Here is a 464,250-nt window from a genome sequence, read left to right on the forward strand (position 1 = left end):
CGATTTCTAATATTTTAAGACGAGCCAAAAATTCATCGATTATACATTTTAATAGTACATTGATTACAGAATCTTTTGGTACCATGCAGACACCAGCGTACAAATTTTTTAATACGATAAACATAAAATAAGGATGCGTCGCATAGGGTCAGCGGCATAAATGTATCGATATCTAATATTTAAAGACGAGCCAAAAATTCATCGATTATACATTTCAATAGTACATTTATTACAGAATCATTTGGTACCAAACAGACACCAGCGTACAAACATTTTCATTTGCTATAAATAAATTAAGGATGCGTCGCATAGGGTCAGCGGCATAAATGTATCGATATCTAATATTTAAAGACGAGCCAAACATTCATCGATTATACATTTTAATAGTACATTTATTACAGAATCATTTGGTACCAAACAGACACGAGCGTACAAATTTTTTAACTTGATAAACATAAAATAAGCATGCGTCGCACAGGGTCCGCGTCAAAAAAGTATCAATTTCTAATATTTTAAGACGAGCCAAAAATTCATCGATTATACATTCTAATAGTACAATGATTACAGAATGTTTTGGTACCAAGCAGACACCAGCGTACAAACATTTTCATTTGCTATACATAAATTAAGGATGCGTCGCATAGGGTCAGCGGCATAAATGTATCAATTTCTAATATTTTAAGCCGAGCCAAAAATTCATCGATTATACATTCTAATAGTACATTTATTACAGAATCATTTGGTACCAAATAGACACCAGCGTACAAATTTTTTAACTTGATAAACATAAAATAAGGATGCGTCGCACAGGGTCCGCGTCAAAAAAGTATCAATTTCTAATATTTTAAGACGAGCCAAAAATTCATCGATTATACATTTTAATAGTACATTGATTATAGAATCTTTTGGTACCAAGCAGACAACAGCGTACAAACTTTTTCATTTGCTATACATAAATTAAGGATGCGTCGCATAGGGTCAGCGGCATAAATGTATCGATATCTAATATTTAAAGACGAGCCAAAAATTCATCGATTATACATTTCAATAGTACATTTATTACAGAATCATTTGGTACCAAACAGACACCAGCGTACAAATTTTTTAACTTGATAAACATAAAATAAGGGTGCGTCGCACAGGGTCCGCGTCAAAAAAGTATTAATTTCTAATATTTTAAGACGAGCCAAAAATTCATCGATTATACATTTTAATAGTACATTGATTATAGAATCTTTTGGTACCAAGCAGACAACAGCGTACAAACTTTTTCATTTGCTATACATAAATTAAGGATGCGTCGCATAGGGTCAGCGGCATAAATGTATCAATTTCTAATATTTTAAGACGAGCCAAAAATTCATCGATTATACATTCTAATAGTACATTTATTACAGAATCATTTGGTACCAAACAGACACCAGCGTACAAATTTTTTAACTTGATAAACATAAAATAAGGATGCGTCGCACAGGGTCCGCGTCAAAAAAGTATCGATTTCTAATATTTTAAGACGAGCCAAAAATTCATCGATTATACATTCTAATAGTACAATGATTACAGATTCTTTTGGTACCAAGCAGACACCAGCGTACAAACATTTTCATTTGCTATACATAAATTAAGGAGGCGTCGCATAGGGTCAGCGGCATAAATGTATCAATTTCTAATATTTTAAGCCGAGCCAAAAATTCATCGATTATACATTCTAATAGTACATTTATTACAGAATCATTTGGTACCAAATAGACACCAGCGTACAAATTTTTTAACTTGATAAACATAAAATAAGGATGCGTCGCACAGGGTCCGCGTCAAAAAAGTATCAATTTCTAATATTTTAAGACGAGCCAAAAATTCATCGATTATACATTTTAATAGTACATTGATTATAGAATCTTTTGGTACCAAGCAGACAACAGCGTACAAACTTTTTCATTTGCTATACATAAATTAAGGATGCGTCGCATAGGGTCAGCGGCATAAATGTATCGATATCTAATATTTAAAGACGAGCCAAAAATTCATCGATTATACATTTCAATAGTACATTTATTACAGAATCATTTGGTACCAAACAGACACCAGCGTACAAATTTTTTAACTTGATAAACATAAAATAAGGGTGCGTCGCACAGGGTCCGCGTCAAAAAAGTATTAATTTCTAATATTTTAAGACGAGCCAAAAATTCATCGATTATACATTTTAATAGTACATTGATTATAGAATCTTTTGGTACCAAGCAGACAACAGCGTACAAACTTTTTCATTTGCTATACATAAATTAAGGATGCGTCGCATAGGGTCAGCGGCATAAATGTATCAATTTCTAATATTTTAAGACGAGCCAAAAATTCATCGATTATACATTCTAATAGTACATTTATTACAGAATCATTTGGTACCAAACAGACACCAGCGTACAAATTTTTTAACTTGATAAACATAAAATAAGGATGCGTCGCACAGGGTCCGCGTCAAAAAAGTATCGATTTCTAATATTTTAAGACGAGCCAAAAATTCATCGATTATACATTCTAATAGTACAATGATTACAGATTCTTTTGGTACCAAGCAGACACCAGCGTACAAACATTTTCATTTGCTATACATAAATTAAGGAGGCGTCGCATAGGGTCAGCGGCATAAATGTATCAATTTCTAATATTTTAAGCCGAGCCAAAAATTCATCGATTATACATTCTAATAGTACATTTATTACAGAATCATTTGGTACCAAATAGACACCAGCGTACAAATTTTTTAACTTGATAAACATAAAATAAGGATGCGTCGCACAGGGTCCGCGTCAAAAAAGTATCAATTTCTAATATTTTAAGACGAGCCAAAAATTCATCGATTATACATTTTAATAGTACATTGATTATAGAATCTTTTGGTACCAAGCAGACACCAGCGTACAAACATTTTCATTTGCTATACATAAATTAAGGAGGCGTCGCATAGGGTCAGCGGCATAAATGTATCAATTTCTAATATTTTAAGCCGAGCCAAAAATTCATCGATTATACATTCTAATAGTACATTTATTACAGAATCATTTGGTACCAAATAGACACCAGCGTACAAATTTTTTAACTTGATAAACATAAAATAAGGATGCGTCGCACAGGGTCCGCGTCAAAAAAGTATCAATTTCTAATATTTTAAGACGAGCCAAAAATTCATCGATTATACATTTTAATAGTACATTGATTATAGAATCTTTTGGTACCAAGCAGACAACAGCGTACAAACTTTTTCATTTGCTATACATAAATTAAGGATGCGTCGCATAGGGTCAGCGGCATAAATGTATCGATATCTAATATTTAAAGACGAGCCAAAAATTCATCGATTATACATTTCAATAGTACATTTATTACAGAATCATTTGGTACCAAACAGACACCAGCGTACAAATTTTTTAACTTGATAAACATAAAATAAGGGTGCGTCGCACAGGGTCCGCGTCAAAAAAGTATTAATTTCTAATATTTTAAGACGAGCCAAAAATTCATCGATTATACATTTTAATAGTACATTGATTATAGAATCTTTTGGTACCAAGCAGACAACAGCGTACAAACTTTTTCATTTGCTATACATAAATTAAGGATGCGTCGCATAGGGTCAGCGGCATAAATGTATCAATTTCTAATATTTTAAGACGAGCCAAAAATTCATCGATTATACATTCTAATAGTACATTTATTACAGAATCATTTGGTACCAAACAGACACCAGCGTACAAATTTTTTAACTTGATAAACATAAAATAAGGATGCGTCGCACAGGGTCCGCGTCAAAAAAGTATCGATTTCTAATATTTTAAGACGAGCCAAAAATTCATCGATTATACATTCTAATAGTACAATGATTACAGATTCTTTTGGTACCAAGCAGACACCAGCGTACAAACATTTTCATTTGCTATACATAAATTAAGGAGGCGTCGCATAGGGTCAGCGGCATAAATGTATCAATTTCTAATATTTTAAGCCGAGCCAAAAATTCATCGATTATACATTCTAATAGTACATTTATTACAGAATCATTTGGTACCAAATAGACACCAGCGTACAAATTTTTTAACTTGATAAACATAAAATAAGGATGCGTCGCACAGGGTCCGCGTCAAAAAAGTATCAATTTCTAATATTTTAAGACGAGCCAAAAATTCATCGATTATACATTTTAATAGTACATTGATTATAGAATCTTTTGGTACCAAGCAGACAACAGCGTACAAACTTTTTCATTTGCTATACATAAATTAAGGATGCGTCGCATAGGGTCAGCGGCATAAATGTATCGATATCTAATATTTAAAGACGAGCCAAAAATTCATCGATTATACATTTCAATAGTACATTTATTACAGAATCATTTGGTACCAAACAGACACCAGCGTACAAATTTTTTAACTTGATAAACATAAAATAAGGGTGCGTCGCACAGGGTCCGCGTCAAAAAAGTATTAATTTCTAATATTTTAAGACGAGCCAAAAATTCATCGATTATACATTTTAATAGTACATTGATTATAGAATCTTTTGGTACCAAGCAGACAACAGCGTACAAACTTTTTCATTTGCTATACATAAATTAAGGATGCGTCGCATAGGGTCAGCGGCATAAATGTATCAATTTCTAATATTTTAAGACGAGCCAAAAATTCATCGATTATACATTCTAATAGTACATTTATTACAGAATCATTTGGTACCAAACAGACACCAGCGTACAAATTTTTTAACTTGATAAACATAAAATAAGGATGCGTCGCACAGGGTCCGCGTCAAAAAAGTATCGATTTCTAATATTTTAAGACGAGCCAAAAATTCATCGATTATACATTCTAATAGTACAATGATTACAGATTCTTTTGGTACCAAGCAGACACCAGCGTACAAACATTTTCATTTGCTATACATAAATTAAGGAGGCGTCGCATAGGGTCAGCGGCATAAATGTATCAATTTCTAATATTTTAAGCCGAGCCAAAAATTCATCGATTATACATTCTAATAGTACATTTATTACAGAATCATTTGGTACCAAATAGACACCAGCGTACAAATTTTTTAACTTGATAAACATAAAATAAGGATGCGTCGCACAGGGTCCGCGTCAAAAAAGTATCAATTTCTAATATTTTAAGACGAGCCAAAAATTCATCGATTATACATTTTAATAGTACATTGATTATAGAATCTTTTGGTACCAAGCAGACAACAGCGTACAAACTTTTTCATTTGCTATACATAAATTAAGGATGCGTCGCATAGGGTCAGCGGCATAAATGTATCGATATCTAATATTTAAAGACGAGCCAAAAATTCATCGATTATACATTTCAATAGTACATTTATTACAGAATCATTTGGTACCAAACAGACACCAGCGTACAAATTTTTTAACTTGATAAACATAAAATAAGGGTGCGTCGCACAGGGTCCGCGTCAAAAAAGTATTAATTTCTAATATTTTAAGACGAGCCAAAAATTCATCGATTATACATTTTAATAGTACATTGATTATAGAATCTTTTGGTACCAAGCAGACAACAGCGTACAAACTTTTTCATTTGCTATACATAAATTAAGGATGCGTCGCATAGGGTCAGCGGCATAAATGTATCAATTTCTAATATTTTAAGACGAGCCAAAAATTCATCGATTATACATTCTAATAGTACATTTATTACAGAATCATTTGGTACCAAACAGACACCAGCGTACAAATTTTTTAACTTGATAAACATAAAATAAGGATGCGTCGCACAGGGTCCGCGTCAAAAAAGTATCGATTTCTAATATTTTAAGACGAGCCAAAAATTCATCGATTATACATTCTAATAGTACAATGATTACAGATTCTTTTGGTACCAAGCAGACACCAGCGTACAAACATTTTCATTTGCTATACATAAATTAAGGAGGCGTCGCATAGGGTCAGCGGCATAAATGTATCAATTTCTAATATTTTAAGCCGAGCCAAAAATTCATCGATTATACATTCTAATAGTACATTTATTACAGAATCATTTGGTACCAAATAGACACCAGCGTACAAATTTTTTAATACGATAAACATAAAATAAGGATGCGTCGCATAGGGTCAGCGGCATAAATGTATCGATATCTAATATTTAAAGACGAGCCAAACATTCATCGATTATACATTTTAATAGTACATTTATTACAGAATCATTTGGTACCAAACAGACACGAGCGTACAAATTTTTTAACTTGATAAACATAAAATAAGCATGCGTCGCACAGGGTCCGCGTCAAAAAAGTATCAATTTCTAATATTTTAAGACGAGCCAAAAATTCATCGATTATACATTCTAATAGTACAATGATTACAGAATGTTTTGGTACCAAGCAGACACCAGCGTACAAACATTTTCATTTGCTATACATAAATTAAGGATGCGTCGCATAGGGTCAGCGGCATAAATGTATCAATTTCTAATATTTTAAGCCGAGCCAAAAATTCATCGATTATACATTCTAATAGTACATTTATTACAGAATCATTTGGTACCAAATAGACACCAGCGTACAAATTTTTTAACTTGATAAACATAAAATAAGGATGCGTCGCACAGGGTCCGCGTCAAAAAAGTATCAATTTCTAATATTTTAAGACGAGCCAAAAATTCATCGATTATACATTTTAATAGTACATTGATTATAGAATCTTTTGGTACCAAGCAGACAACAGCGTACAAACTTTTTCATTTGCTATACATAAATTAAGGATGCGTCGCATAGGGTCAGCGGCATAAATGTATCGATATCTAATATTTAAAGACGAGCCAAAAATTCATCGATTATACATTTCAATAGTACATTTATTACAGAATCATTTGGTACCAAACAGACACCAGCGTACAAACATTTTCATTTGCTATAAATAAATTAAGGATGCGTCGCATAGGGTCAGCGGCATAAATATATCGATATCTAATATTTAAAGACGAGCCAAACATTCATCGATTATACATTTTAATAGTACATTTATTACAGAATCATTTGGTACCAAACAGACACGAGCGTACAAATTTTTTAACTTGATAAACATAAAATAAGCATGCGTCGCACAGGGTCCGCGTCAAAAAAGTATCAATTTCTAATATTTTAAGACGAGCCAAAAATTCATCGATTATACATTCTAATAGTACAATGATTACAGAATGTTTTGGTACCAAGCAGACACCAGCGTACAAACATTTTCATTTGCTATACATAAATTAAGGATGCGTCGCATAGGGTCAGCGGCATAAATGTATCAATTTCTAATATTTTAAGCCGAGCCAAAAATTCATCGATTATACATTCTAATAGTACATTTATTACAGAATCATTTGGTACCAAATAGACACCAGCGTACAAATTTTTTAACTTGATAAACATAAAATAAGGATGCGTCGCACAGGGTCCGCGTCAAAAAAGTATCAATTTCTAATATTTTAAGACGAGCCAAAAATTCATCGATTATACATTTTAATAGTACATTGATTATAGAATCTTTTGGTACCAAGCAGACAACAGCGTACAAACTTTTTCATTTGCTATACATAAATTAAGGATGCGTCGCATAGGGTCAGCGGCATAAATGTATCGATATCTAATATTTAAAGACGAGCCAAAAATTCATCGATTATACATTTCAATAGTACATTTATTACAGAATCATTTGGTACCAAACAGACACCAGCGTACAAATTTTTTAACTTGATAAACATAAAATAAGGGTGCGTCGCACAGGGTCCGCGTCAAAAAAGTATTAATTTCTAATATTTTAAGACGAGCCAAAAATTCATCGATTATACATTTTAATAGTACATTGATTATAGAATCTTTTGGTACCAAGCAGACAACAGCGTACAAACTTTTTCATTTGCTATACATAAATTAAGGATGCGTCGCATAGGGTCAGCGGCATAAATGTATCAATTTCTAATATTTTAAGACGAGCCAAAAATTCATCGATTATACATTCTAATAGTACATTTATTACAGAATCATTTGGTACCAAACAGACACCAGCGTACAAATTTTTTAATACGATAAACATAAAATAAGGATGCGTCGCACAGGGTCCGCGTCAAAAAAGTATCGATTTCTAATATTTTAAGACGAGCCAAAAATTCATCGATTATACATTTTAATAGTACATTGATTACAGAATCTTTTGGTACCATGCAGACACCAGCGTACAAATTTTTTAATACGATAAACATAAAATAAGGATGCGTCGCATAGGGTCAGCGGCATAAATGTATCGATATCTAATATTTAAAGACGAGCCAAAAATTCATCGATTATACATTTCAATAGTACATTTATTACAGAATCATTTGGTACCAAACAGACACCAGCGTACAAACATTTTCATTTGCTATAAATAAATTAAGGATGCGTCGCATAGGGTCAGCGGCATAAATGTATCGATATCTAATATTTAAAGACGAGCCAAACATTCATCGATTATACATTTTAATAGTACATTTATTACAGAATCATTTGGTACCAAACAGACACGAGCGTACAAATTTTTTAACTTGATAAACATAAAATAAGCATGCGTCGCACAGGGTCCGCGTCAAAAAAGTATCAATTTCTAATATTTTAAGACGAGCCAAAAATTCATCGATTATACATTCTAATAGTACAATGATTACAGAATGTTTTGGTACCAAGCAGACACCAGCGTACAAACATTTTCATTTGCTATACATAAATTAAGGATGCGTCGCATAGGGTCAGCGGCATAAATGTATCAATTTCTAATATTTTAAGCCGAGCCAAAAATTCATCGATTATACATTCTAATAGTACATTTATTACAGAATCATTTGGTACCAAATAGACACCAGCGTACAAATTTTTTAACTTGATAAACATAAAATAAGGATGCGTCGCACAGGGTCCGCGTCAAAAAAGTATCAATTTCTAATATTTTAAGACGAGCCAAAAATTCATCGATTATACATTTTAATAGTACATTGATTATAGAATCTTTTGGTACCAAGCAGACAACAGCGTACAAACTTTTTCATTTGCTATACATAAATTAAGGATGCGTCGCATAGGGTCAGCGGCATAAATGTATCGATATCTAATATTTAAAGACGAGCCAAAAATTCATCGATTATACATTTCAATAGTACATTTATTACAGAATCATTTGGTACCAAACAGACACCAGCGTACAAATTTTTTAACTTGATAAACATAAAATAAGGGTGCGTCGCACAGGGTCCGCGTCAAAAAAGTATTAATTTCTAATATTTTAAGACGAGCCAAAAATTCATCGATTATACATTTTAATAGTACATTGATTATAGAATCTTTTGGTACCAAGCAGACAACAGCGTACAAACTTTTTCATTTGCTATACATAAATTAAGGATGCGTCGCATAGGGTCAGCGGCATAAATGTATCAATTTCTAATATTTTAAGACGAGCCAAAAATTCATCGATTATACATTCTAATAGTACATTTATTACAGAATCATTTGGTACCAAACAGACACCAGCGTACAAATTTTTTAACTTGATAAACATAAAATAAGGATGCGTCGCACAGGGTCCGCGTCAAAAAAGTATCGATTTCTAATATTTTAAGACGAGCCAAAAATTCATCGATTATACATTCTAATAGTACAATGATTACAGATTCTTTTGGTACCAAGCAGACACCAGCGTACAAACATTTTCATTTGCTATACATAAATTAAGGAGGCGTCGCATAGGGTCAGCGGCATAAATGTATCAATTTCTAATATTTTAAGCCGAGCCAAAAATTCATCGATTATACATTCTAATAGTACATTTATTACAGAATCATTTGGTACCAAATAGACACCAGCGTACAAATTTTTTAACTTGATAAACATAAAATAAGGATGCGTCGCACAGGGTCCGCGTCAAAAAAGTATCAATTTCTAATATTTTAAGACGAGCCAAAAATTCATCGATTATACATTTTAATAGTACATTGATTATAGAATCTTTTGGTACCAAGCAGACAACAGCGTACAAACTTTTTCATTTGCTATACATAAATTAAGGATGCGTCGCATAGGGTCAGCGGCATAAATGTATCGATATCTAATATTTAAAGACGAGCCAAAAATTCATCGATTATACATTTCAATAGTACATTTATTACAGAATCATTTGGTACCAAACAGACACCAGCGTACAAATTTTTTAACTTGATAAACATAAAATAAGGGTGCGTCGCACAGGGTCCGCGTCAAAAAAGTATTAATTTCTAATATTTTAAGACGAGCCAAAAATTCATCGATTATACATTTTAATAGTACATTGATTATAGAATCTTTTGGTACCAAGCAGACAACAGCGTACAAACTTTATCATTTGCTATACATAAATTAAGGATGCGTCGCATAGGGTCAGCGGCATAAATGTATCAATTTCTAATATTTTAAGACGAGCCAAAAATTCATCGATTATACATTCTAATAGTACATTTATTACAGAATCATTTGGTACCAAACAGACACCAGCGTACAAATTTTTTAACTTGATAAACATAAAATAAGGATGCGTCGCACAGGGTCCGCGTCAAAAAAGTATCGATTTCTAATATTTTAAGACGAGCCAAAAATTCATCGATTATACATTCTAATAGTACAATGATTACAGATTCTTTTGGTACCAAGCAGACACCAGCGTACAAACATTTTCATTTGCTATACATAAATTAAGGAGGCGTCGCATAGGGTCAGCGGCATAAATGTATCAATTTCTAATATTTTAAGCCGAGCCAAAAATTCATCGATTATACATTCTAATAGTACATTTATTACAGAATCATTTGGTACCAAATAGACACCAGCGTACAAATTTTTTAACTTGATAAACATAAAATAAGGATGCGTCGCACAGGGTCCGCGTCAAAAAAGTATCAATTTCTAATATTTTAAGACGAGCCAAAAATTCATCGATTATACATTTTAATAGTACATTGATTATAGAATCTTTTGGTACCAAGCAGACACCAGCGTACAAACATTTTCATTTGCTATACATAAATTAAGGAGGCGTCGCATAGGGTCAGCGGCATAAATGTATCAATTTCTAATATTTTAAGCCGAGCCAAAAATTCATCGATTATACATTCTAATAGTACATTTATTACAGAATCATTTGGTACCAAATAGACACCAGCGTACAAATTTTTTAACTTGATAAACATAAAATAAGGATGCGTCGCACAGGGTCCGCGTCAAAAAAGTATCAATTTCTAATATTTTAAGACGAGCCAAAAATTCATCGATTATACATTTTAATAGTACATTGATTATAGAATCTTTTGGTACCAAGCAGACAACAGCGTACAAACTTTTTCATTTGCTATACATAAATTAAGGATGCGTCGCATAGGGTCAGCGGCATAAATGTATCGATATCTAATATTTAAAGACGAGCCAAAAATTCATCGATTATACATTTCAATAGTACATTTATTACAGAATCATTTGGTACCAAACAGACACCAGCGTACAAATTTTTTAACTTGATAAACATAAAATAAGGGTGCGTCGCACAGGGTCCGCGTCAAAAAAGTATTAATTTCTAATATTTTAAGACGAGCCAAAAATTCATCGATTATACATTTTAATAGTACATTGATTATAGAATCTTTTGGTACCAAGCAGACAACAGCGTACAAACTTTTTCATTTGCTATACATAAATTAAGGATGCGTCGCATAGGGTCAGCGGCATAAATGTATCAATTTCTAATATTTTAAGACGAGCCAAAAATTCATCGATTATACATTCTAATAGTACATTTATTACAGAATCATTTGGTACCAAACAGACACCAGCGTACAAATTTTTTAATACGATAAACATAAAATAAGGATGCGTCGCACAGGGTCCGCGTCAAAAAAGTATCGATTTCTAATATTTTAAGACGAGCCAAAAATTCATCGATTATACATTTTAATAGTACATTGATTACAGAATCTTTTGGTACCATGCAGACACCAGCGTACAAATTTTTTAATACGATAAACATAAAATAAGGATGCGTCGCATAGGGTCAGCGGCATAAATGTATCGATATCTAATATTTAAAGACGAGCCAAAAATTCATCGATTATACATTTCAATAGTACATTTATTACAGAATCATTTGGTACCAAACAGACACCAGCGTACAAACATTTTCATTTGCTATAAATAAATTAAGGATGCGTCGCATAGGGTCAGCGGCATAAATGTATCGATATCTAATATTTAAAGACGAGCCAAACATTCATCGATTATACATTTTAATAGTACATTTATTACAGAATCATTTGGTACCAAACAGACACGAGCGTACAAATTTTTTAACTTGATAAACATAAAATAAGCATGCGTCGCACAGGGTCCGCGTCAAAAAAGTATCAATTTCTAATATTTTAAGACGAGCCAAAAATTCATCGATTATACATTCTAATAGTACAATGATTACAGAATGTTTTGGTACCAAGCAGACACCAGCGTACAAACATTTTCATTTGCTATACATAAATTAAGGATGCGTCGCATAGGGTCAGCGGCATAAATGTATCAATTTCTAATATTTTAAGCCGAGCCAAAAATTCATCGATTATACATTCTAATAGTACATTTATTACAGAATCATTTGGTACCAAATAGACACCAGCGTACAAATTTTTTAACTTGATAAACATAAAATAAGGATGCGTCGCACAGGGTCCGCGTCAAAAAAGTATCAATTTCTAATATTTTAAGACGAGCCAAAAATTCATCGATTATACATTTTAATAGTACATTGATTATAGAATCTTTTGGTACCAAGCAGACAACAGCGTACAAACTTTTTCATTTGCTATACATAAATTAAGGATGCGTCGCATAGGGTCAGCGGCATAAATGTATCGATATCTAATATTTAAAGACGAGCCAAAAATTCATCGATTATACATTTCAATAGTACATTTATTACAGAATCATTTGGTACCAAACAGACACCAGCGTACAAATTTTTTAACTTGATAAACATAAAATAAGGGTGCGTCGCACAGGGTCCGCGTCAAAAAAGTATTAATTTCTAATATTTTAAGACGAGCCAAAAATTCATCGATTATACATTTTAATAGTACATTGATTATAGAATCTTTTGGTACCAAGCAGACAACAGCGTACAAACTTTTTCATTTGCTATACATAAATTAAGGATGCGTCGCATAGGGTCAGCGGCATAAATGTATCAATTTCTAATATTTTAAGACGAGCCAAAAATTCATCGATTATACATTCTAATAGTACATTTATTACAGAATCATTTGGTACCAAACAGACACCAGCGTACAAATTTTTTAACTTGATAAACATAAAATAAGGATGCGTCGCACAGGGTCCGCGTCAAAAAAGTATCGATTTCTAATATTTTAAGACGAGCCAAAAATTCATCGATTATACATTCTAATAGTACAATGATTACAGATTCTTTTGGTACCAAGCAGACACCAGCGTACAAACATTTTCATTTGCTATACATAAATTAAGGAGGCGTCGCATAGGGTCAGCGGCATAAATGTATCAATTTCTAATATTTTAAGCCGAGCCAAAAATTCATCGATTATACATTCTAATAGTACATTTATTACAGAATCATTTGGTACCAAATAGACACCAGCGTACAAATTTTTTAACTTGATAAACATAAAATAAGGATGCGTCGCACAGGGTCCGCGTCAAAAAAGTATCAATTTCTAATATTTTAAGACGAGCCAAAAATTCATCGATTATACATTTTAATAGTACATTGATTATAGAATCTTTTGGTACCAAGCAGACAACAGCGTACAAACTTTTTCATTTGCTATACATAAATTAAGGATGCGTCGCATAGGGTCAGCGGCATAAATGTATCGATATCTAATATTTAAAGACGAGCCAAAAATTCATCGATTATACATTTCAATAGTACATTTATTACAGAATCATTTGGTACCAAACAGACACCAGCGTACAAATTTTTTAACTTGATAAACATAAAATAAGGGTGCGTCGCACAGGGTCCGCGTCAAAAAAGTATTAATTTCTAATATTTTAAGACGAGCCAAAAATTCATCGATTATACATTTTAATAGTACATTGATTATAGAATCTTTTGGTACCAAGCAGACAACAGCGTACAAACTTTTTCATTTGCTATACATAAATTAAGGATGCGTCGCATAGGGTCAGCGGCATAAATGTATCAATTTCTAATATTTTAAGACGAGCCAAAAATTCATCGATTATACATTCTAATAGTACATTTATTACAGAATCATTTGGTACCAAACAGACACCAGCGTACAAATTTTTTAACTTGATAAACATAAAATAAGGATGCGTCGCACAGGGTCCGCGTCAAAAAAGTATCGATTTCTAATATTTTAAGACGAGCCAAAAATTCATCGATTATACATTCTAATAGTACAATGATTACAGATTCTTTTGGTACCAAGCAGACACCAGCGTACAAACATTTTCATTTGCTATACATAAATTAAGGAGGCGTCGCATAGGGTCAGCGGCATAAATGTATCAATTTCTAATATTTTAAGCCGAGCCAAAAATTCATCGATTATACATTCTAATAGTACATTTATTACAGAATCATTTGGTACCAAATAGACACCAGCGTACAAATTTTTTAACTTGATAAACATAAAATAAGGATGCGTCGCACAGGGTCCGCGTCAAAAAAGTATCAATTTCTAATATTTTAAGACGAGCCAAAAATTCATCGATTATACATTTTAATAGTACATTGATTATAGAATCTTTTGGTACCAAGCAGACACCAGCGTACAAACATTTTCATTTGCTATACATAAATTAAGGAGGCGTCGCATAGGGTCAGCGGCATAAATGTATCAATTTCTAATATTTTAAGCCGAGCCAAAAATTCATCGATTATACATTCTAATAGTACATTTATTACAGAATCATTTGGTACCAAATAGACACCAGCGTACAAATTTTTTAACTTGATAAACATAAAATAAGGATGCGTCGCACAGGGTCCGCGTCAAAAAAGTATCAATTTCTAATATTTTAAGACGAGCCAAAAATTCATCGATTATACATTTTAATAGTACATTGATTATAGAATCTTTTGGTACCAAGCAGACAACAGCGTACAAACTTTTTCATTTGCTATACATAAATTAAGGATGCGTCGCATAGGGTCAGCGGCATAAATGTATCGATATCTAATATTTAAAGACGAGCCAAAAATTCATCGATTATACATTTCAATAGTACATTTATTACAGAATCATTTGGTACCAAACAGACACCAGCGTACAAATTTTTTAACTTGATAAACATAAAATAAGGGTGCGTCGCACAGGGTCCGCGTCAAAAAAGTATTAATTTCTAATATTTTAAGACGAGCCAAAAATTCATCGATTATACATTTTAATAGTACATTGATTATAGAATCTTTTGGTACCAAGCAGACAACAGCGTACAAACTTTTTCATTTGCTATACATAAATTAAGGATGCGTCGCATAGGGTCAGCGGCATAAATGTATCAATTTCTAATATTTTAAGACGAGCCAAAAATTCATCGATTATACATTCTAATAGTACATTTATTACAGAATCATTTGGTACCAAACAGACACCAGCGTACAAATTTTTTAACTTGATAAACATAAAATAAGGATGCGTCGCACAGGGTCCGCGTCAAAAAAGTATCGATTTCTAATATTTTAAGACGAGCCAAAAATTCATCGATTATACATTCTAATAGTACAATGATTACAGATTCTTTTGGTACCAAGCAGACACCAGCGTACAAACATTTTCATTTGCTATACATAAATTAAGGAGGCGTCGCATAGGGTCTGCGGCATAAATGTATCGATATCTAATATTTAAAAACGAGCCAAAAATTCATCGATTATACATTTTAATAGTACATTGATTACAGAATCTTTTGGTACCAAACAGACACCAGCGTACAAATTTTTTAACTTGATATACATAAAACAAGGTTGCGTCGCATAGGGTCAGCGGTAAAAAAGTATCGATTTCTAATATTGTAAGACGAGCCAAAAATTCATCGATTATACATTTTAATAGTACATTGATTACAGAATCATTTGGTACCATGCAGACACCAGCGTACAAATTTTTTAATACGATAAACATAAATTAAGGATGCGTCGCACAGGGTCCGCGTCAAAAAAGTATCAATTTCTAATATTTTAAGACGAGCCAAAAATTCATCGATTATACATTTTAATAGTACATTGATTACAGAATCTTTTGGTACCATGCAGACACCAGCGTACAAATTTTTTAATACGATAAACATAAAATAAGTATGCGTCGCACAGGGTCCGCGTCAAAAAAGTATCGATTTCTAATATTTTAAGACGAGCCAAAAATTCATCGATTATACATTTTAATAGTACATTGATTACAGAATCTTTTGGTACCATGCAGACACCAGCGTACAAATTTTTTAATACGATAAACATAAAATAAGGATGCGTCGCATAGGGTCAGCGGCATAAATGTATCGATATCTAATATTTAAAGACGAGCCAAAAATTCATCGATTATACATTTCAATAGTACATTTATTACAGAATCATTTGGTACCAAACAGACACCAGCGTACAAACATTTTCATTTGCTATAAATAAATTAAGGATGCGTCGCATAGGGTCAGCGGCATAAATGTATCGATATCTAATATTTAAAGACGAGCCAAACATTCATCGATTATACATTTTAATAGTACATTTATTACAGAATCATTTGGTACCAAACAGACACGAGCGTACAAATTTTTTAACTTGATAAACATAAAATAAGCATGCGTCGCACAGGGTCCGCGTCAAAAAAGTATCAATTTCTAATATTTTAAGACGAGCCAAAAATTCATCGATTATACATTCTAATAGTACAATGATTACAGATTCTTTTGGTACCAAGCAGACACCAGCGTACAAACATTTTCATTTGCTATACATAAATTAAGGAGGCGTCGCATAGGGTCAGCGGCATAAATGTATCAATTTCTAATATTTTAAGCCGAGCCAAAAATTCATCGATTATACATTCTAATAGTACATTTATTACAGAATCATTTGGTACCAAATAGACACCAGCGTACAAATTTTTTAACTTGATAAACATAAAATAAGGATGCGTCGCACAGGGTCCGCGTCAAAAAAGTATCAATTTCTAATATTTTAAGACGAGCCAAAAATTCATCGATTATACATTTTAATAGTACATTGATTATAGAATCTTTTGGTACCAAGCAGACAACAGCGTACAAACTTTTTCATTTGCTATACATAAATTAAGGATGCGTCGCATAGGGTCAGCGGCATAAATGTATCGATATCTAATATTTAAAGACGAGCCAAAAATTCATCGATTATACATTTCAATAGTACATTTATTACAGAATCATTTGGTACCAAACAGACACCAGCGTACAAATTTTTTAACTTGATAAACATAAAATAAGGGTGCGTCGCACAGGGTCCGCGTCAAAAAAGTATTAATTTCTAATATTTTAAGACGAGCCAAAAATTCATCGATTATACATTCTAATAGTACAATGATTACAGAATGTTTTGGTACCAAGCAGACACCAGCGTACAAACATTTTCATTTGCTATACATAAATTAAGGATGCGTCGCATAGGGTCAGCGGCATAAATGTATCAATTTCTAATATTTTAAGCCGAGCCAAAAATTCATCGATTATACATTCTAATAGTACATTTATTACAGAATCATTTGGTACCAAATAGACACCAGCGTACAAATTTTTTAACTTGATAAACATAAAATAAGGATGCGTCGCACAGGGTCCGCGTCAAAAAAGTATCAATTTCTAATATTTTAAGACGAGCCAAAAATTCATCGATTATACATTTTAATAGTACATTGATTATAGAATCTTTTGGTACCAAGCAGACAACAGCGTACAAACTTTTTCATTTGCTATACATAAATTAAGGATGCGTCGCATAGGGTCAGCGGCATAAATGTATCGATATCTAATATTTAAAGACGAGCCAAAAATTCATCGATTATACATTTCAATAGTACATTTATTACAGAATCATTTGGTACCAAACAGACACCAGCGTACAAATTTTTTAACTTGATAAACATAAAATAAGGGTGCGTCGCACAGGGTCCGCGTCAAAAAAGTATTAATTTCTAATATTTTAAGACGAGCCAAAAATTCATCGATTATACATTCTAATAGTACAATGATTACAGAATGTTTTGGTACCAAGCAGACACCAGCGTACAAACATTTTCATTTGCTATACATAAATTAAGGATGCGTCGCATAGGGTCAGCGGCATAAATGTATCAATTTCTAATATTTTAAGCCGAGCCAAAAATTCATCGATTATACATTCTAATAGTACATTTATTACAGAATCATTTGGTACCAAATAGACACCAGCGTACAAATTTTTTAACTTGATAAACATAAAATAAGGATGCGTCGCACAGGGTCCGCGTCAAAAAAGTATCAATTTCTAATATTTTAAGACGAGCCAAAAATTCATCGATTATACATTTTAATAGTACATTGATTATAGAATCTTTTGGTACCAAGCAGACAACAGCGTACAAACTTTTTCATTTGCTATACATAAATTAAGGATGCGTCGCATAGGGTCAGCGGCATAAATGTATCGATATCTAATATTTAAAGACGAGCCAAAAATTCATCGATTGTACATTTCAATAGTACATTTATTACAGAATCATTTGGTACCAAACAGACACCAGCGTACAAATTTTTTAACTTGATAAACATAAAATAAGGGTGCGTCGCACAGGGTCCGCGTCAAAAAAGTATTAATTTCTAATATTTTAAGACGAGCCAAAAATTCATCGATTATACATTTTAGTAGTACATTGATTATAGAATCTTTTGGTACCAAGCAGACAACAGCGTACAAACTTTTTCATTTGCTATACATAAATTAAGGATGCGTCGCATAGGGTCAGCGGCATAAATGTATCAATTTCTAATATTTTAAGACGAGCCAAAAATTCATCGATTATACATTCTAATAGTACATTTATTACAGAATCATTTGGTACCAAACAGACACAAGCGTACAAATTTTTTAACTTGATAAACATAAAATAAGGATGCGTCGCACAGGGTCCGCGTCAAAAAAGTATCGATTTCTAATATTTTAAGACGAGCCAAAAATTCATCGATTATACATTCTAATAGTACAATGATTACAGATTCTTTTGGTACCAAGCAGACACCAGCGTACAAACATTTTCATTTGCTATACATAAATTAAGGAGGCGTCGCATAGGGTCAGCGGCATAAATGTATCAATTTCTAATATTTTAAGCCGAGCCAAAAATTCATCGATTATACATTCTAATAGTACATTTATTACAGAATCATTTGGTACCAAATAGACACCAGCGTACAAATTTTTTAACTTGATAAACATAAAATAAGGATGCGTCGCACAGGGTCCGCGTCAAAAAAGTATTAATTTCTAATATTTTAAGACGAGCCAAAAATTCATCGATTATACATTTTAATAGTACATTGATTATAGAATCTTTTGGTACCAAGCAGACAACAGCGTACAAACTTTTTCATTTGCTATACATAAATTAAGGATGCGTCGCATAGGGTCAGCGGCATAAATGTATCGATATCTAATATTTAAAGACGAGCCAAAAATTCATCGATTATACATTTCAATAGTACATTTATTACAGAATCATTTGGTACCAAACAGACACCAGCGTACAAATTTTTTAACTTGATAAACATAAAATAAGGGTGCGTCGCACAGGGTCCGCGTCAAAAAAGTATTAATTTCTAATATTTTAAGACGAGCCAAAAATTCATCGATTATACATTTTAATAGTACATTGATTATAGAATCTTTTGGTACCAAGCAGACAACAGCGTACAAACTTTTTCATTTGCTATACATAAATTAAGGATGCGTCGCATAGGGTCAGCGGCATAAATGTATCAATTTCTAATATTTTAAGACGAGCCAAAAATTCATCGATTATACATTCTAATAGTACATTTATTACAGAATCATTTGGTACCAAACAGACACCAGCGTACAAATTTTTTAACTTGATAAACATAAAATAAGGATGCGTCGCACAGGGTCCGCGTCAAAAAAGTATCGATTTCTAATATTTTAAGACGAGCCAAAAATTCATCGATTATACATTCTAATAGTACAATGATTACAGATTCTTTTGGTACCAAGCAGACACTAGCGTACAAACATTTTCATTTGCTATACATAAATTAAGGAGGCGTCGCATAGGGTCAGCGGCATAAATGTATCAATTTCTAATATTTTAAGCCGAGCCAAAAATTCATCGATTATACATTCTAATAGTACATTTATTACAGAATCATTTGGTACCAAATAGACACCAGCGTACAAATTTTTTAACTTGATAAAAATAAAATAAGGATGCGTCGCACAGGGTCCGCGTCAAAAAAGTATCGATTTCTAATATTTTAAGACGAGCCAAAAATTCATCGATTATACATTCTAATAGTACAATGATTACAGATTCTTTTGGTACCAAGCAGACACCAGCGTACAAACATTTTCATTTGCTATACATAAATTAAGGAGGCGTCGCATAGGGTCAGCGGCATAAATGTATCGATATCTAATATTTAAAGACGAGCCAAAAATTCATCGATTATACATTTTAATAGTACATTGATTACAGAATCATTTGGTACCAAACAGACACCAGCGTACAAATTTTTTAACTTGATAAACATAAAATAAGGATGCGTCGCACAGGGTCCGCGTCAAAAAAGTATCGATTTCTAATATTTTAAGACGAGCCAAAAATTCATCGATTATACATTCTAATAGTACAATGAATACAGAATCTTTTGGTACCAAGCAGACACCAGCGTACAAACATTTACATTTGCTATACATAAATTAAGGAGGCGTCGCATAGGGTCAGCGGCATAAATGTATCGATATCTAATATTTAAAGACGAGCCAAAAATTCATCGATTATACATTTTAATAGTACATTGATTACAGAATCATTTGGTACCAAACAGACACCAGCGTACAAATTTTTTAACTTGATAAACATAAAATAAGGATGTGTCGCACAGGGTCCGCGTCAAAAAAGTATCGATTTCTAATATTTTAAGACGAGCCAAAAATTCATCGATTATACATTCTAATAGTACAATGAATACAGAATCTTTTGGTACCAAGCAGACACCAGCGTACAAACATTTTCATTTGCTATACATAAATTAAGGAGGCGTCGCATAGGGTCAGCGGCATAAATGTATCGATATCTAATATTTAAAAACGAGCCAAAAATTCATCGATTATACATTTTAATAGTACATTGATTACAGAATCTTTTGGTACCAAACAGACACCAGCGTACAAATTTTTTAACTTGATATACATAAAACAAGGTTGCGTCGCATAGGGTCAGCGGTAAAAAAGTATCGATTTCTAATATTGTAAGACGAGCCAAAAATTCATCGATTATACATTTTAATAGTACATTGATTACAGAATCATTTGGTACCATGCAGACACCAGCGTACAAATTTTTTAATACGATAAACATAAATTAAGGATGCGTCGCACAGGGTCCGCGTCAAAAAAGTATCAATTTCTAATATTTTAAGACGAGCCAAAAATTCATCGATTATACATTTTAATAGTACATTTATTACAGAATCATTTTGTACCAAACAGACACCAGCGTACAAACATTTTCATTTGCTATAAATAAATTAAGGATGCGTCGCATAGGGTCAGCGGCATAAATGTATCGATATCTAATATTTAAAGACGAGCCAAACATTCATCGATTATACATTTTAATAGTACATTTATTACAGAATCATTTGGTACCAAACAGACACGAGCGTACAAATTTTTTAACTTGATAAACATAAAATAAGCATGCGTCGCACAGGGTCCGCGTCAAAAAAGTATCAATTTCTAATATTTTAAGAAGAGCCAAAAATTCATCGATTATACATTCTAATAGTACAATGATTACAGAATGTTTTGGTACCAAGCAGACACCAGCGTACAAACATTTTCATTTGCTATACATAAATTAAGGATGCGTCGCATAGGGTCAGCGGCATAAATGTATCAATTTCTAATATTTTAAGCCGAGCCAAAAATTCATCGATTATACATTCTAATAGTACATTTATTACAGAAACATTTGGTACCAAATAGACACCAGCGTACAAATTTTTTAACTTGATAAACATAAAATAAGGATGCGTCGCACAGGGTCCGCGTCAAAAAAGTATCAATTTCTAATATTTTAAGACGAGCCAAAAATTCATCGATTATACATTTTAATAGTACATTGATTATAGAATCTTTTGGTACCAAGCAGACAACAGCGTACAAACTTTTTCATTTGCTATACATAAATTAAGGATGCGTCGCATAGGGTCAGCGGCATAAATGTATCGATATCTAATATTTAAAGACGAGCCAAAAATTCATCGATTATACATTTCAATAGTACATTTATTACAGAATCATTTGGTACCAAACAGACACCAGCGTACAAATTTTTTAACTTGATAAACATAAAATAAGGGTGCGTCGCACAGGGTCCGCGTCAAAAAAGTATTAATTTCTAATATTTTAAGACGAGCCAAAAATTCATCGATTATACATTTTAATAGTACATTGATTATAGAATCTTTTGGTACCAAGCAGACAACAGCGTACAAACTTTTTCATTTGCTATACATAAATTAAGGATGCGTCGCATAGGGTCAGCGGCATAAATGTATCAATTTCTAATATTTTAAGACGAGCCAAAAATTCATCGATTATACATTCTAATAGTACATTTATTACAGAATCATTTGGTACCAAATAGACACCAGCGTACAAATTTTTTAACTTGATAAACATAAAATAAGGATGCGTCGCACAGGGTCCGCGTCAAAAAAGTATCAATTTCTAATATTTTAAGACGAGCCAAAAATTCATCGATTATACATTTTAATAGTACATTGATTATAGAATCTTTTGGTACCAAGCAGACACCAGCGTACAAACTTTTTCATTTGCTATACATAAATTAAGGATGCGTCGCATAGGGTCAGCGGCATAAATGTATCAATTTCTAATATTTTAAGACGAGCCAAAAATTCATCGATTATACATTCTAATAGTACATTTATTACAGAATCATTTGGTACCAAACAGACACCAGCGTACAAATTTTTTAACTTGATAAACATAAAATAAGGATGCGTCGCACAGGGTCCGCGTCAAAAAAGTATCGATTTCTAATATTTTAAGACGAGCCAAAAATTCATCGATTATACATTCTAATAGTACAATGATTACAGATTCTTTTGGTACCAAGCAGACACCAGCGTACAAACATTTTCATTTGCTATACATAAATTAAGGAGGCGTCGCATAGGGTCAGCGGCATAAATGTATCAATTTCTAATATTTTAAGCCGAGCCAAAAATTCATCGATTATACATTCTAATAGTACATTTATTACAGAATCATTTGGTACCAAATAGACACCAGCGTACAAATTTTTTAACTTGATAAACATAAAATAAGGATGCGTCGCACAGGGTCCGCGTCAAAAAAGTATCAATTTCTAATATTTTAAGACGAGCCAAAAATTCAACGATTATACATTTTAATAGTACATTGATTATAGAATCTTTTGGTACCAAGCAGACAACAGCGTACAAACTTTTTCATTTGCTATACATAAATTAAGGATGCGTCGCATAGGGTCAGCGGCATAAATGTATCGATATCTAATATTTAAAGACGAGCCAAAAATTCATCGATTATACATTTCAATAGTACATTTATTACAGAATCATTTGGTACCAAACAGACACCAGCGTACAAATTTTTTAACTTGATAAACATAAAATAAGGGTGCGTCGCACAGGGTCCGCGTCAAAAAAGTATTAATTTCTAATATTTTAAGACGAGCCAAAAATTCATCGATTATACATTCTAATAGTACAATGATTACAGAATGTTTTGGTACCAAGCAGACACCAGCGTACAAACATTTTCATTTGCTATACATAAATTAAGGATGCGTCGCATAGGGTCAGCGGCATAAATGTATCAATTTCTAATATTTTAAGCCGAGCCAAAAATTCATCGATTATACATTCTAATAGTACATTTATTACAGAATCATTTGGTACCAAATAGACACCAGCGTACAAATTTTTTAACTTGATAAACATAAAATAAGGATGCGTCGCACAGGGTCCGCGTCAAAAAAGTATCAATTTCTAATATTTTAAGACGAGCCAAAAATTCATCGATTATACATTTTAATAGTACATTGATTATAGAATCTTTTGGTACCAAGCAGACAACAGCGTACAAACTTTTTCATTTGCTATACATAAATTAAGGATGCGTCGCATAGGGTCAGCGGCATAAATGTATCGATATCTAATATTTAAAGACGAGCCAAAAATTCATCGATTATACATTTCAATAGTACATTTATTACAGAATCATTTGGTACCAAACAGACACCAGCGTACAAATTTTTTAACTTGATAAACATAAAATAAGGGTGCGTCGCACAGGGTCCGCGTCAAAAAAGTATTAATTTCTAATATTTTAAGACGAGCCAAAAATTCATCGATTATACATTTTAATAGTACATTGATTATAGAATCTTTTGGTACCAAGCAGACAACAGCGTACAAACTTTTTCATTTGCTATACATAAATTAAGGATGCGTCGCATAGGGTCAGCGGCATAAATGTATCAATTTCTAATATTTTAAGACGAGCCAAAAATTCATCGATTATACATTCTAATAGTACATTTATTACAGAATCATTTGGTACCAAACAGACACCAGCGTACAAATTTTTTAACTTGATAAACATAAAATAAGGATGCGTCGCACAGGGTCCGCGTCAAAAAAGTATCGATTTCTAATATTTTAAGACGAGCCAAAAATTCATCGATTATACATTCTAATAGTACAATGATTACAGAATGTTTTGGTACCAAGCAGACACCAGCGTACAAACATTTTCATTTGCTATACATAAATTAAGGATGCGTCGCATAGGGTCAGCGGCATAAATGTATCAATTTCTAATATTTTAAGCCGAGCCAAAAATTCATCGATTATACATTCTAATAGTACATTTATTACAGAATCATTTGGTACCAAATAGACACCAGCGTACAAATTTTTTAACTTGATAAACATAAAATAAGGATGCGTCGCACAGGGTCCGCGTCAAAAAAGTATCAATTTCTAATATTTTAAGACGAGCCAAAAATTCATCGATTATACATTTTAATAGTACATTGATTATAGAATCTTTTGGTACCAAGCAGACAACAGCGTACAAACTTTTTCATTTGCTATACATAAATTAAGGATGCGTCGCATAGGGTCAGCGGCATAAATGTATCGATATCTAATATTTAAAGACGAGCCAAAAATTCATCGATTATACATTTCAATAGTACATTTATTACAGAATCATTTGGTACCAAACAGACACCAGCGTACAAATTTTTTAACTTGATAAACATAAAATAAGGGTGCGTCGCACAGGGTCCGCGTCAAAAAAGTATTAATTTCTAATATTTTAAGACGAGCCAAAAATTCATCGATTATACATTTTAATAGTACATTGATTATAGAATCTTTTGGTACCAAGCAGACAACAGCGTACAAACTTTTTCATTTGCTATACATAAATTAAGGATGCGTCGCATAGGGTCAGCGGCATAAATGTATCAATTTCTAATATTTTAAGACGAGCCAAAAATTCATCGATTATACATTCTAATAGTACATTTATTACAGAATCATTTGGTACCAAACAGACACCAGCGTACAAATTTTTTAACTTGATAAACATAAAATAAGGATGCTTCGCACAGGGTCCGCGTCAAAAAAGTATCGATTTCTAATATTTTAAGACGAGCCAAAAATTCATCGATTATACATTCTAATAGTACAATGATTACAGATTCTTTTGGTACCAAGCAGACACCAGCGTACAAACATTTTCATTTGCTATACATAAATTAAGGAGGCGTCGCATAGGGTCAGCGGCATAAATGTATCAATTTCTAATATTTTAAGCCGAGCCAAAAATTCATCGATTATACATTCTAATAGTACATTTATTACAGAATCATTTGGTACCAAATAGACACCAGCGTACAAATTTTTTAACTTGATAAACATAAAATAAGGATGCGTCGCACAGGGTCCGCGTCAAAAAAGTATCGATTTCTAATATTTTAAGACGAGCCAAAAATTCATCGATTATACATTCTAATAGTACAATGATTACAGATTCTTTTGGTACCAAGCAGACACCAGCGTACAAACATTTTCATTTGCTATACATAAATTAAGGAGGCGTCGCATAGGGTCAGCGGCATAAATGTATCGATATCTAATATTTAAAGACGAGCCAAAAATTCATCGATTATACATTTTAATAGTACATTGATTACAGAATCATTTGGTACCAAACAGACACCAGCGTACAAATTTTTTAACTTGATAAACATAAAATAAGGATGCGTCGCACAGGGTCCGCGTCAAAAAAGTATCGATTTCTAATATTTTAAGACGAGTCAAAAATTCATCGATTATACATTTTAATAGTACATTTATTACAGAATCATTTGGTACCAAACAGACACCAGCGTACAAATTTTTTAACTTGATAAACATAAAATAAGTATGCGTCGCACAGGGTCCGCGTCAAAAAAGTATCAATTTCTAATATTTTAAGACGAGCCAAAAATTCATCGATTATACATTTTAATAGTACATTTATTACAGAATCATTTGGTACCAAACAGACACCAGCGTACAAATTTTTTAACTTGATATAGATAAAATAAGGTTGCGTCGCATAGGGTCATCGGTAAAAAAGGATCAATTTCTAATATTTTAAGACGAGCCAAAAATTCATCGATTATACATTTTAATAGTACATTGATTACAGAATCTTTTGGTACCAAGCAGACACCAGCGTACAAACATTTTCATATGCTATACATAAATTAAGGATGCGTCGAATAGGGTCAGCGGCATAAATGTATCGATATCTAATATTTAAAGACGAGCCAAAAATTCATCGATTATACATTTTAATAGTACTTTCATTACAGAATCATTTGGTACCAAACAGACACCAGCGTACAAATTTTTTAACTTGATATACATAAAATAAGGTTGCGTCGCATAGAGTCAGCGGTAAAAAAGTATCAATTTCTAATATTTTAAGACGAGCCAAAAATTCATCGATTATACATTTTAATAGTACATTGATTACAGAATCTTTTGGTACCAAGCAGACACCAGCGTAGAAACATTTTCATTTGCTATACATAAATTAAGGATTCGTCGCATAGGGTCAGCGGCATAAATGTATCAATTTCTAATATTTTAAGCCGAGCCAAAAATTCATCGATTATACATTCTAATAGTACATTTATTACAGAATCATTTGGTACCAAATAGACACCAGCGTACAAATTTTTTAACTTGATATACATAAAACAAGTTTGCGTCGCATAGGGTCAGCGGTAAAAAATATCGATTTCTAATATTTTAAGACGAGCCAAAAATTCATCGATTATACATTTTAATAGTACATTGATTACAGAATCTTTTGGTACCATGCAGACACCAGCGTACAAATTTTTTAATACGATAAACATAAAATAAGGATGCGTCGCACAGGGTCCGCGTCAAAAAAGTATCGATTTCTAATATTTTAAGACGAGCCAAAAATTCATCGATTATACATTTTAATAGTACATTGATTACAGAATCTTTTGGTACCATGCAGACACCAGCGTACAAATTTTTTAATACGATAAACATAAAATAAGGATGCGTCGCACAGGGTCCGCGTCAAAAAAGTATCGATTTCTAATATTTTAAGACGAGCCAAAAATTCATCGATTATACATTTTAATAGTACATTGATTACAGAATCTTTCGGTACCATGCAGACACCAGCGTACAAACTTTTTCATTTGCTATACATAAATTAAGGATGCGTCGCATAGGGTCAGCGGCATAAATGTATCAATTTCTAATATTTTAAGACGAGCCAAAAATTCATCGATTATACATTTTAATAGTACATTGATTACAGAATCTTTTGGTACCAAGCAGACACCAGCGTACAAACATTTTCATTTGCTATACATAAATTAAGGATGCGTCGCATAGGGTCAGCGGCATAAATGTATCGATATCTAATATTTAAAGACGAGCCAAAAATTCATCGATTATATATTTCAATAGTACATTTATTACAGAATCATTTGGTACCAAACAGACACCAGCGTACAAATTTTTCAACTTGATAAACATAAAATAAGGGTGCGTCGCACAGGGTTCGCGTCAAAAAAGTATCAATTTCTAATATTTTAAGACGAGCCAAAAATTCATCGATTATACATTTTAATAGTACATTGATTATAGAATCTTTTGGTACCAAGCAGACAACAGTGTACAAACTTTTTCATTTGCTATACATAAATTAAGGATGCGTCGCATAGGGTCAGCGGCATAAATGTATCAATTTCTAATATTTTAAGACGAGCCAAAAATTCATCGATTATACATTCTAATAGTACATTTATTACAGAATCATTTGGTACCAAACAGACACCAGCGTACAAATTTTTTAACTTGATAAACATAAAATAAGGATGCGTCGCACAGGGTCCGCGTCAAAAAAGTGTCGATTTCTAATATTTTAAGACGAGCCAAAAATTCATCGATTATACATTCTAATAGTACAATGATTACAGAATCTTTTGGTACCAAGCAGACACCAGCGTACAAACATTTTCATTTGCTATACATAAATTAAGGAGGCGTCGCATAGGGTCAGCGGCATAAATGTATCGATATCTAATATTTAAAGACGAGCCAAAAATTCATCGATTATACATTTTAATAGTACATTGATTACAGAATCTTTTGATACCAAACAGACACCAGCGTACAAATTTTTTAACTTGATAAACATAAAATAAGGATGCGTCGCACAGGGTCCGCGTCAAAAAAGTATCGATTTCTAATATTTTAAGACGAGCCAAAAATTCATCGATTATACATTCTAATAGTACATTTATTACAGAATCTTTTGGTACCATGCAGACACCAGCGTACAAATTTTTTAATACGATAAACATAAAATAAGAATCCGTCGCACAGTGTCCGCGTCAAAAAAGTATCAATTTCTAATATTTTGAGACGAGCCAAAAATTCATCGATTATACATTTTAATAGTACATTTATTACAGAATCATTTGGTACCAAGCAGACACCAGCGTACAAATTTTTTAACTTGATAAACATAAAATAAGGATGCGTCGCACAGGGTCCGCGTCAAAAAAGTATCAATTTCTAATATTTTAAGACGAGCCAAAAATTCATCGATTATACATTTTAATAGTACATTGATTACAGAATCTCTTGGTACCAAGCAGACACCAGCGTACAAACCTTTTCATTTGCTATACATAAATTAAGGATGCGTCGCATAGGGTCAGCGGCATAAATGTATCGATATCTAATATTTAAAGACGAGCCAAAAATTCATCGATTATACATTTTAATAGTACATTGATTACAGAATCATTTGTACCAAACAGACACCAGCGTACAAATGTTTTAACTTGATGTACATAGAATATGATTGCGTCGCATAGGGTCAACTGTAAAAAAGTATCGATTTCTAATATTTTAAGGCGAGCCAAAAATTCATCGTATATATATTTCAATAGTGTATTGTTTGCAGATTATCTTTGTACCATAAGCATACCAGCGTACTACCTTTTTGGTCTAATATACGTTATATAAATTTGCGCCGTATGGGATTTGCGGCTTAAAAATTTTAATTTTCGATATTTCAAAACGTGCAAAAAATTAATCTTATATACATTTTAACAGTACATTGTCTGCACATTATTACGAATTATGCGTGACTGCATGCATATATCGCGGTAATATATGTCGAAACTCATTTCTACTGCGCATTCAGAATTCGAATTATATCAAGATTATCGAAAAGTGTCGGACGAAATATATTTGTGACTCTAATTAAGAAAATAATTTTTGTTTTAAAAATTATATCTACGAAACCTTAATTGTAAATTTGTATTCATGTCTCACTTCTATTCTTAACTTAATAAATATACTACTTCTTAATTAAATAAATATATTAGAAAATATTAATATAGTAAGGTAATTAAATTTTAAAATAGTAATATGTTATAAAAATTAAAATAGCAATATATTGTAAATAATATGTTGTAATATCTTATCCTCGATTAATATTTTTGTTACAGAAATCAGCTGATTAAAACGTTAATTTGCTAATTTATTTTTAAAATAAGAATATGTTATAACATTTAAAATAATATGTTTTAAATAATGTAATATATAATTCCTTAAACTCAATTAATATTTATAACAGCTATCAGCTGATTTCTGTCAAAAAATATTAATCGAGTTTAAGGAATTATATATTATTTTAATTTTTATAACATATTTTTATTTTAAAATTTAATTGGCAATCTAATGCTTTAATCATCTGATTTCTGTAAAAAAATATTAATGAAGTTTAAACAAACTTTATATAAATACATCATACTTTTTTTAATAAAATCAAGGAATGGCATAACGCGCGCTTGTGTTATTCTAGTCTTTTTCTAAAAAAGACATATTAAGTCTATTCTCGCAAGTATTGTTGCCTCTTTTCCGCAAAAATATTAATCAAAATTTAAAGTATTATAACGTATTATTTAAAACATGTCATTATTTTATTTAATTTTATTTTGGACTAACTGTCAAACTGCTAACTGCTAACCCTCACGATGACAGTCTCTTCATGCTACAAATATAACACATAAGGCGAATGTCAAAAATATTAATCAAGTTTAAAGTATTATAACATATTATTTAAAACATATTATTATTTTATTTTATTTTATTTTGGACTAACTGTCAAACTCCTAACTGCTAACCCTCGTGATTACAGCCTTTCGATGCTACGAATATAACACAACGCGAATCGACAGAGAGCCAATCAGCATCGCGGAAAAGCGACAACAATGTCAATAACATGCCTTTTTTAAAAAGGGGATATAACTTTTATTAGTTAATTAACAAGCCTAACAAACGCGTATGCGCGCACCATTCTTTAACCTTATATATTAGAAAAATGATTTTTAAAAAAAATATGCAGTTTATTTAAATTCGATTAATATTTTTTGACAGATATCAGCTGATAACTGTCAAAAAATACTAACCGAATTTAAAGTACTAACATATTATTTAAAACATATTATTATTTAAAAAATTATAATTAGCAAATTAACGCTTTAATCAGCTGATTTCTGTCAAAAAATATTAATAAAGCGTTAATTGACTAATTAAATTTTAAAATCATAATATATCAATTAAAATATAGTTATAATATATTGTAAATAAAATGTTATCAAATTTTATATTCGATTAATATTTTTTGACAGAGATCAGCTGATAATTAAAAAAATATTAATCGAGTTAATGGTATTATAACATATATATTATAAAGCAAACACATACGAGCGTACAAATTTCTTATATAATAAATTTGCAGAATATTTTGGTACCAAGCACACACCCGCGTACAAATTCTTTTATTTATTATACATAATATAAGTAATATAATATATATATATATATATATATATATATATAATATATATATATATAAACAATTTTTGTATGATATGTTATATATGTATAATATAATACATGATATAATATATAATTGATTATGTATTATATAATGTTTATGTTTACATACATTACTATAAGTAATACTCAGAAGAAAAAGCTATCTTTTGAGCAACATGTTAATTTTAAGAGATACTAGAACAACACACAAGTGCGCGCAATGCGCGCACTATTCATCGATTTTATATAAAATAGAATGATATTTTTATATAAAGTTTGTTTCAACTTGATTAATATTTTTTCATAGAAATCAGCTGATTAAAGCGTTAATTTGTTAATTAAATTTTTAAATAATAATATGTAATAAAAATTATAATATAATATGTTTTAAATAAAATGTTATAGTACTTTAAACTCGATTAATATATTTTGACAGAAATCAGCTGATAATTGTGCGCCGTATGGGGTCCGCGGTTTAAAAATATTAATTTTCGATATTTTAAAGTAAGCCAAAAATGAATCTTTTATTCTATATTTTAACAGTACATTGTCTGCATATTTTGATGGTACCATCATCATACCAGCCTACAAACTTTTTGATCTAATATACGTAAAATGAATCCGCGCCGTTAGGGGTCCACGATTTTAAAATTTTAATTTCCAATTGTTTAGAGCGATCCAAAAATTAATCGTATATATATTTCAATAGTGTATATTGTTTGCATTATTTTGGTACCATAAGCATATTAGCGTACTACTATTTTAATCTAATAAACGTAAAATGAATCCGCGCCGTATACGATTCGCGGCTTTAAAATTTCAATTTTCAGTATTTCAAAACGCGCCAAAAATTATTTGTATACATATTTCAACAGTACATTGCCTGCACATTATGATGGTACCATCAGCATACCAGCGTACAAACTTTTTGATCTAATATACGTAAAATGAATCCACGCCGTATGGGATCCGCGGTTTAAAAATTTCAATTTTCAATTGTTTAAAGCGAGCCAAAAATTAATCTTTTATATATTTCAACAGTACGTTATCTGCACAATATGATGGTACCATCAGCATACCAGCCTACATACTTTTTGATCTAATACACGTAAAATGAATTCGCGCCGTATGTGACCCGCGGTTTAAAAATTTTAATTTCCAATATTGTAAAACGAGCCAAAAATTATTCTTTTATATATTTCAGCAGTACATTATCTGCACAATATGATGGTACCATCAGCATACCAGTGTACAAACTTATTGATCCATTATACGTAAAATGAATCCGCGCCGTATGTGGCCCGCAGTTTAAAAATTTTATTTTCCAATATTTTAAAACGAGCCAAAAATTATTCTTTTATATATTTCAACAGTACATTATCTGCACAATATGATGGTACCATCAGCATACCAGCCTACAAACTTTTTGATCTAATATACGTAAAATGAATCCGCGCCGTATGTGGTTTGCGGTTTAAAAATTTTAATTTCCAATATTTTAAAACGAGCCAAAAATTATTCTTTTATTTATTTCAACAGTACATTATCTGCACAATATGATGGTACCATCAGCATACCAGTGTACAAACTTATTGATCCATTATACGTAAAATGAATCCGCGCCGTATGTGGCCCGCAGTTTAAAAATTTTATTTTCCAATATTTTAAAACGAGCCAAAAATTATTCTTTTATATATTTCAACAGTACATTATCTGCACAATATGATGGTACCATCAGCATACCAGCCTACAAACTTTTTGATCTAATATACGTAAAATGAATCCGCGCCGTATGTGGTTTGCGGTTTAAAAATTTTAATTTCTAATATTTTAAAACGAGCCAAAAATTATTCTTTTATTTATTTCAACAGTACATTATCTGCACAATATGATGGTACCATCAGCATACCAGCCTACAAACTTTTTGATCTAATATACGTAAAATGAATCCGCGCCTTATGGGGTTTGCGGTTCAAAAAAAGTATTTTATATGTGACCTTGACGGTGCTATTCAAAGTCAAACTGATATGATCATTAAATAGGTTATTTTAAGCCCTACAACTTTGGTATGAAACATTTTTCTCTAAACTGCTTAATTTCCTCAAAAAATTGCTGTTACTGTCGCTCTGATACACCCTGTATATATGGTATATATTATATTATTATTACTTACCGTATCTTTCGAAGTATGCACTGTGAACTAATAATTCTGTATTGCGCTGTCAACCTTCGCGATGTCAAATGTCAAATAACCCTTCCGGCTTTCCAAGCTTATCTGTAAAAATAAATTAAAATTATATAAAGTTATATGTATGTAAATAAATTTTAATATATACATATATATCGGGTGTCCCATTTTAAAGGACCCACTCAAATATCTCAGAAACACTGCTTTAAATCAAAAAATGTTTCCTACAAAAGTTGTAGGGTTTCGAGGAGGACATAACAGTAATATTCATATGACCTTGGGCGGCGTCTCCAAGGTCAAGTGAAGGTGAGAATAAATTTTTTAAATGGAAACCCATATTTTTTATTATAACATCTTTTTCTACTAATTAATTTGAACAACTTTTATCTGAAGCATTTTTTTATTTTCTTTAAATTTCATTCTCACCTTCACTTAAGGTTAACCTTCACTAACCTTGGAGACGCCACCCAAGGTCAAATGAATATTACTATGTTATGTCCCCTTCGAAACCCTACAACTTTTGTAGGAAACATTTTTCGATTTAACGCAGTGTTTCTGACAATGAGATATTTGAGTGGGTCCTTTAAAATGGGACACCTGGTATAATATATATATATATATATATATATATATATATATAATTAAATATAATTAAGTCGCAAATAAAAATAAATTGAAAGTAAATAAGTTAAAAATGAATCGGTTATGTCATTAATATGACAGAATTTAAATAGCGTTATATGGTGTATATATATATTAATAAATATGGTATATACAGTATATTAATATATATATGGTATATATATTATATTATTATTATTTTTACTTACCGTATCTTTCTGGACTAATATAATTCTGTATTGCACTGTCAATATAACCTTCGCGATATCAAATGTAAAATAGCATTCAAATAACACGAAGCATACGACACAATAAAAACCAATGAGAGCGACGGAAAAGAGGCAACAATACACTTCGAGATTTAGCATACTTTCCCCTAAGAGCTAGATATAAAAAGTAAGCGCAACAAAAGAAATATTTGTCTTAAAATCTTTTTTATTTTTATTTATTTGATTTGAACGTTTTGATCATTTCTTTATATCATCTTCAGCAGATCGGTTATTAAGCTTATATTTAAGTTTATATTTATATAGTGCAAGTCATTCTTGTAAATTACGGTATATAATGATATGCAATTATATGTATATATAATTGCATATCATTTACATATATAATTGCGTATCATTTACATATATAAAATTCCTTTGAGATAAGTTTTTTTTTCTTGTTTTCTATATTATGTAATTATATTACGTAATATAATTAAGTGATAATTGTGATTTGTGATAATTACCTAGGTAGCACAAATGATCATTATGAGTTCAAAAAGAATTCACTTTTCCTAATTCTTTAAGAATTCACGTAATCTGTTCGAAATGAGTTCAAAAAAGATTCAATAAATTGCGAATTCTTATGGAGCATAAAATGAATTTTATATGTATTTAAAAAAGAACTCAGAATTGGTGACATACAAATGAATTTCTTTCGAATTCTTAAGAGTTCTTTTGGCACAGAAATGGGTTAGAAAAAGACTTCATTTCAGAATTCGGGTGTTCAAAAAGAATTCTTCTCGAATTCGCTGTGCTATCTGGGTATACACTAAACCATCTAACTATATTTACTGTCATTCTTTCTAAGACAAAATATATTTAACATATGTAATAACATTTTATATAAAAATAATTTTATGCATTCATTAATTTATTATCATTTTTTAGAGCAGCATTTCTTGTAGTCTTTAAAGTTGTTCAATATTCGCGATAAATGATAAAGTGAAACACATCACCGTTTATTAATCTAAATAAAATAATTAGACGTTCAGCCTGTCGCCTTTCGTTGCCTCGACAAATATTTTTTGTTTACTGTTCGCCCGTCGCCGAGCCGATGGTGAGACGTGCGGGGCGCGAGCGTATGAATTCGCGCATAAAACTTATAAATATGGAAGGGAAATAGGAGTGCAAAACTGTGTCCAAGATGACTTTGCCTCGAAATGCGCATAAGCAGTCGACGTGAAACACAATCTCTTCTGCGCGGATCTCGACACCTCAAGGAGAACAATCACAACAGTCGACAAGAGCGGAGCTAACGTATTATACTTAGCATAGAACAGTACGAATTACGGAACACTCCGTGAAGTTGTAATCAGTGCAATTTAATAAATTTATTAGTACCCGGATTTATTAAAGATCAGTTGGAAGTGCTCCTTGAACCAAACCTTCCTAAAATTTATCTCTCGCGTGTCAACCACAACTTAAACTTTGCACCGGCAATTCTAACGAGACAATAATTCTGTTTATAAAAAAGGGAGAAATTATTTCGTTAATTAAAAACAAAGGTAAATGTATATTTTTTTTTTAATAGAGAAAACAATATAAGAGACAAAGTATAGACATTTCTATACAATGCAACAGATTTTTATATAAATAATATTTCACGAAAAATCCAATTAATTTAACTTTAATTTTAAATTTAAATTTAACTAAAATTTTATTTAAATTATATTTACAGTTCCAACAATTTTTAATTTTTATTTATAAGATTAACGCACATATCATTTTTTTATTTAATTTATTTTACATATCGGTAAAACTGTATTACATTTAAATAGATAAATAATAATTTTTTTGGCAGATCACACAAAGTTTCACGCAAAGAAAATTGAAAAATATACATCGAGTACACAACGCATATCGTAATTCAATCAACATGGACTACTTGATCTATTCAACGGCAGTTATAATATCCTTCAGTCTCTTCTACATATATGCCAAATACAAGCTATCTTACTGGAGTAGACGTGGTGTCAAAACCCCTCCGACGAATTTATTTTTTGGCAATTTTAAAGACTGCATTACTTTAAAGAAGCCGCCAAATGAGATGATGCGTGAGATTTACAACAGTGCCAATCCAGATGATCCTTACATCGGCTTTTATATCTTTCACAAACCCATGCTACTTCTGCGGGACCACAATTTGATCAAACAAGTAATGATTACAGACTTCGAAGTCTTTCCGAATCGACGATTTGGTTCAAGGAACCAGAGGGATTTGATTGGCCTAGATAGTATTCTGTCTAGCAAGCAGCCTAGATGGAAATATCTGAGAAGCAAGATGACTTCGCCCTTGACTGGACAGAAGCTGAAGAATATGTTACCGCTGATAGAGGAGTGTGGAGAACCTATGTTGAGATTCATCGAGAACTTACAAACGGACAAATTTGGCCAGAATAAGTGCGAAATGAAAGAGTTCACCAGTCGTTACATCAGCGATGTTATGGCTTCTATCGCGTTTGGCATCCATACGAATTCATTTGACGACAAGAAGAATGCTTTCTGGAAAAATGGTGAAATATTGCTGTATTTTCATCTCACACAAAAACTAATGAAAGGCTACTTGCAAGAATCTAATAATTTTCATACATTATTATTTTTGTCACTTGCATGAGAGAATCAATTGCTCTTCATTCAGTAATAAACAAAAGTATTAGTAAATATCAAAGCAACACAAAAGATACTTAAAATTTGTCAAAAAGACAGCTTTTAAATATTTCAATTTTTTTCAAAAAGAAACTGCATGATTAACTCACATATACGGAAATTTTACGTAACTGATATATAAAACTTTATTATAATTAATTTCGTAAAAGTAATTTCATAAAAGTTAATTATATGCTAGATTGCAAAATATACATCTAATATAATCTATGCAAAACATTCGAAAAATGACAACAAAATTATATTATTTCACTTTGAAAGATACAATTTTGCGCATGTATGTATATATATTTGTATAGACTAATAAATTGCAATATATATTATTTACATTTGCAGGTTTAAAGGTCTTCAGAGGCATTAAAAGCACCTTATCTGTTATGATCCTTTTCTTCATTCCCGAATGGGGCCCCTTACTCGGGCCATTTATTAAAGGACCTGTGAGTTATTTTCGCGAAACTTTTTGGGATTCTATGAATACCAGAGAAAAACTGGGGTATAAAAGAGGAGATTTCATAGATTCTTTGTTAACGCTTAAGAATGGAACACAAGATCCTATTTACAGTAAGGATCGCTCGTTCGACTCGTAAAATAATTTAAACAATAACATGTATTCTTTTTTTTATATATGTATATATAATATAACAATATATATATATATATATATTATATATATGCGTTGTATATATTATATACATATATATTGTACTCGTATATGCGTATATAATGTTTTAACGGTGTAAAGTTTTATATATATTTTTCCATGTATTTTATAAATCTATAAATTCTAAAGAAAGAATGAAAGATATATTTATTAATATCAATATTTTTGTTTGATATAAATCCATAGAATTTGAAGGCGATAATTTAGTGGCGCAGTCATCTAGTTTTTACATAGCTGGATTCGAAGCAACCTCGACCGCGATCGCATTCGCTCTATATGATTTGTCGCGTCATCTGGAGCATCAAGCTATTTTATATGACGAAATACAAACACATTTGTCAGGAAAAAAATTGACCGTGGAATTAATCAATAAATTGCCCTTCTTGGATTGCGTCGTATGTGAATCGTTGAGATTACATCCTCCTTTACCTGTCGTTGACAGAACAGCTACAAGAGATTACGAGGTGATCAACACAATCTTATATATAAATAATTGAATAGAATAAATCACACATTATCATTTCTTTATCAATTATATATATCTTTATTTCCTCATCAGTTCCCAGGCACTGGATTAATAATCGAGAAGGATGTTTCGGTATACGTTTCTATAAATGCGACAAATCAAGATCCTAAATACTTTCTTAATCCGCATGATTTTATACCATCCAGAATAGAGACAGAACAGAACAAAAAATTTTACGAATCTTTGGCATTTGGTATCGGACCACGAGCATGCGTAGGTCGGTAATACAAAATTGAAAAACCCCAAAAATATGTTTTATAATTAATAATAAACAGACGTAATTTATATATTTTTTTCTTTTCTTCTTCTTTATACGCCGTGAACAAACATATAAAAATTATATGACATAAAATTATATTTGTCTTAAATTTTCAGGACAGAGATTGGCTATTTTACTTACAAAAGTAGCATTAATTATGATCCTTTCGAACTATACAGTTTACTACGACATGAATGAAAACTGCATCTCAAGTGATAATAACGCAATGGGCGTATTCACATACGCAGCTGAGGGTCTGTATATGCAATTTAAGAAACGTGCGACAAATGTGCGTAATTAGCAAATGAATAAATATGTTTAGAAATGGATATAAGCCACATAAACTAATGATGAGTGTACTACTAACTTTTATTAATTTAATATTATATGCGATTTGTGTATGTATAACAATTTTATAAATTTTAATCATAAACGTATATTTGTGAATAAACTATACATTGCAAAATATATTCGAGTTACAAGTTAAAAAAGATAATTTGTAATTGTTATTAGAACAAAACTATAAGCATGCACTATATATTAAGTATAAGTAATATTTAAGTAATGCCTCGAAACATAGCCAGGGTCGAAAGATATCAACGCGAGAGTTATCAGTCACGAAAATAATTTCCAAAATAATAAATTATCAGTCGCGATAAAGCCATCAAATATATCTTGAGTTATACATTGAAGCTATCATTGATACAGCGTAGTATCGTACGGTTTAACATAGCGTGACAAGTCGAGTGCGTGTTTGTTAGGTCAGCATTAGATCGACCAAGATTGTCTTTCGCTATTAAAATTAATTGGCGTGTGTCAGAATATTTATGATAGAGGGGACGAACAACCAGCGACAATAAATCACGTGGTCGATTCACAGAGAATTTATTCACAAAGAATAAGAGATTTTCTTTTCATTCTAAAACCGCAAGGCTAAGTGAGAGAAAGCATGTAAAATACTATTTATATTTGTCGGATTGAAGAGTAAAAGGTAAGATAGTTACATATATAATTTATTCAGTACATTAATCATTTATATAAAGTATGTTTGCGTTAGAATAGACAATCATTTTTCATCACACTTTCCATAGACAATTCCTTGCGTTGTATTACATCTGCGTGTACACAATCTTGAAGATTCATTTGGTACACACAAATTATATGAAGCATTGATTTTACATAAGATCGATATATACTTGCATAAATATGTTGCAGAAATTTATAAGGATGTTTTCTGTATAAATGTTATTAAAACATATTATATTTTGCTATGACTACTTGATGCCTCAAAACACATTTCTATAATTTCTTTTTAATAAAAAATATTCACATTAAAACTTTGCATCGCAATATCTCTATCTACAGTGCAGATACAAGGCAAAAATAAAAATACTTTTATTTATTATATAGAGATTCAAATTATTGATTGAATCTGTTAGGAATTCGATTAGTTCAAGTTCAAGTGTTATTATATCAATGAAAGAAAGAGAGAGAGAAATCCTAGACTAAAAGATACTCGCTGACTTATATCGCGTATTAAAATAGTTTGCTATGCGTATGATTTCAAGCAAAGAGAGTTTGTGTCTCTTAATAAATTATTATATTTTCTCCATTTTCTATTTCAGATTCACTAATCATATTTCTTGCTAAATTATTGAAGTCTGTTTTCTATTTTAATCTGATTATAAAATATAAAATAGAAAATAAATCATATTCTTTCTCGACAGATTAAATTCAGAATTGCAAAAATAAGTCAGAAATACAGAGATCGAATATCATAACGTGATATTTAATCAACATGATCAACTACTTGATCTACTGCACGACAGTGCTGATAATATTCTTCAGCCTCTTCTACGTATACGTCAAATACAAGCTATCTTATTGGAAAAGACGAGGTGTTAAAACTCCTCCGACGCACCTGCTCTTTGGTAATTTCAAGGACTGTCTCACCTTGAAAAAACCACCGGCTGAAGTGTTGCGGGAGATCTACAACAGTGCCGATCCAGACGATCCCTACATCGGTTTTTACATCTTTCACAAGCCCATGCTGCTCCTGCGGGATCACAATCTCATCAAACAGATGATGATTACTGACTTTGAGATCTTTCCAAATCGACGCTTTGGTTCAAGGAACCAGAGGGATTTGATTGGCCTAGATAGTATTCTGTCTAGCAAGCAGCCTAGATGGAGATATTTAAGAGGCAAATTGACTCCGTTCTTGACGGGGCAGAAGCTAAAGAATATGTTACCGCTGATAGAAGAATGTGAAAAGCCTATGTTGAGATTCATTGAGAACTTATCGAAGAACGAGTCTGGTCAGAATAATTGCGAGATGAAGGATTTCAGTAGTCGTTATGTCAGCGATGTTATCGCCTCTATCGTGTTTGGTATCAGCACGAATTCATTTGACGAAATAGAGAACGCCTTTTGGAAAAATGGTGAGATTTTACGCCATTTGTTAATCATTAACATAAGATTAACATAATTTGATTACTTCATCGAAATTAATTATTAATATGACAGAGAACTCTTCTTTGTAATCTATGCAAAACATGTAAAAAATTGTGATATCTAATATGTTATATTGTTTATATATATAAATTATACATTTTCTCTTGTATTGTATATATATATATATATATAAGCTATAGATTATATAAATTACATATATATTACATTATACTTATTATACAGGTATTAATCTCTTCAAAGGCATTAAGCGTGCCATAATACTTATTATCATCTTCTTCATTCCTGAATGGTGTCCTCTAATTCGACCATTTATTAAGGAATCCGCGAAATATTTTCGCGAAATTTTCTGGGATTCTATGAACACCAGAGAAAAAATGAGATATAAGAAAAGAGATTTGATGGATGCTATGTTGAAGCTTAAAAATGGAGAACAGAATCCTATTTACAGTAAGAATCATTATTCATCTCGTAAAATACTTTGAACATTAACAATTAATAGAACTTATAATATAATACAATATGATATATATTAACACTATATAATACTATTAATATTATAAAATTCAATACAATTTTCCGTATATGTATAAATTAAAAGAAAAACAAAGAGAGAGGGAGAGAGAGAGAGAGAGAGAGAGAGAAAAAATGGAAGATATATTTATTAAAAATTAATATTATTACTTGGTGATCCATCATAGAGTTTGAGGGCGACAATTTAGTGGCACAGGTGACCAGTTTTCACATTGCTGGATTCGAAGCAACCTCGAACGCGATCGCATTCGTTCTGTATCATTTAGCTCGTCATCCGGAGCATCAAGCCACTTTGTACAACGAGATACAAACACACCTGAAGAAAAAAGAATTAACAGTGGACCTGATTAATGAAATATCGTTTTTGGATTGCATTATATTCGAATCGCTGAGATTACATCCTCCTCTACCCATCGTTGACAGAATAGCTGTAAAAGATTACGAGGTGATTATAAATAAGAAAAAAAAAAAAGACGCAATCTTATAAATAACAAGTCATTACGCGCTATATATATGTTCCTTAATTACTACATGTATTCTCATTTCTATATAGTTACCAGGCACTGGGTTAATTATTGAAAAGGATTGTTCGGTGTACGTATCTGTAAATGCAACGACTCAAGATCCTAAATACTTTCTCAATCCGCACGACTTTATTCCGTCGAGAACAGAGGTAGAAAATAAAAAGTTTCACGAATCTTTGGTCTTCGGCATCGGACCCCGATCGTGCATAGGTCAGTTACAAAAATATTGTCAAATAAGAAATATTAAAACGATATAATATTGTAATTTTTTTTCATATTTTATATATATATGTATATCAAATGGATGCATAAGTTTGTACGATAATGTTTTAAATTTTCAGGACAGAGATTGGCCCTGTTAATGATAAAAGTGGCATTAATCACAATTCTTCCGAATTACGTTCTCTATGAAACGGATAAAAATAAGATTATCTTAAATGATAATAATGCCATTCATGTATTCACGTACACAGCTGACGGTCTCTATGTGCAATTTAAAAAACGTTACAATGTGCGTGAATAAAAGTACGAATGCGCATTTAAACAAACATTTTGCTATTATTTGATATTAATAAGTACCATTGAATATGTAATTCTTGTAATATACATATATCCATAGTTACATGTGGAAATTGCTTAAAAATTTTGAAATGCCATAAAAGTTTGATTGCAAAAAATTAATTAAATAATGAAACTATAAAATTCATTGCGCATTTAATAAAATTGACTTTCGCATAAATTATATAACATATTACCATTGAGAATGAGTGATTATTTTTTCAAGCACTGCGACGTATCGATCTTTAATGTGATAATTATAGTTTGACTCTTATTATACAAAATATTATATAGGTGTATATATATATATATATATATATATATATATATATATATATATATATATTACAAAGAATTATATTATTAAAGAAAAGATACAAAAAACAATATAAAAAAGAAGATTGTATATTTAGAAATATAAATGTACAAAATATGAATATATCTCTTTAAATATCTTAAATTTGATATTACTAATTTATTGTCTTTTTATACGTATGAATAAAAAGTGTACGATTTCTTGTATATATTCAGGTAACTTTATACGTTAATATAAAACATTCGTCATATATATATATGCTAATTTTAATAATAAGGCACTTATTACTCGTTCACTATTTATTCTTTTCTAAAATATATTTAAAAATATTGGATTTATATCGTAATTTCGGATAATTTTGCATAATTTTATGCATTACGATAAAATAACAATATTAAATTAAATTGTATCATATTGCAAGTAATGCACATTAATACTCTGCGACAAAGGAAATCTCTTTAAATATATTCTTGTGCATGTGTCTTGATATGTGTATTACATATTCTGTACAATTAAATATACCATTATTTCGCGAAATTAACAGTTTTATACTGTAAGTATTTAATAGGAAAGATTAGGTTTTAAAAAGATTTGCGATCACTGAATGTGCATATCATGGCAAAATTTACAATTATACATTACCATTACAACATAACTTAAAGTTTTGTTTCATGTTTCACTCGTGTTCTTAATAATTGACTCGGTCGAAAGACACTATGGGAATTATTTGAATAACAATTGTTGGACGTAACATTAGACACGTCGCACTCCAGACTAGGATCAGCAACGTCATTATTCTCATTATTTTCATACAGATGACACCTTTGCAAAGCTTTGCTGTGATTATGACCGTGATTAGTCTTCGTTTGGATTTGCGCCTCCGAATCTGTCTCGTCTTCATTATCAGCACTATCTACATCGCCTGGAAGCATCATAATTAATATTAATAAAAGTGTAATTTACAATAAATCAATTTAAATTGTAAATGCTTACAATTTCTATATGATATAACATAGAATAATATAAGCAAAAAGTATATTCACCGTCAGAACTATTAGTAGACGGTAAATAAAAGCGCGAAGGTGGTAATTTATTATTTCCCGGGCGACGCTCTCGTTCTCTCGCGACGCTGTTAGGATGATTATATTTAAATTCGCGAGGAAGTGTATAACTTCTAGGTAACGAGACTTGGCTACCCTCCATATCGCTAACTTCCGCCTCTCCTTCACCCTCGCCCTTGGGACTTTCTTCGGCACCGTTTTGATTTGTATGTAATCTGACGAAACGAATAAATTACTCGATATATTCGAATGTATACGTCCAATGCATTCGATGGATCTTTCATTACCTATGACTAAGATGTCCAGATGGAGACCAATGAGAATAGTGATGCGGAAGACATCGCGGCGCTAGTAATATCTCCGGTGTGTCTGCTCGTTCTCGTTGAGGCACTGCTCTCCATGAATTCGAGGAATGCGGATTAGGATAATACGAAGAAGAAGGTGGCGGGGGTAAAAGATAGTGAATCTTAACAGGTGGCCAAGATGACAATGTACCATTTTGTTCGAAAAATGATGGTGAAGACGTGAATAATGGAGAACTCGGGGAGGTATGCAGTTTCGTGTTCGGTGGCGGTTGCTGATTAGACGCGGAAGGAGAGGATGAGAAAGAGGATGTAGAAGCAGATGGAGGTGGAAACAATTTACCTTCCTTGATCTCTTCCTGTATAGCTCGCAATTCGCGTAGCTGCTGTTGCTTTTTCTCCTTCAGTTTTTCCCGTATTAACGTGACATTTAACGAACCACCGAGTGACATAGTCTCATCTTTACGTTCATTGGAATTCTCGTTCTATAAGAGATCAATTGTATTGTAACAGTCACATTGTAATATAATAAATACGACTATCGAATAGACAAGTATATCTGTCTGTACCTGCATGACGTTAGAAGATATAGGCTTTTTCCAGAACGGAATTAATTGCCGCGACCCATTAGCTACGTTGAGCCACTGTTTCGAATCTGCCACCGTCGTAATGGAATTCATTACCGTGCCTGTTTGCGATTGCGGTGGCGGCGGTACAAAGGTGGTGGGTTTCTTCTTCTTGCGATTCGGGTTCACTGCCGTTGGGTTCGCGAAACGGCAGTTAAAGACGCCCGGTATGCCGCCATTACTTAATTTTACTTTTCTCATGCTGATATTGATGTTGACTTTCTTGTCCTCATTATAATCTATATGCTTCCCTTCTACATTATCCTGAAAGTTTAAAAATTAAATAACAATCTTTCCAAGAAGAGAAATCTATCTTGCATTATATACCTGATTGGACAGTGTAGTGAGATTCGAACCAGTCATCCTTCCACCAGACTCATACCTCAACCTTCTAACGTGAAAAAATCTATAACAGAAAAAAAAACGAGAATACAAAAGCAATATTAATAATAATATTATAATAAATTAATTAAATACTATATAGTATTTATATACCTATAATAAAGACCCATGAAAAATATGCCACCCGAAAATAAAGCTAGAAGAACAAGTACTAAAGTAACTGGTTGTAGATGATGCTGGCGAGTTAAAAGATCAGCGCGATTAACACCGACCATCCATACGCCGATGAGTAAACTATTTTCCAAGAACATTACAGTATAAAATATCACCTATAGAAAAATATAAATTAAATTAATATTAACTGTCTTGTAAAATTGTTTTGTGCATTTTTCTAGATGCGATTCATCTGTCTGCACGTTTAACTAACCATTTTTTGACGATGATTCGTCTCGTGTAGATTAACATATGCGAATATATATACAAAGGCGAGGAGAGAAGCGAGGAAAGTCTTTCTAAAAAGAGGAAGACGCTCGCCACCATGGAAGAGTCCGTCCGGCGTGAGCAGTAACCACGTCAACATTGTTAACCAGTGCAGGGCCATTACGACTAACAACCATTGTCCACCGTACAGCGAGGCGTACGTGACTAGTACTCCGACACGAGCGCTCACTGTACCCAGACGCCAGAATAATTGCGCCAGTACCCCCAACCATGTTAGCACTAAACGTTCCAGATTACGTAGACGCGCGGCACCCTTGCTAAAACTCGCCACTGCCCAACACACGCTCCACAAGGAGAGTCCCGCCGACACTAATGTTAGTTTCGCCAATTTACTGTCGTCCTTGCTCTCACTTTCCTTTGGTTTCCCAACTTCTGTTTCATCATCGTTGCTAGCGCCGAAAAAGACGTACAGCTGCAGAAGTAGCATCGGAGCGGCCTCACAGAATGCGTGTATCAGCCTTAGTACACACAGCTCCCGCACCTAGAACGATAGAGAACTCGTATAAGAGATCGGCAAGTTTTATCTCTCGAATCTGAGCTTTTTAAAAATACACACGTACCTCGTGCTTCACATAAGTTAAATTGACCGGTATAAATAACTTGAAATATCTCCATAGTACACCGATTTGAGTAGAATGGAGTAATAGAACACAGCCTATAGTCCAGTTGCCAATCTTATTTACTGAATTTGCATGATAATCACTTGATGCATTGTTATTTGTTAATTTACCCCTAGCTCCCCAGAGATACCATCGCAAACTAACAATCTGTAAAAATAATATAAAGATAATAAACAATGAAATAATAAGATATAAAGATAATGTAGAATAATTTTTTTATTTGTTCACATATACTAACTTGGGAAATCAAGAGAGAAGTAGCTATAAATGTGATACTTAGTGGAAACAACACAGGTGGTGCTATTGCTTGATGGGCAAGGGCATATACCATTGCAAAATCGAAGACAACATCGCAGAAATAAGATGCTAATGAAATAATATTAAACAGTACATCACACAGGGGCAAAAATTCATGCTGATGTTGTGGTTGATGACACTGGGCCATAATGGGCTTTTATTACCCATTTGGAATATTTAGCAATAATTTATTTTATTTTCATCAATCCATGATCTCTCCTCTCTGTAAAAATAAGTATTTATATAAGTATTATTAAATTGTACAAGAGCATTATATTTCTCTATGAGATTATTACTAAAGACATCAATATTCATAGAATAATAGACATAAGATAAAAAAAAAACAATAAAATCCTTTTTAAATCTTTATATAAAATTAATTTTTTTTTCAAAAAATTGATTTTAGTCATAAAAGAAAATTGAATTAAGAATAATATAATTACATTTTTATATTATTTTTTTATTTTCTTTCTATTTCTTACTTAAAATTGTATGAATAGATTATATATATATATATATATATATATATATATATATATATATATGTATATCTTTTAATTACTGTATATTAAAAAATTAATATATAAACATATATGATTTTATGTAATTTAATATATAAAAATAAAAATTGCTTAATTTCTTATTATCGAAACATGATAGAAAATGATCAATAGACTTTTTAAAGAGAATTATAAGGAAAAGCGGCAATGTTCTCTTCAGCATTACACGCGGATTTATTTATCCGTTATGTATAAAATGCCAGCCGAGGGTCTGAAACTAACGCCGCTCTCACGACGTCGTCCTGCGCCGCATTGAAAATGCACAGCACTCGCAAAATGCACTTATTCACTCACATCAGGAAGCGTTCGGAGGGATTTTTTAAAGGCCAGCGCTTTACGGGAACGACGAACGCGCAACAATGTCGGCGCGTGGAATCGCGCGCTCGCTCAGCGCATTCCGCGCGTGTCATTGACGAGAGAGCGACGATCACAAAAATCACTCTCCTCCCGATCCGGACGCCGCTCGCGGGGAAGCTGGATCAGCGGCTTTGGTATGCGCGGAATCCGCCCGTGCGCGTCCGCCACGGAGCAACACGTTTAGAGAACGCGCGTTTCCACCCGGAGCGTCGATCCTCTCCCGCCGATCGGTCGATCGACTGTCGTACGACTGTCCTTTAAAACGCCTCGCCGCCGTCGTCGTCGTCGTCGTCGTGCGGTTTCCTCGCGACCCTCGTTCGCGCGTCGCATCTTCCGCGACAAATCCCGACGCTCTACGTCGCGTCGTCTACGACGTCGTCCCACGCATACCGAGCCGCCGATCTACCTGTTGATACGGTGCAATTCAATGCGGCTATTTTACGCGCACACCGTACGCTCCTTCGTCCCTTCCTCTTCGCTCGTGGATCCGTTTGCTCGCTCGCTCCTTCGTATACACCTTTTGTAGACTCACCTGGCGCCGCCGGTGAGGAACGCGAGAGCGAATCTCACCTTAGGCGGCCCAAACGCGCTCCTCCGTCAGAGATTTTTTCCGATTATCCTTCCTCCCGTCTCGATATAAGAGCGCTAACGCGAGTTTGGGAATCCTACAACCATCGCGCGAGATTCTAGAGTGTATAAGCATTCACATATAGCATTTTTAATGAAAATAAAATATTTATCAATAAATGAAAATTTATTGATAATATATATATATATATATACTTATAAAAATATATATAGAATAAATGTATATATTATATATATAGCTAGATAAATGTAATACATATATATATATTAATCCTTTATATAATGCAAATTTTGTGCCTGGCCGTTATTTCTACATATATAATTTATAGCTGTTATATGATAACATGTATATAATACATATAAAATGTTTTTTTTTTTTCGATAATTCTGTTATAAAATTATTTAAAAAATTTATAATTGCAATTTAATGTATACAAAAAATTATTTCAGAAATTTTTGCATATACTTAACATTTTATCATTTGTGCGACTCGTGTGTTAATATGTATAATCATTAATATGATAAACATCATAAACAATGATAAACATTAGGCAATTAAAGAATAATTTCATTCTTATAATTTCTCGTAAGTTCCTTATGTGGCAGAACAATGGAGTTCAATAAAATTTTTTCTGCAGCCAAGCTTACACTGGTACCTAACAAAGATATATACATATAATTTAAAATTCGAAAGCTATTATAATATTAAGAAATAGTTTTAAAATGCTTTATTTTTCCTTACCAAGTATCGTGATAGAAGGATTAAGCTTGCCATTTACATTAAATAATGGCAAGTTCTCCATTTTTGCAAATGGCTTATTAGGATTAGGATCGCAAGGAGTCCCTTCAACACGTGCCCATTCACCTACGCTGGTACCTGTTCCTATAATGCTGTGTAGAATCAGAGAATGGGCCTGTATATATGCATTAGCCAACACGATTGACTCCCTAATTCTTACACCAGGTCCAATAGTTGTATTTGGACCTATACTCACATTAGGACCTAGCTGCAAATATAAATTTTACATTAATATGCGTGATTAAAATTTATATAAATCATATTTTTAAGAATAATTTCTCTTCGTACAATGGAAGTTGGATGTACAGTAGCAGATGGATGAATATACACATCTCCTATAATATTACAAGAATCATTACTCGTAGAAGCAAGACGGTTTGGATGTTTCTGCTTATAAAGGGCCAAATAATGTCGATTGGCATATATTGCAGAACCGGCAGTTTTTACTTGCGACCACCATCTGAGTACAGGTAAAGCAAACAATCGCCCAGATCCTGCTAAACGCGACAGTATATCTTGCTCGAATGAAATGTGCGCTGGGTCTCTACCATTACAGCATAATTGCCTATAACAAAATATGAAAAAAAGATACAATTATTCTTTCTTATTGCATTTAAAGTCTGTAAGAAACTTACATAATATGCTCTTGTTGCTGGTTAGCATGAAAGACATCTGCTATTGTTTGAAAGATTTCAAGAGACGCAAGGTATACTCCGCAGTTAATAAGAGTCGACACAAATGTCGAAGGCTTCTCAACGTAATGTGCCACTTCTCCCTCTTTGCCCAAGACCATACATCCATAATTTAAAGATTGCTGTCGAGTGGCTTCTGTTGCCATGATTGTGAGCAATGCCTGTTTACTCTTGTGAAAGTCTACCATTTCTAGTAGAGGGAAATCAGCACAGACATCTCCGTTCATGATGAAAAAGTACATTGGGCTACCTGAACGAATCTGATCGCGAAAATGATACATGCCCCCTGCTGTTCCAAGAGGAGTGAATTCTTGCAAGTATCTAATAATTATGCCATAGGTACTTGACATCTCCTGTATAAACTGAGCTAAATCATTCTTAGAATACGCGCCAATTATCAGTATTTCGTTGAGATCGGGTACTTTGGTACATGCTTCGATGTGATGTTGTATCATGGGTAAACCGGCCACTGGAAACAGTGGCTTTGGAATATCCAGAGATATAGGTCTAAATCTTGTTCCTATGGAAATAGAAGCACAATTAACAAATAATAATACCCGAGCAAAATATAAATTCAGAGAGAAAAAAAATATAAAGTTTTAATCAAATATATATAATTATGCAATTTAAAAAAATACATATATGTATACTGATTTTGAAAATTCTATGATTTTAATTACTTAACAATTTTTAAATAAGTAAACTTTTAAAGTAAATACAAACCTTTCAAAGGTCCTCCAATTAAAATAACAGCCTTCAACATGATTGCACAAATTAAACGATTCTCCTCTCTTAGAGAATAATTAAAAATATTATGATTTTCGTAAAACGACACCAATCATTGAACAAATCCTCCGAAACAGCGAAAAGTTTAACACTAATCACACCACGTAGACATATTTGTATATTCGGGACGTGGACAGAGACGTGTCATCATTGATAATCAGTAACATTTTACTTATCGATGAATCGACTTGACAGCAAACGACGTGTATCGTAGAAAGGTTTGTCTTCGAGTGTCAGGTTAAGCGGCTTATTTGTCAACATCGATAACACTTTGTCCACACTAGAAGCCTGTTGGATATTCGAAAAATAGCATAATTTAATATAGGAATAAAAATTATAAACTTTTAATTGCATTTTTAATTCTCTTGGTTCGTACTTAATATTTTTTCCAAACTTGTCAATATCTTAACCTTTATATAATTTAGTCCAATATAACTTTTCTCTCATCTCACCTGCGCGTTTTGATAAGAAAACAATAAACGGCAATCAGCTGATACGTTGCTATTTTATATGTGGAATGTTTTTATTAACTCCACATTTTCTATATTTTTCTTCATTTCTATACTCTGTACTCTTTCTTCTTTCCACTAACCTTGAATATGTCATTTGAAATAAGAAAAAATTCAATATTCTGTAGAAGATGATTTTCCTGATTAGAAATATATAAAAAACAAATTTTATTATTGGATATTAGATATATATATATATATATATATATATATATATATATATATATATGTTACATACATATATAAATATACAACACCCGGCACCAAAATGTTTTGTTGCAATTAATTCTTATCATATTCAGGATGCGCGCATCATATCTAGATATTCATCGTGATCATGACTGTTGACTGTTTTATGATGAGCTATATACATATATTTATATATATAAATGCTTTAACTTTCGAGAATTCTTGATCTAAATCTTTAAATTAGAGACACGAATAACAAACTCGAATTTTATGACTCAAAAATTTTAAGAGATAATATATTTCCTCATTTTCACTACAAAGTGACAAGCTCACCCATATAAAAATCTTCTTCAAGGATCAAGGATCATAAAATCTTTGTCAAGGACGACAATGAATATAATCATCAATCATCTATACAGATAGAGAGAAACTAAAATAAAAGAGAAAGAAGAAAAAAAAGAAATTGTGTGTGTGTGTGTGTGTGTCATCTCACACACAAATTCAAAAAGTATTCAAAGTTAAAAACTTATTGTGAATGAAATAAATCAAACAAAGGGCTAGGTAATTTCTTCGAAAAGAAAATACAAAAGATATACAAAATAAGACAATAGAATAATCTCAGGTATGTACATATGTCTCTCAATATGCTTTTGAAAAATTTCTACTTTTATTGTTTTTTTGAACAATATTGTAACACTGCGAAGATTTTATTTAAAGGACAGTGAAAGCATATATCTAATTCTTATATATTATAAGATAAGAAGTACAGTCGTAATATCTTTTTCTATCGACCAAAGTTAATCTTTTCAAAATATTAAAATTTAGCATATAATATGTAATAAAAGATTTGTATATGCAATGTCATTTATTATATTTTATATAAATAGTCTAAATTTTTATCATGTTATCAACTATTGTAGCTATAACTTATTAATTATAATTTTGCATATATACATATAAATTTTTAATACGCCATATTGTTGACACCACATTCGCGTCATCCAATAGCAACGCAGTGTTGCAGGTTCAACAACCAATCGCTCGCCGCCAGTGTCTCGTCGTGCGATCATTCACATTCACTTGAAGGCAAATTCATCAAAGTAATTTGTCTTTGTCTCAAGAAAGGGTTAAGTGAAAGGATAGTAGGAAGGGGAATCGAGAGAGAGAGAGAGAGAGAGAGAGAGAGAGAGAGAGAGAGAGAGAGAGAGAGAGAGAGAAAGATAGAGAGACAGAGATCGCGGGATCTTTGTTGCGAGTTGAATCGACTTCCGCTGCTTCCGCACGTTTGCGCGGGAAAAGTTATCATTTTCTCAGTCGACTGTCAGACAACGAAGGGCACTGATCGAGGAGGTACATAGGGGATAAAAAGCAGGGGAAAAAGGACAAGAAGAGGCGCCCGCGCGCGATCGAATTGATACGGCAGTGCGCGCATTTGAGCGAGAGCCAGCGCAGCGTGCCGATGGCAGCGTAAAACTCTCGCATCGTCGTCGACGACGAGCGAGAGACATAGTACTTTTTTTTTGGTGCGCGACGACCTGTACGCCGACGTAGCTCGCGAGTTCGGAAAGTGTGCGAAGGAACCCTCTGTGCTCTCGGCTCCCCTCGTGTCCGGTAAATTTGTACTCGGGCGAAGCCGTGCGCGAGAGAGAAAGAGGAAGAAAAGAGATAGCGTGTGTGCTTGAGGAGAGGGGGGAAGAGACGCGCGAGTGGAAGAGAGATAGAGAGACACACACAGACGACACGCGTACACATACACACGACAGTGTGGCGCGTCGCGGAGCGCAATCTCGCTCGGCTCCGAGAGCTCCGCAGAGACGAATCGGCCGAAGTTCGGAGCGGACGAGACGGACGGGACGAGACGCGCCTCGCCGCCACCGTTTGTCCCGGTCGGTCGTCGGTCGTCGCACGTTGTCGAGTCGATTCGCCGTACGGAGAAGAGAGGGAGTCTCTCGCCGCGTCCTCGTTCGCTCCCGCCTTGAATAGAGTATCGGGCATATATTCGGGGATATACATCATCTACATCGGGGTTGTCTCTATATCTCTCGCCGCGCGCTGTTGCTGATATTCCTGACGAGACAAGAGACTGCGAGTCGACCACCTGCCGGGAAGCATGGAGATATCCAAGGGCCTGACGGAAGAGATCGTCCGGGTGCAACTCAAATTGCAGGACGCGATATTCGAGCATCAGGTAAGAAAAGAATAATACGCGCGAGAGTTGCGATGTTGCGTGCGTATATGTATGTGCATGTATGTGTCGATAGCGATCGAGAGACGACAGACCGCGTTAAGAGGGTTAAGAGGGGCAGAGAAGGTGCACGGTGCGAGAGAGAAGCCTCTACGACGAGGCTCTTGGAATCCTTGGATTCCAAGAGGAGAGGGAACGTTTTCTTTTCATTTTTCTCTTTTCTTTCCACGCTTTTCTTTCTTTCGCGATCGACCGAAACGTCGTCTCGGGCCGGCCGTCCTCCCCCTCCGTAAATTTTTCCGGCTGATGCGATAGATCGATCGTTCGAGACAACTCGAACGATAGATCCGTCAGCGTCTTCTGCGGATAATTTAAGCGCGCGCGCACGAGAGAGAGAGATACATCACACGCGAACGATTTCGGGATTATTTATATGACGCGAAGGGCAACGAGTCGCTCTTTCTCTCTATTTCTCTCTCTGTGCCGAAAGTTTCATTTATGGCTAACCATATTTGCTCCTTTTCTACCCGAGGCGTCACCGGGCGCCCTCTTTCTCTCTCTCTCTCTCTCTCTCTCTCTCTCCCCGTTCTGTTTCTTTCTCTCTCGCTTTACGCGCGTACCTTTTACGCGCGTACGTTTTCTCGCTCGTCAAAAGCGGTTTCTCGAGTCGAAAAATTCGTCGGGCGTCAAATTAATGACGTTTCGCGGGAGCAACAATCGCCGGCCCGTCCCCGAAAACTTGTTGATTGTTCCATTTGTCTTTACAAAAGCGACGTCGAAAGTTGCTCGTCTCCTCTCCAGTGTCGTACGCCTCCATCTTTGTAAATACATATTATATATATATATATATATCGATACTACAGAAATCCCTCTTTTTATACTGTCGCAGTCTGCGGTTTAGAGGTCTAAGAAAATTGTCCCTCGTAAAGAGATTTTATATTTACGTATGTGTGTTATAAATGCAACGTCGAGCTTTCAATACGAATCTGCGAAAATTGATTCCTACGACAATCAAATGCTTATTAAATGCGACGGCGCCTCAAAGTTTGCGCATTCAATTAAACGGTCACCTCAAACTCGCGAGCGACGTCCTCGACGGACAATCGATACTTCCTGAATTATGCGACATACTTTTCATCGTTTTCCACAAGGCCGAAAAGAATTTTCTCGCCGATATGCATATGATACGAATATACGTGTGCATGGTACATTGAAATTAGCAATAATTGGCAATCAATACAGACAATAGATCGATACTAATAAGACGAATATCGATAGACGAGACACATCAGACATCGTTTTTTTTCTTAACTTTCCGTCCTACGATTTTCTCGATTTTCATGGCTCTCGCGAACGGATAAAATTAATCTATAAAATAAAACGAGTCGAAACAATAGTTGTGCCGTCGTTTCGTAATAGTTGAACGCGATTTATGTAACCAAAGTTCGCTTATTTTGTTGGAGGGGGACAGGTGCAGTCGATACTTGCGCCGAGAAGCTTCCCAGAGTCGTCGAGTCACGCTTGATTGACTTTTACTGCGAAAATGTTGACGAGGTCATTCTCTTTTTACTTTTACGCGTAGTGCCGAGTATGTATATAATACACCCGCTCGCAGCTTTGATTATTAATTCTTCATTCAAGAGTTGGCAGCGAAATAAGTCCCTGTCGAGTTGCTTACCAAATTGTTTATCGATAATTACGCGCGCGATAAAAAGATCCTAGTCTCGGCTCTTTCTTATGCACGGGGGAACGAAATAATTGAAATTTTATAGACGGGCATTTCTCGCTTTTCTATATGAAATTACTTTCGCAACTCCGTTCCTTTGTCGTGAAATTATAATCGTAATTTACTGCGATTTAATGTCAGATTGATTAACTGCGAATACGTAATATATTTATTAAATATTTCGCTCGTAACGTGACCGATCTCTGAGACGGGAATGAAAATTAAATGTAAATTGCGAACGTAAGTCGACGAGATGTTAAGTGCGAAATTCGAATTTGCATCTTTATTAATTAATGGAGATATTAATGGGGTTGTGTGTGGAGGGAGAGAGCGTAATGGTGTAATATGGCGCATCATGCTCCAGTTAGTCATGTACGCTGGAGGTTTCCGCAGATATATACCCTGGATTATTTATCTCGTTCGACCCTCCTGCATATGATGTATATATATAAGATTCTGGAAAATGTATCACCTACTTTTTTTTTACCTCGATACTAATTATGATTTTTTCGTTAATTTTCAGGTGGAGATGAACAAATTGGAGACTGACCCGAATGTAAGTTTGTACATACAGTGTTTTTTTAAAATAATTTTTCCGTGTTTTATAAGTTTACGTTTCGATCAAATTTATTACGAATTTATTACGCACGCAAGATTCAGACAATAGGCAATAACGAGATTTCGGAGGAGAGTATGTGTATTTGGAATTCCATAAGTTACATCGCGTAACAAACTTCGGCCAAACGTTTCATCTCGTTTCACCTTCGTTTTCGCAACTAGCGAGGGACACGTATACATCAAAGGAAACTTTTCTATTTAGGTTCACACGCGTTTAAAATGAGATACAGATCACATATGTATAATATACCATATTTTTCTGTAAAATAACATATTGCACAAGATGTCAATTTCTCTTATAATTTTTAAATAACCTTTATATAAAAATACGAACCAAATTTTTATATAAAATAATCCTTAACATATCGCATAAGATGTTAGTTTCTGTAATTTCTTGTAATTTTTAAATAACGTTTATAAATCAAAGTATATTTAGCTTTTGTTTCGCGCTGTCAATATTATGAGATGTAACAATATTATGAAATGTAACAATAATATTCCGCAATATAATTACTCCACAAAGATCTCAATGCACACAAGTTGACCTAATTCTAACGGTTATGCAGTTTTTCTTCAAGTTTATTCTCGTGTTGCGCTTTGTTACAGAACCCAGACATTCTCGGTCAGATGAAAAGGATTCAGGTGTACATTTATTCTTTGGGAAAGTGCCAGGTAACCGGACAATTGATTTTCTTTCATATCGCATGCACTTAAAATATGTGTGTCCATGTATCAATTTTTTTCAAATTCTTATTAAGAGACCTTTTAAGCGAACAATCTCTTGACGACTCAATTGTGTAACTTTGAACATACATACATATATGATGACGGTTTGAAAATTTATTTATAACAATAAAAATTTTAAATATTAGTCGAAGTTTGAAGACTGATAATGAGCGAATAATCTTTATTATATTAGCTATAAAATATCAAAGAAAAATTATAATTCATTGAATTTTCATTAAATTTTCATTAAGTTATCAGATTAACTTATTATTGATCCGAAGTATCTACTACGTAGCGAAAACTTTGACGTGCCTTGCTTAACTCTGGCAAAGTATATGTATGTCTTATTGCTGCAAATATGATATCATTCGCGTGGCAAAATGTAATGACACAAAATATCGTAGATCGATCATGCATCATATAGTGCTACCATGCTAAGTTACGAAGTTCTCTAATAAAAAAGAAAATATGAAATAAATTTGGACAATAATTATAAAATTTTTAATTCAGATTTTACGCCTTTACGTTTATCGTTTACGGTCTTCTTTTAATACTTGCTCGTCCCTTTTCAACGTGTTCAGTTTGACACGCAGTTTTTTCCTTCGACGGTGATGATAACGAGCAAGATAAATAGTTAAAACGCAACGAGTACAGATAGATAATACGTATAGGCTACGAGAATGAGAAGGCGCGATGCGGATGAGGAGAGAGGAGGCGACAATTCACAGAAAGAAGAAGCGAGAGCAACTTAGAGCGAAAGAAAAGCCGGGAGGCAGAGACGGCGGCTTTAAAATCAATAAAATGCCCCGCGAAAACGTTTTCGGCTCTTTACAAAATCTCAGCGTCTTCCTCATCCGTTTACATCTCTTCTCAACTTTCTGCTCTTGCTAGTTTTTCTCATTCATTCATTGCCTAAGCCACATTTTTTTCCAACGATTATCTATTCCTTATACTTACTTTAAAAGTAGCAGAAACTTTCTAACTTTCGAGCATGGAGTATAAGCGCGTATTTTGTTTCCTAACTTCAACCGCATAACTATGTTAGTGTTCTATATTATCGCATTATCATGTATACATATTTCATGTTATACAATATTTGTATTTATGTAAAGTCATAAAAGTTAATCGAATATTTGTACATGTGAGTGTTATGTTTTTCAGAAATTAATAGATACGTTTAGTTTCTGCTACTTCTAAAGAAGCTATTATTAAAGGTTTTTTCTTTTTTTTTTTATAATTATCGATAACTATGTGTTATATATATCTTGTTATTATACAGAATCAAGTCTTGCAGCGGCTGCGCACAGAGATAGAAGCGTTCGAGGCAGACAACGCAAATGTATTAAAAGTTTCCATAGCGGCTCTCTTGGGCCTGAATAACAATCATATTACGAATAACAACGAGACGAAGCATGAAACGGCCGCCAATGGTTTTGAGCCTTCAAAGGAGGACTATGAAGAAGTTGTCAGAAATGGCGATGTTCATCATTCACCGACGCAAGATAACGATTGCGCAAAGTAAGCTTATTGAAAAATTAATTAAAAGTAAGAAGAAAACGTGTTTACTGTTAAAAGGTGTTTAATAAAGATATTGAATTTTTTTCATTTGGACATTCTTTACAGATTACCTAGTCCTAACTCAGTGGAAGCTATCTCTGGTGAAGACGACGTCGTTGCGGTGTCGATGGACGAAAATTCTGATGAAAAGCAAGAGGAAGAGAAGCAAAAAGAATACAAAATTGAATCAACGGAAAAAGAGAACTTCCTCAGTTGCCTCGGGCTTATTACTCAGGAAAGATGTACAGAACTTCAAAACAGAAGAGTGGAAAGGAAGCGTCGTAGCACGGCAAATCCGCATTATGTATATACTACATTTAGCCAACAACCGTCTGTAAGTATATCAATACTTTTGTTATTATTCGAGTACTTTCTTTCTCTCTTTCTTTCTCTTGTTTTGATATACAGAGTAGCATATGTGCAAAGATAATAATTGCAAAATTATACAAAAGCATTCTACACTATAAAAAATTATAAATTATTAAAATAGCTATGGAAATATGAATTTCTCATATACTATTTGATATCGTATTAGAAATATTTGATTATTGATAGTTTGACACATTTATTTTTTAGAAACGGAGGAGATTGTGTCCATACTTGTCGTCGGAAAATGCGCCTCACACTCGGCAGACGACTGCTCGTATGAACGGTCCGTCGCCACCACCTAACAAAACTCAGCCAGCCAAATCTACCTCGCCGCCGACACAAACGGTAACGTCGAAGTCGCTGATTCCTGTTCAAAAGTCCACCACCAGACCAAATATTCTCAGAAACGCGGACAGTAAAGTCTTTGTGAGCAAAAACAAGATAGAAGACAACCAAATGCGATCGTCCGTACCTAGTGCCAAATCTGTTCAGCCGATAGGCAATAAGGCTGTTCATATTCCCGGATTACCATCTAGCTTGACCATCGAAAGAATCGGGAATGAACCTGTCGTGTGTATCTGTTGTAGAAATCCAGGTGAGTAAAAATATTATACCATTTATAGTTTATATACAATATAATACCATCCTATATCTGGATATATTGTTATCTTTTTTAACAACTTTATCACAAATATAACGATTAAATATAAATATGTAACGATTTTGTCATTTTTTGTAGATTCATTAACAGTATGCAAAAATTGCTCAAGTAACTATCACGTCTCGTGTCATACTCGATCACTGGTTCCATCCAGGACCTGCCCAAGATGTGTATTAGCAATGGATGAGGAAGAAGGCATTGGAAAAGACGAAGACGCGGAGATTAAGAGACAAGCAGAAGCAGAAAACAAACTTCCGCGCTATAAAAAAAATGAAAAATTCGGTAAAAAAATTTCGAATTCACGAAAGAGGAAATCCTCTTCCAAGAAAAGCGCTAAGCGTGTGATTGACAAAAAAGTTCTTATTTCTACAATATCATTTATATGAAACAATCGCGGTAGGTTTATCTCAGTTGCGGCAGTAGCTCGGTCGGGAATCATTAATGTTTTTTAATCGTGAAGAAAATCGGCAATTTTTTGCTGCCTTCTCAATTGATGCTTGTAAAAGTAATGACGAGGTGCAAAGCAATATGAAAAACTTGTTCGAGATAAAATCACGAAGGACCGGCGCAAGCACATTATTTTAAATAAACACAGGAATTTGTATAACATGAGTCCATAACTTCTAGATTTAACATACAACGAGGTATCGCAGCGTTGTCGCAGACTTAATTGAGCGTAAGCACGCACGCACTGAATAAACGAGAGAGGCAGCCTGCCGGAAGAAGTGCTCGCGTCTGAGATCGGCTTCTCATATACGGCCGAAGATTTTGCAATTAAGAAGAACTTTTTGGTCGATCGTCCACGATAGAGCACAAAAAAATACAACGTGTATTTTGAACGCAAAATATCTTGCAGAGGAGAAAGAGAGAGAAAGATATGAGCTGCGCGAGCGAAACTCGGATCTGAGATTGCAGGTTTACGAGTTGGAAAAACGTTCACAACTACTCGGCCAGTCATTCCAGGTTCGTCCTGTGGCCTGCATAGAGACAAATTACAAAGCTCACTTTCATTTGGAATGCTCTTGAGTTTTAAGAATTTAAAATTGCAAACGATTTTCGTCCTTTTGTTTTTTCATCCAAAAGAACCTGCAAGATCTCTGCGTTTTTATTATTATCTTTTTTTAAATCTTTTTATTTATGCAATGCTTTATAGAGACGAATCGATTCTATTATCCAAGATGTATATTTGTGGTTGCAATTTTTTATAAAAATATACATATCACAAATTTTTCTTATATTTCAAATAGTGCATTGTTAGAATGCATTAATTCTATCAAGAATCGACCAGTCTCATATTTTTATTCATTAATTATTTTTGTATATGTAAGAATTTGCTTCGTTTCCTTAGTCGTTGATCTCCTTTATTACATTAATGATCTATAAGTGTGATTTATTTATATTTGTGAGAACATGAAGTGCATGAGATATTATGTAAATAATTTAAGACAGCAATTTTTATATAATATTGCTGTATTATTTTATTTATTATTATAATGTTTTTGTCTAAATGTCTAAAAACAAATTCTTTATTAGATATCAGATATATTTGGAACATTACTGAAAAAATGTTTCCATACTAGATGAAGAAAAGAAATATCACTATTGTCAATTCCACTGCCGATGAGTGATATCATTTATCATGTGCAAAGATATAACAGTATTATCAATTACAACATTTGTGTAATATCCTGTCTAGTGAAAATATGATCATAATTTATTATATTTATATATCATATATATATATAAAGAGATAACTGATTTATATACCAAAGAGATAATTTTGTTGAAAATAAGAAGAAAAAACTGGTTGTGAGTTATTCCTTTAATTAGCTGATATTGTACTATAATTGTACATTATAACAAAACAGTATTTTACTTTAGAAGTATACATTAGATTATTTCTTATAGAATTTAAATGTTTTATTTCATCATGTAAATTAACAATTTTCACAAATTATTGTAAATCGACGACTAAGAAAAATGCATGACATTCAAGATTTATGTTAAGTTGTTGAGCGAAAGTTTTTAGCGAGCCATATAGCGATTGTTTATATAAATAAACGTATGACGAAAGTCATAAGAATAGTTATAAGCTTCTCTTACAAGGAAACATATTAAACTGCCTCCTTCACTTTTATATATTTTTTAAATATGCTGTTCTATATAGAACAGCTCAAAATAGAAGACAAAAATTTTTTCAATTTTCAATCACATTTAGAACACGAAAAAATTCCTCAAAGCTAAATTGGCGCAGGTTGACTCTGAATAAATATCGTCAAAAGCGTGTATAAAATAAGTTTTAGTTTAAGTTTTCTATTTAATATACATTTCATAACTATGTATATGGATTTTCCCAAAAATGTTTTTTAAAAATATTTTTATACTTTGTTTTATTCTTGATTTTCAAAATTTTTATAAGAATATAAAAAAATATTTAATGCCACATAATCGTAATACAATAATGCGTAATATCAGAATGCAATTAATGCATAATATAATTGTTGATTTTACAAAATTGCATGTATTCTTTATGTTCAACTATATACTTATGCGACATGTTACGAACCATTCTTATCGCAATTTGACATACAAATATATATTCAAAAGCAGAGGCAGACACTTGCATGTTTCCTTGTTAGTAGCGATAGGCTGGATTTTCACTTGACGCTATGACGCTGGATTTCAACGTCAAAAGACGTCACATGATCAAAATTGACGAATTGTCGAACGAATGGACGAAATATCTTTATTTTTAGTCACGTGACGTCTTTTGGCGCTGAAATCCAGCGTCATAGCGTCAAGTGAAAATTCAGCCATAGAGAGTTAAAAACTTATGCTACATGTTTGAATTAGAAACATTTCTCTGTAAAAATATTTAACATAGACTTTTTTCTTTTCAATAGCTGCAACAGCGCATGCGTCAGGAGCTATTGGGAAAGCAAGAGAAAACTCAGAAGTCTATAAAACGGCTGGTGGACTTCATAAAATTGATGCAACTAAGAAAAAGCGCATCCTCTCCACCACCTTCGGCGTCAACCACCTGCCCGCCTCAACCTTCCTCATCCCAATCACCTCAAGCAATACCTCTACTTCCAACGTCGAGCAATCAGAAGACAGTAAATCCATCGATATCGAACAACGACAAAGCATCACACCTCGTAACTACCCTTGCATCGCCGATCAACATCCACGATCGAGCTTCACCTACATCAAAGCAGACGAGCAAATGTCGCACCCCTACCAGCTGTCCGGCACCACCAGTAGTCAACCAGAAAAACATCAATCATATCTCATCGTCAAGAAAGTCGCCGAATCAGCTGGAAGGTCCGATCAGCCTTCTGGCGGTGAAGCCGAAGACCAAAACCGCTCCGCAATTTTCAACTATCAATTGCCGCTCGGTAGCAGCTCTACCCTTCAGGCCGGCTTCCACTCCCTCCATTCCTTGCTCTACGATCATAACATCCGCAAGAAACAAAACAATCGCCCAGCTTCCCTCCACTGTGTCACCGTACCCAAATTATCAAATTCTCTTAACTCCGTCTCGAACGACTATCAATTGGACCGAGCGACCCTCAACGGCAGAAAGCCCTGGGCCAAACTTTCAGGCGGCAAACTCTGTATCAATCAGTCAAACAGATCAGAAACCTTATTGCCTTTCTACGGCGACACGGAGAACAGCGGCAACGAATCAAAGTCAATCGGACCAGCAGAGGAAGCAGCAGCAAAGAATCTCGACGGTCGTAGCAAGCACGGGTCAAGAGCCGGCGTTTTCATCCACTCATTGTTCCCAGGCTATAATAAGTCCTATACCATCACCGGTCGTGCACGCGAGTTACGAGGCCTCGGCTCAAACGATCGAGACTATCCGCTCCTGCGACAGCAGCTCTGCCGTGCGGAACATGAGCTGGAATCGCGCGAACAGCCAGACAGCAAGCCAGCAGCAGTCCAGCTCCAGCGGCGCGCCCTCACGAGGTTCTTTGAACACGTGAAATTGGAAGAAGCGCATATATCAGCGCCACTTGGAACAAAGCTAGCACACAAGGACGGGGTTGGCGATGTCGAAATTGTCCGGAAAGACGCACCCGTCCAACGATACGATGACGATGATGCCGTTGCTGAAACTCCACTGTTGACATCGTGCGACGACTTGGAGGAGGATCGCTTGGACGTCGACTTTCCTTGGGTAGAGCGCGATACGATCTCGGAAAATTCTCACGACGACAATGCCGCGGACAAGTCGCCCGTTCGTTCTACTTCGGACGTAACTTTGACAAAGCGCTCTGACGATTTCTCCGACCAAGATGAGTTTGCCTGCGTTAACGCGCAACCGTCATGCGCGATGACTTTCCATGCGGCCGAGCACGATTATCCGGCGGCGAGCATTTTCTCAATTAACACCTATCACGCGAGGCAACAGCAAGACAACGAGCCGACGGCGGCGGCGCTGCGTATCGCACAAAGCAATCTTTCGGATCTTCATAACGAAGTCTCAGTTCCTGACGATAAGGCTGACACCGAGAGACAAGACTTACCCAGTGGTAGGCGATCGAGGAGCAGAAGCAGTAGCAGTAGCAGCAGTGGCCATAGCGACACTCCGGAACAAGCGATGAACGCGAATGATTTCTCGGACGAATTCGAAATTCTGGCCATTGGTATCGTCTCTCCGCAGGAAAAGGGGGAGGAGGAGTTGAGGCACGAGTCGGCGACGGCGAGCGAAACCGATCGCAGTGACGCCGCCACTGGCTAGATATAATTAGGCTAATTACGTTGACATTAACGTTGTTGATCGTGTGCTCATCGTGCACACGAGGTGTCTCGACGACACGTTTGTAACTTCTCTGAATCATAGCAATTGTGTCAGTATACGATTCACGTTGTACCCTAGAGATATTTTACAACGTACAGTTCAGCGACATCCTGGAAAGTTTTTTATGCGAAACGTCAGCATGATCGCGTACCGCATCTCCCACTGTATCGTGGCCTATCAGGCGTAGGGTAAAAAAAACGTTATTGCTACAATTAATTAAGTTACCTCTTAATAGATCTTTTTAGAACTCGCTCGGGATGGTCTTACGTGATTGAAATAATAGATCACTCGAGACGAGGGACTTTTTTCATAAAACTATTTTTGTCTTTATTTTCCATATTTATATACAATTATTGAAATTCTCTCTCGAAAAAAATAGCACGACCATTTCTTTCAGAGTAATTCGATTTCTTCCGGATTGCGATATTGAAATCAATTGCGTTATTCTGATGATTGTATTGTTATTTGAAAACATTATGATCTCTCGATATTTAATGATGAATGACTTGCGACAAGAGGAAATTCATTTCATGTACAACCGGTAGACATATATTCTCTTTATATTTTTGTGATCCTGCGACTAGAGAAACGAGCACATATCCGAGATGTCGCGCAATTACACGTCTAGAGAGAAGACGCGGGAGGAAGCCTAACTATTACGTAAATCAAGTCACATTACCATACTGCCTTAATAGTGATGTAAAAGTGGTACTTTTCAAAAACCGGTAATCGAAGAGTTGTACGCATCACAATTAAAAAAAAAGAAATGCGTATCACGACACAATCGATGATCGGTGATCGGAAAATGAGCGATCACAGTGAAACAATATACGATTAATCAAATCCTCGTTACCATAACCGAAAGCATAGATTTTAAGGGCAATTGTCTGTAAGTTTCATAAAGTGACGCGATAGAACGATTTATCTATTTCTTACGAAAGTCGTATCCTTACCGCGAAGAGAAAAAGAGAAAGAAAGAGAGAGAGAGAGAAAGAAAGAATGTATGTGTGTATGCGAATCCGTAAGCAATTATTATGTTTTGTCGAAGCAAACAAATTCGACGATATTCGAATGTTATGTTAATTTTAATTTGTTTATAGTTGTTTTCCACCCAGGTAGAGATTAAAGCTGTGATTTTTTTTTGCAGCGTTTTACCTGCAAGGGGGACCGAAGGGTAATCGTTTGAAAGATGCAATTAATTGCAATTAATTGGTTACGAAACGTATCGACGACATTATCATTATTATTATTATTGGCTAAAGTTAAGTTATACAAGTCGATTCATCTATTTATTTCGCGTTAATATTAATTTTCGCCAGGCATCATCGCTAGCTTGCCCAATTACAATTATAACTAATGTATAAAATTAAGGAAAAAGTTGTTATGCAATGTAGGCAACGAGATATTGAGATCGAAATTCGTATTTTTTATGGAATAAAAAAAAATCATTCAAAACCAGCCGTACTCATATAAGTATATTCCACTTTTTTGAAAGAACAAAAGAAAAAAAGAAAAAAAACCCTGTTCGCGCGATATTTAATTTTCAAAAATTTCCGGAAATCAACGAGTAAAACGTTCGGGGTAACATTTCGTCCAATCGCCGGATAGATTCCCATTGAAAAATGGTCGAACTGCGGCGACGCGCGCGGGAGAGACGCGGGTGGAGTTACCGACTTGGACAAACAATCGGCTAATGACATGTAAATATGGCGAAGCTAATCAAGCGGCTGTGCCAACAGGGCATGAGAAGAGACGCTATGTCCCCGTGTTCGTTCCTGCGCGCGCGCGCGCGCGCGCATGCGTTGGAGAGAGAAGGAGAAAGTATTCGATACTCTCTCGATGTATTTGCGCGCCCGACCTGCGCACATGCATCGCGCTGTAGCAACGCGCGCGTACATATTTAATGGTTGCACGTTAATTGCGCTCTGTTTGCCCATTCCCCATTCTACGCTCCATCTACACGTCCACCTACATTCTCTTCACCCTTTCCGTACCGCAATTCTCCTTTGTTAGCGTGCGCCGCGCGCGCGGTTCGATTTTAATCAATTCACCTCGAGCACCTAGTTGGTTTACGCTCGAAATCCCACGGAAACCTACTTTCGCGTATTCGACATATATATATATATATATAATAATAATTTTCATCGAGTCTTTTGACAAGTGCGAATTGTATAATTTTGCGGATTAGCAGTTATTTTTGACGTTGCGATGCGAACGGGAGCGAATTTGTGAAAATAAGTTTTTTTGCTCGTCTATCAAATTTTTTTGTCTGTGGTGCAATCTTTCGCGGTCGAATGAAGCCAACAGCACTCTGTTTTCATTTTGTCAGAACTGCCTAAAATCTCAGGTAACAATCCATTTTCTTTTATTATTTGAAGCATTTTATAAAGATTTTGAAATAATGTAATTAATCAATTATATGAACATTTACTATGTACGGCGGATTCATTTCGATATAGAGAAACGCAAAGGTTAACGCGTTATTGTTTAAAGTTTTTTAATTATCTTTGTGTTGTAAAAGAAGTTGAATAAGAAAAGTGCATTTTTGTGTCAATAAAGAGAAAGAGAAAGAGGTCTTGTTCTTAAATATACTTTTTTACGTTTCTTTCTCTTTCTCTTTCTAAAGCATGAGCGCGGACTTGCTTTATGAAATGAGCTCTTAATTAGAAAATTCTTTCTGGTATATTTTCTATTTCTCCTTTCCTTTTGTACTAGAAAAAAAAGAGAAACGAATTCATAAAGCTGCTCTTGCATATGTATATTCTTCCTGTACAATTATTACAATATCGCGCATGCTTAAATACTGCGACACTTTCCAGGACGATTTTGGAACTCATCGAAAACAAAAAGGTGTCAACTTCAGACGAGTTCGAGTCTCGCAGCTCGATGGATCAAGGAGTGAAGCTGGGATTCCTTCGGTAAGTTTATTTTCTGATATCGTAAATAAAACACTGTTTAATTGCCGATATCCTGTAGTAAAGAACTTTAATTATAACTATTAGATCGTCACGTCTTTAATATATAAAAAAAGAAGTCATTATTTTTGTATAAATGTATCGAAATAGCATCGTGATTCGAATTTGGTAGCGGATTATAATGGAGTCTCGGGACTCCGCGCCGAAAATGTCAAATAATTCAATTACCGAGAACAATAGCCCGCAAAATTGATCGTCCTTGCGGTGCGCAAGGCGAGGGGCGACCCTTTCCGCGAATGTCGGCATCGAATCTTTTTCGAAGATTGTGTGTGCTCGTTACACGCCTCGCTGGGATCTCGACGTTAATTGTCCGTTAAGCGGGTCGAAGCGCGCATCGTTGTCCTGCAGGAGCCCGCATGTGGAGGTTGATGAGTATTCCCGGATCGAGAGACAAACGAACGCCGTATCAGGGTAGGGATGGGGGGGGAGGAAGGGACTCCAAAGAAATTTTAATCAAGCCGCCCTCCGCGCGCGGTGGGTGGACGGGTGGGTGCGTTCGTCTCGTGTGGACATGTATGTGTGCATATATGTGTATGTGTGTACGTGCGTGCGAGTACGCGACGCGCGCGCGCCTCCAGTTCCGTGGTAAATTACACATACGGGTTCCATTACCGGACCTCGTTACTTTGGAATCGAAAGCCTCGGCGTCTCTCCCGGCTACCGCGATGCTTCCCCGGCTACGAGCAATCGATATCCTTCCAATAGCGGGGACTATCGTTTAGTGACGCTCGCTTTTCGGCTAAGAGCGCGAGCGAAAGAGTTTCGGCGAAGGTAATTTTTTTGTAAATTCTGGACGCGAAAACTGCGTTAAAATTCTCGCTTATCGATCATATATGTATCTTCTTTCCTGATAAATTTAGATATAAAATTATTTATCGCGTTTTTAATAGCACGGTGCGAAATAACGTTCGCTCGCGGAAAAGTTAAAGTTCCTCGAGAAAAGAAAAGCATACGAGGCGTAACGGGAGAAAACGAAGGGGTAGACAGCTCCCTACATCCTTTACAATCCTTTAACGATGACACATTACTTCCGAGCCTTCCCAATGGTCGCAATTCCGGCTACGTTACTGTCACTTAGCGAGCCGAGTCGCGAATCTGTCTCGAAGGATACCGGCACGTAATCTCCTCTCGAGATTTACTCTGAAAGACAAAGTCTCGTATAGAGGCATAGAGAGCCTTGATATTTATTTGCATTTTTTTTTATATTTGGATAATTTTTCTTAGAAGCAGCGAGACCTTATTATTATTATGAAAATGATGAAAAAAGGACATAATGTTCAATATATAATTTATTTATTTATTATAGAATATGTTTAGAATATTTTTTTCTATTATGATACAATAAAGTGAATTACGTGTATAAAATAATTATCTTTTCGAAAGAAATATTTATGTCTCGTATAGCATTTTATTTCTTTCGTAGGACATACATATAGGTTTCATTTTGAAATTAATTAGAACCCTTTAGGAGGAACTTTTTACACATATGTATATAAACTATATATTATGTATATATTTTTTTTTATAAATTCAAAAAGTTAGATTTTCTTCTTTTATATTAAAAAAAAATGTTATGTCCTAATATCTTAATAATTTAATCTTATTACATTAAAATGTATACTCTTGTTAAATTAAAATGTATGTTAAGTAAAATTCATTTAAAATTAAATTAAAATAGATTAAAGAGCTAGATTACGAGAATTAATTCGCGGAGGGTTTTCTCAATGGCTTACAATACGGAAAAGGAACTTTTAAGATTCAACATTTCGAGAGAGAGAGAAAGAGAGATCCAAGAAACTTTCTCTAAGTTTTTGAATTCTCAACACAATTCCAAAGTTTGTGCATATAGTTTTTTTTTTTTTTTTTAACATTTTGTATAAGGCGAGTATTTTACGAAAATAGCGTTCGCGTACTTTGCGCGCGGCCATTGCAAATTGCGAGCGATAGCCAAGGTGAGAGCATACCTGCCTGCGACGTTTCGAAGCCATTCGCCAAGTTTTTCTGAGGATAGGACCTAGATGCAGCTGTGGGGGACGGTAGGGGAGGATAAGAGCGACGAGAAGATAAGGGGGTGTGGGTGAAGATACAGTCCTTAGTGGTGTTGCCGTCGTCGTCTTCGTCGTTGTCGCCCCGTCTCTCTTTCTCCATCGTTTTCTTCTCAGTGCAGGCAAGTGCGACCGATGAGACGTCCGGAGGACCGGCGAACGGTTAGTTAAGGAACACGAGAAAGCACTTCTGGATCACTCTCGGCTCTCGCGTCCCTCCTCCGCGAGCACCGTCTCGAATACGGAGATACGATCGACTCTCCCCATAGATATCATCTCGTGCATATAATACGTCAATTTCACACTCTCGTCGACGCGCCGTCTTGACACATGTGGCAAAATATCTCTCTATTCCTCTTATTATTCCTTAACCCCGAGCGGAATGTTCTCGGAACGTTTTCGCTCTGGCCGAAAGTTATCCTCTTCTTAGATATACAACAGAATGACATCCCGTTCGATAAATAATTTTACTTCCTTTATCTTCGATGAAAATATTTTTCAAAAAGCTTTTGAAACATATCTCATCCGTTAAGACTTTGGACAATGAGTCAATATTACTTAAAATTATCTTAGATATCGCGTCATTTAAAATTCTACGAAGCAATTTTCGAAATTCTATGATTTCTCATAACTCTATATCTATATACGCGGTGGCTTTTATGAGTACCATTGAATTACACACGGAGAGATAAATCGCGAAGAGAGTGATTCCCCGAAGAAGGATTTTCTGAGAGATTCGACGTTAGAAGAGATCCTCCTCCGCTTCATCTTTTCTCGTTTTGCCACGGTGGATTTTTTAACGACGCGCGCCTTTTTCGCACGAAACCGAACTCAGAAGCGATGCATCATAATCAGGCGGTCAACTTACTTAGTCCGGAGTGCTGCGCGCTTAAGTTAATTAGCTAATTACTAATTTTAATCGGATGACGTATGCGCATCTCGGGGGATACAAGCAAACCCTCTTAGCTGGGGATAGCTCACCTCCCCCTAACTCCTCGTATACTCTAGCACAAATGCACACACATACACACGATCTCTCTCTCTCTCTCCCCCTTCTCCTTTCGACTTCAGGCTATCCCCTGTCGTATACGTCCGACAGGGCAATCCCACGGTCTAAGTAATTTAACTAAAACTTCTCGGACATTTTTCCCCCATTTTCGACCATTGGGACTTTCTCTCTTTCTTTCTCTCTTTCTCTCTCTCCCTCTTTCTTTTTTTCTCTCTTTTTCTATCCTTCATTTTCGTCTCAGTGCGAGCGTTCGTTTGCAAACGCGTAATTTCTCAGGTTTTGTTGACCGAACGTACGAGAGCGTTTTATTCAGTAACGAGCACCCTCGCGCGTATAAAAGGCAACGGATGTAAAAATAAGAACGGTTGCGTTTCGCGGAAAATCGTAGTAATTATGTCACGCTTAAACGACGGAAAGAACGGAACTCCCGAAATAAGACGTCTTAAAATAAGACGAAAATTGGAGCATGCCGTATTTTTTGTTTTGACGATGACTTATTAATTATTATACGTTAAGCATTGAAGTTTTTTTCATGAATAATGTTTCAATTTAAATTATTACTGAGCAAATTACTGTCATAAATTAAAATTACAGTCTAAATTAAAAAGTATGAGTTCTGCCACTCGATTTGACATGATTGCGAGGCGATCTTTAATACGCATCAGTGCGGATCCGATCTCTACAAAATTCGCTATCAATACAGTTCTAACATATTGCGTATATAGAATCTTACTGCTTCTCCTAAATTTATAGCGACACAGCGAGCAGGGTGATAGCGCGTTCCGAAACAAAAAAAAAAAGAATTCGGTCACCCGGAGAACGCGCGCGAAGAGATAGTAAAATCTAGACTCGTTCCGTTAACGAGACACGGGTATGATTACAAGGGGATATAACGACCGCCCTTGGAAAAACATCGGGGTCCAGACCGCTGGCCGGCTGGAACGTCGCGCGGTCTTTTATCACCGGCCGCGCCGATAATGCGGCGTTGTTAACGCGCCTGAATCCAATATCTACGCCGACAAATTGGCAACGAGCGGGGGCAGGAGGAGGGAAGGGGAGGAAAACAGAAAAGCCGTCCGCAAACAGTTATTATTAATAATATGCAATATGCGCCGGAGGCCTCCCCTCCGTATTTGCGACGCGTAAGCTTCGCGATATCCGGTCGCCACTTACGGCGTGCGCGGAAGAGGAGAACGCCGGAGTCGCGTTCGCTAATGAGGTAGGAATTAATTAATCGGGGCCTGTGCGAACGCAAGGGGGAGAGGTAGGAGGGAAGAGAGAAAGGGGAGAGATTGCGAAGAGGATGGTCCAGGATAGCCGCGGAAGAGGAGATGGCACTGATATACGAGAGAGTAGCGCGTTTTAGGGGGATTCGGGGGACGCGCTCTTTCTTGCGGATTTCCTCGATGAATCCAGACAACTCTACCTTCCACGTTCTCGTACGGTTCATCGTCAGCTTCATCGTCGAATTCACTGTGCGATCGTCGATCAAAATCTGAAACATAAATAGATGAAACATAAATAGATGAATCGAGATAGTATTTCGAATTACTTTTTGCGAATAAAATCAAGGTACGAAGGACGAACGAATAATTTTTCATATAATAAAATTATAATTTTTTTTAATTCAGAGACACCGTTTTTTTCTCTCGACACTTCGATTACGAGAGAAACGATTTTGAGATTTAGGTTTGATTGATAGCATCTTTTCTGTGATAATAAGCTTTGATATTCGCGTCGTTCTCCATTTTCTATCAGAGGTCTTAGCAAGGATGCGACCATGACGAGGCTGTGAGAAGAGAATGTCATAATTAGAGGTCTATAATTATGTGGAGTCAGCTGGAGTCGCGCAAGCCGATCATTCGGCGTCATGCTGTCCACGTATTACCTATAATAGCAATCTAGTCATGTGTGTCCGCATTAAAGTGAATCAGAAAGATGCATGTATGACAATTGCACACAGAATGCATTTGATCCAATACATATGCGTAAGATTTCGCGACAAATTTTGCGAATAATCTTTCTTTTTAATGAGAACTAGATAATAGAATGTACATCGCGCGTGCTCACACTCATGTCTGTCTTTTAATTAAATATCTCGACAATTAGTAACACGTAGATAACTAACGTGCATCATTTTGACACGTTACATCGCGTAGGAAGCTTCTATCCGTTCCGTTCCGTAATGAGGCAGATTATTCGCGCCAGCTCGACTGACAAGAAAACTAACGAGAGTGTGCATAGGAAATGGTTTGTCGTTTGCATGCCGATAGCATAGCGGTGTCCTCAAATCGAAAGATAAGTGCATCTGTCAACGACGGCTCTATCCCTCCCTTTCCTCTTTCTTCCCTTCTCTATCTCTAGTATCGATACGTTTTTCAACTTCGTGAATATAAGCGTCGGAATCTATAATTTACTGATTAATGCACATGGAAAAAAAATATATTATAATTCTAAAAATTTGCACAAAGAGTATTACGATAAATATTCATCTATACACGCAGAATGTCTTAAAATAACTTTAAACTGCGACATAAGATCTGTTGGCACACGTAAAATTTTTATAAACTTTAACTGGTATTATTGCAAAAGTTGTTACGATATATGCGTACACTAGAACAACACAAGCGCGCGTGTAACGCGCATTCTTCGATTTTATGTTAAAAAGAATATTAAAAAAAAAAAAAAATAATATAAGTTTCTTTAAACTCGATTAATATTTTTTCACAGAAATTACTGATTAAAGCGTTAATTTGCTAATTAAAATTTTAAATAATAATATATTAAAAAATTAAAATGGTAATATGTTGTAAATAATATATTTATATTATAATATCTTATTCTCGATTAATATTTTTTGACAGAAATCAGCTGATAACTGTCAAAAATATTAATCGAGTTTAAAGTATTATAACATATTATTTAAAACATATTATTATTTTAATTTTTATAATATATTATTATTTTAAAAATTAATTAGCAAATTAACGCTTTAATCAGCTGATTTCTGTCAAAAAATATTAATACAACGAAAATTTGCTAATTAAATATTCTAGCTTACATATTTATATTTATATTGTGTATGTTATAATACGAAATAATAAAATTATTCTAATAAAATATGTATGTATTTTATTTGTTACAGGTAGCATTGTGATACACAATGCGATTCACGCGTCGTCTCGGGAGTGCCGTGTAAAGTGTCGCGCGTCGGGAGTGCCGTGTAAAGTTTCACGTGTCGGGAGTGCCGTGTAAAGTGTCGGACAATCGTAATTATTCATGTTTTTGCGAGTGTCGTGAGTGCTACGAAGGAGCAATGACAGTCGACCAAGAGAGAAGGAGGAGGCCCGGGGAGGCATCGGGCGACAGCGGGACAACTATGAGGTATGCAAAATGAAATTTTTTCTAAACTGCATTGTTTATGAGATATTCAACACAGAGATATGTATATACATAACTTGAATATTTTGTTTTCAGATCAATGTGCTGTATACTACAACTTCGCGTTATTGTACATATCGGTGAGTGAGAAATTATTTTATAACATTTATATAGCGGTAATGGGGGTGTATATAATATGTTGAAAATATTAAAATATAGTAACATGTTTTAAATAATATGTTATAACATCTTATCCGTGATTAATTTTTTTTGGCAAAATCAGCTGATAATTGTCAAAAATATTAATCGAATTTAAAATATCATAACATTCCTTTCTAAAAAGGGGAAGGTTAAGTCGATTCTCGCAAGTATTGTTGCATCTTTTCCGCGATGCTGATTGACTCTGTTTCGATTCGCATTGTGCGTTATATTCGTAGCATCGAGAGGCTGTCATCGCGAGGGTTAATAGTTTAACAGTTTGTTAAAAATAAAATAAAATAAAATAATATGTTTTAAATAATATGTTATAATACTTTAAACTCGATTAATATTTTTGACAGCTATCAGCTGATTTCTGTCAAAAAATATTAATCGCGGATAAGGTATATTATAACATATTATTTGCAACATATTCCTATTTTAATATTTTAAACATATCATTATTTTAAAATTTAATTAACAAATTAACGCTTTAATCAGCTGATTTCTGTCAAAAAATATTAATAAAGCGTTAATTTGCTAATTAAATTTTAAAATAATATGTTAAAAATATTAAAATAGTAATATGTTGTAAATAATATGTCATAATATTTTATTCGTGATTAATATTTTTTGACAAAAATCAGATGATAACTGTCAAAAATATTAATCAAGTTTAAAGTATTAAACATATTATTTGAAATATATTATTTTATTTTATTTTATTTTGAACAAACTGTCAAACTGCTAACCCTCGTGATAACAGCCTCTCGATGCTACGAATATAACGCACAACGCGAATCGAGACAGCGAATCAGCATCGCGGAAAAGAGGCAATAATACTTGTGAGAATCGACTTAACATACCTTTTTTAGAAAAGGGTAGAAAATTAGTAGTATAGTTTAAATTTAAAATAAATGAGATACTTCCTTGCATATAGAGCTTTTATATTCACCTAGAATAACACAAGCGCGCGCCATTCCTCGGTTTTATATAAAAAAAGAATATTTTTATATAAAGTTTGTTTAAATTGATTAATATTTTCTGACAGAAATCAGCTCATTAAAGCGTTAATTTGCTAATTAAATTTTAAAATAAAAATATGTTATAAAAATTAAAATAATAATGTTATAAATAATATGTTATAATATTTTAAACTCGAATAATATTTTTTGACAAATCAGCTGATTTCTTGTCAAAAAATATTAATCGAGTTTAAAGCACTATAACATTTTATTTAAAACATATTAATGTTTTATAATTTTTATTACATACTATTTGAAATTTAATTAACAAATTAACGTTTTAATCAGCTGATTTCTGTCAAAAAATATTAATAAGGAGTTAATTTGTTATAAAAGATTAGGAGGAAGATGTGATAATGATTCTAGAATTCTATTATACGTATATACATATGAGCAAAAGAGCAACGCGCGTAAACGAGATGTTATTCGTCACGATCGAATGGAAGATTTTTCCAAGAGAACATTTACGAATTTGGCCTAATCTAAAGATGTCGAAGCTCTCTTATGTTCGGTACACAAAAGTAAAACTGTGACCGGTCAGGACAGAGAGAGAGAGAGAGAGAGAGAGAGAGGGTTTTCTCGCGCGAATGGCGCTTTCTTCGGGTTGGCAATCCTTCACAGTTAACGCCCCTAATCGTATTCATTAAAGTGCTCTCAATGCTTTTACACGGCTCTCAAGCTCCGCCACCACTTTCTCGCTCCCGCTTCTCGCAAACGCTTCTTTCTCGTTTCCCGCATCTCCGTTCCTCGTCCCTTTCGCCTTACCGCCGCCGCTTTCAACGTCAAGATTTCGAACGGATTCCCTCTCACTTACCTCATCCCTTCTCTCTTCCTCTCTTCCTCTCTCCCTCTCTCTTTCTTTCTGTGTGCAAGTTAAATAAAATCTATCCGTCTCTCCTTCTCTATTTTTCTCTTTCGCCCGCGCGCATTTCGCTGGACCCTCTTGGTCCCTTCTCTCTTACCGCCCGGACCTGGTCGTTCGTCAGGAGAGCTTTTAAGTTGGCAACAATGCACGGATTTATAAACCACTGGCACCAGGCATTGTTATCGGCGAGTGATTGGAAGGCGTCGTTTCGACACTAGCCGAATACCAACCATCGGTTTGCCCATTGTTGACCCCTTTATCTTGGAAATTCGTGGGTGCTACGATCTCTACTTCCTGCGTACCCGTCCGTCCGTCCGTCCGGTCCAGGGACTCGCTAAATCACTCGGGTTTTATTGATGGACCGCGGGCAGAAAAGCGCGAGCTGGTATCACGGCTCCTGATAAACGGTCCATTGTGGACCGTCTTTTCTTCACGGTTCCTTAGTGTGTCGCGTGCACGGCAGTTTCGACCATTTCCCATTCGAGATTGCCGAATCGGATTTACTCGTTCGTAGCGATCGAATAACGTCTTGATGCATGTCGAGTACGGATATGGCATAGATGCACCACCAGCGAATGCCGATTGCAAGTCTTATTACTTAAGACGCAGAGCCGTCATTACGTTTGTAATGATGCCCTATTTCGAGAAATAGGAACACGTTTAATTAGAACAAGATCTTTAGAATTCAAGAGAGTTGTAACTGTCGATTTAATAATGATTAACAGAAACAGGTAAACGATTTCCGCAAAAATATGAAACGACATCGTTTAATCTTTCAATTTTATAATATAATTTTATATAAAAATGTTTCTTTGAAATTATTTCTCTAAATTAATCTCTATACCGATCGGTATAAAATAATAGTATCATAAATTGAGAACAAAGAAATCTTAATCTATTATATTTATTTATTTGAAATTTTATTTGCTTCTACTGCGAGAACGTCTCAATTTTTGTTGAAAGTACGTAGGAAACAATTCTAAAGATACAAGATATAGTTTCGAATAACAGTATTTTCAAGGGGAAAGAATTGCTACTTTTCAGACAAAAGCTGCAGAGAATAGCTTATATTTTTTCTCGATAGTATAGTTTTTGCCCGAACGATACTAATACTATTTTTTCTATTTTTTTCTATTTTTTTTTCGCCTGAAAACTGACTCAAACGGTGATGTCGGTCAGAACTGCCTTCTCTCTACTGCGATTTATTCCCCTCTACTGAACGTTTTCACGATCGCGACCGGACGCGTCGAAGAAAGAAGCGTGACCGCTGTCCGGAATATGTAGATGGGATTTCGAGTCCGCATTTAACCGCCTTAGACTCGACGTCAACGTGTGTCGTATCGTGTCGTGCTACGCGACATTCTCACCCCACTGTCTATAGGTCTGTTTCACGTTTTCTATACCGCGGTGTAGCTTTAATGCGGAGCACGTGGATGCGCGCCGATCTCATCGAATTATACGCGTCGGTGACAGTCGTCGTTACAATGGGGTACCGGAGTGAATCGCGCGTTTCTACCCCCTCTGCCCTCCCTCCTTCTCCTCAGCTCGCAAGCTGACTTTCCCATGATGTGCTCAGTAATCAGATCATCTCTATCCTACACACCCTACCAATACCAATACCATACAACGCGCTGTATGCCGCACCATATATACCATTTACCCTATCATCCTACCCTACCACATTATGCTGTCCGCCACACACCTCTGTCAGCTTCGCTTCCATCGCAATCGCATAGGCTGCGTCGCACACGCACACGCAATCCGCATCGTAATCCCTGCGAATTTTCTAACTAACTGCTTTTTTAGGCGCCGTTCAGCCGAATAATCGATCTAATGATGAGTCTTTGTGTTAGCGAAGGGTGAATATAATGGCGAATATATATTGTATTATCGTGCGCATTGTATTATACGTGCCCGTGGTAGTTTCATACGCACAGTGATCTCTTTTTCAAACTATTCCCGTAATCGAAATTCGAATGCTTGGTGATGCAATTTCAATTGCGATAATGAATTTAAACTTTTTAACATGATTTTTAACTTTACAATATTTATATTATAGTTATTATTATTTAATTATGCACTGTGTTAAATTGAATTCTTAAAAGTCAATGTTGTAGCTTGAGATTTTAATCTATGCAATTTTCTACATATATTTTTCCAAAATTATTGCAATATATAAACGATATATCTCTCTCGGAATTTAGTTTCTATCTCGCACAAATACCGGAATTGCGAAGCGACGAATGCAACAACTGCTCGCTCCAGTTTGCGGCGCACCGCTTGAATTCTTATACGTGCTAAAATAATATTTATAATCGCGAAGGCACAGCGCGTCGCGTAGAAAGAATTATCGATTTTCGAGAGCAACCGGCACGTGCCCCAAATACCGGGACACGTGCCGGACCCGTTCGATTTTAGGGAACCGCGAGAGATGCGCGATCGGCTTTCGCACGCGTCTCTCCGCGATACGTTTGCATCGCGTGTACATTACGCGTATAAATGCGTTTACGTATCGACCCCGCACGCGCGCGAGAGATTTCGAGGTTGCCCTTCTCTCAGCCCGCCCGCGTTAGAGAGAAGCAATCTCCCATCGATCTAATCCGTAATTACGCCGCTGAAAGAGCGACCCGGGAGTCACGGACACCTCGATAACGGAGAAACCGAGTACCCCAGTCATTTTTCAGACGGGTAGGCTTTCTCCCTGCGATCAGCTTCCCTCCCTCTTGCCCCTCTTTCTCTCAGCGAAAGATGGCATCTTTTATATTAATGCTATTAATAGAGAATTACACACTGCTCTCCTTCTGTTAATACTATTAATAAAATATTAATTTATGGGGCTCTATACTATAAACTTTAAATTACCGATTATAAATTATTGACATATGTTCGATTCAGATGCTATAAATAAATAATGTTATCAAGCGTATGATTAATTTAACGTTTTTTTATCCTGGTTTTAGACTCGCTCCATTTTTTGTGTCACAGAACTGTTAAATATTTGTATGATTCAGATCGAATGTGTGTGTCACATCTCAATTTCAATCCATTAATTAGAATAAATTAAATATTCGCATAAGCTTTTATTCATGCTGACATGTCCTAAACTTACACTAACTCAAATATATTAATTATTACCCTAATAATATCATTAAACAATATCGGCTCCGCTTATGTCGTCGCTATTTAGCTAAAGATTTTTCGCAGACTGACTGCAATTCATCGCAGTTTCATCCATAATATTCCGCCCCATAACGGCCATAACGGTTTCGTGTCTAAATACGCTCACACGCTTCTTTGCCACGCTAATCTGTCCCTAATCGTCTACCGACTTTGTCACGGCCGTATACCGTTTTCCCCGGCGATTCAATGCGAACCACCGTGAAGGATCCGCACCCCACAACGGCCCTCTCGCAACACGACGGTAAACAACCGGCCGGGTTTTTCTTTGCACAATATGTTGCAGGACCATTACTTAGTCGTGGCAACCTCCGTTCTCGCGGGGAGAGTGGCTCTTACCTAAATAACCACTCAGTCACTCGCAGACTTAGCCAGAGAGGATGGTAGAAAAGGAGAGAAACAGAGGGTGAGCGAGTGAGTAAGAGAGAGAAAGAGAGAGGGTGAGAGAGCAGTCGGGGAATAGGAATGGGAGAGGATAAAGGATGTGAGGCGAGGGGCAAGCGAGCAGCCCGAACGGGCGGAGGTGGCCCCGATACTATTACGTGATGTAAGAGTAACCGAGCATCCAGAAACCACCCCGTCAGATTAACGAGGCCATTCTCCGATTGATTTCTCGAGGAGCGCGCTTCGACCGTTAACTTCTATATCGCACTCGCGAAGGTGGAACGACTGACTTGGCTTTTTGCGCGATCCGATATACTGGATGATATTGAACGCGAATCGGTGAACTTTTAGCAGTTAGACGAATTATTTGATGAATTTTGAATCGATTTTTTTTCTCCTAAAAGAATAGTATTATTGTTAGTATTATTTTATATTACGATTTTATTTTACGATAAATTCTCCTCGAGCAATTAAATGAAAGCACAAAATACATAATGCAACATGTACATAATATAATAGCAAAATAATATTGCATGAAAAGTAGAGAAATTATAAAAATAATAATGATTTTAAATTCTATATCAAAAGAATATTATATTGTGTATGTTGTACTCGGAAAAAAAGAAAGAAAGAAATTTCATAAATGTTGAAAAATTTTTCCACCCATTTAATAACGTTTACAAGAAAAGACCATTGAAAAGTATTAAATAAATGCGAGTGAAAAAAAAGACTTTTTCTAACAAATTAACATTCGGAATTCAAACAGATGCCAAAATTTCGTTCTTTAACGATTTCGAAATAATTTTTATGCTAATAAAAATCTATTTTTCGTCGTCAAGAAGATGTTAAAATTAAAGAGTTATAATATTTTTGTATTTAACAAAAAAATATCGACAGCCATAGTACGGAATCGTAATAAGAGGGTAAATCACAGCGATGGTATCTCGACTCCGCCGATTTCGCGAGAACAACGTAACGCAACACACGAAATACATCGAGTGACGTTAATCGCGCCACAGAGAAGCGGAACTCGAGACATACAGAGGGGGCCGGGAACGTGCGAAAGGAGGCGAGACGAGATGAGACGAGACGAGACGAGACGAGACGAGACGAGACGAGACACGTAATGGCGTGTCGGAGTTAACCCGTTGATAACCATCGGCTATAATTAACTCGGGCGAACCGGTGAACGAGCTTCGAACCCGCTAACTGCACCGAGCCACAACTATGAGTTTACGATACACACGCAATGCATTTGTATGTGTGTGTGGGTGTGTGTACATGTATGTATATGTTTACGCGCGTGTGATGTATCGGGACTTCTTGCCCTTTCGGCGATCGCGGAAGGTCCTTGAGGAAGTCGCATCGCGCGCCTTGCAACCCTCGGCGAAGACGAACCGACACTGTAATCGGAATTACGTTCAAGTGCACTATATGCGCCGAGTATGCGAGCATATACGATAATGTTTGTTTTACGCCCGGATGATTTCGCTAACCGATGATAATAATATGTTACTCGCGTGTGGATGAAACCATCTATTAAAACCGGAGAGCGAGCGATGTTGTTACGTTCAGAGAGAATTCTATTCTCAGGATATAAAAGATCTTGGAGCGTTGAAATTACTTAAGCAAAAATGATCAAAGTTAAGCAATTATTCATGAATTGTGAAGTACATTTTAGTTAGTCGTTTGTATATGCAATTGATTCTCTGTGCATTAAATACAAGAAATATATTCTTGTAGAGCAAGAAAAATGGATATTGTTTATATTAGAGATATATTTTTATTTTATATTATACAATCGCGAGAGAGATTATGTATATGTATATACGAACAGATAAACAAAATTTAAATATAGTTAAACGAATAATGCGCGCAATAGTTAAGTGCATGAGAAACATTTGTCCTATTTAATATACTTTATAATGCGAATAACGTGAAATGGAAACATGGGAAATAACAAATTAAATAGGAAAATTTATTCGTGGATGTTGCCTGATTTTTCTAAGGATTGCTCACAGCAGGAAACCAGAGGCAAATAATTAACAAGTCACATTTGGCAGCTGGATGGTGATCAGTTCGAAATCGAATCCGCAATTTTCGTTAAGTAGCGGTCGCTTTTCCTCTTTTTTTTCTGCTCGCGGGAGTCCGATTAGAGGGAGTTGCTCACCGTTGAGAGGAAGGAAGGCTACGCCGCGCAATCATCGGCCAGTCTTTTAATTTCCTATATCAGTGGGGGAGAGAGCATGTGTACACATGAATTTGGCGAACTGGTGTGCGAACAAGCGTACGTGAGCGATGTGAGGATCAGTGGCGAACATATAACAAACAGTGCCTAAGGCCTCGCATTACATGAAGGGTGAACTTCATCCCTCTCTGAGACTCTTTTGTTGTATAGTTTTTTATGAGATCTTTTATTCTAAATTGTCCAAAGAAAAATAGAAAATGTCCTTTATTAGAAACTGATTCGTCTATTCTGAGACATCCTGTGCAGATGTACGGATTGCACCCCACAGATTATATTCGTGCCAAGGGTGTCAAATTGTCTTGATCCGCCACTGATGTGAGGTGAGGACGAAAGATCGACGAAGGAGGAAAGGAAGCAGGATGGCGGTGAACGAGATAGAAAGGGTCAGATGAGGTAGCAGTGAAGGAGAGCGAGAGAATGATAGGAAGGGAAAGTGAAGGGTAAGGAGAGGAAGAGAGAGAGAGAGAGAGAGAAAGAGGGGAGAGGAAGAGGGATGAAGAGAGAGAAGGTACGATGGCTCGTGCACGAGGGTCGGCACGGAGTGGTAATTGGCTGTCAGTGCTTCCCAGTCCTACCAACCGCCCAACAACCCCGAGAGATTGGTATCGCTTATAATTAACTTCTCCGTGCCACGAAACCACCGTTTCCATCGACGTCCACGAAGAAAGAGAGGGAGGTAGCTGGAAAACACAGAAGTATAGAAGGTTGTGGATCCGCGGTGGGGCGCGAGGAAGTTGCTTCGTATATAGGAGGGTGGATGAGTGTTTCTGGACGGTCCGGAAGTCCGAAAGATGACTGGATGCGGGTAGCCGGATATCCGCAGAATCTCGGCTTTCTCGACGTATTCGTGACACGTAGGGGGTGTTTGGGAAAAGTGTAAGTCAGAAATTCATTGACGCTGAGTCACTGAATGAATATTTGAATATAAATTTGGGTTATTGATATGTTTGATGTTCTCCATTCTATCTGGTAATACAACGTGAATATATATTAAATCTTACGATATAATTTATTTTAGAATTGATTAATAATCTTTATATTTACTTCTATCTACTAATTAAAATGTACTTTTTTATATGTATAAATATTGCTATAAAAATCTTGATAAACATACACATCTTATATTTCTCCCAAATATACATATAAGTATAGAATTATGTATAAAGATTATAATATCCACACGTAATAATAACCATAATATTTTTTACAATTTAAAACAAATTTAAAAACGTTCATTTATTAATATATCAGTTTTAAGATGCAATTTTATTATAAAAATTTTAGGAAATAAAAACGCGCGACATTTAAAAAATGCTTTATATTATAACTTGTCTTTAACGAGCTAATTCCATAAATTGGAAAGTCAAGTTTTATCTTTGTCTCAAAGATATTGTTCTTTCCTTGCCCAAAAGTGCCAGCATTACGAACCTCGCGAACCATGACCACAGCGTCATCGTGATGCTGAGCGACATCAATGTCAGACCGAAGCTAAACGCGTGCAGGTTGCGTCGAATCAGCGGGCTAACGAACTCGCAGCATCCGCAGATTGGTTACCGTCGTGGAATACGACGTGAGTCTGGGGCATCAACCACTGCGTCGAGTGTGTACCACCCGCCACACATATCTCTCTGCCTCTCCCTTTCCCTCTTCTCTCATTCTCTCTCTCTCTCTCTCTCTCTCTCTCTCCCTACTGGCATATAGGACCTACGGAATATCAGTGCAACCCTCCGGTAACTAGTTTCTGAGCAGGTCACCCCAATTAACGTTTCCACGTACAGCACGACCGCCTCTATCGTCCACCCCTCTACCCTCTCTTCAACCTCTCTCTCTCTCTCTCCCTCTCGTCAGCGTCTCCCTTCTGGTTCCGAACCCTCTACGTTCCACCGCTTTCCGCTGTGTGCCGCGCCGCGGTAAGTCTCCCAGAAACTTATAATTGCGAAAGGAGTCGGCAATTATAATTGCCTCAGACCGACGGAGACGGCTGTAATTATCCAAAAAGTCGGTGCGCGAGAGGAGGCCTGTGCGCGCCGGCTAGAGCTCCGCACGTAGTTTTCTCTAAATCGCGAGGATTAAGGGAAATAACGGACGCGAGGGAGACGAGCGCGTTTGCGCTCGACGGAAAATCGCGCGCAGCCCTCTCCGGCCGTAAACGCGGCGTATATAACGGATAGACGAGGCGCGCCCGGACTCGAAATTAAAGTTTGTTAATTATTCGCATTCTTAAGATTTTAACATCGGAACATCCAAATTGGAACACAAATTCTGAAGCTATTAATGCCGAGAATTACGTGGCATTGTTTCGCTCGTACTTTCATCGATCTGATCATTAGCGCGATCCACTTTCGCAAAAGAAACACGATAACAAAAAAAATGGATAAAAGATATAGTGTGCATATTTTCGAACACGTGTCGTTAAATTGTTATTCAATCATTATCTATATTATTCAGAAAGCGGGTTTGTGTGTCGACAAAAAAAAACGCCGACAGACTGAATCCTCATCCGCTCGGCGGAAAATACTCGCAATAAAATTCGTCGCGCCAAATCGAGTTTCTCCCTCTTCTCGGGTTCGGCGGCGTTTTTGATTAAGTTCGCTCGGGCGGAGGCATTTAACGGAAAGGCATCCTGTTCCGGCCGCAATCGGTAAACTGATTAAAATATAATCCCCGGTCCCGGCAGACAAACAATCGACACGATCGCGCGTATCGACTGGCCGTCGACCATGCAAGCTTGATTCTCGCGCAGGCAAGCAAGACAATTTAGCCGGCGAGATATTCGATTTCACCGTTGACCTCTCGATATTCATCGAGTTGACCCGTGAGGGAGAGGGAGGAGGAGGGCAGCTCGGAACAAATTAAAACAAAACCCAACTAATTTAACGCCATTCAATCAACGCGCCTTAGGTCCGCGTCGCTATTTAGCCGCGCATTTTGCGCTAATTGCGGCGCGTCTGAATACCGCATTTCATTCATCTGATATGAATATTGCATTCAACGTTATCATGATCCGGGAATCAAATAGCCGTATTTAATGCTGTTTGCGGGTCGTGGATGCGTCTCTATAACGTAATTTCTATATTCCGTTCGAGATTTGCCTGTGTTACAATTAGTCGTGCTTGCTGCATTAATAGCTTCGTCGTGTTAAAAAAAATATATTTTTCTATTTCTCGCGAGGAAGAAGAGGAACAATATATGAAAAAATATAATACCAAGTATAAATCAACGTTATATATTTCGAGTTTCACCTCGTCGGCCCTTATTATCCAACTCCATCGACTAATTGTATCGGCATTTTTAATCGCACCCTTCAAAAAGTTGCTCGATCTCGTTAAAACTTTTATCGTAAGGGCAGATTCGCCGGGACGCGAATCTTATGAATTTAGCACGCACTCGTGACGTCGCTTTCGAAAAATCATCGAACGTCTAGGAAGAGAGCGAGAGAGAGAGAATGCCGCCCGCCGCCGCTCGTTGGCCGATTGCGGATGCCTCCTCCTTCACGGCCCCCGATGTAATTTTCTGAATGACTGCGTAATTAAAACTCTAATTTCCTGCGCTTAATTGACCGGAGTCTTGGTTCCCCCTGTGCTCGGTGCCTCCCGTCCCCCGTGGCTCTCCCCGTCCGGCTCGCCCACCAGTCACGCCGCTCTCGCTCGCCCCTCGTAAAGTAAAGACGCAAAGAAGGCGAAGGTAGAAGTCTTCGTGTCATTTTTCAGATATTTTTTTTTTTTTTTTTTTTGCGAAAATTTAGCGGGTGTTTTTCGAATGTGTCGAAATGACAAGTCAGCCGCGCTTTTGCTGATTCGCCAATTATTTCTATGACGAGATACGTATAAATACTACTTTAATAGAAAACATGGTTATCGAAAAGATCGAAATAATTGCTTGAAATCTCCCTGATAGGTCACGTCAGACGCAAAAACATTGATGTTAGCGTTTGCAAAGACAGAGATGAAAATCAAGAAGGAAAGTCGGGAAAACCGCAGCACAATTACAATTAGGAAAATAGATTTTAAATCCGGAATATAGCACTCTCTCTGAAGACAGACGCCCCTCCGGTAGGGGTGGAGAGGGTCGATGCGAACAGCCGCGAGGGGGAGGTTGCGCGTGACAGAGGAGACAGGGAAGGGGGGAACAGAGGTGGAACTCCAATGGAAATTAATTCATTACTCTAATGCATTGAGAGCGAGAGAGAATGGGCCAGGCGCTGAAGCGTTTCGCTAAAGATGGATGTCTCGTTTTCATTTCGAAAATTAACACTCTTCGCCGTTACTTTCCACGAGCCAGCGAGGATTTCCTTGTTTCGCGTTCTCTCAAACGCGAATCTGCGCGAACCCCTAAGGACACGGCTTCGTATAAAGTAATTCTCTACGTTCAATGAAAAAAATTGCAATAAAAAGATTAAGATAAGAAGAAAGAATAGTAGAAAAATATTAAATAGAAAATAGTAATTTTTTTTATTAATTCCGCGAAATTATAATTATCGAAGATAACATTTATTTTATAAATGATTTAGACGAATAGAGATAATTATTTTTAAAGAAGTAATTCTCATATTCTCTGCGAGATATTTTTGTACACAGTTTTTGACGCTTTTTGTGCCAAGCCTTCGACTAACTAACGGGGTCCGCACTTCCTTTTCGCACTTTATAAATTCCGGTTTCCCGTAGCTGTCGCGGCTCCTTGGCCGCTGGCGATGCTCGCGCGAGGTGTGTAGCGCGCTCGTTAACGTATTCATAGGTTTATGGGACAATTAACCCTTTGAGGGACAGTTTAATTACAGAAGTGATTAAACATCTTAACGTACAAACTCGGTGGGCTCCGGACGACGTATATGCATTCGCAACGCGATGTGGCAGGCAGCCGGGTCGACTGGCATAGCATAACAGGGGCGAGAGTCGGGGAAGGGGCGAGGGAGGCACAAGCCTGGCTGTTACCAATTAACATACTAATGACACGAACCGCTTTTCGAGGGCCGGTAAGTGTAACCGGCCGGTCCGAAGAGCCTCGTGTAGGTGTGAGCGTGCATATATATCTTCGTGTGTGCGTAATATATTTTAGAAATCGTCGCGATCGATCTAAGAGACGCCGTACCTTTGATATCAAAACTATGCAATAATCTCTATTTTTATATTTAAGACGTACATACATTTGGAAATAATTTGGTTATTCGATTGTACAACACTGCTTTCTGTTTGATTCTTATTTAATTGATATTTTTATTTAATTTATTTATATCATTATTTTTATATAATTGATATCAAGTTGCAAAGGGAAAAAAATATTATATCAAACACTGAGAATCATTTAGCATCAAATTATGCCATGTTTAATTTGATATCAAATTTTTCGAGTCAAAGATGTAATAACAGCTTTATTTATCTCTTTTTTCAGTGACAAAATTCATCGGTTCAAATCGTGAACTAAACAAGAGGAAAACCATCGGATGTTTAGGCATAAGAATAAATGGAGTGAGAAGATATAAATAGTGAGAACTTATAAATTTGAATCTTGTAAGTAACGCCTCATCGTTTCGACGTATAGCGAGCGATAACACGCAAAAGTATGCACGTATGTTGTATTTTTTTTGTTTGATCATGCTAAGCGACACCGCAGACAAGTCGATCCGCAGTAAGTCGGGTATCTGCGACGAGATATGAATAATGTTCATAATAGAGTGGTCTTTCTCCATTAAAGTTGAATTTTAATTAAAAAGTAGCTCGGACATGCATACATTATAATATGAAACTCGGATTACAAATCTATTATATTTAAGTTTGTTCGCGACACTTTTGGGGACGCTCGAAAGAAACTGTCACAACGAAATATCGTCTCTCGCGAAGACGGCACGTGTGTCTAATATAATCCTTCGTCAGATAATAACATGTGTCTCAAGACACACACATACGAGAGATATGTAAACGAAATTATAAAAGAAAAAAAAAACAAGCTACAGCGGTGGCTGAACGAAAAGTCGAACGAAGAGTCGTCTCGAGCTCGGATTCGCGTATACTTATGGCACGACATTCAATTATGAGAGTAAACATTGCGCGCGAGATTTCCTCGGAGATATTTCCGCGGATGATTCGCGATAAAAATCCATAGATTTTTCCCTCGCGAAACTTTATTAAACGTTTATCGGCGAGCAATTACGCGTCGACCGCGAAACGCCGCGACGAGAAGCGCGCGAGCGATTCCCGATAGTGCGAATCTTGCTCGACACGATTGAATTTCACGATATTGTGTATCTTTACGGTGGAGAGAGAGAGGGTGCAGGTTCGCGTGGGGGGAGGGGGAGGAGAGGGATGCGCGACGGGGATGGGGCGTATAGCGTATATAGATAGGGGTAGGTTGTGAGTGCGCTAGATTTAATTAGCTGATTATAATGTTTATTTAATTAATATAATTGGCAAAGCCCCGCAAGCGTGTGTATAGACTTACACGGGCGCCCCGCGGCCATTCCGCCGGCGTTGCATTTAATGACGTCCATTAACGAACATTTACATTAGCAGTAATTATTATCGCGAGGGCGACGTCAGTGCGCGCGAATCGACCGAGGAATTTTCGGGCATTCATTACCGGGTGTGGAGACCGATAAAAGCGACGATTATACACCACACACACACACATACACACATACACACATTATTTCTCTCCCTCTCTCTCTCTCGCCCGCGCGTGATTATTAACGATATTTTGTTAAACTTTCCACGCGCTACGCCATATAAAACCCGATCGACGCCGAAATCACTGTTTAACCGATATTCGTTACTTGATATTAATTGAGCGTTTACATCGACGCGATGTTTGTTGTTCGATACCGCTTCCGGCAGCAATATGCAGTGTAAATATATGCGGCGTGATAGCGGAGCAAGTATTTCCATGTCGTAATTTTTGGCACCGTAAACGATCGTAAACTCTTTGCGATACATAACATCAACATATAAGGTGTTTGCGTCGTGTTTATACTCAACTTTTTATCAATCTTTCGACGCGATAATGATACACATTTAAAAAAAAATGCACATTTTTAATTAACATATTTATAAGATCATTATCCATTATCCATTATCTTTAATTAATATATTACAAGAAGAGCATTTTTTGTAATATGAAACTTCATTATACGCAAGATTCGGATTGCCATCAATCATTTTATTGTACCTATTAATATAAAAAAAATTCAACGATTGACGAATTACGCGAACGGACCCACGACGGGATCAGTTTCCGCTACGCGTAGATGGGCCCGCTGACGTGATCTCCGCTATGACGTAGGGACGCGCGCGCGACACAAATCCGTATATTCTGTATACGTATATCCTGCGCATAGAGTGATACATACGCGCGGAGAAGAGAGAGTGAGAGAGAGAGGAAAAAGGAAGTACGACAGAGACAGACGTACCGCGCGCGCGCGTCTCATCGGGCGCTCCCGGCGAGTTTCGGCGGAGCGTCGCCTCCTCATTTCGCGTCTGACTGCCGTCGCGGACGGACGGACGAACGAGTCGTCGCAGCCGGCAGCGCGGTTGCGCGCAGAACGGTCGCGCGGCGGGGTGGAGAGGGGTGGTACGCCTTGCCTCAGTGTACGACTTGACGCAGCGGCGGATGACACGGGGGACGACGAATTCCGGACGAGTTGAGAGAAAAAATAGTCGAGGAACGCCGACATCAAGAGTCCCGCGAAGTGTTTCGCGCGCGCGGACGACCCGACCGAATCTTCGCGTGCAACGGATCGATCGTGACACATCGGGTCCGCGGAGCAAGTGAGTCCGGATATCGGAATCTTGTTCTTGTGTGAAACGTTGCTCCCGCGAATCTCGCGTATATTCGCACGGCAACAACGACGACGAGGACGACGACGAGGTCGACGAGCTTGTGCTTCATGAGTGCTTCGGACGCGTTACTCCGAGTGGACGGCTACCTGTCGCGAGGATTTCACTGCGCGGATCATCGGCCGGCGACCCTTTCACCTTCACATTGGTGAGTAGTAAATTGGAATTGTATGTCTTAAAATATGTGAAAAGTGTGCGTGTTTCGCATTTATGAGCTCGATTTATCATAAATAATCCGACGAGTAGCGAGCGAAGGAAATGATGCGATGTAATTCGCGGAAAGGATAACGATAGTAAGTGGTGTAATGGCAGCGATAAACGATGATGAATGGATGTGATGGATCTCAGTTATGATCATTTACGCGTCAATTCAATCACTAGCACGAATAATAGATTGGAATAAACCGTAGTATTTTTTCTCTCAGAGATGAAGAATAGAAAATTTGCGGAATAATATTGAAGAGGCATTTTTGTTTTTTTTTTCCATTTGAATTGCCTCGATTTGAAAACGATTGCGCGCGACAAGCGTTTTGCCGCGCAAGAATCACGTTTCCGTTTTTCGCGCGGTTTTTGCCAAACACACATATTTTTAATCGTTTTTAAATTATATTTATATTATACTAAAATGTATAATTATACCGTAAAAAATGCGAGTCTGTGAACTCATTAGTGCGATGTCATGTCGTAAAAGTCGTCAAATTATTATCGGTATGATTGGACGTTGACGGAATGCGTTTCGTTGATTCGTGATCTCGAAAATCGAGAAACTCCGCATAATTTGCATTAATTTACGTTCGCAGCAAGATGCGTTGGCATCAAATTACATTTTCGACATTCAATCGATAATCGTGCCGCGTTTCCTATTGCCCGTCATGAAAATTATATCGAAATGCTTCTACGTTCTGATAAAAGTCTACTGCACGCTCGTGAAATTTTGGCGACAAATTGAAATTCAAATCGTGTCGCCAGTGGTTCTCAGCTTACTGCCACGTGTATTTACGTACTTGTTAAACAAGTTTGTCATGCAGAACGTGTATTTAAGGCAAGATTTATCATTTCTAAACTCTCTTAAATCCTAAATAAATAAATGTGATCTGATGTTCTAGATGTCGGCAAATAGAGCCAAGCGCGAAAATTAATTTCTAATTTTTCGGAACAGTATCTCTTGGTTTGAGATCACTGAGTTCCATTTGATTAATTATCAATCAACCTCGTACTTACAATGGAAAAATAGGCGAGAAAAATATAGGTCCGAAAAGTCGCTGAAGCGGGAATTGAACCCGCGTCTTTCGCTTTCCGCGGGTTCAATTCCCGCTTCAGCGACTTTTCGGACCTATATTTTTCTCGCCTATTTTTCCATTGTAAGTACGAGGTTGATTGATAATTAATCAAATGGAACTCAGTGATCTCAAACCAAGAGATACTGTTCCGAAAAATTAGAAATTAATTTTCGCGCTTGGCTCTATTTGCCGACATCTAGAACATCAGATCACATTTATTTATTTATTATTTATTAATATTGAGAGCCGATTAAATGAAAAATATATTTTCTCTTAAATCCCTTTTTATAAAAAAATGGAGATTATTTGCAAAATTATGAAAAACTATTTAAAAAAAAAGCTTGGAGACTTTAAACTGAAGACTTAATCTGACGGTTAAACGTGTGGATTTATAATATATAGACTGGAGAGCACTTGGACCAGTATAAGCTCTTCGATTATTACTATCATTACATGCGAGTAATACAAATAGAAATAAACGCGCGCGACGCGATAAGATCAATCAAGAGAAGCGCGAGCGACTCTCGATAGCTCTCAATAAGATCGAAAACGGGCGCACAGCCGACCGGATGAGGAATCAGTGGCGAAACAAGGCACTTGCGAAGAGAGGGTAACATCGGGGGGAGACGGGGGTTACGGGGGGATGTACAGGATGGAAGAATCAACGCGCGCGTGTGCGTGCGCGAGTGTACGTATATCCGCGCGTGAATCGACGCAGGCGCGTTCGCCGAAATGGAATAGTATGACCGAACTCGAACGAGAAAAGGGAAATAGCGATAGGAAGGGTGAAGGGAATGAGATGTAGAGGTGCGGTGGTAGTGGAGATGGTGAAGGAGGAAACGAAGGGGGCAGGAGGAAACGAGGGATGCGCGGAGTAAAACGAGGGGCAAGGAAGAGGGAAAGGGGGGCGGAAAAGGCAAATGCGGCGTAGAGAACGGGCGTGAAGGGGTCGGACGGAGGGGGGGGTCCAAGGCGTTGCTTGCTTAATTACTAAAAGCTAATCAATTCCGGAGGAAGTAAAGTTTAAATTGCAAACTAAAGTATAGCTACCCTTCCCCGGACGTAACCCTGCAAAGCGATATTACCGCTCGCTGCATTCTGCAATTAGCCCGTGGTAAATCATTGAAGGAAAATTATGGTCCGCGTATTCGCTTCTGAGAGCGGCAGTTTGTGCAATTGGAAAAAATTAGCGGCGTTGGTTTTTATTGTCGTTCGGTTCGATATCTCTTTTTTTCGCTAAAGAATTCCTTTAAATAATACGTTTATTTCTACTGATTTTTTTTTATCGCGATACGAAAATTGCAGGAGCGATTTCGAGAATGTATTTATATTACGTCGAGTTTTATGACATCTTTTTTTTTTTAAATGGCCACTTTTTATGCCAAACGATATGTCGGTATCCTTTGCACGAAAGCCAACGAAGTAAGGGTTGTCGAGATGGCAGCGAGAAACGTGTCGCGGTTCTGAGTGCGGCGAGGGTGCGAGGGGATGCAGGGAGAGAAAGGGGGGCGGGGAGTAGGTGAAGGTTGGAAGATGGAGAAAAGGGTAGGATGAAGTATACAGCATTGGAAACAAGCAATAAAATCAATGTCGTTTCCGGCGATTCAATTCGCAAGACACATCGCACAATTTCACATACAATTTTACGGCAGAACGACCACGACTCCTATTTACTTCACGGCCGCCATCCCCCTTTTCCCCCGTCGGCCGTTCGCTAGTTCACTCGTTTTATCGTCCCTCGATTTTGCCTTTACCCCCTTCTCCCCTGTGTGTGTATTTTTTTTTGCAAAATAATTCGAGTTTGTTTATGTTGACTTGATCGGTAAATAAGAGAAAGACTCTTTTCACGAAAGGAGAGTATTTTATGAGAAAATACATAAAAGAGATGATAGAACCATTTCATTATTTTCGTAATGATTGATCGCATACGAACGGTAATTGAGAACAGAATGTAGACATAGCATGAGTATCAGAATATTTATCGTCGCTATTAGTTTATTTCTTTTTGTAATCACCTATTGCTAAACTCAAGGAGAGGAAGCTCATTCGTGATTCTCGAGTTTGGATTATCCCTTGCTCCTTGGCCGGGATCGGATTCTTAATCGGTGAGCACTGGCCGGAAAATAGCCACTTTGCCCTGGCACGAACGGGCGCGAATCTACAAGCGCTTCTATCGCCTGTATACCATTGGTTACGAAACAACGGAGAGGATGAATGGAAAAAGATCTCGATTCGAAAATTCTTCTTTTTTTTTCTAGAACGAAAAATTAATCACACTCTCAAAGGGAAATTGTGAAAAGAGACCGATTCTGCGGTGCGATAATTCTTGTCCCGTACGATTTTTCAGTGATGGAGATTTATTCAGAAATTCATTTATCGGGCGCGATTAAAACACCCTCCCCTCCGTTCTCTAATTCGTTGGCTTTTTCGTTGTCGTTGTGATTTTTCGAACCTTCTCGCAAAGTGTTAATTTTTGCAAATTAATATCACGCGGCGCGCAACGCAATATGATTGCATGTCGTTCAATCGGTCGGTTGCTTTCGCTCTTCCACATATTAACTCGCGTGCGCGTGTGTCGAGAGAGAGAGAGAGAGAGAGAGAGAGAGAGAGAGAGAGAGAGAGAGAGAGAGGCGACCGTATGCCCCGGACCAATCGATAATATCGGCGGGTAATAAAATTTGAAAGAATGTAATTCCGAGAAAAGTAGAAAACGCAATAACGCTTAATCGTATTTGCAATCTGCATCCTATATCTGGCGGAGTCGCGTCGAGAGCGGACGACCGCCGCGACCGATTCGATCTGCGCGATGCGGGTATCATAATCGCAGCGCCGCGTAATATCATTTTTATCTGGCTTCGATATCGATTACGTACCTATATACGAGCCCGCATCTCTTCGGACGGCGATCGTCGAGTATACGTGTACCCGTAATAATGTAACTGAATACGTGCGCATTACGTGGCATCTCGCGCGCCATTTGTCTCTCTCTCTCTTTCTCTCTTTTTTTCTCCCTTAATGCAAAATATTTTTATACACATTTCTAATTATCGTACATCTCTCTGCGATATAATTACATTTCCGCGACTACGTTCTCTCTCTCGAATTCCACCGAATCTTCGATAACGCGCGACAGTTTCCTTTTCACGGTTACACAGCGCTAATTAATCGCGCATAAATAACGTTAAGCGAACTATTATTACATCCGCGATATTAGCGTATTACGGTATTACGTATCGCGATATTACAATATCGCAATATGAATATTAATCGCCGACGTATTGTTCGTTCGTGTAATTAAAGTGGACGTTTCATCGAGTTGGAATATTGTATCAATCAATACGGAGCTCGCCTAATTATCTGCTCCCGTTTAGACGATTTTTCGTTGCTTTAGATCGGATTATCATGCATCGGCTCATCAATCGCATAATGATGCAACGCCATTGCGAATGCTTTCGATTGATGTTTCAATATAATAGAAATGACCGATAACACAATTGTCCTGCAATTTAGTATTATTATCAGGGAGAGACGGAGAGAAAGAGAAAGAGAGAGGCGAAATAACTCGTCCCGAGAATAAATGGCAGAGCGGCGCCGGCGATGGGACGAGTTTCCGAAGTAAATTTTCGGGATTTCATTTGAAAAACATAACGTGCCCCGTGCGGTATTTACGGGTTCCATTAGGAAGCTGTCAGTCGGTGATCCTGCGGCGCATCTTCGTGCCGCACGTATCCGGTGGTTCGGGGTGGTGGAGAGGCGCGACATACGATGCAGCAGCGGTGCTGCACAGAGTCCGTACACCGAGCTCGCTATATACGTTCCGATGGAGGACAAGCTTATGGGATGGAACGTTCATCCGCGGTGATCCTCGGAGTACCGTTTCTTTCGGCTGACTTCCCAGTTTTCTCCCGCATATAGGCGTCGATCGAAGCGCGAGATAGGATCGCGGCCGCAACTTGTGTCCCCCCTCGCTCCTTTTTCTCATCTTTTTTATATTATTATTTTTTTACAATCTATGACGCGAATTTCGCACAAAAAAAAGAGAACGCCCGAAAAATCTATTTCTGACGCTTGGATTACAATTCGAATCGCGAGATTCAAGCGACGATGCGCGTTCTCCATGAATGAAACAGCATCGGTATTGCCGATGGTCCGCGATTTTCCTGGAATTCGAGAGATTTCGGCCAGCTACCAATTTGTGCTACCAAATCCAATTACGGTTACGATCGGGCAAAAATAACACTACATGATGACACGTGTGTTTTTGAGCGTTTTTCGCCCACCTGAAATAACTCTACCGTTGCCCGGGTTGTTACGAAATTTGATATCCCGCGGAGAGCTTCGCCGCAGTTTCGACGTCACGAGATCGAAGGCATCACTAATAAAAATGTTTCCAGAAATGGCCCCAATTCGGACAGCTCAATTGTCTATTAGGGTTTTGTCTTTTTTTTTCTTTTCTATGTGTATTTTTTTTTTCATTTAGCGGCGTGTTACATACGCGAAGTTACTGCGCTACCCGCGATTGAACTTAAATTAGTCGCAAAACAATTTACCGCGCCAATGGATATCTCTTTTTCGTTTGACATGATTGTAAATAGTGTCCATAGCTCTGCTTTGTAGATATCGATTACTCGGTATCGTCGGCTAACTGCACAATCTTTATTGGAAGTAACTGATCGTTGATGCGAGAGAACACACCGTAAGAAGATTTAAATTCAGACTTTGCTTATTAAGAATTTTTTTCGTTTTAAAGATTTTTATAATCTAAAAATAAAGAATTAAAACATTTTTTTTCTTGGATATCGAATTAGAATTGTAGCTTTAATTTACATTGAATGTTTGTGTGTGTGTGTGTGTGTGTGTGTGTGTGTGTGTGTGTGTGTGTGTGTGTGTGTGTGTGCAATAAGACTGTATTTCTAACTCAATCAAATAGATGTTAGAGAATGCGATTTTTTTTTGCTTTTTTACCGCTTAAGTCAGATCATTCTGTTCTCAATTGCCTTATGCTGTTTTAATTTATCGTATATAAAAATATGTTTATCCGCGAGATGAAAAGTATCGTAATCGGTTGTCTTCTGAAATATTCACGAAGACGCGATCGATTAGCTATCGAGTATTGCGTAATTATCGAGGCGCGCGTATTCCGGATAACTAAGTAATTAGGAGGAATTCGCGCGACGAGTTGTTACGAGCTCGTAACGAACGATTTTCATCGAGATTGGCGCTCGCGATCGACGTTAATGACTTTATTAATTTACGTAACAATTAATGCGATAATTTGTCGATGTTACGTAGATCGTGTTGCACTCTTGCAAACGATGAGTGTGTAAGTTTCGTGCGCGAATATAATATAATACGCAAATCGTCATCGGTTACCCACCGTCGTTGAAAAAAAAATTCGCTTTTTGTCGCATCAGAGTTCAGGTCGATCGTCGACGTTGTCGGATGCGATGGCCCGATATGGAATATTAATTTTCGCTAACTCACCAACCTCTCACCTCTCCCTCTCTCTCGTCGATCCGTTTTCCTCTCTGCCCTCCCTCTCGTCCTGTCCCCCTCCTTCCGCTCCTTCGTAACAATTCCGTGTCCCGTCCCGTCCCGTAGTACAATGTTTTCCAATTAACTTTATTCGAAATCGAGCGAACCGCCGCGCCGTTTTCCCACCCCCCCTCGCATCCAGTCGCACCCCCTTATTCGCTACACTCGGTCGTAATAGCCGGATTCCATGTACGGAAAAATTTACGAAATACTAAAATATCGAAAATCCAAAACGTGGTATTTCGTAAAAATGCTTAATTTTTGCGTCCTACGGAAACTAAAAGCGAGAAAGGCCTATTCTTGTATTCTATTGCTTTTCATAATGAGATTTAAATAAAAAAGATCCTCGAAAAATATTATATTGTGACATATCTATTTATATTTTGTAAAGCGAGTATCTCTATATAATTCAATGACAATAACTGTCGTCAGTGAGCATTCAACAATCGACCTTAAATTCATCAGTTGATTAGCACGTCTCACCCGACAGAGATGCGTCATAGTTACCTCGGGCGGAAGTCCTGTATTATTTCGCTCGCGCGAGGTGATATAAAGTTAATGATATTTGGTGCCGTCACGTTCCGAAAGTTAATTCGTTCTCGGTATTAATACGGCGAGTGCATCCCCGATAATGAGATTGCGTTGTGCGAGGGGACGGATATAAGAGGTAGGTTATAAAGCTGGATCGTAATAACGTATTGTCTGGCCAGCCAGCGCGCGTGTCTATCGAAAACGAAACGACTCGTCGCGTATTGTCGTAATCCAATACATCCAAAGAAGCAAATCCAATCTTGTGTTTAATAATATTTTTTAAGCCTAAATTACATTTAGAAATCCTATTTAAATAAACTTGATGTGGGTGTGTGAAGTTGGCACCCCTATGTTATGCTATCATAGTTCCGTTAAGAGTTCAGAGTTATTTAGAACCGCATAGAAAGAGTTCTTGATAATTTTTAGAAATAGTTCCGGTCATTACGATAACAAAAATCAGTTTCAAAAAATAGGGGTGCCAACTTCACATTTTTTTACACATCGAGTTCCAATAGTTTTGAGCAGAGTTTTAAGGTTCTTTTAAATAGTTATGATTATTTTTTGAAAGAGGTCTGCAATTTTTAGATAAAAAAACGTACCTTCAATATCGAAGATATTTCTAAAATATCAAGTTCTCGTGAAAAACGTTAGAGTTCGTGATTTTCTAAATGTTTCGTAAAAGTGTATTAATTTTAAAAAATCGATCTCTTCGAAACTATAATAGACAGAGCCATGCGGTTTTCACGTTTTTTCTTGTCTTATCGAGTACGATTCAGAACTCTAACGTCTTTCCCCAGAACTTGATATTTTAAAAATATCTTCGATATTGAAAGTATGTTTTTTTATCTCTATAAAAATGGCAAAACTCTTTCAAAAAATAATCAGGAACTAAGTAACTATTAAACAATTTAAATTTACTCACCTCACGGTTGCTCCTTTGTTGCCCGATGCCTCCCCGGGCCTCCTTCTCGTAGAAGTTTCGAAACACTTGCATTCGCGTTATTTTTTTTCGTTCGCGACGCGCGGCGACGCCCGGGTTTTAGCTATCACAATCTTCGACGCGTTTCGGTAAAACGCGAGACTCGCGCGCGAATAAAACCGAAGCTCCATTTTCGCGTCGCCGCTTTTTCCAAGACCCACTTTTCGCAGGGGCTTATCGAACGAAGATGATCAAGAGAGCGACTTCGCCGCGACGCACTCAAGTCGCCGAAGGACGCAAACGAGACGAATATTGAGCGAGATTCACGGCCGACGAGATCAATCTCGCGCGTGCGACGCGATCGGATTTATACGATAATTAACCACCAAAGACGCTAATTAATACATTCGTCCTTTCGCGGACCGGCAAGAAGCGCGCGACTGTTTATCACGAAGAATTGAAGAAGAGCACTGGAGGTGGAGCTAGATTGGTGGCACTGCCAGGTTCGGAACGCGCAACGATACGTCGCGCCGAGTCGTAGTGGTGGGGCATTGTAGGGGTCGTGACGTGGGAGCTCGGCGAATCACGTCGCGACTACATAACCCCACCAGGTCGTAGTGGTGCGGGTATGTAGTCGCGACGTGATTCGCTGAACCTCGCACGTACGTTGCGTCGCGAGCCCTACAATGCCCCACCACTACGACTTGTCGCGACATGTCGTTGGTCGTTGCGCGTTCCGAACCTGGCAGTGCCAGTCTAGCTCCACCTCCAGTGCTCTTCTTCGATTCTTCGTGATCAACGGTTGCGTGCTTCTTGCCGGTCCGCGAAAGGATGAGTGTATTAATTAGCGTCTTTGGTGGTTAATTATCGTATAAATCCGATCGCGTCGCACGTACCAATATCGTAATCGCGATCGTATGCGTGAGATTGATCTCGTCGATCGTGAATCGCGCTCAATGTTCGTCTCGCTGCATCCTTCGGCGACTTGAATGCGTCGCGGCGAAGTCGCTCTCTTGATCATCATCGTTCGATAAGCCCCTGCGAAAAGTGGGTCTTGGAAAAAGCGGCGACGCGAAAATGGAGCTTCGGTTTTATTCGCGCGCGAATAAGCTCTCGCGAGTCTCGCGTTTTACTGAAACGCGTCGAAGATTGTGATTGCTAAAATCCGGGCGTCGCCGCGCGTCGCGAACGAAAAAAAATAACGCGAATGCGAGTGTTTCGAAACTTCTACGAGAAGGAGGCCCGGGGAGGCATCGGGCAACAAAGGAGCAACTGTGAGGTGAGTAAATTTAAATTGTTTAATAGTTACACAGTTCCTGATTATTTTTTGAAAGATTTTTGCAATTTTTATAAAGATAAAAAAACAATACTTTCAATATCGAAGATATTTTTAAAATATCAAGTTCTGGGGAAAGACGTTAGAGTTCTGAATCGTACTCGATGATAGACAAGAAAAAACGTGAAAACCGCATGGCTCTATCTATTATAGTTTCGAAGAGATCGATTTTTTCAAATTAATACACTTTTACGAAACATTTAGAAAATCACGAACTCTAACGTTTTTTACGAGAACTTGATATTTTAGAAATATCTTGGATTGAAGGTACATTTTTTTATCTAAAAATTACAGAACTCTTTCAAAAAATAATCATAACTATTTAAAAGAACCTTAAAACTCTGCTCAAAACTATTGGAACTCGATGTGTAAAAAAATGTGAAGTTGGCACCCCTATTTTTTGAAACTGATTTTCGTTATCGTATAATGACCGGAGCTATTTCTAAAAATTATTAAGAACTCTTCTCAGAACTCTTAATAGAACTATGATAGCATAACCTAGAGGTGCCAACTTCACATACCCACTTGATGTATATATGTCTATTTAAATCATATTGAGTAGCAAAACGCGCGTTTTGAATTTTTGAGAAAAAAGATTTTATCATATAATATAAAATATTAAATAATTTTAAAATATATAAATTATATTAATATATATAAATTGTTTCAAACTTTAAATATTTTAAAAATTATAACGTTTATTAAAAGATTAAAGAAATAAGTGAATACTATACGATTTTTCTATTTATTTTCTATTAAATTTAAATAATTTTATATATAATAAATTCACATGTTATAAAGATGCGATTTTTTAGATACAAAAATAGCAAACTTGTTTATTCGATAATTTTAGTATGAATCTGAAATTTTATAAAATAAAAATTGTAAGATATTACCAAAATATTTACATTATAATTACATCGAAGGAATTAAATAAGATGTTCTCGGACTCGATGGGCTCTCAAAACATGAACGGCTCATTTGGAGCGTTGTCAACACTCCGCGCGCGACTAAAGTGTTAATAAATCATAGCCGCAAGTCGTAATCGCAATTTCTTTCGGAGCCTTTATGACGCGATGGTGGACTAAAAACCGCGCCTTTCAAGTCTAATGCACGGACCTCATAAATCGAGGCGGCTTCTTGTCGGTGGGCCAGGCGATGCGACGGTCCAGCCGTTTTTAGTTCCGCTCCGCTGCTATTATTGCGCCACGCTTATAGGTCAGAAATCCGCTCTTGTACGGAAAGATATTTATACGCTATTCCATTTGGGGCAATCATGGATGAAACAAGTTTGAGAGGATCCTCGCATTGCGACACATAAATTATGCGCGTTTGCGTTGTACATTCTTCCTCCGCTCCTTGGATATACCTTTATGCAAAAATCTTTATTCCTTCTTTTCCTTTTTTTTCTTCTTATCTACTGAGAGATTTTAACCCGCATATTCGAGAAAATTTCATTTCTCATAATTCCGAGTTTTTATGATCCAATTGAATCTTACGTGAAATCATTTTTTAACAAATGGATATTAATTATTCCTGCATTTTATTCGCACAGTCATCTTTTTATTTCATTTAGAAATTAATAATTTGTCATATAGAGAGAGAGAATCAAGTGTAATTTTTTAAAATTAACACGCGGATATTAATATTCTTGCATCTTATTGGCAATCATCTTTTTGTTTCATTTAGAAATTAAAAACTTGTCGTGTATAGAATCAAGTGTAATTTTTCTATCCGAAGCGCACTCTCTTTGTTCGTTATATACAAGAATAACATTGGCTGATTGAAAGCGGCATTGCCCGATTCAAAATATGGCCGTGGTGTATCGGTCAATTATGCGCGACCCGACGAAAAAAGGTATTGACGTTGCCGGTATGTGCCGTGGCCAATGTGTTAATTAGACAGGTTTTCTTACGATCTGGATCGCAATTACCGGTTTCGCTCCTCTTCTTTCTTCTCACGACACCGCGAAACGATCCATCGAGGCGTTCGTCGGCCTCGTCCACAAGAGCCATTCCGTTCCTTCCGTGAAAAAGAGACGTGACCGGCCGTTCGGAAAGATTCAGATAATTACTTTCGCTTCTCGGGCGCACGCTTCGACGAGTCGGAGCCCGAAACAACCGTATCTTGCGGTCATGAATTTAATTAAATATTTTTGTGGCCGAATGTGTCCGTTCGGTCGCGATTATCTCGCTGTTCTTTCGCGCGCGGAGACGAGGCAATTTACTTTTTTAATCTCCGTAATGAATTAAACGCTTTCTCTCCCCTCGGTCTGGCTGCTCCCCCGGTGGCAGCCTCACTCCAATTCCGTCGCTTCTTTCTCCCCCCGCCCCTGTACGGTACTCCATTCCGTTCGACCCCTCACCCTCTACCCCCCTGTCACGCTGCTGTATTAGCTTTTCCGATGGTTCTTCGTTGCCCATTGAGCTTTGTCGGTCGCGATAGATATGCACGCGTGCAGCTGTAGAGCGATATTGGTTGCTCGGAAAGCGCGATCGCGATAATACATCCGCAAGTGACCGAAAGAAGGAAAAAAGAAGCGTGATTTTAGCGAAAAGGAGGAAGAAGAAGAAAGAAACGATTAAACTTTTACGCTTAAAGGGTAGCAGATGCAATTTAGAATTGTCAATTTTGAGATCTTTCGCAATCTTTGACGCGACTCTTGACAATGACATGTACAGAATCTGTATCCCATTTTATGTACGCGAATTCGTTGATCGATTTTCAAATCAATTTTTTCCTTAATAAGAATATCAAAGAAGTTATAGTTTTTAAATTACGAGCGATTGAAAATGAAGAAAGTTCTTTGATATTCTTATTAAGGAAAAAATTGATTTGAAAATCGATCAACGAATTCGCGTACAGTTATATTATAGTTTTTAAATTACGAGCGATTGAAAATGAAGAAAGTTTTTTTGAAAAACAAGTTTCAAAGTGGTGTGAAAAGGTAGTAAAGACTTATTTCTCATTTAATTTCGAGTAAACTACTTAAACAAAATTTTAATTTAAGAATTAGTTATAAAGTTATTTAATGTTGAAAATTGAAAAATTATGCTAAATGACTTTTCTCGACAGTTTTGCTAAGCAAAAAATTGATTCCACATTTTGGTCAAAGAATCTATAGATGAAGAATAGTCTGTTAGATGTGAATACCTCGTATATTGCTTAAAAAAGTTGTCTCGTTAAGAAGATATCTTTCATATCTTTATAATTATTTTTTATTATATAATATAACATACGTATAAATCTCTGTTTTTTCTGCTATTTTCTTCATGCAAGGTTGACTAAATTTTAACAATGAATCGGTCTCTATTTTCTCGATTGTAAAATTGACTCCGTGTCATGGCGTTGCCGCTGCTTCCTCGATTAATCTCACCCCCAACGCGAAATCGGTGCTTTTCGATGCACTCGACGATGGAGATAGAGTTAGAGAAAGAGAGAGAAAGAGAGCGAAAGAGAGCGCTATATCGGTGAGTATGTATACATCGCGATGTCAGCCTTCCGCTTCCCTCCCTGTACTCGGGATAACAATCGGAGTAACCAGCGGGAAACCACGAGGGAAGACAGTAAAAGTGGTCGTGTGTCGAGAGCGCGTGCGTTTCCACCCTCGCCGCGGAATCTAATTTTGTCGAATGTCATCCCGGAGACTCGGCTCGGCGCGGCGGTGCAGTCGATCTGCATTCGAGCGCTCGAATCGCTCGATAGCGATTTTCAGCTAGCGTCGAGGGAAAGAAGGAGGACGCGGGCAAGGGGGAAAGTATCGGGGACGCGAAACGGGAAGAGGGGGGAAGGGCAGGGGGATGCGCTGTCCGTTTTCCCGAGGAGAGCACCCCGTCGAAGTATCGAGCCCACGGATCGTGGTGCCGGCTATAATATATTTTTTATCTGATCGAGGGGATCGTCTTTATGGAGGGTGTTCTGTGCAGGCTCTCTCCGGGCAGCGACGGGTGTTGTGTACCGGGTAGCGCGTAGGTACGTATTATCGCGATACGCGTTTCGCGTAACGGGAAAGTTGAAAAATATATATATTTATATATATATATATATATATATATATATATATATATGTATATATATATATATATACGGATGGCTGACTCTAATATCGAGCGCAAAAATGTCGATGTCAAAGGGTACTCGTTATCCGAGTTGAAGTATCAATATCTCGGCAGTCTCGTTACATCGTGCTTGCGCTCTCTAACTTGTGTTAAAGCATGTGGACGTACTTTAACTCCGATCTGTAATCCCGCATCCACTCGGGACGCGCGTCTACTCTGTGGACTTTCGTGAGTTGCGCGTGTTTGCGTACGCAGCCGCGTATTAGGGACGGTATATGTACTGATGGCTGCTGTTTCCCGAGCGCTAATGCGGGCGAGCGACCCTTTGAGCTACGAAAATTCGAGGCGAACTTAAAAGCATGCGAGAGTGCCCGGACGCGAATCGTGTCGTACGCAGAGATGTGAATCGGGTTTATTATCAAGAAGAGGAAGAAGAGAGAAAATAAAAATAACAATGCGTGATAAATCAAATATAATAATTTTATCTTTTCTATAACAAAGACTTTAAAATATACTGCGAGCACGCTTTTAAAACGTGTATCTCGTGATAAATTGAAAGGTTCAGCTTTCGAGATTCGCGCGGATCTTGGACTATTAGATTTCTCGCATAAATCCGACTTTTGAGAGCGGACACTATATGGCAGCAATGACGTCGACGAGAGGAATCTACCGGGTGATACGCGAGCGTATAGGAAGGTGCCCGGAGGATGAAACAGAATGGAGGGAGAGGAGGGTGATACACGAAGGACAGACGGAGATGGCGAATAGCCGCGGGTGGGGATCGCGGCGGCTTCGCTAAGGGGGTAGGTAGTTGGGGCGGGAGAGAGGGATGTTCGGTATAGGGGATTGAAAAGCAATTTCCCCGCGACGGGGATGCGCGGGATGTGGGCCGAGCTTTATATTAATGATCCAGATATATTATCGGACGTGACCGAAATTGCTGTCAAAAAACTCGGATATTGAAGCGAGTCGAGATCGCGAGACGACCGCCTCTCTTCCTCTACGCTTGTACGTATACACGCGCGCACGGAACTTACACACGGGCGACCCTGCTTGTGGAAAATAGCATCGATCAAATAGCGCGGGAAAAGTCGAGACTTCACGGCCGTTTAGGCGTTTTTGCTCCTACTTGTAGCAAAACTGTCACGACGGCGATGGATCATTCCCGAGCATTCTATTGAGAACACTCAATCCTACGTGATTATGTCTATGTGTTCCTATAAGACTGGTATCGAAATTTTCTAACAAGAAATATATTTATTTATCTACATATTATTTATCGATAGCGCGTAATAACAGCTGAGGGAAAATTAGCTCCGACATTATTTTATATTTATCCATTTTTTAACGTGTAAATTACTTTAATTAATTTCTCGAGAGTGTCCTATTTTTATTCGAAGGAGAGAGAGATTTCGTTCTATGCGCGAGATATTCTCATAACGTTTATCGAATCCGAGCGTGCGTGTCGTGCGTGCGTAATAGGATGGTTCATTTTAAGGGATATCGGTTATGCGGGTACGTTAAGTAGGAAAACCTGTCTTGCCACATGCGTATCCGGACCATGTCTCATGCGAGTCTGTGTGATAAGCAGCTGCAATGTTCGCGGCGCTTGCGAGCGCCTCAAAAAGATAACGCTTACACATATGCATATATCCCCTATACACTTCGTACAACATCCATATCCCTTTGCCGACGAAGATAGCCCGACGATTAGCGATTAAGTTCATTACGCTCGTTAATGAACTTTTTAACGTAATGAGAACGATGTGGGGACGGTAATTGACCGTCGTCAAAGAGAGATAACATTTGCGCATACACGCGCTTCTAGAGTATATTATGCCTTTACTCGCGAGCATATCTCTCGTAAATGTTAATACAAATTAATTAACAAATGTTATCTTAATTAATATTTATTGTTACATAATCAACGATTTTCATCTGTACTGTTTATATTGTATACCTTTAAAAAATTTACTGGCATATATATAATTCCCCGTTCAACTTCATTACGCTTCCATCAATTTTTCAACCGCACTCGAAAGAACGTTACACAATATCAAGAAATCAGATGAAAATCGTTGTGTAATAATGAACCTTTCGACATAATAAATGCATTATATTAACATTTCAATCTTTTGGTAAAGTGCAATAATTATTGAATCAGAATATAAATATGTAAGAAAAATCGGCAGAGATTTTCCTCGTATAATTAAGTAAAATGTATCATTATACGAGGAAACACATCTATCTTTTATGAGAAGGATTCAGGTAGAATTGGAGAAGCGTTCATGAACGTTCGATTATTCTATAATGTGGCATCGATTATCTCACCAGGCATATTATGGGGATTCGATTTGCCGGTCGGTCAGTCGGTCGTTACACAAACGGGTATAATCGCGCCTGAGTTAGTAGTGGCTGATGCAGCCTCGATTCTCAAAGATCGCTTTTCGCCGGTCCCTATTTACATAGTCGGGATACACGGACTTGGTAATACAGTTCCCGTTGACCGACGTCGCGTCGTCGGTTGGCCGAGGGGTAACGAGCTCGCCTGTCTACCCGGTCGTTGAATCGGACGCTCCATCCATGGACGTTCATCACCACGCGAGGAGGGATATAACGAGAAGGGGCGCCGCCGTGAATTAACACACGGCCCACAGTAAGGTGCTTGGATAGGCATAGCTCGAGAATTTCCATATCTCGGGGTGATTGTAATGCACATTTATTAGCTGGTAACGAGAACGGGCCGGAATTAACATCCACCGGGGCCAGGTCGTCCCGACGAGTATTTATATTTATGGTCGCTGTCCCTAATGCGATTAGCACAACTACGTGTGTTCTTCCCTTCGTCAGCTTGTCGTGTTCGTGTATTCGCGCGCGTTGAAAAGCTTCCACCTATTCTGACCAATCAAGTCTGCCAAGCTGGACACGCGTTATTATATATCGGTGCACGCGCTTTTAAGAAATATCGTAAGTCTAAAGGATAAATCGACGTTAATTAATATTGTTCACGTTTTCATAAATTGTCAATCGCGACGCTTTTATTACTTCGTTAAGACGTAGCCGATGACAGAGAAGTTAAAAAAAAATTGCTTTCTTTCTCTTTGATTTAATTCTTTCGCATTTAGGCAATTCATCCGTAAAGCAAACGCGAACAATTTGTCATTTCCTAATCATGTATCCTCAGACATCATTAATTTCCCTTTCGTATCTTTCTTCCGTGAATGTTTAAATCGTAATCCCTAATGGATCCAAATAAACTTGTTTCGCGACAGACGCGCCTAATCCGATTGATTGTTTCCATCAAGCAAAATGCATTCCGATGGAAGAGCCTCCCCGCCCGTGATAGCTATAGCTGAAATGTACGTCGAGTCGACGTATCACGGGCGACAGTAAACTTCCACTATCGTTGAGTGCACAAAAACCGATCCTGCCGGGCGAAGTATAGTAAGGGAGACTCTTCGACCGGCACTTTGCGCGACGTTCTGCAGCGGCAGCGTCGTCGTCCTCTCTCGCGTGGAAATCGAACGTGGCGTGGCGTCGCGGCGAGGCTGAATCGAGTGGCGGCGGAGTGTGAGATACCGGGGATGGATGTGTCGGCAAGAGCGGATGGGAAAAGACGAAGGGACGGGGGATGAGAGTGGGTGAAAGTGGTTTGTCGAGCAGTGCGAGCCACCAGACACAGCGCAAGCGGGGCAAAAGAGAGAGAGAAAAAAGATAAAAGCTACTGTAGAAGATAAAATAATAATAGCGCGATAATGTAAGATGGGACGGCTGAAAAGAACATGTTCCGGCTCTTACCGGATTGACAGCCCGCATTAAAGCTCCGTACTGTGACTATGGTTATTAGAGAAATACAAGTTCCCATATTCGGGAGAAAAACGTTGGAAGGTTTTTAGCTAGAAGGAAAGAAATCAATTAAAACCACTCCGATTTCTACTTGATTGAAAATTTTACATCATATTTATTTTATGTATATTCGTAATATACTTTTTCAATAATTTAGTTTTAAATTATGAAAATATCTATTTTTGAAATAAATTAAAGATTTCCCATTAGCATATATCATTTGCGAAAAAAAAGTTTTTGCAACACGAGGCAATAAACATTTTAAAATAAAAAAAAAGAATAGTTTCATATAAGTGACCCAAAGAAATAACGTAACGTTATCGAAGATGGCAAATTGGTACCTGGTTAAGTATGTAATCGCTGTAGAAGGGAACGGAACTACCTGCATCGCATTAGCCAGGCTGGGATTCAAGTGCGTTGCTACTCGAACCTCAAAGGTTCGCAGATTGGAACGGGGAACACGAAGCTCCATAGAGCAGCAACTGCGAGGACTGGAAGAGATTCTACGTGCAGTCTATAGTCGCGAGGGGGCACGAGAGCCCTCGGAGATCAGTAGGTTGGCCGAGGGCTGCGGATAGGGCTGTGTCTGTACTTAGTTAGCGGACAATGCGGCCTCTAATGAACAGCCGGGGGCGCCCGACGACGCGCGCGGTTGGCGCCCCGACGGAGCAACCAGTGGTGCGCGTCGACCATCAGACCGGTTGTGTGCGAGAGATCGCAATACACGTTATTATACCACGGCGCGTTAACGTCGCTAATGCGAGACACTGGAGAATCGTAATGCGAATCGTTAACGTCTGTTCCGCGCGGAGCATAATGTAATCGTCCTCGCTCATTTTTGCGCAATATTCACCTCGTTACACATGTGTGTCGCCGTTTAACGTGTCACATTAACACAGGTCATCGTTCAGTCTATCTCTAGTATAGATATATACATTTAATCATAATCTCTGATCTCCGCCGCGAGTTATCGATTAATCAAAGGGTTCGCGTCGAATCGTATAAGATTCTTAGCCCACACGCATTACAGGTTCCATTAACGTTTTAATAATAATTAAAAAAAAATTCAAGTTTAATTTAATATCTTTCATCAAAGCACGTAATGTATATCCGATGGAAATTTAGATACTGAATCTCATTAAAGACTTACAGTCTCGTTTTCAATCTCGCGGCTTAGCATGTGCCGTTACCAAGTCTTTTAATAGTTATCCATAATGGAGAAGAAAATTGACGGGCCGGGGAAAAATATTACCGTTGCCGTGGAGCTCAGCGTTGGCGCAATATCGACTCCGATAGAGAATTAGAAAGAGAGAGAGAGAGAGAGAGCTGAGGGGGAAAAAAACCGCGACGCGGAATGGGCGGGATTGAGTATCACTGGCTGCCGCGACGGTCGTAATTAGATTCAATTGTCTCGCGTTAAATCAGTGACTGCGCCGCGCCGCGCCGCGTCGTCGGTTCCCCATTCCTCGCGTCTGTCCGCCGCCGTTCTCTACTCCTACGATACGGCTCATTGAAATAACTCGGCCGCGATGTTACGTACGTAACGTAACGTACGGAAAATCGAGCTTTGGCGGACCGAACACTTGAAAGAAGGTTCCGCCGTCCGCGCGTGTCGAAAAGATACCGATTCTTCGTCGCGTTTCTTTGTTGCGACTCAATTTTGCCCGTTTATGAATCGCATTTACATTTTTTCCCATAAATAATGCAATGATGTCCTCTCTCTTTCGACGAAGACAATCTCCGATTAAAATAGTAAATGTTAATAGAAAATAAAAACGATAAAATATAATGCAAAACGGTAATGTAAAAAGCACCGGGAGAAGGGTGGGAATTCTCGAAGATTGTCGAATATAAAGTAAAAACGGATTACAATTTTAGATTAGCGAACGCGTAGATCGGCACCATACCGAAAAACGACCGATCGTCGATTCATGCGGGTCATTTAAGAATCCTGGCCTCGTTCTACTCCTCGAGAAAAATTCTTTTGTACGGCAATTTAACGGAAATCAGCGTTAACGATCCGAATTGAAGTCATCAGGAGGGAAATGCCAGCTGCGGGGGAAAGGGGGACGAGGGTGAAGAGAGGAGGGTCGAGAATCGATTCGACGACAACGTGCGGCGTCGAATATGCCATTCCATTCGGATCTCTCGAGTGGAATTAATAAGAGCGAATTAATAACGAAACATACCCCCTGCGCGGGTTCCTCTTTCCCTCCCCGCCCTGTACCCCTTTAGCCATCCGTGTTTCCATCGGCTTAATCTCTTTACGTGCGGCCACTCGGCACTCGTCTACAAAAGCGGAAGACTTTTGCAGCGAGAACTCGCCGAGTTTAATGAAAATAGTTCTTACGTTTTTACCTCTCGGCGATCTCTCTCTCGGTCGGCCATGGAGGACGAAGGAGAAGCGGGATCCGAGGGGCGAGGGGAGGACTTACGCGTGGCCTCTTAACGAAGATTCTAATTAAGCGAGTCTTTTATTAGCCACCGCTCTCCCTCTCTCTTTCTCTTTCTCCTCGCGATTCCCGATTTTCTATCTACAAACTCTTACGATACTTTACGGAAGTATCGCGCGCGCGGCACCTACTATAGTATTCTATAAGCCGCAGATGAAAAGAGTGTCGAGGAAAAAAAAAAAAGAAAAATTTCGTGAAATTGTATATTTTTCATTATAAATGCGTCGTGCGCTTTTTCTCGATTGCGCGAGCGTGTCTTGTGTTCACATCAATTTCGATCTTTGCAATTTTAGGAATATTATCGCGATATTCTGGATAAATAAATGATGATACTCTCTACCTATCGTGTATTTTATGAAGATACTCTGAATCGCAGGTTCTATTGAAAATTGCATATTGCAAGTTGGTTTCTTTTCTACAGATACTTTTTTCGCTATATACATGCAATGTACTATTAAATAATAACTTACCTTAAAGTTTCGCACGTCGCAATCTGCCTGTTTATACCGCCGTCTTGTCCGCATCAGTCTTTTCTGAAAACACAAAATTAGTGCGTTATTTCTGCCTCGTCCGTGCTTTTTTGCGAAGGGAGGCGGAGAGGGTAGCTGAAGGAAAGAGGGACACTACTAACGGCCACGACGGAATTTCCATAATTCCAGCTTACAGAAAACGACAGGTTTTAGCGTTGATGTTCAGTTTGTACCGGGTGTATTATTTTAAGTAGCGCTGTCTGTATAATTCAAGACTTGCGGTGCACGGACAAGATGAAAGACGAAAAGGACGACACGGCACGAGTATTGGAGAAAGAGAGATAGGGAGTAGAAACTAGGAGAGAGAGATGGGAGTAGAAAAGCGACAGAGAAAGAGAGAGAGGAGGAAGGAGGGAGGGAAGAATGGAGAGGTTGAGGGTGTGAGAGAAGGTCGACGCGGTAATGGCATCGTCGTGTCGCCAGTCTCAAGCTCCAGTGATCCTCAATCGCGCGAATTCGTTCACCGGATGCGCGTCATACGCGTAGGCACTTTACCATGTGGAAGTAAAATCCCGGAGCGCGAGGAGGTAGGATTGCTCCACCGTTCGTTTGTGCTAAACATTGCTCTCATTGCTGATGACGCTGAGGCAGGATTCTAAATTAATAGACGGACGCGATAAAAGCGAAGCCTGCATCGAAATAAACATACTTGAACGCGGGAACAACACGTGGTGCGCTTTCGCAGGATGTCTCAAGATCGACCAGTTCTTGCGCAGTCGTCTTGCCGGATACCGAGACGCCAGCCTTTTCCGTCTAATTGTCCGCGTTCCACTTTGTATCCCGATCCCGATCCCTCTCTCTCTCTCTCTCTTTTACCGCCTCATTAAATCGAGCGATTAAAATCGGGAGCCGTGGCAACGCCGCGTACAGTTTGCAAGAACCCTGTCATTTCCATCGTATATGGTACTTCATAAGGATGAAACGAAAAATAGTTGAAAAATAATGTAAGGAAGGTCTTGTATTGATCACTCCCATATAGAGTCGAATCGAAAAAACTCCGATCTTAATTTTATTTTCGAAAGTAATTAATTTCGTCAGATTATTTATCAGAAATTTAGATACTATTTTTACGTACGGTGTAGATACCGTGAATTCGAATCCGATAAAATTCGACAGGTTTCCAGGATTGGAACGGCATTAACGGCGAACGCGAATGAGAGAAATCGAGTACGTGAATCGTTCCGTGGAACCGCTTAGTCGCTCTTCCCCGATACCCGCGCCTGGCGATGGTTAATTCAACGGAATTTACCGACGTTTGTGCGCGGGTTGAATAGCGTATAAATTTTACTGAGCGAGACGCATTACTTTCTATTGTGCCGTGTTGCGGTTGTCCTCGCGATACGAAAATCTCGCTCGACCTTTCACGATGGCCGTCTCGTTTTGACCGCGTTGCATATTGGCGAGTGGATGAACAATGAACTGCAAACTGTGAATAGTAGTTATAAGCGGAAGAGATAAGGTTATTTTTATATATGTCAATTCTTTTCAATCTTTGATAAATTCTTTTTGAAAAATATATTTTATTTTTAAAGATCTCTAATGAGAAATAAAAATGTTTAAACTTCGCTCTTTTATTTTACTTTTTTTGTTAAAAAAATATATCGAATAATGATATTCTTCAATTTAAATTATAATGAGAATATTCCAGAGGAAATTTGGCGGAAATTGTAATGTTAATAGAAATTATAATTTTCTTTATATACTTTTAGGGGATACAGATTCTCCTCAATATATTGCCGAAATTTGTCAACTAATTGGAAACATTCTTTATATAATAATATGTAATTTATGTGAGTAATTCCACGCGCGCGCGCTTATATTGTTTAATAAGCTCGAGCTCATCCATTTTACCGCTCACATCTCCCGCCTCATCGCTTATCGTTTATCAATGTGCACATAATCTTCATCTCCGCAAGGCCGTGCAGGAGCGAGAACGGAATTCCAAAAATCCGTGACGCTCGCGACGGTAGCCGGGTGAGTGTATTTAGCGATAACTGCCGCGATATTTAAGGAACGATCGGATCGCCGCTGATGACGCCCCCGTTAATACGAGGGACGAGAATGATAAAGAGAGGGCGAGGGGAAGGGTGACGAGAGGGAAAGGGGACGAGGGCCGATAGACGTAGGCGCCGTCCAAGTTGCGCCGTTGATTGCACCACAAAGGGTGCAATTATGCGGCCCTTCAGCAATCACCGCGCATTCTGCCCGCCATTTGACCCCTCCGGTTCCCCTCCCCGCTGTCTCAATCCCCTTCATCCATCCTCCCCTCCTCCCTCCCTTCTGGATTTCCAGTTCTGGAAACCAACCAACCAACCCGATTTTGTCCCGTGCGAGATATATCGCCCGGGCGAACGGGGAGTTCGGCTATCGTCTTTTTATTTAAATGCACCCCGATGAATGTGTCGACGTGCACCGACCGACCTGAATGCAATCCGCGGCACCGATGCGATTTAATTCGCTGCCGGCGCGGCGCCGCGAAGAAATCTGTTAATGAGCGATTGTGAGCGCTTCCCGAGATCAGGGATGAAAGGCGTGCCGAGCTGAAAATTGGGCCGTGGCATAGTGGTGTGGCCCTGGAATTATCGCGCTTTCTTCCGTACGCGGATTCCACGTGTAATTTGCAGCCGATTTTCCTCGACAAAAATTTCATTGCAATTCGCGCGATATCTCACTCTTTTGTCGAAATTTATAATTAAAAAAATAGTAAATGTGGAATTTATAATTAAAATTTATAATTAAAATAATAAAATGGAATAACGTTAAAAGTTACAAATTTTTTAAAAAACAATTTAATAAACACTCATAAGGGAGAGTTACAGATTTTTAGAATTCTCAATTATAATTTAGAATTTTTTATATCAAATGCATGCAACAAAAATTCTCAAAATATTCTGTATCTATATATAATGTAAAATGTGTTGGTTCTTATATACACAGGGACAAAAATACCTTAACACATGAATAACGCATCGAAGCATATGTGAGAAATGCATATATGCTCCGAAATGTGCGTAAATTAATGTAGTAAGACATTTTTGTGTGCATTATTCGTGTATGTACTATTATGACGATGTAATTTTAACTTGTATCGGTGTCGTAAACGGCAAGAAGAAAGCGAAAACAGACAGACCGTGAGAGAGAAAACAAGGGAGTAAGACGAGAGGAGGATAGCGCGCGGGAGATACGTTCCAGATGTTTTCTCTGGTTTCTCAAGCAAGTTCAGAGTCAAGTTGCCAGACCGCGGTCTCATACGCATGACCACCGTAGGCAGGAAGTGCCGCATTAAGGTCGTTAATCCACGCCGTTATTCTGGCCTATAACCGATTATCGTGTCAATTTAAATTTAAAAATAATTTATTAAATTTATTAAATTAAATTCTATTTTAATGTAAAATGCCATTATTTGTGTTCACAGTATTATGTAGCAAATATTAGATTAACAGTCACCTTAACGAATAACATAATAATCAATAACTTGAATACTATTACATTATATTATAATTATATGCTATCACCGTTGATCGATTTGATATTAATTTTTAAATGTTTCATGGACGAGAATTCTTACAAAACTGATCCGTTTATATTTTACTTTAGACGGTCGAAACGAGGGAAATGTCGCCGAAAGGCGAGACGTTCGCAATAACGCGCGAGAGAGCGAATCGAAGCTCCCAGCAGGCGAGACGGAACGGAAAATAGCGGATGTAGCCGCGCGGCTTAAAGTAAATTTTGAAAACGGCTTCGACGGTCCTCGACGGAAATCTTTCCCTGCGGCCCGCTTCCGTAATCCGAGAACATTAATTTGTCGACGACGGTAAACTTACGAGCGCCAGCCGTAACGTTTCCCCCGGGGGACTTTTTGTATTTTCTCAGGTTGTCCTGCGGGAGCTCCGCGCACAGGAGGGCGGAAGACTTGCGTCCTGACAAAATTTTACGGTCCCGCACGACCGTGTCGCGTTGTGTACGCTGCGCAAAAAATCCGTCTGTAAATATAATATCATCTCGATAAGTCTCGAATGTGTTATCGTCGCGTCTTCCAGCACGAATTAAGAGAGGTCGCGCCCTTTAAATATTAATCGTCGTCAACGCGCGCTGAAAAGGAAGATTAATATGTTGCGATTATAAAAAATGTCATCTCGTCCACTTGAGAATAACAGCTGTATGTATATGTCTAAATTTGTGCGCGCATTATACTGGCAGCAGGTTAATGTCGCATCGGTTAATGATGTTGCCATAATTATGGTAATGCTATTGCGTTTATTATCGTCTGATCGTCTAAGCGTCATTATGCCCTCTCGCAGCTACCGTGTCTTCGCAGCGTATAATCCGACGACGTAAAACACTAAACGCAAACGTTTGCGGAGAGGTTGATTACCATAAGCGCGACGAAAACGAAGATCTTACGTTCTGTGCACAGGAGGAGTGTTATGGCGATTACTTTGGGACACACGTGTCATAACATAACTTGTATATGTATATCTACAAAGTCTCAGCGGGTTAAAAGTGAAACTAAATCGATTCCGCGCTCTCCTTCATTCTTGGGATCGAAGATTACTTCTCGTCGAAGAAATTTATATTTCGAGTGCGAAGCACAAATAGTTAACTATTTTTAAATTCATATAACATTATTTTATAATTTTTAAATCAAATATGAAGTTAAAAAACAATTCTTTCGTAAATTCCACACTTGAAAAAATTAATATAGGAACAGATTGATTAATATATATAATTGAATATGTATAACTTCGGATATATAAAATTATAAAAACTATAATTTAATGTCCAAATTATATGGGATTGTCCCGTGAGAATCCAACTTTCATTAACTGGGCTGTAATCGAGGGTTAAGTTTGTCCAGATTGTGTCGGCCGAAAGCGTGAAATCTCGCTTTCTCCGAGAGCTGCATCCGTCGCGGCGCTTAACGTCGAACGGTCGCGTATCAGTACTGTCGGTGGCAGAGATCCGAAGGTGGGTAGCGAGTTGGTGAACGAGACCGCGGTGCTAGAGGGGAGGGGGAGGGGGATGGACGGGCGGTTATTGCCTGTTGGGTGATTTATCTAGTAATACTAGCCGACAGGCCGCGAGAGTCCGGGGCATGGGGCAACGGAGCGAACCCGTGGGCTCCTAACCCCCTACCCGCGAGGGAGGAAGGGGGAGGAAGAGGGCCAACCACCGGCACTGGTGGAAATTAAAAACTCACTTTATTACACGTCTCATTCTGTGCCCACCCTGCCTGCCCGTCCACCCTCTTCGGCCGCTTCTCTACCACCCTCGACCCTTCTCTCCACTCTTCACCTTCCTCCCCCTCTTCCCTTCTCGTTCTTTTCTTCCACCTCGTGCCACCTCACGCGTCCTCTTTTCTCTCTTCTCTTTACCCTTCGCCCTCCACTCATCATATTCCGCCGCTCCGGCGGCGCCTCGTTCGCGCGGACCGACTTAATATGAGGCCGGCCATACCTGATGGAACGAATATTATTAAAGTTCGCCTGCACGCGAAACCGGTGAAATATCGTCGGTCCCCTCCTGCCCCCCTCACCCTCCACCCTCTTTCGACCCCCTTTGCAACCGTCGGTTACCGCGCCGACCTTTCGCTCCCTCGCGACGGAGGGCCTGCGGCATCATCCTCCCTTCACCCTTCTCCTCGCCGGCGGTCTTTATTGTCTGGCTTGTAGCTGCATCTGGTGACATTTGAGTGTTATGAGGATGTTATTTGATATGTTACCTGATAATGTTATCATACTTGAAATTTTGCAATAATACTCGGGATTTTGATCCGATATAGCTTGTAATTTAATCGGTTACGTTTCTGAGAAAAAATTAATAATAAACTTTAATACGTATTTTTTTTAAATCTCGATATGCAATATGTGTAGATTAAAACAATTAGAACGTTGCAACGTTAAAGTATAGAAATCTTCAACCCCCCTGTGTTTAATTAAATTAATTTCCTGTACGAGAAAGTGAGTATATACACGTGTGCACGCAACAGACGGACGTTTATGGGGCTCACGATGACATAGCCGTCGGTATCCAGCTCGTTTTATTAATGTCAATAAAGCAATTATTGCCGGCAGGCGATGTTGGGGTATGGGCCGGTATCTCGTTCATACTGGAGGCGTGGCGAGTTACCTGCCTCGACTGCCGATGGCTTCGAACGTGCGTATAATCCCGCGTCGAAGCAGACGAATCGTATTAGCTTTGCGTTTCGACACCTATAATCCTGCCGCGATTGAGCCAGAAATTCGTAATCGCGCCGTGCAAATTCAGATTCGTCAAAGTAATCGGTTTTGCGATTGCGTTGAATTCACCTTCCGCCGATTTCGTTTAATGACGTTCGACGTTTGCCCTCTCTTCGCGAATCACGGAGAAAGCGATCGATTAGGAATTATCGAAGAACAGTTGGATTTAGATTATAATTGACGGAACCTTATTCTTCTGTTATGGGACGGAACCGTCCGCAAATACGCCTGTGTGGAACAAAGTAACCCGAATTTACGGCACTTGAACGCTCGCGCGGCACTCGGCGCAGTCGCTGAACGAGATCTGAAGAGGTTGGGGGAGAATAATATAGGAAAAGAGAGCTTTCTCTCTCTAGTCTCGCGGGCTAAGCAATATCCAGCCGCCCACATGCTTGCCCGCCCGTCTGTCTGCCTGGCTTTTCGGTCGCTCTCTTTCTCTTTAAATGTGTATATGTGTGTACAGACGCGCGTTCAACAATTTATTCATTATTGTCTCGCAAATACTTTCGATGCTCCATTATTCCGCGTTTCGCGATTCGCACTCGTGATCCCGACGAGGCAAGGTGCACTCGAATCTCGAGCCTCCCTTTTTCGATTTCTGGGAAAATTTTACGTCGATCAAAAAAATATTGGCATCGTTATATTTCGCAGCGATTAATCAGCTTCGAAGATCTTTGCGATCCGGAATCGCGCATCGCAATGATACCGCGATTAAGAATCCACGATGCGACGCAGATACTTGGCGAGTATGTAATCGCGTGAGTGCTCGTATATACTCTCGCAAGTAATGCATTAGCCGGTAAGTGATTGCCGGAAGGACAGACTAGCTGCTGCTTGCGCGGAGCATTTGTGAACGCGGAGCTTACATTTGAACAGTCATACTTATTCTTTGGGGAACTCACTTGTTTTTCGTTTATTCTTCACTTATTCTTTGCTCGTGTGTTCCTCCGTAGAATGAAATAAATAAAACAGAACTATACAAGATGTTTTATCGATAATAAAAGTAATTTTTTATAATGCTTATGTAAAAGAATTTCATCATATATTTTCGAGATAATTTTTCCTTCATGTATACTGAAAAACAGTATCATGAATAAATTTAATATCTTCCAGAGGATACATTCAAATATTAATGCGTTACCCGAAATGGATCGTAGTCAGAGCGCGGCAGAAACGTAGCAAATTTCGACGGATTTTACTTTATTTGAAAAGTAATGCCGGCTCAGGAAATACCTCGCGGGAGACGCGGCGGCAAGCTCTATCCGAAAAAGTCTCGGGATGGCCCGTGGTGATGCCTCGCGCGCATAGCAACTCCAAAAGACGTATGTCGGTTTGGGGCAGCGAAGGCTCTCGCGGTGGCCCGGTGCGGAGGGAGTAAAAATTTCACGGAGTGAATAAATCAGGGGACGCGCCGCGGCGGAGCGGCGCTCTTAGTTTAAGTACATCTGGCATGGCATCTCTCCTCTCTTCTACGTTTGACTACTCTCTCTCTCTTTCTTTCCCTCTCTGTTTGTCTTCTCGCTTTCCCGCATACTCTATCGCGAATAATGCGCCAGGGAAAGAGATCTTGTCCGTCGTGTTTCGCGACCGGCTCATTCCGTTACGAATAATAAGGTAGTTTGTAACGCTTTTTGGACAAAGTAAATTTTTACGAATAAACAACTCGTACATATATAAAATTCAAAAGAAACTGACGATTTTAATTGAAATTAATTGAAATTAAATTAAATATTAACGCAAATTATAAACATAAACGGTATATTATTATTTATAAATAAGAGAGGGAGACTTTTTGCGAAAACATCGCTTATGCATGTGGAGAGTTTAAAAGGAAAAAAAATGATCCCGTGCAAAATTTGAGTGCGGTCGATGCTCGTACACATTCGTCGACTTTTCAGGAACGCGAAGCCATCTTTTATATCGAAGAACCGGATTGATCTTTTAAATTGCATCGTGTTTACGGTCTGGCGTGATATATATATAAGGAGAGAGAGAGGGAGAGTGTGGGAGAGCAAACTACTAGTGAGTTTGCGTATCTACGAGCAATGTGTGTAGATCGCGACGTGTTAGTGAGGGAGTTGGAAAGGCGGGGTGGGTGGGGAAGGTCATTCGGGAGGATGGCGGCTCATCTTGTAATGGACTCAGAAGACAGGCGAGTCGGCTAATGGAGCCCTGCTCTTCCAGAAAAGCTCTTAGTATCTGCGCCGCGCGAGCGTCGATGCTGTCGGGCTGCGTCATTCCAAATCCGCAGCATCCCCCGGCGGTTATTTGCGCGCGCGCAGGTGCGAGAGACAGATGAGAGCGTCGGATTTTTAGAATATTTCGGGTCCCCGAGGTATGGGCGAGTGTTTCCACAGCCTTTCGTAAAAGATAAGATAATTCACGCACATAAAATGTGCAAGATTATATATAGACTGAAAATATTATATCAGAGAATGTTACAAGATATGTAATTTAAAATTACTACCGCTCCATAAAATATTTTTTTTTTCATCGACTCTCTCTTATCTTGAGTCCAAATTCCGATAATATTTTTAAAAAAAAATATCTAAATTCGGCTCCTATTATAATTATATAGATTTTTGCTAATATTGCGCGTATGTCTCCTTCTTCAAGTTTAACGCGGAATTTATCGTTCTGCCAGCTCGACGCGTTAAATGCTTTTTCGCGAGATAAGGGCATCGCGAGTGCGGCGGTCAGTTAGCGAGAGAAAAAGAGAGAGAGAGAGAGAAAGAGAGAATGCCGCTTAGTTTAATACACGTAACGCTACTTTCCGCCCGCTTTTTCTATCAAATGCTCCGCGCCGAGCTCCAACGGGGTTCGAAGTAGTATAAGTCGTGGACAAAGTAGACGGCGTACAGAAAACCTCCATTAAAGTCCGTAGAAGTGATTAGTACGCTCCCCATCCCCCTCTTCCGCCCTCTTCTCCATCCCGTTCCACTCTTGCCCTTCATTCTACACACACATACCACTTTTCCTCCCTCCTGTCCATATCTTCCTTTCGCTCTCTCACTTTTCTGCCTCTGTCTGACTCCTTGCAATTTCAGAGCTCTCTCGCATTTCGCTTTCTCCTTCGAACGGAGAACGGCAGACTTTGGAAATGCGCGTCTCGCGATACTCGTGGGAGAACTATTATCGAAGATCGTATAACGATTTTGGATCTGCGACAGTGTATTGTATACAGAGTATCGCGCACTTTCTCTCTTTCTGGATTCTGCCGAGTTGACTCTGGAGTTGATATCTGTTTGATGAAAATCAGAATACAGGTTGTATTTTTTTTTCTTCCATAGCTTTTCTCAATCTTCTCAATATTAAATATCTCAAAGTGCGTTTTTAATTTACAGCATTCAATAACTCGGTAATTAAGTCGCCAATGAAATTTCTGTTAAAGTAAAGTGCATCTGAGATTAATTGGCAAATGAAGTTTTATTACCTATTTACACTCTCAAAACTTATTCGCCGTAATACTCTCTCTATCTCTCTCACTCTCTTTAATTTACAATATTAACTCCCTAACTAAACCTCGGATTTGAAAAAGATTCGCCGAGAAAACTTGAAACTTATCTTATTACTCTTTAGACTATTCAGTGTAAGACACCGAATTTTTTACAGGAGTGCCGTTGAAAATATAGAAGCTACTTCTATTTTTTCTGATAATGTCGCTGAGATTAACGCGGGGAGAGTAATGTTAGCGCGTGAAGTCGGATAAGATCGCGATTTTTTTTCTGATAACACTACTTCCCGAGACGCGTAACCTAGACTTCCCGTGGTTGTGATAGGCCCAATGTCATAAATTAGCCGGTAATTAAAAGAGACCATCGACAATGGCGGCGACGATAAGCATGGCTTAATCCATTTCATCGGTCCCGGTATATGGGAGTGGAAAAAAGGTCGTAGCCTTTCTAATTTAATCTGGCGAATGATTCCGTGATTCTCGAAGCCGGCGGCAACCCTTTCATTACTTACGTCCCTACCCGGCGCCGCTCACCCTCGCGGCTCCTTGCTCACCTCCCTCAACCTCTTCTCCCTTCCCCTCTATTCTTTGTCGTCCCTCTCACCCCCTCGTGCTCCACCGTGAATCGGCGCAGAACACTAAATCAGCGACCGGTGTAATTTTTGTAATGGGAGGTGTGGCTTCGTAGGGGTGGCGGACGCGTGTCCGCTTAGTGGGGATCGTGGACACGCGGTAGGGATGTGCCACCCCTGCGTCGGCTCGCGTGTAGATGGATCGGTGGGGGATGAAATTCGTAGGGGCAATTCTAGGGATATCCCGTTGAGCGAGACGCGCCACACCGGAGGTTAATCCTCCACACCTATTTCACGAGAGTGATCGTCCTTTAGTAGGATCTTACGGGAGGGGAGAAACTTGCTGTCAATCTATTCATCGATTCATAATTATGATAATATTGTAATCTATCATTTCTCACATATATGTTACGTACTTTGTGCTTACATTACACATTCAGTTTCTCACAGAAAAGATTTATTTCAGACTGTAATAAATATTGTTATTAATAATATCAAAATTAATAACTAAATGAGTGTTGTCAAAATATGTATTTTGTTATTGATTATTATATGCTAATATTTTACTAATTTTATTTTCAATTGAGAGAATTGTTTAATCGGTATCAAACCATTAAAGTTGTTTCTAGTAGGTAGGCAATTTCTTTAGAGATTTATAGATCGTTTTCAGTATTTATTTATAAAAATTAAAAAATTGTCAAAACATTAACCATAATAATTTACTATAAATAGATTAAATTTTTTTACTAATCTTGGCAAGTAATTTTTTGATAGTTTTATTTGCATTTATTTGTACAAGACGAAATAAATATCGGGAATTCATATAAATCTATAATGTCATTTACTTTCCTATATCACATGATATATTCGCTAAACAGATTTATGATTGCACAAAAATTAATATATACGAAACTGACTATATTAATGTTAGGTAATAATATCGTTGATGTGATAAATATCGATTTTGAAAAAGATCCATCTACATATAATGGAGAACCACAAATAATCTAATCAATTTTTTCATTTTTCACATTTAATCACTCTACATTGTATGTCGCGATTAAGTCGGCACGGTAAAGTATCGATCCCTTACACATTCATTATGATAAATCGCTGATAATTGAATCTCTCTCGTTCGGCCGTGATTACGATCGCACGTCGTCCCTTATCGGGTTCCGGACAAAGTCGATTCTTACCCGCCGCGGGACGTCGACAGGCGCGAAATTAAAAAGAAACAAACACCGACGCGCGGACCATAATCGATATCCCCCTCGCGTACGCCGTCGTCTTCGCTTCGTGGCCGTCGTAGCGGCACGCTCTCTTCCATCCCTTTCCGTCGATCATCCCCGCACCCTCTTCGTCGTCGTCGTCGTCGCTGGAAATCGAGAGCTCATAACTCGCTTTCTAAACGCGCCGCCTAATCGACTGGAGTGCGACCGCTATCCCGAATCGGGGTACATCCGGCGTGATCCGCCTCGCGCGGGGGTTAAATTGTGCGATAGAGCGCAGATAGTTGAAGGATCGAGGGGGTGAACGGAAGAAGAGAGAGTGAGAGAGAGGGAAAACGCGAGGGGTAATGTAAGGGGTAGTCGTTGGTGGTGGCATTTGCGATAAAGTGGGGAAAGCGCGTAGGGGTAGTATAGCGAACCGGCGGCGGGGAATGCCGAGGGGAAAGGGGCAGGTTAGCTCGGTGTGGATAGTGGGGATTTATCACTCTCGGTGGCGTGCCGTGGCCGCACGCGGCACTCGGCAGTTTACAGCCGACCGCCGAACCGGCGGTCTCGTGGTATTTCCGGAAAGCTATCGCGCACGCTTCGTCCCGCTTATATTCGCGAGGGTTGTTGCGCGCCTGAAAGGGTTGGGACACGTTCCGCGAAGGTTCGGTCGAAGAGGGAGATCTTCGGTAGATCGATCGAGATACGGGAACAAACTGGTCCCCATCGATGAAGGAGGAGGACAGCGCGCGAATCGGAGTTGGTGATCGTTTCGTGCGTCTTGTGCAGTGCCACGTGACGCGGAGAGCTTAAAAGCACAGGAGGAGAACCGCCACTTGCACACGAAGCCCTTGCGCCCGTTTCTCAGCGATTGTTGCCAGGTAAATGCGATTGGAGATCGCGATTAGATTAGTGCGCGCTAGACGGACGGGTGAGAAATAGAATGAGACTTTGATGAGAAACTTTAGATCGCGTCGAGATTTGATTAGTCCGTGCAAAGGATCGGAATATAATTATCCAGTTCAATGATAGATTGCACTTATCGATATCAATCTCGAAAATCTCGTATACATATAAGACACCTGTGCAAAAATACTTTTATGAAAACATAAGATGTAGAATGAGAGAGAGGGAGAGAAAGCACTAGAGAAAATAAAGCACATCGATAAGCTCGCAGCGTATATAGATGGTGTATAAATGAACGTGCATTTGCTAAAGAAGTCGCGTGAGAGTTTCGCGTTAATTATAAACTGTCTTGCTTTTTAACTTGGCAGATAAGCACGCGCTGGCACACTTGTGTATAGTCATTCACCCCCTTCTTGCGCTTGCATCTCGCGCGAGCGTCCCATGTCTCATCGACCGACGTCTGTTCCAATTACCGGTGGCGTTTTAAGGCGATTCCGTTGTAGGGCTGCCGTTACCGACGCGGATTAACTGCACCCTTAGAAATGATTCGCATAGCTCCTTTACTTCGTAATTCCTTTGTCCCGAAACGTTCGTAATCGGGTGCGCGATTATCGACTAACGCGACTGCGAGGGAATTCGATTAACCGATGCCAATCCCTGCGACGTTTAATTAACCTTCGCAATAAAAAAAAAGAAGAATACAATCTGAACGAAATTGTATTATTTATGTCTTGTATCTTTTTATATTTTCCAGCATTATTGGAAAAATTCTATTTATTCTCGTGAATAGGCGACATGTGCGTCTTTTTCATCCTCAAAAATGGCACACGTTTTTTTTATAGCAAAAGTAGAAGTTTGCACGGGCACGGAAATTTCTTTATTCTTGCTCCTGAAAACTGAAATTGTTACATCCAAATTTGATGAGGAAATTCCATCCATTTATGACAATGGAGGCACGTCTCTTTATTGAACCGTCTTATAGTGAAGTTTCAGACGGATGCCATGAGATAACATAATGCACTATGTATGAATCGTTTTCGAGATATCGTCATCCAATATGCAAGAGCGAACCGGTTGTAGCGCGTGACAAAGCTTTCACGAAGATTAGCGCTAGGTGCAATCTCGCAAGCGATTCATCGGAATGGCACGTTATTATATAGCCCCTCGGAATTTATTTCAAAGCCTATTATGAGATAAGCGAATTACAAATATACTCTTACTATATATATTGTATATAAGAAAGCAAACAGTCGATTTAGGACACAATGAAGATTCTATCCCCCGAGCTAAAAAAAAAGAAAGTAAACACTTTATTTTTTTTAAATCCCTAAAACAAAATTACTTTTTATACTTATTACGTTATCTCTCTCTCTCTCTCTCTCTCTCTCTCTCTCTCTCTCTCTCTCTCTCTCTCTCTCTCTCTCTCTCTCTCTCTCTCTCTCTCTCTCTCTCTCTCTTTAACGCAAATTTAAATATTCATTCCACGAGATGAATATTTCGTGTTCTCCTAAATAAAAAAAAAAATAAGTTAACGCGTTGCGCTCTCTATTTACTCGACGAAAATTTAATTAGAAGTTTAATTAACGAATTATCGAACGTTAAACATCCGAAGCAGTCGATTAAGAAATTTAAGAAAAAAAAACATTTTAAACGGATATAAATATTCCCTGATAAATCTTTCAAGTTAAATAAGAACCGGAAATAATCTTTACTCTTCCTTCTCTTCTTATTCATCATTGGAGATAAGATACAGATGTATCCTTCTTGTTTAGTCACATCATGCGTTTTATTTCCACATATGTCGTCGGGCGTCGGTTGAAGTCGAAATAATGAAGCTGACTGTCCGTCCGAACGAACATCCCACCCTGTTCCGCGAAGAGAGACCCGGCTCTCTCTTCTTCATCATCCGACTTCCTTCTCCTCTTTTCTCATACTCCTCCTTCTCTTCCTACGCCGTCTCGACGTCCCGCCGAGAGAGCGTCTCAACTGTCGGCCACCCGCGTGTACTCGTCCGTTTGAATGCCGATAATTGGCACTAGTTTCAGCCGGCGGCGGGCTCGTTAGCCGGCCGGCTAAAGAGAATCACTTAATTATTTCGTTTGAAGTTCGCTCCCGATAGAAGAGAGATAGATAGATGCGGCTCGCGGGCGCGCACGCGTGGATCACCCGTGGCGCGGATAAATCGAGAGAGGAGAGAGCTGGAGCGAACGAGCGAGAGACCTTCGACCGCTCGGCGTTTGTTTCGCACCGACAAATTGCCGTGGCTAATTAGCTTCGCGGGCTAAAAGAGGAAGCAGCGCCGCGGATATCCTAGCCGTTATTTCCTCCCCGCTGTTTCGCCGGTTTATTACCGCGGCTGCTGAGTCGAAACCGAGCTGCTACTTTTGCCATTGTTGCGAAAAATTTCCCTCCTTCCTTTGTGTGTACGTGTGTTTGCTACGTATTTCAGCTACAGTATAAATAAAGCTAGTCATTTTCGGTTCTTGACACGAGTGTGTTTCTTCGAAAAAATTAAGCTAAAATTACTAACATAGTTTTTTAATAATTTAACATGATAACATATACGTACAAGATGAAACATTTCATAATTTGGAAAGATGATATAATACACGTATAATGTATAGAGAAAAACAATAATAAGAAATTAATATAATCTCTATAATAAAAAATAATATATATAAAAAAAAAATACATATAAGTGAACTTGTGTCAACTAATCCGAAGTTTCGCATAATATACATAACTAGCTCGTAAACTTTGAAAGGAGATAAGGGTAGGTACTCATCGCTTGTAGAAAATAGAAGTAGAAGTAGTCTCTTTTACCAAAACAGACCTTTCTCGCAAGCGGCGCTTTCCTGCCTGGACATTACAGCGTGCTAGCGAGCCGCTGCTATAATTTAATAACACCGGGGCGCGTGTAATGCCTTTCGACACGAGTCAGCGATAATTCCGCGGCGAATGTCCAATAAAAAGCCACTTTGCCCGATCGAAATATCAAATGTAATCCTCTTAAGTCGGCCGCACCGTCGAACATGTATCTCGCGAGCTGACCATCGCGCCCTGTCCTTCTCCCGCCTTTGCACCCCCAATCTCCGCCACCCCCGGTCTATCAACCCCTCTCGGACTCTATCTCTGTCCGCCTCGCTGAGCTACTAACTTTTACTTCCCCTCTTCTTCTCTTTCTCTCTCTTTTTCTATCTCGTCTTTGGTCTGCCCTCTTCTCTCTATCGTGCCTTCCTTAAGTCGGAGGCGTTGCTTTTACGGCGATTGAAGTTTCTCGTGGGTCCTTGGGCAAACCGCCAGGTGGCAGTGCCGCGTCCTTCTGGGCGTCGGCCCTGGGTGCCCTTTTCCTTTTGAGATTTTTCCCAGAACGAAGATATCGCTATGTACTTGAAACGCGCCGCCCGAAAATATAACGCCCGGTACCAAGTACGTCGAAACGGAGGAGAGTGGATGAGAATGCTCTGAAGAGCACTAAACTGATTCTGATTTTCCAAGAATAATCTTTGAAGGGCCACATATACACATTGTTTAATTTGAAAACAAATTTTAACTTTGCAGCAAACCTGAGGAAAACGACGTAAAACTGCTATGTGAATATACGGAGTCTATGTCGAGTTATGTCGCGATATATCTCCGGTTCGCAAATTCGAGGGTACGAAAACAACGCGGACACAGCACTGGCGCAAATTCCGCAACATTCTTTTATCGATCGTTAAAAGTTTCATTGGCGTTCACGGTTGCTTCTTGAACGCGACGCTATTGAGAGCACCTCGTGTACAATTAGCTCCTCTCATTAAAGAACCATTCACAGCGGCGATGTTCGAATACCGGGCGATGTTGAATAATTAGCATTTGCTACCGACCGAAATCGATTTGTTAATTAATAAAGCGCTAACGTTCGCCGTACTAATAATACCGGCCAACAATTGAATAGAGAGCGCGTTCATTAGCTCGCCGCGCGCAGCCGGCTAACGCCGGATCGACTTTGTATCGATTCGTATAATCGAATTTGTCGCAAGTCCTTCGAGGGATCTCTCTCACGCCGGCGCTTATCGTCGCGTAAACGATGTTATTTACAACGTTTGGAATGCCGTTCGAATGAAGAAAAAGGATTTTACATTATCGTCGGACATTTCGTCGCAATCCTTTTCCTCTCTTACTTTCTGTACTTCTTTCTCTCTCCGTCTCTCGCTTTCTTCTCTTCTATTACCACCCCTTCCGCCAAGATTTCGTGCCGCGAATTTTCCTCTCTGCCGTAGGGAGGAAACCCGCGCGGAGGAAAGTTCCTTTTCCAACTCGCTTGGTGATCCAGCTCGGTTACCGGCTATTGGCCAGGATATCTTTCGATTATCAAGACTATCCATACCTACCGCCTTAGCCGGGCCGGCTCCATTGTCTTCTCGGCTCTTTCAATTAATGTTTTGATTGATTTCGGACCCTCGCTTGGAGAACGCGACCCTTCCTCACGATCGGCGTGCCGTCTCTCTCTCTTTCTCTCATTCTCACTTTCTCTGAGCAATACTCAAGTTGGTCGTCCATAATCGGCATTCCGTAGAAGACGGAGTGCGGGAACGTGAGAATTTAATACGAAAAAAGGTTATTGAACTTTCGTTGATTATCTCTCGCTTTTATACGCTATAATGATACAATATTAGTGATAATTCGATTAAGTCGAAGGTCGATAATTTTCTGATCAAAAACTTATTTGTGGAGAGTGAAAATTTTACATATTTTTTAAAAAATTTATATTTAAATTTCTTCAACATAATATACAAGATGCATTTACTCAAGAAAACGCAAGGTTCCAGAGTGGATATTTATAAGTTAAATGAGAGAGAAATATAGAGAACGTCACTGCTAATTGTACGTATATATAAAATATACGACAGTAAATATTTACAAAATTGGTGACCATACTAAAGTTTGTTGTGTGATACTTTTAGATAAGGCGAAGATTGAACAGAGCGCATTAGAGAGTTAACGATTCTAAAAAGCTAATTGCGGTCTCGGGCTCGGATTACCAGAGATTTTCCTCTTGCGGAATACTACGTGCCGCAGATAAATCCCGTCTCCCCCTGGAACACGCCTGGAACACGGGGGACAGAAGGGGAGGGGGGATGTTTCAGTACGTACGAGGAACGTGCGCGACGTCGCCGACGACGTCGGCGTCGTCCTTACTCGGGATAGCGGGCGAGTTGGCTGCTGGTAGACGACGAAGACGACGACGACCCCCCTTTCCCACTTCTCGAATCGGCGGTGTTATACCGGTAGCTGTTTTATTGCGAGATTTGCGGCGTGGCCTCCCCGTGTAACAAGACTTACTGAGATCTTAATAGAATCTGAGACCACCCCTTCTCCCTCTCTCTCAGCGAATCTTATACCACGACGGGATTGTGACTCGATCCTCGTTCATGGTTCCGCGTCTTTCCAACCCTCCCCCGCATCGCCAGCTCTCCTCCCTTCGACGGACTTTCGAGGGGGGCAGGGTAGGGAGTGAAAGGAACTTGGGCGGGCGAGAAAGGGACGGATGAGAAGTTGACTCCAGCACTGCATCCCTTCGATGAAAAAAAAAAAAAAAAAGAAAAAAAAACTGACACTTATATTCTAAGCGTATATAAGAGGGATAGGAAGACGCAAGGGCGAGGACGGGGAAATGAAGCGCGGCGTGGGAGAGCGGTCTGAAGGGTGATTTATGAATATTGCTTACGGAGAGAAGAGTGTATCGCTACCGCGCTACTGCGTCGATTTCGCTCTCTACTTCGCGAACACTTCGAAACGACTTCTGCGCGGCGATTCCTTTGGTATATACGTTCGCGTTGTTTCCAGAGAGAAGAATAATCGCGCGGAACGATCGGAAGTTTCGCCGAGGTTATCTTGATCGATTCCTGTATTGATGATAGTACGTACAAATACATAATGTGAACATTTCATTGCCTAAATCCTAAAAATCTTTATGAATCTTTCCTTAATAACGAAAGCCTTTGATCAAAGCATCTGTAGAGTGGTTTCGTGTTTAATAAAACTGGATATATTGTGATTAAAGAGAGAAAGAGAATTTAAAGGGTTTTTGCGTGAAAAATTTCTTAATATAAAAAAAATACGATATGATATGCAAATCTTATATTAGAACGAATAATATATGTCACGTTAGACACAAAAACCTTTCGTGATCGAGTCCGTTCGTCCACCGCCGTATTTCGCTCTTTTGTCATTTCGGTTTCTCGCAGTCGGATCGATATAACTCCCTCCTACGAGCTGCCGCGCTCCGAGGTTCGCCCTTATCCCATAACGAACGCAATTGGCATCGTCAAGACGATCTCACGTGCGTCTTAATTATACCGTGAGCGGCGCCGGCTCGGTCAGGAGCATCGGGTTGCAGTGAATATTTTATGGCGGCGATGCCGAAGAGAGAGAAAGAGAAGGAGGACGCGAGACGTCGCGGCGCCGTGATAGTCGCGCTGTGTATAACGACGCGAGAGTAAGTCTGTCTCTTCGCCCTTTCTCTTTCCGCCTCCCCTCTCCTTCTTTTCCTGCCACCCACCTTCCCTCAGGAAGCTTGTTAGGCGACGCCGTGCTCCGCTATCTTCTAATTGGCGATATAATGATCCTGAAGGATGGAATACCGTGGGTTCCCTCAAGGACCCTGAGAAGGAGAGCGCACCCTCTCGCCGCGCCTCGTCTCTTTGTTAGGGTCGAAATTAAAATTTGGTTCTGCTCTGCCCTCTCGTACATTTCCTTTTCCCGTCTTTCCCTTCGACTTGTGTGCCTCTTTGGCTTTATTTCGGCGTCTTCTCCTCCGACATATTCATATTTCCACGATTCGCGGATCTCCGAAAAATGAAGGATAATTAAAAATAATTCATTTCGCATTCGCGCTTGTAAGAAGGAAGGGGGGACCGAAGAAGAGGCTCAGCTGCAATTTAGAGATTTAATACTGACCTCGATATATATATATATATATATATATATATATTTCCAAAATTATATAAATATATATATATAATATATAATATAATTGTATCAAGAAATCGCGTTGCATTCAGCTATGGAGGTTTAAGGGCCAGTCGCGCGGAGCGAACTATTAATTAATCGACCATTACATAGTTCGAAATGCGCAGTGCGCGGAACAAGTACTCGTTCTAATTACGCGCGCCCTCATTAACCATAGTAATATAGTAAATTTACAACTTGTAATTATCTCTCATCCGAGACGACGACTACGTAGCTCGCAGCCAGCGCCGCGACGCAGTTTCCCCGTGTTCGCCCAATCAGCGAAGAGCAGTATATCCGTATCGTTATCGCTGCTCGTCCATTCAGAATTTACGAACGGACCCTTGTATAGCGGTGTTGATAGTTACCAGGCCGGTCTCAATTAGTGGAACTTACGTCGCTAGGGTCCAATTAGACGTAGGCCAGCGCAGCTACACCCTGTTTGCGCAAGTTTGCCGTGCACCATCCTTACCACCGTCGTCCTCATCGTCGTCGTCGGCGTCGTCGTCGTCCTCCTCATCGTCGTCGTCGGCGGGTAGGGTTGCCCGCTGCAACCGCCCCGGTTGAAGGTGTCTTTTTCTCTACGCTAATGACTAATTAGCAGTCTCTCCACTTCATAGTATAATGACACGGGATCCAGTCCGTCAGGCTGCGGGCCTCATTATCAAGCCCCGAAATTGCAATCGTGCCTCTTTTTCAGCCCCTTTTCCCTCATCCTTTCTCCTCCGTCTTTTAGAAAAGATTTTCCAATTCGAGAGTATTAATAAACGGATTTCTCTCTGTATGCGTCCATCCGGTCGTGCTGTTGCGCTACGACGAGGCACCATATTTTATTGAGCATCTTCAATACGAAAGTATCCCCGACGCAAGAAACGCTCCCGATTGAATCGGCGAGTGCAGTTTGAGTCAGCTGGGGATGCGTCTCGCTGACCTCTAACCGTAATAATATATCGAGTCCACTATTCCCGTTCCTTCTTCGAGACGGTTTCATCATCTCTCCTTCCCTCGCTTCATATCGTCGCTTCTTCTCGTCCATCTATCCGTCTACGTATTTGTCCATCCCGCTCTCTCGATCTCTTCTTTCCTCCCACGCGGAGAGACTTTCTTTTACATTTATTTATTTCCTAAACGTCCGTCCCCACCGGCTACTTTATATTTGACATTTTTATTAAACCACCTAGCTCTGTCCGCTCCGACGGGATCCTCGGGATGGAAGGACGGCGGGAAACGCGAAGGGGGGAAGGAGCGGCTTGGCGCGGGGGTGGATTTCTCTTATATTGCTGTTAGGGCAATTTCGTAATCTCGCAAGGGTGCTCCTTATATTGACCGAATAAAAAGTCGTATCCGTTGCTGATTCGACGATCGAATATCGCCGTAGTTCGTCCCGTATTTGGGGGGCTGACCGTTCGCCGCGTCGCTCCATACTCCGGAAAAACCATAACGCTCGAAATCAGTTTGCTATTTTACGATTATGTTATCTCGCAGACGAGAACAGCGTAGCGCGACCGACGCGACGTAAGAGTGATTCTATCGGGACGAATTTCTCCGAGACTTTCTCGTAAAATCGGTGGTCACTAATTACCAATAATACTTTCAAATATAAAATAACTAATGTTAATAATACTGCATGCAATAATATATAAACATTTTAAAAAATTGTCTTGTTAACGGTATTAATACTATTTTTATTAATTATTAATTATTACGTTATTAATTATTATTATTAGTATCTCACGACTGAACACGTAAAATTTCCTACTCGGTACATGAGAAGAATTAGAGATATCGTCACAATAATCTAATTTCCATAAGACCGGCAGTAGTAAAAGATGTCGTATAGCGCGGCGAGCAAATTTCGCCCTTTGTAATTTTGTTTTATAAGCGATCGTAGACTGGAAGTCGACCGCGCTGACGACATCGGCTGGACCGCAAGAATAATTCAATATCTCAAATGTCCTTGTATGTAGAGAGGAGCTGATCATGCAGAGTGACAAACAAGTCGTAGTATCCTCATAGAATATTAGCATTCGCAGAAACATTTTGGTCTTCCTTTCTTACATAAGATTTTTACACGAATTTTTAAATACGTTTTATTTTTTGTAGCGATTTCGATCCAAGAAAACTTTCTCAGTCGCCTACGTCATCGTCATTTTCGAAAGCGAAAATGAAAGAATTAATTTTTATTAATTAGATATAATAAGTTTTACTAGATCTTTTATGTACTCTCTTTTATGTAAATTGCTTTCAAATGAATCAGATGAACTTATGATTGCGATAGATGAGTAATTTTTATCAGAGTGCAATGTGCGAATTTTCGCAGCATCGTAACAGGCTCGAAATTTTTCACCGACGCGAATGATTAATTTTTCTCGACTTTTTTTTGTTTTATATTTTGGTATCCATGCATTGAAGTTTTAATTTGCTCGCGAGTATTGGCAATTTCGATATCCACTATTTGCCAATGAAAAGGGTAAAGTAACATTTATTTTTTTTTTCATCGTATCTCTGCACAACCATCGCGATCAAATATGATATGTACATAACTATGGCGTTTGCAAAAACGCGCGTAACTAAAGCGCGAATTTCTCCCAATCATTCAAATTCATTCATCGTATATGAACTGTTCCATCGGTCAAATTCATCCCGAATGATCCGTTATTGAACCGGACAATTAGCATTACCGCGCTTTCTCCCGGTGGACGAGAGCTTGAAAATCGTCATCGTTAGCCGTCTTTCCGGGGGCGCGTCGCACCACTGTGGGCGTGTATATTTTTTTTTTTTTTTCATTCTGTCGCGATATGAATCGAACTCTATAAGGGAGAGAGAATCATTAAAAAAAACTAGAACCAGGCAAAAACGGAGCGTACGAGTCGTTTGACGAATCACGAGGCGGCTCTTGGATATATACCGACGTGGGTGGGTGGCGCGCCGCGGAAGGGAACAAGGGGGTAGGGGGGAATGATGTTTTTTTCCTCGGCGGCGCCTCTTTAATTTGCCCTCCAATTAACGGACGGGGTCCTATTTGAAAAATACCTGCCACGAGGGCTGGCAATTATACTTCTTCCTTTTTTTTGCGTCACGAGCGCGTTATTAGCGCTATCCGCCCAGCTTCACTTCCTCCCTCCCGCTTGCATCTCTCTCCCTTTCTCTTTCTCCTTCATCTCTCGTTTGCTCTTTCCTTCCGTCCACCGTCTCTCGCATCCCCTCGCCCATCTCCTACATTTCTCCCATCCATTTTGTCTTAGTGCATGTATGCGAGCTCGGCGATTGTATGCGTTTTACGTGTATTGCGGAGCACGCGGGTGAAGTGATGCGGCGATGGGAAAGGGGAAGGAGAAGAACGGAGCAAGATAACGAGATGGAGGAGGAGAGGCGAGATAGAGAGAAAAGGGGATTGGTGGCGGGTAGTAGTACTAGCGAGAGAGAAAATTGGAACCGGGAGTGAAAGCCAGGGTGGCGGAGGAGAGGACTCTCTCTCTCTCTCTCTCTCTCTCTCTCTCTCTCTCTCTCTCTCTCTCTCTCTCTCTCTCTCTCTCTCTCTCTCTCTCTCTCGGTGTGTGCGGTACGGTGGCTGCGAGGAGTCAAGGAGGGAAGGAGTGGCGTTTATAACTCGTGCCCGGGTCTCCCGGCTTTGAGAAGGCCAATTAGCAGCATAAAGCTGCAGCTCGGCCCCGAGGCCGAGGATGTTTGTATGTAATAATGGATTGTTACTCAAAGTATCCGGCTAATTAATTAAGCCCCCGCCGCGCGTCCGCCCGCTCATCGTGTTCCGAACGACGCGGCAGCGGTGGCGGCCCACTTCTCTCACTGTCCCTTTCCTCCCCCTTCACCCCTTCCTCCCTATGCCATTACCCCTGTCCGCTGTGTTTACCTGGGAAGTGTTACGCGAATCGCCTCGTAAGAACGTAACTGTATTCTCGCGATCACGTTTTCGCTCTCATGACTCTCGCGAAAATCCAACGATTTAAATCGGATGCATTTTCAACGTCTTCTTTGATGGGCTGCTGCACTATATTCCATAATCCGCAATTTCTTTTTGATAAAAATATGAGTCCGAAATATCTTGATTTTTTTGCGTGTGGAATTTCCGAAAATTTAAAATTTATTAAAATTTATTAATGCTATTAATTTTATGAATTTGTATTTGAAATATATATTTATATATATTTATATATACACGTGTGATAAAAATAAGATAAAAGAAATTTTATGTAAAGAAAAACACAAACATTGCTAAATTTCAAATATAGGCGCAATATATAAAATAATATAAAGAAATAAACAATTCAACACTTAGAGAAAATTAAGTATTTTGTTTTTAGTTAGAAATTGAAATGCAGCGAAGAATTAAAAATAATTGACGCTACAGAAAAATATATTTTCGATGCGAATTCAACATTTAAATATTGAACTACGCTGCTTCGAATGTAGACGAAAAAAAATTTTTTTTAATGACATTTTACGTAATCTTCCTCTCGCGAAAGATTCCGGCGGTTCTCGTGACGCAGCCTGCGTCGGTGTTTATTGGAGTCTGGGAGCGCGCGAGGACGAGCACAAGGGACGGTTCCAATTAGCTGCGCTAATTATTGCGTGCTGTCAGCCACTTACGACGCCGGAGACGCTTATAACTGCGGGATACGACGGCGTACACGGCACGCCAGCCGTCCGCGAAGTTGCCCCTTATAAACACGCGCAGATGTATACGATACGGTCTGAATGTACGAGAGAGGGTAGTCCTCATTAACTCGGGAAATCAAATTTCGAGCTACGAAATGACGCCGCGTGTCATAATCTTCTCGTCGCACAAACGCAACACTTTTAGACTGTTAAAGATTTTATTTTCCTCCGTATCGATCACACGGCACAATTTAACGATTGTATTTTTAATTCTGTCGTATATAACAAGATTAAAGTATGTGATTGTAACGATTCTATTTACTTTGAATGTTTCAGACGGCGCCGTAGCCAAAATCACGATGACTATGGACGTGAGCAAATCCGAGACGAATAAAAATGGTTCGACGCAGCAGGAGTGCGCCGGCTGCGGGAAAACAATTACGGAGAGGTAAATGTCGGCACTTTATGTAATCTGCATTCTTAAAGAAAGCATTCTTGTCCATTTTTCTTACTCTCCATTAATAACTCTGCTACGATATAAATATTTTGTTTCGAGTACGAATGGAGGAGAGGTAGGTCGATGTAAATATCGATCTTCCTCCTACGCGATAGCTTTTCTTTCTCCTCGTTAAAGTGATTAGCCGTTTTATTGGAAAATATATATTAGATATCGAGATAAAAGAGGAATTTCCGAGGCTTAACGGCCGGTAAGAACGAAAGCTGCAGCCTGTTATTGTCGGTTCTTCAGGTACCTCCTCAAGGCTCTGGAGCTTTACTGGCACGAGGACTGCCTCAAGTGCGGATGCTGCGACTGTAGGTTAGGAGAAGTCGGCTCTACCCTCTACACCAAAGCTAATCTTATCCTCTGTAAGAGGGACTACCTCAGGCTCTTCGGGAACACGGGATGCTGCGCGGCATGTAACAAGCAAATACCGGCGTTCGAGATGGTTATGAGGGCCAGGACGAACGTCTATCATCTCGACTGTTTCGCCTGTCAACAGTGCACTCATCGGTGAGTCCGCACAAATTGTCTCTATTATTATTAGATCCTTTTTTTCAGCCAGACATCTATTTTCATGCTTCTTCCTCTATTTAAAAAACACGTGCCCTTATTACTGCCTTATTCTAAGTATAGAAAGCAAATAAAATAAACGAAGGTGCAGCGAAAACGAATAGATTTGTTATTTTGCGATCGTACGAATTATATAGAAAATCCAGGAATTATATCAAAGATACAGACAGACATTTCGAAACAGAAGCAAAAAATTGGGGTTCATTAAGTATTAAAAATTACTACGTAAAATGGGATAGCTGGTGGAAGATTCGAATCGGTAAATTTACTATCGCGCGCGTCCCTACCCTCTTTTTTTCTCTACGTCTTTCTTTTTGTGCTTTATTTTCTGCCGTTCACGGCTTTCACGGCGATGCATCTTTCCCGCGTGGACACAAGGAGAGGGTAAGAAACGGCCATGGACTGCTAGTCCGTGAGACAGAGCCCATTGGAGAGGGAAAGGGGAGAGGTTGCTTTACAGGTCAGCTGGGAAATCACCCTGCGCTTTCCGCGCCATGACCTCTTCTTCTTTCGCTCGCGCTGCCATTCTCCGCTCCGACTTCATCGTGAAATCCCGCGGCGTACAAGTTCCCGCGTATCCCACGACCTCGGTTCTCAATCCGCCGAAAGGCGCGATATGCCATCTGCTTATTGATTCAATCCTCGTCCATCTTTATGTATTATTGGCGATCTCTTCGATTCTAAAGCGAGATTTGACATTTTCATCTCTGCGGCTGCCAAACGACCAACTGATGGAAATTAAATCTAAATCTGAGTATCGCTGATATTCTCGCGTTCGATCAAGATTATCCTCGCGGACGGGACATCGATATATTGACTCTTTTCAGGTTATCGCGGATTGTTTTATGTAAGATCCGAAAAAAGCGAAAAAGCGATGTAGTAAGTAAGATCAACCGCCTGCCAAAGCTGCGCGTTATCATCCATTATTCTTTTCTTCGATCGTTTTAATTATCCTGGGGCCGCGATACGATATTGTGTAAACAATATGTGACAACGACGGAGTGGCGGCGACTCCTGTCGCGATTCAATAGCGGTAAACGTACAAACGAGAGGACAAAACCGCTGAAGCGGTACAATGCTGGCTTACGAAGCGAAGTGACTCGTTTCGAAGGGGGGTAACAACGTTCGGGAGATAGAGAGGGTCGGTGGTAACCGCTCTATCGGCGGAAAATAGCGAGAGGGGACGGGGGAATGGATATGATAGAGGAACCGGAAGTGAAGGATGCAGTTTCAAGCCAATAGCAATGGCTCGTCCAGGCGTGCGGCAAACGTTGCGCGGCGTCTCAAACAATGTGAACAAAAGAGCATCAATTTTACGTTTTTATCGTCCGGCATTGTCTATCTTCGACAATGCGACTCGCGGCTAAAAACGACGGGGGGTTGGCTGGTCCGGAGGATGGGGGGTGTCGCGCGCGTCAGGATCAAAACCGAATCCGAACAGAGGGTGTGAGTGTCGTCGGTCCTTTTTTTTTTTTAAATGGACGTTTGAAGACGTTGGAAATACGAATCAAGTGAAGAAGCACAAATTGAGACGGTCGCACTCGGTTCGGTCATTATATTTGTTGCAACAATTGCGTTGCGTGCCGCTCGGGGATGATGCACGAGCGCAATTAAAGCACGCGCGCGCGCGCTCGCGATAAAATATGCCTGATGCGGAATATTCGGTGCGCGAATATCTCCCTCCCTTGCGATCGTGCCGCCTAAAAAGCAGGTAGGTAAATTTGAAGAGGGCAATTACTCGCAGCGCTGCGCGTCCTGTAACGAGGCGACTTAGAGTTTGCAATTAAACAGCAACAATTACACGGGGTAACTTTAGACTGTAATAACACAGAATAAAGGGTTGTGCCAGTGGCGGCGACTAGGCTCCCACCCTCCCTGGTTAGAGGATGATTTACCGATGCAATTAGCTCTTTCTCTTTCTCTCTCGCTCGCTCGTTCTCCCTTTTTCTCATTCTCTCGCCCTCTCAAATGCACACGAATACACACACCCATGTATGCGCCCTAGCGCAAGCGCGTATATATCCCCACAATTTCTTTGCTTCCGTCGAATCCGGTCAAACATAATGACTACTCGATTAAACTTTCGCCCCTGCGACTTGGATTTGATACACCCGCAGGATCGAAGCTCTCGGCGAAATTACGAACGACGTGGAATTTCCCATTCGCAAATGATTGCTTCGAAATATTATAATACAAATTACGTTTATTAGTATTATTTTAATTGCATAATATTAAATGCGTGTCTTTTTTTTAGTATATCTGCTATAGTATATCTCGTGGACATGATATTCGTTTCGAAAATATATCACGATCGCCCGCCTGTGTATCTTTGAACAAGCAGCACTCTCCACTCTTGGCCCGCAATTTTCGCGGATTTACGCCGCGGGGAGAAGAGAGAGGGTTGAGGGGGGTGGAGGTGCGTCGAATAAAGATTTTATCTGAGAAACTGGCGTACCGTGACGCGCAACGATGGTGGGGGTCGCTGAAACTTTGATGCGCCGAAGCTCGCGCAGAGAGACGGTATTACTCTTTGAAGGATACGGCCGCGTCGGCGAAGCGGCCCGTAAAGTGCCTCTCTAACGGGGTCACGCATTGCCACCACGACGGTATCATTTATTGAATCGCAGTGGCTCCTTTCCGCCTTTGCACCTCGTCTACGTTGCTGGACGTTGTCCTCGCTTTCGCTTCCGCTTCCTCCAGAGTGTCGGCACCGTCTCTCCCGTCTCTCAATTTCTCCCTGTCGCACATTGTCCTGCACAGCCGGCTACCCTCGTTAAAGATTCAACCGAGTTTTCTGAGATTGCGCCACCCAGATTGAAATTTTCCATGCAGACCCGAGAGTCATTCTGTCGCGCGACTTTCGTCCGCTCTTTTCGTTCTCTTTCTCTCCCGCGAACTATCTTCCACGCAAATGGTTCACAAATCTCACAGTCAGTTGATGGTTCTCACAATCAGCTAAATGCGGAATCGATTCAAGACCATCGCAATTGTAGACTATGGTCAGCGGTGAGATTATGAGAGAAATATTTTTTTTAATACACGAAAAAAAAAATATTAGCTACCATGGCTAAATTTTAGGTATCCCTATATTATATATTCCCTTAAATTTTTAATTACGGGAAATTCTACTAGATTATATAGCTTGAAAAAAATATTCGTTACGTAGCTAAAATTTAGGCACGGTAATTAAATTTCAGGTTTAATATAGGGATACCTAAAATTTAGCTATGGTAATTAATATTTTTTTTTCGCGTGTACCTTACGCAAAGCGGAAAATTTTAGAATATTTTGCTGGAATTTTGATTTTACGAAATTTTACAGATTTGTAAGATAGGTTTTCCGTCTTTTTTTTCGCTGACAAGTACACGGCTATCTGCCGATCGGTGATACTTCCCTTGCATTTGAACGACGAAGAAATTGCAGCGCGTCGCGGACTCCCGGGTGCCGTGAAACGTGTCAGAAGGGCCGTAAACAACGTGATGTATCCCGGCGACGCGTGCTGGTATGCGTACGACACGGCGGGGCGGGAGAGAAAGGGAGGAAGGGCGGCTCTGGCAGGCACGTAATAAAAAGAAAATTGAATGGAAACACTTACGGAATTGCGCCAATTACGTAGGTGTGGGCGTGCTGGATGCGCTCGCGCTGTATAATAAAGCGTTCGCACGGCGGAGGCGAATTTGTTCTCATTGCGATGAGCGCCAGAACGAGAGAGATAAATCAAATTTTAAGCGTTTATGAGTTGGCTCGCGCGCGCGCGAGTGTTACGCGATGAGCTTTAATACGATGGGAATTAAAACTTGGGTAAAAAGGGCCTTTGCCCGGCGAGATTTTAATATTTCGATCGTGGACGGTGGATAAAAAAATAGTTCTCGGTACTCGACGAAAAAAATAGAGACCTCGCAGTTTGCTATTTTCGCGACATTGATCATTTTTATATATTTTTTTATATTTTATTACCTATGTATATTAATTATATAATTTTTACTTCATTATTGCAAGTAAATTTCTGCGATTCTGCGACGATCTATATAATTTACAATACCCTTTCCGCTTTATTATTATAACTAAATATAAATGTCTATAATTATTATTAATTAATCTCGTAAAGAATAACGAGGCACTTGTGAGAGACATGGTAATTAATGTCATGCCGGCTTTACTTGTTTTAATATAATCTCGATACGTAATCAAGGCTGTCCGTTCAATTAGCTTTAGATACGTTCGCGATCCGAATAAAATATCCGGCCGCGCGCATCATGACGTTGCTTGACGTCGCGCACTGATTTCAAGCCCCGGCCGCGGCGTATAAAAACTCGCCCGGAGGGGAAAATTACGGAGACACACAGCGTGCACCCCGATATCATTCCACGGCAGACATTTGCGCCGTTTTCGCGGGAAAGGATCGGGCTTTGCGCGGCATTATTCGCGCGCGCATAATGGAAGGCCCGGGGAATGACTGCGCTCTCGTGCAACGCGATAATTCTATTTACACCGCGCAATTACGACGGGTATATCTGCCTCTAGCCAGACGGCCGAAAAAGATATTCCAAAGCGTTACAAGGATTATTTTTGTTTAAGCCGTCGAACATTGGAGTATTCCGCCCGCCGGATATTAATTTTTTTTTCACGCCTCCCCCCATCTCTTCCCATCACCCTCTTCCTCGCTCCGCTCCGCTCCGCGAATCGCCCCGAGGATTAATGGGAAATGACTAATGGTGAAATATAAATACGCTTTTCGTCGATTATATCGCGCACGATGTGGTATAAAAGGCCGTATAAGAATATCAATTAACGATAACGCGACGAGCATTATTTTAATTAATTCGTTTAATTTGCCTTCCGCTGTAAAATCGTCTTCGTCGTTTTTTTTATTTCGTTCAGACATATCGCGATTTGATATGTGAAACGCGTCTGATTATTCTTTGTTGGGAACAAGAATCTCAGCTAATTAAAAACCTTTGCACGGCTATTTAATGAAACAAGTAACTTTTCATTATACATATATACTTTTTTTTATCAAATAGTGTGATGTACTTATCGTACAAATAATCTATACAAAGCAATTTGAGTTAGGTAAATCTAGACTAAAAATTCAATATGTAAAACTGCCTATAATATATAGATATATATAAAGAGAGAAAGAGAGAGAAAGAAGAGGGGTGCGAGCGAGAAGGGGGAGGAAAGCAAGAGGATAGGTATCCGATTGGAGTGTGGCGTCATTTAGCAGACGACGCGTATAATGGGGGAAACGAGCGAAACCTCGGTATAAGCCGCGCGCTTGCTGCCAGCAACGGCCACGCGCAGCAACGCGATAATTCTATTTGCCGTGCGATTATGAGAGTATCTACCCCAAGCCAGACCCGACGCGGCGCCGCCGCAGCCGCCGTGCTCTCGTATTTCGCTCTCGTATTTCCTAGCCGGGATCAAAGCGGATACGTGGCCATTCTCGCGGACAGAGACTCCGATAATAATTATTTGTTCGATGCGTTACGATATGCTCGTTATCCAGCGGAACAACCCCTACCCCTCCCTCTTGCCGTCCCCATTCACCCTTCGCCGAATTTCCGCTTTCTTTTCTTTCACTCGACATTAGGATCGATCAGAAACAGTGAGATCGAGCAGGATAAATTATGCTTTATTTTGTTAATCGCAATTCTCCTTTGAATTTTTCGGGGGACGAAGGGAACCAGCTAAGCTTCACGATTTGACAAATTGATGAACGATGAATAATTGACATATGCAATTCTTCTATTAATTAATAAATTTCTTGTATAATTATTTTCAATTGTTTTTTGCATAATCATCGACACACGTAGGAGATCGAAGCTTAATAATTCGAGAAATGTGAACCGGATCGCAACACAGCGTGTTTCTCCTTTTTGCTTGCAGGTTTTGCGTGGGCGATCGGTTTTACTTGTGCGAGAACAAGATTCTCTGCGAGTACGATTACGAGGAGAGGCTAGCGTTCGCTAATATGGCGATACAGTCACCCGCCTCATTAGCATACATCAAAAGGCAACTCCCTCCTACACCGACGCCCCCGGGTCAGAACATGCATCCGGGACACAATCCGCTCCAGGCTCATCAAGGTCTGGGACAGTCGGTGGCTCAGCACAATCATGTGCCCAACGTAAGTTAATAAACTGCGCAAACGAGTCCGATCGATATAAAGCGAGCTCAGAAAACAAGTCTATCGTATAAACATAAGAAAAAAAGAAAAAAAATCGATAAATTAATTATCATAGTAGTATCTAAATATTTCATTTTCCATCCAATTGTTAATTGCAATAATCTCAATAATTATAACAGAATTTTAATCACGATATAATTGCGAAACTGCTTTAATTTCTTTAATTCACTTTCTCGATGTTGTCAAGTTGAGACTCGCGAAGAGATGAGTGTCGCGACGCGAAAGCGACGTCTCACACCTTGCGGACCTTTTATGTCTTCAGGGTCAAATGTCAGGGGGCACGCCGACGGTGAACGGGACGGCTATAGGAGTCGGCGGGCCGAGGGCGCCGGGTGACATGAACAACAACGGTCTGTCCGGGCCCGCCCTCGGACCCGTAAAGCCACCCCCGATGTCTATGCAGGCGCCGACCAGCTGAAACGAGGCTTCGCCGCCTCTGAAGAAGCTCAGGTGTCTCAGCGGTTATTAAAGACGAGACGCGAGAATTGTTTCTCCTCGCTCGTGGAATATAATCGAGGCTTCCGGACAGCGAAAGCTGCGGAGGAAAGCATACGTTTGCGTCGCTGAGAATGTTGGGGAGAATGAAAGGGTTTGGAGGGGTCGAAAGAAACGAGATGTAGTCAGGGGGATGAAGAGGTGGGGAAAATCGCGAAGAGAATCGCGCGAAAGATCGGGACGAACTCGAAGTGGAAATCGGAGGACATTTCGTGGACAAAGTGACAAAGGGATCGGAGATTGGAATCACTGTGATCGTGAAAAATGAACAAATTTAACGGAAGATATATTAATACAGTAGGATATGCGCGCGCGTGCGCGAGATACGAGCTGGAGCTCGATATACTGTATTTACTGAGAAAAACACATACATCCGCATACAATACACATACTATACACTGAAAACACGTGTACATGGACAACGCAAGCGTTCAAATGATGTCGTAAAATTCTCTAGATGTCTTTCAGGCGTCTCTTGGACTTTTGTGTCGTCTGTTGATGCACATACGCGTCTTGTAAAAATACGATACGATACGATACATCCGACACACACGTAAAAATAAATTAGATTGATTCGTGTAAGATATATTTCTAGCGAGAGAAGAGATATGGGAGCGAATGTGTGATTCTGCGCAAAAATTTACGTGTGCGTGAACGGCGGAGTCCTGTAAATATATCTATATCGCATCCGATTCTGTGAGAGTGTGTATGAGAGAGCGAGAGAGAGAGAGAGAGAGAGAGAGAGAGAGAGAGAGAGAGAGAGAGAAAGAGGGAACGAAACAATTACCAGTATACGCAAGTCCATCGAGATGACTCTTATCCCGCTCGTGATATCGCCGTCGTTCATCCATAAGGACGTAGAGCGCCGATTCAAAGAAGAGAACTTTTAGCGAAGAGGACGCGAGGGGTTCTGTAACATACGTGCCATAATCCTGCGATCTCTTGTTTTACAGCCAACCGAAAGTGCGCAGTCACGAAAGGGAAAGAAGAAGTAAGTTCACAATCATTTTATCATTTCGAAAAATTGGAAAAAAAAAGATCGGGTAACGCAAACATTTAATATATATATATATATATATATATATATATCGCATCGAAATTTCTATTAAATTTCCATCGTAGCACGATTAATCCGATTAAATTATTTTTTTCGTGCCTTTTTCTAGTCTCGTGAAATTTCTATTACATGTTACGCGAGATTAATTCGTGATACCGTTGATACCAAAGATTAATTAAAAAACGCTAGATTAAGAACCCCTCGGAGCGCCGCGGAAAGATTCAGATTCTAGACAGCCTGACGCGCGTCACGGCGAATTTTATTTTTTTGTAGGCTTCGTCCGGCGAGTTTCCGCGAAAGTGAAGAGCAACGGTGGAGCAAGCAGAAAACAATTATTTCTAAATATTTTATTAATCTTACAATTAAAATTTTTTTCATAAATTCCAGGACTTTAAAGGTTCATTAGCGAAATAAACTCATAGTAATTGATAACTTTGAGGCTGTTAAGTGTTCCGCCACTGGGCCGAGAGTCGCGAATTCCCGTCGGATCAGAGAACGAGAGGGGCTTAGTTTCACCTAGCTTTAACGCTTTAATGCCAAAAATACAGACGGCGCTTATCTATACCGAAACGATGCCGAACGACATACACTCGTAATCATATGGAAACAGGAAGGAGATCGACGGAAATGCTCTCTTGCCACATTGGTTGCCGTGACATTATTAACCGCGAAACTCGTAACGCTATTAACTGTGAGCAATTTCCCGCGATGCCGGAAATACCGATCCGTCTCGTTCTCGCTATATCCGAGCTTTCTCTCGTTTCCGGCCGGAAGTTGCATCAATATCGCGTTGGCAAAAATAACTATAACACTACCACTTTTCACGTCTGGCGATATAATATTTTTTTTATCTTATAGATATTATTATGGCTCAATCATTGATATGTTGTGAATCATCATTTCATTCTAGAGGCAAGATTAATAATGATTGTTACCTAATTAAAATGATTCTGAATTCTCAAAGTCTATCGGTAATCTTTGTCCGTTGATGCGACGTATGCGAAAGTTGAGAGAAAGTGCGCGTGACAGAAAATTAGTTTACATCGAACACTTGTCAAACTTTTCGAGCAGAACAACGGATCGAGTAGTACAAAGATCCCGCGACGTGGCGAAGGGAGAGAGAGAAATAGAGAGAAGTTAAACGATAGAAGCGAGCGGTGCGAGCAAAATTGGACATTATCTCCCATGTAGGACAGAGAGAACAGGGAATCGACTCTTTCCCATTTTTTATTCATCTGTATATAATATCACTCTTACCTAGGATTCTATTAATATATTAACGACCGTCCCACCCTCTTTACGAAAGGGGAGGGACTCCCATTACTACCGAGAAAATATAACATTCTTATAAATACAACCTGGTGTATTCCAACAGTGTTTTTCATTTCCAGCCAGAAGGATCAAAGTCGCGCGACTTTAATAAGTATGAATATCCTGCGGCGGATATCCTGCGCGACGCCTCTTCTTCACCTTCGACATCACTCTCTCCGTGTTTCAATTCCTCTCTCCCATCCGAACAAGCCCAGTCCATCTTTCTACTACTGCCAAGAAGCCTTGAAAGCGAGGTAAGGTGCGCGAAAGTTCGCCGATCCGATCGAGGGTGCCATTCAACGCGTACTACGGGGATGAAAAGAACAGGAGGGAGAGGAGAAAGAGGGAGGGATGACGGTTCGCGTGGCGTCGAGCTAATACGAGGAGGGTGGAAAACGCGATTTCCCTAATGCCCGCCAGCCTGCGGAGCCGAATGTTATTATGCGCGGTGAAGACTTTATAATGGGACGTGGAACTCCTTAAAACTCGCGGATACGCGCCTCCGAAATCGCCGCGGCGCGCTCGCGAGAGCCATAACTGGAAACTTATGCCGCCGCGATTGCGTTACGTAGGTCGTTTCGCTCGATGGGTTGTTTCATTTTTAAGAGTTACCGCGCCGAGCGGCCCGGATAAATTGATCGCCATTCTCGATGAAAAAAAAAAAAAAAAAAAAAGAGAAAAAACTCGCTCGATCTGATTAAATGCATTGCCGATTAACTGCTCGCTCAAAGCTTATTTGATAAATTTTCGCCGGTGGTGCGATTAAAGAGAGAAACACAGTTTAATTACATCGGGCACGTAACACTATTGATTCTTTTCAGTTGAAAATCACACACATCTGAGTTAATAAACTTTACGCCGTAATAAATTACGGCGATGTAGTTCGAAGATAGTGTGTTGAGCCCCCGGTTTAATCAATTCTTATATAAAAACGGCCCCAGAAGTCGTTTTAATCCGTACACCTCCACGCTATTTTAATCCGTATTTCACCGGCGAAGATATTATCAAAAATAATATCCCCCGCCTTTAATGCGTTCGGACCGGAAGGGGTTAACAATTTCAGCTCGCTTCCGGTGCGTGCTCGGGCGAATTAATTCGACGTCGCGCGAGTAGCCGCGACTCGTCATCTCGACCCTCCACAACCCACCACCGTTCGCGTCCAGAGTCGCATTAATCACGTCAAGCAGGGACGGAGTGGTAGCGCGAGCTGGGTGGAAAGGGGGGAAGGGGGCGGACCAAGGAACGAAAGGGAGAACGGAACCCCTTAAAATAATCTGGCCCGAAATGAAATCAGCCAAGGCAATTTCCAACCTCCCTCGTATCCGACGGCGATGTTAACAGCGGTGGCTGGTTTTATCCACCCGACCGACGGGCCCATCCTCACCCCTGCCGTTCCTTTCCTGTCCCCCCCGGTCCCCCATCCGATTCCGTCGCAGTGCAACCGACAAATGACAACGCGGGCGGTAACCCCCTCGCGGCGGCTCACGGAATTAAAGATCATGAGATAAGGGTGTCATCCTTCGCTATGCATTATGTGTTCGGCAAAAAGCTCGCCCCCGGGCCATCCTGCCGTTCCCCGCCGCCTTTGTCCCTCTACTCCCCTCTTCTTTCTCTCTCATCTCATTCCTCTTTTCCTCGTTGCCTGTTTCCTTCTAGCACACACATGTTTCGGAGGTAACGAGGGGGAGAAAGAGAGGATGGGAGGCTCCAATTAATCTACTTCGTCCATTTTTTGCCTGTTCAAGGCATCTCGGCTGACGTTCCTCTCGTATCGACATTCTCATACTAGGAACGCTCGTCGTTTCAAGCACGATGCAGATATAATGAAGAGGGACATTTCGAGTATATCTCGCGCGCGAGTTTATAGACATTTTTCTCAGAAGTATTGAAACGGAAAGTAGAAGAGAGTGCGCCGGTTATGAATCGTGCACAACCTTCTCGATCGAATAGCGGACAAGATTCTGGCCATAACTGGTAGTCATATTTTAAATTTTATCGCTTGAAAACATTAAGGAGTTATAATATCGGAGTGACTTAACTTTTTCGAGGCAAATTTATCGAATCGAAAATACAATTCGAAAATACATTATCGAGATGACGCGATCACTAAAAAACATCTGAAAAATCTAAATCTGAAAAAACAAGAAAGTGCAAAATAGAAAAAATATGTTTATAACAATTTGCTAATATAATATCATAAAAGTTTATTAGAATCGTATTGTTAAAAGTGTTTAGATTACAACCAGCGAGAAAAAAAAGGGAGAGCTGCGAAGATTACACCTCAAGACTTCAAAGTAAGTAAATTGAGATTAAGGTTTTTTTTACAAATAAAACGTTTTTCGTGAAATAAAATATCTCGATCCTCTTTTAGATGTCGATTTTTTTTTTTCAATAAAGATGTGAGATCGTTAATGATTTCAATTGAGATAAACTTCCACGGGACAGAGAGAAAGCGAGGAAATCGCTTGATATTATCGGTGAAAATCGAACTTCATATTTAGGAATCGCGGTCCCGAGAAACATCCTGAAACAATCACACGGTCTAGTCGTTAGTGCGCGATATTGTATACATATATACACACAGAACCTTACGGCCCTTGGTTCGAGCGACGCTCGGGGTAAGGCCGCGCGTTATGTATAGGGTGTACCGAAGGAAATAACCGTCATCTGTATTCGCGATAACATCGTAATTGAATGCGGTTGACGGGGATTTGCAGTGTACGGACGGCCACGACCACCAGCAACCCCGCAAACGGTTTTCCCTTCCACCGCACTCTTGCAGTTCTTCCTCCGTCGCGCCCTCGCAATCACCACCAAGATGTTTCTTCTCTGTTCTCTCTCTGTTTTCGCCTTACTTTTCCTCTCCCTTCGTTTCTCTCTGACATTTTTTTCCCGCCTCCCGCCTCGTTCCTCATCCTCGGAGATGGATTTAACGGGCGTTATAGATACGCGAAGAAGTATTGCATCCTGCATGACCAAAGAATTTCGAAGAAAAATTGCACACGCGCATATATATATTTGATAAAAGAAAGAAAAAGAGACTTGGTTTATCTTCAAACTGATAATTTCATTTTTGATATAAATTATTTCTCCATATTTCTCATTTCACGGCCAATCTTCCATCGCGATCTCCTCTTCTGTTTTCCCGTTGTTTGCTCTTTCTACCCTACTTTCTTTGGCCGCCCTTCTCGTTCGCGCCCCGCCATTTTCCTCCCGTCCCTCCGCCTTTTCCTTCGCTCACTTTTTATCTCCCGAGAGTGGAGCATTAATCATATCAAGGCACGGGAAATCTACTTTCTCGATATTTAGGGTGTGTCGTGGTATTGTCACGTGTGTGCACACGCGTGGCACGCAGGGAGAAACAGAGAGAGAGGGAAGGGTAGTAGTGAATAACGATACAAAGATAGAGAGGAAAAGCCAAGTTTATGAGGGGAATTTCGGAAAAGAGATTCTGCGGGGCTTATTTGATCGCCATTCTCGTTTCGAAGTATCTATGTATGATCTTTTTTTAACGAGTCGATAGAGCACGAATGTGTTTTACGAGATATATTTGGGTCAATAGATCTGTGCGGTATTCTAATTGCGTCGCCAACTGTTACATGCATTTATATAAATAGACAAATGCTCCTAAATTCATACTTTGATTCTTTACTCTTTAAAAAAATAAATGATAGGTATATATTATTTTATCACATCCTGTTGGAAAGATGCAAAGTTCAATATTTTTTCATTTATTTCTATTTTTACTAAAAATTCTCTCGACAATTTGTTTAGAATCGATTCTTTCTTTACGAATATAATAAAAGTATGTTTCGAGTAATCAATAAAATAATTGAAAATTAAAAACTCGTCTAGCATATTAAATTTCTTAGAAGAGGAAATAGATAACAGATTCATATTTTTCATTTTATTCGAAATGTAGGATGACAAAATTTAAAATTTAATTAGAGAGGTATACGTGTATGACATAAAAATTAGAAATATAATAAATTTTAGATAAGAAAAGAATCACTTGTCTAATTTGATTATTATAGAAAAGATAATTAAAAACAGCGCGATGAATTTGCATCCTATATAAGTATATGTATATGTGTGTATATATATATATATATATATATATATATATAACATTATATATAAAACAATATTCTATAATACAAATATATTAAATACAATAGTCTCGACTCCGACATTGACTGACTATTGGTCCAAGGTCCAAGTACTCCAATCGCGAGATAGGAAGAAGGACGAACCGCGCGCACATCGTCGCTAATCAACGGAGAAGAGCTCGTTTTGCGATCCGGTATAGCGATCCTTGCATGCGGAATGCGCTGATGGGAAATACTTGTTATGTCGTAGCTACTGTCACGGCCGCTGATTGGCGCATGACCATTTGGATTTCGCGCTTTATTAATGGCCGTCTGTCGTCGTTCTTCTCTCTCGCGCTCCCTTATATTACGAAGGCACCAGATCTCCGATCTGGATCCTCTCTCATCCCTATCGGCTGTTCTTCGTCGCGGCGTCCAGGCGCCTGCGCTGCCAAATTATTTACGGAAATCTCTCGTTTTTCGCGCCCTGATTTCGTCCACCCTATGACGCGAGCAAGATTTTATTTCGGAAGCACATCGCGAGGATCGATCGCCGCGCGATTCAGATAACTTTGCAATTTAATGCTTGTTTTCAACTTTTCCGAAGGGTGGAGAAAATAACGTAAGAGAGAAAGAGTGTCTGAAGTCACCCTCATCTAAAATCATCGTTTATGCTAAACGTGTTATTTCGCAAATATTGATTTGCAGTTTTACAGATATATCGGTTCATTGAGATTCGGAATAATATGAGCACACATAATATTCGGTAATTATTCTAAATTGTATTGCGCAGAATTATGGGTATAAGGTGAAAATTGATAATACATCAAAGGGTTAATAAACATGTTTATTATATATGTTTATGTCGATCATGGTCGTGTGCCGTTATAGTCAATCCATCGGTCCGCTCGCGGTATACATATTTCGGGGTATATATGCAGACTTAGAACACAACGGGATATACGATGTAGAATAATGTGGAAATAATTGCCGCGCGCGCGAGAGAGGCTGATTGAACGATGTACATATTAAATCGTTGCATACTATTTCCTGATAATCAATGCAACAACGATGCGTTTCTATGTCCGATATATAATGGCATCGTTATACCGCGGTTACATAAATCAGTGATGAAGTTCGAACTACAAGCTCGTTGCTTGTAATATTCCGTTTGCCGGATTTCCGCGCGCTTGTAGAAAATTATAATTATGCGAGCTTCGGTAAGCCTATAAATGCATATTGTAATTGGCCAACATTTTCGTCATACTATATTAGTCATGTTATATGGGTTGCCTCGGTGGCTTGCCTATCGTAAAATATTTCGGAAATAGATATTTCGCGCGATAAATCTGGGTGAGCAATTTTATATATATAAATTAACCTTCATAGAATATTTATTAAATTCCTCGACGCGTATATAAATAAATATATTGTAATAAACATAAAATAATTATAAAATAGATTTAAAATTAAATCTCCACTGTGTTTCATCAGATTATATTCAATTCATTTTCATTTTTTAAAATGCGACCCTGTTATTTTAAAATTTGCAAAAAAAGTGCAAAAATGTATGTTAAATTAAAAGCACGTTAATATATGCAAATATTTCTATGAATTTGTTTATGATGTACGTGTGCAGAGAAAAAATAAGCAGAATGATAAAATTAATCTAGAATAAAGATTTTATTGTTAGTTTACATCTATGAATATAATTATCCTAGAATGTCGGCCGGAAAATCATGCGTAAGCAGGACGTTAAGAACGTTAAACTTCCGTATTCCAAAGCTCCAAAGTCTCATTTATCGTATTACCGAGCACCATTCGCAGAGTAGGAGCTTTACCGAAACGAGAATAACTATTCGGTGGAGGATCTCACGCGCGAGGATATGGACCGGCGAGACAAACTAAGAATATTACCTTCGGGAATACGAGCTAACGATCTACCGATGCGTATTAATAGTCTCAACGGTGCTAACTGCTTCGCCACTTAAGCGCCGAAGTCTTGCAGTCGAATATTTATGCTGCCTCGTAATGGCGTCTCCCGACGAAAGTTCTCGAGTTCCCTAACATTATGCATTCGATATCGTAACGTATTAATACGCATTTTTAGGCCTTAACCACTTGGAAGTTTTCTCACTCCCGAATGCGATTCTCTGTGACATACAAAAGTGTTTCCATGAAAGTAAAATTGAGATCATTCGAGTTTTCTTATCTTATTTTTTATATCAAAAGCTCCTCAACGCACTTAGCGGACTAGTTAATTAGATTTAGTTAATTAGATTAGACTAGTAAATTAGATTTTTCTATATAGCCGGATAATTACATTACGGCACAAAAATCAAACTTTCGCGGATTTTACTGTCTATAAGCGAACGGTAATTCGCGTCTTTCATTCTCTCCCTAAACTCCGCTTATCCGTCGTTGTTCTTCCCGCCCCACGAAGACGCGAGAGGGAAACGGGAAGACCGTTCATGGATTTTACGAGGGACTAGAGTCGAGTATCGGTGGGCAATTATCCGCGAAACAAACAGGTCCGCGAGGGAAAGTCTAACGACTGCCGGGGTCTTCCTGGCGATTACCTCAAAGCAAACCGCCTAACAAGACATTGTTCCGAATAGCTTAGCCATTCCCTACCCGACGTCTCCGACGCGGTCGCTCTTTTCCACCCTCTCACCCACTTCTCCTTCCGCGGTACCGAGCTCCCACGTGGAGGAGCCACCACATTCACCGGGGACAACCGAACCCAGCAGCAGTTAACAACCCCGGTCTGACGACGGTCGTTAGCAACCGACGTTGTTCCTTCCAACCAACGAATCACCACTCGCGCCACGTACCAAACTTAAATCTATGCGTCTCGTCGACGGGCGATAACCAAGTCTTAACATACAAATTTGAAAATATAATAAAATATTCTCCTTCTTCGAATGTAATTCTTTATTAACTCGATTGAGATTTTTGTATTAAAAAAGAAAAAATCTTGATTATATAAATTCTACACACAATTTTGAAATAGAGAATGTGTATTATACTTCTGTTTTTACATCCGCGATGTCGTCTATGTTATAGCTTCTAATTTCTCAGAGTTATTATCTCTTTGCAAGAAAATATGGGTCTCTATTGGAGAATAAGAATGATACTGGATGCTCTGGCGAGACATTAATACTGTTTACGAAAGCTCTTGTATTAGGCTCTCAATAGAATGGATACGCCGGAAAAGGGAGATTTCCCACAAGAGGACTCCGCTTCTTGCCTACTCCTTTAAGAAGTTCCCGCCGCTATGTACTCAAGTACATATATATATATATATATATATATATATATATATATATATGCGCGCGTTAGCGCCATTATCGCCGTCCGCGATAAGGTCCCTCGGGTGATAATATATTCCAGCAGGCATCTCAAGAAAAAAATACAGATTAAGGCTCCTAAGCACGGATTTAACGCTTATTTATACTCCACTAAGTACCGGCATTACCGCGTATTACGATCCAAATGGTCGCTCGAACTTTTTCACTGTCACCTGCTTCGAGATTTTCCCCGCATTTTCCATTCCCTCCAACCTCCACCTTCCTACAATCTTTTTCGTTTCTTTTTCCTCTTCATCTCTTCATTACCGCTTTATCGCAAATGTATATCCGTGCACTTCCTCAATTGCATTTTATTTTTTTTACGAAAAATACGCGACTTGTGACTTTGTGAGTTAATACTGCAATATTATTCCCGCTATTAACGCGGAATTGTTTGTATCGGCTGTAAAAATGTGCGGAAGCGTTTCGGATTTAAAGTAGACTCGGTCAAATCTGTCGCGAGAGTAAGTTCAGTTTCGAAGATATAATTTTTGGAGACGCCGTTTCTTCGACTTTCGAACAGCTGATTCGCGCGGACGCACGTTTCTTGCAGAGTTCGTGCCATTAACGATCCTGGAATACCTCGTTTCCTCTGCTCTGTGCGAGGCGTGCGTATCCCTCTGGTGTACCTAAGGGCTCTTAACGGACGATGGGCGATAAGAGCAAACGGCTTACGAGCCCGTCAGATTCGAAGCATCGCGATTCGGACCGCGTCTATTCACTCGAGTTCTTGCCACTCGTAGATTTTCCGCTCGCATTCGCGCCTCCGGCTGCTTGGAAACATTTGATTTTGATTGCCGCGAAGCGACTCGGCAGTTACGTCAGTTCTTTACGTCGGCCTTCAAATCCTAGTCCTAGCGAAACTGCGTGCACGGTACCAGTACGTGGCTCGAGTCTTACAGCACGTGACTAGTACTTTGTTACTGTGTCGTTAATTTTAACGTCCGTTACGTGCCGGTGCTTTCGCCAAGTTGTTTGCGTCTCGTTGTAAAAGAGTTAGTCGCGAGAAATGATCGAATTCGCGATAAAGTAACTATACTAGGAATTTTTAGCTTCGAAAAAATTACGCCATTTTAATAAATTCACTAGATGTTATCGAAATTTTGTCTTCCTGTTTGAAACATCCCAGGTTTTTCGTATAAAACATTTTTTGAAATTATAAAATAAAATGTTATATTTCAATAATTGATTAGAGTGACACGCACATTGCTGGCCTCCGGTTCACTTTATCAGTTTTGACGACGAGATGTGCGAAACACCAAGGATATTTATCGTGACCAAGGGGACGGGACCTAAAATCGAATTGCCCGCACGTAATTATTCGGTCTCCTTAGCGTAATCGCGGCAAGATTATCGCCTATCTTGTGGCTCGATTCGTCGTCGTTAAAGGGAACGCTTTCATGTCACCCCGGGGAGCACGTTGGGTACATTATGGTTGGTAGCTCCCCGGAATTAGTAAGAGGCGAGACGTTGGGTGATTTGACTCGATCTATCATTCGCTCTTTCTTTTCTTTTTAGATTTAGGGACGCGGTGCGTGACATAATTTTCGCGAATGCAAATTGTAAGCCTCTTCGGAATGTAAATGCGAACGTATAACGCGAGGGTCGTTCGACGACAGAAATCGCATCGATTAAGCCTCCCGATGATAGCGAACCGATCAAAGCGTTAGCCCGGCTGGTGCCGTGTCAGGTCCGCGGAGTGAAGTAAAACGGACTCGAAGGGTTATGGTCGGCCATCCGCGGGGGCTTATGGGCCGATCGCCGCCGATGGAATCAGCGTTCTGCCTCCATCCTGCGCTTGCACATAATCAGTTTTAGATTAATTAAATTTTACGGTCACTATCGTCGATAAACATTAAATTTAACGGGCCGGTCCTGCCAGGTTGTTACGGCTCGTTATACGATCCCGTACGCGCCATGGGTGTTCACACGAAATAGCAATCACGCCTAGGGATGCTTTGGTTGAGTTTTTTTAGTTTGTGTCGCAGTAACATGATGAAAAATCGATTTCGAGATTCTTATGCATTCAAAAATTATCGACAATCGAATTTATTTTTTAAAACATTGGAAATATTTATCGATATAAATATTAAACAAAAACACAAAGCTTGAATTTTTTTTAGATGGACTTGTTTCGACTCTTTTTTGAACTTGATACCTTATATAAAGGCGTAAAAGGATCAAACTTGAAAAAATCTTGCGTTTATTTTATTTATTGCAATTTCAACGAATGTACGAATTTTCGGCGACACCGAGACACCTAATGTAGACGTTACTGAGTCGAATCATCCCGGTTGGTGGTTGGCGATGCGCGAGTTTCGGGCGAATTGTTATCCCGCAACCGTGAAACGCGAATCGTCGGTCGGAGAACGGCGAGTGCGGTGCGGTGCGGTGCGGTGCGCTGCGGCGGCGGGCAGGCCGGGAGCTAAATCTGGTGAAGGCGGTAATTAAATTAATTAGCTATCTCGAGGATGCAAGGATGTACCGTGCCGACCGAGAAAACGGCCGCGCTCTGCCTCTCGCTCGCTCGTTTTCTCTTTAACGGTCTTAATTATCAGGGACTCTTCACCCTACCTACGCGCTCTTTCCGTTTCTTCCGTGATCCGCCCCTTTCTCTCTTTCTTTTTCTCTCACTCCTTCTTATTCTCCTGTCTCTATTCCGCTTCCGGCTATTTATTAGGTTTTTACTTATGGAGCCGGTCGCAATGCAGTCGTCCAATCTGGACCAGCGTGCGATCGAATTTCTCTATTATCGTCGGCCTCTTCGGTTGGACGAAACTTTTGCCACGGACGACCGGCGGCAGGCGGGACGGTTTCCGTGAAAGAAGCAAAGCACTCCGGGTAATTAGAAGCGGAATTATATTCCGCCGCGTCCTGTTTCAGTTTATAAACAAGGACTCTTAAATGAAGTTCCCCGGGAGCTGGCCGCTTTAATGCCTCGGCCAATGCGTCCCTGTTTCGATCTTGAAACTCTGGGTTTGCTCGCTCGCTCGCGTGAGTTTCGCCGAGCCTTTAACCCTTTCTTATGGCCAGCAGCATACTTAATAGAGACTCATTTTTCTTTAAAAGGATACTCGGAAAGTAGGTTTGTAAGCAAACACAAATTTTTTGGAAGGGAGAAATTTATACTTGTATAAATTTTGTTAGCCGAATCGGTAATTGCATTTTATACTGTAGCTATATATACGCCTGTTTTTCGTTGATCTAATTAGTGCCAAATCGTTAACAGCGCCGCTTAATCATTTAATCGGGCTAATGGTTCTTCCGTAGTGTCAGAAGAGCGCGTACTCCTGCTTCTCCCTCTATTAATTCCGGCATTGAGCTAACTCAGCTTTACCTCATCCGTCTATTTCGAATCATGCGGTTACGATTGTAGAGCAGGTCAGCTTTGACTTACATACGTTCACATTTAGCGATCCTATATAAAAGATTTCACGCGCTACAATTCTCGAAACATTCCTTCCAATTTCTATCTAAGATATTAAAAGCTAATTCATTTGTCATTAATAAGAAATATAATTATTCAGCTTTTCTAAATCTCTTTAGTAAATATATCGCTATTTTTTATTTATTATATTTATCTTTGAAAAAACAAATGGCTTTGAATATGTTCTCTAATTTCTTTCAAATTTATTTCTTATTATCGTTTCAGGAACTGTTGAAAAAACCGCATATTCATGATCGATCTGTCGCTCTTATCAGATACATATACATATATGTATGTACGTATCTATCTACCTACACGACACTGTCCCAGAGGTACCCCATCCCGCTATCTTCGCCGCACGACTGCGAAATTAGCGCCAGGTCTCCTGCGTTTGGAAGCTTTCCTCCGAAAGCTTCAACTTCCTAAGCTCGATCCAAGTTTGGTCCCTCCGTCGGCGCGCGCCCCGACGTCTCCTGCTTTCCCTCCTCTCTGGTTCAGCTCTGTTTGGCTCGGTTCTCGCGCAAGGAGCGGAGGGATAGGAACACGCGTTTTAGTTTTTAATGATTATTGCGCCCAGGTAGGCAGGCATTACCCGCGATCTCCCTCGCGCGCATTTGCATATCTTTCCACCCGTTAGGAATTGCCTGCCGGCTGCTTTCGTCCGCCCCGAGCGGGCCGCCGTCTCTACCGACGCTTTCGCCTTCAACTTTTAAGCCCATTCCCTCTTCTCCCCTTTCTCTCCTTTACCCACGGGGTGTTCCGCAAAATTGCGCATTCTCCCTTGAATGCTTGAATTCCTTGACGAATTTTTGAATAAAATTTATCTTGAAAATTCGATTAAACACTATTCTTCGTGATAAGTCTAACTCTTTGATTTTAACAATATACATTTTAATGTGTATATAATGCATTATATCTTATAAAATTTTGATATAATTTGATAAATTTGAAATAAAATCACCTCTTTAACATTGTATAGTAAAGATTGAGACATTTGTACAGTAAAGACAACATTGAAGCTATCGACTATTAATTTATGACACTCATTATCTCCAAATGATTAATATAAAATTAATAGACCATGATAATATTTCCACTTTTTTCTGTCAATGTAATTTCAAAAAACTCTTTCGCATATCGTAGCTAAACAACTGAACTACAATGTCTTGATTATAAAAAAAAAATGTGACTTACAATTACGAAATTAAAAAATTTGTAATTTGATATTTTTATTGCCTGTACATTTCTCCAGTTTTTATTAATTAAAATTAAAATTTTTAATCGAATCACCAAGACCGCTCTCTTCTCTCTTCTGCGGCACAATATTTGAGGAACACCCTGTATAATCTTTATCCCTATCTCTTGTCTCTTACCTGCATCCCCCGCGTCGACCGTTACCGAAACGTCGACGTCTCGCTCGTGCTTTACGAGCAGCAACCGCGCGCGCCAGTGATTTCTCTCGCCAGTCTTCGACCACCCCCTCCGTAGCTGCCTTCTCATCCCCTTTTCCTCTCTTTAATGGGACTTGGTTTTCGAGTGCATTAATTAACGTTTTGTGTCAGGCACCCCTTAATTAGGCTGCTTTAAAAAAAAGCAGTGAGTCAGTGCACTCTCGATAACGAGAGAAACAACCCCTCCTTGTCGGAGTTGATGCCGCGCGATTCGATGTTTATTACCCAGGAGAAACTTAATGGTAAATGCTAATTTTGCATTAATAATTTATGCGACTGTAGAATGAAGAGTCTCCCTTTTTATCTCCATCCCTTCGCGAGAAATGTCATTGACATGACGCATAAATGACACAATCATTCGATGCCTGTCGCTGCGGTTGATGGTTCTAAATGTTCCAGATCGATATCAATAATAATTTCCTATTCTAAACCTATCTCTCTCTCTCTCTCTCTCTCTCGAAAGACGCAATTCAAAGCGGAACAAGAGAGATGCGACTGTAAAAATGTATACGAGATTTCCCTGCCACCGCAGTCGAATCTATCGTATTATTTCCCGCAAACACTTTCCTCTCTCACGCGCCATTAGATTGCTGTACCTCCGCGGCGCGATCTTCATAGTTCACAGCGAGAGAGTATCGCGCGTTCCTTATCGCGAACGCGGTAGGTTCATAACCTTCTCGTATCGAGCCCGCGGAGTCGGTGGTTTACACGTTATTTAGCAGACATTCCCCTAGCGTGTGTAAATCGAGCGTCGGCGAAACTATTGACCCTGTCGTCGTGCACGGGCGCGACTTTGGTTCTTCCATTTCCGCCGTTTCCCCTCCGTTATTTCCCACCTCGATCACATTCGTCGATGCGAACGACGACGACGACGACGACGACGCGATGGGGCGAGAGGGGGTGAGAGGGGGACGCGCTTCTTAAAATTGGCAAACACACACGGTTAGCCACAGTCGACGACCGTCGAGGGCTGGGATGTAGAGATGCAGGGCGACAATAGTTCGCCATTGGCGACGGATGCTCCCTGTGCGTGGAGATGGTATCTGTATTTCATTAACATTATTCTCTCCGCGCTGCTGCTCCATTCTAGGCGCCCGATTCTGCGCTACAATATCTATGAAGACGAGAGGCAAGTTAAGGTGACCGAAAACTCAAATAATGCGACGACACGTTATAGTTAATAAAGTGGAAAAAATCTAGTTAGGACTATATTTATTATAGTAGATTTAGACAAGTGGAATAATAAAACACATCTTGTTTAATATATTTATTTATAGCTTTCGGTTAAATTTGAGAAATATTTTCCAATATCACTTGCTCGAAGCTGTTTCGCACAAAAAATTTATTTAAATTCACTATTTATTATTGAGTTTAATAAAACTAAATTCGCGCCAAAAGTGTTCCTTGATATCATTATCATTCGATCAGTCTAATCAAACAGAGACTAAAAGAGAACAAGATGTTTTTTTCAAAAGGTGCGAGCGGAGAAGTACCGATGTAAAAAAAATGAGAAGAGTCGCATATGAATGGTAGAAATCCGCGTATAAAATGGCGCATAGAGAGCGGAATAGGTGGCATCGCAGGAGCGTTACAAAACGGTTGGGGAATTCAATAGCGACAAACTCTCGGGCGGATATTATTCGGCAGTAAAATTTTATTTCGCCGAGGCATTTATCGGTAGCGCTGGCGAAAGCCGGCGAAACGTACGTTACCGCGTCGTTATTTGATAACGACAAATTATTGTTACGAGAAAAAATGGACGCCGCCACGCACTCGTTAACCCTCCACCACCATAGACGCGTCCCAAACCAATTCGAGTGCGTTGATCATGTACTATACCCGAGGGGAAGTCGCCTATATTTCACAAATTAGTGGATATAAAAATAATAACATACGTAAACAATTAACAGAGCAAATAAATGCGAAAAATATTCTGTTCTAATTAACAGCGACAGGAAGTTATTTAATACTAAATACATTATAATTCTATTATTTTTTTCTATATAAAAGTTTTTATAAAATATATTAATTTTTATAGATATATGTATTTAATAATATATGTATATTAATAATTATTTAATATATGTATTTGTATTCTATAATAGTAATAGTATAATAGAAAGTTTTTTTAAAAATTGTCAGAGAGAAAAAGAGAGAGTATATGTGTTTATAGTTACAAAAATTCGATAGTGAACAAACCAATATAAAACACAAGAAATAGCGAGAGAAAGGAATTTTTTTTTACATCAACAAACAAGAAAAAAGAGCCGGTTGCATGAAAGAATGAAGGGGTATCACAGGCTTTGGGCCTGATCCACGGCGGACTATCGAGCCACATGTCCGAACGCTAATCTCTCGATATATTAGCGGATTTATATTTTCAGTATTTTCGCTAGAGTTCTGCCTACTTCCTCGAGATATTTAGAAACGTGCGACAAACATTTCATTTCTCCCACCCTTGTCATAATTTCATCTCTATCGAATTCTTTTTTTATTCGATTTTTAACTACAGCTATTTTTAAAAAAGGATCCTTAATAATAATCATTTGATTATTTTTCACGTTTCAGAGAGAGATAGAAAGAGCGCCGTATATCTTAGCGATATATTAACACTTTGTTATACTAATTACGTTCTATAATTTTTCCCATGCAATTACCTACATTTGAATTCGGATCAGTAACAATATGCGTGTATCATTGCACTCGGCGTCGAGATTTAATAAGCAGCGCCCGTTCGCTTCGTTATGCTTTATTAACCATTTACGTTATCAGCCGGCCGACATTATATCACATTTTATCAGCTGCAAATATCGGTATAATCGTTACGTTCCAGCTAAATTATCGCTAGCGACTCGTTCGATCAGCCATTCAAACGGCGAATTCCCGAATTTGCGTGACAGATACCCCGGACATATGACGCGACTTTCCATCTTTTGCGCGCACGCGTTAAGTTGTCTAACGTTACGATCACGTAACGTATATAAAGCGTATAAAATGTGTGCCGTGAAAGAGGGGACGACAGGCGGAGGACGAGAGGGTCCGTGTGCGGTGGTTAACGCGTTCCAACAAGAGAGGGTGACAAGGGGTGGGAGGGTGTAGGTCTCGTGTAGATACGCGGATATATCCTGGCTGCCGATGGTGCTCGCTGCACCTGATCCTGGTCGGCGAAATTGATGATATAATCCTCCATAACTCAGGATTACCGAGGAGGCCGGAGGCGTACAGTCTCGCGCGGAGAAAGCAGGGGGAGGGAAAAGGGGGGAGGGAGGAAGGGGGAGAAGGAGCGCGGTTCGCGACTTGCACATCACTGTGTTATACTACTAGTCAGCCGGACGGGCGAAACGCCCGAGGTTGACTTGCACTACTGCGCGGAAGAATTAATTTCGGAGGACCGTTAATTAGAGCTCAAAGCACGCGGAGATGTATTTGTTGAGAATACTCCGTTAGTATGTGTGTATATTAGCGAGATATACGAGATTAAATCGTAACATTTAAACAATATTTTTCCCTGGCTTTTTAACGACTCTTTTTTTTTGTATTTTTCTGAGGCGTATATAGACTTTTGTTATTAATGGATATTTCACCGACCTTTCCGAAATTCTCGTTAACGAATACGAAATTGACGATCCGCCAATTTTTAATGGTTCGTTAAAAGTAGAAGTGATTTAACAATCGTTAGCGCTAACGGACGTCGCTGAATAAAAAAAATTGCATTTACAGGTTTTATTCAACCCCGGTTGATTCCATCGATCTCCTCTCGAGACAGTTAATGTCCGTTAAACCTTTGATTAGCGTAGTTATTCAATAGACAGGTTTAATATCGGGTAAAAAAAATCCAAACGAAACTTCCGGCGAAATTTCGCGAGCTGTTCATTCTTTCTTGATGCAAACTGAAAAAGAATCGCTTACTATCGCGGAATCATCTATAAAATTACTTTAACGCTATTAACACACAATGATCGTATTCGCGCGCAGGATTACATTCTTAAGTGTACAACAAATGATACATGAAGGAATGGAAGAGGGGTCAAATTCATTTCCCGAATGTGAACGTTCATGTCGGCAGCGAAAGCGATAGTTCGAGTAACATTCGACCGATCGAGGCATCGTAACTATCGTCCCTGCATGTGTACATACAACCAGGCTATGCCCTGGCTCTCTCGGCTATTCGATTTGTCTCACCGTTAACCAACAATCCCCGGGAGATGGAGATACATCGGTCCCCTGTACTTGTGCCGTTGACATTTTACGGTACGGCCGCGAGTTAAGGGCTCATTAGTTTCGCGCGTCTCGAAACACTCGAATTTCGCTCGCGATCGCGAAATTTGGGCGAATTAATTAGACGGGGTGAATTGTCGCTTTAACATAATTGCCACTCATGATTTTTTCGGGATGCGAATCTTCCCGTTAAAACGTTTATTCTAATCTTTAGAAATGTCACAACGCGTTTCGGGTTGAAGAGGGTACCATTAGAGGTGGTAATCGTTTAAGAGCCGTCGTAAAAAAAAAAAAAAACGTTCATTTTCGACGCGACAGCGAGCATGAAGCACAGGCAGAAAAAATCCGTTGCTCAAACAAGCGAAATGTCGAAATTTACAGCCTTACATTTCGGATAAAGGGTGGCAGCTTTAAGCAGATTTGCAGGTGGGCGAACAAGAGAGAGAAAGAGAGAAAGAAAGAAACGCCGTCTGGTTTGGCTGGTGCTGGAGAGATGTCGCGTAACGTGAACGTTAAAAAATTCATAAATACTACTCCTAGCTGCCATTGCGAATTGTCCGTGGCGGAAGAAAAAAGGCACGAACGAGCGCTCCGTCTTGCAGTCTGGTACATCGCATAAATCGCATTTTACGAGATATATCCTGAATAGTGTACCGCTGCCTGGAAAAACGCGTTTGAAGATCGTCGTGCGTTTTTATGGAACTTTGAGAATTATTCAACGAATTTTGCTGGAGAACACTATAACGCGCGAGATTCTGCGTCGCGGACCTATCATTCTATATATGTATAATGTAATAATATCATTCTATGTAAATAATCACAAATAGTATTGAGGTTAAACAACATTCGATATTTACATCAAAATTATATCGCATGTCAAATAATTAGTATTAGTTAATTATTATATTAATCTGATAATTTATCAAAACACAATATTCCCAGCTTTACAATATATATAGTACATATAACATATGCAATTGTGTATATAGTGTTTATATACAGCGAACAATCTCTGCGCGATCGTTTTCTCTGGCTCATGTTAATTTTGCTCGCTCGTAAAAGGTGCTTCGGTTTTACGAAAATCGCGCGCGCGCGCGCGCGTAAGATTTTCTTTCTCCGCGTTTCTCTCCCGTTTAAACATACACGACGAGCTGCCTCGCGTACTCGAATGAGAGAGTATGCAGAAATTAGAATGGTAAGAACGCTCGTCGCGATTCGCGATCCTCGCCGCGAAGGGTACTCACGGCGTTCCCCCTCGGGGGATGAACGCAGCAGGCGCAAAATGCAAAATTCCCCTCGGTTCTTGCCTGCCGCGCTTGATCTCGGCGGAAAGCGGTGACAAAGTTGTCCCGATAATGTTTCTCGAGCTTCCTCTCCCGGCCTCTCCCGTCCCCCCTTTCACGGAGCGAAGTTCCGGCTCTCTGGTGCCACGCCTGGCACTCTTGCTCGGTATGTTAATTAACGGCATAAGCTTCCCTAGCCACGGAGCTTGCGAGGAGGCCCTTTATATAACTAATTAGCACGGGCGGTATTCAGATTATTTACTTCATTTGGCTCGGCTTAACTCCATCCAACGACAGCGCACCCGCAGCACACCCTCTATCGTCGTATCCCACCCCCTTCATACCCAGCCGACCCTCTCCCCGCCATCCCGTTCTAGCGCTCTAGCAGTTTACAATATCCTAAACGATCACCGAACACCGTAGCCGCCGGCAACGCGCTCAAATTTTAATTGTCCTCGTTTGCTAGCGTCGTCAAATTTCCAAATGACGCGACGAGTCACCCGATCGCACCGCTCGTACGATATATATTACATCTCTCACGCGCGTCCTTTGCTGTATCAATATCGCGGATTTTGCGCAATTAAGGCGCGTATATAAAGAGGGAAAATATATTCTGGAAACTGTCGTCTCTCTCTCGAATTAGAAAGTAGAGGATGGTGTAAAGGGCAGGATTAACCGCGTGGTAAACCCTCGCCGTCATCGATTACTTGCGAATAATATAATTGTCTAGTGGCGGTTCTGGATACGCGAAGGGTGGTTTGGTAAAAAAATTAATTACTCTAATAAAAGTTAATCTTTTTAGCTTGGCAACACACACATACCTTTTGCCGGACTGCGCGAGAATGAAATAAACTTTATAAAGAGTGTTTACACTAGAAATCGTATCAGTTCATCTGTTTGTAATAATTATTCTTGTACCATTTTCTGTCTTTATAATTATTGCTCTCCCTAGGGGATACGTGCGTTTCTCGAAGCATTCTTGCTTATACCAATGAGATGTCGAAGATACTCTCTCGTGCAACTTATTGGGAGCGACGTTGTTCGTGGAGCGAAGCGTCCCGGCCATCGTTTTCGCGACGACGCGATGTCGCGCAAGATTTTTAATTAATCGATCGAGACGCGAGCGTTGTGCCGTCGTCGTTTGCGGCGCGGCTGGTTCATTAGAGGCTCTTAATTAACTTGCGGTGCTCACGCGACTTCGCACAATGGATCGCGCTCGTGATGTACGTGTGTATCTGCCTATATACGTATATATATACATATATACGTGTGCGTGTGCGCGCATGACTTTGCACACCGATACGCGTCTCTCTCTCTCAGGCTTTCTCTCTTGCACCATTCAATTACATGTTAATAATATACACAGCGCGGAGTTACATTGGCTCGCTTCCATGCCGGAAACCCGCCGAATCGAATCCACTTTCACGTAAAATCGAGCTCGAGGTAATCTCGAAGCCGGCGCTCGCTCATGCTCGTGCGAGCGCCGGTCGTGCATGCGCAGATCGATCGGTAATTACATATTCGCACGGTGAATGCTTCTTTATCGAGCGACAATGGAATTGATTCGCGACGGCCGCGTGCAATTAATTAGCGGTGACCGGCGCGCACCGAGTGATTAGCACATACGCGGCTGACATTGCGCGCCCGCGACTATAATTGCGCGCTTGTATGATACGCGCAACCGTAAAGAGTGGAAGTATTCCGATATGCATGCGCGCGAGCTTTTGCGGCCGCTTATTATTTCGCTTTCATGCGGAATACGCGATGCAACGATGTAAACGATGCGATTCTTGCGAGAGGATGTAGGGAGAAAAAATAAATAAATAGGTATATGCAAATATTTTTAACGCGCGATTAAAAGGATTAATCTCTTCAAGAAGCAGCGATCGCGGAAATTCTCACTTACAACTATTAAAATAATGTTACCTCAAAATTAAATAAAAGTTTATCACTCACCGGCATCGATGTGCAGAAGCGGAGTTGTTGACATCGAAGCTACGTTGTCTGTAACATACAAATAAAATCCAAATTATAACAATGCTGAAAATAATTAATATTCCAAGAAATTATTATTATTGTACGCGCTGAATTTTATGTCCGATATATAACAAACAGATATATAAATATATGTGGAATAATTTTATAAATTCTTAAAAATAAATTTTTTAAATAAAATAAATGTTATGAGAATTTCTCTGATTAATATTTATCACAATAAAAAATAATAATATCTATCACAATAAAATATAAAATATGTTTAATTAATTTTACTAAAAGTATGGTAAAATTAATCAAATATATTTTTAAAATTCTTTCCATACCATATTGTCCCATATTACCATGATTTTCAGGGTAAATTTTAAGAGAAAATTCTTTCTGTGTAAAAATAAATCCTTTCTTAAAAAAGATATGTAAAATCGATACTCGCATATATCGAAGTTTATTGTTGTCGCTTTTCCGCGATGCTCATTGGCTGTCAAGATTCGAGTTGTGCGTTATATTCGTAGATCGAGAGGCTGTCATCGCAAGAGTTAGCAGTTTGACAGTTTGTTCAAAATAAAATTAAATAAAATAATGATATTAGTTTTAAATAAAATATTATAATACTAAACTCGATTAATATTTTTGACAGATATCAGCTGATTTCTGTCAAAAAATAATCGCGGATAAATTATTATAACATATTATTTTATTTAATTTTATTTTAAACAAACTGTTAAACTACTAATCCTCGCGATGACAGCCTCTCGATGCTACGAATATAACGCACAATGCAAATCGAAACAGTTAATCAGCATCGGAAAAGATGCAACAATACTTGCAAGAATCGACTTAACGTGCCTTTTTTAGAAAGGGATGTTATAATATTTTTAATTCGATTAATATTTTTGACAATTATCAGAGCTGATTTTTGTCAAAAAATATGAATCGCAGATAAGATATTATAACATATTATTTAAAATATATGTTACTATTTTAATATTTTCAACATATATACCCCCATTACCGCTATCATTGCAGTTTAAAAAAAAATGTTTTATTTTGCATACCTCATAGTTGTCCCGATGCCGCCCGATGCCTCCCCGGGCCTCCTCCTCCTCTCTTGGTCGATCGTCATTGATCCTTCGAAGCATTCACGACACTCGCGAAAATACGAATAATTACGATTGCCCGACACTTTACACGGCACTCCCGACACGCGAAACTTTACACGGCACTCCCGACACGACGCGTGAATCGCCCTGTGTATCGCAATGCTACCTATAACAAATAAAATACATACATATATTAGAATAATCTTATTATTTCGCATTACAACATACACAATATAAATATGTAAGCTAGAATTAACGATAGATATATCCACGGATCGTAACACATTCGCACGCGCAAAAACAGATTAAGTTGGGTTATGTTGGCAAGAAATTTTGCATCCAATTTTTCGTGAAATATGCGTTTCGAATAATTACGACTACATATTAACGTTGAAATTACGATATGCGATTGATAAATATTACAATATAAAGGTTAGAAATCGTTTCTAACGATTATGCTTACTAATTAATCACAGCGGGACGCAGCTCCAACTGCCTGATACTCGCGGCGTTTCGGTAATGGCCGAGACTACAAACATCGGCAACTTCACTCTAATAACGCGCGCGCGATACTATATACATATATATGACTTAATATTAATAATTAATTAAAACTCGAAAAAGATTCGTTCGAAAGATATAGCTTTAGAAAGAAAAAATATTAATCGAAAATAAGGTATTGTAACATATTACTTACAACATATTACTATTTTATAACTTTTACCATATTATTATTTTAAAATTTAATTAGCAAATTATAACATACACAATATAAATATAAATATGTAAGCTATATTTAATTAGCAAATTTTCGCTTTATTAATATTTTTTGACAGACATTAGCTGATTAAAGCATTAATTTGCTAATTAATTTTTAAAATAATATGTTATAAAAATTAAAATAATATAATATATTGTAAATAATATGTTATAATACTTTAAACTCGATTAATATTTTTGAGTTATCAGCTGATTTCTGTCAAAAAATATTAATCGAAAATAAGGTATTATAACATATTACTATTTTAATTTTTTATAACATTTATATTTAAAAATTTAATTAGTAAATTAACGCTTTAATCAAATGATTTCTGTAAAAAAATTTTAATCGAGTTTAAATAAACTTTATATTATTTTTTTTTAAATATCATTTTCATAATACAAAACCGAAGAATGGCGCGCGCGTAACGCGCGCTTGGGTTGTTCTAGTAAAATAGAAATAGTATACAATTTATATAAAAGTTTTTCTGATGAACCGAATTAATGAAATATACAAATAATGATATTTATCCTAGGGTTGTTCCGCCGATGCCCGATGCCTCTCCTAAGCCTCCTCCTTCTCTCAAGTCATTACAATTATAATTATTAATTGTTATTAATAAAAAATTAATATTAATTATTTTATTTTACGACCGTCGCGTGATGTAACGAAGGTAAATAACGTCATTAAATAGCGTAGGTCAAGTTCGAAGCTTTTGAGCTCCAGCGACGACAAGCTCCGACAAAATCGGAGTCGGATGCACGTGCGTAATGACAGTAACGTTAATGAGGCGCGAACTTTCGCAGTTAGACGCCAAAATTTCTGTCGTCACAGACGATCATACGACGGCAAGTGACGAGCGGCAGCGAGAGAGATGCCGCTCCTATATATGTATATATACGAAACGGCGATGAAAACGACCCCGAAACTAGCAGAAACTGGCAACATATGTTCAGACAGAGCCGCTATGTGAATGCGCCGGCCATATATATTCAAGGACGACATCCACGGTGTTCCGGCGAGCTGGTTAACCGCACTCGTTAACCAGTTCGTTCCATAACGCGTTAACTCCATAATCTAAAATCCCGCACGCATCGAATTCGCCGCTTCGAGAGTCGCGTGCACATCGCGTTTTGCCAATTTTATCGCGAACTTTCACAATAGGAAATATAACGATAGATGAAATAAAATGGACCGGACGAGAGTTGGAAAAAGGATATAATTTAGTGCGAATTGTCCAGGTAAAAAAATAAATTTTAATATATAAAATAAACGAATTTTCTCAATTTTTGTCGAAATTACGACTATTACCTAATTATTGTCGCTAGATACAGATTTTGAAAGGGGGAGAAAAAGAGATCTCTGTTATAATCTTAGATTAAAGATATTTAATAGAAAAAGGGAAAAAAGGAGAGAGAGAGACTCGGAGAGAGATCGATATTGTCGAATTGGTTTACTGTCGACTGAGCCGCTCGAAAGACTGGCTCAACAGCTCATAAAAGGGCGTGCGCGGAAAATATATGTCGACATTGAAAAGTTTGTCGAACAAACCCGGCGACATGTTGCCAGGATAGCGCTATAACTTAACATCGCCGTCGATATGGGAAAGGACTTACCGGCGGCAAAACGGCGGCGACACGAGCGGGCGTCCCTTCTCCTTATCCTTATCCTATGACACCCGCTTCCGCTTCCTTTCACCCTCATCGTCCCTTTATATGGCGCGCCTACGAAACTTTGGGTAGCGCGGCACCTTCGGTTATATATATGTGCGAGCACAGAAACGGCGAAAATATGGCCACGCGATTTACGACTCCGTTTAAAACGCACGGGGTCCTCGAAAGAGTGCGGTGCCGATCTTCGCAAACGCGATGTGTCAACAATATATACTTTTTCTTTTCGTATGCCCTTACTCGACGTATATTGCATTTCACATATACTACATTTTTTATAGCGCACTTATTATACTCGGTTTCTGCAATTTTAAACTTTATCAAATCCCAGCCGCGTGTTTCTAAATTTCACTGATTGAGAATCAGTCTGCATTATATTTCAAATTGTCGTTTCTTAAATTTTAATACTAGAATCTCTCATCCATTTTATTCATCCATTATAAAAATTTTAAAATATTATCAATCATATGTCAAATGATAGAATAATGTAACTGAGAGAAGGAATCGTATTGTACTATTTCCATTGCTAACTCGCTGTACTTTTAAATATGAAAATGAGAGAGATATTATCACGCATATTTTTTTAATATCTTTAAAATATTAAATAGTTCCAAAGATTAGATGAGACGAGGAGGGGGAAATTTCCTAAATTTATTCTATGTTCTAACGAAGATCCGTGAAACTTTTATTAGCGCAATTTTCGAAAAGTAAAGAAGCGCGAAAAATGACTATTTAGCGAAGCGTTATCGTTCACGAGAAAAATGCCAGCAACCATGAAAATGTACGTCGCAGAAAGCAAATGACGCGCCCGGCTACAACTCCCTCATATCGCACGAATCCGTAACACGCTCTAGACAATTAAAAAATGTTCCGCTTTCGAGGCGCTTTTCCAACCGGTTTAATCTTTCGCGTCCTCTCGCGCGAGCTATGCGAACAGTTCTGCGCCGCATAGTTCTGCCCGCCCGAGGATGAGCGCTGAAAACGAGTATTCCCGGTGTACGTGCAGCCCTGGCGGTGGCTGTGTAGGCTGGGGTCGGTGCAATTAGGGGTATTAATTAGCGGGTACTTCATACCGCTCCCCCCTCTCTCTCTTCCCCCTCTCCCTTTCCGTTTCACCCCCCTGGTCTCTCACCCTTCCCGGTTCTCATCCCCGAATCCAGCCAGTCCCTCCCTCGTCCTCTTTTGCTCTCCGTCCTTCTCGTTCCCTCCGACGACGTGTCTCTTTCTTTCGTGCATGCTCTAAAGTGCACCGCCAATAGCGGCGGGCCAATACGGACAAGAGGCATACATAGCTAATTACACGGTTTTATGTCATCGGACGCGCGGGGGTTGGTATAGAAACACCCCGAGAAACTTGTGACGTCAGCGGGCGCGCGGATGCGGAAGGCAGCGCGAAGGGAGAGAGAGAGAGAGAGAGAGAGAGAGACGCGAGAACGTCGTCGTGCACGGGAACGAAGGTTCAGTCATTATCCTTTTTACCGTTTTTATTCCGCACGAGTACAAAAGCGCGGGGGTAATTAGCTGCAGAAATATCCGCGCGGCAGCGAGTCTCACATTCGCGTCAACGCGACGGGGATGCTTTGAGATGCGTCGCAATAATGTGTTATGTTAACAGCTCTTTTATCTCTCGATTATTATTGGATTCATAAATTGACTCAAAAAGAATAATGAGATATAGTCTCATAATTTGCGATTTTTATTTTAATAGGAGATTTTTGGAGCAATTTGCTGATTTTTCTTCAAGGGAAACATATCGAGAGATTATCGTTTATGTTGAACTTTTTTTAACATTATGTATCTTTGTAGCTGAAACTCAAAGAAAAATTTTATCAAAACAAAGTCAATCTTATAGATTAATGAAGAAAGTGTTATAATCATTCTGAAGTTTAATTTGCAAAGAATTCTTCTCCGTCTTGAAAATCTATTGATATGTCGGAATATTTTTTCGCTTCAATTTCAAAATTATCAGAGAGACTGTTATACATGTATCATCGCGAATAATTAGAAGAATAGTTGGACGATGAGCTTGAAGATGGTCTATTCAGCTTTATTTACGCGGCAATATCCGTTAGAAACCGCAAAGCCGCTATCACGGCGTTTAACGTCCGTGGTTAGGGGTTAGATATTCATGTATTTAAATTTATTTATTGGCAGGATTTTTGCTCTCTCGAGGGTGACGGTGGGCGGAAAGCTGGACCGGGCTTTCACCCCTTCTGAGCTTCGTCCCTCCCTGTCACCCTCTCGCCATTCGGTCGGCTGTTAAACCTTCGATGCTCTACAACCCCTTCTGGGTAATTTTCCCGCTTAAAGAGATCTCGGCCAATTACACGGGCTGTCCGACGGGCGTTGAATTTTAATCGAAAAAGAAGAAAGCAGAGATCCTCCTTGCCGGCTCTTTGCTCCCCTTCTCTCGTCTAACGGATGATGAAGAAATCGCGACGCGTGCACAACTTTGTAGTGGCAATGCGCCACTTCGATCGCTCCGACCGTTCAACGTCGCGGCACGTTCTTGAAAAACGCGAAAGAAATGCTTCCGTTTTGCGACTAAATAGTTAGAGATTCGATGCGTCATTCTGAAGTCGATGTGGGTCACGGAAAACTGTCGAGAATTTATTCGAAATTATTAGTTGAACAAGTCTTATTTCGTACTCTACAACATTAGCTTGACATCGAAAATTACAAATGTTAAATTAAAATTTATGTACATTATCGTTTCTCACTGTGAGTCTTTTTTCTCGGCATGATATAGTTAATACGAATGATATATTATAATTTCTTCCCAAAGTTATAAACAGCAAAAGTATTATTACAAACAAGAAATATAAGATTGATGATATGAGCTGTATATAAATAATTATAATTAATGTATTAAATTTTAAAAATTTATTTATCAGTTTAGAGATATGCAAATGTACTGTGCATGTCGTACTCGAGCGAGGGGTGAGTTTTAAGAAACGCTTGAAAACGAGTTCACCCCATCGTGGCACGGGTGCTGCCACGTCACGGAGACGCAAGAAACTAGGTAGCCTCCCTCTTAGCACCCTCCCGCAACCCCTCTAATCAATTTCCTAAAGTATCCACACACGATCACGATATCGTTTCCAAGATTGGATACATCTTATATATTTGATATTTCGAATGTAAATCACACTAATAATTATTTGCGTTACCGATTGCATTATAGAAATGACGTTTCAAGTCGTATCATGCGTTACACCCTTTCGCGTTTCAGAATTGAAAGGTGAAATAAAATGTGCAGTGTACCTCTCTTTCTCTTCCTACCGTTTGCATCTATAGATATATGTTAAAAATACACATGTGACTTTGGCACTAACATATTAATAAAGTTTCTTCCGAGATATGCGCACGTGTGCTCGCATGATTCCAGTGATTGCGCCTTTTGTCGACGGCTTTGTGCCGAAGAAAGCTAATAAGTATCGAGAAACACGAGTCGAAGTAACTTTTAAGAACTCCGTCGAGAGATGGGAAGGGAGGGTGGCTCCCGGGTTTACTGGTGGACCGGCAAGGGTGACGAGACGTAGGAGGGTCGCCGTACTTTATGAACAGGCTTCACATAAATTGTCGCGGCTCTTTAAGAAATTGGAAAAAGGCGCGAGCGCCTTGCGTGGAACAGCTTGCGCTAAGAGAGAAGGCTGAGAACTTTCTCAACTACCGTAGGACACTAACTAGAAGGGGATTGCGAGACGAATGAGCGAGCGGGTGTACGTAGCGCGTGCGTGCATGCGTACATTGCGTGCGTAGCAGTGAGTGGAGAGGAAAAAAAATGAATAGGTACTCTCTGGGAAATAATTGAAAAGCTTACTTCTCTTCCAAGTCATCTTCATATTTTTCATATTTTTCAGAAAATGAGATCGTATCAGGAAAATCTTTGTAACGTATAATCTCTATTTTTTAAATATAAATTTAAGATTATCTCTCTATGCTCTTTGACACTTTATTTTAGGACATATTATATTATGCTTGTATATTCTGTTTTAAAAAATACAAATATTTGAAAAGCAGTACTGAAACTGTGATAAAAATAAATAATATTAAATATATTATAATATAAAGATATTAGTTTCGAAGCAAATGCAAATTTCGGGCATTTCCATATTTATTAGCCATCCGTACATGACACGCTTATATAGCGATCTTACTAAGGAGATTGAATACAAACTTTTGTATTAATATCCCTCATACATACACAATAGATATACAAGCTACGAAGGGCTTCTCGTTGGAGTGACGACGAGATCATGCAAGAACGAGGAATGGATCGGAGAAAGAAGAATGTGTACCTGTGGGACACATTTCCCAGGCAGGTAATCTTCGTTTCAAAGGCGAGATATTACATTTGAATAAATGTCGCTGCCGATAACCGACGCCGATCGCGAAATATCTAGACGAGGGGGAAAAGGGGGAGAGGAGTGTTGGAGTCTGTCGCGCAACGAGGTATCCCGTGGGAAATATTTGCTAATATCGATCATATCGTCATTAATGGCTTGTCGCGCGGTGGTTCCCGCGTTTCCAAACTCTCGCGACAACCTCCCCTTTCACCCCCTGTTTTTCCCTTCCCTCGGCCGACTCTCTCGCCCTAATACCTATCTGTCGTCTTTGTTCAACGCGGCAGCATCGCGCGAATTCACGATAGTTCGCATTAATCGAGTTATCCCGTAGACGGCTGCTCTCCTCCGTCTTTATTCGCGACAATGCGCCCCCGCAGACGCGGATTTCAACCTCGCGTACAACAAAGTCGATTTTGTCTAATTTAATACGAATGTTCTCTGCCGCGCCATTGATAGTTTCCATTGAAGAGAGCTCCGAAACTTGTTAGAAATGAAAGTTTGATTATGTTTCAAGAACACAGCGAAATATAAATCTTATTATTGCGTAGAATTAATATATCGTGTTTTCTCTGATATAGGCGAGAGATAAATTTTATTTATCGGCTACATATTTTCGTCGTGTAAGGAATAAGTGCTTGTGTAATAATTTTATAGCAATTGCAAATAATTATATATTAAATATTATGCAGACATTATGCGTGATTCCATCTTATTGGTCGCTAATTAACACGAAAATCTTTCGTTTTCTTTGATAAAAATAAAAATATTGCAAAACTGTAAAATCAGATGTGACAAAAACGCACGAGAATTGATGGAAAGCAGAGGCTTCGGATCGATAGTTAGTAAGATGCAACGACACATGTCGTCTGTAATAATAATGTATATCGTTCAGAGTACGAGGGAGACAAGCGAAGCGAACAGAAGAGAAGGGGGAGGGGGAGGGAGGAGTAAATCGGAATTTATCCCAAGCGGGCGCGCGCGGCCGCGACCGTATCTCGTCGGACTCACCCCCTGTGGCCACTCGACGCGTCCGCCGGTGTTTACCGCAATTATTAAATGTAAACTCATATTTCGTAATTGCCAAATATTGGCGGTCCGATCGTTCGGCCGCGCGGCCCGATGCGCCTCGCGCGAGGCTGGTTGCAACGAGAGAGAGAGAGAGTAGGGGGTGGAAAAGGGGGACGAGAGAGGGGCACTGGTTGCTCGCACCGTTTCATCCCTTCTCGAATAACAATCCTTCCTCCCTCGTCGCGACCCTCGAAATGAATTAAGCCTCGGCGAATCGATAAATGAACGTTCCACGGGGGGGAGGGTACGCGCGATACGTACCGAAAAATCTACATCAGACGTAAACGGATTGTTTGATCCATCCGATATATGACGCCTCTAATAAATCGGCGCGTTATTGTACATATACGGCGCGGAATACAGTGTAGAATATCAGAATATCGTAAAATGATATATTATAGCAATTTTGCGTGAATAGATGTGATATCTGATTTGTAATCATTTCGTTCGAAAGAGTTTAATACAACACATATTCCACGAAATAGCATATAATAAAGACAAATCGCTCTACACATTTCGTGCTATTGCTTTTGTAATATTCGTGCTTAACTTACGAACTATATGACTGAAGTGAGTTTTGCGTGAAAATATGAAAAATACGAAAAATATAACTTACGGCAAAATATCCGGTCGGTTTAAAAAAATATGCGAGGTTTTCCGCGACTTTTCGATAGCCGGCGAGATGAGTAAGGGAGGCGGGGGATTTGCCGCGCGGTCCGGCGATACCGTGGAGGGTTGTCAACGGAGAGTCTGGCGTCAGCTTGTGTAACTATCGGTAATTAATCAGAATCATCCCCGCATATCGTGTCCGTCGGTGGACGAAGGCGCGCTCCGCTGTAGTAGTGTCCGCCACGAGGGGTAGTTAACCGGTGACGTCACGCCCGTGGCGACATCTGGCCCGGCACTAACCGCGCCGTGCTGTCCGTCCGGCAGACACTGGACACCGAACACTGTCCCGGCACTAACTCCCGGATCCGGATCAAAATTACCCCTGCGGACCCGGCCGCGGTGAGGCCGCACGCCGCGCCGCGCCGGCTGGCTTCAATTAATTTCGCATTCGGCACGTTCTGCGATTTTACGTTCGTCGTTTCGGCTTTCCTAGACGCGCGGACCAGTCGCGACAACGGGATGATAGCCGCTTCCGTAGCCAAAAGTTCCGCAATTAATTCGATCTAAGTAATTGAGAGAATATCGGGGGACTTAAAAACTTAAAAAAAACTTGAACAATCGATGAAACTATATAAATCATATATAAAATAAATAAATGTAGCCGCGCAAAATATTAATTCGAATCGCGTAAGACTGCGATCGAGCTTTCGCTCTTTGAACGGCTACGACTGTACGACAAATTCAGGAACGTCCCTCCATTCTCGTGGCTATCAATTGTGGCTAATCCTTGCCCAAAAGCCACGGAGAAACTCTTGTCCAGTATGCGCACGATCTCGATCGCGAGTTCGCGGTATAAAATCACACGTGACATTCACCCGCGAAGAGGTCAAATGTGTCATCAGCATTTGTAACTCTACGTTTACAGAGATTCGCGTTTGCTCGATGATCGTCGCGGATCGATATCCCAACGACTGGTTTTTCGGTAGGACAATTAAAATTCGGGCAACCCGGTAGTTCGGTCATGTATATTAGATACCCAATTCCAGCGCGGTAATCCAGCTATAAATATCTTTGAATTATATTTTCTACCGAGTTTGGGGGCATCGCGCCACGGACGATTTGTCCTAAAAGGGGTGGAGAACGGACGGACGGAGGACGAGAGTGAACGGCGCGGTGTCTGTTTACCCGTCAATCGTGCGATTAAATTGGATCGCCGGTATTATCTTTTAATCCCGACGCGCCAGGTAGAATGGTGTGGCTCTAGAAAAATTGGTATAAAATTTCGGATCGAGCTGTCGGTCGTTGAGTTGTACTCGCAATCGGAGATTGAAACAATTGGAAAACGCAGCGATACTGTCTTTCGTTTCTACTATAAATTCAAATTTCTCCTTTATATATTCACATCATTGCTTATTAATTTATCTTTGTAATCATCGATTATTTTGCTTCGATTTGAAAATAAGAGACTTGGGGCAAATTTATCTTCAGACGAAAACATGAAGAAATCTTATTCTTTAATTAATTTCAAGTCGATTTTATTTTTATCTGAATATTAATTATATATGCTTTGATACTTTTATCAGGGTAAGATCGTCTTCCAATTGACTAAAAAAGATATGTTTAAAAAAACATAATTTCTAGAATATTCTGTATTTCATAGATGGCTTTTATGTAAAATACATATCGAGATCTATAAACTTCTCTCTGTAATATATAATTAAAATTTTCAAAATCTATTTCTATAAAAGGAAGATATATAAATTGAAATGTTGAGAATTATAAAAGGCAGATAAATGACAAAAATCTTATTTGTCGAAAGATAAAAAATTTATATTTACAGTAAAATATCATTTGTGATATAGATGCAATTAAAATTTTTCTAAAATATAATTTATTTAATTTCTATCATCAAAACATTTTAATTAACACTTGAATTATTCTTTCGGAACGAACATGTTGTTTTGCATTTATCGTTTGCTTACGTCGCGCGAAATAGGGCTGTATATCTCTTGACAGATCTGATTTATTTATCGTTTCTCGTCGCAGCTCTCGGTAGTTTATCTTTCGTTATTGCGTAATAGAAGTTATTCCTCTCCCCTTCTCCCTTCCTCTCTTTCTCTCTCGCTCGCGAAAGCGGGCGACAACGGCTAATCCAATCCTATTTACATCGCGGAACTGTCGCGGCGGCATTGACGTGCGCGGAAATAAATCCCGACACGACTAACACGAACGATCACGCGCGCTCCGCGCCGCGTCGAGGGTACGTGTAAATCCCGGGCTTTCTCTCGGAACAAATCGAATGTCGGTCGATGTAAATGAATTCCGCTCTAATTGCAATTATGCGACACGAATGCGCATAAACGTTCGCGTTATGCGATAAATGACACGTCACTCAGAGGCCGCGGCGCGACGCGGTCTCTCTCTCTCTCTCTCTCCCTCTCCCCTCTCTCTCTTTCTCTCTCTCGCACGTCATTGCGAATTTATGAAATGGCGATCGTTATATCCGTATCAGGCCCTCTCGAAACCGTTCGCGTTATAATTGCAATTAATCAATAATTGACGTCATATAATTGGGCGGCCGCCGAGACGACGGACCGTTAAACATTCACGTTCAGACGTCTAGTTGAAGATATACCGAAATGATCTTCTAGCTTCTCAATATTGCATAAGACGCTCGATCTTTGACAGATGTGATATTCTAAGATTAGATGCGAAAGACTATTATAATTACATATTCTTCATTGAGCTCACATTTTGCCATTGTGTTTGAGAGCATCGAATACGATCAACAATAGTTGCATTCGCGTTAGATTTGACAATTAAAAAAAAATAATTACGATGAAAAATATTCATCATCTCTTTGAGGAATCAGCAATGCGATTGAAATTCGAAGTTATATACTTCGTTACAAGATACTAACTTCATTATAAAAGAAAACTCTTTCAACTCATTAAAAAAATATGACGTATATTTCATGGCTGTAAAATCATGAGATACCGTCTCATTTTGCATATATTATCATTATAATATTATTATTGTATTGAAATGTGTGTCATTGTAAAGAATTAAAATTATTGAGCCAATAATAATGGAGAGATTTCTCTCTCATACGAGTCGTCAAATAATTAAAACTCGTAATAAGAACATCTTTGAATCTCGATGGAACGTCGACCTCGAAAATCCGAGCCATAATCGATAATACATCACGTCGGGAAGTTTGAACGCAAATACCACCCCGTCGAGAGTGAATGGGTAAAACGGCGAATACGCCAATCGTGGTAGGCATATCGTGTAAATATGCGACGGAGATCACTCTTGTCCATCGAACAGAGCCAATCTCTGACTGACTCGCCGGCTATTTAGCCGATCCGATTTATTTACCAGCTGTGATTATACTTTCGCTTTATCGCGGATACGCGACCTCGTCAAGGATCCACAAATCGTTTGCATTTGTAATCGTCTGACCGAATATTGCGCAAGTAATGTGTTTAAATCACGATTTAACTTTCATACTTCGAGTCTTCGCACCTTATCTCCCCTCGGCGCCCCATTCTTTCAACTCTATCTCTCCTTCTGTTTTTTTTTTTTCGTGATATGCGTTTCGAATGCTTTCCACCTGTTGCTAAAAAGGAAAACTATTCTGTACTGTTATTGCGGTCAATATTAATATTTTTTCTTATATTAATATCGTTATTTCTTAACATTATATAGGAAAACATTTTATGGTGATAACTTTGTCTCGGATAGCGCAAATAAATAAACGCGAAAGGTTTGGCATGATCTTTTTATAAAATATTAATTTCAAGACCGTTTTTTCAAAGTATTTTATACATATACCGAGATGTCTGACTTATCGCTACGTTACTACTTGAGACTATCTTCCGCGTCTGTCGTCTCGGATAGCACGAATAAATAAACGCGAAAGGTTTGGCATAATCTTTTTATAAAACTTTATTAATTTCAAGATCGCTTTATCGAAGTGTCTCATACATATACCGAGATGTCTGATTTATCGTTGACGTTATTACTTGAGACTTCATCTCCTGCGTCTGTCGTCTCGGAGAGCGCGAATAAATAAACGCGAAAGGTTTGGCATAATTTTTTTTATAAAATTTTATTAATTTCAAGATCGTTTTTTCGAAGTATTTTATACATATACCGAGATGTCTGACTTATCGTTGACGTTACTACTTGAGACTTAATCTCCCGCGTCTGTCGTCTCGGATAGCACGAATAAATAAACGCGAAAGGTTTGGCATGATCTTATGAAATTTAATTCACTCCAAGATCGCTTTATTGAAGTATCTCATATGTATACCGAGATGTCTGACTTATCGTTGACGTTACTACTTGAGACTTAATCTCCCGCGTCTGTCGTCTCGGATAGCACGAATAAATAAACGCGAAAGGTTTGACATGATCTTTTTATAAAACTTTATTAATTTCAAGATCGCTTTATCGAAGTGTCTCATACGTATACCGAGATGTCTGATTTATCGTTGACGTTATTACTTGAGACTTAATCTCCCGCGTCTGTCGTCTCGGATAGCACGAATAAATAAACGCGAAAGGTTTGGCATGATCTTTTTATAAAACTTTATTAATTTCAAGATCGCTTTATCGAAGTGTCTCATACGTATACCGAGATGTCTGATTTATCGTTGACGTTATTACTTGAGACTTAATCTCCTGCGTCTGTCGTCTCGAATAGCACGAATAAATAAACGCGAAAGGTTTGGCATGATCTTTTTATAAAATTTAATTCACTCTAAGATCGCTTTATTGAAGTATCTCATACGTATACCGAGATGTCTGACTTATCGCTGACGTTACTACTTGAGACTTAATCTCCTGCGTCTGTCGTCTCGGATCTTTATAAAAATATCATGCCAAACCTTCCGCGTTTATTTATTCGCGTTATCCGAGACGACAAATACGGGAGTAAGTCTCAAGTAGTAACGTCAGCGTTAAATCAGACATCTCGGTATATGTATAAAATACTTTGAAAAAACGATCTTGAAATTAATAAAATTTTATAAAAACATCATGCCAAACCTTTCGCGTTTATTTATTCGCGCTATCCGAGACGACAGACGCAGGAGAGATGTCTGACTTATCGCTGACGTTACTACTTGAGACTTAATCTCCTGCGTCTGTCGTCTCGGATAGCACGAATAAATAAACGCGAAAGGTTTGGCATGATCTTATAAAATTTAATTCACTCCAAGATCGCTTTATTGAAGTATCTCATATGTATACCGAGATGTCTGACTTATCGCTGACGTTGCTACTTGAGACTTAATCTCCGGCGTCTGTCGTCTCGGATAGCGCGAATAAATAAACGCGAAAGGTTTGACATGATCTTTTTATAAAATTTTATTCATTTCAAGATCGCTTTATCGAAGTGTTTCATGCGTATACCGAGATGTCTGACTTATCGCTGACGTTATTACTTGAGACCTAATGTTCTGCTTCTGTCGTCTCGGATAGCGCTAATAAATAAACGCGAAAGGTTTGGCATGATATTTTTATAAAATTTTATTAATTTCAAGATCGTTTTTTCAAAGTATTTTATACATATACCGAGATGTCTGATTTAACGCTGACGTTACTACTTGAGACTTACTCCCGTGTTTGTCATCTCGGATAGCGCGAATAAATAAACGCGGAAGGTTTGGATAAAAATTTCGAATATGTATACTTTTTAGTTTGTTTCATAAACTACACTAAAAAAAATGGTTTTTTTCTCAAGATATAATAGCTATCAACATTTCTTAAAATTTACAATTAGAGATATCATTTACGAAAAATGTATTGATATTGCTTTTCTGCCTAATATAATGCATGTTTCTGAAAAATGCTATTATATAAATAGTTTTGTCATTATAAAATTATATAATAATTTCAATTAATATCACTTACAAGATCTTTTTATAAAATTTGATTCACTCCAAGATCGCTTTTTCAAAGTATCTCATACGTATACCGAGGTGTCGGACATAACGCTGACGTTACCACTTGAGACTTAATCTCCCGCGTTTGCCGCGCGATTTTCCACGCGATGATGAACACTTGAGTGCCGCCATACCATTGCCACGAAAGAGCACGCCCGTTCGCGCGGAAGAAGCCAATTCGCAAGTTGGAAACTCGGACGGGAGAGCAGTTCTCGCGCTCGTTACGAGATTAAGGAAAAAGAGCTTTCGAGCTTTCAGTGGGGCGGGATGGCAACCGGGGGCACCCGGTGACCACCCACGGAGACGTGCCCTCTCGGGGATGTCCTATCGCCGATCCGAGCTTATTCCACCCCTCAAGCTCGGGCCACACCCGCAATCATGCGCAGTTTCCACCCATCGGCCAATGGAAAGCGCCGAGTGCTTGCAAGCTCGCCGTTCCGGCTCCGGCGTTCGCGGCTGTGCCACTCCGACCAAACACCACGTGGCACGCGTTCGAGTTGCACGTGCATTCGCGGAGCTGCGAGAGCCCGGTGCGCGCGCGAGAGCGGGCGCTTGCAAGAGAGCTTACGGGAGAGAGAAAAAAGAAGATATTTTCTCTCGTGTCGCTGGAGAACGCGTTTCTCTACGAGGGGGATCTCCGTTACGTTTCCGCGCGAATCTCCCGAATAGCTTCTTTCTGTAACTCATACCTTTCAACCCCCTCTATATATCGTCATCCCCCTTGCTCTTTCACATCCCTTCTCTTCACCCCGATATTTATCTCTCTCTCTCTCTATCTCTCTGTCTCTTTCTCATTCTCCATTCCCCTCCGACCTCAACGCGTTTTATATAAACGATCGACTGAGTCGTTGTCGTATTATATTACTGTGACGTGAAGATTTAGCCGTGCTTCGGAAAACCTGCTGAGATCGAGTCCTCATTGAGAATCAAGAACTATCGACAAAGACGTTTCAACGTGAGTTACGGACAAAGGTTAGTAAATTATTTACTTTATATATTATTTGGAAAATTAGGTAAATAATTTTATTTATATGTATTAAAATATATTTTTTTTATATAGTCATTTGCATAAAAGTATATTCGTGTGTCTCCTTCAATTTTATTATGTCTAATCAAAGATGTGGTCATTGGTCAAAATTATAGTATCAATGGTAATAATGGTTGAAATTCACACATTAATATCTTTTTAAAATAAAATATTTGTAAGAGTAAACGTATAAATAATAGACAAAACAAAAATGCATTTAAATCAAATATTTTATTATAGAAATATGTAAAAAAATATATATAAAAATATAAAAGAAATTTCATGTGCATGCGATAAAAAGGATGAAAAATACGATACAAAAAAATATTTTATTAATTATTCCACGAATAAAATATTAAGATATATTAAAATATTATGTATATTGTACTCCATTCCTGTTGATATTTATATGAAATTATTATAATATTATAATAATTAAGTGAGAGAAAATCTTAATTCATATTTATAACTTTTTATATTATCTTATGATTAATGTACAACGATTGATATTTTATTGTTAAAAATACAGAAAATTTATACGCGAAATAAAATTTAAAAAACTGTTAATTTGCATATAGTACTATGTGAAAATAAATTAGTCAAATATAAGATAATGCTATATTCTTAATAACTTTTGAAGATATGATATGTAAAAAATTTTAGAATATAATACGCTACATATAAGAAACTTTGATGTATAATAGCACTTGGCGTCGGCTGAAGAGAGCCGATATTCAACAGTTGGTCCTTCTTTTATCTTTGAAACTTAACCCTCGATGCTACCGCCCTTCAAATAGACACCCTATGTTCGTATACCCTAAGAGAAGCACTTCTTGAGGGTGTAACACGAAAGTATTTAAAAAAATTGATGGAATTTCTGCGTAAAACACGGTGAAAACATATTCAGGTTAATAAAACGATAGAGAAATAATACGTATATAATATTTAAATCTATACTTTAAACTTTAAATAATTTAAATTTTTTCTAGAAAAATAAAGTTATGATTTACAACTATATACATATTTAATAATTTATATATATGTATTATATACTATAATATTTTTTTATACATTTAATTATATTATAATTATAAAAAGATAAAACCTATTTACAAAAAAAATTATTTAGACGAGCGATTTTATTTTGTAGTTTATTTGTGTACATTTGTTGAAAATCAATATTTTTTATATTTAATTATAATTATAAATTATTATAGTTATAAAAACATAAAGATTAATGTGTATAAAACTAATTTTTATTTTTGCATTACTTTTTTCAACTTAATATCATGCTATGCGAAAGATATAAAGAATAATTAGAATATAGGAAAGTATTCTAAAAATAGCAAAAATTGCATATTTTAAAAAATTGATTCTTACTATAGTATATACATATGTATTGTAGGTCTAATGTGCTCCAACTTTTACATGGATTTTCTGGACAATTTAGACATAATTTTTGTAATAAATACTGAAGCATTTTTAAAACATTATTTATTGCAAATTTATAATTTTTACTTAACTGTCTTTGCAACTAAAACTTTTAAATCATACACATGTGTGTGTATTAAAATAAAATTTATTTATAATCAAACAAAAATATATATAATATATACATATATATAAAGAAGGTAAATTTTATATTCTATTACAAAATTACGTATATATCATAATGCTTTAATTAATTAGAAAATTTTGAAATTTATTACTTTACTTCAAAGAACATACGAGCACGACATTCAGCGTGGCAAACGAGGCAATTTATTCCCAAAACATACCAATCCACCCACCATTCGCCCCATTTGCGGACATTCTTTCTTCGTTCGGCCGGCAGTGGAGGAATTCGCGAACTCGGTGCAATAGGTGCGGCCATAGGTGTAACATATTTATGTTGTGAACCGGCCGAGTGTGAACAATAAATAGCAGTGGGACGTGCGGGGGGGGGAGAACGAGAGAAAGAGAGAAAGACGAAACGCGTGTGGAGGAAAGAGGGTGAGGGGAACAGTCCGTTGAGGCGCGCGAGGCTAGAGCGATTACGTTTCCCAAACCCCTCGGTCTCTACGTGCGACCGAGTCACCGGCACCACCATCCACCGCCATTTCGCTCCCTTCAACCCCTCCGAGCGAGCTCCTCCCGCCCGCGTCGCCTCTCCATCTCGTTCCACCGGACCCTTTACGGCGGCCGAACAACCCTATTCGTTTGTTCCCAACCCGTATGTACGCGTATACGGAGGTATGCAATTTCGGTGTCGGGTATGCGCGTTACCGGATGAACGAACGGTCCGTGTATCGCGTATCCGTCGCGTTTTTAGAACTTTTACGAAAAAAGATCGTTGCATCTTTCCTGAAAATCGCGGCATCGCTTGAGAGAAACTTATTGTTCGACTTAAATGAAGTAAATATAAACGATGATTATTTTGTTACATAGTATATTAGATGTTTAGCGAAAATCCAATGAAAGTCTCATCATCATAGATATCCTATCATCCATTAAAAAAAAGTATACGTGATAAAAGTTAAATATGATAAATCTATTAGATGTTCGATGTGCAGTGAGTTGATTTTCTTGTGTTACTGTTAAGATTTTCAAGAAGTAAAAATGTAATAACGTCCGGAAAACTGAGATACGCGACATACGAGATGAACGCGCGCCGATACGGTATTCGTATTAACGCCCCCATTACTCTTGCGCTATACTATTACGGTTACCGAGCGACATAATGTTCTCCAGTAACGAAGCACACGAGTGCATAATCGGACCCGCCGACACGCGGACATATCGGAACGCAGACTCATCGGGATCCGAATCCGACATTGCATGCTCGCATAGTTATGCTGAAAATCTTGACTGGAGGACCCTTTCGCATACCGGATCGCCCGGAGCCAATCCGATCGAGGATGCATCTGGGTGGCACGCCGATCGGGAGACGCGCTAGTCGGCCAGTCGGGTAACCAAATGATGCATATCTCTCCTCGGTACGTCGCGTCCCGGATGTCTCGCACCCAGGAGCAGCGAAGGGTGGGTGAGCGTCAGTATCGTCTCTCTATCTTAGGAATGGACCGGGGATGAGAAGGAAAGGGGAGGGGAGGAGGAGAGGGAGACCCAACTCGAAAGCCGGGTGGACTCTCGGGCAGGTCGGTGTATCTCATGGTTGCCGATGAGGTCGAGAGCTTGCGGCCGGATGCCAGTCTGACCATGTCTACCGGCGCGTTACTTGCGAGCTCGTCAGCCTCTCGGTCCTAGATGCATCCTCGCCAGAATCCGAGCAATGCGGCTCAAGAGTCCGCGCCGGCGCTGCAGCTGCACTCTAGGATGCGGCTCTCGGCCGCCCCGGCTGCCGAGTATACCGGGCTATACGATCCTCGACGGGGATTGGTCGGCCGAGCATGATCGAGACGGGGGGGCATCGGGGATGGTCTTCAGCGGCTGTTGGTATGCGTGGTAATAGGGGAAATTTTCGTCGTGTTATATCGAAGGAAAATTGCGAAGCACCGTAGGGATGATAGAAATGATGGCGTAAGAGCCTCGTTGTTTTCTGATCTTTTTATATTCTTTTTTTTCTGTTCTCTTATTAGTAATATTGGATATAGAATACAATATCGCAAATTATGTATTTTATTTCATTCCGAATATGGAGTTGTGTACTTTAAATGAAAATGGAAATATAAAAGGAGATAAATATAGATTTATGTGTGGATTTATAAATGTTGTAATTTGGTGGTTTAATTCTGGTCAGCGATGTTTAAAAATTCGAAGCTATACATTAAATTCGCTGTTACGGTGGTGAAATATACATTATCTGTGTATTACATTAATAATTAGGTCGACTCCTGTTTAAGCTTTTAATCGAGTACTGGCAAAATGCGGCGCATCGCTCTCGATCGCTCTTCTCTCGCTCGATGTATGTGTGTATGTGTGAGACAGAGGCGCGTCGAATGCGGCTTTTGCAAATGAATTTTTCGGGGGCACACGCCACCGTTCCGCGTTGATACGTTTGCATCGCGGTGATTTCGCAGGGCACCGAGCTATATAACGCGCGAGGGTAACGAAATTCCCCCGATGCGTGCATCTCACGCATTCCGCAGCGAGATTGCGCAAAAATCGGGCGAAACAAACGCAACTAATTTAACTGCTTTCGAACAATTAATCCGAAGCATTTAATTTAATTGCGCCGCAGCCCGTCGAGTCCGGCCAGCGACCAGTCGAAACAACGACCGGGCGCAAAAGCCGGGACGGAATTTTCGGCTCGACGCGATGGCTCGAATTCTTTGGCGCGTGTAAAACAAAATAAAAACATTTGGCGCAACGGCCGAAAGTTCGGAGAAAGCACGCTTATTGCAAAATCGCGCAGGGGATTTGGAATTTCATGCGCATTCGTTCCGTATAAAAATAATCTCATTCTAATAAACAAACTCCCTCTCTGTTCTCCCTTAATGCATTATCACATTTAAATAAATTTTACTTAAATTTTTTTGTTTACTTGAATAACATAGCAATATTATTCATTTTTTCTACAAAAATTTAATTTTTTCTTATCTTCAAGCATTATACATTTTAATAATTAATCATCAAATTAAGATTCTGTTAAAATTTATCTGAAATTAATTATAAAAGTATAAAAAGTTGCCTATATATTTCGTTTTTTGTTAATTATATAGACGTAAATGAGCGTTTACAAAAGCTCAAACGCGCGTATAAAGATTAAAAAAACAAGAACGAGTGATAGAGTAAATAGACGATGGAGAAAAAGACAGGGACGAAGAGACGATATGGAGAAAGCGGAGGAAGGGTGGGCGAGCACCACTAGCGGGTGGGTATAATTAATAGCAAACCCGTATAAATCAGAGACAGGTTGGATGCACGTTGGTATACGCGGCGTTACCGATGCAGGATTATGCCCAGAGGGGCGGTTACCCCACGACTCGCTAATTTTTCACACAGCCGCCATAATGGTCCGGGCTAATTACTGATTTTTATCTCCGCGAGTTGCTTCCACGCGAGTATATGTGAATGTATGCGTCGGTATGATCGAGAGGTGTAAGGAGAAAAAAGAGTACATAGAACGATAAAACGCGCGGAAAGAAAAGAACGATTCAACAACTTTGACAATGAGAATAGCTTGACCAGTCGATTTCGTGTTACACGTTTGTCCATCTAATTACATGCGTGAATAATTTTTTAGGGGAAATTTTTGAAGAGAAAGAGAGACAGAGAGAATGACGTTACATAATAAGATCGGTGTTCGTCGCCGCGATGCTTTCGTTTACACAAGTCGTCGGCGACGAAGAACTTGGCGAATTCGCGCTACAGGCCGCTCCAAGTTTCCTTACGCCAAGCGTATTTTCTCCCGCTTCAGTAGATTATAGCTAACCAGCTCCAGACGCGTATGTACTTAACGTAAACCATGTAAGTTCACGCTAGAACAAATTTACCACCAAACCAGCTTTCCCCGCTTTCGTCGTCGGTCCTGTCTCGCCTCGCCGAGGCGTTCGCGCTCTCCTCGAGTCCCTTCTCCCCCCTTAATTCGCCCTCGAAACACCGATGTTATGAAGTTGTGTTGAACTTTTCGCGAGCATAGTTTGCAGAATACCCTCGGGTGACTGCGAACGGTTACCTTCGCTCGTGACATATATCTACAGGTCGTCTGACAACGGGAAGATGGAGAGATGGATAGAGCTGGTAGAGGAAACGAAAGGTGAATCGAGCGGACTTGGCGAGGAATCGATTGCTGTTTCGCCCATCGAAACCGCGCGCGTTTTTACCGAGAGCTTGATAGAGATTAATATTAGCAGCTACCTGTTGCCTGTCGTAAGATTTTAATCGGCAAACCACATCGATTCGACACTGCTCGATTACTTTCACGTGATTGTGGCATCTTTGACAAATTTATTCGATCAAATATTATACTAAGATTCAAAGTATAAAATTAAAAATAGGATCGCTGTTTTTGAACAAACGATTATGATTTTATAATTCGTTGATATAAAAGTGGAAGCTCGCATTACATCGCGTAGAACTCTGCTCTGAGATAGACAGGATCTCTCGCGATAAATTTCAAAGCTAGCACGGCATCAAAATGTACGACCGTGTGTTCCTTTGTGTCAAGCATCTTTCTTTTTTTTTCTCTCTGTTCTAAGTTTGTAGATCCTACCTAGTGTATACGCGCGTTGGCAGCTAAAATGGTACACGCGCGTTAGGAATTCTCGGCACGGCATGGCAGTCGGAGAGCCAACAGGCTCGGCAGAAACTTACGGGACCAACTTTGAGGGGGGTAACAGCATTACAACATTATTAGATTTACCGCAAGCACCTACCCGGAGGCACTCCTGCACATTACCCACATACCCCTACCGAAGTATAAGTAACCCTAAGCGTCCCATAGAGCTCACTCACCTCGTGGGCTTCACTGCCGCGAGCATTAAATTATGCGCGTGCGTCCTGTAAACTACTGCGAGTTATTGTCAAATGCGTCGTTTATTCTTCATATTAAAATCACCAAATATTAAACGCAATAAAATTTCTTACGCGAAAATGATGCGAATAACGTAAAACGTACAATTATTAAGGAATAACAAATATTAAGAATGATATACTTATGATCGGGACTTGAAACTTATGAATGTTATAACGCGAATGTGTCTTTGTTTAGTGAAATATTGAATTAGTCTTCAATTATTTCAGAATATTTCATACTTTAGAATACTTGGCGACATTTATAAAAATCGATAACACTTTAAAAATCGACGAGAAGCAACTTTGTTCACGTGAAAGATAATTTGAGATTTAAGATTAAAGTAATAATATTTATTATTTGAAATTAATATTTTCTCCAAAATTGACCAACATGCAAGAAGAAAATAACACACGAAAGAGAAGAAAAGATTTACTACTTTGAAAAGTTGTTCGTATGAAAAATGAATGATCTAAATGTTTGATCTAAAATATAAAATATGATTCAATTTATAAAAAATAATCACGCGCAATTACGCAGCAATGAATTCTTAAAGAAAGATAAAAGTAAATCGATGAAATTGGTTGTTGGTATGATTTTGACGATATATATTCTCTTTTTAAAGTCTCTATTAATTTTTCAGAATATAATTATTGAATTGTTAGCATTCATGAATATGAAATTTTAATCCAACTATCTGAGTGTCATATATACACATTTATATTTAAATTCAGATTCGACAATTCAAACTGTGTACATATGATTTAAGCATATAGAGGTACGCATTATCCTCTCTTCCCTACGCTAACGTTTTCAATCCTCGCTCAATGTACGGCAACGTTTTCGAGCGTGGCATGAACAAATGTATCCCACGTAATTCCGCGTAATGGGCGAACTCGTCGGGAGAGAAAATGGTAAAATAATTTAAACACGCAAGAAATATCAAGTCGTGTGGAGATAACTGCGGTGTGAGAAACGCGAGAGAACGAGAGGAATTTCGGCGCGGCTAGCTATTGAGTAGCTACCCTTAAGATAAGGGTGGATTCACCCCGTCTCTCATACGTTTCCGCTATCTGACGCTAAACGGCACCGCCGCTCGGCGGCCTTCCACCGGGTAGAAGGGACGGCCCCGGTAGTCGTACTCGGTTCTACATAATACGCCGGCACATTACTGTCGAAGCGCCGTTAGATAAGCAGAATTTAGAACGGCGAGACAGGATTTTTGTACGAGCGACGTTTGTGAAGGATCGCCGGATCGCCGGATTTTTGTGCGCGCAGCAAATTCCCGTCTCCGCTTTTGTCCGAAAAAGATTTACGCAAGATGTTCGTTTTCCGGAGTTACATAATTCTCAGACATCTGAGAAAAAATTAGATTAAAAGAAAAAAAAAAAAAGTAGATTAATTCGTCATTTTGCGTAGATGCGTGAATTAAGATTTTTTAAAATTATTTTATATAAAATTATTGCTATGATGGTTAAGAAAAACACGGTGAAGATTTATAGTCTTCAATCTAGTGTTAAGGTAGGATAATGTGATTTTTATCGCTAAACTTCTCCCTGATGTTCGATGGAATAGAATCGCCAACGACGAAACTGATTTCGAAAGCCAGGAAAGACGAGACCAACGCAACAAAGGCCTTTACACGTCTCACCCCCAGCTCATTTAAGGCTAACTGTCCACAACGGGGGTGCAAACTACCCTTATCTGCGGACGTTTATGCCCACGCCTTATCTGGTGTAGCCCCCGACTGCTTCGCGCACTCGCTATATAACAACTACGTATTCTCTCTTCCAAGCCAATCTCCTTCCTCGGACGCTCTTAAGTTCCCTTCCTCTTCTCTCGTCACTTTAATCTATTTTATCTACGTTTTTTTATTCCTATATAATTTATGAATTATATTCGACAAATTTTGAATAGTAGCAAGAGATTTTACTAATTTTTTTCATTGTTCCTAATAGAAATAAAACGTATTACGTTGCTCAAAACAACTGAAAGATTATTTTTCTTTACGATATTCTATTCGTTATACATAAAATAATAGCAAATTAAAAATTAAAATTAAATTGTCATATCGATGTATTCATTGAAGAATCAATTTGTTGGGATTACAAGAGAAATTTTTAAAACTTGAGTTATCTATTATAGATCAATAAAATTGATACTTGACAAATAAATTTGTTATATATCTCAACGTGTGATTAATTATTAGAAAGTGATGTTATATTTAATGAGATTATAATAAGAAACTTATTAAGTCAAATTAACATAAGTTTTCTTATTGAAAGATTTCAGTTTGTAATATAATATATACATATATAGAAAGGAAAACAAAACAAAAGACAATTGGAAAGGTCTCACAATTCCTTATCTTACTCTGTCATTCCTATATTCTGTCTCGTTTTACGAACCGAAGCGATCCCTGAACGACGGGAGGGTTTCGCTCCCGTTCGGAGGATGTTGCGGTGAAAACAAAGACGTTACTCGCCCCTATCTGAGGGTTGTAAAATAACCGTCGAACGACGACGAAACAGGGGCATAATAAATGAGATAAGCCACGGATAGATTCCTCCCTGCGGGAGCGGATGAGAAGCATTATCGTCGAAAGCGTTTCTTCTTCGTTACGCGCGATCGGTCTTATCTAGTCGTATCGCGGAAGAAAAAGAAAAACCAGTTCGTGGCGACGACGCGATAAATCTCGAACAAATCGAGGAGATAATAATGACGCTTACGAGAACAATTCGAGAAATAAAGAGATTCGATCGTGTATGTTCCTCGTAAATTGGCAACATTGCCGGATACACGCGCGCGATACAGAACACCAGCCAGTGTCCAGATTGATGCGGAACTGGTGGCATGTAGTACAGGTGAAATAGCACATCCGGAGCCTATCCGTAAGTGTTATTGAGTTCGAAAGTGGTGACTGATATCGGCGGGCGGAGAGTGCGCTCGTTTGCGGGATCGCGCGGATGCGTACCGGAACATATATAGCGACGCTTGTAATCGCGCGAGGCGCGTAACGTTACAGCGGTCATATTATCGACCGCGCGGATCGTTTTGTTTTTTTTATTTTTTTTATACTCGCTTGGATGTCTCCGGATGAAACCGCGCGTCCCGGGTTTTTAACCCGCAGTTTTTTTTTCGAACGAGAAGCGAGCACGCACTCGCGTATTCACGCATGTATACTCGTGCACGCACGTACGCACGCACGCACGCACGCTCCCAGAGAACGTCGGACTAATTGGAAGTCTTAATGGCACTCGACGGTAATAACGCAGTCGGGATCCGGGTGTGTATGCATCATATCGATCGGAATTTGCAACGAACCCCCTCACCCCTTTCTCTCCCCTCGCTTCACCCCCTCGCTCCGAACATTCTCTCGCGATTTGCCCCCACCCGTCAATGACGAATCAACAAACGGGACTGATTTGATTTCATTCATTAATTCCGAGCGACTTCGCTCGGGTTGATTTCCATTATATTTTCTCGTCGATTGTATGCACGCTAAGAGAGAGGAAGAGAGAGGGTTGGATGGTCGATCGTGTGCGTAAGCGAGCGAGACAAAGAAGGCTGAAACACGATGAAGAGGATACTCTCGCACTCTTCTGATAAATCGAGGAATCGAATAACGGCTGATAAACAAGGTATTAAATGTATCATGAATCTTACTTCCCCACCTACCTCCTCCCTCCTTTATTTCTTCCGTATATTTATTAACGTTTTTTTTTTCGCTGTCGTGCGACATCAATTTATCTCGAAATACCCATAAAATTTTGATGCGGAGGATCTATAAACCTAGAAAAATATTGAAACCCAAAAACAGAATCCGGTTTGTTGGCAGTTTGGATTTCCCGATTGTAGGATGTGAATTCATCGAGCGTACGCGAAGAGGCAAATAGGAACCGGAAATGATAACTGCTCGCGCCGGTACGGTTATTGTTATCGATATCGCTCCTATACGCGGTTATTAGGATAAAAGATGCACGGGAATGTACGAGTACGAGGTTTATTGGATGAATGTCCCTAACAAAATATATTGATTTACACTTTCGCTTTATTATTCAACAATCATAGTAGTATACACGCAAATATGCAATATGTATTGATTTATTTACACACTTATCAAGGCATTTGAAAATATCAGACAATCACGCGTCCGATGGCTCGTGTGAGACTTTTCTTCAAGTTTAATATAAATGTGTGTTCATCGAGTGTAAGAGCGAAGATACAGATATACAGGATGTCTCACACGTGAATGTCTTTCTCATCTGTAGATTTCTTGATCAATTTAAAATGTCGAAAATTTCGGGAAAAATTATCTCATTTATTTTACAAGTTTTTAATTGTAAATATTAGGCATCCTCATCTTTGTAAGCATCTTCTAATTTCCAATTTAGATATCTATCAAAATAAAAAAAATCACTTGCAATTAAATAAAAATTATACTTTAACTATCTGTTTTAAAGTTAATCTTCGCTGAAAAAATACTCTTATTTTCAAATAATTTGTAATAAAACTTTTATAAAAATGGTTACGATAAATCTGAGACATCCTGTACCGGCGAGGACTACGGGAGAATGCCGCGAAGGGTGAAGGCCCTGTCTTATTGACATCCCGTAACTGTACCGTGATTTAATATAAACTGCACAAAGCGCCCACCTTTGATAGGTAAATATGAAATACTCCGGTCGCGGACGAGTGCCCTTTCGGGCACAGGCTCGCGCTCGAGGGTGCGTTCGGTCTCTCTCGACAGGATGCACGATACCCATACACATACCATGCCTTCAGCATGCCCCGCCAGCTCAGGAAAATGTTCTCGGATAAAGAGCGCGGATACCTCGTGCTTTGAGAACTTCGAAGACCCTGTCGCGCGTATGCGTCTTCCTTCTGCCAGTATCGTATTGTCTGAATTCTTTCCGCATGTACATACATATCTAGCGAAACGAGATCCGCGAGAGATTTCCTGTGCGTGCAGTCGAATAAGTATTATCCGAGATAAAATTATGCGACAAGAACGCACGATTGCGACTGTTTAAAAATTGTTATATGTAATGTGATGTTTAAATAAATAAGTAAATAAAAAATAAATATAAAATTTATATATATATTGATAGAAAAAAATGTGGACAATCTGCGACATAAATAGAGTATACGACACAAATTCGTATCATTAATTTAATTATAATTTATATTCGCGCGTAAAGCAGAGAACGAAAATGAAAAGAGATATGTCGCTGGAGAAGAGATCGCTTTATTTGGTTTATCCGTCTCAGCACGCAATATTCTTCTCGCCGGCTCTTTGATCCTTTATTACATTTTTACAAGCGATTACATTGCCGGCCAGCCGCCGGCGATCCTCCGGGCCGATCTTTTATTTCCGTTCCTTACGACTGTCTTCAGATACTGCCTTGCGTTACCGGGGCGCGTCTCCATCTCCCCGAAAGCATAACGAAGTTTCCCGTACCACGAGGAGGAAGATATTGTTCTTGTTTATAGCAAAGTTAACTCGAGTCCTGCCTCCGACCAGAGTTTATTCGCCCTTAATTAAGTTTAAGGGATTATAGAATTGTTTCGCAAAGTCGATTATAAGATCGGCGAGGAGACGATGGTAGATTTTGCTATATATTTGCGCGGAGACGTTGAGAATTCAATTTTTGAAATATCCGATCATATCCAATGACACAAATCATTGATGAAAAGAATCATGTATAGTTGGAACTAATAAAATAGTAATTGAAGTTTTCTCCTAAATAGGTTCAATCGAATTTTTGTACATCTCTGATATTTTTTAAAAGATTTATTCTACAACGCGATTATCGATTATCCAACTATTCATCTCGATTCACTGCGTCCTTCCCGTTCAAAATTGAAATCACTCGTGCGGCATTTAAGAGCGCGCGACAAGGAAGCTGTCCCCAGCGGCCTTTAATTGGTACCGGCCGCTAGTTAGCGCGAAATCATAGCTTTTGAGCGACACACGTCACAGACAGACGCTCGCTCGCTCACTCGCCGGCGTACCTACGAAAGGCATCGGGGTGGTCGGATCAACGGCGCTTATCCCGGGGTTCGCGGATTAAAGGTGGGCGAGAGAAAGAGAAAGAGAGAGAGGGAGGGAGGGTGAGAGGAACGGAGAGAAAAGATATAACAGCGGCATGTGTGTGCGCTCTCGCAATTTCAAACAGTCTCTCGCGACTCGATCTTCCGACGTGGAGTCCAGCTAGTGAGCCTGAGCGTGCAATGATTGATGCTGGGGCCAGCGGTCGCGTGGGAAGAAGAGAGGAGGGTTCGGGGACAGGGGTACCGGGTGCTGATGGTCGACGAGGAAGAGAGAGAAAGAGAGGCGAATGGTGAAAGTGAGGAGGGCCGGAGGATCGGTTCTACGGCCTGGGGAAATTTAATTAACGTAAATGCCGCCGCCACGGCCGGCGCTACACGCCGTGTGTGGCAATCGCTCATATGCAACTCAACCCTGCCCCTTTCCTACTCTTTCTCTCTCTCTCTCTCTCTCCCCTCACCCTACCTCGACACCCTTTCGCCGAGCCGCGGTGCCGCGCCTCACCCCAAGCTTATCCGCTATCACGTGCATCGCTCTGAGCGGCCAGCTGGGGGTTATTAAACATCTAGGAAAGGGGTGAGAGGTTTCGATTGCGCGGAGCGATTGATGGATCTTGAATCGGCGGCCGCACGAATCGGCACGATTTACAAGCCGCGATCGATCACACGAGCCGTCGAATCGCGCCTTGCGGCAACGGCGGCGGATAAATAATCGGTGTGTAATATCTTCGGCAGAATTCGAGAGCTGCTCCTTTTCCCCGGGGAGAGTTAATGGCCCGGGCTAATATATTCGGTCGACACCCCCTCCCGTTCTTCGCGCACGCACCATTCGATACGACGGAACTTCCGATGGTGCGGTTCACCGTCGCAAGAGGGTCTTTACGGATATCTGTTGCGGGTTGTATTCCCGTACGAAGCTAAGAGAGAAATGTACGATTTCGTCGACTTAAACATCTTGAAGAGTATACATATACAATTTTATCTATCTGTATAAAGTGTCTCGGTTTAGGGACGTCATTTGCATCTTCTTTCACATATAATTTTTTTAGCAATTTAGCCATTTGTAATAATCCCGAATCGCGATTACATTGAATTTTTGTAAATTCTGATTAACTGCAACATTTATTTTTTTTTTTTTTTTAACATATTGGTCGATTTTTTCTATGAAGACATAGAAGCAATATAAATTAATGAACTATTGTGTGAACTAGTTATCTAAAGATCTCAATTACTTTTTGTCGGAAAAACCTTAACCATCTGCAATGCTTTAACATTATCCCTAAGATTGTAATTAAATAATGATGAGAAATTTTTTAAATGTATAAACCAAATTATCGGATCAAGATTGTCTGTATCCCTTATTCCAAGTGGCGCGAAGAAACCAAGAAGCCGCAGCTTTGATACGCGTATGAATAGATAGGAGAATATATATACGCGGGGGAAGGAAAAGGGGGTAGAATAGAGCGGGTGAGACGGGCCGATCTCGCTGGTGTCGAGGGTGACGAGGGGGTTGATGGCGGAGCAGCGCGACGGGGCGAGGGGTGCGCTCTATAATGGCCGCGGCACGTGGTGCGTGCCCCCATTAAACCGATCGCACCCCGGATTGATTTTCAGCCTTTCGGCATTTGATCCGAGCAAACTTCGTTGTCGGTATAATTGAATCGCGAATGTTCGCCCGACTCGGCCGCAAATTGACCGAAACGCGCTGCTGGCCGCGCGCGGCACAACGCAGCGAGTTGACGACTGCCGGTCAGCGACCAGCCCGGGGGGGGGGGGGGAGGAAGGGGGTTGAGAGAGAGGAAAAAAAGGTCGCGTCGAGGGTTGGACGGAATCGATGAAATCGAGTAAAAAAAAAATACCAGAAGGACGGAGGAGAGAAAGAAGAGAACGGGGGAGAGAGCGCGTGACGTCGCGCCACGGAGACGAAACGGATATAAAACGATAACTTAATTACTCACTCACGTGAGTTGCCGGACGATGTCGATTCTCTTCTCTCCTCTCGATACCGGCCGTGTGTCGTCGATACTTTGACAATTAGCGGGCCTGATGGATTCGTTGTACGCCCGTCACCGCCTCGATTCGATTGCCGCGTCACGTCTACGTTGTAATTCAATTCAACGTGCACAGCAGCACCGAATATGCCCCCCACCTCTCCTTCCCTTTCTCTCTCTTTCGGAGTCTTTCGCGAAAGGGTCGAAAAAAAAGAAGTCGCGTGCGTAGAGAACACGATTGGCCGAACGGGTTAAACTAATTCGACGATATACTTCCGAAAGACATTGAATTAGGCGCACACGGTTTGAGATGGGCCCCGGGTGCCCGCTAAGTGGGCGTAATCGAATGACATGCATGAAAATTGCTAAAAAGCTCAAAGGCCAGTTATTCGTTAAAAGTAGCCTCTCGAGAAGATCGTCTCTTGTATGTACAGACTCACATGAAATGTAAAACATTTTTTCTACCGTCTTCTTGTAAAATCCTTAAAAGCGACTTGTTTAAAAGACAATTTTACAAGATGAAGAAAACGAGATATAAACTGCACAGGAGAAAGAGAGAGAAAAAAATAAATATCAAATCATAGTGATAATAAAATTTTCAGACTTTAAAGAAGCACTCGCTCGATCCTCCGAAAGCTTAAGAGAGTCGAACGAAATGATAAAGTCGCGTTTCTGGCGAGCGATTTTTTCCGGATCCGAGCGATTTCCTGTTCGAGACGCGAAAGTATAACGTGTGCGACTAAACAGCAGCGGCAGAATGCATCCGTGCGGTCGGCAGGCCGTAACTGCTAATTAGTCCATACAGAACCGTATGGCAGGCTGTGGAGGGTCGGCCGCCCGGCGAAGCGAGTAGCAGGATGCACCCCTTTATTAAATACCATCGAAATTAAAATTATAATTGCGTTCGCTGCGCAGTGCCCCTCGTCCGCGCCAAGAGCGCGCGCGCGCGATAGTTCTCTCTCGCGAGAGATTACGGTCCCCTCTCTAATATCGCGTCGAGGATTTCGATTGGAATTCTACGAGCTTAAAAACACTAACGAGTCTCGATGAAGATTTCCCGCAAAAATATCCCCGTTGTTTCATAGCGTAATTTCTAATTATATCGATCTCGCGGGGATTCGCGGTTGAAAATCGGCGAGTTCTAAACGCGAACAAAGATCTTATATTTTTAATTAAAATTTTAATAAATTTCATAATAAATGTAACGCATCAAAATACTCTCGTATCCGTTCCAACACGCGGAGTTGAAGGATAATTATCCAACGCCAAAAGAAGGTAACGCAAATGAGAAAAGAACTTTAGGTCGAGGCAAGAACTCACACGAATATAATATAGACGAAACATCGTAATCGGCCAGCGGATATTCTAATTAGGGGTAACGCGTGTCGGTTTCTCTTGCCAGCTGAGTAAGGCACACGAGTACACATATATATAGAAGCCATAGGTGGATGGTGAGAGAATGACGAGGAGTAGAAGGGGGTGGAAGAGGGGAGGGAGAGGGTAGAGGCAGTAGGTTGTATGGCTCCTGTCAGCCACTGTGCCACTGACGGCTCGCTAATTGCTCAACCAACCTCCGATCCTTCCGCCCCCTCCTTCCACGTTGTGCCACCCTTCAAATCCAAATCCATCCCTTCGTAACGCCTGGTCGGCCGTTTCTCGTCCACCCCCTTCTACCCACCCCCTTCATGCTGCCGCATCTCGCTCCCTTTCCTCCGCCTGGCAGAATTGCAAGCATAGATCGACTATCCTGCGAACGCGAAATTTCTGGGTCGACGACCAAAGTGGCCGCCGCGCCGGCGGATTCTTCATCGGTATTGTGCATCTACGCAAATTTAATCGAATTATCGACGTGACCGGCAACTGCGCAAATACCTTCACACCGCAGTAAATTATCCGCTATATTTACCGCTTACCAATGTACAAATCTTTTATAACCGATTTATTTCTGGCTTATTATAGACTGACCATTTAATCCTGTTAAGAATATTTATCCTGAAACGTGTTAAATAGATTGATCAAACTTTTATATTAATTTTTACATGTCAAGATCTTATCTTTGTATTAAAATGAAGGAAAGAAAATTGAAATAAAAATTGGATTTAAAAAAATCACACAAATTATTTCATGAATTAAAGTCATATATGTAAATCTAATTTTGTAAAATGACATTATTAAAACATTAATTATTTATGAATTTTTAAATTAATAGTGTTACATTATAATAATATTACTGAATATAAGAAATTAATAAAGATCATAATTAATGTAGGTGAAATTGGAATTAATTTGGAGAAATTCAGATTGTAGATTTTATATAATTGAAATTACGTTCTTAGCGCTGCTTTAGAAGTCTCCCCGGCGCAATAGGCGCAAAGTTTCAAACGCTAAGTGCGTATGTCCACACGCGCGATCGATCCCGCGTGTGTGCGTGTGTGTATGAGCGAGCAAACGAGCAAACGGCCGAGCGGGTTAGCGAATGGATGGACGGACGTACGGACCAAGGGGTTTGGCATGGTCGCGAATTAATCGAGCATATAATCGATGTGCGCCTGTCGATGTATGTATATGGAAGCCATCCGCCTGGTCACCCTCGCGAACGCAGCTTTCCCTCCCCTCGCGCCTTCCACCATTCCCTACCCCTTTTCATCTATCCCTCCCTGCCTCCCTATCGTTAACCAACGGCGCCGCGCACGGTAACGCTAATTTCTGTGCCGGACGTGTCGTCGTACTAACCCGTCGAAAAACGTCAAACGGCGAGCTTACCTTCTCGTTTGTGCCACGCGCGCTTTCGAGCGCGTCCGGGGGCGACGATATTTTTTCAAAAGTTACCGCTTTGAATTTTACTGTTGACGGATGTCGCTCGCGCTCTCGTTGCTCGCGAGCACGAGAGCGCGAGCGATGTCTGGCTTTGGCAAAATTCAATTGCCGCGCTCTGTTATAGTTGGGATGAAAAGTAAACGTAAAAAGCAATAACGATACGGTCATACGTTATGTTTGCGCTATAGTTCTGCTATCGGTGTGAAAGTGAGAGAATTAATATTCCGAAAAAGCTATCTTAAAACTGTCAGAACGATGCGGATATAAAAACTGAATATTGAAACTTGCTTTCTCAAACGCGAGAGCATGAGAGACTTGTAGAGAGAAAGCACAAATTCAACGATAAATAAAGAATAATTTTAATTCAAAAAGAAGAAGAGAGGGATAACTCTCTTTCTCGATATTGAAAAACTCAAATGCAGCGTGAACTCGATGCTTGATATCGTTGAATATTTTTATGAAATATCGGCCGCGTGGATATTCGATAACAGAGCTGAAAACCGGAAGGAACGTCGGTGCAGTTTGCACGAGCGAGCTGCAAATTTTGTATCTGATGTCCCCAAAACGGAAATCATGAGAAGGAAAGGGGAGGGGGGGGAGCACTGCAAAATTGATCTGTCTCCTGATTTATTACCGCGAACTAATAAAGCTGGTATCGAGCGTGGCCCGCGGCGTCCTCGAAACACGCGATAGGTGCCTATCCCGCGGCATCTATACGATTGGTCCAAATCCATACTTTACAAGAGCTACCCTAATAGCGGCCACGCCGTGATGGACAGCCGTGAAAGCCTCCCCCGCTGTCGACCCCCCTCTGTCTGTGTTCGATTAATGAACGCAAATCGAAGGTGGACAAATTTTCGATTAACGAGATTAAAGCATATTTTTGATACAAATGTAATATTTTACACATATATATTTGCATCCCCTGTGTGTGTGTATTAATTTAATTTAATGTCTACAATCGAGAGAGATCGCAACGAGAATTAAATTTTAATTTCCATCGTCTCAAGTGTACCGGCAAATATTGACGTTTGAAAATTGTAGAAATATGCCACATATTATTTGTGAGTGATGTAAAAAAAAATTAATTTTCGCACAATCTCGCTCTTCTGAAATTTCCAACAAGAAATTGTTGGCGAAACAACATACACGCGAGTATATTTTGAAAATGTATCTCGAAAAACAAGCGGTATATAATGCGCGATGTAACGTGCCTCGGCCGGATGCTTTTTAAAGCCGGCGCAGAGATCGCATATTATATTCCTCCATTTCATTTGCGCGGGAGAAGGCGAAATTAATTAAACAGCTGATACCTATGGAGAGCGTCAGAGAGCGAGAAAGAAGGAGGGTGAACGAGAGAGACAAGTGCAGCCTCGGGCCAGCTAGGGGGTCCAGTGTTCTGGGATCGGGGTGGCGGAGAGGACGAACGCGAAAACAAACGCCTCTTGGAAATCAGCGATGCGGTCGCGGACCGGAGATTTTCAATTTGCGGATTCGTTAAGGGCACGTTACTCCTGGCGCTTCGTCGTTCCGCTCCGTCGTGCGGAATACGTCAGTGCCCTGTCAGCGCGGCCGTGTAGCACACCGGTAAGCACAAAAAAGTCGGTAGTGGTACAAAGTAAAATTAACCGGCCAGTCGGATGTGTCGGATTGATCGGATTGGAAATCTGATTACCGCTCGACGAGAGAGGTCAGGCGCGAGTGAATATTAAATAATTTTTATCGCAACGCTGCCTTCGGATAGCAGCGTAAAACAAGAGCGTACTACAATCGCGCGTGTTTCTGTAAAATTTAATTCATCACGTGAAATCGCCGGTCAGCTGAAGATTGTTGGTCGTCGGATAGAAAGTAGAGCAAAAAATTCATTATTTTCAAAAACGTCGAGAATTAAATATATGACTATTACTTAAATGGAGCAGATAGATGTTAATTAAATTTATAATCTCAATTACAAATAATATGAGAAAAAAAAGTTTCAATGTAATTTAATCGTTTAACGTTATTTTGTATCAATCTTCTCTCGCGCGTGATGTGACCTATTTTTAAATTCTGCATCGCGCGCAAAGAATTATCTTCCGAAGGGAGCTTTTACGAGACTTCTCGAATCGAGGAAACTCTATACGGTATATCGTTGTACTTAGGACGTTTGCAACTGTGCATCACGTACGTATCGCGTTATGCGGCAAATTACAGACACGCTTTAGGCCAGACCGCCGCACACGACGCTTTCTGGCGACGTGATCGTCGAATTCGCAAACTACATTTGCATAAATTCCGTGCTACCGAGACAATTTGGACTCATAAACGTAATTAATGGGCGGAGCATTAATTCAGAGATTTTTCGCCGGTTACAAACACATGCCGCGCCGCGCGGCGCCAAGTGTTCCGCAATTTAGCTAAATAATTACTAAACTTGCCCTGCTGCTGCTTCCACACCGCATGAAACACAGGACGACGTATCGCGAAACGCCGATATAATCACCGACGCGAATAACACGTTACTCACTGCAAAGCTTGGATCTTAATCCTTTTATTACAAACCGAACACATGGGGACGTCGAAATATATATTCGCCGCATTTGCTGTCATAAATTTTGCAATCGGTTATTCCTTTTAAAATTGAATATCATTTTATTGTATTTTAATTTAACGTGAAGAAATTAAATGGAAAATAACATAGTTTTCCAAAAAAATTTTTCACGACTTTAAAATTAAAAATCTGAATTAACGAGAAATTTCGGAGACGCTATTTAAATTCTGTCAAAGATGGAAATTAAGATGGAGCTTCTACAATGCAAAGAGTTGGCTATTTCCAAATATCCATTCTTATAATATGTTCGCACATCGAATCATGGTAGCAAAAGGGAGAGAGGGAGATATATGTACACGTGTGTGTGTGTATACATATAGACGTTTGTTCCGCGGCACGGTTGCCATCCTAAGCCGGCTTGACTAATTGGCAGCGTTATAATCATGGGTACACGGTTAGGTTGGTATTACCGCGAGTTATAGCCCCGTCTCCACATTGGCGACCGCCACGCACATTCGCGCGCAAGAGGGGCGCTTAATGACCCCGTCGTTTACGCAAATTTTCCCATTATGCGACGCGGTTTTGGACCGCCGAACGGGACGATCCGGACTATCGTCGGGACAAACTGAAACACTGTAGCACAGTCGGGGAAATTGACACGGTCGATTGATACGTTGAATTATTTTATTTGTAATATATCAACTGCATTCGAAAAATATTATTGTAAAATATCCTCTCCGCCCATCAAATGACAATATTTTGTAAATTTGAGAATCATCTCTGCACTCTTTAATTTATTCGCGCGACTAAATTTCTTTATAATCATGTTTTCCGTCGTAATTTCTGCAAAATATAGTTTGCTCAGGCTTCGTAAATATGAGATGAGAGATAAATATGTGTTTGAAGAAGATCACCCAATCTCGTTTCGTGGAAATTGAATGCTACTTGAAGTTGAGGGGTGAGTTTCTTTTTCAAGAACCGATATATGTACGCACGAGCGATTTCTTTCGCGAGAGAAGATAAGACGGGAACGCGGTATATTTCTCCGATGGAGGAGACGTTGCGGTTTCGTAAGCTCGCAGCATTCGGGCACGTATGGCCGAAGGAGATACTGATAATAAAAAATCGTGGGATATAAAGTAATTCAAACAAATGCGCCGGCGCACGGTACGCCGGTTTCTACGGCGATATATCCCGCAAGGGCTTATCCGCGACTGGTCATTCATAAATGTGAGAAAAGATGACACTCTAATGGCCGGCTATCCGTAACGGTTAGGAAGTAGGAGAGATTTGTTGTCGGCAGGACCCCGGCCGTTTCTGTTCGCATAAATCCTTGGACGATGTCGAAGATATCTTTACCGGAACGTCTCACGCGTTTCCGGAGCTTGCTGATATTTATTTAATGACAGAGTTATCTCGACAACATATTTCCCTTCACAAAATTCAAACTATGTACCTAACAATCGCTCGACCGGAAAGAGTTATCAGACACAACTCTGGTTTACCAAGAGTTTTACCGAACTTCATATCGATAGCCGGCGCGTCCCATCAAGCCCGAGTCCCTAGGGTGTGATCGCCGGTAACTAAACTTGTAAATCTCTCATCCCGTCCCGTACCCGGTCTTTCCCTACTGACCAGAACGCATTTGTCTATCTTACACGGCCTATCGTATAAGCACTAACGCTAGAAAATTACAACAAATTTGATTGCGCCAAATCGCATTTAGTATATTTGATTAAAATATAGACTTACAGTTAGCTGACTCTCTTGTCGTATCATCTCTGCTCGATCTGTAAAATAACAATATTAAAATAGCGTTATTAATGTAAAGTCAAAATACATATATTAATTAATTTAAAATAAAATAAAAAATTTGATTAAATGTCACATTTTCTCTATAATATTTAAATTTTTGCCTGGACATATCTCTCATATCGACAGTCCTTTAATACGTAATATGAAATATATCTTTTTACTCGCTTCTCGAAAGAATTAAAAGTTTCTTAAAGTGAAGCACACATTATACAAACGCTACACTTTCATGATTGTTCGCAATCGAGTCGCATCTCACCGCAAGTTTAACGACACCTCGTTTCGTTGCGTCTTCGTTCTCAGCCTATATAAACTTTGATGTACGGATCTCATCGAGACATAAAGGCAGTTTCTGGCGTCAGAGAGAGATACGCGGGGGTATCGCAAACAAAAGCTGGGCAAACGAGAAGTTACGAGGACCCTTTACGCCCCCCAGCCCTGCCTCGGCATCCGGTTGTCTCGCGTATTATGACTGATGTCTTAGTTAACCGTTTCGCTCGCGCCGCTCCGGGCCTTAATGTCCCGGAGAAGAAAGAGAGCTCGCGAGATACGGCCACTTGTGCCGGGCTCGCATTGCTGCCGCCGCTGCCTGCCAGAAATTGTGAAAAATGGTTATGGCGCCGCAGCCGCGGCGATATCACGGCCTCGAGAGACTGTATAGTGATTTGCAGCTGCGATTATTATATTTGCATTCGCGGATTTATCAACCGCGAGCTTCCCGATATAGATTCGCATTGGGAAATCCTGAAGAATTTATCTAACCGTAAAGCTAGTTTATCTTCAAAAGTAGAGTATAATCTTCAATTTATCCTTAATAAGCGCGGTGGATATAGCGAAGCAGGGAAGAATATCTCATCGTTTTTCAAGCGCGGACGAGCTGCTAAAAATTTCGCCGTCGAAACGGGACAACGCCTCGTTGCCTCGATTGCGAATTATTGAAGAGCGTTTAATTCTTCTTTTTCCTTTTTTTTTTTTTGTGTGAAGAACCATGACGCCGTCCGCTTTATTTTGCACAACTTTCGTTACTCGAGTCTCCCCTTCCCCCTTTGCCTTTCAACCGCCCTTCGCGTACGGACGGTTTTTCATTCCTGCCTGTGCGCGCTCTAATCGCCGGCCCTTTCCGCGGTAATATTTAATTTTTAATCCGCTCGTATTCAAATGCACCCCCCTCTTCCCCCGACTAGCGCCCCGCGACTCTCCTAATGGGAATACAATTTATGCTCGAGCCGCGGCTTATTTTACATTTTATGCTAAATACTCCGCCGACTACGCGCACCCATGGTTCGGAGTTTCGCTGGCAATTAATCGTACGGGCGCGCGTGTGAGAAAATGAACGATGTAATCCAACCAGATGCATCTCTTGACGTGCACGTCACGTGAATTTTTGAGAGAACGAGAGAGAAATGTGCCATCTTTTTAAATAATTTAAAATCTTTTTATTTTCGCGAGCATTATAGAGAATTTAAAGTTTAGAATAGCAGCCATCAATGTTTTCAAACTAATTAGTTCTGTATAATTAGTATGAACAAGAGAGAGAGAGAGATTCTTGGGAATTAATAAATTTATTAAAAGAAATCTGAGATATTTTATAATTTTTAAAAATATTTCAAATTTTATACCATAAGATTTAAAAAGGAAAGATAATTAATACGCAAAGATTTTATAATAAAGTTAGTTTGAACATGTCGGCAACGTATATGAAAACAGAATTTTCAGCCAAAATAAACTGGGATCAGAAGATTGCTGGGCTTACTTCCTCTTGTTTCAAGGATGTATAAGTATACGCCACCCTCGTGATTATCTGCTCGAGGAATTTAGTCAACACAGCCCGAGGGCGTGTTGGTACGAAACTCAGTTACGGTTTGGTCAGCCGTGCCGGGCAGCTCGAAAACTCCCGCGGGGCAGCTTTAATCTGTAATTTTTAATCAGGCACCGATTAAGCACTAATAGGCAATCCTGGGAGAAAATGACCGAGACCCTTTAGACTCGCCCTGCCATCTTCAACGTAACAGTACGTTCGATTTTGCGATCATCATTATTATTATTATTATTACAGTAAAATTTTTCCTTCATATGTTATTAGATATTATATTAAAATAATAGCAGTCTATCTGTTTTTACTTGGGAAATACAACAATAATTTTTCAAGAGCTCCCCCATTACGCACGATTACACCCTTATGTTCATCAAGCTGTATCCTCATATCTCGGCGAACGTTTCGCCTGAATCAGAAATGAATGCTGTTTGTCTACGTTCTCATTTCCGGCGTGCCGACTGCCGACCGACAGGAGAAAGGAAAGAACTCCCTTCCGGGCTTCTTGGCCGCTTATTTTTTGACTGACTGCTCATGCATTATTTAAAGCTCGGCAACGAGCGTTAAAGTCTCTAGGAAAGCTTTCCGCTGCCAGCGCGAACGAACAGTGCGACGGAAGAAAATCTTGGCTTCTCCCTTAAGTCCTTGAAAATTTCTTTCCAGAAGGACGATTCTCTCTCTCTAATAAAGAACGAGATAACCGCGTTGAGTCATTAATGTTAATTCGATCGATTGTAAATGCGGCGCTCGCAATCGATTAAGTATCGGCGACCTCGCGCCCGGTTGGTACATGCATAAATTATGCTTTCGTATGTAGCCGATGCAACATTTAACTGCACGACGAGCAAATTTAGATTTCCTCCCAGGCAACCTCCGGACATAACCGAGATCTCGATTTAGACCGACCTAACGAGGCGGTGATTTGAATAATTGAACGAATCCTAAACCTCATGTCCGGCTATTACGGACGTTGAATATTAAAGCAATCGTTCCCGTTCGTTTTGCTATCGCTCGCTGCCGGCGATTCCGATTCCCGAGAAATAAAAAAGATTCCTAGATACTTCATTTGCGCATGCCAAAGCAAATGTAATCCGAAAGTTATATTGTATTTCTATGTTTAATATCCTCGCAAATATTTTATAACAAATATTTCAGTTTCAAAAATCGATTAAGATTCGATGGATCTTTCGAGATTCTCGTGAAATAAAAGATTATGATATTTTTTATTTGCGCGAGTTGGAAATCTTGCCAATTGAATACCTTCTTAAATGCAATCCAAACAATATATTTCTATATTTAATATCAGCATTTTATAAAGATATAATTTAATTAATTAAATTAAAAATGAAAAAGTTAAAAATATGTAATCATTAATATTTCAAAATTAATCTTTTTACAAAAAGACTTAACTTTTTTATTAAGCGCTAAATTTTTTTAAATCGGCGTTTCTTTAAAACAAAGCTCAAGTTTTTTTTGTAAAAAGTCTAAATTTACAGCAAAATTTCATAAACGTTTTTGTCGACGAGTTAAATTTAAAGCAACATTTTTTTATGTTAAAAATGCATTAATGTCAGTATTATTACACGATATATATGTTACTATCACAGGCGGATCTTTATATTCGATTAGGATGCCCATTTTGTTACCGAGTGTTAGATCTTGCCAGAAGGAACGATTTTTATAGCATCTTTAGCTAATGGAATCGATAATTATCAGACGGCGCTATTGGATTATCCTGCCATTACCTGGGAAAGATAATTAAGCAACGCTTCGGTAGGCAGCGCGACAGTGAAAACATATATTCTTAAGCTTCTCCGTGAACTTCCTTCTCTCGCGGGACTGTCGTAACTTCCGCTTCAATCGTCGCATTAGCCTTATTAAAGGCTCCTCACGTAATTATAGAATCCGAGCTAATCGAAGTATGGCGATCAAAGCACAAGACTTTATTTTGTGTCTATTTATAAAAGAGCGCGCTTCAACGCATCTTACATCATTCTTCAGACTTTTTTAATCTCGAAATCATCAACAAAATCACCGTTTATCAGCAACCCTATTTTTCGACGACACCCGGACAACAAACGCGGCGCAAACCCGCACATTTACTCGGCTCAAAATAGGGGGATATATAATATAAGGATTATTAAGTGGCCGCGCATTCACTTAATCCCGCGGTGAATATCGTCCGGTATCTCCACGCCGATCAATCACCACCGCCAGCTAGGGGGATGGAAGTTGCATTACATAGAGGGTGTATCGCGAAGCCGAGGCGAAAGGGCCTCCGAGTCGGAGGGCGGGCAGGGCAAGGCAACGCCGGGTTTGGCTCGTTTCTCTCTCGCCTCCCTGTATATACATACATTCGCACGAACGAATGAGTGAGTGAGTGAGTGAGTGAGTGAGTGAGTGAGTGAGGGAGCGAGCGAGCGAGCGAGCGAGCGCGGTCGCCATATATCATTTCGTTATCATCGACTCTTTATATGCGGTCGCGCTCCATTTTCTGTCTGTTTGCCCCGTTAAACGCCGGCCGCTCCGATTTGATTCAGTGAAACCATTAGCCGGATTTCGACCGCCGCCACCGCCGCCGCCGCCGCATTTTCCATCCTCGCCTATCGCCTGTGCTATCTCGCCGTATCATCCGCGAATGACTGCCGCCATTATCGGTAACGTGCCGGCGCGAAAGATAACGCCCGGATATGCTACCGGTAAAAATAGCCGGCCCGTGCCGCTCCGAGATAAGCAAGATCGCGAATCGAACTTTGCGTTGTCGGGAGATGGATGCGGGCTAATGGCCCTTTAACAGCCCTATGCAACTAATGAGCCTTCAACTGGCAAACGCTATCTAATATACTGTTCAGTTGGTGCCGCGAGAATAGAAGACTTACGTGGAATAAAATTGAAGTTTCATTTTTTAAAAGTCTCGTTGAAACTTAAACGTGCACTACTTGAGATTTATTTGATTTTGTCCTTATAATATGCGTAATTTCGTACTCTAAGCAATCATCGCGGCTTTTTGACAGCTTCGCGAAATGTTACGCAAAGTAGCTATTTATTTACAATAACGTGTAATATATTCTTTAATTACACAATTTTTTAATACTGGTCACAAATAAATGGCGCGTGTTCTGTACACTTTATAAATTGGAGTAATAAAATATAAAATGCTTTTGGACAGATCTATACTACCGGTCCCCCATTTTTTGCAACACTAAATCTCTGGGTGCATATGCGCTGGTGAACCGACGCCATCTTGTCGGAATGGCATGGTGTGGTGTCTGGTGAGGCGGAAACAACTGATAGTGACATCACTGATCGACGCTTACGGTCGTTCGAGGACGGCAAGCGCCGATATTATCCATTGTACTACGAATACTCGCGATAAGCCGTACGATAATAGAATTTACGCGACGAATTCGTGCTCCATTCCCGCTGACGATAGGATATTGGAGTTACAGTAACGCGTGTCGAAGCCATTGCTGCATTGCTGCGTCTCCAAAGGAGACACGCGATCGATCATGGATCGAGAGGGAGGTTCACAAGGCTAACATCGTGTTATATCGTCTTATCGATCATCGTTATCATTATACTTGACGGGTCACTAGTATCCTTCGTTAATGCAAAATTAGATGATCAACAGGAAATGATCATAACTTTGGAAAATTGTAAAGTTAAAAGTCGTTCACAGAAGAACGAAATATAATATTTTTTCAAAAGCACGACCTTCAGACGAGAAATTCATAGCCATAAATAAAATATGAAAGTAACATTAGGCAAGAAACGAGGATTTTTTTTTTCATAAACTCCGAAAAGCTCCACCGAATCCAAAGTCCTTCTCGGAGACTTTCAAGCTCCGGAAGCGCGTTGAGAGGCCGGAAGAGGCTGAATAAGATCCGCCTTGGCGCATTTTCGGGACGCGGTTTCGCGCGACGGCAGAGATTGCGTCGGGGTCGTTGCAAATAGGGGTGTCAACGGCATCGGAGACTGTATTGTGGAACGTCAATGCCACGGAAACTAACTCCGGCCCAACCCCTTGGTCTCTTCCACCATCTCCCCCTCGCTGTAACCATCAGAAGCGTCCGTTCCACCTATCCATCCCTCTGCAGTCTCTTCGGAAGCAGTCGTGGAGCTAGATCCGCGTCTGCCTGACTGCAGAGAAACGTCTTACGTCCCTTCTTCATTCGATTAGCTCGTTATGACTCGATAACATCTCCCCGTGATATTATTGAACGCGGTAAATTATCGCATTTGCGCGGCCAATGATACTCGACGGCTTTTGAATATATAATATCTAGTTTTGTAAATTCTGCTTTTATAAATTTAGAACGAAAACGCAGATCTCGCTTTCTCTCACTCTCCCTTTTTATTTTTCTTCTTTTCATGTTTAGAAAAATGGATAATATGTATTGTAAATATTTCGCTCTGAGACTATCATTCAAGATGATAGAATAATTGTCTCAAAGAGCAATATATTTTTATTATGTATCCGAGTGTCGCCCGAAATTTTCTTTATACAACGCTGCCAACGCACAAGCGTGCTGATGATTGATAAAGATGATGTGCGATTAGCGTCCCGTTTAGAATCGATCACGTCGCAGAGGATTGTAATTAACCCTCGCAGATCTCCAAGTGGAAGCGATATTCGCGATTTGCAAGCACGTCAACGGTAAAATTCGACGTGCCGTCTTGTCAAGGACCAGTAAGTTCGAAAGTTCTCGATAGCCGATAACCGATAACCGATAACCGGTTGTCAGAGCGAACCACTTGTCCTGACACCTGTGTCGCTCCTGGTTATTCAAAGCCGACGGCGCACCGTCAAAAACGATGACGTCGCCTTTGTCCGCCCGGGTCCAGTGACAAAGCGAGCGCGTAGCCGACGACAACTATTATTTTCCCTAACTGGACTCGTTAGATTTCCCATTGTGCCGCGTGTGGTCGCGGTAGGCGTGGTCATTGATCTAGCTGTTCAGAGCTCCCGTTTTGTCGTTTAACTCGCGGCGACGACGACGGTCAACTTTGGCCCGGAAGCGCATTGCGACGCGTTAAACGTCGTAAAGTCGAGCCCTTCTCTCTAACGGAAGCTCAATCCGATTGTAACATCAAAATTGTGGACAGTTAAAATAATAAATAGAAAAGAAGAGGCAAAAAGAGAAACGGAACAATATAACTCCTCTGTGACATCCTTAAAATTTTTTTCAGAATATATTAAAGACTTCGGAAATCATTATTCGAAAGATAAAGAAAGAGAAAGAGAAAAATGCTTGTTATATGTACATTAGCTTTCATAAATGTAAAATGCACTGTCGTCGAATTATCTTTAGAAATATCTTTCTTAATCTTTTACATCTATTGATTTTTTTTCCGCAGAAATGTATCGTCGCGAAGGCGGTAAGGCGTCATTCTTAATAAATGGCCGGCATTTATTCAGCCGCTAATCCCGAAAACGTTACAGAACGTGCTGATTTTTCCAAGCACATCGTGGAAGGTCCCCCGAAAGTAAACGAGGGATAAAACGATTATATGAGAAATGTCGCTTAACCCGACGGTGTGGCGGGATGCTCAAAGGGTGCGAGTCACGAGGACGAAAGGAGGGGATCGACAGGAAGGTCTTAACGAAGGGTTAGGGCTACCGTTCTCCGCGCCGACTCGAGTCCTTATTAATAAGGTCGGATTAGCATAACTGCTCGGATCCGTCGACTGAACTCCGCATAATTAAGCCGCGAGATCTCGATTACCATCTTGACCGGGCGAGAGCATCCAAAAGCGTATCGGGAGACCGCGTGATTCGGGGAGATAAGCCGCTAAAACCCTTTCTCTCTCTCTCTCTCTCTCTCCCTCCCTCTTCCCTCACTTCAGTCCCGAGCACGGAATTCGATGAAGTTCTAGATAGGGACCGATAGCGATGAAGTTCGTGCCGTGTTTCGTAATACCTGGAGAAGTTTGTCCTCTTGGCGAGGAAATCTTGGCCGAGTATAACGTCGTTCGACTACTTCTTATCTTCAAAATTCCCCTACACTTTCATATTTCGAGAGATGTATGTACATATGAATGTATATCTCTATAGATGTTGGCAAAAAATACGATCTGGCTTCTATATTGATAATTGACGGTATACACGCACAGTGCAAAATATCAATTAAAAATATCTCTGTCGAACGCGGTACTTGAAAAATACGCTCTTATGGAAGATTAAATGGATGTTATGAAAATATTTACCATGTAACGCGCGAGGGAGAGGAAGAGAGATGTGTAACACACATTGAAAAATATTCGATATTGCCGGTCCTTCAAATATTTGTGCAGCGTAATTTTTTGACATTTGTATCACACTTTTATATAAAAGTAATCAAACATCCTCTTTATACAAACGTTTTCAAGCCGCACGAGCGAACCCATTTTGAATCTAAAATAGTTAAAACTGACGCGTGACATACAATGAAAAAAATTACGAGAGAAATTTATATGACAGAGTTATGATTACCTTCCTATTGCGACTACGCTAAGCGATTCGCGTTCTTGTTAACATCGACGATGCTCTACTAAAGCTAACGACGCCGCTAACAAAGCTGCAGGGCTATGTTGCCTTAATATTAACGAGCTTATACGTTTGGAAGGAGCTAAAGTAAACTTGCTCGTCACGATGTAAACTGCTCGATAAACGCATGAGACAGAGCACTAGCAATATAAATAAGATTATCTGACTGTGAAAGAAATAATTCTAAGAAAATTTGTACGCGCACGTTTAAAATTAATCGCACCATTCATGAGAGAGTCCAGAATTATTTTATCATATATTTATTGCGCTTATCGTCTAACATTATTTAAAATGGTCGGTTAACCCTTTTCGCAACTCCTGTATTGCTATCAAGCATGCCCGCAACGAGCCGATAACGCTCTGACAGTGACTGCTGCCACTGTCACGTGCGTCACAATGAAGAAAGGGATGTTTGCGCTTTGCGGGGCAAAAACTGCGGAGGCCACGTCACGACGGTATAACAGCTTATCGGCCGGTGCGGTACATTAAGCACGGCCGTTACCGAAGCTACCGCAAAACGGGGATCGTTCTGGGCGATGGGCGCAGGGCGGGGGCGAGGGGAGGGAAGGGTGTCGAGAGATTATCTTGTCGTATTCAATATTCCTATGGAACGTTCGGGATGATAAATCGTCCTCGCCGATAGAAAAGATGCGTCGAAGCCACATTTCGGAACCTTCATCCACTTCGCCACGGTTCGCTTCGTGGTTATACAACAGGGTGTTCGCCGAAGTGTACGTGGGAATAATAATATCGCTGGTTAGATTATATACTGGAGTGAATTTGTAGCCGACTTTTTTTAAACGAAGAGGCGCGATCTTTGATTAGTAGATTTAAAAGATATTTTATCTTTAAAATTGTTTTAATTTTTTATCTTAAACGATTTGAAAAACAGATTAATTTTTTTGTTACGATTGTGAGGCTCTAACTTTCAGCCATCTGTATATTACTGTATTATTGCCGAAATTTTGTGTCTCATCTTTTCTGGCTTCTTTTTTTCGGAATCCGTGATATCTCAAAAGGACGAGTCGCGGAAATCATGCGGGTGCGAACGCGTCCACCAAGAAATCCCGCGGGTATCAGTATAATAAAACCATTAGAGTGATCCTCGTGCGTGCATTCAAACCGTATAAATATCCGGCAGAATCCCTCGCGCCGTTTCCAACTTCTGTGTAATGTTAAACTTGCGATAAATCCGAAGTGCCCCGTGGACCGGGAGTATCTTTTGGCCCGTCGCCGCTAAAATGAAACCCGTCATAGTGCGCGGCGAACGTCGACAATAGTTCTACGGTTGCCATGCGTGAAGTGCGCGGAACCCCTATGGCGCTGTCGCTCGTATTACGGGCGATATATATATTTTTTTTTTTTTTGGCTCTTTTTCTCTCTCCCTTTCTCCCGTGCGCCGCCGCACTTTCGAGGTTCCGTTATTTTATGCGCATTCGTCGCGAAAACAATAACTCCGTTGACCCGCGGATTCCATCGCACGTTGATCGTTCGGATGGATGCGGTCTTTCGCGGTGATATTCATGAATAAAAAGTATAACGCGTGGCAAGAATTATAATTTTGTTCGAAGAATTCATGAAATTAAAAAAAAATCCGCATCAAATCATTGAATCAATCGTTTCGAAAAAAACAATTCATTTAAAAAATGTCATCAACGATATTTATATATAATATCATTTATTTAATATTTGTATTAAAATAATTAATTATTTATATAGTATTTGTATTTATCTAGAAAATACATTTTTTGAAATATTTTGAAGAATGAGGATTTTAATAAAATTAAATATTTCCTGAAATAAATTATTATTTTTCAAAAAGTACACATTATATCTTTGAGAAATCAATTAAAAATCTGCATTCGATTTTACTATAGCGTATCTGCATGCGACGAGATACGACGAGATACGACGAGATTGAATTTTATCTTATACCGTATGATTTATTTACTCTCGTGTACATTTCTTGCATTCACTTGATCCCTACCGAGACTAACAAAAGGGACCGGTCATCAAGATCCTAAGCAAAGGCTGACCAAGCAACGGCCTGCTGGGTTGCCGCGTGTAAACGTGTACATAATTATCGGGGAGTATACTAGGACGATGTGATGTCAGCAATGGTCATTTGCCGCTATCGGCTGGCTCGCAGACTATCTCCTAGCTATTCTATCCTCGCCTGTCCTCCTACCCTGTGTGCCCTGCGATGTATTTTGCTTCATATAGCCGGGGGGACAGAGACCGAAGCAACTGTTAATGATCTGGCCTCCTTATCAACGATTATACAATCAATTAATATCGCCATTGTATTTATCTTTAATTTCTATATAAAAATTAATTATTAATTCTGTATAGAAATTTTTTAATTACGCATTTTATTTCAAGATATACCGATGCTTCTTCATCGAATTATCGCTTTTTACCATGATTTCTCCAAAAATATGGATCAAGTATCGAATTTTAGAGATAATCTTTTCACTTTTGAAAATAATTCACATGCTGCCTTGAACTATTACTTTTTTCGGAATCAACAAGTCCAATCCGAGCGCTGCAACAACGTTGCGTTCCCCGTCTCGGTAAAACCGACGTGGATGCACCATAAATTGCTCCCTTCGTCCTTCGCTCCTTCGTGTTACGGACTCTTCTCCCGAGCAGCGATATATCACGGTGCACGACAGAGGCCTGACGTTTCCCGTCATCGCTTTAACCAAGCACCACTCGGATTAAGTGTTCTCGCTCGTAAGCGAGCACACGTCTAGTCTGGTCGCTGTCGAAGCACACAGATGACGACCGCGAAGAACACCCTGCCCGTTGCCCTTCCTCTTCGTTTTCTCTCTTATAACCTTTATATCGTTCTTATATCTATCGCTTAATATCAACTTGTTCGAAACTCGATTTTCCGCAATAATTCGATAAAGATTGTGATCGATGGCACAATAGAGGTAAGAAAAGTTCACTATTCGTCAAGTATTCTCTATCAAACATATTGTTAATCCTTGACAGATACTATAAACTTTATTAAACTTCCGATACTGTATTACTCTATATGTTGATACAATTTATATTTCATATACTACAAGAATAAAAGATTCAATGAGGCTTGCTGAGAGATTTAAATTTAGAAATTATTGTGCATTAAATAATTTTTTGTATCTAAATAATTAATCGCGAATAAAGCAAAATAATGGTTTTGTTCTTTAAAGCTCGGATTGAATGTCCGAAACAGAGATTGAGAAGATTGCTCGAGAAACGTGAACCTCTCCGGTACTCCCTGGTCACGGCGTAAACCGCTTCTACGTTATTTACGTTAGCCGTTAACGGCTGCGATTCCTTGAGCGGTCCTAACTCACGCGCAACGACCAAGAATATGTCCCGAGTGTCCGGACCTTCGTCTTATTGCGGACAAACCGTCTCGAATGAGTTACTTGTGAGCGAGGCTTCAACTAGAATAGAGCCCGAGTTAATCTCACGCGCCGTTTGAGCTCTGCCTTCGCCGAATTTGAACAAAGCGCGGAATTTATCCCCGCAATACCGAACAATTCCTGGAATGTTCCTGCAGGAATAAATTTAATAATGATTTAATTAGCATTCCTACGCGTAGAGTTATTCGTTTTCAGTATAACGGCTACCTGCGAATTCAAATGATCACGGTATCGTCCGAAGGTTAAGAACGGAGGAGGAAAAAACAGGGAGAGAGAGAGAGAGAGAGAGAGAGAGAGAGAGAGAGAGAGAGCACAGGGAGTGGCGGATGAAGAATCGCCGACGGAATGATACTGTACCGCGAGAGAACGATGGTACCACACAACATTCTGTTGTAGCGAATCGCCGCCATATGCGTTATCTTGCCGCGAAACATTAATAATAAAAGTTTTCGTTTATTGTCTCGCCAACGGCAAACCGACCGCCGTTAGGGGATGAGAGACACAGTCCCTCCCTCTCTCTCCCCCTCTTTCTGGCGATGCTGACACAACTAGGCGGTTGCGCGCGTTTTGTCTTCGTCATGAATGCCCCCTTATCTTTGGGCGAGTCCATCATCGCGGGACGGTTTTGTCCACGGGCGTGTTCCGCGCCGTAGGACTGTCTGCGAATTGTAAGGAGACAGGAAGCGCAGCGTCTGGACGTCCAACCAGTCGGGAAATATTTCGAAACGTCGATCAGAGCCACGCAAAACGAGGGTCGAGAACGGCCGGGTGTACATCGCGACACGGGAGTCTGGTTGTTGAACTAATGCGCCGATGCGCCTCTCTCTTTTTCTCCTTCCTTCACTCCGCATTTCCTGTCGAGGGTGTTGTTCTCCCTTGTCATCCACCGCTTACCCTCCTAAGTTGCCCGGCGAATCGTATTATTTTTTTCGACCAATGTGCATTTTTCCGGAAATATTCGACCGTACCCAAGATTTTGTCTATTTTTTTCGTGAAAGAATATATTCTCCTAGAATATTCGCGTCTTTCTTTTAAATCGTGAACTTTATTTCTTCCCTCTAATTAACGTCACTGCGATTACGTCTCTATCCGATCGGTCGTAACACAGGCAGAGAGGTACATACATTGAGAGAGAGCGCGCGTGTAAATGAGAGACGAGATTAGTTACCGTCGCTTCTACTCAATGGGGAACGGTGCGAGACTGATCACAGGCTACGTTTCTCAGCTGACCACAGCTTCCCGCCGACCGTGCTTACCGCGTCCGGTAAAGGGACGCGATGTAAATCAGTCTAGAACGCGCGCGGCCAGCCGGTTGCACCGGCCACACATTAAGTTAAGGTGCTTCTCTCGGGGATGGAATGATTCGCGGGCAAGGTTTCCACCAAAATCGTACTCGGATTTCTACGCAAACGGGCGGTATACGATTTCCAGCGAACGGATGCTCGATGAATCTTGAGTTACAAAATTAAATAATTGTATATCATACGTGCGACGCAGGATACAATCTTGCATTTATTAATGCTTGAAACGAGCACTCTGTTCTCGCGTTGTTTCGTCAAACGTGAATCGCCGCCGGGCATGTATGTACGTAGCAAGAGGAAGCCGATCGATCGTTAAGTTGGTGCCGGCTGCCGGGGACACTTACAAATTAGCCAATCAAGTTCTAATCCCTCTACGATTTACCCCAATCAGCCCGCATCCCGTCGCAAATACTTTAATCCGTCCATTAATCCTGCAAGATAAAAGTTTCCGGAGTGGTTACGGCCCCTTTGTCGTCGGCACGGTGAACGATATCGACTCGAGAGGATAGGATCGAATGGCGAACGACAGCGATTTAGCTTTCGATCCCTATTATTAGTGAAATAAGCGATCACCGGAAACTTTGAGCAGCTCTCAGCACGGAGAGTGCCAGAAAAGCAAACGTACGTTTTAAGAGAGATTCCTACGTTAAACCCGTACTTTGATTTAAAATGCTAAGAAAAAGTACTAAAGAGCTTTCCGCTATATCTACAAATCTACCTATATTTTTATTTTATTTAATTATAAATTTAATTATAAATTTCGAAGCAACGTTAAAAAGAAAAGAGAGCAGAATATTTCCGTATAGATAGAATATCTTTTTTTCCTCTTAGATATTAGTCAAATTTCATATTGCGCGACGCGGCGAGGATTTTCCGTCGAGAGAACACGGTCGTGTTTCTGCGTCGTGGCATCGGTATCTCTTCGGGGTGGTCATCTAGTTTATTTACGCGCCCGCTTTGCGGATCGAAAAACCCGAAAAAGGAGTAAAGCGGCTTCGCGCGCGCAGGAGGACCGAGGGGAGAGGAGGTGCGAGCGTCGCTGGAATTTATACTCCGCGTCGTCGTGGCCGTCCCCGGGCAATTTTTTTTTCAACCTCAACCTCGAGCAACCCCCGCGGCCTCCGTCCCTCGGCCGCCCTCTCTTCCCCCCCGCCCCGACCCCAAAGTTCCACCACGGACCTCTTCTCGTCCCGTCTCGCTCGCGCTACCGAGCGCGACTATATACAGAACGCTGGACAAACAACAATAAATACATTTTCCCAGGCCGGGTGGCAAACCCGGTGAGGGGTGGAACTTCCATGCGAGCACGTACGGGCATAGCTTAGCGTAATCTGACTGCACACCACCCCATTTCAGCCACCGACCCTCCGCGCCGGGACGCACGCAACCCCCTGATCTCCCCCCGGCCCCTAATTCCCCTTTTCGCCCGCAGTCCCCCGTCGTCGTACCGCTGTCAGGAGACTGAGAGCGCCCATGCCGTAGGGACGGAAACCGTCGAGAGGGTGGGAGGAAGAGAGATGAGGACAAAAAAAAAAAGATAAATACAAGAGCCGACAACGCAGCGGGGAGTTAGGTGGCATCACCACCTGACGAAAGAATTCCGCGACCTGACCAGAATTTCATTAGTCGTGGTCTGGCGAGATAGAGAGAGAGAGAGAAAGAGAGCGAGAGGCGGAATAAAGAGAGTGTGGCGAGAGGGCAAAGGCGGAAGAAGTGAAAGGGGGTAGGAAGGGGGGAAATGGAGACGCGTCGGACGCGTTTATCGGCGCGAAAGAGCTTGTTAAACGGCCCGTTTCACGGTACTGCTTTTCTTCCCGGTGGTCCGGGGGTGACGAGGGGGTTGAAGCGGATGGAGATTTCATGCGCGATGACGGGCTTAAGGGAAGCGCGTCGTTATGGCAAGAAGGAAAACAATTTTCGTTCAAGTGCTTAATATTGTTTCAACCGGGATTCGCTGTTTGTACATCGTAAGGAATAAACACCAAATATGATTGTACGATAGCGTTACGTAAACCGCGAATAAAAGATTCCGGGCGATAAAACGATAAGTCACGTGAGGGGCGAACTTTTATACTTGTCTATAAATTTTGATTCCAATCCTTCTATTAGAATATAAAATTATTTTTAACGTGAAATTATATAATGATTAAAAGCAAAATATTCTTATTTCTGATGAGAAAGATAATATAATTATGTTATCTTAATCTCCTTATAGAAATAAGCAATACAGTTTATTATAATATAATTTAGTGCAAATATTCTAAATGAAAAAAGACGAATGTGTGAAAATCTGTCTTAGATTGAATAAATTTCACATTCAATCATACAAAAAGTGAGATTCGCGTTTCAGATGTTGCGTCGCGTATCGCGGCGAGAAAATTTCAAATACTACAGGAGTCGATGTCCCTTTTTGCAACGGAGGTTTAAGTGCGCCGTTCTCAACGTATCCGGAATATCCCGACGGTTCCGGCCGTTCGGAATGCTAATGCGTGATTACGGCGGCCACGGTCGTAATACGCGAACTTTTTGTGCGGCTCACGTGTGACCCGGGGGCGCTTAAAACATCCCTTAAATTACCCCCATTAGCAAGGGTTGAACGCCGGGTAAACGAGGATTTCACTGGCGCTGTTACGCGAGATTTATTCCGTGGGAAATATTCCTTTCGGACGTTAAATTACGTCGTTATGGCGGGGGCTCTTACTCCTAGCGCCCGACGAGTCGATCCAAGTATAAACTTAAGCCGATTTAGCAACGTATTGTACCGCTATCGCGCGTTTTCGCGTACGTATTAAATGCAAAGTAACGAGCCGACGACGCGCGGGAGAGGGAAGTTATCGCGGCGCAGTGAAAGCGACGATTCGAGTGGGCGACGATATGGAAATCTCCTTCACTGAAGTAGTAACAGACACGTGTGGAAATATAGAAATATACTCTTTGGTAATCCTCCGTCTCAAGGTTGAAGTCGATATAATGTGACAGAGACAATTGACGATAAAGATATAATATTTGAAGAATCAGAATTATTGAAATGTTTTTTTCTTAATTAATTTTTATACAAAATTTAACGCTTAAGACATCAAATATGTAACGTGTATTCAACACTATATCAAACAAGAATGTTATATTAATATTTTAATATAATAATTATATATATTATTATTATTATTATTGTTAGATTTATATATAAATCTATAGAGATTAGCCACGAAACAAAAATTGTCTAAAATATTCTGATGCCTCGATTATACTTGCCTTGAGAAAATAACTTCGATACTTAATTATTTCAATTCGAGTACGAGAAATGCTTGTCGTCGGGCCTTGCATACGATTGTTCTCCTTGAAGAGAAGAATTTTACCCTCCAAGAAACGACGATGTCGTGTTTTTCGCACGTGACTAACGGCACGCGGCTCGAATCTTATCTCCCTAATTTCTCGAGAGCTACCGTCCAACGTCGGCGACGCGCATCGTCGGCACTGTCGGGGCTGAGAGACGCTCTCGCGGGCAATTTACGGAATTTAAACAGCCCCCCGGGATAAGGCGGCGGCAGCGGCGGCTTGGCATTGCGTGGCAGGTCGGATTAGCAGGTTGCCCCCGCATCGAAATAATTCCCCTCATTCCCTAACCCTGCCCTCTCTCACTCTCTCGGCGCGACCACCCCCGCCGTCAGCCTCCGGGGTAGGTTACGTCCTTCCTGCGGGATAAAACAAAACAGCCAGCGGAGTATATTAATGCCCGGCTTAATGCGGCCCGCCTAATTAATGGACCGACTCTCCGGACGCCCGCCCGGCCGTTCTAAAAGTAAGAGATAACGCCGCTGCAGAAGCATTATTAAAGACAAAAGCGCGACCGCGTACCCTGGACGAGTGGAAATTTCGGTAAGCGCTTCCTGACGTAAGGGATTTTCTCCCTCGCGAGAGGTTGGAGAGGAGGACAGGTGAGCGGATGATTGTGATACATTCGTCGAGGCTAAGTCAGGATGTTTGAAATAAATGAGGTTAATAAAATCAAGAAAAAAAATGACAAGTACAAAGTATTCCGTAACCGTGTTATCACCTCCGTCTTTTAAATATTTTTTTAAACAACTGACTTTGAACTGATTTTTAATTGAAATATCGAGGTGCCAATGATACTTGAATTAAACTATAGAAAAGAAAACGAAGAGATGTCGGCGAAAATTAAGTTTCTTAGACAGCGAGGCGTGGTGAGCTGCACTTTTTATTTCTTAAAGAGTTCCGGGGGTGGCACGCTGGGAGTGTCATGGATGCTGCAGGGGCGGAGCCTTCAGAGAATTGCATCGAGACTGCTCGGCTGCGTCGATAAGCAGATCGCCCCCGCCCTTACTACCATCGTACTCTTGATTTTACAGACGCGTTTGTTACAGACGATATCGTCATAGCGAAAGCTTGTTACTTGTATTCGTATCGAATTTACCGGGCTGCCATTATATTGAGCTCCAAAGAGATCGCTCTGCCGAAATAGATCGTCCAAAAATATAAATTCTAAAATAAACTGTCAAAGCTACGTGGCTTCTTAATTATCGCCCTCCTTTACGTTCTCTCGATCATCGAGAGAAACTGGAGAGAGGTGGACCATCCACCATGACGCTTCCGTAATACCAATCGCAATGATAATGACCGCCGAGAGAACACAACGGCTTGGTCAAGGAGAGCACGTACACAACCGACTCGTGGACAGGTTAGCGGTTCTCGAACGTGTAGCGGCTAATCGAATTATCGATGCTTTGAGGATCAGCGTCCGTGGATGATTCGATCACGTACCTGATGAACAGTTCCGGCGGTCAGCGATGCGAGCCACTTTCGTGGGGGAATCTCTCTCTCTCGTTATGGACCCTCCTCGGTAACGTTTGAAGCGAGCTGTTTCCGCCGTGCTCCGCTGGTTGCCCGACGACAATAACCTCGGTCGAGTAATTAGTCGTAAAAATCGATGGCTACGCTCGAAAACCGAACGATTGACCGTGTACCTCGAATTTCACGCCACGGCAGTTTCTTTCATTTTCGTATTCGCATTCGCCCATTGCCAGGAAAAGATAGGAGAAGGTACGATCGACTTAATGTTTACCGTAAAATTCCGTTCGGAAAATCGACTTGTAAGATCGAGGAACTCGATGATAAAGGAACGAACGTTCTTTTCGAGGGAAACCGCACATCCGCCGCGGCTGATGAAAATCGCGGTTAAATACAAAGTGGGAATCGAGCTGCCGACCTGGCTTGGCGGTCGAAGGTTTTCGAGGTCGTCGGCGGAATCCAGGTCGGCGTCCGCAGGAATTTCTGCGGTGAAATTCCAGTGCACGTAACTCCAAATATTTCTGTAGTATCGTAGTTCGTACGCGGGGGATTTCGAGTTTCAAAGGAAACACTCTCGCCACTTCCGTTCGCCAACAGTGACGTTTCGTCAGCGAGTCCGCGAGTCGCGAGTGTGCAACAACCAAGCAATCCGACGTATAATCGCGACAGAAATTCCGTTGATAACTTTGAAACATATATATGTATGTATAAAACTCACGCACACACATTTGTCTTTTATTAAATAAAAATTATTACATTGAAAAATGTGTTTAATCTAATTACGAGAGAGGTCCACGAGAAGGATCAACATAAATTTAACATCTCGCACCAATCGATATCGCGTAGCGATTATTATGTGGGAAAGTTTATATGCAGGCGGATTTAATAGTTTGCATAATTTACCTCGCTAGTTAGTTATTCCATTAATCATTACCACGGGTAGGTGTGTGCACGCTCGCGAATAACAATCGTACTATTATTTATAACGTATTCAATTTATCGGTAACCCGCGGGCGGAGAGGTAAAGCGTGTAATCGATTCAACTCGATTAATTAACTCGCCCCCGCATATGCGATTATAACCGAGGTGCCTCGATTGTGCACGGAAGCGTCTCTCGTTACTGTGGACGAAAACTTTCCTCCGTCGCGTTTGTGTCGCGCAAAAAACAAAAAAAAAAAAAACGCGCGCGTACACACGCATACATATATATAAACGCATACACGGACGTTGTGTATATGCGGGTTTGTTCGCTACTCGCGACACAAAGGCGTTTAATTAGAAGCGCATCGGAAAACGGAGCCATCATCCGGCATCTGGTTTTTGTTCTCGGCAATTTTCGCGTACCGCCAAGGCGATACAGATTTTTTTATCCCCGTCGCCCGTTAATAATTAACGGATCAAAGGCATCGTATTAATATTTGCCCCGAAGTCCCCGACCGCACGGAAGATATTAACCCGCGTAATATTGTGTCCATGCTGGGGGGAGAGGGAGGACATATTGAAACCGCACAAACTTCGCTCATAGCATCCAACTGGTATGAGCTCGTAAATATACCGGGTGGCTGAGATCGAACTTGGTACAGTGCGGGGCGTCGGTGGACATCGCCTGAGGAAAAAGGCCGACAGACCCGTCAACATGCGCGATATTAACCGCTTAAAGACCAAATAACAGCCTTGAACGCAACATCTTGTCATCCGTCTAATACGCGTTTCATATAGTTGAAGAAATCGCATCTTTCAAATATACTTTTCGCCGTAATCTTTATGAATAATAACTCGTAACTTGTTTCGATTCATCGACTAGAGAAAAGATTTACGTTGACGTTTCTCTTCGCGATTTGCGTAAAGCACTGTGCTATTCTTAAACGCTTAAAAGAACATCGTGGCTCTTCAGAGGGGAAACCTCTAATGTTTATCCAGAGAACGGACAGCGGTCGGTGGTCGTCCTGAGTCGTTGGTTATTTCGGAGCCGGTGGTGCTTAAACGCGCAATAAGCGAAGAGAGGCGAGAGCGTGGGAGGGTCAAACTAATTCGATTCTAAACTCTGACCGCATCGCGAGAAAGAGACCGTAGGACGCTCCGATGCGGGAGGGATCTGCGTAAGGATGAGAAAGGCTACACATTCAGGATCGAACGGGGTGGACACAGATGGCACTAACCGCGCCGTTAAATTCTCAAGCCGTAACTCTAATTACTCATAGACAAGCCGACATTCTAGTGCCAGATGCCGGTGAAACTTGTTAAAAGCACGCCAACGCGATTACTCATTCGACGAACCGTAGCTGAAGGTCGATCCGACGGATCCGTCGCAGCTTCCGGATCGAGATAAAAATGCCGTAATAATTAAATGATTAACTGTTCGTCAGAGAGCAAAACTCTTGACTCTCTAATTTAATAAGAATATTCTGATTTAAATAAAGATTTAAAAAATATGTTAGATATGCAAATTTACGAGACGCGTCAAACTTTCAACCCGCGGTTTATACGACAACGATTAAGCAAAGCATTTCTTCATCATGTTTCAGGCGATAAAATGACTATGGATGGGAGCAAGAGCGAGTCGGGCAAGAACGGGGCCACTCAACAAGAATGCGCGGGCTGTGGAAAGGCGATTACGGAGAGGTAAGTGCTTTCTCGCTGCGTGACACAATGTTTCGTTATATATGTTATTTACCATATCTCTCGAAAGAATACTGATTGTAAGAACGATTTACTTAATTTAGTCTATCTTTTCTTCGAGATCGTCGAATATACACGAAAAATGAATTAAATACGTTTTCACATTTTTATAAATAAAAGGTGAATTGCGAAGAATAAATTCATTTATAAATTCACAATTTGATATTTGAACGAAAATTAAATCAGCAATTATAATTATAAAAAAGTACGTAACACGCGTATTCACTGTACAACATCAGCAGACGCAGAACACAATAAAGTTGCAATTAATTTCTGAATCATTGTACGATGAACTTTGTCAAGAAAAAAAACTCTAATCTCATTTACATTAAATAATATCACTAGTCCTTAAAATATTTTTTTATCAATATATAATATATTATATTTTTAAAATATAAATCTGTAGAATTATATATATAATTTTGATATTAATCATTTTTAATATATCATTATTTGCTAATGATTATTTATGGTTCAGTATCTTAAATAAATAATTAGATCAAAAGCATATTCTTATAGATTTAAAGTAGAGTTTCGTACTTTTTTATATAAATATTATTATAAATGTTCTTTTAATTAGGTATCTTTTGAAAGCATTGGATATGTACTGGCACGAGGACTGCTTGAAATGCGGATGTTGCGACTGCAGACTCGGCGAAGTCGGCTCGACGCTTTATACCAAGGCCAATCTCATCCTTTGCAAACGAGATTATCTACGGTGAGTAGTGAACAAAAAAAAAAACAATTCGATCCGTTTCTCGCAAAATTATTTCCGGAAGAACTTTCACAGATTCAGTCGCGCGCGTCTTGCGTCGACGAGTCAGTAAACGTAGATAGACAGATTGATAAAAAAGCAGACTGAAGGACAGGATTGCGGAGGAGAGAGAAAATGGAGGAAAGCGACGGCAACAAATCGAATTTTACAGATGAGTTTCCCTTATTGAATACATCCACATCCCATATAAACAAGCGGGAGCAAATAAACCGTGTTGAGATTACAAAGTCCCGAGGGAATGCGCGCAGGTGGCGCGTCCGCACGAGGAACACGCACCATCGAAACATTGTGGCCTTTATTAATGGCCCAATATTTGAAGATGGCATATTCGTGGTACCCGTAAGCTTATTGGTTCTCGCGACGCGCAGGGAGACAGTTTCGCTCTCGTTTTGGAGACGAGAACGATTTCTTTCTCCGTTATAGTATAGTCACAGACTCCCAAAGTTCCGATAATATTCTCATCACAATATATTTTATATATTGTGTAATAATATATATTTAATAATATATTTAATTGTTAATGATTTTTTAGAGTAAAACTCTCTCAATGTGAAATACAAAATTTAAATTTCAACGAGCTAGAAATATTTAATTGATGCGATCTTTATTTAAATATCGGACGCATAATTGTTTGAAATATTTGGAATGACGATGATAAACATTTTTCTTTCTCTTGTTTGTTTGACAGACTTTTCGGAAATACCGGTCACTGTGCAGCATGCAGCAAAGTTATCCCGGCATTCGAGATGGTGATGCGCGCGAGAACCAACGTTTATCACTTGGAGTGCTTCGCTTGTCAACAGTGCAATCATAGGTAAGTGAGGATGCAAATAATGTCGCAATTTGATATAATTCTGTTTTCCGCGAAAGAGATTAAAAATTCGCACAGGACGAATCTGTATTAATCATATTCGACATATTCGATAAAATTCCGGTAGAAACGTCAGCGAAATGATAAGGTGCGATTGCGTCAAGTGCGGTCTCGTTTCCGCGAACCCTCTCCGGCTGCGCTATTATTTTATTAACAATAATGAAAGCCGGTAATTAAACATTCACACCCGGCGGCGCCGACGTCGGCGGCGACGGCAAAGTCGCTTGCTCGAGTATTCCTCGTGGCAGCTCATCCGTATAACAATTTAATTCGAGCCACCCCAGCCGAGGGTTTGCCCAACTTCTGCAGCACTTCGCAACACTTCGCTTACTTATTCACAACAACCGAGTTAAGCCGAGACTCGTTCGAAAGCCGGGACTCGAGCCGAAACATCTCGGCTCGGATCTGCCGAATGGAGATAATCGACGCGCGAAACTCGAGAGCCCCGCAAGTCACGGCTTTTGCGAACCGCGAGAAGGAAAATTTCCATATCTTTACATGCAAGATTTTCGGCAAGAGCGTGACGCGATATTCTCCTGCACATTTCTCAAGTTTAGACATTTTCTAATACTAGGAATATTATTAAAGTATCGAAATTTTTCAGTGAGAGAATTTTAAATATTACTAAAAGAATAAACACGAAAGAAAGAGAAAGAAAATCTCATTGATAAATAATTTATTATTTTTGACGAAATTAAGGGTCGATGTTTTTAGCGACTTCCGTCGCTCGTTGATGTAAAACGATGACGGTTAGGTTCCCCTAACTCGAGACTTTCGAGAAGGATCAATGTCGTAGAACAAGAAGAATATGCTCGACGCTTCCTGTTCTTGACGAGCATAATTGACACGAGGGCTTCCAACGTAGATGCGACGGTATATTCGGAGACATTCGCGAAACAGAGAGGAGAGAGAGAGAGAGAGAGGAAGAGCGGCTAGGAAAGTCAGAGTTGCGAACTATGCGAGCGACGTGTGGGTGCCCCGAGGTGCACGTCAGATGCAAATCATGCCGACTAATTTCTCGGAAAACTCGCGGATCCGGAGGGAGAGCAAACCGAATATATCCGCCCGGCGAGATACGTCCGAGCATAATAGCGTAGCGATAAAGCCGAATGGCCGAATTAATTATACTCTCTCATGTCTTTGGTTGTCCAAAACAGTTCAGCCATTCGGTGTTAACAACTCTTTGGCCCAGCTAGTTAACAAAAGCGTCTGTTTCATATATGTGTTGATTAACTCTTTGGCGGCCAGATTATAATCTGTTAAATATACAGACGTACATATATATCGAAAAATATTAATAAAGAAATATTAATTTTATTTATTTAAAATAAATTTATAAAAAAAGCCTCGGCTAATCAAGAAAAAGAAAATGTATGCAGTTTTAAATTTAAAATTTAAAATTTTAGTCTTTGTAAAAGAACTGAATACAATTATTTATTTAATTCAATGAAAATGTGAATTGATTTCCGATAATGAAATGATTAAACTATATTTAAAAGATTATAATTATGCTCTTTCTTTTTCTCTCGCTATACCTTGTATATAGAGATTTCTTGTAATTTTAATATAAATTTTATTATTATTTTATTACTATTATATTACTACTATACATAACACGCGTTGAAAAAGATCTCATAGATAGATTAAAGCAGAAAAAAAATAAATTACGTCAAGTTGAAAAAGGATGGGAAACGATGGAATCGCTCTTTTATACCACTTGACAGGGGTCGATGGCATTTCGGCGTATTTAATATAATGTCACTCCTCGACATTTGCCCGACCTTTCTTGCACCCTACGGCTCTCTACTCTGAATTGACTCAGGCCACGAGACCGAAACATCGAGCTCGTATATCCGTTCGAAGAGAGGAACGTGCGAGTTTCGTATACGTGTCAGTATGTGTGTCCATAAATTAACAGATCACATTATATAATTAAAGTTATAAAACATATGACTGATAACAGATTGTTGCACTATTAGAATTTAATGACAGATTCTTTTGCCAATTCCAAATATTTTCTCAATGAAAAGAAAATACATTTCTCTCTCTCTTTTCCTTTCGAGAACATTATTTATATTGTTATATTTTATTCATATTGCGAGTTTTTAATCTTTAATATTGCGTATGTACATACTTAGAACTAAATTTCAAATTAAGATCTAGTTAAAGTAAATTTTGTCTTATATTTATTGATAAATATTGTATTATATTTGTGTATGTTTATCATTTATGTTTGTATGTATAACCATAATGTTTAATTTGCAAGGACTCTTTTTATTTCTAATATTATAATCGAATATTATAAATTCCCTATTTTGCTGATGTAAAAATAATATGCAAATTTTCTAGAAAAAATGAATGATTTCGGAGATTCAAGTCAAAGAATTTGCTATAAATATCATAAATCAAATATAAAGTTGTAAAACTCAGGTGTGATTTCTGTCAGGAAATGTACCCTTTTATTTTCGTCGTTAAAAGCTACTATTTCACGCGATTCTCAAACGGATGTCCTTACGTCCAGGACGTGAAAACAAAATCGTCGTCGCGGGATGTAGTTGGATAAAGTAAAATTTAACAGCTCACGCGGGTAGCTCCTCGTCGGCGCGTGACTATCGAGCGGAGCCGATTACGGCTTAAAGATATGTCGGCAAAAGTATACTTTCTTTCGCGGTCGATGGTAACGTGCAACCCTTAAGGCGAACCATTGGTTAGGGGTCGAAGCGGTTGTGACCGTACGCAACAGCGGAAACGGATGTGGCCGTTGGGTCACGCGATCACCACGAGTCGAGCATAAAACACCTGAGTTGTTTAATCATACGCTCCCGAGGTAGAAATCGTGGCTCGAGAACTCGCTCTAAGGGTGAAAATTTCTCGGTTTCTCTCTCTCTCTCCCTAGTTTGTATCGCGATACGGAAGTGCGGATTACTCATTGACGAGTGGACGTGTAAACGCGACGATAATGAAGGCCTTGAATACGCGATCGGACGAATTCTTCGTGAGTTTAGGTATGGAAATTTAGTTCTTAATAGACTAACTAGAGACTATTTTATTGCAGCGTTTCCGTACCTTGATATCCTTTTACGATAAACTTTCACGATAATTCTATATAATAATTAAGTGAAAATTTTAATTTATATGCTAATGTTCTTGATACCACCATTAAGAGATCCTACATGCACAGTTCGTTGTTTCGACTCTCGTTTACTAAATAAAAAAAAATCCATAGAAAATAAATGACATACTTTGAAAACCTATATTATTAATGTGCTTATAATTATACATATCACATGTTATGTGAAACTAATTTTATTCCGAGAAGATTAAATAACGTAATTTAAATTTCTACATCGTATTTAATGCTCGCACGATAAAATGTAAATAATCCGAACAGAAAAATTATAAAATACTAAGTAAGTGATTCTCAAATATTTTTTATAATATGTAGTATGAAAATTATATACTCGCGCTAATATAATCACACTTCATCTGCAACGATATCATTATCAATGGTGTTTTCTCAAACAATAATAGGGAGGGCCACGAATCGAATGAATCGAAACACGGGCGATGAATTATAAAATCCCATCATACGGCATTAACGAGTGGCGAACTCTTCCGCCTGTTTTCCCATCGTGATTCTCGGCTAATATCTCACGGCGATCGAAACGCGCGAATAAAAAATATCAAATTTATACCGTCCCATCGGTTGCGAGTATCTTTCTTTCTCTCTCGGCGCGTGCACGCTGTTTAAAGCCGATGACGCAGTTTTGCACGTTGCGCAGTTTCGAGATTTATCACTGCATTGTAACATTTATAACCATCATTTTTCGTCGGAGGCTGTATACGTTGCGACATAGCATCAACTGCGTTTGATTTGAAAAAGTCCTGCGAAAGCGTGCAGATAAATCGCGCGAAATATGCAAAACAAATGAAGAAATTACCCCCCTTCCTCATCCCCATGTCATCATATTCGCGCGAATATAAGCCGGGAATTTGTCCATATTGCCGGGATTTTGCGGCAAAAGTTTCGGGCGACGAAAATCGGCTTTGGCGGCGCGATTGTCATCAACATAATATAGTTAATGCATCGCAATAATTAATTAATAACCAGCAACGGGAGATACGTACATACACACGCCGCGTTATTAGCTTGTCAAATAATTGTATCAATAATCATGCATTGATAATTATCGTATAATGAAAAAGCGAATGTGCGCGCTCGTAAATCACAGCGTCGTCGCTCCCTCTCCTCTCCCCTTCACCTCCTCGTAACATTTTGCTGAAACGTAAAGTTTCGCGCAGAGAGCGAGAGCAGTAGTCGCGGGTAGATTTTAATTAAATTCTACGATCTCTCTCTTCTCGCGCGCATTCTCCGAAAACGACCGCGTATAGTAAGACGCGACCGGCTTAAGCTCTTCCTCGACTTACGATCTCTGTCCGCGTAAGGAAGAGCGTTTCGAGAGAGAATCTCGCTTTTGTCTGACGAAAGCACGGCGTTGCATTGTCGGACGACCGCTCGTCCCTTCCCTCCCCCTCAACCCTTCGCCTCCCCCGCCCTGCCGCTGGCGGGTGCAGCATTGTTCGTGCTTATATTGTATTTTGGCATTACGAGTTAGCCGGTTTAATTGTTATTGTTCCGCGGAGCTTATCGAACACGGTGCCCTGTTGCATTCCCACGCGAATCATCGCCCGGCATCGCAATTATTCCTAAATCACTAAACTCCCTTACCTGCGAACGAGCAGTTACACGTAACCCTACGACATTGACACCGTTTATCGACTTTCCCATATAACGACGCCCGCCTGTTGTAATAAGCGTCGCAAAACATGAATGCGCCCGCGCCCCGATCGTATACTATTATTATCTTCTATTTTGCGTCGAATATTTAACGATATCCGATATTTCATAATAATGCGTTTATATTAAATCGCGAAATTTATACAAGATATATTCCGCGGCATTATTTTTCCCCGACGACGTATTCTTTGACTCGTTTCAAATTCGATTTGCCTCTAAAAAACAAACATCGGTTTTTGAATAATTAGCAATTAAAAAGTAATTATAGACAAGAGAGCAAAACGTTCTTCAAAGAGATAAAGTACATTTATAGCAAACTTTTTGCTTTAATAAAATTTTAATTTCAAACTTCATTATAAAATGATAAAATGTTGATAATAATTGAAAAAAGCTAATATAATAAATGACAGTTACCTAGAAATTTTCATTAAACAAAGCTCAACTGCAAACAGAGATCAGTTAATATATTCGCTATTAAATAACAATGCGACATAAAAATGAAACGTAAAGTAGGACATCCTGTGCATCTCGGAGGAGGATATTCATATACCGTGCGTCTTCAATTTAGTAAATAGAAAAACACTTCGCGTCAATTCTCAAAAGTCTGATCCTTCCTTAAGTTTTAGTAAAGTTTGACATCGCGCGGATTATACTTTACGATAGATATATAATAATACGCTATCGTTGTGTCTTATTATTTAATTATTAGTCGTTTCATCGAACTTGTATCTCAACTTTCGGCTCTCTCCGAGAGCTTCCCCGCGCGATGCTCGGGATCTAAGGACAATGCAAAGTTAATTTCGCCCTACGATTCTCTCGAGAGTGAGGCAAGGGTGAGAAAGAGGGCGGACGCTCTCTCGCAACCGGGTAAGTAAGCAGTATATGTATAGGTAGGTCGTGTGCGATAGGACGAGGTGACGGCGCCACGGCGGGAGGAGACGGTGCGGTCGAGAAAGGGTTGAGAAAAGAGAAAGAGAGAGAGAGAGAGAGATAAAGCGGCCATTTTGTTTCCGGTGTCCCGGGAGCACTTCCGGTCACCGTCACGCAGCCCCGCGCGACGGAGTGCCCTCGAGCTTCTGAGATCTCCTTCCGCGATTATATTCAAATTAAATGCGCCGGCCCGACCGGTAATATACTGCCGCCAATTTAGCTACAACCCCCCAGGGGGTGGTTCGCCTTACCTTCCTCGCTCCGTCGCCTCGAATCGTCTCTCCCGCATCCGAATCTAGCGTAAGAACCCCGCGAATTGTCTCGTTTCGCTTCGGGGATGCGTGCCAACAACGGTGTCAATGATTTTCGACCTGCGGTCGACGCCGGATGAAGCGTGCCCATCGTGATGGGCGAACGTATAGTGATCGCGGTGAGCCAATCGACGCGGTATCACTAGTGAGAGGATCGTTCCCGGAATTTCATTCAATAGATGATCGAAACAAATGGAAACGTATGGAGAAAAATGTATTACTCCCCCATAGTTTATAGATAAAAATTATGTCTTGTAATTATATATTTTACATTAAACATAACATTTGCTCAATGCTCATGGGACAGATGATTCTAAACAACATTTTATTAAAAATTCATACATGTTCACATCGCAATATCTACGTGTTAGGTCTGTGTTAGACCTGAAGAAATAATTAGAGGGATTAGAGACTTTAATGATAAATGAACAACAAAGGCAAATCTGTATGTGTGCGTGCGTACTCCGATTTACAAAACCGTAATCGTTCGCGCCCCCGAGATCGACAATAAATTCCTGTGCGGCGCGACAAGGAATTCGCTTCCGGTTTTGGTTGCGCCGCGCCGCGTGCACGTATCGCGTTCAAGCGCGGCTGCATCCGAACAGTGGGGTTTCGGTTGCATCATTTTCAATGGTGATAATCCGACGTGCCGAGAGGGCCTCGTTGCGCGCGCGAGTCGAACCTGCTTTGTCACCGGATAACCTAGACTCGCATTGCCGGCTCCGATGGCGATAGACCTGCCACTTCCCGTCCCTCTCTCACCCCCTTGTCGCCAGCCCGGTCGCTCCCTCCCGTTCATGGCCCCCCTCGCATCCCTCATTCCAACCCCCGACAAACGCGCGCATCCCTTGCCCAGAGTCCTGTCAAGAGAGCGAGAGAAATAGAGAGAGAGAGAGAGAGAGAGAGAGCAAAAGCCATCGATAGCATGAGCATTCGTGTGCACTTCAAAACGATACATAGCAAACGCGCGTGGTAATAGGTGCCGCGATTATAAATGAAATGCGCTACACTGAGGGAGGAATGGGGAGAGGGGGATCAAATTACTCGGACGGACGACGAGCCAATTCTCCTCAGGTGCGACGAGCGGCACAGGAGATCGTTACGCGGAGCGATTAACGAGCCGCTGCGAGTATCTATGCGTATCTGTCGTATGCAGATGATTCGATAGATTTGATTTTGAAATAAATACAGAGAGCATGATGAAGAATCAATGCAATACATCTCTGCAACGACATGCGATAGCGCGGAGCTATTTAAAAATAAATTAACATTATTGTCTCTTCAATTTTCTTTCACAAACTGTTGTATCATCGTTTAAACAAGCATAAAACGAAATTTGAAAAATTCTTCCCGTCAAACAAATAATGTTGCTAGCATTCTGTGGATAGATTCTTGATAAATCTTAATATTATTAAAAATGTCTCGCGTTATATATATTTTCTCACTGTACCATATATAAATAATGTTGCATCTGAATGTCATTTTATCAAGTATGATATTCATTAAATAAAATGATATTAATTAAATAAAAAAATAAAAAATTCTTCGGTCTTTTACGCAAATTCAGATAAAACCAGACAAAATCAAAGATCACTCGTGCCCTACGAACGGAGGAGAAGAGGCAAGTGTCACAACGTTTGCGTTAGTCGTTACACGTGTATTCGTTTACTCTCGGACTGGAGCAGCGGCGGAGACGAAAGAGGAGGGTATTTTGCCGGAGGCGGCAGTATGCGAGGGTGGTTTGTAATAGGTGTTATTCACACACGCATTCACGTATACGTGTGTGCGCGTACGCATTTACGCGGCGCGTTGCCAATGATTTATGTATATCGCTAATTAGCGTGCACTGCACTGTTTTATCCGGCGATCATAGTTTTATTAGGCCAACCTGTGCATTGCGGTATTGTCAGCGCCAAAATCACCCCCGACATACCGAACAACCCCCTTTCCTCTCCCTCCTCCCGTACCGGCTGCACCGAAATGTGCATCAACGCACTCTGCGTTTGTAACGTTCCGGGTCCAGTTTTCAGAAGCAGGAAACTGTTACGAGATGCGTGTGTAACTTTGCTTTTTCTCGTGAAATTGAAGATTTCTCGTCAACGAAAATATTACATAACTTCACCATAAAATTTACAAGATGTTCTAAACTTTCATCGAATCACTTTTTATTTGCGTATTATTTCCTAAATATACTTTCTCGGAATTTTTCTTATATTTAAAAAACACGCTAATGCAGTAAATTATTCTATGACAAGGTGGACGTTTACGGGGCGTATAGCTACTACTCATGGATTTGAGAGAGCGACGGGAAACGCGCAAAAAGGGGCTGTTGTTATAAATGAGAGACGCGATAGCTCTTAACGTCGAAATTAATTCATATCCGCCGTCGCCGTTGCTGCCTAGACGTAATCCCTGGATTTTTGGAGCGCCCTCGCGCGATGGCTTTAATCTCCGGTTTAGGGACCTTGCTAGAAAATAGACGCGCCTAAGCCCTATATGGCTTAAACGTGGCTTTAAACTCGTCGTATACGCGGACGATCCGCGTCACTCTTATATACGCATAACGTGCGATATATGCGGAGCACAGCTGACTCGTTCGTCGTGTAAAGTTAAGGCGTACACGGCGGGCAATTTGTTACAGTCAAACTGATCGAAACGCGAATTTCGAAATTCTGACAAAGCGAAAATAATAATCTTTCCCGCGAGATTATTTAAACGAAACATAGGTATATATGTACGATACGCTTTTGCCTTCTACTCTTGTGAAATATAATTCTACTTTTAGTTTCTGCCAAGAGCATTTTCCCTCGCACTTTTATTCGCATGACCCATTAGCCAACGGATTCCATAATTAACGCGAAAACAGCATCGTCAGTGCGCGCGCGAAATGCTCGCGACAGAGTAATTAGCGAGACACGGGATTCCGTTAAACGCGTAGAATTAATCGCGCAAATACGAGATTAGCCAATGTGGGACGCGCTCGTGTGTATGTGTGAATAATACGCGAATGTACACAGTCGACCCTATATATTTCTCTCTCTTTCTCTCCCCCTTTCTCTCTCTCCCGTTCTAGCTCTCTTCCTTTTCCATATCTCCCTCTTTATATTTCGCGCTCTCTATAAAATATATATATATATATGCCCGAATTGTATATTACACCGCCGATAAAACGATACCTAAATTGCCGCACCGGAGCAAATATCGTTATAGAATGCGATGCGCCGCGGGCTGGTCATCCGTGTCTAGATTTACTATAATTATGCTTGAAATGCGATCGTAAACACTCCAATACGACCGGTTTAATTGTGCGTGCAAACGCGATTAATAAAAAGCCAATCATTATTACGCAAAAACCAACGTAACAAACGGTCGTAACAAACGGTTGCATTTCGAGTGCGCGCATGTATAGCGTTAAAAAAATGCGAAACATCCAACGGATAAATTTTACAAATAGTTATCAATCCGTAAAAAAAAAATTATAAAAGTATAGCTACTTTTCCCGCGATGGTCCCTGCGTGCTGGCGTGCGAGATTCACGTTTACGTTTCGCGAAAATAAAATGCAAATCACCGAAACGGACCGACAGAGACGGACGCTTATTTATTAACCCGAGTCATGCAGGGTCGAAAAAAAAATTGTCCCTTCGAAGAATCGAGGGTGGGTTTTCGGGGAGGTTACACGACGCGATGTAATCGCGTGTCCGCGCTCGCGATCGTCCCGCATTCGATAATCCGCGACGTGTTTGTGCACGCGTCGTGCCGTGAAAACAATACATACATGTAGGTGTATATATATTTTTCATTCCGCGCGCATGGCCCGGCATAAAGCGAGCCAATTACGAAAAACGCGCGCAAACGCGATCGCGAGGATAGTTCTTCTACCGTTCCATCGTCATCATCACGCGACGGGACTAATTTCTCACGAGAAATTGCGCGATTTGCACGCTCGTGTGCTGGCGCGATGTAAAGTAAACGAATACGCCGATCCCCGGAAAATCGATTGTAATGAGCGTCATAAATTGATCCGCGCCCGCTTCCCCTCTTTATGCCAATTCGGTGAGTGAGAAACGCGCAACCCTGGCTGCGGAACCCTCCTAATAACAGTAAACGTAGTTGCGTTAGGTATTAATTTAAGTTTGTTGTCTCTTTCGATGAATATGACACGTTCTCATCGTGCGGAAATAGAGAGAGATTTAAATATATCTACAACTACTAATTTGAGATATATCTGTGTGTCGTTAATTTCTGTATCAAAATTTCTTATTCCGCAGTCGTATCTGACACACGGTAATAAACGACACGATATTAAACGCGTCGGCGATATCGCGGTCGGTTTTAATGCACAAAACTGCATAACGCAGTCGGAGCTCTCTTGCGATAATAGCGTTCGGTGCGTTTCGCAAAACGGAACACGGGCCAATAAATAATAAGGGGAGGTAACAAGAGATCGGTCGTGCGCGCGTGACCGTCGATAAAATAATAATTACCGTCGACAATGCGCCCGAACAAATTGCCCGTTAATTTTTGCCCGATAAACATTCGTAAACCCCGTAGAGGCGAAAACCGTATGCACGCGACGCGTAAATAATAGCCAAAATGCGATCACCAAAATCGCGCTTCTCTCCCTCCCCCCGCGGCCCTTCTCTCGCGGAAGGGCGCGGTTTGCACTCGCTCGCACCTGTGTGTGTGTATGTTTGTACATGCGTAATTTTCGGCGTGTTTAATATGGACGCGAGAGAGGAAGGGAGGGAGGGCAGTTAGCCTCGGCATAAATATCAACGCATAATAATTTTGGATGGTTATTAGCGATAATAAAATCCCAATTTATCGAACGGCGGCCGCCTCCACCTCTCTTCGTGTGCTCAACATTCGCGATTTATAATCTGCCCACCCAGTGCTTCGTCACGATCGCGCACGCTGCACCGAAACAATGCGTCCATGTTTATCGACAATGGGAAGAATTTATCTCTGCCGCGATCAGGCGCGTAACGCCTGATTTTCTCACGCTCTTAGTCGAATCTCCCATTTTTTTTGGTACCCTTTTTCATCCGAAATATGTCGACACGCAAAATCATCGAAACAATGCTTCGTTTTACTTCGTCGCGATTACGAGTGCATTTTCGTGACGTCGACGTTTAATTAAAAGGATCCTTCACGATCGAACGAGCGTCTCTCGCAAACTGATGTTCGCGAGATCTGCTTCTGGCAGATCATAGTCGAACCAAGGCGCGTCGCCCTCTACCCCTCCGACGCATTTGGTTTCTGAGTTACGCAAAGTCTGCCGTAGACACCCTGTATCTACTGGCATGCAACGGGAGAGTAAACGCGACGCGTTAACTCATAATATCACTTGTCACGTTCAACAGCACTTCGCTAGACAGCGCATAGTTGCCGCGAGTTAATACGACGAGATTACGCGATATATTACGTAAACTATCCCTTCCTCGTCGACGCTTCTTGCGAGAATCGAGCCTAATCGTCTGATGTAACTTGTCGATCTCGAAGTTAATTGTTATGCGACTTCTTATTTCTCCTCAACTTGTATAATTATAGAAATTGGATCAACGCAACAAAGGCTAAAAGTCGTCGTAAACAGCAGCTTTGTAATAAGCTTACGTCGTAAGCGCATTGCTCGAGTACCTACGATAGATCGTATCGCAACTATATAGCTAACACGTCTATAATCGATTCCATCGGACACAGCCGAGAGGAACTTTCGAAGAACGGAACTTTCGTGGTCGTTCTCTCTCTCTCTCTCCCTCTCAAGTATCTTTCGGGAGACCGTAAGCTTTGTAGATTCTAGCACCCGTCCAGTGCATCAATTTCAACTTTGTCCGCCATCTCCGAGAGAGACTCGCGCCCTATCCCTCCTGCATTCTTAGTCGACGCATTTTCTTCCACTTAACTTTTCCGGCGATAAAGACGCGGCCCATCGTCGTCGTTCACAAATCCCCTATCCTCTCCCTTTCTTCGGCGGACCGTCGGGACGCATGCAAAGTAAAGTTGTTCTTTAGTTCGTTAGATCGAGCCAAACGGTGGAGACAAGGGGACGCCTTCCGCCTTTACTTACGGGACTCGAAGGTGAAAAGATAACCTACGAACATTATTCACCCGCGAAGGACGACCAAGTGGCGCGGGCTACGACCGGATGTGCCGTCTGAGAGGCGGAGAAAAGAGGGAACGAGATCGTTCGTTCACCATCTTACGCGTTCTCGCAGTTTTTATCGCGAGCGCCCTCGACGTTTCACGTACCTTTTTTTTATACCGTTTTGATACAACTTCGAAGCTTCAAAATTTATCGGCGCGACGCGAGAAGAGAAAGGAGAGAATTCAGCGTCGTCTTTTCATAATTTATACATCTTCGCGTAATTTTTTTTTTTCTTTTCGACGTCTTATCGCGCGGTGGCAATTTGTACTTTAAACGACGTATCAGAGTATCCGATCGAATTTTAAAGATGCGTCTCGAGAATTTATCCCGTCGAATTTCGCACGTTTCTCGATTCCTGCATTTTTGCCCGACTCAAGCATCCGTCGTCGTTACGATCTCGTTAAGGAGTGAGTTTTGCACAGCTCATCGCGAGGGCAAAAGAGGATGCCCAAGGGCCAGTCTCTCGATGGCCTTCCCTTACGAGGGTGGAGGATGGATTCGAACTCCCAAGGGTGAAATGGCTCATTCCGACGCACTTATCCAACGCAGGCCGTAGATAACCATAGATTAATGGAGCCTGGAGACTCGCCGAACGATAGACGGAGATGCGAGATAGAAGGGAGTGAGATAAACGAACGTGAGGGAATGAGAGAACGCGCGATGAAGCGAGAGAGGGTTTATTTCGAAGAAACGGCGACGGAGTCGGAAATGAAAGAGAAGGTAGATCCATAAGAGGGGGCGTTATACCTTGCTAGGCGACCCCGCTGATTTATTGTTTATTGAGAAATATGGCCGTTACTTTGCTCCCGAGGATTAACCTCCTTCTTTCTCTCATTCTTAATGTTCGATGGATTCGAACTTAAGGTCGTAAAGAAAGTTATCCGCTTCAAACTCTTCGACATCTATTTCGATCATCTTCGAAATAAATGTAACAAAAATTACAGCGAAAAATATTCGAAAAATAAATAAAATATAAAGATAAAAATATACAAAATATAATCCGTCAGAAAACCATCGTGAAAATTATACTTAAAAAAATCTTTACTAGTATAATAAAAGAACTTTGTATCGGAAAGAACGATGTGACGCGATTCAAGACGGGATCTTGAGAGCAACGCGCAGCCAAGTTGATGGACTTTACTTAATGTAAAGCCAACCCATGAAAAGGATTAGGCTGACTAACAATAAGCTTGGTAGCAGGACTATCTTTCGCCCTCTTGCTTGCTTACTCCGTCATGCTTGTGTGTACTCTATCTATCTTCTCTCTCTCTCTCTCTCCGGTACTTCTATTCCACACAAATATACCCGCGATATTCAAGTTATCAAGTGCGTCCGGTCAGAAGGAGACATCGTCGGAAGTCAAACAGGCTGCCCCATAGAAGATAAGGCTGTCAGGCCGAGGCTAAAGGATAAGGAAGCTATCAGCTTGTTTAGGCTGAAATTTCAGACGAGGTAAAACTTAGGCGACAAGTTACGCGACGTCATAAACCGTCAACATTTACTTCTAAACAAATCAAGCGAACTTAACGATACGTGAGTGTTTCGATTTGATGCAGCCTCCCTCGTTTATCCTCGCGTCGAAAAGCGCAGTTTCGCAAATGCCAACGGAATTCGAAGTTTTCAACGCAAGATTCTGCAACCTAACTCTCGACAAGATCGGATAATTAGACTGCGGTTCGTGCAACTTTGAATTATGTGTGTTCACGGCCTTATACCGGAAGACCGAGAACCCTTGGGGGACCAATTTGTTGATTAAGCCTGCCACATATTCAGCTTCTTGTCCTCTATAGATTCTAAGAAAGCATTTTCTGAATAACATCTTAACTTTATGCAAGATATAATCAAACATAAGAACTCGAGCAGAAAATTTAATTCTGATTGTGAGTGTATAAGAATGTTCTTGTAAATACATATTCAGAAGTTTCGAATATATTTGTTTATATTAAAACTTTACTAAAAATTATTTTTTTTTTTCTATTTTGAGCTTCTGTTTTATTGTTTAATTGTATTCTATATATATCTTATTTTTTTAAATAAATCTTGTAAAGATTGGATCAGAGAGAATTATACTAGAAATTATACAGAGACTTGGAGATCCCCCCAGCCAAGATTGAGACAGTCGAATATTTCTCGCGGGGTTACGCAACCTGTTTTGATATTTTCCGGTCGAATTACAGGGACGTCAACACCACCGCCAGTATCCCTGTCATCCACAGCGCTCAGCTATGGATCGAGGGCAGCGAGCCTCGCTTTTGAGCGTAAAATTGAATCAACGCTTTTTAAACGTCCCGTACACTTCGCTGTATACATTTCGCTCAGTATTGTTCCCTTGCGTTTGATGCGGAACGAAGATCGTTGACAACACCATACCAAATTGTTGCAAAATTCATGGCACGTTCGGCCATCATCCAACTATCGGACGTGATTCAACGAAATAAAGATAGTGTGTTGTGGCAGTAATCGGCTTAATTATGATAGAGAGTAATTAACATCGCGAAATATTTTTTAAGAAACGTCGCACAAATTTAGATGTTTAAATTTTTTAAAAATTAGCGAGATATTAGATCGTAATTTAATCTAATAATTTTCGAGTGTGTATGTATTCCTGCAGACCTCGACCGTAGATCAAGTTCTCTCTCTCGAGTGCACGCCGACGATAATCCGGGCGAATCCGCTCGGAGTGAAATCACGGGGCCCGGTAAACTTGCCCGAACGAAACCTTGACAATGCCCGCCGGTCACGACTACATGGACGCGCGCGATGTTAACTTTGCCTCCCGATCCGACTACGCGCACCCCGCCAAGGCCTCGCTCCGACTAAAGTTCGGCTATGTTACTCCAGAAGCTACGTAACGTTAGGAGAACTTAAGTACTACCCGTAAGTCATATTTAATCCGACTCACCGTGCTCGGCGTGTTGCTGCTGCTACACACAGACCTTCTCCGGGCTCGACCCATTGTACCTGCCACGAACACCTGCGAGAATATAGATATAACACAGAGTTAGAGCGAGTTCACAGACAGTTAAATCGAGGATATAATAATGATAGAATTTGTATCTATCAAGTAATGTTAACATATATCTGGGAATTCAAGGGATTGAATTTGTAATAAACTTAATATTTATATCTAGCGAAATTTATATTCGATCTGTGCGTATGTAATGTATAGATAAATTAATTTTCAGCTATAATTTTCCTATATAAAATTCATAGTAAAGCTTCGTATTCCGCTAACATTCGGAGGAAGTTAACCACCTGCAATTTCATTTCTCCAGCCAATTTTCCCGACCCTTGTTCAATTCGACCCTGATACATACGCCCACGCAAATATCCGACAAAACGTCGCCATTGCTGCTCGTTACTCGTCAGATCTCGATCTCGCTTCGAACTGCGACGTCAATTTGTTTGAAGGAGACGAGAGCCCGCCGGGGCTTTCTCGCGACTCGTGACGTCGCCGGCGATCCTGGCGAACCGATAAGTACTCGCTCCGGGCGACCGTAGATTTATTGCCGGGCTTGCCGGTCTTCTTCTCGCTATGAGCTATCCCCTTAGACACCCCTTAACCACCCCCGACCGTCAACCTCGTCTCTCAACTTTCGCCCTCGTCCCCGTCTTGTTATGCCACGCAGAGCGATTCGCGGAGCGTCTCCCCGACCGACTCGACTTCCGTTTTATTGGCGGAAATAATCTTTGATGTGATTCCGCGCGCCGCGTCTTGAAAGTTTTTTTCTGTCGTTACGGGGGGGGGGGGGGGGGACGATGGGGGTGATCGATTCTCAGCAAGAAGAAGACGTCGTTCAGCATACGCGAGATAGAGCCACATAACGCTTAATCGCTCGATGTTCTTATCGTCCTGCCATCGTATCAATGGGCGCGAGCTCGATGGCATCATAAATGAACAGTCGTTCGAACGAGAAGCACGGCTGTACGTATCACCAAGTTTCTGAAAGTGATGTAACTTAATCTCCCACGCAAACTGGCGTCGACGATAAATGCGAGGTAGCTTTAAAAGTTTTCACGATTATTTCGATAGCATACTAATATATCGGATAAATAAATTGTATAAATATATATAATAGAAATGCGTACGCATTCTTATTATTTTTTTTTCGAAGAAATTTATTCTATATAATTTTGACTCATTTCTTAACACGATTATTGCAAAATAGAAAAATAGGCGTCAGGATCGAAAAATGCACGTGGCGCATATATTTTTGCTTAATGTCCGAGATTTACGACAACACCGTTATCAGAGTCCTGCTGTGTTTTTTTAATCAACTAATATTGCGGAACATGTCGAGCGTTATTCTCGACCGCGCGAGAGGTACAGAATGGCAACGATTCAACACTCTCTCCTCGGCTCAACCCTTTCGCCGTAAGTAACAAAGGAACAACGCCGAGTCCCATCGCGGTATCTGCGACCCATCGCTGTCTTAATTTCCTTCGTAATCTACGATATTAATATGGCTTAGGGTTGGCCGACGTGCGTAATTTCGCGCCGCGCAGAAATTAATAGAAAGACGAATGTTCCCTCCGCGTGCTTTACGGCTGAACGCTCGACCGGAATGGTTAATAACGACGATTTCCGCGCCCGCTTTGCGAAAACGTGTCCTGCGACCAGCGCAGAAGTTGAATGCCGTCTTCGAGACAAAGTGTTTCGGCTCTTAGATACGATATCGTTCTACGTTGCATTGTATATTGTATATTGTAGTATAGACACAATGGTATAATTGATTATGGTACTCGTGATTGAAATAATTATTTATTAGATAATTATCGCTAAAATTAGTCATTAATCATTTGTAATCTTTAATCATTAAGTAGACAATTATGGGATGAAAAATTTTTGGAAGGCTAATCTTTAAATATAACCAACTATATGAATATGAAATTACATAATAATAATATAAGTTATATAAAATGTTTAAAATAATAGTTGCATTATTAAGAAAGCAGATTTAATTTTTAACATTTAGATTATTTGAAGTTTTTCATTCGTAATTAATTGATAAATACGTATATCAGGGATATACGTATGATACAATGAACATATGGATGATCTATGAATGGAATCTCAGCTTTTATCTTCTTTTATTTTCTTTCCGTCCCATTTACTTATGGGTGAAATATTTTTGTATTTTTTCGCGAAGAAAAATTAAATAAGAACACGCTTGTCATATACACATACACAATCATACATAAAAGTTTATCGATGTCTTTTTCTCTAAGCTCTTTAATTTTAATTTAAAAATTGAAAATAAGATCTTTTCATTTTACAACTTAATATATATTACAGAATTAGCCGATATGCATATAATCAAGGTAATGAGTATTCAGTTTGTTTACTAAGTAATCAAATAATTAGTAAATATGGTTATTTAATAATCAGTAATATACCATAATTAATAAGTAATGGAAATAATCAAAACTATTAATTAATCATCGGTCTTGATTAAATTATTAAACGATAAATATCTTGATTAAATTATTAAACGATAATATCTTGCAATTAATTCGAAAAAAATTAAGAACGTTTAGAAAGATATATTATATAAATTTTATGAATGAATTTTCTCGTCCGAATTTTCTGAGACTCCCTCTCGATTTCGGCAAGAATCTAAATAAATGGAGTTGTGACACTTTTGGCGTTTTTATATTTATTCGTCAATCTTGTTAAATTTGCTTTATGGCATCGAGAGGCGCGAATCAATGCGGAACTTTGCCTTGTTTGAAAGTGACATACGCAAGATGACACGCTCCCCGGCATACATCTCGTTCATACGTCGCCTCGCTCGCGATAGCGACGCGGAAGTTCTCCAGCATCCCGTCCATCGTTCGCGCATGCGATCGCGAATCGCACGTCGGACAATGAGACGTGATTCGAGACGGCGGCGTCCCGCAGCTGCTATGTGTTATCGAGTGGCATTCCGACACGCTTCTGGAGTGACATTTAGATAGCGACGTCAACTGTCTGCGGAGCAAATCCGTCGTGGAAGCGCGAAGGCTCTCCTCCTCGGTACCTTCCCCGGAAGCCTGACGGCGAGAGCCCTCGCCACCGAAGCGAGCGAATTCACTGCTGATCGAATTAGCGCGCCACGGCTCCCCGATACCCTGACAGTCTGAATTAATTAACAGGAGAACGCGCTAGGTAAGCAGCCATTATCGCAACAAAGTGCGCGTCGCGCGACAGAACGAGCGAGATGTGACTATTCAATGGTGCAATGCCATAAGCGCCAATCGATAGACGCATCAACATTTAAATCATTCTGTGATTTATCGAGAAAATAAAATTCAACTATTTTTTTACCAACAAATCTACGATTTGTATAGCGCGTACATGATAAATCTATATTTTAATTTAATAATATATAAAAGAGATCTAGCAAAAACCGATAACTTTTTATATTTGCATCCAAAAAAGCGATCATCATCAGTTTGCCACGAAATGTATTTTTTCACTCATCAGCCTCGACTCATCGAGATGAATAAAGAAATATTCGCTATTCTATTGTAAGACAAACGCAATAGAATTAGGCGCGCGCGGGGCGAGAGTTTTGCGTCTCTCGGCGCGACGCGATGTCTTGACTCTCCATTAACTTCACACTTAGCGGCACCTTAGAAAGCCCGCTGCCGTCGGAAGATCTGATTAGGGGTTCGAGTCTCTGCTAAACGCGTTAGTCTCGGCTGCGGGGGTGTCGCGCGAGAGGACGGGGGCGGCAGGGCGGCGCCATCAGGTGTTAGAGCGCCGGGAGTAGGCAGGAAGAGGCGAAAGGGACGTTCGGTGGTATCTGTCTCTTCATAGTTTGATGCAAATTGAGCACGAGCACCACCAACTACCGGCAGTATAGACGTTTTCCCGGTTCTCTCTCCCTCTCTTATATATCTACATACAAACGCGCGTATACACACTTGTATACATCTATATCTGCCTCGATCTAGACCTCGCGATCTCCTCCCTTTCTCTCGCCTCCCTTCTCTCTCTTTCTCTATCTTTCTCTTTGTCCTCGGAGAAGACTCCACGATCGAATACGAAATTCATTCCGCGCGACCCTCTTCGGCTTCAAGCAAACCTCCACCTTTCCCACCAGATCTTGACTACCGCCAAAGTGTTGCTGTTTGGGGCTTCCCGTCCCACATTGCGGAGCTCGCACTGTTTGCCGACGAATCTCGGAGGCTTTCTCTCGACTTAGCAGCGATAGAAATGCGTCGCGAAGAACATTTAACGGTTAGCCGATGATTTTTTCCATTTCCGAAATGTGCTATGATTTTATTCAGAAATAGCGATGCAAAGGAGCTTCTATAAATTTTGCAAATGGAAATTATATAATAAAATTAATAATTCTTAACTCTGATATAAATTCACACGTCATTATTTATCTGTTTCGTTATAAATATAATTATTCAATAATGTTATTTTTTATATTTTTTTATTTAAATATAATAATTACTGTAAACCGTATCAATTTTCCTGTACCTATCTGTACTAATCTGCTATGATTGAATTAAAGCCTCACAAATATCTTTGATTTTCGGCGCGAGTCAAAGTACGAAGACGAGACTAAGCTTCAAAAATAACTGGCGATACTAATGTCTGGAACGTTTAGCATTACAGATTACAGAAATAGCGTTTATCGGCAAATATAGCGCGTATCTAGACGTGAAATCACGATACCATTATAAAGGATCGTTCTTTCCTGTCGCTCTGTCTCCTCCTTCTCTTTCTCCTCTCGCACCTCTACGCTCTGTAATGTTCCTTTTTATGGTGCATGATTCGAAGCTGCCCCCGGGATCGATTTTGCTTCGTAGCACGGCACTTATCGTACTCCGTTACGAGGGCGCGTTGCTTTTTATGGTGGTTCATGCTAGATGTTCCGATCGGCACATGTCTGCCTCTCTTTCTCACTCTTTTTTTTGCCCCTTTTTATCTTCTATTCCTCTTATTCCCTCTTATAGAAATGAGATATCTGCGCGCGATACCAAAAATCACACTTGTCCAAATAGACTATCTTACAAATAGATTGACTAATGTAAATTATTCATCGATGAAGTACGAGAAAAGTACGATGAGGGATACTAAATTAAAACGTCGCGCGTTGAGAATGCATTATGCTCTTTTCACGATGCATGAAAATTTTATCATTCACTGTAAAGTTAACTCAATCATTGATTTGATAAGTGAAATCGATTGTAGATGCTAAACCTGTTCGTACGAAAATGCTAATATATCTCGAATTCCCGACGTGTCCTGATTTCACTGATAACAGTGAGCAAAGTATATTTATACATCACGATACTCTCGGCTATATATCGATCGAGACATCGCGGCTTCATATATGCTGATCGGAGAGATATTTTAAGTTCAATTATATCGTCACCAATCACACAGGCTGAATATATAATCATCGTTCGCTATTTCGGATCTCTAATGCCTCTACAATGCCTCGGATTTCTGAATCGACAAAAATCTTTAATGGCGATGAAAAGTCTTGCGATCACCAGCTTCGAACATTAATGAAAAGCCGTAAACTTCTATTTACATAGCAGAATTTATAATCGAAAATCTCATTGAAGTTAAACTATTTTTTATTCATCATAAATCGAACATCATAAATGTCTTTTCATTGCTGTAATAAATATGCACTTTTTGAAAAAAAAATATCAAAACGTTTATGAATCAACTATTTCACTAAAATTAAATCGAAAAGGTAAATGTCAAACACACAGAATATATCACTCTTTGTTTTTGCATTTATATATATATATTCGATACGAAAAAAAATATCTCATCTCAAAGAAGAGAATTTCATTTACTTCGCACACTGATTTCGCCGACGAGCAAATTACTCGGCAACATCCTGAGAATACATCTAGTAAAATAAAATGCAGATTTTGCCAGATATGAGCGCCGTACGTCGTAGAATCTCATTGCGATTTCATGGTCCTCTCGGAAGGAGACGACGCGACGTCTCGGCCGACCGGCTCGTTTCGAATGCTACAAATGTACCGCGCGCGAACGCGTTCGCATTCAGGTGGCTCGAGTAGGTGGTGAAAAAAATCACGTCTGCATTTACATAAGCGCCGGTATAAACCACTCGACAGAGAAATCCCGACATAAAACCCAAACAGGATACCAGCGCGGGACAGCACATCCGTTGAATACGCAATGGCCGTATGTAGCCGGTGTACGTACACACACCCCGCCTGTCCCGCCCTTACCGAAAAATGCTTTTATTATTCACCGGTGAATTACGAACGCGACACTGTATACGTTTTATCCCGCCGTTTATGCTGACGTGGAGTTTACACGGTTCATTGACGGCGACGTCTTCGAGAAAAAGAGAGAGAACCGCCCATTTTATCAGTATTGAAGCGCATTCTTTTCTTTTGTGTGATATTACATCGGTTTTATTGTCATAAAATTTTCTCAAGTAGTAAAATTTTCTCACTTAACCATTACGATTATATCATGCATAAAAGACCTTTTATACATTACATTTATTTATGTATATTAGCTCAGGCGATGACGTTGACTTTTCAGATATTGACTTTATAAATATAACATAAGTAAGATAAATATATAAAATATATTTAACACGTTTCTTTTATCAGATCGCTAAAAATAGAGGAATAATATAAAATTAAAAATAATGCGCAATATGAATCGCACTAAGAAATAAAAAAAACAGAGGCTCGATTCTGTCTCAATAATTTACAATGATATCCGAGGAATCTGACGTGTCCCATAAACGACTTAAAATTTTTGCGAGCCCTTCTGTAAGACAAATCGCGCGAACACGCCCGTCATATCGCGATCGATATAACGCGCTATGCGGTATAACGTCCAGAGAGTGATGTTCCCAGTGCCTGACAAGAATTTTCAAGTCCCGTGGATCATGGGAAAACGATTTTCGTGTCCCTCGTGGATCTTCGATCCATCGCGAGTAGTCTGAAACAGGTCGACTGCCCTTACGAGGCGAGGCCGCTTTCATGGCTCTTTAGCATTTCCGAGCGTAACGTCCTTTATGCGGACGCTTTCCCTGGAAAAGGGCGCAGGAGAGAAAAAATTGACTTTTAAACCGGCAATAAAAACGAAAAATGTGAAATCTTTGATTTTAAAGGCCCCCCTTCGCGAGAGCGACAGTTGGTCGATGCGTATAAACCTCGCAGCAGCAATCTTATTTCTTCCGATATCGCAAGCCGAGCACGTTCGGTACCTCGTCGCCATCCCGAAATCCGCGTGCAGCGGTATGTATATCGTGTCGGATTACTCCAAAATCCCGGACTTTTATACGCTGAATTTTAAAATACACTTCGGTCTCTGTCTCTGATTTTTCATTCGTCCGGAAATGGACAGGAAATGGACGTCAAAATTTACTAACATCTGTCTGATACACATATAAATAGACGGTATTTTTTTTTAAGATCTATTATTAATAAATTAAGAGATAAAATTCAGAAGAGAGTCGTCAAATCATGTGTCGACTACGCTTATAGAAAACGAGAAGAAAGATAAGAGGGAGAAAATTGCAGAAACTTCCAATTTACGGTAATCCGAGTACGTTTGCGAATCGACTGAAAATTTACATTTAAGAGTCTTGGAAGACGCTAGAAGAAGCGGAAAAGGGGCGGCGTTTCGCCGCTTGTTTTTATTTTCTAGCAATTTCCTCGGCGGAGCAGAACGGAAAGTGACCTTAAAGGGAATTAGCAGGTTTTACCGTCTCTACCTATCTCGCGCAACTCTTAAACGGAATTTCTTCCCGTCCCTCTGCCACTTTTAAACACTACGAATGCGAATCAACGTGATAACGATTGTCATCGTTTAGACTAGCAATTTTATTAAAAACTTTACTTACGTAGCTTTTGGAAAATATTATTATAATTTTGCAAAAATTATATATATATTTTTTTTAACTTTAATAATGCAGCACGATCGTAACGAAATAAAATAAATTTCTGATTGCAGATTTTGCGTCGGGGACAGATTTTATCTCTGTGATAACAAGATTCTCTGCGAATACGATTACGAGGAGAGGCTGGTTTTCGCCAATATGGCTCTGCATCCTCCGCCTACCGCGACCTTGGCGCACATCAAGAGACAAGTGACCCATCTTCAGCCACCTCAGGTAAAAAGAATCTACAGCTGTCTCTATTGTCAAGGAAGCTTGCGCGCGATAACTTGTATTAGGTTCACATAGTTTAAAATACATCTATCGATCAATAGATATTTTCGTTATACGAGATACCTGTACGAGATAAAGTACAGCAGAGCGTACACCTAGTGGAATCTCTGGACCCTGGCCATCGGATTTCAAACTCGCAAGGTTTCAAACTGCTCAAGGCGCAACCCCCTTAAGGCGGGTTAAAGTGGCAGGTCGCTCGTCCTGACCCTCTCGACAACAAAGGACTCCCCCGAGGCTTCAGCTATGCTTTACCATCCTGCCATCGTCTTACGAGTTAGGATATCGCGTGTCCTTATTAATTAAGCTCGCCCGTTAAGCAAGCCTCGTCGCATGCCTTAACGATTTGCCCGTTCTTCGTCGAAGATGGAACGTGCGAAAGAATTTACTCTTCGCGAAGGCTTCCAAGAGCTATTCCGTAAAAATACGAAGAAAAATCATTGCACATATTTTGTAATCTTTGATCAATCGCGATATATATCGCGAATAAGAAAATATTTTAAAAACTTTTAACGCACGCGCAAAAAAATTGGAAAACAAATTGTAACAAAAAATAAAAGAAAAAAAAAACATTGCAAAATTTAATTTAAATTTAAATTTAATTCTTATCTTTTCAAAATTGTAAGAAAGATTTCATGTAACGTTGAACGAAATAATTGAAGTAAAAATAGATCGTAAAAGCGTGATAATAAGGGACAAATGGCAAGCAACGAAGAGATTTTCACAGAACAGAAACGTCCAGAATTATGAACTCATCGGGCGTTAAGCTTGTTAGGATTAAGTCTTCTTGATTATCCTAAGGCAACAGCCTTGCTTCGAAACAATATCTTAAGCTCCTGCCGCACGAAGGACCACGTCCTACTCGACCCTAGAAAGCCTATCCATTTAATCCGGGTGCCGTCTTGCAAGGATCCCGCCGTCTTCCTTGTATAACGACGTCACGTATTCTAATTCGCGATATTTACTTAAAAATAACGATTAGAATAAAATTCAGAACATAAGATAAAAAGTACTGTATCCTCTAATTATTACAATATCAATATTTGCTCTCTTTCTTTCCCTCTCTCTCTCTCTATTGTATTTTATATATATTTCAAATTATAAATAAAAGTCTAAGTATATGCTGTAAAAATTTAAAACGAGTTTCCTTCGAAAAGAGAAAATCGAATAGTTAAACTGGGCCATCGTTACTAAGAATACCGTTCGCCATTATTTTCGTTGTTAAAAGATCGTTAAAAAAAACCGCGATAAAATAGTCATCGCAAAAGTTTAAAAACATTCTCCGAAACGTCTCGGAGAGGCGGTCTCTAAGACCGTAGATGCCTACCACACGCTCGAATTGTACGCATGCACAGAATAACGAGGTCCCCGGCCCGATGATATCATGCTCGGTAACGTGTACTACTTATAATATGCAAATTCGCTCCCCTTAACCGCTCTCGCCGGCGAGCTGCGTGTAATTCAGGGGTTGGTAACCCTTGCGACTCTATTCCTGGGCGCCACGTAAGCGTCGCGCGTTTCCACGATTGTGCGTGCGTGCGTGTGCACGTCGTTTATAATGTTTAAAGAAATATCGGCTCGCGTTTCAGGGACACCCACACGCGCGCATAAATCTCTCTTGGCGAGGCCAAACTCGAGATTTAAAATTCGTAGTCTCTCGACACCGAACACGACATACATCGCTTTAATTAATACGAGATATTTTTTTATTGCCCGACACGAGGGAAATCAAATTTGTTTTTTCGCTGTAAATTTCTGGTATCGTCAACAATCGAGAAAAATTGGCACGTCCGCGGTGTATTCCGCGATATTGCGCGATCCAGCAGCTTTCACACGCAATATCGATTCGCTCGGAGGGTTTACGGGTTATAAATGACCGGTGTGCGAAATAACGGGATGGCAGACTAATGCCAATAATCGGCGTGGCATGCTAATGTCGTCTGCGCATCTATTACGCTAAGCCTGATGGATCCCTCTTGACATCTCGTTCCTGGAGCGTGAATACCTTCGATCGCGGAGAGCACTCAAGATGTCTATCGTTTCTGTTGTAGCTAGCATAAAGGTCATTTGACATTTTGCATTGAAATAAAAGAGATTAACACCGTACATTGCTCACTTTTGCCTCAAGTCGCAAGATATATCTTGTACAAATAAATAATCGAAATATTAAACGACAGCAATAAGCTATAATAAAACCGATGATGATATTTTTTGAATATAAAAAACAATTCCGAAAACGGAAAATGTTAAACTCCCGTTAGATTTAACACTCCGATAAAACGCGATAAAACGACGCGATAAAATGCAAAGACGAAATTGAGAATACTTATAAAGTGTAAGAAAGAAAAAGAGAGAGAGAGCGAAGGAGGGAGAAAGGAGAGAAAAGGCGTTAAGATTCTTAAAAACCGCAAAGAGGGTGCTCGTCCTAGAGGCAGCTGCCACCCTTGTACTCTGCTTAAGCCCGTCGGAGGCGGCGAAGTACCGTCGACGGAAGGTGGAAAAGGGGGCGGTAGTTTTTCTGATTGCCTGAGAACAGACAGCTGTCCCAATCTTTCTCAGCCCTGGAAGGATCCTACCGCGCTTCTTGCGAATAATGCCGGGGAGTGTTGCTTACGAATAACTCGAGTATGCCTGATCCGGGGTAAATCGAGGGCGGGGAGGATGAAGGAATGAAAAGAAGCGACGGGACTGGATCGCCTTTAGCCGTCAACATCGACAATCGAGCTGTCTCGATGAAGACGGATGACGGATCGTTTCCGATATATATCATCGTTGGCCTATTGAAACTTTTATCATATATTATAGAGACTATTTTAAAATTGATTGCTTTTTGCTGTTTTTTTGTCACGCGACGCAGTAAAATAATTGTTTTTATATATCAATAAAAAGTTAATTTCAAACAATATCGAAAAATAATTCCAAAATAAAAAAGTTAAGAAGACACGTCATTAAAATCGATTACATACATATAAAGGATAATGTCGTAGTCCTGTAAATAGTAACTGGCGAAAAGATTCATGAAGCTTTAGCTCCGTTTCTCAAGGAGGAGTTTCGATCAAGTCGCGCAATCTCATCCTCCTTAGAGACAAGTGTAACGCGCTTAAAAATTGGCGAGAACTTTTATTTCGGTCTAATTTTCCCCTCGGGACTTGGAGAAATGATAGGAAAGAAGGGCAGGGGGAATGAAAGGGGAAATGTTAGCGGGGGGATATAGACACGGAGTAAGAATGAGAAAGAGAAAGACACGACGAGAGAGTTTGGAACGATTATCTGAGTTTTAAAACAAACTCTCGAGTGTCTGCGAAGTCCTTCGCGAATCAGAGGGAGGAGGGAGATCGAGGTGCCAGAAGGAGGTTGAAAAGCGCGATGAAGGGAAGAGGGAGTTGCGGAGGTGAGATAATATGCTAATGCCAAGACGGAAGGTACATGGGAATTTAAGAGGATCAATGCACAGTACGAGATTCGTACGGGGAATGAGTAACATTACAACGTCCTCTATATTGCTTCCAGACGATTAGATTCTTGAAAGTTCGTCGAATGCGCGAGTGACTAATTTCGGCGAAATTAAACTTTTTCAGTTTAATGTCACTTTTATTTGAGTGTTCAATATCCATTTGTTCAAGGTTAAAATAAATGCATTACGGACTCGGTATCGAATTTATAAAGATGAATCAAGAAAATTGAAGAGAGATATTCTATATTTATATATAAAATAGAGTTTTTTCATCTTATTTTCTATTTTATTTGCTTATATTTTTCTTAATGTAATATGAATCATACTACATTAATATGAATAAATAAAATAATTATAGTTAATTAAATTATTATAATATGGCGAATTTATTAAAGAATGAATTGTATTAGTGAAAGATTAATAATTGCAAAATATAAGAGGTATTTATACAATTTTCATTGTCGATATTGCGTTAATTATACGCGATTGATTTAAAATAGTTGTTTCGATATGAATGAAAGACTTAGAGATCGATATAACGTATGCAATAGAATATCCGAATAGAATGTGTCAGAATAGGATATGATACCATTAATAATAATTAATGTAGCGCACGGTTAATCCCTCGAAATGTAGCGTTTAGCGAAATGGACGTGCATCATCGTAATGCAGTACTATACAGGGCCACTACACAGAAACGTATTCCCACACTGAACAAAGCCATTAGTCCATCATTAATTCTTCATTGTAGATACTCTATCGTTGTGCATGCGAATACGATCTGTTTAGAATTACATCAGAGAATGTCATAGAAATTACGCTAAACGAGCTCACATATTATTCTCTATCTATATATAATTAAATATAAAATATATTATAAAAAAATATAAAAAGTTATCGCACGAGAGAAGAAAGATTATCGCGCGAAATCTCAAAATGTCGTGGTCAAAATGTTTTCTACGCGTAACAAACGGCCTCTGATCGTCGATCGATCAGCTGATTAGATTGCCCGGTTGGTCAACGTAACACAAGTTGTGTCGTGACAGGAAGAGGAAGAGAGAGAGAAAGAACAAAGGGGAGGAAGAGGACATAAGCACGTACACACGAGTCCTCGCACGCGCGTGTACACGTCGTTCTTGTTAACGAGCGCATTATTAGGTGCACCGTGCTTGGCTGAATTTCACGTAAAGCCTTCGCGCGGCCCCTTATATTGTACAACGCGCGCGTCCCGAGAAAGCTCGCATGGGAAAGCCCGGCTTGCGAGCTTATGCGAGATTATGAGTTTAGTTGGGAAACAACTCGGAGAGAGCTATGTGCTACGTGGCCGAGAGAGAGCTTACTTTTGTAACGATTATTACCAACGACCATGGACCGTCGCAAGGACTCGATCACGCGGTCGAACTTGCGCTTCAACAACGAATTTTAATATAAAACTTTTATATTACTCTACTCTGAGAGACGCGTTCAACGTCGAAAAATAAGAACATGTATAAAGAAAGACGATTTGTCCCTAACCATAAATTTGTAAAAATTGAAATTGATCCAAGAACCTATAAATGTTGTGATTGATTAGTCTTTTCTCGACCTACATTATTTGCTTGTAAAAAAAATGGAGTATTGGTAAATCTCTTTTCTCCCGAGGAAAGAATCAGATCGAAGATGGCCGCTCGCGCCGGGCTAACGACCCAACGGCCAGTAAATTCCGCTTCTAAACGATCCCGAGGGCGATTAACGACGTCTTGCTCTAATTCTCATCTCGTGCCGGAGGTCGGACCACGAGCGTGGGTGGCGCTAATTTTTGCGCGTAAGAAAAGCCGCGCCGCACACGGAGAAACGGGACGCGCGCACCTGGCCGTTTCCCATCCGCGGGAGATCAACGGACAAATGACACGCGATTCTCCCTGGCGAACCCCTCGCGCGTTTGGCGATGCTCCGCATTTACCGTCAGTTACAAACTACCCGACCCCGCTTCACCACCCTCGCGCCGAGTCACGATTAATGTCTTACTCGCGCGAGCGAGATCCTCTCGAGAGGAGGGAAAAACCGGGAGATTTTCCGCGACAGATGAGAAGAGCGAATAAACGCGAAAGAAACTGCTCCCGACTATCATATGCGACACAGAAGCTCGTCTTTTCATTAATAATCTGGCGCGAGATATTAATTATGTCGTTAAAATTATCTTTCAAATTTATTACAAAATTTCTAAAAAAAGGTTATAAAAAAACAATCAAATAAAAAAACATGTTTGACTTTGAAGAAGGATTACCCTAGATGCCTTTATGCCAGATATTCGCATAGCATCCTATCTAACATACCGAATATCGCAAAGCGCGTGCCGTTTGATTACGATGTCGGCAGTAAATCCACAACTCGGTAATTCCTCCTCTGGCAATTGTAGATAAAACTTGAATAAGTCATAGACTTAATTTAACCCATAGTAGCGTTCAACGGCGGTCTGGAGCCTTCCACGGAGATTTCTTAATTACGAGCGGGACTTTCTGAGACAGGAGGATGGGAGCCCAAAGATAGGAAGGGAAGGGAAGACCCGCTATACACGTATACCGAAAGACGAAAACGTAAAATGAGAAAGAGAGAGGGACAAAAGTCCTGTTAGGGAAAAGGGTTCTCATGGTGACGAGATTTAAGGATCCTTCCTAAGGAAAAAAAGTCGTCCCCATCGCGGAGACAGATGATAAAGCATTTCTCTAGCAGCGCTTTGTCATTTTTATCGTAATTATTTACGAGTTAATTACTCCGCAACCACACCCTGCTGGCTACATTTTTTTGCGTTAGAATGAGAAAAATGCTTTATTAAGACACCAAAAGAGATAACACCTTTCATAGCGATTCCGTGACAGATCTGCGCTTTCATTCTTATTTTCTCGTTGCACACAGCAAGAAATAAAAGCAAAATAAAAAAAAAAGTAAAATAGACAATCTATTTGTTCCAATAATAAATTATGTTGTAATCTATTATTGAATTTCTTAAATTAAAAAAACATATTGTAAAATCGATTTGTTCATCGCAACGTATTCCGAGGCGTTCTAAGGCGCGGGATAATTGCCGAAAATGGAGGCTTAATTCGGCGCCGTGCAAAAGTTAGTATGATCAACTTACGGGCCGAAATCGTGACGAGGCAGGATCTCGTCACGAGGGGCTGAGCCGCACGGTCTGCCGAATTTTAAGCCTGTATAATTTAACACCTTTACTGCAGAAACTAAGAGAAACTGAAGGGAAAGACGCGGGGAGAGGCGGAAGGAGAGGCACGCGTGTTCGCGAGAAAGCACAAGACGACGAGGACGAAGGTTGTAAAAGACGAAGAGAAAACGGGATCGGCTGGATAAGACGAAAGAGGGGTGAACGGAGGGAGAGACAGGGAGAGAGAGGGATATTAAAGTTCGAAGTTTTCAACGGCGCTTACCTAGCCTAGTAGTACAGCCTCCGCTTCTCCCACGAGTTCTCTGTACCATCAGCGCATAAATATGGCCACCCGAGAGGTAGAGACAGAGATGGATAAAGAATCGGTCGTAAGAAAGAGGGAATCACCTAAGTTGAGTCGTCCCGTCCCTCCTTTTTACCCGGGCACTGAGATACAAGTTCATTCCTCCGGTCTTTTGTTTTTGAAGTCTTAGATGGTACATTAGAAAGGGAGATGAGGGGAGGAAGAGAAAAGAGAGAAAGGGGAGAGAGAGAGATATGCGAATTCGTTAGCGTTGTCAACCCTTTAAGAACGGAAGCCCGCGCCGGATTTTACGTGCCGCGTTGTGAATAATTGTTGAAATCGAATTATGAGGCGATCGATCGACCACTTTTATTCCTGGATTTCGTAAATTTCCTTTTAACCGGATTAAATTCTTCAGAATTACAAATTCGCATTTTCTGATACGTCTTTTAATATGTATTTAAGCATTTAATAAATAAATTTCGGAAATAAATTCAACGTAATTTTTATATAACCAATGTATTTTACTTGATTAAATGCAATTTGGAAAGAAATCGGTAGAATCGATAAAGGTTACCTAAAATGGATTGAATATATTATACACGACTGTTGTATAAAACATTAAAATCAATTTCAGTAAATATGAAATGTTGCGTGTTTCCTTTATAGACACGTGTCAGAATCAGTGATGTGATTAAATTAACATTTAAATTAACAATTAAAAATATATTTATATTTCTATATAAATATATTAATAAATAATTTAATATATATATAAATATTTCCAATAATAAAATTCCCCCTTCCCTCTAGAAAGAGTAAGTATATAGAAAGTGCTATTAAGAAATATTTATTTTCGTTTAACGCGCGCGATGTCTTAAATATATCTATGATGTCCTCTTTAAATAAGAAACTTTCACAGACATTTAAATAAATTATTTTTCGCAAAGGATCAGCTAAATTACCAAAAAAACCGACTGTCTTTTTTCACTTTACAAATTATAGTGGCGTACCATTTGCAGTATTGTACTGTTCAACGATAACGATGGTTAATGAAATTTTCTTTCTCAATCTATGTTACAGCTAGAATGTTATAATCTAGACAAGGACACACGAGTCACACTAACCAGAATTTGTTAACTAAGGCGGTCAGTGCGAATCACCTTTAGTGGTACGGTATTCACTCGCATTGATATAAATCACATAGTATTGCAATTACTTGTCGAGAAAACTTTAAAAGAAAAAAAAAAACAACATATATAAGATCGATAGAGAAATACCAAGTATATCGCGGTGACATTGCTCAACGGCACTTTATAAAGGACGCGCGTGCATCTCCGGTCGCATAAATTTTCCGCTAAGTCGAGATCGTTCGATCAGGACCGAATTGAAAGAGAAAAACCGATCCGTACACATCCGAATACATCGTATACACTGACGGTGTGTAATCCTCACGCGTCTTCTTTTATCTTGCAGAACGTAGCCGGTGGCCCTCAACGACAGGCGAACGGGGAAGCAACCCATAACCACAACGGATATCCAGCGCCAGCCAGCTCGAGCGCCCATAACGTCCTGAACCCCATGAATAATTTAAACGGTATCAATGCGCAAGCATCGTACGATGCCAAATGACAAACGAAGTAAGCACCGATATATCGATTGAGTAGCGCGATGGGGCAAGGGACGACTCGTGGAATCTCGTGTCGTTCTCATTGTCTTCGTGGTTCACTCGATCGTCCAAACCCGTAATTCTAGCACGTGACTCGCGACAAAAAAATTGCGCGTATATAATCGAATATACCTTAACTATCGAAAAAACGTTAGATTTTTAAATTATTGATATCGTGCAAATGACGGGAAAAAAGTGTTACCACGCACAGATATATATATATTATATATTCGCATTATATTATATATATATTTCGCACGATTCGCTTCTCGTCGCGATTGAAGATCGATTAGATAAAGTTGAATTTTTATGTAAATAAAAAGAAGACCACAATCAGAAAAAATATAATAATGTCTCAACGAAGCAACGCGGATAAGTGGCGTAGGAGAATATATACATAAAAAAAATATAAAATAAATAACACTAGAATATCACGATAATTCTATGATAAAAAAGACAGATACAAGTAATAACATTTCCTAAAAATTGATAAAATTATATAGATCATCTTCTATGTCATCTTATATATCATTTGACAAATGCGTATTTTCCAGATAAATTATTATTTCCATCTTTGAATAGATTCTCCACGCACACAATATAAGAGGTAGAACTTGAGGGAAGAATATATAAATCCGAAATCTGTCTTTCGTTCTCTCTTACTTAATTAGATTCATATATCTGAAACGTCGAATGGACTCGTCTTCCCCACGCTCGACTGGCTAGACGATAAATAAGTAGATAGATAAATAGATAAGTAGACAGTAGATAGGTAACGAACGTCTATCGGCCAATTATGGCGAATTATTGGTGCTCTTTAGATTATAATTAATCGCGTGTTTGCGCGATCCAGTTTAAACACGAGAAAATCGCTAAAAAAATAAAAAAATAAAAAAAAACAGAAATATAAAATCTGCATGGAAAATTTACGGACTAGAAAAATATACCAAAAAATATACGCGACTTCTTCCGGATTTATTCGCAGTCACAAAATCCTTGTATCGACGTCTATCCACTTCCGGCCGGTCCACGATATCCTTAACAGCAGCGCGGTGTCATACGAGAAGCTCGAAACTCCGAGAGGGTAATAAAGTTTAGTGTCTAACGTTTAATGCTCGCCTCGCCTAGGGCGGCATCTCGGTAAGATGGTACGCAGGATGACCCTTGGTGGGTCCTACCGGACGAAGGCGAGCATCGGGAATCGACAGATCGAATCGACGGGCTTGGAGAGAGCGAAGCAGTGCAAGCAGCAAAGCGGCAACTGCTCGCCACCCCATGGGACCCATACGTTAAGGGTGACTTAAGCATTGTTTCAACTTCGAATCTCCCGACAGAGGCCCAGATTGATGTCGCGAACTTTTCCGCTGCCTTATTTGCGAGTCAGATAACGAGGCTGAGTTATGCCAAAAGTTCTCTCTCGCGCTCTCTTTCTCTCTCTCCGGCCCGGCCCATGCTTGATCGTATCGGATCACGAGGAATACCCGTAGTCGGAAAGGATGTTTTATTTCCTCCCTTAGCTCTTCGGGGATTCGTCGTCGATGCCAAAAGTACCTATGTCGAGCGATAATAGGCTAGCAGCTGCGTCGGAAAACTGCTGAGGACTATCTCTTTAGAGCGTGACTTCACGCTTTCTCTCCGGCCGCAATAAACGAGGTAATGAGCAAAATCTTTGTTCCTTGCGATTAGCGAAGGGAGGCAATAATTGATTGTTGATTATCGATGGCAAAAGAGAGTTTAAGGAATAAATATTAGAACCATATTTCGCGAAGCTAACTGAAATCGACTGTGAATTCATTGTTAATAAATTACGTTAACAAATATTTTCTTATGTGTTATAATTTTATTCGAATTAAGTATAAATATATTGGTTCGTCAATATTTCTTACATGTAGCACTTTCTTATACTTTTGCAATATTTTATTATATGAATATATAATATATTCAGAGATGTGTGTATGCATATAAATGACGGTAGCAATTTGAAATTATGATAAAATAACATACACATCATATGCGTAATAATTAATAACGAGTGCCAATTATTCTAGCACACCTTTCTCTCGACTTCGTGAATAAAAACACACACATCATATAAACACACTATTACTTCGACCTATCAAATCACATTGAATTCATAATCATCTCGATTTGTCAAGACACGATATGACTCGCAATTTGTATTTTCATGTAAAAACATGACAAGTCCTTATTGTTGCATTCATCGAGAACATTAAAGTCGCCTGACTAAATTGAAGGACGCGATTTCTTTCGACAATGAAATATATTCCAATGATTGTAATGATTAATTCTCTCGCAAAATATGTGACGATTCTCCAGCATAGTTCCTAAACGCGAAACTTCGTCTTCGACGAAGCACAGCTATGATCGCTAAAAAAACATTTATATCGTATTTATGCGACTATCAAATGAATGTTTAACAGGACACAGTTAGTGCTAATAATGCCGGAACACTTTTATACATTGTATTCTACGGTATCGCTTTCTAAATCCCCGCATAAATCATGGGCAGCGTTATATATATCCAGTACTGATTATATGCGCTTGGATGTACGAAAGAACCGAGATATTAATTAATTAAGGAAATGTGTATGCGTTCGCTAGTATAGATTACGTTTTGTATTATAGTTCTATCATAGAAGTATTAATAAATTTGTTTCGATGTTATGTAACAGAGTGGTAATTGTGAATCGTGATGTGAATTTTCATTTCTCTTAAACTGAATCAGTGAAAACATCATTGATTAAAACAGTGATACAAAATTTCAGCAAAGAGATTAGTAAGTATTTATGAAAATATTACTTTATTCCTCCGTTTTATGTCCTACTGATATGATAGTAAAATATCGCTGAAAAATCAGTAATAATTGAACAAATTTTTATATATAGCTTTTAAAGTTTTTTTCTATTTATTTTGAATTGATTTTTTTTTAGAACCCTCCACGTACATTTAGGATGAAATATATAACTAGTATTTAGAAAAAATTCACAGTTATATAATATACTTCTTTTAAGATGCAAAAAAAAATATATATTCATAAAAAATAAATAAGATTTTTGGTCAAATTTATATATTTCTTTAACAAAATATATATTTTGCTAAAAGTTTATCTCATATATAATATACATATAAGACGCATTTCAAAATATTTCATTGAAACATAGTTACTATGCGATTAATTGATTCATCAATGAGTTTTCACTAGAGATTTACAGTGCTACATTTATAACTGAAACCTATCAGCGATTATTTACTGTTTTTCAGTGATAATACACTGATTCCATTTAAGATAGCGAGAAAAAAAGAACCGTCACCGCTTCTGGTTTTCCTTAAAGATTTATGTTTTTGCTTCTATCGAGCATGTGAATGCGCACAATATTGATTCGCGATATTGCGAGAATCAACACGCGGAATGACTTTTGCCGCCGACGTGGCCTCCCTTTTGCATCTTCCGTTCGTATTTCCCTTGAATTATTTAAGGGCGCTACGTGATTGGCCGACAAATCCGGTCCGCCTCAATAATTTACCAATCATACGCGGTCCTTTGTGTTTTATATGCCGCGTTTCGAATAAATCGCATTGTGTATTCAAGAGAGCGGTATCCAACTCTATTCTCTGGTGCGAACCCTCTCCGCGTATCCGGCGATGGAAAAAGACGAGGCGAAGAAACGGAAGAGGAAGCGACCGGAGAGATCGCGAAGGGGGCGATCGCGCACGATTTGCACGAATTGACTCGAAATTCGGCTGAACATCGCGAATTTATGACGAGGCTGCGAAGGAACGCAGTATCTTCCCCCGTTCTCCGTAACATCCGCGATCGCAAAAGTATTGCTAACATGAGGGATTAAGTTTAATACTTAACAACTTAACCATATACGCGTTAAATATTCCACACGCGGAAACTCGATATTCATAAAAGATCAAAAAGTTTGAGAGAAAAAAACCTTTAAATACCTGTGAGAATTAAAGTGTTCCTGTGTGTTTTTTTTTTAAGACGACGTATATATTTTGGATGAATTTTACTTATTGTTAGAAGAAGAGAGCACACATTCCATCGAAACCGGCATGACAAGCTGACAATTGAATGCAATAATTTACACAGTTTTATACTACGATAATATATTCATGTGTAATAGCACTAGACATATCGCGAAAGACGTTGTCCTTCCTTTGCGTACGTAATCGACTGATGATCGATGTATGTTTTGACCTTTGACGCGCCGTACGGCCTATATGGCTAAAGACTCTGATGGGAAGTTTTATTATTTTATTTATAAAATTCACACTACTTGCTTCGCTCATACGTATATATCAACACAATAATCAGTTTCGGCGGAATGTGTGCTTTACTGCATAATGATTCAGATCAGTCGCGATGAACCTCTTCGGATCTATAACCATCTACGAAGCAATTTGTTTTGCGAGAATTAATACGCACGCTATATTTTTTAATATCGACGTATCTCGACGTCGGGGAGATTCAGCGAAACGACCGTCGTTGGATAAGGGAAGGTGATTTAACGTCGCAGGCGAAACTGCTTATCTATAATCCGATGAGCGAACACGAACGGTAAGTAAATGAAGCGGGAAACGAGAGAGACGGCCGAGCATTCAATGCAAATTGGCAATTTTTTCTCGTACGGTAATCATTGGCAATTAGAGCACGGGACCCCCCGATAAATGTTATTTACGATCACGATTATCCGGGGCGCACCTAGCCGCCAGAAGAATCGCCTAACTACAACCTCCCAACCATCTAATTGGCTGACGATTACTTCTGTTTGTACAAAACGCGGGGCACTTTAGTGCTAACGTAAACGAGAAGCGTTCCCTTTGCAATTTTCTCCTCTTACACGCCACATTTGTCTCACACGAAGTATAAATAATACATAATAATTAAACACAATAATTAATCAGTATTTATAAATTGTACGTTGCAATAAGCAGAATATAATTAATAATAATAGAAGGATGTTTAAGCTCACTTGAAACGATTTATAATTTTAGAATCCATTCTATTTATAATTTTACTTATCATAAATTAAAAAACATTAGAAGGGCCATACAAAATATGTAAATATGTATACTAGAATATACACGATACATATTAATTATACATAAAATTTTGTCACTAATTATCGTCAATTAAGTTAAGCTTGACTCTTTCCATAATTGTGAATTATAGCGTATTATTTTTGTCTCACCAAAAATTAGGCAATGTAATTATATAGCATCAGGATTCAGTTTTAACCCACATGCAAGGAGGCAACATAATTGCTTCGGGACAAGATAGAATGGGCAATGCCTATCTTTTACTCGGACTTTTTTATTTACAGTAAGATCAGATTTTAAATATAAGAAAAGATTTCCTTTACACGACGTGTGTAACGCAAAATATTTTAATTAGCCTAGCTCTGTGTCAATTATCTTGATATTAAAATGTTGATAGTTTCGAAAAGAGAGAGATCGGTCTATGAAGGTTAACAGATAAGTCAGATAAAATTTTGGAAAGCAGACAAACACGCATTAAATGTTTATAATAAACTCAACCAAATTTAATATATATTATAAATTATATCACTAACCATCTCGTCGACGTTGTATAAAAGAAGGGGAGAGCCGACGGCCGTGATTATATCGGTATCTATTTACCCATCGAAAGTGTGCGCATCGAATCGCGTTCTCTCCTCTCGTTACTCGGGATCGTTATTTCCGTTCGAACTAACCCCCATTGTTTAATCGCCAGCAAATTACCCCGTCGAATCGCGAAACTCCCCCGCAGCTACGAGCAACTTGGGAGGCGAGCGAGCGTCATTATCTGCCAACAATTTTTCCAGGCGCGTCCTTTCTCCGTCGTGAAAATAAGTAAAAAAAAAAAAAAAAGAAGGGCGCCGGTGTGTAACGTCGCGGCGGGTTTGCGTAAATCACGCAAATCACGTATCGCACGGAAGAACCCGGGAGGGGGTGGAAGAGGGAATCGCGGCTCTTTTCCGCGGTCTCTGAAACAATATTATTACTAGAAGCCGCCGCTCGTCCTCGACTGCTTCGCGCGCGCGGCAACGCGCGAAGAGAAACGACGGTCCGAGGAGGAGCGATTAATTAAAAGAGCAAAAACTGTTTTCATAAAATTCATTTGCGGAAATATGCGCCGACTGAAATAATATCCGGCCACCGATGGGAACCACGTATGTCCCGTTCCGGCATGGCCGCTCGCTCTCCGGTGTAGCCGCTACGTCTCGTCTCGTCTCGTCGCATCCGAGTATAAAAAAAAAGCGAAGAGAATAAAAATGAGGACTGCGCGCGTTATGCGAAAGTTTTCGCATTTTTTGTGACCGTTACGGACGGAGCATAATATACAGCCGTGTGTGTAAAGGGATTCTGCGTGGCGAACTTGAGCTTTAAGTCGAGCGCATTGATATTAAAGTTTTTGTTTCGGAATCGATCGAGCTTTTTCTGAGACTGAAGAATTACTTCCCTAATTTTTCATTTAATTATTTCATTTATTTATGTTTTATTAGACAATTCCTAAACGACGTATCAAAACATAAGGATGTTGTATAAATAAGATTAAATTTTATATTAAATTTTTGCAGATAAGTCTAATCAGATATACATATATTGTATCACAATTTTTCTATTAATATCCATAGCTTCAATATTTTTTATAATAATTACATGAAATTTTTACACACACAATTTGTATTAATTTTTTAATACTGTTTATATTAATATTATTTATCTGTAATAATTATAATCTCTATATACTATGTTAATTGATAAATAACGAAAAAGATTATTGGAAAATAATTGGCACTCAAGAATCTTTTAAAGTTGAGCAAATTACAGATATTATTCTGTAAAGTAAAAAATAGATCAAATCTTTTCTTATATAGCATTAAATGACAAAATCACGCATTGATGAAAAGAAGCGTTAATTGTGTGTGTTTAGAACTATAGAAATGTTATAAAATAAATAATAACTGACTCACCGATAGGTGCAATAATGGAGTTGTAGTACACAGCACATTGATCTGAAAACAAAATATTCAAATTATGTATTATACATATATACATATATATATATATTTAATTGAATTTCAATATATTAAAATTTATATATATATATTACAGGGTGTTTTGAAAGTCTAGAAACGATCGAATATCTCAAACAATGCAGTTTAGAAAAAAATGTTTTTGCATACCTCACAGTTCCCCCGCTGTCGCCCGATGCCTCCCCGGGCCTCCTCCTCCTCTCTTGGTCTTTCGTAGCACTCGCGAAAACACGAATAATTATGATCGCCCGACACTTTACACGGCACTCCCGACATGAGAAACTTTTACACGGCACTCCCGACACGACGCGTGAATCGCCCTGTGTATCGCAATGCTACCTGTAACAAATAAAATACATACATATATATTAGAATAATCTTATTATTTCGCATTATAACATATACAATATAAATATGTAAGCTATAGAATTAACGATATATATATCCACGGATCACAACACATTCGCGCGTACGAAAAATAAAGCCAGAAAATAAAGCCAGTACTCTCAATTATTTATGATCTTTCATTAAATAATATGCTAGCTTATTCACACACCGGGTTAATTAATTAGAAATTTTCGTATCTCATTTTACTTAACTCTTTAACAGATGTACGTAATAGATATCGTAACCACACAATGTTGTATTTGTAATTTCGAATGTGATCGGCAACATGTATTGTTGGCTCTGCTCCTGTGTAACAAAGCACAGATACGCTTCGGCGCAAACTTCCGAACACGCGTATACTCCCGCAACACGATCATTCATCTAACTGACTGAATGAAAAATGTATAGTTTGGGGCGCGAGCTGCGAGAGTCTATAGAAGCTGAATGAAAAGTCTACGCTTAAAGTGTCAATAACTGCAATCCTATGTGCGCATCCGTCTGTATTTATCGAGCGTTAAAATAACCACCTATCCGCCGTTGAGACAACCGTGCAAAGTAAACCGTTTCGACTCGCGAATAGAAACATTAAATATTCAAATATCGATACTCTCTAATAACACACGAATACGATACGATAACTGCGCAAGTATAAGAATAATAGTATGAGCCAATTTTTTACACAAATAAATAAAATTAAAGGCATTCTTGTGCTTAATCGTATTTTAGAATGATGTATAATTCTTTTTTAATTTTTTTTCTTTATTACTGCATTGATATATATAGTTTTGAGATTTGATCGAGAATTCGTCTCGAAATAGCAAGTTTACGGGTGAATATTTGCTCGACTTGTCCGCGTGAATATCCGTTCCCCTTCCTCTCTCATCGCCATTCACTCGTAAAAATCTTTCTTTTCGCGTCTTTCTGAATCCCGGAATTCTTTCCTCTCTCGCCCCATCATTTCGCAGCGGCACGTGATTTAAGCGGGCGTAAAAACGGGCGTTAAAAAACAAGAAAGCTTCTTAACTCCCACTTTGATTGGCCAACTCGGTTTATTAAAACGTCTCGTGCGCGACGCCCGCGCTATCCTATATTTTTTTTCTTTTACTTTTTCTACTTTTTCAACGTCCTTTCGTTCTTGCGACGTTAACCTTTCGAATGTTCGCCGAGGCCGTATTATTTAGTTGCCCTCTTCCTCGCCCCGATTCTGCCCCTTTTCTTTGTCGAGTTTTACTGCTCCTTCTCGAGCGTACTCGACCCAAGCGATACCACATTCGACCCTTTCGTTAATGACACTTCTCGAAACTACGAACGCGAATTTATCTCCGCGGCCTCGTTAACGACCGTATTAAGCGACCGTCATGAGTAACCGAAACAATGTGGCGAAAATGTCTTGGTGGATAGGCTCGATTCGATCCTGAATGACGTGTAAATGGTATAAGATAGTCTCTTTCACGCAACATCAAGATTATAAAACTGTGCGGCAATAAAACAAAATTATAAAAATATGCTCAAAAATCTTAGGAGATGATACATTCAACAGATATGTATATAAAAAATTACCTTATAATTTTTACAATATATTATAACCGATAGCAAAGGATAAATAAGTAAAACCATTTAAATAGGTTACCATCGCGACTTCATAATTTTCTTAGCACATTTCTCAAGTTTAAATTTAAATTAACATATCTCTATATATTCCTCAACATCACGCGACATTTCAGCTTAACATTTAATTTTAGTTACATAACATACGATTTAATCTCATTTTCCCTCCCCCTTCCGCCTATTCGTGTGTGGCACAGAATTCTATTATTCATTGCATTTCACGATTATACATGCTCCATATAGTTGTACAGCGTTCTTTTTTACTTTAATAAATAATATTTATCTTGACCGCTAAATCGTATAAGCAAAAGTCACGTTTCATAGAAAATATCTTTATTTTTTTTTCACTCCTTCGACCCTCGCGCATGTTTTCTTTCCTCCTCTCTCTTTCTCTCTCGTGTCTCTCTTCTGAAATATTAATTAATAAGGCAACTTCCGTCGGACGAGATACTTGCTGCTAATTAAGAAATACCTACCGCGCGCTCTTTTCCAGCGCCGGGGCGAGGAGATGGAAAAATAAGAGATAGAAATTCCACGCTGCTCTGGCACCCTTGAAACGAGGTAAACTTAATCCTCGGCCAAGTTAAACCAACTGCTAAGCTTTTCATTATGCCAAAAGCGAGCGAAAAGGGAAGAGAAGAACGGAACTCGGTTGTGGAGCACCGCTTCTCGTTAATACCGGAAACTTCACACTGATATCGCATTTTTGGAAACGCAACTTTATGCTTCATTCTTAAAGCTAAATATGTGCAAATGCATTCGAAATGTATTCATATCGCGATAGGATTACAACTAATATCTCTAGTAGAAAATCGATCACATAATGTGCGAAGGGGATGCGACAGATGACTATGGAATGTTACAGAGTATAATATAAAAAATTAACACAATAAGAAAAATATAATAAATATCGATCGGATCAATTTTCACGAGAATCCGGATATGTACGTCAAATCGGGAAAGCGATATTCACCGTCTCATTCGCGTGAGATTTCCCGCGAGCGAGATTACGAGCGCGCTTAGGGTTACTCGCTTAAGGACGACGGCATAATTCCGGACGACGGAGAGCAATTCCAAGGAAGCTTGATGCGTCCCAGGAGTGCCCTCGGCGAGTGTTTTTCCGTGATGAGGACGAAGGATTGGTGGCGAAAAGAGGAAAAGGCTGGAACTTCGAATTCGCGTGCGGCGAAAGTGCGCGAAAGGCGACGAAAAGTTTTACGAGCTCGCCAGGCGCGCTGCCCCGGCGCGGCGGCTGGTTTGAATTGCATCAATTAAAAAAAGCCGTTCCGCAAAAATTCCATAACGCCGCGTCGCGGCGCGACGCGACAGGGAAAGGGGGAAGGAAAGGGGAAGAGGGAGAGTGCCCGGCCGCGTCAAATGTCCGAGCTCTTTTGCTGCTTTTCCGCGTTTCCGCGCGGCGGTAAAGCCCTTTTATTCGTTCGCGCCCCCGTTTTGTCGCACGGCCGATAACGACCGGCTGCCACGACTTAGGCATCAGTCGCAATTAATTCGCGCGTTGCCCGGATTTTATTATTAATTGACGCGGGACTGTTAAATAAATTTTACCACAAAAATGCCAAATAAATTTTATTTCACGCGGCGGCGAAATTTATATACGCGAGACTATAATGATCAACGCGTATGCGTGTATTAAAAAAAAATATATGGACGATAGATCGATACTGACGTATTTGAAGAATTTATCCGTATAGGATTTCGGAGTAAAGATTTCTCTGTCGCGTTGCTTTGTACAGTTTTCAAGCAGAAAAGAAAGACAAGTGGCGATCTTACGTGCATCTCGCAGTCGATATTATTGTTCGCCGGTCTATAGAGAAGCGAATAACGTAACAACGGTACAACGCGCGCGCGCGCGAAAGTATGCATACGTAAGCGGAAGTCAAAGCATCCGAACTATCTTTTCATTTTGCTTTGTCCCGCCCGCGGGGCGTAATATACATACGCATGCGTGTATATATGAAAATATGTGAAAAGGGTCGTCTATCTTGCGCGACGGTGGCGGGGGCAAAGGGGAAATGCCGTCAGTCGGACAAACAATTTCCCTGCGACTGTCGTCTCACTCCTAGGTAACAGAAAGGGGTGAATTTAAAAAGGACGACGAAAATTGGCGAGATTCTAGCCAGATGTTTTCCGCGATGATTTTGCGCGATAAACGACGAATATACATTGCGACTAATATTTTGAAACAGAACAGATAAAAAAGCCTATCGTATGTTTGATACAATATAGTTGTTGTTTCCCTTCATCGCGGCGATATTCGAGATATTTCAATTTCACGCGATGGAAACAAAAGTTGAATCGCGAGCTTTAAAACGAAACTAAAAAAATACGAGGGAACAATTTATCGCAGAACAAAGTATCGGAAACCTCAAAACTCGTCATTTTTCTCTCGTGCTCGATTCTCGTGCGAGAGGAGAAAAGCCTTTTTCGCACGAAAAGAAATGCGAATATCGAGCCGCTAAAAAAAGCTGTTCTAAGTAGTCGCGCCGTTTCTATAGAGAGTAATTTGATTAGCCCGAGTCGCCGCACGCGAGGCTGAAATAATCTCAACGGAACTAGGCGAACAAATACCACTTAATTGCTTTATGGCCTTTCGCGAAAGGGAAAGAATCTCGACCGCGTCGCGAAAGGCGCTCGAGGAAGTTCAAAGGTTTCGATGCGAGAAAGACGAAGAAGCCTTTGAAAAATCATGAGGCGAAAGAACTCGTTACCTATCCTCATTCCCTCTTTTCCCTTGGCAAGAAGTGAGCACTTTTTCAATCGCGCGACTCGTAACTCAATTTAGACATAAATCACTTAACTGGTACAGATGGAGAAAAAGGAGAGAGAGAGAGAAAGAAGAAAATGTATTACATCATATCGAAAAAAAACATTTTTATGCACATCACGCATGTAAAATACTTACTGTAAAAAAATCAACTTATTACTTCGACAGAGAAAAACAAGACATAATAATATTCATTTTCTTCCATTTTGAGATATTTAATTAAATAAGACCAAAAGTGAGGTGTTATATAAAATAAAAAAGCAATAGAATAAATCTCTGGAAAATATTGCCAACCTGATATAATAATGCAATAAGGTTAGATTACAAGAATTCGTATTTCCAAACGATGTAACTAAGATTAATCTTAGCTCTATTGTTCTATTCGATTTAGAGTCGACCGTGTCAATCTTTCACGCAAATTAGTTTAGGAATTTGCAGTTGGAATTCACACGAAGATAATAAGAATAATTACTCACGTAAATCTTATTTACTAATCAAATCGTGGACTTGATACGTATAATTTTCGACATCCGGCAAACCTGCACGACGTGTCTCTTTAAATATTCGCATAAATGACGATAAAAGATCGAATTACTTGCGCTTGTATGTTGCATGGCTTAAAATAACGAGGTTCTAACGGCAAGACGCGACTGCGAAATCTCTGCGACTTTATTATTTAGTACTTTAATCAGTCTCTGGACTTATCTAATCATCCGCTGATCTCATTCACTCTTTTTGCGTGACATTAGACAGACTTGCGGTTACTCGACGACAACGCCGACTTCTCTCGTAAAAGGGGTAACATGGAAGGAAGAAGAAGAAGAAGAAGGGAGGAGAGCGATTCTTCCGCGGGAGTTCTCGAATGAATCGAGCAATCTTGAGGTCTTTTGTTTTCGAGAACTGCCACTTGTAAATATAATTACCCCGCCGTATACCGCACTCCTTTTGACTCACTACCCCCTCGCCTTCCCGCTGTTCCTCTTTCCACCCTTTTGCCCTACTACGCCGTTGTCTCTAATTTGATTCCGCGGTTGTTTTCACCCATCCTCTTCCCCTCTCCCTCCTTTCTTCTCCTGCCTAACCATTAGAATACTTCCTCTCCGCCCCGGCGTTCCGTTCTGTTCTGGGCGCTTCGCCCACGCATTGTCTCTTGTCTCTTCATTCAAATTACCCTCCGCTTTCCCATTCTCGCGCCGGTACAACTCGCTGCCGTAGCCCTTTCCCGCCCTCTCACCACCGTCCCCGTCGTTCCGGCCTCCTGTCGCTATTCCTCGCTGGGCGCGCACCAGCCTCGCAGTTTTCACCCTTATTGTTGCGGTTTTATTGAATCCGCTATGCATTGTCCGCGCGCGAGCGAGACGCTGTTGTTCAAAGAAAATTGGCGCGCGGTTCGAAAACGCACCCCTCACCCCTTTCTCGTTCTCGTGTCTCCTCACCATCTCGCATCTCATCCTCCGTCGCTCGCGCTCTTCTGTTCATCTTTCAGCCGGTCGCGCGGCCCGCCCGCGAAATCGCGTTTCACGGCGGCATAAATACGGTGAAAAGATCGACGACGTAACGTCGTAACGTTCTTTTATCCTTTGGTCAAATCACGTATGCGCGACCTTTTACGTAAGCATATAACTGCATGCATTTTCCGGACAGCAACGAATAGCAAAAAGGTAAACGGTGATAATAAAGCAAATTATAATACAATTATATCAAAAGCATTGTAATCGACTATGTAATTTGATGTATTTTTCATAGGAGTTGAGAAACTTTAGAAATTTTCGTACAACATAGGTACGAGAACTGTCCTTTATCTATATCGAATTGTTTTTTAATATGAAATTAATTAAGAAACGGTATTTCCGCATATACGCTATATCGAATAACGCTTGACCATACAAGAAATGCTTTTATCACAAAGCACATTGTGTTACGGTTTAATGAAAAACTCGAATAAGACCTTTACAATAGCGTAGAACAAAATGTGTCGCGAATCGTGTTTGAATCTCCGGCGTTCTCGCTGAGAATCCATAAGTTTGTTTCGGAGCAGCAGGGGATGGAAAAAAAGGCGCTTAATAGCCGTCAGCCTCGTGGCTGTTGACTCGTGTAATGAAAATCAAGAGTAATCGAGAGGGCGATGGCTTTTGTCGGGGACGCATGAATTTCGACGGACGACCATTAATTATTCGAAATTAAATATCCTTCGCCAGCTTTAATTAAAATGTTTACGATATCGTTCAACCGGCTTATCGGCGACATTTCGCGCCGTTGATATATTAAAAACAAACGAATTCATCACGAGTGCGCCGATATTTTTCGCCTACATATTCGACTCGCATCGAACGTATAAAAAAAATATTTTCGCAATTAAAAAATATTTTGCTCGACTGGGCAATATCGAATATCCAGCATAACGTGCGCTTCGTGTCACGAGAACCGAATCTTCGTTAATTCCTTATTCCAAAATCGGCTAATACAATTATTCGCGACCTCTCAGGTAATATTCCCGTAATTAAAATTCCGTCCTCTCCCGAGAGTCGGTCCTTCAACCTCCACCACCGCTGACTCTTGCGAGCAAACGATTCTTGTTTGTCTTGCAAACAAAGGGTTTCTCGCGAGGGTCGGAGAAACGTCGCGGGGCAGAATGACGGCGGTCGGCGAGGAATAAGGGGGAGGGAGAAGTAGGAAGGTGGCACGGTGGAAAACACAGGGGCAGAATTATTACATCTTTTGTCCGAAGGCTCGGGAGTCGCCCCGTTTGCGGAATTACGCGATCGCGATTCAGCCGATTGCGGACGCCGAATGCCGCGCGCGGGTCGCCCAAGTCCCTTTGTTAGTTTTGACTAATTTCCGCCGGGTAATCTGCCTCAATTCGGACTCTTCGCGAATGGTGTCCGCAATCGTTCCGTGAAACTGGATATAGTATTTTTCACGCTTCTGTGATGGAAATCCTCGCTAACTACTACCGATTCTTAATTGTCATTATCGTTATTTCAAGAGATGTAAGAATATATTTTTCTATATTACTTAGTTTTTTTCTATAATTAATTTTTGTTACAAATATGGAATAATTTTCTGTCCATTTGTACCATCAATAACGAACTATCTTATATATGTTCAAGCACATGTAATTTTGCATACGCTCACAGAATTATTCCGATAAATTACGAATGAAAATATCATATTCAAAAACTCTTAATAATATTCAATAATAGAGATAGAAGAAAAGATTGTTTTTATTTTTAAAATTAAACTCAAAACTGACAATTCTTCCATCGGACAATTAAACGAAAGATTGCCATTGTATAAAAGACTTTAAAATTTAATACCTATTTGACGCTCGCTGCACCGTCGCCGATCTAGCCCCCTTCGGGCGAGTTTAATTCTTGTAGGTCCCATCGGTAACTTTATCGCGAGAAATTGCCACGCTCCGGAAACCGTCGTTACAGCATCGTTACCGTAAGAACTTACTGCGGGCATTGTTACGGCTAATGGTACCGAACTTGGTTAACTTTCAGTTTTACCGTCGATTCGGATTAAGAATTTATGGTAACGACTAGTTCTCGGTGTATTATCCACCGCGAAGGGGTGAGCGAGACGTTTTCCAGCGTCGCGCTTTAATTACGACACTCGAACAGTTATTTTTTCATCTACAAGGACATTACATTGCGTTAGGGGACATTATACCATGTAAGCACTTCCGTGCTTGGAATTGATACAGATGATGCCAAGCAACCACAGCATCACATATCTGTCGCCGTGGCAAAAAATCTTAAAAGCTCTATCACGTATTGAAGTTCTTTTTTCGCAACGTTAAAAAAAGTTACTTTATGAAATATATCTAAACTGATTTTTATAATTCCTAAATTATAAAAGTTTTAATGAGAAAAATTAAATATAGAAATTTTTAAAAAAACATTCTCTCTCTTCACATTTCCATTTTTCTATTTCTTTTCACGATAGCATGATACAGCTTTAAAAGCGCGTTCGACGAGGATAAAAAGAGCGCGCGTTGGTCGAAGAGAAGATGCGAGTCTCGTGTGTCATCTAATCCGAGGACCTCTCGCCGACAGGCAATTGCATTAACGAAGAAACATGGCGCGACAGGAGCGAACGCGCGATCAGAGGCCAGAAGTTATAACTCCACTCGACTCTCTATTTTTATCCCCCCCTGCCTGTCGCCCGAAAGTACACCCGTGGCGTGGCAACTTCTTCGTAGTCGGCTAACTTCTGCTAATAATGGCGAGACATTAATTTCGTGCGATTGGGCCCGGCGGACGGCCGCGACAAAGGCAACAAACGGGATGGCTTGTCGACGGAGAAGGGGGAGTCTCGGGCGAGATGATCCTCTCTCGTTTTCTCCTCGGCTCTTCCTCTCGCGCGCGAGTCCTCCCTCGTTCGAGCATTCGAATTCTCTCTCTGAGAGCAGAGAAAGAGAAGAAGAGCAAGAGAGAGAAAGACAGAAAGAGAAAGAGAGAGAACAAGGATATGCCGTTTTAACCCTTCTTCTTTACGTGGCCGTATAATCATTTCCCTCTCCTCCGAAAAGGAGCGGTCTGTATAATCGCGCCACACTGCCTGTTCCCGTGGGAGCCGTTACTCCCGACACGATTCTCCGAAGGACGAAACGACGAAAAGTTTAATGAGTCCGCCTACCGCGCATTCTCGGTCGCTAAGATTACCGCTACCATCGTTCCCTTATGATCCTGATTTGCAAGGATTTCGCGAGACTTACTTGCAAAGATGCCGCGAAAAACAATCCTTTTAGTCTATGACAAATTTTTCTTTAAATCATACTTTGTACTTGCTTCAATTACGAGCAATGAGATGAAACTGAATTTTTATAAATTAAAAAATAAAATAGATTGTATGTAATTAACTGGCGTTTCTCGCATCTTTATTAATTTTATATTTAATATATTTTGAAACTTGTTGAAGAAGTCTTGCGAAATCTGCTTTAATTATAATGTCAAAATAAATTGTATATAAGATGTCCTCTGCGTGTGTAATTAATAATACTTAATTAAACTTTACAGATATAATGGTTGTATGCAAAGAAAAATCAATTTCAAATCAATTTCAAATTATTAATTGTAACTAATAATAATTATAATTTATTTAATAATTTAAATACTTAATAATTATTAAATACTTGGAAAGATTAATATTTTTTATATTTCTTTCATTTTCGTATGCAAGTGTCTTGTATTAAATTAATTTATTAATTATCTGTCGCTTTAAGAGAATCAATTATCGATAAGCATGAAATTGCCTACATTCCGCGAAGTTGAATTGATTGATTGGATCGAAGGATAATCATCAATCAAGCGTGTTAGCTACGTAGCTGTCAGTGCGTAATTATGCCGAATGTGCGTTCTGTTATGCGTCCTGGAGCCTATCGAAACTAGACGAAGATATAACATAAGACCGTACTTCGCGACGTTTCGCAACGTAAGCGTCACTAGACGCTAATGGGTCGTCTTAAATATGTAAGGGTAGTCTGCCCACCGGGTGCGGGTAACAATAAACTAACACTTAAGACATACTTCGGGACACAATGCCAAGTCACACCCTTTGCGCTAACGATCTCACCTACGAGCTCCCTACATTGAGTCTCGCATCCACGTGCTGCGAATAGCCTAATACGCGAAATTGCTTTCTACAAAATTTATCAGCTCTTGTATCTTTATCATTTTGTCAGTTAAACGTTAATATATGTATGTATATATATTCTCTCACTTGATATAAATAGTCACTTGCAAAATATTTCGCGTTTTCTGTTAATTTGCAATATATAAATTATAATGATTATAATTAAATGTTTTTTATTAGAATTTAGAATATATTTTGAATTTAGGAACAGCTTAAACAAATTTTAGAATATTTCAATACTGGCCTTCTTTCAACTCGATGCGGACTGATTTTTATTTTTATTTGAGTTGGAATTAGTCTCTGATTATAGAATATAATTTTTACTTTACATGCATGTGTGCACTTTCACTAAAAGCCCTGGTATTATTACGTATTCAGGCCAACCCGTCCGAACAGAGTCTCGACAACGACGGGCGCACGTTTTCTTTGCAGGCGAACGATACGAGTCGCGACTCCGGCGCGCCATAAAAGCTAACAATGATGGAAATATTAGTTCTTAAAGCCGCACGGGGTGTCGTTAACGACTCTCCTGCTGAAGTCGCGGCTTCGCGAGAAGTTGCCACTCCCTCGACGACCGTCGAATTTCTTTACAATTTTTCCGCGCCTTAATACATCTCTTTCTCTCTCGCTTTCTTTTCCGCTCGCGATACAAATCGCAGTTATATAACTTCCCATAATTTCTTTTCCCATTGTAATATCGCGACGAACTGACGAAAAAGGCGAGCGAATAGACTTCGCTTTTCGGAGTTAGGTCTTAATCATATCGTTTGCCCTCCCGAGTGCTCCCGGTTCACGTTCTTCAAGATATAAGCATAAAATAGACAATAAAGAGCGAAGTAAATCTTGATAAAAATGCACTGAGAAAAAAGTTGTTAACTTGATTAAATTGTTCAACTAATTACTATTTTATTAATTGAACATATATATAAATATTTAAGTCAAATATACGTTATGTTAGATTTAATATGTTGTATTTAATTTAAATATTTCTATATGTTCAATTAACAAAATAATAATTAGTTGAACGATTTAGTCAAGTTAACAACTTTTTTTTCTCACTCAGTGTAGAATAGAAGATTATCGTATACATGTTTTGTTAGACATCATAAATGCATTTCCATTATTATATAGAGATTTTTCGAACAAAAAAACTCACCTTTAATCTATGTATATAGATATGTGTAAAAAATTTCTAAATATATTTCGGGGCAACATTATATCAATCATATTACATTTATAATCTTATTGTTAGATCAATAGAGATAAAACTTGCAAGAAAAAGTGGCAATCGTCACGAATTGCGGCAATAAATTCCAATAAATACGAGGCGGAACATTTTTTCGTAACGAAATCTCTTTCGGGATATTCTTAAATTCGATCTGTCGCGCTGTTTGCGAACGACCGACCGATAACACCAGACCATTATAAATTTAAGCGCTTTTAGCGAAAGCTACGTTAGGTCACAGCCGTTTCGCACGCAAGCTGCACTTTGCATGCCACATTCCGGACGGCTTGCCACTCTTGTTTGAGCTGACCAAGTGATGTTGCGCTCGAAAACCGAATGCATAATTAATCAGGTTATCAATTAAAGGCGCACCGTTGTCTCTAAAACCCTAATATCGATTCCTTATTTTTATCAACATATTACAGGTAGTCAATGTATAAATAAACGACTGGCATTAATCGATAAATAATTAAATTCAAGTAATTTAAAGACGAGTTATTATTAAATTAAATTTGACTTTTTTGTAACTCAATTCTTTTTAAGGTTGATTCTAATACTTAAGCTCTTTTTCGAATTAAAATTTTATTAAAACAACACTCATCTAAACTTAATTCAGGAATGAATTTTGTTTAGATATTCAAAAGCTATTAATTATATTTATAATTTTATATTCGCTAAAATTTCATTTTCTATCGTTTAGTATACAAAAGATATTAATATTCCGATATTGATATAATAACCATTATTACTGATTTAATTTCTAATATTATCGATGTATATATAATACGGGATTTTCTGTATAAAGTAATGTGATGCGTATTTATATTGCAACAAAAATTATTTGATCCGTGCTATTGGACAATAATCCAAAATATATACAATGCCGCGTAAACCAACAGTTTATATGTAAAGATTAAATTATTAATTGATCTGTTGTGCTTCGTATAGCTTGTTATAATATTTGACAGGTAATAAAGAATAATAATAATCATGGCATTACACAACAAACGGTAGATAAATCCGAAATAAATTCGCAATCAACATTAAATCTGATTTTTCAAAAACAGTTGTATTACTTTTCGATGCTTGCAAAAATTTATAAGAATTATGAGCAGAAATCGAATTATAATATATAAAATAATTTCATATAGCGTGTAAAGTACAGTAAAAGTAAGTATAACGAAAAATAGATATATTTGATCAACACAATATTTCCTACCTATTAGCTACAAAAATAATTTTTTTCTGTTAAAATTTAAATTGGCGTTCATATCTTTTCAAAATTTAAACATTAAAAACGTTTTAAAAATATTTTGCCTTGATTATCAAATTATTATTTATAAATTTTAGTAATTTATTACTTGTTCTCTTTTAAGGCTCATAGAAAGATTTTACATTACATTATTACATCATTACTTTTTTTTACTTGTTTTACTTTTTTTTACTTAATTTAATTAAGCATAAAAGCTACATTTTAATAATAGGTTACGAATATTGTTCAAAGTAATTGCTTCGCTTTATATATGATTCATTATATTCGCGTGACTAATTGCTCATTTAATTTGTCCGCAACGATTTGATGTCATCGCGTTATAATGATCGCGCTTTGACAAGCGTTTCATATCATCTTGAACGTTCTAATTAAATAGCGGAAATATATAGAGAAGAATAGTAAATATGAAATTTAAAATGTAAAAATATAAATAAAATTAATATTTATATATAATATATTATTAATATTGTAATTATCAATATATTATATTGTTATATTATATTGTTATATGTTTAAAATCGTACAACATGATCGTAGAGAAATGTAATATTACTTTTTTTTTTCTTTTTATTATTTGAGCTATTTAAAACATAAAAATTTGACAAAAAAATTTTCGAATTAATATTTGACGAATCGATTCAAGAGTGTATATATTAAAAACACATTTTTCACAGTCGGTAAATTACTCACAAATTAGTTATCATAAATATATGATTACCGCATAAAGGTAAAGAAGAGTAGATGTATACCATTGAACGGTGAACAAGTAATAGATTACTGTTTAGGCTGCATTCGGAAACATCACGAGTGCATTCCCTCTCTTTCTATATCACTGACAATATGAGAGAAATGATAGAGGGAATGCACTCGGATGATGTTTCCCAATGCAGTCTTAAACTCTGATTAACTTTAATTGACGATTAAACTGTATATTTGTCTCTTTTCAGATACATTCTTAAAAAAGAGACAAAGATATATAGTTTAATCGTCGATTAAAGTTAATCAGAGTTGGTCGAAGTGGCCCTCAATTGAGATGGATCCAATGTTCGTGTAACGGGGTTCGGGGGGGAGGGGGGGGGGATCATCAAGGAAATACTATGCATTCAATCACAAAACAAGAATATAAAGTTATACATAAATACCTGTTGATGTATGCGAAGATTCGTTGGTTAGGTTATGTTTCTCCCTTCGTAGATCGCCGATTTCGCGACAAACTCCCGACATTTCACGAATCACCGGCGATATAAAGATATTCGTGCGCGAGATTCACTTATTTTGGCAGAGATCGCGGATTCGGAAGAAATCTTCATCGATCCGGATGAAGCCGACACGGATCAATGGAACGCCGATATGTGGCGTTATCGCAGCGATCGTTACTATACCCGGCATTCGACGAACTCCCGACGCACTTTATGAAACACTCGCTACTCACTTTTGGTAGAAATAGCGAGAAATCGCGGGGGACGGATTCGGAAGAGATCGTCATCGATCCGCCATAACGGGCGAACGGAACGCCGAGGTCGCGATATCGCGTTATTGCAGCGATCGTGAGTATACACGGCACTCAACATACCACGACGAACTGCCAACACTTAACGAAACACTCGCGAGGCAGATATTCGGGCGCAAATCACTTGGAGACAGTGATATATTCGCGGAAAACACGGAGCGGATCGCGAGTACGACTCTCTTCGTTGTGATGCACCCGTACTTGGACGTGGCGACGGTTTAAAATCTATCGCAGTGGGCGCACTTCGAGAATCGCAATTTCGCACTATCGATAGTATCGATAGTAGCGAACCAATCACAGCGCAGCAATCAAGTCTCGCTTTACTCGCACCTGGGTTGCGTTCGGAAACGTCACTGAGTGCATTCCCTCTCTTTCTATATCATTTCTCTCTCAGTGATATAGAAAGAGAGGGAATGCACTCGGGTGACGTTTCCGAACGCAGCCCTGAAGCGCTCGGGGAGACGCTACAGACGCTTCACAAATTAACCAATCAGGATAAAGAAATTTTTATTCATTTGTTTTAATTGATTAATGATTAATCAACGCTTTCAAGCATTTCTAACGTCATCCCGACCACAACCCTAGTAATTGGAGGGAAAACAAAGAACGAAGAGAATAGATATAAAATATTAAAAGTAATCGCAAAATATATATATATATATATATATATATATATATAAACGAATTATTATAAAAAGTATAATTAAAATAGCGATATCAAATTGCAAGGTCACCAGACGATAATTAAAAAACTGACAGTAATTTAATCGACCAATTCTGGCAAAATTCCTGTCAATTTTATAATTAAAATGTAAGTAATTATATACATACAATATATACGACTTGTTAATGATCGAATGCATTATCGCCGCACTTTGACGAAAAAAATAATATACAAAGTCAATTTCAATCAACTCTGGACATGTAGAAGTGTAATGTAAGTGTAATAAAACAGCGATATTTAATACGTTACAATACTTTACAATATATAATATATATATATAATTTTAATCATTACAGTAATATATTAAACTATGGAGACGCGTTCAAAGTAAAACGGATTCTACAGGATGGCTTTATCAGTGAGTATTTAATATAGAGATAAAATCTGTTTGATTTATTTTGCTTACAATCTTCAGAAATATTTGTATTTGAAACAAGACAAATATATATATTCAAATATTAAAAGAGAGAACATAAAGAAAAAATATCGTACAGAGACCAGAGAGTCTCCATAAATATTGATAACATTTTATTTTGCAATTCATAATTTTATTTTGCACGTAACATCTATTTTATATGTGCTATACAATTTTTAATGTTTGGAACACATTCCGTAGTTTTGAGACATCGTATACTCGATCATATTTCCTGAATAAAAATGTGTGAATATCAGCAAAGCTAGTTGCAACGATAGATATTATTTTATGAGTTATCGCTATATAGATCATTGAGATTAGATTAAGATTAAATATAGAATACTCTTTTTCTTCTTCTTACTAACAGAGTTTCTGTTTAAATTTGAACGCAAATTAATATAGAGAGAATTAAATATTAACTTTATAATTTCCTTGGGTAATATATTATATAAAAATCTTCTTTTTATCATAGCACAAAAGAATAGGAAATGCATTTACAGCAATAAAATAAAATTGTTCTATTTTATAAAAATCTATTAATTTTATTAAATTATTAACTGTTCATCTGGCAAAAATTCACATTACATATAAATTTTATAAAGCATAAAATCTACTTTGATAATATTAAAGTACTCCAAATTTTATCTACATATTGGATTTACTTTAATGTATTACTAGTTTATCATTTTTAGTATAGATTATATATGATATTTTTGTTATTAATTAACAAGTGCAAGTAGATTTGCACGTGCATTGTCCACCCGTCTTGCAGCCACATTGGTCTGTAAAAAGAAAAAGAATATAAGTTATTTATCTGCATTGTTTTAAATATACTTTTTTTAATTAAAAAAAAAAAGAGGGAAAAATGTTTATATATAAACCTCATAAAATAGATAATCTTTAAATAATTTTAAATAATTAAAATTAAAAAAAACTCTCACAATACCGACTACTTTGGCCAAAAATATTTCCATTTTTAATACATGTTAATTTGCTGCGTAATTTAAACATAAATTGCATAAATCGTAAAATTGTAAAAATAAAATTGACGGAGAAAAAGATAAAATATAAGCAGGAAAATGGTACACAGTATTCCGAGAAATCGTTACTCATTTTATTATGTGTAATTATCGAAATGACCGAGAGTCGCGTCGAAGCTTCGAGTAGCTTCGAGTTGCGTGAAATTGTGCCACGCAATAAAATCATATTACAAGTCCGTGAAATTACGATGTACGATGCTAAGTTGTACGATGAACCGGTATCGACCGTTATTAGCCAGTCATTGTCCGAGATGAAAAATAAAAATAGTACAGTTATTGATCCGAGTTATTTTTAACGGTTGACATATATTATGCTCTAAAGACATTTTTTGATACAATATATATTTTTGATACAATATAAGTAAAAACGAGCAAGACAATTTAACTACAATCATAATTAAAAATAATTTGTCATATATATATAAACACAATAATGAACAAATAGCAAATTGCGCAATCGAGCAAACGACTAATGAACTAATTTCTAATATTACCTTTGCTTCCCGAGTCGCAACACGAGCAGTTGTCACCGCACTTGCAATCCTTGCATTTGTCTGTAATAAATGAAAATATTGTATGAATGTAACGATCTCATTCGAAACTAGATGTATAATACAACTCCAATTATAAAAATATTTAAAAACCGCGTACAAATTTCAAAAATTGCGCAATAGTACATTAACAATGCATTGTCGAATCACAGATAATTAGAAATCGATTGCCTTACGTCTTCATACAAAACAGATCTTTTTTTTCTACTTATTTTTCACTTATTTATCTCTACTTATTTTACATATCAGTGAAACTCCTCTATAAGTTATTAGTGACAATTGAGAGGAAATGTCGTGTTAAATTATCTATTAATGTCCATTAAGAATTTATGAGCTGACACTCACCCTTGCATTTATCACATCCTGGTCCCGGCATCTTGGTCGGCTTTGACTTGTCGCTTCGCTTGTCGAGGTTCGAGCTCTCAGATGCAGTGGAATGCTTACTTGCCGGTACGATGTCGCGGCTTCGAATTTATCGATCATTCCCCACCACAGCTGGGCTTGGTTCCGAGTGACTTGACAAGCATAACGCGCGGCGTGTGCAATCGTCAACATGCGTACCATGCGCAACTCCTCAGGGTCGTGGTCAGCTCTGCTGGCACGGGTTTTTCTAATGATTATTGAACAGGTCAACATAAATGAAAACATATATACATTTATAAATATAGTTCTCTAAATGATTCAATAACTAGAGCATATAGCGAATGCGTAAAAGTTATTTTCCGTACGAGTAATTTTCCTAATTAATGCTGTATTAAATGCGCATTTGTCAATATAAAATAACATTTAATTCACGACCACGTTAAAACAATACTTTAAAAGCGATACGATGCAAAAAATAAAAACAGAATAGATTAAAAGATATAAAAGGAGAAACTTATGTATCGAATTGACGCCTCTTGTTACACTTTTGATATTTGATGCTGCTGTTCTGTATGCATTTGAATAAACACCCATGTGTTTTTAATAGAAATTTTAAATTTGTTTTTCTGTCTATTCAATTTTTCAATCTATTCTGATATTTTATCTTTTATATCGTATTGTCTCTAAAGAATAACTTATAATGTAATCATTAAATATTATTTTTTATTCTATTCAAATTAAGTATTTAATGCAGAAGACACATATAAAAATTACTCGTATAGAAAATGGCTTTCACGCTTTTATCCGTACTTAACTTGTTTCAATTATATGCATAAGGAAGTGGATATTGTTTAAAATAAAAAAAAAATTTGATCAAGTATGGCACATCAAGGACATGCAAACCACATAATATATGTCCTCGTAGAATACGACCTCTTTCCTGTTTATATAATTAAAAATTAAATGTCCGCGTTATTGACACAGATCTAGAAAGTGTTATTGATCTGCGATATGACGGTCCTGTCATATCGTTGACGGATTAAACCAATCGCAAGAATTGCAAGAAACGACGCAGTATTGCGCTTTACACGCCGTACCGATAACGAGAGAAGGAAAGAGAACATTGTAGAAAACTGCTCGATTGTAGATTTCCGCGCAGTGACTCATTCCACGAGACATTTCCACTCGATCCTTTGCCATTAATCGTGCCATTTTTCCATGACGAGGTTTATGTCTCTTATTTTCTTTGTCGTTTTAAGAAAGCTTCCGTTAAAATAATCCATCTTCGTCTATTTTGCATTCGAGATTTATACTGCTTCGTCTAAGGCGTCTTTAGCAGCATTTTGAGCAACAAATTTCTGTAACAACAGTCAATACAATATTAATATAGAATATAGAATACTAAAACTTAAGAATTAGGTCAGTATACTTACTACATTAGATAAAAATGAGAATTGATGATGACATCTAGATTGATATAAACTTTTGAATCGGTATTACTTATTTTCGTTATGTATAGCATTTTACTCTTCAAGAAGCAGGCTGTTCGAAAAATAAATTTATTCTGCTGTTGATATAGCAAAAATAAGAAATTTAATTGTGCAGCATAGTTATAATTGTGATTAAACTCTTTAGAAAATTTTAGGAAACAAGATAAACAATAAAATATAATTTTATGACACAAAAGCGCAAAATAATTCGTGATAAAAAGAGAATAATTAAAATTGCACATTTAATGAAACATCTTACATATTACATATAAAATAAAACTTTTACGCAAATATGAATTAACATGTAGTATTCTTTATAATGCATCATCAATCTCTAGTTAAAAAATTAAAACAGATCATATTAGAATATCAATCTTTAATTCTTTTGTACGCGAGAAAAGTATGTTTTACGAGCTGTTTGCTCAACATGCACGGATTCTTCTGCGGAATCGTAATGAATTTCAGGTTGCTTCGAGCAATTTGTTTGAACTGATTTTATTCGACCTGAAATAATGATAAAAAAATTAAATTATAGATATATTTGTTCTTAAGATCATGAACTCTTTTTAAAAAAGAAAAACTATATACACATATTTTCGTGTATACAAAAATAATTCACTGATCCATGATTTATAAATCTAATGTAAATTACCTTTGTGTCGAACCACGACTTTATTTTGTGTCGAACGCAATAATTCGTTTACCCGATTTCCCACTTTTCGATCTTCTGTTTCTTTTATCTATAAATAAAATTGTTACAGTTATATTGTATTTTAAATGATTTAAATTTAAGTGTATCAAATCAGATTTTCGATACAAAAATTACATACCGTGCGTACGTGTGATGGGAGCTTGTAATGCACTTTTGGATGTAAAAAGTTATCGGCAATATTTTCATCTCCTACTGTTCTAGTCACTGTCTGAAATAATGCAAAGCATAATGAATTTTCGATACATTTCGCAAACAATCTTGTGAATTATATTTATACCTTTATTAATACTCGCTTACCTTTTTTGGTAGTTTCGAAGATAGTTGAAACTTCAGTTTTGGACTGGGTGACCGCTTAATCTGCTTTTTTCTGGGTGTTAATAGCTTCTCGTCTGTTTTAGGTCGTAAATTTTTTATCAGATGAGGATCCGTACCCTTTATGTACAGTCCAACTGGCGATACTACGTGATCATAATTTTCTAATTGTTGGTAAATGTTTTTGGGATGCGGACTAACATTAAGCTTCTTTTCTTTATTCATTCCACCCACTAGATTAGGAAAGTAGGTACGCTTTGACTTGCAGCTTTTCTTAGTAGGTGTCTTTCCAGGAGTCAGAAATAATTTTGGCTTTGAAACAGTTATATTATTAGAACATTTTGGCGATGAAGATCTTGTACTCTTCTTTCTCATTGTTGGTACTTCTAATGTCGCAATCTTGACTTTATCTCCTAAACAGTGAGTACCAACATCTTCTCTAGATATCTCTTTTGTTCGGATATATTTTTTGTCAAGAGTACTAAAAGCACTGCACGATCCAGTTTGAAATGAATTCAGTATAGATTTGTGCTCTTCCAAATATTCTTGATATCTCTTGACAGACATTAGTGTTTCTATGAATTTAGCGTCGCTAGTCGATGAGGCTTCACTGATGACGATCTTTGGGCATATATTTTGTGCTTCTCCAGGCTCCGAATTTGTGTCAATTTCCATCATTACCTTTGCTGTGTCGAGACATCTTTGTCTCTTTTTTGCGATTTCATACATAAGCGTATTTTCCAAATCATCTGATTCTATCATTTCATAAGATTTATTACGTCCAGTCCATTGCTTAAATGTATCAGGTACTTTCTTCAAATTTGTCTTATTGCATTTTTCTTGAGTAAGCAATCTGTATTGAAGATTCTGTTCTTCAGGTACTTCATTATTATGTTGTCTTGCCAAATCCGGGGTAAACGTTTGAAATTTCCTGAGTTCTTCTCGAATGTCAAGTGAATCTTCCAAAGAAGCCATTTGATTCTCACACACACGTAAAATATTATCTATACTTTGCAAGGGAGACTTTAATGGATTTTTCTCCCTTGGAACACCTCTTTCATCAGCATAAAATCTTTCACAAAATGCCTCTAAAGATTCAAACGTACTTGTGTTATCATGCAATGAACCTTTTACATTATATGAAATATTTTTTGACATACGCCGACGTATTTTCTTCGGACTTTTAATATTACGTCGAGGAGAAACAGGTGGGGTAGTTAAACATAAGCCTTTATCTCGAGATGTAAAAGCATTAAGGGATTTCCGTGATGGAGATTTAGATTTTAGACTTCGTCTCTTACAAATTGATTTTGACATACTTGGAGACTGAGGCCATTCTGGAATAGTTTCGTCCTCTATAAGTTTGCACATTTTTCGAACTTCTTCATTAAATCTACATAAGCTAGCTTCTGGATATTCTAATTGTGCACAAGAATCGTTACTCATAACTGATTCTTCAATAATCGTTAATAATCTTTCTGTAAAAGTTTTGGGTGAATTATAGAAGTTTGCAGACAAGCGTCTCAACAAACGTTCTTGCTGCTCTTTCAACAGCTTTTGATATTCCGATGAATTTGAAAATGCTTTTAATTCAGGAGAATTAAGTTGCTCTTTTGAACTTGTCTTGCTGTTTGTTGAATCACACTGATGATCTTCTTCTTCAGTAAAATGGGAATCAATCTTCTTGTTTGATAAAAGAAAAGGCTCTGATGACAATGACAATGCATGAAACAGAACAGTTATGTCAGTTTTTTTACAACTACTTTTTCTTGTAGGAGTATTTGTAGATGCTACAGAAAAGTAGCTAGCGTTAATATTGTGATTTGTATCCCTCTTCAAATTACTATTAAGCGTACTGCAGCTTTTAGACCTTCGAAGCTCTTTAGTTACATTTTGATTCTTTTTTGATATATCATCTTCCAATGAACTTGATGACACAGAATATGGACGATCTCTAATTAAATCACATTGTACCTCTACATTCTTATTTTTATTCAAGTAATAAGGATCAATATTTTTGTTAACTTTAATCTCAGATAACTTGGAATTAAGATTTGAATATTCTTCAAAAGTATGATTTTCCTTGCTTGATTGCTCATCTTGAAATAGAATACCTTTATTTAAGTCAAATTTCAATGATAAATATGATGTTTCATCCGATATATCTCTTAATAGAGATTGATTACCATTATGTGTGATATTATCCTCGACATCCTTATACTTAGCAGATGAAATATATTGCTGATTGTCTAATCTTCCTGATATAATAATGGAAGCACGAGATTCGTTATTCCCTCGATAGCTATATATATCACTTTCACATTGTCGGTTTTTTATAGAATTGATATCTGATGTGCCCTCTAAATCTCTTTGAGATACAATCAAATTCTGTTTCTCTTCACACACTGTCTGATCTGTAAACAAGAATATTTATATATTTTAGACCATATTCAAATTTTAACCTATAATAAAAGTGTAAAATGAAAAAAAAAAATGTTACATCTAAATTTGGCGTTTTACATAATAAATTTATAGACAGTTTCTTGTGAATATAAAATATATATACATAGAATATAAAACCCACGCTTTGTATTATACATATATTTATACGTGTCGTGAATTATAGATTGTTAATAATAAATTATAGACTGTTTCAAGCTGGCTTAGCAATATATTACACTTAAATTTTAATTGTAAAGCACAAAAGCATTATTATATACTTACGAAAACTCTTCAAGGAATCTGTGAAATCGTCAGCACGCCTTCGTAGATTGCTCATTTTAATCTTGTATTCACACACAGCTGAGTATAATAATTTTAATACAAGGATAGATTGATTTTCATGTTCAATCTTTCAGAAATCCATGAAAGCGTGAGAGGCACCTGTAACGGCTTGATCAAATTTACATTTGTACTATATTGTCTTCTTTTGAACAGTCAGGTGCACCAACCTAATCGATCACGTGTAATAAGAATATGCATGAAAATACGAAATAATTGAGAGGAATGTAACTAGTGAAATTTGTGCGCAAAGGGCTACTGCACACAGGACGCGTTGCAGTAGCCCTGTGAGTGTCGTAGGGCCATAAGCAAATCGGCCAATCACATTCGAGCATTCGCAAACGTCCATGTTTCATGATCTTTAGACAAAATCTATATACTTCTTATGTCTATGACATGTTTAAACACAACGTATTATTACGCTTGTAACGTAATTGTAGTTTGAAGAAAACATAATTCGTAATAATAATAATTCAGAGGAAGTTCAGATCTTCAGATTCAAAACTTTTATTCGTTCTAATGAATCTGGATCAAGAAGGAAACATAGAAAACAACTTTTCACCGCCTAATATATACGATCAACAGTATTCAGATTTCGTAGATAACTTGCTAAAGGAAGTAGCCGATGATTTTGGAAGGGAAAAAAAATGTTGGTAGTTTATGATTTGTTTGTAGAATTTATCGATTATTTTTAAAAAGATGAATTCAACGAAAGCCAAACGAATAAATTAAAATTTGTTAAATATCGCGATGATCTTTCCGGTTGCCTTATAAAATATAAAATATAAATTAATTTAATATCGAATATTAAATATACTAGATATTAAATATATTTAATATAAAATATTAAATATTAAAATAATTTAATATAAAATATAAAATATTTTTCTTTTACAGTCTCTGATCAAGATCTATTGAAGCTATACAAGATATTTAACGGGACATTTGAAAGAGCCTTAGATTTATATGAGCAACAACGAGTGACGCAAGTTTCAACATCTAGTACGATTATAACAGAGTCGTACAAGAATGCAAGCAAAGCCAGTTGGTTGATGCAAGTTAGAGGACACTCTGGAGCATCGTACACACTTTTTCCCGAAGTAAATTATTGTACTTGTGCAGCTTTCAGGTATAATATTTTATATAAATCAATTCTAGACTAAAAGCAAAATTATATTTTCAAAATCTTACATTTCATAATATATGATTTATATACGTTATGAAAAATTCTTATATGGCTCTTGTAATTTTATAGACATCAGGTACTAGGAGATCGGTCTGCTTTTACTTGTAAACATATTTTGGCAGCTTGGCTAGCCAGCGTTGATAATGAAAAGTTGTTGCATCAACAATTAACACAGAAACAGTTTGATAATTTAATGTTATGTCAGGTTTCATACAAACATAATGTTCTCTAATGTGGAAGATTATTTGTTGGTTGCAAAAATAGGATTGACAAATTTAAGAACTGTAATACAATTATTGAAAGCTATTAATTTTAAAGAGGTACTTCAGACATACATTTATACTCATGCTTCTTTTCTATAGTAATGCAAAATACTCATTTAATATTATTCAGACTACAGCTATTTGCCTTGGCAGTGAAAACGGATTAAAAATTACAGTTGAAGATGCAAAATGTATGCAGGCTACTGTATATATCCCATCTGCAGTTTTCGATGAGTTTGAGTTAAAAGAGGATGTGACCTTTTCATTAAGTTTAAATATATTAGTAGAGTGCCTGTGTATGTTCTGGCCAACTTCACAAGATAACTCTGTTGCGGTGCAAATATTTTACAAAGTATATTGAATATTTGATAAAACTAGTTAGTGTTATATAATGTTAAGGCAATATCAATATTATTATTATTATCTCATAGGGTACAGGTTATCCTGTAAGTATTATCATTGAAGTGGACGGTGTCATAACAGATTGCTCTTTAAAAACACTCGAAGTAGATACCTTATTAGATTTCCATCTGGAAACTAAAAATATTGTAAACAAAGTAGTATTGCAAACAGAATTGTTAAAGGATATCATAGCCGAATTAGATCCAACTAGCGAAATAGTCGAGGTATAATGAGAATAATTCCATTAGTCGTTATTTAAGTTGGCAATTTCAGCTTTTTAAAATACATTATTTATACGTTTTAGTTTCATTTATCATCAGATGAGCCCTTCTTCAGAATTAGCACAAATGGTCTAGGTGGCATTTGCCACATTGATTTGCCTCACGATAGCGCTTTAATAGATACTTTTCAATGTACATCAACAGCAACATCCAGTTTCAAATTAATACACATTAAGCCAGCGATGAAAGCGTTATCGTGCGCTAATAAGGTTTGCCTAAGAACCAATAGTGCCGGATTATTGAACTTTCAATACATGATAAAAACCGAAAATGGGCACACTTGTTATATGGAATATTATGTAAGACTTTATAACAAATTGTAATAATCAGACATCAATAGTTTAACAATTAATTTTCACAGCGTGCATTCTATACGACAATTGGTTAATATATTTTATATATTATTTGATACGTCAAAAATTTTATATCTTTCATTTACAGATATCTCCATTAATAGATACAGACGATTAAATAATGATAATACAAATATGATACATCAAATCAGTCAAAATATGCCAGAGAGATGCCTATTTCTGTATAAAATTATATTACTAAATATATATTTTATACATTTTTATTGATGCTTCTTTTCACACATCTTCTTCAGGTATCTTAAATCTTTCTTTTAAATATTATACAACAATTTTATTTTTTGCTATATACATATTTATGCACATTCTGAAGGGTTACAAGGTAGAAAGCTTGTAATGAAATGCATGATAAAATGTAATAATGAAAAATCATTATATTCGTAGAAAAAAAAAACATTTTTATTCATATTCATACAATAGGTAATGTAATCACTGTTGAACATAATTCAGCAACGGTATTTTATTATGTAATATGCAATACATAATACATCGGAAAATGTGCACAACGTAGACGGCTAATTTTTGTTTGAATTATTACTATACTCATTTTAGAAAAATAGGCATAAATATGTAAATTCTAACTTTGTAAAAAAAGAATACATAATTTTTAAAAATTATATTTTGATATAAGTTATAGAGAATAGTTTACATATGCGGTCCAATATGGGCGTATAAACATTACTTTCTTTGTGCTTGAATGATAAGATTCGAAACAATATTTTACATCTTCTGTCTTTTTAAAGAATATACATACACGGTTGTGCACGCTTTTCTGAGCTGACTCTTATTCCTGGAGCTTGAATACCCTGTTGCAAACTACATCGTCAACCTTCATAATCTGTAATAGAAATAGCATAATTCCAGTAATATTTTATAGCAATTTTTATTATAATAATAGTAATTCCTTGTATTAATATTATGACAATAATTTCTTCACAAGACAGAAAGAGAGAGAGAGAGAGAGAAAAAAGAGTGCGGGAATTATTCGAACGCCGGTATCTCACGGCATTAACACGTATCGCCAGACGGATCAATGGATTTTTATTGGCACCGTTTTGGACCTCGGAGCTGCAGAATTGTACGTGTCACGAACAGGAGAAGCGCACGCGATAATTGACCGGACATTTGACGGATCATTATAACATTAGCCGCTCGTGCAACCGGTCCCTTGACACATTGCGTTCCTGCACGTAAGCTTTTGTATTTTAATCGGGAACTCCCATATAAGCGATACACGCATCAAAGTTCAAGTGTTTAGAGAGTAAGAACGTGCGAATGCACACATCTTCCATCGCGATTAACCGCGTCATTGTTATAATGATCGAAATTTGTGTTTTATTACGAATTTTTTTACTATCCGAGTTAACATATTGAGATATTTAGAACAGTATTCTTGAATGTCTGTGTTAAAAATATAGATAATAATGAAATTTGCTTACTTTGAAGGAAAAATCGAACAATTGAAAGACAATTTTTTTCTCAAGGTAACAATAATTTTATTATTTTTCTATATGTTTACGTGCAGACGAAATAACAAAAAATATACTATATTTTATAAATTTCATATCATATATTAATGACATTTCGTTCAAATGTTTCTAATTATTTTCAATATAATAGATAGAGAGATAGCTACAAGTTTTTACAGTTTATAATCTTGACAAACTTTATTCACATTGAAAACAGAAGATAGTTTTTGCTTGTTTTTACTTGGTTAAAGGTCAATGTTATCTTGCTCAATAACACGATCAAGTATTATTCTAAAAGTAAGGTATAATAAATATTCTCGCAACCTATATAATTATAGTCTATAATTATAGTCTATAAATATATATTTTTTGCTAGTTTGGTCGACTAATTTTCTTACCTTTATTTTTCTTTGACTAGCGACTCAAAAGTATTTTAATTATTATACTATATAATTAAGTTATAACAACTTTATTAATAATATAATATGTTGATCTTTTTACATCTTACGTAACGTTGAACTCATTTTTCTTGCATCAATATTTTATATGTAAATTTCAAACATAAACTATATTGATTAAACTATATGTATATACGACTGCGAGAATTATTATTTACATCTTACTAATTTTATATTACTATAATAACTTGCTGTTGCTTTATATTATATATTTTATTTAATCGCTTTAATCAAAAATTAAATTAACGACGCCTTTATAGCGACGCGTAAATATGCAAGATTAATTTTTCTGATTCTAATCTGATGATCTAATGATTGCTTACCACTTTTATCTCTGTAGGTGTAAACTCTCTTTCAATCATACTATCCTTATCGCCTTTCTGCACATGTATAAGTTTGTTATCCTCCAGGGTGACGATACTCTTCACTTTTCTGCCGTCCACGGTTTCTTCATCAAACTCCTCGCCGAGTTTGAATTTTATTTCCGTGTTTTTGAAGGTACTCATCGTCTTCAGAGTATACACTCCATCTGTTTCCGTCAACTCGAGGACGGGGCTGACGGTGGCACCCATTTTTCGCAGTACCATATTCACGCCTGAAACAAAGTAAAAATTATTTCAAATCGTCTCAAATTTTACTTAGCTTTTTCTATTATAAGAATTTTAATTTGATGCTACATAGATGATTCGTTTTTCCGATTTTATTAATTGCTATTATTCTCGTAGGCATTTTAACATTTATTTGCAGAAATTCTTTAACTTAAAACGAAAAAAAATATCGGAACTATTTTCCATAAATTCACATTGGTATGTATGAATTAATTAAAAAGATTTACAGATTAAAACATAAAAAAGTGTATCTAAATAAAAATTAAAATAAGATTATATAATGAACGAAAAATATATTGTGATATCATATCGAGTTTCGATAATCTCTTTAATTTTTACATATCTATTAAAAAAAATCACTTGAATTTAAGTGGGAGATGAAATTTTGTAACCAGTTCGCACACGTTTATCTCTCGAAAGAGACTCTTCACATACATTTTTCTATCGCTACAATTTAAGAACCGTTAATCCCACATTGTTAACAGCTGCTCGATCGGAGAATCAATATCGTAAAAAAACATCGTGTTAGATTTCGATAATCTGTATAAAATATACGTTCAAGTGCATGTCGTCTCACCTAAGACTTTCATGTACTCGTCGAATTTTTCACTCGTTTGTAGCTTGTAACGCTTGCCTAGAATACCGGTTAGTATCTCGGACGACATTATTCGATGTTTCACCGATGCTTGCGTGAACGATACTGACTAATGGCACCGCTGCTTTGCATGTTTTATGCGCCGCTTGTATAATTGATGAGACTATGTATCGGCTACATATCTAGGTAGACACGCTGGATTATCGTACAAACAGCAGAACACCTCGAATTAAAATTTGAGATGTAACTTTGAAGTTTGAACCCAAGTCCGAGTGAATGCGCGCTATTTATAGATCACGGAAAAATTATCTCCTGAATGATATATGTTATACACGTGACATGTGAGTTTGTAATACACGAATAATAATGCGTACTGATGAGGTTTGATAGGAATTGCTCTGAAATGGAAATCTACGTCTATAGAGATCTCTTTTACATAGTAATTTTTTTAACTATAGAATATTTGATCGTGTCTCTTCTCTCTCTCTCTCTCTCTCTCATTTTAAATGCAGCCAAGTTCGGTCATTCTAATAATAATTATTCGATTGACGAGAAGAATATGCGAAATATCAGCGAGAATGAAATCTGTAATCATTGACCTAAGACGATAACACCGATTCTCACTTGACTTACATATTTTCAATAAAAGTGGCCGTGATTTTTATATCAAACAAAGCTATTAGAACGATTTAGAGATTATTTATCTTTTGCAATAAAAAAAAACAACCGAGAGAAAATAAACGATTTAATATTAAAAGTTTTGTGATCGGCAAGAATATTCTTTTAAATAATTTTACAGAAAAAGCAAAGTATTTATTTTAGCTTGCAGCCAGACGATAACAAAATTCCAAGTTTACATTCGTAGCAAGTCGGTGGACGTTTATCGATTTTATCGTCGCCTTACCGCAGTTTGTGTGTATGTATATGTGTTTATGTATGTGTATGTTTTCAGAAAAAGACGAACATTATTTTCTGCGACGTAATCGACTTGGCGCACGGCAATGCGTCGAAAGACGGTGCGTCTAGACGTGCTCTCTTATTTAATTTCCGGCGAACGACTCTCGATGATTACCGTAACAACGTCGAGCGAGAGCGGGAATGTTGACAGTCAATGAATGGTTCTGCAAACTTCGCCCGATCCGTTGTATCGCTAAATTGCTGATAATATGGTAACATTAGAGCACAGCAGAGAGAAAAAGAAAGGGAAACACAGAAAGGTGATGTTATTTTCTTTATCTATCTCTTATCTTTTAGTCAACAAGTTTTAGGTTACATGCAAGTTATTGGTTTCAATAAAGATATGCAGTCTCAATGAAAAAAAATTTTCTTCTTTTATATGTCTAATAAGAGCGTGTTGAAACAAATTTCTATTTAAAAACTGTTACAACGAAAACTTTTGAACGAGCAGGTAGAAAGTTTTCTCCTACGCTTGTACAACAGGTTTTTTTTTTATTACAATAGATCTGCTGAAGGTGATCCAAAAAGAGAAACAAACGGAAATATTAAATCAAATAAAAAAGATTTTAAAACAAAGTTTGTTGCGCTACTAATAATTGACAACTACGATTTATTTATACAAAAGCGTCGTAGTACTGATTGAGTAATACATATGTATTTTTTTATTTTTTCAAATAGTTTAAAAGATGTCGAATCGCTCTTATTAGATATATGTATAAAAAATTACAATTATTTGTTAACATTTTTGTTTTTAGAAACAGAATTTAATACCATTTCTGTTATTTGTAAAAAAAGATATATGATCGATATAAATCGCGAATTCTACACGAGTAGAATTTAAAATTTAGAGATATACAAATGTTTTTTGAATGCATTTACGTGACCCGCGACAAACAATTATGATTTATTAATCTTGTTGATAAATTAATTCTCAAGTGTTAAATTAGAGAATTAGACAGTCAATCAGACAATCCGTAATACACGGTTGGAATTAAGATCGAGGTCAGGTCGTTGCACGAAGATGAGGGCGTAATTTGACGTATTAAAATTGATTATCTTCCCCGTCTTTATTGATATCTCACTAATGCACAAGTGAATCCAGCACAGTTAATTAACTGATTAAACTTATTGATATAACAAAGTTTAGGCGGAAGCTATTTACATCGAATTATATTTGTACTCTTGGTGAATAGAGAGAGGTGTGTGTCGAAAATAAATTAGAAATGTTTAAAATTATATATCTCGGCTCATCGCCAAGATTAATATGATTTTCGTTGATATTCTATAATCTGAAATTCTATGAATGAGCAGTGTTATTTCGAGTGTTATCGTCCTTCGAGAGGTTTTTGGATGTTTATACCGCAAATTTTCGCGCCTTTCATATACATAATATAGTCATCTGTTTGTTCACGTTCTGTACACGTTCGCAAAATAGCAATGTGCTTATATCTTTGAGTACGTATAACATTTACAAACATAACACGTGCTAACAATAGACGATCTTATTACGATAATATAGCTTATCCATCCTCATAATGCGTATATTGTCAGGCATTTATACAACGTAATTTAGATTGCGCGATAATAAATTATTTATTAAGAAACTATTTTTAATATTTTATGAACTGTCGTTTAGTATAGTACTGGAGAATTCCAATTTTAGTTATCTTTAGTAATCTATAATAATTATCATTAGAGATTCGTATTATCAATGTGTGCGTATGCGAAATAAAATTATCTAACTTTGTCCCTCGATTGCAAAACGAACAGAACTATTTTAAATTATTATCAGAATGGGACGATGCAATTTTATTTATCGCGTTTAACATAATGAGATATTAACACTAAAATGAGGCATTATTTAAACACATGATGATATAATCCTCTTTAGGAAGGTCTCTTTAACAGAGAATAATACGTAAAGGAAGAAACTTGTTAAATATTGCACAACATTCGATTTCCGGCTTCAAGATATAAAAAGAGACCTATATAAAAGATCATTCGAATTAGAGATTAGATTGTAACACAGAACGTTAACAAAATTATAAAAGAAATTTTTAATTTTTAATGATAATGTTTTAACAGTGAAAAAGTTTTAAATTAGTCAAATCAGTTTCTCAGATAAATGATTAATACACTAAGAATTTAATGATTATAATTTAAAACAATATCTTTGATTAATTGCAGGGATATTAAAAGAAAATGTTGTTTTTCAGATTTTTTACATCGCTCGTTCCACACTAATAGAGGATTTTAAATTAAGATTCCTAATGCACTTTGGACGATCGATACGATGCCAAGTCATATTCGCTTACGTACCGAGTGCCTTCATGTAATCGTCGAAGTTCTCGCTGCTGGAGAGCTTGTAACGTTTTCCAAGGAGCCCGCTGAACATGATGCTCGACGAAATAACGTTTCCGGTAATGCGTGGAAAACGAGAAGAGTGACTGGAGGAAGATTGATCGATACAGCCCGGGACACACGACTGACACCCTCAGGTCGGTACGATTACGTGAACTGAGCAGGAATATCAGGATGAGTATGAGTGCCGAGATACGAAAACTCCATCTCTCCCGAACTACTCACCTCTCTCTGTCTGTCTTTTGTTCGCTCTCTCCTCGTCTCTCTCACACTCATCGTTCGCTTGTTCTACCTTCAGTACCGGGTACCGGGGTCGTGCTCTCCCTCTCTGCACTTCCTTCTGCTGCTCCCACCCGAAGCCGCCCTTTTTCCTCGTCGACTCGCTCCGTCTCTCTCTTTCTTCAATCTCCATCCTCTTTCCCCTTTCGGTCCTTGCACCCTCCCACTAGCAAGTTCGAAATTTCCTGACTGGCTCCTCGTGCGCACACCCGGCTTCCCTCTCTTCGAAGCCTATTCCCTATACGCACACAGCTGCGGCGCAGGATACCGGTACGTCACGCATCACCCGATATCATGCGTGCGTAATTTACATCTCTCTTTCTCGATCACGTAATACGTACGTCGATTTTTCATTTGTCCCTTTGTATTTACGCGTAAATGAATTATATGTCAATAAACACGATATTGTTAAAAAGACAACCTATAAACTCATTGTGATATATTATTACGTTTTATTACATTATTATTGATCCAATGAATATGATTATTATTAGAGAGCAACTCTATTTTTGAGAAAGAAGACTATATAATACAAATAAGTTATAATACAAATAAGTTTTTTATATAGCAATTTTTAGTTACAATAGATTTTATTGTTGAAGTTTTTGTTCAATTAATATATTATTTGAACCAGAACGAGCATCAATTTTATAATATATTTTTTCTCTGAATATATGAATGTTTATAGAAAATGTATACGTTTATATAAATTTTCCAAACAGATAATGCATTATATATGCAAATGCAGTATCGATATGAGTCACGTTTATCATAATGCGCACATTTATTGAGAAATCATAATTGTACGAATACATTATCCGTGTACACAGTCCTGCGGTGTCAAATGCATTTTATTGTGACAATTGCGCGCGATTATTGTTAACAATTTTTAATTGAGTGCAAAAAGCGCGTTAATTAATTTAGAATATAGAACTTTCAAATACTTGTCATGCGTGATACACATTGGATCATACGAATGCTCGTTCCTTATTGGTCGTCGGATCAATGCGCGCGACTTTGCGACGAATCGTTCCTACGTTTGAATAAACGGTACTTACTGCGAATTAATGGCACTTACTGTCCCTTGTAATCTTCTCGTAATTTTACGTTCAAAGTTCTACATTATATGGGCTGTTATACTATATATATATTTCGATTCTCATACATTTATACGAGATCCCATTTGTCACGATATTAATATATAGATGTCGTTTCTTATCTTATTTCTTGATGACTTGTTTGCGCATTATGTCATTAATACAGTCATAAGTTATCTCAAATTTATTCCCTACACTTTTTCTAACATCACAATGATATTAAATAGCTATGGAAAATACTGCTTAACTTTTTTCATATATTCTAAGCAATGGTATTTTTGCTATCAATTTTTTAAAATAAAAAATCCAATAATTAATATAAACATTAAATTTATTCTTATATTCTTATATAGGTTCTCAAATACATCCTGAAGAGAGCGTCAAAGAAATGGTGTGCGACTCGTGGATTCTGCATTTGTCTGGTTGCGTCGATTTCGTTCACGATCCGCAACGGCTGCCACGGTCGATAACGGTGCGGTGGAAACGCGTCGACGTTGCCGTAATCACGCACACACGCGACTGTGTCGCGTGATGTCGCGTAGCAACACGTGAATTCCGACACCGACGACGAACAACCTGGCAACTGGCAACGTTGCGGCGGCGCGAATTCCGCATTCATGTCGGAGGGTGTATTTGTGCGAACCGGCGCTGGAATGTTCATCGATATATCGATGATATTAATTCTGAGAGAAACATCTCGCGAGATGCGGATCTCGCGGTTTTCGTCGTGGTTCTTCGCAGGTATGTTACTGCCAAAAGGCAGAATTGATTACGAAGAATCTTTACATTCCCTATATAATATATAATTTATATTGTTTATTGTTTATATATAGGATATATATTTAAAAAATCTTTGGCTGTCATCTTTATTTTTGAAATTATAAAGTAAAAAGTTGGCCGCTCTTTATCTCATTTCGATAATAATCGCTCTTATCTTTCTCATTGCAAAATGCAGAGCCACATCTCCAATGCATATCTCAAGATTGTTCAATATAACTTGTTTATTCAACTCGCATAGAGATTGCCTTATTAAAGTGTTAATTTAATGCAGTTACTATTTATTATTCATAAAGCATTTGCACGCTAATCTTAACATTTGGCATTTGGCACTTAGCATTTTTGCTATTGCTAGAATAATAAGGTTGCTATTACACATTTCGCACATTTGTCAATCTTTATAGAAAACTAAAATATAGACTACATGTTTAAGGAATTATTTTATTACAAATTGAAATGATATTTTACTAAACTTTTATATATGCTTGTGACTATTAATTTTTTTTCATCGACAAGTTTTTCAAACTATTTTTTTCAAAATACCCCGACCTTCTGCACCAATATAATAACATCCGTTGCAGTAACGTGATGCAGCAATTCGGATTTTTTTTTTGAAAAAGAAACCAGATTGAAAAACTTGATGGAAAAAATTAATAATAAAAAGGCCAATGATAATTATTTAATAATTTCGAAACTGCGTGACCTCGTTTTTAAGTGACAAAATTTTTATTTGACAAAGAAAGCTCATCCGCGCTAATAATTTAATATATCATAAAATCTAGAAAAAAAAACATACTTTCTGCGCGCGAATATTTCGCGGCGTCTACGTGTCTGACTGGTCGTGATGTTGCTTGCGCGGCGACGCGGTTCCGCCGTCTTTTCAGCCCGCTCTCGACCCGCGCGCGGCTCGCCGACGCGCTGGTCTGGCAACGTCGCGGGCGGCATAGATTCCGCTCCGCAACCGCAACCGCATTTGCCGGGTCGCCATGATACCAAAGCCGTGCTGGCCGTACAACGGTTTCTCCGCAGTGACGCGCAAGCTGCTGCCGAGGACGCGACGTGACGCGCACGGCTGGGACCGCCTGCGGCTGTTCCGTTGCTCATCTCGAGCTGCTTTTTGCATATATACCATTCAATCGAGAATCACCGGTGTGATAAAAAGAGCTGGTTGATGCGGCGGATGGATCATTGCGCCGATCGACCCCTGCGTGACCTTTATAAATTCGACCTCTTCCAGAGAGATATTTTTTTTGATCTCTGAAAGATTATTCGATTATTCATCGTCGCTTTTTCTGTGGTAACGTTAAGACACTCTCGGGGATCCATCCCGACGGATTTCCGATTTTTTATTTCGACGATCGCGAAAGGATTTGAAATATTGAAATATACAATCCTTTCCGATCGCGGAAGGTGTGAAATCGAACTGGGAAGCGAACGGAAGAAGGAAGATCGAGCGAGAGACTCGGAACAAAAGGAGGAAATCTTGGAAACTTTATGAGGATGTTTGACACGGAGAGATTTATCGAGGAGATTGAGAGGCGACCGGCGATTTACGATGTGAATCGCGGCGAGTACAACGACCGTAATGCCAAGATGACTGCGTGGGACGAGGTTTGCCAGGTGATGGTACCGAATTGGGCGCGCTTAACAGACGAGGAGAGAAACGTGGAAGGTATATAGCACACGCAGCGCACCGCGATTGATCGATCCGGATTCCTCCGGCCGTGATGTCGAGCATGGTGGACATTTAGAATTAGCGCGAATCGATATTTCCCGCGCGATCGTAAAAGATATCGAATAATCTTAATGATTAAGCAGATTGCATTAGATATCAATGGAGAAAAAAATTTTAAAAAAACTTTCTAATGTCTCTGAGTAATTCCATGTTTGAAAATAATGAAGATGCATTTTAGTTTTGTGATTTTAATTACATTGACCTTGTGTATATAACGCATTTCATTAAGTTTCTAAATTCAAAGATATTTATGAAAAAACTTGAAGTTTTGAGATTTTTTCCGTATATAGTTTTTATTTCTCTTCGAAATCGTTATTAAGATTCATGCATCATCATGCATCATGCATCATTCATTGTCATTAAGATTAAATTATTAAGATTAGTATCCTCGCGTATTCATTTGTTTCTTCACACAAAAAATCAATATAAAAAGTCAATCAAATCAATATAATTTTTTTTAAACATCTTGAGACTTCTTTTTGTCACTTTTTTTTACGTATTTAAGAATAATTTTAATGAAACTCGATCTGTAATATTTTTAGAAAAAAATCTGCGCGGAAAATGGAGAAATATACGAGACTATTTTATGAAAGAACTCAAACTTCAAAAATCGCAAAAGTCCGGACCTGCCGGACGAAAACGGAAGAAATACATGTATTTCGATCGATTGCTGTTCCTCATGCCAACGGTGGAAAACAAAAGGTATTGCATCATCGTTAAGACTAAAAATTGATATAATTAATACGATTAGTTTGATTAACATTCGACTTTCTTTAGAAGTTCTGTGATGATCTCTTGCAAGTCGGAGGAGAGCGATGGCGAGGTGGACAACCCCGTGATCGAGGAATACGAGCCTCTTCCTCAAGGAGGCAATACTTCCATAACCGGCAGCAGAGAGTATCTTCAAGCAGGTACTCCGTCCTACAAGGTGTGTCCGCGTTATTCAAAGCAACTCTGCGAGACGTCTTTCACGCCTTTCGACAACGAGATACACGACATCCTCTCCTCGCACAGCAGCCAACGCGTCACCTTTGACGAGGATGATTACGATAAAATGTTTCTCCTATCGTTGCTGCCGATTATCAGACAGGTGCCCGACGAAAAGAAATTAGATGTCAGGATACAGATGCAACAAGTCCTTGCTATGGCGCTTCGCTCCTCCGATAGTAAGTGAGTCATCTGACGTGTTTTTTGGCGGGATGGAGGAGAGGAAGGGAGAAGTAAACATCGAGCGGGAAAATATTTTATGATTTAGTTACATTATTTATATACCCATCCCGTTTTAATATTTTATATCTCGAATATATTATTTTTTACAGATCTTTTTACGATAAAAAATGAATTAAAATTAAATTTTGTCATTGATCTTTCTATTTTTTATAATAGGATAAGATTCAATTCTAATAAATATTTAAACATAGTTTGATTATTATTTTTGCTTATATCATTACAACGATATATTTGGCAAAAAAGTACTTTGACATATCTAAAATATTAACATAAACTCATCGATATTGTAGGCATGGCGTATAACAAATAGCATACGACATAAATTTTAAGCTATATAATCTATCGAAAATTCATATGTTTAAATATTACATTTACACATATTTTAGCATAAGATACGAAAATATAAAAAAAAATACGTTAGAATATATATAACTAATAAATTTTGTACTATTTAAAATATGTATAAGAGCATAAACATATAAATACTGTGATATTAAATTCTACTTGACAATCGAAAAAACAAAATAATTGTACGCGCAATATTACGCGCAATCTTGTCTTGATGAAAATGACTTAATTAAAATATATGATATCACACAACGTGGCACTCTTTAGATTTTAATTTCCCGATGTCTTATATTTTATTGTTTGTATACGTAAAATTGAATTAATTTTTTGCATGACTGCATTCCTTTTGACGCTTTTAGCGCTATAAGCGCATCATTTTGTCTTCGTTTTACATCAAACAAAGAGCTGATGCTTTCAGTGCTGAAAGCGTCAAGAGAAACGCAGCTATTGTAATACTGTAAACTCTGTTACCGAGAGTCGAGCTTGTTGTTTTCTAATTTATCTGATTCATTGATATATATGAAGAACTTGACAAATATCAATTGAGAGTGGCAAATTTAATATTATCAACTATAGATCATATCACGAATGATATCACATTTTTTATTAAATTAACAATAAATTTACCAAGATATTTAATCAATTATAATTGTAATATTAATAAGAACTATTAAAAAAAGAAAAAAGAGAAATTTATTGATTTATTTGAATACAACAGGATAATTGAATGTGATGCCTCAATTTTGCCAGTGTAATAGAATTGATATACATTGTTTTTGCTGTTAATTTTGTCTTCTTCTTTTATGCTTATTTTGTTGATATACATTGATTTATCATTTTTTAAAATAAAAATAGTGTGCAAAATTATTTTTTTAAATACATCTTGAAAACATATACTGCACATATGTATATGAAGACTATAATTGCGCTTTCAACGTGTCCCTTTGTTAAATTGCTCGTAGAAGGCGGCGGTTGGCTGGTTCTTATAAATGACACGGTTCAGATATTCCTGATGTAATTTCTGTTGCTCGGCAAGTTGCAAATTTTCCTCCGCAACTTTCTTGTTAAACTCCCTAAAGGAATATAATATATTATTTTAATATATAAAATGCCACATTTTTCTTATTCTCGACGTGAATCTTGAATATGTAAAAAATATGTAAAAAATGTCTACACACAAACAAATAAATATAATGAATTATATAATTATAATCTTCTCTTTCAATATATATCACTGTGAGCATAAAAGAATTAGTGAAAAATAGTTACAGAATCTTACGATTTCTTTTTATTTAATTCTTGCTCATATGAATACGCAGCTTGAAGATGCGAGTTCATTAAGTGGTCCCAATCCTCGGTTAAGTTTTTCTCTTCCAATTTAATTTTCTGAAAGAAAGACATTTGTAATATTAAAATTAATACTGGAGTGGATTTATATGAATGTCGACAAATATTTGAAATATACTGCGTTAAATCAAAAACACTCGTTCTGGATATGCTAATAATATACATATCATTATGGACTGCTATTTTATGATGTCATGACGCACTCAATCTTTATCTACAGATATCATTAACGTGTATTATTGTAAAATTATATATATATTTGATTTGCGTAACTTTCGACTCTAATGAATTCAAGCATTATAATCCGATTGTAAAAAAAATAATTGTTCTAATTATTTTTGGAAGATTAGAAGATGTTCAGTATAGAGAAATAAATTAAATAAAATAAATGATAAATATTTTTGTAATTCTCAAGACATTTTAAAATATGAAAATAAATTTCCGTATTTGTAAGATTTAAAAGTTACAATAATCGACAAAATAAGCATAAAAGAAGAAGACAAAATTAACAGCAAAAAATTGTTTCGCAAAAGTTATATTGGATAGTTGAAGAAGATTAAATTTCTTAGACTCTGTTAATATGATAAAAAGTTCAACTCCTTTCTTCTCTCGTACTAACTCGAATCTCTTCCATTTGTTCCAGCTGAGCGTCCCTGAAGACCTTCAACTCGTCCGCAGTCATGCCCTTGTATCGGTCCGGCAACGGCTTGTACGGACCGCGAGTGCTCTCGGCCTGTTCTCTAGCCTCGGTGAGGAAATCTCCAGTCACGTGATTATAGATTTCCGCTTTCTTGTCCTCCTCATCTTGAATGGCTTCGCAGTGACGGCGTTGCTGCTGCTCCTCGGCCTGCAATCGAGCGGAAATAAATTCCACGAACCTGCCGTGGGGACGAAGAAAAAGGGCCAGGGACGCCAGCGCGTCGAAACGAGGAAACAGGATTAATACTGAGTTGAATACGACGGCGGAAGGAAGGAAAAATTGACGGTACTTTGTTATGGTTATCGGAGCAAATTATCGCGGCACTTTGCACGATGATGTCACGACGTTTTATTCATCGACTACGAGAGAATCGTGTAGGCGACTTTTATATCCTGCGGTGAGTTAAAATGTATGCAGACTGCGTAAAAAAATCTTTTGTCACGTTGTCTTTGCGATGGATTGCAATTAAACGTTTCTCGATCACTTTTATTCTCTTGACAAAAGAAAGAAATTAACCGTGACAGAAACGTTTTTTCTCTGCAAAGACATATTCACACAATGATAGTAATATCAATATTAATTTTTCTATCTTAATTTTATAAGTTTTTGTATGTTATGTGAGAAATTTTTTAAAAAATATTTTTAGATTAGCATTCTCGTTTACCTTTCTCGTATAGTCTTTTTACTTAAACAAATTCAGGTTTTCCTGTAGTACGATTTATATGCAAATTAGATCGGAATTTTCCTTTACCGAGATCCAATACAAAAGAGGGAGATTGATACTATAATACATATTAGAAACCAAGAATAGAAGCGAAGACAGGTAGCGCATATATTCTAACGTGTCAATATTATTATATCAAATATCTCAGTATTCAGATCGATCACTTTACTCATCATAAGCGAGCGCGTATTTAAATATAGATGTTTTTACATTCTTTTATCGGACTGGGTCAATATATCATCTGACTTGCTTTTTTCGCGCATAAAACAATTTTTAATTGCAAAACGCGATTCGCGAAGTAGCTTTCAACAATAGAACAATAGCAGCATCACGAATTAGTGCATTGAAAAAGAAAATCATTTTGAAGATTATTAATTTTCTTAATTTAAATGTTAAATGAAATGAATCATATGGGTACATAATCTCTCGTTTTTTTCGGACGAACTAAGACGCAAATAGAGAATATTCTATACCAGAGCGCGATTAAATGTCGCCGTTGCTTCGTTCAATCTCCGTCGACATTCTTCCTCCATCCGTGCCAGCGTCATCGCGCGCTTGTCCCTGGAGAGGACGACTTCCTGATAGGCTTCCTCGGTATCTTGTCGTGTCTTTTCAACCGCCTCGCGCTCCTCTTTTTGCCTCTGGATCCACCAACGCATCTGTTCCCTCTGTACTTTCAATCGCTCGCGAAGATTGCGATCCTCGCCCTCGAACCTGCGCAGCCGTAATATTTCACTGTTCCTCCTCTCTTCTGCGATTATTTGCGTTTATTATCATTGCGCCAGGGTGAGCAGGCTGTGAGTTAAATTATTATCCGCTTCGAGGATCCTTACGACGAGTATAAAATTCGATTGACCGTAACGAGAAAGAAGACTACATATCATTATGTGTTATAATAATCGTGGTTTAGAGATTAGAATAAGTCTTTTCGCGACAGGCTTTGGATATTTTTATAATTAAGAGTATCTTAATAAAGATAAAGATTGTCGAGTCATTAGTTACAGGGAAAAGAAATCATTTCATAAACATTGCACGCGCATTCCTCTAGCTTCTTGGAAGCCCGAGATAAACTCTTCCGAGACTTTTCTCCTACATTATATCGGTGGAATTAATCAGACTACGCACTTCTGTGCAGACGCTGGTCCCAAGCTCGAATCATCGTCGTCCGTTTGCGATGGGAGCGATTTCTTTAGCGCTTCGGGATCATACAGGTCATAATCTCGACGGTCCTCGGCTCGTTGATTCACCCGCCGAAAGCACTCGATCTCCTTGTTTATTCTCCGTCTTTCCTGCGAACAGAAAAGCATTCTCCACCACGATCGAGTGTTTTTTATCGCGACGCGGCACGTAACTCCGAAAAATTGCAAGTACCAGCTGTATCGAGCGAACATTCCCGCGTAATTATCGGCATTGACGGCACTCGATTACCTCCTCTTGTTGCCTCTCCAAATGCACGGCGAGCTCGCTGTTGCGAATGAGTGCCTCGTCCAATTGACATTCTTTCGCCTGTTCCCACTCACGCTGCCGCTGCTTTTCCTCGACTTGCTTATCCAAGAATGCCTTGTCTATCTGTAAATGTCAGGGAAACAATCGTGCAAATCGTATCATATTAAAGCAACTTCTCGGTTACGTTAAAATCCAACAGCGTGCTGCATTAAATGACACTTGTGGAATTTGTGAATTAAGTAGAGAGAAATAACAAAGCGTATAAAGCGAGATAAATTGGAAAATATATAAATTAATTAATTAAAAATATACTTTAGTTAAGCGAATTTTTTGTTAAATGTTTTGAAAAATAGTTAAATTTTAGTAAATAAAATTGATTTAAAAATTAAAAAATTTGAATGAGAAAAATAAGAGATACAAAAATTTAATGAACAATCTAATTAGAGACGAAATTTGGCTCTTACTCCAATTTTTCTAACGCGAGGGTTGAAGATGCGCAGTTTCCTCGCTTCTTCGAGTTGTCGTTTACGTTCTATGGACGCGGCGAGTTTGAGATCCTCCGGAGTGGGACGTTGTTGAAATTTCAGCATCTCGGTTATTTTTCGCAAGATAGAAAATCCGGAAGAGGCACGACTTTCTTACCGCGCGTGGCAAGGTTATATATACGACAGAAGACGAGAATATCCAGACCTTTCGGCCTCGAAGTTTAGCAGTCCACCTTTGTTACCATGGAGAGTTTGCTCGTCAAAGAGGGTTACATGTAACGATAGACTTTAATCGCACGATAATCGTTTAGAATTGGAGAGAAATAAAATCATGAGATTATATTGTAAGAAACGAAAAGAAATAGAGTTTTAAAAACAATACTCTGTATTAAATCTCGAAAACGCGATCGATCGAGCAGAATAAATTATTTTAGAGTCCACAAAACAAATCTAAAACAAGCGCGTGATAATAATTGATATTAATTTAAAATACAATGGACAGGAGAAGGGGAAAAGAATTTATTAATCGACGTATATATTTTTATATTCGGTTTTATTTTTATGCGTTAAATATTTTGTGACGGCGAAATTATAATATATGGAATTTTCCTTCTCCTTCCTCTTTCTCTCGACGCTCGTTTTTGCGACTATTGTGCCATTTTGTTGTCATTAGGCGAGACTCGATGATGAGGCAGCGACGAGAATCGTTTTGTGTGTTTTCGTCTTAAGTTGAGTACCTATATACTGAGCAAACGAGCAGCAAGTGCGAATTTTCGGACTTCTCGTTGAGATTATTTATACTGCATGATTTACTTTGATGTACCGCTTTAGTAAATTGATCCGAACACAAAACTGACGAAGATTCCGTTCGCAATCATTACAGCATATACATGTTTCAAATTTTAATAACAAATGTTCGCATTTGCTGTTCGTTAAGTATTCTCTCATGTATATCTGCTTTTCATCATGAATTTAAATTTAATGAAAAAAGAATATCTTTGGCATTTGATAAAGACGAGTTTCAATAAAATAGTTTTGGTAGAAGGCTTATCATTTAATTGATTCAACTTGTGCAGAATTGAGATTATTTGAGATTAATTTAGACGCGATAGCAGGTGCACGCGATGACATAACATCGCTCAACAATTTGTATCTCTATTTCTCGTTATATTTAAAATAGACCGTCAGACTTCGATTCAGCGTGATCAGCATAAAATACATACAAGTGGTTCTTTCAAACGATCATGTGAATGCAAACGACACGCGTTTGCACTTCTCTACATGTTACAGGATTGGCAGAGCAAATGCGTTAATGGCATTTTGAAAGAGAGTCGTTAAAAAAGTAATAGACGACACATTTAATGATGAAGTTACTTAGAATTCTCTTCGTGTTAGAAGACACGTTCGTAAAGAATAGTTTTATTTACTCTCTCTCTATTTCTAAAAAAAAAAGATTGCTTCCGCCAGCAAACGTATCTATCGCTTGCCTGTTCGATTTATTAATTTCTTTAACGGACGATTCTCTTTGACAGCTCTCTCCCACCCTCTTTTATATTCGGTAATTACGGCTTACGATCAATAATATACACGGTGATTTCAGTGTTGCCATTGTACAAGCTCCGTTAATATTTGACTTTGGCCATATGATTATAACTATCCATAAAAAAAGATGCACGTCGGCCGATAATTATTCAGCTGTTAGAGAGAGAGAGAGAGAGACATTCGTGCGAATGTGTCACGTGGAGAGCAGCTGTCGATGATATAAACATGTGTATTGCATTATTATTATCTGTTGACTTCGTGAAATTCATTTTATTCTTTCATTACACAGACACTGCGTCGACCTGTATCAATTTGTCATCATGTTGCGGCGACACATATGTACGATAACGAAAACAGAGGAAGGGAGGTGTTGATTAAGCAGTTTAATTAGGTTAGTCGTATCTACTTCTGATAAAACTATCGGATTCTCGTAAGTCTGGGGCATAACCCGTAGGGTCACATTAAGATATGATTTAACTGGGCAATCTTTATTCGCTTAGAAATGTGAAAGCAACAGAAGAATGATGTCATCTTTATTTTAATTAGTAAAATCACGAAAATGCGTTGCGAAGACCAGTTAAACGCCGATTAAATTACGATGGATTTTATAATGAAAATGTTGTATAATTCAGAATATTATTTGGGCGAGATATAAACATTACATACGTAATAACAAAATAATTTTATTAGAAACATGAGGAAAGATACATATGTCCAATATGTCTGTGAATAACAATTATTTTATTACTTTATTTTTAAACATTTTTATACATTTAACATGTATTTTGTTTTTGTTTTTCAACAAATTTATTCTAAGAAATTATTTACATAATTATTTTTTCGGATATAGCTCTATATAATTTTTAAATGAATTTTTTTTTAATGCATCCGATTAAAAAATTTGTTTTCTAATTGTATTCATAGATGTATTAAAAGTATAATTTGTATCTCTCACTGTTTTTAATATATGTACATCAATATTAAAAAGAGAGCACATGTTTCCCGTGGTGTCTCTATTATCTTTTTTTGACTTTAAATTAGAAAGAAAACATTCTGATTAAAACTTTCTTTCTCTGTTTTGTAAGTTGCGTGCAATGCTTGATCGAAAGGAGGATAGAGGAAGGAAGAGAGAAATGTCTAATACTTATTACGTTTATAATTATATTCGGAAAGTAAATTCTCCTCTTGAACACCAAATGCGTTCCGAGATTAAAAAAAAAAAAAAAATGTCTTAATAACATTTTTTGTCATCAATATTCTCGAGTACCGCTGAAAAAAAAAAATATGAGAGAAACAATCTAGGTTTAATCGTGTATCTCTCGTAAGTCTCGCATAATTAATTTCGAGAGCGAGCACAATGCGTGTATCTCGTTTGCAAAATCGATTACTCGCGCGTTTGCATTACAACGCGCCGTGAAAACAGCGTTGCAATTTTAATCACGCGAAAAGGCGATGCCGATCGATAGGTATGTATATAGTTAATCCACAACCGAATAGATTATCTTCGAAGTATGTACCGCCATCTGCTATATGTATATATGTGTGTGTGCGGGATGAGAGCGCATCTTTGTCGCGAGATTAGGGACGCGAGTGAAGGAGTTCGCGCGGAATAGAGACGCATTTATCGAGGTAACGTGCTCCGAAAACTATCGTTGACAAACAGTCTCGGTGATCCCGATAAGAAATCGCGCGTCTCGCGTCACGGCAAATTCACGGCAATTTGCGCCGCAGAAGTATCCATCCGCGATATCGCGATGCGTGCTTCGTTCCAAAGAGAGAGAGGGAGAGAGAGAAAAGATGCGCCCGCAGCATGGCGAGACTCTCAGGCGCCTGCGTGGCCAGGTGACGTCATTGGCGAACCGGGCAGCTCGCAGTCTACCAGACACACAGTCTCGCCTCGGCGCTCGAGGAGATTAAACGTGTTTCTTTATCGCGCTTCACACACGAATCTGCCGTCGCGGAAGCTGACGCCCGCGCGATCTCGACGATGAGATCGATCTTTATCTGAGATTCTTGTTGACAAAAAGAATTTGAATTTAAGAAGTGCGAACGAGTAGAGGTTAAACCGCCGGTCGTTCACCCGGTGATATTATGTACGCAACTCCCGTGAGATATTCTTACGAAAGACTATGGGACAGATGAGCCGTTGAGGAGAAAAAACGGTGTCGAGTCGGGAAGAAGAAAGTCTCTCCCTCTATCTGGGAAATCATTTTTCTCGTCCGAGTGTCGGGTACGGGAAAGTAGAAGCAGTGAAAACCGAGACACCGTCGACATATCGCGAACGCGATTGGCCGTTAGAAGAACAGAGTGATATAAACACGTGCGGCTAACTTCCGACGATTCGAATTTTATCGTGCGTTTCGCGGAGATGCGCGAGTGAGATAGACAAGCCCTTCGCGTTTTCTCCAACCCGGGGGACGTATCGAATGTGACCGGTGACATCGTCGCGATTTGATTTGGCATTACTATGAGCTCTGCTGCGATTATTATGAGAGGATGAGCTGCTCGGTGAAGATCTCTTGCGGCAAGAGCTGGAACGGCTCGCAGCGGAGGATCAGCTCCCTGGCGGAGGAGACGACGTGTCCCTCGAATGCCGCCACCAGCTGCGCTGTCGGCCTCCAGCCGACGAGCTCGACGTCGAGCTCGACGACCACGACCAACACGACCACCACCGTAACCGTAGCCTTCAACAATCCCGTCATCACCACCACCAGCACCAGCACCATCGCCACCGCCGCCACCGCCACCACCAACATCAACGTCACCGTGGTCGGTGGTAATCAGAGGGTCGTTCCACCACGCCTCGTCAAGTCGATCGCCGCGAAGAAAGGGGAGGACACCGCGAAGCTGCTCAAGTACATCGACGACAACGTCATCGGCAAGAACGGCACGTTCTTCGGGCCGTTTGGCCGCAGGAAAGGTCAGTGATCAATATAGTATGTAGTTGGACTTGGCCACCCCCCTCTTTCGCACCCTTCCCCCCGTGAGGGGGCGTAAGCGCATGGCGGCCGTACAAAGGAGACGAGCCCGTTCGTGCGATTCACCGATCGCTATTATCCATATAGAATGTGAAATTATTGAATATTCATCACCTGTTTATACTCCCTTTCTGTTTCACCGAGTCTCATTGTTCGTGAGAAGTAGAGCTCCGTCTTTCTCACGAATCGTTGAGAAGCTTGGAGATGAGTAATACCCTCATCAAATTATATACACTTGCTCAAGGTCGCAGATAATCTCATGGGGATATTTTTTTCAATACGACGACACGCGGTGTCGTGTTTAGAATTATCGGGAAATTATGTCACCTTATACACGCATTTAAATTTAGATTATTTACCATATATAATAACACATTCATATTCTACATTATAAAATTAAAACATGATTATATAAAATATAAATAACAATTTGCTAATAATTTTCTTTCATATTTTGAGAAACAATTATTGAATACTTCTATTAATTGTCCTGGCAAATTCGAAAAAAATCTGGAATTATGTTTATTCAACATATATTTTTTTCAATTAAGATGACGCGATCTATGAGATCGCTATGATTATTTGTCAAAAATTAGAATAAAAAATATTATTGCGTAAAATATAGCGCTGTTATAATGTTTATTTATAAAATTATTCAATATTGTTTTGTAGTAAGCATTATCGATGGATAAGAGGCTCGTGTGCGAGTCACCTGTAGCATAATACCTATGCATGAAACGTTAACAAAATTCAATCGCAAATTCGAAGCTGATGTAATTCCCCGATAATATCGCACGCGAGTCTACAGCTGTAGGTGTGAAATCGACAATGACGAAGAATTTGCTCGTCGAGTTATCGTGGCGTAAGCTTTCGCACGCACGATTGGGATACCCTCCAAGTGCTGTTGGCGTATACCTTCCGTAATTCGATACTACCTTCGAAGTAGCAGCGCGGGGAAACCCTTGCGACGCCGTGTTTCGAAGTATCTTCAATTAAGAGCATAAAGCCGTATATTTTTAGGCTCTCGATCTATCGCTCGCAAAAATCTTCTTGTTGACTTGCGCGCAATCGAATCGATATCGGAGCTATCGACCAGCGATCAGCGATCGATCACGTGTCCTACGCGAAACTTTTCCCACGTCAAAGTCGCTCATTATTCGCTTCCTGTTTTCTTCTTTTTAGTACGCGCATATGTATAAATCGATTGTTTTTTAGTATACGCATATATAAATCAAGCGCGAAGAGGGCTGTGTTTTTAATTAATCGAAATTAACTCTGACTGCAACGATCCAAATATTTTGTAACTAGAACACACGAGTTTTATGTGGACCCGCCCTTCCTTTTTGCTAAAAATAGCAAATTTGTTTACAAGATACAAACAGAGAGTAAAAATATTAAAAGCTTTTAGATATATTAAATGTAAACAAGAAAAAAAAAAAAAAGAAAAAGTATTACTAATAATTTCTGATATTTTTCTCCGACTATATATCTTGAGAGAATTTTACTAAACATAAAACACATTTTTATTTAGAATATTAACAATTTTATAAAATGTATATATATGGAATTAATCGAATTTTTTAGACTTACAACGACTAAAGATTAATAAGTTGTATTAAGGAAAAAGCTTCTCAGTTACTTTTATGATCAGTATCTAAAGTAACGGTTGTTTGTTATATATATGGCACTATAAGAAACAAGTTGCGGTGCGTAATGGTCCTGTAATTTGCTCGAGTCGATTTCTTCCAACAAGTCGACTAGACTTGTTCTTATTAAGCGTACCTATATCAACATCGGCGGGAACGCAAATATATACTTTGCTTTTAATTATTCAGCGGTTCCGTGCGACTGACTATTAGGGTGTCATTGTCCGAGAATCACCTGAAAGGCCACGTGCTGCCTTGGAAACTCCACTGGTCGGCGCCGATCAATAAAGCGCGCGTGAAAAGCGTCGCGAAAGACCTTGAACGCGAAAAGAGAAGGGAGGAGGGGTCCTTTATCCGACGTGCATCGGGTGAATCGCCGATGGAAAGTATCGCGACGTGAACGACTATTTGGAGTATACGATTCGCGGCTTATTTGCACCAAGTTGGTTTCTTCTCGAGTGTGCTCATAAATATATCGGGCTGACGTCATACATCGCTCGGCGCGATGGCGACCTTAACTCTCTTTCGCGCCCGCGCTAGATAGCTCCTCTAACGGAGTCGCGTGGCGACTCGTCGAGAAATTTCGCGAGTTAAATTTCTTACGTTACAGCGATTTATTTGCTTAACGAAGTAAAAGTTTCACGATCTTAAAATATCGGATTAATTTTTCTACGAAGCGTGACAGATTGGCAATTTTTGCGAATTTCGACGAATGGTATTTTTTTATTTCCTTTCTTTTTCGTCAAATTAAATATTTCTGAGAAGAGCGTTGCAAGAATATCCGGGTTTGTAATCTCGCATGCATTTAAAATGCAGTTATGAAATTTATGATTTATGCGGAAATATAAATCTGTAAACACACAGCGCGGCGCGGCATTGTAAATGAAACGATGATACTTGGTGACCTCCCACGCGCAGTTCACGACCTCCATCTAGACACGTGCCAGTCGAATAAATTGCTAAAACTACGATGCGCTTTACGCGACTCCATTTAGCGAATAGACAGACAGACGCGTTGCCTGACGCGATCATGCTCGGTAATTCGATTTACTCGAGATGGCGCACAGCATTTCGTTCCAACATCAAAGTCACTTAATCGATTTACTCGTGTAATGATTGAATGCAACGACGTTTTGTACGTCAGCGATAAACATCGTGAAAGAAGCACGTTGGTGCATCCTATACAATAATAATATACGATCTACATGGTAGGGAATAAAGTGTGCTTAAGATTATATTTTTATAATGCTTTTCTCAAAAATATCTAAGGAAAACGAATATATCTCTTCGAAAATATTGAATTTAAAAAGGATGATGCTTTTGTTACAATTTTTTTCTTTCAAACGTTCCGTTTCAAAATCAACACTTTCGAATTTTATTGACTTGTAACATTTGCGGCGAAACACATCTGTATATATGTAAATGGTCATTTTTGCACATTGCAGATCTTTATGTATAGTTTGGTAAAGATGTGTCAACTATAAATATAAAGAGCTAAAACTAAATGAGACGAGAAATAACAAGTGTAAAAATGTGATTATATCGTTCGTCAAGATATACGATAACGCAGTAACGCAAAGCTTTGCACGTTGGAGATAAAGTATTGATAAATATTGTTTTCCTAAATGTATATATGACGAACGTTAGGAGGGAAGGTGGCCTTCACCGAAAAACAGGTTCGCCACGTGTGATTCATGAGCGACGAGACTGGGTGGGAAGTGACGGAAATCTGCATGAAATTTGCAAGTCGTGCCGTCTTTTTTAATAAAATGCAAGCCTAAAATTCACTCCGCTTCGTATGCAAGTCTTAAAGTCGCAGTTAGATAATATTTCTACTGTAATAGTCGTGGAAACAAGACATACCTTTTTCATTTCTTTTTAATTTTTTTTACTGTAACTCGACTTTACTATAATTATATGGTATTAAATAAGAAAAGAATAAATAAATAAAAAATGAAAATTACAAGACAAAAATGTGCGATGCGCATTTTTAATTCTTAATTAATTTTATTAATCGTAACTTTAAAATAGTATTTCGATGCGTAATGTATAACGGAATTGGTTTAGATGCGTTTAAGACATTTTGCCAACAGCGAACGAAATGTCTCGAGTAGTGATTAGGTTGCAGATGTTCGTGATGGATGATCCGTTGTCTTCTGATAGGTTGATCTTGGTCTGACATGTCTCGAGGTCGATGAGAGAGATGCGATCCTGTTAGGCCACTATTTCGCGAGCTATGGTCACGTGATATTCCGAAGAAATCAGGATGACTACGTCATCAACGAAGAATGACTTGTGTATATCTCATCTTTCCTCTCTAGCAGTCTTAACTTTTATAATTCCTAAGCAAAGTCCAGTCAATATTTTATTGAAATTAAAAATTGTAGCGCATCATCAAGTATTTGTTTGACTAGTTAAATGTTTATTAATCTTTTATCGTCGCGCGAGATATATATTATTTCGAAATAGTGATTTATGTGATTTATGACAATCCTCGATGACAAAGCTCTACAAACACGTTATAAGCAATGAATGATTATAATTGACTATATTTTTGCAATCTTATTTCTTCGAATAACACAATTTCACGCCAAGTCAAGCATCCTTATCAGGAGCAAGAGAGTCTGATTACGAGCACAAGAGTTGTTAAATCAGTCAGCGACCGTCTCTCTATTTATCTTCTCGCTCGACAGACGGTGACAGAGTTCGATTCCATTTCTGCGCTTCAATAACGATTGATAAGCATCATAAACGCGATCGAAGTTCGTCAATGCACGCACGCGCTGTTTCTCATCGATCCGTCAATTTCGTCCTGCCATTGCGCGTTTCCGAAATACATGAATGCCGCTCCCGGGTCGCGGCAATAATGGCGCGTTTGACCCAGTTATTTATCTTGCACTAACCTGGTTGACCCAGTTTCTTCCCAGCATAATAATACTGGATTCCGCTTACGAATTGGCGCATTAAAAATATTCTTACTTCGTTAAATTACTTTCCGACCGGTGACGCGGGAATTATAATTGATCGCTAATTCACATCGCGTAAGTCGTGATTTTTCGTGAAACAGCATATCGTAGGGAATGAATTTCTTCGTTTAAACCGAAAAGGACTCGTAATTGGAAACGATTATGAGATGAGATAAAGAAATTTTATATAATAAGCACTTTCAAAGATGAATCGAACGGAACGATTGTGTAGTAAAAATAAAATCTTTTGTACAAATTATTTTCATACATCTTTGATAATTTTCGATAAGATTAATCCTTTTATGATCGATAACGAAATAAAATTTAACTTGAGAATGCTCTCTTTCTCTCTTTCTCGTTTCTCTCTTAAAGTAGATATCTGCAAATTAATAATGATCGTCGCTTGATAATGATCTATATCGGACCGCTATTTCGAAAAATAATTTATTAATAACCATATATATTTATATAGGGTATCTTGAAGTATATCAGTATATTAGTATTTTAAATCATGTTTGATTATTTTTCTTTAATAATATTTTTTTATTGAATGGAGATTTAATGATTTAGTATCTAGCGCGATCTTATCGCACATATAATGATTCTTTTTCTTATGCTTGGCTGATATTTACAGATAAGCTTCTTTTTTCATTATACTTGCAATAATTTATAGTAGAAAAAAGTATTGTCTTGATACGGTGGTATTAACGATCCAAATAAAAAAAAATTACATATATAACAATACATATCTTGTAGCGACAAAAGATAAGGCAAAACAAAAACATATAATATTGAGTTCATAGAAATATTAAACATGTATGCTTATAGGAAGAACTCTCTGATTGATATATTATCGAAATTCAATGATTACATACATGTTAATCATTTAAAATCATCGCAAAGTAGTCTGCCGATAATGTCTTTCAACAATATTCAACAAACACTCAATATCGGATTCACCTAGAGTCATTTCGCACATTGCACAAAAGGATATTAATTTATTATCATATTACTTTTATACAAATGCTACATCAATACAAAAATACGTGATAAATCGATAAATTATTTTTATTTCTGTCCTGACAAAGCAATGAATCAGTTAGAGTTTGCAAACTAATCAAGGGAATGATTAACAGCAATTAAAACAATTTCCCTAAAGAGCGATTTGCCGCCGTTAACCGTCTGAAAGATAATTTTCCTCTTAAGAAAGAGCCACACGTAGCTAGCCGTCACGTAAACACGCGCGTATTCACATATGTATCTATTCGCGATACACAACGTTAGCATTGTACGCCACAACAAAGACGAGTATTCACTGCTTGATGTCACCGCGAGAAACGTGACGTGAAGTTCGTGCCGAGTCTTCTTCGCCCGGCTTTTGATCGGAGAAGTACTCATCAAAGATGACTAATTCGATGTTGAGATTGTGGCGTGAATCGTATATGCACAAATCGCGCTTTGATTTAGTCAGCGGAAAATTTATCGCACTCGAGGAGCGCGAGGAACCTATCGGCGGTACGCTGTGTTTTCGATTAAAGCAATGTGTTGTTTGCAAACAGCCGATTATATCAGATAAACTAGACCGTTCCGATCCATCGTTATTTAGTATATAGCGTCGTTATCGGATTTGAAAGAGATGCGAAGTGCGCACCTTTCTCTCTCTCTCTCTCTCTTCGTTATCGCGAGAATATGCGTTGTATGATTTTTATTATAAATGTATTTTGTATATGCTAGATCGTGAATTCATTTCATGTACGGTTCATATGTTATCGGAGCTGCAATATATTTTTTAGGCATTTCGGCTTTACTGCTCTTGAAGTGATTACGATTTCGCGCAATGATAATGACAAAGTTGAATCATTCTACGGCTTGAAAAGCAAATGAAGAATTCTTGTCATCGTACATATTGATAGTAGATAAAAAGGATAACATGTTTTTTTGATGGCAAAAATTATTAATGGAAAACAAATTATTTTCTTATTAATATTTATTATATAATTAATATATTATATACCTAATAATTACATTAATACGTGGTTGCAGAGTTTTTCTCGTGTCTAACATAAAACATTCCTCTAACAATAAATATCTTTCTGACATCGTTCTGCTATTAATAAACAGCTCTTTCTTCCTTTGAAAGTCTTAGGCCCGATTGCACCAACGTCATTTTGGTTTTAAGCGAGACTTAAATATATGTTTGTCTTTATTTATTTAGAAAAAAAGATAAAGATAGATACATATTTAAGTCTCACTTAAAGCTAAAATGATGTTGGTGCAATCGGGCCTTAGACTTTAATATTAGATTACATGAACACACATTTAACACGTTGTTTACCAGCAACACGCAAAGTCGATGTTTTAATCCAGGAAATTACTTCGCAAGTTCTCAAGCCAAATCATAATTTCCGTGCCGTAAAATACTCTCGATAAAGAAAGAAACGTGAGGTAACAATGATTCTTGTTTGCACTGAATGTCCATCGCGTCGTCTCAGGTTCTGCTACAAACGGATGTCCGATAGCAAATATCTAGAAATAACCGTGACGCCGATATTGAAAGCCATATTATAACCGAGTGAAAAGCTAGATGGTCTTGCACTTTTACTAAAGCAAATATTTGATGCCAGAAATTGCATTGCAAATATAACGTGCGGAATCATAAACTTTTTATCTCTAATTTAATTAACCATAGGCCTTTGACCAGGCGGTCTTGGAGAGGCAGCTTTCATTATGAATAAACTTATACAAAAAATTATTCCAACAATTTAATCTCGATAACATAAAAGACAAAGGTCTTTCAAATGTCTCCTCTAGTTGCACCTTTTTAAAATATTCTCTCTTTTTCCTCGTTGCCCTCGTCGCGCATAAAATGATATGCGAATCGTGACCGCGTCTCAAGGAGTTAAGGGTTATTGGAGCGACGGGTTTGCCGTTCTTTACAGCCATAAACGCGCATTCGAGAAGTCGAAACATACGCGGTCGAGAACGGGATACGTTTTGTCGCGTCTACTCTCGTATGTAGGTGACAGACGCGATTCGCGAAGCGAGGTCCGTTAACGGGACGCTCCGAGAGAGACGTATGTAAGTCGTCGGCCCGATCCCGGAGATCGCGGAGACCCGCGTCCTCGAATGTCCCGTCTTCCTCTTAAGGACGCGGCACCGCGTCTTCGCGGAAACGGGAGATGTTTCCAATTTATATCGGCGACTCTTCGTCGGTGTCCGTGTCGCGCCGAGAAGATACGACCGTCTTTATTTTACTTTCATAGGTGTAATTAAATCGTTAATTTTTCGCGAAGAGACCCTGAATCGAAGGCGAGATCGTATTAAACTACTTGTTCGCGCTCGCTTGCCATTGCCCATTCCGAGATTTTACGAGAGTTGTAAAATGAAGTGAACGCAAATCCGCATTCTTATCTCGTTGCCTTAATCTCCCTATATGATAATACCACTGATGCATTATATGTCTTGTATAATCTTGTTGTTCGTTGTTTTTACGATTCCGCGCCACGTGTTGGTCTTCGAGTAAATGTAATTGACCTTTAAATCAAGCGCTTCTCGCGCGCGGAACGATATTATGTGGAACGATATTAAAAAGTAGATAGGGATTAATTATGATACGCTTATCAAAAGCATGTAAATGATGTTTATATAAAATAGTTGTGTGCTTGTCACTACACACGAGATTGTCAATAGTAATTATTTCGCATTGCTTTGTAATACAAATATCGAATTTATTACACAGTTTTTCTTTCTCGATATACGATATCGTCAACAATACATAGAGCGTTTATCAGTACGCGCATTAGTCAACCTCGTGCGTGTTGAATAATTTGATATATCACGGTGCGGTGGAGTCGTGTGATCGTGTAGAACGCAAAATTGTTGGTGAAACGTTTTTAACCTTTGTACGTTGCTTCGTGCTCGCATACTTGGTTAGACGTGCACGCGATGTGCAACAGCCTATGCATTATAAAGGAACGCGTAATCATCTTAGGCGATTATTCAATGAGATAACAGATATTTGTGCACGAGGTCGATCACACCTTCTCCATGTTTCTAAAATTGTAAATCTCTTATAGCTGTTACAAAACGTGCAATAAATTTGGGAAGATCGTTGAAATGCATAAAAATATATATATATACAGTATATATATGAAATATATTTTGCACACCTTTCTTTACACTTAAAACTAATCGATAATTGTTCTGACCCACAATTAAGACAATGGTTAGTTTAGATATTGGCTTGGACTTTTATCTATAAATTAATTACATAATAGTGAAAAACGATAGCAATTAAATGTAATTTACTGTATAAAACTAAACACTTCGAAAAATCAAATTAATTTGTATCAAACTTTTTCACGAAAATCAAGTATGATTTAAAAAAGTATCAATTAAATAAAGTTTATTTTTGTTTGAAGCAAATGTCACTTAAAATTGCAGTGACAAAAGTAATTAGATATTAAATCGTTCATTATATATAATCTTTTATCTGTTTTTGGAAACAAGCTTACGATTAAATGATTAGCAGTCATTTTTTCATTTCTTTTTAAATTCATTTTTCTCGCGAATGCAAAAAAGGAGTGGCAGCCAAGTTTATAGTGCATTTATGCAAAATTCACTTGTATTTGATAAAAAAAATAAAAAAAATTGCGTGTATATAACATCGAACGTGATAAAAAAATATGAGTTTGATTTTTCTGACTCTGACAATGAGTCAACTTTACAATGATATCATAAAAATATTATTACTATCGCACTGATAATTTGTTTACAGCAATAGAAGAAATATTTCCATATATAAATAAATTCCATATATGACACTACTTTAAATTCTGTTTACATAAAACACAATACATAAATTTCTTTTAATTTATTTCTATAGAATTATTTTTCATCCGAATAAAACGACTAAATGAAATTAACAATAAGAATACAGTTTATTGATTAAACAAAGTATGATAAAGATGAAAAATTAAAAGTTACGAGATTTTTCGTCATATCTTTTTTATATATATATATATATATTTTCTCTTAATAGAAGTTCAAGATTATTTTGTTTGATTCAACTTTATTTCATCCGATAACAAAACGTATCGGTGCGGAAGGTGCCTGGTAACGAGATGCGAAAACCGCGAGGTGTTAATATTATAATTATCGAGAAATCGGGCGGTCGCGCGCAAATTTCCCGCGACCGAAAAAAAAATCCACCGCCGATCTTCCCGTGATGCAAGCGTAGCACGCGCTTGTGCGACGATAAATAGATCGGCGCGATGCATGGAGTTGTACATACAAATATACACACATGATACGCACATATACGCACATGGTTGACGGTAGTCGACGCCGGTCGAAACAGCCGAGCATTCACCCGCGCGTACGTTTTGTGCGCACCGCGTGCTCAGATCGGGACGGATAATTACGCCGCGCTCGATCCGCTCGGTGTTCGTTACGTAACACCCTTTACGCACCACGTAAGCGTTGCAGACGGAAGCGGGCCGCGGCTATCTACATTCCGAGGGGAAGCGACGACCATTGTAACGCGACACGCGCTATCCGCTCATCTGTTTGCATACACCGCTCGACGCCTTGACTCGAAATTCAGGACAATGTAGGGAAAAAATCGTACTTATATAGTTAGAAGAAACTGTTTAAGGATTACTTGACTATATACTTAGCGATATTTCTTTTAAAAATATTACAAAAACAAAGATATATAAGAGAAAAGGAAAGAATGCCCTGAATAAAATTTATGTGAAATTATAATTTATTTAATTTATCTGTTTAAAAGTATTTTGTTGCACGATAGTTTTCAGACTTTGAAAAATGATACGCTTATCATAATTTTTCGTGTCGCTTTAATAACAGACCAACTTTTATGTATGATATATTCTGATTCATACTATCTCGTTCGTATAACGTAATCTATGTATTTTGAGACGCACGATTCTTTTTTTATCCGATGATTCAAGGTTTGTACAAGTCGAAAACATAATCAAAGGAGATTTGCCAATCGTTACTTTGTTGTCAATATGAAATATATCAGAAATATGGCAGAAAATGAGTAGGTAAATTAGAAATATCTCGGTATGCCAATTTTTAATTTTCCACATTCTATCGTGAATGAAAGCACAAAATGATGAATCGTGTCATTATGGAAACGCATTATTAGGTGTGCTTTTATAAATAGACGCCGCAAATGAAAAAGAATATGCTTGTGGCCACTATACATATGTGTGAAAGTCTCAAAATAAAACGTACGTCCGTGACATTCAGTAGATTATTATTTGCTTAGCCTCTCTTTGACAACCTCCTTTTGACGTTTCCGAGATCCAGAAAGTCCACAAATCAATATAGTTGCACAGAGAAGACATACTGCTTTTAATGTTTAAATGCTATTTGCTTAAATAATATTATGCCTTGGTCGACTTTTACATTATGTTTGGCAAGGAACACATGAAATTTCCCTAGCATATTCTTATGTATACATTACAGAATATATTTATAAAAAGATTTTACATATATCAATAATGTGTGATTGATCTATTTTCTTTTCTCGTATTAATAAAATAGATGCATGCGCTTGATCAAGAAAATATACATACAAAATGTATATTATTATTGTTTTTAATTTTTTTATCGAGAGCCACAGATTTATTGTTGTAATGCACTTTTCGCGTCGCTCTGACGCTCTTTGCTAAAGACATCAAACATGCATTAAGAAAATAAATTCGCGATTCATACGGTCAACAAAGGAGTCGGGAAACGCCTCGAATAGATACGGCGGGAATTTCTTTTTTCGATGGCTTTGCCATCGAAAAATTCACGCGCCATTGTACATCCGCGTCATCGCGCGTATCCCAATGGTAACACAATTTTATGAGAACTCTGGGAGGTTGGCCGGGTGTAATAAGGCGACGAAGAGTCTCAAGGTCGCGGTATCGATCCGTCAACCCCCCGCTGTCGCCGCTTATTTCACGACTCTCTCGCGATCTGCTCCGCTGTCGCCAGCATCACGAATTTCCGCGAATGCAGCCGAAGAGCCCGCTAAAGAACGAAATATGAAGAATTATTGATGATAAATTATTATAAGATTATATTGTACATGAAATTAGTTAGTTGTATCTTTGAAAGCTCTCTTTTAGATAAAATCTCAAATTTTTTATTTGCAAAAATATTCAAATATATATTTTTAAACTTATTAAAAATTCATAACTTTTATATGAGCCTTAATTATTTATCAAATTATCTTACATATAATAATCTGAAAGAGAATTTTCACTTTGCTTGCAATATTTGGGAAACACTGGGTGAATGAAAGCCTGGGGCTAGAATAGCAAATCTAAAAAGCAACAATCGCGATTTCTCGTATGTATATTCGCGTTTAAGACAATTAAGAAACGGTCACGCATTCGCGGTTATGCAAGACTTTCTATTTAGATCCCGTTTCGTTTCTCGTGAAAGGCGTACGAGAATCTTGGGCGATATTGCGATGTAATAATATTAAAGATGTGAACTTAATCGTTCTCTCTCTCGCGCGAGAAAGATAAAGCGCCCCAACGCAAAAATAGCCTCTCATTGTATAATTCCGCGGCATGGCACCGTCGTGAATGAATAACGCGAATTGCTATTGTCGGCGCACGATATCGCCGATTGGCTCTACACTTACCGGGCAATTATCGACCGATAATTCCTTCCATCCGACCACAATTATCTATCTTTGTCGATTGTATCTTCCGGTGCAATTACGTCTCTTTGGATCGACATGCTATCGCGATCATCGCCCTCTCGGAAAAATTCCGTATTTCGTGGAAGACGGATCTAGCTCCGGCTTTAATAACCGAAAGGCCCGATAACTGTTTTACGATACGAGATTCTTCTACCTAAATTAGGGTTATAAATTGCCTCGTATCAACCGCTCTAAGACAGCCTATGGCCAACCTTAGAATCCCGGCACTTCGATCCGGTGAAAGCGCTTTGGATCGTCGTCGCGCATGATCAGGCGCGGTCACACGTATCCGTGATTCCTTCTGGTCGATTTCCTTCCGTACGAACGATGAAAATACGACGGAAAACTGGGTGAAGCTACATAGCGAGTTGAGGCGTGGTCGGCACTGATACAAAATATTCGCTTTCTGCACATTCAATCTCTTAGCGCACATACACATATACATATCTCCGCGCGCGTAACTATTTTTAAAAATATTTTTTACGCTGGAAGAAAAAAATATACGCGAAGAATCATACAAAAGCGAAACTTGTATTCTCCAATTTTATCTAATTTTTTCTGCGCTAACTCAAAAAGCATATTTTTCTTATATATTTTCCATTTTATTATATCTTATATCTATTTTTTTTTATTTATAATTATTTTGTTCTTTTTTAGTAAAAAATAAATAGCTCAAAACTAAGATTTTATATATGTATATAAAAATTCTGAAGATATTAATTTTCTGCAAACCTTCCATAATGAAAAACACGACGTTTTCCTTCTGTAAATGAATTCGTCGAGAACGCAAGAAAAATTTAATTATTGATTGTATCTATTTTAAAAGAGATGCAGTATATATATAGCCACCCCGATATTTTAAATCTTTGTGTCTCTGCGTACGAAAGCGAGGTGGGGGCTTTTACGCAAATTTACTATCACGAGCGAAAGGTCACAGGTCAACTAATAGGGGGAACCAATCGACTTTGCTGGCATACATACTGCACTTGGTCTCTTCGGCGACGAAGTTAGCCCCTGATTTATGTGTTTACGGTAGTTAGAGCGATGGCGCTCTCACTTTCCGCGTGGCCGCAACGCGTCGTGATTCCAGCACGATTCGTATTATGACCGACACGTGCGCGAGAGAGGGAAGGTAAAAGGCACACGGTTCTATGAGAGATATCGCCGCACCGGAAGAAGCGACGACTTTGTATCCGACCGTGCGCCGAGGATATCGCGCGCGCCGTAGGAAAATATCTCGAATAATTAGAAAGTGCGCTCCTTCGCTTTTCATCCTGGAGAAGAGATCGCCGAGAGTCGGTTTGCAAATAGCTCTTCTAGCGTCCTAGAGAGAGAGAGAGATTACATGATGGAATAGCCACTAGCATAATTAATCTCGAACGTAATTAATTTGTAGTTGAATTAATTGGAAAATAAATCCATTCACTCTTCGCACAATAATTAATTATACAGTGAAATTGAAATATGTTTCTCTTAAAATCTTGGCCAATAATTTCGAATTGATATATTAAATTTGCTCGACGCGAAAGGTTAAATTTTTTTTCTTCCCAACGAATATTTAATCTCTCGGGCTAAATTCACTCGTCCAACGGATAATAATTAATAGAAAATTAAATTACGCGCGGACAAAGTACGATACGCGTGCAGCTATTAGTACGAGCGGATAGTTGAACGGAGCGCGATCGGGGATGGTGAAAAGAAAGGCAACCGAACAAAAGATGAACGCGGACTTTCCCCGCATCTTGCTCTAATTTACGCCTTCTATTTCCATCATTTTGGCCATCATCGCGACGCCCAGCTGCCTCGCGCACGTCATTCTCGAAATATACACTCATCCACGCACGCGACGTTTACTCATCACGCAAAAGTGGACAAGAGACGATATCGATGAGACGAGACAAGAAGAGATGCGCAGTCATCGCGACCATCCTTTTTCTACGGCTACGATACGATCGTCCGACGAGAAGTCCGTGTTTAACGGTAATAACATTCGCGAAAAAAAGTCGACGAACGCGGCACGACACGCCCCGAAAATATACGGGGGGATATACCGACGTCCGTGACCTCAAACTGTCCGTCTATGTCAATTCCGAGCGACGTCACAACTCGACACAACTTTTTCGCCAACTCTTTCTCTCGCGCCGTATGGCAAATTGAACGACGACCAATTAAAGGCATACGGGCTACCCGAAAACTATGTCGAAGCTCGTGACGATGCAGAATCATTTCGTCCATTAAAAGTATTGAAGGTTCTTCTCTCGAAAGAAGAAACGATATATCGAGAGTTGAAGAGTTAATTAAACACGTAATAATTCGCGAACGTTGCGTCTTATTGTAACGATGGATCCGTGCAATGTGTAATCCTTGACTCGGGAAGTAAATAATTCACGAAAACATGGCCACGTCACCGTGTTGTCGCTTCGCTCTCTGCGTGAGATTTCGCAGAATTTAATTTGAGCCGGATCGCTAGACGTGCATAGTTTAATCTCGGAAGGAAGATAGGTTTTGAATTACGCGCTATGATGATTGTTCCACATAGGATAACGCACATACACTTGTCCAGCGAATATATCTATCTTCCCGGGCCTTGAATCAAAGACAAATCTTCAAGGATCTTAAATTACAGACCAAGATACCTGGTTGCACTGATAACCTTGCTTGATTAACTCTGATTGTGAATAGCGATTCGCTATCTCTTTCTAGATTATAGCCATAGCTGTGGTATAGTCAGGGAAAGGAAACTCAGTTTATCAGATACGACCGGATTAACATTTGCAGTAGCAACCATGTTAATGAGTTATAGAGAAAAATGTTCTTTTCCTTTCTAAAGAATGCAATCATACTTATATAACGGCGGAGCTCTAAAACTAATTAACCACTATTAATATGAATTATTCTTGCCATCTTTATGAACGATTTATAAATACATGGATTTAAAAAACGTAGGTCAGCGCATATTTTTTAGGTTTATGAATTGTCGAGTTTCTCTTTATTAGTTTAATTAAAACTGAGAGTTAATAACTTATATAATTATTACTTTGGTACATCCACGTTTGCACCGTCAGATTTGTATAGAGCAAGATGGATTAATGTAGGTATATCCACACATTTGTGTTAATCGGAGTGGAGCAAAACTTATTGCTAAACACATTCAGGGTAAACACAGCCCACATGACTCCGTCACGTATTAGCAATTCATCGCCGACAATCGATTCTAACGAACCTGTCAGGAAATGATAATCTCATTAGCATTGCTAATATCGCGCGTGGTATAAACACCAGCTTTCGATACTCGGCGTATTAATTTTCGGCACTTAACTTGTCCACTATCCACAGAGGATACATGTATTTCCCGGAACGGAAGATTACGAGAGTTATTCTGTCGTTAATTAGTCTTTTTCCAATTTATTTCCTGCAGCAGGAAATCCCGAGTATGTTTCTCGCGTAAATTATCGCCGTCATTTTCCCGCGGAATTATTCGTCTTGTGGAAATGGTTGTTCCCGCAGTTTCCTTTCACCGGATCAATTAGATCTCATTGTAAGGATCAATCGACATGGCACGCGAATTGCATTCTCCCTTCCTCCCCTTTTAAGTCTCTGACGTCGTCGAGACGTCGGCCGAGTTAAAAGGCGTGATCTTACGATGTCATTCCTGGAAACGTCAGATGACGCAGATATATCGCATCTACTGCAGTTATTAGGAGTCCTCGGGAATGATATATATGACCCGCTGACACTGCGCGATGCATCTGGTATCTTTGATTTTCAATGGATCGTTTCGATTGCATTTCGTTATTAATCCACGAGAATCCCTGCTACAGGGAAAAAAGCGAAAAGTTCCATCAAAATAATTTTCTTACCGCGCAGTATCCTACATTACATTTTTGCCAAATTCGAATCAATATTTTCTGATTAAAAGTCCTGTCCAAAGATGTCATCATCTATTACAGTTTCTTTATCTCTTATATTATATATATAATTTTATAATATATGAAGCTTCTTAAATTAAAATTAAAATCTATTTGACATCGATAGTATAATAGTGTTTTATCTATTTTTTTCTACTAAAACTTTGTTCGCGAAAAGCTTTTTATTTGCAATCTTATGTACTAATTAGGAAACAGCTTAAAATAGCCGTAAAATTAGACATGATTATATTACATTTTATTTTAGAATATAATAGATATTTTTATTGATTGGTTACTATACTGTATCTATCGCTCTTTTCAATCTTGAAGAAATTTAAAACTTTCTAACGCGGATACGAAAGTTGCGAAATAAATTGTTACCAAGATCCGTAGTTATATTACTCTCGCGGAGAGAATAAGAAGAGATGAATCTCAACGTCAACCGCGAGCACTCGCGAGGCATCTTGACGCGCGAGACTCGATTAATAAAGCGTCAACATTTATTCGGATCCAAAACATTTAGAGCCGCGAGCCAGCATATGCGTGCCGCAGTGGAATAAGCCCGCATATCGCCGTCATGCATCGGCATCGTGCGCCGATGCATTTCCACGATCGTCCCGGCCTTCGGAGGTGGAGACGCGCTTATATTATTCGCGCCAGCCAAGCGAATTCCTGGCGAGGTGCCTGCTGAAAAAACGCGTGCATCCTAAGCGATGCGTCGCGGAATCGAGTGATTAGATCAACGTCCGTTTCTCTCTCAGACCCGACGTGTCTGTCGTTTTGTCTCACCGCGTCGCGTCTCTTTACATACGCACGACGGCTATTTCCCGTGCAGCGGGTCGCTATTTTCGCGAGACAAGTCGCCGCGGGATTTGCCAGGTGTTGGAAAATCATCAAGTCTGATGAAAATGTTGAGGGAAATATAAATAAACCTCGTTAAAGTGTTTAATGGTTTTCGAGATTCTGAGAACTCTCTATACTTATATTCTCTATAGTATAATAGTATAACACACACTGTGGAAAATATTTCATTAAAGCTCGTGTAAGAAAGTACGCGTAAGTCATTATAAACTTTGAAGTCGAGCTATTAGACGGCAACGAGAAGTGAATAATATCGCGTTTTATATTTCGTGCACTATATATATACATATGTAGAAAGAGAGAGAAGGTTCGTTCACAAATGCATATTCTTTCGTTATTATCGGAGAAATTGGAGCACGGTTAATGTAGAACCCGATATTTGACCGAAACGTACCATTTGGCTAATACACCCTTCGACGATCTACAGCCTAGATACATTTCCCGAGATTTGCGAAACGAGAAATACTCACGAGAGTGAGCAATTTGCTCTAAAAAAAGAGAAAAAGAAAAAAAAAACAACTAATTATACGACTTATCGAAACGGTTGCGCGAATCTTATCGCGCTTATGCACGGCTAATCCATTTTCGCGTGTGTAAAACGGCAGGTAGTGATTTCGTCGCTTGCAATTTGAATCAGAGAGAGAGAGATATGGAGGGAAATTTTCTCATGCAAATGATATTCCGATCGTCTAATGGCGTTGTGTGTATGTATGAAAGAGAGTCACTAATGCGATTCTCCCTGCGACACATGCTCGCTGTTATTGAAAATAACGAAACGTGACTTCTCTTGTGAGATAGCGCACGCGTGAGAGTCGAAATTCGATTCGCGCGAGATATCTCTCGAATGTCAAAGTGCATTCTCGTATTTCTTTGAATTTTCTACGCATTCAATTAATCTCGCGAGCAACGCCGCGCCAAACTATATCGCTTTTCTCACAATGAAAAGAGAAATTACGATTACTTTGTGAATTATTTTTAGAGATTTGTGTCATTTCTAAATATACATTTATCTAGAATATTGTATATACATACACAGAGAGAATTTTCTCTTAGAATTTACCTCGAAAATCATGGTAACCATAAGACAATACGGTAAGAAAAGAATTTTATGAGAATTTCTTTGATTAATATATTTATCACAATAAAAATAATAATATCTATCACAATAAAATATAAAACATGTTTGATTAATTTTACTAAACTGCATAGTAAAATTAATCAAACATTTTATATTTTATTGTAATAGATATTATTTTTATTGTGATAAATATTAATGTGAAAAATTCTCATAAAATTCTTTCCATACCATATTGTCCCACGATTATTATAATTTTCAGGGTAATCTAAGAGAAAATTCTCTCAGTGTAGATATATCAAGGACAATTAGAGTTATGGGTGATAATCATTTCCTTTTCCTTTCTGAAGAATGCAATCGTAGTTATATAACGCGGAGCTCTATAAAATTAATTAACCACTATTAATATTAATTATTCTTGTCATCTTTATGTGTGACTGATTTATAAATACACCTATTAAAAACGTATATATATATGCTATACTAATAAATTTTTACGAGAATTGCTTTCGTTACAACGTTATTATGCTACGCTTAACGAATCGATGAACGAACGTCACGTCGAAGTACCTTATGAATTTCGAATATTTCGCTCGATATATAAACGTACGGTTCCGTTCGCGCGGTCGACAAAGTTTATGGGCGACGACGTTAAAAATACAGTGGAGAAAAATATATCACTTTAACTTCCCGTGCCTCTAGGACGTTGACCCCGAACCCTATTTTCGGTCAGTGCTTTAATCGCGTTTTCCCTCCGCATCGAGACACATAGGTAATCGATATCGAAAATACTTGCGAGATGGAATCTTTCGGGTTTGCGTGGTCCGATAAGAGAGAGACCGGAATTGTTCCGCGAATCACATTCATTCTGTCACGAGACAATGTTCTGGAAATCGGCCAACTTGCGTTTGTGCGATGTCTTTGCTGTTCATGCAGCTGCTTCCTCGCGATTCATTCCTCTGTTCCTCCCTTTTTCGTTCACACAATGGAGAAAGATCCAAATAAAACTTTCGTAGTACACATACGGTAATGCGTTTATTTTATGTTTTTTTTTTTCTACTTTAGATAAGACGATGTTCGCCAACGAAACGTCGATACTTGAGTAAAGAGACCATCTGCCGCGTTGATAAACTTTGACTGATGTTGACAGTGCAGTTTTAATATGCGCGCGTTTGCTTCCGGTGATCTTTATCAAAATCGTGGAAATTGACATTAATAAAATATACCGATGGCGGAAGTTGATAGATAAGAAACTGCTCGATTTGCCATAGATTTGCGATAGATTTCATCATCATCCTTATTCTTTTGCGATAAAATAAATAAATAAATCCATCTAGCTCTTAAATCTATTAATTTTATTCAAATTTGATTAAACACGTTAAATCGTTGCAACCTTTTGCTTATTTTGCGAGCTCTCGCGCGGAATGAAATAGCGTTTCTCCTTTGTCTCTAATGCAATTTCAATTTCCCATGGTCCTAGCGGCGATACGTGATAAAGCCGGTGAGAGAGCCGGCCAACTTTTCCGTCGCTCGTGCACGAAGGCTTCCGGATTAAATCAATAAGCATTTTAGATTGGCCGGCTCTCGATATCGGGAAAACGCTAATAGAGGAATCGCTGTGTGCGAGTCAGCGACCTTTTCCTATCCCGCCTCTGTCAATAGGTTCGCGTAGGATAAAATCAATGAAAGTGAATGCCGGATGCACGTTGTATATATTCCGCGATCGCCGATCTTTGTATGTAAGGTTGTAAGCAGAATTCGAGAAAGTACATAAGACATATAATCCACGCCTATGTTAACGCGGAGCAATGGAAACCTTCGATCGCGAATCGTCTTTCTGAGCGGAAATTTACGCCACACATATATACTTACACATACATTCCCATGCCGTGTGTTGTGCCGTAACACGAAGAAAATTTTCCACGCTAAAATTATCCACGCGCCGCCAATTACGCCCGAAATAGTGGAGAAGTCGCTGATGTTTCTTTTCAAGCTTTTCGATCTTCTACGACGCAATTAAAAGCGACGCGAATTTCGTTCGGATTCGTAATTTTTCTTTAGATGCATCTTAATTGTTTAATGCAAAATATGCCCAAATAATTGATCTTCAATACGTACGCGTCTATTAAAAAACAAAAATATATAATACTTTTAAAAAAGGAAGTTTCTCTGTTTTTGTCAATAGAAATATTAAAAATACAAAAAATAATATATATACGGAAGATTGTTATTATATTAAAAACGATTGGACATCAGTCAATGCTAGTATATAATCATCGAAAATTAAATATAGCTGCCGTGTTTAAAAAAAAATTTGACGACGTTGACCTAATCAAAATATTTCTCGTGCACTCTACGACTTCAATTTCACGCCCATTCCGTGCTTTCTCTACATCTACATGAATAGCTCTCCGCGATCATACTTGTACGATCAGCTTCTATAGACGTCGACCCAATTTACTGTTGTTAGGATCAATGAATATCGCACGGTACGTGGGACACGATCCGTAGAAAGTGATCGAGCATTTCCGGCTCTCCGGTATGGATAGCGCTAGAATGGCGAGAGGATAGAGGAGAGAGTGAGGGTGGGAAGAGAGAAGGACAACGAGTGTTTTATCGGTTAAATGTTGACACGTTGAAGGTAAACATCGAAGCGATCGCACGTGATGTCCAGTTATTGAACGAATCTTCCGAAAGGTCAAGCATATTCCCGAAAGCGATGCGTACGCGGAAAATTTACGTGCAACGTGATGTAATCGCGTGTATCTCTCGGATCTCGAGATGGCAGGCAGGCTCTTTGCCATCTGCACGAGCGAGTCGCTGAGTGACGAAGAGAGAGAAGCCTGAAAACATGTTGCATGTCCCGAGTATGTCAGAAGTACCGCACTTTCTCTGACTCATAGATATTAGGGGTAATAGGAATGGAGGTTGTTTAAGCGTTACGACACTTGTGGTTCTTAGAGACACTGAGGATATTTCAAGTACTTCGCAATATTTCAACATGAAAAATTAAAAATTGAAAAATAGAGATACGTCATTATAAATTACTTATTCTAATAAATTTTAAACTCTCTAATAATCTCCCCAAAAAATTGTTGGAGTAATCGTTTGCTTGAACAAAATATTCTTATATAAGAAATAGTTTGCAATACTTTTAATTTAAAAAGTAATAAATTTATTAGAATTTTTGTTATTAATTTATTACTTTTATCTTATTGTTAGCTATTGTTATGCTGTATTTAAGCATTGACATAAAAATATTTTGACTCTTCAAAACAACACTGGCTTGACGTGTGTCGCCAACATATCAGCGCTGTTTTGAGAATAAATAAATGCGTAAATTTTTAATTATTTGTTCAAAAAAAGACTGAAATATATTACTTTGAAATCGGTTAATAAAAGATTAAAATACAAAAGCATTAAAAAAAACAAACTCGTCGTCGTGTAAAACATACACAGCGAGTGGATAAAAGTTCCCGATAAGATTTGGATAATTTACGTCGAATGCAATCGAGACGCTGTCGTTTCGAGCAATCAAAATACGCAGATAAAAGAGCGGACAACAAGTCGATTCTAAATGCTACGGGGGCATTATCCAATTTCGCTGATCGCGAGTTCGGAAAGCAAACCTTATTGCGTGGCAGTAGTTGCAGACAATTTCGTCGGTCTCGCTAGCGATATTCACTATACGATTCCAGAGGGAACAATTTCTGTAATCATGCGAATGTTCTACTTCGTGAGGTATGGATAACAATGCGAATATAGAGCTTATGACTAGAGCGAATATATATGTACATGTACACGAAACGTGAAACTTGTATTGACCATCAGCCTTATTTTGACAATCGGTTGAGAAAATAATAATTCCGCGTGTATCTCGTAGCGTTTCGTGTATTTTCGCCATTTTCCTCGCGACAGATAAATTAAACAACTATGACTTTAGTAAATAAAATACATATTTAAATTTTTGAACGGGTTAGAAAGAGTCAGACTGATTAATTATGCAAAGACTAGAAATTTTTCTTGCTGCGACATCAAGCAATTAAATAAATCTCAATTCGAGATTTTATTTTAATATTTTAAGACCTTTCTGATCCCCCTCTAAAGAAGCGTAGGCGAGAAAAATATTGAGCCGAAGTCACTGAATTAAGAATCGAACCCGAGTTATTTAATCAGTTTCAATGAAAAATTAATTTTCTTTGAAACTGACGTACTATTGACTGCCGCTTCTGGCTCTTTCTACCCTGTTAAAATTTAAATAGATAAATTAAATTTGAAAAGAGATCCGCCAAAAATTTAATTATTAAAATTTTATATTTATAATTTTGTTCTAAATTTATTTCTCTTTCTTGTATGCTTAATATATGAGATTCGCACATAAATAATAAATAATAAATATTAAAAATAAAAATGAAAATTATATTTGTGATTGAAAACGTCGAGGTGATAGATTTCCATGTATGAAAGAGCAGTTTCGCTCGATTGGCGAAGGTTATCCCTATAAACATTTACAAAACTATTCCAAGGACTACATCTGTTGCGCTGGCGAAATTCACTTAGCTAGCGACTGTGTGTATCGTGCCTTTCATTTGGCCCGAGGAATTTACTCAGCTCCGGCGAGCGTGACCCAGTATTCAGAGAGTCCTGACTGTGCACATGCCGCGTGATATCCTTGATCCTGCAACGAGTTCAAGATATTAGAAAAATATGAAGGAGAGAAAGACATCTATATACAAATTTAAAAAAAAAACTTTGTGTATTTATACATATTATATAAATAGAGAAAACCTGTATTCTTTTATGATCTAGATGCGAGAGACTTATATATTTACGAGAGCGAATTTACATTCGATGTCGTGACCCGAAAAATTATCTTTATAAAGGTTCATAAAATTCAAATTTACTTTACGGATTATTATACAATACATCTGTTGTGCGTTGGCAAAATTCATTTAGCGGCTGGTTAGATGTATCGCGCCTTTCATTTCTACTCGAGGAATTTACCAGATATTTATTCAGGCGAGCGTGACCTAGAGAACGAATCCTGACTATGTATTCGCTGCCGCGGTATCCTTGATCCTGCTACGAGTTCAGGACAAGAGAGAGAAACGTGATTTCGCGAGAAAACAAAAGAGGAGAGAGAAACACCAGAGAAAAGTATTGTGCGAATCATTGTAACCCGTTCCTATTGGTTGACGGCCATCGGTCGACTCGCCAGACCCGGCGTCGCCTGCGGTACATGTCGAGATTACATCATCATCGTGATAAGTGCACTCGTATGCATCTATCATATGTGTGCTCGCGTTCGTATATGTGTAAAGTATGCATGTATCAGAATGCTGTATGTATTCACACGCACACACAGACGAGCACGATAAGTAGACGCACCGATGTCAGGATGCATATGTGAATTTTGAATAACAAATTGCGCCCGGGCGCGCACAAACTGTGGTCAATAATCAATGATCGATACTTGGAATGCTAATTTACGTCACGCGTATAATGATATGCGCGCTGTCGCGCGTATAACGCATCGTAATTATTCTGTCTTTACGATCATGTTTATATTCGCGGAATTTTCCGGCCGATTGCCCGACAGGGAGAGAGCGCGACAAAGTTCGTTATCTTATCTATTATTCACGCCAGATCGACGTTATAGTATATCTCGTAAATTTGCTCGTAAATTTGCAAACACGGTTGCCTTGGACGGTGAGAGACAGAGAGAGGGAGAATGATCACATTTTGAGATCCTGTACTGATTTTCCAGATTTTGCGATATAAATTTCTTCTTAGTTGTCACTTTGCGGCAAAGATATTTCTGATGTCGACATCCACCAGCTGGATCCGATCGCGTCTCTTCGCGGATTTGTCGCTTGCTTTGCCTAGTTTGTTTATGTGACAACGCATCGTCGGTGCGCATTGGATAACTTACGATTCTTAGACGGGCATCACGCCAAGTCAAGTCGAAATATAAGCAGTCTTTTGTATACACGGCTAGCGGTGAATTTCCATAAATCGCTTTTTAATAAACTCGTTACATCGTTCATTCAAACGAACGGTTTCGCAACGCGTTTGGATAGTTTTTCGATCGGCGATTGAAAAATTCGCGAGAAACGTTTTACAAAGCAGCGAGATAATTTCTAAAATTATCAGAGCGTAGAGATAAGATCGCATTTTCTTGGAAAATCGCGATTTGCTCGCAGCTCTTGATGCTGGAAGACGCGTAGTGCATATACACATATGTCAAAAAAGTCGGCCGTGACTTTAATGCGCAAGTATCGCTCGCGAGAGATTGTTTGCAAAACAGAGATAACGTATTACTTTATACAAACCTTTTTAACGTACACAAGTTCAAACAAGTCATTGTATGCACGGGAATTCCGTAATGCGCGATTACATCAGTTCTATGTCTCGTAGAAAAAACATACTCGTTAAGAAAAAGCATGTTCATGGTAGTAAAAAGTAATATGTACTTCCTCCAATAACGTAAATGACTTTTATAGCCATCCGCGTCGAGTTTTTTTGACAATTTTTTTCTAATTAATATAGAGAGATGAAATATGGCAATGTTTACTGTTTACAACAAGTGTCTTGCTTTTCTTATCATAGCTAATGTATGCATAGATAATATTTCTTAATTTTATTTCTTAGGATATAAATATTTATGTATTCTAAAATCAAGTTCTAAAATCAAGTTCTTTTATCTCGCAATTTTAATATTTGATTTTTCAGCATTAAATTGACTTTTAAACTTGAAAAAATTTTTAACAGAACGTGATACTACAATATTCAATAATCTATATCTATAGATATATTACAAATACGTATGTAAACTATTATAATAAATAGATTGGCGTTTATATAATAGTAAATATATCAAGGAATATTTTTAAATCAATGTAAAGATAATAGGTATACATAGAAGATAGAAGCAGATTTTCCATCTTTGTTAATTTTATATTACGATCTTCTCACCTTAACAATCTATTAGTCTAATTAGCTATGAATCAGAATCAGCTTTCAAAGTAATCTCAAACGAAGCATGAAGACCTGATTTCGTCCTGGTGACGAAGACGTCACCTTGTTAACGATATTGGTCGTGGTTCTCTTCACACAAGCCGACTTTACGTAATGATTCGCGATAAACAAGGTGTCGAACGTCAATTATTCATTCCGTACTTTGGCAAACAACGCGAGACAGTCGCTTTTAATTTTCCACGGTTCGATGAGCATTTTATAGTACGTATAATTTTAAAATCCTGTATTTGTATTCCTCATTACTCTGGCCTGAAAAAGCCATCCATCAATCAGGGGAATTTTGCAACTTTATTGACAAAATTATAAATAACGTTTTTAAAATTAACTAATCTAATTTTGCAATATAACAAAGAATATATGAAAAGAAAAAAAAATAGAGAGAGAGATTATATATTTATATAAATAGATGGTATCCCCTCGCGATCTCATGCAATGCATCTGTATTTCTTGCGCAACTCACATAAGTATCTCTTGCGCGCAACAAAGAGCGGATGAATTCAAATGCATCTCTCTTTCATTGTTATGCGAAGATTGGCTTTACGTAACCGTAGTCATGCATCGAGTCGCATGCCGTGATCGCGTGTGCCAGCCGCGATTCGCTCGGGCCGCGCTTATCGCTTTATTAGTCGATTCTTTATTGCACCGACGACCTCGTTGACACGTCTCGTCTATGATAGCGATGCAGACGCAGCAGCGCGACAGATAAAGCGTTCTTCTCTATCGTCCGCAGCTGCTGTATGTACACTTTGCAAGATCTCGAACAGAAAATTTTATATCGTTATCTCGTGGAATTCTTTTTCGAAATATCTGAAGCAATAAATATCGCGAACCCGCTCGAAACATTGTAGCCTTAGGTCAGTGTCGGAGACACTGGTGACATTTCTGGAAAAGTCGAGCGATCTTACATACTTATTTTTTTCATCTTCGAATCCAAACATACTCGACATAAGATGCAATAAGCGGCTCGTTCTTCGCAGCGCATTTTAAGCGCAATCCTATATAGGTCCGTCATTATCGAGAAGTGCTAATGAAGGAGCGCGATTCGCGACGCATCGCAACCTCTCGGAATCCCTCGATACGCGTTTGTGAGCACAGAATTGCAGCTATCATATACATATACGTCAGTGCAACGCCTTTGGCCTTGACATTGGCCGTGGTTACCGAGGCGTGTTTACGTAATCCTCGACGGGCCACCGACCACGTGCTAATGTACGCACGCCTAATGCGGGACCAGTGCACGCTTGGCCACTTGTCATACGTTACTCTCCGTGTCATTCCGTGCGTGAATCGCACATCTGGAGACGCGGAGTCGCTTGTCGCGCCTCTTAAGAAATCGTGATATACGACCGCGTCGTGAACGTGAAAGAGAAACGGGCGTGAGTAGCTCTGGCCAGTTTAGCTGGCTGGTTGACGCGAGCTGATCGAGAGGTGGTTTATTCGTGATGAATGCGATCTCGTTGAACCTTGACCGGCCATTATGTCACGCCCGACATCGAAAGCCCGGTATATATAATTGCGGCGAGTCGAGATCTCGATGCTATCGAGATGCGCGAGAATAATCTCTAATGTCATTTTCGATTGATGAATGGTCAGAGTCTAACAATAAGTATGGAGAACATTCATTTCCTTATCAGCTCGTTTTAAACTGGGAATATATTTGATATTTATAGATAGGATAAACTTTTACAGAATCAAATGCCCTGTATAGTCACTTGTCCAATTAACGAAAATGTCGAGAGAGATTAATTTTCATCATTATGTATCTTCTTTTATTTATATTAAAATTTGCCTGAAGACTACAATATTTTTGTCTCTCCTCAAATTTTGTTTTGTTGGAATTTATTTTCAATCTAATAATATTTTCTTTAAAAAAAGTCCAAGTTGAGGAAAGTAAAGACTATATAATTAAGAGAACGCTTCATGATTTCTAGTAAATCTTGTAAAAAGAGCGATTGCTCCGAGAATGTTTTTTACTTTGCGTTTTATATTTAACTTTAAAGTTTTATTCGACGTTTCTAATCAGCAGGGACCGATTAACGATCGAGAGAATAGATTGTACATTTTTACCTGCACTATGTTCACGTGAGAGTCACGACGAATGCATTCGACCGAACACTCGCTTATCGCATTAATTGTACGACTCAGACATCGTCGCTGATTATGTAAGCAATCGCCTCATTAAACTTCCTCTATTTTTACGTACCGTTTAAAGTTCCGCCGATTATTTTCCGCACATCCATCTTTGTCTTTTTTTTTTTTTCCATTTTTTCCCCTCGAGAAGCGACCGTAATCCGGAGGCGGTCGCAGGTGCGGATTTCCGCGTCCGAGAATTTACTCGATATTCCATCGATAATTACACGTTCGTCCGAGATCGCGTCGGGGATATATATCTGATCATTTCCCCGTGATGACGATTTTATTCGCGCGATCGCGTTTCATCTACGCAGCAAAACGCAAATCCGATTTAATGGAGTTTGCGTGGAACTTAATTGTCACCGGGCATTGGTAAAATGGACTGATGTGTGTGCCATTTGCTCCAATAAAGACCGCTACGCGATAAAAATATTAGAACGTCAAGGTCAACACACACACATTCGTATCCAGTTACTTACACTTCGCCACGATTCGCTGACAATCTCTTCGATATTTCTTTCGCAGACACGAAACGTCCTCCCTCCCCCGATCGTGTATTCGCCATTGACGTTTATTGCGAGAGGAACGTAAATTCGTATACGTTAGAGTTCTCTCTGGTTTCTATGCGAACGGCGATCGGAGATCGTGTGGTTACGCAATAGGCGGCTAAATAACATTTACTACGAATCGCGAGACGGAGATAGATAAATTATCTAGAGATATAGATAGCAGAGAAAGAAAGAGAGAGAGAGAGAAAACTTCGAAGAGAGTTTCAACGACGAATGAAAATATAGGTCACGAGTTTCCCTAACAAATGCTTCGATGACACATTCATTAATTTTATATTACGTAATGCACGTAAATGCAATATTATTGAATGGAATTTATTAACTTTCACATTTGCGAATAATTACACGCAGACGAGAGATAAATCCATGAACGATAAAGCGCAGATTAACCTGGAATCCGGACGAAATGTCTTTCCGCTTCGAACCGCTAATCCTCTATACGACGAATCCTCCGGTTATAATCGGTAAATGCATAATGTTACATACCGATTTCTCGGTATTTTTTTTCTGCGCATCCACGTAACAGGCTATTTTCTTTACGTCACTAGCTCCTCCAGGGTTAAATCAGCGGAGGAGAAGTGACAGTGACTTAATCGGTTTCGGTTTTTGCGGCAAGTTAACGGTTAAGTCGCGGCTCTGTGTGTGAGTCACGATCGATTTCCTTGATTGCTGAGAGAGCGGTTGAGAGGTAAAGAAATCGGATTCTACGGGCGTAATAATCGATCGAAGTCTTTACCTCGAAGAGGAGGAGAGCTTCGAACGTTCTCCGACGAGGAAAGACCTGTCTGTCAGTTGAAATATTAAGGTCCCGGACTTGGTGCTTGCACGTGTCGCTCGATGCGGCGAGCGATATAAAACGTCGGCGAGATAAAAAGGCATTCCACAAACTGAAATACTTGCACGTACATACATCTGCGCGGTATATATATACGTACAATCGTCGGATAGACGTACCAGCGACCGAGTGCGCTAATTGACGTCAAAGACGTTCGCCGGCACGATTTTAATGAATTGAACAGGCAATTGGACGAGACGCATTTCTAGCGCTTTATAGGACTCTATAATCTTCAAAGATTTTTTTTCTCGTCACAATATACAATCTAATGTATAATTATTGCGCAAATTTTTTGTTGCGCTTATCAGAGGCATTGCAATATATTTTATCTCGATTATATACTCATCCCCTGACCTAATCTATTCCGCGTGAAAGCCGGCGCGCGCAAGCTAGATTCTTTTCGCCGACTTTCACTGTTTGACATTTCTGCGGCGCCGCGCCGATCGCTTTCCAGCGGCTTTCGATTTCCACGCGCGATGCGCAGCATCCGGCGTGGTTTCCTGCGTGAATCGATCGCATCTCCCGCGGCCCGAGCGCACGATCAAAGCCGTCAGCCCCCGGGGCGACGCGACGGCGCGACGCGAGAAGGAGGACGACGGGCGCGAACAAACTACTCTACGCGCGTACACGCTCGGACGGACAAAGAAGGCGGCTTACTATTTTCGTCCGCCGTTTCATGGAAGTGTCCCAGCACCCAGCGAGAGCGTACGCTCGATCCCTTCGTATGTAGGTCGCAAAAGCTGCTCCCTCTTTCTCCCTCTTTCTCTCTTCTCGCTGCGTCGGTGTGCGAGCCTTGTTCCAAATTTAGTGGTGCTCTCACCGTGCGAGAACCTTCCACCCCTTGAGTTTTTTTCACGCTCTCTCTCTCTCAAGGTTTCAAGGACAGATTCGGAACGAGCCGCTGTTGTGGCAAGTGGTCTTGATTAGATGCCCGCGGAAAGAGATTGTAAAAAAAGTGCCATATCATTCTGAGAAATTTCACGAGAAATCTCATAAAGGAAGATATCCACTTGAAATATTAAATTAAATACAAAAATAAAGTATTAAATTAAATACAAATTAAATTCAAAAGTAAATATAATATATAATTATGTATATGTTCTACAAACTGACTATGATAATCTGAAGAAGGGTTAAATATAAATATTACATAAATCTTGTAATCCTCTTATTTTATTTATTCTGTGAAATTTAGTGACTAGAGACCACATCTTAATCGGTCGAGGACACGTATCCTCTATTTTTGAACAAACATTGTTTGATGTTTCCGTAGATTTTGAAAACTACGCATTTGTTCTAATTTTATTTTCGCAATATATTATTAAGAAGGTAAATATACATATATTATATTCTACTTCTACTTGTAACCTTGTCGCATCAAAACTTCAACGCTTTAAATTTTAAAATATGTATATCATTGTTAATAACACTCCTACGTTCCATTTCGCTATATATAATTCATTAAATATTAATAGTATCTATTATAAAAAGAACGTTTGTAATATTTATTAATATTATTTGCGTGCAAGTAATTAGTAATGAAATAATTGTTACTAAAAAAACATAAAGATGTATGTAAATACGATTACTATACGTATACTAATTTGTTTAAAAAAATTAATATATTAATTATATTATAAAATATTTATTATTTGAGTTTAATGAAATAACTAAAAAAGAAATATATAAAAGAGATGCAGATAAACATACTAGATTTGTTTCATAAAAATTATGTATCTCGTTCTATTTTTTTTTCCTCTCATTTACATTAATATGAGTCATCCTATTTTCGCATAATGTGCTGACGAGTTTCTGCGGGGGTTTTTTTTTTCAATAGTTAAAGTTTCAGATTGGTTTTAACCCGAGAGTTATATTCTACGAGCCGAGATGGATCGAACATCGACGCGGCTAAAAAGGTGGGGGGGTAATCGAACTTGGAACTGGGTCGCGACTCTTCGATCAGCGCCTGCGACAGTCAACCTCGATGCGCCAGTCATAGCTTTTATGTTTTTCACACTTGTCGAAGGTTTCTGAATCCACAGGAGGGTTGTAAACCCCATCCCCTTTTCTCGTCTTTTCCTCTCTTTTTCCCGCCTATAAATCTCAATATTCAAGCTCAAATAAAATAGTCTCTAATCGCGATCTTTTTTTCCACGCACATCGCACTTTGAAACCGGCACGATAAGAAAATTACGTATAATCAATCGACTCGTAATAATTATAAATACTTGCGAGTGCAAAATAGAACACGTTGCATATTCTATTTATGCTTATGAGTACTATTGTCTCAGTAGAGTCTGATATTTCTACAATATCCAACAACCGTGTGCAATAGTTACAAAGGAATTGTGACTATTGAATTGTACGCTGCTGGGTAATCGAGGATTCTAGGATGATTTTGCAATGTGTTCAACCAGTTCTAGTTAGCTTTAAAAATCAATAATAAATCACTCGAGGCGGTCGGAACAAACAGAAAGGGGTGTGGTTTTTCTCTAAACATTTATTTTTCTACAAAAATGATAGAATAGTTTAATATTATATAGGATAATAGAAATATATATTATAACGATAATTAAACGATAGAATTAATTATTTAGAATGACAAAATTATTTTATACATGGATAAAGATAAGCAGGTATATTAAAAGAAAATATCAGTATTAATTGTTAATTGAAGAAGTGTCGGTAAAACTTTCACGTAAAAACGTTTTAGCTCTTATAAAAAGGAATTGCTTATTCTTTTTATTTTAATAAAATCGCGATTGTTTTTGGCTGTCTTTTTGTCGGGATGTATGTCTTCAATTCCGAGAAGACGTCGCGCGACGAGGCGGAGCGCGTCGCGTTAATTATTTTCCGCTCGTCTAATTAAAAATTTTCTCGGTAAAGAGATGCTCGTTACATCGCACGCCGGATGTACGATGCCTGCGTGACGATGCCTACGACTGGCCTCGTATGCTAATGAATATTCCGAGGTCAAAAGAGCTCGTTCTAACGGTCTAAGCGCAGACGGCGCGGCGCTGACTGTTGTCTTTGGACTCTTATATGACTCTGTTTAGTCTTAAGCAAAGAAAGAGGCTCCGGCGAACGCGACAAGAATGATTCTCGCGATTCTCGCGAAAGAGGAACTCTGTACATATATAATAAATTGGCGTGCGTCTGAATCATTTCGCGGCGGCGGAAACCGTCCGATACTCGGAAATCCCGCATATCGCGCATGCGGATATAGAAACCCATTTCCCGCTAAATGCTCCCGGTAATTACAATCGACCGACTTCGCGACTGCCGTCTGCTACTATCTATCAAAGTGTGCCGCCGCACTTCCGTGTCGTTCGTTTAGAATAGACGATGGAACGACATTTACATGTCATTTGTTATCGTCGACCGATTAACATCATCGATGCTGAAATACACGCATGTGGTGTCGTCGTGCGACAATAAAAGCGAGTCTGCGGTCTCGTAGAATCAACAAAGCGACCGCTGCCGCGCGACATTTTACTTCGATAAAATCTGGCTCTCGTAAATTTCTACGGAGGTGCCAAATTTAAGCGCCATTTAATGTATCGCGTATGGTTTATGTAAATCCACGCGGGATGTACAAATAACATTAGCGATATCGATATATATTCTCTCGCGATGACGTAAATGCATCTCGTCGTCTCTCGCGTCTCTTTTCACCGATTCACGCGATTCGCGCTACTGGTTAATAGATGAAGAAGGACTCTTATGTGACAAACAGACGGTCAGTTTCGATGTACATGAAACATACAACGACCGACGAATGACGTCCGCGAGCGTCGTCCTTGAAATTTAGATCGAACTCCACTTATCGTCGCGGAAACTCGCGATTTTCTTCGAATAAGGATCCGCTTCTCACCGGGCTGGTTAAAATTCAGATACTCGCGATTATATTTTGGCCAATGCAAATGTCGCACCTCGACGAGGGGAGAGAAAGTGATTTGTCTCCGAGATAAACGTGTGACACTTTTCGAGTCGCGAAACTTTGGATATTTAAAAGAGCTGAGAATTCAGACGAGGTATTGTGAGTACGCGTAAATATTTTTTTGTTGAAGAATAAAAAAATATGACTCTATATTCTTGGAATGTATATATTTTTACGTCGCGCTGGAAACATTTGTGTATATAATGCGTCGCGGACTCTATATGCCCCAGCTGACATTATAATAAGTATTCCACGGATCGCGCTCGTTACGTATTCAAATTATTTCCGCGGAATTGGTTATCGTCGGCGGAACTGAAAGTATAAAGCCGGCTCGATACATTCGCGATTTCATATCCATTCCGTTCACTCCGGTCTTATCGACAAGATCGCGCACTTCGCCCTAAGCGAACGCGGCACGAGAACATTCCAGGCATATACACACACACACACACATATATATATATATATATATATATATATATCTTGACGTTACATCTATGACGGAAAATAGAGCTAGCCGGTTGGACATAATTTAATAAAAAATCATCGGTTTTATCGCGCGAACGAATTGCGAGCTGTCACCCGCACGCTTATTTCCACATCCGGTCTACGAAGGAGATAAATTAAGAATCCAGTTTTCTCTCCATGCTTGCGACGTTCGATAATCTTCGTATATTTGCGCGATCGAAGAACGTTGCATAATCGATTTTACAAACTGAAATTAAATTATAATAAATACTCTTTGAGACACAGAGCGCTTCTCTCTTTTCCACGAGTTTAAAAACATTTTACTCCGATATAAATATATATCAAAAGAGACAACAAATCGATAATAATTACTACCTCTCGAGGATTACTAATTTTCATCGAGCGATCAAATTAAACGGAAAAGAAAGAAAAAAGATGACTGATAAAAGGAGGAAACGGTACTAGGTACACTGAGAAAAAAATACTGTTGAATCAACAACATTTTTGTATTTAAATTTTATGTTATTAATTCAATGATATTATTAATCTAATCAAATACTGACGTATTTGATTAGATTAATAATGTCATTGAATTAATAAAATAAAATTTAAATACAAAAATGTTGTTGATTCAACAGTATTTTTTTCTCAGTGTAGTAATCTCTCTATCTTCCGCACGCTATTTTAACGATGTTTTCCTATGCAATTAAACACGGCGGCGAGAGCGGACACACCAGGTGCCTGCAGACAGATAGAGCTCGATGGTGTCGCCTTGATGATGTCCGTCGCCGAGTCAGCGGATCGTATCGCGTCTCCGCAGTTCGTTCACAAGAAGAGGAGACGTATTAGAGGAGCGTGGCATTCTATCTAGGTGCCTAAACACTCTCGAAAGTCCTGCTGGCGTATATAATTTCGCGACCGGTTGTCGATCAAGCGCTTTCGTAAGAAACACCTGCGAGTCATTATCCCTCGCCTATCTACCTTGGCTTTCCCCCGGGGATTCGATTTGCTCGCTAATGCAAAAAAAAAAAAAAGAATTCGCTCGCCGCTTTAAGCAATGAATTGATTATTGTCTTTCTTTCTCTGCACGCCAGGAATTTCGAGAGATCGGCAATTCGTTCGATGATGATGAATATATATGTATATTGGGACGCGCGACGAAATGTCGAGATAAATTCATCGTATCTCTCTACGGGGATCGTCCGAATGAAAGAGCCGGCTTTCTCCGGTCTTTTCGGTCGGCTGGTGCATCGCGGATATCGAGACCACAAAAGTCCACCGCTTTGGATTAGGTGTCTCGCGACACGTTCTATATAGTTTATAAAGAGATCGATGAGAGATTCCCTCCCGCGAGATCGTGTCGCGATTGTAATTATGGAGGTGTATTATAACGGGTTCTCTCTCCGCAAATAAATTTGCATATTTTGCCGATCCGCGATCGCGCGATCCGATCGCGTGCCTTGGGCGCGAATCTCATTGAGGGCCCACTCGATATACACTCGGGACACTCTCCGTTGGATGACGACATTTTGAACGGATTTCCAAGTGGTAATCGAGCAAACCGAGACTTCAATCGGCGTTTTGCCGCGTGCAGTTTGCGCTTGTTTGCGCTCCGCACTTTGCACCGTTCTCCGGCAAACTCGATTCGGCTCGGTAAAGACTGGAAATAGCGTCGGAAAGCGGGCTTCTTGCAGTTTAAACCAGATATTTTAACACTTCGACACATCGTCGACAACGTATACCAATAAATAGATTCTGTATTTTCCATGTTTGTTCGCTGCATCGCGCGAATTGTGTCTTTGCGAAATATCTTTTGTAAACACCAAGAGAATTGCATAGAAAGATATGAAACTTATGATGTATAAATTAAAATATTATATTGAAAAATTAAATCAAAAGAATTTTTTTTCAAAATTAATGTAAGTGGTATAGTCGCTATTATTTAATTTTTTAACAACTAAAACAACACAAATGTGCGCTACGCACGCACTATTCTTCGATTTTATATTAAAAAAAATGATTTAAAAAAAAATAACATAAAGTTAGTTTAAACTCGATTAATATTTTTTGGCAGAAATCAGCTGATTAAAACGTTAATTTGCTAATTAAATTTTAAAGTAATAGTATGTTATAAAAATTAAAATAATAATGTGTTTTAAATAATATGTTATCATACTATAAACTCGATCTTTATTTTTGACAGTTATCAGCTGATTTCTGTCAAAAATATTAATCGAGTTTAAAGAATTATAACATATTATTTAAAACATTATTTTATCAAAAGTAAAAAAAAAAAAAAAATAAAACTTTCGCGATCTTGACGAAACTTTTCGCGAAAGCAGAGGTCTATTATTTACGTCCACCTTTCACCGGCATTATTTTGTGTTTCAGTGGTTTATTGCGACTATACCGCCTCAGGAAGGTCACTACAGTTCCTTGAAGATTACATCGCGAAGGAGGTACTGCCATGTTTGGGCGACACTCGGGCATCCACGTCCATCTGCAGTCTACAATCATCTCTTTTTAGGTAAGCAATAATGGACCTGGCAGTCCTTCGGACGAATGAATGTGCTTTACGATTTATGCAGAAGTCCGCCCAGTTTTTGCTGAATAATATATATATAATAAATTATTATGTGAATAATTAAGAAATTATTATATATAAATCTCTTGCAATTTATTACAACAGAATTTTATTTATATTAATTCTTTATTTTTTTATTACATTTTTATGCCACAATTTCACTTTGCTTTACATTTAGTTTTTAATTTATACCCTATCGTTTTATTACTTATTGTAAGTATTTTATTATCTTATTTCTCTCTCTTTCTTTTTCCTGTGTTCTTTTACAGTCTATTGTAATAATGTCACTCGCTTATTCAGAATATCCGTCTCTCACCGTGCACATTCATAGATTAATCTTCATATTTTATTCCAACATCATGTAAATGGGTATAGACTAATATTATCATCATCATCAGATAAATTTTCAGACACGTTCCCACATCAATAATACAGATAATCTCAGACACGTTGCGTTGTGTTAAATCGGTAACAATTAAATTTGGTTTATGCTTCCTGCAATTTCTGCTTCTGTTATTTTCGTCCGTTCGATCGTGTCAAGACGCGATTCCGCCGAGTTATATTCTCGTGACGGCGATTTTACGCGTTTATACCGCTGTCTCTTGCGCCTGATGCCCGATATCAATTTTATAAAAGATACACGTGTCTCGTATCCGGAAACTTTTCCGACACACACATATAAATTCAATTGGCGTGTCGCGACGTAACGTTGTTCGCGCGAGTTTGTTCATTAAAAAATATTTATCGCGACGATGAAGTGGCCACTTGTTCGTTATCGTTCCGGCGTTTATCGCCGACGACAACTTTCAATCGTGGCGACTCGGAGAAACAGTCAGAGAAATGTAGATCAAACCGTCTGTAAATCTCACTCGGCCAGATCGATAGCCTCTGTGAGACGGTCTCTCATCTCGGTTCTTCCGTTTATTGGCGCTGATGTCCCAGATCAATATCCACCCTTCCCCCGAGGCCGCGGCACTTACCCTGTTGTGGCCACATGAGAAAACCGTGATAATGATGACAACATATACGACAGCCTCATCACGTGATGAACGACACATTCAGAGACACGTGTACACAATGTGCAATAAATTGCTACGACTCGTAATTTCTCTCTTTCTCCCTCTGTCTCATGATTATGCGTTGTTTATCTCAAATGACGCGCTATTTTTAGAGAAAAGATATAAGAACGCGCGCGTTTTAATTTTTTTCTAATTTATTAAATATATCTATGTCTAATAAAAACAGTTATCAACAATTTACAAAATACGCGTACGCGCATTTATTATTTCTTAATTATTTTTTTCTTTATTTTATGATGTGGGAAGTGTTTAATTTAAATTAACGTTGAAAAAGTTAATCTAATTCCCTCCCTTAAATGACAAGTTGCCCTTTCGGAGTAATTAGAGCTATCAAGCGGATAAGTTCGTTTACGGTATGGGTATATAATCGGCGTGTCGCGAGAAATCGATAGTAACTACGTAAACTGTAAGGTGTGTGTGTGTGTGTTGTTGCTCAACCTATGTCCCCCGTCTCTCACGTCAGACGTCACACTAGACTCACGTGTCTCTACCGCGCTCATAAATACCATGGCATTAGACACAAGCCGGTTACTTTATAGCTTTATTATCGTCTATCATCAACAATCACGTCATACCGCCTAAAGTATTATTATCGTCACTGTCAATCGTTCAGAGACGGAAAAAAAAGAAAAAGAAAAAATTGTGCGCCGACCAAACACTTCATCGCCTTCATTCAGATTCGTTCATGCATTCGTTCGTGTTTTGCAGGCACGAGGCCCGAGACATCGTCAGACACGCGGTTGGAGCCGGCGAGCAGGATGCAGTCCTGTTCACGGGTCAAGGCACCGCCGCCGCCCTTCGCACACTTTTACGACATCTCGATCTCTCGAAATCCACCGTGGTCTTCGTGGGCCCGTTCGAGCATCACGCCAACCTGAGGCCTTGGCGTGAGCTCGATGTCAAGGTAGGACAGCCGTGCGTGGATAAATTCACGTGGAAAAGCCCGAGCGGCGTGCGAGATTCGTGCGCGAGATAAAAAGGGGAAGAGCGGGTAATAAAACGCGCGACGGAGCGAAGTGCATCGTTAAAACGGGGCGTGATGCTCGGGGCCGTAGGGGAGATATGCGTGAGATGTGCGATCGAATAGTACGCAACAACGAACCCGCTGTAGCCAGCTCGACTTTTGGCAACGCGCCATTTATGCTCACGCGAACGGCCATTCCACCGTTTTTTTTTCTTGAAGCGACCTTATACACGTTGCTTCATCCTTCTTTTATTATCCGACACCCTTTAAAGATCGACAAATTTTATAGACTAATAATGCAAATGTACACAAATATATGGATAAATTGCGCAAACGAGACGTACTTTGACTCCGTCGCGAGAATCTGGAATCTGTCCCTCCAACATATTTTGCGGGCATCACCTTGGGAAACATTCCCTATAAATATTTTCAAGGCGCGATATAATTTTCAAACAGCCTTTGACTTAAAATAGTCGGGATTGACGCTTGATCGTTCTTTTTAGCCGTCTAATTGCGGACATATTTATACTTGACGCGTCACATCGTCGCGCGGCGAATCGCTGATGAAAGCAATTAAACCGCCTTACAGATAGTACGAGTTTCCGAGACCCGGGAGGGCTTCCTAGATCTGAATGATCTCGAACGAGGACTGACCAGAATGCGGAGTGAGGGCGTTGCGCAAATGATTGGATGCTTCAGCGCTGCCAGTTGCATAACGGGGGTTTTGGCAGATGACGTCGCGACGACTCTCCTGCTGCATCAATACGGCGCGCTTAGCGTGTGGGATTACACCACTGCAGGTAATGCTCGTGAACGAGGAGATAAAGAGGAGAACCGGTTGCGAGTCAATCCGATTTGATTAGCCGCCGTCATACGATCTCCGATACGAGCTTAAGATGACAGGAGAAAGAGAAAAACAAGGAGGCAAATTAATCAGCTGGTTGCAGAAACCAGATATACTTAGGTCAATTTTATGTCATGCTAATTTCGATGCAAAAAATCTTAAAGTCTTTGCCCGAGGCGTCGATTCATCGTGATGTATAAACTATTACGCGTTTCGCCATACAGAACTCTTGTAAATGTAAATATCTCGGCACAATTAAAATAATTCAATTATTATTATTGATGACATAATATGTTTTTTATATAAGAGATTTCTGCTCTCGCGCGTTACGTAACAAATGCGATAGTAATAAGCGATTTGATATCGGGATACGTGGAAGCTCGACGACGAGAGCGAATCATCGACTTTATTCTACCATCATGTTTCCAGCGCCGTATATTCAGATCGACATGAATCCGAATTTACCCGGAGTCGGGGAGACCGCGGTCCACAAGGACGCCATCATCTTCGCGGGTCACAAATTCATCGGGGGCGTGCAATCGCCTGGTATACTCGTGACGAAACGGTGGTTACTGCGAGAGGACGTCGAGGCGGAGGACATGAGGGACTCCCATCGTTATCATCGCGATCCCGAGCTGCGAGAGGAGAGCGGCACCGCCGGCGTCGTCGAGAGCATCAGATGCGGACTGGCGGTGCAGCTGAAGGAGAACGTCACGCCGAGAGCGATTGTCGCTCGACAGGACAAGATCTCTAGGTGAGCGATCGCCTCTCTTGTTGGAGGCCGCCGCGGCTGTTGCATGATCGAAATTGCCGCGGATTACGCAAGATATATCGCTCATTTTTTCGCGCCGTCCAGGAAACAAATCAATGCCGGTCGTTTCGAATAATTTTCTCGCCGCGAATGTCTTCCTGTTTTGCGCCAGCAAGAACGCGTTCTCGTAGAAAGCGACGACGGAGGGCTCTTGGTGCTCTCTTTTTTTATTCGCGACTTGTAATTTTCTTTCTTTCGGTGAGCTGCCTTCGCACAAGCTCCGACCACAAGCTGAAGATTTTATGAGTACAAATACGTTTATAGTCTTATATATAAATATAGATTGTTTTATAGATAGGATAATGATCAGTACTTGTCTTTCCCCTCTGACAAAATTTCATTCGTTTTTGAGAATATTCTAATACAGTACATTTACTGTTTCTCGATTCGTCATATAAAACATTTTTTGTATAAGAATTTTGATAATTCTGTTGTAATTAAATTTATATATAATATTTGTGTTTTTATAACAAAACTTGAAGAAACTTTATTTGAATTGATAAAACAAATTGATACATAAAACAAATTTCTTTACGATAGCGAAATGTTCTGATGTAAACTAAAAAAGCGAATGTTATTTATATAATTTCTTCTCATTATATATTCTATTTTCAATTACTATGAAGTATTCACGCGAATATTTCGACATGGCTTTTGTTACTAACTATTGTAGCGAATATCAAGATGCTGGTTTTTTTTAAGATTATTAACAAAATTTCTAATGAAGATTCTTTTTCTATTTTATTAAATTACTCAATGTTGCGTATTTAATAAAAAAAAAGTAGATGATAATTTTTATAATATTACGATAATATTTACAATTAAATCTCTTTGCAATAAAGATGTCTTGAAAAAAAAGACAAGATACTTCGAAAACGATAAATTTCCAAAAAAATAAAATTTTGTTCAAAGAAAAAACTGTTTATTATTTTGACAAGAATTGCGACAGAGTCTGTATCGCTTATGTGAAACACCCTGTATACGTAATCGAAGAAGTCTACAATTTTGTAAATTCGTCAATTATCTTTGCATAGTTACACGGTATGTGAATAGTTTTGCGCAATACTGAATGATTATCGCTTTCTCTTTCCAGGCAAGTTTTATCCCACGTGCGTACAATCCCGGAATTGATTCTACTCGGCAGCTCGTCGCAGAACGTGAAGCGACTGCCCATCTTCTCTTTCATGGTACGCCATCCTCGCGGCACGTTTCTACATCATAACTTTGTTTGCGCCGTTCTGAACGACGTCTTCGGTATTCAAGCACGAGGAGGATGCGCATGCGCGGGTCGTTATGCTCACGATCTGATGGGAATCGACCGGGAACTTGCCAAGGAATACGAAAGCATCCTCTTGGAAGAGTATGTCTCGATGTTTTTTACCTGCGTTAAATAACCATTTAATTCTATTTATTTCCGGTATGTCAGTTTTTTCTTTGCTATAAACTCAGAAAAATGTATCAAATAATCGGTATCAAAGCTGATAAAAATAATTTTATTCAATAAATAATAAATAAATTTATTTCAATACAAGTCGAATATACATTTTTATCAGTTATATATGTTTATAGCTGAGGTGTTTGAGTTATTGAGAATCTAGTAAAATATTAGAATAATTGAAAAATTTCATACTGTTTATAGAATAAAACTTGATAATGTTTTAATAACTATCAAGTTTGATTTAATAGAAAAAAAATGAATCCATAAATCCTTAAAAAAAATTTATAAAGAGATATTTATTAAATTCAATAAAAAAAAATTTATTTCATTCTCTCTGATATCGATTATATTCTACGCCAACAGTACTTCTATTATTGCAAATAAATGTAAGGATTACTAGAAATCTGAATTAATTCACATTTTGTATCGATTTCAATGATTGTTGCTTTCATCGCTTCGCATCGAACGATACCGTCGAGCGCGCAAAAGATTATATCGTATAGACCGACAATACAGGAAGTAGTTGTCTATTAAACTCGGTGCGATGTAATTTCGCGTAATGGACACATGGCGTAGAAATAAACGTTACGTCAACCGCGCGGCAATCGCCGCGTCCAACTTGGCGCGAGATTCTATTTTTGATAAAAGTGTCGTGTACATTGTGCAGAGATATTTTAATACGTACGTGTTTTATTTTAGACAACGCAACGGCACCGAGGAGACCACTGCGGAGGGTCTCAGGCCGGGCTTCGCCAGGCTATCCTTTCCCTACTTTATGACCGAGGCGGAAGTCGCTTTCGTACTGGAAGCTCTCAAGATGGTTGCCACCGAGGGCTGGAAGTTGTTGCCGCAATACGTGCTGAATCCCGATACCGGCGAATGGCGGCACCACACCAACAGCGTTTTCAAGGAACGCAAGTGGTTGGGCTCGATCAGATACACGGATGGCAAAATGAGCGCCACGGAGAGGCGAGTTTCCGGTTCCGGCGTCTTCCCGCAGACTTACGGCGATTGCCTGCAAACAGCCCGCAACATCTTCAACCGTGCGCGTAAAATGGCGCAGCGATACCCGCTTCAGATCGATAAGAGTTTCAATTTCATCTGCCAGCGTATGGAAGCGTTACGTTGGTTCATGCTGCCGAGCGAGGCGCAGGATCTTCTCTTGGGAAATTCGCAGAACGTCAAACAGGACGTACCGTTCAACCCGTTGTTAGCCTGGAACAGATACAGCCGCACGAATGCTGTCACGTGCCACGATAGTCTGGTGAACTGTCTGACGCTGACCAACGGCATCAGGCGACTCAACAGCGACATTCCGCGGACGGGTAATATGCTCCTCTCGTCAACTTCGCCGAGACATCGTAGTCTACCGGCGCTAAGCACAGTTAGGCGAGCCATGATCGCGACTACGATCGAGCTGAGTCAACCGTCGTCATCGAGCAACAGCGAGGAGGAGAGCCCGAATCCAAATGAACACGGCAGTTTCTTCGGTGGACATCGATCACCCGCCACGTGTCCGAATTCGCCGATGCCAGTCAGGTTCGCGGTGGGCGAGGCCGTGACCACCTCGGTTTTAGGATCGATATCATCTCGCACAGCTGTTCGACCGACGAAGGAGAAGAGGGAATTGATAGACGCGACCAACGCAGGACGCGCTAGATGCAATTCTTTGGGGAGCACTACAGACAACGTTCCAGGAAATCGCGTCGGTACCGCATCAGCATCCTCGCCGATTCCGCCGCTTTCCTTGAGCCCGCAGACTCTGACTAGTTTGGGACTGAGTACAACAAACGGTTCGTCGAGGCAGAGACGTCTTCACTGCAGCTGCAGCAGTCAAACGGAATTGAACTCACTGGAATTAGATTCTGCCGCCAGCCCGAGTCATTCGATTTCCTCCTTGAGCTATAATCACAATCCGGCGTCACCACCGTCTTCGTATTCGTCGACCAGTGATTATACCGAGAGGTTGGTTGGCGGTGGTAGATCGTCACCTATCTCCACGAGCACGAGCCAGAGATCCGAGGATGATCTGAGCGCGTACGTAAAGGAAATTACCAAGGAACTAGCGACGGAAATCAAATCGGAGATTCGGGAGGTTATCTCCAAAGTCGATGACGCTCTGTCGGAGACGAATACATCCGAAAATACACCGCAACATCATTCGCGAGCTCACAGCATGGTTAATCAAACATTCGTGGAGGACAAACAGCAATTGAGGCACGACTCGTTCACAGCCAGTGACATCGCCGAATACTTGATGGAATTCTCGAAAGAAATGGCTAGCGAAGTGAAATCCGAGATAAGGTATTTTATTGTTATTAATAACAATTTTTTAAGTATCATATAATATTATAATGTGTATTATATATTGTAAATTTTTGACACAGGTGCATGGTGAACGCCGTTGATGGACTTCACAGGTATTCGCCTGATGCTTCCACTTCCGACGTTTCCTCAAACGGATGCGGTTCACCCGATCGAGGAAGAATCGTCCTCTCATCATCGGCATCCCCGCGTCTTTCGAGCTCCAGAAAAAACGGCCAGATCGAGATCACCAGCAAGGTTGGCGAACTGTCGCAACAGGAAAGCAAGATGTCTAGTGAATGTTCTTCGGACGAGACAGTCATCTACGTGATGAAACCATCCGAAAACGAGCAGATAGTGCGCAATCGTTCGAAGACCGAGGACGAGGAAGTGGATGTGGATGATTACGTGGATGATGATACACAGGAAGGACGTGGCGGCCTCGACATCGACGCCCGGAAGATTCTACCGAAGATATATTCGGCTGTGAACTCGGTCAGTTCTCAAGACAGCGGTATAAACCTGTCCTTTCACGAGAGCGACAAATCGATAGACTCGCTGGATCTAAAACGAAGCAGCAGCGCTGAATCCAATTCCGCCAACAATCACGGACGAAAGCCCAGGACGACATCGATGATGAGTCTATCGACTAAGAGTGGCAGCAAACAAGCGCGTCAAAACGACAATCTCTCGGAAGATGAGGAATGCACGGGTGATCTGCGAGAGGAAGAAGGCGATGGTCAGGAGAATAATTTTGAGGACGACTCGAGACTCGAGTTTCCGCGAACTCAGTGGCACTGTCCACCGAAAAATATTTGGAAACCTTCGGTAGAGGCTATGCAGGAATTCGATATGATCCGAGACAACGACAGGGTCCTAGTTTGTCTATCGTCGAACGGCAAAGACTCGCTGTCTCTTCTGCATACTCTGCATCAGTATAGATTTTACGCCAAATCGAAGGGAATCGACTTTGAGATTGGTGCGGCCACTATTGACACGGGTGGTTCTGATCCCTTGGAAATGATGAGTTATCTAAAAGCCTTGGACGTCCCTTATTTTTACGAGGAACAGGTGACAGATTCGACTAACGCTAACGTTGACAATCCGTTGGACGCCAGCATCGCTAGCGGCACTTGCAGTTTCTGCGATAGATCGGTCAGGACGCAATTGTATTCCTTGGCGAAACGCAACGGATATAACGTGTTGGCGCTCGGTCAACACTTGGACGATCTCACGGAGAGTTTTCTCATCTCGGTGTTACACGGTGGCGTGTTGAAAACCATGAAGGCTCACTACTATATACGTCGAGAGGATCTCAGGGTCGTCCGACCGTTTATCTACGTGAGGGAGAAGGCGTTAAGACAACTTGCTGAAAGCAAAAAGCTTCCGATCTCGCGGGATTTGAAAACATTGTCTGAGGTAAAGTTCAAGTATCTCTTAAAAGTTTTTTTTTTTCAAGGCAACAAAATATATAGTCGCGGATTGTAGATGGACTATCGTCATTAAAAAATTATTATTACACCGTCAGGCAATTAGATATATTTTTACTAATTTTCTATATCTCTCCTCATTAATTACAGAAACAAAATCGAAGAAAGGAGTTGATGCTCCAGCAGGAACGCGCGTATCCTCGACTGCATTGGTCCGTGCGCACGGCTCTGCGACCCTTGATAACCGCTCACGGGCAAATCACCACCTTCGATTTGACCTGCGGCGGAAACGACGGCAACGACATCGTCAACAGTCCGAGTAGCAGCACTAGCAGCAGCATAAGCAGCACTTGTAGCAGCAGCACAAGCGGCGGCGGTAGTAATAGTATTGGCAGCAATACCAGCAATCAACAACAAAAGCGGCATCGGAGAACCAAGACGAACAATTCCGTGGCGACTACCGCCTCGTCTCAGCAGACCGACGAGAACGACGAGACCGACGAGGAGCCCGTGCTCTGAGGCGGGCCTGTCGCGAGATGGGATCCCGATCGTCGCGCGGTCTCATCCTCGCGTCCCCGTCGCAGGTGTCCGACGTCGACGTTTGCCCCTGTTCGAAGAAGACGATTGCGCTTCGCAGCCGCGGTGGCTGCCGCCAAAGCCAGCGATCAAAGATGCGTCGAGCATGGAAACTAAGGAAGGAGACATTTAAACGCAGCGATTTCGCGAAGGAAATTCGAAGACTATCGTCCGCTAAAATGTTATTCGCGTGTGTAATCCTTACTCGCCGCATCAATCGTTGAAAAGTGAAAAATCATAGTGCGAATAACCGTCTTATTTACTCGAGAGAAATGACTATTGTCGAGTTAAAAAAATGATGTGATCTCGGATATGAAAAAGTCGCTTTCCGTAATTGAATGAACGTTTTTTCAAAGAAATAGAGGAAAGTATAAAAACGCGCCTGGCAGAATGTTACTTACTCAAATGACGGATAATGTAAGGATGATGTAAGCATATGTCCTCTTTTGTGTTTACGATGAATAAAAAACTTGCTTGCTTGTGGATAGTTAAGCGTATCGGCAGCTGATTAGCTGCTTTACGCGGAGATACGATGCAATGATAATCGATCGATGAACCGATAAGGAATACGGAATAATCGACGGTGCGTTCGCGCCGTTATATCATGTCACGTCGATCGTCGACACGGGACGATAAATAGGTCGTCGCGTATTGAGGGACGCGATATGCTTGAGAGACGCGATAAGCGATAGCTGCTTAATATTGAGACAGATATTATGTGTTATGTATCTTATATAGAGAAGAAGTCATGCAGCAGGGAGATCTAGGAATAATTTCGTGAGAAGGCCAAAACCTCGACCGATCTCGCGAAAAAAAAAAAAAAAAAAAAAAAAAACGTTCCACGACACAATTATATCTTTTTTATATACATATATACATATACATTTTTTTTTATTTGATAAATATCGGCCGCCTCGGCATCGCGCTCTAATAATTGAGATCATTAAGATCTTGAAGATCGAGAGAAGTTTTGTGAGTCGATCAATTCCTTCGATCCTTTTTGATGTCTTTTTCTAACGCGCGTTTTTTAACGGTATTTTCAACTTTCTCGACGGTACGACTTGACGATGGGCGTCCTTTTTTTGCGGTCAGAAAAATGCGTCCCTCGGATGATCTGTCGGGAAAAATTTGTCAGTTCGCGAAACGTTATGTCAGATGAATTGGATGTTGATATAGTATTCGTTGAATCGGTTAGTCCGCTTTCGAGAAGCTCGATCAAATTTTAGTTGTCGAGATAGAGATGCGAAAGGACCATGTCGAGAGGTTTTGACGAATTCTCACCTGCATGAACTTCGAAAAAAAGAGAGGCACTCACGCACGCACGCGATGCGTAAGAATTTAACGTATACGCTTCTTGCGAATAAAACGTGTTAAGACATTGGAGATCGTCTGAATATTTCCAAATAATAAAAAAAAATTTTGTTAAGACGTACTGAAATATGACGACAATTAAGAAACGTTACAATGTCTTGCTTCCCACGTGATTTGGATAATGCGATAAATACGAGAGGCTTAATTAAAATTAATTTAAAAGTTTGTTAGAAGAGAGAGACAAGTTTTTCGTATCTATCGGATAAAAATATTTGAATGTGTGGCGATCTCCAATGTTTTAACACTGCAAAACGAAGGCTTTTTCTTCTTAACTGGCATCACCGACAACACTATGACACAATAAAAATTGCGCTTCTTTTTCAATGTAAGTTTGCTTATCCGTGATGCAGCCCGATCTACGCTGTGATCGATAAGTTAAGTTTTGATACAAACAAACAAAAAATAACGACGGCGAATGATGAACGAGTTGCAAATAAGAGTCCGGATATGTTGGCGGTTTCTTGAAAAATGTAATAACGTGATAGATCGTTGCATGTTACGCTTCGATGGAATTGATGAAAAATATCAATCAAGTAGAGTAAAATGCTAAATCTTCGAGAAAAATTAAATTAAACTTTGATCGAAGATATACCAAATTATTCTAATGTTTCGTTTGACGATAACAAAGACTCGATCCGGGAACCAATTAATGTTGAATAAACGATTCGCAATTCTTTTATAGAGACCTGTCTATTAGATAGACAAAGCGATAAAATTCGCGCAATAAAATGCATGTTATATAAAAAAATTCCCGTAGGGATAATTTCGTAGGAATGGAAACGTTTAACGATCAAAATCGATACGATATAATATATAATGACAGAGGATGAATGATGTTACGTTGGGAGGGAAGCGCATGTAATTTGGACCATGTAAATGTCAGTTAACAGAGAATCAGCCGGATGGCATAAGAAAACTTAAGAGAATAGTCCGAAAAAAACTAATATCAAGATTTGAAAAAGGACATCTCTGATAATATATTATATATATATAATTCATAAGCCGAGATAGGCACCAATCGATTATGATACTTATAATAGCAGTGGTCTTATGTTGTTCACTTCTTCTCTCATGTTCGGCTGTTGTAAACGCTCGCTAATTGTTAGGACTATAAGTAAATAAGACTTAAGACTTGTACGTAGAGATCGCATGTACAACAACGTGTACGCATTGTAGACGATGATCGTATAAAATAATACGTACGTACCGTTTGTGTCGTACTCAGTTTTTTAAAGCGTTCGTTCATTCGTTTGTTCGTTCGTTCATTCGTTCATCGTTGAATCAAAGATGATAAGAGGCGGAATTAACAACCAAATGCGACAAGCGAAAGGGAAGTCTTGATCTATATGAATCATTGCGAATAGATATTCTCATATTTTCCGAGAGTTACGAAAGGGACATTGTTACTGTAAAGATATGTAAGTTTATTTATCGCTAATAAAAATGAACGTTTAAGAAAAAAATATACTCTTTTTTTTTTATAATCTAGTAATCCATTAATTCATTAATTAAGAATCCAAGATTTCAAGAGAATCACGATTTCAGGAATGCTTAGAATTTTATATCTGTTAGTGTGAACCGGAAGGATTTAACTCTCGAAAATTGGAAAAGTATCAGAATATAATCAGGGATGGCACAAATTAAGATTCCTAAGAGAATCGCGCAATTGCAGGAATTTTTAGAATTTTAAATCTAGTAGTTTAAACTGAAAAAATTTAATTCTCGGAAATTGGAAAAATATCAGAATATAATCAGCAAAGAGACGGCACATATTAAAATTCGAAGAATCGCAATTCCAGAAATTCCTATAATTTTAAATCTGACAATTAGCTCGGAGAAAAATTAAATTCTTATATAAAAATATATATAGTCAGTAAAGGGAAGGTCTAAGAATTTTAATTCTGAGGGCTTCAGGAAATGGGTTGAAGGGAACGAAATTGATTGAACAACAAAATGTTTTTTAGCGATTTATTAAATCCTTTAAAATATTTTAAACAGCGTGCGGCTTTGTTATTGGCGTTAACAGTGATATAGTCGTTTAAGGTACATAATACGAGGCCCGAAGAGAGGAAAGCGAGCGAAGATCGACATAAGATTCGCTCGCCCGTCCGGCTTGGACGCCGATTGATTTCGGGCGACCATCATTTCCGAGAGGGATCGTGGAAGGTCCATCGATTTGATACGATTATGCAAATCAGCGGGATTGATCGAGCGACGCGATCTTTCGGCCTCCTCTTTCCCTTCGCTCGGAGATCGCGACGGCGCGATCCGATCTTGAGAAGTGTGCGGTGCGTTTCTGTCTCTCTTAAGATTATTTTAAATGGAATATAACATTATCTAGTGTTAGACGCGAGAGTAAAATCGAGAAAAAGTCCACATACGAGACGGAATTCATTACGATCTAGTCGATCTTATATCTTAAAGTCGCCGAGAGGACTCGGAAAAGGATAGAGCCGGCAAGAGAAAACGTTTGCCGCCCTTTCTGATATATCGAAGCAATAGGATCGAAAATACGTGCGAAATGAATTATTTATCTCAACTAGGTTTTAAACATCTCTCGCACTTAATGCTCGCTTTTCGTGTCGCGAGAGATATCTCATACCCAACTCATTCATTGGGATGACACGAGCTGCACTTTTCGAATAACTTCCGTTTTTGCGAGATGAAAGTTATAGCCGACCGCTGATGATTTTTTTATCCATCGTTTTAATTAAATTTATGGCACGTCGCCAGACGAACCGCTTATCGTTGTCCAGGATGGCTAAATCTCACCGAGAGAGATTCGTTACCAACTGCCTCATAATTACCTTGGCGGCAGTTATTATCAGCGACTCGTTAAACGTGCCAAGAAACGCGTCTCGTAATCTCATTATTTTATTTCTGTATTCATTCGATTCAATTTACGTTGCAATCGGAATTTTTATTTCATTTAATATTTTAAAATTAATCTGTTTTTTTTCCTTTTTTTTTTTTTTTCAAATAAAGCTTTTAATCTTTTTAAATATAACGTGTCATTTTTTTAAAAACTTTGTTATAATTTTTAGAATTATAATTTATTTATATTGCGCTCATTTATCAGCAGACGGCTTATAATGACTAGTGGTCAAATAAGGTCTCACGAGCCATAGATGATACTCGTGATTTATCAAGAATCTCTCGCTCGAGGGAAGCTCAATTCATGTCTGACGCATTTAATATATAATACATCAAAAATGCGAATTCGTGCTGGTGTACTCGCGATCATTTGCAGATAATGTAAGTTCAGTGCAGATATTTAACCTATTCACGATGCGCTTAGCGAGACTTTCGCGTTCCAGCGTTAAAATTTGATTCGAAATTGGAGAAGAAGGGTGAGAACTAATAAAACGTAAACGGGTTTGCGAAGTCAAAGTTGAGCCGCGTTTCGTTTGTGAGGCGCAATCGCACGCGATTCGAATTGCAAACCGTGAGAGAAGGAATATTTTGTGCAAGTCGAGAGATTGCACATCGTTTTTGCCTGATCTGGCTTATCTAACAAAGAGATGAGGATAAACGTGATCTTAGAACAGCGGAGATTGTAGCTCTTCTTCTTCGTCTTCTTCGTCTTCGTCGATTCCCGGCTCGCCAAGAGCGTGAACGAATTCTGAAAAAAATTAGAAAAATATTATGAAATGGATATTAAATATTAGGATAATAAAATCTTTCGTCGCGTGGATCTATTTTTATAATAAAGAAAAGAGAGAGAAAAAAGATGTATTTTTCCTTTTATTTATTTCTTATATAGTTTTTAAACAACTTTTACCCTTTTAATATATATATATCTTTGGAAAAGAATTACATTTTCTTTCTATTTTAGATATACAAGTCCATCGATCATCGTACGGATGGATCATGCTTGAGAATAGAAATTGAAATCTCTGTTTTACTGCTGCATTTATCACCATATTTTCTTTACAAGAGAAACTATAATATAATACAAGAGAAATCTTACCGTAAAAATCAATTCGGCCGTCCCCATCCACATCCACTTCCTTAATCATGTCTTCAACTGGAAGCAAAACGAAAGCCTCTTATATCCACGAAGACTATTTTTTTTTTTTTTTCAGAATTACTGAACCACTGAATGAGAATCGTTGTTGTTAGAGAAAGAAATTTACAGATATTTATTCCGGATATATAATCGAGCGAATTTTCGCGTATTTCTACACTATCATCGATTGCGATTGGACGTTTCGGAAAAATGATATGACGCGATATATTTCAGGGGTGATTAAAAAATGTGCGCGTCTTAAATTCGATCCGAATTCAAGCAAGCATTCCTGTCAGCTTCTCTTGCACAAAAATCCACATATATTTTCTTGCAGTAATTTAATTAATATATCATTGACGCGTTCAGCAATGAGGATTAATTCGTATCACGAGTGCCGTCATCGATACCGAAAGAAAGCTATTGCCGATATACCCGCATTATTTCCAAGCAGAATTTATTGCTACGAAAAGGAATGAAGACGGCATTACGGTCCGTTACGGTACAACGCTGGCATTCGAGGACTTTTCTTGAAATGCCTTTCTGAAATTTCCAAAATTAATTTTTAATAATAAAAAAAATTATTCTTATTAAATATTTTTATATTATTAGTCTTGAATTTTATTATTATTTCAAACTAATCAAGGAACTTTACCTCCTTCGATTATGTACATATCGTCTAAAATAGATATGTGATACTTTGAGGATTTTTCATATTTTCAAATTCAAAATTGATCTTCATTTATAAAGATCTTCATTTAGCTTTCTTAATTCGATAATTTACAAACTAATCGTTCAAGGAACGATCTTCCAGTTGTTTTGTGCCACATGTCTGATATCGCGTAAGCTAATGCTCAATCATAAAACTCGATTCAAACAGCAATACATAACTTAATATAATATTGCAATATATAACATATATAACGTAGCAATGTACAATAGTTTACAAACTATAATTCTGCCAATTGTGGCGACTGTCCTGAACTTTGCGCGATTTAGTTTAAATTGATGGTGGCCAATCAAGAAACTTGTGTTGATCGTCGGTCGTGCGAGATTATCAAATTGACTTCCCGGACCGCGATAAACATGTTCCACTTGCATCTCGGCCCGGGAAAAAGAATCATATTTTCGAATCTCTATCGTTGACATCTTAACTTTGCGATAATGCCAACACGTTTTTTGCAACGCGACAGTAAGTTAATAATTATCAGTTTTGAACAATAGTTACGTTGATCGCGTTTTCCTTGATCCATGATTCCTTGCTCCTCGTTCATTTTACAGGAACGTAATTATAGATAAGTGTAATTAACTGCTCGCGCAAGAGCGCGTTTTCTTCACAGAGGGTCAATTATTTTTTTTTTTGAATGCTTTTAAATATATACATTTTTACGTGCGCTTCATCGTGTCAAAGAAATTACGTCGGAGCAATTAAGATCTCCCGGAAGAAATTTCGCCCGGGGAGAAACGTGTGCGTGAAACGTGAATCTCTTCTCGCTCGTATCCTTTCCTAGACGCCTTATAGTCTATTTTTACTCATTAAGCGATATATGTTATTTGTAAACATTCGTATCGCGGATTAAAATGTCATTCTTTGTCAAGTGAAAAGCATCGCTTGCTGCTCGATATAGATGCGCGTCGAATAATCGCGATTCTCGTGTATTTCCAAGACGTTCGAGGATTCAATCAAGATGATTATCGTAATCGCGATTAATACCCGACGTATATTAGTTTCGAGAGGAAACGGTTTCGCAACTAATCGCGGTCCGGATTAATGAGTACATGGCAATGTATTTCGGAGAACATCCACAATATAGCATCGTCTAATTACATAATGCGTAAATTCTATGGGAGCAAATTTATATATATTAATTAATAGAATATAAATTTGTAATATATTCTCTGTGAAGACTATAAATATATCCCCTTCAATGTACGCTGTCCAATACGCGTGAAATTTGTGGAAATCGAATTATCAGTAGTTAATTGGAAATATGTCTTCGAGATGATCCGCGTAATTCTACGGCAATAGCCGCACAATAATCGATATTGTGGCGCGACAAGGGCGCATTTACGATGACACGAGTGATTTAGTTGAGTTCGTTGCTTGCTTTATTTGTGCAAACACTTGATTGGCACGAGCGCGAGCGAAAAAGCTTTTCACGGTAAAATAATCGTGGGGCGCGATAAAGACGCGATCTTTAGGATTTGCGATAGGCGTGTGTCAACAAGCGGAATTAGGAAATTCAAGTTTTGTGACTCCGTGAAATAACAAGGGCAAGTGTGCAAATAATATTCCAGAGCAAAGATAATAACTGAAGAGCGAATTGGGGAAATGCTACATTCCTCTCGTGGAAATTCTGTTAAATATTGCGCAAGAAGCGATATATACATATACAGCACGGTTTTATTTGATCAGACCAAATTGCAATCCGATTTATTTTCAGCAAAGTCAGGTTGAAAATGGACCATCAATTTTAGTTATTTAATTAATAAGCTTGTTTATATTTTGAAACAAAGTATTATCGAGAAATCATTGAAATTTAATTACTTTTGTAAAATTGCGAAATCGGATTTTGTTTGCTTATAAAATTATATTTGCAGATTTATGTTATTTTGTCACGAATAAAATCATTTCTATAATATCGATATCAAGTTAATATAATAATAATAATAATGTTAATAATAAATACAAATTTTTGTTAAAATAATATTTAATTAAATAGAAATGTCAATTCGAATAATAAATTCCCAACTTTACCATGAAACACGTTTTCCGGGAATCAATCGGTTTTAGGTGTGCCAATTTAGGAAATGGTCTACTTTGGCTTTTATTGCCAAAGTTTCTCTTATCAAAAGTATTTTAGACGGCAAGTTATATCCACGTAATCGCGTCACGTTCATCGCAATAGACCCATCAATGAATACATTAATACTTAATACTTACTTTCCTCCTCGGAAAGATCTTCTCCCAAACATTGCAATACCGCTCTAAGGTCCGACGCAGTGATATATCCACGATTATGTTTGTCAAACACCTGCGCAACACAAATAAACAGAAAATCAATTCAATATGTAATTATGCAAACTGTTTTGCTCATTTATTTTTCAACTCATTAGCGGAAGCATTATGTAATATAAAATATCTGCAACGGTAAGAAATAAAAATTTAATTGCATCGTTTGTACCGGTAACTTTTATTAATTTCGATTCCTTTGAAATATGTTCGGATAATCGCGACAGAAATCAATATCTTCTCACATCGAGTTTGTTATTACATCACCCTTCTGAATTTCTTGCAATCACATAGCGGCTTTGGGGGGAAAAAAAAGATACGCCAATTATTTTTTTTTCTTTTACGCGGAAAATAAGCCTCTCTTCGAAGCTCACTTTACGATTGCGAAGACATTTCGCCTATCCGTCCTTACTTTCATCCTCATTATTAAACAGGAACGTTCTGACGAGCGATGTCGACTTTTCTGACGATTGAGGAAGAAAAAACCGAGACGAATACAGATACGAAGGGACTGCAGACGAGGGATCAATCATTCTTCCCTATTATTTATTGTACACACGACAGTCTATTCTAGTAACACAATTTGTACGAAATCGAAGCAAGCAGACGCGAATCGAATCGCCCAGACTCTTCTCGAAATAGAATTGGGATTGATGTTGCATCAGAGAATTGCTCTCTTCGAAATATTCGCTGGTCTAGTGTATGAGCGCTCATGCTGCTACATTTAACAGCAATGTTCTCTTCAATGCTGCGATAGATTTACTGAAGCAATGATAGGAGCATTGTCGAAATTCGTCAAATTCGGACAAGGATTGTGTTTATACAAAATTCTTCGTTCTTCGCCCCCGCGAAGAGTCTGAGACTATAGGAGATTTACTACGAGGGGTACTTTGGTATTTAGCGTACAAGACAATGCAGAAATACGTGCTATTGGAAGCAATATATTGTTGCGCACGATATTACTAACTCGTACGAGCATCGCCAGCTTGTTTCACATGGCTTGTCTAAGTTACATTAATGAGAAGTTATTGCAAGTACAGAGCAGCAGCTTAGAATACGTCGTCGACCTACGTTTGCAATCTCCTCCTTGTTTTCCTCCGATATCTACTAGAGCATCCCTTTGTTCCTTTGTAGAGGCAAAGAGGCTTACCCTAAACATCGAACTATAGCTTTGCGTATAATTCAGAGACAGCGTCTGTATTTTGCAAACTAGAGACTCTTACGCAGAATTTTATTTTCTCACTCTGGCACTTAGATTAGAAACAGAAAGATAAATTGAAAAAATATATGAAAATAAAATTTTTCGTATAAAGTTTGATTTTGAAAAAATTGGCTTTTAAAATTGTAAAATTAATATCTTTTCTTTTTATCAAGTTTAGAGCACATATACATACATATATACAAAGATCATATGACGTCCTGACGTAAGAATTATAGAAATATTATATATAAAAAAACTCTTTATTTTATAAAAGTATTCGAAATTATAAAAAATGATCGAAAATATATGTAATATAAATTATATTAGGAAAGTTGTATGTAAAGTTTTTCAGAAACATTTATTTTAAATAAGAGGCATTTTTAATTAATATATTAAGTTTTTATTTTAATTAATATATTAAGTCTTTTTTTTTAATAATCATTAAAACACACTTCTTTAGAGTTTATTTTTGACGTTTTATATTTTATATTTTGATAACACTCGTCGCAGGACGAGTTTCACGATGTAGAGATCTTTGAGAATTATAGAAGCCTAAAAAAACAGGAAAAATATAATCAAAATTTCTCCATCTTAAAAGTTGATTTTCTTAAAAACAAACTTTCTTAGGTAAAAAATATTATTTTACAATTTCAATTTATTTTTTTAGGAGTACTTCAATCTTATATCACAATAACCTCGCGATTCATTTTTTCTATATATCTTATACAAATATATATGTAATTTATACGAAACATATGAAAAAATATAGTTTACGTATGTTAAGTATATGTATAAAATGTTATAATATATAAAAGTATAAAAAATACATATAATCTTTATATAATTTCGTTTAATTTGTGAATTTTATAAGGCACATCTATATACATATCTTATCCAGAAAAATCAGTACAGCAATCAGCTTGCTATGTCACAAATATAACTATATCTTTATACCTATACCTGTAATGCGATAACACGAGCTAAAATGACGAAATATATTTTTGCAGTGCGGCTCAAAACTAACACGACAGATAGGCAGATATTTGTCATTTTTCTTCGGTGAAAGTCACCAGAGTGGTTCCGTTTCCGACGAAAGTCAGGAGAGAAAGTGCCAAGAAAATGGGACATGGAAGGTTGGAAAAGAAAATATCGCGTCGAGGTGGAATAGGCCTAAGTGATGTCTCTTATTGCTATTCTCATCAGAATTTCGGACAACTATTCTAGTTATACATATCTCTAATGCGTCGCTGTCGGCTGATATTGCAATTGGACAATCGTTACAGCAATTAGTAAATCATTTAGCTTAGTGACCACTCGATTGTTCCGACTAATTGATGTTAAGGTTTGTTTACATCGTACCATTCTCTCTTAGAAGTGTGCATTAACAGTTCTCTAAATTCATCAATTTAATTACCGAAATTAATTAATTACAGTTATAATTGTTAATTAATTGTGCGTACTTCTCGTTATGATTAATTTAATTCTAACTATTAGTTCTACCATTGATTGTAAAGTTTGAATTGCTTTACTGAAAACATCTAGTTTAAACATATATTTTCTCATATATTTAAAATCGGCGAAATTGATATTTTTATTTGCCCTACGAAAATAACGAATGTTAATTTTGCTAATAAAATGATGCGTATACGCTTTTAAATTTCTCATATGAAACATTTGTATAGATTTACGACATTAATTTGCATATCTCAATGTTAGGGGGACGTACTGTTTGCTTTTTCTCTTATTCTAGACTCTAGACATTTAAATCGAAGGATTATGCGAAAAATAAATCATTCCCTTTACCCCGTAGTAACACTGCCTGTCCGATAAGAGTCGAAGAAAAATATTACACGATTAACACGTTCATTAGCATGCTAATGCAAACTGAGGAATTTCTTAAATTTTTTTAGGAAATGCAACTGCTCGCAGCACTTTGCCGGTGTTAAATTTTCTCTCTCTTTCTCTCGGAATGTTTTTTTTTATTTTTTTTCTCGTCTTCATTTCGAAAGTTATCCACGCCAAGTTTTGAATCTTTCGCTGGAATACGTCAGCGCGTTTCTGCTATAATTCACGATACATATTTTAAAACTTGAATTATGGCACTTTCAAAACGACGAACGATTACAGATTGCTCGTAGTTTTGCGGCATTCGTATCACGAGTCTGAAAATTCCCGAATATATGTATATACAATATTGTTCTATCGATATATCGTCGACAAAAAAGACTTGTGCGTTGCAACATTCACCACCGACGTTTTCGCGGTTTGACAATTGAACCTCCGTGAAAACAGCTACTATTCCCGAATCTTCAACGACTCTCTCTTGCACTTTGCAATTCGATATTGCCTGCAGCGGATACACTCGATTGCTATTATTTGTTTTTGTACGGTTGCATTTGTTCGAGACTATATATTCGTTTTTCTCGCTCCTTTTATCTTGGCGGTCGTGTCACGTTGTATTCGCTGTTAGTATATACTGTTTGTCTTTTTTTTTTATTCGCCCCAAGGGAATTGTTGTTACGAATTTTTGAGCCGTTCCGTGCCATGCATACTTTCTTTCATTTTTTTTTATCTCGTGTTCTCGACTTTGTGCTATGAGAACAATTTTAACCTTTTATACTCGCAGTTAGTGAAAGACTCTCTCTCTTTCCGAAACGATTAAATCGATAGTTAAAATTGATGGTATTTCCGGATATATGCCTCTTGCAAAAATCATGATTTTGATACAAGATAAATGTCTTTCAGATTGCAAATACAACACTATTTGGATATTAGATTTCGCCAGATCTCTTCGAACTTCGGCGTTATTTCACGATGTAATCTCGCGTTTCTCTCTCTCTCTTTCTCACACGAGAAAACTTCCTCTTTTCTCTTCTCACGTCATAAATCTTACTATCTATCCGCGATACTCTTCGGCAGGTTGCGGTTGAATCGCCCACCCTCTTCCTCCCTTTTTACAACTGCCTTCGAGTTGTTCTTGCATCCTGACCGCTTGTTTTCCGCACCCTTTATACGTTTTCCGGTGGTGCTTTCTCTCCTTCATTTTCCTCTTCTCCTTCACATCTTTTATCCCAGATATGATACAATCTGGTGGCGTCACGGTGGTGGTCGAGTCACGGAGATTAAAATATCGACTTTGTAACTACAATACATCGCGTTTGACCCCAATGTCCCGATCGTTAAACACTTTAGCGAGCTATGCAGTTTAAAAAGCCGAAAGAGCCTCTCGGAATCGCATTTCGTTGTTAGCAAATTCTATATAAATGTGGAATACAAAGAATTTTTTGTATAACATTACAAAAAATTTCAAGAATAGTCGCAAATTGTCGCAATATTTTCGAATCCCTTGAGGATGAGATAATTTAATATAAAATATATTAGTAATAATTCTTTTAATCAAGTTTGCTGTTAAATAACCGAAAATTATCTGAGAATTTTTTTTTACAAAAACTCAACAGAAATTGATGATCAAAGAACTTCAATTGATGTATATTTTTGCAATAAAAAAAAGCACACAAAAGCAAGCTGAAGAAAAGAAAGGTTCGCTGGATCTTGTATTGTAGAATTGCGAAATATCACAATAATCCTGCCATCAAACTGTCACTAGAACAAATTTAAACTTGGACGCGTTCTATTGTAAGCCCAAATAATGCGTTTGCGCGTGCCTAAGGAAAAATCTAAACGAACGATTGACATAATTCGCATAGATAAGGGAAAACGACGCAGTTACGGCGACAGGCAGTATCTGAATGCGTGTTGAGACTATGAAAGAATTCACGTCAAACAATCCGCGGACAACCTTGAACAATAAAGAGTTCCTCCAGGAAGGAATTTAATAAAAAAAAAATTCTACATTAATAGCTTCAGAAACGGCAGATAGCAGACAGAACCAGTGGAAACGCGGGAATTTAATGAAGGGCAATTAGATCGTCTGAAAGTAAATTCGATAAGATGACTCGCGCAAAGATTCACGGTAACAAGAATCACAAATTGTACTGTCCCTGAGAACTCATTTTTCTTCGTTATTTATATTTTTATTTTATTACAGAGTATCTCATTCCACATCTCTTTCTACGTCTCCGAAAAATTTCAGTTTTTTTAAATCTTGTCCTAAAAATGATATATTTGCACGACTCAAGTTTTAATTAATCGTATATCTCACAGATTCTTTTTATTAAATTTTTATTAATAAATAATTTTCATTGTAATTCTCTATAAAACATTTTATTAAATATTAATATAGAACTAACATAGTTACAATATTTGATTGATTATGCGCACCGTTAAATTTATACCAATGCCGTATATATCACTTTTGATCAAGATTGTAAAAGTCGTAGAATTTTTCGATCTTTACGCAAACGCTTCGAATGCATTTCGTCAGAAAAAAAAAAAAAAAAAAAACGAGAGAGCGACTTGCATATGTTAGAGGGAATACATCGAAAAATAACACCGACACAGCGAGAATTCGTCGGATAACCAGACAAGTGACAAAGAAGTAGCTCGGGAGAAACGTCGGTAGACAATCCGAAAGAATAGTCGTAGCAAGGGGAAAAGTCCTCTGCGAAGCAGACGTCATTAGAATGTATTGTGGTGTAACAGTTTGGCACTCTTGTTTCTATCACGCAGCGGCTATCCAGCTCGCCTAGAGTGGATTTTCTCTTATCCCTTTCTTTCTCGCTTCTTCGTCACTCCCCGATGCTATCATCGATTACAACTATAAATGTGTTTTGCGAAGATTGACGGTTTATTTACCGCCACTAATCAAGCGAAGTCACGTTAGTTTTATCAATCTTTAATTTTAATTGTATAAGAAAAATGCTGAAGAGAAGATCGCCAATTTTAGAATTAAAATATTATAGAAAAATAACAATTTATTTAATTGTAAAAATCGATTGAAAAATTGGCCAAGTATTTTATTTGATAAACGTAAATATTATACGTAAACGTATGCAAAGAAATCGAAGAGAGCGGAATGAATTCTTACTAAATTATTTAGATCGAAAAAATAGCAAACGCCAAAAATAATAAAAGTCTTGTTATCAAAAATGTATTAAGATATTATGATATATGAATATATGTGTGTATATATTAAGTATATGAACAAACAAATGCGAATTTTCGTCATTAAAATTCGGAAGATGTGTGCATCATAGTAAATAAATACGAAACAAAATGTTTTTTCGTAGAATTCAATTAGTATTTGATCCGATTCACTCATGAACGATCAAAGAAAGTTTTAAATAAATTTGATTTCGTTTCGTTCGTTCGTTGTTCGCTAGCTTACAAGTGTATACGCACTTTTTAAAGGTCGAGACTCGAGTACACAGATGGAGGCGAGAACAAAAGAAGTCCAGCCAACCGTAATAAAACTGATTTTAACTACAGGAATGTTTCAATCTTTTATTTTTAAATTTCCTTCCTATAATACAAATAAAAGTTAAATAGCACAAATAGCACAAAATAAAATTACATAAAATGATCACCACTCTGACGTAATAAAGTGTCAAGATTATATTTCTTTTAATAATTGAGCATTAATTCCATTAATTAAATATGACTAAAGTGCAGTTAAAACAAAGCTTAATTAAAAAAAAATAAACTTACGTTTCCACATACAATTATTCTTTCGTTAATCATCCACACGAGCTGAACATCCAAGATAAATAAAGATTCTTTTGCGTAAAAGAATTAAAAACATCGCACGAAGGTGAAAAATCGAGAGAAAGAGAAAAAGAAGAAAAAGAGAAGAGAAGGAGGATATTGAGCATGAGATCGAGATCTTGGTCTTTGTCGACACAGCGAAAACGAGGGCGATTCTCGACTGACTGGACCGAACACGTTTTCGGTCACAGGATCTGGATTCACAAGGAAGGATATTGGTCGACGATAGTAAGAAACGGAAAAATGTGTGACCGGATTGCGAATAAGCGCGATGAATGGAGCATGAATGCCGAGATGAGAATTTGTCGGACAAAACGTGTAGTTCTTCGAAGGCGCGACATATATCTTCCGGGGAAGAATAGTCTTCGGGGAGAAGACGTTGTCGGAAACGAGACGAACGTGGGGAATGTTTCGGAGCTCGGACTGTGTACAGTTAATGGAGAGCCCCAGCGTTCTTTCAGAGGAAACCTGCAGCACTTTTAGCGCGGCCTTTTACCAAACTGCTGGAGCTCGAAGATATATTCGCGTAAGGAAGCTCGCAGCAGCTGCTCGAAATAAAGTGCGCGTTAAAAGGAGGCGATCCCAGAGGGAAATTGGCGCTGCTCGTTTTTGCTTTACGTTTTTACTCCGCGTATTAGATTACCGCGGTTCCTACCAGCGTCGTTTCTGTTTGACGAAAAAGAGCGCAATGGTCTGTTCGTTTTATATCTCTTTCTCCTGCTGTCAACGAAGAACGGAGATCTTTTTGAAGTAAATATGCGGATAGAGAGAGACGAAGAGTTAGTTAGAAAAGTGAATTAATTAAGCCGCTCCGAGACCGCTACTATTTACCTACCGAAGTCATCGATGCGGTTTGATCTCAGTTTTTGTATACTTTTTTCATCGCGAGTCAATTCGATCTAATTAGTCGAGCAGAATATTTAGATGAATTAATTAAGTAGCGTAGCATATTTAATCTGAATGTGTTATGTGTGATCTTAGGCAGGAATATAGTCGGTTAGTCGAATAGCAAGCAAATGTGCAACGGGCACGTTGTTAAGACCTCGAGTTCTGTATTCCGGTTTTATACTTCGTTTTGATTCTGTGTTCAGCCATCTGGATAGGTTTACAATCTTTCGGAGTATTTCCGGGATAGAAGCCAGACGATGCAACTGAGTCGGGTATAGGTCCTTTCCATTGTCAGTCAAGATAAACCTGAGCCAAGGCGCATTCGCCAAGACGCAGTATATTAAGCACAATGCAACGTGCAAAACTCGCGAAATTCCGACGAATTTGATTTTAGATGCGTGAATCATCGCGTATACTCGGTATTTTCGTTTAATATAAGAAGTGTAAATAATTTTTATTCGATCTCACGGTATTTACACTTTGTATAACGTAATATCTTTTTTCATTAACAAATTAAAATGACGTTCTTCTCAATAATGTATTATCGTGTCAACTCAGCGTGTATACACAACGCGCTAAATTGCGAAAACAGCACATAAACAGATGTGATTACTGTAAATTTAATCAGGCTCCCATTTCAATTAAATATCATTCATGGAAATAAAATCTCACTTAACTTCTGTTTAGATGTCGCTGTAAATCGAATTGTATTGGTTATTTGAGCACTTTGACGAGAAACTCATTTATTCCCGAAAGCGATATCGTGTTCAAATGCGGTCTTTAATCGAGATAAAACTCTGTGGAGAATCGACGATTTTCCCAAAAAAACGACGTAATCTCGTTGGTTTGATCTACCCCGTGATTGTATCACGTGCGAAGTGTCGGAGACAAAAGTTTTCTTCTTCCACTTCTTTTTCTTCTTTACGAAGAAGAAACGAGAATGTTTATAAAGGGGAAATTCTGCCCGCGGGAAGGAAAAGGATGATCGGGGAAGAATCTAAAGTAAACATCGCGTCCCTGTATTCCGACATGACTTTGCGAATAATTATAGGATGCTCATTTGCTTACGCGGCAGAAAGTTCAATGAGTAATATAATCGGGATCGGCTGACGTTTGTCTCCTCGCTTGGTCCCTCTCAATCTTAATAAACTTTCCGAAATTTAGCGACTTTGAATGGAATTATTACAATCGCTTCTCCTCGCGGAGACAATCGCGAATCAGAATTGCTTTATCGCCATAACTTTCGCTGCCACTCCCGCTTTAAATCAAAAGGATCCTGTCAAAAACGTCACGAAATTCGTTATTCGCGCGCTTCGAAACCGCAGGATCTGTTCGATTGAAAAATCCGTCAAAAACGTCTCGGGATCTACTCGCGTAGAATGAAATCCAGGGAATGTATTCAACCGAAAAATCTGATTTGAAATCGTCTTGAGATCTATCGGCATATATTGAAACATAAAATCCTGGAGGTGTTCGACTGATAAAAAAAGAAAAAAAAAAAACCTCGTTTCTAAAGCGAGTTTACGGCTATATATTACATCCTGCGCGCTTGTTGTAAGATTTACGACACTTATACGACTTTTCTACGGAGTTTCTCGATTCGGTTAGAATGCCGAAACACACTCGTCTTCGTGGAGGCGAGGTCAGCGCGAATTAGATTCAGTATTCCGTAAAATCAAGCGTCGTACGTTTCTCCGGAACTGAATAGGATCTGGCGGTGACTACTGCCAACCGATCTGGTAAGGTAACCCGAACAAATACCAATGGTACTTGTAAGGGGACCGTACACCGATCGAGTGCACTTCTGGTGAAGTCGACACTCCGTGTTTTCCGTCGTCCCGACGTAACATCTTTCCTCACCATTTTTTCAAGACAAGGTATCCCGCCCGTTTTCGTATATATCTTTCCGAACCTATCTCTTTATACAAACTTTTCTCTTCCTTAGATTTATCTTCTTCATTGGAAAACTTTTACAGACTTTGGATAAATTCCACTCGCGTCTTTAGATATTTTTAAGATATTTATTTTTCTCGCGCAGACGGAAGACTATTTGTGTATTTTTCGTAAGTATGTTAACGTTAAACTATCCAATTTCGTTAAAAGAATCGCGCTTAACGCGAACTTTTTAATCGATCAATTTCAATTAAAACTGGTAACTTTACGCGATCGAATCGTAGAGCGCATTTTTCTTGCAACAACGGTTTAGAGAGCCGTGCTGCATTAAATGTGCCGAGTATTTTGTGCTGATCCCGATTTATCCATAGTTTAACGGTAAAGCGAAAGGTACATGTATCACGGGCAAATGCATTATTCATAGAAGAATATCTTCGTTGATAAGAAGCAGTAAAACGTAAAACTTTACGATCCTATCATCTTTCAACGTTTTGCACCCATAAAGTCAGCATATAACTTCGATTAAAATGTTTTTATAACGTATCGCTATTACCGAGATTCGATGAAGTAGATCCTAAATCTATCAATTAACATTTGAAAAATTAAATTATACTTGTGTAGTTTTTTCACCGAAAAATTTTCATTTTTTTTCATATTTGATTATATTAATTTTATCCACTCTGATTTACAGCACATAAAACGTATACGCAATGGAGAAACTTGAGAAATAAAATAAGTTAAAAAAACTTCCACCTACTCACATATTTTTCTTCCTGTAACAAGCGAAATTTTTCCTTAAAAACGATGACAGTTTACGTGCAATTTCGTTTTAAGCGGCGCAAATATTGTATGCAATTTCTAGTCGAAATATTTATCGAATTCTTTACTCACGATATGTACATGTATGCATATATATATATATATATATATATATATATATATATATATATACACACACATATATATATATCTATAATACGTACTTTATGCCGCTTTTATGGCGTGTGGGTTTCGCGTGCAGGGATACCGTGTAAAGATTTTCTTTATTTCTCGCATCCTCCCACTTCTGTCACTTTAAATAACCGCATTATACATATGTAATCGCGAGTATTATGGGGTCGATGTCGTCGAACGCTATATACATTTTTCACGATAAACCGTGTCGGAAATTTCGATGAGGGGTAGGTAACCCGGGATCGGAATTTATTTTATTACGGAAAGATCGAGAATTGCACTCTCCGGAAACCCCATTGAGCTCGGAGTTTCAGTTTTCTGATCCCTATTTCATGATCATCTCGCGAATCAAACTTTTTCGTATAAATCCGAGATATATATATATATATATATATATATATATATATATGCTCGTTTATTTATTTAATATTTATTTATTATTATGTGAACCCAAGTCCCCTCCAATGTTAAGAATATATACAATTCATATCCGAAGTAATAAGATCGTATCGATATTATTACAGTAAATAAAATAAATAAAATAGAAAATGTCAACAAGGAAAAATATAAAAGATGTTGAAGAAATTGTAATAATTAAATGATTTCGAAATAATTAAGATATAATCATAAAATAATCTTGAACAGATTTAAGGAGTTTAAATGTACGTAAAGTCCGCCGTATCAATGGACCGTAATTAATCTAGAAAGTTATCTGAATGGTTCTGTTATTCATATTAAAAGTAACGATCTCGAATTTTAAACTCTCAAAAAATAAAGATTAAGAGATACACTTGACGATAAAGATTGATCAAATGTCTCGCCTTCAACCATAAAACATGCGCGTAGCGGAAAACTTATTAACGTGATGCATAAGGTATGCATAAAACACTCAAGTATTCACAGTGCATGTCGCTTGGCCATTACGAACTTTTGCATTCTGTGAACAATGTACCCTAAAGAGCCGCCAGGGCGTAATTTGCAAGCTAGCTGTCGTCTTATCTTTTAGTCTCCCGCGAAAGAAGCAGGCTCTATCATCTCGTGAAAGGATGTTGGAGCAAATCCTCTCACTTGCCTCATATAAAGAGGAAGTTGACCGAAAAGGATCCCGGTAATCCGATCGAAATTGCCTAGTCTACGAGAAAATACTCCTTGTTCGACATTAGCGTGTTCTACCTACGTAAAGCCGCGGCTAGAATTTATCTAACAATTGCGTGGAACAAATCCAGGACGAAAAAGCGGCCGGTCACGCGATCGGGAGATTCAAATAAAACGAATGACGCAAAATTGCAATTATTGTACTCACTCGAAAGGCATCTCGCAATTCTTGTTCTTCCTGATCCTGATCCGAGGGAGCAGCCGTGTTTGCACCAATGTTGCTCACGATCTCGACGAATTCTTCAAAGCTGACGTTTCCGTCACCTGAAAAAAATCATGTTAAAGCTATATGAAAATCATTAAATATAAATAATATAAAATTAATATATAAATATAAAAAAAATATATATATATAAAATATATAAATAAATATATAAAAAGTAAATTCTGATGAAAATTTACGATGAATATTTTTTCAAAGATAATGAAATAAAATAATGATACGATGGAATTAAAAATGTCAATTTCAGAGATAATAAAATTATGAAAGGTATTTAATATTTTCTAATAATTATTTTTTTTTTAATCTGTATAATCCATATAAGATTCTTCAAAATAAATTACAATAATAAATTTCACAATAAATTTCACAATCTTTAATTAAATGCGCAATTTAATTGTGCATGTAAAATACAGAAAGTCCTGATTGCACAGAAATAGAAAACTTTCTTCGTCATTTAAATGCAGGGCCAACATTTCCAAGTTCCCCAGGAGAACTGGAAACCTTTTGATTAAAGAAATTAAATCATTTTTAATTTAGACACTCGGGTTTTTTTAGAACTCTTCTCAGTTTCTTCCTCAGCAATGAATAAACTGATTCAACGAAAGATATAAATATAATTGCATATTTTGTTGTTTTTTCTCTCTTTCGCCAGTTCCGCTAATGTTATATGTAGTTATAGAGATGTGTTATACATTTAGCGGGCAATTCATGTCGATCCGAACGCAAGAGATTTTCTTGGCGCATTTCGGTAAAATAATTTCGCAACGTAAATACTTTTCATCCTTGCAACCATCCTTTTATATCGCTACACGCGCCATTAAAAGGAGAGCACACGACAATGTTCACACAAAGACATAAGGAGAGTGCAGAAATGAACGAACTTTACATCTCGTGATTCAGAATAATGTCCTTGCATGCAAAATTTCTTGCGTGAAAAGCCACGACTTCTTCCTCGTGGCTTTAATAAGAGAATTCTCTATATAAAGTTAAACGGATTCTTAATGCGTTGTTACGCTTAATTACGATCCTTTTTTTTTTTTTAGGAATTCTCGTTAGTATAAGTTTGCCTAAAAAGAGCCATTGTAATTCCTTCATCTACATCTACGATGTCGATTTAATGAATATAAAAACTTTCGTTCTCTTCATTGTTATCTTAAAGGTAATTTAAATTTCATCTCGGCAGCAGCAATATTAAAATAATGAGTTATATGAACAAAAGAAACTAATATTCTTAGCAGAAAATAGAAACAAAAATATTTTTTGTAAAGTAAAAACAGGAAGAGAGTAAAATTTTAACAATATATACATTTCATAAAAAATTTTTTTACTACAAAGTATATTTACCTTGTGTTTTTAAGTATTTGTTTGTAAATATCATCGCAATATCTCTCACAATAGATAATGATATTAATATCCTAAAATACAACCGTGTATATAAAGTTATTATATAATTCATACACTTTTCTCTGCAAACTTTTATTTTTCAATAAATAGATGCATTCATATGCATTGTTTGTTTTATTTTATTCACCCAATATTTTTTATTCTGTTAATTTAACGATGCGGCGGAGAAAGGAGACGAAATAAAAATACGCAAACTCGCAAACAAGTAATCGGGCGGGAAGCGACAATCGATTGTGGCTGAGGAAAATCGAATTGGTGGATGACATTCGAGATTATCTGGGGACAACTAAATCACAATAGCGTGCGAATGAAACCCCCGAGCATCGCCCGCATCGAAATCGAACGATTCGATTGGCGCCGGCTAATTTGCATAATTTGACCGCCTTTAAATAAACGCGCGATGTACAGTTTACAATCCATTTCGCTTCTGTCAGCCATCCCTCGAGCCAATTTCTGCGCAGCTGCAGATAGATTCGCGTTAGCCGCGTCACACGTGATTGTGCCCAAGTGATGAAGTCGCGTATTATGCTGTAATTACGTAAGTGCCGCATAACACTGGCTAATCAAGGAAAAGATTAGAATTAAGAACTCAATTTTATTTAGATGTCAATATTATTATTATATTTAAAAAATTGTAATTTAATAATTATTATATATGAATGTATATAAATTTATAATATAAATAATTTAATAAATGTATAATTATATTTCAAAAGAATGAGACTAATTAATATATTCAGAAACTTTGTACTATAATGTAATTTTGATATATTAATTTATTAATGCTTTCTTTTTAGTGACTTAAAAAAATGTGTTTATCTTATTAAAATTTTTCTTATTTTGAGAAAATTAATAGCATTTTGACACAAACATTTTGTTGAAACTAAAACTTTTATACAAGACGATGTGCGTGATGCAGTTAAATCATTAATGCACGGAGAAAAGAAGGATACTTTCGTAATGATAAGTTAATGAATTTTACTACAACTATTGTTAATTATGCAATCTGTTGCAATATCATAATAGATAAAAATTCAGTATTCAATGCTTAAGCAAATAAAATTCAAAATAAATAAATTAAGTTTCAAATTAAGCATTTATCATCAACATTTCACAATCATTATCTACATCGAGATTTTAGATACCGGATGATTTTGCAACTTTCTTCCTGTTCCGAATTTCTACTCCATAGTTTCTAATAGTAAAGTTATCGCTGCCGAGTACAATTCTATCCTACGGTCCATAAGTTCCTATCAGTAACATTTGGTTCAAAGGAAATGTAAGATGCAGCGTTAAACTCCTATTCTACACAGTTGCAAGAAGATTGAAGGGCGAGCTTTATTCTGCTAGTATACAGTACATTTAACAGCCGTCTTTAGATTTACAAAAAAGTGCAATAATACAAATTCTCAAACGTGATTAATATTTTTTCTTTATCACTTTTTATCTACCTATTTATATTATATTGCGCCTTTCTAGTTTTTATTGCGTCTACAGAAAAAAGAACTCCAAAAATGCAGTGTCAGTATTACCTGTCAATTTCTCTGTGAATCTGTTATTTACTGACATATTTCCGGAAGGAGTCTCCCGAATTTTCCTTCTATCTGCGGATGATTCTGACATAAGTAATTGCGGAAAATGCGCGCGTGTCACTCCTGAATATTTGTTTAAAATATACAGTATACGAAAGTGTGTCGCGAAGGAAACTCGCGTAAATGCCATATGCGTCAGACAGTCTCTTTCGACGATTTCCGATAAAGATCCGACAAAACCGAGGATGCGATCGTCTCGCGCGCGTCTCTTAAAATCCAAGTACTCATTTGCAGCGAGCGCGAGAGAGAGGCGTCCCGACATATTCCCGGATTTCCGGCTGCAGTCGACGGCTGCGTCGTAGCCTAAGCGGATTTTAGCCGGGGATAACTGTCGGTGTAAACGGGATTTAGCCGACGATAATGCCGAGGAGCGTCGCCTTGGGATTCCGCGACGCGCGTACCACATATACGTCGGTTCTAAAAGCCCTCTTCCTCTCTCCAGATTCCTCTTGCGCGTCTGCATGCGAATCGCACGTTTGCATGTGCATGCGACGTCACGCACGCAACAATGACGCGTGCGCGAGATAGTTTGAAAGCGTGTAAACGCGAACTATACGATATAGGTCTCTATACTACGCGAGGATGAGAACATAAAGTGTATTATAGCGTCGGCAAAACGTAAAGTATATTACTCCCGCGCTCTCTTGCAAATTCGCCGGCAATAACATTTCGCGCACAAACGGAGATACGTTGAGAGATGCGCGAGGATGGTTTACGATGCGCGTCGAATCGCGCGAAACGTGACTATTCCGCTTTTCGGTTCTTCTCCGGCTTCTCTTGTGCGTTGTTTTATTTGTTATTTAAGTTGACATCTTCATTTGCGTAGCGGAATAAGATGTTCAACCTTCAGCGAGCACAGTAAATTTTCTTGAGCTTTTGGTATAGAGAAACTATGCGAGACATCACTCTTATTAAGAAAGGATCATTGAAATTACAAGACCTCTTAATCATATTGCTTAATTTAATTTTTTTTTATGTTATTATTACAGCAACATTTTATGCTACGAAAAATTATCTAATGTTGCAACTAACAGTGCAATGTATGGTTTTAAAAAAATTGTACACATTTGTAATTAATAATTTCAAGTTATACTTTATAAAGACCACAACCATATGGTCGATAAAGTAATAACTTAGACAAATTCATTGGCTAGTGTGGTCGATTAATTTAACTACCCTGTTGTACACATTGTTATGTGCGTAAATATTAGATACAATTATTCAGAATGAAAATTGGCGCGAAGACATTTAATCGCTGCGAGAGATTAAATGTCCTGTTCGCGGAGTCTCACTCTAGAATTAATCAAGCTAGCGATTACCATCATTGATCTGTTCTACATAATTCCCGGTCCCATTTCCAGATAGACCCATAGAACGAGGCGAATATGGGTGACATGTGTATATGTACGTCGATGACACATATAGGATCCTGTGTGTAGCCCTCGGGCATTTTCTGATAGAGCGGATTCGTCGCGTGTATTATACCCCCATGTATTACATGCCCCACGTACGTACGTATGCGCGAGGATACAAATTGACTGGCGTGTTACGATACCGGGGCCCGGCCGGGATTCCGGATAAATTCCATAGGCGTAACTCGAGAGAGGGAGGAAGGGAGCGAGGGGAATCAGGAGATAGGAATCGTGCCAGCCTCCTATGTGTGCGCCTCGGAGAGGTGCCTCTCCGGCGGATCAATCCGATAAGATCCGATATAATCCGATAAGAAGGCCGCGATGTTGGCATATTACGAATGTCACGGTCACGTGTCCGGCATAGTCGAAAACGCTGATGGGCTTCGAGCTTTTTCACCATCGTATATCGTCCATACGATACAAAAAAAGCGTGAATTAGCTTCGTTTCGCGAGAGCCCGCTCTCATATCTGTCCGATTGCATCTATCATTCTTTTTTCTTGCCTTTCTATATATAATTTTTTTTTCATTTTTTCCCCTGTCCATTCCTATGCAGTCGTTAAAATTCTCATTAAATCCGCGCTCCGATATAACGATATCACTTTACGTAAATCGTATGGCAGCTGCCTCGTTTGTATCCGTCCTAACAGAAGCAACAAATTACATAACGAGCAATATTTCGCGACGACGATAAATTCGCGAACTTTCTTGAAGAGAAAAGGAAGATGATATTTCGTAGCTGCAGCTTTTCGAGGCGTGTCAGATTATATTATTAAAAAGTCGATAGTTATTGTGCTTGTTAAGAGTGACAAACATCATTATGACGTTCTTCCAGGGCTTGTCGCTCATTGTTATTTCTTTCCGAGGTTCTCGACTTCTGGAATGTCACGTCGATTGCGTTGGGTCATTTCGTTTCGTTTGTTAAGTAACGCATACATCTAGCACGAAAATCATTTTCCAACGGGATTTAATTCTGGGACGGACACGCGCTCGAGGATATGAAACCTCTCGCGAACTCGGCGTATGAAGCACTTGAGATTCCCTCGCCTTTTGTTCTCCCTGATTTCAAATATCATCGCATGAAAAACAGCGCTAAATTGTAAATAGCCCCGATATCCCTCCCGGTTCGCATCGCCAATCAGGCAAACTTCAATTGCGTCACGTTATCCTCGCTCTTCTGAGACACGCAAAACGACAGACAAAAATATAAAAAGAGAGAGAAAGAGAAAGAGAGAGGCAGAGGGAAAAATGAAAAAAAGCGAAGCGACGAAACAACAATATACAGGCTAATCTAGGTTGCGATACGTCGAGAGACCAATGGAAACGAAGGCGATCCGCGAAAACCAGACGGTATATTTGCGAAACGTTATTAGTTTTCACCGATAGGAAAGATCCATACGCGAATAGATCGATCGATATAGCGATATATCGCTCTTCTCTCTGTTACAATGATGCATGTTCCCGGAGAATTAATATTGCGGAATAAAAGCGATAGAAAGACGAACGGGAGCGGAAGTTGGATGGATAGTTGTAAACGCGCTCAAACTTGATGTATATTACATGTTTCGAAATAAAAAAAACGATCATCTAACAATAGGAACGAAGAAAAATGTAACTCTCAAAAATACTGGTGAGCTACAGTTGTGCAAACTCTCTTTGCTTGACGCAAATTAAACATTTTAAAGATGTAGAACAAAAAAAAGGATTAAGAAATAAATTATTTTATATTTAATAATAATTTATATCTAAATTATTTCGTGTGAATAAAATTATGAGTTGGAACATAATGCTTGCTAAAACAAAAGTAAATGAAAAGGAAATGTTGTCAATTTCAACTTTAGTGCACATAAATGTCAAGTTATTTTTAGTTTAGTATAAATGCGTCGCGCGTGCGTAATCGAATTAATATCAAATTATATAATGTTATTATTTTATTATAGAATTAATTACGATGATATGCGCTGTTTAATTAATACAGTTATGTCCTTTGAACACACAAGACATTATCTCTATTTACTCCGAAAGTATCAAAATGGGTATCGCGTACATTATCGCGATATTAAGTAATTTAATTAATACTGCAATATATATTTAATTGAATTTATTATTTTATTTACATCGAGAAAAATTTATTTCGCTTACGAAGATATATTCGCTCGCGATCTACTCCACTATCATAGAAGTTGGCCATTACACGTATCAAGGGACGATGGTGTCAACTTATTCGCCGTATACGATATGCAACCTAACTCCGCTATCAATCCCTGGAGCAATGTAATAGTTATGATTGCGATAACTTGGTTCGCGACTGCGTCCCTGCAACGTTATTCATAGAGCGGCTCTATCAGGGAACACCAACGAGCAAAGTCCGAAGAGCCAGGCAGGTAAACCGCTACCGAGAGTTGATTCGACCCGATACGATCAACGATAATTTAACTTGGCGTTCCCGATGTGTGAGATCTAACGTCGCGATTCGCGTGTGCGTATTTACAATCCGTTTGTATACGTATAATACAATCGAAGTCTTATGCAGATTTATACGCTCGCGATAGCACGATAATTTACGACATCGTAGTTATAACTGCGATGCAGTTGTGCGATCGCGCGTGGGTGGATGGAGCCGTAATGCGATCGGGACGACATGAATCTTTGAGAGGAACGAAAACGGTTCTCCCCGGGAGTACGTGCCGGAACTTCTTGAAAACTTTCGCTTTTGCCGCAGCGGAACGACGTCAAACGGTTCCGCTTATCACGTCCGCTATGGGGAGGGAAAAGACAGAGGGTCCTAAGAATCTCGTAAAGTCACGAAAATTTATTCCTAGGAAATATAGATCCGCATTCCCTAATGCCGGCGTCACACGATGTAGGTTTTTCTGTATAATTAGCTGTACGCTAGTTTGTACGTTGCTGTGCTTGCACTTGTGCATGCCAGACACTTCGATGCATTGAGTGCGAAAGTCTAGCTTGTATGATTTCTATGTTTGCTACGGTGCATTATTTCGTGCTCGTTTCCTTGCATGCACCAATCAGCGTTTCGGAAATGTTTCATTCAATGCAATCTTCACCGTTGATATGATATGTCAAAATCGTTTGACAGAATATTAATATTTTAATAAAAATGTGGAATAAAGAACAAATAGTTTCTACGATTTCTTGTATTTATTTCGGGATGAAGTAATAGCACGAATGCAGCCAATCTCCGTCGTCGCAAAATTTCATTTACTATATACAGGAGCTGTTGTTCCTCCATATCAATCTCTTTTAAAATATTTTATTTAATTATCAAAACCTATCAACCAGCTATGATTGACGTTTGACGTTTTCTTTCGTCCGACGTCTTCATACAACACTTCATACAGCAAACCAACTTCGTGTGACGTGTTTATACAACGCTCTATGCAGCAAACCAAGCAACGTACAGGGGACAAGCTAGCATACAAGCTAAACATACAAAAAAACGTACATCGTGTGACGCCGGCTTAAGTAAATCAAACGCAATTGTATCATTTTAAAAACGAATAGCGATCTTGCAAGTATGCTCCAATTTTGAGATGTATCGATACTTGACATTCGATTGTCATATGTGTGTGTCAATATCTAAAAGATTGACTCGTAAAAGTTCTGCTGTATCTTTCTCATTATATATTCTGCCTATCTTTAGATGATTTTTTTAAAGATCCTAATGCTTTTAATTGGGTTTTTATTAGTTTATAAATATTATCTATAAATATTAAATGTATCTATAAATATTAAATACTCTCTCAATTTTTATTTCATTTCTCTTCGTCAATTTACTTAACTAATTATTTGTATGTTTCTGATTGCTTCTTATTTAACGTTTCTCAACAGATATGTTAATGTAAAACGCGACAACTCAACGTTAATGTACAAATAGAATCTGACATCGCCTTGTCAGATTATCCTACAGCCTCATCAAGTTATTTTCTAACAATAAGTCTAAATAATGCAAGCAGAGTACGTGTCAAAGATGTCACGGTTATTGAATAGTCTTGCTCTAATAAGCTGTTGAAATCTAATTCCAGCTTATTAACTACCATAAGCTGCCTTTTGCCAACATTAAATGCGGCCTGTTTTATTGATGTCTATGTGTGTGTGTGTGTGTGTGTGTGTTAATAGTGCGCGCGTATACTTAGCATAGATATTAATTACCATCAAACGAAGAACCTCTTAGTGTGACTTTCATTTCGAGATATATTCATAGACCTAAAGCTGTCAATGTGTTGGCCGCCTATATAATGAACGAAAACGTCAGCATGAAACGTACATGTAGATACATCATTCGCTCTCTCTTTTTATACATAGAAATTACATTTATGATTCTGCGGTAGCACTGATGGCGCAGATTAGTTTCGTTTTCATTTAACTCACTCTGTACGACGCGATGTAAACATCTGTAATACATACACAGCTATTACATACATATACACACATGTTTGTACGCATGTATGTATATATAAAATATTGAAATATTGTGCGCGTCATCGAGAAAAAAGGGACGGCGAGCGAATAAAGAGCTATAAACACATGACGGTCGTAGACGATGAAATCATGCATTTTCCGTAGTTGCGTAATTTCAAGCAATCTTGAAAAGCTTGGGGGAGTTAATTAAAGCGTTATTAAAGCTATCGAAGAATTAATTACGCGTGGAAAGAGAAACAAATTAACTTCCTGCAAATTACTCGTCCGGAATCTAAATATCGCTTTGTTTTGACGTATCGCCCTCGAATACGTAGACGAGGGAATAAAGCGTCTACTTAATACAGTTCTTCGCTCGTTAGTTTGGCGAACTAAATAAGGGCCGCGCTTCCCGTTCGCAATCGTATCTCATTTGCGAGAAAGATCGATTACTTAAACGAAACGTTTTCGTGAAACGCTCTTCCGGCCGCTCGTACAATAATGCACAAATCCTCACGAATGAACCTTTGCCATAAAAAAAGCCAGCATTCACTGTGCTAATAACTGCAGTAACAATAACAGTTACATTGGTCGTGATAACCGTATAACGATAATGATACGCTTTTTGTGCGAAAACGTCAGAATAGAATCTCTAAATACAATAGACTCCTCGCTTTCAGGCGATGTTACGCCGAACTTTTCATAATTATGTTTCGTGAAATAAAATTTTGCCAAATAAAAAATTTTTAATTATCTTAAAAAATTTTACGCTGTGCAATATAAAATATACAGTGAGCAACAAAGTTAAAATTCATACTCTGAAAATTTTTAATTATTTAAAAATGTATTATTCTAAAAATATATATCTGTATATTTTTTTGTATCTGCTCTTCGAATAATATATGAGCTATATTAATATATAGATAATTTTTTTATGTCTGCTATTTAGGCGATAGTGTTTTTCAAGAATAACGAACTACCATAAACATGTACAGACGATGGCGTCAATGCAGTACCTTGTAATCTACGAAAATGGAGTTTCTTCAAAACAAAACAAAAAAAATGAAAAAAAACTCTTAAATTTGCGCACAATCTATCTGATAGTATAGCAAAGTTTGCCAACTTTTTCTGTCCATCCCTCTCTCTCTTCTTTTCTCTCCTTTTTTTCTTAGCAACATATCCTTTTAGCAACAACGTGAACCACGTGACTAGGTCGGGAACTCATTTTCATATAAGAAATGCCAATACGAAAGAATATTACGTGGGAAGATCCTAGTGTCTTCATGGCAACAAAAAAATGTTATCAGTAAAAACATCGGAGTTAAAATGATGAACACCGCTCTTTTTCCATGGTTTTATCCACGTAGACGTGGCTATTGCTATCATCCATTACAGTAAAATTACATGTGGCGCGTAGGGACGGATAATTTCACGCGCGATTCGAAATTGTATCTCGTAAAAAAGAAAAAAATACGTCGGATATTTTCGAGCGGTTTTCAAATGAGGAAAAAGTAATTTCCCTCGGAAATATCCCGCAAAATGAGATGGCGAAGATCGACGATTATCGAGATTTTTTTTTTGGTGGCCGCCGCTCGGTCCTTTTTACGACCGCGATTTTTGTACAATCCTGAGAATATTTCTCTTTCGTGTCGGACCGTTAAATCCCCTCTTTGCTTGCCACTCCAGAACATTACCGGGATGTCGGGTGGCTTCAGGGTTAAACTTGGGAATCTCTTCCCGCCGCCGAGTTAATCCCCGAGATCGCGGAATTATTATCACTTTCAGGAATCCGTTCAAAAAGCAGCGCGCGCGCGACTGCCATTCCCATGGAATTTTAACTCGTCTCGTCTCTTCGAAACGATTTACCTCCGCGACGTAATTATTTCACTCTTTCGAGTATGGGTGGACTTCGATTTACATCCGCGCGATATATCTCTCCATGCAAATTTTAATAATAATACCTTTCGCGGACCGACCTTTTGTCGCAAAAACGCAATACAGCCTGGAAGCACGAAATTTTCGGAACTCGTTTTTGTCGAGTTGTTTTTCGAAGAGCAACGAGAACGGTCGTTTTTCGATACGGGGATTTTACTTCGTAATTTTCCTGATTAGAGAGAAAATGTCTGTATGACCGTAATAGCGCACCACTGTAACGCAGACTAGCAACAGGTACAAGGACTTGTACCATCTGGCGTCAATACCGCCGATCTGCTTCCGTCGAATCATCAATAACAAATATTCGAGGAAAGTATTGAGTGGTCGCGTATTATAAAATGTTAAATTTCAATAGTTTCAATTTTATAAAACACATTTATGATAATATCATCATTATACAAATAATATATAATAATTATTTCCTCATTAGTCATAATACGTCGCAGATTTTACGAATAAATAAATAATTTACTTTCTCTATTATATGTGAAAGTCGTTGCCATTTGATAAAAATAATTCAACGCGTCTAAAATCTAAAATTATGTTTAAATAATACGATCGAAAAGATCCTATTTTTTCCACTGTTGCTTATTTTGCTCCGAAAAAGCTATGTTCTGCTCCAAAAAGTATCGGCAAAGTTTTCCAAACTACGATATTCGCACCGTGTAAATAACAACGAATTTTCCTTCTTTTTCCAAAGATATTCCATAAATCCTACCTCGGACAGGTCGCAGAGGGTAACGCAAAATTGGATACGGTAAAAGATATAAAAGGATAGAGTTTGGGCGAAATTGAAGAAGAATCTGCGAAATCAAATATAAGAGAGAAAGACGGAAGATATATATAAGTCAGCTCGATGGAGGATTCGTTTATAATAAAGAGTTTCACCTGGGCAAGAACTTGGCCGTTGGGGAAATGGTGTTCGTGAGAATTAACTGCAATTAAGGGCGATTTGCCGACGGGCACGAAATTTTACGTGGCCGATGGCGGATACGCGAAAAGACGGTAAACTTTCGGAGCGATACTCATCCCTGTTACTTTAGCAGTTCGCTTCGTTGCGCAAACTGCGGCACAGTACATAGGGGCACCGACTGCTTTATGATTTAAATTTTAAATCTTTAATCTTGGCACACCAACGAGAGATGAGAATAACGCGTGATTTAACGTTATTATTATTATTATAATGTAATATATAATATAATATCAAGTCATCTGAGCTTATTCATGTTATATATTATAAAGTGCATTTTCATGTTATATTATGAACAAGTATTGATAAAGTTATTGGTCAAAATGTGGAGATTTGTCCTTCAATTTATTTTCATGTTTTCTATTTTATTCGTGAATATTTATTGGTCAATCTGTATTTTTTTTCTCGGATATTATACCATTATCTATATAATCTATTCATCCAGCAATATGTGGTATGTGAAATGGAATTTTCAAAATGCATGGATTGTCGGAAAAGAACAAAAGGCGTTGATATCATGTAATATCGCACGATGATCAATATCATGCGTTTTGATAGAATTCAGCGTTTAAATTCATTCAACGATTGAAATGTCAAATACAATTACATTGCGTAAATTAGTCTAATTTCTGCCTATTTATATTAATTGGATAAATCCATATAAATACACAACGTTACATCAGTATCAATAAATTGCAGAATTTAAATCTTCGTCGAATGATTCGGAATAATAAATAAACAAATAATAAATATACGAATCACATACCAGATGATTCTAATTTCATCTTTTTCATAATAATCGGACAAATGCAGCAGTAATTGCCAATAATTATGCATCTGTTCGATAATATAATGTAATCTCTTAAAACGCGTGGCGCGATGAAAACGCAGCCTCTCACGATAATATTCGCGAAGAATTGAAGCGGTCAGAGGGAAGAAACATTGCACAATCCCAACTTTTTAACTTTACTATATAATCTCTAGCAGATTGATAATAAAGAGTTGTCGCTCACCGTCAATATCAATTTCCTGAAGCATGGTTCTCAACTCCTCCGCTCTCGCAAATTGTCCCAAGGAACGCATAACCCTGCCGAGTTCTTCTTTAGTAATAGTTCCGTCGCCATCCTTGTCAAACAACCTGAAGGCCTCTCGGAATTCTGTCGAGGAAAAGAAGAAAAAAATAGTGTGAATAACTCCGCTTCGTTTTTTTTTTTCTGAAAATAATTAAAATTATTTCAACTCTCCAATACCTCTGAGAAAATTCTTCAGCTCTACGTATAAAATATTCCAATATCTAACGCCACAGTTACGAAATTAGGACGTAATTTTCGAACAATTTTCTTGTTTTTTTTTTTTTTATGATAATTTGACATTTATGCGCTTTGAATAATTTTGAATTTTTTACGTTGAATATCTCGGTAACTACTGTGACATCAAGCTTGCTCTCTCTGGAATTGTCCCTTTCCTATTCGAAGTCGGTTACTGATGCCGATTAACTGACTATAAAGATGGTCGCTAACAGGTTGAATTCCCCGAGAGAATTTGACGAGCTACGACTGTACAAGCTGTACGGATTTGGTTCGACGGTGCTCGACTCGATCGTTTAATAGCCTCGTTTCTCGCGTCATTGATTCCCGATGAACCTTCACATTACACGCGTCCGTATCCACGCACGATTGCTGGTTTGAGAATAGAAGCTACGAGTCCCGACATGATCGACGATCATTACACCTGTATTCGTTACTTGAATCTCGTCTTAAAATCTTGTACGTTCAAATAAAATACTCATTGTCAGAATGTGAAATTTTATATTTTAAACGCGAAGACGATTCAATAATTTACATTTTAAATATAAATTATTTAAATTTAAGTAAGAAATGGAGTAATTAAATTCTCTTTTTCATTTATAGATTTTTGTCCACTTGGTAATGTAATATCAATCTTTATTGCTTTTGCTGCTTTTTCTAATTTTATTTTTAGAAACTTTCAAAACAATAACTCAAACAATAATATTTTACAAAAAGTCCTTAAATCAATCCGCCCCCACATTATTGATTACACGAAACGGAACAATTATTGAGACTTTTTCTCAAGAATTGACTACTGAATAGTATCAGAGGGAGAAGTTAAGCTTATGTTCCAAAGTAAATTTCATTTGAGTTTCTCAGTTGAGTTGGAAATACAAATATGATTTTGTGAGTACCAAATGGAATCTTAAGATCCATTTATAACCATATCATATTTCAAACAAATATCTTAGCAAGAACATGATTATATATAGATTTTAAGGTCGTGTTGTTATTGCAGTCGCGCGATTTTTAAAGTTAAAATTTATTATGGCACGCCGTTTTACTTTTTAATAGCAAACATTTTAAGTACAAAACTAAAATTGAATTTCTGATTTTAAATTAATAAAGAAATTATTCGGAAACATTATTATTATGTAGAGACATAAAAAAATTATTTAAAATGATATTGAACGTAAATTTTATCTTAACAGCATAGGTAAAGATAGGAGTTTTAGGGCATTATTATTATGTGCTGACATAAATATAATTCATTTTTATTACATAGAAACAAAATATTTTTATTTTGTAAATAAATTATTAAAAATTAGAACAAATTTTTTTATACACACATTAAAAATATACATTATCAAAATATTGCAAGTATATTGTTATTTTTATATTTTGTAATTTATATTATATTGCATTTAAAATGTGCACATTTTTATTAGCATTTAGAAGTAATATACAAATTACTTTTTTAAAGCATCTAGAATTGTGTGTATTTAAAATTATGTGAAATTATTTTTATGCAAAAAAAAGATAATTTAATACATTTCTACAGATTGCAATTTTATTTTATTTTATTTTCATGATTTTCAAGAATTATGAAGGATTGTATAAAATTAATTTATGAAAATAAAATTTTATTGGGACATTATAATAATTCAATAAATTAAAATTATATTGCGACATAATATTAATTGGCTTAATTAAAATCATGTTTGGACATAACAATAATTCCGAATTTTTATTATGTCATGACATAATTTTAATTCATCGAATTTTTATTATGTCGTGACATAATTTTAATTCGAACTGGTGATTTTTTATTCTACAATATTGACAGTACTGAGTAGTATGGCACGCCGTTTTACTTTTTAATAGCCAGTGTTGCCAATATTATAGAATTAAAAATTATCAGCTCGAATTAAAATTATGTCGTGACATAATAAAAATTCGATGAATTAAAATTATGTCGCAACATAATAATTCCGAATTATTTTTATGTCCTTATATAATTTTAATTCATCGAATTTTCATTTTTTCGCGATGTATAATAACAATTTATGAATTAAAATTATGTCGCGACATAATAATAATTTGATGAATTAAAATTGTCGAAACATAATAATAATTCGATGAATTAAAATTATGTCGCGACATAATAATAATTCCATGAATTAAAATTATGTTTGGACATGAATACAATTCCAAATTTTTATTATGTCCCGACATATAATAATTTTAATTTATTAATAAGAATCGCAATTTTTCTTAAGACAATTATTTTTTGAAACTTTTATATTGAATGGAATATTATTTATGCTATTAAAAAGTAAAACGGCGTGCCATAATTTATCGAGATATTTTGATATGAGGAAAATTATAACAAAATAAATATATTGAATATCTGGACAAATTTTAGGAGTAGTATATAAAAGTGTAATATATTATAATGTGTATAAAAAGAAAAACACACACACAAAGAAGAGAGAGACAAAGAATAGAAAAATTTTTATTCTGACTTTAGTATAAAAATCAATGCAAGGAAAAAATATTTTAATTAATTTTTATATTTATATAATATTCATGTCGTAAGATAAAATATAATAGCATATATTTTCCTTTCTTTTTACTTTACGATTCCAATTACAATGTCAATCGGCAAAGTTGATAATAGTATAGATAATAAATAATAGTATAGAGTGACACTGTTTTACATGTCTTTACAATTGTTTCAAAAAGGAAGTTCTTTTATGATGATTATAAAGACATGATGATTTGCCGGAAGAAATTAGATTCGCTAAAGTATGTATAGATAATTTATATGAAAACTCGTGAAACTTTCATAGATATTTTTAACAAACAAAATCTTATATAAAATCAATAGGAAAAAAGGAATTTTTTTTCCTTGTAATAGATTTATGGACGAGATTTAAACTTTGTAAATTTTATTTTTGTAAATTGTTGCGTTGCGCTTTCAAAGAAGTTTGGAATATATTCGATTGAGAGGTAATCGACAGCACATAAAGTTACGCTGTTTAAAACAAAGTTTAATAAACAGTTTGTTTGTAGTTAGACGAGTTCAATCAAAGCTAAAATGTTTTTAAGGCATAACTGATAAACGCCTGTTTTTAACATTATTAAAGACAATCACGAGTTCTTTCAAAAACATTGTTCCTGATGTAAAGGAAATTTTGTTTAGAATCTATAGCCGTAATGACATTATAATAAAAATAAGCGGCAGATTGCTTTTATTTAAAATCTTACTGTATAATAAATACTTCTGAAATTAATGTCACTCTGCAAAATATGCTACAAAATTCAAAAGAGAAGAGAAAATTGTTCGCAACTATTCGTATTCTCGCGTGTGTGATTTTTTTTTAAAAAATGGTAATCAATTCTTGACATCAATTTGACATCAAAGAATTGATTAACAATTTTTCAGTTTAATTTCAGAGAATTTGTAATATAAAAAAATTCAAGGATAGCTTAACAAGAATAATTAGAGGCAAAAAGAAGGAAAGTACTACACGACATGTGAAATGATATTACAGGCATTACAATGCAATCTGTTTGACATCGATTGGAAATCTACTATTCGTGCGCCCTCATGTGAGTGGAATAATATTTTCCAGCGCGATATTTTTATAAAGGCAGAAAGAAAAACAAATCACGTACATGATGGACAAAACGCGAAAAATGTTCCACGTCTGCTGACACGCTGTACGTAAACGCAATATAAAATTATTTATCTCACGTACCGATCACGTTCGATCAATTGGGCCGATTTTCCATTCTCGAATGTGTGTACGTCCCGTTAAGAGCGATAACGACGGAAAAAATAATGGCTACGAAACTGAATAAAGTCACAACGCCGGCGCGAAGCTGCGCGACACACGCGATCGTAAGCTTTATACCCGGGATTAACGAGTGATGACATCAAACAGGTGAGATATCGTTCGTTATCCCCCCCGGGGCGTGCCAAATTGAATTCACCGGTGTATCTCCATCATTCATCCAGGATTTGATGCCACACGGATCGGATTAAAAGAGTATAGATGAATTGGCGATTGGCTAATCTCGTAATAATGAACACGAGATTGCTTCCCCCGAAATTATTATTCTCATTTATTTCATCGAATTTAGAATTTAAAATTTTATTTCCTTAATGACAAGATCAGGGAAAAACATGTTTCGTAAATAAATAAATTTCCAAGTTTCGATGTTTATAACGCTATATACAGTATATACGTATTTATGATACCAAATGTACCGATAAATTGTGCAAAAAAGATAATTTCATATGAAACAAATGTGTAGTAAAATTGAATAGTTAAATCTCGACTCACCCTTCATCTGTGACTTTGATATGGGCGTCTTGCTGGAAACGTTGCTCGCCGAGGATCGCTTTGGCGAAGCCGGTAGAGACAAGATGTTCGTTGAGAGAGGGCTTCTGTCGCTGATGGATGACGAGGGCGCGCCGAATGTCATCTTTTCCATCGTCAAAGATAATTCTTGTGTTTGCTGCTGCCGTCGTCGCCGCTGTTGCAGATCCGAGACGTCGGCGGGGCATACCATCGACAAGTTCGGCGAACTCGGAACGATCGACGATGTCATCGATGACGGCGTCATCGTCGTCGACGTCGGCGTTCGCGGAGGACAGTCCGAGCCGGTGTCCTCCTTTCCCTCTGCGCCATCTCCCGCCTCGCCGCTGCTCTGTCTCGTCTGCAAACAAAAAAAAAATAAACTGCAATGCATCCACCCTTAGGAGAGTTCGGCCGGGTACAAAATCCGCGGACGGGGATTGTCGCGAGCGATGTTTATGGCCGAATGATGAAGACAAATTTATTTTTCTCTCGTTAATTTTGACATAAATTAATCATAAATTATTGTCATCTTTGGGATAATTGTGATAATTTTCTCTATCCCCTAAATCTATTCTGTAATCATTCACGGTGCGTTTTTCGTGTTCTTATCGCATCATTGAAAGTGAGTACGCAAAAAGCATGTATAAGTCCATAAGTTTAATTATTTTAAAAAAATTAATATTTTTTAATAATCAAATATTGTATCACGTTAAAGTAACATGTTTCTTTAACAAGAATATATTTCAGTTTTTTGCGAAAAGTAATTTATAGTATTTCTAAATATTTCTGCCTTTTGAAAAAACATTTCTCTCTCTACATAAAATACATTTACTAACAATCTTGATCTAACACGTCATACAATTTCGAAGGAAAGAAAAGCTCATATTTGTGAAGGATTTTTTTCAGAAGAGTGCTAAATTGTTTACAGCTTGTTTTATACATCTCTTAGGATATAAGAGAACCTAAAAGACTGCTATAAACCATTAACCGATAAACGTCGAGTGACAAGCAAATCGCTCGAAGGCTGCGTTAATATTTAATCCGTTCACGTCAAACGTTACTAAGTTGCGGAATATAAACTTCTAAGATAGTAATATGTAAGCGTATTTAGCACTTTAACGACGCAGCTTTGACGTCTGCCGCTTTAATGTCAGAAAATTTAACAACCTAAAATTCATTCAAATATTAATGTGTAGAAGAGACGCGCGATATTTAAGATCTGAAAATATGTTAATAAAAATTCTTTGGGGGAAAAATTTTCCAAGTCTATTAACTTTAATAATAAAAAATAACATAGATACACGAATAAACTGATATTGTGCAGTGGGCAGAAGTATCGGACTTCGCCATTTAGATTTTTGCGTTCTCTGGTCCTACAGCTGTTCCCGACCTACGTCAATCCTGCGAAGAGAGATCCACGACACGAAGGGATTCATTATCGCGAAAGTTCGCGGGACGTTGACGAGTGATTAACCGCTCTTTTTTTCTCGAAAGAATGTAATAATGGCCGCGTATTCATTATTTAAATGCAAGAGCATGGTGGTGTCATTTGGCGGTGTGATATGACGGGGTGAAAATGCACCGACGTCATTTTATTCGTTTTATCCATATGAGCAATGAAGGAGTAGAGGGAGGAAAAAAGAGAAGAAGGCGATCTGGCAATAACTGTTCTGTTTTCGCGAAACTACGACCGGGCCATTGAATCGCTCTTTTCGGAATTGCGATACTAGCCCCGGTGAGAGTAAGAAGCACTTCAATTTCCGCACGAAAGCTGCCGAAAGCTTTCGCCATAAGCTGACCTGGCGATATTTCTCGTTATCGCTAGCGTCGAAACGAACGATAAAATCCAGGTAACACGTGATTGTACGAGAGAGTATAAATTATACAAGTCTCAGACTTACGAGATAACGACGGCTTTACCTCGATTCTTCCATAGAGAGAAGGAGAGAGAGAAGAAGAGAATAATTTCTTCGATCTCTCGTGTTGTTGGACATGTCTCGTTATGTCACCGAGATCGACCGAGTTAATAGGATTCGCGCCGAGAAAATGAAAGGGAAACAAAACGAGGAAGTCGTTCCGGAGGATTTATAATTGAAGACAGGCAGGCGCAACAAATAGTAATTCAAGATACCTGCCTTAAATTCGAATTTAGACGCTGCTTATCTCCTTCCGACATTTCTGGCGGAGGATGGGAGAGGACTCGGAAAAGCTGCAACCGAACGAAACGTTGCTCTTAACGCAACAAACTGAACTCGCGTAAACGCGATATCACTGAGAAACACATTTGCATTCCTAAGGGGGGGAAGTCGTTCGTGGAGGTCAAAATGCATTTAGCCTCTTCCGAGAGGAATGTCGAAATTAGACATCCGCAGACTTAGACAGACATCTGTCTCTTGACTGTGAATCGCCTGAGAAACTTCCGACTTTGACAAAGTGAATGAAATTCGGAATTCACGCTGCGAACGTTAGCGATATCCGCAGTTGATCAAATTTCACGTAAGGTTCCTCAACGGAAGGAAGAAGCTATTGCGGCGAAAGTTTCGTGGCCGAAACCGCGCGCGAGAGAGAAAGTTTCCCCGGATGCGCCTGGTAATAAAACAGAAAAAGAGAGAGAGAGAGAGAGAGAGAGAGAGAGAAAAGCTCGAGGAAAAACTTTCCGGAAGTTTTCCGATTCCTCTCTTTCTCTTTCTCTGACAAAATTGAATCCTCGTTAAAGCGCCGTCACGTTCCGCCGATCGACATCGACACTTTCGCGTATACCCTATACAACCCAGATTCCTTTCCTTTCCTTCCTTCCCGCCAGTTTAAATTACATTTCACTGCGTACCTTTGTAATTGCGATGGCAAAATACCCAGCTGCAATTGTCTGTCCTGAACGAAGAACGTAAACTGTTTGTATCACGTCGTCTCGCGCAAAACCTCGGGTTGTGTGAAGTGTGATAGGGGTTTAGTGCGACGCATACTATTACAAAAAGATCTACTAAATATATCACGTGTGTTTACAAATAAGCACTCTCACGATGGGTCCTCTTAACAGTATTTTTATATGCAAATATGTTTCGTTCATAATATAAAAACAGAGTTCATTTACTTCCGCTATCATGTCCATTAATTAGTTAACAATGTTATTTATTTTCACGTTTGTAGGCAAGGAATTATGATGCAAATTTGTAATGGCTGTTTTAATAGTTGTATATTGGCGCTTAGCCAAGATATATGCGACCACTGTTAAAATGTATGTCACATAATGTTTCAAAAACACTGGAGAGATTAAGGATTATATTATTTTTATCTGTATATATTTTTATCCATGCTTTCAAAAAGATAATATTAAGGTACAATAATACGATCATGATGCTTTTACGCGCGATCCTATTTAAATATTATAACGTTATTAATTCTTATGAAATTTATTTTTTATATATATCGGACTGCGAGAATATTCTCTGATTTATGTGCCGATAGCAGTATATAAAATGCATTAAAAAAAAAAAGAAAAATATATATTTTTCATATCTGTGGAAAAGGAAATCAGTGATAACAACCAAATCTTCCGCGCATGTCGAAGAAATTATTATAACATAATTTGATGTATAAGTTTAACGCGGTTGCTTTTTATATGAAACAGAGATAATCATAGACTTGCGGCCAGTATATATATCCACTCGAGAATGACGATATGTCATCGGCAAAACGGGCGCCAGTTATCGATAAACAAATGTACCTATATCACAGTCGATCGCACCTCCTTCTGCGAAATAATGATTTTCACTTCATCACCGATGGTAATCGTCGCTGACAGCCGGAGTCGGTTACCTTAATGAAAGTAATTATGGAGAAGAATAGTTCGACGATGTGGCTGTGAATTTCTAACGCTTTTAATTGACAGCTTAAAGGAGATATGAAATTTACATCCATCTTTGCGCATGTCTCCCGTTGAAGGATCTTTCGCATAATTCTGTTCGCGTAGAATTCTGAATATTTCATTCCTGCTTCGAAGCATTTCAATAAGTCGCCAAGGTTTTCGTTACGCTTGTTACATAGTATTTTGACAAGTTTAGAATAAATTTACAAGTCAGAATAAATTTACACGGATATAGTGAAAATCAAGCATAAAATCTTGCAAAATTTTGATTGATAATAATAGATTAATTAACCAGAATTTTGTGTTGATTTCTCTGCTGATTCTACTTTTTTTAACAATTTTTTTTTATTTTTATATGTTAAACATCTTGTTAATTAAATTTTAAAGTAAGTTATATTAAACATCGGCCTGAAATTATTAACTGCAAAGTTAAATTTTGTTTTTTTATTCTGACTCGCGAAACTACAAGTTTTATTAAGTTTATGCAAGTTTCTATGTGATTAAAATTTTGCCATGCTTAAAGTAAATTTTTCAATAGAAAAAAAATGATGGAAAAAGATTATTTACCGAGTGTGTTATAAATTTAAATTACATTTAAATATATTATCTAGGACATGCGCCATATATATCGAGCCAAATATCGCGCGATGACATAACTTCTGCAAAATTATCCTATTTAAAAGACTTAAAAAGTTCTTGAATTCGAGGCGGGGGAGATGCGCGCAAGTAACGTCAGATAAATGGTACGTATTTTTACCGAGAGAAAACGGGAAGAGAATAATCTACTCACATTTTTCCGATTTTACGAATATATATGTATATAACCGTTGGCCAACGTTGGATGACGTTGGCGGCATTTTTGTTCCTCTGTGACTTCTCGAGCATTTTCAGAGAATTCTCCGAGTGCCAAAAAGACCACATTTCTCTTATTAGATTACCTCTATAAACCAGGACACCTTCCCGGAACAATATATCAAATATAATATAGTATATATGCCTTTTTTCGACCGCAAAACGGCGGCGGCGACACACCTGCGGGTGTGAGCCCCCCCGTTTTACGAAACGTCACATACATGTATGGGGTGCGTGGCGAATTCAATATAATTCAATACCCAAACGCGATCGCATTCGTACAATTCGATAACGTTCTGTTACAAATCAATTATGCTTCGCTATAGAATATATAGTCTATAACGCAAAACAATTATAACAATAATGTACCGTGCCGAAAGTCTGCGTAAACACGTGTGCAATGCGATCGCGCCGTCAATGCATGTGCAGAAGCAATCGTTCCACATTTATTACAATAATAATATATGCTTTCGCATTGACTGTTATTGTGCTGATTTATTATTTATTTGTTCTGTCGAAAATATGGACATAAAATAAAAAATGAATTTTTTTAAATAATGTGCTTCTGGCGATAGAAAATATAGAACTTATAATACTTCCCCCTATTATTCGATAAAATAATAATTCATCCTCGCAGAAAGGAGAAATCACGTGTTTCAACGAATCGTAGGTTCAATTGTTTGTCGCAGTCTGAAATTTATTCAGAAGATGCATTCGTCTGCCTGTTCCGCTCTCATGGTTTGGCAATATGCCATTGAAAATTAATCCGCAATCGATTGAGGGGTGAGGAGAAAGGGATATAGGGGGACGCGCGAATACATCAGAGGCGCGACCTTCTCTTCTTATCCCTCGCCCTTAATTCCTTTCCGAATACTTCGCCGCCGAAGGGAAACTTCGTTAACGCTGACGACGACACTAATTGCTTCGCTTGATACTCGTCAGCCGGTAGGACAGGTAAGGCCGCCGTACAAGTAGATACCCGGGTATCTCGTCGTCTGCAGCGGCTAAGGTCTCGCGACCATTATCGCCGACCAATCCTCGCCCCGTTTGCACAACCCCTTCTTCCCCCTTACTCTCCCCATGGGGGGTTATGCCACTCACGTCTCGCGAACGTTGGTTAAAAATAGCGAACAGAGAGAGGACGAGCCTCTCTCTCTCAATTCTCCAGTAATCCGATCGCGCGCGGATGCTGACGTTAGCAACCCCCCGTGTTGCATAAACATACGTGATCGGGTTGGTCCTCCATCGGGACCGAATTCGAAATGCGAGCGACGCTCGATACGGATGGATAAATACGCTACTGCACGGAGGAGGATCGACATGCAGACGATCGATGAAACTGGCAAAATGTGTCAGCGCACTTCGGCTATGACTGATTCGAGCGCATTGATATAAAAAGATGCCAACAATGTTTGGCGGACCGTTCCAGTTCTACTGATTCATAATGAAGCGCTTTTAGATTTTCAATGAGCGCTCTGAGATTCTTTCACAAGGACGTGCTGGCGCGCGGAGATAAACCTCAAGATTAAAAATTGAAAATTGAAAAATTCTAACGAGATTATATACACTGTTGACGTATGAGAACACGAGTAATTTATACATTTAGATTACAGCTGCGAATCGATAATAATCAAGCTATAATATATCTCTAATTTAGTAATTAATATAATCAACATAGTAATTTTGTAAATTAATATGCAAATTGATATGCAAATTTATAGTTTGACATGAGATTTGGTGTCGTATTTCACGCCGATTAAACACCTGTCCTTTTTGAAATAAACTCTTGTTTGATTACGTCATCACGCAGGTATATCGAGATTTATGTTGTTAATGTAATCCCACACGAGGCTCGCTCATAAATCAACGAACCCCGAATCCGACATCATTTATTCTTTAAATAAATCATGAGTGCGTCGCGATGACGAGCGAGATTTTGCACAGCGCGAGTCCTCTCTCTCTCGTCCCCCGTCGCCCCGAAAACCCAAATACGCTTTCGTAATTTGTTGCGGATCAGACGAGCGGAAACTATTTTCGCGATGGTAATGCTATGCACCACCTGCATAATGCATGGAAAATAAGAGGTACTCGCGCATTAATGTTGCACGAGGTTGAGGCTGCGATTCGTTAATCCACTGGGACTGGATGATGTGTATTGTAATATAAAAGATTTACTTGCATATATCCATTCTAATCCTTTTACGTTTACGTATATTATTTATGTGTAATGCAATTAATATATGTCTCGTTGTTGGTATCGACATGTCCTTAAAAACTGTACAACTGTACTGTATATATATATTTCACGAGTTATTTCACTGAGTTCATTCTCTCGAGAAAGAGCACACATCGGAGTTTGTGACTGTCTTACGTAATGTCTTTCTCAAGACAATGAGTTAAAATAACTAATTGTAAGACACAGCGAAGTTAACCGTTTGCAAAATAATCAGTAAAATTATGATATGAAATACAATAACTTGGAAACAATTCAATGGAATCAAAGTTATAATGGCTCAAGAATATTATTGCAACGCAGAAATAGATGTAACTCGAAAACGCAGAGCGAAACAGATTATATGTTTCTATGATCTCTTGTTTTTACTTCCCTTCAGCACTCTGTATTCATGTCTAAAGCATATATTACATAATACTACGCGTATTAAGTTCCTGATTAATGATAGCATTACAATAACTAGAAATTTCATTTTCTCCATTGAATCGTTTATATGCAAACGTGAAGATTAAAACATTCATTGTAAAAGCGAGTAAAATTTTGAAGTGTATAATTAATTAAAGTTTCTCGCTGCTAATAACATCTATTTATTTTACACTTAATTAATAAATGGAAATTATAAAATTAAAGTAGAAATCCAAGTAAAATGCGTAATATATTTTTTTTTTAAATTTTATTTCCAGCTCTTTTTTTACATACCGCAGTTAGGAGGATTAAAAAATACGAGGGGGCTCGATGATTTTTTCTTCTCGCGTGCATATCTTTAATTTCTCATTCTCAACGATATTCTACCATCGTCTATGATATCTGGATTTTTAGATCGTGTGAAAATCGCGAGCAAATTTGCATATACTCGAGATTGCGCGCGTGATGTTCGTGGCAATTAGCGCACCAGCAGGTAGAAAAGAAGAAAATGCACGGTTAAAGAGCATTCTGTGCTGGAAGAAGTGGAGAGAGCTTTGTGTGCTGCAAGATGAAGAAGAAGGGGCGGAAAAATCGCGGCTGAAAAAGGAGATTTACGAGCAGCGGGTGGAAGTACGATAAGGCGCCAGCACTCGATCACGCTGTCCCGCATTTTGATTGAATGAGACGGCGTGAAGAAGACACCGGCGCGGCTCATTTCCGTGCCGATCGCGGAATTTGCATGCCGATCGGGCGAATCGCGCGACCTGCAACCCGCAAAGATAGCGCGACGCGAGGCAGAGGAGAGGAAAGAGGAGGAGAAACACGTGGGGAGAAACGCGGAGTTCGGTGGCGACCGATAAAGCGTCGCTTCCCATTAATAGAAGAGGAATTCGCGAGAGAAGGGCCATTGGAGACAACTATTGATAGTCTGGTGATAGACGCGAGGATGATACTCGTAATGTGGGGGTTTGGATCGGAAATTGGTGCGTATTATGGCGAACTTAGACGGCACGGTTAAAAATCGCGACCTATACGTGAGGTTCTATTATCATATCGAAGTCGTCGAAGCCTAATTAAAAGCATCCGTATAATTTACGGCTCGTAATGTATATATATATATACCATCAATAATCAAGTTTTATTATATTTATGACATGAGCGAAAGAATGAAAATTGTATAGTAGGTTCGCGGAATCAATACGAGTTACAGCAATAATCTTTTCAACGATTTATAAGATATATATTACCATATTGATCACTGAAGCGTAACTAAATGCATTTCTCTAATTTATATGCCGCAATGTATTTGATCATGGATAATCAATTTCTTTTATACATCAATTCCTGTTCAACGAATCTAAATTGCAAACGATTTCTGGATCGCTGAATCGATTCAAATTAATCACTGACATAATAAAAAATTATATTCAATAAAATATATTCACGAGTATAGACACAAAAATACAGACGCGAACCTAATAAGTCATTTCGCATATTTCTTAGTCCTCCTCGAAACACCCGTGTCGTCAAACGGAGAAGCAGTGTTTCGAAAACTCGCGACGGAGAGATAGCAAATCGGCTAATTAACGTAATGTTGCGAGTTGTAACGTGTACAATGTTCACAGTGCACAGATCCATCTAAATGCTCGATCTCGCCGTGATTCGATTTCCCTCGTGTACTAACCGTTGTAGCTTAAGCAACGTGCGTCGGCGGATAAGTAATTGCCTCTCGGGTACGTTTCGATTTAACAGAAGCGAGATCCCCTCTCGAAGGATAACCCTGAAATCTAGGAGGAAAATTCACCAGCATTTTTCAAGATATCTAGATAAGACACAGCCCACTACATCAGCCGTCGAGTACCCTGGCAAACACAAAAATCCCGAAAGGTTCCCGAGCCATTCAGGAGGCTAATTCTCGCCAACTTTTACAAAGTTCGCTAAAATTACAACGATGCCGCTCTCGTGGAACAAAGTTATGAATATGCTGCGTAAAGCTAGCGAAAGCAGATCATTTTTTTTCTCTCGCCCCCTTCTTTTTTTCTCTATAATATTCCAGAAATAAAAGGGAAATATTTTTTTAAAAACTTGAACTCAGATTAATAAGGCATTTTCTCGAGAAAAAAGTGATCGAGCGATCAAGCGAAACGCACAATGAAAATGTTGAATTAAATAAAATTATCTCTTGTAAAAAAAAAAAAAAAAAAAACGGATTACTATACACTTCAATCAAAATTCCGTGCAAAACGATTAAAAGTTCTTTAGAATAAGAAAAAGGGAATAATACAATGATCGTACGATGGAGAGAAATGTGTTATTCATCGGTTGTTTCAAATTGTGGATATGCGGGATTACCGGAAATTAACCGATTAATCATCATAACGGAAAGGACGACAAACGCGTTGAGGGTGAACTCGTTAGCGCTGCGGCTAACCGCCTGTTTACAACCGATTTCGTGCACGACGCATCGAATATAATTGCGATTTCGATAAGGCTAATGATTGTACGTCGTAACTTACATAAATCGATCTGGACTACAATGGGCTACTATGAAACGGATATTAAAATTGTATCACCAGGAATTACTTTGCATTGCTATAAAGCTTGCGCAGCGTAATTTAATGCGCAAAAAAGTAATTTATCAGCTTCTCAGATTCAATTCTTAATTGTTAATAATAATTAAAAATATAAATACACACACGCATGCTATTCAGAATTATGCAACGAATTATTTATATAATATATATCGGTTTATAACAATAATCATTAGTAATACGATTCTTAGTGATTATATTGAAGATAAATAATGACTGTGTGTTAATAAATAATTGTTAGTATAACAATGGAGAGAGGAAGCAAATACATTATATTTAGATTTAGAAAAATATAAAATATAAATCAATATACGATAAATATGAGATGTAGGTAATAATAACTAGTCGTACTTTCGAAGAATCCTCGTGCGGAACGCAGGTGCGTAACGCACGAGTAGCGATGGTAAGAAATAAGAGATGGATCGAAAGAAAACACACATACATCGCCTATTCGCTAGCTACTCTGTCTATAGGTTTGGATAGCGAAATATTGTTTTAACATACACTTCGGCGAAGCCTTTTCCTCTATGTCAACGATTATACATTACAATATTTATATATTTCAATAGGATTATGCATTAATTTAAATGATATTTATGATAATGAATATAAATAATGCGGTTGAAATATTCAGAGTTATTATATAGCGCGAGGTAAATAAATAGGCAAATTTCATAAAAGGAATATATATATTCCAACGGCGTAACGGTGGTCAGTTTTATTAAAATATTGATCGATCGTAAAAGACTTGCGGTTTTTATCGTTAAAGTATAGCGAAATTTATTATAAGACTGATAATATATCTTAGCCAAGTTCATAAACTGCCGTACACAAAGGATCCATATACCATTCATTCCATAAGAGCATTCGAGTCGAAGATGAATAAAGATATAATAAAAAGCACATGATCGCGCGCATGAATGTTTGGCGCAGCACATATTTTTCTTTGCCCTTACTTCATTAATTTTTCGCGATTTCATTTCCCTAATATTTTTGCGATTGTAGGTTCCTTTAACGGAGCACATTATGAAAATTATAATAACGATAAATATATTGTATATTTTTAAGATTTTAAAATTTTTATAAATTTTAATAAATTAAAAATTATGTACGAGTTTCCTGGGGAACGTGCCACATATTTTTTGCTTGATTTGTTTTTATTTCCTGAAATATATATTAACTGCATTGTTCAATCGTGGAAATGCGGGGCACATTTGTCCGCGTGACAAATAATTGTCTTTTGTTTACAATTTATGCATACCTTTACGGGGTTTTTTATTCCACGCGCATTCAACATCGCGGAATTATACGTATGTAACGTAATGAAATTCATTCGTTTTCATCCGCGAGAAAAATACACGGGAGGGGGGCTGCTTCCGGCGAAATCACCCGCCATAAACCATAGATGATAAAATTTTTTCTTTAGTTGGAAAAAAATATGTATAGCAATCAGAGTGCAACGATCGCTCAACCGGAAAGCGAGCAATTGTCAGAGATGCAACATTGTTTCGTTGCATTAATGCATTCGGCGCGACGAGCTTGAAAAGCGGTTTTTATTATTGCGTATAAAGGCGCATACGTACGCGCGCAATGCGTCGATAGTCTGTCAAGTCGTGTGGATTTTCGATTCGGGGGGGATATTGAGTCGTGAAAAATGCGATTCACGAGAAAATGTAACGCAAAGTGTTACACGAGGTCTCAAAAGTCGAGATCGACGCGAGTCAGACCCGACATTCCGGCCGCGAATGCGTCAAGTGCTAGGTAGCGCGAAAATCATCCGCGCGCTTCATATCCGAGACAAAGGGATGGAGAACGAGCAGAATGCAAAATGAGACCGGAACGAGGTGGATGAGAACGAGACAAGAGACCGAGGTGGATGGTTGCACTCTGAGAAGGAGGGTAACGTTCTCTCTCGACTTAAAATACGAGACGCTCGGTTGTATTTCTCGGCGATTTTTCCCCTCTTTCTCTCTTTCTTGTTTATTCCAATCCGCTTGGTGGTTCTCACTTTTTACGATTTTTCGGTAAAACGAGTATTTATTCGGCAAAAATTTTTAAGATACTTCCTGCTTATGATAGAAGGCAGCCTGTACATTCGCAGGATGTATCACATATTTTGTCTCATGGAGATCGCGAGTGGTCCCGAAAATTTTCATTACGACGTCGCGTGATATAAATGAAACGTTTCCAGAGTATAAGATATTTTTTAATTAAATTCTGTCATCGTTCACTTAAGAATAAATTTAAATGTATTCTAAATGTATATGTGCTGGAAGAGAGAAATTATGCTCTCAATTCGACAACACGAGATTACACAGAGATATGACCGATTTATTCAGTGCGCTCACCTGCGTTTGCTCTTTACACAATCTAGAATATCGAGCAACAGGAGGTATACGGCCGGCAAATAGATATATTCCCGCAGGGATATGTCGACTATGTGCACAGGAAACGTTTCTACGTGTTATCGTTGACTCTCGTTTAAGTTGAACTCGAGTTATGAATGATGTTCATCGTTGTAATAACATCAACGGACAGAGAGAGAGAGAGAGAGAGAGAGAGAGAGAGAGAGAGAGAGAGAGAGAAACTATATAACTCCCAACTTTTGCTCGTCTCTATCTGGAAGATAATGCGAATGCGGTTTTGTATAAAATTACGACGGGGCATAACTCTTGAGTATCCGCAAACGACATTGCTCCAATGCGAAAGACGTGCTGAATGTGGCCGGGCATCGGGTCAATTTAAATACGAACCCGTTTTCTTAACGAATTCAGGAAAGAAATGTACATTAAAACGCGTCAGTGGCATCGTGAAAACTTGACGTCGTCGCGCGAGATCCGCTTTTGTGGTCGGCGGCGAAGTTGTTTACATAAATCTTACCGATTATGTTAATCTTTTTTTTTTTGCAAAAGCTCTTTTCGAAGGAAATCAGTTGTTTTAAAAGGCCTCTCAAAGTCTTTGATTGTCAAAATAGGTCGGAATTAATTAAATGTAACATTGTTATACGAATCTACAAGTGTGTATATGAATGACCAAACGAATATGTTAGTAGAACTTATGTGATTTTCTGACTGATGTTATAAACGTTGTAACAAGTTAGTCGTACATTTCTGATATCATTACAACAGATCTCACTCATTCATGTCAAAGTATGTTGAGTAAGTTTTTTATCACGCTAACGATCCTGCCGCTTCCGCTGTGTGTTCCATTTCATTTTTCAAAGTAGAACAAACTCGAATTATTCGTTTTTGTCAAAATGTGAATGTTAAATGCTGATTAGTAGTATAATTTAAACTTTTCATTAACAATATTAGATTTTATTGAAAAGAGAAAATAATTCATTTACATAATGAAATTATCTTGGAAATTATATTATGTATATGCAATTGCAAATTATATTAATATTTTCGATTATAATATTTTTTCAAAGTATACACAGTCATTAAAATATAATATACGTATCAAATCTTTTGCCGTTTTAAATTTAGTTCATTTGTAGAATATGAGATGGAAGAGCTACATGTTTCACGCATCCTGATAATGAAGTGTATCGATTATGGAACGACCTTTCGCAATATATATATTTAAAATCGCCAACAAATAAATTGAGAAAATATATTATCGCGCGATACATACGCATGTTTATTTTCTTAACACATATTCGATTTAATCTGTTTCGATATTCCTGTTTTCAGATAGATTTTTTTTCTTTTTAAGAAAAGCAAGTAATTTTTAAAATGGCAAAAAATGTTCTCTTCATTTTGCAGTTTGAATATTCATGTAATCGTATGATCGAATGACGTTATTTGTATAATCAAATAACGTTAATTTATGTATAATTAAAACACCATTAAAATTTTGCATCTCTGGGAGAAATTTGTCCAGAACCTTTTGCAGCTATTATTCGATATCAATCAATTGGGTCAATTAAACTTTTATAAGAGTGCCAGAGAGCGGATTAGGGGAAGGTTTGTCAATGATGAGCATACTCCGTACTTTTGTTCGCGCTACTTAAAATGGGATTATGAAATTATGGATCACATTAGTAGAGCAGTGGTAAAATATTCTTCGATATTTTAAGAATAATCATCTCTCGATATCGTTCCATCAGTTAATTCGCTCCGTATATTTAACAAGTACGAAAGCATTTTTAAATAATTTCAAGTAATTTTGTAAAAATATTTTCCCGAAAAGTGTATAATAATATAACACGAAAGTTAATCTACCAATTAGAATTATGTTCTTTAAATTTATTTGTAAAATTGTATTTAATTAAGAATAACAGATAAATATATGTGATACATTAAAAAATTTTCAATATGGAATAAAGTGTGTTTTTTCCAACACCTTTTATTGCACCATTAACCGCACCATTAAGCATTACGCTTAAAAGCAAAATGTCTGCCAGCGAAACATCGCGAGGGATCTGCACAGGGGCAATAAGGATCCAGTAATGGTTCACGTCCTTTCATGCGCATGGGGTTTTGTGATAGTATAATGGATCATAATGTACGCTGCCAACGACAGAGCGAATGATCGGTTCAAAGGACACGACGCGTGATTGCGTGATAGCTGCTTATATATACGGTTCTTCAGACGTATGCTTCACCTGATTTCTTTATTCCCATTCTCTCCCGTGTGCTTTTAATGAAGACTTCACGCAGAAGGATGCAAAAAAATCAATACGTTCTATACCTGTGTCGACGCATCTCAATACGTGTCAATATGATACGCCAATGTTGAAACTGATATCAAAATGTCTATTTATAAAAGAAGATATGCATAAATTTGATTTCGTAGCGTGAAATGCATATAATATATTAATGCATATCGAAGTACACGCAAATTACCAGCGATAAATCAATGTCTACTACAATCATGCCCTTTTTTCTATTTTATACCATTACTAATTTTCATAAAATGAAATGTGAAATAATATTTAATTAAATTTTTATAAAATGGAAAATTAAATTTTTATAAACCGAGAACAGTGAAAAATGTATGTGGCAGAAAAATATATTAAAATATCACACACATTAGAACATATATCAAAGAACAAAATGTTTTCATCAAAAATTTCTCATTTTTCATCATATTATTTCCCAAATGGATAGAGCATTATCGCTACCCATTTAACTAATAGCCTGGTATTATTCGTATTTCAAACAAGCCCGCGTATAAAAGAGTGTAAAAGCAATGTGTGAAAAGACGAAAAATAAAAATGTATGTATATCATCTAAAATATACATACATACTCTCTAAAATATATACGGGTTACGAGCGTAAATTGTACTCTAAGTGCACACTCATTATTCGCCATATATCCTTACTGTTTTTGTGCTTGAAATAATTTTAGGTATAGCCGTTCTATATAACAGGCACCAGTTACATTAGGCAATTCGCGAAGCACTAGTTAAAGTACTATGTGGGCGATATCTCACGATACGATCGAACGCATTAAAGCTATTGAATTAGTGCACTTGCAAACGCCAGATATCTTGATGCAACTCGAGAGCTGATCAAATACCGCGCGATCGAACGATATACGAAGATTATACCGCGGAAAGTAATCGAATTATGCGAGAAAATCCCGCGGTAAAACTCAATATTAATCTGCTATTTTTGTATGGCGCGTCGCCTCGCAATCCTCGGTGCTTACATCTTCGTGTCACCGTCTTTAAGCTTATGATTTATGTGCGCATTTTGCTACAGGACATTTTCTCGAGCATGTTCTCATTTCCATACTTTACATCGTTCCTCGCGCTAAAATCGAATTTATGCACAAAGTACAGCTGCGGATTGTTAATCATTAAGAAGCTGAGAGTTCTTGCGTGAACTAACTCTTAACGAAGTACCAGGTCGTCGCGCGCGCTTCTGCGAGAGAACGCGTATCACCGGACTAAAAGATCGCGTCAAATGAGATATTCTACTTAATAGAGTTTGTCGCCGGGCTTTTCCCGAAGAAACATCTTTCCCCGTTTATACAGAAATTGCATTGCGTTCAAACGTCCCGAAACGGCATCGTTAATTAAAGAAGTTGAACTTAAAACCATCATGTAGAAGTTTCAAGCGCGTCTTTAATTGGATAAATTACTGATTGTGAGAAGAATTTCACGTATGGATATTTTGCGGTGAAAAGCGATCGCATAGACTTTTTTAATTAAAATATATAAATACCAGATGCTATCAGAGAAGGGTATGATATAATTAAATCAGAATAGAAAAAATAATAATCGATTTTATAAATAAAATACGTCGTACTGGGTGCATCGCGAGGGATTTCGACGCCTGGAGGATTCTTCGTTCAATTTCATACGACGCCAAGAAAATGACTCCGAAGATCATAGTTACAAGTATCAAACTAGCCAGGAGATATAATAGCGACATCGACATCTTCGGGTTTATGTTATCTAATATATCTCGCGTAAACTATCTCCAATATTATATTATACGTATACGTATGACGACATATTAGATAGATCGAATAAGTATAGCCATATCGTAAATCGTAATAGTAGTAAATAAAGTAATGACTCCCTGTTGAATAAATGTCGCGATAAATTCGCGAGACAAAGGCCTAAAACCAATTTTATAATTATTAAATTCATAATTTAATATTGAACAAATTTAACCGATATTAAATATATTTTTAATTAAATCGCCCACGCGCGTCATAAATTGACGTTAAATGTCACGCGCCCGTATAGCGATTAATTTTTAAACTAAGCAAGTACGATCGCGCGGCACAATTTTGCATTCTACTCGAAACACAAACGATGGAATCGCGTCGCGCGTTGTAAATCGGCAAAGTAGTATGACCTATCGAGAGAACTATCTGTACATCGGTAAACCCTATCGCAATTGACTTCGCAGACGATATTTAGCGCAGTGTATCGCCACGCCGGTCGTATCTACGCCGCGTCTCCGCCTATTTGTCTCGTCGTATGACAACGAACTCGGCCGGAATTTCCCGTCTGCACGGTCGGAACGTAACGTCGCATGATAAAGGCACTCGGGGTATGGCGCCCCAGCAAAAGTCGAGGACTCGCCCAAGGGGACAATGCTCGGACCCTCCTGCTTCTCTCATTCCAGAGCGCGTCGAGTAATACACGCACCACGTGTGTATACACACGGTAGAGTCTCGCGTCGCCGAAATGTATCGGAAAATGGAATTTCTACAAGGAACTTTGTGCATCCCCTCTGAAGTAGCGAGCCGGATAACATCGTTGATATGTATTAAAGTCGGTATGTGAGTTGAATCTCTCAAGATACTTGCGAATGATATCACACGCACCCTACATGCAAAAGTGTAATCATCATCGTTGATAATCAGCATCATCGCGCGACGTTATTAAACATGTTTTACATCTCGAAGTATTATGTTGGGATTTATTGGACAAAATTTTCACGTGTGGAAACTCTATTCACGTATACTTTGTATATTCGGTATTTGCAACTATTTCTCACATTTGCAAAAGGAATTAACAAAGAAAAAGTAGTAAAACATTAAGTAATGCGATGCGTAAAGAAAGATAAAACATAAATAAAATTTACGAATTATTTTAAGAAAATAAGTGTTTCTAAAAAACTGCAATATATATCTTAAAAGATGTGAATAAAAAATAAAAATAAAAATAAAATAAAAAATAAAAATGTGAATAAAAAAAAATAAAAATATATAAGAAATATTTAATAAAAAATAAAATAATTTTTCATCTCTCTAACTTTTATTTTATATATATATTTCTCCTTTCCATATTTCTTTTCCAGATTTTCAGAGTAGTTTGTAATTACATATATTGCGAATATAAAGTTTTTTCTGTACTTTATAAATTGCATAAAATGTAATGAGCTAAGTAAATGTAAAGAAAAGTTCACATTCTCTAATTTATTCGATATTATAGGAGAGTGCAGCTTTAATTTGTATCTTAGTGTACACATTTTGAGATCAAAAACATGTAGATAGAACTAACTTTTATTTCAATTTTAAAATAGAAATAAGCCCGACGAGCCATTCAAATCTGCATCAACAAAATATTTTCAATTGACTTTACGGGAAATCTTAAATTATGAAGAATGCGAATTTTATGCTTTAATACTTCTCAAGTGTAATTTTTGCAAAAGAAACTCTTCGACGCGATAAATCATCTTTAAATTTTTATATAAATGTTGAAAATGCACATTTGCGATAATAGAATCAATTGCCTTCCAAAAGCGTTTGTGTATTAAAACCTACGCGTACACGTTAATTCACTTTGTAATTTTAATCAGGACTAATTAAATATCTCCATCCGATCAAAAGCATTCCATTCATTATATTGAACGACACACATTCGAGGTTCCGCCACCGCAGGCAAGTGTCGACCAGGCCACTCTCGCTTTGAGCTTCGTAACCGATGCGTTCGTAGTAATGATCTCGCGGTTAACATTAATGCGCGGCACAAATTTCTTATTTCGTATCTAGACGATATTTTAAATATATTTCTCCCTCATTTCCCCTCTCTTTTCCCGAATAGCGATCCTTATATATAGCACCTACTGTGATAAGATTATTTTGAAATAGATATTCATCAATAACCCACATTCATCAACATCTTGTCTTTCTTTGATCTAATATCATCTTAAATATATAGCGCTGTCGTTATTAAGCACACTTGTGCCTGTTATTATTATTTATTCTATGTACATTTGTACATTATTTGCGGGCTTGAACATTAATATAATAAATGCTTCAATCTATCCATCTATCATTTATTCACAAAAATTTGAAAATTGAATTAAATTAAATTTAATTCAAATAATACTCGCGCGTGTTAAGAATGAGTCGCATCTACCCGCTTCGATTTTTGCAACAATTATATGATCGTATTCAAATATTACGACATAATGCAGAGGACTATTTCTTTGACAGTTCTCAAAAATGCATATTTTTTGGCGAAGCTGCGGGCAAAATATTCGTGTTATATATAGCCATTCTCTTCAATTTGTGAATCTTATGATCGATTATGTCCCTCGTGCTTTGCGAGATTCCATGGATACCCCCTCAATATTTTCGTTGTCGATAATGAGGACGTAGAAAACCCGACGCGAAGATTTTTCTTTCATGTGTATATGTATTGTGTTGTAATGCGCACTGACGTCAATTTTCTTTTCTTTTTCGCTACGCTTTTTCTTACTTAACTACCTTGAATCTATAGATAGGCTATTATTGTTGGTAAATAATTGACTTATTAAAAAAAATAGGTGTATTTGGCTCTTACATCGATGTTTTTATTCCGGATTACAGTGGCGCGATAGAGAGTATCACGCATCACCGATCGTCGAAGACATAATTGCGCGTAAACGAATATGCAGGAACGCAGTTAATTATTTCAGCGTGACAATCATGCGAACATCGCGATTGAAAAGTGAAATGTAAATCTTTGGCGAGTTATAACATGCGGCATTTCTGTTTACGATATGACATTTAGTGTTCAATCGGGAATTTAAAGCTGACTAAATATAAAAGAAAAAGTTACTTGAGAGAGAATGCTAGAGTCGAGAATAAATATTATATTTCATTCAATATAAAGGAAAAAGCCTTTTTCAACATTTGATGAAGGAAAAATCTGACAATTAATTGTCCAGAATTTTTACGGGGATCGTGTTTACAGTAGAAAATAACTTTATTCTTTAAAAATGTTTAATGAGAAATGGAGCAGATGTGCACCTAAAGTTCCCCGAAATTTGGAAAGTAAATTGTCAAAGCTGATATATACACACTAACGTGTTAGAAGTTAAATGCCCTTCTTAACGGTCTTAAGCTGTTAGATGTCTGATCCCAAGTTAAATTAAGAAGATTCTTCGCATTTATGTAAAACGCTTTTAGAATACTATAAGAAGTATAGAAAGTTAGAAAGAAAAATTTGCAAAGACAAAAATTACACAAATGAAGGTAGGGTATAATTGTAATATGCATATCTCGAGGTGGAGTATGTCTCTAATTTCCGAGAATAGACCATACCGCTCACACAGGACTATAACCCTTGTCCTCCGGGAATTAACCAAGCAATTATTGCTCGTGCTCACAAGCGCTTCTTAGTAATTAGTGTTCCATCAAAATAATAAATAGCGTTTTACCAAAATAATTAAATCGCGAGTTGATTAAAATTAATAAATTGTATGATTGTTTTTTACATTATCTTCTAGATTATTCTACTTGTGCAAATTTCGATTCTGTCAATTCTAATTATCATTTATGTGCAATTAATGATTTATTAAGAGATGAAAAAGATCAAACTAAAATTATAATAATATAAAATGTTGGAAAAATACGCGTTTTACAATTAGTGATTTCTAAACAATTATCTCATTTACGTATTTTACTACCCTTGCATATTTCATCGAATTTTTCCAAGTGTCGATAAAATATGATACTTGCAAATTTCTACTTAGATTAAAATTTTTGATTTCGAGGCAAGCTACTAAAATTCAACAAAAATTCTACTGTTCTAAAATAAATAGGTATTGGGTGACAAATATTCGATCGACAGTGCCACGTCGACACACGATCAGTGGTGGTGCAAAGTGGATCGCCAATTATGCTACGGCCCGTCAAGCTCTCCATGACGATGGGAAGCAGGGGTGGTTAAGTTCCGAAGGAGTACGTCAATGAATAATCGTAAATTATGCAAAACGTGAACTAAGTTAGGAATTCTAATAATCAGTCGTGTGCCCACCTTTACTATAGTCACGTTTCAAGAAATGAAATTAATGAAATTTATATGCCAAATATGATGTTTAATATTCGTTATTAATTATAATAATTATAATAATATAAAGTAAAATCGTGTTTAAAACAATGTTTGGTTAAACTCTGTCGCATGTGAGAAACCAAAATTCGCAAAAGTATTCAAGTGCTGTAGTAATGCGAGATGAAAAACTCAACAACATTTTACATCTTAATAATTAGAAATTGGGAGAATTTGGCTCATATTTCGTGGAAATGGTGGTGAAATCTATGATAGAAACTTAGCTTAAAAAACCAATTTTCCCCGTCAAACAGAAATCGGAATCATGTCGATATCTTGTACCTTCCTCGGTGTAACGGCAAACATCGTCACCCTGAAACTTTCCGGAGGCGGAAGGTACAATCGCGACGACTGCTGTGCGACAACTGCGAACCAACTGCATTCAAAGCAGAGTACATGTGTCCTCCTACGTCGAGAAAGCGAGAAACTAAACGGGGGCCGAGTCAGTGGCCGCGTGGACGTTCGCGGTATGTGTCGACGAGAGAGAATAGCGAGAGAGACAGGGAGAGAGAGAGAGAGAGAGAGAGAGAGAGAGCGAGTGAAAGAGAGAGGGAAGGGGAAAGCAGCAGAGACTCACCATCAGTAACTTGACCTTGTTAACCAAAGGGGACGTTGTAAGGAACTTGTTGACGGCCGTCAATATTTTCCCTTCCAACGTGACAGCGCTTCCGGCGTCTCGTCCTCGCGAGCATCCGGGCCCGACGTCCGCCCCCTCACCGGAACTGGGCAACAACTTCTGGCAGTCGCCCGGTCCGAGCTCCCTCTTCTTCAGCTCTTCCCGCGGGCCCTCGTGGCTCCGTTCGTCCCCTGTGCTCCGCCGCACCCTCAACAATCGCGCTTAACACGTGTCGGCATCAGAACCGGCCACCGGCTGGCCCGGGATTTCTTCAAGCCCTTAGGGCATCCACCGAGTCGTTGTTCGGTGTTGTTTCGTTCTTATCGTTGCCGAGCGCAGCTTCCCTTCGGCTGGAGAACCGGCCGGAAACCCTTCGACTTTGCCTCGAGAAAACTTTCCCGACTTCTCTCGCGTTTTAACCCAGCACTCACTACGTGACTTGCGTGGGACCAACGAAGCGAGACTGGTACCAGGGTTGATCAGTCGGATGAACCGATCACTCGTATCGATATTAATGATTGATGATTAACTGATGCACGATTAATGCGAAGAGGAATCGTATTTTCGCCGTTTATGCGTGGATAATTTTTATCGAAAAAATCTATATTAATATGCGATGAATGCGAGATGATGCGAAGCTTTTTTTACCTCGAATAATTTCTTTCTCTTTTTTTTTATCTTTATCTGTGTATCTTTGGATATCGCTAAGAGATCACGATATCATAACATTAGATATTTACTGCCTAACTTTGACACACGACAGTAACAGATAGTAGTGTCGTGCACGCGACGTCGACCACGAGCTTCCGGATGACTGTCACTTCCTCGAGGTCCCGACAGTGGCGCGTTCTCGACGTGGACTGAAGTCCGGAACGGTCCAACGGATGCTGCGACTCGCTCCAGAGGCCGAAGAACGCGCGAGCGCGCGAGAGGAACGCAGCGTGCGAGATATAGGGAGAGAGGGTAGGGGGAAAAAGAGGGAGCGATGGAGAGAGAGATAGGGGGTGGCGGAAGTGAGGTACGAGAGGGAGGATTCTCTCGTGGAAAATGGGGGAACAAAATTCTCTATCTCCTCTCCATCTCTCTCTCTCTCTCCTCTCTTTCTCGTTCAAGGAAGAAAAGGTGCCGGATGGGTTATAGAAAGCTGTAGAGCTCTCTCTCGAGGGTTTCGGAGTTTCGACTAACGCCACTAGTTGCTGGTAAACCTCGCAGATTTTCGCGCCCGATGCGATGCCGGCTGCCCCGACGATCCCTCTCCTAGCTTTCTCTCTCATCCTCTTTCTCTGAGATATCTAATGGGTTTACACGAGTTACAAGTTAGCCGGATCAACGAATGTTTTTGTAGATGTTATCGGAATTGATACCCTCATGAACCTGACATGGTACAGAAAAACGGCATCGTTTGGATAGTATATCGGTAGCGGAATGTCTATGGGGAGGATGGAAAAAGTTGGAACGAGATGAGATTCGACGAATTTGATTGGTGTTGGAATGTGACTCGCAATTTTATTTTAAAGTGAATAGACTATTACGACTTTGAGTATCATTTGTGTAATTATCGATTAAATGGCTAAATAAAGGATCGCGATATTTTTCTGCTTTATACAACAGATATATAAAGTATATACATATATGTAGAGCACGAAAATTGTTAAAATTGAGTTTGTAATTGAAAGATAGTAGAAATATAACAAGTTACGTTTACACAAGCAATGTACTTTATAAAAAAAATTCCATCAGGCGGAAGAGTTTTATTCACGAGTGGATACACGAACGAGATCAATTTACCAAACACGTTTAAAATTGTACTCCCGTATATATATCGCTGATTGATTGTTAGTTCCGTTGTTCCGGTAAAAGAACGTCAAATAGATTTCTTTCGGAAATTGATCCGACCCCAAACATTCTTTTCTTGTTAATCTTTTATCCTCTTTGCCAAAACATTGGCACGATTTATAAATATATTGTTAAGCATTGTATCTCTGTTAAGATGAACATCCCCCCGAATACGCCAAACACATTTTCACAATCAATTGATTTCGATTGCATTTCACACCGTTCATTTCAAGTCATGTTAAGGCATACTTTTGCCGAATCAAAATGGCTCCTTTACGCATTCTTGAGAATACTGAGAGAAAACTTTTCGTTAGAAAACAATAACTCTCTCTACATCGCGGGTGAATCAAAAGTTAACTCACGGCGAGTTGAGAAGCAAGGATAACAGTTTAGAATTCGTGGGGAATTGCGTTAGCGCACATTGTATGAGAAATTATTTATGCGACAAACGAGATCCGATAAGAATACCCTGGATTTACTTTCGGCCCGGTTTTGTAATTTTCCAAGCGTTTCTCGCGGCCCGAGTTCTTTTGTTGGAAAATTTTTCTTTGTTTCTACGCGCCCGCCCATCGTCGTGTTCCGTCCATATTTACCGCAAACGCTCACGTGGGCGGCCGTCATTATCCATATTGGCATTGTTTTCTGACACGCGGGTTGCTTTTATCAGCGCGCCGAGTCTATATCGGAGCTACGACGCGGCTCGTTTCTTTCAAGAAATTCGCGCTCGCGTTAAATCACGTTTAACGTCAAGAATGGCTCGCGAGGCAAATCTCAGCCAACAATGGCCGATCGACCTTCTTCGCCAGACTCTCTCACAAAAAAGCGCACTTCTTTTAGATTCATCGCGAAAAATTGCAAGGCACATCTCATGCTAATGATCTCAACTCGATCGTATTCGTCGATAGATAATTTTTCAAATTTTTTTCATTATTTCAGAGCGTTTAGTTAATTAGTTTTGTTTAAATGATTGTCTCTAAAGAGAGTGTTCATTAAATTATCTTATATATGTATATTAAAGCGCAGAGATGATGTTTCGTGTAATAATAAAAACAAGAAATGCACGGAATATATGTATATTTTTTCTAATTTGTTGTATACTTTTTATAAAATAATTTTAAATATGAAAATAACGCACATCTCAATTGACTAGTATAATATTTCTTAAATTATTTTATAAAAAGTATACAACAAATTAGAAAGAATATATGTATATTCTTTCTAATTTGTTGTATACTTTTTATAAAATAATTTTAAATATGAAAATAACGCACATCTCAATTGACTAGTATAATATTTCTTAGATATAAACTCTTAAAATTTATTTAATAACGTCAAGCACTAATAGCATTTTTAATTTTCAATGAAAATCTCTTGAAATTGAGAGTAACTACAGTTATTTATTCAAATCTATTGTATTTTAATCAGCGCGCAAATATTAATATATAATCAATAGTTATATTCCATTTTTTCTTGTTTTTATTTACCACAAAAAATTATTCTTTAAATATTCTCTATAATAATTGTCTCATTATCTATTATGCTAATTTTGGAAGATAATGTGTTATAGATAAGTAAGAAAAGATTGAAGAAAAGTCATAAATCATGAATAAGTTTATAATGCTGCTTTTCAAATTATAAGTGCATATTTTACATCCTTGCAATACATATTACATGATAAGTTCTTCATTTATATTATAAATCATGAATCATATACTTTGCGTCAACTTTGTTAATACTGAATTAATAAAGTCTGAGGTATAAATCTAATGTGTCATAATTATCGGAGCTTTTATATTCAATTTTGTTCTAAAAGGATTCACACTACATTTAATAACCGATAAACGTTGACGCGATATGATCAATTTTGAATTTATGTAGAGAGCGAATGCAATCTGGTGTACTCGGTGTCAGCCAAAATAGACTTTGAGCAGTGCATTCTGTCCTGGCTATTCGTTGAAATTTGATTGTAAATTGGATAACCAACGTTGGTTGTGAGCCGCTCTTTTTATTAATTTTTTTAGTGCAAATGCTTTTAGTATTATGCGACCGCTATACATGCTACATTGAACGAATACTGGAGCAAGTTACAATGTATATATATACATATATACATATATATACGTTGACGTTTTAAGCTCGTCATGTGCATACGACCGCTGCGCAAAATTGGATTTTTATTCGCAACATTTTGCGATAAATTGCTACAAAGTTAAACTTGGCCAAAAAATTAATTTATAAAAACGGCGAGATTAATTTTGATTTGAATGAATTACTATAGACTATTTTCCAATTTTCTTTCTATTAGAAAACTATAAGATTTAATTTTCGTGGCTCGATTGTCCAGATATAATTTTCAGCGCTGCATATTGCAAGGATGCAAAATATCGCGGAGTCAGGGTCATATATGGTTAATCGTGGATGTGCCATAATCTCCTGTTGCGGCTATAATGCGCACATCACGATTATTATACTGCGAGAGTACATAATGTGTGGTGGGAAGCGCGAATAGATAATCCAATCTGAGGTCTGCTTTGTGCGAATAATACGATAGATGGGATCCTGATTGAGTTTCGTTCTCGTTTGACGGCCGTTTCGGATAGCTTCCGAATTAGAGTTATTGTTGGCGCGATCTATATATATCGTGTCAGAAAAGTTCCGACAGACTTTTGCAAATTGCATACGTTGAACAAAACTATATCGATACGGGTTTGCACATGGCCGAACGATAATATGTATCACTTTTGGTTATACAAAATATATATGTAATTTTCACAAATATATATATATAACGAAAATTCTACAATATATTAGAAAATTAATGATTACCTTCGTTTATGTAGGGAAGAAAGCTGAAGCCATTTCTCACAAACTCTCACAAATTTCTCACAAATCCACACATTTGCTTGAAAAAACAGCTCCTCGGCGCGAACGTGACTATCTGGTAGCAAGATGTTGAAATAACCTAAAATAAACACGAAATCAAGATAGTAACGCCCTCTTCTCGGACGAAGATTCAAGTAGAAGATTCAATCGGTAAAAACGTAAAAGAGGTAGAAATAGATTTCAATTGTTTCGGAAAAAAAATTTTCATTCTGATATTTTTCTCTTACAGTTGCAAATTCAATTTTAGGTTGACAAAAAAGTTTTTAATATAAACGTTTTGTATTGCATCGTATGAGTTTAGAGATATTTCGATAAAACTCTATTAAATTTAATCGACAATTACCTTATTAATATAATAAAATAATTGTAACATTTTGTTAACATAAATAGAGTTTTTTTTATTGTTTGACTTATGAAAAAAACGATTAAGAATAATAAATGATGTAGTCTGAAATTTTGTTGCAGGTAATTTTATCGATTAAAAAATGAATCGCCCATTGAGGTTAATAAAAATTTAGTCGTCATCTTTAATCTTGTATAATAAAAGTATAACGAGATTATAGCATCATTAACAATTAATAGATTGAATATTATTATTATGTTTGTTTCCTTATAATAGAAGTTATAATAGACGAATTAATATACCTTTTTTATTATTTCGAGACGTTATATCTTGCATATCCGTTGCTTTCTCCTCCGTTGCTTTTTCAAAACTTTGAGTCATGATGCACAAATACCTAGATATTCTCACCCAAAAATTATTCACAATAATGGTGAATTCGCATAACGACTAACGTGTCGTTTCTAAATTCCCCTAGAAAGTACGATCTGCTATTGGATATCGAAATGTCGAGCACTAGGGAATATTTTTCCCTCGAGGTGACGCAGCGATCGTTAATTCTATTCGCTTTTCATAGTTGGCAGCATTGGCAGCAGAGTTCAACGTATTGTTGGCGGTTTGAAAGTTATGGATGCTGTTTATTTTATGAACATTTTCGTTCAATAATGTGCTGTTAGTTTTATTTAATAAAAACAACGGCAGAAATATTACATTTACAAAGATTGACAGAAATAGTTATTAAAACAATTTATAATGTGTGTGTATAAATATTGTGCATATGAATGTGACAGCATGTTATAAATCATTGATCTCATCATTCAGCTTTTTCTCCAACACGCTACATTTGTTATTGGAATTTTTCTCTCGTTGACAATTCTCTCTATGTGTCCTCTTTTACTGAAGATTATTAAGATTGTTGTGGAGAACTACAAAATACATTAAAATAATATTCATGAAAGATAACAAAAATTACAAAACACGGAACATAATTGGTTATTTAAGTGGCACGTATGTATTACATTAACTAAAAGCACTATTATATAAATATAAATATATATATTAATTAAAAATTATTTAAAATTATACAATTTTTTTTAGGTTCGAGTGAATGAGAAAATAAAATGACATCTGATTGCAACTTGAGGAACTTTGTGAGTGACTCACAAAACTTTACATTACGACTCTCTGGAGATTCGATTGAAGACACACATGATTTTGTTGCAAACAATAAGACAAAAGATAAGGATGATATTATAGTGATTAGTGATTCTAGTTGTAGCTCATCGCCTGAAGATAATGACAAATCAAAATGGAAATTCAATTCTAATATTAAGAAAAAGGATGGAAAGTATCAGAGATTATATTATTGTGAGACTTCCTCAGAGAGTGAAAAAGAAAAGTTTAATTTGCCAGGTAAATCAATTGTCAGATCTGACAATAAATCTCCAGATAGAAAATATACAAATACAATACAAATTAACAAGATATCTTCCGATGAAACAGCCAGCAATGGTAGTATAAATAATGAAAACACTAAAGATCAATTAAATAAAAATAGTAATAGAAAATTTTTCAAAACTCCTATATTAATACGTGCAAAGAAAAAAATGGATTCAAAAATGAGAGAAAAATACAATGTTAAAAAGGCAAATGAAGTAATTACGCCAGACTATGCTATGTATAGTGATAGTTCCAATGTTCCTAGCAAATTAAATAAATTTCCAGTTTACAATACTCCACAACAAGATAATGCAGGAAAAATCAATCTTACAAAGCAAGATACTCATAAAATTTTAAGAAATATTAAGTCCACACAAATTGTGTATAATTCTCCCAAAGAGAAAAAAGAAAACAATGTAATAATTGATGAGAGCACAGACGAAGATGTAATGCATCCAGCTATATCACCTAATTATAATAAAAAAATAAAGCATAATTCCAATGACAGTCTTGATGTTATTGATACAAGTCTTAAGAATAACGTTAATTCACAAATAGATTTATCGAAATCATACAAAACATGCAGCCAACTTCTGGACATATTAAGGAAAGAGAATCTTCAAAAATCTTTATCTGAAAAGAAGAAAAGACAAATTGTAGATTGGCTTATTACAAATTCGCCTGAGTCTCTAAGTGATAGCTCTTGTAGTAATATACCTCCGAGTATTAGAAATAGCATAGATTCTGGAAACAGCAGTCTAGAAAGATTAGAAATGAATTATGAAACTCCAAATAACAGAGAAAGGATCAGCAAAGTACAGACTGATAAGCAAACCACAATTGTTAATTCTGACAAAGTGATTCATTCACTCTTGACGCGTCAAACTACATTGGACAAATATTTTAAAAAATCAAACATTTCTAAGTTTTGTACACCAGACAGACCAAAGTCTTATCTGAAAGTGCATGCTGACAAAGAAGTTCCCTCTTCAATAAACACACCTGAAAACAAAGGTATAACGAACTATACAGATATTTTAGATAAACTCTATGGTAATTCGTGGAGAAATAAAGCTAATGCTTTACTGCCGACAACTGAACCACGAAAGACATCTAATCAAGCAATCAGTAGGATCATCCAAACAGAACGGTAATTTATACTTTTACATGTATAATTGTATATATTGTTTTATTTTAATAAAAATATGTCTAATAAATTATACTTTATTGCAGGAAATCAAAAAATAAATATATAACAGATTCGGATTCAGATAAGTCTGACTTGGGTAAGACTCTACATCATATTTTATTTAAATCTGATTTGTTATTGTCATTTTCTTTAAAAGATTTGATTTTAGTTGAAAATAATGTTAAGTTAAATCGAAGAAGGAATGTTCAACAAAAACAAAGAAAAGAGGACAGTTTTATTAATGATGAATCATTATCAAGTGATAGTGAGAGTATGTATCACACCGCATTAACAAATCCTAGAACTTCAACAAATAATACTACATCTAAACCCATGCCAGTGTTAGATTCAGTTAAAAGGTATGTCGATGTTATATTTGTCATTTGTGTGTATTGATAAAGATACTGAATTTAATCACATATTATTTTGTTGGCACAGGCTGCAAGCAATATGTGATACCGATACTGAAGATGAAAATGATAAATCTAGTAATTCTAAGAAAAATCTAAACAGAAGAAGATTATTATTTAGCGACGATGAAAGTTCTAACACAAGTGAATTTGACCCTGGAGATTATATACCACCAAAAAATATACATAAAAAAGGTAAAAAAAAAAAAAAAAAAAATTATATATATATATGTATACACATATATAATTTCTTTAATCTCACACACATAAAAATAACCTGATGTACATTTTTAGAAACTACTAGAACCCCACAACAATCTAGAATTAGATCAGTTATAACGGAGAAATCTGCAGGATATAAAAGCTTTTTGACATCTTTGTCAAATATGATTCCAATGTGTAATACTCATCCAGATGCAAAGAAATATAGATTGGATTATAAAAATAATAAGGAAGAATTATGTAAAGAATTGTATAAATTGTACAATGAGAAAGTATTCGATAACCAGTTGCCTCAAGATATGCCAATTGAATGGAACATTCGTATGAGAGGAACTGCTGGATTTTGTTACAATAAGAAATCTGTAAGGAGTCTTAGTGGTGTCGTTAGATCGTCAAGAATTGTATTAGCAACAAAGGTACAGTCTTTATTTCCTTTTTTATATATACAGATTATATATATATGGATAAAATCAATCACAAGTATAATTGAGGAATAAATTATATCTTATAGATTTTGGATACACCAGACAGATTAAGAGATACCTTGATTCATGAGATGTGTCATGCTGCAGCTTGGCTAATAAATAATGTCTCGGATGGTCACGGGCCCTTTTGGACAAAATGGTATGTTATAATGCTTTTAATAGACAAATAGCTCAAATATTATAATTAAGTAGTATCTTAAACTTTATAATAAAATAACATTAGTCTTTATTGTACAAAGTGTTATGTTATTTATTTTTATTACAGGGCTCATAAAGCAATGAATACATTTCCTGAATTGCCACCAATTCGTAGATGTCATGATTATGAAATTAAAACCAAGTATACATATCGATGCACAGGTTGCGGATATAGGTATGTAAATTTAGAGTATAATAAAAATTTATTCCCTTCCTGTTTCTAATTTCTAAAACTTTATTTTTATTTGTTATTATTGATTTGTTATTTGTCACAGTATTGGAAGACACTCAAAATCCTTGAATATTGAAAACAAACGATGTGGCCATTGTTTTGGAAAATTTGAATTATTAATTAATAAAATGACTAAGTCTGGTGTTAAGCAAGTGCAAACTCCAAAGAGAGAACCTTCTGGTTTTGCACTTTATGTGAAGCAGAATTATAATTCGGTGAAAAAAGAGAAAAATAATATAAAACATGCTGATGTGATGAAGCTTTTAGGTCAGCAATTTTCGGCAATTAAAATAGCAAAGAAAGATAATCTATCTAGCAATTAAGAATGACGCAGGGATACCTGGTTAAATATATATAATCAAATATTTTATGCTCAATTTCAGAAATTGGATACAATTGTAGTTTTTTAGCATATAAGTAGAAATGTAACGGACAATATTTTTTAGCAGATTTTACAAAGTTGTCAACTGTATATATTTAGATCTTTGTAATTCCACATGACGTGTAATTACAGAAATCATAAATGTATACAATTATATGTACATACCTATATAAAATTATATTTCAATACTGATATTTTCTCTTACTATATTGCAGGCACTTGAGAGAATATGAAATATTTTATACATATAACATAGATTATATTTAGGGACGCATACAAGTACTTTTGTACGTAATGATATATTAAATATAGCTAAGACTTGTAGCAGTATTTATATAATAAAGTGCATTTAAGAATTTTATCTTGTCATCGTAAAACGTCAATTTATGTCAAATCCATATAAATTCTTTAATTCCAAAATTTATCATCATTTAACTTTACTGACAGCTATTTTGTTATTTTTGTTCAATGATCACATTTGTTGACGTTTCTGAACAGTCACGATGCATAAGTATCTAGATATGCATATCTCGTATACGTTCAAGCCCTTTGCAACTCCATACCTGAAGCACAGACGTATTTACGACGTCTAAAGTACGTACACATCCACAGGTATATCGTTGGGGATTCGCCCAAAGCGAGGGGCGGCGCATGCGCGTCGTCTTCGCGGTGCGTCAGTAGCGCACTCTAAAAACAGTCGAGCCGAAGATGGCGACGTGTGAGCGGCAGCGTCCGCGCGGTGTTTAGGTCGGGAGAGAGTGAGAGAGGGTACCATGTTGCCGCGGTCGCAGTGTCCGCAGTGTTTCCGTGATCCGCGTTAGGCTCGGTGCAAATGTAGGAATGTCAGAGGCGAAACGGGTACCCCTGCAGACCCTGGAGTTCCCGGAGTCCCTGGGCCACGCGACGAAGAAGGAGAAAAAGGGGAATATGGGCAAGCAGCTCGCGCCCTCCTTCCGCTTCACGCTCACCCTGCCCGAGTCGAACGAGAAGACATGCCCCGAGTTCAACTACGCACAGCTCATCAAAACGGCCGAGGTGAGACGGACCCCTCCTCCCCGTGCAATTGACTAGTTCTCGGTAAAAGGAGAAAAAAAATAACAAAAGACCGTACGTGTCAAGTCCAGGACACGCGGAACATACGGAGAGAAAGAAAGAGAGAGAAAAAGGTTTCGAGCGCGTGTATCTGTTGATGACGGGAAAGATGTCACGGGAAAGAGCGAAAAGCGCGAGAAAATCGCGCGGCGTTCGACGAGCCGCTTCGGCGCGTCGCCGACGCCGATTGTCACGCGGCTCGCTTTCGCGCGACATGTGTGTGCTGGTTCGTTCCTCGTCGTTTCGCGTCCGTCCGCGACGTAAAGACGTCGTCGGAACGAGATGGCCGAGACGGGCGAAAAACGAGCTCCTTGATCGATTCGCGGTCCCTGCCGTGCGCGGAATCCGCGCGTTGTCAACGTCATCGCTGCGTACGGGGCAAACATATGCACGAGACTGTCACGAGGCTGTGCTGCGCCTCGTCGAGTTAAAGACGATGAGCCTTTCTCTCGCACGCGAAAACGCGGCCCTTTTGCTCGTAAAACGTCTATACGAGAGTTGCCATTGCGCGACGACACCATCCGGCGTTTCATCTCTCTCTCTCTCTCTCTCTCTCTGTCCCTCTCTGTCCCTCTCTGTCCCTCTCTGTCCTCGGGGAAAAAGAAAAGAGACAAGGCGGCGACGGCGATGCCTTATTCGTTTGTGTGTAGCGTCTACGCCGGTCTATTTCGCAAGGCACGTACTCCCTTTCGTTGGTCGTTGCATGTAGGAGGTAGATAGATCGGGAGAGAGGAAGAGAGAAAGAGAGGGAGAGAGAAATAGCGCGCGACACACGGCGTAAACGTGTGTGTGTCCCGCGGAGTCTCTTATTTCACGCGCGCGCGAGAGAGAGCGTGTTGCGGGCTCTCCTTTCTGAATTGTAGATCGATGCACTGGAGGAGACTCGTGACCGCCGACACGTATCGAATACGCCGCTCGAAACGTATGTCACGCACTTTCGCGATTCTCCCCTCCCTCCGTCTTCTCTTTACATACGTATAAGTAAAATTAATCTAATCTGTTGTTTTTCACGATAGTGTTGAATATAAATTGATGCCGAAGTTCGTTCTTGTCAAAAAAGAGTATATAATAAATATGCATATCCGGAATAATAACAAGATTATACTATCATTTTCTCTAGCCTCATAATCGAGCTAACGATATTCTTTATATGCATAGAATAATATCGATAATATCGTGGAGCCATCCGATATTTACATATTATATTGTCTATGAATCCAAATACCCGGATATACGTACACATATGTTCATAGACAATATGTAATTCAATTATGTATTCAAATGATTGATGATTGATAAGCATTCAGGTATAAAAAGCACACGATTTAGATTGAACAGCATTATGTCTACTTATAATCAATTTTGTGTTTTGTAGACTGAATAAATAAGATAAGCAAAGAAATGAAATATTTGATAAAATAAGATTAAGCAAGAAATTAAATAAATTTTTTTCTTCGAAATCTTTCTCGTTCTGTTTAATTTTCGGATGTACTGTTTATTTTATCGATAAGTGTAGCTTTGTATGTAGTTTACAGCTCGTTATTTGACAATTTGTTTTCTACTAGCTTCCAATTAAGAATTGCCAATGCAAAGTAACAAACTGAAAGTAAAAATGAAAAATTCTCGAGTGTTTTAATTTAGGTATGTCGATGATTTCAAAAATATTAATTACATAATTGAAAATAAAGAAAATATGTCAAAAATGAAAAATGCACAAGGACGTGACTAATTTTTAATTGTATGTTTGGATGATATTTCGATGTCTGTCGTTTTGTTTTGATCGCGCACGTGTTTCGAAAGCGCGGTGTATATCACCAGAGCGAATCAAATTTCGGAAAAAACAAGGCGCGTACTTTGAAAATTTATAATGTAAAATTGCTCGCCAATCTCCACGTTTAAAATTACTCTGAATATTATGTCATGCAATTAAATGTAGAATAAATATTCGCAACTGAAAATTCAATATAGATTTTCTTCTGTCTTTATCTGATCTTGACAAAATTTCGCATACACATATAAATTTAATGAACGTGGCTTGCTTTATCAAACTTTTTCTCTTTCTTTTTTTATTATTTCTCGACCATATGGTACGCTACAATATGATATGCTCTTCGTGCTCTCTTCTTTAATTTAATTCTGCTTTAAATTTTTTAAAATTTATTAAAACGAAAATCCTGTTATCAGGTTAGTTCTATGTTTTTGTTAAGAATTCCGATAATTGTGAAGCGATATGTTGCGAGAAAAAGGGAAAGTGTGGTATATTATACAATTAGCAATACATCTCATTGATTGATTGAATAATTAATTCGAACGCGGTTAATAAAGTTGATTCGAATGAGATGTACGTGTTAAAAGTAATCGTTTCTCAAATATCAACAATTGCATCGTTAGCAAGATCAATCACTCGATTCAGCGTCTCTGTATCAGGAAACCAGGAGAACTATAAGAGGTGGTTCGCGACCGTGACACGCACAAAAGAGCGTGAAAGTGTAAGGATGATACTGTATGTGCTCCTGGTATCGATGAACACATCGAGCACCCTTGCAGAGACGATTCATGTCTTCTTTTTTAGGATTGTCTTTTATCTTCTCTCTTGTATTCGAGAGATTTTCATCTGTTTTTATTCTTTTCATAATATTTTCGCAAATTGAAATAACATTCATCGCAACAATAATAATTATATTAAGACTTGTTTTGATAAAAAATAAGAACGTTGTGTGTGTCATTTAAATTTTCGGTGTTATTATTTAGATGTTATATTTTCGCGATGAAATAAACAAAAACAATCTTGTTTAATTCTTTTATTTTTAAGAGAGCTATTTTATATGTATATAAAACTTATTATTTATAGCATTCGTATATAGACTTGCAGTAATTTATTGTAGATTGTAGATTATTAAACAAAAAATTTCTTAATTATCAACAGATAGATATGTGCAAAATATATTTGTTTACGTGAAACAATAGTAATGCATTTAATTCTATGAGAAAAAATATGTTCTTAGAGTGGACTGAAGTTTTATTGCGTCCTAAATAGCAAAAACGATTGTTGAAAAAATGTTTAAACATGTTTGATTATTATTAAATATACATATATGTTTGTGAATCGCGAGTGTGAGTATAGATGGGATGGAAGTTTATACATAGATGCACTTATAATTAGAATATTTTCTTTGATTTTTCAATCTAATTTTTTTTATAAATTAGTGAAAATGATACAGAGAGAATCGAGAGCGCGCAATTTATTTCTGATAATGAGTCTGGTTTTTGCGAGCGTGTAATAATACTATGTATACTTGATAACGAATGGATCTATTTGTTATGTGTAGAAAAAACGAAGAAGAGAACAAAAGGATGAGGATGAGAACGCGACCAACGGACTGGACCCATTCGATGAGGATGACGAGGATAAGCTTAGAGACATGGCAAAACGATTCGAAGCGAAATATGTACGTTTAATGTGTATAAAATTGATTTTGATCGAATCTGCAAATTCGATTAATATTCGATTTTTTATTGATTTTTAGGGAACATCTACTACGGGGAAAAAAAGACACAAATACGATGATTATGTGGACTTAGGCGCAGGATATGACGAAAACGATTCCTTTATCGACAATACTGACGCTGTACGTAAAATATATTTTTTTAAAGTATATATATTTTTTATATATAACTTCGAAGAGATAATTTTTTTATATAATTTAAATATAAATTAATTTAATTTAATTTATTTATATTTAATAAATTTATATTTAATTTAAATAATTTAAATATAATTCTGCTAATATTTTTTTCGACAGTATGATGAAATCGTACCCGAAGAAATGACCACAGCGCACGGTGGTTTCTACATTAATTGCGGCGCCCTTGAATTCAGAGCAGCCGATAGACATTCATTAGTCCATAATAATAATAATAATAATAATAACAACAACAATAATAGTAACGATGATGAAAGTAGCGAAAGCAGCGAGGAAGATACCGAAGATGTAGATAGTCCTAAAAGAATAGACAAGCGAACTATTAGTTCATCGGATGACGACGAGACAGAGGATATTACTAGTGATAATCCGCGAAAAGTAATTACAAGGAATATATGATATCATTAGTTTTCTACTCACAAATTTCACTTTAAATAATGGTTTTTTTATAGAGACGGAAAATTGAAGAAAACAGTGAAAAGAAAAGTAACCACGAAAATAATAAACAACGGAAAAAACCACCAAATTATCAAACGCAAGACGCACAACAAAATTCTCAACAGGACTTAGATATTTTGAGACGGAAGGAGAAGAATGAGACTACGGATGCTGAAGGTGGCACAGGTAATTTCTCATTATATGTTGTTCTAATTCTAGTTATTAAAAATATTCGATTTATACATATTGTGTATAAAATAATTTAATGATTTTAGCTTCGGAAGACCAAGAGGAGAAGAAAAAGCCTGATAAACTAGAAAAAAGCAAGATAAATGAGAAAAAGTTTGATATAAAAAAGTTCGAGAAGAAATCATCTAATAGTAATGGATACGATGCGAAGAAGATAGATCTAAAAAGATTGTGTGGTAAAGACAGCAACATCGACGATGCGATAGAAAGCGTTGTCAACGCAGCAGCTAGAGGAGTCGAAGATGACTCGAGTCGTGATACAATGGACTCAGGAAAATCTCGTGTTTGTCTTTACGTCGAATCTGATGGAGAAGAGATGGAGAATAAAGAAGCGTCTTTGCCCGAAAATCTTCCCGAGGATATAAAAGAAATAGTGAATAAATTGAAGGTTCAGGCGGAGAATAGCAAAGATAGCAAGAGCAAGTTTTTCAATAGCGCGATTAACGAAGTACTGTTTAAGTAAGTATATATATGCATATATATAAATTTAAAAAATTACGAATTATGAAAAATATTCTAAGACTTGTTATTTTTATTACAGTTTAGAGAAGAAACTACGAATGTTGAATTTGCCTAGCATAAGATTACAAACTTATGGGCATCTAGTACGTTTTTTGCCCTGCAGCAAGATTACTCTTCTCAGTAGGGCTAAGAAACTTTATTTAAAAGACGCTGAATACAGAGTGAATGAACCGATGCAAAAGTAAGATTGCAATTGTATATATATATATATATTTTTTTTTGCAGACTTAAAATCAGCTTTTTTTTATAGAAAGACTTAATTTTTTTTATAAAGTTTTTTTATACAGTTAGATTATTATAAGTATATTTTTTATACAGGTTCAGGTTTAAAAAAAAAAAATGGATTTAAAGAAGCTGCGATATATAAAATTTATTTATAATAAATAAATTATTTCTTACATCTTTAAACATTCGGATTTTAACAAAGTTTGTTAATTTTGCAGATTAAAAACTCTCATTGATAACGTCATGCCATCAGTTATGGACAAATACATGAAGGAGTGTCAGAAAGTTGCTGATGAAAAGTGAGTAGTTTTATTATATCTTATGTATATTTAATGATTCGATTAACGAATTTAAAAAATGATATATTACAGTTTTTATTCCCGATTTTTGCATTAATTACTATGTATACTTTTTTACTTTAATGATAGATTGTTTTGTTATTAATAAACTATTAATTTGTTATAATCTTAAATATAATCTAGGACATATAATTGAATAGCGAAAAAATTCAATTTTCCAGCATTACTACATATAAATCTACAGTTTATAATTTGTTAAATATAAACTTATTGTAATTTTTTATTTCTCAGTCCTCAATTATACTGGGAGATATATCGGTACTGTTGGTAAGGCGCCCCTCGTAAGAGGAACTCCTTTCTATTCTCGCCTTTCCGACTGCTCTTTCTCTCTATCTTCCTCCTTTTTTTGCTGCCTTTTATCTTTTTTCTTTAATCTATTCATGCTTATATGCTTTTGCTCTCTCAATTATTGATCAAACATTCATATAATTAATTATGTTTGCTTATGGAGGAAAAGACATTTTATTACTTAACAGTCATTATTCTCATCACATTATTGAGAAAGCAGAGGAAGATGCGGGGCTTTTTATCATCAGTATCAGTGTTTAGTTTATCACTAGCATCATCTTTTGTATCAATTGAAAAAATTATGCATTTGACATGGGACACAATTCGACGATTAGGCGATTTGATCGATTTGATACTATGTTACTAAAAAGAAGATTAAGATCGAGGAATTCTGTCACAACAAATGCTAATCATTATTCTTTGTCATCGCGACAAATCATATCATGAATTTACATAATACTATCTTTGTTCGAATGCAATTAATCAATCAATCAATTTCAGGGGCTTTGAAGGATCTCCTGCAAATGCAGAGAGTAGTGACGAAGAAGATGGATTCTCTAAAAATACAGAAAAACCGAAAATACCACGTAAACGATTTCCATGGACTGATGAAGCCAAGTACGTTACAAAAAATATACCTATGCGTGTACACACATTTTGTTGCTCTTGTATTTACATATAATAAATATAAATTTTATCAATTTTAGGAAACTAGTCCTTGAAATTGCTAATGCCAGGAGACATTATTTCAAAATTCTAAGACCAAGAAAGGAGAGTATGGAATCGTTTGTTGCCACCTTTATGGATACAAATGTTTTGCCATTGTGGCCAACTGGTTGTGTACGATTGCAAACTTTGTTAAAATATGCTAGTCCTGTTGAACCTGTGTAAGTACTACATTACATTGTTAATATATTATGTTTACTTTCGCATATATATATGTATATGTATATATATGCATATAAAAGTGCTCTCTCTCTCTCTCTCTCTCTCTCTCTCTAAGTGTGATAAAAAGACTTTCGCTATTTGTGCTTTGCTTTGCGCATGAAATTATCCTATTGTAGTTTCTTTCATTTTCACAAAGGTGAAAGGAATATGTATGCATACCTAAAAAGTAAGATTCCTGAAGAATGATTTTACTAATTTCTTTGTAAATTTCGCGATCGGAAGCGAAAATCCAGAGATCTGGCACGTTTTCCTCACATGATATCAAGTAGTTAGTTGGTCGCTTCATCATTTGATCATTGTATGTTTTAGGTGATTGTAGTGGGTTAATACTGAATTTCTACTTCTTCACTCATTAACGGATTCCTAGAAAAAATCGTATTCTGCAAGATTGCATATTCAATTTAATGCATTTGTAGACTATGAGATTGACTCGTATGCAAATATTTAATGTTAATACTAAATTGTTTTTTGAAGCTTCTTTAATTTCTTGTACAGCAAAAATCGCTCAAATGATTTGTTTGTATTTATTTATATTCAGCATACACACAATTTTGATTTTATTATTATATTTATTTATTTATTTATTTACCATTAAAATGTACACATTAAATATTTTGCGCTTTTTTTTTGTCATTACACACACAGCTTGGCTTCTTCCTAATATTTATGTAATCCTTTGATGTCGGTATTTTTGTTACTTTATATCAATAAACCAATATGATTTTAGCATTAAGAAGAAATTGAAAAAATCAAAAGAAATGGCCAATGCAAACAATATTGCCACTTCTGGAAATATTCAAATTTGCAATTCTGTTGCAAAGAATGATACGGCAAACGCGAATAATGTTTTGTCTCAAGAAAGCGAAAAGACAATTGTATCCAAAATTCAAATTAGTGGTGAAAATTCAACGAACCTTTCAAGTCAAACAACAGCAAAGTCTAACGATATCAGTGCCGATAAGAAGCAACATAGTAATAAACATAAAGATAAGCATATAGAGAATAATGCAAGTCAACAACAGGAAAGTGCTGTTGTCACCGTCAATAATTCAGTTGGTAAAATTTCTGTCGTACCTACAGCACAGTTAATGGCTCAAAAGCCAGCTAAGAGTCACGTTGAGAAATTTAATCTCATGGATCTAACCAGCAGCTCTCTGTCTATCACACCTGTTAATGATTATCACAAGTCATCAGCAAAGACAACTGAAACGAAGAAGGATGTAGTTTCCATTACAGCGTGTCCGGAACCTGTGAGTCATTCTAAACCAAACGAAATTTCTCAAACTGGACATCATTCCGTGTATAGACAAGATTCCTATTCGTCAGCACAGGTATTGAAACACAGGTTCCTGCAGGAGAATGCTGACCTTAAATGCGACAAGAGATTAGACGAGAAAGATGTCGACACAATGGTCAATAAGACTGACAAGAAGGACAAGAGAAGGGAGCGATGTGTGGAGGTTAAGCACAAATCGTCGTCACATGACCCAAAGAAAAGGAAAAAGGATCAGAAGATTATTGAGATAGGGCCTATTAGCCAAGATGTAGTGCCTATGCCACAGCAAACGACCCTTTCTAAGGAGGAACAGGAACAGAGGCAAAATGAGGAAACAATCGCTGCGACTAATTACCTCAGCCAGATCATAAATGATGATTCTTCGCCGCGAGGATTAACGGATAAACGGAAAGACGGTTTTATTACAGATGATACTTTAGGAAATATGGTACAACCGACAGAACAGGAGAAGGATGTCCAGATGGTAATGAGATCGTTAAAGGAATTACAGGAGTTACAAGAAATGAAATATTCTCCAAGTAATTCGCCGGTCGGTGGTACTACTCAAAAACCTGGTAAATCGAACAACACATCGTACATTACTTATCAGGAAGAATATCAACGATTGTACCTCAAGAAGGAGGATAAGGTAAGATCTAAGGAAGAAGCGCAATGGTAGAAATGATATTATAATCCGTTCGAAGCGTGAATTATTTATGAACACTCGCGACGATCAGTTATTATTTTCATGAGAGATAATAGGCGGAACTCTCAATCTATTTATATAATTTTTTTTTTCTTTTCGTATAAACGAAAGCGAAAGCTGACCGAAACTTCTTCCATTTATATGACATTATTGACGAAATAAAAAGCATACAACAGTCGAGTATAGGTCTAGCTAATCATATTGCGTGTGGCGTAAGAATTTTTAAATATTTTCAAACAAAAACCGCCAAATTATGTATATAATAAATTCACTAGCGGTAGTGTCGGTTGTATATGTACAGAGTAAGCATAAATTATAAAACTCTAGAGTATTCGAAAAAAAAGTGCGTATATACTGAGCGAACGACGAATGAACAGCAGACGTGAAATCACATATATTTAAAGTTTCTTTCACCGTTTTAATCGGACGTGAATTAAATACTATCGAAACATGTTGTTTCCATCCGCTTTAGCGTATGTATTTTTTCTTCTGTAACGAAAATTTTTATATTCGCTGTTTGTTTCTAATTCGTTCGGTGTACATACACTTTAATAAGTATCTGTATATAAGTGAGCAGAGCGCGTCCAATCGTCTCCGTGAATTGGGTGGTCTATATTCTATATGAATTTTATTTTCATTTTTTCGACGAATCGCTTGATTTTTTATTGTGACACTTTGTTTTAATTATAAACGTAGGCATTAAATGCTTGTCTTTTTTTTATAAATACTGCCACAACATGGGAGAGGGGTGGGTTATTAATGTAACATAATAATTGTTTGCTTGATATCTTATATTTTTTGACCACCCTGTGTCACAGAGCGAGAAAAAGGTGTGTATTGTTCCTTTTTGCGTTTCGGCTGTCATTATCATCATAATATATGTTATACGTCAACAAAGAGAGAAAACGAAGTTCAGTTTGGATACGTTCTGAGAATTTAATGAAATTATATTATTGCCTTAAATTTTTATAGATATGAAACAGATAAGCGATTATATGGAACTAATCAAAATGTGAAACCATAAGTATCAGATCTGTTATTGCAAAAGTAAAAGAATCAAGGTACAATAAGATACTTCCACTACATTATCTTTACGCTGAATTTTTTTCTTTTTTTTTTTTGTAACATCACAATAAAATATATGTATCTTCAACGCTTTAGAGTGTTGGAGGATGGAGTGCGATTATTATTAGATTAGCTCAAGAATGTATGTGCGAGCATTCGTTGCTTTCTCAAATTGCAAATTTGTGTGGCTTTGTATACGGCTTGACTGAGTAATAGATATAATAGATAGCGTGGAAGAGAGAAAGAATGTGAAAAAATAGAGAATGCATGAGAATAATGTTTGGGGAAAGAAAGAGAGAGAGTGAGAGAGACAACTAGATTATTTTTGGAACATACATGAAGATGATGACTAATACTGTATTATATACCATATACCTTACCCTCCTCCCCTCCCATTTTATCCTTATGATACTTAGAATACAGTTACACGTCTTGTACAATTCCGCATTGAGAATTTTCACTAAGACGACTTTTAAAATATAAGTTTTGAATATTTTTTACAAAAGTTATACGATTTTTCTACCCTTTTCTTCGTTGTTATATAAATTATCTTGATATATATTGCGTCATACAATTAATGTCTTTTATTACAGTTTTTCTTTCCGCTTATAATCTGTACTGTTCATTGATAAATACAGTATGCGAAAAGATCCAACGCCGTCATGAATAGTGTATATGATAAAAGCGAAATTTCTGAAATTTTATAAATTGTATTTGCATTACTATTAATTAATATACTTCCTGTACAAGCTATTCTATTGACTTACCAGAATTTTCTGGTCGTAAATTTAAAATATTGTCGTAAAATATAAAATGCATCATTGTTACATAAATGTTAAAAGCATTCGTACAAGTTCGAAAAATCCATTCGCATTCTGAATCTAACAATTTCTTCTCGATCATTTTATATTAATATTTATTCTTGATTTTCGTACTTATGTATTTATTGCGTGATAAAAAGAAAATTGCAATTATGATACAAAATTTTGAATAACAGCGAATAAATCGATTGTGTTATTTTTCAAGACAATTTCTAAATAGTAACAAATAGATTCGCGGTTGTTCTTTTGCAACAAATTTATATATAAAGTGTCTCGGAATCATCGAATGCATAAAGATTATTTATTTTGTACAGAAACGAGATAGACTCTTCTCGCGATTCGACCTTTGCCGAATACGATATTGTCTGCAATTATTTTCATTTCAAATGATTTCAGATATCCAGTCTCGTTTCTCATCGATTGAATCATCAATGAATGGCGCGCGCATTCGAGAGCTTCCGCCCTCCGCCGAGCGTCGTCGCTGCGATCGCGGACCTCGTGACGTAACGCGACTCAGCGGTTCGAAGAGCGAGGAGCGAGCGGGGGTGGCGGAAGGGAAGGGAGGAGACGGCGGTCTAATGTGTGACCTTGCAGTGTTTGTAAACAGACACACGTTGCCGTCGCGAACTGTTACGAAGGATCGCCATCGCGAGCCACCCCGTGTTATTGTTGTTCTCGAGGAGTGCGAGGGACGCGCGCGCGTGCCAGCAAATGGATATGGAGCCGATGTGCATCGTGGAGAACGAAACGGTGAGTTGGTGACTTGTCGACGATATGTCGCGCGCGCTGACACAATGTGCTCGCGCGTGACGGCAAAACCTGCCATAGGAGAGAGAAACGAGACGGGTTCTCGATGCGAGGGATTACACCACGTTGTGCAAAGAGGGCGCGCTTTGGATTTTTATTAGTCTCGCATTTCGCATTTTGTCGGACGACATCGCGTTCGACTTTGCTCGAGCGAATCGCCCGAGATGTCTCGATATCGGATGGCAGCGGGGCCACCCCAGTTCGCATAGACGGAGGTCGCGGGGCGGTGGGCGGTAGACGGGCGCGCGGGCGAGGGGTTGCTGTTTAGCTGGCCGATATTTCGTTCGTTCGGTCAAGCTGGCGCCTGACCTGGCTTGGCATTCTTCGCGACAGATGGCGCTCTCGTTCGAGTTCGCGAGCTTTCGTCGAGCGATGGCGCTGACTCCGCCAACTCGTCGATTCAGAGTCTACGGTGTCATGGCTCATGGCCGCGATCAAATCCTCGTGTCTGTGTTCGATCAAATAATAATACATATATAGAGCGTTGGAAGTTTCGTGGCTTCGCGAAAAGTTCAGGCGTAGCTTGCGGTATCGTATCTCTGATAGATTTCGAATCGCTGGTAGTTACGGGAACGAAATTATATCGTTGAAACAGTGCCGTGATTTTCGCGGTTATATTGTCGGAGAGTGAATTTTGCGCGCGAAGAAATTATCGAGTGTCTTTCGTACAGCGAGAGTGTGATGTACGCGAGCATCGTCAGGTATGTGCATGCATATATGTATGCTTTCATCATTTCTCAAAAGTATTTTTGAATATATACGCATACACAAGCGTTCAATAGTTGAGAGTGCACAAAGTATAATCGAGACGAGCAGAATCTAATCTCTGCGACGCGATTGGTTCGCCGCTTCGACCGTATCGATACTTCGAGAACTCGCAATTCGAGTTTCGACTTGGAGTAGATTTCGAATCGCGTCATCTTCACGACGCGTCGCGGCGAATGTAGTATCGCTCCGTGTTACTTCTCGCGCTCCTTATCTCTCGCGAGTGAATCTCTCGCGCGCGTCAAAGAATCAATCGCTCGCTGTCACGTAAAGTGTCAAAACGTTCGTGGTGCGTCGAATTACGCGAGCGCGATCCATTCCCCCCCTCGTCGACGATGGTCGTCGGCGGTGGTCGCGAAGCTCTGGTCGGCGATATCGAAATCGTAATTATAAAATGGCCGCTCAGCTCCGCGGGATGCCGCGCGGTGACGCCAGCGTCAGCTTCGCGCGCTCGTCGCGGGCGCGCGTCGCGGGCGTCACGTCCCTGCCGAGAGCCTCCTAGAGCCCGTGAACTGCGCAGTTGACAGAGCCCGCACGACGCGTAGCAGCGCACCGGTGAGTTTTTCCTCCAGATATTTTTCGCGCGCGGGTCTTCGGCCGCGTCCATCCCGGCGACGCGACGCTGTCGCGCGGCCACTCTCGGCGTCGCCTACCTCCGGGTATCTCGTCGCGAATTTCGTCGAGAGCCGTGGAGAAAACGCCTTATATGCACACGCGTATGTAACATTTCGCGGCGCGGCGCCCTCCGTGTTACGGATACCGTGTCGGTGCGGCTCGTGCTATGCATGTGTGCGCGACTCTCTCAGCCGGCGACGAAAACTCGGACGCGTGCCCATTTCTCTCTTTCTTTCTCCGCGTCGATCGTAATTCATAAAGCGTCGCCGACGGTGACCGCGAGAAACCGGTCGATTTCGGAGCCCGCCGTCGCGGGCTTCCGCGTCGCCTATACGCGACGCTACTGCGCAATTCAGCGGTATATACGCATATCGGAAGCGTCGCCCGAAAGGAGCGATTTCGATCGTATTCGAGAATTTTCGAGCGAATCGCTTTTGCGCGCGAAAAATCTGCGAAATTGCGCTAAGCGATTTGCCGAATAATCGGGAGCTATTTTTGGAATAAATTGTTTCGTGATATCGTTTTCTTTTTTTCATGAATGTAATGTTATCTTACTTGATAAAGTTGTCTTATTTTGCAAAAAAATTACGTCATAGTTTTATCGGTTTTCGGTTGAGAACGAATCGTGAGAACTTTGTAATTAGGCTATATTTAAAGAAGTTATATTTAATACTCGTATATCGCGAAAAATTATGAATGCAATGCAATTAGTTTTATCTAGAAATTACTTGTCACTCAAAAATCAATCTTTTCCTGAAGCAAATTATTCATTTGCATACGCTGTTCATCGATTATTTTGACTTATATCCATTAATATGAGAAATTTGCATCTTTTATAAATCAACTTTTATAAATCATCTCCTTAATTTGTGCATATCATAAATATATAATGCATTTAATTTAATTTTTTTAAAAATCTATTATTTAAATCATGTATTGAGCTATCTAATTGGTTTTTTTTATGTTAATATCTTTTGTTTGAATATATGGTATTACAGCTGATATCAGAATATTTAGATTTAATATGATAATGATCTTATCTACTGCGTATTGCAACATTGATTAATTCATATCCTCTCGCTCACATTAATATTATTCATTTTGTTGTTGACTTTTGTATTGTGCTTGCATCTTCACAAGAAAAAATTTATCTGCATCGATTTTTTTTTAAATTACTGTATAGTAGTACAAAATATCGTGGATTACATTAAAACAATTCTAAAGTTTATTTCTCTTATAATCTTATACTATTAATATATTAATAGTATAAGATTATACATAATTATAAAAAATTAGTATATGTACTTTCATTTTCGCAGACTGTTTGTCAAATCTAGAATTTCTTTTTTAGAGTGAAGTTTTTATAAAAACCCTCCCTCCTATAGAATTTTATTTTCAATAATAAATGCATTGATAAGATATACATATATCAAAAGATACAAAAACGGTATTTCAACAAGAATATATTTATAATAATATATTCTTACATATTAAATATATAGTTTTATTGAAATATCTTTTTTAAATCTTTTGATATATCTTATCAATGCATTTATTATTGGAAATAAAATTATACAGGGGGGGATGGTTTTTATAAAAATTTCACTCTAAAAAAAAGAAATTCTAGATTTGACAAATAGTCTGTGAATGAAAGTATACATATACTGATTTTTTCTGAAACACAATTCGTATTACATTACATTACAAGAAAATCTGTCATCTCGCGCGGTTAGTTTAGAAGCAATTGAGGTTTGTAAGCGAAGACGCCGAGGATACGGCGTTTCTTTTAATGAATCCACAATATTTCTCTTCGTATCACGTCCTTGGAAATAAGGTTGGCAATCTCGCGAGTCCGAGCGAGGGAATTACGATTGTACGTGATCGTCGTTGTCCTTCGTTGCACTTCTTCGAGGCATCGTCGACAATGCGCGCGCTACATGAAACGCTTCGATGCACGAGGTAAAAACATTTAATCGCAGTCGCGATAATGAGGGGACGTAGGCGATTTTATAAAAAAGGGAGTGAGATAACCCTTTGCGATGCAATTGTACGTTTGCGCAATTTCTACCATTGTTGTAGCCTGGCGTATCGTATCGCTATCGTAATTGTTACAAACTAGCTATTCCCATGCAGTCGATTTAAATATTTCTCGAACTTAAAAACTGCGTCGAATATAAGTAACAATAGCCTCGTGGAAAAAAATCAATTTTGCATCGTGTTGCAAAGAATTAATAATGTGAATGATGTTTGATAGTTTGCCTGGAAAACGTGTATACATATATGAAATATTTCAAGATATATTCATTCAGTTATCTAGTTTTATGCATATATATTTCTCTCGTTGAATTTCAGCAAAACTTTAACAATTCTCAATGGGGTAGTAGTTCGCGTGATTGTCGGTATTGTACGCGTTATCAGTCTCGTTATCATTATCATCACCGGTGATACAACTTTAAGATGTTACCGTTGCTGCTGCTGCGAGTATCATCACTCCGACAGTAATGTAACGAGCATTCTCGCGTTCTCTCAATGCCATCACTCGTTCTTTGCTCGATCTCAACGAGCCATGAGCCAGGTTATCATGAGAAACCCTCCAGATGCTGTACAGCATTGTGCAAAGAACCTCTCGCCAGGTGCAATATCTTTAACGAAATATACGAAGATGCTCCCCAAAAATGAGACTTTAATAATGTAACTTTAATGCTTTTAATTTAGAATTATAATACATCGAAATTATCAGTGATATTTATGAAAGTCAATTGCTTTATTTTTATTTGTTTTGTTAAAGAACATTCAAAGTATACAAGTTTCACATATCTATATATTTTTTAATTCTATCTACTTATTGTTATAAATAATTACAACTGTATTCATAAATTCCTTCTTTTTTAAGAATTTGAAGAAACATATGCAAATTCACACACAAAGTCGTGTGAATCTCTTAATTTATGCTTATTTCTCATACTTGCGTTATTTTTTTAGAAATAATATATTAAAAACGAATTTTTAAATAACAGACAAGCATATTAAACTCTTTTAAGGATTTATGGAATTTTTTAGTTGCTCAAATTTGTTTTGTCGCGATTCGGTATATATCGTCTTTTTTTTTTTAAAACTTTCTTATAAATTCACAAGTTTGTTTTGTGCTACATCTGTTTCATAGTTTTGTTGCTATATCTGTTTCATAGTTTGATAGAAAAAAAGAATTACGCGATGCATCATCGAATCGTCATACACGCGACGTACAAAGTGCACACACATCGCGCGGTTCATCGTCTTTCAAGTCGTCGGTGTATTGAATCATTCTTATTTCCGTTTATATGCGTATTGCCTCGGCGATTGTAGTATATCCCATCGATGTCAATGCGGAGAAAATTTATATCCACCTCGTGAGATATTCCGAGATATTTCTCTCTGTCTTCAAGATCTCTGTCCTCTTTTACGCACATGTGTATGCATTCTTTACACATACACGCACACAAATGTACACATATATTATATGTATATGTCGTTTGACTTTCATAAATTATTGCCGACGACGTAGACTGTCGTAGACGAACGCGATCGCATAAATCCAATCGCGCTCTCTTTGTCTCCTTATCAGCCACGAATGCGAGCAGGAAAATGTTACGTTCGCTTCTATATACTTTCCTCGCCCTATGCGCTGCTATACGATAGATACGTAAGTCGTGTGCAATTTTATCTTAGATACCTCGAAGAACGAAAAAATTGGTAGACAAAGTAAAATACATAGTTGAGACTCTAACGTTGAACAAATCAGGGGTAAAACGAAAGATGGGAGGCAAAGCTTGCTAAGTTATCAAGAATATCGCGAGAACGTAGCACATAGTAATTTTTTTCCTTAGCTTTATACATTTTCAAAAAATTTACAAATACATATCGTACCGAATTTTTTAAATTTACTTCTATGCTAATTTTCTTAATCTAATTAATAGTTGAGTGCAGAAATGCAATGGGTTATGCGCTTTTTATTTTATTTTTCTATCGAGCATATTTTTGGCGCACGGATATACGTGAGAGGCGCACACGAAATATGCGCAGCAAGGGGCGACGAAATTTACGCGATTTTCATGCTCACGCAACGATTTCGCTCGCACTAGCCATTGTGCTCGCGGTACATCCCCCGTCCATTGTTGTACATAACGTCGCTGGAGCAGAAGCGGCGCGGCTGGAAAATTACGAGGGAGCTTTCTCCACCTCCGTGCCTCCTACTCTCTTCCGGTTACACTAGTCGGGACGAACAATGACCTGGAAAAGCTCAAGAAAGCTTTAAATCGCGACTGTACGCCCAGAGACCAGCACTCTGTAGTTTTCGTCGTCACAATTTCAAATGGTAGAGGAAAGAGAAAGAACGTGTAATATTGCGTAAAAATACCGTAGAAATACCGCGATAATAACACGAAATCAGATAACGCTTTTATAAAGCGATTTAATTGTATATAAGCGCATTCTTGAAAATCCAATTTTTATATAACCATCGTTAACCACGCGCGACCATCTGTGTGCGGTCTGAAATAGCAAACGTTTCTGTGAAAAAAAAAAAAAAAAAAGAGAAACATTTTACAGAGTGTTTTTAAAGCGTCACCGAACTTCTCAGCTTTTCCCCCGAGCGCGAAATCCGCTTTACCGCCCTTTAAAATCGCCGCCGATGGGATTGTAACTTTCGTAAAAGCTCTCAGTTGATGTAGATCGTTAAAAAGTCTCGCCGTACGAAAGAGACGCAATGCGACGATGCGAGGGCTAAATACGGTCTATATAAATTCAGGACCCGATGAAAATAATCCTCTGCTCGAGACAGATAAGCGTTGTTGCATATCGCGCACCGGGGGGAAATGTGCGCGACTCGCTGCCGTTGCGTTGTGTAAGCGGACTAAGGGGATTGTGCAACCATCGAGGTAATAATAAGGTCGTGGGCACAGTGAATCCGGTAACTCTTGCGCCGCGCATTCATCGCCTGTCGTTTATTATCGTGAGCGACGCGAACGAGAGAGACAGAGAATGTATGCGCGCATTCGGTGCGACGTATTGTGAAATATTGATGAAACCTTATATACATACGTAAATCGTAAATTCGATGTTTACGCGCGACGAAGATTAAGATTTTATCGGGTGCTCGCAAATTCGCGGAATTTTATATACCCGCGTGAATTTTATAATCGCGAAATGTCGACGCGGCTTTAATCAGAGTCGTTCTCTCCTTTTACTTACTGAGCGGCTGAACGCTTTATTTTTTTTCTTTTCGACGGTCTAAAATATAATATCGCGGCCGTGGACGTTTCAAGCTTTCGATGTCAAAGGATTCTTCTCTCGCGGCGATAAATTAGCGTTAATCGCCGCCGGGTGATTACAAAAGTTTGGACACGCGGGAAATTTTCATCGTAAATCATTCCGCAAAATGAGAATTCAAGACGAAAGAGTTAAGCGCGAAAAGTAGCCGGCTTTTACCACGCGACCGCGATGGTAAAACGTTCCTATCCTTCACTTACGTCTACTTTGTTCCATTTCGGTCCACTTTAGTCCAATTTGTCTAACATCCACATTTTCCGTCGAGCGCTCCGTCTTAAACAAAGTAGAGAAAAAATATAGTAAAACCAACTGGAACCCTCTTTTGCCCGCGTGTCTTTTGCGGAAGTCCGGTTTCGCCGCAATATTCTCTCGGGGCTGTTTTCGTCTCGTTGGAAGGAATAGAAAAAAAAGGATAAAAGTGCAGAAGAGAGGGCGAACGAAATTGCGTTGCTTGGCCAGCAAACTTGGTTACTAAGGCAATTAAAATCAGTCGAGCTAATAAAAGCGTGTAAAACGTCGTTGGAATTTGAGGGAGGAACTCGAGCGTAAAAAAACAGATAATGCCGAGAGCAGAGCGGAGAAAAATGAGGGCAATATAGGCGATTCAAATCACGAGTTTATAAAAAAAAAAAAATAGCGTATGTGACAAAGAATAGGAAATGCGGAACGGCGGAAAAGTTGAAGCGTAGCTAATGCATTTAAGAAGATCAGACTGGGAGGTTGCAAGAGTAAGTTGGGAGTGATAATGAAAATTAATTGCGAGCACGCCATATCTCCTTCTCGAAATTCGAGAGTATTATAACTCGAAAAAGCCGGCGTAAGAACCGGCAAGTGGGCGGCACAAGAACGGTGGTCGTAATTAAAGAGTTTTCTCTCGAAAAGCGATCACTCGAGACTCATTTGGTGAAGCGCGAAATAGGAATGTGGTCTAATGAATGGCTTTTGCTCGAGGTTTTAAATTACTGGTAACCATAAAGGAGAGAGAGAGAGAAAGAGCACGTCGTTAGAGTTTGATTTTGTGCGCAGCGTAATATAATCTATCCGCACTTTTCGTTATTAATTATCGTGTAAATTCGACGCGAGAGCATATCCTTTTCCTACCCGATTTTACGACGATTATTCAGTTTGAATTAGAAGAAACTGTAGATTTTCGATCTTTTTGCCTTTTACGATTTTTAATTCCTGACAAAATAATTTAATGACCCGAAAGAAAGTTAAGTCTGGTAGATGTTGCCGAAAGAACATATTTTAAGATTAAAGTGATGAAGTTGGTAATCTTCGTCTGCTGAACGGATCAAGAGTTATTTATATTTTAGAGTAATCTTTGAGCAAACTGATTTCAGGCAAAGTGAACTTTTCACGTATTCTGCATTTACACACTTGCAAGTAAAATTTTAATTTTAAAGTTAAATAGATTTTGGAGCTTTTGTAGAGCGCAGAAACCAGTTTTCACTGAGAATATCTGCCTTGTTTTAATTTAAAAGTGTGGAATAGTCTTTCGCGCATTTCTAACATGTTTTTACATGCACTTTAATATCAGATTGTGCATTAGAAATTTTATTTTATGAAATTAGAATAATTCGCGAATTAAAATTTTAAATATAGATGTGTAAAAAGATTCTCTTTATATTTCTGTACAGCAGTCCTGTGTAAATTATGTTTGTCTACATAATATTCCACTTTTATCCCATTATTTTTTAATCTCGACAATTTTAATCTTTAACGTTATACATATATATTTTTTAACATAGTCGCAATTTAAAATTCTGTTAAAATAAAGTTTACTGGAAATAAGCTGAAGAGATTCTGTCATCCATTTTATCTTCTTAAACTTGCTTAGTCAAAACGTTCGCGTTCTAAATCATTAATTGCGCGAAAAGCATAAATGTCTTGATAACCTTATTCGACTAAAATTCATTCCGCGTTGAGTTTGTCATTAAAGAATACGGAATACGGCGAAAGTTACATGTATATCCTGTAAATCTATAGTAGAAATTTAATACCTCCGAGATTATACCAACTCTGATATCTCTCAGATTAGCGTTAACGGACGTCAGTGCATTCGGCCTGAAGGTGTAAGGGTGAATCATATGCTGGCGGCGAGAACCGTGTCGCTGCATCTCCGCTGGATATTGTGCGCAATATGCTTTACGGGCATCCGGCCTCCGAGTGTAGCGACGCAGTATCGTGCATCCGGTAACCGTGGCAAGACAACGGTTCAGAGTTCCCATTGAAGTGTTATGCCTCAACTTGATTAATGTTAGAACGGGGGGATATACGCACGCAATGTCTTAAGTCCGGCCATTATTGTTTACGTATTTCCTATAGTTAATCTCGTTTCGGTCTTTCCCTCTTTTAGTAATAAAAAAATCTATTTTTTATATACTTTAGAGTATGTGGCCGATACGAGTGCAGAAAATGTATCCATAAAAGATAATAACATTTTTACTTCGCTGCTTTTAGGGCAAGTACGTTTTTTCTATAGAGTTAGCTTTCGTAGCAAAAAAGTACGCTGCATCTGAAAGTAGTGTGAAAGCATTATATGTATGTAGAAGGGGCAGATTATGAAGTACTAGGCTATAGCTTTTTATCTTTTATCATTGTAGTTCAATCGGAAAAGAGTATTTTATTAAAGAAATATTAATTTAATCGATTCGAAGAGAGCATTGCGTTTTTGTACAATACTCCTGCGACACAGAATTTTATGTGCGTATTAGGATATTTCAGGCTTCTAATACATTTGGACCGCAGAAAATCGGAGAATATCGATAATACGGTAACAAATTTTTTTTCCCACAACACGCAAATACAAATTAGAAAGATTAAAACAAATATTGTCTTTCCGAAAACTTATACTGGTGGCCGTGTCCAATTTTCTGTAACAGCATCAAATAATCGAGTTTTAGATAATTGAAATTACCTTTTAAACGAGGAACATTGCTTCGCATGCTTGTGCTGCTAACAATAAGAAACATCAGAAAAATATCGTAAAATTTTATGTTCCTTTCGACGGGAGCTTATATTTCGCCTCCGATAGCTGACGATCGTTAAAATCGCAAGCGCCATGAAAATTGATTGCATGTAAGTAGAAATCGATTGTATGTATGAACATTCGCGCATAAACGTTGACACGTAGGCGAGAAAAATATCATTGAGAGATTTATTGCATATTTCTATTTTATGCTATAATATATCAACAAAATGTAATGTCCGATTGACGTATGTTTCACGAAGCTATCAATTCAAAAGTGTATTATATGTATGTAAATAATGCATGCTTCTCGACAAGTGCATTATTTTCTATTTTATATAATAACACATGCAACTCAAATGCTTGTTTCATTGATAATATAACCAGACAGATTCTATAAAATCGATAGAAATTTACTTGAGAAACATGCAAATTAAAGTTTCAGATTTTAATATTCTATTTTCATTTTCCGTACTATTTTTTTTTTTTTTTTTTTTTTATTTCTTCGCGCATAATATTGAGAGACATTCTTATTCCGGCATTTATACGATTATGATGCAAAGAGACGTAATCAGAATGCGCGTTTCGCGCGTCGATAACCATCAGATATGCTTTATGGAAATTTTCCGTCAATGCGAAACTCTCTACTATGGCACGCCATTTACTGACGCATTATGCACGCGCCTGCACTCATTCCGCACGTTGCGGAAACATTTTCCTCGTCGGAGCGACGTTCGTAGAATGGTCGATTGTCGAACTCCGGAAACGAACGGATTGTTTCTTCGTCGATCGGATGTACGTCGATCAGATCGTCGATAGGTTGTCGTATGCAGGAAAAGGAGTCGAAGCTAGAATCTATATATATGTATACGCTCGCGAGTGTGTTTCCGCGGTTAGAATGTGGTTGCGAGTGTGTGACACGATAGAGACAAGGAAGTAGACGGAAATGTCAATGTCAGCAGAATGTCTGGCAGATTCCGGAAGGGTTTATAGCTGCGGATGATCGTCTGTATCCTATATGACCTAGATAGGATTTCATAATAATTGACATAAGAGACATTCGACGGTTTATTTTACCTCTGAACTTATTTTTTCTCATGTTAAAGACGTTATTTTCTGATTAACTTAATAACGATGTCAGAATTTCGAAGCGATAATCATGTATATTTTTTTATAAATAACTTTAAAGATGTTCCTTTTTTTTCAAATATCTATATCTAATATCGAAGTTAAAATCTATGCAAAGAATATTTGACGTGTAGGGGTTGGTTGGTTTTTGATCGGATATTTCAAGTCTTCTTTAATTCGCGATTCTTTGTAACAAGCTGTTATGGCAGACTAATTATAAGATATTCTTTATTTTTTGCTAACGGCAATTTGCACTTGACGTTACGCGTTCTCGCATATTTCCACTTGGCTGTGTACCTTGTAACTTTTAATTAAAAGTTTGTTTTATTTGAAACAAAATCTGAATTTACACAATTAACGACATCTAATATAAAAGATTAAGAATAGGTATATAATACTGCCATTTTTTTTACATAATAGTGATAATTTGTTCAGAAGCTTAAATTAAAATTCTTTTTATTTAAATAATTTGAAATTAATTGAGAAATATTCTTTGTTTATATTTCAGAAAAAATTTATTATTATAACTTAATTTGGGATTTTTGAAATTATATTGGATAGCTTTTTACTAGTAGCATTTATATTCAGACTAGAAAGAATCGTCTCTCTATAACTTAATAAAAAAATCTATGATTTAGAGATACCTATGATTTAGAGATACCTATTTCTGGAACAATACGAGAGATATTACGTTCTGTAACGAGATGTTTACATCCCTATCGCTATACGCCTCGTCAGCAAGTACTGCAAGATGTAAAAAACGGTAATTAACAACCCTCTGTTTGTATATGCTACGTTCTCGATTTAGTTGCATAATTCTGTTCGTGTGTTTTCGCGTTCAAAGTTATGACGTGCGTTTTACCATAGGCGGGAATCAGTTCCAATTATCTCGCACAAAAACGTGAAGAAGAAAAGAGGGCGGAAAACAGAAAGAGCAAGAGAGCCGATAAAGAGACAGAGAGAGGTAAAGAACCGGGTAAAGAAACCGGAAGTGGTCGTGGAACATAAATAGGATTCGGGGAGATTTAATATCAGATAAGATTGAGAGGAACGGACAGGTCGGAGGGTGGTAAATAGCCGTCCTAAAGGGAGGCGGAATTTGTATTTTGTCACCCCTGAGTGCGCGTATGCATATCTAAAGGCCCCCTGGTATGCAACAACCGCGCCCGAAAGGCGTGTAAATTTTAACGCTCGTGTGTACGTCGACAAGAGATGGCCGCGTTCTATCTGGTGCGTGTCCGCTGACCGCAGATTTCCCGTATTTTCAAGGAAGCGGAGTCGATGTGCGTATATTTTATCCCGACGTTTCCGTTCGTCTCGAAGTCAATTTCTTCGTTTTAATGGTCACTACTATTTATTTCATCAGCATTTTTATTGAAAATTATTGAATTATATAAAGTATTAAATAGCGTTTGCATTAAGATATTTAAGATGACGTCTCGAAACTCTCGATAGAATTTCTTTCTTTGAAATAATACGCTGGCTTTACGCAACTCGCGAAATTGCTCCTCCAAGTAATTGTGCCGCGTTGAAATTATTTCTGCATGCACAGACGCTTGTTTTCCGCCGCGACGCGAAATGAGGACTGCGCGAAAATGCATTTCGCGAAAATATATGCGCGTTGCTTTCTTGTTTGAACTTGGAGCAGTTTGTATATGCGCGGCAAACATATACTTTACATAAATAATATCTTCGGGACAATGAGAATGTGGCATTGACCGCATTGACTTATGATATGTATTATATTCCGTAGTGTGTTACGAATATATATGCGCGATTTTGTAGGCAGTTTACATGCTATCGAAGTAACTTGCGAATAATTAATTACATGTAAAACAGTCTACAAGAAATCTTTTCTCATTCTATATTCAAAGAGAGAATTATACTCAAATATATAATACTAGAAAAAAATGAGTTTTTTTAAAAGTTAATCTTAAATTTCACAAGAAATAAAAATACGTGTGTGCGCTATATATGTTTATGTTATATCAATGTTAAAATATAGAATTTAGTGTAGAATACTCGTAAAATAAGTAAAATAAACAGTAGTAGTAAAGAAATATATGAAATAATACGATTATCGATTAATCAATAATTCGGATTTTTTTTCGTATCTAAAGTTTGTTAAAAACAAAATCGGAGAGAGCAAAAGAGAAATTGAGAACATTACATGCAGAACATAAAAGAGAAAAAAAATGCAAAAGATTAACTATGCAGTTTTTGAGTCAAAAATTGCGTTTGCCAGTCTCTCTCACGATTTCATTTGACGGGACGGATCACGACGATAGTAAAGCCTAAAATTGACTGAACGAGTGACTGTGACAATGAAATAGGCGTTTGTCAAATATCGTTTAGTTGCGCGCGCGCGCGCGAGAGAGAAAAAGAGCACACGGACATTAAACTCGTTGTGGCCACGAAAGAGGAAGGTGTTATTGTTGTTCAACGATTGCCATCTTTGCGTTTACGATTGGGGGGACAGAGAAGACCCGATTTCACCCCCGAGAGCTTTTCATGGAACGGAGAATTCTCCCCCGGCTCGCGATTCTCAGCCTGCTCTCTTCGGTGACACAATGAGCTTTTGTTTCCATTGAAAATGACACCGCCGCGTGTTTCGCTCAAGATATTAATCGTGGCTGGCGAAACTCGGGCGCGGATCAAGCGGCATTATAACGGCCGTGTGTGCGTGAAAGACCGCGGTCTGATTGAATCGTAAATTATTCCGCGGCGAATTATTCATGGCGCGCTTTCGCTTCGGTGGGGTAAGCGTAATAATCCAACTGTGCGTTTTGTAACATGTCAATTTTTAATGCTTCATCTCGCGCAAAGATTTGTCATCGCCGCGCGCGACCTGTGTGCAAATATATACCTACGGTACGATCATTAATCACACGAACGCCTCTCGGTAGAATTATTTACTAGAATTTCTATGTACACAATTGGGAAAACCGATCGGCAAAGCCACGGGGCAAAATGGATTGGTTTTCAGCGAATAGCGCGACTTATCTTCTTCCCCTCGACAGTATCTCGACTGTATTTGAGAGTAAAATGTATGATGATTTGCTCATAGCTCTATTGATTTTTATAAGATATTACGTTTTTTTCTCATAATTAATTTATCTTATTATTTTATTTTTGCAGGAGGGATCTCGCGGTGATCGGAAAGAGGGGGGTAAGAGGGGACGCAAGCCTGGAAGGAAGGCGGCGGACAGGGCGGACATGAAGGCTAAGCTCGGTAAGTAGTTCCGTGAAGTATACCTGTTGACATTCCACTTAGTTGAAACAGTTTGTTTCGTCTGTTTTACTAACGATACGAGATTTTCTCGATAATAGATTGTTCATCCCGCCCCATGATTAAAATTGTAACAAAATTGTTTCGTACGAGTTTCGTAAAATAATTGCGATGTTATACAGCGATTAACTGTTTTGATTAATGAGGAAATTTTGAATCATTAATTAAGTAATCGTCATTAAGATTCATTAATTATAAATTGCATCCGCAGTTTGTCATCGTTAATCATTGATCAACATCGTCGTTAATAAACATCTGCTAATCACAAAATGATAGATTATTGCTTTTATTAGAACCGTTCCAATAATGTAATCCACATCAATTTATATCGAATTAAAATCATAACATTCCCTGATTATGATCAATGGTTATTTTTATTACTTATTAATCGATATTTAAATATTAATTAATATTTTATTATAAATTAGAGATTACTAATTACTTAATCACTGCAATTATTACTAAATTATCGAATTGCATTTTAGTTATCTCTGTTGTTCCGATATATTGCATTGATTGCATAGGGATAATGTCATAAATTATACATGACATTACTGATATTAACTTGTATTGATTTTATGTCGCTTAATTGCAATCAAAAAATTTTAATATAACAACATAAAATAGGATAAAAATATCCCGTTAGACTTTCGATATAATAGAGAATTTTTAAATTTATTTCCGAAAACAATTTCTTGCACATTTCCGAATCATAAACATTCGCGCGAAAACCCGATCTCAAAGGAATGACAGCGCGAGCAAATATCAGCTGTTGGTCGGATTTATTTTAACCCAACGTCTCGCGACTTATCGTTTCGCTAATCCAAGGCGCAAAAACTCGCGTAAAACAGAAAGATGGCATCCTCCACGGAGCAGTGGAAACGGACCGGTAGATATCGGTCGCTCGCGCCGGCTTATACTCACGACACATACTCACTGGCATCTCGATGCCACCATACCGTCTCTTGATTAAAGCATTTGATAGCGACGTTCTCCCGAGGACCGCGTATCCGCTGATTGCGCGAGTTGCCGTAGTAACGTTTATCTCGTTCGCGAATGAATATTTATACTATCGTCGTCCCGCGGCGGCTCTTCTCTCGACTGCCAACGAACGCGAGGATTACGGGCGTTGTTCGGCTATTTTGCAATTCTGTCGTTTTGCGGAAAACCGAAGCTCGCACAACAAAAGGGGGGAAGGGAAAAGATGAGATGGAGGGAGTGCGGTGGATGAAACTAACTCCCACTGTTGCGCCCCGACAGTCGCCAGTCGCCACAGATCACAACGATGAGAATAATTTCGCGAGATTATTTCTGGAACGCGCGCGTGGTCGTCGTCCGGAGAACACGAAACTTTATATAATCGTCCCGTGCGCTATTTTGTGTTCTCTTTCTTCCGCCTTCCTTTCCCCGGTCCTTTCTCAACCGCAATGTGACCTCCTTTCCATGGGAAACGACGCGCGCGATGTTCGATCTGTACATGTGGTCCCGGATGATCACCCGATGTTCTCCCAGAATTATAATTTCACACTTTGCAGGAGATACTGTTAGCGCAAAACTTTGCAAATTTATTATTAGTAACAAGTTTTTAATATGCGAACTAAAGATTAATTTCTGTCAAAATCTGGAGAACGATAGAATTAATTGAATAGGACAGACCGATTACATGTTGTTTTATATAGTTTATCTTTCTGTTAAAATATTATTGATTTGTTTATGAGATGTTTTTCGTTTTATTATTTTTTACTCCGAATAATTCTGTTGAATTTACACAATTGTTCTCCATTTAGATAAACGCTATTTTCCTTCAATCTCGTCTACGTGCATTCGGCACAATTATTACAGTCAGTTAAAGGATTAGAACAACTGTATTTTCTTAACTTTCTATCCATCGTTAAACAGGCATCCAGTGGATACTTGCCTACCGACGGAAATTGCGCGTGAGTCTGTTCCGGCACCGTTTCTTGGCCGCGCGAATAAACTCGAGAGCTCCATTTTATCCAGAGTTCACGCGGCTGACGGAATCGGCTTTATTTAAACCCGCTCAGGGGTTCGCCTCGATTCGGTCCAGATGTCGACCGTCGCAACGAGATCCCGAATGGAGCCACAAATTGACTGTGAGAGAACGCTTAATTTCCGCGGCGCGCTAGTATCGATTTTCCCAGACGTGACGCCGATCTCGCGTGTCGGCTTCAATCGACGTCGACGCGAATCTCTTTTCGATAAAATTCACGGCGCTAGTCACGGATCGGATCGCGAAAAATCAGCCTGATCATAGGTGACTGGCAGGGGTTGCCTCTTAAAAGTTCGCAATGAGACGGGAAAACGTTTATTGCCGCTGTAAAGAACGACCCTCGATGAGCCGAGAAACGATAACGTACGATCTAAAAGATCGTAAAAGATGGTTTATTCTACACCTGTCGCGCAGTGATTTTGAGAAAAATATCATTTCTGCCTTTCTGTATTTTTAACAATATAATCTGAAATTTTTCTCGCGACAAGAACCTATGAACTTATAAATTTCCTATCTTTGTTGCTAGAAAAAAATATAATAGTCTTAGAAAAAAAATAGAACTTTCATATAAAAAAGAAAATTCAAAAATTCAATATCCGAGGGATATTTCGGAATACATTGAAATCGACGATCTGATAAAATTGCAGAGTTCAATTGCAGAAGATTGGAAAATTGGAAGTTTCAAACGTGCGATATCGTTTATATAAATTGTTCTGTTTTAGTCTCGCTTTTCATCGAACTCGATTTTGCTCGACACCTGATATGCGATACGTTTATTTTCCTCTTATGCTGGAACAAAATCATAGCTTATCGTCCGCCTTCGTAAAAGTTTCCGCTGTTCGGTCGCATATGCCGCGGCATTACCATGCGTCTTGCGCATTCTGCGACATTATTAAATCGTGAATTCTTGTAGAGCTCGTGATATATATCTGCCACTTGGCCTGCCATTACGTTACAACCTGACGCCGAAAACCAGAGAAATTTATGCTCGACGCAAATTCCGTTGAAACTTTAGTCACACCGGTCTCGCGGATCGAGCCTGCGTTTTGCATGTATTGATTCCTCGTATTAATATGAATCCGTTTCCTTACCTCGATCCGTTTGCTCTTCTATTACAGAACGAAGCCGGCAGAGTGCGAGGGAGTGTCGCGCTCGCAAGAAGCTGAGGTATCAGTACCTGGAGGAGCTCGTAGCAGATCGTGAGAAAGCGGTGATTGCCCTCCGAAAGGAGCTCGACATGGTGAGTCATATTCTTTTTTTTTTCGACCCTTAACCGAATAAACGAATAAAAACTGGAAAATTCTTAGAAAAGAACCCGGAATAGACATAATTTATTTCTTCTCTAGAAATATTATTTATTAATATATATATGAATCAAATTCTTGAATTAATTTTAGCTTATATTGCTAAATTTATTAACAATACTTTAGAGCAATAAAAAATGAGAATAGAAAAAAATATTTATTTGCAATATAAAAGTTTTTCTTGGAAAAAGAGATATATGCTTCAAAGTTTTTTGAATTAGTTATATCTCAAACATTACAAAGCAAAGCTAATTCTTCGGAAGCTGGAGAACCTCGTAACTTCTTCTTTTCCATCATCTTTCTCATCACCTTCCTTAACCTTCTCTTGAACTGCAAATTAAGTTACTCGAAGAAGTGTAAAGTTCTAACAAAATACAAAGGTCTCTCCGGAACGAATCATTTGCATCTGCATTACTTTTACAGAGAAACATTTATTATATTAGAGTTATAAAATTATTCACATTGAGTTCATTGATTGATTAACAATGAATTTTTATTTTTGTGGATGTTTGCGAACGAAATCTTTCGCAAATGATTTTTTGCAAGTGATTTTATATAGAAATTAACATTTTATTTGTATTGTATTTGTATTGTATTTTTGTACACTGGAAAAAAAAATTGTTAACTTGACTAAATCTTTCAACTAAATTACTATTTTGTTAATTGAACATATATTAGTATTTAAGTCAAATATACGTTTTGTTAATTTTTTGTTGATTTAATATGTTATATTTAATTTAAATATTTCTATATGTTCAATCAACAAAATAATTTTGTTGAAAGATTTAGTCAAGTTAATACATTTTTTTTTTTTTTATCAGTGTATTGTGCTATACTTGATAAATATGAATCTGAATATTTTATTAAAAATTAAAACATGACGCAATGTGAGGCAAAAGCCTTGCTTCTAAAGTGCTTGAAATTATGAAATCGTATTATATCTATCTATTGATTATTGATTGGTATCGGGTTCGTTCTTTGTTTTTCGTCGATTGGGACGCTTGTGTTGCAACAAAGTGCTCTGAAAATATTTGATATCGATATCTGATGTCTGATAGAAGCTAGTTGTATCGTTTCATCGAAAGCTCTTATATCGACAAAGCCGCGAGTATTGCAAGTGGAAGAACAGTTGAAAAGTTCCGACAAGACTGCGCTCCTGTCCGTCCACGAAGTCATTCTCAAATCCTTCCGATTTCTTCCCCGTTCGATCTCCAGCAGGGCTTAGTACGTACAACGAACGAGATTTGACTGAGATGGAGCTTACGTTAGTTTTACACATCACCATTTGTTATCTTTCTGCAGTATCGTCAGTGGACGCAGGAATTGGACGCCGGACAAGTCCCCGAAGGACTACAGGCGATGTTGGAGGAATTTGGCTCGATGAAACGCGAACAGTCTAGCAGCAACTAAGCTGAGGCAAGGAGGCGAGCAAGTGACGTCGAGCAGTTTATGTTGTTACTTCTGTCGAAATATCTTCCTCCCGCGTAGTCGAGCTTATTTTTCGTCTTCTCTTCTCTCCTCTTCCTTTCTCTTTCACGGTTCTTCGAGGCAATAGGAAATAATTGGCTTGTAATTTGAAAAGAAATCGCAGGAGTCGATTTTTCGGTTTTTTCGAGAATTTTTTCGTTTTCACGCGACTAGAGGGATTCTGCCTGTTATTTTCTCTCGATTGTCTCACGAAAGGTGGAATCGTTTCGGATTACCTCGTTACCTCATCGTTACTTTTTTTACGTACGTACGTTTTTGTTATTGTCGTAACTCGTTGACACATTTTTTTATGCTCGTTGATTAAGGACATTGATCGGTCGATTATCTACGGCCTCACGCTTGAAATATACCTCCCTCGTACGATTGTTGCGGTGTAAGAAAGTATAGATATATCGCTGTTATTGTATGCCTCGAAGGAAAAAAAAAACAATCGTTGTGTATCATACAAAGTCTATATTCAGTATTGTCTGTTTAAAGAGCGTCGTTGCGGGAGCTTCTCGTTGACTGTTTACCAATTTGTTTAAACTTTACTGATACACGATATTCTTGTACTGTGAGAAATTATTATTTTGTACAAATCAGCGCCATAACAAAAGTTAATTCGTATGTGTGCACGGAAGAGTCTAATTATCGAATAAAACCGATATTTTTCGATTAAAATTATCTTATCGACATTTATTGTTCCCTATTTTTTTACTACTCTTTATATAAGAAAACGTCATAGAAACATTTAAAATTTCTTAAATTTTTTTGCTTGAAAATACAGCATTTGTCACGCAAGAATTTTCGATTGAACGAAAATGCGAATTTTTTTATAGATTTCATACAAGAAACGCATATCCATCGACGTTATTTCGAAACCGCTATTTCGCGACGCGCTTTTGCGCGACGAAAATTTGCATATTTTGACATAAAATACGCTGGGCTATGAAATCTTTGCTGCTGCCATTGGCATAGATTGCAATGCAGATTCACATAATCTCTTGCGTTCAATCTGTATCATTCGGTAGCTTGTTGAAAAGAAGAAAAAATTGATAGATCCAATATTGTTGTTATCGCGATTGCGTTCAGAAATTTGAAACGACGAATTTTGTTGCACAATTTGGCTTCGAGCTTTAAATAGCTCAAACAATAATTTATGAATTTAATGTCATCATGTAATAATGATTTATGATCATAACAATGTTATAAAAGGTGATTGAATTTAATGTCACGAATAAGAGTCTATAATTCGTTACAATATAACTTTATGACATTTTTTTTATTCTCTCAAATGGGGGAATTACTGTTTTTGGCCACTTTGGCGTGATAAGCGCGAATATCAGATCGATTTATTCAAATATTTAACCTTAATTGTTCTACATTTAACTTTATGTCGGCAGTGTTAAAAATTTAATAACATTTTTTTATTCTTGAACGGATTATTGTTTTTTTTTTTGGTCACTCGACAATTTATGGAAGAGTGATATGCACGAGTATCAAATCGATTTATTCAAATATTTAGCTTTATGTCGCTATTGCTGGAAATATTTCGAAGTGATGTGTTTGTGCGAGATTTGATTTCCTGTTTTTCAAAAGCTGCTCTTCATACGAACGAAATAACACGATAACGAAATAATAACGAAATAACAGATAACGCGAAAAATGCGAGGATTATATTATTGATGCGTATAGGCTGGATAGAAATTTTTTCCGTTATCCCAAATATATCGCCTATAAAAATCACCATGATGTACATGGGATTAGGCTTTGTTTTTTTATTAAGAAAAGAATATCTCGATTTGATTACGTTTTTTCCACGCGCGAACATTGCTCCATAGGAAAATCTTGCTGGTATATATAAAGCGATAAAAAAAGAAAGTGCATCTACTTTTTCTCGCCATAAGCGAAATAAATCAGCGTGTTAAGCGGAGTGTAAGTTGAAATATTGCCTCATAAATATCAAATTGTACTAAAGTACCGAGTAAAGAACCGAGTGGCTTCGCATTGTTATTAAGCATGCTGCGCAGTGTATAATACACTTTCCAACACGACAGCCTTTGTCTCCGAAAATGATATATTTTAGACGGTAATTCGAAATAACCAACTTTTCGGATAAGAGATTATTATATGAGTCAATTCTGTTTAGTAAATGATATCGCATAATATTAGTGTAACACATTAGCAATATTCATTACATTAAAATTTTAATGAAAGATATTAATTTAAAAAAAAAATCTTTTTTGAAATATTTTTTTTTTTTCGAAAGATTCCATTCCATGGTATTATATAATTATAAAATAATTAGATATACGTGGTATGCACATTTTATTAGTAAAAATAGAGAGTTAAAAAGGAACTGTTTTTCATGTGTAATTGCTATAATAATTGCCTCGTATTTTTCGCGTTATTTTCAGCAGATTACATTCGATGCTCATTCGACCTCCCTTACAGATTTTCGCGAGGCACTTGCGTGGATCGTAAAAATTTAGTAGCGCATGTACACATCTGCACATGCACGCGTGATTCGCATTCGATAACGATAACGATATGCTATTTCGCGCGCACCAACCGCGCATGAACTGCGAACATTTAATTTCGTTGTCGCGGAAAACGCGCGATGGACGTCCAGGTGTGTCGGCTGTAGAGTCCATAAAGTGTAGCATTGCGGTGTGAAAAAAATGGTGACTATACGTTTGGGGACGCGGAAATAAGGAGAAAAAATATGGCTATTTAACGGAGCGAGGAAATACTTCTGGCCTCCGCTCCCTGGTTCTCGTGTCGCTTGAAATTTATTATTCCGATAGCCGTGCTCGAAAATATTTTCAGCCGGTCCTTCCGTTTTTTTTTCTGCAATCGCACAACATAGCAAGAAGTCGCGAAAAAGTTCGTTGCATTTTGTATTTAGCGTGTCTTACAACTTGCAATTATAATTTTAATTCTCTGATGAATTTGAAGATGATTTTTTCTTGACGCGATTATGTTGGATAGTTTGAAAATTAGAATTGAGACAAGAGACTTTACAAAATTAAATTTCAAAGAGAAATAACAAATCATATATTTTCTAATTATAATAATTTCAAATAAAAGTTTAACGAGATTTTGATTTCAGACTTAATTACAAAAATAATTTATTGAAAACATATACATGAAATTTATGAAATAAAAATTGACTTTAAATATGTGAGACATTCTTAAAACGTTAAAAATAGAATGTTAATTTATTGGTTATAAGTTTTGTTAAAGAGATCGCGGTCGACGTATAGTCGATAAAGTGACGAAGAGAAGAATAGTAAATGAAAGCTATTTTGTGCGAGACGAGCGACATGCAAAGCCTAAGAACGTGAGCTGAGAAACGACAAGTAATTCCATTCTCGCGTCTTACCCGTTTTTCTTTTTTTTTTCCTTCATTTATTCAAGGCGATAGTACCTTTCGGTATATCATCATCATCGCTGCTATTATTCCAAATAGTATTACACGTAAGCAGATTCTGATAGTCAATCTATGATATTTCATGTTTTAAAGATATCGCGAACAACGTGATATAGAATTTGAATTATTTACGCGCTTGATAAAACTTGATTATTTTTTACATATACTTACAAAATTAAACGAGCTTACAAAATGAGTTATTCCTTGTGAAAACATTAATGTTGATGCAATTTTTATTCGTGAATGAAAAAAATAAAGAATGCATTTTTAGATAACAATAAATTTTTATATTAAATGCACGGAATATATTCATTCCATTGTAAGAAAATTTGATTTGAAGATGGACCATTTCTTGATGTCGAAGGAATCGAGATATATCCTATCTTCGCAAAAGATTTATTTTCTCTGAGATATATCAAAATGTCTCGTGGAAGATATAAATTTTAGATCGAATTTATTTGATTTAAATATGTATTTAACGAAGATAAACTATTTTAATCATTTATAAATAAACGAGACTATATACGCTATTATTAGGGATATCTTTTGTGATGCGATGTCTTGCGCTATTCAAAGATGCGAATATCGCTCATAAATATCTACATTGAAAACACACTCATAATCACATATGAAATATATGCCGATATAAATTATGTACATTTATAGTGACAGAGAAAAAAAAGGAGAAAAGTTCTATTTCTCTCTTATTTATGAAGCTTTGCGAGGGTATCTCTTCTTTTGTAGTTGCTGCATAGCTAAAATAAAGCGGTGACATATATATATGGATATCACATATGTTTTATCTTTCGCGCGAATATCAAAGATCGCGTTGAATAATTAAACGAGCTACTTATACAGGATATTTCATGAAATTTAACGTCAAATCTCACAACCTATCTCTTCCAAAATTTAAAATTAATTTTTCATTTATGAAATTTAAGTTGAAATTTAACATTCAAAATTTTTATAAATTATTATCCGAAAAGCTATTAGCTTTATACATATAAAAGAGGTTCTTTAATTTTTAAATCACCGTTACTTTATCTTTTTATTTACGATCTGTGATTTAATCTAGATATTAGCAAAAAATTTCCCACCGCGAAACGAGTTGAATTATATATCCGATCGATACATCCTAATCCTTGAGGAATGGAATGTGTTTTCTCTTATAGGATGACCACTTACGAATTTTCCGATAAATCGAACGAGATCAAGTGGAGAAAACTTGTGCTGATTCAATCGTGTTGCGATGTAATATTCACGAGCTTGGTTTCTAGCGGGTTGATCTCTACATCTTATTGCTCCGTGATAACCGGCGGTTGTTTAACCCATGAGACCGAAGGTTCCCAGCAAGGTTTACGAGCAATCAAGGTTTACGATTGACCGAATCATAAACCTGCTTCCACCGCGACGAGATACGATTCTTGATCATATAAGCCGAATCCCGAGCCATTGGCTAAATTCCGAGCTATATGTTGGTCAAATTTCGTACAAATGCGGCATTAATTCTACTCCCTTCGCAAAGCGGGTGGTTCGCCGGTATCTCTCGATACCACCTCGAGGCATTGCAGAGACTATTCAGGATTCATATTTGTATCGCTCGTAGTCCGAAATTTCGGAGAGGTATACTTGATCCACTTTATTGTTAGTAGGACTTGGCTGATCTTGGATCACCTTAGTCGTTCTCTGTGCACTTAACTGTTTCAAACAGAGCGCATTGGTTAACCAGTGAAACTGTTGTATTGTAACGAGTCGTATTAATATAGTAATTCTGTTATATAATAAGTTTACACATCTTCTACTAAAGTAATGCGAAAGATATTATTTATTTTGAACAATTACTCAAATATTTATTTTCTGTTTGAAATCTCTTTTTTGTTTGAATTTATAATATATATAAAAAATATAATTCTTTATTATTTATAGAAAATTATTTGGACATTATATTTGAACGATATAGAACTGCATTACTTTATCCTATATAAGTATTATACGCATTTTGATAATTATTTGGGTTATTATTTCTGAATAAATGATCTCTGAATATAACTACTTTTTTCAAACAATTAAAAATGAAACACTATTCATTAAATTATATACTGAACTGTATATAGAAAACAAATTTTTTAACACCATTACAAATCTATTTCTGTTAAGTACAATAACTTAAGCGTGCAAATGAAATAATGCATTGTATTTTCTCTCGTTCTCTCCCTCTCTCTCTCTCTTTCCATTTCTGTACACAGGATATGGCTAGAGAATTTTTCTAACTTTAAGACAGCTTTTTACTTCGCGGCTGGCGTTCACTTTGCAGAGCACTCAGGAATATCGTCCGCGAACTTTTTGCAAATCCAACAAATTCCGGCCGGGAAAGGCGAGCGAGCCGGGTGAGTAACACCGTGAGGCGTTTCTTAAAAACGGCCGCGAGGTATAACTCGCCGGTTTCATATTATACATCCCGAGCCACGCGTATTAAGGGATGAAATTTATAGGTCGAGTTTCCACAGTAAACTTAGCCGATATCTCGCCGGGAGGCGAAACAAAGAGTGCTTCTCTCACTCGGAGGTAGGTGCTCGCGCCACCACCGGAGACTCCCTCGTTTCCGCCACCTTTCTCACGTTCCTTTATTCGCGGCTAGTTTAGCCCTCTCCTTTTTATTCCTTTTCTTACCCCCATTCGCGTCTTCTCTCTGTCTCTGCGACGGAGTGTCAGCCAAATGACAGCAAGAAAAAGCTGAAGGCTTGCAACCGAGGCGATGAGAAATGTCTCCGAATGCCAAGGGGGGGAGGGTTGAAATAGGATGAGAGAAGGTGGATCATAAAGGTGCAAGGTAGGCGTTGGAAGTTAGAAAAAAAGCGGTCGGTTCCGAGACGTGGTCGTCGTAGGATACGCGAAGAAATCGGCCGTGCATTCAGCTTCACAATTCGATGGAGGAAAGAAGCTTAAATGGTTTTTCCATGACCGAATCCGGGTCTAAACGTGTTGAAACTTTTTAACGAGCTCGTTAGGGTTCCGCGAATAGCCGGGAAATTAATTAATCCTTGAAAAGCCGTCCGCTCATCTACGGACATACGACGTTCCTGCTCTCTTTTCTAATTTTTTTCTCGTTCTCGCTTGATGATTGTGCATTCGCACGTGCATCTATGGTGGTCGACTTTTTTTGTTTTCTACGAAAAAAAATATAAATTAGTCCCTTATATAAAATTAAAATTTATTGAAACATTTTTTTCTCAGATTTTTTCTTTAAATGTGTATAGAATTATGACGAACGAATATAAATTAATATTAATATTATTTTAATGTTTTTGAACGAATAAAATTTTTGTGAAACGTGTAATATATAAATACGAATTTATTAGATATTGTAATATATTGCAAATTGTTTTTTGTATGATTATATAATCTCTCAACACGTTTTTATCTGGTACAATTTTCCTTAAAAATCAATAGTCCGCGCTCCAGATCTTTAATAATTTAGTTTGTTAAATGTGATAGTGCTACTTACCGAAATGTCGGGGAAGGACCGAAATAAATGAGAACTCGGTCGCTTTCGCAACAACGGCTTTCGTTCGATCTGCCGTAGATTTATTATAGATAGACCAGTATAACTTTCGAAACCTTATAAAATATTAGTTACGAGGCTCGCGTTTCATCGATTCTATCCTGTTCGCACGAGAATGGTCATTAAATCGGTCGAACGAGATTCCGTAAGAGATCGGCTCGGTTAACTCTCGATTGTATCGTATTGCTATATAAATGAAATCTGGCATTTCACACATTTTCACACATTTAGGTATCTTTCGTAAAAAACGTATTATTTCCTGATAGAAACGTAATTAAATTTCTGTTTCTTTTTCATTCGGATAAAAAAACCTGCGGATATGTGCGTTTTTGACATTTTTTTTATTTTTTATTTTTTTTGAACAATTTGCGCGTTGAAATAAAATTTGTGCCACGCAGTTGCAAATTAACGTGCCATATTGTTATGGCACACAGAAAATCGTGCATTCGAGACTTTGAATGCATAATCACCGAGCTGGTCGCTATGACAAAATTTTGCCGCAAAACAATTCACGCGAGGACGTGAGACAAAAAATTTTGCGATTCAGAATCGTATGCGACGGTGCGCGGTAACCATGGTATATAATTAAAAAGTTCATCGTTCAATACGACATATATGTATATGCCGACGAATACTTATCGGCATATCAACTTCGATCGTGCAAAATCGTAGGAAATAGTATACTTATAGTATACTTATAGTATCGAGCAATGTATTTCTCGTCGATTTGGTCGACGCTACTAGAGAGAGTTACTTCGCGATTTAGCCTCATTCGTAGCGTCCTCGAACATTATGATTGGTCAAGCCACCATCTGGAATCGTGGTCGGCGGGGGCTAAAAGAGAAGTTTAAAAAAAAAAAACACCCGCAAAAGAGAGGGCACCGCTCGACAATCGAGATACGTAAACTTTTAGCTTAAATCCGTTGATGCGACTTTGCGTACGCTTTTGCGTCTAGATTAAAAAGTATCGAGGATCCTCGGTGACCTGGTTCTTCGATCCGACATGGCTGGCTTGACGTGGCTGAGAGGAATAATATGTTTTTCGACTTCAGGTACCATATGTACAAGTTGTCATTCGCACACATGCATACACGCAGACATGCCGCGTCATTCTCTCTCTCTCTCTCTTTCTCTCTCGTTCACAATTTTATACTCTCAACAATCGTTCAATATACGAATCGTTCGTTTTGTCGCGCGTACACTCGATTCATGATGTATTACATAAATTATTGACTAAGACAGTTTTTTTTTTGGTTCCGGCTTCGACGAGGAAATCGCTGAGTACAAATTTTAACATCAAGTGTATGCCCGTGGCTAAATTGTTAAACATTTATACAAACGCGTTGGTCTTCGTATCGCAGTGATAAGGTGCGTGTTTCCGCCTCGTTGTTGCGCCAATTTCAGTGGCTTTTCGTTTTTAATCATCTTCTAACCGCATTGACACTTTGTCAGCTAAACAGTCAGCTCTTTTATCAACGAAGCACTCGCGAGGCATGCTTTCTCATTCAATCATCGCAATGACGAGTGTACGTATCAGTACCGTAACGTTATAATTAGATAACCATAGTAGTTTTCCATTATTTTACAAAATTGTACTTCCTTATATATTAAGATTTATCCCAAGTTTAATTTTGATTGCGAAAAAATGCGCGTTATTTTTCAAGTAAATTTCTAAAAGTAAATTTTACAATTAAATAGATGAGTAAAATAGTAAGATTAAAATAAGCGAGCGAAAATTACGACGTATAAAAATTCTACTTTGAATTATGTGGAACTCGCGTGTTGCACGTAAGTTCCATATATCATTATTAAGCAAGTTACATTGTATAATTCCGCGTGTATTTCATTACACATGGCATATATTTGATTTTGCTTCTACGGTAAGTAATTAAATTGTACAATAGCTCGCCAATAACTCGTTCGAGTAATCAATAGTATTACAATAGCAGCACTCGTGCTAGTTTCAAATTAATGGACCATCGCTTCATTAATACACTACAATGTTATTATTGCTATTATCGATTAGGCTGGATGCGGATAATAAATATGATGAGAATTGTTTCAGATGTGATACAAGTGTCGATTGATGTAGATCGAATTAAAACTTTTAAATTAAATCTTAATTAATCTCTATACATATATACAAGAGCAACTAGCCGTAATTAATCAATCCCAATTGCAGTTTTTTTTCCGCCTCTAGTTGTTGAAATTTATTAATAAATGATTTAGTAATAATTTATTAGTGTTTAT

At 38.2% G+C, this 464,250-nt stretch overlaps 19 protein-coding genes and 1 long non-coding RNA gene across 41 annotated transcripts; 13 read left to right on the forward strand and 7 right to left on the reverse strand.

Annotated features, from left to right (window-relative positions):
• Positions 1-36,051: 36,051 nt before the first annotated feature.
• Positions 36,052-39,366, forward strand: LOC145940627 (cytochrome P450 6k1-like). Its single transcript, XM_083045978.1, has 6 exons — positions 36,052-36,455; positions 36,752-37,463; positions 37,951-38,175; positions 38,462-38,739; positions 38,835-39,018; positions 39,177-39,366. The coding sequence occupies exons 2-6, from the start codon at positions 36,827-36,829 to the stop codon at positions 39,359-39,361; spliced, it is 1,509 nt and encodes a 502-aa protein (XP_082902104.1). The 5' UTR covers positions 36,052-36,455; positions 36,752-36,826; the 3' UTR covers positions 39,362-39,366.
• Positions 39,367-39,965: 599 nt separating this feature from the next.
• LOC145940628 (cytochrome P450 6k1-like) lies at positions 39,966-43,328 on the forward strand. The gene is made up of 6 exons (XM_083045980.1): positions 39,966-40,051; positions 40,788-41,501; positions 41,758-41,982; positions 42,234-42,511; positions 42,620-42,800; positions 42,932-43,328. The coding sequence occupies exons 2-6, from the start codon at positions 40,859-40,861 to the stop codon at positions 43,111-43,113; spliced, it is 1,509 nt and encodes a 502-aa protein (XP_082902106.1). The 5' UTR covers positions 39,966-40,051; positions 40,788-40,858; the 3' UTR covers positions 43,114-43,328.
• A 417-nt stretch (positions 43,329-43,745) lies between these two features.
• LOC145940531 (uncharacterized) lies at positions 43,746-48,208 on the reverse strand. Of its 2 annotated transcripts, none has more exons than XM_083045778.1 (10): positions 48,068-48,208; positions 47,155-47,436; positions 46,857-47,063; positions 46,223-46,777; positions 45,949-46,124; positions 45,781-45,859; positions 45,397-45,717; positions 44,813-45,312; positions 44,508-44,740; positions 43,746-44,386 (listed from the first exon to the last, which is right to left on the reverse strand). In XM_083045778.1, exons 2-10 carry the CDS (start codon positions 47,359-47,361, stop codon positions 44,121-44,123), a joined length of 2,544 nt encoding a protein of 847 aa, XP_082901904.1. In that variant the 5' UTR covers positions 47,362-47,436; positions 48,068-48,208; the 3' UTR covers positions 43,746-44,120. The 2 variants fall into 2 exon arrangements, with proteins under 2 accessions (XP_082901904.1, XP_082901905.1); XM_083045779.1 differs by having other exon boundaries at positions 47,996-48,123.
• A 489-nt stretch (positions 48,209-48,697) lies between these two features.
• On the reverse strand, positions 48,698-51,854 carry Gmppa (GDP-mannose pyrophosphorylase A). 3 transcript variants are annotated; one of them, XR_014426029.1, is made up of 8 exons: positions 51,743-51,854; positions 51,448-51,644; positions 50,933-51,283; positions 50,153-50,729; positions 49,806-50,082; positions 49,461-49,725; positions 49,190-49,374; positions 48,698-48,795 (listed from the first exon to the last, which is right to left on the reverse strand). XR_014426029.1 is itself a non-coding variant. In XM_083045780.1 (7 exons), the coding sequence occupies exons 3-7, from the start codon at positions 50,970-50,972 to the stop codon at positions 49,274-49,276; spliced, it is 1,260 nt and encodes a 419-aa protein (XP_082901906.1). In that variant the 5' UTR covers positions 50,973-51,283; positions 51,448-51,644; positions 51,743-51,854; the 3' UTR covers positions 49,109-49,273. The 3 variants fall into 3 exon arrangements, 2 of the variants coding, with proteins under 2 accessions (XP_082901906.1, XP_082901907.1); XM_083045780.1 differs by lacking the exon at positions 48,698-48,795 and having other exon boundaries at positions 49,109-49,374; XM_083045781.1 differs by lacking the exon at positions 48,698-48,795 and having other exon boundaries at positions 49,109-49,374; positions 51,448-51,587; positions 51,743-51,761.
• A 1,555-nt stretch (positions 51,855-53,409) lies between these two features.
• Positions 53,410-65,752, forward strand: LOC145940625 (uncharacterized). The gene is made up of 8 exons (XM_083045970.1): positions 53,410-53,881; positions 56,128-56,160; positions 56,829-56,894; positions 58,228-58,466; positions 58,572-58,839; positions 59,082-59,469; positions 59,614-59,817; positions 62,439-65,752. The coding sequence occupies exons 1-8, from the start codon at positions 53,804-53,806 to the stop codon at positions 64,280-64,282; spliced, it is 3,120 nt and encodes a 1,039-aa protein (XP_082902096.1). The 5' UTR covers positions 53,410-53,803; the 3' UTR covers positions 64,283-65,752.
• A 950-nt stretch (positions 65,753-66,702) lies between these two features.
• On the reverse strand, positions 66,703-278,166 carry LOC145940633 (uncharacterized). 3 transcript variants are annotated; one of them, XM_083045993.1, is made up of 6 exons: positions 277,333-278,155; positions 263,423-263,611; positions 263,210-263,251; positions 239,362-239,433; positions 202,025-202,062; positions 165,024-165,161 (listed from the first exon to the last, which is right to left on the reverse strand). In XM_083045993.1, exons 2-5 carry the CDS (start codon positions 263,546-263,548, stop codon positions 202,048-202,050), a joined length of 255 nt encoding a protein of 84 aa, XP_082902119.1. In that variant the 5' UTR covers positions 263,549-263,611; positions 277,333-278,155; the 3' UTR covers positions 165,024-165,161; positions 202,025-202,047. The 3 variants fall into 3 exon arrangements, 2 of the variants coding, with proteins under 2 accessions (XP_082902118.1, XP_082902119.1); XR_014426052.1 differs by lacking the exons at positions 202,025-202,062; positions 239,362-239,433; positions 263,210-263,251; positions 263,423-263,611 and adding exons at positions 66,703-71,866; positions 109,904-109,966; positions 163,857-163,904 and having other exon boundaries at positions 164,951-165,161; positions 277,333-278,164; XM_083045992.1 differs by lacking the exon at positions 202,025-202,062 and having other exon boundaries at positions 164,988-165,161; positions 277,333-278,166.
• On the forward strand, positions 73,627-87,132 carry LOC145940910 (uncharacterized). The gene is made up of 3 exons (XR_014426089.1): positions 73,627-73,755; positions 73,849-73,892; positions 87,038-87,132. It is a non-coding gene; the product is annotated as an uncharacterized LOC145940910 (long non-coding RNA).
• Positions 89,533-144,751, forward strand: LOC145940630 (LIM domain only protein 3). 2 transcript variants are annotated; one of them, XM_083045985.1, is made up of 5 exons: positions 89,533-89,623; positions 134,295-134,406; positions 134,707-134,970; positions 140,920-141,160; positions 141,483-144,751. In XM_083045985.1, exons 2-5 carry the CDS (start codon positions 134,318-134,320, stop codon positions 141,636-141,638), a joined length of 750 nt encoding a protein of 249 aa, XP_082902111.1. In that variant the 5' UTR covers positions 89,533-89,623; positions 134,295-134,317; the 3' UTR covers positions 141,639-144,751. The 2 variants fall into 2 exon arrangements, with proteins under 2 accessions (XP_082902111.1, XP_082902110.1); XM_083045984.1 differs by lacking the exon at positions 89,533-89,623 and adding an exon at positions 121,967-122,323.
• LOC145940632 (LIM domain only protein 3) lies at positions 179,849-258,887 on the forward strand. 2 transcript variants are annotated; one of them, XM_083045991.1, is made up of 6 exons: positions 179,849-180,377; positions 222,475-222,571; positions 223,209-223,346; positions 224,092-224,217; positions 247,423-247,582; positions 247,681-248,173. In XM_083045991.1, exons 2-6 carry the CDS (start codon positions 222,483-222,485, stop codon positions 247,810-247,812), a joined length of 645 nt encoding a protein of 214 aa, XP_082902117.1. In that variant the 5' UTR covers positions 179,849-180,377; positions 222,475-222,482; the 3' UTR covers positions 247,813-248,173. The 2 variants fall into 2 exon arrangements, with proteins under 2 accessions (XP_082902117.1, XP_082902116.1); XM_083045990.1 differs by lacking the exon at positions 247,681-248,173 and adding an exon at positions 256,010-258,887 and having other exon boundaries at positions 179,856-180,377.
• A 472-nt stretch (positions 278,167-278,638) lies between the features above and the next one.
• Positions 278,639-286,219, reverse strand: LOC145940626 (uncharacterized). 7 transcript variants are annotated; one of them, XM_083045977.1, is made up of 9 exons: positions 286,032-286,219; positions 285,494-285,721; positions 283,293-285,406; positions 283,114-283,203; positions 282,936-283,023; positions 281,891-282,787; positions 280,776-281,040; positions 280,374-280,433; positions 278,639-279,621 (listed from the first exon to the last, which is right to left on the reverse strand). In XM_083045977.1, exons 1-6 carry the CDS (start codon positions 286,084-286,086, stop codon positions 282,660-282,662), a joined length of 2,703 nt encoding a protein of 900 aa, XP_082902103.1. In that variant the 5' UTR covers positions 286,087-286,219; the 3' UTR covers positions 278,639-279,621; positions 280,374-280,433; positions 280,776-281,040; positions 281,891-282,659. The 7 variants fall into 7 exon arrangements, with proteins under 7 accessions (XP_082902103.1, XP_082902102.1, XP_082902098.1 ...); XM_083045976.1 differs by having other exon boundaries at positions 283,293-285,421; XM_083045972.1 differs by having other exon boundaries at positions 281,891-282,151; positions 282,227-282,787; positions 283,293-285,721.
• A 152-nt stretch (positions 286,220-286,371) lies between these two features.
• Positions 286,372-287,506, forward strand: LOC145940634 (zinc finger SWIM domain-containing protein 7-like). The gene is made up of 3 exons (XM_083045994.1): positions 286,372-286,737; positions 286,986-287,217; positions 287,344-287,506. The coding sequence occupies exons 1-3, from the start codon at positions 286,608-286,610 to the stop codon at positions 287,504-287,506; spliced, it is 525 nt and encodes a 174-aa protein (XP_082902120.1). The 5' UTR covers positions 286,372-286,607.
• Positions 287,469-295,033, forward strand: LOC145940629 (cell cycle checkpoint protein RAD1). Of its 4 annotated transcripts, XM_083045983.1 has the most exons (7): positions 287,469-287,594; positions 287,668-287,889; positions 287,969-288,163; positions 288,244-288,519; positions 288,662-288,827; positions 292,674-292,938; positions 294,895-295,033. In XM_083045983.1, the coding sequence occupies exons 1-5, from the start codon at positions 287,496-287,498 to the stop codon at positions 288,689-288,691; spliced, it is 822 nt and encodes a 273-aa protein (XP_082902109.1). In that variant the 5' UTR covers positions 287,469-287,495; the 3' UTR covers positions 288,692-288,827; positions 292,674-292,938; positions 294,895-295,033. The 4 variants fall into 4 exon arrangements, 3 of the variants coding, with proteins under 3 accessions (XP_082902109.1, XP_082902107.1, XP_082902108.1); XM_083045981.1 differs by lacking the exons at positions 292,674-292,938; positions 294,895-295,033 and adding an exon at positions 289,532-289,669; XM_083045982.1 differs by lacking the exons at positions 292,674-292,938; positions 294,895-295,033 and adding an exon at positions 289,536-289,669.
• On the reverse strand, positions 289,037-295,131 carry Fabp (fatty acid binding protein). Of its 2 annotated transcripts, none has more exons than XM_083045996.1 (3): positions 294,998-295,131; positions 290,842-291,113; positions 289,037-289,429 (listed from the first exon to the last, which is right to left on the reverse strand). In XM_083045996.1, the coding sequence occupies exons 1-3, from the start codon at positions 295,071-295,073 to the stop codon at positions 289,376-289,378; spliced, it is 402 nt and encodes a 133-aa protein (XP_082902122.1). In that variant the 5' UTR covers positions 295,074-295,131; the 3' UTR covers positions 289,037-289,375. The 2 variants fall into 2 exon arrangements, with proteins under 2 accessions (XP_082902122.1, XP_082902121.1); XM_083045995.1 differs by lacking the exon at positions 294,998-295,131 and adding an exon at positions 291,704-291,861.
• Positions 295,132-296,750: 1,619 nt separating this feature from the next.
• Positions 296,751-302,629, forward strand: LOC145940631 (uncharacterized). 2 transcript variants are annotated; one of them, XM_083045989.1, is made up of 5 exons: positions 296,751-297,156; positions 297,975-298,864; positions 299,470-299,629; positions 299,708-300,093; positions 302,496-302,629. In XM_083045989.1, exons 2-5 carry the CDS (start codon positions 298,687-298,689, stop codon positions 302,507-302,509), a joined length of 738 nt encoding a protein of 245 aa, XP_082902115.1. In that variant the 5' UTR covers positions 296,751-297,156; positions 297,975-298,686; the 3' UTR covers positions 302,510-302,629. The 2 variants fall into 2 exon arrangements, with proteins under 2 accessions (XP_082902115.1, XP_082902112.1); XM_083045986.1 differs by having other exon boundaries at positions 296,752-297,156; positions 299,705-300,093.
• On the reverse strand, positions 301,248-305,338 carry LOC145940636 (RIB43A-like with coiled-coils protein 2). Its single transcript, XM_083045998.1, has 7 exons — positions 305,187-305,338; positions 304,705-304,845; positions 304,402-304,565; positions 303,750-303,990; positions 302,472-302,699; positions 301,785-301,891; positions 301,248-301,578 (listed from the first exon to the last, which is right to left on the reverse strand). Exons 1-7 carry the CDS (start codon positions 305,310-305,312, stop codon positions 301,437-301,439), a joined length of 1,149 nt encoding a protein of 382 aa, XP_082902124.1. The 5' UTR covers positions 305,313-305,338; the 3' UTR covers positions 301,248-301,436.
• Positions 305,339-308,057: 2,719 nt separating this feature from the next.
• Positions 308,058-355,319, forward strand: LOC145941091 (uncharacterized). Its single transcript, XM_083046910.1, has 9 exons — positions 308,058-309,669; positions 345,287-345,422; positions 347,267-347,462; positions 348,112-348,322; positions 348,796-349,120; positions 350,271-350,537; positions 351,315-352,919; positions 353,003-354,338; positions 354,500-355,319. The coding sequence occupies exons 1-9, from the start codon at positions 309,246-309,248 to the stop codon at positions 354,866-354,868; spliced, it is 4,869 nt and encodes a 1,622-aa protein (XP_082903036.1). The 5' UTR covers positions 308,058-309,245; the 3' UTR covers positions 354,869-355,319.
• A 2,931-nt stretch (positions 355,320-358,250) lies between these two features.
• Positions 358,251-418,829, reverse strand: LOC145941092 (neo-calmodulin). 3 transcript variants are annotated; one of them, XM_083046913.1, is made up of 7 exons: positions 418,694-418,829; positions 392,662-393,037; positions 388,034-388,177; positions 375,219-375,334; positions 363,247-363,337; positions 360,267-360,323; positions 358,251-359,918 (listed from the first exon to the last, which is right to left on the reverse strand). In XM_083046913.1, exons 2-7 carry the CDS (start codon positions 392,942-392,944, stop codon positions 359,836-359,838), a joined length of 774 nt encoding a protein of 257 aa, XP_082903039.1. In that variant the 5' UTR covers positions 392,945-393,037; positions 418,694-418,829; the 3' UTR covers positions 358,251-359,835. The 3 variants fall into 3 exon arrangements, with proteins under 3 accessions (XP_082903039.1, XP_082903038.1, XP_082903037.1); XM_083046912.1 differs by lacking the exon at positions 418,694-418,829 and adding an exon at positions 413,993-414,908; XM_083046911.1 differs by lacking the exon at positions 418,694-418,829 and adding an exon at positions 413,698-413,802.
• Positions 418,830-419,708: 879 nt separating this feature from the next.
• On the forward strand, positions 419,709-423,915 carry LOC145940759 (uncharacterized). Its single transcript, XM_083046268.1, has 9 exons — positions 419,709-420,098; positions 420,189-421,680; positions 421,764-421,816; positions 421,889-422,078; positions 422,158-422,324; positions 422,424-422,767; positions 422,863-422,975; positions 423,102-423,209; positions 423,310-423,915. The coding sequence occupies exons 2-9, from the start codon at positions 420,212-420,214 to the stop codon at positions 423,587-423,589; spliced, it is 2,724 nt and encodes a 907-aa protein (XP_082902394.1). The 5' UTR covers positions 419,709-420,098; positions 420,189-420,211; the 3' UTR covers positions 423,590-423,915.
• Positions 423,916-424,350: 435 nt separating this feature from the next.
• On the forward strand, positions 424,351-434,527 carry Yem (yemanuclein). Of its 2 annotated transcripts, XM_083046266.1 has the most exons (12): positions 424,351-424,683; positions 428,070-428,189; positions 428,268-428,369; positions 428,544-428,822; positions 428,897-429,068; positions 429,158-429,590; positions 429,673-429,834; positions 430,097-430,177; positions 430,469-430,504; positions 431,027-431,143; positions 431,233-431,412; positions 432,201-434,527. In XM_083046266.1, exons 1-12 carry the CDS (start codon positions 424,489-424,491, stop codon positions 433,426-433,428), a joined length of 3,105 nt encoding a protein of 1,034 aa, XP_082902392.1. In that variant the 5' UTR covers positions 424,351-424,488; the 3' UTR covers positions 433,429-434,527. The 2 variants fall into 2 exon arrangements, with proteins under 2 accessions (XP_082902392.1, XP_082902393.1); XM_083046267.1 differs by lacking the exon at positions 430,469-430,504.
• Positions 434,528-435,891: 1,364 nt separating this feature from the next.
• On the forward strand, positions 435,892-455,689 carry Reptor-bp (REPTOR-binding partner). The gene is made up of 4 exons (XM_083046294.1): positions 435,892-436,091; positions 450,073-450,166; positions 453,353-453,474; positions 454,841-455,689. The coding sequence occupies exons 1-4, from the start codon at positions 436,053-436,055 to the stop codon at positions 454,946-454,948; spliced, it is 363 nt and encodes a 120-aa protein (XP_082902420.1). The 5' UTR covers positions 435,892-436,052; the 3' UTR covers positions 454,949-455,689.
• Positions 455,690-464,250: the final 8,561 nt, after the last annotated feature.

This window comes from Prenolepis imparis, unplaced genomic scaffold (assembly GCF_030444845.1).
Source record: "Prenolepis imparis isolate NDT839.2.m4 unplaced genomic scaffold, iyPreImpa1.0 SCAF_9, whole genome shotgun sequence".
NCBI lineage: Eukaryota > Metazoa > Arthropoda > Insecta > Hymenoptera > Formicidae > Prenolepis > Prenolepis imparis.

Coding starts and splice junctions, on each gene's coding strand:
- Gmppa (XM_083045780.1), bottom strand. CDS start 50,972: ATGTTGAAGGCTGTTATTTTAATTGGAGGACCTTTGAAAG. Junction 49,726..49,805: donor CTGTACATCCAACTTCCATT/GTACGAAGAGAA, acceptor TTATATTTGCAG/CTAGGTCCTAATGTGAGTAT. Junction 49,375..49,460: donor TCCTTCTATCACGATACTTG/GTAAGGAAAAAT, acceptor TATCTTTGTTAG/GTACCAGTGTAAGCTTGGCT.
- LOC145940636 (XM_083045998.1), bottom strand. CDS start 305,312: ATGCTGAAATTTCAACAACGTCCCACTCCGGAGGATCTCAAACTCGCC. Junction 304,846..305,186: donor CTCGCGTTAGAAAAATTGGA/GTAAGAGCCAAA, acceptor TGACATTTACAG/ATAGACAAGGCATTCTTGGA. Junction 302,700..303,749: donor CGACATTTAATCGCGCTCTG/GTATAGAATATT, acceptor GCTCGATTGCAG/GCCGAGGAGCAGCAGCAACG.
- LOC145941091 (XM_083046910.1), top strand. CDS start 309,246: ATGAGCTGCTCGGTGAAGATCTCTTGCGGCAAGAGCTGGAACGGCTCG. Junction 349,121..350,270: donor CGACAGGACAAGATCTCTAG/GTGAGCGATCGC, acceptor TTCTCTTTCCAG/GCAAGTTTTATCCCACGTGC. Junction 350,538..351,314: donor GAAAGCATCCTCTTGGAAGA/GTATGTCTCGAT, acceptor GTTTTATTTTAG/ACAACGCAACGGCACCGAGG.
- LOC145941092 (XM_083046911.1), bottom strand. CDS start 413,721: ATGTTTGCCGTTACACCGAGGAAG. Junction 360,324..363,246: donor AGATCTTTCCGAGGAGGAAA/GTAAGTATTAAG, acceptor TTTTGCTTCCAG/TTGAAGACATGATTAAGGAA. Junction 359,919..360,266: donor CGGCCGAATTGATTTTTACG/GTAAGATTTCTC, acceptor AATTTTTTTCAG/AATTCGTTCACGCTCTTGGC.
- LOC145940759 (XM_083046268.1), top strand. CDS start 420,212: ATGACATCTGATTGCAACTTGAGGAACTTTGTGAGTGACTCACAAAAC. Junction 421,817..421,888: donor TTCAGATAAGTCTGACTTGG/GTAAGACTCTAC, acceptor ATTTGATTTTAG/TTGAAAATAATGTTAAGTTA. Junction 422,976..423,101: donor GGGCCCTTTTGGACAAAATG/GTATGTTATAAT, acceptor TTTTTATTACAG/GGCTCATAAAGCAATGAATA.
- LOC145940632 (XM_083045990.1), top strand. CDS start 222,483: ATGACTATGGATGGGAGCAAGAGCGAGTCGGGCAAGAACGGGGCCACT. Junction 222,572..223,208: donor GGAAAGGCGATTACGGAGAG/GTAAGTGCTTTC, acceptor TCTTTTAATTAG/GTATCTTTTGAAAGCATTGG. Junction 223,347..224,091: donor TGCAAACGAGATTATCTACG/GTGAGTAGTGAA, acceptor TTTGTTTGACAG/ACTTTTCGGAAATACCGGTC.
- LOC145940633 (XM_083045992.1), bottom strand. CDS start 263,548: ATGTCGGGAGTGCCGTGTAAAGTGTCGGGCGATCATAATTATTCGTGT. Junction 239,434..263,209: donor CTCCATTATTGCACCTATCG/GTGAGTCAGTTA, acceptor ATATTCTCGCAG/GTGTTCGTGGCAGGTACAAT. Junction 165,162..239,361: donor GCAGCAACACGCCGAGCACG/GTGAGTCGGATT, acceptor TATTTGTTATAG/GTAGCATTGCGATACACAGG.
- Yem (XM_083046266.1), top strand. CDS start 424,489: ATGTCAGAGGCGAAACGGGTACCCCTGCAGACCCTGGAGTTCCCGGAG. Junction 430,178..430,468: donor CAGAAAGTTGCTGATGAAAA/GTGAGTAGTTTT, acceptor TTTATTTCTCAG/TCCTCAATTATACTGGGAGA. Junction 431,144..431,232: donor CCATGGACTGATGAAGCCAA/GTACGTTACAAA, acceptor TATCAATTTTAG/GAAACTAGTCCTTGAAATTG.
- LOC145940630 (XM_083045985.1), top strand. CDS start 134,318: ATGACTATGGACGTGAGCAAATCCGAGACGAATAAAAATGGTTCGACG. Junction 134,407..134,706: donor GGGAAAACAATTACGGAGAG/GTAAATGTCGGC, acceptor TCGGTTCTTCAG/GTACCTCCTCAAGGCTCTGG. Junction 141,161..141,482: donor AGCACAATCATGTGCCCAAC/GTAAGTTAATAA, acceptor TTATGTCTTCAG/GGTCAAATGTCAGGGGGCAC.
- LOC145940634 (XM_083045994.1), top strand. CDS start 286,608: ATGAATCTGGATCAAGAAGGAAACATAGAAAACAACTTTTCACCGCCT. Junction 286,738..286,985: donor TTTTGGAAGGGAAAAAAAAT/GTTGGTAGTTTA, acceptor TTTCTTTTACAG/TCTCTGATCAAGATCTATTG. Junction 287,218..287,343: donor TGTACTTGTGCAGCTTTCAG/GTATAATATTTT, acceptor GTAATTTTATAG/ACATCAGGTACTAGGAGATC.
- Fabp (XM_083045995.1), bottom strand. CDS start 291,791: ATGTCGTCCGAGATACTAACCGGTATTCTAGGCAAGCGTTACAAGCTA. Junction 291,114..291,703: donor CGAGTACATGAAAGTCTTAG/GTGAGACGACAT, acceptor ACTTTGTTTCAG/GCGTGAATATGGTACTGCGA. Junction 289,430..290,841: donor CACCTACAGAGATAAAAGTG/GTAAGCAATCAT, acceptor TTTCTATTACAG/ATTATGAAGGTTGACGATGT.
- LOC145940531 (XM_083045778.1), bottom strand. CDS start 47,361: ATGGCCCAGTGTCATCAACCACAACATCAGCATGAATTTTTGCCCCTG. Junction 45,313..45,396: donor TATCTTCTAACGTCATGCAG/GTACAGACAGAT, acceptor GATCTCTTATAG/AACGAGAATTCCAATGAACG. Junction 44,741..44,812: donor TCTGGACATCTTAGTCATAG/GTAATGAAAGAT, acceptor TCGTTTCGTCAG/ATTACATACAAATCAAAACG.
- Reptor-bp (XM_083046294.1), top strand. CDS start 436,053: ATGGATATGGAGCCGATGTGCATCGTGGAGAACGAAACG. Junction 436,092..450,072: donor GCATCGTGGAGAACGAAACG/GTGAGTTGGTGA, acceptor TTATTTTTGCAG/GAGGGATCTCGCGGTGATCG. Junction 450,167..453,352: donor GGACATGAAGGCTAAGCTCG/GTAAGTAGTTCC, acceptor CTTCTATTACAG/AACGAAGCCGGCAGAGTGCG.
- LOC145940627 (XM_083045978.1), top strand. CDS start 36,827: ATGGACTACTTGATCTATTCAACGGCAGTTATAATATCCTTCAGTCTC. Junction 38,176..38,461: donor AACACAAGATCCTATTTACA/GTAAGGATCGCT, acceptor ATAAATCCATAG/AATTTGAAGGCGATAATTTA. Junction 39,019..39,176: donor CGGACCACGAGCATGCGTAG/GTCGGTAATACA, acceptor TTAAATTTTCAG/GACAGAGATTGGCTATTTTA.
- LOC145940629 (XM_083045983.1), top strand. CDS start 287,496: ATGTTCTCTAATGTGGAAGATTATTTGTTGGTTGCAAAAATAGGATTG. Junction 287,890..287,968: donor CGGTGCAAATATTTTACAAA/GTATATTGAATA, acceptor ATTATCTCATAG/GGTACAGGTTATCCTGTAAG. Junction 288,164..288,243: donor CAACTAGCGAAATAGTCGAG/GTATAATGAGAA, acceptor TATACGTTTTAG/TTTCATTTATCATCAGATGA.
- LOC145940628 (XM_083045980.1), top strand. CDS start 40,859: ATGATCAACTACTTGATCTACTGCACGACAGTGCTGATAATATTCTTC. Junction 41,502..41,757: donor GAACGCCTTTTGGAAAAATG/GTGAGATTTTAC, acceptor CTTATTATACAG/GTATTAATCTCTTCAAAGGC. Junction 41,983..42,233: donor AGAACAGAATCCTATTTACA/GTAAGAATCATT, acceptor GATCCATCATAG/AGTTTGAGGGCGACAATTTA.
- LOC145940625 (XM_083045970.1), top strand. CDS start 53,804: ATGGAGATATCCAAGGGCCTGACGGAAGAGATCGTCCGGGTGCAACTC. Junction 56,161..56,828: donor AATTGGAGACTGACCCGAAT/GTAAGTTTGTAC, acceptor GCTTTGTTACAG/AACCCAGACATTCTCGGTCA. Junction 59,470..59,613: donor TATCTGTTGTAGAAATCCAG/GTGAGTAAAAAT, acceptor CATTTTTTGTAG/ATTCATTAACAGTATGCAAA.
- LOC145940631 (XM_083045986.1), top strand. CDS start 298,687: ATGAGGATGTTTGACACGGAGAGATTTATCGAGGAGATTGAGAGGCGA. Junction 298,865..299,469: donor CGAGGAGAGAAACGTGGAAG/GTATATAGCACA, acceptor TAATATTTTTAG/AAAAAAATCTGCGCGGAAAA. Junction 299,630..299,704: donor CCAACGGTGGAAAACAAAAG/GTATTGCATCAT, acceptor GACTTTCTTTAG/AAGTTCTGTGATGATCTCTT.
- LOC145940626 (XM_083045972.1), bottom strand. CDS start 286,086: ATGAGCAATCTACGAAGGCGTGCTGACGATTTCACAGATTCCTTGAAG. Junction 285,722..286,031: donor AGATTCCTTGAAGAGTTTTC/GTAAGTATATAA, acceptor TCTTGTTTACAG/ATCAGACAGTGTGTGAAGAG. Junction 282,788..282,935: donor AGTCGTGGTTCGACACAAAG/GTAATTTACATT, acceptor TCATTATTTCAG/GTCGAATAAAATCAGTTCAA.